General features: G+C 46.6%; 1 protein-coding gene across 4 annotated transcripts; it reads left to right on the forward strand.

Annotated features, from left to right (window-relative positions):
* The first annotated feature begins 59095 nt into the window (after positions 1-59095).
* glcci1a (glucocorticoid induced 1a) lies at positions 59096-395409 on the forward strand. 4 transcript variants are annotated; one of them, XM_072509093.1, is made up of 9 exons: positions 107762-108615; positions 116968-117119; positions 224237-224326; positions 283451-283567; positions 315843-315995; positions 347924-348134; positions 369581-369669; positions 380155-380275; positions 393981-394136. In XM_072509093.1, exons 1-8 carry the CDS (start codon positions 108222-108224, stop codon positions 380254-380256), a joined length of 1308 nt encoding a protein of 435 aa, XP_072365194.1. In that variant the 5' UTR covers positions 107762-108221; the 3' UTR covers positions 380257-380275; positions 393981-394136. The 4 variants fall into 4 exon arrangements, with proteins under 4 accessions (XP_072365195.1, XP_072365194.1, XP_072365193.1 ...); XM_072509094.1 differs by lacking the exons at positions 107762-108615; positions 369581-369669 and adding an exon at positions 59096-59187 and having other exon boundaries at positions 393981-395409; XM_072509091.1 differs by lacking the exon at positions 369581-369669 and having other exon boundaries at positions 107770-108615; positions 393981-395409.
* The last annotated feature ends 10383 nt before the right edge of the window (positions 395410-405792 follow it).

Below are 405792 nucleotides of genomic sequence, written 5' to 3' on the forward strand. Positions count from 1 at the left end.
ATGTGGGTCATTATAAGTATTATGAAAGGAGCATTATTCATTCGCTGCTGACTGCAAAATCAGGGCACTATTTGCCGAAAAGGGACAAATGTGTGGTAGGTGAAACTGGTGGCAACCACCAGTGAAACCCATTAACGTGTCAGCAAGCACGTAGATACTCCAACTCTAGGGAGGATTTACAGCCAGTGGAAATTGTGAGGTACAGGAGATGAAATCGTAACAGTCTACTTGTCAATCTTTTTCCACACTGCAGCCATGTGGTTGAACTGCCCATTATTTTATGCTAATTTATGTTCTATAATGTAGATAAAATGCTGGACTCATTTTTATTGCGAACTGAGTGGAGGTTGAGTCATTGACAATCTGCTCAGTGGAATTTGTCAGAGCGGCAGAAGAAACATAAGTTATTAAATTCTTGCATTTGGACGTAGTGGATCCGATCCGATCATGGCTCTGTTGAAGTGATTTGGAGTTTTTCAGGGTATAAGTTGAATTGGGAGAAACGTGAGTGTTTCCCGTTTGCTCAGTCAGGGGGAGGGGTCAATTTGGGGTGTTACCGTTTTGTCTTACAGGTTCCCATTTTAGATACTTAGGGGTGCAGGTGGCCTGGGATTAGGGATTAGGCTTGGCTTCGGAAATTTAATTTTACGAGCCTGGTGAGCAGGGTTAAAATGGACGTGCAGAGTTCGGACAGACTTTCTCTGTCCTTAGTTGGCAGAATTCAGTCAGTGAAAAGGAATGTCCTGCCGCGTGTTCTGTTTTTATTTCAGTGCTTGCTGTTTTTTGTCCAAAATCCAGTTTTAGGGAAGGGAGAGATTGATTTTGACGTTCATTACAGGTGGCAAAAGTAACTAAGATTCTGAGGACTGTACTTTATAGGAAACAGCAGTCAGGGGGCTTGGATTTGCCAAGGATGATATATTATTAGGTGGCGAACGCTGAGAAGATGCTCTGATGGTGTGGGGATCTTGAGGTTGTATGAGTGCGGACAGAGTCAGGTTTGTGTAGGGGTCGGGGTGAAGGACGTTGGTGGCAGCTTCGCTACCTTTTTCATTAGAACATGAGAACTGGGAGCAGGAGTAGGCCATCTGCCCCCTCGAGCCTGCTCTGCCATTCAACAAGATCATGGCTGATCTTTTTGTGGACTCCGCTCCACTTACCCACCCGCTCACCATAACCCTTAAATCCTTTACTGTCTATCTTTGCCTTAAAAACATTCAACAAAGTAGCCTCAACCGTTTCATTCGGCAGGCAATTCCACAGTTTACAACCCTTTGGGTGAAGAAGTTCCTCCTCAACTCCGTCTAAATCTGCTCCCCCTTATTTTGAGGCTATGCCCCCTGGTTCTAGTTTCACCCGCCAGTGGAAAAAACCTCCCTTCATAATTTTATATGTTTCTATAAGATCCCCCTCATTCTTCTAAATTCCAATGAGTATAGTCCCAGTCTAGTCAGTCTCTCCTCATAAGCCAATCCTCTCAACATGTAACCCCGACCCTCTCCAGTGCCAGGACATCTGGTACGGTAACACATCTGGGCGGCACGGTAACACAGTAGCTAGCATGGCTGCTTCACAGCTCCAGGGTCCCAGGTTTGATTCCTGGCTTGGGCCACTGTCTGTGCGGAGTCTGCATGTTCTCCCGTGTCTGCGAAGGTTTCCTCCGGTTTCCTTCCACAGTCCAAGATGGGCAGGTTAGGTGGATTGGCCATGCTAAATTGCCCTTAGGTGGGGTTACAGGGATAGGATGGAGGTGTGGGTGCTCTTTTCAAGGAGCCTGTGCAGACTCAAATGGGCTGAATGGCCTCCTTCTGCAAATTCTGTAAATTCTATGATTCTATTATCCTTTCTCAAATAAGGAGACCAAAACTGTAAGTACTCCAGTTATGGCATCACCAGCACCCAATCCAGCTGCAACATGTTTTTAAACTCCATTCCTCTTACAATGAAGGACAGAATTCCATTTGCCTTCCTACTTACCTGCAGTACCTGAAAACCAACTTTTTGCAATTCATGCACAATAGGGACCCAGGTCCCTATACACACACAACATGCTGCAAATTTTTACCATTTGAATAATAGTCCATTTTGCAGTTATACCTATCAATAGGGATGGCTCAGATTTACCAACATTGTACTCCATCTGCCAGACCCTTGCCCACTAACTTAAACTATCTATATCCCTCTGCAGACTTTCAGTGGCCTCTACACACTTTACCACTTATTTTAGTGTCATCTGCAAACTTTGACACATTACACTTGGTCCCCAACTCCAAATCACCTATGTAAATTGTAAACAATTGCGGTCCCAAAACTGATCTCAGAGGCACACCACTAATCGCCAACTAGAAAAACACCCATTTATCCCCACTCTTTGCTTTCTGTTGGTTAACCAATCCTCTCCATGTTAATATATTACCCGTAACGCCATGCACCTTTACCTTATGCAACAGCCTTTTGTGCGGCACCTTGTCGCATCCCTTCTGGAATACTGTTGTCCACCGCCCTCGTAATGTCCTCAAAGAATTCCAATAAATTAGTTGAACATGACCTACCTTTCATGAACCCATGCTGCATCTGTCCAAGAGGTCAATTTCTCTCCAGATGTCTTGCTGTTTCTTCCTTGATGATAGATTCAAGCATTTTCCCCACTACAGAATTTAAGCTAACTGCCCTATAGTTACCCACTCCTTTTTTAAACAGTGGCGACACATTTGCTTTTTTCAAATCTGCCCGGAAAAGCCCCAGAGTCCAGTGAATTTTGGTAAATTGCAACGAGAAATAGCATTTGCTAGTTCCCCCGGCACCTCTTTTGGTACCCTGGAATGCATTAATTAGTGCCAGGAAACCTGTCTATATTTAGCCCCATTAGCTTGGCCAACACTACCTCCTTAGTGATAATGATTGTTTCTAGGTTCTCACCTGCCATAGCCTCCTTGCCATCAATTATTTGCATGTTATTTGTGTCTTCCACTGTGAAAACCGACACACAATACCTGTTCAATGTCTCGGCCATTTCCTCATTTCCCATTATTAAATCCCCCTTCTCATCCTCTAAAGGACTAATGTTTACCTTAGCCAATCTTTTAAATTTTATATATTTGCAGAAACTTTTGCTCTCTGGTTTTTATTTTGTGATCTAGTTTACTTTCATAATCTATGTTACTTTTCTTTATAGCATTTTAGTGGCTTTTGTCCTTTAAAGATTTCCCAATCATCTAGTTTCTCACTAATCTTTGCCACTTTGTATGCATTTTCTTTCAATTTAATTCCTGCTTTATTTCCTTAGATATCCATGGCTGATTAGCCCTTTTCCTACAGTTCTTCCTTTTCACTTTTTGCTAAGCACTGAAAAATTGTTTTAAAAGTCCTCCACTGTTCCTCGACTGTCCCACCACAAAGTCTTTGCTTCCAGTCTACTTTAGGCAACTTCTCTCTCATAACCTTGTAATCTCCTTATTTAAGCACAAGACACTGGTATTGGATTTTACCTTTTCATCCTCCAACTGTATTTTAAATTCAACCATACTATAATCGCTCCTTCCGAGCGGAACCCTAACTATGAGATCGTTAATTATTCCTGTCTCATTACACAGGACCAGATCTAGGATAGCTTGCACCCTCATAGGTTCATACTGTTCGAGGAAACTCGTGGATACATTCTATGAACTTCTCAAGGCTGCCTTGACCGACCTGGTTTGACCAATCAACATGTAGATTAAAATCCCCCATGACAATGCGTCAGATATTTGTTTATTGCCCGACCGTGATATTATTTGGTGGCCTATAGACTATACCTATCAACAACCTTTTTTCCTTACTATTTCTAATTTCCACCCAAATGGATTCAACCTTTTTCTCCATAAAACCTATGGGCGTGATCGTCCGGCCTCGTGACACTCGCGCTCAAGCGTAACAAGGCCAGTGAATATAATAATAAAAATAAAAATAATCTTTATTAGTGTCACAGGTAGGCTTACATTAACACTGCAATGAAGTTACTGTGAAAATCTAGTCGCCGCGCCCTCCGGCGCCTGTTCGGGTACACAGAGGGAAAATTTAGAATGTCCAATTCACCGAACAAGCACGTGTTTTGGGACTTGTGGGAGGAAACCAGAGCATCCGGAGGAAACCCATGCAGACTCCGCTCAGACAGTGTCCCAAGCCAGGAATTGAACTTGGGTCTCTGGCACTGTGAAGCAACAGTGCTAACCACTGTGCTACCATGCCACCCAAAACAGGAGAAGTCAAAAACGAGATCTGCGCTGGGCGCCAAACCATTTGCGATGCAACCGGCCCGCTCTCCTGGGGCTGGTTTGGCACAGGGCTAAATAGCTGGCTTTTAAAGCAGAACAAGGCAGGCCAGCAGCAGGGTTCAATTCCTGTACCAGCCTCCCCGAACAGGCGCTGGAACGTGGCGACTTGGGGCTTTTCACAGTAACTTCATTTGAAGCCTACTTGTGACAATAAGCGATTTTCATTTCATTTTTTCATTTTTCATTTCCCAGATGAAATCGGAATCTTGCCGTAGCTAGCGAGAAACCAATTATCACCACTTAAGCCCCATTTCCATACAATCCACGAGAGCAGCCCCATATCCAACGGCCACCCGTCATTCATTGGCTTCCCCAGCAAGTGCTCATGCTGGCGCCGATTAGTACTCCTTTTGGAAAATGTGAACCTGGCGGAAGGACTTCCATGGGGAGCCGCAGAGGTGAGTAGCAATCTTTTCTCACAGCCAAAGAGCCTGGGGGTGCTGGGCTAGCCACCCCAGTGCTTGGCGGGGGGTAAGGGACCCTCGCAGGGGTGGGCCACCATGGGAGGGTGGGGGAAGTGCTGGGGGTGCAACTGGGGGGGGGGGCATCACTCACAGCACCAGCATGCCAACCCCTGGATCCCAACTCCATTCAGGGGGCATCCCTTGTCCCTGCCTGTCTGCCCCACTTGTTACCCATAACCCCCACCGACTGCTGAGGACTCTGACTGTGTGGCTGAAGGCTATCGCTAACAGGGAATTGGCAATCGTAAATAAGTGAGCACTTGACATAAGCCAAGTGGATTCCCGTCGGTGGGCGGGCCATGTAGCATGTGGGAGTTATTGCCTAGCATTCCAATCACACCTTGATGCCTGGACACTGTGCCTGAACACTACGGGATGCAACACTACACACGGAGCAGCCAACATCCGAACACTCAGTGGATGGGACACAGTTCCAGGGACATATCCAGGCCTGGAGGCTGGGTGAGCACCACGGGGAGGTGGGGGGGGGGGGGGGGGGGGGGGTTGCGTGGAGAGATGGGCAAAGGGTCCGGGGGTCAGCCCGCATTGCAGAAGAAAGTGACAGGCATCATAATGGTTGTGCAAAAAGTTAATTAATGTGCTGTATAATACCCCATTCTCGATAGTGCCGCTCCTTCCAGCCCCCTACCCCGTGCCCTCAGTGATCCTCAATGTGCCTGGCCCTCCTAGCTCTACCACTACATCTTGGTGTTTTCCCAGGTTGCACACCTGAGGTGGAGGCAGCCAGCTGCTTACCTCGTCCCATGACCCTCGATGCCCCTGGTGGCCAATTCTCTTTGTCATACTGTTGGAATGAACGGCTACCGCCGCCTCACCTCAGGCAGCACTGGCTTCCTTGTGGCTCCCCCTCCAGGACCCTCAGGGGAACAGGACATCCCTCCTGATCTACACCACGTCCAGGAGCCTCCCCAGGTTAGCATTCTCAACTCTTGGGGCTGGTCTCGGCGCCATAATTGTGATGGGTTGGCCGAGCAAGTGCAGTTCAGGTGCTGCTTGACGTTAGCGTGGGGGGGGGGGAGTTGCTGGTGAGGCGTTATTTGCAGTGAGAAACCCGTGAGGCCTCCTTAAGTGGACCAATTAATGTCGAATTGCGTTGCCGGTTTCGCTGGGCTGGGCGCCAGGAAACTTGCGGCAATTCCAGGTCGCTACAACACTTGGACATTTTTCTGGAAGATTGCGCCCTATATCATCTCTCACTACCGCCCTGATGTCATCCTTAAATATCAATGCTACCACCTCCCTTACCTTCCTGTCTGTCCTTCCGAAAGTCTGATAAGCCTGGATATTTAACTCCCAGTCATAACCAGCATGCAACCATGTCCCTGTAATGGCCACTAAATCATACTCATTCATGATGATTTGTGCCATCAACTCATTTACCTTGTTTCAAATACTACAAGCATTCAAGTACTTATGCCAGTTTTTTTACCTTGTTTTTGGATCTTAACACCTCCGTGAATAACATCTTCAGAGTTCTTCTTCCTGTTATGGGCCAGGGTTTAGAAAACTCCAAAATATATCATGGAGTTCACCTGCCTTACAACTGTTTATTGATTTTGGTTACGATGAGCACAAAGGCCTGCCTTTCAGGTGTTATTCAACAGAGGTCTTAAGCTCTTTTAATCAAAAACAAGCTTTATTCTACGAATTTAGTTAACAATTTTATAAACACACAAAGTAAGCATTTTTATCAACTACAAACATAAATTCCCCACACAGCTACAGTGATCTATGTATCACCCTTAATAAATTTCCACCTTTAACTGTTCCAATTTAATAACAAGATCCCATAAACCAGAAACCCCTTTTCTAAGGTGTGGCCCAGCACATAGCACTCAGGACCTGTATGGATGCTCTTGTTTCCTTTCCAAAACAACAGATTTGAATTCCTTCCAGAAAGCAATTATTTATTTTAAGTTGTCAAGTAATGTGGAAACAGCTTTTAAAATGCAGATAGAGAAACACTTATTTTTCAACCTGTGCAGAACAAAGCAATTCAAACTCAAAGCGAAAGTAAAACTCAGCCACAGTCCACCTTCCAACTCAAATGCGAAAGTAAAAACCAACTCCCAGAGCCACAGCCCAGCTCCACCCACACAATGACATCACTGAAGCCATGTGATAAGACAAAAACATTTCTTAAATGACACTCCCATGACATTCCCTTTAACTGTTTTGGTAATTTGCCCTGTAGTTAAGCTGCTGCTTTGCTTCTCATGAACCATTATTCTTCCTGTAGTTTCACACATCCTCCGCCCGCTAGTTTAAAGTCCTTGTGATCACCCTATTTATTCTCTCTGCTAGAACACTGGTCCCAGATCGGTTCAGATGAAGACAGCCCCAACCATACAGATCCCTCCTGTTCCAATACTGATGCCAATGCCCCATGAAATGGACCCCTCTTTCCCGTCCACTCCTTTAGCCATGCGTTTACTTCCCTAATTTTCACATTCCTATGCCAATTCGCACGGCTCTGTAGTGGGCTTTTCACAGTAACTTCATACTTGTGACAATAAAAGCTTATTATTATTATTATTAATCCTGAGATTATAACCCTTGAGGACTTATTCTTTAATTTAGATCCTAGTTCCTGATAATCCCCGGTAGGCCCTCTTTCCTAGTCTTGCCTACATTGTTTGCCCTAACTTGGACCAAAACAACTGGATCCTCCCCCTCCCGCTCCAATATTCTTTCAAGCCGGTCAGAGATGTCCCTCGCCCTGGCACCGGGCAGGCAACATACCAAGCGGGACTCTCGATCCTGCTTAGAAAGGATGCTATCAATCCCCCTAATTATAGAATCCCCTAAACTACCACTTGTCTTTTTGTCGTCCCCCGCTTGAATAGCCTCCTGTACCATGATGCAGTGGTCGGCTAGCTCGTCTTCCCTACAGCCCTTTTCCTCATCCACACAGGGAGCACATTGTCTCTGGCGAAGTGCTCAGGGAATCCAGTGGTGGCTTCCACACTAAACATATGGAGACAATTTCAACAGCACTTTACTTGGGGGCTGTATCAAAGTTGGTGCTGGTCTGTGCGAACTGGCAAGGCCGCATGCTAGGTTCCGGGGATAGGAGGAAAAGGAGGTTGGGAAGAATCGCCGGGGGCTGGCGTGAATCCCGCCCCCGCCGGTTGCTGAATTCTCCGGCACCGGACATTCGGCGGGGGTGGGAATCGCGCCGGTTGGCGGGGCCCCCCCGCGATTCTCCGGCCCGGATGGGCCGAAGTCCCGCTGCTAAAATGCCTGTCCCGCCGGCGTAGATTAAACCACCTACCTTACGCCAGGGACCCGGGTTCGATTCCCGGCTTGGGTTACTGTCTGTGTGGAGTCAGCATGTTCTCCCCGTGTCTGCGTGGGTTTCCTCCGGGTGCTCCAGTTTCCTCCCACAAGTCCCAAAAGATATGCTTGTTAGGTGAATTGGACATTCTGAATTCTCCCTCAGTGTGCCCGAACAGGCGCTGGAGTGTGGCGACTAGGGGATTTTCACAGTAACTTCATTGCAGTGTAATTTAAGCTGACTTGTGACACTAATAAAGATTATTACATAAACTAAAGAAGGTGCTAATAATGACTTTGTGCCCTATCTGCCCCTCTTCAGTTCTGAAGAAGAATCATACGGACTCAAAATGTTAAGTCTTTTTCTCATAGAATTTCACAGAGTTACAGTGCACAAGGAGGCCATTCGGCCCATCGAGTCTGCACCGGCTCTTGGAAAGAGCACCCTATCCAAGCCCACACAACCCAGTAACCCCACCCAACACTAAGGGCAATTTTGTACACTAAGGGCAATTTATCATGGCCAATCCACCTAACCTGCACACCTTTGGACTATGGGAGGAAACTGGAGCACCCGGAGGAAACCCACGCACACACGGGGAGGATGTGCAGATTCCGCACGACAGTGACCCAAGCCGGAATCGAACCTGGGACCCTGGAGCTGTGAAGCAATTGTGCTAACCACTGTGCTGCCGTGCTGCCCATTCTCACCACAGCTTCTGCCAGACCTGCTGAGTCTTTCCAGCATTTACTGTTTTCATTTCAGATTCCCAGCATTCGCACTATTTTGTTTTTGCTTTGTTCACTTTCGTTAGCTAGGTTTGGAACATTTTTCTTTAATACACAAAAATCTAGTGAGGAATGTATTTTTGTTGTAAACTATATGTCAGTTCTTTAAATTTTAGTCATTGCCTGTCTATGTCATACATTTTAACAGTTTCCCAATGTACCTTAGCCAATTTACCTCTCATACCTTCATATAGATACATATAGCTGTGATTATTTTTAAAAGTCAGTAAATCTATTTTTAAATCAAAATTACTGATTATTCCCTTCAAACAATTTAAACTACTTTGTACCATACATTGGTGAATCAAAGTTCAAGGGCTAACATTAAAAGATATAAATGTTAACTGCTTCTGTTAAGTTTTATTTTTTTCTCAGCCACGATGCCAAGTTTACATAGATGCAATTTCCTACTTCAACAACATACCAATTTACATTCTCTCTGTCATCTATTCTTTTTAATATTTAAATCTAGTTAATATTTCCTCACGTTTTATGTTCCACCAGCACATCCAGTGCAAACTTTTTCCAGGCCACTACTAATATTGCTCTCTAAATACCAGCCAGGGAGTGCAAGAATACAGTACAAACACTCAATCTTCCTACTTAACATTAAAATGCCCTAATCAGACCTGTTTGTTGTCTGGAGACCTTACAGTGAGCATCCTTTCATGAATTACCGTATGCATATTTGCTGTTGACATCTGCATAGTTTTTACCAATGCCTACAGGTTACACATTGATCCAATTCACACATATTTATTTTCCATTCATTTAAATAGGTTATTTTCAAATTCCTCCGATTGGATGGGCTTTGGAAGTATTAAAATTTAGATATTAATATCTGAAATAAAACAGTTGGAATAGACATGAACACAGTGATTAAAATAAAATTATTTCTTCATTTCGTACTCTCCACTAAAGTTGAGGCAGGTTAGATTCAGTGTTCTGGTAAAATCACATGGTGAGCAGCGCCCTACTGATATTTTATTGCTGACATACTCCATTGGATGCCACTATGATGCCTCGGAAACGCACAGCATCTTGGGCGAGATTCTCCGACGCCCCGCCGGGTCGGAGAATCGCCGGGGGCTGGCGTGAATCCCGCCCCCGCCGGTTGCCGAATTCTCCGGCACCGGATATTTGGCGGGGGCGGGAATCGCGCTGCGCCGGTTGGCGGGGCCCCCCGCGATTCTCCGGCCCGGATGGGCCGAAGTCCCGCTGCTAAAATGCCTGTCCCGCCAGCGTAGATTAAACCACCTACCTTACCGGCGGGACAAGGCGGCGCAGGTGGGCTCCGGGGTCCTGGGGGGGGGGGCGCGGGTGATCTGGCCCCGGGGGATGCCCCCACGGTGGCCTGGCCCGCGATTGGGGCCCACCGATCCACGGGCGGGCCTGTGCCGTGGGGGCACTCTTTTCCTTCCGCCTTTGCCACGGTCTCCACCATGGCGGAGGCGGAAGAGACTCCCTCCACTGCGCATGCGCGGGCATGCCGTCTGCGGCCGCTAACGCTCCCGCTCATGCGCCGCCCGGAGACGTAATTTCCGCGCCAGCTGGCGGGGCACCAAAGGCCTTTTCCGCCAGCTGGCGGGGCGGAAATTAGTCCGGCGTGGGCCTAGCCCCTTAAGGTTGGTGCTCGGCCCCCCAAGATGCGGAGCATTCCGCACCTTTGGGGCGGCGCGATGCCCGACTGATTTGCGCCATTTTGGGCGCCAGTCAACGGACATCGCGCCGATACCGGAGAATTTCGCCCCTTGTCTTTCACATAAGAGCCATATTTTATTTATTACCAGGAGGAGCAATGTTTTTGCTCTTCCTCTCAATCATTGACATTTGATTATCATGTTGAGTGACTAGATCCTCTTTTCCTTTATCGATAATTTATAGAATCATTGAATCCCTACAGTGTTTTCAGTCCTTCGCGTTTGCACTGATCCACTCCGCCCTATACCCGTAACCTAACCTGCACACCCCTGGACACTAAGTGGTGTTTAGCATAGCCAATCCACCTAATCTGCACATCTTTGGACTGTGGGAGGAAACTGGAGCAAACCCACGCAGCCACTGGGAGAACGTGCAAACTCCACAGACAGTCACTCGAGGCCGGAATTGAACCCGAATCCCTGTCTCTGTGTGGCAGCAGTGCTAACCACTGTGCCGCCGTGCTGTCCAGTATATAGATGTACAGTATATAGATATAGTTTCTTTTATTATTATTGTTACAAGCTCATTTTTAGGTAAGAAAATCAGTATTTTTTGTTGGTGCTCCTTCATCAGTATTAAGTAGAGTTCAAAAAGAAAATTTCTCATTATTTCAACTGGTATTTCTAATACCAACTATATTTGGGGAATAAGGAGGAACTTTGGAGTATTGTGGGAAAGAATATTGAGACTGACTTTAATGGAAGATGTTATCTGGCATAACTCAGTGAGGTAGAGTTAGAGAAAAGACAATGTTGGAGTGTAGAGTCTTGAAGGACATGCATGGAGATCAAGAATTCAGGTGGTTCCAGATCTGGGATTTAGCAGTACTTAGTGGAGTGTGACTAAGTAGAACCAGTGTGGAAGGATGTAGCATTGAATACAGAACTGGCAGGAGGGATCCAGGAACTGATAGGATTCCAAATGAAATTGGGCCCTCTGTTCCCTACATTGCACTTTGCTGAGTAGGAGCAGTGTTGAAAATACACAAAAGCTGTTTCTTTCAGCAAAGATTTTATAAATAAAATTGGACTGTATAAACTTCCACCCATTTATTTTGACATATCCTCTGCCAAAGATAGAAAATTGGTTTGCATGAACTCTTGACTTTTTAAATATTTGTTTCAGCTGCAGAGAGCATGATATTTCCAGGAGAGCAGTTTTTCTACGTATAAAAATGGTAGCATTCTAGCTGTCACAGGATTAAAACTGTTGTCTGGCATTATTTGAACCCAATAAATATCAGCAGAAAATCCCAGGTAAATAATGTGGAATCAGCACAGAGCTGAAAACCAGCCTCCGAAAAAGAGACAGGTGCACAAAAAAAAGTTGTTTTGATTATTCTAAATATTAAAATAAAATGAAATGAAAAATATTGTGATTTGTAACAAATCCATCATTGAAAGTGCAGTAAGAATGAAAAAATATTGTAGCCTTGATACAGGAGATTGTCTGCCTCTTAACGGTAGTTAACGGTACATTACAAACAATTATTTTGGGAAGGAGATTTTAACTAAACATAGTGCAGTGATTGCATAGTAGTCTGGAATTGTTGCACTCTTTGGTTGGCTCTGAATATGGCGGTCAATATGGTCGCCTTCCTTAATTCTAATTACGTTTGCTCTGGAGTCGCCAGGTATCTCTCGATATCGTCACAAGGTTCAAAACCGAATACTGAGCAAAGACTCGGTACACCAGTTAGTTAGTTCAAAGTCCATAAGACCATAAGACATAGGAGCGGAAGTAAGGCTATTCGGCCCATCGAGTCCACTCCACCATTCAATCATGGCTGATTTCAACTCCATTTACCCACTCTCTCTCCATAGCCCTTAATTCCTCGAGAAATCAAGAATTTATCAACTTCTGTCTTAAAGACACTCTTAAAGATGATTATTTATTTACACACACAGTTAATATCTACTCATGCACGAAACGCTACAGACTAAACTATCACTACTGCTAAAGCCTATACTTAGCTTCGGGCGCCCACTCAGTCAGAGGAACAATGGCAGTTGTTTGGTTCTGAGGCTGCTGGGGTCGAAGTGGTAGAGGGGAAACAGCTAAGGTCGTCCGTCTGATAGCGAGCGTTGACCTTGGACTTACTTGCTTCTGGTGCAGCTGGTGGACGGGTCTCTCTGCTGTGAGAGCCAAGTCCAAGAGGGCGATTCTCTCTTGGGGGCTCCTTCTTATACCCAAAGAGGCTTCGTGCTCTTTTGGGCGGGCCTTGAACTTGGCCCCAATCAATTGGGCCGTTTCTTGATCATTCCTATTGATTTCATCCAATAAAAGGGTGAGTGCCCTGATGGCTGAGTGTGTCCTAGGTGGCCATTGGCCTGCTTTGTTTCAGTCTCCTCTGGTGCCGGGGTGTCTGCCTTAGTATAGGTTACTCAAATGTTACTCTTTTGTCCCCGGAGATGGACCATTAGTATGCTAATGGGCCTACAGTTTTGGTCTTGTCTGGGAGCTGCGGCTCCAATATACAGACAAGCTCTGAACCTGCTTGTTTTCTCGGCACTGTCCATTTTCCCTGCAATCTTTGCAAAGTGTCCATTTGTAATCGGGAAGTGGCCATCCCAGATGGCTACACTCCCTCCTTGTGATCCTCAAGGCGAAGCGCGAAGGATCACATTACCATGTCGTCTTCGTTCTCTGACCAAGCTGGGCACCCATAAGCACTTCACAGACTCTTCACTGCCCTATTCTATGAATTGCAACTTTTACCTAAAATTATTTTATATACATACATCATTATAAAACTCTACGGGGCACTATGACATTCAGGCATGCATTAAAAAAAAATTAAAAACTGGAACCTCTAACTATCCTAAATAAACTATCCTCACTTAAACAATCAAAAATAATCTACAACATTTTAAACTGTACAAATGGCAGTCAAGCACAGAGGTTTACATTTCTTTATTAAACATACAAAACACACACATAAAAAGGGATGCACTTTAATTCACTTAAAGGGGTTGGAGTCCGAAGATAGGGGATCTAAATGTGTATACCGGAGTGCGGTTGCGGGAGGCTCTCCTCCGATATTTTCTGAGTCTAAGTGTCTGCACGACACTGCAGAGTATCGCCACAACGTGCTTCCACAACGTAAGATAGTGAATACCAGGTGATAAACTTGTCACACCTGGTCGGGGTGTCGGTAACTGTCTCGGGGCTAACTATCTCGGGGTACAGTGTATGGCAGGGGTGGAAATAATTCACTGCCTGTGTGGTAGGTGTCAGGGGGTAGCGTCCGCACGCAACTGAAGGGATTCCGCTAAGATCCAGGTGAAAAACATGAAGGTTGTCTTCATCTTTCCTTTTGTTGGTCTTCTTTTTCTTCCTCTGGGGTTTCTGAGGTTCCGGAGTTCTATGGACACAAGCATAATATCTGTTATTATCTTGCTTAAGATCTCGTATGTCTGTCTGTCTGCCCTCTGTTGCCAATTACCCATTATAATTGGTCACCATCTGTGACTCCCTCATTTTAAAAAAATCGCCTGTGCGATCTACCATCCTAGTGTTTGAGGATGTAAATAGCATACGGAAGCAACCTAAGGGTCGGCAGAAACAAACAAAAAAGTTTCGAGCTAAAAGTGCCAAAATGGGGTGCGTATGGGCCACGGCGGGTAAGATTGGGTGGAATCCCCGGGTAGGATGGTGACCAGTGCCGTTTGTGCTCTACCCGAGCATAGCTGACCAGACCGGGGGGGGGGTGTCCTCAGGCAGGGCGGGGACCAGTGCCGTTTCTCCACTGCCTGAGCGATCTGCAAGAACGGAACAAATATGTGGTCGTCGTGGGGGCTGCCTCTCATGATTACATTCAAATCAGGAGAGTAGCTATGATTGGTTGTCTGCCGACGAACTAGTTCCTCTGAACCGTTGTCTGTCCACAAACTTGTTCCATTAACTGCCAGTGGGCGTTAAAAGAGTGGTGGCATGGGGCCATGAAAGCTTTTAAATTCACAAACAACATTTAACATGTACATTAAACGAACAAACATACGACAAACATGGTGCAGGTTCCATCAGAAAGGACACCGTATCTCTCCATCGGTTCCTTTTTACCATCATGTGGACACCTCATTGCTCAGTAGCGAACAGGGTCGCAAAGGGATTCGTTTGGTGGGAGTCAGACTCTATGTCATCATCTTCTCCTGGCTGCTATACTCATGACTGGAGTAGTTTTGCTAAAGCTGCTTGGGGCGAATTAGGGTCCATCTCATCATTCCGGATGAGCCTGAATGAATTGTCGCGGTGCCAGAATCGTGTGTCGAGGTTGGAGCTGCTAGGTTTTAATCCATAATCGTCGGGCGGTGGGTCTGGGTCAGGGGCTTTGATGTACGTGATTTTGAAGGGGTCACTGGAATCATACTCAGATTTGCTGGGAGTGGGGCCTGGTGCAGGGGTGTGATCATAACGTGGTGTGCTGTGGCTGTCGTCATTGCTGTCGCTATCACTGTCGCTGACGCTGCTGGTTGAAGGAAGGGAGCGGCGGAGTCGTGCCTCTGGGGTGAAGATGTGTCTGAGGACGGGCTGGACTGGCTGGGGGAGGGTAGGAATGCGTCATCTGTGAGCGGGGCGTGCTCGTCTGCTGCTGCGAGAAAGATGTGGTGTGTATGGTTGTTCTACGAGCCATAAGCCTTTAGCTGGTTTATGTGAAACCACGCAGACTTGCCGTTGGGATATGTGATCTTGTATACCGAGGGGCTGACTTTGTCTGAAATGGAGTACCGTCCGGAAAATTTGGGGGAAAGGAATGAACTGGGGTTGTATAGGAAAAGCATCACTTGTTGCCCTACTACAAACTCGGTGGCGTGTACCGTTTTATCGAACCAAGCTTTGCTTTGTTTCCTCCTGGTCCCAAGTCTCTCAGCTGCTGCGAGCTGAGCTGCCTTTATATTCTCAATAAGCTGTTGTACAGCATTTTCATGCGTGAGGGCGGTGACAGGGGGCTGGCCAAATCCAGTCCTAATGAATACTTTGTCCCTTTCATGGGGCGTCAGGTCATGAGGCTGTGGGGGGTGTATCCTGTCGACGTGGATACCGTGTTTCATAGGAACATTAAAGCAAATGGGAGAACTGAATCCCAGGTGCTGTTGTTCTGTTGTACCATTTTCCTGAGAGTGGCTTTTAGAGTTCTATTCATCCTCTCAACAATGCCGCTTGACTGGGGCTGGTACGCTATGTGAAACTTCTGCCTAATTCCGAAAATTGTGAGGACGTTCTTCATTACTCGACCTGTAAAATGGGAGCCTTGATCGGACTCTATACTGCATGGGAGGCCCCATCTTGTAAAGATGTGCTGTGTTAGGATTTTAGCTGTTGTTTTGGCCGTATTCGTTCTGGATGGAAAAGCTTCCACCCATTTTGTGAAGGTGTCGATGACCACCAACACATACTTAAAAACATTTCTGCAGGGGGGTAGGGGTCCTATGTAATCTATCTGCAAATTCGTCCAGGGGCCATTAACGGGGCGGGTGTGACTAAGCTGAGCCTTTCTTGCATATCTGTCCGGATTGTTCTGGGCACAGATCAAGCAATTTTCAATGTAATGGGTTACATCGGCTTTTAAATCAGGCCACCAGCAGAGAGGTCTGAGGTGGGTTAGGGTGGGTTCAATGCCTTGGTGTCCATGATTGTCATGGAACTGACAAATAATCTGGTCATGTCCTGGCTGGGAACTACATAAATGCCGACTTTCAAAATCACACCGTCATGTGTGGTTATTGCGTTTTTAAACTTGTCGTACGGGGCTGGGAAGGTTCCTTTTAAAACTTCCCTGAGCTTTTCATCTTCCTTTTGGGCTTTCGCTAGATCCTGAATGTTGGTCTGTGAGACCTGAACCGTGTGTACTGGGGTGCTCTCGGGGGGGTTCCAAAAGTAACCATGTCTGGAACCTGCCTTCGCTAGGGTGTCTGCTTTAACGTTACCAGGGGGGGGAAGAACGGTGATGACTGTGAACCTTAATGAAACTATATTTCCTATCTTTAGCTGTCTCTAGGACATGCCGGAGTAATGGGGCTGAGGGTAGGGGTTTTCCGTCTGCGGAAACAAATCCTCTAGTTTCCAACAGGGGTAGGAATTCCGTTAAACTGTTACAGACATATAAACTGTCCGAATATATGTCCGCTGGGGTCGGAAACGAGTCGGGGTGATCAACAGTGTAAGCTATGGCTGCCAATTCTGCTGCCTGCGAGCCTAGATGTCCTGGCAACTTTAATGAAATCTCTTCAAGGGCGCGTGCCTGCACGTCCTCTACAGAAATGCCACAACCGGTGATTCTCTTTCCATTCAAAACTGGAGGAGCCATCCATATAAATTTTCAGGGGTGCGCATGTGTCTGCGGGCTAGGGTCTCTGGGGTGTATTACCTGCTTTCCCGGGAGCTGACTTGGGTATAAATGGGCCTGAATTATGGTTTGTGGTGATGATCTCACACTCATGTGGGGTACCTGCATATTGCAAATTGTCGGCTAGGAAAGTGTGGGTCTTTTAACTGTAATGGCCTGTCCCTGTAAAAGAAGGGTCCAACGGGATTTGGCTGACTGTGCCATCTTTAAGTCGACCGTCTAATAATAGCTGTGTTGGGGTGTGTTCAGTGAGAATGGTGATGGGGCAGGCAGAAAATCCTTGCTCAACAGGATCTAACACGCGTGAGGCGTATGCCACGGGGCCTAATCGGTCATGGCGTTCCTGGAGGAGCACGGCCGAAAGGGTTCGGTCGGTGCTTGCTATTTCGATTGCGTACGGGGAAAGTGCACCTGGGACCTGTAAAGCGGGGGCTGTGCTGAGGGCTCTTTTCAAAGCATCCACGGCATCCATGTGCTGTGGAAGCCATTCCCAAGGTGCCTGTTCCTTGAGAAGGTCGGGTAGGGGCGCTGTTTTTGTGGTGAAACCGTCAATGTGGTTTCTGCAGTAGCCAACCAGTCCTAGAAATGACCGGAGGGCTGAGACATTACGGGGAAGGGGAAATTTGATGATCGAGTCAATTCTCTTTTGCTCGATCTCGCGTTTACCATGAGTGATTACTGTACCCAAATAAATCACTTTTTCCTGCAAAATCTGGGCATTCTTGGGGTTGACTTTACATCCAATCTGTTTTAGGAGTCCTAGGAGTTCGGCGAGAAGCGAAATGTGCTCTCCCTTTGTGTCTGTCTGTAGTAGCAAGTCATCTACATACTGGACCAGACAATCGGGTCGAGAAAAGTTTGCTAGTCCATTTGCCAGCTGTCGGTGGAAAATGGAGGGGGAGTTGTGGAAGCCTTGTGGAAGGCACGTCCACGTGTACTGTTGCCCATGGAATGTAAAGGCGAATTTGTACAGGCACGCTTTAGCCAATGGAATGGACCAAAAGCCGTTGCTAATGTCCAAAACTGGAAAATATTTTGACTGGAGTCCCTGTTTGAGCATGGTCTCGGGACTCGTGGCTATGGTGGGGGCTGCTACTGGGGTTACTTTGTTCAGTTCCATGTAATCAATGGTCAGTCACCATGATCCATCGGGTTTCCTGTCGGGCCAAATTGGTGCGTTATTTGTGGAGGCTACTGATCGGAGGACGCCTTGATCAAGCAGACTCTATTACTTTGGAGATCTCTCCCTCTGCTTCTTGGGGAAATCCGTACTGCTTCTGGGGTCTGGGGTCGGGACCTGTAATATTCACTAAGCTAGCTATCTTGCCACCGTCGTGCTTGTGCTGTGCAAATGCTGCTTTGTGTTGCTGTAGGACTTCCCTAACCTGTTTGTCCTGACTAATGGCTCGAGGGTCGAACCAGAAGTCTCCTACTGCGCTGATTCCGTTTGCATAGTCTCCAACTGTGAGCGTGGCGGGAGCTCGTGCTGCCTTTGCCATTCTCCATACACATTTATTTACCGGATCAAATGAGAGGTTGTGGGAGCTCATAAAGTCGATTCCTAGGATGTGTTCAGCTGTCTGGGGTAGATCGACCAAAACAACGGGGTGTTTAGTCGTAATGTTCCCTATTTGTATCGCTACAGGGGCTGTGATGTGTCCTTGTTGTAAATGACCTGTAAAGCCGCTGAGTGTGATGGTGTCTGTTGTGGGCCACGTGTCTTGCTGGAATATCATGGAGGAATTGAGTGTGGTGCGGAACCCTCCTGTGTCCCAAAGAAATTCTACGGGGTGTCCCCGGACTTTGCCTGCAACTACCGGTCTACCGGACCTGTCCCAAAGGGTGTCACAGACCCAAGTTGGGGAGCCCGAACACCGTCAGTCAGTGCCGTTCATGTCTGCGTTCTCTGAAAGGGTGCTAACACTATGGATTGGCTTTGTCCTATTCTTATTTAAGGTGCCTGTCTGTTGGTTTCTCTGCTGCTTTTGGGGAGCGTTGCACTCTCGTGCATAGTCTCCTAATTGTCCACAATTTTAGCATTCCTGGGATTTAGGCTGGGGTTGGCTGTTCCTGCCCTCATTTGCCCATGCGGGATTCTGGTGCGTCCTAACTGGATGCATGTCTGCCTGCTCTTCCTCTGGTTTTGCAAATGCGGTTTTGCCTTGGACGTATTGTTCCCAAGTGCGGGACAATCTTTTCAAAACCCATTTCTCGTTGTGGGCCTCGTCTGAGGGGTCGTAATTTGCGCAAGCTCTCTGTCCTGCCTCTGTTGCACGAGAGACTAGGATTCGAGTCCATTTGGCCATATTATCCGTGGACAAAAGGCACGGGTTAACTCTCCAAATACTGCTGTGAAATGTATCCACAAGCATCCAGCAAACGCTGTGGGGTGCTCTGTTTTCTTTTGCCTACACTTGTTTAGGCCTTTTACAGGGTCTCCTCTGTATAGCCGATCACATCCAGGATAGCTGTGTGCATTTCTTGGAGTGTGCCTCCTCCTACATTCTGTGGGTCGGGAAGGGCTGCCACGACTGAAAGGTCGAGGCTTAAAATGGTGAGCTTCACTTGCTCCTTTTCGTCCAGGCCGTACATGGTCGCCTGCTGTTGAACTCTAGCGAAAAACTGGTGCGGGTCTGATGTGGGAAGGAACGGTGTAATTTTTCCACACGCGTCCTGTAATTGGGTCATGGTTAACGGGGTTGTATATAGGAAATCTGCGTTTCCTTCTGCTGCAGCCCTGCGGTGTGTAGTTACAGGGTTCATGGGGGTGTGTTCTGCCTGTTCAGTCGGGGGTTGGGGTGCTTTCCTTTTCTGGGGTTTTTCTTGCGTACATGTCCCATGCACGTATCTGTGGGCAGTTTCATTTAACTCCTGCCAATCGGGGCCGTTTTCCTGGTCTAACTGGGGTCCAAACGTACTTTGAAACCCATTCTGGACAGAAAGCAGAGATTGCAATTCTGCAATTTGCTTCCGGCACTTTGCGTGATCTACAGAGCTCTGCCTTTGTTCTGTCGTGGAAGTGTGGAGTGCTCGTAGGGCTGCTTTTAAATCATTGCACTGTTTCTGCAATTGCTCTACCTGTTGCTCGGTTTCTTGTCTTACCAAGACCGCGCGCGCGTTGCGTGTCCTGGTAGGCCTTATCGTACTGGGTCTGAAAACTACTCAAATGGGCGACACAAGACTGGTGTGCCCACTTGGCATCATCCACCTCTCTGTCCCACGCTGCTAACTGTTCTCTTAACTCCTTATTCTCCTTCTCAAATTTGCTCACATCTCCCTCACTATTTCTGTCTCTCTCCTCAGTCTCTCTACGGAGCATCCTAATGACCCCCTCTGTGCCTTGCAATTGTGCCAAGCAGGACACGATTGCCATCGGCTTGCGAGCTTTCCCCAAGCTCTTCTTGTGAATCTCTGACAGGTTCTCCCACCAAGTATGTCCTATACCCCCCGGACCTGTTTCGTCATTGGCGCAGAATTCACTCTAAAGGGGCCATCCTTTCCCTTTGAGATATTTTCTGATCTCTTCTTCCCATATGGGACACTGTCCTACTCTACTGGTCGCTGCGACCTCGAATTCTTGGGGGTTCATTAGGCGTTCCATTGCCTTCATTGCTATTTTCTCTCTATCTCTGGGTTCTCTACTGAATTTGGAACAGGGGGTGATAAAGTGGTGATGTAAACACGGGTACAGCTTACGCTATTTTCCGGCCTACGAAACCCCCGACAGTTTTACGCAACAAAATCTCTCAAGTTGCCTTATATCCCTGTTAGTACTCATGCATTAACACACTTCTGAATCTCGGAGGTTTGATCAGTATTGTTCTCACACTTGTGGTTTTTCTGTTTCCAATTGGATTCCAATTCAAATTTGGGTTCTCTCAGAGTGACAAGGCCACTTTTAGGTCGAGTCCCGTCAGAGGTCGCCAGTAAATGTTGCTCTCTTTGGTTGGCTCTGAATATGGCAGTCAATATGGTCGTCTTCCTTAATTCTAATTACCTTTGCTCTAGTCGCCAGGTATCTTTCGATACCGCCACAAGGTTCAAAACCGAATACTGATCAAAGACTCGGTACACCAGTTAGTTAGTTCAAAGTCCATAAGACCATAAGACATAGGAGCGGAAGTAAGGCCATTCGGCCCATCGAGTCCACTCCACCATTCAATCATGGCTGATTTCAACTCCATTTACCCACTCTCTCTCCATAGCCCTTAATTCCTCGAGAAATCAAGAATTTATCAACTTCTGTCTTAAAGACACTCTTAAAGATGATTATTTATTTACACACACAGTTAATATCTACTCATGCACGAAACGCTACAGACTAAACTATCACTACTGCTAAAGCCTATACTTAGCTTCGGGCGCCCACTCAGTCAGAGGAACAATGGCAGTTGTTTGGTTCTGAAGCTGCTGGGGTCGAAGTGGTAGAGGGGAAACAGCTAAGGTCGTGCGTCTGGTAGCAAGCGTTGACCTTGGACTTACTTGCTTCTGGTGCAGCTGGTGGACGGGTCTCTCCTCGGTGAGAGCCAAGTCCAAGAGGGCGATTCTCTCTTGGGGGCTCCTTCTTATACCCAAAGGGGCTTCGTGCTCTTTTGGGCGGGCCTTGAACTTGGCCCCAATCAATTGGGCCGTTTCTTGATCATTCCTATTGATTTCATCCAATAAAAGGGTGAGTGCCCTGATGGCTGAGTGTGTCCTAGGTGGCCATTGGCCTGCTTTGTTTCGGTCTCCTCTGGCGCCGGGGTGTCTGCCTTAGTATCGGTTACTCAAATGTTACTCTTTTGTTCCCGGAGATGGGCCATTAGTATGCTAATGGGCCTACAGTTTTGGTCTTGTCTGGGAGCTCTGAACCTGCTTGTTTTCTCAGCACTGTCCATTTTCCCTGCAATCTTTGCAAAGTGTCCATTTTGTAAACGGGAATGTGTTGTTCCTTGTGTCTTAATAACATTCGTAGTCTTGAAGTTGAAGTAGATGCTTTATTGTGAGTTCGTTTTCTCTTCAGCGCTTAACTTTAAGTTATATTTGAGCTGCCTGTCTGTGTCTTGCTACCAGCTCCCGTTCTTGTGAAGTGTCCTGACTTCCTGTTCGTGTGTATATGTACCTCTCACATGCTCCCTCTAGTGCTAGCTCAGTTGTATTGCATCTATACACATATACAATCACCACATCCCTCCTTTTTTCTTTACATATTTTCTGTACAGTGTTAAAGAAAATTGTACAACACAGTTAGATTACCTATGATATGTGTATCTGTACAAGTGATGATGATATTGGATATTTTAATAAACATTATATTGAGGTATCTTAATAAATCTTAATAAAAACATTTATGAGTCCAAACTTGATGAATTTGTTCGTTGAGTTTTTTCTTTTTCGTTGTTGAAGTGGTGATATTGATATTGCAACTCCGTTGTGAATGTTGTCCGTGTTCTTGTTTTTTAAGTAACCAACAAGTCATCCCGAGGTGTTTGAATGGTCGAACCACTGATGTTGACTGACATGGACTTTTTTCTGTGCTTGTGGTATTGATTTAGTGTGTCATCTGCCTTGAAAGCTGGTGTGCTTGCTTGTTCTGGAGCCGATGTGAAATTGTGCAATTCATTGTCATGCCATGGCATGTTTGTAGTCTTATCATTGTTTTGCAGTGTGCTGTGGCATTGTCCTTCTTGTGCAACGTTGTACCATTTTGTACAGGTTGTTGTTTCATTGCTGTTGTTTCTGTCTTTGCTGTTTTCATTGTCATTCTTGTTGTTTCTGTTTTTGTTGTTTTCGTCATTGTTCTTGTCATGCTTGTTGTTGTCTTTGTTATGGTTCTTGTTGTTTTTGTTGTTGTTCTTGTAGTTTTTGTTGTTGTGCTTGCAGTTTTTGTTGTTGCTGTTGTTGTTCTTGTTTCTGCAGTGCTTCTTGTGGTTTTTGTTTTTCTTGTTGCGCTCAATGAGTGTTCCGTGTGGATAATTTGCGCAATTGGTGCGAGTGTCCTTTGTGTTATCTGTTACCTTGAGTGTTTCATCTCGAGAATGGTCTGATGTTGCATTGATGTTGGTGACATCAGTCATTTGTGGTGGATTTGATTCCTCTTCTTTACTTTGTTGGCGCTCCTCTTCTGGAGTCAAAATCTTCCCAATTTCATTTTCCTGTTGGTCTTGGTGCTCCTCTTCTGGAGTCAAAATCTTCAAGATTTCATTCTCTTGTGAGTCTTGGTGCTCCTCTTCTGGAGTGAAAATCTTCACGATTTCATTCTCTTATGGGTCTTGGTGCTCCTCTTCTGGAGTCAAGATCTTCACAATTTCATTTTGTTATGGTCTCTCTGGACTCTTGGTAGCCCTACTCTGTGCTTCTGTACAGACGAGCTGAGATCTGTAAGTCTCGCTGTGATCCTGCACCTTCTTTATGTCAAGTGTGATCACATTGTCACTGTTTTCGCATGCAGTGGATGAACTTACATTGTCTTCTTCTTGATTATGTGAGCTTGGTAGACTTTCATAGTCTGCTTGTGGTTGCTCAGATACGGTGGGTTGACCTTCGTGGTTTTGATCATGCATGGCGTTCGCAATGGAATGTTTGTTTGCTTCCATTTTGGAGTCTGTCAATGAGCTGTCCGTGGAGGCTTGCGTCGCTCTCTTTGTGGAGTCTTTCTGTGCTCTCTCAATGGAGTCGTTCTGTGCTCTTTGTGTGGCATTGTCTTCTTCTTGGGTATTGCTGTCATCCAATGTCTCGACGATCTGCCATGGCATCATGGTATTGGATTCATCTGCCATGAGTAGAGTCGTGTTGAGCTTTGCAACCGTGTTGTTGATGCTGTGATCAGCATAGCCGAATAACTCAGTCATGTCTGGGTAGTCTTGTTCGAAAAACAAATCATCTTTTTTTGTTTCGGATGTGTTTTTATTGTTCTCTTCACTTTGGGTGGTGCAGACTGCTTGTTCCTGGGTGTTGTGAAATTTATCTTCCACTGCTGGTAACCGTTCAGGCATTGTTCTGTCTTTTGAGGTAAGAAAAATCGGTTTTACAGCTTTAAGTTTCTTGTTTTCAATTTTCGGGCATTTCCCTTTTAAGTGGGCGTGGTCAGGGTCTTCTGACATCATGACGTTCGAGACGTCATGCATGGGGCTCGATTGCGCATGTGCACATTGACCTTCCTTTACTCTGCGGGTTTTTGTATACTGCGCATACGCGGCTTGCGCATGCGCAGACCCACCTCCAAATGTTGCAATCTTTTCTTTGCACTGCGCATGCGCAACTTGCGCATGCGCAGACGGCAAAACGGCTGATTTTAACTGCGCATGCGTGGCTTCTGTTTCCTGCGCATGCGTAGACGCAGATTTTTGTCTTTTGTTCCACGGAGATTGTAAAATGTGCTCAGACGCCATTTTGGAGTGGATTTCAGCGTTTTTACTTTGTAAGACATTAAAGTTACTTTTTCCTTTCGATCTGGACTTTTCAATCGCGATTTTCAGAGTTAACCCTTTCTGTTCATGTTTTGATTGTTTGAGTTTTGCATCACTCATTCCCTGTGCAATTTTGTTTGTGGGCATTAAATGTTTTAAAGTAGCATTGTTACTGATGTTACAGTAATCTTCAAATTTTTTCAATATTACTACTAATTTGGTGCTGGCTTCTCCTTTCAAGTATTTAAAGCCATTATAGATTTTTCTAGTTTCTGTCCCGCTGATGCGAGTAGCAGCGCTAGTTTTGTTGCATCAGAGACTGCTTTCATATCATTTGCTACGATACATATCTCGAACATTTGTTTTGAGCTTTTCCAGTTATTACTTAAATTACCGGTTGTTTCCAGCTGAGGTGGAGGTCCAAATTGCAGTAAATCAGCTAAGTCTTCCAACGTCTTACATGCCATTTTGGTCTTTCTGTGTCTGCAGCTTGTGTAATCTTATCGTAAGCTTTCTGAAGCCAGACCTGGTACCATGTGTTGTTCCTTATATCTTAATAACACTCGTAGTCTTGAAGTTGAAGTAGATGCTTTATTGTGAGTTCGTTTTCTCTTCAGTGCTTGACTTTTTTAGTTACATTTGAGCTGCCTGTCTGTGACTTGCTGCCAGCTCCTGTTCCTGTGAAATGTCCTGACCTACAGTTCGTGTGTATATGTATCTCTCCCGTGCTCCCTCTAGTGCTAGCTCAGTTGTATTGCATCTACACAGATATACAATCACCACAGGGAAGTGGCCATCCCAGATGGCTACAGAATGCCCCTATACAAAATATGAGGTGGTAAACTAGCTAATCTTCAATAAAACCAGCCTACCTCCTAAAGAGAAAGTTAGTAGACAATGTCTTAATGCCAAAGAATATTAATAGTGCAATGCATTACATTCTGATTTATGTGATCATGTAATGTTATGAATCGATGGAATGTTTGTACAACTCAGGTCAACAGCACTTAGACAGAAAGACAGAATGAACAGTTCTAAGGCGTTCCTTCAAGCAACTGGCAAGTAGATGCAATTGGGCCAGATTGTTCCATCCTGACGCTGGGCAAGCCTGGGGCAGAGATGGGGCATGATGGGGAGATAACAAGACAGGAGGGTCCTGAAGTTGGGATTCCAGACCCCATTTCCACCCTCGGCTGTTTTAAAGGGAACGGGATAAGGGTGAATGATCCTGCATTCAGCAATCACAAAACTGCTGGCTCCATTGCAGACGTGGTGATTTCAGAGCTCCTACAATTTTCATGCAGTAGAGCAGACTTCAAAAGGCAACTTGTTTCATGTCCGGTCAGAGGGGCCATGAACCATGAGGTAAGCCTGTTCTGGAGTCGAGAACCTTTTGGCAGGTAAGTTTAAATGGTATTGCCAACTTCACGTCATACTTAAATTATCATACATCTAAATATGTTTTCATATAGTGATTGATTATAGGGCTTGGTTCTTAAAGGGAAAGTGACCATTAACTTGACCAGCATTGTGAAAGTATTCAGATGCGTTCAAATATATTTTCCATTGGATAAAGTGCTCTTCTGCGTTCAATAGTATTGAGATTCAGAATTTTTAATGTGACATTGGGCCCTGTGCTCTGATTTTTACATTGTTTGACAGCCCAGCCGTCTGATCAGTCTTTGAAGCAGTGGAGCAGGCAACCATCTGTCTCACTACTCCAAAGGCTTTAACAAAGCTCTGGAGGCTTTATTAACACAGTTGTGCAATGGAATCTCTTGAAGATTGTTAGGGTGAGCTCTTAAGTGGATTTAGCTTATCGGGGGTTGTTAATGCAGCTGTCAATGGGACTGTGCGCTTTGTTTAGATTGACAATTTTAAGAGGTCCTAAATATGTTTTCAAGTGCAATTTAGTGGCTATTGTTTTATTCAATTTTGTGAGCTAAGATTTTTTTCAAGAGGAGTTTAGAAGGCTGTTCATTTATTTTGACAATTTCATGAGCATTTCAAAGACTCCCCAATATTATTATAGGGTTCATGAGTTCTTTTTAAAAAAAAAAATATTTTATTAAGGTTTTTTAACAACACAATTTTTTCCCCTTACAAACAATAACGCAAATTCTCCCTGAGCAAGATATATACAAGGCAAGATGGTATATTTACATAGCTTTATACACTGGCTCTTGGCCGCGCGTACCGTTTCCCCCCACCCTCCATGCTATCTCCCGCTCGTCCATCCCCTCAAAGAGTCTCTCGTTCCCCCCTCCCCCCCCCCCCCCAGGGTTGCTGCTGCTGCTGATCGACCTTCTTCTAACGCTCCGCGAGATATTCTAGGAACGGTTGCCACCGCCTGTAAAATCCCTGTGCAGACCCTCTCAAAGCAAACTTGATTCTCTCCAATTTTATGAACCCCGCCATGTCGTTAATCCAGGCCTCCAGGCTAGGGGGCTTCGCCTCCTTCCACAATAGCAAGACCCTTCGCCGGGCTCCTAGGGACGCAAAGGCCAGAATTCCGGCCTCTTTCGCCTCCAGCACTCCCGGCTCATCCACTACTCCAAATATTGCTAGCCCCCAGCTTGGCTTGACCCGACTTTCACCACCTGGGATATTACTCCCACCACTCCTCTCCAGAACCCCTCCAATGCGGGCATGACCAAAACATATGGGCATGGTTCGCCGGGCTCCCTGAACATCTTTCACATCTATCCTCTACCCCAAAGAACCTACTCAGCCTCGCCCTCGTCAAATGCGCTCTGTGAACCACCTTAAATTGTATCAGACTGAGCCTGGCACATGGGGAGGAGGTATTAACCCTACCCAGGGCGTTCGGCTCATAGCCCTTCCTCAATCTCCTACCCCAGCTCCTCCTCCATTTACCTTTCAGTTCTTCTACTAGCGCTTCCCCCTCTTCTTTCATCTCTTGGTATATTTCCGACACCCTTGCCCTCCCCGACCATACCCCCGAGATCACCCTATCTTGAACTTCTTGTGCCGGGAGCAACGGAAATTCCTTCACCTGTCGCCTCACAAAAGCCCTCACCTGCATATATCTAAATGCATTTCCCGGGGGTCACACTCAAATTTCTCCTCCAGTGCCCCTAGGCTCGCAAATGTCCCGTCAATGAACAGGTCCCCCATTCTTCTTATCCCCACCCGATGCCAGCCTTGGAACCCCCCCGTCCATCTTCCCCGGGGACAAACCGGTGGTTACCCCTGATCGGTGACCACACCGATGCTCCCATTGCACCCCTGTGTCTTCTCCACTGGCCCCAGATCTTTAGTGTTGCTGCCACCACCGGGCTTGTGGTGTATTTTGTCGGCGAGAGCGGCAGCGGGTGCCGTTACCAACGCCCCCAGGCTCGTTCCTTTACAGGACGCCATCTCCATCCTCTTCCATGCCGCCCCCTCTCCCTCCATAACCCACTTACGGATCATCGCCACATTTGCTGCCCAGTAGTAACTCTCTAGGTTTGGCAAAGCCAACCCTCCTCAGTCCCTGTTGCGTTCCAAGAACCCTCTCCTAACCCTCGGGGTCTTATTTGCCCACACATACCCCATAATACTCCTACCTACTCTCTTGAAAAAGCCCTGGTGATCACGATGGGGGAGGCACTGAAACACGAACAAAAACCTCGGAAGGACCACCATTTTGACCGACTGCACCCTACCCGCCAGCGAGAGCGGGAGCATGTCCATCTTTTAAAATCCTCCTCCATTTGCTCCACCACCCTCGTCAAATTCAGTTTATGTAGGGCCCCCCCCAACTTCTGGCTATCTCGATCCCCAGATACCGAAAACTCCTCTCCGCCCTCTTCAGCGGTAGGTCCCCTATCCCTCTTTCTTGGTCCCCTGCCTGTAATACAAAAAGCTCACTCTTCTCTACATTAAGCTTGTAGCCCGAAAACTCTCCAAACTCCTTCAGAGTCTGCATGACCTCCACCATCCCCTCCATTGGGTCCGCCACGTATAGCAGCAGGTCACCCACATATAGCGATACCCGATGCTCCTCTCCCCCGCGGACTATCCCCCTCCATTTCTGAGACTTCCTAAGTGATATGGCCAAGGGTTCAATCGCCAATTGCAAACAACAGGGGGGACAGGGGGCACCCCGTCTCGTCCCTCGGTACAGCCGAAAGTACTCCGACCCTCCGCCGGTTTGTCACTACGCTTGCCACCGGGGCGCTGTAAAGGAGCTTAACCCATCTAATAAACCCTCCCCCGAACCCAAACCTGCGCAATACCTCCAGAGGTACTCCCACTCTACTTGGTCAAAGGCTTTTTCCACGTCCATAGCTGCCACTATCTCCGCCTCTCCCTCCTCCCGATGTCATCGTTATCACGTTTCAGAGCCGCCGCACATTGGTATTTAACTGCCGCCCTTTACGAATCCCGTTTGGTCCTCATGAATCACCCCCAGGACACAGTCCTCAATCCTAGTGGCCAGTACCTTCGCCAATACCTTAGCATCCACATTGAGGAGCGAAATCGCCTGTACGATCTACATTGCAGTGGATCCTTGTCTCGCTTTAGAATCAGGGAGTTTGTCGCCTCCGACATTGTCTGGGGCAGGGTTCCCTCCTCTCTTGCCTCGTTGAAGGTCCTCACTAGTAGCGGGGCCAGCAGGTCCACATATTTTCTATAGAATTCCACCGGGTGCCCGTCCGGCCCCGGGGCCTTCCCCGCCTGCATGCTCCTCAAACCCTTACTCAACTCCTCCAGCCCAATTGGTGCCCCAAAACCAACCACCTCCTGCTCCTCCACCCTCGGGAACCCCAGCTGGTCCAGGAATCGCCTCATCCCCCCTTCCCCCCCTGGGGGCTGGGATCTGTACAGCTCTTCATAGAAGTCCTTAAATACCTTATTTATTTTCGTTGCACTTCGAACCGTGGCTCCCCTTCCATCTTTGATTCCCCCTATTTCCCTCGCTGCGCCCTCTTACGGAGCTGGTGCGCCAGCATCCGACTAGCCTTTTCCCCGTACTCGTAAGTCGCCCCTTGCGCCTTCCTCCACTGTGCCTCTGCCTTGCCCGTGGTCAGCAAGTCAAACTCCGTCTGGAGCCGTCGCCTTTCCCAAGTAATCTTTCCTCCGGGGCCTCTGCGTATCTCCTGTCCACCCGCAAGATCTCCCCCACTAGCCTCTCCCTTTCCATTCCCTCTATCTTCTCCCTATGAGCCCTGATGGAGATCAGGCTCTCCCCTGATCACCGCCTTCAACGCCTCCCATACCACCCCCACTCGCACCTCCCCGTTGTCGTTGGCCTCCAAGTACCTTTCAATACACCCCCTCACCTTCCCACACACCACCTCATCGGCCAGCAGTCCCACATCCAGCCACCACAGCGGGCGTTGGTCCCTCTCCTCTCCCAGCTCCAGTTCCACCCAGTGCGGGGCATGGTCCGAAACGGCTATGGCCGAATACTCCGTCCCCCCCACTCTCGGGATGAGCGCCCTGCCCAGAACAAAGAAATCTATCCGGGAGTAAGCCTTATGTACGTGGGAGAAAAAGAAAATTCCCTGGCCTGCGGTCTTGCAAACCTCCATGGGTCCACTCCCCCCATCTGATCCATAAACCCCCTAAGTACCTTGGCCGCCGCCGGCCTCCTTCCCGTCCTTGATCTGGAGCGGTCCACTCCTTGATCTGGAGCGGTCCAGTGCTGGGTCCAGCACCGTATTGAAGTCCCCCTCCCATTATTTAGTCCTCCTACTCCAGGTCCGGAATGCGTCCCAACATGCGCTTCATGAATCCAGCATCATCCCAGTTCGGGGCGTATACATTTACCAACACCACCCACGTCCCCTTGCAACCTACCACTCACCATCACATATCTCCATCCATTATCCGCCTACGATAGTCTTGGCCTCAAATGACACATGCTTTCCCACCAGAATTGCACCCCTCTATTTTTTGCCTCCAATCCCGAGTGAAATACCTGTCCTACCCATCCCTTTCTTAACCTGACCTGGGGCGAAATTCTCCTACCCGCCCCGCCACATTTTCTGCGCCGACCGGCCGGCGGGAGGTCTCCGTAACACCGGCCGGTCAATGGGGTTTCCCATTGTGGGGCAGCCCCACGCCGTCGGGAACCCCCGGGCGCCGGCAGAACGGAGACTCCCGCCGGCGGAGAATGACGCCCCTGGTCCGCCACCTTCAGGTGTGTCTCTTGGAGCATTGCCACATCTGCCTTCAGTCCCGTCAAGTGCGCGAACACTCGAGCCCGCTTCACCGGCCCATTCAGGCCCCTCACGTTCCACGTTATCAGCCGGATTGGAGGGACTCTCACCCCCCCACCTCCCTCCCCCCACCCCCCCCCCCCCCCACCCCCCCCCGCCGACTAGCCATCTCCTTTTCTGGGGCCAGTCCCTTGTCCGCGTCTCCCTCACTCTCCAGTCCCCCAGATGGGGGACCCCCGTCCCATCCACCTCTTCTGTGTCCCGTTCTCTTTCGGTCAGTGCAGCAGCAACCCTTTCCCACCCCCCCCCTTCCCCCCCTCCCTCCTCTCCCCCCCCCCCCTCCCGCTAGATCCCCGTAGCTTTTTTGCTCCCCCCATATCCCTCCCGTAAGTCAGCTGACACCTGCTGACCCCGGCTTCCCCCGCCATCCCTTTAACCACCCCCGTGTGGGAATCTCCCAATCAGTGTACATTCCTTTGTTCCCCTTCCCGCCTTTTCTTTTGCCGCGCGTGGGAAAGACAACCCCGCGCTTCCCAAAGCCTGCCCCGCCCCCCATGGCGCAGCTCCTGTCATGGCCTTGTCCTCTCCCCCAGCCCATATATCCTTTCCTGCGCGTCGTTGACCCCCTATGTACAACAACCATCATACTTCACCCCTCAAACACCCCCCTCCCACACAAACAAACCCTCAATTAGAGTCCAATTTTTCAGCTAATATAAAGGTCCACGCCTCTTCGGGCGTTTCGAAGTAGTGGTGTTGGCCATTATGTGTAACCCACAGTCGCGCTGGCTGCAGCATTCCAAATTTCACCCCTTTCCGGTGCAGCACCGCTTTGGCCCGGTTGAAACCCGCTCTCCGCTTAGCGACCTCCGCGCTCCAGTCCGAGTATATTCTGATCTCCGCATTGTCCCACTTGCTGCTCCGTTCCTTCTTGGCCCATTTCAGGACCCTCTCTCTGTCCGTAAACCGGTGAAATCTCACCACCATCGCCCTTGGCGGCTCTTTTGCATTGGGCTTCCTCGCTAGCACTCGGTGCACCCCATCCAGCTCCAGCAGTCTCGGGGGGGCCTACACACCCATCAGCGTCCAGATCATTGTGCCCACATATGCCGCGGCATCGGCCCCCTCCATTCCTTCTGGGAGACCCAGGATCCTCAAGTTGTTTCTCCTTGATCTGTTCTCCAGGTCTTCGAATCTTCCCACCCACGTCCTGTGCAGCGCCTCGTGCCGCTCCACTCTCTCCGCCAGGCCCACGAGCTCATCGTCGTTCTCACTCACTTTTTCCTGGATCTCCTGAATCTTCACCTCTTGGGCTTTCTGGGTTGCTCCAAGTTTCTCCACCATTGCCAGTATAGGCGCCACCATCTCCTTACGCAGCTCCTCGAAGCAGCACTTGATTAACTCTTTCATCTCCTCTGTGTCCGTGGGCGCCGCCATTTAGTTTTTTTCTTCTTTCTTCTCCCGCTGCTCCAGGGCCGCTTTCCTCGCCGTTTCACTGCGGGTCCGGTCCATGCAGGGCTGTAGGGGACTTCCTCCGTTCTTCCCCACGGGTTTTTTTTTTTACAGGTCCGTTGGGGCTCCGTTAGCGGGCCCAAAAGTCCGTTTCTGCGGGAGCTGCCGACTCGCGCGGCTTAGCTCCACATCGCCGCGACCCGGAAGTCGGGTTCATGAGTTCTATCCATAGTGGCTACTGGTTGAGTTGGCACAGGAGTTGAGGGGAGGAGGGGATATCGGAGCAGGGGATATGGAAAGTATGAGGGCATGGAAGTGGTGGCGGTGAAGGCTAGGATTTTTAATTCATGTACAGAATTGGGCTGATGTCCCAGAGAATAGAGGTGGCTTCCCTGACTTGAGTCTGCCCTGCCATCACACCTTAAAGATAGTGTGAGCTGGCACTGCTGGGCATAAGGTGGGATTGTGACATTGGGAAATTGCCCGACTTGCAATTTCCATCTCAAAGGGGAATATTAGTAGGTAGGCATGCAAAATTAGCACATCTGGCATACTCCCAAATGATGCACTCAATGGGTTCCACTATTAGAGGAACCTGAACAAAGAATAATACAGCACAGGAAAAGACCCTTCGGCCCTCCAAGCCTGTACCAGTCATGATACCAACCTTGGCCAAAACCCTCAGCACTTCCTTGTGCCGTATCCCTCTATACCCACCCTATCCATGTATTTGTCAAGATGCCTTCACAGATCCAGGGTCCCAAGTTCGATTCCCTTGGGTCACTGTTTGTGCGGAGTCTGCACTTTCTCCCCTTGTCTGCGTGGGTTTCCTCCGGTTGCGTAAAATTACCCTTGGTGTCCACAAAAAGGTTAGGTGGGGTTACGGAGATAGGGTGGAGATGTGGGCTTAAGTAGGGTGCTCTTTCCAAGGTCCAGTGCAGACTCGATGGGCCGAATGGCCTCCTTCTGCACTGTAAATTTTATGATTCTACACTAATAACTACTAAATACCTAGAAGCCAACGATAAAATTATTTCTCTCTTTCTTCCAGTCTCATCATGGGGGAAATGGCCAATAATTTTATTGTTAATTCTCTTCCAAATATCATGGGTAAGATTCTAAGGATACCGAGCAATCAATACTTGCATCCCGAGAGTTAGCGCGTAACACGCTACTGCCGACTCTTGAAATCCCACTGTCATTTAACACTCACTCGAGTAAATCACAAGATGACTGTCAACCATGTCAGTGCAATGGAATGCCCGAGCCAAAGAATTTAATGCAGAAGAAAGAAATGGCTGAGAAGCAGCCAAAAGGCTTAAAAATTGAGCTTTTTGAAAATGTTGACACGGTACCGAAACTGCAACAACAATGCGGAGTGAGCAGATGGGTATAAATGAAGGAAAGCTATCTGATGAATCAAAAAGTGCAAAAGGATCATGATGCCCCCGGAAGGTAGGGAGGTGGAGGTAGTGATCGCAATGGATGCATAAAAGGCTTTTGATCGGGTAGAATGGGACTATCTGTGGGAGCTACTGGGACGGTTCGGATTCGGGTGGGGCCTTATCGACTGGGTCAGGTTGCTGTATCAGGCTCCTGCAGCAAGTGTACGGACGAATAGGACTACATCGGACTATTTCAGACTGCACCGGGGGACGAGACAGGGATGCCCCCTCTCCCCACTGTTGTTTGCGCTGGCTATAGATCCAGGCTCAGCCTGATACAATTTAAGGTCGTGCACCAGGCTGACATGACAGTTGCCCAGATGAGCAGATCCTTTGGGGTGGAGGACAGGTGCGTAAAATGTGCGGGAGGACCGGCGAACCATGTCCACATGTTTTGGACATGTCCAAAGCTCAGGGGATTTTGGCAGGTGTTTGCGGATGTCATGTCCACGGTGTTAAAAACAAGGGTAGCGCTGAGTCCAGAGGTGACGATTTTCAGGGTGTCAGAAGACCCGGGGATCCAGGAGGAGAAAGAGGCAGACGTTCTGGCCTTTACTTCCCTGGTAGCCCGGAGACGGATACTATTAGCATGGAGGGACTCAAAGCCCCCGAAGTCGGAGACCTGGCTATCGGACATGGCTAGCTTTCTCTGTTTGGGGGGGGGGGGGGGGGGGGGGGAGTAGGGGAGTAGTTTAGATTAGAGTAGGGGGTTAATAAGGGTGGGACCTGTACGAAAGGTAAATGGCTTTTGCACTATGTTTATGGTTTCATGTATATTGTTTATTTTGTTGCTGTTACTTTACCAAAAATACCTCAATATAATGTTTTTTTTTAAATGTGCAAAAGGAAAATTAACTTGTTCAACAGAGCTAATCTGGAAGATTTGAAGTGTTGATTCAAGCTAAGTATATATCTTTGAAAATTCACAATAAACTGAAGTCTTCAATGAACCAAGATGTTCGAGATCTGAACAAATAGGAGGAAATAATTACCATCAAATCCACAATTGCCAAAAGTGGGAGTTGAGAAAACTCAACCAGATTAAAGCCAGCCAAAACAGCAGGCAGAAAAGACATGCATAATTTGATGGGAAATTAAGGACCTTGAACCTTGACTGTGGAGAACTGAGCTAGGAGTGATGTTTTGCTTTGTACAAATCTTAGACTTTTAACTTTTAATTTAATTTGCGATGTTCAAAAAGATGTTTGAGATTCTGCATGTATAATTCTTTTTCTTTTTTCGGTCTTTTTCATTTGGTTCTGTTTGAAGGTGTTTGACTAGGTAAGATTTTGTCAAAGGAGGAGGGGTGGGCCTTTGTGGTCGGACGTTGGGAGGGACTGTTTGTTTGTTTTTTTGCTCTTTGCCATTGTTCTGGGAACTTATACTAAGAGTGGGGGGGAGGGGAACCAGCAGGTGGTAGGATGCCTAGGCACCAGGGGCGGGAGCTGCCAGGCTAGCTGGGAGGGCTAGTCCACGGAAGCAAAATGGGGGGTGAGCTGAAGATCAATGTAGCGGGGGGGGAATGGGGCGGTAGACTGCTGTCAAGGAGGGGACTTTCAAGAGGAGGAGAAGAGTGGACGACGGTAGCTGCCGAGGGGCAGGCCAGGTGAAGTGTGGAGCATGGGCTAAGGGCTGGCCTAGGAAAGGTCATGGCTGATCGTCAGGGAAGGGGGGTAGAGTGCCCCCTGACCAGGTTGATCATGTGGAACGTTTTTGGGCTGAATGGGGGGGTCAAAAGTGCCCGTGTGTTCGCATACTTGAGGCAGCTGAAGGCGGAGGTGGTCATGTTGCAAGAGATTCATTTGAAGCTGGGAGACCAAGTTAGATTGAAGAAAGGATGGGTCGGGCAGGTGTTTCATTCGGGATTGGAGTTTAAAACAGGGGGGAGTGGCAATTCTAGTTAACAAAAAGGTGGCATTCGAGGTGGGAAAGATAGAGGCAGACCCGGGGGTACATTTATTATGGTTAGTGGGAAGCTGGAGGGAATGGCTGTGGTGCTGGTGAATATATACACCCCAAACTGGGATGATGTCGCGTTTGTCAGGAGGGTGCTGGGGAAGGTTCCGGACCTTTCTACAGTGAATGGTAGAACCCTCAAGAGTATTGACAGTAAGAGAGATCTTGGTGTATAGGTCCGCAGGTCACTGAAAGGGGCAACACAGGTGGAGAAGGTAGCCAAGAAGGCATACAGCATGCTTGCCTTCATTGGCCGGGGCACTGAATGTAAAAAATTGACAAGTCATGTTGTAGCTGTATAGAACCTTAGTTAGGCCACACTTGGAGTATAGTGTTCAATTCTGGACGCCACACTACCAGAAGGATGTGGAGGCTTTAGAGAGGGTGCAGAAGAGATTTACCAGGATGTTGCCTGGTGCGGAGGGTGTTAGCTATGAGGAGAGGTTGAATAAACTTGATTTGTTCTCACTGGAACGAAGGAGGTTGAGGGGCGACCTGATGGAGATCTACAAAATTATGAGGGGCATAGACAGAGTGGATGGTCAGAGACTTTTTCCCAGTGTAGAGGGGTCAATTACTAGGGAGCATAGGTTTAAGGTGCGAGGGGCAAGGTTTAGAGGAGATGTACGAGGCAAGACTTTTCCACAGAAGGTAGTGGGTGCCTGGAACTCGCTGCCGGATGAGGTGGTGGAAGCAGGGACGATAGTGACGTTTAAGGGGCATCTTGCCAAATACATGAATAGGATGGGAATAGAGAGATACGGACCCCAGAAGTGTAGAAGATTTTAGTTTAGATGGGCAGCATGGTCGGCGCAGGCTTGGAGGGCCGAAGGGCCTGTTCCTGTGCTGTACTTTTCTTTGTTCTTTGGATTCGCAGCGGCTGATTATGGAGGGAGATTTTAACACGGTTCTAGATCCGAGACTAGTTCCAGTTTGGGAAAGGCGTCAGCAATGGCGAAAGAACTGCCGGGGTTCATGGAGCGCGTGGGAGGCGTGGATCCATGGAGATTCGGGAGGCCAAGGAGCAAGGAGTATTCATTTTACTCCCATGTGCACAAGGTGTATTCCAGGATAGACTTTTTTGTGCTGGACAAAACGCTGTTAGGTGGGGTGGCGGGCACAGAATATTCAGCAATTGTGGTGTTGGATCACACCCCACACTGGATAGACCTGCGTGTGAGCACAGGAAAGACCCAGCGTCTGCAATGGAGGTTAGATGTAGGGCTGCTAGCGAAGGATGAGACCTGTGAGCGGGTGAGGGAGGCCATCCGAGGGTACATAAAGAGCAACGACATGGGTGAGACCACGGCAGGGGTGGTTTGGGAAGCATTGAAGGCGGTTATCAGAAGGGAATTTATTTCGATTCGGACCCACAGGGAGAAGACAGAACGGGCGGCGTTAGACAGGCTGGTAGTGGAAATTTTACAGATGGACTGGAGATATGCGGAGTCTCCAGATGAGGAGCTCCTGAAGGAGCTTCAAAGACTTCAAATCGAATTTGGGCTCCTGGCAACAGGTAAGGCAGAGGGGCAGCTGAAGAGGGTAAAAGGGGTGGTGTACGAATATGGGGAGAAAGCTAGTACGATGTTAGCATATCAGCTGAGGAAACAGGAGGTGGCGAGGGAAATTGGGAAGGTAAAGGATATGAGGGGGAAGGTGGTGGTGGACCCGGGGCAGTAAATGATGTGTTTCGTGAATTCTAAAGTCGACTTTATAAATCTGAACCCCCAGCTGGGGAGAAGGGTATGGAGCGATTTCTGGGCGGCTAAAGTTCCCGAAGGTAGATGAGGAGCTGGTGGAAGGCCTGGGGGGCCCAATTGGGCTCGGGGAGGTGATAGACGGATTAGGGGCGATGCAATCGGGTAAGGCCCCAGGACCTAATGGATACCCAGTGGAGTTCTGCAAAAAGTTTTCTGGGTTACTGGGGCCGCTCCTAGTTACGGCTTTTAATGAGTCAAAGGAGTTGGGAGTGCTCCCTCCAATGTTATCACAAGCATCGATCTCTCTCATTTTGAAGCGGGGTAATGATCCAGAGAGCTGTGGATCATATAGGCCATTCTCCCTTTTGAACGTAGATGCTAAATTGCTGGCAAAGATCTTGGTCACACATATAGAGGACTGTGTCCCGGAGGTAATCGGGGAGGATCAGACGGGATTTGTGAACGGTAGGCACCTGACTCCTAAATGTTATAATGATGCCAGCGGAGGGCATGAGGTTGAGGTGGCAGTAGCCATGGATGCAGAAAAGGCCTTTGACCAGTTGGAGTGGAAGTACCTATGGGATATACTAGGCAGGTTTGGGTTTGGGCAGGGATTTGTGGATTGGGTTTGGTTGCTATACCAGGCTCCGGTGGCGAATGTAAGAACCAACCTTGTCCATCAGAATATTTTAGTCTTTGTAGGGGGTCAAGACAAGGATGTCCGCTCTTCCCACTGCTGTTTGTCCTGGCCATAGAGCCCTTGGCAATGGCCGTTAGGTCATCGAATGCCAGGAGGGGGATAGTGAGAGGGGGGGGGGGTGGAGCATAGGGTCTCGTTCTACGTGGGTGATTTACTCCTTTATATCACGTTCCCTGTTTACATTTGATCATCTGCGGTCTCGTTGGGGGGGGGATGGCTGGAACTATGGAGGCCCTGGAACAATTTGGGCAGTTTTCAGGCTACAAGCTAAATATGGAAAAGAGCAAGGTGTTTGCGATTCAGGCACGGGGGCAGGAAAGGAGATTGCGGGGGGAGGAATTTCAGGTATCTGGGGATTCAGGTGGCTAAGGATTGGGGTCAGCTTCACAAGTTAAATTTGGGTAGAGCGGTTGATCAGGTGAAAAGGGATTTCCGCAGGTGGGACATGCTCCCGCTTACACTGGCGGGGAGAGTGCAGACGGTGAAGTTGACGGTCCTCCCGAGGCTGCTATTCATTTTTCAATGTCTCCCGATTTCTGTCCCGAAGGCCTTTTTTAGGCAAATGAATGCGGTGATCTTGGGTTTTGTGTGGGCTGGTAAAACCCCGAGGGTGAAGAAGGCACTCCTGGAACGGGGTCGCGGGGAGGGGGGCTTGGCCCTCCCGAGTTTTATTAACTATTACTCGGTGGCCACCATATCGATGGTCAGGAACTGGGTAGTGGAGGAGGGGTCGGTTTGGGAGCAAGTAGAGGCGGCACCTTGTGAGGGCACGAGCTTGGAGGCTTTACTAACGGCGCCCCTGATGTTCTCGCCGGCTCGGTACTCCAAAAGCCCGGTGGTGATGGCAGCCCTGAAGGTGTGGGGGCAATGGAGACAACACATGGGGGCGTCAGTGTGGTCACCGATTTGTGATAATCACTGTTTTGCTCCGGGGGGGGGGGGGGGGGGGGGGGGGGGAGGGGGGGGGGGGCGGGGGGGCTGGATGGGGGCTTTAGGAGGTGGCAGTGGGCAAGGATTGAGAGATTTGAGGATCTCTTCATTGAGAAGGGTTTTCCGAGCCTGGAGGAGTTTGAATTGCCGGGTGGGAATGGATGTCGGTACCTGCAGGTACAGGACTTTGTTCGGAGGCAGGTTCCAAGCTTTCCTCACCTCCCCCTGTGGGAACTACAGGATAAGGTGATGTCAAAAATGGGAGTTGGGGAGGGGAGGGTCTCAGAGATATACAAGGAACTGATGGAGTGGGATGGGGTCCCAATCGGGGAGGTGAAGAGGAAGTGGGAGGAAGAGTTGGAAGTCGGAATATGGGAAAAGGCCTTGAGGAGAGTTAATTCATCCTCGTTGTGTGCCAGGCTTAGCCTGATCCAGTTCAAGGTGGTTCATAGGGCTCATATGACTGTGGCCTGGATGCGTAGTTTTTTTGTGGAAGTGGAGGATAGGTGTGGACGCTGTGGGGGAAGCCCGGAAAATCATGTACATATGTTCTGGTTGTGTCCAAAGTTGAGGGGATTCTGGCGGGGATTTGCAGACGTCATGTCAGAGGTCTTGGAAGGGAGGGTGACTCCGAGTCCGGGGGGGTGGAGGGAGGCCGATGTCCTGGCCTTCTCCTCCCTAGTGGCCGAGAGATGGATTTTGCTGGGCTGGAGGGACTCGGGGCCTCCAAAGTCAGGCGTATGGGTTAGCGACATGGCAGAGTTTCTCAGTCTGGAAAGATTTAAGTTCGCCTTGAGAGGTTCAACCCAGGGTTTCCTCCGGAGGTGGCAGCCGTTCATCGGCTTCTTTAAGGAAAATTGAAGGTCAGCATTAGGGGGGGGAGGGGAAATGGGGGGGAGGAAAATGGGAGGCCTGGTATTGTAAGACAAGGACAGGGAACTTCATATACGGGTAATCAGGTGATAGGGTGGGGGGGGGGGGGAGGGGGGGGTTAGTAGGGTATGTTATTTTAATGTTGTTGCGTGTGTCGGCCCGCTCGGTTGGTTAAGAAATGTTAAATTGTTAAAACTTTGAAAATTACAAATGCTTCAATAAAATATTCTCTAAAAAAAAAGACATGCAAAGAAGTTGTGACCCTTGAAAGACTCTTTTAATAACCATGGAAAAACATGAGCTAAAAATAACTTTGAATATTAGCTGAATTGGAACTATCAGTAGCAATAAAATGTTGCACTGAAGGCCAGTGCAAGTTAGCAAGAGGTCAACAAGAAAATAAACAGTTGAAAGGACTGCAGATTGTCTGTCATGATCAAATGTAAAAGGAATGCGTAACCATTCAGCAACATGAAGAAATTAAATAAGAACAGAAAATACTGGACAATCTAACAGCATCTGTGGAGAGACAAGAGAGCTAGCGTTTCGAGTCTGGATGATTCTTTGTCAAAGCTAGAAAGAACTGGAAATAGGATCAGATTTCTACTGTTGTGGGGGGGTATGGAGCAGTGGGGCTGGATAGAGGGCCGCGATAGGTGGAGATTGACAAAGATGCAGTGGACAGAAAGATAAAGGAAATGTAAATGGGACTGATCAAGGCAAAGAAGGGTGCTGATTGTGTTAATGGCAGAACAAAGCTAAGCAGTGTATCAAAAGACTACTAGGATCAGGGAACAGATGGGTGCGGAGGGACAATGGTGAAGAAAAAACAGATGAGTGGGAGAAATTAAAATGAATTAATGGAGATAAAAATAGGGTGAAGGTGGAGGAGTGAGTTCATAGTTGAAAGTTGTTGACTCCATGTTAAATCCGGAAGGATATAACTTGCCAAATCGGAAGATGAGGTGCTGTTTCTCCCGTTTGTGCTGGGCCTCACTGGAACATTGCAGCAGTCCAAGGATGGACATGTGGACATGAGAGCAGGACGGCGAGCTGAAATGACAAATGACAGGAAGGTCTGGTTCCTGCTTGCAAACAGACCTGAGGTGTTCAGCAAAGATGATTACCCAGCCTGTGATTAGTCTCTCCAACGTAGAGTAGACCACATTGAGAGCAGCGAATGCAATAGACCAGATTGAAGGAGGTGCTGCCTCATCTTTTACACCCTTGGATGGTGAGCAGGGAGGAGGTAAAGGGAGGTAGAGGCGGTGTTACACCTTCTGTGATTGCATGGGAAGGTGCCATGGGAAGTGGGTGAGGTGTTGGGGGTGATGGAGGAGTGGACCAGAGTATCCCGGAGGGAACAGTCCCTGTGAAATGCTGACAGGGGGAGTGAGGGGACTATATCTTTGGTGGCGGGATCATGCTGGAGATGCCAAACTGGCAGAGGATGATTCTTTGAATGCGGAGGCTGGTGGGGTGAAAAGTGAGGACAAGGGGGATCCCATCCTGGTTCTGGGAGGGAGAAGGGGTGAGATCAGAGGTGCGAGAGATGGGTCGAAAATGGTTGAAAGACCTGTCGACCAGAGTGTGGCGCACAAAGACTCCGTGAGACGAATAGAGTGAAGTCGATGAGGCTTTATTAAGCGTGTCTGTTCCCCAGCAGCCCGATAGTAAACTGGCCTGCGGGGGAAGGCACCGGCTTCTTATACTTCGCCTTCAGGGCGGAGTATGAGGTCAACGGCCAACCAGGACCCGGGATCTGTCAGCCAATGACATTAGGGCTTCCAGTCCCACATGACCCCCAATACATACTACCACATTCACCCCTTGTCAAAAATGAACCCGGCGGAGTGATGCTTCGTATGGTGGTAAGGGTTTACAGTACTGGTCCTGGGAGGATAGAACAGTTACATGGTAGTACAGTATTGGACAGTATCGTCCTGTTACAACTATTTACAGAGGATATAGGAAAAACAAAATGTTCATTGGACAGTCCATCTTTGTTTTACATCGACGCCACGAGTCGGTCGGGCGGTCTGGTCGTCCGTGTCGATCGCCTCGGCCCCGGCGGTGGTGGTGGTGCTTGTACCAGCGTTGTCGCCTCCGGGAGCCGCACGGTTTCAGCTGTCGGTGCAAAGGGGAGGGGGACTGATCCTCCTGGGAAGGGGGCGGTCGCGGGGTGCGGCGGTGGCAGGAAGGGGGGGCGGTTGGGTTGATGGTGCCGGGGGTGTGTGCGTGGTGCCGGCGGGCGCCAGATCCCGCAGGGAGACCGTGTCCTGTCGGCCGTCGGGGTACTCCACGTAGGCGTACTGGGGGTTTGCGTGGAGGAGGTGAACCCTTTCGACCAACGGGTCCGCCTTATGTGCCCGCACGTGCTTTCGGAGTAGGATGGGTCCTGGGGCCGCCAGCCAGGTCGGCAGCGACGTTCCAGAGGAGGACCTTCTAGGGAAGACAAGGAGACGCTCGTGAGGCGTTTGATTAGTGCTCGTACATAATAACGACCGGATGGAATGGAGAGCGTCCGGGAGGACCTCCTGCCACCGTGAAACTGGGAGATCCCTGGACCGTAGGGCCAGTAGGACGGCCTTCCAGACCGTGCCGTTCTCCCTTTCTACTTGCCCGTTCCCCCGGGGGTTGTAGCTGGTCGTCCTGCTTGAAGCTATGCCCTTGCTGAGCAGGAACTGGCGCAGCTCGTCACTCATGAAAGAGGACCCCCTGTCGCTGTGGACGTATGCGGGGTAACCGAACAGCGTGAAGATGCTGTTCAGGGCTTTAATGACTGTGGCCGCGGTCATGTCCGAGCAGGGAATGGCAAAAGGGAAGCGGGAGTATTCGTCCACTACATTAAGGAAATACGCGTTGCGGTCGGTGGAGGGGAGGGGCCCTTTGAAATCGAGACTGAGGCGTTCAAAGGGGCGGGAAGCCTTAATCAGGTGCGCTCCATCTGGCCTGAAAAAATGCGGTTTGCATTCTGCGCAGATGTGGCAGTCTCTTGTGACTGTACGGACCTCCTCTAAGGAGCATGGGAGATTGCGGGACTTGATGAAGTGGTAAAACCGAGTGACCCCCGGGTGGCAGAGGTCCTCGTGGAGGGCTTGGAGGCGGTCAATTTGTGCGTTGGCACATGTCCCGCGGGATAGGGCATCAGATGGCTCGTTCAGCTTTCCGGGCCGGTACAAGATCTCATAGTTGAAGGTGGAGAGTTCGATCCTCCACCGCAAGATCTTGTCGTTCTTGATCTTGCCCCGCTGTGCATTATCGAACATGAAGGCTACCGACCGTTGGTCAGTGAGGAGAGTGAATCTCCTGCCGGCTAGGTAATGCCTCCAATGTCGCACAGCTTCCACTATGGCTTGGGCTTCCTTTTCCACTGAGGAGTGGCGGATTTCTGAGGCGTGGAGGGTTCGGGAGAAGAAGGCAACGGGTCTGCCCGCTTGGTTAAGGGTAGCCGCTAGAGCTACGTCAGAGGCGTCGCTCTCGACCTGGAAGGGGAGGGACTCGTCGATGGCGCGCATCATGGCCTTTGCGATGTCCGCTTTGATGCGGCTGAAAGCCTGGCAAGCCTCTGTCGACAGCGGGAAAGTCGTGGTCTGTATTAGGGGGCGGGCCTTGTCTGCGTACTGGGGGACGCACTGGGCGTAGTATGAAAAGAACCCCAGGCAGCGTTTCAGGGCTTTTGGGCAGTGCGGGAGGGGAAATTCCATGAGTGCGCGCATACGTTCGGGGTCGGGGCCTATTATCCCATTGCGCACTATGTAGCCCAGAATGGCTAGCCGATCGGTGCTAAAAACGCACTTGTCCTCGTTGTACGTGAGGTTCAAGGCTTTGGCAGTCTGGAGGAATTTTTGGAGGTTGGCGTCGTGGTCCTGCTGATCGTGGCCGCAGATGGTTACATTGTCGAGGTACGGGAACGTGGCCCGTAACCCATGTTGATCAACCATTCGGTCCATTTCCCGTTGGAAGACCGAGACGCCGTTTGTGACGCCAAAAGGGACCCGTAGGAAATGGTATAATCGCCCGTCTGCCTCGAAGGCTGTGTACTTGCGGTCACTTGGGCGGATGGGGAGCTGATGGTAGGCGGACTTGAGGTCCACGGTGGAGAAGACTTTATACTGGGCAATCCGATTGACCATGTCGGATATGCGGGGGAGAGGGTACGCGTCTAGTTGTGTGTACCTGTTGATGGTCTGGCTATAGTCAATGACCATCCTTTGTTTCTCCCCTGTCTTCACTACTATCACCTGCGCTCTCCAGGGACTATTGCTGGCCTGGATTATGCCCTCCTTTAGTAGCCGCTGGACTTCGGAGCGAATGAAGGTCCGGTCCTGGGCGCTGTACCGTCTGCTCCTAGTGGCGACGGGTTTGCAATACGGGGTGAGGTTCGCAAACAAGGACGGGGGTTGCACCTTGAGGGTGGCGAGGCCGCAGATAGTGAGTGGGGGTATGGGGCCGCCGAATTTAAACGTAAGGCTCTGTAGGTTACATTGAAAATCTAAGCCCAGCAAGGTGGGGGCACAGAGTTGGGGAAGGACGTTAAGTTTGTAGTTTTTGAATTCCCTCCCCTGTACCGTTAGGGTAACTATGCAGAATCCCTGGATCTGTACGGAGTGGGATCCTGCAGCTAGGCAAATCTTTTGTGCGCTGGGGAAGGTAGTTAAGGAACAGCGTCTTACCGTGTCGGGATGTATAAAACTTTCCGTGCTCCCGGAGTCGACTAGGCATGGCGTCTCGTGGCCGTTAATTAGGACCGCTGTCGCCGTCGTCTGGAGAGTCCGGGGCCGAGCCTGATCGAGTGTAACCGAAGCGAGCCGTGGTTGTAGTAGTGGGGTGGGGTCCGTTGTTGCCGTCCAAGATGGCGTCGGGGATGGACAAAATGGCCACCCCCATACATCGCCCGTGGCTGAGGGGTCACAAGATGGCGTCGGGGGTGGACAAAATGGCCACCCCCATGCGTCGTACAGGTCGGGGGCGGTCCAAGATGGCGGGGCCCCTCCTCCCCTCGTGGTGGTCGGGACCCAAAATGGCGGCGTCTGCGGGTCGCACATTGAGTGCTGGGGGGTCTGGGGGGCGCTAGGACCGCGCGGAGTTCCTGCATTGCGAGCGCCCGGGCTGCGGGCGCTAGGACCGCGCGGAGTTCCTTGACTGCGAGCGCCAGGGCCGCGGGCGCTAGGACCGCACGGAGCTCCCTCGCCGGGGACAGCGGTGGTCGGGGCCCAGGCCGGCGGGTCAGTACTGCGAGCGCTGGGACCGTGAGGAGCTCCCTCGCCGGGACGGAGGTGATCGGGGTCCAGGTAAGTTGCGCCGGCGGGTCAGGCGTGGGGCGCGGGACGGGGGTGAGGGCCCAGGTCGGCGGCGCCGGCGGGTGGGGCGCGGGTCGGGGGTGAGGGCCCAGGTCGGCGTCGCCGGCGGGTCAGTCGTGGGGCCGCGAGCGCTGGCACCGCGCGGAGCTCCCTCGCCGGGGACAGCGGTGGTCGGGGCCCAGGCCGGCGGGTCAGGCGTGGGGCGCGGGAGAGGGCCCAGGTCGGCGGCTCCGGCGGGTCAGTCGTGGGGCCGCGAGCGCTGGCACCGTGCGGAGCTCCCTCGCCGGGGACAGCGGTGGTCGGGGTCAAGGTAGGTGGCGCCGGTGGGTCAGGCGTGGGGCGTGGGACGGGGGTGAGGGTGGCGTTCGGGGTGCGAAAAACCCCCTCCTCTCCGTGGAGAGTGTTGGCCGGCACCCAAATCGGGAGCGCCGGCGGCGGGTCGTACATGGACTGCGGGGAGGGGGGTTGGGGAGCGTAGGCGGCGTGCAGGGCTCCCAGTTCTCCCGGGGCCGCGGTGGTCGGGACCCAAAATGGCGGCGTCTGCGGGTCGCACATGGCGTGCTGGGGGGGTTGGGAGGCATAGACTGCCTGTAGGGCTCCCTGTTCTCCCGGGACGGCGGCGACCACGCGGGATCGGCACACCACCGCATAGTGGCCCTTTTTCCCGCAGCTTTTGCAGATGGCTGCGCGGGCCGGACAGCGTTGTCGGGGGTGCTTCGCCTGGCCGCAGAAATAATAGCGGGCGCCCCCGTTGCGACTCGGCGTTTGGACTGCGCAAGCCTGTGGGGTGTCCGGGGGGGGGGGGTAGGGGGTTTGCCGTGGCGGGTACGTACGGGGCCCAATGGCCTGCCGCGCGGTTGGGGCCGTAGGCGCGGGTATTACGCGCGGCTACGTCCAGCGAGGCTGCCAGGGCCCGTGCCTCTGAGAGTCCTAGCGACTCTTTTTCTAGAAGTCTTTGGCGGATTTGGGAGGATTGCATACCTGCAACAAAAGCATCGCGCATTAACATGTCCGTATGTTCGTTTGCATTCACCGACGGGCAGCTGCAGGCTCTTCCCAAAATCAGCAGCGCGGCGTAGAACTCGTCCATCGATTCCCCGGGAGCTTGTCGCGAGCTGGTAGCGAGCGTAGATTTGGTTAACTGGGCGAACGTAGAGACTTCTCAGTGCTGTGAATGCCGTCTGGAAATCGCGGGTGTCTTCAATGAGGGTGAAAATCTCCGTGCTCACCCTCGAGTGCAGGACCTGCAGTTTTTGTTCGTCTGAGACTCGGCCTGTGGTCGATGTGATGTAGGCCTCAAAGCAAGTCTGCCAGTGTTTGAAGGCTGCTGCCGCATTCACTGCGTGGGGGCTGATCCTCAGGCATTCTGGAATGATCCTGAGCTCCATAGTCCTTTTTAGGCACGCTTAATAAATTGTGGCGCACAAAGACTCCGTGAGACGAATAGAGTGAAGTCGATGAGGCTTTATTAAGCGTGTCTGTTCCCCAGCAGCCCGATAGTAAATTGGCCTGCGGGGGAAGGCACCGGCTTCTTATACTTCGCCTTCAGAGCGGAGTATGAGGTCAACGGCCAACCAGGACCCGGGATCTGTCAGCCAATGACATTAGGGCTTCCAGTCCCACATGACCCCCAATACATACTACCACACAGAGTGGGTGGACTCCATGATTAAGGAAGAATGAAGACATGCCAGCAGCACCATTTTGGAAAGTGGCAGCATTGGAACAGATGTGACGGAGGCGTAGGAACACGAAGAATGAGATGGAGTCCTTACAGGATGTGGGGAGTGGAGCTGTAGCTGTGTGAGTTTGTGGGCTTGTGATGGATACTAGTGGACAGTCTATCCCCAGAAATAGAGATAGAGGGGTCAAGGAAGTGAAGGGAAGTGTTGGAAGTGATAGAGAGGTGGAAATTGGAAGCTAAATTAATTTTTAGAATGTGTTTATTTACTTGAAGAAATGAAGACTGCTTTAACAGCAGCATGGAAGAAGAGCCAAAGAAACTTGAAGACACTGTTCAATTATAGGAAAATCCAAGATGAAGCAAGCGAGCTTCACAAAGCAAAGGAAAACCTGTTGAAAAAGCTTCACACGCTACAAGGATCCCTCAAGTCAAAGTTTGTTCCTCTGGAAAATTACAAAGAGAAGTCAAATTAATTTAATGCCACTGAACGAATTGAAGAATGGGTTGGCAGAGAAGACTCAGCAATGTTTCATATTCGAGGAGGAAGCCAAAAGCTACAAGGAACAGACTGAAAAAACCATAAGTATTTGAATGAAGACAGGGAGGTAGTGAAAGGAAAAGCTGTGGAACTTTCCAAGCTGATAATGAAGCTAGGGTTGCACATCACAGAATTGAAAGAAGTCAAGACTTTGTCAGAGACAGATCTGGCCAACGGTGAAACCAAAATGAAAGACAAGCACAAAGTTCTGCTGCAGACCAAAAGAAAAGACAAAAATAAGATTGGAAAATGTAAACCAGACACAGTGCAAGAAACAATACTAATAATCTTTATTAGTGTCACAAGTAGGCTTAACACTGAAATGAAGTTACTGTGAAAATCCCCTAGTCACCACAATCCGGCGCCTTTTCGGATACACAGAGAGAGAATTCAGAATGTCCAAATGATCTAATAGCACGTCTTTCGGGACTTGTGGGAGGAAACCGGAGAACACGGAGAAAACCCACGCAGACAAGGGGAGAACATGCAGACTCCGCACAGACAGTGACCCAAGCTGGGAATCGAACCTGGGACCCTGGCACGGTGCTAGCCACTGTGCTACCATGCCACTCATGTACTGGATATGTACCGAATATGTACTAAATGTTTCGGGCATACTGAGAACCGCTGAGCTGAATGAAAAGATACATACGCTTACGAATTGATTTGAAAATAAAACAGCAAACAAATGTTTGGCTGAAATTATGGAACAAGTGGAAATGAAGATTCCATTTGCAAAACGTTAACATACAGTAAGAACATGGCAGACACGACAGAAAATGAAAATTCAAGTCCTAACTAGGAATGAATGGGACAAACCCACAATATCCGGAAAAAGCAGTTGGTGTGTTAATAAACAGAATTACAGTGCAAAAAGTGATTCAAATGGAAATAGCCACGGTCGTCTGAGCTTGAGACTTGAGGTTGGGGAGAAGGAATAGCAAATAAAAGATTATCGTGAGTAGCAATACTTTGTGGGGAGGAATGTTCTTTCGAGAAGAAATGGAGATGTTGTATCTTCCTGAATGCCACTGCAATGTGAAGGTGCTCTGTTTGTGTGGTAAACCACTGTAGTGTATAATACGTTTATTGTGGTAATGGCCACTGTATTATGTATAAGGTGGTAAACCACTGCCGATGGCTCTGCCTCCCCTCGAGCCGGTATAAAGGTGGCTGGTCTCCGCCTCTGATCCAGTTCGGGATCAGAGGCCAGGAAGCTTTCTGTTTAGTGTATCAAAGCCTCAGTTACGTTCACCACTCATCGTGTGTTTATTGATGGCACATTAATTAATTAATTAATTTTTTATTTTTGAAATGTTTTATTTAAAACAAATTTGTAAAATTTCCAGTGAGAAAAAAGGCCCCATGCAAAGAGCCTTAACATAGCGAAAATGAACAGTGGGAAAGAATAAACATGTTAATAAGGCACTTCTCCTGTCAGCTCTGTTTGCCCATGCCACACGTGTTCAACTGAACTAATGTGGCTCTAACCCGCCCCCCTCCTCGGGTGCTGCTGCTGTCGGTTTCCTGCGCTGTTCCCTGAGAGTCTGCAAGCGACTTTCTCCCCCGGGGGATCCCTGGTCACCCCCCCTTGCCCACTTAAGTCTCCTCTGCTCTACTTATCAGCTGCCGACCTCCCCTGCCCCACGAAGCCTGACCTGCCAGGTCAGCCCTGCGCTTGGCCCTAGCCCGCCCCTCCTCCTACTCTCCCTGGTGCCCCCTGACCTATGCTAGCTACGCTGACCCCTGCCCTTGGCGCCTGTCTGTCTCCCGCCTGAGTGTTCGGGCCCTCCCCCCACACACCAAGGACCCATTAACCTGATTGTATCTCCCCGTGCCCTTTCAAGTCCCTTAACCAGCCCCTAGCCCATCCCCCTATCAGAGGCCCCGATCTCCCGCCCAAAGGTACCAAGTGCAGGGCCACCTTTGCGGGGCCTCTCTCCTTCCTCCCCCCCCCCCCCCACCCCCACCCCCCCCCCCCACACCTCCCCACTCGTTGCAATCTCCCAAAAACACCCTAAGCAGTGCGCCCTCCAGCCCCCGCTCTCTGCCAGGCTGAAAACAATCTTGGATAAAACATTACAGTACAGGATAATTTAACAAACCGCCGCCACACAAAAGCTCTCAGAGCCCAGAGTCCTTTAGTTCAAGTCCAGCTTCTTCTTTTAATAAAAGTCCACTCCTAGTTAGAGCAAGTTAGGTTAACAGACCGCCGCCGCCACTGTACAGCACTGAAAAAACTAAGTGCCCGTTAGTTCAACTCCAGCTTCTTAATGAAAGTCCAAACCTGTTCTGGTGTCTCAAAGTGGTAGTGGAGTTCCTCAAACGTAACCCAAAGCTTCGCAGGATACAGCATTCCAAACCTCAGCTCCTTTTTGTAGAGGGCTGCCTTTACCTTGATGAAGGCATATCAATTTAATACAGTAAACATCTAATATGAATTCATCACTCAAGCCAGATCGCCTGGAGCTGGACCCACAGGCAGCCAACGCCACGGCAGCGTTCGAGCACTGGCTAAGCTGCTTCGAAGCGTACCTCGGATCCTTCACCGAAGACTCCACCGTTCTCCAAAAGAAGCAGATCCTCCACGCACGGGTGAGCCTGCAAGTCTTTCTCCTCATGAGGGACGCCCCCTCTCATACAGAGGCAATAATGCTGCTGATGGGACACTATGTTAAGTCTGTGAATGAGGTGTATGCTAGGCACCTTCTTGCCACGAGGTGACAGCGCCCGGGGGAATCACTAGCAGAATTCCTGCGTGCCTTGTGGGTACTCTGCCAGAGCTGTGACTGCCAGGCGGTATCGACTACCCAACACGTGGAGCTGCTGATCAGGGATGCTTATGTCGCAGGCATGAGGTCAAACTACATCCGCCAGCGATTGCTAGAAGGGGGTACACTCAGCCTCCCAGAGACAGTGCAGCTCTCCAACTCGCTGGAGGTGGCCTACCAGAACATGGAGGCCTACACCTCCGACCGCGCGGCACCCTCGTGGTCCTCGTGGGTGCTGCCATCACTCGACCCGGGTACGGCGCAAGCCTGTGCCGCACAGCAGCCCGCCAATGCCGGAAGCCAGAAGTGCTACTTTTGCAGCCAGGGAAATCATCCTAGACAACGCTGCCCTGCACGGAACGCAACTTGCAATGGGTGTGGGAGGAAGGGCCACTTTGCGAAAGCCTGCCAGGCCTGATCTCTCCCTAAAGCTTCTAAGCCCAGCAGAGTTGTCTGCTGCCTGTCGGGGCCGCCCCCAGCTGCCGCGCCACCCGCCATGTGCGACCTGTGGGCGCCGCCATCTTCGATTTCGGCCGCCATGTGCGACCCATGGGGACCGCCATCTTCAATGCCATTTTGTACCTCACCCATCACGTGCGACCCATGGGGGCCACCATCTTCGGACCACTCCGCAGCCTCCCGGATCAGCGGGCACGAGATGACATGTCTTTTCGACTCCGGGAGCACAGACAGCTTCATACAGCCAGATACGGAAAGGCGCTGCTCCCTCCCAATCTTACCCGTGACCCAGAAAATCTCCCTGGTATCCGGATCACATGCAGTAGCAATCCGGGGGTACTGTGTCGCGACCCTTACTGTACAGGGCGTAGAGTACACTAACTTCAAACTCTACGTCCTCCCCCATCTCTGCGCTGCCCTATTACTGGGGCTCGACTTCCAGTGCCACCTCCAAAGCCTTACTTTTAAGTTCGGCGGGCCCCTGCCCCCCCTCACCGTCTGTAGCCTCGAGACCCTTAAAGTCGCCCCATCCTCGCTCTTCGCTAACCTCACCCTGACTGTAAGCACGCCGCTACTAGGAGCAGGCGATACAGTGCCCGGGATAGGACCTTTATCAGGTCGGAGGTCCAGCGACTCCTGCGAGAGGGGATCATAGAGGCTAGTAACAGCCCTTGGAGAGCCCAAGTGGTGGACATCAAGACTGGGGGGAAGCACCGGATCATCGACTACAGTCAGACCATCAACCGGTACATGCAGCTCGATGCCACCCGGGGCAGACGGTACAGTGCTCAGGACAGGGCCTTCATCAGGTCAGAGGTTCAGCGGCTCCTGGAGGAAGGGATCATCGAGGCTAGTAACAGCCCCTGAAGAGCGCAAGTGGTGGTCGTCAGGACCGGGGAGAAGAACCAGATGGTAGTCTTCTACAGTCAGCCGATCAACCGGTACACGCAGCTCGATGCGTACCCCCTCCCCCACATATCTGACATGATCAATCAGATTGCGCAGTATCGAGTCTTCTCCACAGTTGACTTGAAGTCCGCATACCACCAGCTCCCTATCCGCCCGGAGGACCGCCAATACACTGCCTTCGAGGCAGATGGCCGCCTCTACCACTTCCTCAGGGTTCCCTTCGGCGTCGCCAATGGGGTCTCGGTCTTCCAATGAGAAATGGACCGAATGGTTGACCAGTACGGGTTACGGGCCACTTTCCCGTACTTAGACAATGTCACCATCTGCGGTCATGACCAGCAGGACCATGACGAAAACCTCCGGCACTTCCTCCACAGCGGCAAACTCCTGAACCTCACTTACAATAAGGAAAAATGCGTTTTCTGCACAACCCGCCTGGCCATCCTTGGCTACGTTGTGGAAAACGGAGTCCTAGGGCCCGACCCCGACCGCATGCGCCCCCTCATGGAACTCCCCCTCCCCCAATGCCCCAAGGCCCTGAAGAGATGCCTGGGGTTCTACACCTACTATGCCCAGTAGGTCCCCAATTATGCGGATGAGGCCCGTCCACTTATTAAATCCACCATTTTTCCCCTGACGGCTGAGGCCCACCTGGCCTTCAACCGCATCAAGGCAGATATTGCCAAAGCCGCGATGCACGCGGTGGACGAGTCCATCCCGTTCCAAGTGGAAAGCGATGCGTCGGACTTTGCTCTGGCCGCTACCCTCAACCAGGCGGGCAGGCCCGTGGCTTTCTTCTCCCGTACCCTCCATGTCTCCGAAATTCGACACTCCTCCGTCGAAAAGGAAGCCCAAGCCATTGTAGAAGCTGTGCGACATTGGTGGTATTACCTGGCTGGCAGATGATTCACTCTCCTCACTGACCAACGGTCGGTTGCCTTCATGTTCAATAACACACAGCGGGGCAAGATCAAGAATGACAAGATTCTGAGGTGGAGGATCGAGCTCTCCACCTACAACTACAATATCTTGTATCGACCAGGGAAGCTCAATGTGCCCCCAGATGCCCTATCCCGCGGTACATGTGACAGCGCACAAGTAGACCGACTCCGGACCTTCCACAATGACCTCTGCCACCCGGGGGTCACCCGTTTTTTTCACTTTATAAAGGCTCGCAACCTGCCTTACTCCGTCAAGGAGGTCAGGAACGTGACCAGGGACTGCCAGGTCTGCGCGGAGTACAAACCGCACTTCTATCGGCCAGACAGAGCGCACTTGGTAAAGGCCTCTCGCCCCTTTGAGCACCTCAGCATCGAATTCAAAGGGCCCTTCCTCTCCACTGACCGTAACGTGTACTTCCTCAACATTGACACAAGATTCCCCGTTGCTATCCCATGCCCTGACATGACCTCCGCCACCGCCATCAAGGCCCTACACAGTCTTTTCACCGTGTTCGGGTTCCCCGCCTACATCCATAGCGATCGGGGTTCCTCCTTCATGAACGATGAGTTGCGTCATTTCCTGCTCAGCAAGGGCATTGCCTCCAGCAGGACGACCAGCAACAACCCCCGGGGCAAGGGACAGGTGGAGAGGGAGAACGCGACGGTCTGGAAGGCCGTCCTCCTGGCCCTACGGTCTAGAAGTCTCCCAGTCTCCCGCTGGCAGGAGGTCCTCTCCGATGCGCTCCACTCCATCCGGTCGCTCCTGTGCACTGCCACCAACGAGACCCCTCACGAACGTGTGTTTGCCTTCCCCAGGAAGTCCACCTCCGGGGTCTTGCTCCCGTCTGGCTGACAGCCCCAGGGCTCGTCCTCCTCCGGAAACATGCGAGGAGCCATAAATCAGATCCCCTCATCGAGAAGGTCCTGCTCCTCCATGCCAATCCACAATCTGCCTATGTGGCACATCAGGACGGGCAACAGGACACAGTCTTTCTCCGGGATTTGGCACCTGCAGGTTCACCAGCGACCATCACCACCACCCCCGACTCTACACCATCTCCCCCACCTCTACCCCTACCTCAAGAACTGGCACCCGCAGGCCCTCCGGCGGCCATCACCACCACCCCCGCCACCCCCTCCACCGACTCAACAACTGGGTGAAGAAGAGGACGGCGCGCTCCCGGACGCGCAGGTCTCGACACCGGTGCCCACACCACAGCCGGGACTGAGGCGATCATGGCGTAAAGTCAAGGCCCCTGACAGACTTGATCTTTAAGCCCACTTCACCCCCGCTGCACTCTTTTTTTTAACGGGGGTGAATGTGGTAGACCACTGTAATGTATAATACGTTTATTGTGGTAATGGCCACTGTATTATGTGTAAGGTGGTAAACCACTGCCGATGGCTCCGCCTCCCCTCGAGCCGGTATAAAGGTGGCTGGTCTCCGCCTCTGATCCAGTTCGGGATCTGAGGCCAGGAGGCTTTCTGTTTAGTGTATTAAAACCTCAGTTACGTTCACCACTCGTCGTGTGTTTAATAATGGCATATCAGTTTGGCCCATTGAGTTTGCTCCGCTATTCGATCATGGCTGATCTCATCCTGGCCTTAACTCCACCATCCTGCCCGTTCTCCATAACCCTTCAACCCGTTACCAATTAAAAATCTGTCTAACCCCGCCTTAAATTTATTCACTGTCCCTGCATCCACCGCACTCTGGTGTTGCAAATTCCACAGATTCACAACCCTTTGGGAGAAGTAGCTTCTCCTCAACTCGGCTTTAAATTTGCTACCTCTTATCCTAAGACTATAACCTCTCGTTCTAAATTACCAATAAATGGTTCAGGTTTAAACATACAAGTCTCAATCTCGTCAATGAGACACCAAATTAACCCAGAAAACATCACTCACCACTCAGCAATATCATGTACATGCTCCTTTGCTGGAGGAATTGCACCTTTAATCCATGGCCTTGTCTCATTCAAGTCTGATATCGCCAGGCCTAGTGTGGAATGTGCATGTACTTGTATTGCATAATACCATAATAGCAATCCAATCCCACCTCCTAAATCCAGAGATAAATTCATGAAAATCAAGCGACCTGATATATAAATCATGAGTTGCTATTTCTTTTTAATTGATGAATCGATAAAGATTGACACTGGTTTATAAACCTCATTTAGCTTATCTATTCTCAGACAGGTCAGAACTCTCTACAAAAGTTATATTATTGGGGGAGGTCTTGTGACATGAGCACGGGAGCGGCTGCGTTTTCGCGAGCTCTGGCCCTACTCGTCTTTTAATCCTTTATTTTATCCTAATGTATATCCCATAATTATGTTCCTGAATGATCCTAGTTGGAGTTTGGTGGTGAAGAGCAGAGTTAAATCAGAGAATCCTCGATTTGAGGTGGCTAGGATGGGGCCCAGCTTGCAATCTCATTTTTTCAGGAGAGTGGGCCTATGCCTCACCGGTGCTGTTTGCATCAGGATCATGGCTGCCATTGCGAATGATGTTTTGGATGATAATCTCAACTCCGCAGTGCAAGTTATTGGTGCTCACTCTGATGAACTGCGAAATATCTTTGAGTGAATGGTGGAAGCACAAAAGAGAATCCGGGTGTTTGATAGAGCAGTCTCCCTGGTGGGGCCTTACCTTTGGTCTTAGCAAATCCTGCTGCATGGTGTGTCATCCATCCTGACCGACTCGGAGTCGGGGCCGGACAAAGAGTGTTCGTGAGCCCAATCTCGTGTGAGGAGTGGGACGCGAGTTCCTGATTGATTTTTAAAAATTGGCTGCCATGCTGGTCTTTGAGGCCTGGAGTTGGTTGGAGGACCCACTGTCCTGCACCCCCGGACGGGGCCTAGATACCTGGGCAACACCATGGCAGAGGTGAAGACGTTTCATTCGATGGAATTTTTGAGAGATCTTGAGGGTTGCTCGATGATCCTGTCATGACCTGGGCCTTTCCAAGTGACATAGATGGTGTTATTATCCTGCAATTCATTATTAATTATGTTGTTGATTTCATGTAGTTGTCTTTTCTTCTGACGAGGGTGAGCGATGTTTGAGGGCGAGGGTTGTTTGTTACCTGTTTTAGCAAAAACCATATTGAATCGAAAGTGATATTTGGTTTGCACCGTCTTGCCCCCTTTTTTTAATGTGCTGTAATTCTTGCATTCATGAGAAAGGAGTGCATTTTCGACATCTCTTATCTCCTTTTATAGAGAAGGTGAGTGGATCCACGGCACAGTGAGGAGTGGATGGTTGAGGTGGTGGTGAGTGGTATGGTTAGATGAGTATTCACTTGAATCGAGGATAGTCCCCCAGTTAGTGCTAATTGTATGAGGCTGTTGCTTTCTTTTTGTTGCTTGTCTCCTTGAAGGACTGGCAGAGAATTCAACCCAGAGAGGACTGGGTTCCTCCTGACTCTTTTTTTTGTAGTCAGCATTTTTAGTGCTGCTGGAGTAGAGGGAAATGAGTGGTAGTGCACGCCTGGGTGTGATCAGTAAATCCTAGTTTGATTTGTTGAAGTAAGAGTCTGTATGCTACGCCTTTGCGTTGTTGGAATTCATCATTGGTTTGGGGTAGGCTTGATGGGGGAGTTAGGCGCCCTTGTCCAAGTGGTCTTGTACAATGGCTTCCTGAGTGTCCTCCTCGATGTGGTTGTCCGGGGGATGCAGTGTTTTTGTCTCGGTTGAGGCACCACTGCTCTGTCCCCTAATATCCTTCTTGCAATGGCATACAGTGTTGGTCTGTGTCTAGCGTTGTTGGGTTATTTGGACATACCTCCCTTAGCGAGGTTTTCTTCGCCTCATCTGAGTGGGCTTTGTGCTGTTATAAGCCCTGCTTTGGTCCAGTGGGCTACAGGCGGTTCATCGTTCCCAGGGTGGGAAGCGAATCAGCCCCCCCCTTCCAAGACGCCCAATTATTGGGTGTCTTGACGATTCTGCTTCTCTTTGTGGTGGAGTCTCCTCGATTGAGATTTTCTAGTGTCGGTAAGGTTGGTGCGCTGCCCTGGGCGTAGTTACTTAGCCAGCTGGGTGGTGGATCTTGTCATGCTCTGGATGTCCTGGGGAAACTGACTCCATTGTGTTCAAGTGTGCTGGATGGACTAGGCCTGGCTCGGTGCTGTGGTTGGTATCCTGTTGCCCCCTTCTGCTTGGGACGTCCCTTCTTGAACGCACTTATCAGAGACATCCTGAGAGGCTGAATTTTGATGTCCTTTGAATATCCTTGGTTCATTGACTCCTAAGTGCACAAGGGTGTGGGGTTGAGCTGGGTCCTATACTGTGGTTGATATCCTTTTGCCTCCCCCCTTTATTGTTGGGATGTTCCCTTGTCTGAATAAGCAGTTTTTCCTCTTCTTCATTTTGGTGTTGGGCGTGCACTGCAGGAATACGGACCTATGGTTGTACCTTGGTCCTCTTTTAATCCTGAGATCTTTTGCTCCTGGTAGTTCTCCCTTATTTATCCTGCCTCAATTTGTGTGTTGGGAGGTGCTGACGATGTTGACCATGATCCGAGTCAATAGCTGCTGGTCCTCTCTGTATAAATATGTGGAATAATGGGGCGGGATTCTCCGGCCCCCCGCCGGGTCGGAGAATCGCCGGGTGCTGGCATGAGTCCCGCCCCCGCCGGTTGCCGAATTCTCCGGCACCGGATATTCGGCGGGGGCGGGAATCGCGCTGCGACGGTCGGCGGCCCCCCCCTGGTGATTCTCCGGCCCGCGATGGGCTGAAGTCCCGCTGCTGGAATGCCTGTCCCGCCGGCGAGAATCAAACCACCTCTCTTACCGGCGGGACTAGGCGGCGCGGGCGGGCTCCGGGGTCCTGGGGGGGGGGGGGGGCACGGGGCGATCTGGCCCCGAGAGGTGCCCCCACGGTGGCCTGGCCTGCGATCGGGGTCCACCGATCCGCGGGCGGGCCTGTGCCGTGGGGGCACTCTTTTCCCTCCGCCTCGGCCACAGCCTTCACCATGGCCGTGCGTAAGAGACCCCCCCCCCCCCTGCGCATGCGCGGGGATGACGTCAGCAGCCGCTGACACTCCCACGCATGCGTGGACTTCCGCCAGCTGGCGAAGTCCTTTCGGCCCCGGCTGGCGTGGCGCCAAAGGCGTTCCGGTGGAGCAGAAACCACTCTGGCGCGAGCCTAGCCCCTCACGGTGAGTGCTTGGCCCCTAAAGGTGCGGAGATCCGCACCTTTGGGGCGGCCCGACGCCGGAGTGGTTCCCGCCACTCCATCCAGTCGGGACCCCCCGCTCCACCGGTTAGGGGAGAATCCCGACCATAATCATTCTGGAGTGTGCCTGAGTTTGGGATTATGTTGCGTTGTGTAAAACCTCCTTTCAGAACTGGGGTTCTCATGTATTGTCTTTGTATTTTTTTTATTTTGCTATGGTGACTGGCCTAGTTCATCCAGCACACTTTAACACAATGGAGTCAGTTCCCCAAGGATTGGCTCCTGTTGGGGTATAGATGGGCCTGGTGTCCGAGGGAAGGCGTTAGTGTGTGATTGGTGCCTTCTGGTATTGCTGGAGTTGAGGGAGATATGTTCTGGTGCATGCCCGAACATGGTGCGAAAAACCTCTCCTGAACTCGTGGTCATTGCGAGCAATCGTCGCGTGGGAAGGTGTGCACCATTTTTCTCTCCCTTGTCCTCTGATGGTGTGTTCAGAGGCACCAAGTAGCGTCGATTGATTGTACTCAGTCAGTTACATTGCTGTTCTCTCCCCTCTGTATCCATGTATGTTGAGACGTTTGTTTGATTTTGTACCGTTCCTGTGGTTTTGCTGCGTTATTTGTAAAATGAAAAACTTCAATAAAAATACGTTATGTTATTGCATCTTCTATCCATAGACATAATTTTATGTCATTGTTTTAATTCTCCAAAGTGGGGGTGAGGAGGGGTTTGGTTCCTACTAGTGGCAGAGAGGGGTGTTATACTGTCTACTTCATATGAATCATGTAAAGATTAAAACATCCTAATTTTACAAAGAAGTCAGAGGAACTTTAATGTTGACATCACTGTTCTACCCTGCCCACAGCTGTCATGTGAGACCGCTCAGTACTCTTCCATTTGCCTCTGGATCACATGGCTCAGGTGTTAACTCCTGCAGCTTTATCTCCTTGGCTTTGGGGTTGCAGCCATGTCTACTTTGCTCTTCGGGTCCAGATTCACTCTACTCCATTGTCCTGGATTCAGTCATAGGCAATCTCTTACCATCTAAGCTGAGTAAGAGATGGGGGATACATCATGGGGATACCTTGGAAAATCCGATCTGGTAGGATTAAGTAATAGACACTCAATTTGGTCGGGCCTGCCCTACTGACCTGACACAGATCTCCCGCTGGTTCTCCAACCAGTGGGAAGGACTTGACACTATATGCATAGATGCAAACAGGTGCCGGAATGTGGCGACTACGTGCTTTTCACAGGGACTTCATTGAAGCCTACTTGTGACAATAAGTGATATTATTATTATTACGTTTCTGAAGCTTCAAATTGGTGCTTTTCCATTCAAAAAATAGTTTTGTGTGTGTATATATATATATATATATGTGTGTGTGTATATATATATATATATATCTATATATCACGTAAGCTGAACTGATTTATAATGGACACTTCAAAGTATCCAAGTAACTTCAAATTTCAAAAACAAAGTTTGAATAGTTCAGCGCAAAACATACCATGTTCTTTTAACATGATTCTAAAAATGTTCTTTTTAAAAAATCATAACACTGGAGTTACAGATACTGTACAAATACATACTTTCAAATATCAAAGTTGAAAATTTAAAAGTTTGCTTTTGATCAATCTGTCTTCCTTATCCTCCTAGTTTCTCTACTTATTCTCTTTCCCTTTTTGTTTACATTTTATTTTTTGTTGGAGGAACTATTTTTCTAATAATGTTTGTATTATATTTAACATATTGTGTTATTACATTTACTTTATTTTCTACATTTCTAGGTATCGCATTGCTAATTTCCAAGATGGGACCTGCAACAGAAACATTTGCTGCAATTAATTAAAGATTGACCTGAAACTAGTCTGGGCCAGGTAATGTTTGACATATATTAAAAGATTAAGAACAGACCCAGAATGCAAGATATAACTTTTTGTCATTGCTGTTTATGGGAGTTTACTGTGCAAACATTGGCTGCTGTATTTCGCAAATTACGACAATGCCTTACACTTCAAAAAACTGCTTACATGCTGGAAAAGCACTTTGGAACATTTTGTAGTTATGAACGGTGATATATAAAGGCATTATTTTTTCTTTTTGTATGCAGCAATTGCATTTTGATCACAATGTAATAAGGTTGATTTCATTTTTGTACATTCTGTTTATTAGGAATGAATAATATTAATACAGTGAAGCTGAGTTAAACATTAAACAATCTGCAAGATATACCTATATCTGACCTAAAGTTGAAAATTAATTGTCATCTGTGTGTATCATATTCCACACAGCTACATAGGATATTATATATATTTGTTTTTATTATATATACTATAAAATATTATAAATCTATCATAATTGTTCCTTGCTTGATGACTCTTTCCCAATCTTCCCCCGAGACACTTGGCCCACTTCATTCCCAGCAGTTGTTTCCTCCATGCTAGCTGGGCCAAGAACATACTGATCAAACAAGTTCTCCTGGACACATTTCAACAAAATTCTCCTCTCTTACCCTTTACTCGAACACAAGGTTTCCCAAACTTTTCGAGCTGTGGAACCTCTTGTGAGTCCCAACAGCATTGGGGAATCCCAAGCATTCTCATAATGAATTTTGTCGTGAAATAGGTGCAAAACAGAAACCCAATGTGAGCAAGTCTTTTCTATCTATATCTACGCATATATTAGGAAGAGGCACATGGTCTCAAATACATTCGGCAATTACATGGCCCCCTCACAATAAACCCTGACCAAACCACCTCTCATGCCTTCTGGAATAGTGGGTAATCGAATAATAATTACTCACACTCAGCATCCTCTCTCACACTTACTCTACCTCACACACTCACAAGCTCACTCACTTCTCTCCAAGGCCCACCCCCCCCTGCTCCTTTCCTGAGTCCCTGCCACTGCCTGTAGCCCACGCCGTAGCCTCCCACCATTGTCGCCTCAACTGCCGATTCCAACTCTCTTCCACTTCTTGTCTTCTACTGGCTCATCTTCATTGTTAGACTAGTCAGCCTATCTACATCCAGTAGTTCAAGAGGTTTTGTTCTGATTGGCCAAATAGTTTTCTCTATTTTTAAATTTTGAGCATTGGAACCTGCGTTTGTCTGTCACATGGCAGCTGCCAGCATCACGGATCCCCTGGAGACCCTTCGCAGACCCCAGAGGATCCACGGACCACAGTTTGAGAACCCTTTCTCTAACGTTATGCCAATTAATATTTGGGTAATTAAAGACTTCCAGTATCACCACTCTATAACTCTTGAACATCTCTGTGATTTCCCTGCCAATTTGTTTCTCTATCTCTTACTATTTGGAGGCCTATCGAATATCACAAGTTTATTTTTTTACCAATTTCATGGAAAGTAGGTACCACTGACTAGACCTAATTTATTGCCAATCACTAATTGCTCTTGAGAAAGTGGTGGTGAGCTGCCTTCTTAAACCACTGCAGTCCCAGAAGTGTAGGTAGTGTAGCCACGCAAAATGGCTGCGTTCCGATTAATCTGGCCAAAACCCAGTTTAAAATGGCTAACCCAAAAGACTGCTGGGAAAAGCAGCTAAGAAGACACAAGCAGGCAGCTGCAGACAGTATTGCATATTCGGCTCTGGGAAGTTAGCCCAGATCGATACTCAGGGCTATCAACAGCCCATCAACCCAGGTATTTGCAGTTGCATTCAGGACTGTTTGCAGCCCATCTATTCAGACATCCACAGTTAAATCGGCTATCCCCGGGAACAATTGCAACATATTAGCAATTGAATACCGGGCCAGACCTGTCGGCGCCTGCAGTGGTCGAAACAAAGACAGGTGAGCGACCACCCCCCGATCGAGGAATCGCCTCACCATTGGACACAACGACCCCAGAGATTGGGGACAGATCCAATCACTTGGGACTCAGGGTCAAGGGCCGCCCCGGGAGGCGGGAAGCCCCTGGGCCCTATAAAAGTGAGGGTCCAAGTTCAGATCTCTCTCTCTCTCCTCTTCACCTGCTCGAGACCTTCGCAAGACCAGCCACCGGCAACAGTAAGTTTGAATCCAGCGATTGCTATCCGGTAGACACCTAGCCACCGACCTGTAGCAGCCTTTTGAATCCCGCGGGCCAGATCTGATTGGACAAGCCATTCATTTCCCTGACCTGGTGGGCTCTTCCTAAGTTAAGTATTGGCCAGTAGTGATAGGTTTATTATATAGAAAGTAGTATTAGGGTATTAATATTGCTTGTTGTATATAATAAATGACCGTTGTTTTAATCCTTACTAAGCGGTGTGCTGTATTATTAATCATAACCTGAACTTGAACCACGTGGCGGTATCATAAAGATACCTGGCGACTCATGAGCAAAGGTGACGTAATCAGAGCAAATAGACTAAGGCTAAAAAAAGCTACAGTGCTGTTAGGGCGACAATTCCAGATTTTTGACACAGCGATATATTTCCTAGTCAGGATGGTGAGTAACTTGCAGGGGAACCTCCAGGTGGTGGGCTTCCCGGGTATCTTTTTTTTTTTAACAATACAGCGCAGTACAGGCCCTTCGGCCCACGATGTTGCACCGAAACAAAAGCCATCTAACCTACACTATGCCATTATCATCCATATGTTTATCCAATAAACTTTTAAATGCCCTCAATGTTGGCGAGTTCACTACTGTAGCAGGTAGGGCATTCCACGGCCTCACTACTCTTTGCGTAAAGAACCTACCTCTGACCTCTGTCCTATATCTATTACCCCTCAGTTTAAAGTTATGTCCCCTCGTGCCAGCCATTTCCATCCGCGGGAGAAGGCTCTCACTGTCCACCCTATCCAACACCCTAATCATTTTGTATGCCTCTATTAAGTCTCCTCTTAACCTTCTTCTCTCCAACGAAAACAACCTCAAGTCCATCAGCCTTTCCTCATAAGATTTTCCCTCCATACCAGGCAACATCCTGGTAAATCTCCTCTGCACCCGCTCCAAAGCCTCCACGTCCTTCCTATAATGCGGTGACCAGAACTGTACGCAATACTCCAAATGCGGCCGTACCAGAGTTCTGTACAGCTGCAACATGACCTCCTGACTCCGGAACTCAATCCCTCTACCAATAAAGGCCAACACTCCATAGGCCTTCTTCACCACCCTATCAACCTGGGTGGCAACTTTCAGGGATCTATGTACATGGACACCTAGATCCTTCTGCTCATCCACACTTTCAAGAACTTTTCCATTAGCCAAATATTCCACATTCCTGTTATTCCTTCCAAAGTGAATCACCTCACACTTCTCTACATTAAACTCCATTTGCCACCTCTCAGCCCAGCTCTGCAGCTTATCTATATCCCTCTGTAACCTGCTACTTCCTTCCACACTATCGACAACACCACCGACTTTAGTATCGTCTGCAAATTTACTCACCCACCCTTCTGCGCCTTCCTCTAGGTCATTGATAAAAATGACAAACAGCAACGGCCCCAGAACAGATCCTTGTGGAACTCCACTTGTGACTGAACTCCATTCTGAACATTTCCCATCAACCACCACCCTCTGTCTTCTTTCAGCTAGCCAATTTCTGATCCACATCTCTAAATCACCCTCAATCCCCAGCCTCCGTATTTTCTGCAATAGCCTACCGTGGGGAACCTTATCAAACGCTTTGCTGAAATCCATATACACCACATCAACTGCTCTACCCTCATCTACCTGTTCAGTCACCTTCTCAAAGAACTCGATAAGGTTTGTGAGGCATGACCTACCCTTCACAAAGCCATGCTGACTATCCCTGATCATATTATTCCTATCTAGATGATTATAAATCTTGTCTCTTATAATCCCCTCCAAGACTTTACCCACTACAGATGTGAGGCTCACCGGTCTATAGTTGCCGGGGTTGTCTCTGCTCCCCTTTTTGAACAAAGGGACCACATTTGCTATCCTCCAGTCCTCTGGCACTATTCCTGTAGCCAATGATGACATAAAAATCAAAGCCAATGGTCCAGCAATCTCTTCCCTGGCCTCCCAGAGAATCCTAGGATAAATCCCATCAGGTCCCGGGGACTTATCTATTTTCAGCCTGTCCAGAATTGCCAACACCTCTTCCCTACGTACCTCAATGCCATCTATTCTAATAGCCTGGGTCTCAGCATTCTCCTCCACAACATTATCTTTTTCCTGAGTGAATACTGACGAAAAATATTCATTTAGTATCTCGCCTATCTCTTCAGAATCTACACACAACTTCCCATCCCTGTCCTTGACTGGTCCTACTCTTTCCCTAGTCATTCGCTTATTCCTGACATACCTATAGAAAGCTTTTGGGTTTTCCTTGATCCTTCCTGCCAAATACTTCTCATGTCCCCTCCTTGCTCGTCTTAGCTCTCTCTTTAGATCCTTCCTCGCTACCTTGTAACTATCCATCGCCCCAACTGAAACTTCACACCTCATCTTCACATAGGCCTCCTTCTTCCTCTTAACAAGAGATTCCACTTCTTTGGTAAACCACGGTTCCCTCGCTCGGCACCTTCCTCCCTGCCTGACCAGTACATACTTATCAAGAACACGCAGTAGCTGATCCTTGAACAAGCTCCACTTATCCAGTGTGTCCAACACTTGCAGCCTACTTCTCCACCTTATCCCCCCCCAAGTCACGTCTAATGGCATCGTAATTTCCCTTCCCCCAGCTATAACTCTTGCCCTGCGGTGTATACTTATCCCTTTCTATCCTTAACGTAAACGTCACCGTATTGTGGTCACTGTCCCCAAAGTGCTCACCTACCTCCAAATCCAACACCTGGCCTGGTTCATTACCCAAAACCAAATCCAATGTGGCCTCGCCTCTTGTTGGCCTGTCAACAAATTGTGTCAGGAAACCCTCCTGCACACACTGTACAAAAAACGACCCATCTAATGTACTCGAACTATATCTTTTCCAGTCAATATTTGGAAAGTTAAAGTCTCCCATAATAACTACCCTGTTACTTTCGCTCTTATCCAGGATCATCCTCGCCATCCTTTCCTCTACATCCCTAGAACTATTTGGAGGCCTATAGAAGACTCCCAACAGTGTGACCTCTCCTTTCATGTTTCTAACCTCAGCCCATACTACCTCGGAAGATGAGTCCCCATCTAGCATCCTCTCCGCCACCGTAATACTGCTCTTGACTAGCAGCGCCACACCTCCCCCTCTTTTGCCTCCTTCTCTGAGCTTACTAAAACACCTAAACCCCGGAACCTGCAACATCCATTCCTGTCCCTGCTCTATCCATGTCTCCGAAATGGCCACAACATCGAAGTCCCAGGTACCAACCCATGCTGCCAGTTCCCCTACCTTATTTCGTATACTCCTGGCATTGAAGTAGACACACTTCAAACCACCTACCTGAACACTGGCCCCCTCCTGCGACGTCAAATCTGAGCTCCTGACCTCTATACTCTCATTCTCCCTTACCCTAAAACTACAATCCAGGTTCCCATGCCCCTGCTGCATTAGTTTAAACCCCCCCAAAGAGCACTAACAAATCTCCCCCCCAGGATATTTGTGCCCCGCAGGTTCAGATGTAGACCATCCTGTCTGTAGAGGTCCCACCTTCCCCAGAAAGAGCCCCAGTTATCCAGAAATCTGAATCCCTCCCGCCTGCACCATCCCTGTAGCCACGTGTTTAATTGCTCTCTCTCCCTATTCCTCATCTCACTATCACGTGGCACGGGCAACAACCCAGAGATGACAACTCTGTTTGTTCTAGTTCTGAGCTTCCATCCTAGCTCCCTGAAAGCCTGCCTGACATCCTTATCCCCTTTCCTACCTATGTCGTTAGTGCCAATGTGGACCACGACTTGGGGCTGCTCCCCCTCCCCCTTAAGGACCCGGAAAACACGATCCGAGACATCACGTACCCTTGCACCTGGGAGGCAACATACCAAACGTGAGTCTCTCACGCTCCCACAAAATCTCCTATCTGTGCCCCTGACTACTGAGTCCCCAATTACTAATGCTCTGCTCCTCTCCCCCTTCCCTTCTGAGCAACAGGGACAGACTCCGTGCCAGAGGCCCGTACCCCATGGCTTACCCCTGGTAAGTCCCCCCCCCCCCACAAGTATCCAAAGCGGTATACTTGTTTCTCAGGGGAACGACCGCAGGGGATCCCTGCACTGACTGTTTTTTCCCAGTCCCTCTTACAGTTACCCATCTATCTCCAATCTTTGGTGTAACTAATTCCCTGAAGCTGCTATCTATGACCCCCTCTGCCTCCCGAATGATCCGAAGTTCTTCCAACTCCAGCTCCAGTTCCCTAACTCGGTCTTGGAGGAGCTGGAGATGGCAGCACTTCCTGCAGGTAAAATCAGCAGGGACACTAACGGCATCCCTCACCTCAAACACCCTGCAGGAGGAACATTGCACTCCCTTCCCTGCCATCCCTCTAACTTTCTACCAAGATCTGGCTAACAACTAAATTAAATTCTTTTTATAAAAAAAAATATTAATAACAATAATAAAATATGGTACTTACCTCACACCAATGGGTTTTATTATTAGGTTAGAGGAGGAGGGCGGGTGGGAGACACTACACGTTTAGTGTCTCGGGTTTCCTCTCCACCAGAATTTATTGGTGAGGGTCTTCCCAGAAGTCCGCGGGTCGACTTCCTGTTCCCACCTTAAACACTAAAATTTTAAAAAAAAATTTAAAGGAGAGACTTACCTCCCAGAAATCACTTCCGCACTGCCCCCGCTGAAATGGACTAGCCTGCTCCGCTCCTGCTGAAATCGACTTGGCCTGCAAGGTAAGTAAGTTAATCAGTACTTACCTCACCACAGGCAGCGACCTTTTAAACGGTCCCCTCTGCCTCGCAGCTCCCGCGCTTTTTCAAATTCCCGCGCTGATTCTAAGGTCCCAGCTCTCACTCCCGAACTAAACAGCTGACCTGCAAGGTAAGTAAGTTGTTAATCAGTCTATCTGCTGCCCTTGTCCTTCTAGATGGTAGAGGTTGTGGGTTTTGAAGGTGCTGCCGAAGGAACCTTGGTGAGTTCCTGCAGTGCATGTTTGTGGAAGGGGAAGCAATCAAGCGAGCTGCTTTTTCCTGGATGTCAAGCTTCTTGAGTATTATTCGAACTGCACTCATCCAGTGAACAGCATTCCATTACATACCTGACTTGTGCTTGTAGATGGTGGACAGGCTTTGAGGGGTCAGGAGGTGAGTTACTTGCTGTAGGATTCCCAGCCTTTGACCTGCCCTGATACTGTTCTACATTTGTGGCAGTCGATTCCCCCAGCCACCCTGTCCCACCTGTGTGGTTTATTCCCAATGCACCAAATACATTTCAAAATGGCGATTTGTGCACTTTTTCCTGTTTTGCTGGGACTGGGCTTTGGTGCACATTCTCTCCTATGGCTTATAAACTGAATGTTCCCACTTGATCCTCTCCTTCCCTGCAAACATGCGTCCAATTCTGTTTCCTGAGTTCCATTTGCCTCACAATTCGCACTCCTTTTACGAGTGTTAATTCCTTGTCTGTTAGAGATTTGATAATGCTTCATCTAGGACACCGACCATGATTCTGTCAGGAAAGATTCCATAATCTTAGTTCTCTGCCAGTGTATAGAGATCTTTGATGAATGAATCCATATTTTCACCTGGTCTTTGCTTTCTTTCATTAAATTTAGCCTCTTTTTATTAAATTCCGATGGACGCTGAATAAAGAGTCTAAGGGCAGAAGCTAACAGCCGGGTCGCGTTGGGCACGAAAATGAGCGGGCCGGTTAGATAACAGGAGAGGTTGAAATCGGGAACCTTGCAGGGCATCGATCGGTTTCCGATCTATCTGGCCCGTTCCCGTTGGCGAGATCCAGATCCCACCACGGCGTGGCAAGAAACCAATAATCATCAATTAAGACCAATCTGCATCCCATTAATGGGAAGGACCGGCTATCAAATGGCCTCTTGTGACCTAACCGCCTTTCCAGAGAGCGGTCACGCAGGTACCGTTTAGTGCACCTATTTTAAAAACGTGAAGCTAGCAAACTGGCTGCTGTGGAGATCTGAGGCGGTGAGTAGTCATCTTGGAAAATGGGCAGTCAGGCCAGGAGGCACCGGAGCCTCTGCCCTAGTACTCGGGGCGGGGGGACGGGGGGGATGGGGGGACGGGGGGGACGGGGGGGGGCGGGCTCGATGGTGGGGCGCGGAGGCTGGGCTGGGGCTGCCAACGTTGGGGGATTGTCCCTGGGCCGGGGGTGGGGGGCTTGAGGGTGCTCAGCACCCGCGGGTCCCCCATGCCATCCCTGGGATTGTGTATTCCCACAATAGGGGTAGCTCCAGCTGCTGCCTGCCTGTCCCACCGACCCCCCCCCACCCCCCGCAGACAGAGCCTGTCTGTGATAATATGGTGAAGGTCACTTCAACTCCCACTGACTGTGGTTGCCTCTGACTGCACAGCTGAAGGCTCTTGCTGATGTGGAATTGGCAATTCTAGTAATGTGAGCACTTCACAGTTCCCAAGTGTATCCCTGTGGATACACGATGCAGGGGGTTGTTACTGCCTAGCATCCCAATCAGACCGAGTTCAGTGAGATTGCCCCTTTGTGCTTGTCCTGAACTCCAGAGGCATCGACACCACAGAGGCAGCAGCCAACATTAGGACACCCAAGAGTTGGGCCTCAGCACTGGGGACATCCCTGCGACCAGAGGTTGTGTGTGTGGAGGAGGGAGGGAACCAGCGCTCGGTCCAGGTCACATTACCAGGGGGTGTCTGGGATCTGGTGCCCAGGGGTCATTGCTGAGGTTGGGGGTGCTTGTGCAGGACATGTTGAGGAATGGTGGGGAACACATGGGGGAGCTGAGGTTCTGTGCCTCACATTCATTCCAGGGCTCGAGCAGGGACTTGTGTGGCATTTCCCAACCAACCGCCCACAAGTGCATCCGTAAAGTCACGGATGCCCCCTTTGCCCGACTTTATAAACTGTGACTTGGACCAAGCCCATCAAGATGCTCGGGCAACAGGATTCTCCACCATCGCCGGTATGCCTCAGGTCCAGGGGGTAATAGTTGCATGCATGTCGCCTTGGGCGCGCCAAGCAGTCCATCAATAGGATAACTGATTGTAAGTCTCACACTCTCTCCAATTCCCTACAGATATTACATTATGGATGAAATCTTAGGCCTCACGGAAGCTGCCCTTGTGGTGGCATTGGCAGGCCAGACACCGTAGAGGGCAGCAGCATCGTCGACAGAGGCTCAAGGCAGCGACCCATGTGCAGGGGCCCGCCTCACACCCTGAGGGCCCGACCGCCCATTGGGCCAGGGAGAGACCCAGAGGGGAGGCCAGCAAAGGCTCAAGGTGTACAGACATACCTGGTCCTTCCAATGGGTGGCGGACAGCATGTGCTGCAGGAGTCTCCGCCTCAACAAGCAGGTGATGCAATACATCTGCCATGTCCTTGCAGACTTGGCACCATGTGGAGGTTCAGACTACCCACTCCCGGTGGCCCTCAAGGTCACCGCAGTCCTGAAGTTCTGTGCTTCAAGTTCATTCCAGGGCTCGAGCGGGGACTTGTGTGGTATTTTCCAACCAACAGCCCACAAGTGCATCTGGAGTCATGAATGCCCTGTTTGCCTGGGCAGCAAACTTTATAAACTTTGACCTGGACCAAGCCCATCAAGATTCTCCACCATCGCTGGAGTGCCCCAGGTCCAGGGGGTAATAGATGGCACGCATGTTGCCTTGGGCGTACCAGGCGGTCCGGAGGTGCCCTTCATCAAAAGGAAGGAGCTCCACTCCCTGAACGTCCAACTTGTGTGCGACCACTACCTCAACATCATGCACGAGTGTGCACGTCAGCTCCATCCTGTAGCAATCGGAGATCCCCGGAATGTATGAGGGATTCCCCAGGTAACCGGGTGGCTGTTGGAGGATAAGGGGTACCCACTTAGGACCTGGCTAATGACGCCAGTACGGAGGCCAGTGACCAATGCAGAGACCCGCTGTAACGAGGCCCATGTGACCATTGAACAGTGCATTGAACTGCTGAAAATACGGTTCCAATGCATCGACTGTTCTGTGGTGCACTGGAGTACACCACCCGGAGGGTTGCCCACTTTGTTGCGGTCTGCTGTGTCCTTCACAACCTGGCACAGCAGCAGGGCGATGGTGTGGAGGAGGAACATACGACCACTTCCGAGGAGGACAAGGAAGAGCCAGACCAGGAGGGGCTGGAGGACGAGCCCACAGAGGACCCACAGGACCAGCCATAGGGTGATGGACAGGCGGTGACAGTAAGGGTCCGGCATGCCTGGAGGACCAGGAAGGCCCTCAGCCTCGCCCGCTTCTCATGGCTCCTTCGTCAACTACTCCTCCCCCCCCCCCCCCCCCCCCCCACCCCAATCGCCTGTTCCACCCGCCTAGGGTGTGGTAGTCACCACTGTTGTATTGTACATACTGCATACAAGGGTATTAAGGTAAGGCCCCTGTACTACAGGTATGGGGGTAGATCCCTGCCTGCTGTCTCCGCCCAGTAGGCGGAGTATAAATGTGTGCGCTCTTCGAACAGCAGCCATTTTGTCAGCAGCTGTAGGAGGCCACACATTTCTGTGTAATAAAACCTCGATTACATTCTACTCTCGTCTCGTCGTAATTGATAGTGCATCAATAGGGTCTGTGTTATATCACTCCAGGGTGATCGGCCTGTGACGGCAATGTCAGTGGGTCTATATACAAGGCAGGAGGGTGATGATAACCTGCTGTGAGATGCGCCCTGGTGCTCATCAATCTCTGTCATACTCTGACAGCTGAATGTGCGCTCACACCCATCACGTGATGCCTGGGGGTGGGTTGCAGGTCTAATATCTGGGTTGCCCGGGGAGCTGGGGAAGAGCAAAAGGCTACTGGGCGAGGGGGATACAGGCCGGCCCGCAGTACGGAATAACGTGACGGAGGCTTCACATGTATCAGGTGTAATATGTTTTAATGTTGTACAATCGGGACCCCAACTGTCGCTAGCTCCCAATGTTGCCGCCCCCTCACCAGTACTCTCAGAGATCCTCTGTCTGCTTAGCCCTCCGTGCTCCACCATTACGCCTTAGTGTGTCCCCAGGATGCACATCAGAGATGAGGGCAGCTCGTTGCGTACTGCGTCCCGTGGCTTTGCTCCTGGTGGGCATCCTCTGGGTCCTTTCCTGTCTGTTGTGGGCCAACTTCTCCTGTGGAAACACAAAGGCGGCATTGTGAGCCACCTGCTTCATGCATCGCGGGTGGGGGAGGGGGTGCATGGCAGGGGACAGGCAGAAGCATCACTGAGCATGGGTGGGGTGTGAAGTCAGATGCCAGGGTGTGCAGGGGCACGTCGCAGTATTGTGCTGTGGGGGAGGGGGTGGTGATGCCATGCGTAGGGTCATCTGGGGGGTGGTCTCCGGGGTACCAGGTGGGGCCGGTGCCAGGGGGCCAATGCCAACTCACCCATACGCCCGGTGGAGGTTGTTAAGCTTCTTGCAACACTGGGTGGCAGTCCTCCTGGTGACGCTTTCTAAGCTGACAGCTGCTGCCACTGTCTCCTAAGTGGCACTGGCTGCCCTGTGGCTGACCCTACAAGCCCCTCGGGGGAACAGGGTATCTCATCTGGACTCTACTGCGTCCATTAGTCTGGCCAGGTTCGCATCCCCGAATCGTGGGGCTGGGCTGTGCGGTGGCATGGCTACGTGCTATCTGGGATTTGCATTGTGGGATCAGTTTAGGCGCAGTTCCCCCTCATTAGCAGGGAGCAGTCAGGCGTGGTCCTGGTGAAATGCCGAATATCCTTGGATATTCAGTTCCCAATCTTGGCCACTCTGTAGCCACGTCACCATAATGGCAGTCATACCCATTTCCCTCAACTTGTGCATTCAAATCATCAACCTTTTTGCACATACTATGTGCATTCAGATAAAGAGTACTTTTCATTCTGCATTTTTAACATTAGTCTCGATTCTGATCCTATTTGATACTTGCCTATCTGTCTTCTTTGTTTGCTTTCTGCTATCTTTTACTACTTTTGTTTTCCTCTAATCTGAGCTCCCTCTCAGGTTTCCACCTCCTCTGCCAATCTAGTTTAAACCCTCCCCAACATCACTACCGAATCTCCCTGCGAGGGGGTTAGACCCAGTCCTACTAAGAAGCAGCTCGTCCATCTTGAACAGGTCCCACCCGGCCTTGAACCATTGTGGTTGTGTAAGGAACCCTCTGGTGAATACTCATTGGACTGTTGTTTCCATTTTAATTCCTGTTCTTTTAGTTGTTCTAATTTCTGCACGTGGGCATTGCTGGGGCCCACACCTTTAATTTAAAAAAAAACAGTACCAGGATGTGCTGACATCAGCGGTGGCACGTCTTGATAGACTTGGCTAGCAACGAAAAAACTCCATTGCAATCCCTGGGCTAAGCAGTTCCTCTGTGTGGATTGGTGTTTTTTTCTGAAATGCTCTGCTGAGTGATTCTCTGTGTGTTTTGTTTCAGTTTTGTTTTGAAGCTGCAGAGCCAAGGAGAATCCTTTTGAGTCTCTCCCAGGATGCATGAAATTCTCCCTTAAATCTTAGCTGGAACTCCCTTCAGGCACACAGATCAGTTAGTGAGCATTCAAAGCCTGAAGATAGAGCTGGGGAGGGGAACTTTCCTGATTCCCCTCTAAGTAAAGTTGCCAGACCACTCGAAGGCCTCACAAAAACTGCTGCTCTGATATTCTGTTTAACTGAGACAAGCTGTTGGTGAGTCTGCTCAAGCTGACCACATATCAGAAACTGAGCATGCCTGAAGTGCATCTTCCGTGGGTAAGGCTCAGCCCAACACAAGTTAAAGTGTGTCCTTAGACGGGATCCCACAGCCTGAGAATCTGGCCTGAGTGGCTTAGCCTAAAGATCCAAAACAACTGATGGCTCAACACCTTACATTCTGAAGAGATCACCGCTTACAAAGACCTCAACCTCAGCAGCGAAGACTCTCAAATCTCTCATACCCTTTTAATCCTTAGTTTTTATCCTTTCCCTACCTCCTACTGTATGTTTGTCTTGTGTGTGTGAGTGTCTGGAAATAGGGTGTAATGGGGTTTTGGGAATAGTTAGACTAGTAGACCAGTGTTCCATTATTTCCATCATATGTTTAGTTTTTACTCATTATAAATACACATTTTTTTCATGTTTTACTCATAAATCTGGTGCCTGCAATTCATTGGAGTAGTCAAGGGTTAAAAATCCCAAGAAAATACACAAATTGTTGGTTAATTCCATTATGTTGGGACCCCCGGTGTCTGTGGGGCTGGAATTGACCACACACTCGCCCAACAGTTGTCTGTCTTCCTCCTGGTCATTTGGAAGATGGAGCTTGCTTTGCTTGTACTTTATTTCATATCTGCCTTGAGAAGTGTAGCTTGGAGTGACAATAAGTCAAGCTTTGGGCCTTCCTTTGTCTCTCGGCACGTGAGAGTCCTTTTGATCATTTGGATGTGTTTTTTCTACAAAACCATTTCCCCTTAGATTGTATGGTGAAGAGGTGATGATACTGAACTCCTACTTTTCAGCAAATTCCTTAAACACTCTGGAGGGGTGAATTGAGTTCTATTTTCACAGGATACTCTTTTCCGGAATTCCTTGCTCAGCAAACAGCACTTGTATTTCTGCAATAATTGCTGTGTGTCTCAAATGTTTTATCTTTCTCTTAAAAGGCAACTGGATAATAGTCTGCTGCTATAAGATCTCATTCTTGTGCGTAAACAAATTGGCTCCCACACTATGCCATGGTTTCCTTTGTACTTCACTAGCAATCATCTCTTTTTTTTCCTGTTGTGTATTTGTATACTTTTGGTAGACACTGCGTGTCGACACCGTCTTTCTGCCTATCTAGTACACAGCTGATTTAGTGATGAGCTTACACTTCTGCATTCCCATGTGGCCTTTATGTATCTTTGTCAGGATGGCAGCTGGTGAATAGTGGTGTGCTTCCGGTGGTCTATGCTCGGACCACAACTTTTCACAATGATCTGGAAGAAGGAACTGAAGGCACTGGTGCTATGTTTGCAGATGATACAAAGATCTGTAGAAGGACAGGTAGTATTGAGGAAGCAAGGGGGCTGCAGAAGGATTTGGACAGACTAGGAGAGTGGGCAATGAAGTGGCAAATTAAATACAATGTGGAAAAGTGTGAGATTATGCACTTTGGAAATAGGAATGGAGGCATAGACTATTTTCTAAATGGGGAAATGCTTAGGAAATCAGAAGCACAAAGGGACTTGGGAGTCCTTGTTCACGATTCTCTTAAGGGTAACGTGCAGGTTCAGTCGGCAGTTAGGAAGGCAAATGCAATGTTAGCATTCATGTCAGGAGGGCTACAATACAAGATGTATTTCTGCGGCTTTATAAGGCTATGGTCAGACCCAATTTGGAGTACTGTGAGCCGTTTTGGGCCCTGTATTTAAGGAAGGATGTGCTGGCCTTGGAAGGGTTCCAGAGGAGGTTCACAAGAATGATCCCTGGAATGAAGAACTTGTCGTATGAGGAACGGTTGAGGACTCTGAGTCTGTACACGTTGGAGTTTAGAAGGATGAGGGGGGATCTTATTGAAACTTACAGGATACTGCGAGGCCTGGATAGAGTGGACGTGGAGAGGATGTTTCCACTTGTAGGAAAAACTAGAATCAGAGGACACAATCTCAGACTAAAGGGACAATCCTTTAAAAAGAGATGAGGAAGAATTTCTTCAGCCAGAGGGTGGTGAATCTGTGGAACTCTTTGCCGCAGAAGGCTGTGGAGGCCAAATCACTGAGTGTCTTTAACACAGATATAGATAGGTTCTTGATTAATAAGGGGATCAGGGGTTATGGGGAGAAGGCAGGAGAATGGCGATGAGAAAAATATCAGCCATGATTGAATGGCGGAGCAGACTCGATGGGCTGAGTGGCCTAATTTTGCTCCTATGTTTTATGGTCTTATCTTCTGGAGAAGTTCTCTCAGCATTGTTTTGGTTACAATTATTCTGTATCCAACTAGCAGAACACCATCATCTTGTAAAATGTCATCGCTAATTGACCAATACTGCAATTATTGCTGGGTGTGTTTGCTACATCCCATCAGACCACTCACTTTGAGGCCAAAAGATAGATGCAGGAATTTGTACAGTCCAAAGGGTGTGTTGAATATTGTCAACAACAAAGATTCTTTGTCAAGCTTCATATTCCGTTCGCCATTTCACGCCTCAGTGCTGGCATGATCTCTTCCAGCGAATTTGAATTTGATTTATTGTCATGTGTACTGAGGTACAGTGAAAAGTATTGTTCTGCGTACAGTCCAGACAGATCGTTCCATACATAAAAACATAGGACATGCATAAATACACAATGTAAATATATAGGCACAGGCATCAGGTGAGCACACGGAGTGTAGTACCACTCAATTGAGATGTAGCGATCAGTTCAGCCCATAAGAGGGTCATTCAGGAGTCTGGTAACAGCGGGGAAGAAGCTGGTTTGAATCTGTTAGTGTGTGTTCTTAGACTTTTGTATCTCCTGCCCGATGGAAGAGAGAATAAACTGGGTGGGAGGGATCTTTGATTATGCTGCATGCTTTCCTAAGGCAGCAGGAGGTGTAGACAGAGTCAATGGATGGGAGGCAGCTTTGCATGCTGGACTGGGCTGTGTTTACAACTCTCTTTAGTTTCTTACAGTCTTGGGTCGAGCAGTTGCTATACCAGGCTGTGATGCAGCCAGATAGGATGCTTTCTATGGTGCATCTGTAAAAGTTGGTAAGAGTCAGTGTGGACATGCCGAATTTCCTAGTTTCCTGAGGAAGTATAGGCGCTGTTGTGCTTTCTAGATCATAGAGTTGACATGGCTGGACCAGGACAGATTGTTGGTGATGTGCACACCTAGAAATTTGAAGCTATCAACCATCTCCACCTTGGCACCATTGATGCAGACAGAGGTGTGTACGATACTTTGCTTCCTGAAGTCAATGACCTGCTCTTTAGTTTTGTCGACGTTGAGGGAAAGATTGCTGTTATTACATCACTCCACTAGGTTCTCTATCTCCCTCCTGTATTCTTATTCACCGTTGTTCGAGATTCGACCCACTGCGGTCGTGTCATCAGCAAACTTGTGGATGGAGTTGGAGCCATCGCTTTCCGAGGGTTCACTTTCAAGAAGGCCGATCTGACTTTGGAAGCTGTGATGGTGGGTATGAGTGAGTCCGAGGCTGCTGGGGCAGTTGACAGTGGTTTGATGGTATCCTGCTCGAACCAAGGATAGAATGCATTGAGTTCATCGGGAAGGGATGCGCTGCTGCCGGAGATTGTACTCTGCTTTGCTTTGTGGCCCGTTATATTGTTTTCACCTTGCCACAACCGATGAGAGTCCGTGTCCTTAGTCTGTGACTTTAGATTAGTCTGGTATTGTCTCTTGGCATCCCTGATGGCTTTGCGGAGGGCGTACCTGGAATTTGGGTCAGGATAGCCTTTCTTGGACGCCTCAGACGTGGACTTGAGTAGGGAGTGAATCTCCCGATTAAACCATGGTTTCCAGTTGGGGAACGTACATACTATGTTCTTTGGCATGCAATCTTCTACACACTTGCTGATGAAGTTTGTGACAGTGGTGGCTGTCATAATATACACCAGTATATTATGGTGCAGACACACGCACTGATGGACATGCAGTGGGACCAATCAGCATACACAACACCGCAGCCAATCACCAGTGAGAGCACACGCACTATAAAGACGGGACAGGAGAGTTCCCGCTCATTCTAGTAGCAGCCAGCTCGGAGCACAGAGCTCACAGCCTGCAACACAGACATTCACCATGTGCTGAGTGCATCACCTGGTTAGGACTAGGCAAAGGTCAACAGTTAAAGCTGGTATTGCATTTACCCACAGTTCAAGTATGTTAATATAGTTAACCTTATAATAAAATAGAGTTGCACCACTTCCAGTGTTGGTGATCTGTTTGTGATCCAGAACACCCAACACATCAGTGGCATACTCATTTAGGTTGGCCGCTGAGTTCTTGAATATGGACCAGTCCACTGGCTCCAAGCAGTGGCATAGGAGCTCTTCCATTGCCTCGGATCAGCATTATGCAACCTTCTTATCCTTCTTATCTTGATTCTCCTGTTTAAGTTTCTGCTCGTATGCCTGGAGAAAGAGCACTGTCTTATGGTCCGATTTTCCAAAGTGTGGTCAGGGGATGGATCAGTAGGCATCCTTGATGTTTATGCAGCAGAGATCGAGAATGTTGGCACTCCTGGTGGGATAGGAGATGTGTTGGTCGACTTTTGGCCGTATACTCTTGAGGTTGGCCTGGTTGGAGTTCCCGGCCACGATGAACACATCCTCCGGATATTCTGTTTCATTGTTATTTATAGCAGTGTACAATTCATCAAGCACCTTCTTCAATTCCGCAGAAATAATGGCAGAAGTGAATGCGGTGATATGCATCACTGTAAATACACAAGGGGTTAATGTAAATACACTATAACTAAGTAAACACTAGAGGGAGCACCAGAGACGTCATGACATGCAGACATACAGCTAATGAACACATAGAATAGGACATGACCAATGGGCAGTCAAGACACCCAGAGGTGACACTACCACAAGGGGGCATTACACAACCCATATATAAGGACAGGACACACATGCTCTTTCCACAGGCAACACTTAGAGGGTAGGAGAGGGGCAGATCAGAAGCATCACACCCACCACATGGCTTAGAGCAGACTGGTTAGTTAGACTGAGTTACTATAGCAAGATTAGCAGGAGAGTCGAACTCATAGAGAACTGTGCTAATGGTTCAATAAATCACATTGTACTTACTTTAAAGTCTGGAATATCATTTGGTCAAAGCTGCATCGAGTTGCAGCCTGTGTTATCCCAGAGTACATAACACATCAGTGAACTCCTGTGGAAGGTAGTACGGGAGGCACTTCACAGTCAGGTATTCCAGGCCCGGGGAGCAGTAGTTCAACAGGGTCATCACATCCGAGCACCAGGAGGAGTCGATGAGGAGGCAAATCCCTCCACCCTTTCCTTTGCCCGACGACACCCTGCAGTCCATTCAGTGTATTGAGAAGCTGTCAGGTTGTATGGCACAGTCTGGTGAGGCAGGGGTGAGCCATGTCTCTGTGAAACAGTGCACACAGCAGTCTCTTGCTTCCCTCTGAGAGGTAAGTCCAGCATTAAGCTCGTCCAGTTTGTTTCCGATCGCTTGGATATTTGTCAGGAGTATGCTGGGCAGAGGAGACTTGAAACCACGTTGATTTAGTCTCACCTGCAGACCGCCGCGTTTCCCGCGCTTCATCGGTTGGCGGCTGCTTCTGGATGGCCTCAGGATCCGATGAAGTCTGACCTTGTGGAAGGTAAGTGGTTGCGTCTGGTGGCGTCCCGGGCGCTGGTTTAGATTTTGGGGTCGTCGGGGGAGCATGCTCGCATTCCGGTTGGGCCCCGGGATTCCGCGAGTACGAGCCTCCCTTTCGGATTCTCGCATGGGGTCTTTGCCGTTTTGGTCTTTACTTCGGGTTTGGGTCGCAGGCAGGGTCTTCCTGGGTCAGGTTGGGCCAGGTCCTGTGTTTGATTCCAGTGGTGTAGCAGGGCTGGAGTTCCTTTTATGGCTTGATTCAGATATTTAGGATCCAGGCAAAATTTGAAGCCATCTACAAGGATAAGAGTGGTCCGAGGATGAATGTGCTAAATTGGGGGAAGGCTAATTATAACAATATTAGGCGGGAACTGAAGAGCATAGATTGGGGGCGGATGTTTGAGGGCAAATCAACATCTGACATGTGGGAGGCTTTCAAGTGTCAGTTGATAGGAATACAGGACAGGCATGTTCCTGTGAGGAAGAAAGACAAATACGGCAATTTTCGGGAACCTTGGATGACGAATGATATTGTAGGCCTCGTCAAAAAGAAAAAGGAGGCATTTGTCAGGGCTAAAAGGCTGGGAACAGACGAAGCCTGTGTGGCATATAAGGAAAGTAGGAAGGAACTTAAGCAGGGAGTCAGGAGGGCTAGAAGGGGTCATGAAAAGTCATTGGCAAATAGGGTTAAGGAAAATCCCAAGGCTTTTTACACTTACATAAAAAGCAAGAGGGTAGCCAGGGAAAGGGTTGGCCCACTGAAGGATAGGCAAGGGAATCTATGTGTGGAGCCAGAGGAAATGGGCGAGGTACTAAATGAATACTTTGCATCAGTATTCACCAAAGAGAAGGAATTGGTAGATGTTGAGTCTGGAGAAGGGGGTGTAGATAGCCTGGGTCACATTGTGATCCAAAAAGACGAGGTGTTGGGTGTCTTAAAAAATATTAAGGTAGATAAGTCCCCAGGGCCGGATGGGATCTACCCCAGAATACTGAAGGAGGCTGGAGAGGAAATTGCTGAGGCCTTGACAGAAATCTTTGGATCCTCGCTGTCTTCAGGGGATGTCCCGGAGGACTGGAGAATAGCCAATGTTGTTCCTCTGTTTAAGAAGGGTGGCAGGGATAATCCCGGGAACTACAGGCCGGTGAGCCTTACTTCAGTGGTAGGGAAATTACTGGAGAGAATTCTTCGAGACAGGATCTACTCCCATTTGGAAGCAAATGGACGTATTAGTGAGAGGCAGCACGGTTTTGTGAAGGGGAGGTCGTGTCTCACTAACTTGATAGAGTTTTTCGAGGAGGTCACTAAGATGATTGATGCAGGTAGGGCAGTAGATGTTGTCTATATGGACTTCAGTAAGGCCTTTGACAAGGTCCCTCATGGTAGACTAGTACAAAAGGTGAAGTCACACGGGATCAGGGGTGAACTGGCAAGGTGGATACAGAACTGGCTAGGCCATAGAAGGCAGAGGGTAGCAATGGAGGGATGCTTTTCTAATTGGAGGGCTGTGACCAGTGGTGTTCCACAGGGATCAGTGCTGGGACCTTTGCTCTTTGTAGTATATATAAATGATTTGGAGGAAAATGTAACTGGTCTGATTAGTAAGTTTGCAGACGACACAAAGGTTGGTGGAATTGCGGATAGCGATGAGGACTGTCTGAGGATACAGCAGGATTTAGATTGTCTGGAGACTTGGGCGGAGAGATGGCAGATGGAGTTTAACCTGGACAAATGTGAGGTAATGCATTTTGGAAGGGCTAATGCAGGTAGGGAATATACAGTGAATGGTAGAACCCTCAAGAGTATTGAAAGTCAAAGAGATCTAGGAGTACAGGTCCACAGATCACTGAAAGGGGCTACACAGGTGGAGAAGGTAGTCAAGAAGGCATACGGCATGCTTGCCTTCATTGGCCGGGGCATTGAGTATAAGAATTGGCAAGTCATGTTGCAGCTGTATAGAACCTTAGTTAGGCCACACTTGGAGTATAGTGTTCAATTCTGGTCGCCACACTACCAGAAGGATGTGGAGGCTTTAGAGAGGGTGCAGAAGAGATTTACCAGAATGTTGCCTGGTATGGAGGGCATAAGCTATGAGGAGCGATTGAATAAACTCGGTTTGTTCTCACTGGAACGAAGGAGGTTGAGGGGCGACCTGATAGAGGTATACAAAATTATGAGGGGCATAGACAGAGTGGATAGTCAGAGGCTTTTCCCCAGGGTAGAGGGGTCAATTACTAGGGGGCATAGGTTTAAGGTGAGAGGGGCAAAGTTTAGAGTAGATGTACGAGGCAAGTTTTTTACGCAGAGGGTAGTGGGTGCCTGGAACTCACTACCGGAGGAGGTAGTGGAGGCAGGGACGATAGGGACATTTAAGGGGCATCTTGACAAATATATGAATAGGATGGGAATAGAAGGATACGGACCCAGGAAGTGTAGAAGATTGTAGTTTAGTCGGGCAGTATGGTCGGCACGGGCTTGGAGGGCCGAAGGGCCTGTTCCTGTGCTGTACATTTCTTTGTTCTTTGTTGTTCTTTGTTCATCTATTTGACTTCTCTCTCACAAAGATGCAATTTACACTATCTATAAGCTCTGTGTCTCTGGCAACACTTCCTTTTCTCTCTCTCTCTCTCTCTCTCTCTCTCGGAAGTCTCTTTCAAACCTGATTTCATTCTATTGGTTCTTCACATGGGAGATTAATCACTGGTTTCTTCTCTGGATCTATGGTTTTCAAATTTTCAACCATCCAACCATGTCATCAAAACACTCTGGATACAGTTGGCCCAAATCTTTTTGCTCCTGAGCTTTTCAGTGGGCGTACAACCTTCAACCCTCAGAGACACCCCCATCACCTCGTGGTTTACTGAGATCAGCTACAGCTCCTTGCAGCTGCTCAACCCCAGTGTAGCAGGACCATCTGTTGCAGCAATATAGAACATACAGTTAACATCTTTTTCTTTGTGTGTCCATCTGATTTGGGTCATTCCTAACTGTAAAATCTTAGTTGCACCATACGCTGTCAGCATGATGTTGCTCAATTTCAGAGCATCTTTCTTTGGCCAACTGTTCTATTTCAAATTTTCAGGTTAAATCTTCTGTCTGAGCGGGCTGATGATACCTTTTGCCCCGCCATCAAGCTTTAGCTTCAGATTTATGGTTGTGGGCTTATTTCTCAGCTTTATCCTGATCTGAATGGTTGGGTGAATTTATTTTCTCTGGAAACTGTTGCATTCAGACATCTCCTGCAGTTGTATTCTCAAATTCACTGTCACCTTCCAGGGTATGGATGTTTTGTTTTTCTTTCTCATTCCCCTGTTGTGCAATTCTGCACAACTCTTCCCAGTTCTTGCTGAAGTGGCCGAAGGAAGAGACTTCATGGAACGCACGGTAGGCTGGATAAGAACAAGGTTTATTTACACTATACACAATAACCACAAGTACTACAACTCCTCACCCTGAAGGGACAACCTGCCCGACCTGCACCCAGACCAGAGTTTATATACAATGAAGCTCCTCCCGATCAAGGGGGAGGCTCCACACCTTGAATTACCAGGGAAGTGCCTATTCCATTGTGTAGGAGGGAAATCATATACAATGAAGCTCCTCCCAATAAAGGGGGAGGCTCCACACCTTGAATTACCAGGGAAGTGCCTATTCCATGGTGTAGGAGGGAAATCAGATACAATTCCCGTAACAGCCTCCCCGAACAGGTGCCGGAATGTGGCGACTAGGGGCTTTTCACAGTAACTTCATTTGAAGCCTACTTGTGACAATAAGCAATTTTTTTCATTCATTTGGTTCCTGAGGGGTACGTAACATTTGGGCTTCCATGCGTTCCCCAGTTTGATCTGTATCTGGGTCAGTTATTTCTGTCTGTGAACTCCTGGTTATTCACAGTTCTTCCACATCTTTCTCTCCGTCTGGTGTACATTCCTTTAATGCTGTTTCACTGTAAAAACCTTGCTGCCTTTCCCTTGACTAGCTGAAGTTTGGGCAGTCAGCATTTTCATCTGTCTACTAATGGCTTTGTGTGCTTTGGCAGTGTCAACAGCCACGTTGCTTTGTTGCAAAAGCCAATATAGTGAGTGATCTAGAATCCTAACCATATATGTCTACATAAGCATGAACAATATAGTTCTCAAATCATTTTGAAATAATATAACACCGTTCTGGACATTGCATATTAATATAAGGGGCAGCATCTTTACCAAACAATATTTAGAATCACAGAAAAATACAGTGCCGAAAAGGCCCATCGAGTCTGCACTGCTGCATGAAAGGCACCTAATCTGCCAATCCTAATCCCATTTGCCAGCACTTGGCTTATAGCCTCGAATGTTATAGAACATAGAACATAGAACGATACAGCGCAGTACAGGCCCTTCGGCCCACGATGTTGCACCAAAACAAAAGCCATCTAACCTACACTATGCCATTATCATCCATATGTTTATCCAATAAACTTTTAAATGCCCTCAATGTTGGCGAGTTCACTACTGTAGCAGGTAGGGCATTCCACGGCCTCACTACTCTTTGCGTAAAGAACCTACCTCTGACCTCTGTCCTATATCTATTACCCCTCAGTTTAAAGCTATGTCCCCTCGTGCCAGCCATTTCCATCTGCGGGAGAAGGCTCTCACTGTCCACCCTACTAACCCCCTGATCATTTTGTATGCCTCTATTAAGTCTCCTCTTAACCTTCTTCTCTCCAACGAAAACAACCTCAAGTCCATCAGCCTTTCCTCATAAGATTTTCCCTCCATACCAGGCAACATCCTGGTAAATCTCCTCTGCATCCGCTCCAAAGCCTCCACGTCCTTCCTATAATGCGGTGACCAGAACTGTACGCAATACTCCAAATGCGGCCGTACCAGAGTTCTGTACAGCTGCAACATGACCTCCTGACTCCGGAACTCAATCCCTCTACCAATAAAGGCCAGCACTCCATAGACCTTCTTCACAACCCTATCAACCTGGGTGGCAACTTTCAGGGATCTATGTACATGGACACCTAGATCCCTCTGCTCATCCACACTTCCAAGAACTTTACCATTAGCCAAATATTCCGCATTCCTGTTATTCCTTCCAAAGTGAATCACCTCACACTTCTCTACATTAATCTCCATTTGCCACCTCTCAGCCCAGCTCTGCAGCTTATCTATATCCCTCTGTAACCTGCTACATCCTTCCACACTATCGACAACACCACCGACTTTAGTATCGTCTGCAAATTTACTCACCCACCCTTCTGCGCCTTCCTCTAGGTCATTGATAAAAATGACAAACAGCAACGGCCCCAGAACAGATCCTTGTGGTACTCCACTTGTAACTGAACTCCATTCTGAACATTTCCCATCAAACACCACCCTCTGTCTTCTTTCAGCTAGCCAATTTCTGATCCACATCTCTAAATCACCCTCAATCCCCAGCCTCCGTATTTTCTGCAATAGCCTACCGTGGGTAACCTTATCAAACGCTTTGCTGAAATCCATATACACCACATCAACTGCTCTACCCTCGTCTACCTGACGTTATGACGTGCCAAGTGCTCATCCGGATACTTTTTAAAGGATGTGAGACAAACCACCTCCACCACCCTCCCAGGCATTGCATTCCAAGCCGTACCACCCTCCTGGGTAAACGTTTTACTCAAATCCCCTGAACCTCCTGTCCCTAACAAACCTGTGCCCCCCTCGTGACTGACCCTTCAACTAAGGGGAACAGCTATTGCTTCTCGGCCCTTTGGCTAAGATAAGCGTGAGGCCAGGTGTAATACCTGGATCTGGCATGTCTCTCTTGTGGGGACCATGAATTGGATTCAATTTGAATTGGTTTTTGGAGCAGGCAAGGAGCTGGATTAGGGGTTTGCCCCTGTCCACACTCTGAGCTCTGGCTTTGTAACTCTGATAAAGTAATTTTAAAAAAACTAAGGGGAACACTTGTTCCCCAGCCACCATATCCATGCCCCTCATAATCTTGTACACCTCAATCAGGTCACCCCTCAGTCTTCTCTGCGCCAGAGAAAACAACCTAAGCTTATCAAACCACTCTTCATAACTAAAATGTTCCACCCCAGGCAACATTCTGGTGAATCTCCTCTTCATCCCCTCCAGGGCAAAATTACATCCTTTCTATAATGTGGCGACAAGAACTGCATACAGTACTCAAGCTGTGGCCTCACCAGTGCTCTATATAACTCCAACATTACTTCCTTGCTTTTGTAAACTATGCCTCGATTGATAAAGGCAAGTGTACCATATGCCTTTTTCACCACTCTATTAACCTGCCCTTCTGCCTTCAGAGATCTATTTATAAACACGCCAAAGTCTCTTTGTTCCTCAGGAGTTCCCAGTGTGGTGCCATTCATTGAATATTTCCTTGTCCAATTGCTCCTTCCGTAGAATAACACCTCAGACTTTTCAGGATTAAATTCAATCTTCCAGTTTTCTGTCCATTTGACCACCCCGTCTATATCTCCCTGTAACCTAAGACTCTCGGCCTCACTATTAACAACCTGGCCTATCTCTGTGTCATCCGCAAACTTACTGATCCTACGCATAGTCATCTAAGTCATTTATATATATACGAATAATAGGGGACCCAGCACAGATCCCTCTGGTACACCAATGGACACTGGCTTCCAGTCACTAAAGTAGCCGTCTGTCATCGCCCTCTGTTTCCTACAGATCAGCCAGCTTTGAATCCACCTTATCAAATTACCATGTACCCCGTGTGCATTTGCCTTCTTTATAAGTCTCCCATGTGGGACTTTGTCAAATGCTTTGCTGAAATCCATGTAAACTACATCAGCACGGTAGCACAAGTGGCTTCACAGCGCCAGGGTCCCAGGTTTGATTCCCCGCTGGGTCACTGTCTGGGCGGAGTCTGCACGTTCTCCCTGTGTCTGTGTGGGCTTCCTCCGGGTGCTCCGGTTTCCTCCCACAGTCCAAAGACGTGCAGGTTAGGTGGATTGGCCATGATAAATTGCCCTTAGTGACCAAAAAGGTTTGGAAGGGTTATTGGGTTACGGGGATAGGATGGAAGTCAGGGCTTAAGTGGGCCGGTGCAGACTCGATGGGTCGAATGGCCTCCTTCTGCACTGTATGTTTTATGTTCTAACTGCACTACCCTCAGCTACACACTTAGTCACGTGCTCAAAAAATTCAATCAAATTTGTTAGACATGGCCTCCCTCTGACAAAGCCATGCTGATTATTCCTGATCCACATCTTGCCTCTCTAAGTGAAAATAGATTTTCCTCCTCAGAATTTACTCCATTAGTTTCCCCATCACTGATGTGAGACTCACTGGCCTGCAGTTCCCTGGCTTAGCGCTACAATCTTTCTTAAATAGTGGGACCACATTCGTGGTTCTCTAGTCCGCTGGCACTTCTCCCTAGGTCAGAGAAGATTGGATCAGGGCCCCTGCAATCTCCTCTCTCACCTCCCACAGCAACCTGGGACACAATTCGTTCGGACCTGGAGATTTAACCACTTTTAAGCCTGCCAACCCTCCAAAACCTTGTCCCTCCCCATGACAATTTGCTCATTAACTTCACAGTCCCTCTCCCCGAGTTCCATAACTGCCACCTCATTCTCTTGGGTGAAGACGGATGTGAAATATTCATTTACCGTCCTTCCAATATCCTCTGGCTTCATCCACAGATTCCCCCATGGTCCCTAATAGGCCCTACCTTTCCACTAGTTATTCTCTTCCTATTGATTTACTTATGGAATATCTTGGGATTTTTCCGTACTTTTACCAACTAGAGATTTCTCATATCCCCTTTTTGCTCTCCTATTGCTTTCTTAAGCTCCATCCTGCACTTTCCGTACTCCACTAATGCCTCTGTTGATTTGCTCCCCTTGTACATATTAAAAGCCTCTCTCTCTCTTCTCATTGTATCCTGCATATCTCTGGTCATCTATGGTTCTCGGGGCATGTTACTCCTTCCTATTACCCTAGAGGAAATATGTTGTGCTTGTACCCTCCCCAGTTCCTCTTTGAACACCCCCCACTGCTTTCTTTTTTTCTTTTCCAATTAAAGGGCAATTTAGCTTGGCCGATCCCCTACCCTGCATCTTTTTGGGTTGTGGGGGTGAGACCCAGGCAGACATGGGGAGAATGTGCAAACTCCACACGGACAGTGACCTGGGGCCGAGATTGAACCCGGGTCCTTGGCGCCATGATGCAGCAGTGCTAACCACTGTGCCATCGTGCCACCCTCCCCACTGCTCTTCTGTAAATCTCCCCACCAGTAATTTGTTCCAATCTACCTTGGACAGATGTTGCCTTATTTTACCAAAGTCTGCTCTTCCCCCAATCCAAGACCTTTTCCTGCAATTTGTAATTTCCTTTGTCCATAACAAACTTAAATTGCACCATGTTGTGGTCGCTATCACTAAAATGCTCCCCCCACCATCACATCAACCACCCGTCTGGCTTCATTCCCCAGAATTAGGTCCAGCACTGCGCCATCCCTTCCTGGAACCTCCACATGTTGAGCTAAAACGTTCTCTTGTATACATTTTACAAACTCTGCTCCATCTAAGCACTTAATACAATGACTAACACAATGACTATCCCAGTTAATGTTTGGAAAGTTGAAGTCACCCACTATAATTACCCTATTATTATTTGTACCCACTTCTGCAAATTGCGCACATATTTTTTCCTCAATTTTCCACTGGGGGTCTGTAATAAACACCGAGCAATGTGGTTGTCCCTTTTTTATTCCTAAGCTCTACCCACAAAGGTTCATTTAACACCATCCCCAAGATATCATCTCTCCTTACTGCAGTAATTAACTCCTTAACTAATAACGCAATGCCTCCCGCTCTTTTGACTTCTCCCCTGTCCCTCCTGAAGATTCTATATCCCAGGATGTTGAGTTGCCAATCCTGTCCCTCCCTCAACCATGTCTCCGTGTTGGCTATTATATCATAATTCCACTTGTCAACCCTCGCCCTTAACTCATCCGTTTTATCTGCAATACTCCGGGCATTAAAGTAGAGGCCATTCAGTCTTCTCTTATGCTCCTGAAAGAATGTTTAAGTAATTTGTACATTCTGAATTCTCCCTCAGTGTACCCAAAAAGGTGCTGGAGTGTGGCGACTCGGGGATTTTCACAGTAACGTCATTGCAGTGTTAATGTAAGCCTACTTGTGACAATAATTAAGATTATTATTATACCCTGAAATGACGTTGACTTGAATTGTTTCATGCATGCATAGCAAAAACAATATTCTAGAACAGATGAAGAGAGGTGGAATATTGAATCCTAGAATGGTTGCTGAACAGGAGGCCATTCAGCCCATTGTGTCTGTGCTCTTGGTCCTCTAAAGGATCAATTCATCTCGTATCATTCCCTTGCCTTTTCCAATAATCCTGCACATTTTTCCGTTCCTCAATTGAATCTGTTTCCAACAATTCTCAGGAAATGCACTCCAGATCCCAATCACTTGCTGTGAAATGTTGCCATTGCTTCTTTTGCCAATTACCTTAAAGCTGTGCCCTTTGCTTCTCGGTCTTCCCAACCATGGGAACACTTTTTCTCTATCTACTCTGTCCAGACCCTTCATGATTTTGAATACAACTGTCAAATCACCTCTCAATCTTCTCTTCGCCAACAAAAACAGTTTTAATTTCTCCATGCTATCTACATAACCAAAGTTCTTGATCACTGGAATCATCCTCATGGAGCTTTTCCCACTCTCCTTGCTGCCTTTACATACTTTCTTAAGTGTGGTGCCCAGAACTGCACACAGTATTCCTGTTGAGGACGAACCAATGCTTTTACACAGGTTTAACATAATTTCTAAATTGTGGTTAAAAAAATTATTTCACACGATGTGGGTGTCGCTGACTAGGCCAGTATTTTTATTGCCCATCCTTTGCGCTTGAGAAGGTGAGCTGCCTCCTTGAACTGCAGTCCATGTGGTGTAGGTACACCCACAATGCTGTTAGGGAGGGAGTTCCAGGATTTTGACCTAGTGACAACGAAGGAATTGACATATATTTCTAAGTAAGGCTGGTGTGTGGCTTGGAGGGGAACTTGCAGCTCATGCTGTTTCCATGCATTTGCTGCCTTTCCTGTTCTAGTTTGTAGCAGTTACAGGTTTGGAAGGTGCCCCTATTGATAAAGTCTAGGATGCTGTTGCTTTATTAACCCCTCTGTCGAAATGTCTTGTCTCCTTCAATGATTTGTGCACCTATACACGCAGGTCTCTCTGCCACTGCACCCCTTTTAGTATTGTATCCTTAAATTGTTTCTCTGCACTCTTCCAACCAAAATGAATCACTTCATAATTTTCTACATTTGGTGGTGGTTGAGTTCATACTCCTGCTGTGAAGTAGCTCTCTAATTGGATTGGTAACGAACAACGATTTATCTATTTTTCTTTTCTTTATTCTTTAATGTAATGTTGGTATCACTGGAAAGACCAGCATTTGTTGCCCATCTCGAATGCCCTTGAGCTGTGTGACTTGCTAGGCATTGCTATGGCCAGTTATGGTCAACCATATTGCTGTGGGTCGGGAGTAATATGTAGGCCAGGTAAGGATGGCATTATTCTTCCCCAAGGTACATTAGCGGACCAGGTGGGCTTTCACAATAATTGATGACAGTTGTCATGGCCATTATTACAGAGTTAGCATTATATAACAGATTTATTAATTGAATTTAAATTCCACCATCTGCCATGGTGGGACTTTTAACCCATGTTCCTAGAGCATCAGCCTAGCCTCTGGACGCGGCCTATGACATTATTACTATGCTACTGCTCCCCACTTTTGATGTTAATATCAACAGTTTCCTCGAAATTAGGCTTTAATTGTTTACAACACACGGATAGTTTTAGAAGCATCGCCACCATACTGGCCATTTTCTTTGAGAAGCAGGAATCTTGTGCTCCAATTGTCTTTTCTTTTGTTCCACTAACTTTCCAAGTTTGTGTGAACAATTCTTTTTTTTAAAACAGAGTACCCTATTCATTTTTTCCAATTAAGGGGCAATTTAGTGTGGCTAATCCACCGACCCTGCACATCGTTGGGTTGTGGGAGCGAAACCCACACAAGCAAGGGCAGAATGTGCAACCTCCACACGGACAGCGACCCAGAGCCGGGATCGATCCTGGGACCTCGGCGGCGTGAGGCAGCAATGCTAACCACTGCACCACCGTGCTGCCCTCTGTGTGAGCAATTCTGCATACAATGACATGAGACAAGTTGTCAAAACATTTTGTTTCACGCTCATCAGGACAAATACAAAATATTCCATTCTTGTGTATGTTCTGAAGAGTGCAAGATGGAAAGTTTCAGCAAAATGTCTCTTTTCAGCAATATTCAAGTTCTGTACTACCAAATGACAATGAAACAATCCAGTTTATATGTCAAACTGTCTAGTTTAAAAGAGAAATTCTCACAAACAGGGAGAGAAAGATAAATTAGCATATTTGTAATTGTTCCCCCATATTATCTGAATGGTAAGCATTTATGTGAGTTTCACTTTTGTGATTTAAAAAGGGCTATCACGAAATCCGAAAAAACAAAACCCAAACTAGACAATATAATACAATATATAGTCCCGCAGACTGTGATTGTTGCTACTTGTGTGCGTAAGGGTTCAGTTTAAACTTGAATAGCGACAATCGGCAGATCTGTTAAGCCCTAGACTTAAAATACGTTCCAGGAATATGGACTTCCAAAAGGTATTTGATGAAGTTGCATAATAGACTTGTGATCAAAGTTAAGAGTTCATAGAATAAATTCACAGGTGGAGTGCGGCTGTCAATCACAGGTGGAGTATGGCTGTCAATCACACATGGAGTGTGGGAGTGTGGCATTCAATCACAGGTGGAGTGTAGCTGTCAATCACAGGTGGAGTGTGGCTGTCAATCACAGGTGGAGTGTAGCTGTCAATCACAGGTGGAGTGTGGCTGTCAATCACAGGTGGAGTGTAGCTGTCAATCACAGGTGATTGGCTGTCAATCACACATGGAGAGTGGGAGTGTGGCATTCAATCACAGGTGGAGTGTAGCTGTCAATCACAGGTGGAGTGTGGCTGTCAATCACAGGTGGAGTGTAGCTGTCAATCACAGGTGGAGTGTGGCTGTCAATCACAGGTGGAGTGTAGCTGTCAATCACAGGTGGAGTGTAGCTGTCAATCAGCAACATGATTACTAAATTGGCTGAGTGATAGGAAGCAGTGTTTTTTAAAATAAATTTAGAATCCAAATCATTTCGTTTTCCAATTAAGGGGCAATTTACCGTGGCCAATCCACCTACCTTGCACATCTTTGGGTTGTGGGGGGGCGAAACCCACGCAAACAAGGGGAGAATTGTTGCTAACGTTTGGTTGGGTCTTAAACGCTGCCCGTTGTATCTTTATTTAATTTGCTCTGTTTCTATAACCATTACTCGAGAGTCGCGAGGTATCTTTATGATACCGCCACGAGGTTCAAGTTCAAGTACTGATCAATGATTCAATACACCAGGTAGTAAGTTTCAAATCAAAACACATTTATTATACACAGTCAATCACTACTCATGCATAAAACTCTACTTTCTAGACTATCTCTATACTATAGGCCTATACTTAGCTTTGGAACTAGCCCACCAGGTCAGGGGAACAAATAGCCTTTCGTTCGGGTTCTGAATCTGCAGGCTTCAAAGCTGGTACGGACTAGTAGCTAGGAGCGCCTAACTCGTAGCGTGCGTTGGCTGGAGACTTACTTGGTTGGTGCAGCAACTAGGCAGTTCACTGTCAAGGGTTGGTTCGAGCTGCTGAGTGACCCTGCCAAGAAGGACGAATTGAACTTGGGGACTCTATTTTATAGTCCCCAGGGACTTCCCGCCATTTGGGGCGGACCCCGTACCTGGTTCCAAGTGATTGGACTATGTTCCGATCACTTGGATCAATTTCTCTATCGGTCCCTAGGTGTCCGTTGGCCTTCCTTTGTCTTGGCTCCTGCTGGCGCCGAGGAGTCTGGCTTGACCTTGCTTTACTAAATGTTTCCAATTGTTCCCGGGGATCGCTCATTAGTATGCAGATGGTCGGTAGTTTCAGTGCTGTCTGGGTTTCTGCAAAGTCTAATAAACAGGAAACGTTGCACCTGCTAGTTTTGCTTTTGTTGGCTGAATTTCCCTGTAGTCTTTGCGTTCATCATTTTAAAGTCGGGAAGTGGCCAACCCAGGTGGCTACACTCCCTCCTTGTGATCCCTAATGCGAAGCGTGAAGGATCACTTAACTGTGTCGTCTTCACTCCCTGACCCAGCGAGCACTCTTCCATGGCCTCTACACTGACCATAACTATGTATGACATTTTTTTAAACTAACAATTCTAAGTGGTGCTATGTCACAACAGTGGCATGCATTACAACATTAAAAAAAACGGTACCTCTCGCTATCTTCCATAAACTACACTCACTTAAGCATCCAGTCATGCTAACTTCCTAACAATACAAAAATAATAGCAGCATTCACATTTTCCTCTGGCTTGGAGGTCAAACACAGAGTTGTACTGTGGTATTATCAGTATTGCAGTACCCGAGAGGCTGAAGACCATTGGTTAAACCGAGGCGTTTCCCATTGGCTATTTGGTATGTAGCTCCGCCCTGACAGGCGGGGTATAAGAACCGGTGCCGTCCCAGCAGCCCTCATTCTGTACCGAAGCTGCTGGGGAACAGTTCTAGTCTATTAAAGCCTTCAGTTATGTTACTACCTCGTCTTTAATCGTAATTGATCGTGGATCAATTTAATAGACTATAGCTGACTGGAATATAATAGATTTTTATAGTGAAAATTAGACCTGCATCACATACAGCATAAGCAAGCTACAGCACTTAAAAATTATCTTCTGTTATATAGCTAGGACACTGTTATTCCCAGATGCATAGTGATGGATCTCCGAATCAAGCCGGAGTGTCTACAACTCAGCCCCCACGCGGAGAACTCGGCAGCGATATTTAAGCACTGGCTGCCGTGCTTTAAAGGCTACATCGAGACGGCCGGAGGCACACCCTCAGAAGAACAGAAACTGCATCTCCTGCACTCAAGGGTAAGCCCTGGGATCTACACCCTCATCGAGGAGGCGGAGGACTTTGATGCTGCGATCGAACTGTTAAAAGGACATTACATCCGCCCTGTAAATCAGGTCTACGCACGTCACCTGCTTGCAACTAGACGGCAAAGTCCCGGGGAATCGTTGGAGGAGTTCTACTGTGCGTTACTGGTGCTGTGCAGAAACTGTGGCTGCCCGCAAGTTTCGGGGAGCGAGCACACGGAACTCCTAATCTGGGATGCCTTCGTAGCAGGTATGAGCTCCTCAGAGATCCGCCAAAGATTCTTAGAAAAAGACACCCTGGGACTTAGAGAGGCATGGGCCCTGGCAGGGTCCATGGACGATGCCTCCAGAAAGGCACAATCCTATGCGCCCGACCGCGCGGCGGCCCCCTGGGCTGCGTAGCATCCCGCAGCGGCAGCCCACAGACCTTCCCCGTGTCCCCGCAGGCCTGCGCTGTAAGACGGCTCGCTGACTCCGTCGGGCCCCGCTGTTTCTTCTGCGGGCAGGCGAAGCACCCCCGCCAGCGCTGCCCGGCCTGCACCTCCACCTGCAAAGGGTGCAGCAAGAAGGGCCATTTTGTGGGGGTCTGCCAGGCACGAGCCGTGGCCGTGGTCTCCAGCGACTCTGGACCGCCGCAGCAACCTTTCCTTCGGGCCTCAGGCGGCCAGAACTCACCGCCACCCCCATATCCTAGGGCCACGTGCGACCCACGGGCGTGGCCATCTTGCCCCTCGGACACCACGCTGGACGGATGGGCGCCGCCATTTTGTCCATCCCCGTCACCATTTTGTCCATCCCTGACCACCATGTGCGACCCATGGGAGACGCCATCTTGGATGGGGCCCCAGGGCCCCAGCACGGCCGACTACACACTGCCCGATCAAAACCCGCAACTACTTCATCTGGCCTCGGTGACTCTGGACCAAAATCGACCTCGGACACTCACAACAGCAATGACGACGGTCTTCATCAATGGCCACGAGACGTCCTGCCTGATCGACTCTGGGAGCACGGAAAGCTTTATACACCCCTACATGGTAAGGCGCTGTTCACTTTTTACCCACCCTGTAAACCAAAGAATCTCCCTGGCCTCCGGGTCACACTCGGTGGAGATAAAGGGGTTCTGCCTAGTAAACCTCACTGTCCAAGGCAGGAAATTCAACAAGTTCCACCTTTATGTCCTGCCACACCTTTGCGCGGCTACACTCCTGGGGTTGGACTTCCAATGTAACTTGCAAAGCCTGACCTTCAAATTCGGCGGCCCTATACCCCCCCTGTCTGCGGCCTCGCGACCCTTAAGGTCGACCCGCCTTCCCTGTTTGCGAACCTCACCCCGGATTGAAAACCCGTCGCCACCAGGAGCAGACGGTACAGTGCCCAGGACCGGACCTTCATCGGGTAAGAGGTCGAAAGGCTACTGAGGGAAGGTGTCGTTGAGGCTAGCAACAGTCCCTGGAGAGCTCAAGTAGTGGTGGTAAAGACCGGGGAGAAACATAGGATGGTCATTGACTACAGTCAGACCATCAACAGGTTTACGCAGCTGGATGTGGACCCTCTCCCCCGCATAACCGACCTGGTAAACAGGATCGCGCAATATAAGGTCTTCTCCACGGTGGATCTCAAGTCCGCCTACCATCAGCTACCCCTCCGTACTAGTGACCGCAAATACACTGCCTTCGAAGCAATTGGGCGGCTCTATCATTTTTTAAGGGTTTCCTTTGGTGTCACTAACGGGGTCTCGGTCTTCCAACGCGAGATGGACCGAATGGTTGACCGGTATGGCTTACGCGCAACGGTCCCGTATCTTGATAGCGTCACCATCTGCGGCCATGACCAGCAGGACCACGACACCAACCTCCGAACATTTCTCCAGACCGCGAAAACTTAATGTATAATAAGGATAAATGCGTATTTAGCACCGACCGTCTAGCCATTCTAGACTACGTAGTGCGAAATGGAGTTATAGGCCCCGACCCTGAACGCATGCGCCCCCTATGGAGTTCCCCCTCCCTCACTGCCCCAAGGCCCTGAAGTGCTGCCTCGGGTTTTTCAGTTATTACGCCCAATGGGTCCCTAACTACGCAGACAAAGCCCGACCCCTAATCCAGTCCACAACCTTCCCCCTGTCGACGGAGGCCCGCCAGGCCTTCAGCTGCATCAAAGCAGACATTGCAAAGGCCACGATGCGCGCCATCGACGAGTCCCTCCCCTTCCAGGTCGAGAGCGATCGTCCAATGTAGCTCTGGCCGCCACCCTCAACCAAGCGGGCAGACCCGTGGCCTTCTTCTCCCGTACCTTCCATGCTTCCGAAATTCGCCATTCCTTGGTCGAAAAAGAGGCACAAGCCATAGTAGAAGCTGTGCGACATTAGAGGCATTACCTGGCCGGCAGGAGATTCACTCTCCTCACTGACCAACGGTCGGTGGCGTTCATGTTCGATAATGCACAGCGGAGCAAGATAAAATACGACAAGATCTTGCGGTGGAGGATAGAACTCTCCACCTACAACTACGAGTTCTTGTATCGTCCCGGGAAGCTAAACGAGCCTCCTGATGCCCTGTCCCGCGGCACATGTGCCACCGCACAAGTGGACCACCTCCGAGCCCTCCACGAGGATCTCTGCCACCCGGTGGTCACTCGTTTTTTCCACTTCATTAAGACCCGCAACCTGCCCTACTCCATCGAAGAGGTCAGGACAGTCACCAGGGACTGCTAAATCTGCGCGGAGTGCAAACCGCACTTCTACCGGCCAGAGAGGGCGCACCTGATAAAGGCTTCCCGTCCCTTTGAACGCCTCAGCATGGACTTCAAAGGCCCCCTCCCCTCCACCGACCGCAACACGTATTTCCTGAACGTGATTGACGAGTACTCCCGGTTCCCATTCGCCATCCCCTGCCCAGACATGACTGCAACCACCGTCATCAAGGCCCTCCAGGATATCTTTACACTATTCGGTTTCCCCGCGTACATATACAGTGATAGGGGGCCCTTCTTTATGAGCGACGAACTGCATCAATTCCTGCTCAACAGGGCATTGCCTCGAGCAGGATGACCAGTTACAACCCCCGGGGAAATGGGCAGGTAGAGAGGGAGAACGGAACGGTCTGGAAGACCGTCCTACTGGCCCTACGATCCAGGAATCTCCCAGTCTCCCGCTGGCAAGAAGTTCTTCCGGAGGCCCTCCACGCCACCCGGTCACTGCTTTGTACAACTACCAACCAGACACCTCATGAATGTCTCCTTGTCTCCCCCAGGAAGTCCTCCTCCGGGACCTCGCTCCCAACCTGGCTAGCAACACCCGGACCCATCCTGCTCCGGAAGCACGTGCGGGCGCACAAGTCGAACCCGTTGGTCGAGAGGGTCCACCTGCTGCACGCTAACCCCCAGTACCCCCTGACGGCTGACAAGATACAGTCCCCGTTCGGGACCTGGCGCGCGCCGGAACCCCACACGCACCCGAACCATTACCCCCACCTCCCCCCTCCACAGCACCTCACAGGAGGGTCAGTCCTCCCGCCGCTCTTGCCTAGGCCCTCCCACCCCCTATAGGCGCCCCCCTCTTGTGTCAACCGTTTGCCCCACCAGCGCCGTCTAGGGGTGACGAAGCTTCCATGGAGGCCGAAGCCTCGCTCCCGGAGTCACAGACGCCCGGACCCCCACTTGAATCACCACCGAAGCTCAGACAATCTAGGAGGACGACCAGGCCACCCGACCGACTGATTGCTTCAGTGTAACTGTAACTGTAAATGAACAGTGAATGTATATATCTTCCACGCTTGTAAATATTCTCGACAACCCTGTAAGGAGGTATCACGGTACCTCCATATCTGATCATACCATGTTAGATGCAATTGTAACCACTGGCCACTACCCCTGCCGGACTCTCTTTTAACAGGGGGTGAATGGACTTCTGGTTGCGGTTATGCCTAGGTAGGTTGCACATTCGGCAGCTCCCGCCAGGAACGGACTTTTGGGCTCTCTAGAGGGGCCCCAACGGCAATTGTTCGACGGCTTCCAGTGTGGGAAGGTGACAGCAAGGTCTCCCCGACATTATATGGATTGGACCAGGAGTGGAGTGGTGAAAAAAGTGATCTTGGAGCAGCGAAAAGTGAGAGGGAGAAAAACAAGATGGCGGCGGGTGGAGACCAAGCAGCATGGGCACAGTGGTCGCAGGAGCAGCTTTGAGGAGCTGAAAACCGAAATGCTGGCGCCAATGAAAGCGGCGATTGAGAAGCTAGTGGAGACCCAGAAGGCCCAAGGGGCGGCGATCCGGGAGGTGCGGCAAAAAGCCTTGGAGAACGAGGACGAGATCTTGGGCCTGGCGGTGAAGGTGGAGGCGCACGAGGCGCTGCACAAGAGGTGGGCGTAAAGATTTGAGGACCTGGAGAATAGGTCGAGGAGGAAGAATCTTCGGATTCTGGGTCTCACCGAAGGAGTGGAGGGTGGAGAGGCCCAATGCTGGGGCATATGTGAGCACGATGCTCAATTCGCTGATGGGCGCGGGAGCCTTCCCGAGGCCTCTGGAGCTAGATGGGGCTCACCGGGTCCTAGCAAGGAGACCCAAGGCCAACGAGCTGCCAAGGGCTGTAGTGGTGAGGTTTCACCGAAAGACAGACAGAGAGTGTGTGCTGAGATGGGCCAAGAAAGAGCGGAGCAGCAGGTGGGAGAACACGGAGATCTGAATCTACCAGGACTGAAGTGCAGAGGTGGCTAAGGAGAGAGCGGGTTTTAATCAGGCTAAGGCGGTGCTCCATCGAAAGGGGGTGAAGTTCAGTATGCTGCAGCCAGCGCGATTGTGGGTCACGTTCCAGGAGCTGGAAAGGAGCCCACACTGACTGCCAGGGAGGGGGAGGGGGGATTCTCACATTGGAGGGGGTCGATGGAATGGTGGGAGAGGCCGGAGTCAGCAGGAGTCAGCTGACTTACGGGAGTGTTATGGAGGGAGCAAAAGGGCGATGCGGATCTAGCGGGGGGGGAGTGGGGGGGGGGGTATAGGGTTGCTGCTGCATTGGCCAAAGGGGAGCTGGAAGTAGGAGAGGTGGTCGGGACGGGGGTCCGCCGTCTGGGGGACTGGGGGGTGCGGGAGGCGCGGGCACGTGGCTGGCCTAGAAAAGGAGATGGCTAGTCGGCGGGGGGTGGGCAGCCCCCCAATCCGGCTGATAACTTGGAATGTGAGGGAACGGGCCGGTCAAGAGGGCCCGGGTGTTCGCGCATTTAAAGGGACTGAAGGCAGACGTGGTTATGCTCCAGGAGACACATTTGAAGGTGGCAGATCAGGTTAGGCTGAGAAAGGGATGGGTAGGACAGGTATTCCATTCAGGGTTGGATGCGAAGAACAGAGGGGTTGCAATACTAGTGGGGAAGCGGGTGTCGTTTGAGGCAATGAATATTGTAGTAGATAATGGAAGTCGATATGTGATGGTGAGCGGTAGGCTGCAGGGGGTGCGGGTGGTACTGGTAAATGTATATGCCCCGAACTGGGATGATGCCGGATTTATGAAATGCATGCTGGGTCGGATTCCGGACCTGGAGGTAGGAAGCTTGATAATGGGGGGGGGGGGATTTCAACACTGTGCTGGACCCAGCATTAGATCGCTCTAGGTCCAGGACGGGTAAGAGTCCGGCTGCGGCCAAGGTGCTTAGGGGGTTTATGGACCAGATGAGGGGAGTGGATCCATGGAGGTTTGTCAGGCCCCAGGCCAGGGAAATTTCATTCTTTTCCCACGTCCACAGAGCCTACTCCCGGATAGATTTTTAAATTTTGAGTAGGGCGCTAATCCAGAAAGTGGAGGGAACGGAGTATTCAGCCATAGCCATCTCAGACCATGCCCCGCACTGGGTGGAGCTGGAGTTAGGAGAGGAGAGGGACCAGTGCCCGCTGTGCCGTCTAGATGTAGGATTATTGGCGGATGAGGAGGTGTGCGGGCGGGTGCGTGGGTGCATTGAAAGATATTTGGAGGCCAATGACAACGGGGAGGTGTAGGTGGGGGTAGTCTGGGAGGCGCTGAAGGTGGTGGTCAGGGGAGAGTTAATCTCCATCAGGGCCCACAGGGAGAAGAGAGAGAGCAGGGAGAGGGAGAGGTTGGTGGGGGAGATCTTAAGGGTGGACAGGAGATTATGTAGAGGCCCGCGAGGAGGGACTACTCAGGGAGCGGCGGAACCTCCAGACGGAGTTCGACCTGTTGACTACAGGGAAAGCAGAGGCACACTGGAGGAAAGCGCAGGGGGCGATGTATGAGTATGGGGAGAAGGCGAGTCGTATGCTGGCACACCAGCTTTGTAAGAGGGAGGCAGCGAGGGAGATAGGTGGAGTTAAGGATAGTGGGGGGAATACAGTGCGGAGTGCGGTGAGAATAAATTAGGTATTTAGGGACTTCTATGGGGATCTGTACAGATCTGAGCCCCCAGCGGGGGATGCGACGATTTTTTGATCAGCTGAGGTTCCCGAGGGTGGAGGAGCAGGAGGTGGCTGATTTCGGGGCACCAATTGGGCTGGAGGAGCTGGTTAAAGGATTGGGGAGCATGCAGGCGGGGAAGGCCCCGGGGCCAGATGGGTTCCCGGTCGAGTTTTACAGGAAATACGTGGACCTGCTAGGCCCGTTGCTAGTGAGGACTTTCAATAAGGCAAGGGAGGGGGGGACCTTGCCCCCGACAATGTCCGAGGCGCTGATCTCTCTGATCCTGAAGCGGGACAAGGACCCACTGCAGTGTGGGTCGTATAGACCGAGCTCGCTCCTCAATGTGGATGCTAAGTTGCTGGCAAAAGTGCTGGCTACGAGAATTGAGGACTGTGTCCCGGGGGTGATTCATGAGGACCAGACGGGATTTGTAAAGGGCAGGCAGCTAAACACCAATGTGCGGAGGCTCCTCAATGTGATTATGATGCCCTCGGTGGAGGGAGAAACGGAGGTGAGTGGCAGCTATGGACGCAGAGAAGGCCTTCGACCGGGTGGAGTGGGAGTATCTTTGGGAAGTGTTGCGGAGGTTTGGGTTCAGGGAGGGGTTCGTCGGCTGGGTCAGATTGCTATATAGAGCCCCGGTGGCGAGTGTGGCTACGAATCGGCGGAGGTCGGAGTCCTTTCGGCTGTACCGAGGGACGAGGCAGGGGTGCCCCCTGTCCCCCTTGCTGTTTGCATTGGCAATTGAGCCTCTGACCATGGCACTAAGGGAGTCCAGGAAATGGAGGGGACTGGTCCGAGTGGGAGAGGAACATCGGGTGTCGCTGTATGTGGACGACCTGTTTCTGTATGTGGCAGATCCAGTGGAGGGGATGGCGGAGGTCATGCGGATCTTAAGGCAGTTTGGGGACTTCTCGGGGTATAAGCTTAATGTAGGGAAAAGTGAGCTCTTTGTGGTGCATCCAGGGGACCAGGGAAGGGTGATAGACGACCTGCCGTTGAAGAGGGCGGAAAGGAGCTTTCGGTACTTGGGGATCCAGGTGGCTGGGAGTTGGGGGGCCCTGCACAAACTCAATTTTACATGGTTGGTGGAGCAGGTGGAGGAGGATTTCAAAAGATGGGATGTGCTGCCACTCTCGCTAGCGGGCAGGGTGCAGTCGGTTAAAATGATGGTCCTCCTGTGGTTTCTCTTTGTGTTCCAGTGCCTTCCCATGATTCCCAAGGCCTTTTTCAAACGGGTAGGTAGGAGTATCATGGGTTTTGTGTGGGCAAATAAGACCCCGAGGGTAAAGAGGGTGTTTCTGGAGCATAGTAGGGACAGGGGAGGGCTGGCTCTGCCGAATTTGTGTGACTATTATTAGGCAGCCAATGTGGCGATGATCCGTAAGTTGGTAATGGAGGGAGAGAAGGTGGCGTGGAAGAGGTTAGAGATGGCGTCCTGTGTGGGCACGAGCCTGAGGGCGCTGGCGACGGCACCGCTGCCGCTCTCGCCGACAAGGTACACCACGAGCCCGGTGGTGGCGGTGACGTGAAGATCTGGGGGCAGTGGAGACGACACAAGGGCGAGGTGGGAGCCTCGGTTTGGTCCCCAATTCGGGAGAACCATCGGTTCGTCCCGGGAAGGATGGATGGGGGATTTCGGAGCTGGCATCGGGCAGGGATTAGAGGAATGGGGGACCTGTTTATAGATGGGACGTTTGCGAGCCTGGGGGCGCTGGAGGAGAAGTTTGGGTTACCCCCGGGAAATGCTTTCAGGTATATGCAAGTGAGGGCGTTTGTGAGGCGGCAGGTGAGGGAATTCCTGCTGCTCCCGGCACAGGGGACTCAGGACAGGGTGATTTTGGGTGTATGGGTTGGAGAGGGCAGGGTCTCGGCGATCTACCAGGAGCTGAAAGAAGAGGAAGAGGCCTCGGTAGAGGAGCTAAAGGGCAAGTGGGAGGAGGAGCTTGGGGAGGAGATAGATGAGGGTCTGTGGGCTGATGCCCTGAGTAGGTTAATTCTTCCTCCTCTTGCGCCAGGCTCAGCCTAATACAATTTAAGGTTATTCACAGAGCGCATATGACAGGGGCGAGGTTGAGTAGGTTCTTTGGGGTGGAGGATAGATGTGGGAGGTGCTCGGGAAGCTCGGCGAATCACGTCCACATGTTCTGGTCGTGCCCGGCATTGGATGGGTTTTGGAGGGATTTCGTGAGGACTATGTCCAAGGTGGTGAAAGTCCGGGTCAAGCCGAGTTGGGGGTTGGCACTATTTGGGGTAATGGACGAGCCGGGAGTGCAGGAGGCGAAAGAGGCCGGTATCCTGGCCTTTGCGTCCCTGGTAGCCCGGCGGAGGATCTTGCTATTATGGAAGGACGCGAAGCCCCCCAGTGTGGAAGTCTGGATAAATGACGTGGCATGGTTCATTAAGCTGGAGAGGATAAAGTTTGCCTTACGAGGGTCTGTGCAGGGGTTCTTCAGGCGGTGGCAACCATTCCTAGACTATCTCGCGGAGCGTTAGGAGGAGGTCAGCAGCAGCAGCAACCCAAGGGTAGGGGGGGAGGAGGGGGGGTCTCTTTCGGGGGGGGAATTCGGGTGGGTGGGGGGGGGGGGCTTCCCTACGGGTATCTTTGAATGTCATATGGGGGGGGTTACTGTATACGGGGAAACCCAATGTAAAAGTTTTGTATAATTTTTGACTGTTGTGCTTGCGTTTTTTTTCTTCTTTTTGTTATGGGGGTGGGGGGGTGGGGGTTTGTTAAAAATTTTGTTGGAAAATTTGAATAAACACATAAAACAAACAGGGGGTGAATGTGGTATTATCAGGTATTGCAGTACCCGAGAGGCTGAAGACCATTGGTTAAACCTAGGAGTTTACCATTGGCCGTTTGGTATGTAACTCCGCCCTGACAGGCGGGGTATAAGAACCGGTGCCGTCCCAGCAGCCCTCATTCTGTACCGAAGCTGCTGGGGAACAGTTCTAGTCTATTAAAGCCTTCAGTTATGTTACTACCTCGTCTTTAATCGTAATTGATCGTGCATCATGTACAATCTTTCTTTATTTACAAATCACGTAAACAAATGTTCGTTATTGTAGATCCAGGGGTTCGGAGGCCTGGTGAAAACTGAAAATAGGGGATCTCATCCTGTATACCGAGGTGCGAGAGCGGTAGGCTCTCCTTCGCCGTTTTCTCATGCGGATAGTCTGCACGATGCTGCAGAATATTGCCAATACTAAAAGGGATTCAATTACGTATGAAAGGGAGTACCATGTTATAAACCTATCACACCATGATGGTGTGTTGTTACTTGGCGCTGGGTTCTGGGTGCTATGGGGAAGTGAATCATTGACGGCCAGGGGGGATTGGGGTCAGGGGGTTCGTGTCCGCGCATAACCGAATATACATTATAATGAAAAACACGTATGCCATCTCTTCATTGTTCTCTTCTTTCTTCTCTTCTCTTTTTTCGTCTCTTCTCTCTTCCTGGAGCTTCTGGAATTCTGTTGATCAAGCATAGTTTCTGTTACCATCTTGTTTAATATCTTGTACGTTAGCATGTCTGTCTTTTAGTGCCAATTTCCCTTTATAATTGGTCACCATGTGTGACTTCCTCATTTAAAAAAAAATGAATATTTGGACTAGACATCTAAGAAAATACTGCCGTACTGCGAGCCGTCTCGCAGCCTGCGTGATTTACCATTTACCATTGGATGTGTTGGGGGAGGGTAGGGATACGTTGGCTGTGGGCGGGGCGTGGTCTGCTGCGTCGAGCATGACGTGGTGTGCATGGTTAGGCTGCGAGCCATATGCCTTGAGCTGGTTAATGTGAAACCACGCGGTCTTCTCGTTGGGTTACTTGATTTTATAAACGGAGGGGCTTACTTTGTCTGCAATGGAGTACGGACCCGAATACTTCGGTGACAGGAATGTGCTGGGGTTGTAAATGGAGAGCATGACCTGCTGTCCTACATCAAACTCAGTCGCATGCACTGTCTTGTCGAAACAGGCCTTGCTCTGTTTCTTCCTGGTGCCTAATTTTACTGCGGCTGCTAGCTGAGCCGTTTTTACATTTTCAACCAATTGCTTGACTGCGTTCTCGTGTGTGAGGGCCGTCACTTCGGAGCTGGTCAAGTCAAGTCTCTTGCTTTCCACAGGGGTAGGAATTCTGTGAGGCTGTTACAGACATAGAGGCTGTCCGAGTATATGTCTGCTGCGCTGGGGAAGGAATCTCGGTGATCCACAATGTACGCAACGGCTGCTAGTTCTGCCGCCTGCGCGCCTAAGTGTCCTGGTAGTTTTAACGAGATCTCTTCTAGGGCGCGTCCCTGCGCGTCCTCAACATATATGCCGCATCCTGTAATGTGCTTCCCGTTTAATACGGTGGAAGAACCATCCACATATATTCTCAAGGGTGCGCACGTGTCTGTGCGCTGGGGTGAACTACCTATCTTTCTGGGGGGTGTTTTTGCGATAAAGGGGCCTGTGTTGTGGTGCGGTGAGATGATTTCACATTCGTGGGGGGTGCCTGGGTACTGAAGGTTGTCGGCTAGGAAAGTGTGGGTCTTGGTCCTTTTAACAGTGATGTCCCGTCCCTGCAAAAGAAGGGTCCATCTGGCTGCTCTGATCTGGCTTACTGTACCGTCCTTAAGTCGTCCGTCTAGTAAAAGTTGGATGGGGGTGTGTTCCATGAGGATTGTGATGGGGTTTAGTCCGGTGATGTACAAAAAGTATTGCACTGCCCAGAAAACTGCGAGCAGGTGCCTTTCATGGGCCGAAAATCCGTGCTCCACATGATCTAAAACTCTGGAGGCGTAAGCCACGGGTCTTAACTGTTCGTGCCATTCCTGGAGGAGCACGGCCGAAAGGGTACGATCTGTGCTAGCTATCTCTATAGCATAGGGGGAAAGCGGGTCTGGAACCTGTAGTGCGGCAATGAGTGCGCGCTTTAAAACATCTACAGCCTCCGTGTGCTGCGGAAGCCATTCCCAAGAGGCTCCTTTCTTTAGGAGTTCCGAGAGGGGTGCTGCTTTGGTGGCGAAACCGTCAATATGGTTTCGGCAGTAGCCAACCAGCCCTAAAAACGACCGGAGGGCTGAAACATTCTGGGGAAAGGGCAATTTGACAATCGAGTCAATTCTTTTATGTTCGATCTCACGTTTACCATGCGTGATAATCGTTCCCAAATATACCACTTTGTTTTCCAAAATTTGGGCTTTTTGGGGGTTTACTTTGCATCCAATTTGCTGTAGGAGTTCCAGGAATTTGGACAGAAGCTCGATGTACTCTGCCTTGGTGTATGTCTGCAGTAATCGGTCATCCACATACTGGACCAGACATTCGGGGCAAGAAAATTTCGATAAACCATTTGCCAGCTGTCGGTGGAAAATGGAGGGGGAGTTGTGGAATCCTTGTGGAAGGCATGTCCACGTGTACTGCTGACCTTTAAAAGTGAAGGCAAATTTGTATTGGCACGCTTTTGCCAATGGAATGGACCAGAATCCGTTACTGATGTCCAAAACCGTAAAATATCATGAGTTGAGTCCCTGTTTGAGCATGGTCTCGGGACTTGTGGCTACTGTGGGGGCTGCTGCGGGGGTGACTTTGTTGAGTTCCCGGTAATCGATGGTCAGTGGCCATGATCCATCGGGCTTTCTCACTGGCCAAATCGGGGGATTATTAGTAGAGGCTACTGATTTAAGTACGCCTTGTTCTAATAAGCTGTCGATAACCTTTGAGATTTCTCCCTCTGCCTCTTCGGGAAATCCATATTGCTTCTGGGGTCTAGGGTCAGGTCCTATTATTTGAACCGAACCAGCCATCCTGCCGCAGTCATGTTTATGACTTGCAAATGCGGTCCTGTTCTTTTCGAAAATTGCCCTAACCTGTTTGTCTGCGCTAATCGTGGTCGGGTCAAACCAAAATTCGCCTACTGCGCTAATCTTGTTTGCATACTCACCTACTGTTAGCCTTGCTGACTTTGTCATTTTCCAGACACATTGATTTACTGGGTCAAATGACAGGTTGTGGGAGTTCATGAAATCAATGCCGAAAATGTGTTCTGCTGTGTGGGGCAGATCGATCAAAACTATGGGGTGTTTTGTTGTAATATTGCCAATTTGAATGGGTGCAGGGGCTGTGATATGTCCCTGTTGTGAGTGGCCTGTGAAGCCGCTGAGGGTGATTGTGGCTGTAGTGGGCCACGTGTCTTTTTGGAACATGGTGGAGGAATTAATTGTGGTGCGGGACCCTCCTGTGTCCAAGAGAAGTTCGATGGGCTGTCCCCGTATTTTTGCTGCAACGACTGGTCGGCCGGACCTATCCCAAAGGGTGTCACAGACCCAGGTGGGGAAGCCCGAACACCGTCAGTCAGTTCCGTTCATGTCTGTCTGGTCTGAACGGGCGCTCACACTATATATGGGCTTTGTCCTGTTATTATTCAGAGTGCCTGCCTGCTGGGCTTTCGTGGGGCATTGCACTCTCGTGCAAAGTGACTTAATTGTCCACAGTTGTAACACTCCTGTGGTTTCTGTGGGGGGCTGTTGCTGCCTTCGTTCACCCATGCGGGGTTCTGGTGCGTCTTAACTGCTTGGATATCTGCCTCTGCCTGCTGTTCTTCGGGTTTCCTAATTGCGGGTTTGTTGTGGACAGATTGCTCCCAGGAGCGGGACAACCTTTTTAAAACCCACTTTTCGTTGTGCACTTCTTCCGAGGGGTCATAATTGGTACAGCCTTTTTGTCCTGCTTCTGTGGCATGGGAGATAAGGGTGCGGGTCCATTTGGCCATATCGTCCTGGGACAAATGGGCGCGGTCTAAGTTGCCGAGAACGGCTGTAAAATGGATCCACAGGCGTCCAGCAAACGCTGTGGGGTGTTCTGTCTTTTTCTGCCTGCACTTATTCAGGTCCTTCCGATGTGACTGTGCGGTGGGTGGGTACTGGATTCATGGGTGCCTGATCTATCTGTTCTGTGGGGGGGGTTGGGGTGCTTTTCTCTTTTGGGCTTTCCTTGCGCACATGTTCCCAGTACATATCTATGCGCGGTTTTGTTTAATTCTTGCCAATGAGGGCCGTCTTCCTCATCTAATTGGGATCCAAAGGTGCTCTGAAACCCATTTTGCACTGAAAGCAAAGACTGCAATTCCGCAATCTGCTTCCTGCATTTTGAATGATCCGCTGAGCTTTGTCTGTGCTCCGTGGTGGCAGCATGGAGTGCTCTTAACGCTGCTTTTAAATCGCTGCACTGCCTTTGCAATGCCTCTACCTGTTTCTCTGTCTCTTCTCTTACCAGGACTGCACGTTGCGTGTCCTGATAGGCCTTCTCATATTGGGGTTGGAAGCTGCTCAAGACTGCGCTAGACAAGACTGGTGTGCCCTCTTGGCATCATCCACCTCTCCGTCCTTTGCTGCCAACTTCCTTCTCAACTCTATGTTCTCTCTCTCGATCTCACTAACATCGACCTTGCTCATTCGATGTCTCTCTTCTATCTCTTTGCGGAGCATCCGAACGACCCCCTCTGTGCCTCGCAATTGTGCCAGACAGGACACGATTGCCATCGGCTTGCGAGCTTTCCCTAAGCTCTTCTTATGGATTTTGCTCAGGTTCTCCCACCAAGTATATCCTATACTCCCGGGACCTGTTTCCTCATTATCACAGAATTCACCCCAAAGGGGCCATCCTTTCCCTTTGGGATATTTCCTGATCTCTTCTTCCCAAACGGGACACTGTTGCTGGTCACTGTGACCACAAATTCTTGGGGGTTCATGAGACATTCTATTGCCTTCAATGCCATTTTTCCTATCTGAATGCTCTTTTAAAATTTGGAACGAGGGGTACTAAGGCGGTGCTGTAAACACGGGTACGGCGTTCGCTACTTTCCGGAATACAAACACCCAACAGTTTTTCGCAACAAAAATCTATCAGTTTTACCTTATAGCTCTGTTAGTTACGCATGCATCAACACGCTTCCGAATTATGAGGATTGATCAGAACTGCTTGAACACTTGTGACTGTTTCTGTTCCCGATTGGATTCTCAATTCAAATTTTGGGTTCTCCTGGAGTGGTTAGGCCACTTCTAAATCGGGTCCTGTCAGAGTTCGCCACTAAATGTTGCTAACTTTTGGTTGGCTCTTAAACGCTGCCCGTTGTATCTCTACTTAATTTGCTCTGTTTCTATAACCTTTGCTCTCGAGTCGCCAGGTATCTTTATGATACCGCCACGAGGTTCAAGTTCAAGTACTGATCAATAACTCAATACACCAGTTAGTAAGTTTCAAATCAAAACACATTTATTATACACAGTCAATCATTACTCATGCATAAAACTCTACTTTCTAGACTATCTCTATACTATAGGCCTATACTTAGCTTTGGAACTGGCCCACCAGGTCAGGGGAACAAATGGCCTTTCGTTCGGGTTCTGAATCTGCAGGCTTCAAAGCTAGTACGGACTAGTAGCTTGGAGCGCCTAACTCGTAGCGTGCATTGGCTGGAGACTTACTTGGTTGGTGCAGCAACTAGGCAGTTCACTGTCAAGGGTTGGTTCGAGCTGCTGAGTGACCCTGCCAAGAAGGACGAATTGAACTTGGGGACTCTATTTTATAGTCCCCAGGGGCTTTGCGCCGTTCAGGGCGGACCCCGTACCTGGTTCCAAGTGATTGGACTACGTTCCGATCACTTGGATCGATTTCTCTATCGGTCCCTAGGTGTCCGTTGGCCTTCCTTTGTCTTGGCTCCTGCTGGCGCCGAGGAGTCTGGCTTGACCTTGTTTCACTAAATGTTTCCAATTGTTCCCGGGGATAGCTCATTAGTATGCAGATGGTCGGTAGTTTCAGTGCTGTCTGGGTTTCTGCAAAGTCTAATACACAGGAAACGTTGCACCTGCTAGTTTTGCCTGTGTGGGCTGAATTTCCCTGTAGTCTTTGCGGGTCACCATTTTAAAGTCGGGAAGTGGCCAACCCAGGATACTACAGAATGTGAAAACTCAACACGGACAGTGACCCAGAGCCTGGGACCTCGGCATCGTGAGGCAGCAGGGCTCACCCACTGCGCCACCATGCTGCCCAGGAAACACAGTGTTAATGGTTATTTTCAGACTGGACAAAGGTTTATAGTGATGTTCACCAGGGGTCGGTGATTGGACCCCTGCTCTTATTCATATACATTAGTGCCTAAACCTTGGTGTTTGGGTGGAGTGTGAATGTCAATCAATCACAGGTGGAGTGTGGGTGTCAATCACAGGTGGAGTTTGGTTGTCAATCACAGGTGGAGTGTGGGTGTGAATCAGAGGTGGAGTGTGGCTGTCAATCACAGGTGGCGTGTGGGTGTCAATCACAGGGGGAGTGTGGCTGTCAATCACAGATGGTGTGGCTGTCAATCACAGGTGGAGTGTGGCTGTCAATCACAGGTGGAGTGCAGCTGCCAATCACAGGTGGAGTGTGGCTGTCAATCACATGTGCGTCACAAAGGCGGCGGGCCGCCGCGCTCTCTGAGCCGGAGGTGGCGATCAACGAGCCGCCGGTAATTGGATGGAGCCTCCGGCACCGGCTGCGATATGTTGCTGGAACAGCCAATGCAAGGGGACGGCCGGGGGATCAGCCCCGCTCAGATCACTTGTCCTTGGGCCGGTTGGAGGTCAGGGCTGTCCATCCTACCGACCCCTACCAATGGAATGAGAATTGTTTTTTTTTGGGGGGTAGGGGGGGATGTTCTTTCCCCATGATTGGGCAGGAGCAGAGTCAGTCACCTGTCTACTGGAGCACAGTGAGCTGCAGCCTTTTCTGGGATTGGGTGAGGGTGTTGTCACTCAGAGCTCCCTGCTTGCAGCTGACTTGTCATTTCTGTGAAGCTGGGCTAAGGACAGCAAGGCGAATGAGTGAGACAGCGAGCCTGGGATTAACTAGAGCCACTTTAACAAGCAGCGTCCTGCAACCGGACCGATTCAAGCAAAAGGAGAGGGGAAGAGGGAGCAAAATCATTCATAAAATAACCCCATTTGGACGAATAATCAGTGACCAACAGAAATATTCTTGAGCGTCCTGAGACCCCTAGAGTGTCCGGAGTGAAGATCTTTCTGCAGTTTGTTTGAACAATACATTTGATAGAATTATTTTCAAGAACGCGCTTCTATTAAAGCGGTCTCACTATGTCGTCCTCACAACAAGCGTCTCAAAGAGTGCGGCGCAATGGGTCGCCGACTTCGAACCGCCTGCAGCCCATCAGGGCCACTGTGCCCTTCCAGCTGAGACAAGGTAACAACAGCCCGACCCGTTCCTCCTCCTGCAGCGGCAGCATCAGCTCACCGGCGGCAGCAACAGCGGCTCACTCTTCACCAACAGTAACTGCAACCACCTCGACCTCAACAGCAGCCACATCCACCACCTCGAACGGACAGAAACTTTCCCCGACCTCCTCGCCCACCTCTTCGCTTTGGGCTCCGGTTGCGATTGTCGCCGCCGACAGACGCGTGAGACACAGACGGTCTCCTGACAGTAGAAGCTCACCTGAGAGAAGGAGCCCTAGCTCTCCTGTTTACAAAGGTATAGAAGCAACCTATTGTTATCACAGTTAAATTAAAAATCCAGAACAATACGATTATGTGAACGCGTGTTTGTCAGGGTGTTTACTACTTTTTTCCTTCAAATCTGTTCAAAAAGGTTGGCACTTTTCTAGTATATTGTCGTACAAATGTATGGAGCCGAGACGTTTTGGAAACAGAAATGGTTAATTGTGATAATTGGGATTTTTTAATGGTTAATTGGGATTTTTTTTCAAAGATAGGTAAAGAAACACCCATGCAGCAGTTTGTAAAGCTACACAAAAGCATTACAACTATTGTTTAAATGTAAGGGGTGAGAAATTGCAATTATGTTTATTCTGTGTGTGATGGTGTTAAAAAATAACTGCAGGGTTTGGTGATGTTTTTGTTGATGCAGAAGGGGATTTAAATGACATGATGTGGGTGTCTGTATGCAGGCTAGGCAAGAGACCCAGAAGGGTCTTTTTCCTGGGGGGCTTGATCCACATGATGCCAGCTTTCCAGCAAGAATAGATTATTTTATTAATGGCGATAAAGAACATTTTTAACGGTTCTTATTAACTGAAACAAAATATGAGAACAGCTCTTGGTATTGTAAACAGTTGGTCACCTACACCTCCATGTAAACAATTGATCTTGTATATTACATAAACCAGGGCATTTTACGTTCCTATTACAAAATGTAATTGGCAGAAAATACAAACGACGGCGCAAAATGCATTAATGTAAATTGGGTGCCAATTTGCAGCATTTCAATATTTTTCTCAATTGTTTTGTATCCATCGTTTCAGATTCTACCTTTTACCCTCTGAAGCTAAGAAATACTAATATAAAGCAAAACTCTATTTGAAGATTCAATTGGCTCATGAAACTGCCGGGGGGGGGGGGGGACCTCTTTTCTAACCAGTGTTTATGATGAAGTATTTTCACTTTGTACGAGGGAGTGTTTTGTTCCGTACTCAAGAAAGCTTTGCTTCGAAACAGCAAGAGTACTAGATAGAAATTTAATGTGCTTAAATAAAGCAATACATTAAAATAATTTGTTATAGTGAAATGTTGACGTGTGCATTAATGCAACGTGACAGACAAGCTTATATTTGCAAAAATTAAACCATAAATGGTTAATATCCCTCCCGCATTTGTGTGCGGTTGAACTTGAAGCTGAGTAGTGTCAACAGGGACAAAACGTCCTCGTGGTGTAATTCACCTGGTATCTTATTTGTATGTGCATAGCTCATCAGTTCAAGACTTGATTAATGTCAGGTTTCATTGTATTAGATATTTACTTTGGGTTAAAATGTCACCTTTTCCCACTGGCTTTCAGGCTGTTTACGAGCCAGCTGCAGCAACGAAGCCAAGGTACTATTACTGGGGTTATGGTTAAGTATTTTACCTCCCCCCTCCAGGATCACGCCCGCTGATGCAGAAATTTAAGATTTAAAAAGTGGGAGGGGGGAGGCGAAGAAAAACATGAATGAAATTAAAACGGTAGTTTTAACTGTCTCTGTACAGTGCAGGCGTTTGTGTAATAAAATGCGATTCTAAATCTGATCCTAATCACTTACAGCCTTTCCAATGCATGCTTTAATATATTTTAAAGAGCGATAATGATATTCAGTGCCAGAGAATGGGCTGCTTTATTGCAGAGCTGCCGAATGCACTTGGCATTCAGACAGTAACACATGGACCAAGGGCTTGTGGCATTTTAATTCATTCGGGGGCCGTAGCAAAGGACAATACGCAAACTCCACTAAAGCGCAGGAACATCGAGCTTGCGTGAAATACTACACACTTGTGGAATTTGTTCAGAAATGCCTAACTATAGATTTGCATTTTAATAAAAATTGAAACAGTGAACATTTTTTGCATTTATCAGTGAAGACTCTGGTCACTTAACCAGAGTCATTCCCCATTTTCTGCCGCCAGATACTGTGCTTTAAGGGTAAGTCGGTGGCTTGTTCGCATTCGCTGTTTACATAACATGTTTGCTGCCTGACCTGGTTTCCATGAATCGGACAATAGTTGCTCCTGATCTCCTGATGCTTTTTTGGTCTGTGCGGAGACCTCATGCAGTAATCCCACCGCTTCCAGAAGCTGGTCGCGTCACACATCTTTAAACATTTCGACCATCAGCCGTCCTGTGCAAACCACTATTACACATTTGATAACGGTGATCTTTTTTAAAATTTACAAATTCGTGCTTTTCAAGTCAAAACACATTAAATTTGTACGGATGGCCAGTTCAGCCCGTCGTCCTCCGTTTGCAAACCTGTCCATTGGTGGCAAAACATTTTAAACAAAGGCAAATGTTATTTTCTCTTTGAAGCCGCAGCTAGCTGTCACTCTCGGTCTGTGAGCACGTTGACGGGCCGGGAGCCAGTGAATGAAGGCGGGGCTGAAGATGGGTTTCCTTGTGTGGGAACTGAACTGGAGGCTTATGTCAGTCTACCATGATTTTTTGTTTTTAAAATCCACTTCAACCGTTGAACGGGCTGAATATAACCCCCAAGGGTTGAGATTTGCTTGCAAAACAGCTTTGGAAGATTTTAACAGATTGGTTTGCGAGGTTGTTGTTGCTTTTACGAGGGATACCGACTCCTGTTTTTTAATGGGAACGTTTCACTTCCTCCAGCTCCATTTAGTTTACATGGAGTGGGGTGCAATTGCACATATTCCACTCACATCGCTGTTTCGTCAAAGCCTGAGTGAGGATATGAGTCCTCCAACCTGCAATCTTGTTCGGCCAGCTTGGCTGAAATAAAGCTTTTAGACCTAGGATCAGGTTTTATGGACCGGTTCAGAATTAAAGTACCTTTTTTTTAGGTTAAAATATTGCTAAAATTACGCGATGGTTGGAAATAAAACTATTTGGTGCAGAGATAAAATATTGACATTTTATTTTAAAGAATACCTAATTAAATTTAATAATCCAAGTATCAGTTATTTCTAACAACAAATTAGCCTTTTTGTGAACAGACATATTTTGCTACATTGGTCAATGGATTTATGTTTTTTTTTACAAGCAAAACATTTCCTAGTTTGTGACCGGCAGAACATGGCATTATTTACTCAGTAATAATTTGGCCTAGTACCATTTAATACTATCATTAAAATCACAACATTTGTAGATGGAAACCATAGAAGTTTCCAGCTTTGGAAGAGACCAATTGGCCAGTCCTGTCTTTGCCAGCTCTCTGCTAGAACAATCCAAACCTAATCTCAGTGTTCTGTTCTCTACCTAGACTAGAGCCATGTATAATCTTCTCCTTGAAGCAATAGTATCTACTTCAACCACTCGTGGCAAAGCATTCCAAAACCCCAACAACTGCCTGATTAGTGATTTATCCTACCTTTTCTCTTTACTATCTTGGTGATTAATTTTAAATTGCTGACACTTTTTATTATTGACTTCCCAGCTAGATGAACTCTCATCACCGCTAACACCTTCATTATCTAAAAATCTTTATTAAATCTCTCTTTAGCCTTTGCTACTCTTGCCAAAGTAGTTATGATATCTAAAATTATTCTTCATAGTTGTAGATTTGTCAGGATGGGAAACTTTTAAATATTGATGGCTTCAATGTCCTTTCTATAACTGTGGCAAAAACAAAATACTGTACCCTAATTGAGGCATATATAATGTTTAAGATTAAATTCACAATGTTATCATTAACTCTTTGGGTCTATAAAATCTAAAATTGTAATAGTCTTTATACTGCATTCGATTTTGCGTATCAAACTTCAAGAAAGATATTTGACCTTGGAAGGGCACAGTTCAAATTCACTGGAACAATGCCAGAGCTAAAGGGTTAAATTGTGAGAACAGGTGGCACTAACTAACTTGGTTTGTATTTCTTTAACTTTTGAAGGGTGATCTAATTAAGGTTTTCAAAATGATAAAAGCTTTTGCTTGGATAGATTTCAGATAAACAAGTTGCTTCCTGGGGAATCCAGAACACGAGAGCATTATCTTTGGAGTGAAATACAGGTATTTTCTCATGTAAGGGCTGGTAGTTGAAATCTGGAAGTCACCTGCAAAAATGCAAAATAAAGCGTTTTAGGGAAGGATGAAATAAATGATTGGAGTAGGCACTAAGTGCAACGACACAAAATTATGTTAATGAACAGAGCCACCTAGGGGTTCAAATTCACAAAAGTGAGAGTTTAGGAAGATAGTAGAGTGGATCATCCAATTCTCTAAGGCTAATACTCTGTTCCATTAGATTACAGCTGATCCACCAGAACATATTTTTGTTGGGCAAGGATACAAATGGATATGGAACAAAGAGCAAGTAAATGGAGTTTTGGTATGGTTCTGACCTGATGTAATTGAATATCAGAAATGTTTCAGAACTGAAAGGCCAGGATATGTACTCTGGATCCTCGCACTTTTAGGAAATTGTGTATTTGAACCCTCGGATATCTGTTCATCAACATTCTTCTTTGTCTTTCTAACAAGTGAATTCTCCCAATGCCTTGTGTTTTTTCCCCAAATGCTTCACTTCATAAATTGGGGCTGTTTAGCACTGGGCTAAATCGCTGGCTTTGAAAGCAGACCAAGGCAGACCAGCAGCACGGCTCAATTCCCATACCAGCCTCCCCGAACAGGTGCCGGAATGTGGCGACTAGGGGCTTTTCACAGTAACTTCATTTGAAGCCTACTTGTGACAAGCGATTTTCATTTCAAATTGCAGCTGTCACAAGCACCTTTCCCTGTAATCTTTTGTTCAAGTGGATGGGTGATTTCTTTAAAGGTGCAGCTAATTACCTTTTGTTTAACGTTGCAGATGCGCTAATTTAAAGGGGCCAACTTATGAATGGCACCACTGGACCTTTTGGGTTGCTGGGCAGCTTAGAGGGAACATTGGTCACCAGCCTGTCCATTCTACTAAACTACCTGCTTTGTTGAAGTCTCTATATTCTCATCACTGTTTGCTAAACCACCCAAGTAGGAGGTTTGATACACAATGATGATTGTAAAAGGCTTAGAAGACAAAGATTTTCTGTTGATATTGAAGACCTATTATTATGACATTGGACTGTGCTTGGACATAAGCACTCTGCATGCAGTGTTGGGTTATAACATTGGTCAAATGTCACAGCTAGGGCTGTTTCAGTGCTCCCTTGCATGTGATTTCAGTATGCAGGCTAGTATTATCTGCAGAAATCAAGCCATGACAATTGGTTATTTAAAAAAAATTATTTTACAGGATGTGGGTATTGCTGGCTAGGTCAGCATTTATTGCCCATCCCTAATTGCCCTTGAGAAGGTGGTCGTGAGCTGCCTTCTTGAACCACTGCAATCTCTGTGGTGTAGGTACACCCACAGTACTGTTCGGCAGGGAGTTTCGGGATTTTGACCCAGTGAGGTGAAGGAACAGTGATACATTTCCAAGTTCAGGGTAGTGAGGAGAACCTCCCAGGTGGTGGTGTTCTCATTGTACTGACTAGCAGACCCTTATTATTTATGCACAATGTACTAAAACAGATTTTAAAACCTCACTAATGTAAAATGTCAAACAAATGTTATATATATTTTGGATTCTTCTCGTCACTTAATTCTTCTGGTGGGATTGTTTAGGTTGATGGGCAACAGACAGCTTCACAACACACCCATGAAACTCTTTGTAAATTATAAATTAATTTAACATTGTCACAGCTCGGGCTACATGAGATCTCATGACGCGGGGTAATATTGAGTGTAGTTGTCTTACCATGATCAAATGGTTCTATGTACATCCTTGTTCCTTCATAAGTGCAATTTAGGTGGAAGATAATTTTTAAGGTATTGTCCCAATTAGTAACCAAGATGAAATAATTTCTACTGTGTGCCCCATTAAATGTAGCTGCCCAGTTGTAAATTCATGAAACTGATTGAGTTAGCAATGCATAGCTCTAGGTTCAAACTTGTCAGCACCTAGCTGGAAATTAAATGCACAATCATTTCAGCTTTGAGTCCTCGGATTTCACATAATTTCAATCTGTTAAACATTGAAAAATGTGTTTTGAATTAAATTCTTTTTAGAATGGCATTTTTCATTAAATTTCCACGCAGTTTATTTATGTATAAATATTGCAATTTGATCTCTAGAGTATGATATACTTGACCTTGCAAGTCAGTTTTGGTTGCAAGTATACCATTGGCAATCATTTTCTTTTGTTTAAAATATTCTCAGTTCAATTTGATTGCAACTTTAATGAACATTTGCAGTAAGAATTTACATTGGGATGTGTTTGACTCATTTGTTTTGGGAAGAAACGTAAATCTGATTTTTCTGGGCTGGAAGTGTTCCCACATGGGAACTGTCAAACGACCAAAATTAATGGCATCCAATAAGATTTCTATTTTTTGGACTTTGTGTTTTACTTTGCTTTAATTGGTGGGAGTGGAATTAATTCAACTTGTGATTTGCGAGAAAATACCAAGTAATTTATTTCTGTAGCTATTCAACACTTCCCTTTTTAGGCTGCTGCTTAGCATTACTTATTTAGTAGGCAATCAGCTGCCAAATCTACGCCACTGTCATTTCTTTCTTGCTGATACATGTAGGTGTAAGAGCTGCTTGGGATAAACTTATTTTGTCTTAACATTTTTCTTTCCTACCTTACAATAAGAGGGCGGAATAATTTCCCTGATGGCATAGTTTAGAGTGGCAGTTCACCATGTGGAAAGCTGTGGATACGAACACATTTGCTTCTGCTCAGTGGCACATAATTTTTATTGTTTGGTTTTTACTCGGAAATGATCCGTAGTTTTTTCTGAATGTGCTGCTAAGTTGATTGATCCCTATTCCTGGTTGTGCCATCACAACCACTGTTCCATGGCAAAACGCACTGGAGCATCAATGAGTTTTGTTTCATTGTTTTGCTTTCTGAAATGATCTCCAGCCATGTGTGAATATGCTGTCCTGCCATGTGAGGCCTACTGTCCTGCCATGTGAGGCCTACTGCTAGCAGTGTCACCAGAACTGACATGATGGAAGTAATGTCAATACTGTACGTCTGTTCTGGATGCTAACAGTGTAACCCTGAAAGATGATGTCCAATTACATGTGAATAATGGTTGCTGGGGGCAGTAAACCGACTGAGTGACATACGTTTGTAGTTACTATGTTACCAGTTATGATTGAAATGAGTAAGTCTGCAGGCTTTTCTTATGGCATCTTCATAATGTGGACCATTACTGACCTACTAAGCTTTCTTGGTGATGTGAAGGTTTTCATAATTTTGTCGGTGAATTGTCCAGATTGTTGTCAGCAGTTCTTGTAGTTCACGCAAAGCACAGCAATGGTGCCAGAAGTTAATGATGGCTATTGCTGTACAGAAGACATACTAATCTACCCAGTAGCAGCCATGTGAACCGATTTTCGAAACATCTACTGGGGGTTGCTTTGAATATTTGTGTTCCTCACTTCCCATTGAATGGAAAGTACAACCTCATTAATTCATGTCAACATGACTTCTTTCCTGTAGCACAGTGGAGGCATAATCTTTTGTAGAAGACACAGTAGCTAAATGGTTTATCAGTGGCTAGTTGATTAATCAAATAGTTCTGCCCTGATTCATATTTACTTTGTCTGTACTAAAGTACTGTCAGTCTTTTAAAAGGGATCTTTGGTCGTGAATGTTTCTGAATGACATCTGTGAACATAAATATTCACAAAAGGTGAACCACAAATATAGCTCCATTGTTGCATGATGCATGGTACATCATTGAATTGAGAAACTTTTTTAAAAAAAAAAGGCCTGGGGCCATGTGTGATTTTTGACAGACGTTCAGATCAGATGACTTTCATAAACTCTCTGGTCAGGCTGCTCTGGAGCATTGGGCTTTAGATGTATGAAGAGCTTGGCGAAGAATACCAGTCATGGAATAAGACAAAAAATCATTGGTGGGAGCTCCAGTGTGGTGGGGGTGGTTGTCTGTGTGTGTGTGTGTGTAGAAAAGTAACTTGTGATTATTCTGAATGTTTCAATTGTAATGGTTGAGGAAGAAAACATTGTGCAAGGAATTGTTTACCGGACCAGAATGCTGTCTCAGTCATTAATTTTTACCCAAATTTAAAATGATGTGGAGGAGGAATAGTTGAAGATATTCATTTTAAATATAGGTGCACACTTTATGAGGAACAAGCTTTGCTGCCATTCAATGGTAACCATAAAGAATCAGCTTGGGCATAGTGCTTTTAATAAGCACCATACTTAATAAGCCAAATGTACTTGATTGTTTAATATGTACAAAGCTTTTTGCAAAACATTGTTTTATAGTAGATTTGCATTTCCTCTGAAAGGGATCATTTTGGTCATCAGGACAAGAGCTGTGTAATATTTACTGCTCCTTCATTTTTCACAGTTGAAAGGTCCAAATCTCAACAGATGAGAACCTCAAATACAATCCGGCGCACCTCATCTCTAGACACCATAACAGGACCTTATCTCACAGGACAGTGGCCACGTGATCCCCATATACACTACCCATCATCTATGAAAGACAAATCTACACAGGTAAAAAGCAAAATTGAGATTTGGGATGTATTGTACTTTGTACATTGTGACCTTGATCAGTGCATTCATCTTTTTTAATACTTGCTCCATTTTTGTGTTTCGTCCTTGAAACAGATTTTGAATGCTTTTTTTCAAAACCATTTTTATTCAACTCTTGCTACTCGTCTCTATATTGGGTTTGGGGAAGTTCTAGATGCAACAGTACTAATGCCACTTTCTTAGTCATTAGTCCAGAAGTACTGTCATTATCATTATCTTCTGATAATTAAAGAACTAGGAGTTGAAGTGTTAGACACGTATACTGTTATTAAATAAAATGTGTCATGGTCAAGATCATATCTAACGAGGTGGAATTGTTTCCGTAGGGACCAAGAATTGCTATATTGTGTACAAAATACAAGATTTTTTATTGAGGTTCCATGTAGTTAGGTTGTGGGTTAAAGTCATCAGTGGCTTTATTTTACAACCCTTAATTATAGGGCCTATTTCATTGCAATTCTTTGAAGTTTTAATTTAGTTTTAACACTGCATGTGCAGTTGATCTTTTGGGTACCTACTCTTTGTAGCATTTCTAGTCTACAGACCTATTCCTTTCCCCAGTTTGCCTTTCCCCACATTCATAATTTGCATAAACATGCCTTTCCCCAATGGCATAATTATGTCAAGGGTATGGGCTTGGGTTGCTATATTGTTGCAGTGTCCAAGAAGCAGTAGATTTTGTAACTTCTGCACTGATATAGCTGAGTAACAAAATGCTCTGATTTTCTTGCAATGGAGATGCAAACATTGAAAAGTAGTGTTCCTAAATTTCATTACCTCGTGAAATTCAAGATAAGCAAAGAAAAGCAGGAGTGGGCTGGGAGAAGCATCATTACAATTTATTCATTTACTACAAAAGTTTTGCCGTGTTAATTGTGAAGAAGTCTCATTGCAATTACATGTGGTCTTGTTGAGATGATACCTAGAGGATTGTGTACAACTTTGGCTTCCTTATCTAAGGGAGGATATAATTGCCTTATAGGGGCTGCAACAAAGATTCACTAGACATAAGGGGATTGTCCCACGAGGAGCAATTGAGTAGACTAGGCCTACATTCCCTTTGGAGTGTGAATGAAAGATGATCTCATTGAAGCACATAAATGGTCTCATCTGGTTTATTGCATTCACTGCTCCCAGTGCTGTCTACTATGGAGAAACGCAGACTGTGTGACCACTTTGCAAAACCTCTTTGGTCCATCTGCAAGCAGGACCCAAGCCTTCCTTTTTTAAAAATTCTTTTTAAATTGAGAGTACCCAATTATTTTTTTTTCCAATTAAGGGGCAATTTAGCGTGGCCAATCCACCTAACGTGCATATCTTTGCGTTGTGGGGGTGATACCCACGCAGACATTGGGAGAATGAGCAAACTCCACATGGACAGTGACCCAGGGCCGGGATTTGAACCTGAATCCTCAGCGCCGCAGTCCCAATGCTATCCACTGCGCCACATGCTGCCCAGGACCCAAGCCTTCCTGTCGCTTGCCATTTTACTTATCGTCCTGCTCTCATGTCCACATGTCTGTCCTTGGCCTGCTGCAATGTTCCAGTGAAGCCCAGCACAAACTGGAGAAACAGCACCTAATCTTCCGATTAGACATGTTACAGCCTTCCGGACTTAACATTCAACAACTTCAGACTGTGAACTCTCTCCTCCACCTTCACCCCATTTTTATTTCAATAAATTCATTTTCATTTCTTCCATTGATCTTTTTTCCCCTCACCATTGTCTCCCTTCAGCCCCCAACTCCAGCCCACTAGGGCAATCTGTTCCCTGTTCCAAGTTGCCGTTTGACACTGCTTACCTTTTGTTCTGACATTAACACTTTCTGATCTACCGGCAGTCGTTTTAGCCATGATTGCCCCCATTTACATTTCCTTTGTCTTTTTGTCGATGCTATCCTTGTCAATCTCCACATATTATTGGCCCTCTATTCAGCCCCACTGCTCCACCCATCCCTCCCCACAACCATATAAATATGGTGCTATTTCCAGTTCTCTATAGCTTTGACAAGGAATCACCCAGACTCAAAACGTTAGCTCCGTTCTCTCCCCACAGGTGCTGTCAGACCTGCTGAGATTGTTCGACATTTTCCGTTTGTGTTTGAGATTCCAGCATCCTTTTATTTATATGATATAAAACTCTTGATGGGCTTGGCAAGAGAGGTGCTGGGAGGATGATTTTTCTGGCTGGGGAATCCAGAACTAGAGGCCACAGTCTCAAAATACGGGGTTGGTCATTTAGGACCAAAATGAGGAAAAATGTCTTCACTGTAAGGGTTGTGAACTTTTTAAATTCTCTATCTCAGAGATGGATGCTCAGTTATTGAATATAGTCAAAACAGATCAATGGATCTGTTGATGCTCAGGGAATTAAAGGATATGGAGATGGCGGGGAAATATGGTAGGAGTTCAACCTTGGTCTTACTGAATGAGAGGTTATGTATGAGGGACATACTCCTATTTCTAATGTTCTTGTGCAGGTGTTTATGCAGACATCAGATTGGTGTCGGGGGGGAAAAAAAGCTTTTAATGAGGCCAGAGTACGGAGTTATTTTAAAATGCTTACTTTTGTGTTAAATGTCTAAATATTTTGAAACCATAAATCTGAGGCCTATCCCATAAACTCCCACCATTATTCAACATGGTATTCTGTTGGAAGGGCTTCAGATTAGACCTGGGCCACTCGTGCTTTGTCACAGCCTTACCTGATGGTTTCTTCAATGGCCTGTTGGTGGTAGAGACACTGCCCATCCCAAACAAAGCCAGTGAAGTAGTGATGGTGGGATAGAGGGGGCTTCTGACATTGAAAGTTCCAGTTTCCTTAACAATGGAGCCAGTGATCCATCTCTAGTGATGTGCCTACTTGAATCAGTCATTCCCTAGTCATCTGGCTTCACCTGGAAGTCCAAGCTAGGATTGTGGTCTGGACTCCTGACGAAAAATTAAACCATTTCAATGAGGTTATTTTCTTAACCTGAAACTCTGCTGTTCTGCCAGATCAGGTTGTACTGCAATTATTGCCCTTGGGCAAAGATCTGCCCTGAGTAGTATAGGATCTGCATGTAATATTAAAACCAAGGGAGCTGAATCCAACATCTGTGACCATTAGGAGCCAGTAATCAATGTACCAAGCTGGCTCACCGAAGCACTAACACTGGAATACCCTCCAGCACTGTTGGATTTTCAGGGTCTTCGATCTTGTATATGAATAAACTGTGAGGATGTTTAGATACAAGAAAATATGATCTTCCAGACTGGGTTCTATTAAATCATATGTGTATATTTTGACGTATAATAATGAATTGATGTGGTTACAATTCTCAGAGGTGACATTGATGACTTGTTGATCAACTGGATTTCTGCTAAGTTGTAAGTGAGGAACTGTAAATGTCTTACTTTGTATGGGAGCTTAATGATCATGTACATGTCATTGGCAAAGGGAGTTCGGTAGAATGATTTTAGTTTTTAAAAAACAAAACAGATTTTTTGTAATTTATTTTGATGGGTTATGGTTTGGGAAATTCCATTGTGTTTGAATGTATTGTAACGAGTTGCTGTACTAGACCTCGGTGTTAAATTAGGTCATTTATGCAGTCCTGCTGGTAGTCTTTGGGTGCATGTCTAAAGTGAAAAAAATTGTGATTTGGTGTATTTTGTACTATGCTATGCAATATTTTCTGTTTGGTTTGTTTTATGTTAATGTTTAAAACTTTTTTTTGGTTGGATGTCTGATGCCTAGAATATGGGGCATTTTGTGGCCGATTGAATTTCACTTCTGGAGGCTGGTGTTGAATCTAATCCAGATTGATGAAATTAAAGTCTCATCTCTCTGACTCTTAAGGGTCATGAATAAATTAAATTTAGACAGTCACAATATATTTTCTGCTGGGGTTACGTTTGCAGCAGGAAACACACTTAATGGCACAAATTTACAGTTCCGATGGATAGGTTTGTGAAAATGCAATTTGTAATGGTGTAGTGAAGTTAGATTATTCCCTAAGGTTGTGGTCCGGTGCATTTTATGGCAGAATACAGGGAGCTTTGCCCTCCATGTGGACAAAAGTAGAATTTTATTCTCTTTTACAAAGTTAACATCCCTCCATTCACAGCGTAAATATACTGTAAACCTCCTCTTGGTAAGTCCTTAATTGGATCTACATGTTAATTTGTGGCATTTTGAATTATCAGTCGCATGTTTGTATATTTGTAGCTGTCTAAAATCCATGAGCCTAGGTCCTCTTGACCATTTGATTGTCCCATTGAGTCATCAGGATCATATGGTTATTCTAGGGATTTGGCTTATCCACGGAAAGCATATGAATGATATTATTGATTACCACGGAGCAATTGGTGGCATAGCGGTTAGCACTGCTGCTTCACAGTGCCAGAGACCAGGGTTCGATTCCAATCTCGGATGACTCTGTCTGGAGTTTGCACCTTCTTCCCGTGTCTGCGTGGGTTTCCTCCGGATGCTCTGGTTTCCTCTAATAGTCCAAAGATGTGCAGGTTAGGTAAATTGGCTATGTTAAATTGCCCTAGGTGGGGTTACAGGGATAGGATGGGGGATTGGGTTTAGGTAGGGTGTTCTTTCAGAGGGTTGGTGCAGACTTGATGGGCTGAATCGTCTCCTTCTGCACTGTAGGGGTTCTATTCTATGAACTCCGTGTCCAACTCTGGAGTCAGTCTTGTAGAATTCCGGCAGATGTTTTTTCACTTAATTAGTTTGTCTTGTTTGACTCCCTCTCTCAAATGACCACTTGTATGCATGCCCTTACCCAAGCCCACTTCCTCAACATCTGGACCCACCATTGCTCTCTCTACCTTGAGTCTTAGCATTGGATCTTTCACTCTGTCCATTTATTTGCCTTTCCTTGTTAAGGAGCCCTGGGGACTCGAGATGAATGGAAATGTCAGTAGAAATCCAGGCTGAAGTTCAAGATCACTGACCTAACCTGTTCCTAGCCCAACTATGGGCCTATTCCTAGTTTCCTGCCTGCCAGCCCTGATTCTAGATCCCTCTTGCTTTCAGACCTTGGCGCTGGGACTGCCACTCACTCCTGTGGAACCAAAATGTATGTCATTGAGAGCAGAGACAGAGGAGATACTTAACCAGCTGAGAAATGGACTGCACCCGACGTTTGTGCAGCAGGAGTGTGATGGACAGATGGTCTGGAAATGATTTGATCAACCATTAAGGACAGGGGGCGAGATTCTCCGAACCCCCGCCAGGTCGGAGAATCGCCGGCGGGCCGGCATGAATCCTGCCCCCGCTGGTTGCCGAAGTCTCCGGCACCGGAGATTCGGCGGGGGCGGGAATTGCGCCGTGCCGGTTGGCGGCCCCCCCCCCCCCCGCGCGATTCTCCGGCCCGAATGGGCCGAAGTCCCGCCGCTAAAATGCCTGTCCCGCCGGCGTAAATTAAACCACCTACCTTACCGGCAGGACAAGGCGGCGCGGGCGGGGTCCTGGGGTTGGGGCGTGGGCCTATCTGGCCCGCGATCGGGGCCCATCGATACGCGGGCGGGCCTGTGCTGTGGGGGCACTCTTTCCCTTCCGCCTCCGCCACGGTCTCCACCATGGCGGAGGCAGAAGAGACTCCCTCCACTGCGCATGCACGGGAATGCTGTCAGTGGCCGCTAATGCTCCCGCGCGTGCGCCGCCTGGAGATGTCATTTCCGCGCCAGCTGGCGGGGCATCAAAGGCCTTTTCCGCCAGCTGGCGGGGCGGAAATTTGTCCGGCGCCGACCTAGCCCCTTAAGGTTGGGGCTCGGCCCCCAAAGATGCGGAGCATTCTGCACCTTTGGGGCGGCGCGATGCCCGACTGATTTCCGCCGTTTTGGGCGCCAGTCGGCGGACATCGCGCCGTTTCCGGAGAATTTCGCCTAGGATGTGTAACAAGACATTCTGTAAGGACCATATATCTCATCTTGAGATCTAAATAATTAATTGTAGAGTCTGAATGTTTGGACCCCTGAAAAGGATGCCAAATAACAATCCCAACAGTATCCTTTTGGATCTTGCTGATATATCTCTGCATTTCGGCTTTCTGTAGTTTTTTTTCTCTCTTGCTCTCTTCCTTTTGCCACATATTCTCCCCCTTTTCACACCAGATATTTTGCTACATTATTTTAATGTTCAGGCAATTCAGATAATGAATGCTGAAATTATATGGAATGTAAGTGCTGGCAAAAGGGATTAGAATGGGCAGATCAGGTGCCTTTCATGCGGCGATGCAGACTCGATGGGCCGAAGAGCCTTTTCTGCACTATTTTCCTGTGATTCTTCTGTAACAAAGGCACCTCTTAAAATTAGGATCTCAGTCTACATTTCATTTTTGAAAAAAAAACAACTCCTTGTGTAAATTTCATCTTTTTGAAACATACAATCCTGAGGAGTAGACTGAGAAGGTGTTTCAACCCGGCGGGAAATCTAGAACTAGAGGACACAGTTTAAAAATAAGGGGGTCTCATCTCCCATTTAAGACAGTGATGAGGAGGAATTTCTTCGCAGGTCTCTAGTTTATGGAATGCTTTTCCACAGAGAGCCATGGAGTTTGGGTATTTGAATAATTCGAGGTGGAGTTAGATTTTTGGTTTAGAAGGGAGTGAAAGTGTTATAGAAGGCAGGCAGGAAAGTGGAGTTAATGACACAATCAGATCAGCCATGATCTTTTTGAATGGTGGATAGGCTTGAGGGACCGAATGGCCTCCTCCTGCTCCTATTTCTTATGTTCTTAAATAAAGGTGGAAATCTTGAATTTATTTGTGATGCAAGCATGTTTTTACATTTTCCTGTCCTACACTTAATGAGTTTTCTAAAAATCATTTGTAGTCGACCCTTCAAATAACTCTCTTTGATTACACAATAATAATCGCTTATTGTCACAAGTAGGCTTCAATGAAGTTACTGTGAAAAGCCCCTAGTCGCCACATTGCGGCGCCTGTTTGGGGAGGCCGGTACGGTGTTGCATTATTAAAGCAAAGATGATGCTTATGTTTTGTGACATCTTCGATTTTGCAAATATCACTCCCTAAAATCCTTAATCCTTGTTCTGGTCTGTTTTGTTTGTTTGTTAAATGTTATTTTCTCTTCTAGAACTATATATGATGCTTCATGTTGTGTTTGAATATGTTACAATTTATATAGCTGTTTTATGGCACACCATTGCCTCAATGAATGATATTGAATAATTCTAATGCTGACTGTTCGGTTAACATGAAGGTGTTGGTGAGGAGAGAAAACAACACCAGATTGATTCCATTTGTGGAAAGTAGAGAAGTGGGCTTGTCTAATGGGTGGTTCATAATTTACCATTGTGACATATTTTGATCCTTGGGTTATTGGGATTTACCTTGATTGAAGTTTTGTACATGAAAACGTTTAGCATATGAAAACTTCACTCCAGACTTCCCTCCCATAACCAGTATTGAATGCAAAAAGGCAAAGCATTTAAAGAACTATTGCGTATTGATGGCGAGATATGATTCCATAAATTTCCAGCTTCTGCCACTCCCTGAGTTTGTCCTTACCATGTTATCCTCCTTGTTTTCCGACCCCCGACTCATGCTTCCCAAGCACTAATTTTTTTACTGGAGACAGGCCTTGCTCATCTTGTACAGCATTGGTTGAACACGTCTGTAATCTTCAAGAATGTGCACAGCATCTCCCATCTGAAGTGGAACTAGCACTAGACATGAACATATCAGGAGTCATAGAAACAAGCTCCTGCAGCCTTAGTTTGATCCTAGTTGGGTGGGACGGTGGTGGGTAAAGAAAGGATGTTGTCACAACATGTCTTAAATTACATATCTCTTGAGTTTAAGAATTAGAACAAGTTTCAGTATCACTCACTCAGGTGTTCTTGCAATTCAGCAAGTTGTCCACCACTTCCATTTTCTGGGTTATGATAGTCTATCTTTTTCTCTGATTTTTTTTAAATATTCCCTTTAGCTACGGCCTAGTTACCTGAATTAAATTGTTCTGTTCTTCTCTAGTCTTGCACTCTTCCCCCACGTACCCACCCTTGCTGGTTGCTAATAAACGATGCCCATAACCAATTTAAAGACTATATTTTATTTTCAGTTCCATTACAAACTACATTTCATACCTGGTGCCTGCATCTACTTTTTCTCTTACCAATTTTTAGCACAGGGCTAGATCGCTGGCTTTGAAAGCAGACCAAGGCAGGCCAGCAGCGCGGGTTCAATTCCCGTACCAGCTTCCCCGAACAGGCGCCGGAATGTGGCGACTAAGGGCTTTTCACAGTAACTTCATTTTAAGCCTTCTTGTGACAAGCAGTTTTCATTTCATTTCATTTTCCTGTTTCTGACGATATTGATTCCTTGTAGGGAAATGTTATTTGTGCCAGACACAAGAAGCTCTGTTTTACAGGTTTGTCAACTGTGCCTTGGTGATGGCACTCTATCTTCTGAGTCACAGAATCTCACATTGCAGAAGAGGCTCTTCGGCTCATCTAGTTTGCACCGCTATGTGAGAAACACCTGACCTCCTTCCTTAATCCCATTTACAAGTGCTCATCCAGGTACTTTTTAAAGGATGTGAGGCAACCCGCCTCTACCACCCACCCAGGCAGTCCATTCCAGACCGTCATCATCCTCTGGGTAAAAAGGTTTTCCTCAGATCGCCCCAAAACCTCCTGTGCCTCACCTTGAACTTGTCCCCTCATGACTGACCTTTCAACTAAGGGGAACAATTGCTCCCTATCTACTCTGTCCATGCTCCTCTTGTATACCTCGATCAGGTCGCTCCTCAGTCTTCTCTGCTCCAGTGAAAACAACCTAAGCCTATCCAACCTCTCTTCATAACTTAAATGTTCCATCCCAGGCAACATCCTGGTGAATCTCCTCTGTACCCCCTCCAGTGTAATTATATCCTTCCTATAATGTGGCGACCAGAACTGCACACAGTACTCCAGGCGTGGCCTCACCAAAGTTCGATACAACTCCAACATGACATCCCTGCTTTTGTAATCTATGCCTCGATTGATTAAAGGCAAGTGTCTCATATGCCTTTTTCACCATCAAATTAACCTGTCCTTCCACCTTCAGAGATCTATGGACAAATACACAAATCCTCAGAACTAGTGTCTGGCCATTCATTGAATATTTTCTTGTCACATTACTCCTTCCAAAATGTATCACCTCACACTTTTTACAGGGTTAAATTCCATCTACCACTTATATGCCCATTTGATCATCCCGTCTATATCTTACTATAACCTACGACACTCGACCTCACTGTTAACCACCCGGCCAATCTTTGTGTCATTTACAAACGTACTGATCCTATACCCCACAAAGTCATCTATGTTGTTTAGAGAAGTGACGAATAATAGGGGACCCAGCACATATCCCTGTGGTACACCACTGGACACTGGCTTCCAGTCACTAAAGCAGTCTTCTGTCATCACCCACCCGCTGTCTCCTATAACCAAGCCAATTTTGAATCCACCTTATCAAATTACCCTGTATCCCGTGTGCATTTGCCTTCTTTATAAGTCACCCACGTGGGACCTTGTCAAAGGCTTTGCTGAAATCCATGTAAACTACATCAACTGTACTACCCTCATCTACAAGGCATGACCTCCCTCTGACAAAGCAATGCTGACTATCCCAGATCAAACCTTGCCTCTCTAAGTGGAGATAGATTCTCTTCTCCTTCAGAATTTTTTCCAATACTTTCTGTACCATTGACATGAGACTCACTGGCCTGTAGATTCCTGGCTTATCTCAACAGCCCTTTTTAAATAGTGGAACCACACTAGCTGTTCTCAGAGGACTGGAGAACACGTTGACGGCCAGAGCAGCGTCTATCTGTTCCCCTGACTATAGAATCTTTTATTACTATTGCTCTTCTTCTCCAATTGTTACAAACAGGCTGCTTGTGGTGCTTGAAGCTTGGCTCTGTCTGCACTTGCTGGAGGAACTAGCATCCTCATGAGCCTCTAAAATGGAATACCGATTTTGTTTTTAAAGATATTTTATTCCAAACATACACATCAACAAAATACAGTCCACTAAAGTATAGTTACCAATTTTACAGTTTTTCCCCTTTTAATCCTTACCCCCACCCCGCGATGAATAGCTCCTCAAAATCATGAACGGCATCCACTGCACCTCCAAGCCCTCTTCTGACCACCTTCAACTCAAACTTTATATTCTCCAGCTATAGAAAGTCGTACAGGCTGCCACCGCCAACGGAGTATCCGACCTCCAATTCAACAGGATCCTTTGCGGGGCAGTCAGACAGGCGAAGGCCATGACACCGCCCCCTTCCACTCCAGCTCCGGCTCCTCTGAAACACCAAAGATCGCTACCATAAGGTCTGGCCTGACCTCAACAGCCCCCACTCTCCTGGATAACGTCCCGAACAATGGCTCCCCAAAACTCTCCTAGCTCTCGCAACCCCAGAACACGTGAGTATGATTCGCCGGCCCCCGCCCACACTTCTCAAATATATCAGTCATCCCCAGGAAGGACTCACTCATCCTCGCCCGAGTCATGTGTACCCTATGCACCACCTTGATCTGAATGAAGCTAATAATCGCACAGGAGAAGATTGAGTTCACCCGCCACATCGCCTCACACCAGAGTCCCTAACCTATTTCCCCATAACTCCTCCTCTCACTTACGCTTTATCCTCACCACCTGCACCCGGCCCTGCTCCTTCAACCACCCGTATATGTTCCCAATCCTACCCTCAAATCGTCAGAGCAGCAGTTGCTCCAACAACATGCACTCCGGTAACTGGGTGTATGTCTGCCACTCCTTTCACGTGGAGCCCTGCACCTGCAGATACCTAAACTCCCTGCCCCTTGGCAGCTCAAACCTCTCCCGCAGCTCATCGACCCCGACCCCCATAAACCTCCCCTCAGAGGGCATATCCCTAACCCACTCCATCCCCGCCTCTCTCAACTTCCCATCTCCCCCCCCCCCCCCCATACTTCCCCAGGGCTAACGGCAACGGGGCCGTCACCAGAGCCCTCAAACTAGAACCCTGGCAGGACTCCTCCTGCCCCCCTGCCTTGCTCCTGTATGTAGCCCAAAGTACCCTGAACTCGTCTTGTTCGTACAGTCACTAGCCACCGGGGACGCATACAGACGACGAACCCATGTCACAAACTTCGGCCCAAACCTACCCAGAATTTTGAACCTCCCCATTTTCATTAAATTCCACATAGTTCCTAATTGCCACACTCACCTTCTCATAAAATGCCTTGTCTGCCAGAAGTCCTGAATCCAACCTCCACCCAGGCCATTGCACCTGCACTGAACTAAGCCTCACATCCAGCCAATGCGGCATGTGATCTGAAATCACAATTCCCGCATATTCTGCCCCTACCGCACCCATCAGCACTGCCCGACTCACCACAGAAATATCTATTCTAAAGTACACTTTGTACATGTGCGAGAAGGAGGAGTACTCCATCCCTCCTGGCTTCCTGAACCTCCATGGAGCCACCATTCCCATCCTATCTTTTGCGATTCTCGACCTTCCCATCGACTTGGGGCTCGACCTGTCCACTTTCGGCTCCATGACACAGTTAAAACCCCCTCCCATGATCAGCCGGTCTGAATCAAATTTCGGAATCACCCCTCGTACCCTCTTTACAAACCCCGCATCGTCCCAGTTAGGTGTAGGTGCATAAACACTCCCTGTGTCCCCATTAATACTCCATTCACTATCACCCCCCCCCCCCCAGATCTCTCACCTCCCTGGCCCCCACAAACCCCGTTTTCTTGCTCAACAAAATGTCTCTCTTCCCCCCCCCCCCCAAACCCACTCTCTCCCATTCACTAACATTGCTTGGTAGTGTGGCGACTCCCGTCTGAAGGCCCGCTCAATGGAATACCCATAAAATAATATAATTAATATATTAATATAAAACTTGGCCATAGAACACTTTGAGACATATGGTAGTGAAAGGCACCATTTAAATGCCTTTCTTCTGATGTGAGCCTAGGTAGTAAGTGCCAGCAGGCTCTTGGATCATGTGCAGTATATTATTCTCCTTTTACAAAAGCTCCCAGGTTCAGTAACTGCATAACAGTGAGGAATAGGATTCCTGATGGCTTCTCTTTGCACCAACTCCAAAACATGCAGGCAACTGAGACCAATTGTAACGTTTTACTAATGTTTTAGGTTAGACCTGGTCTCCTTGGCCAGTAATTCTCATGTAGATTCATGAATGGTACCCAGGGACCCTGAACACAAAATTGAACTGCTCCCGTATACATTATTTAAATAGTTTCATTTAATATGTTGTGTCAAACTCCCGATGCATCTATTCTATCTGAGAATATTGTCCGACAATTTTGGTCCACCTGAAGGAACTGAAGTGCAGTAATTTTATTTTTTTAAGAAATTGTTTATTACAGAAGTGTCAAAATGTTTGTTTTCCTAGGCCACTTATACTGTGAGCCACATATACACAGCACCAAATACACTTAAATAAGGCAAATCTGAGCATTACCGACAAGTTAAGTAACTGAGAAAGTATTTGTTTTATTACATACACATTCAAGCTTTTCTTGGCGCACTTCATTGAACTGGATGGTGAACCATGTCAAGCCACAGGCCTTTCACTCCTGACACAATTCAGTCCAAACTCTCAGAACAAAGACCTCTTGGTTTTCTTTATCTGTTCATCTGAGCTTGGGCAGCCTTTATCCACTTCCCACACAACTGCTTCTAATTTAGCACTAATGGCAGTACCACTCAGATTAGTTTGAAAATTGTTGCTTTTGGGCTCAAAAAACATGTCACACTAGTACAATTAGGGTTACTCAGACTGGAGGATCACTTGCTTATATGCCTTACCTGCTTGATGCAGAGATTGGGTGAGCACAATTTATTCTAACAGGCACCTCCCCAACCTCATTGGCAACTAATGGATTTAGTTGCTACTATTTAAAATTACAGCTCGAGTGAACCACACCAGGGCTAGTAGCCACGGCAATACAGGGTGCAGATGAACTATAGACGCTAGTTTGGTTGCCTTCATTGAATAACAGAGCCTTTAAAACGGTACAAAAGTTTTCATTGTTAGTTTATAGTTAAAAGTGAATGCACATCCATGTTACCATATCATACATGTTTTGTCTTGATGCGACATGTCTGGGCACATTTCATGATAATCAACGAGCACTTGAGTTCTTGTGTGTTCTGAAGGTGTGTTCTGAAGATTTTGTCAATGGTCAGTTTTAATGTGCTGTATTATTCTATGTTTTTCTAAAGTCATGGAGGGCTAGCCTCATCAAAGGTGGAAATAAAACTCCGTTTACACAAGTCACCTACTGCTTATTCAGTTGAAACCTGCAAATTATAATTGAGCATGGCAGTTTCAATTAGTTTCCACCCAATAGTTTCTAGTACTTGATAACTGTAAAAGTGTGTAACATTTGTAAAATCAGAAAAACGTGCAAACGATTGACCATTGATTTCAAGAGAAATAGCTCATGTCCACATAATTTAGCAGGAATTAATGGAAGTGTTTCATTTTCCGTCCATTACTTTCCGCGACTTGATTCCTGGTTCCATGGACGTTGGTCATCCAAAACGGTGCTTCACTTTGAAGTGGTACTGTTCACATATTTGTCTTTTGTTGAAGCATGTCAGCAGATTAATCAGCTATTAGGGTATTTTAACTTAATTCAACCCATTTCTCATTGGCTTAGGCATATACATTTCTAACATGGATAATTGATAACTGAATCAAGTAGCTGCCGGGAGTGGTAGAAAATCCCCCCCCCCCATTCAGTGGCACTGAGGCCCATTGTAATTCCCGACTGGCTACCCTGCCTGAAATGAGATAATTTGGCATAAGCCAGATTCTCGAGTAGGGGCCTTTCTTGCCTCTGTACCTCAGCAACTCTGCTTATACTGGTTGAGCCATTGGGAAAACCACTTAATTTTTGAACTCCAGTTCTTTTAATTCAATACTTAAGTTAGGATGGTACTTTTGTCGCTGAAAATAAATTAACTTCTCCAGTAGCTGCTAGAGAAAAGAGACTTGGGGTTTTCATCTTGCTCTCGTCAGGAATCTTCATAAGAATACCAATCTAAGGGGAAAACAGCAATTTTTATTGTATGAGAAGGGAGTGCCGATAGGTTGGCGAGTGGACTCTTTGCAGACAAAAAGAACATGTATTTGTATTGCGCCTGTTTCAGTTAAGCAAAAGAAGTGAGATCCATTTGCTGACTCATTCCTCAGGGTAATGTTTTGACCAATCGGGGTCGAGCTGCCTGGCCTGGTTTAAGATTTCAAACTATGCTTGGCAGTTAACTGTCAGCCACCATCAACTATTGCATTCTCCATGGCAACACCTTTACCAATCAGATTCCACTTGCCAACCACTCAGCACTGCAGTATAAATAGTTGTTTCCCCGTTATATTGGTATTCTTGCAAAGTGCCCTGATGAGTGCAAGACAAAAATCTTCAAGATTCTTTTTCTTGTTCAGCAATAACTATATATTGTCGAAAGTGGACTGTATTCACATGTCAATGACCCAGGTGAAAATTCTAGTTTCCCTGGTCATTGGTCACCTCCTGATTGCATGGGTGGACTTTCTTTTTTCCTCCGTGGTAGAATTTGCGAATAATGGTTATGCTTTGCTGAGCGTGACCTATCCCACTTCATATTGTTACATCATCTGTTGACGATCTTTCTGTGGCTCAGACCTTTCCACTTCCGAGAATGTTGAGATAGGAAGACGGAGAGTAGATAAAAAAAATGTTTGGCAGGCAGATATGAGAAATGGTTTAGTGCCAAATTGTAAATATAAAGAGGAAGTAAACCATTTTAAAGCAATATTTTATTACACATTAGCCTTTCTCTAATTTTAAATGCTGATTTATTTTCAAGGTTGTATTCCACAGTGTTGTATTGTTGAAATATAAATAACTGGTTTTGTATATTTGGCTTGTGAGACTGGGATTTACCAGTCATAAGTGTGAGGGAAATAACATGTAGGCGTATGCTTCCTATTTGAAAAATGAGTATGGACGCCTACAGTGTCTTTCAAGTATCTAGCTGAGTTTCAGAACTAATATTTGCTAGTTAGTGGTTTTGCACATTTGAATGGTGAATAGAGTTTGTTTATTATGTAAAAGGTGAAGGCCTAAATGTTATACAACATTTTATTTTCATGGGTTAGTTATATTTCATAATTTTGGAGTGAATATCTGTAAGATTATTTGTGAATGAGATGAGATTTCAGGAAAGGGTATTATAGTATTATATTTTGTGTTTGTTACAAATAAGAGTGGGGGCTTGTTGTCCTATGCAGTGCTTATTGGTCATGACGACCTTTCTATGCTCTAAAATGAGTACACCAAAAGGGTGAATTTTTTCTTTTATGAACAAATAATTTTAGTTCTCAAAATATGAAATATTACAGATAATATTAACTGACAACCTGGGCATAGAAACCCATTGTCAGGTTTTAAAATTCCCCGGAACTGTAAATAGGAGTCAATTCCTGCAAAGTTCATGTTTGCCTGATGTGCATTGCTCATGCCAATTTTAGACAAGTCTAGGATTGGTAGAGATTGGGCTTGAATGTGCACTGGACTTTAATTGGTTAAAACCTCTTAGATTTTCCCCTCAAGCTGGGTCTCCACTATTTACAACCAATATCAATGACTTGGATAGACATCTGGTGGTGGTATGTAAGAAGATGTACACAAGGTGGCTCCCGCTAGGGTACTGGACTTTCAGCCCTTTTTACCCAGTTGCTGGGAGTATTTTTGTTTAAATTCCACTTAATTGATCATATAAGGTGCCCATATATGGGAAATGCCGTGAAGAGTCTGGGCAAAGAAACCTGAAGGCAGAAGTTTGTCAATGGAATCGGAGGCTTCTCTGGGCTTTTTGGTGGAGAAAATGAGGGAGGCAGTTTCGGAGAAATTGGGGGAGGCAGTTTCTGAGACTCTGGCCACTCCGCTAAAGGCCGAGATGCTTACTGGCATCTTGACAGGCGCAATTCAAGGAGTGATGGTGTGTTGTATCAGGGGACCTCTGCAAATCGGTGGAAGATGCCCTAGCTCCCATTCGGTCAGCATTGGAGAAGACCAGCGAGTTGGTAATGTGATAAAGGGCGTGGAGGTGACTCTATCGCGAGGCATAGTGAACTGGATTGCTTCTCTGGAAGCAGTATTGTCTCTGGTGGCCAGTGTGAATAAAGCCCTGAAGGCCAAAGTGGATGATTTGGAGAATTGTTCCAGGAGGCAGAATATTTGAATCATGGGTTTCCAGAGGAATGGAAGGCCCAACTCCCACTTGAGTACTTTTCCAAGTTGGTGGGTGGGGGGGGGTGGAGGTGGATTTATGTCCCCTCCCGAGCTGGATCGATCCACCGGACACTCCGACAGAAGCCCCGTTCCAACAATCCATCACGAGCAGTTATTGCTTCCACGAAAAGGGCAGGTCCCGGGATGGTCTAAGGAACATTGTGAGAATAAATGGAAAATCCACGCCATCAGGCTTTATCATGTTGGTGCAGACCTGGCGAGGAAACGGGCGGCACTTATACAGGGCATTGTCAGCCTTGTTAAGAGTGGAGTTCGATTTGGGAGTGGTGTACACGGCGCGGCAGCTCAGAGTGACTTTTGAGGCAAAAGACTTAACTATTTTTTCGATGCGCCGGAGGAGGCGGATTCTTTTGTAAAAAAGCATGGGCTGGGTGCGGGTTGATTGAGGTCTCGGTGAGGTTTGTGGAGGTGGGCATATGGATATGGGCAGTTCTTGGGGTTCCTTGTACTTGTTTGCATTTCTTTTGTGTGGGGTGAATGTTTCGAAAGTTGGATGTGGGTGGGTGGGTTTCATGTTACGGGGATGCCAGTTATTATACGTGCTATAACTATTATGAGAAATATCTAGCTCCCTCATGGAGTACGATGTTTCAAGGAGATTTTTAATACTTTGTCTTTTTTTCTGTTAGCATTTTTCTTCTCTCTAGGTGAAGGCCGCCCTGCTAGCTGAAGAGTTAGCTAACTGGAGCAGAGCGGTGGGGGTAACTACAGCTCATTATATTACTTTTGTTAACGTTTTGTTTGGGGTTAGGGTTAGAATTTGGATTTTTAAAAAATATATTTTTATTAAGGCATTTGTATAAACAGTAAATGCAAACAAAAAACAAGAGCAAGTACAACTTGATTTTCTCCAACCTTAGGGACTCTGCCAGTTTGCTCACCCACACACCCCCGGTTTCAGTGGCTCTGAGTCCCTCCATCCAAGCAAAATCCATCTGCAGGCTATCAGAGGCAAAGGCTAGGACATCGGCCTCTCTCGCCCCCTGGATACCCGGGTCTTCCGACACTCCGAATATCAGCACTTCCCCCGGACGGGGACTCCGCTTCGTAAAGCCTCCTGTAGAACTCTTCAAATACCCCATTCACCCCCACTGGGCCCAGTACCACTCTTCCCCTCCTGTCCTTCACTCTTCCAATCTCCCTCGCTGCCTTCTGCTTCCTACATTGGTGGGCCAGTATCCTACGAGCCTTCTCCCCATACTCATACATTGTCCCTCTGGCCCTCTGAAAATGCCCTGCTGCCTTCCCCGTGGACACCAGCCCGACCTCCAGCTGGAGCTTCCGCCTCTCCTTCAGCAACCCTGCCTCCGAGTACCTCCTATCTACCTGCAGAATCTCGTCCACCAGCCTTGTCATCTCTGATCGTTCCTCCTTCTCCCCGTGCACCCGGATCAAAATGAACTTCCCTTTAGCTGCCTTGAGCGCCTCCCATAGCGTGGTGCCCAAGACCCCACCTGTGTCATTCAGTTCCACATAACCCCGGATGGCAGCCCTCACCCGCAAGCACACCTCCTCAACTGCTAACAGCCAACATCCAGCCTTCACTGCGAGCGCTCGGTCCACTCGCAAATCCACCCAGTGCGGTGCATGGTCTGAAACCAAGATCACAGAGTACCCTGCGCCAACCACCCCCGCCAGCAGTGTCTTGCCCATCACAAAAAAATCAATCAGAGAGTGCACCCGGTACACATGGGAGAAGTACGAGAACTCCCTCGGCCTCCCAAACCTCCACGAGTCCAACCCCGCCCCCTTGCACTCCATGAACCCCGCCCCCTTGCACTCCATGAACCCCTTCAGCTCCTTCGCCACCGCCGACTCTCTCGCCGACCTTTGGCTAGACCGGTCCAGATCTGGTTCAACGCCCCCCCTCATAATCAACCGGTGTGAGCTCAGGTCCGGGATCTTTCCAACACACGCCTCATAAACTCTACGTTGTCCCAGTTTGGGACATAAACATTAACCAAAACCACCAGCATCCCCTCCGTTTCCCACTCACCATCACAAGCTCCTCACACTCCTCTTTCTCTCTCTCTCTCCCCCCCCCCCCCCCCCCACCACCATCACCAAGTCCCCTCACCAAGTCTGCCCAATGTTCCCTGCCTCAAACGCACCTGTTTGTTTACCAGCACCACTACCCCCCCTTGCCTTCATGTCCAAATCCGAATGAAAGACTTGCACTACCCACCCTTTCCTTAACCTTGTCTGATTCCCAATCTTCAGATGTGTTTCTTGCAAAAAACCCATGTCCGCCTTCAAGCTCTTCAGGTGCGCGAACACATGCAACCATTTGACTGGCCCATTCAGCCCTCTCACATTCCATGTGACCAACCTGGTCGGGGGGCATCCTGCACCCCTTCCCTGCCGTTCAGCCATATCCTTTCTTGTGCCAGCCCCTGGCCCGTGTCATGCGACCCTCCAGGCCCACCCTTGGATGCCCACTGTCATCGCTCCTTTACTTGCTGTGCAATAGCAAGCACACCTTTGTCAGAAGTCACTCCACCCCCTGAACAAAACAACAACCCCATCCCCCTCTACTACACTAACCACCTGGCCACCCCCCACTGTGGTCCTATTAGCTAGTCCGCCCAGCTAGCCTGGCAGCCCCCCGCCAAAGGCTTCTGAGCCTCTTACCCCCACTGATTTCCCCCCCCATCCCAACACTCATACCTCCATAGAAGAAACAACAATGAAACAAGAAAAAAGGTGCACTCGCCCTCGACGCTCCCCTTGCATCCTCCCCCACAAAACCCAACAAAATATCTCAAAGGAGAAAAGTTTTCCAACAATCAATAAACAAAAAGACAGAAAAAGCAAATCTCTCCTCCTCGTACCTCCTTCAAAGTCCTGTGTCCTCCTTCTTCTGCCAGTCCATTGTCTTCAGTAAGGCCTTTGACAAGGTCCCTCATGGTAGACTAGTACAAAAGGTGAAGTCAAACGGGTTCAGGGGTGAGCTGGCAAGGTGGATACAGAACTGGCTAGGTCATAGAAGGCAGAGAGTAGTAATGGAAGGATGCTTTTCTAATTGGAGGGCTGTGACCAGTGGTGTTCCACAGGGATCAGTGCTGGGACCTTTGCTCTTTGTAGTATATATAAATGATTTGGAGGAAAATGTAACTGGTCTGATTGGTAAGTTTGCAGACGACACAAAGCTTAGTGGAATTGCGGATAGCGATGAGGACTGTCAGAGGATACAGCAGGATTTAGATTGTTTGGAGACTTGGGAGGCGAGATGGCAGATGGAGTTTAATCCGGACAAATGTGAGGTAATGCATTTTGGAAGGTCGAATGCAGGTAGGGAATATACAGTGAATGGTAGAACCCTCAAGTGTATTGAAAGTCAAATAGATCTAGGAGTACAGGTCCACAGGTCATTGAAAGGGGCAACACAGGTGGAGAAGGTAGTCAAGAAGGCATACGGCATGCTTGCCTTCATTGGCCGGGGCATTGAGTATAAGAATTGGCAAGTCCTGTTGCAGCTGTATAGAACCTTAGTTAGGCCACACTTGGAGTATAGTGTTCAATTCTGGTCGCCACACTACCAGAAGAATGTGGAGGCTTTAGAGAGGGTGCAGAAGAGATTTACCAGAATGTTGCCTGGTATGGAGGGCATTAGCTATGAGGAGCGGTTGAATAAACTCTGTTTGTTCTCACTGGAACGACGGAGGTTGAGGGGCGACCTGATAGAGGTCTACAAAATTATGAGGGACATAGACAGAGTGGATAGTCAGAGGCTTTTCCCCAGGGTAGAGGGGTCAATTACTAGGCGGCATAGGTTTAAGGTGCGAGGGGCAAGGTTTAGAGTAGATGTACGAGGCAAGTTTTTTTAAGGGGCATCTTGACAAATACATGAATAGGATGGGAATAGAGGGATACGGACCCAGGAAGTGTAAAAGATTGTACTTTAGTTGGGCAGCATGGTCGGCATGGGCTTGGAAGGCCGAAGGGCCTGTTGCTGTGCTGTACATTTCTTTGTTCTCTGTTTGTCTCTCAAAAATTACATTGCCTCCTCTGGTGTCCCGAAATAATGTAATCGGCTGTTAAAAGTCACCCAGAGGCGGGCCAGATACAACATCCCAAACCTCACCTCCTTCTTAAAGAGGGCACCCTTCACCTGTTTGAACCCGGCTCCTCTTTGCCAAAGTCCGCGCCCAGGTCCTGGTACACCCAAAGCTCGTTCCTTCCCAGGTACGATTCCTCATCTGCCTTGCCCATCTCAATATCTTTTCCTTATCCAGGAACCGACGGAGACGGACCACCATTGCCCTCGGTGGCTCGTTCGCCTGTGGCTTCCTCATCAGCGACCTGTGCGCTCAGTCGATCTCCAGGGGCCGGTCAAAGGCCCCTCCCCCATCAATCTTTGCAACACCTTTGGTACACATGTGACAGCATCTGCTCCCTCAATGCCTTCAGGCATCCCCATGATTCTTTAATTCTGTCTCCTGGAGAAATTCTCCAGGTCCTCCGCCTTCTCCTTTAACCGCATCTGGGTCTTCCGCATCACACCTATTTCAGCCGTCATCGAGGCAAGCTGCTCATTGTGCCCCCGCATTGTCTCCTCCATTTTCCAAATAGCCAGCCTCTGTTCCACGTGGTCAATTCCCACTTTTAGTGGTTCCACCGCCTTGGCTAGGTCCTCCTGGGCTTCCCTCCTCTGCAGGCTGAACTCCTTTAAGAAGTCCACCAGTTGCTCTGTTAACCACTGGGCAAGCAGGGCAGGCCCTTTACCCTCTGCCATCTTGACCTGTGGCAAACCAAGATTCTCTTGCTCCAACTGTCCCCTTTTTGCCCCACTTCTGGTCCGTGGATCCATCCACCAGCTCCACCGGTGGAGTTTAACTTTCTCCAGTCACCCCTGCATCTTTTTTCAGCAAAACATCTGCCCTACTAACGGGAAAAAGGTCCGAAAAAACCGCCTCGAGCGGGAGCTGCCAAATGTGCGACCACTCACTCCATAATTGCCACCGGACGTCAGTTAGAAGTAAGGTTTAGTGCTTTTTTTTCCCCTTACTGTTTTTTGTATGTATATTTGGGTGTGATATTGTTCGAGATTTGGGGGGGGGTGGGTTGGGGGATAGGAGGCAGGGATAGTTTGCTGATGGTGCCTACAGATTTTTCTTTGTAATGTCTTGCTGGTGAGTTTGACAGCCATCATGGGTGGGGTTGGACACTTTACTCTCTTTGTAGCTGTTGCATAACTCCTCTTGGTGGAAATGGCTGACTTCAGATTGAGGAGGGGCGGGAGGCACCTGGAATGTAAGTGGATTTAATGGTCCAGTGAAAAGGTGGAGGGTATTTACCCAACTTACAAGTTTGAATGCTGATGTGTTGTTTCTGCAGGAGACTCATTTGTGCGTCCGGGACTAGATAAGGTTGCGGAAGGGGTGGGTGGGACAAATTTTACTGTGGCTTTGGTAGGGCCCAGGGTGTGGCAATTTTGATCAACAAAAGGATTCAATTTTCAGCCCCTAAAATATTGGTGGATCCTAATGGAATGTGAATGTTAGTGGGTCCTTGCCAGGCATATCGGTGGTCCTGGTTAATATCTTTGCGCCAAATTGGGATGGTACGGGTTTTAACAAGCTGCTAGCCTCCATTCCTGATTTGGACTCTCATTAGCTAATCTTGGTGGTGGAGAGGAGTGTGAGGGACTTAAACTATGTTCTGGATTCTAGGATCCCCCTTGGGGGAAGAGGACGGGGTATTTGGCGATTGTGATTTCAGACCATGCCCCAAATTTTGTGCACCTGATATCAGCCAGGCCCCTCCCAACACCGACCATGGAGATTGGATACACCATTGTTGGCAGACAAAAGGATTTTGCGAACACATGTTCTCGGTCATTGGGGAATACATTAAATTTAATAAAAGTGAGTCTGTCTCACCTTTTTACATTGTGGGAAGCCCTTAAGGTGGTCATTAGGGAGGAGATAATTTCTTACAAAGTACACATGGAGAGGACTGCAGGGGTGGAGTGGCAGAGGCTGATGGACATCCTTGAGGTGGACCATCCATAATCTCTCTTGCCTCTACCCTGGAGTTGCTTGTGAATAGGAAAAAGCTGCAGATGCAATCTGAATTATTATCAACAGGCAAGGTGGTGAGCCAGCTGCAACAGTAGAGGGGGGCGTTTTATATACTGGGAGAAGGCAAGTTGCCTTTTAGCTCATCAGCTGAATGGCAGGCAGCTTCCCAGGAGATTTTGCAGATAAGGTACTCGGATGGCAGTTTGGTTTCTGCCCCGCCTATGGTCAACGCAGCTACATTTTATCGGGATCTCTATAGATCGGAGACCCCGGAGGAGAGTTCGGCCATGATGGAATATTTGGAACTTTTTCCTTCCCATTGATGGAGAGAGAGGCAGGAAGAGTTGGAATCCCAGTTAGGTCCTGAGGAAAGTGTGTTGGGTTAATTCAGATGGGTAAAGCTCACAGCCCTGATGGATTCCTCAGTGAGTTTTCTAAGAGGTTTTCAGGACAGATGATCTTTTTAGTATTACATGTATTTAATGACTTCTGGTACCAGGGTTCGTTGCCCGCTACATTTGCACAGGCCTCTATTTCCCTGATCCTGAAGCAGGACAAGGACTCTACAGAGTGTGGATCTTTTGACCCATTTCACTTTTGAATGCAGACTGCAAATTACTCAAATGTCCTCGCACTGTAGTTGGAGCCCTGCCTCCCAGAGGTTACCTCTGAAGACCAGGCAGGTTTAGTCAAGGGGCGTCGATCTTCGGCCAGTACACGTCGGTTATTAAACATTGGTCCTTCTCCAGTTCCCAAACCGAAGGTGGTTGTTTCCTTGGACGCCGAAAAAGTGTTTGAAAGAGTGGAGTGGGAATATCTCCTTGAGATTCTTGGGTTTTGGGGTTTGCGTAAAAGTTCATAGGGCTCCTACTGCTAGTGTTTGCACAAATGCCTTGTCCTAGGGTTATTTTCCGCTGAACAGGGGTACAAAGTAGGGATGTCCATTGTCTCTTCTTCTATTTGCTTTAGCAATTGAATCACTGGCCATAGAGTTAAGATCTTCCAGTGGAAGGGGATAAATCGGGGAGTGAGGGAGCAGAAGATGTCCTTGTACGCAGATACTCTGCTTCTTTATATTAGGGACCCAGTATCCACTATGGATGAGATAACGAAGCAACTTCTGAGTTTTGGCTCCTTCTCTGGGAATAATTTGAATTTGGACAAGAGTGAATACTTCCAATTAACCCCCCCAGGGAGGGGAATTTATCTGGGGGGTGTTGTCTTTTTACCTGACCAGATCTAGCTTTCATTATCTGGGCATCCAGGTGGCCTATGATTGGGCCTTGCTCTGGTGAATGGGGTTAAATCTGACTTGCAGAAGTGAGATACCTCCCCCTGTCCTTGGCAAGCAGACTATTAAAACGAATGCTCTCCCGAGGTTTTTATTTATTTTTCAGTGCCTCTTCACTTTTCTCCCCAAGTCCGTCCTTGTTATGAAATTAGTGTCCTTTTTCATTTAGACGGGCAAGACCACAAGGGTTCGTAGGGCGCTGCTCCAGAGAGCTGGACAGTCAGGTGGTTCACTTTATCCAATCTGTTGTTTTATTATTTGGACAGCCAATAGAAAGTACTGGGGTGACTTAGTGATCAGAGATCCAAATGGGGGCAAATGGAAGTTAGTAACTGCCTCACTTCTGTTCTCTCCTGCAAAGTTTTCTTCGAATCCGGTAGTAGTGATGTCCACCCTGATAATCTGGACGCAGTTCAGACAGCTTTTTAAATTTAGCTCCTGGTTGTTGTTGGCCCCTATCTGAAGTAATTATCTTTTTGTGCCTGTAGGCTGAGACTCAACATTTAGGTCATGGGGGAGAAAGGTTTGGGGACTTGTTCGTGGAGGGAAGGTTTGCCAGTTTAAAAAAAATCTTTATTATTGTCTCAAGTAGGCTTACATGTAACACCGCAATGACGTTACTGTGAAAAGCCGCTAGTCGCCACATTATGGTGCCTGTTCGGGTACACAGAGGGAGAATTCAGAATGTCCAAATTACCTACACGTTTTGAGGAGCTGATGGAAAAATTTCAACTGCCTGGGACCAACCTGTTTAGCTATTTCCAGATTCACGGTGGTTTGGGTAAAGCTTTTCTTTTTTTTTTCCTCCTGGCTCCACCATCCTCCCTGTTGAAAAGGATTTTGGCTTAAACCGGGTCTTTCTTTTGGGGTGGAGGACAGTGCGAACATTATTCTCGGGGGGCCAGCTAACCATAATTGTATGTTTTGGTCGTGTCCCAAGTTATTAAGCTTTTGGGTCTCATTCTTCAACACCATGTCAGAGATACTTAATGTCAAACTGGAGCCATATCTGCTCGTGGCCATTATCGGGATGTCCGCCCACCGGTGGTGAAGGCGGATGTCCTCGCCTTTGCCTCGTTAATAGTCCAGAGGCAAGTGCTGCTTGCATGGAGGAATCCTAACCTGCCAATGCCTCGGCCTGGTTGGGTGACCTCCTGGAGTTCCTGCATTTGGAGAAGGTTAAACACACCATTAGGGGGGGGGCGGTAGAAGGGTTGGGTCTACCTAAGATAGCAGCCATTCATTTCCTTCAAAGAGTTAGTCACTGTCAGTTGTTAAGGGGGTTTTAGTTTAATGTTGGGGGGGGGGGTTTAAGATTGGGTGTGTTCTTAATTGATGACTAACTTTTTACATTGTAACTTGAAGTATCTGTTTTATATCTTATTTTGTTTATAATGAAAAAGCTTTCAATAAAAATATATTTTAAAAAAATACTTGGATTAAGGGACAGAGTAATACATCTAAGTTTGCTGATGTTACAAAGCTAGGGTGGAAGGGTAAGCTGTGGAAAGGACAGAGGCTGCAAAGAAATATAGACCGGTTAAGTGAGTGGGCAACAAGATGACAGATGGATTATAATGTAGGGAAGTGTGAAGTTATACACCTCGGTTGAAATAAGAAACCAGGGGCTGGATTCTCCGAGCCTCCGTGGCGAAATCTCATTCGGCGCGGGGACGGCGAATGGGTGTTCACATGGAAATCGTGTCCGGTGCCGCTGAAGCAGTTCTCCGGTCCCGAGAATGCGCGCACGCGATCTGCGCGGCGCAGGTAGGGGGCCATTGTCAGAGGCCCACCCCCGCGCGTAACTGGCCGGGTTCCCGACGGCATGGTTCTAACCACGCTTCGGCCGTCGGGAACCTCGGGTGGTCCGTGGCAGTCCTGGTGGGAGGCAGGGGGATCAAGTACTGGGGAGAGCTTTATGGGTGGGAGGGGAGGGGGGGTGGCGATCGGTCGGGTAATATGGATGGCTCGGGGCCTATCGTTGGGACCTTCTTTCCTGGTCCAGATCCGCCGGCTGAGTCCGCCATGTTGTACGGGCCGGATGTGCGGGGCCCCGTATCCGCAGCCGTAGCTGCGAGAAGCACTCCGGGGTCCTGAAAGCCCCCTGTGTGGTGTTGGGTGCTCTGGTGCACAGATGAGCCAACACAGTTGTATGTGGTACAACTCTATTTTATTTTAACTCTTATAATACAGTTCGTTCTGGATACTCTGCACGTGCTGTCTCCCTGAGTGTGTTTGGTAACAGATCTGTCCTGGTCCTCCTCTGCAGCTAATACTGACCACCGGGGGTCGTGTCTGTGCTTTTATATCTTTCTGTCATTGGTTGTGGTGTTGTGTGTTCTGATTTGTCTGTTGGTGTGTCTATCATGATGTGTGTGTTTGAATATCATGACACCCTGCAGGTGGGAGAATCACTCAGGACTTTCTTAAGGGAAGTTCAGAGTGAAACACCAGCGTTTTGATTTCATTTTGATTCATTTTTTAAAGAGATGAGAAACGTAGAATTAATGTTCAAAGAGAGTTGGGTGAGTTCGTACAAGGAACACAAAAAAGTTAACATACTGGTACAGCACACAATTAAGTAGGCAAATGGCATGTTGGCAGGGGGATGGGAACCAGAATGTGAGCTTAGAAGGTGTAATAACTGGAGGGGAAATAGAGAAGCAAAATAAAAGAACAACATCACCCTCGGGCAGAGCAAAAAAGGTGACTAGTGTGAAAAGGGAGGTGGTCAATGTAGGATTGAGGGTATTGTACCTTAATGCGCGCAGTATATGGAACAAAGTAAATGAGCTTGTTGCGCACATTGAAATTGGCCGGTACGATGTTGTGGGCATCACAGAGACGTGGCTACAAGGGGATCAGGGCTGGGATCTAAATATACAAGGATATGTGTCCTATCGAAAGGACAGGCAGATGGACAAAGGGGACGGGGTTGTATTGTTAGTAAGGAATTAAGTTAAATTGATAGCAAGGAGCGATATAAGATCAGAAGGCATAGAATCTCTGTGGGGAGCGTTGAGGAATCGCAAAGGTAAAAATAACCTGGTGGGAGTTATGTACAGGCCCCCTAGCAATAGTCGGGAGGTGGGGCAGAAAATAAATCGGGAGATAGAAAAGGCATGTAAGAAAGGCAATATTACATTAATCATGGGGGACTTCAATATGTTGGTGGACTGGGAAAATCAGGTTGGTAGTGGATCCCAAGAGAAGGAATTTGTGGAATGTCTAAGATTTTTTTGGGAGCAACTTGTGACCGAGCCTACTAGGGAACAGGCAATTCTGGATTTAGTGATGTGTAATGAGGCAGATTTGATTAGGGAACTTTAAGGTGAAGGAATCCTTAGGGAGCAGTGACCACAATATGATAGAATGTACCCTGCAGTTTGAGAGGGAGAAGTTGCAATCCGACGTAACGGTATTACAATTAAATAAGGGTAACTACGAAGACATGAGGGAGGAGCTGGTCAGAGTTGATTGGAAAAGGAGCCTAGCAGGGAAGTCAGGGAGGAGTGGTCAGAGTTGATTGGAAAAGGAGCCTAGCAGAGAAGACTGTGGAAGACAGAAGTTTTGGGGGGTTATTCGGGAGACACAACAGAAATTCATCCCAAGGAGGAAGAAATATGGTAAGGGGAGGACAAAGCATCCATGGCTGATGAGGGATGTCAAGCACAGCATAAAAGCTAAACATAGAACAGTACAGCACAGTACAGGCCCTTCAGCCCACGATGTTGTGCCGGCCATTTATCCTAATCTAAGATCAACCTAACCTACACCCCTTCAATTTACTGCTGTCCATGTGCCTGTCTAAGAGTTCAGTGCTCGAGTTCCAGCTATTCACAATCTATGGGCGCGATTCTCCCAAACAATTTCCAAGTAGAAAAAGCGTACAAAGTGGCAAGGATTAGTGGGAAGCCAGAGGATTGGGAAGCCTTTAAAAGCGAGCAGAGGACAACTAAAAAAGCAATAAGGGGGGAGAAGATGAAGTATGCGTGCAAGCTAACTAGTAATGTAAAGGAAGATGGGAAGAATTTGTTTCAATATATAAAAGGTAAGAGAGAGGCAAAAATAGACATTGGACCACTGGAAAATGTGGCAGGAGAAGTAATAATAGGAAAAATAGAAATGGCAGATGAACTGAATAGTTACTTTGCATCAGTCATCGTGGTGGAAGACACCAGTGGGATGCCAGAGCTCCAGGAGAACTAGGGGGCAGAGGTGAATGCAGTGACCATTACTAAGGAGAAGGTTCTGGGGAAACTGAAGGGTCTGTAGGTGGATAAATCGCCTGGAACGATGGACTACACCGCGGGGTTCTAAAAGAGATAGCTGAGGAGATTGTAGAAGCATTGGTGATGATCTTTCAGGAATCACTGGAGGCAGGAAGGGTCCCAGAGGACTGGAAAGTGGCTAATATAACACCACTGTTTAAGAAGGGAGGGAGGCAGAAGACGGAAAATTATAGGCCGGTTAGCCTGACTTCGGTCAGCGGTAAGATTTTAGAATACACTATTAAAGATGAGATCGCTGAGTACTTGGAAGTGCATGATAAAATAGGACTGAATCAGCACAGCTTCGTCAAGAGGAGGTCCTGTCTGACACATCTGTTAGAGTTCTTTGACGAAGTAACCAGGAAGTTAGACAAAGGAGAACCAGTGGATGTGATTTATTTAGATTTCCAGAATGCCTTTGACAAGGTGCCGCATAGGAGACTGTTAAGTAAGTTAAGAGCCCATGGTATTAAGGGTAAGATCCTGGCATAGATAGAGGATTGGCTGGCTGGCAGAAGGCAGAGAGTGGGGATAAAGGGGTCTTTTTCAGGATGGCAGCCAGTGACTAGTGGTGTACCTCCAGGGTCGGTGCTGGGACCACAACTTTTCACAATATACATTAATGATCTGGAGGAAGGAACTGAAGGCACTGTTGTTAAGTTTGCAGATGATACAAAGATCTGTAGAGGGCGAGGTAGCACTGAGGAAGCAAGGGGGCTACAGAAGGAAATGAACAAGCTAGGAGAGTGGGCAAAGAAGTGGCAGATGAGATACAATGTGGAAAAGTGTGAGGTTATGCACTTTGGAAGGAGGAATGGAGGCATAAACTAATTTTTAAATGGGAAGGTGCTTAGGAAATCAGAAGCACAAAGGGATTTGGGAGTCCTTGTTCACGATTCTCTTAAGGTTCTCTTCAGTTGAGAGGAGAAGCGCAATCTTTCTTGTATCAGACGCACCCTCGAGGTCTGAGGCTTCGATGTACAGCAGAAACCTTTGCTTGAAAGTCTGCCAGTTGGCACTGAGATTGCCGGAGGTCCGCAGCAGTTGAGGCGGCTAGATCTTCTCCATCTTCTCGCCGGGATGTATTTGCTGGTCGTCACGGAACAGATTGAGGTAAACCACCTAAAGATAGCAGTCTAATGGTACCATGTCGTGTTAAGCACACTGAGATAACAAGGGCTGCAACTGGATGCAGCTATAACTGAAGTAGACTCCAGACCTTGAAATTAGTTCAATTTTATTTATTGAACCTGTCACACAGTTAGCATAGTTCTCTGTGAGTTCGACTCTCAGCTAACCTAAGTGTGATTTCTCTATCTGACTGAACCAGACTAGCTCTTAGCCACGTGCTGTATGTGTTACATGATATGTACAATGGACTCACTCTGTGGATGTCCCTAGTGGAAAGGTGGATGTCCCTAGTGGAAAGGTGGATGTCCTTAGTGGAAAGGGGTGGAATGTGAGTGCCTCGTGCCTTTTATAGTGGGAAACCACCCCCAAGTGTTCTACCTGCTGATTGGTTATGTCCTGTTCTCTGTGTTCATTAGCTGCCTGTCTGTATCTCATTATGTGCATGTCTGCATATCATGACACTTTTCAGCAGCCGTCTTTCCAATTTGAGTTTCGTCGTTGGCTATACAACAGACATCTGCCTTCAGCATCAAGCATATGGCAGCCTGTGCCATGCTGCAATGTCCAAATCTTGTGCCAAGTACCAAAGTTGCTAATTACCAGTCTGAGTCAAGTCTTTGTGAGCGGCTTTGGAAAAGGCAAACTGTGAGGCTGTTACACCATCCAGGGTAGTTAGTGACAGCTGATTTACAGTCTTGGTTAAGCTGCTTCCTCTTGTTGCCAAAAATCTATCCCAAAAGTTAATTCTGGATTTTGCACTAGCATCAGAAGAGTCTCATGCATGCTAACAGTTTTAAACCATAAGAAGAGCTTTTTGGATCAATGTATTGTGTGCCATAAGCTTAGTGTTGGTTCAGATTTTGCTCTTGTTGAGGAAGCAGTAAAAGACCAGAGCAGATTTTGCTCTTTCTCCACACAGTCCCAATGGATTATGTCCAGGTTGAAGTTGATGTCAGCTGACGCATGAGAAGTCCACCCCACATGTCTCAAGTTTGCCAGCCTTGGAGGGATAATTGCATGGTGAGTTTGTGGTTGTCACCAACTTAACCAAGAACAGCTTTTAGGAATTTGTTGTGTTTACCATTCATGATTACAGAAGTTCCTTGCAAATATGTTTTTTGCACTTTAACAGGTGTGGCCAATTAGAACAAAGTAAAGAAGAGTACAGCACAGGAACAGGCCCTTCGGCCCTCCAAGCCTGCGCCGACCATGTTGCCTTTCTAAACTACAATCTTCGACACTTCCGGGGTCCGCATCCCTATCCCTCTATTCCCATCCTATTCATGTATTTGTCAAGATGCCCCTTAAACGTCACTTTCGTCCCTGCTTCCACCACCTCCTCTGGCAGCGAGTTCCAGGCACCCACTACCCTCTGTATATAAAAAAAAAAACTTGCCTCGCACATCTCCTCTAAACCTTGCCCCTTGCACCTTAAACATATGCCCCCTAGTAATTGACCCCTCTACCCTGGGAAAAAGTCTTTGACTATCCACTCTGTCTATGTCCCTCATAATTTTGTAGACCTCTACCAGGTCGCCCCTCAACCTTCTTCGTTCCAGTGAGAACAAATCAAGTTCATTTAACCGCTCCTCATAGCTAATGCCCTCCATACCAGGCAACATCCTGGTAAATCTCTTCTGCACCCTCTCTAAAGCCTCCACATCCTTCTGGTAGTGTGGCGACCAGAATTGAACACTATAGTCCAAGTGTGGCCTAACTAAGGTTCTATACAGCTGCAACATGACTTGCCAATTTTTATACTCAATGCCTCAGCCAATGAAGGCAAGCATGCTGTATGTCTTCTTGACTACCTTCTCCACCTGTGTTTGCCCCTTTCAGTGACCTGTGGACCTGTACACCAAGATCTCTCTGACTGTTAATACTCTTGAGGGTTCTACCATTCACTGTATATTCCCTACCTGCATTAGACCTTCCAAAATGTATCACTCACATTTGTCCGAATTAAACTCCATTTGCCATCTCGCCGCCCAAGTCTCCAAACTATCTAAATCCTGCTGTATCCTCTAAAAGTCCTCATCACTATCCGCAATTCCACCAACCTTTGTGTCGTCCGCAAACTTACTAATCAGACCAGTTACATTTCCTCCAAATCATTTATATATACTACGAACAGCAAAGGTCCCAGCACTGATCACAGCCACTAGTCACAGCCCTCCAATCAGAAAAGCACCCTTCCATTGCTACTCTCTGCGTTCTATGACCTAGCCAGTCTGTATCCATCTTGTCAGTTCATCTCTGATCCCGTGTGACTTCACCTTTTGTACCAGTCTGCCATGAGGGACCTTGTCGAAGGCCTTACTGAAGTCCATATAGAGAACATCCACTGCCCTACTGAATCAATCATCTTTGTGACCTCCTCGAAAAACTCTGCAGTCAGATGATCCCATGGAATGCCATTTTCATGCAGCAACATGCAACTTGTCAGATGATCCCATGGCATGTCATTTTCGTGCAGCAACTTGCAACTTGCTGAATTTCTTTACCTTCCTGCCAATTTCTTTAAAGATAAAAAGTAAATCTTATCAAAATATAGACCCGTGTCTGCTTTTTCTGCATCACCCTCAACTAATAAGGTTTAACTTGAATTGTCACCATTCAAATTTGTGCTGGAATATGTTGTATTGCCTAATATATTTCGAATATGAAAATAATTTTAAAATCTTTTTCTTAATGAAATAGAGATTTAACTCCCCCTTCAAGATGGTTACTGTGCGAACCGCAAAAGCCTGTTAAGTATACAAGTAGTTTAGAGTCAGAAGAATAGTTAGACTATTTAATGCTGCTAAAAGTTTAATATTTTGATATCCTTGGAATCAATCTGGAACTTGCTGGCAATGAGAAATATATGTATAGCATAGCAGGTGAAAGAGAGGTTACAGGAAACCAAGGGAGGCAGCTGAAGAAAAACAAGGAGCGTAGTCATTGGAATCCAAATAATACAAGGACAAAGAGCCATCAATCGGTCAACAATGAAAATACTTTCATTTATGTATTGCCTTTCATGACCACAATATGTCTCAAAAGTACTTTACACTTTAAAAAGTATCATTGGTGATAATCACTGGATATAGAAGGCGAGGCGTGATCTGGCTATTAACAGCCATGATCATAATGAATGGTGGAGCAGGCTTGAAGGGCCGAATGGCTGTCTCCTGCTACTATTTTCTATGTTTCTATGTAATGTAGGAAATATGGCAACCAATTTGCACACCACAAGGTCCCACGAGCTGCAGTGTAATTATAACAAGATAATTTGTTGTAGTGATATTAGTTGATCGCTAAGTATTGGTTGTGATACTGGGGAGAACACCCCTGCTCTTCAATATAGTGCCATGTCATTTTCACATCCAGCTGGGATTGTAGACCGGTCTTGACATCTCATGACATCAATACGATCTTGTCAACCAAAATATGCCACATTCTCCCTAACTGCACAGGATTGGCATGATTTTGTGCTCAAATCATTGGAGTGTTACTTGATCCTATAGCCTTCTAATTTCGATGCAAGAGAGCCACAGCATGGTGGGAAAGGATCAAGGCACAAAAAATGTGAAACTCAAGAAATGGGGACAGCAGCAAGGAGTTCAAAATCTAGGCCCCTTGAGGGTGTTAACTGCTTTCTCTTCCCTGTACTTGAGTTCTGCTGAGGCCAAGGGAAAATTCATTACTGCAAGAGATTTGTCTGGTAGAATATCTAAAATACCAATCTTGAGAATTGCACTAAGTATTTAATTCCACATTGAAAAGTGTAACAGCTTTGAAACTGTCATTGTCGTGCATTTCCGGTCCAAAGAAGCTCTGGCAAATTGGCCAGTGATCTTGTGCACTGTAAGATTAACGTATGACAGTGAGCTGAATGACTAGTATACATTGTGAGAATGGTTTGCTTGTGTATTGTTTCCTACCTGTTTGATTGTGATTTTGCTGTTATTTAATAACATTCTAGCAATTGTGTTTGAACGCGTGACATTATTATTAGCTATCCCTCGCTAGCAAGGATGTCTTCCACGAGTCTGAAGAGAGTGATTTGGGTACTGCAGAATTTATGTCACGTAGGGCATTTGTTATCATGTGGGATGTCTGGTCATGTGTTATCAGTTCAGGCTGCAGTTTCAGGCCGCAGTATGTTCTTTTCGTCGCTTTTCTCCTCATCATAGTTGGGTCTCAAAATGCTGGGTTCCTTCCCACAGACTCTGCTTTCATCTGGTTTGATCAAAGATGATGGCCTCCCAGAAGTTATTGTCAATGTTGCATTTCTTCATGTTGACTTTCAGCATGTCCTTGAAGTGCTTCTGTCCTCCGGTGTGTCTGAGCTGGGATAAGAAGAATTGCTTTGGGAGCCTGGTATCTGACATCCAAACTATATGGCCAACTCAATGAAGCTAATGGCTGACGAATGATCAGTCTTAATGTGCTTGTGATGCCTGCTTGTGAGAGGACATTGGTGTTGAGGCATATGTCCTCCCACTTAATATTTAAGATCTTCTGCAGGTTGCATTGGTGCTATGACTCCAGTGCTTAGAGGTACATAGAACATAGAACATAGAACAATACAGCGCAGTACAGGTCCTTCGGCACACGATGTTGCACCAAAACAAAAGCCATCTAACCTACACTATGCCATTATCATCCATATATTTATCCAATAAACTTTGCATAGGTTTAAGGTGAGAGGGGCAAAGTTTAGAGTAGATGTACGAGGCAAGTTTTTTACGCAGAGGGTAGTGGGTGCCTGGAACTCACTACCGGAGGAGGTAGTGGAGGCAGGGACGATAGGGACATTTAAGGGGCATCTTGACAAATATATGAATAGGATGGGAATAGAAGGATACGGACCCAGGAAGTGTAGAAGATTGTAGTTTAGTCGGGCAGTATGGTCGGCACGGGCTTGGAGGGCCGAAGGGCCTGTTCCTGTGCTGTACATTTTTGTTCTTTGTTTTAAATGCCCTCAATGTTGGCGAGTTCACTATTGTAGCAGGTAGGGCATTCCACGGCCTCACTACTCTTTGCGTAAAGAACCTACCTCTGACCTCTGTCCTATATCTATTACTCCTCAGTTTAAAGTTATGTCCCCTCGTGCCAGCCATATCCATCCGCGGGAGAAGGCTCTCACTGTCCACCCTATCCGACCCCCTGATCATTTTGTATGCCTCTATTAAGTCTCCTCTTAACCTTCTTCTCTCCAACGAAAACAACCTCCAGTCCATCAGCCTTTCCTCATAAGATTTTCCCTCCATACCAGGCAACATCCTGATAAATCTCCTCTGCACCCGCTCCAAAGCCTCCACGTCCTTCCTATAATGCGGTGACCAGAACTGTACGCAATACTCCAAATGCGGCCGTACCAGAGTTCTGTACAGCTGCAACATGACCTCCCGACTCCGGAACTCAATCCCTCTACCAATAAAGGCCAACACTCCATAGGCCTTCTTCACAACCCTATCAACCTGGGTGGCAACTTTCAGGGATCTATGTACATGGACACCTAGATCCCTCTGCTCATCCACACTTTCAAGAACTTTACCATGAGCCAAATATTCCGCATTCCTGTTATTCCTTCCAAAGTGAATCACCTCACACTTCTCTACATTAAACTCCATTTGCCACCTCTCAGCCCAGCTCTGCAGCTTATCTATATCCCTCTGTAACCTGCTACATCCTTCCACACTATCGACAACACCACCGACTTTAGTATCGTCTGCAAATTTACTCACCCACCCTTCTGCGCCTTCCTCTAGGTCATTGATAAAAATGACAAACCGCAACGGCCCCAGAACAGATCCTTGTGGTACTCCACTTGTGACTGTACTCCATTCTGAACATTTCCCATCAACCACCACCCTCTGTCTTCTTTCAGCTAGCCAATTTCTGATCCACATCTCTAAATCACCCTCAATCCCCAGCCTCTGTATTTTCTGCAATAGCCTACCGTGGGGAACCTTATCAAACGCTTTGCTGAAATCCATATACACCACATCAACTGCTCTACCCACATCTACCTGTTCAGTCACCTTCTCAAAGAACTCAATAAGGTTCGTGAGGCATGACCCTACCCTTCACAAAGCCATGCTGACTATCCCTGATCATATTATTCCTATCTAGATGATTATAAATCTTGTCTCTTATAATCCCCTCCAAGACTTTACCCACTACAGACGTGAGGCTCACCAGTCTATAGTTGCCGGGGTTGTCTCTGCTCCCCTTTTTGAACAAAGGGACCACATTTGCTGTCCTCCAGTCCTCTGGCACTATTCCTGTAGCCAATGATGACATAAAAATCAAAGCCAAAGGTCCAGCAATCTCTTCCCTGGCCTCCCAGAGAATCCTAGGATAAATCCCATCAGGTCCCGGGGACTTATCTATTTTCAGCCTGTCCAGAATTGCCAACACCTCTTCCCTACGTACCTCAATGCCATCTATTCTATTAGCCTGGGGCTCAGCATTCTCCTCCACAACATTATCTTTTTCCTGAGTGAATACTGACGAAAAATATTCATTTAGTATCTCGCCTATCTCTTCAGACTCCACACACAATTTCCCATCCCTGTCCTTGACTGGTCCTACTCTTTCCCTAGTCATTCGCTTATTCCTGACATACCTATAGAAAGCTTTTGGGTTTTCCTTGATCCTTCCTGCCAAATACTTCTCATGTCCCCTCCTTGCTCGTCTTAGCTCTCTCTTTAGATCCTTCCTCGCTACCTTGTAACTATCCATCGCCCCAACTGAAACTTCACACCTCATCTTCACATAGGCCTCCTTCTTCCTCTTAACAAGAGATTCCACTTCCTTGGTAAACCACAGTTCCCTCGCTCGACGCCTTCCTCCCTGCCTGACCGGTACATACTTATCAAGAACACGCAGTAGCTGATCCTTGAACAAGCCCCACTTATCCAGTGTGCCCAGCACTTGCAGCCTACTTCTCCAACTTATCCCCCCCCAAGTCACGTCTAATGGCATCATAATTGCCCTACCCCCAGCTATAACTCTTGACCTGCGGTGTATACTTATCCCTTTCCATCATTAACGTAAACGTCACCGAATTGTGGTCACTGTCCCCAAAGTGCTCTCCTACCTCCAAATCCAACACCTGGCCTGGTTCATTACCCAAAACCAAATCCAACGTGGCCTCGCCTCTTGTTGGCCTGTCAACATGTTGTTTCAGGAAACCCTCCTGCACACACTGTACAAAAAACGACCCATCTATTGTACTCGAACTATATCTTTTCCAGTCAAGATTTGGAAAGTTAAAGTCTCCCATAATAACTACCCTGTTACTTTCGCTCTTATCCAGAATCATCTTCGCCATCCTTTCCTCTACATCCCTAGAACTATTAGGAGGCCGATTCAAAAAAAACTCCCAACAGGGTGACCTCTCCTTTCCTGTTTCTAACTTCAGCCCATACTACCTCGGAAGAAGAGTCCCCATCTAGCATCCTCTCCGCCACCGTAATACTGCTCTTGACTAGCAGCGCCACACCTCCCCCTCTTTTGCCTCCTTCTCTGAGCTTACTAAAACACCTAAACCCCGGAACCTGCAACATCCATTCCTGTCCCTGCTCTATCCATGTCTCCGAAATGGCCACAACATCGAAGTCCCAGATACCAACCCATGCTGCCAGTTCCCCTACCTTGTTTCGTATACTCCTGGCATTAAAGTAGACACACTTCAAACCACCTACCTGAACACTGGCCCCCTCCTGCGACGTCAAATCTGTGCTCCTGACCTCTATACTCTCATTCTCCCCTACCCTAAAACTACAACCCAGGTTCCCATGCCCCTGCTGCATTAGTTTAAACCCCCCCAAAGAGCACTAACAAATCTCCCCCCCCCCCAGGATATTTGTGCCCCTCAGGTTCAGATGTAGACCATCCTGTCTGTAGAGGTCCCACCTTCCCCAGAAAGAGCCCCAGTTATCCAGAAATCTGAATCCCTCCCGCCTGCACCATCCCTGTAGCCACGTGTTTAAATGCTCTCTCTCTCCCTATTCCTTATCTCACCATCACGTGGCACGGGCAACAACCCAGAGATAACAACTCTGTTTGTTCTAGTCCTGAGCTTCCATCCTAGCTCCCTGAAAGCCTGCCTGACATCCTTGTCCCCTTTCCTACTTATGTCGTTAGTGCCAATGTGGACCACGACTTGGGGCTGCCCCCCCTCCCCCCTAAGGACCCGGAAAACACGATCCGAGACATCACGTACCCTTGCACCTGGGAGGCAACATACCAAACGTGAGTCTCTCACGCTCCCACAAAATCTCCTATCTGAGCCCCTGTCTATAGAGTCCCCAATTACTAATGCTCTGCTCCTCTCCCCCTTCCCTTCTGAGCAACAGGGACAGACTCCGTGCCAGAGGCCCGTACCCCATGGCTTACCCCTGGTAAGTCCCCCCCCCCTCACAAGTATCCAAAGCGGTATACTTGTTTCTCAGGGGAACGACCGCAGGGGATCCCTGCACTGACTGCTTTTTCCCAGTCCCTCTTACAGTTACCCACCTATCTCCAATCTTTGGTGTAACTAATTCCCTGAAGCTGCTATCTATGACCCCTTCTGCCTCCCGAATGATCCGAAGTTCTTCCAACTCCAGCTCCAGTTCCCTCCCGAATGATCCGAAGTTCTTCCAACTCCAGCTCCAGTTCCCTAACTCGGTCTTGGAGGAGCTGGAGATGGCAGCACTTCCTGCAGGTAAAATCAGCAGGGACACTAACTGCATCCCTCACCTCAAACATCCTGCAGGAGGAACATTGCACTCCCTTCCCTGCCATTCCTCTAACTTTCTACCAAGATCTGGCTAACAACTAAATTAAATTTTTTATAAAAAATAATAATATAATAAAATATGGTACTTACCTCAGACCAATGGGTTTTATTATTAGGTTAGAGGAGGAGGGCGGGTGGGAGACACTACACGTGTAGTGTCTCGGGTTTCCTCTCCTCCAGAATTTATTGGTGAGGGTCTTCCCAGACGTCTGCGGGTCGACTTCCTGTTCCCGCCTAAAACACTAATTAAAAAAAAAAAATTCTCAGCTCCTGCTGAAATTGACTAACCAGCCAGCTCCACTCCCGCCGAAATCGACTTGCCTGCCCCTGCAAAGACAAGTGGACAGGACAAGGACAGACTTACCTCCCAGCAGCCACTTCCGCACTGCTCCTGGTGAAACTGACTCACCAGCTGTTCTCCCGCCGAAATCGACTGGCCTGCCCCTGCAAAGACAAGTGGACAGGACAAGGACAGACTTACCTCCCAGCAGCCACTTCCGCACTGCTCCTGGTGAAACTGACTCACCAGCTGTTCTCCCGCCGAAATCGACTGGCCTGCCCCTGCAAAGACAAGTGCTTTTAAAGGACAGACTTACCTCCCAGTGTTGAATCCCGAATTTCTTTATCCGTCAGTCTGGCCTCAATAAAAGTTGAGATGGATTTGCAGGTATAACATTAGTTATTTTATTCAGCTTGCAAGCTACCTAGTCCACAGTGATACAGATAACATGTTGCTCTCTGCAGCCCCGGGAACTAAGTGAATGTCCCAGACAAAGAGATCAGTACTGATACATTCAAATGGCATCAAGTTTCACATACTCTACACCCATAGGTCATCCTATGTCCCTCCTGACTTGTTTGATCTATTCTGATTGGCTCACTTCCAATCCCTTTCTCCAGCCCCTATCAATTCAGCATCACTCTCATAGACACACCTCTTCCTGCTTTTTTCCATGCGGTCTAAAATCCTTTGTCTCTACTTGCCAGAATCAAAGTGGCTTATTTCTACATTACATTAACTAATATCTCTAAAGTAACTATTTTATATCACATTCGTCACCAGCAGCCACTTCCGCACTGCTCCCGCTGAAACTGACTCACCAGCTGTTCTCCCGCCGAAATCGACTGGCCTGCCCCTGCAAAGACAAGTGCTTTTAAACATAGGTGCCTCCTATACATTGCCCATGCTTCGGCCCTGTACAGTAAGGAAGGGATCACAACCACATGATAGACCATAAGCTTGGTTTCCGTTTTGATGCTGTGATTCTTGGACACTGGCTTCCTCAGGTGACCAAAGGCTGCACCGACAGATTTCCGGTGATGTTGGATTTCCTTGTCAATGTCAGGCTTTTGAGAGAGAACATCCAGGTACTGGAATCATTCCACATTTCCCAGGCACTCCTGAATCCCAATCAATGGAGCTGGGGCATGTGCATTTGGAATGTGCTGACTGAGGACTTTCTGAATGTTGAGTAAGTCCCATCTTCTGCATACCTCAGTAAATACTTCAGTGATTCTCTGGTGATCTGTTTCTGACACAGCACTACTGTCTCAGAATACCCTGTAAAGTAAATGGATTGCTGTTGCCTTTTGATATAAAAACTGAATGGAAATATTGGAGGTAACCTGAGTTTTTTAAAAAACAAATAATGTAACGGTGGTTGTTTTCCTGACTTAATTTTTTTAAGTGAGTTTGACACGGTTACTGGTATTTTATGCATTTGAACAATGCCATGAACATTATTATAGAATTGCAAGTGCCAAGGTGCAATAAGTAAAGTAATAACCCTTATTTTTTTGGTAATTATTTTTTAAGTAAAGTTTGTTAGGCCTGCTGTGATAACACAATTTAAAGTTTACACCCTCTCGTATCATAATAGTAGTCAACTGAAGACCTGAAACCACACAAGACTTTAGATCTATTTTCACCTTTTTCAGGCTTGCAGACAAGCTGCTGATAGTTTATTGTAATGCCATTTATGCAAAGCCGTGTTGCTACTGAACTCGCTGCATCAGACTGTTTCCTGGATGGCAGGATTGTCCTAGGGGGAGAAATTAGATCCACATAAGGCGCTGGAGGCTAAGTCACTGAATAAATTTAATAACAAAATAGATTTCTAGATACTAAAGGCGGCAAGGGGTATGTGAAGAGAACGTGTATATTGTGTTGAGATACAAGATCAATCATGGTCACATTGAATGGCGGAGCAGGTTCGAAGGGCCGAATGGCCTACTCTTGTTCCTATTTTCTATGTTTCTGTGTGTGTCGTCAATCCATACAAGAGCAGTTTACATAGGAAATAGGTCGTAAGCCTACTTACGACCTACCTGCCCGGGATCCACTGGTCTCCCTTGATTCTTCGCCCTTCCCAGGGAGGCTGCAGCTGGGTGCCGATCAGTGCTGCTCCACACAACCGTGGACCAGGTGAAACGGCACCTGGGCGGGGGAGGGCTCCCTTGCCATCGGAGACCTCAGGGAGGTCAGGGTAAGTGCAGGTTGCTCCCTAGCCCTCCCCCTGGAACGCAGGCACCTTTGCACTACCACCCTGGAGGAGTAACAATCCAGCAGGAGCACTGCCATGGTGCCTGAGTGGCACTGCCAAGGGCCAGGGAATGAGGGGGGCCATGCCTATAAAATGAGGGCGCAGGGGGGGGTTGAAGGATGCAAGAGTGCAGTGCAGGTAAGTAGGGGTCTCCGGGAGGTTGAAGGGGTGAAAGGTGGTGGTCCTGGATGGGAGGGGCCGCTGTAAGAGGGCTTGGGGGAGACCTGAAGAAGGTGACTCCCAGGGACCCCATGGCAGGGTGTCCTCACTTGGGGGGTATGGGGTAGTGTCCATGTGTGTGGGGGGTGACATTGCCCATGGGTTGGGGGGGTGGTCCCACAAGCTCACTCGGGGCACCCTTTCAAAATGGTGGCCCGCCAGTTCAGCTCCCCAGTGCTAAAAAAATTCCAAGTGTGGGCTAAACTGATGAGAAACTCCCCAGGGCCCAAAAAAGTGTGTGATTGTACAGCAGTGAGGACCTTGCCGGCTGAGGAAACTCCCTGAAAAACCTGCCACAAATTGACTTGGAAATTATTTGGGAGAATCGCGCCCATAGATTGTGAATAGCTGGAACTCGAGCATTGAACTCTTCAACAGGCACATGGACAGCAGTAAATTGAAGGGGTGTTGGTTAGGTTGATCTTAGATTAGGATAAATGGCCAGCACAACATTGTGGGCTGAAGGGCCTGTACTGTGCTGTACTGTTCTATGTACCCCACTAGCCACAGCCTGCCAACCTGAGAGTGACCCATTTAATCATTCTTTCTGTTTTCTGTCTGTGAACCAATTCTCCGTCCATGCCGGTATATTACCCCAACCCCATGAGCTCTAATTTTGCTTACTAACCTTAACTTGCCTTTATGTAGAGCCTTTAATGCAGTAAAACATCCCAATGCACTTCTCGGGAGGAATTATCAAAATAAATTAACACCGAACAACATAATGAAATATTAGGACAGGTCACCAAATCTATGGAAAAAAAGTTTGATTTTAAGGAGTGCCTTAAAGGAGGAGAGAAAGGCACCAGGGTTAGAGAGGCAATTCCAAAGCTTGGCACCTAAGCAAATTGAAATCTTAAAAGTGATTAAAATCGGGGATGTTAAAAGGACAGAATTAGAAGAGCTTCGAGATTCTGAAGGCTTGTAGGATGGAAGATACTGCAGAGATATTGGGAGAAACAAACCATGGAGGGATTTGAGAACAAAGCTGAGAATTTTTAAAATTGAAGAATTTTTAAACATTGAGGAGTTAATTTCCAGACTGGGAACCAATGTAGACCAGCAAGAACAGAGGTGTAAGGCCAAACAGCACTGGGTGTGAGTTGAGATACAAGCTGCAGAGTTTTGAATGAGCTGAAGTTGAGAGAAGTTAGAAGGCCAACCAGGACAACCTTGGGTTAGTCAAGCCTAGAGGTGGCAACGACATGAGCAGTAGATGAACTGAAGTAGGGGCAAATTTGGGTGGTAAAATTAGGTGGTCTTGGTGGATATATGATTGAAAGTTCACCATGGTGTCAAGTAAGGCACCAAGGGTGTGAACAGTTTAGCTTAACATTCGATAGTTGCCCAGGAGTGAGATGAAATTAGTGACAATGGAATGGGGTTTATGGCAGGGACCAAAGACTGTGATTTTGGTCTTTCTAATAGCTAGCTGTAGGATATTTATGCTAATCCAGTACTTCATGTTGGACAAACCACCTGATAATTTATAGACTGTGTGGCAGGATCAGGAGAGTTGGTAGGAAGATAGAGATTTGGGTTGTCTGTACATACAGAACCTGAAATGTTCATGGATTATGCCACCAAGGGCCAGCATGCAGATGAAGAATAATAATATTTATTAGTGTCACAATGTAGGCTTACATTAACAGTGCAATGAAGTTACTGTGAAAATCCCCTAGTCGCCACACTCTGGCGCCTGTTCGGGTACACTGAGGGAGAATTCAGAATGTCCAATTCACCTGACAAGCACGTCTTTTGGGACTTGTGGGAGGAAACCCCCGCAGACACAGGGAGACCATGCAGACTCCGCGCAGACAGTGACCCCAGCCGGGAATCAAACCCAGGTCCCTGGTACTGTGAAGCAGCAGAGCTAACCACTGTGCTACCATGCCGCCCCGGGGGGGTCAAGGAAAAATCCTTGGAGGAAACACCAGGGAATATAAGTTGGAACTAGAACAGCACTGTTCAAGGTTGTTCTCTGGCAATGGCTGATTTAAAAACAATGGATCAGACAGAGGTACTCAATTGGACATTTGAGGAGAGACTTTATATGACGATGGTGTCTTCAACTCCAGCAAAGGCTGCAGAAAAGTAGAGAATAATAATGTGGCATAAAAATGTAAATAGGAACAGGAGTTGACCATATGGCTCTTGAGCCTGCTACAGCTTTCAGTGTGATCATGGCTGATCTTCTACCTGAAATGAAAAAATGAAATAAAAATCACTTATTGTCACAAGTAGGCTTCAAGTGAAGTTACTGTGAAAAGCCCCTAGTCACAACATTCCGGCGCCTGTTCGGGGAGGCTGGTACGGGAATTGAACCGTGCTGCTGGCCTGCTTTCAAAGCCAGCGATTTAGCCCTGTGCTAAACAGCCCCTCATTCCCTTTTCTCTCCATATATCCTATGATTCTGAAAAGAAATTCCTTCTTGCACTCATCAGAACTAATGCAAGAATGCCAAATTTCCAATGATCGCCACAGTTTACTGGACAAAAGTGTCCTGATTGGTTGAAGCTTTGCCATGGAGAAAGCAACGGGGAGCTGTTGGCTCCCCAAACTCCCGGGTAATTCAAAGAAAAAGGCTTAATCATATTCCTTTAATTTGCAGAGAATGAGTCTCTGTGTACAAATGTATGTTGCTTCTAACAAGTGTAAATGAGCCACTTAATGAGCTCAACTGTTTATCTTAAATTAGCTATTAGCATACTCCAGATTGTTTGGCAAATGCTGCCCAATCACGGAATTGAATCTAACAGATTTTTTTAATTCTGGGTTTTGCAATTGCGGGCACATTGTGAATGGCCTGTATGCTACCCATTAAAAACAATAAGGGTGGCACGTGCACAATGGTTAGCACTGGGACTATGGCACTGAAGACCCGGGTTCGAATCTCGGCCTGGGTCATTGTCTGTGTGGAGTTTGCACATTCTCCCCGGATTTGCATAGGTTTCACCCCCACAACCCAAAGATGTGCATGTTAGGTGGATTGGCCATGCTAAATTGCCCCTTAATTGGGAAAAAAAAATAATTGGGTACTCTAAATTTATAAAAAAGGAAGAAAAACTTTTTTAAAAAGAGAACAATCAAAGGAATACTCTGTTTGTTTCGATCAACCAATCTTTGTGACGTATGGCTTCGCAAAAGCAGTCAGAGTTGATGTCAGCTTTTAGTCCCTACAGTTTCTCCTTTTTCTCTGCTGATATTGATTATCTTCATTAAGTTCCTCACATTTATTAGTCCCTAGGTTACTTTCTCTGGTAATTGTTGTATTTTGCTGTGAAGCAAGGCAGAGAATATTTCTTCATCTTTCATTTCCTCATTCTTCATTATAATTTCTCCTGTCTCTGCATCTAAGAAACCAAAGTTCACTTTAACTACTCCTTTTTAATTATTTTGCTGACACTAATCTGTTTTTATGTTCCTGTCTAGTTTTCTCTCATTGTTTCCTCCCATTTTATTGATTGGACTTTGGTTCTAAAACTCCCTCAATCCTCCGCCTTACTATTATTCTTCACAACATTATAGCCTCTTCTTTTTCTTAAATCAATTTTGAGTACCCAATTAATTTTGTTTCCAATTAAGGGGCAATTTAGCGTGGCCAAGCCACCTACCCTGCATATCTTTGGGTTGTGGGGGCAAAACCCACGCAAACACAGGGAGAATGTGCAAACTCCACACGGACAGAGCCGGGATTGAACCTAGGACATTGGCTCTGCGAGTCAGCAGTGCTAACCACTGTGCCACCGTGCTGCCCCCTTAGCCTCTTCTTTTAATCTAATACTATCATTAACTTGTTATATAAGCCACAGATGGATTTTTCTCAGTTTTTGTTTTTTAATGAAACATATTTTTGGTGAACATTTTGAATTGTTTATTTAAATATTTTCTACTGCTTATTTACTAACATAGCTTTGTCTATTTATCCAACCAGTCTTAGCCATCTCTCCCCTCATACCTATGTAATTGACTTTATTTAATTTAAGATTCCTGTTTTGGACTGGAATTTTTCAAACTTAATAGGGAATTTAATTGTATTATGATCACGTTTTCCCAGAAAACCTTTTATGCAATTGCTAATTAATGCTATCTCATTACTGTTACAAGATTAGATAACATCTCTAACTGCTTCACAGGGTCATTCTAAAATAAAATACATCAAGCCATTCGGAGATCTTCGGTCCAATGACTGTGTCAAGAAAGTAGGTTTTAAGGGATATCTTAAAGGAGGAAAGCGAGGTTGAGAGGCAGGTAGGGAGGAAATTCCAGAGCTCAGGATCAAGAAAGTTGAAGCCAGACTATCAGTGGTGGAGTAATTACAATCTGTAATCTGGGATGCTCAAGAGGCTGGAATATAGGCAGTAGAGTTTTGGATGACCTCATGTTTACTGATGGTAGAGTGGGATTCAGCCAGGAGTGCCTTGGAATTGTTGAGTCTAGAAGTAACAAAGGCATGGATGAGGGTTTCGATAACAGATGAGCTGAGGCAGACAAAGGTAGGTAATAATATAACTGGAAATAGGCAGTCTTAGTAATGAGCGATCTCTGGGTCAAATATGACATCAAGATTAAGAGAAAACTGGTTTAGACTCTCAGTTGCTAGGGTGATGGATGAGAATGGAGTTTGGAATGGGGACCAAAAACAACGGCTTCAGTCTTCCCAATATTTAATGGAGGAAATTTCTGCCCATCCAGTACTGGAAATTGGTTAAGCAGGCTAACAATTTAGCAATGGTGATGGTGAGGTAGATGTGATTTAATTGTTAATGTGCAAGTTAACACTGTGCTGTTGATGTTGCTGAGGGGAAGATGAGAAACAGGAGTGGGCCAAGGATGAATTCTTGGGGGACAGAGGTAATGGTGTGCGAGTGGGAAGAGAAGCCGTTGCAAATGATGCTCTGACTGTGATTAGGTAGAATGGGAATGGACTGAGGTGAGAGCAGCCCCACCAATCTGACCGTGGAGATGTGGAGATGTCGGCGTTGGACTGGGGTGAGCACAGTAAGCAGTCTTACAACACCAGGTTAAAGTCCAACAGGTTTGTTTCAAACACTAGCTTTTGGAGCACTGCTCCTTCCTCAGGTGAATGAAGAGGTAGGTCCCAGAAACATATATATATAGACAAAATCAAAGATGCAAAACGATACTTTGAATGCGAGCATTTGCAGGTAATTAAGTCTTTACAGATCCAGAGATAGGGGTAACCCCAGGTTAAAGAGGTGTGAATTGCCTCAAGCCAGGACAGTTGGTAGGATTTTGCAAGCCCAGGCCAGATGGTGGAGGATGAATGCAATGTGACATGAATCCAAGGTCCCGGTTGAGGCTGTACTCATGTGTGCGGAACTTGGCTATAGGTTTCTGCTCGGCGATTTTGTGTTGTCGCACGTCCTGAAGGCCGCCTTGGAGAACGCTTACCCGGAGATCAGAGGTTGAATGCCCTTGACTGCTGAAGTGTTCCCTGACTGGAAGGGAACATTCCTGCCTGGCGATTGTCGTGCGATGTCCGTTCATCCGTTGTCGCAGCGTCTGCATGGTCTCACCAATGTACCATGCTTTGGGACATCCTTTCCTGCAGCGTATGAGGTAGACAACGTTGGCCGAGTTGCACGAGTATGTACTGCGTACCTGGTGGGTGGTGTTCTCACGTGTAATGGTGGTATCCATGTCGATGATCTGGCACGCCTTGCAGAGATTGCCATGGCAGGGTTGTGTGGTGTCGTGGTCGCTTTCTGAAGGCTGGGTAGTTTGCTGCAAACAATCATTTGTTTGAGGTTGCGCGGTTGTTTGAAGGCAAGTAGTGGGGGCGTGGGGATGACCTTGGCAAGATGTTCGTCTTCATCGATAACATGTTGAAAGCTGCGAAGAAGAGGTAGTAGTTTCTCCGCTTCGGGGAAGTACTGGACGACGAAGGGTACTCAGTCGGTTGTGTCCCGTGTTTGTCTTCGGAGGAGGTCGGTGCAGTTTTTGAAACAAACGGATTGGACTTTAACCTGGTGTTGTAAGACTCCTTACCGTGGAGAATGCGGGAGAGGATGGGCAATTGTCAACCAAAACACACCAAAAGTTACAGACAGGCCGTGAAGGATGTCAGAGTCACAAAGGACATCTATTTTGCTTTGATGAGAGCAGTTTTGGAAGGGGCATGAACCTGATTTGTTAGTTTGGAATATGGAGTGCATGAAGGGAGATAGAAAATAAACTAAAGAAAGATGCAAGCTTGTGACAGCTGAGAATACTAAAGGGCCCTGTAGGCTAGTGGGAAGACCGTATGGCACTAATTGTTGGAGATGAGGGTGGAGGAGATGGAAGGATTTAAAAAGACAGTTTGCAGTAGTGAAAAAAGTTGTAAATGTAAATTTGTCCTCCACCTGTCATTGCCCTATTCATTTAGTTTAAAATTCAATCCATATCTGTATGGTCGCATTGCTCAATTTGCTGATGCTGCAAGATAGGTAGGTAAGTTGTGAAGAGGATGTAAGGAATCTGCAAAGGGATATAGGTAGGTTAAGTGAGGGGGCAAAAATGTGGCAAATGGAGTATAATGTGGCTAAATGTGAACTTGTCCACTTTGAGCAACGGTTGGCCAGGTTGGGCCTGTATCCATTGGAGTTTAGAAGAGTGAAACGTGATCTTATTGAATGATATAAAATCCTGACCAGGGGTGGGGGTGGTGGTGGCCTTGTGTGGTGGGAATACATACACGAGGTAGTTCTGGCTAGAGTAGATTATCATAGAATTTACAGTGCAGAAGGTGGCCATTTGGCCCATCGAGTCTGCACTGGCTCTTGGAAAGAGCTCCCTACCCAAGGTCAACACCTCCACCCTATCCCCATAACCCAGTAACCCCACCCAGCACTAAGGGCAATTTTGGACACTAAGGGCAATTTATCATGGCCAATCCACCTAACCTGCACATCTTTGGACTGTGGGAGGAAACCGGAGCACCCGGAGGAAACCCACGCACACACGGGGAGGATGTGCAGACTCCGCACAGACAGTGACCCAAGCCGGAATCGAACCTAAGACCCTGGAGCTGTGAAGCAATTGTACTATCCACAATGCTACCGTGCTGCCCCCATGCACTGCACTTTTTTCTCTTAGTTTCAGGGGTATTTTCCTTTGAACAGGCACATATTTAATGGGATAAAGGTCCTATATAAATGAAATGCCCAGAAAAGTCAGGGAAAAAAGGCAGACAGAAGTTCACTGACAAAATTGGTGACCACTCCGAGCTCATCGCCAAAAAATGGTGGAGGCAGCCTCCACTAACGGCAGAGGTGCTTTTAAGTACTTTGGCAAAAGAATTCTACAAACACTGGAGGGCTGAGGATCTCCACAAATCGATGGAGGAGGCCTTGCCCCCATCTGAGAAGCTCTGGAAAAGACCAACAAAACCTTGAAAGCCCATGCAGCCACGATAAAAGCGGAAATGGCCCTTTCAACAAAGAACAAAGAAAAGTACATTACAGGAACAGGCCCTTCGGCCCTCCAAGCCTGCGCCGACCATGCTGCCCGTCTAAACTTAAAATCTTCTACACTTCCGGGGTCCGTATCCCTCTATTCCCATCCGAGTCATGTATTTGTCAAAATGCCCCTTAAACATCACTATCGTCCCTGCTTCCACCACCACCTCCGGCAGCGAGTTCCAGGCACCCACTACCCTCTGTGTTTTTAAAAAAAAAACTTGCCTCGTACATCTCCTCTAAACCTTGCCCCTCGCACCTTAAACCTATGCCCCCTAGTAATTGACCCCTCTACCCTGGGAAAAAGTCTGACTATCCACCCTGTCTATGCCCCTCATAATTTTGTAGACCTCATCATTTTCGAGACCTAGTAATCATATTGTCTCACAGGAAGTGGAGATGTCTCTGATGGCTGAAGCAAATAAATCGTTGCAGGCCAAGGTGAATGATTTGGAGAATCATTGTGGGCGGCACGATAGAACAGTGGTTAGCACTGTTGATTCACAGCTCCAGGGTCTCGGGTTCAATTCCCGGCTGGGTCACTATCTGTGCGGAGTCTGCATGCTTTCCCCGTGTCTGTGTGGGTTTCCTTGCGTGGGTATCCTCCGGGTACTCCGGTTTCCTGCCACAATCCAAAGATGTGTAGGTTAGGTGGATCGGCCATGCTAAATTGCCCCTAGTGTCCAAATAAAAAGGGTAGGTGGGGGTTACTGGGTTATGGGGATAGGGTGGAGGTGTGGGCTCAGGTAGGGTGCTCTTTCCAAGGACGGGTGCAGACTCGATGGGCCAAATGGCCTCCTTCTGCACTGTAAATTCCTATAATCGGACCAAGAGGCACAGCGTTTGAATTGTGGGGATGGAAAGCCCTTTACCCACTAAGTACTTTGCAGAGATGTTCGGGAAGATGGTGGAGGAGGGTGGATTCATGTCCTCTCCTTAGCTGGACCGAACCCACCTTGCACGCCGGCTGAGGCCCGTGCGCAGTAATAGTGACGTTCCATAGATTCAAAGAGAAAGAACGGGTTCTGAGATGGGCGAGGGGGCATCGTGACCTAAATGGGAAGGCCATGCCACCTGGTTTTATCATGATGTGGGAGCGGTGCTGGCAAAGAAGGTTGTGTTCAACAAAGCCAAGGCTGCTCTGTACAAAAGTGGAGTCTGATTCAGTGGTGTACCCGGCGTGGCTAAGAGAGACTTTCGAGGGAAAGGACTATTTATTTGCTGTGCTGGGAGAGGCAGGCTCCTTTATAAAGAAACACGGATTAGGTATGATGTGATTGAGTTTTTTGGGTGTTGGGGATGGGCATCTTGAATTGTTGGGCTTTCATGATTTTTGCATTTTCCTGTTCTTATTCGGGTTGAATTTTTACAGTTTGGGGTTTTATGTGGGGTTCTGTTCTGATCGTTATGAAAATATATAGCTCCCTGTTGGAGTACAATGATTTATGGGGGTTTGTTGTTTATAACCATTTTTCTTCATTCTAGGTGGAAACCGCCCTGCTAACCTAAGAGTTAGCTAACCGGAGCAGTGTTGAAGGGTTGACTGCAGCTCATTATAATCGTTTTTTAGATAATGAGCTTAGAGTTCTTGCTTTGTTTAGGTTTGTTAGAAGTAGATTTTAGTTGTTTGTGTTCGCCTTGCTGCTATCTGTATATGCATACTTGAGTTTGGTAGTATCAGAGGGCAAGGATCGTGGGGTAATTTGCCGACGGTGCCTGCTGTTTTACTTTGTTTAGCCTTGTGATTTGGTTTGATGGCCATCTTGGGTGAGCCTAGTTGCTGTTGGGTAATCTCTGGTGGAAATGGCTGACGCTGCATTGAGTGTTGGTGGGGGGGGGGGTCTTTCTCTCTTTGTTTGGTCATCTGGAATGTCAGGAGGTTGAATGACCCAGTGAATAGGTTGAGAGTATTTGCCCCCCTTAAGAAATGAGTTTAAATCCAACATGGTGTTTTTGCATGAGATTACTTTGCGGGTCAGAGACCAGACAAGGTTGTGGAAGGGATGAGTGGGACAAGTTTTTCATTCGGGCGTCGATGGAACAGCCTGGGGTTCAGCAATATTAATTAATAAAAAGTTTCAGCTTTCTGCCGCTAAGATCTTGGCCGACCTCAATGGCAGGCATGTTATTGTCTGTGGCCCTCTGGCGGGCGCTCCAGTGGTCCTGGTTAATATCTATGCTTCAAATTGGGACAATATTAATTTTATTAATAACCTGCTAGCCTCCCTCCCTGATTTGGATTCCCATCCGCATATTTTGGGTTAGGACTTGCATTGTATTCTGAACCTTAATTTGGATTGGTCCAAGCCCAAAACTCTACTCCATAAGGGGTGGCTAGAGTTTGTTGTTTTTCATGGCAATGGGTTTGGACTCAGCAAAGTCTTGGGAGGGGAAGGGTTTGGAGACCTGTTTGTGCAGGGGAGATTTCCCAGTTTTAAGGAGCTGACGGAGAAATTTCAATTTCCTGGCTCCAGTCTTTTCAGATACTTTCAGATTTGCGATTTTTCACACAAGGCTTTTCCCTCCTTTCCCCGTTGAACAGGGTTTTGTCTTTGGTCTGGTGGGGGATGGGTAGCACAGTGGTCAGCACTGGTGCTTCACAGCACCAGGGACCCGGGTTCCTGAAAGACGTGCTTGTTGGGTGAATTGAACATTCTGAATTCTCCCTCAGTGTACCCGAACAGATGCTGTAGTGTGGCGATTAGGGAATTTTCACAGTAACTTCATTGCAGTATTAATGTAAGCCTACTTGTGACACTAATAAAGATTATTATTATTATTACTTTTTCGGGTATATAGGCCATATCCTCTCGGTGGATTCAGCTCCGTTGAGTGAGGTGAGGATGAAATAGGAGGGCGAGTTGTGTCCTATTCTGGTTGATGAGGCCCTTCACAGGGTTAACTCCATGACTTTGTGTGCTCGGCTAAGTTTAATTCGGACCAATTAACATTGAATCGCGTTGCCGGCCTCACTGGGCCGAGCGCTGGGAAGCCCGCGGCAATTCCCACTCACTACAACACTTAGAATTCTTTCCGGGGAATCGTGCCGAAGGTGTGTATTTGAACAAATGTAAATGTTATAGATAACTTTACCAGGGCACAGTGGGAAATCTAGAAAGTATGCAAAGGAGTGAAATGGTAAGACAAGTAGTATTACAATGGAGTAATTGGTTGAAGAACCTGTTATAGCAGGAATTCTGTTGCAACGCATCGGTAACAACCAGAAGATAGTAGAACAGGAAACACCTTGGCAACAGGAATATGATTAAATTTAAGGTCATTCCTATGCTGGGAAAGAGATGCATACAAAAAGAAATAATCAACTTCAGAAATGTAGATTTTATGGGATAGCCAGAAATTCAAAGGCAATTTCGACCGAACACATGGTTAAAGGAGAAAATAAAGTTATGTGCTTCCTGTTTAGAAATATGGAATGTAGACAGCTACATATGCGAGAGCAGGAAAGGACAATCGAGTGAAATATAAGGCACTAAACTAATTAATAAGACCCAATTCAGCAAGTTCAGACCAGATCTGACCCAAATGGACTAATCAACAATAGGAAATACTCAAGTGAAATGGATACAGTAGAAAATAAATATATTTCTATTCCTTGAAAAGGTGTGTATCAAAATAAGTTCTGTCAAATGGATTAAATATAAATATGCAACTTCAAGATGGGGCATATGATAAAATGAGGGCTAGCTAACAATAGTAAAGAAAATAACGGGGAATGTATGGGGAAATGATGAGAGAGAAGGGTTGAGAAAAAAAACTAGTAGACAACATAAAACAAATTAGTAGGGTTAAAGGAAGGAGTCCAATTGCGGAGAATGAAGTTAGGGCGGCGAGATTTATTTATAAAAAAAATTATGGCAAGTAAAAATCTGTGTAGTAGTGAAATATGTGAAACCATTTTCTACAGTGATTAGCAGAACCCCAGGTAGATAAGTCGTCATGCCCTGATAGACTGTTGAAAGACTGTTGAAAGAAGATGAAAGGCTTTGAAAGGACACCAAAAAAAATAGTAGAGCATACGGCCTGTCGTGCCTGCTCCACCATTCAATACAATCATGGCTGATCTTGGGCATCAATTTTACTTTCTTGCCTGTTCCTTATATCCCTAAGAGCCCAAAAAGCTGTCTTATGTTTTTAATGATGCAGCATCTACAACTCTCTGGGGTAGAAAGTTCCTAAGATTCAGAACACCAAAGTGAATTCTCCTCATCTCAGTCCTAAAGCCTTTCAATCCTCCTGAAATATGCAAATTTATTCAGTTCGCCTTGGCTGATGGGATACAGTTCTGCTTGTATGATTGGGCAATACATAACTCACCATGGAGCGAGTAAGGCAGACTCTTCAGCCAAATATAGTTACTGACCTCCGCTTTCCAATAGAGACATTTGATACACATTGAGTAGGAATCCTGATTGCTTTAAAACTTCTTTTCCCCCCGCCTGCTCACAACATGAAGCTATTGTTGTGACCCAATGCCCAACCCATCTCTTCCACTGAGATCAAACTTGGGACATCCTTGATTTGTGGGGTTGAATTCTGTACGGGGCAGATTGTACTATCCAATGCAATGTGTAATTCTTGGTTGCCCTGCAGACATGCACATTTAACGCCACTAAATATGAATACACTGTGGTAGTATGTATTCGGGGTCATGTGGGACTGGAACCTAATGTCATTGGCTGACAGATCCCGGGTCCTGGTTGGCCGTTGACCTCTAGCTCCACCCTGAAGGTGGAGTATAAGAAGCCGGAGTCCTCCCCCGCAGGCCATTCTACTATCGAGCTGCGGGGGAACAGACACGCTTAATGAAGCCTCATCGACTTCACTCTATTCGTCTCACGGAGTCTTTGTGCGCTACAATTTATTAAGCGTGCCAAAAAAGGACTATGGAGCTCAGGATCATCCCGAAATGCCTGAGGATCAGCCCCCACGCAGTGAACGCGGCAGCAGCCTTCAAGCACTGGCAGACTTGTTTCGAGGCCTACCTCAGAACGGCCACCGGCCGGGTCACAGAAGACCAAAAACTACAGGTCCTGCACTCGAGGGTAAGCACGGAGATTTTCTCCCTCATCGAAGACGCGGAGGATTTCCAGACGGCATTCGCAGCACTAAAATGTCTCTATGTCCGCCCAGTTAACCAAATCTACGCTCGCTACCAGCTCGTGACGAGACGGCAAGGTCCCGGAGAATCGATGGACAAATTCTATGCCGCGCTGCTGATTTTGGGACGGGCCTGCAGCTGCCCTTCGGTGAACGCAAATGAACACACGGACATGTTAATGCGCGATGCTTTTGTGGCAGGTATGAATTCCTCCCAAATCCGCCAAAGACTTCTAGAAAGAGAGTCGCTAGGACTCTCAGAGGCCCGGGCCCTAGCAGCCTCCCTAGACGTGGCCGCGCGTAATACCCGCGCCTCCGGCCCCGACCGCGCGGCAGCCCATTGGGCTCCGTACGTACCCGTCGCGACAAACCCCCCCCCCCCCCGACACCCCACAGGCTTGCGCGGTCCAAACGCCAAGTCGCACCGGGGGCGCCCGCTGCTATTTCTGCGGCCAGGCGAAACACCCCCGGCAGTTCTGCCCGGCCCGCGCAGCAATCTGCAAGAGCTGCGGGAAAAAAGGCCATTTCGCGGTTGTGCCGGTCCCGCGAGGTCGCCGCTGTCCCGGGAGAACAGGGAGCCCTGCAAGCCGTTTACGCTCCCCAACCCCCCCAGCGCCCCATGTACGACCTGCAGGCGCAACCGCTCTGGGTCCCGACCACCGCGGTCCCGGGAGAACAGGGAACCCTGCACGCCGCTTACGCTCTCCAACACCCCAGACCTGTACGACGCGTGGGGGCGGCCATTTTGTCCACCCCCGCCGCCATCTTGTGACCCCCCAGCCATGTGCGATGTATGGGGGCAGCCATTTTGTTCATCCCCGACGCCATCTTGGACGGCAACAACGGACCCCACTCCACTACTACAACCACGTCTCGCTTCAATTACGCTCGATCAAGCTCGGCCCCGGACACTCCAGACGACGACGACAACGGTGCTAATCAACGGCCACGAGACACCATGCCTAGTCGACTCCGGGAGCACGGAGAGCTTTATCCACCCCGACACGGTAAGACGCTGTTCCTTGACCACCTATCCCAGTGCACAAAAGATTTCCCTAGCTGCAGGATCCCACTCTGTACAGATCCAAGGTTTCTGCATAGTTACCCTAACGGTGCAGGGGAGGGAGTTCAAAAACTACAAACTACACGTCCTTCCCCAACTCTGCGCCCCCACTTTACTGGGATTAGATTTCCAGTGCAATCTACAGAGCCTTACGTTCAAATTCGGCGGCCCAATACCCCCACTCACTATCTGAGGCCTCGCAACCCTCAAGGTGCAACCCCCGTCCTTGTTTGCAAACCTCACCCCGGATTGCAAACCCGTCGCCACTAGGAGCAGACGGTACAGCGCCCAGGACCGGACCTTCATTCGGCCCGAAGTCCAGCGGCTACTAAAGGAAGGCATAATCCAGGCCAGCAATAGTCCCTGGAGAGCACAGGTGGTAGTAGTGAAGACAGGGGAGAAACAAAGGATGGTCATAGACTATAGCCAGACCATCAACAGGTACACACAACTAGACGCGTACCCTCTCCCCCGCATATCCGACATGGTCAATCGGATTGCCCAATATAAAGTCTTCTCCACCGTGGACCTCAAGTCTGCCTACCATCAGCTCCCCATCCGCCCAAGTGACCGCAAGTACACAGCCTTCGAGGCAGACGGGCGATTATACCATTTCCTAAGGGTCCCATTTGGCGTCACAAACGGGGTCTCGGTCTTCCAACGGGAGATGGACCGAATGGTTGATCAACATGGGTTGCGGGCCACGTTCCCGTATCTCGACAATGTAACCATCTGCGGCCACGACCAGCAGGACCACGACGCCAACCTCCCAAAATTCCTCCAGACCGCCAAAGCCTTGAACCTCACGTACAACGAGGACAAGTGCGTTTTTAGCACCAACCGGCTAGCCATTCTGGGCTACGTAGTGCGCAATGGGATAATAGGCCCCGACCCCGAACGTATGCGCGCCCTCATGGAATTTCCCCTCCCGCACTGCTCAAAAGCCCTGAAACGCTGCCTGGGGTTTTTTTTCATACTACGCCCAGTGGGTCCCCCAGTACGCAGACGAGGCCCGCCCCCTAATACAGACCACGACCTTCCCTCTGTCGACAGAGGCTTGCCAGGCCTTCAGCCGCATCAAAGCGGATATCGCAAAGGCCACGATGCGCGCCATCGACGAGTCCCTCCCCTTCCAGGTCGAGAGCGACGCCTCCGACGTAGCTCTAGCGGCCACCCTTAACCAAGCGGGCAGACCCGTGGCCTTTTTCGCTCGAACCCTTCACGCTTCAGAAATCCGCCACTCCTCAGTGGAAAAGGAAGCCCAAGCCATAGTGGAAGCTGTGCGACATTGGAGGCATTACCTGGCCGGCAGGAGATTCACTCTCCTCACCGACCAACGGTCGGTAGCCTTCATGTTCGATAATGCACTGCGGGGCAAAATCAAAAACGACAAGATCTTAAGGTGGAGGATCGAGCTCTTCACCTTCAACTACGAGATTTTGTATCGTCCCGAAAAGCTGAACGAGCCGTCCGATGCCCTATCCCTCGGCACATGTGCCAACGCACAAATTAACCGCCTCCAAACCCTCCACGAGGACCTCTGCCACCCGGGGGTCACTCGGTTTTCCCACTTTATCAAGTCCCGCAACCTCCCATACTCTTTAGAGGAGGTCCGTACAGTCACAAGGGACTGCCACATCTGCGCGGAATGCAAACCGCATTTTTTCAGGCCGGATGGTGCGCACCTGATTAAGGCTTCCCGCCCCTTTGAACGCCTTAGTCTCGATTTCAAAGGGCCCCTCCCCTCCACCGACCGCAACACATACTTTCTTAATGTGGTAGACGAATACTCCCGCTTCCCATTCGCCATTCCCTACTCTGACATGACCGCGGCCACAGTCATTAAAGCCCTGAACACCATATTCACACTGTTCGGTTGCCCCGCATACGTCCACAGCGACAGGGGGTCCTCTTTCATGGGTGACGAGCTGCGCCAGTTCCTGCTCAGCAAGGGCATAGCCTCAAGCAGGACGACCAGCTACAACCCCCGGGGGAACGGGCAAGTAGAGAGGGAGAACGGCACGGTCTGGAAGACCGTCCTACTGGCCCTACGGTCCAGGGACCTCCCAGTTTCACGGTGGTAGGAGGTCTCCCGGACGCTCTCCACTCCATCCGGTCGCTATTATGTACGAGCACTAATCAAACTCCTCATGAGCGTCTCCTTGTCTTCCCCAGGAAGTCCTCCTCTGGATCATCGCTGCCGACCTGGCTGGCGGCCCCAGGACCCATCTTGCTCCGAAAGCATGTGCGGGCACACAAGGCGGACCCGTTGGTCGAAAGGGTTCACCTCCTCCACGCGAACCCGCAGTACGCTTACGTGGAGTACCTCGACGGCCGACAGGACACGGTCTCCCTGCGGGATCTGGCGCCCGCCGGCAACACACACCCCCCCGACACCATTCACCCAACCCCCCCCCCTTCCTGCCACCACCGCACCCCGCGACCACCCCCTTCCCAGGAGGATCGTTTCCCCTCCCCTCAGGCCCGACCAAGAATAAAGCCCAAGCTGAAACCGTAAGGCTCCCGGAGACGACAACACCGGTACAAGCACCACCACCACCACCGGGGCTGAGGCGATCGACACGGACGACCAGACCGCCCGACCGACTCGTGGCGTCGATCTAAATCAATATATGGACTTTTCACAAGAACATTTTGCTTTTCTCCCGATAGCTTCTGTAAATAGTTGAAACAGGACAAAATTGTACATACTGTATTGCCATGTGAATGTTTTCCTCCCAGGACCAGCCCTGTAAACCCTTACCACCATGCGAAGCATCACCCCGCGGGGTTCATTTTTGACGAGGGGTGAATGTGGTAGTATGTATTAGGGGTCATGTGGGACTGGAAGCCCTAATGTCATTGGCTGACAGATCCCGGGTCCTGGTTGGCCGTTGACCTCTAGCTCCGCCCTGAAGGCGGAGTATAAGAAGCCGGAGTCCTCCCCCGCAGGCCATTCTACTATCGAGCTGCGGGGCAACAGACACGCTTAATAAAGCCTCATCGACTTCACTCTATTCGTCTCACGGAGTCTTTGTGCGCTACATACACCTCTGGCTCTGTGTTCAGAATTGTTCAGTTTATAACATAGGAGTTTTGAAATGCAATTTTTGAAATTCTTCCAGAGTGTGATTTGAACTCTGAGCTGGGATTGTTTTGCAAGTCTTGAAGTCACAGGGCAGTGAAGAGTGGATTGTGGACAGATCTATTGCTAATCGGGCAAGAATTTGGGTGTCGTCCTGGATCTGCCAGTTTTTTTTTTTTTTTTTTTTTTGCCTCATTCAAAGGGCACCTCAAATTTTGGTTGGAGGAGAAGACAAGACTTTATCTCCCCTCCCATATCAAGGGGGTACCCTGGGAATTTATGCATATTTTAAGATCAGTCGAACTCCCGAAGGTTTCTAGCTAGTATGAATTCTGTTCCAGGCTTTGCTAAAGTTCCAGATTGTCAGGAGGGCTTCAATGAAAACGATCCTCTTTTACCTTTAAAATTTACAGTTGACTCAACTCCTTCTCTTCAGACCTGTCTGGGTTTCTGAATTACCGGAGCTGCTCTCCACTATTCCTGGCTGCCGTGGGGACGGACACCACTTGAAACACCCAGGTGCAGCTAGTCACTCGAATTGCATTAATAACCACATCCTCATAATTTGGGATGAGACTTGCATCCATCTCCCTTTTGCTGGTGGAGCAGGAATCTGCAATTTTAGTGCCAAAATGTGACTGGAAATTGTTTATTTCACCTGCCACTGAATAGTTTGAGCAAGTAATCTGTTCAATGCCGGTATTGATTATCAAAATTTGGAAATATTGAAATGTAGAATATTTCCAAATAAGAATCTTAAGTTAGTAACCTATTTGTGTTGTGATGCCAGATTTGTGGGTGTATAAGACTTAAATTATTAGCAAATGAATTCTCAAACATCGTTCCTTTTTATGATTTGTTTTCTTCGTTCAGTTTTTGATGTTATGAAAGATTAACAGAGGTGCTGACTTTACATCTTTTAACTCACTTGCCTGTGTGGGTTGCATACGCACTGACGCTTTTCATTTTCACCTAGCACGGTTTATGCTGAGACTGAAGTGTATTTTGCAATGAAACCACCATGGAGCCAAAATCTGGAAAAGCAGTTAATTCTTCTGTTGATTATAGTAACCTCATTCGTATAATGCTAGTTCAAAGCAAAATAGTTGCAGTGTGCCAAATATGGAGTGCAGTTCTTGCTCTTATTAGAGATAAGCAGAAAAATAAAATGAGTGCTGTAAAGCTGAAATGAAAACTCAATGCAGAATGTGCACAGGTGGCCAATCAGCAACTAGAGGAGAAAGATGACTTAAAGGTGCAACCCTTCAACAGTTATGAAATTTTAATGTATCTTTCTCTTTCAGATGCTGAGCGACCAACTGTGTATTTCTTCTCAGTGCATATGAATCTGCACACGTTGTATCCACAGGCATAACATACTCTGGACCTAAACATCTAGCTTTTGGCATGTGAGCTACTTGTGTCAGGTAAATGTGCACAGGAATTGATTCTATGTGAATCAACATTGGCACTAGAACAGCCTTAGCCTCTGAGACATATGATTTGGGTGTCAAAACCAAAAAGCTAATAATTTGTCCTCTGGTTCATGTCTGATATGCCCTAGTTTTACTACACTTAACTTTGATTCTGATTAACCTTATCTTGTGCCACTCTTGTTTTCATAAGCCTCTTCCCTTCACTTGTATGTGCTCCACATAACATCTGCAGAACCTTTCACTTGTATGTGCTCCATATAACATATGCAGATGTGTGTATGTTTTCAATGTCTGGGTATGTTTGGAATCAGCAGAATGTTTTCAGTTAGATCTAATCTTCCTTTATTGTTTGATGTGATTGCCCATCAACTATATCGAGCCATCCTGATCTAGCAGTGCATTGAATCAATCTGCTGCTGTGTTTTTTTTGATATGCCACAAAAGTGAGCATGGTTCCTGTTTGAAGAAGGGCCAAGTTCTATCGGTGTCACATTCTGGGCAGGGTAAATGGAGCCCGGCACATGTTTGTGTTTGTTCAGGCTGCATAAATAGACTGGTTGGTCTGAACAACTGAATGCACACTTGGCCTTTGCAGAAATTCTGTTGCTCTAGTTCCTATTAGCTGCTGAATGTATACAAAAATGATTGGCTACTTTAATTCAATTGACCATTCAAATGTTTTTTATAAATGCAACTTAGGCAAGAAAATGAAACACTTTTAAAAAATAAATAAAATAAAAGTGGATCTCTGTCAAAACTTTGAAAAAAATGCAATAGTGCAACACCAGACTGCAGTTTGTGAAACAGCTGAATTGGGATGCTTCAATTCTTTGTACACACCTTGCTGTATTGTAGCAAGCATATTCATTCTCATTTTTAAATGGCCACCTGTGTTGCATGCAATGTTTGAAAATTTTGGTAGGAACATCTTTAGTTCATTCTCCCACAGGAATTTATCATTTTAATTTGCTAAAGGAGGCTGAGACTGGGTAATAGCCATATGAAGGATCTGCTTCCGTTATTTTGAGAAGAGTGCAGATTCTGCACTTATGAAGGGGAAATGGGTTTGTCATTGCATCAACTATAAAGTAAATGTTAATACTGTAATTAATGAGTCCGCATCGCATGTAACTGTAAAGCAAAGCTAAATACAAGAAACTCCAAGATGTCAAGCTATGATAAGATATCTACTTTCAATATCTTGATGAATGTCTTGTGTTTACAGTTTATCTCCAAGAATAGAATTTATTGTCCAAAGCTTCAGGATCAAATTTTTACTCCAGAGTTGGGTTCGTAGAGTTGGGAAATTTCTCAACACAAACTGGACTCTTTTAGGTGGTGGGGGGGTTTGGATATTCGATCCAGAGGAGTAGGTACTAAGTGAGGTCGGGCCAGCTGCCACTGGAAACAGTAAGGAGCCAGCTGCAGAAGCTGCTTAAAGACCCATCTTAGTGCTCTGGGACTTTGTCCAGTTGTATTAAAAACACAAAAACAAAAAACAGCCCTTCATTCCTCACGGCCCACACACGCATGCTCCAAGCCCCATCCATCCCAGTGCATGGCCTTTCATACCTTCCATGCTAACCTACGCCACTCTATCCATTCTCTCCCCCCCCATTGCCCTCTACTGCCCCTATATGCCACCTGATCATCTCCAACAAGAGAGAATCTAAAAATTGCCCTTTTGACATTCAATGGCATTACCATCACCAATGCCCCTATTATCAACATCCTGGGGGGGGGGGGGGGGGGGGTTACCATTGATCAAATACTGAATTGGATAGCCATATAAATACCATGGCTACAAGAGCAGGCAGAATGCCAGGCATCTGTGATGATCAACATGCCCCCTGACTCCCAAAGCCTGCCTGCCATCTACAAGGCACAAGTCAGGAGTGTGAGGGAATACTCTCCACTGACCTGGATAAGTGCAGAGGCAACAACATGCGAGAAGCTTGACATGATCCAGGATAAAGCAACCAGCTTGATTGGCACCAAGGCTCCTTAGCCAGCACCTTCCAACCCATGACCACTACTATCTAGAAGGACAAGGGCAGCAGACATAGAGGAACATCATGACCTGGAAGTTCCCCTCCAAGCTACCTATCATCCTGGCTTGGAAATATATTGGTGTTGCGTCACTGGCACTGGGTCAAAATCCTGGAACTCCCTCCCTTACAGCATTTGTAAATGTACCTGCACCACATAGACTGCTGCAGTTCAAGAAGGCAGCTCATCACCACCTGGTCAAGGGAATTGGGAATGGGCAACAAATGCTGGCCGAGCTAACATCCCAAGAATGAATTTTTTAAAAAACGTCATGACAACCCATGCACTCTCTCCTTCATGCTAAATTCACCCAGTATTGACCATGGGCAGACTTCAGGAGCCATGCTGAGATTAAGTAAAATAAAGTTCTAAGTATCTATTACAAACTTCACCATATGTTTATAAAAACACTTGCATTGATAAAAGCCCATTTAATACATTTAAGTACTTAATGCCTTAAACAAACATTTCCTTCAAATACCTAATCCCATCTAAAACAAATGCATCAAAGACAGCTAATCTCTATGAACGTTTGGGGCTGTCAATTTTCAAACAGTGAACTTGCAGGCTGTCTACCATGATAATGATAGGTTGTGGAAGTAATCAAGCACATAAAATACTATAATAGCATTTGGGATTATGTCAACAACATCTATTGAAATTGGAAGCACAGATCTTTTTTTTTAACCCAAGTATCGGAGTCAGAATCACGCTCAAAAGGGGAAGGACTAAACCGCCCCTTTGTCTGTTTTAAACTGAGGTTGGTGAATTTACCCTGGATCGACTGGCCTCCCCAGCAAAGCCGCAGCCGGGCACTGTTCAGCACTGGTCCACACAAACATGCACCAGGCGGAATGACACCTGGGGGGGGGGGGGGGGGGGGGGGGTAGGGCAAAGAGGGCAGTCTCCCGGGCCACTGGAGGGCCCTGGATGTTCAGGGATAGTGCAGGGTGGCCCTCCTGGCCCTCCCCCTGGAATGCAGACACCTTGACACTGCCACCCTGGCCCGGCCAAGGTTCCTGGGTGGCGCTGGCAAGAGCACTGCCAGGGTGGCAGTGCAAGGGTGCTTGAGTGCCAGGGTTTTACTGCCAAGGCTCAGGGGCTGAGGGGGGCCATGCTCATGAAAGGAGGGTGGAGGGGGTTCTGAAGGGTGGGAGTGTGCAGGTCAGATAAATAGGGGTGGTTAGGGGGTGATGGGTGAGGATCCTGGAAAGGGGGGCCTTTAGGTGGTTCTGAAGAGGGGAGACTCCAGGGACCCCTCAGCGGGGTGTCCTCACTTTGAGGGGGGGGGGGTGCATTGTGCACAGGTGGTGAGTGTGGGGGACCCACAAGCACACTTGGAGATCGGGGCACCCTTTCAAAATGGCAATCTGATCTGAGTTCAGTTCTAGTGCTGAAAAAAAGTCTGAAGTGTGGGCTAAACTAGTGAGAAACTTCCCAGGGCCCCAAAAAGTGACAAAGTGTCATTGGATAGCAGTGGGGAACTCGCTGGCAGAAACAGCACAAAACTCCCTGAAAGACCCACCACAAATGCGGCGTGATTCTCCGGCCTCGTTACACTCTCGCTCAAGAGAAACGACTCCGGTGAATAGCGGAAGAGGCAGAAAACGAGAACTCTGCCAGGCACCAAACAGTTGGCGATGCAACCGGCCCACTCCTGTAGGCGAAATCGGGATCTCGCTGTAGCGTGGCGAGAAACCAATTATCACCACGTAAGCCCCATTTCCATAAGATTAAAGGGAGCAACCTCCTATCCAACAGCCTCCCATCATTCAGCAGCCTCCCCAGCAACTGAGAAACGAGAACAAACTGGAAGGGCTTCTCTGGGCAGCCGAGGAGGTGAGTAGCCATCCTTGCTCACAGGCAAAGAGCCTGGGAGCCCTGGACTTGCCATTCCTATGGGGGACTCTCAACTGGGAGTGGGGGATGCCCTGCAGGGGTGGGCCGCCATGGGGGTGGGGGGGCAACCCTGCGTGGCACCACCATGCCAAGCCCTGGATAGTGTGCCCGTTCCTGGGGCAACCCTTGTCTCTGCCTGTCTGCCCCACTGACCACCCATAACCCTCACCGACTGCCAAGGCCTCGGGCTGTGCGGCTGAAGGCTATTGCTAATAAGGAATTGACAATCGTGGTTAAGTGAGCACTTCACAGGGCAGCACGGTGGCACAGTGGGTTAGCCCTGCTGCCTCACGGTGCCGAGATCCCAGGTTCGATCCCGGCTCTGGGTCACTGTCCGTGTTTGCGTGGGTTTCGCCCCCGCAACCCAAAGATGTGCAGAGTAGGTGGATTGGCCAAACTAAATTGCCCCTTAATTGGAAAAAATGAATTGGTTACTCTAAATTTTTTTTTTTTTAAAGTGAGTACGTCACACAGATGCCAAGTGAATCCCTGTGGGTGGGTGGGCCATGTAGCATGTAAGAGTCATTTCCTAGCATGCCAATCACACCCTGATGAATGGACACTGTGCTTGAACACTGTGGGAGGCAATATCACACACGCAACAGCCAAAATCCGAACACCCAGGGGATGAGAGACAGCTCCCTGGACATGTCCACAGCTGGAGGGTGGGTGAGTGCCATGGGGAGGGGGGAATGCTGGAGAGCTGGGCCAAGGAGCCGCAGATCAGCCCGCATTGTGGAAGAAAGTGACATCATACTAGTTGTGAACAAAGGTGTCTTTTGTGTTTTACAATTCACTAACCCCCCCCCCAGTGCTCTCCGTGATCCTTGATGTGCTTTGTCCTCCTAGATCTACCACAACGTCTAGGTATGTCCCCAGGATCGACATCAGAGGTGGAGGCAGCCAGCTGCTTGCCACATCCCGTGGTTTTCGATGTCCCTGGCTAGCGACCTCTGAGGCTGGAGGGCCCGTGGTTCACTTGTTACCAGCACATGCGCAGCTGAGCCGCACTGTCCCTTGTGCGGGCTGTGAGGTGCGGCCTCAGCAGAGGGATGGAAATCAGGGGAGCTGGTGGCCACCGTTGCCACTGCATGAGACGGTCTGGGTTGGCACCCGGTGCCCCCTCCTCCCGCTTGGTGCCCGCGGCCCAGGGGTTCATCTTGAGACAGAGGGTAAACTGGTTCGAGCCGTGGCTGCCCTTGCATCACCCGCCTCTGCTAACTCTGGCAGTTCCCCATGGGCTGCACCATCGTCTTGCTCCCTCGGTGATGCTCCTCAGTGATGGAGCCATGCTCTGCAGCACCTAGGCAAAGCCCACCTGCGACATTGACAAGCGCCGCAGCTCCTCAGCCAATCCCATCTGAGAGCGGGACATGTTCTGCAGAACCTCATCAAGGTCAGCCTGGTCCTGGTACCTGGCATTGGTGACTGCCCTGTCCTCGGCCACACCGGTCACCTCCAAGGCCAGCTCATTGATGGTGATGAGGATCCTGATATCTGGCACACCACTGCCAGTCTAGCCCGCTCCCGGTGATTGTGAGAGAGCTTTTCCTGAGGAGACACAGAGGGGGCCACACATGATTCACAGTGGTGGGGGGGTGGGGTTTGAAGAAGGGGCTGGCGGAGTTGAAGGGGGAAGGAGGTGGAGGAAGGATTGAGGAGGTTTGAAGGGGGCGAGGGAGTGGACGCTCCAGTGGGGGCGGAAAGGTCTCTTGGGGAGTGGTTGGTGTCCACTCACTCATGCTGCCCGGTGTAGGTCGTCCTCCTGGTCACACTCCTCGAGCTCACTGCCGCTGCCACCTCGTGCCAGGCGGCACTGGCTGCCCTCCTGGGGAACAGGTCATCCCTCCTGGCCTCCACAAGTAGTGTTTTACTTCATTTTGTTTTACAATATGTGAGATGCCCTCAATTACAACTCGAGAGGTTGGTAATACAAAGGCTTTAATTAGCAGAGAACCAGTCAGCTACCGAGAAGTGTGCTCACTGCACACTGCCCACTGAACATTACCTTATATATGGCTCCCTGGGGGGTGGAGCTGGAGGCGGAGTCCCCCAGGGTTCCAAACCCGGTCTTAAAGGGATCATTATATTAAAGGTGCAGTAACCATTCATCACATTCACCCCCTGTTTTAAAAGAAAACACAGAGTCCGTCGGGGGTGAAGTGGAATTACATGTCCAGTCTTTTGGGTGGTCTGATTGTCCTTGTTGACCTTCTCCGGTGCGGCGGACACGGGCGTCTTCAGTGGGGGTATATCCGGGAGCACGGTGGTCTGAGCCTTTGCCTGTGATGGAGTGGGGGGGTATCCGGGGTTACTAAGGTGATTGGCGCCGGTGGGGGGGGGGGAAGAGGGCGCTAGAGGGGGGGGCGAGGTTGGTGTCGGCAGCCGGTGCGGGGAGGGGAGCGTCGGGAGAGGGGGGGGGGCGTCGGTGGGAGAGCCAGCGGGTGCCAGGTCTTGCAAGGAAACTGTGTCTTGCCTTCCGTCGAGGTGCTCGACATAGGCGTAATGGGGGTTCGCATGCAGCAGCTGGACCCTCTCGACTAGAGGGTCCGTCTTGTGGCTCCTCGCATGCCTTCAGAGTAGAACTGGTCCCGGAGTAGTCAGGCAACGTGGAAGCGAGACCCCAGAGGTGGACTTCCTGGGAAAGAGAAACAAGCGATTGTGAGGGGTCTCGTTCGTGGCTGTGCAGAGGAGCGACCTAATGGAATGTAGGACATCGGGTAGGACATCCTGCCAGCGGGTGGTTGGGAGACTTCTTGACCTTTTGAAGTCCATGCTTAATCGCTCAAAGGGCTCAGAGGCTTTCACCAGGCGAGCCTTGTCTGGTCGATAGAAGTGCGGTTTGAACTCCGCACAGATCTGGCGAGCCTTGGTCATGGCCTTGACCTCCTCGGTGGAGTAAGGTAGATTGCGGGACTTGATGAAATGAGCAAGCTGGTGTCATGATATTCAAACACACACATCATGATGGACACACTAACAGGCAAATCAGAGTACACAACACCACAACCAATCACATGTGGTGTTGGGTGTTCTGACACACAGATGAGCCAACACGGTTGCATATGGTACAACGCTATTTTATTTAAACTTACTATTTACAGTTTGGTCTTTGCACTCTGCACGTGGGGGTTCCCTGCTTGTGATGTTTTAACAGCTCTTTCTTGTTCCCTTCTCCCCAGACCTACTGACCACCAGGTGTCGTGCTCGTGCTTTTTATGTGGTTGGTGTTCTTGTCTGTGATTGGTTGTGGTGTTGTGTACTCTGATTTGCCTGTTAGTGTGTCCATCATGATGTGTGTGTTTGAATATCATGACAGCTGGGTGACCCCCGGGTGACAGAGATCATCGTGGATGGCCCGCAGATGGTCTTTCTGCGCGTTGGCGCACGTGCCGCGGGACAGGTCATCTGGGGGCTCGTTGAGCTTCCCCAGACGATATGTAATATCGTACGCGTAGGTGGAGAATTAGATCCTCCACCTCAATGTTTTCATTTTTTATTTTGCCCCGTTGTGCGTTATCAAACATGAAGGATACCGACCGTTGGTCAGTGACGAGGGCGAACCTCCTACCAGCTAGATAGTGCCTCCAGTGCCGCACAGCCTCCACAATGGCTTCTGCTTCCTTCTCGACTGCAGAGTGCCGGATTTCCGAGGCGGTGAGGGTTCGGGAGAAAAGTGCTAGTGGCCTGCCTGCCTGGTTGTGGGTAGCAGCCAGGGCGACATCTGATGCGTCGCTTTCTACCTGAAAGGGGATGGTTTCATCCACCGTGTGCATGGTGGCCTTGATAATATCAGCCTTAATATGACTGAAGGCTGACCGGGCCTCAGCCGTGAGGGGAAAAACCGTGGTCTTAATGAGTGGTCGGGCTTTGTCCGCAAACCTGGGGATCCACTGGTCATAATAGGAAAGGAGCCCCAAGCACCATTTGAGTGCCTTGAGGCTACGGGGAAGGGGAAGTTCCTTAAGGGGGCACATGCGGTGGGGATCTGGGCCTAGGACCCCGTTTTCCATGACGTAGCCGAGGATGGCTAGTCGGGTTGTGTGGAAAACGCATTTCTCTTTGTTGTAGGTCAGATTGAGGGCCTGGGCGGTTTGGAGGAACTTTATTGGGTTTGCGTCGTGGTCCTGCTGGTCATGGCCGCAGATGGTGACATTGTCCAAGTACGGGTAAGTAGCCCGTAAGCCGTACTGGTCCACCATTTGGTCCATCGCCCTTTGAAAACGGAGACCCCATTTGTGACGCCAAAAGGGACCGAGGAAGTGAAAAAGCCGACCGGCTGCTTCGAAGTCCATGTAGAGGCGGTCACCGGGTGGATAGGGAGCTGATGATAGGCAGGCTTTAGGTCAACCGTGGAGAATACCCGGTATGGGCGATCTGGGTAACCATTTCTGCTATGCGGGGAAGGGGGTACGCATCGAGCTCAGTAAAACGGTTTATGGTCTGACTATAGTCCACCACCATCCGTTTCTTTTCCCCAGACTGGACTACCAATCCTTGTGCTCTCCAGGGGCTGTTGCTAGCCTCTATGACTCCTCCTTTCAGCAACCGCTGAACTTCTGACTTGATAAAAGTCATATCGTGGGCACTGTACCTCCGACTCCTGGTGGCGACGGGCTTACAGTCGGGGTTGAGGTTTGCGAGGGGGGGGGGGGGGGTGCAACTTTAAGTATTACAAGGCTACATACGTGAGGGGGGCAAGGGGTCCGCCGAGCTTCGGTGGCTACACAAAGTCCAGACCGGGCAGCAGGGGGGCGCAGAGGTGAGGGAGGATATAAAGTTTGAAACAGGCATATTAGGCGCCCTGGATCACTAGGTTGTGCTTCGGTCGTGATTGGTCGTGGGTGATCGCTCCCAGTTGCGGGTAGTCAGAGTCCTCTGCTGAGTCGGGCTCACAACATGGCCGCCGCCATCGGTCGCACGTGTCGGATTTTGAAGATGGCCACCCCCATGACTTGCACGAGGCCGATGACGTGTCAGAAGGGGGTGTGTCTGGCCGGCGCACAGCCGCGTTGCGAGGCCTGTGGTCCTGGGAGCACGATTTTTGGGCCGGATGAGTCTTTTGTTTCTGGGCCTTGGGCCCAACCAGGCAGAAGTTTGCGAAATGCCCCTTCTTTCAGCAGTCGTTGCAGATAGCGGAGTGGGCTGAGCATCGCTGAAGTGGGTACTGGCCTTGCCCACAAAAACAGCACTGTGTGCCCCCGGTGTGAGCGGGTCGCCGCGTGGCGCAGGCCTGTAGCATGGACGAGTCTGGAGGGGACCGAGAGGGGCTCGCAGGGTCCGTGGAGTATGTGCGGAGATTATGGTGGGCCACTTCCAGAGAGGAGGTGAGCGTTACCGTGCCTTGAAGGTCTTTTGCTCCGCTGCCTGATGTATGTGGATCGTATACCGGACACGAAAGTATCTCGGATGTGCAAGTCCATATGGACTTCTGCCGTCACCTCCTTGTGGTCGCAGTTCCTAGTGAGCGCACTGAGTCTTTCCACGTACTAGTCTAGCGTTTCCCCAGAGCTCTGCCGGCAGGTCGAGAGCAAATGTCGGGCGTGTACCTCGTTTATTGGCTTAACAAACGCTTCCGCAGGATTTTGACTGCCACCTCGTACGTGGTGGCCTTCTCGATCGCGGAGGAGAGTCTGTGGCCCACCCGGGTGTGTAGTAGGCTCAGCTTGCGAGGTCCGTCAACTGTAGTGTCCGAGGAATTCAGGTAGGCCTCAAAACACCGAAGCCAGTATTTAGAAATTTCTGTGGCCTCCGGCGACCGAGCGTCCAAATTGAGCTTCTCCAGCTTTCGACCGCTGTCCATCTTGAAGCAGTCTGCTAATTAAATTGAGATACCCTCAATTACAACTCTAGAGAGATGGTTGGTAATACAAAGGCTTTAATTAGCAGAGAACCAGTCAGCTACCGAGAAGTGTGCTCACTGCACACTGCCCACCTGACATTACCTTATATATGGCTCCCTGGGGGTGGAGCTGGAGGCAGAGTCCCCCAGGGTTCCAAACCCGGTCTTAAAGGGATCATTACATTAAAGGTGCAGTAACCATTCATCACAATATGTATACAGTGGGAGGGGAGGAGGGAGAACCAGTTGAGGTCCCATAGAATTTCACAATATATTAGAGAGTCCCTTAGCCCCCAAAAATGTTGAAAACCAGTGCATTATGGCCTTTGCCCATGAATGCACATGAATGTCAGGAGCATGATTGAGATTTCCTGATGTTGCAGAGTAAGTGCTTTGATAAATGACCAAAGACTGCAGAGTGTTTACTGGAGTGGGCATAAGGGTTGTATTAAGTGAGGTATAAGTTAATACATTTTGCAAGACAACACACGAAATGACCAACAAATATTCCACGACAAGACACTGAAGAGTGTGGAGAGTGCAAGCTCGGGCTGCAGCGAATTGCTTTTTGTAAAGGACATGGCAAGAGAAAAGCTTGAATAGTGTGTGTAGCACTGTACCCTATTAGAGCGCAGACATTAAAGTTAGAGAAAACGAAAGGTGCAAGATCATTAGGAGTGACACCAGGAATGTGAAACTACGCTAGTGAGAAGCAACTTTATATTGGAACTGGATCAGAAAGTGTGTGGTGATTTAATAAACGTTTCTGAAATTTGTTAGATGGGGTTGATTGAGAATGATTGGCCAGGAATTTCCTCTGAATTTCTGCTGTTCCGGTGAAAAGTGTTTGAGAATTCTTGGATTACAATCTTTAGAGAAGAGAGGATTAATTTAGTTCCGTTTATAAATTTCTCCATGTCCTTACTACCTCTAAGCCTGAAAAGTTCTTTATGCGCAATTACAACAGTGGGGACAGAAATTTGGTTCACGTCTTGCCATTTGTAATTTCTTTCACATGAAATTGTTGATAATTGGAATGCTTTGCCTGATTTCATTGTGAATGCTGAACATGTAGTGAGTGACTTTAGGTAGATTGTTAGAACATAGTGTGGTTTCTATGTACTTATTGTTTAATGTTGTTGACCTTGTTTTTAATATTGTGACCATGTGCTTTACATTGTATGGCAGTGTTTTTCAAACTTTTTTTCCCGGGACCCACTTTTGCCAACTGGCTGACCTTCGGCAACCACTTGATCGCTGGCACAGACATGGGGCGAAATTCTCCCCCAACGGCGCGATGTCCGCCGACTGGCGCCAATCAGACGGGCATCGCGACGGCCCAAAGGTGCGGAATGCTCCGCATCTTTGGCGGCCTAGCCCCGACGCGGTTGCGTCAGCGGTCGCTGACAGTTTCCCGGCGCATGCGCGGTTGCGTCAGCGGCCGCTGTCAGTTTCCCGCGCATGCGCAGTGGGGAGAGTCTCTTCCGCCTCCGCCATGGTGGAGGCCGTTGCGGAGGCGGAAGGGAAAGAGTGCCCCCACGGCACAGGCCCGCCCGCGGATCGGTGGGCCCCGATCGCGGGCCAGGCCACCGTGGGGGCACCCCCCGGGGTCAGATCGCCCCGCGCCCCCCCCCCCCCCCCCCCCCCAAGGACCCTGGAGCCCGCCCACGCTGCCTGGTCCCGCCGGTAAATACCAGGTTTGATTTACGCTGGCGGGACAGGCAATTTCTGGGCGGGACTTCGGCCCATCCAGGCCGGAGAATCCAGCGGGGGGTCCCGCCAACCGGCGCGGCCCGATTCCCGCCCCCGCCCAATCTCCGGTACCGGAGACTTCGGCGGGGGCGGGATTCACGGCGGCCTACGGCTATTCTCCGACCTGGCGGGGGGTCGGAGAATGACGCCCGATGTGTTGCAAAACCACATGGGCGGGATTCTCCCAGCCCTGCACCGGGCCGGAGAATCCCCACGAACTGGCCACGCCGCCCCGACGCTGGCACGTGACTCTCTGTAGCCCTGCCCCATGTTGCGTCGGGGCCAGCGCGTTGAAGGAGGCCACTGAGCATGCGTGCGTTGGAGCCAGCACCACTGCGCATGTTCTCGTTGGCCTTGGCGCAACTGCGCATGCGTGGATCCCGCAGTGCACCGTTCGCGCCGGGGTCTGCAGCTGGAGCAGCGCAAACCGCTCCAGCGCAGTGCTTGTCCCCTGTAGGGGCCAGAATTAGACGTGGGATCGGCCCGTTCACGCCGTCGTAAAATGCGACGGCGTTTACGACGGCGTGGACACTCTGCCGCGGGATTGGATGAGCCAGATAGCTTGTCATCTTCATAATCTATTAGTCTAAGACCAAAATAGATGAACTATGGCAACAAGTGAAGAACTTTGAAAGGTCTTGCACAGTCAAAAAAGAAGAAAAACTGAAGAATAATTTTAACCGGAGACAAAAGCAAGCTCATTATAAACCTGAAGTCATGAAGACCATAAATAAGCTGAAAAGTGGCAAACAGTGGGGGTGGTGGAGTCATATTGGCAAAAGAGGCAGTGTCCCTATCACATATGGCATGGATGGAACAATAAAATCTTTTGGTCCAGAAGAATAGTCTCTTACAGTTACTCTAAAGTATGGAAATCTGTCTTGTAAAAAGAACTAGTATGAGGCAACTTTAGCACCAGTCCCAGGAGAGGTATTTAACATAATGCCGATGAATAGAATTAGTAAGGCTATGAACATCCTGAGTTTAGAAATGGATGATAATGCAATAATCTAATCTTTGTACACTGCAATATCTTGGTAAACATTATGAATAAATAAGATGTCAGTTTCATTGTGCAGTTTTACTTTGAAAAGGCTTTAAATAATCTGCATAGAATTGCAATCTGCCAAATCTTACACCATTAAATATTTCCTTAATAAGGCATAAACATCATCAAGGAGTTCTGAAGTAATGAAACATAATTGTGAACTAGAGAAAAAAAACAACAGTGTTTCAAAATAAAGATTGGAATCTGGCACCAGGCCATCCCTATAGTTTGGTTTTGCAGTAGACCTGAAAATATATGTAATTAAAGAGAAAAACAGAGGATCGAACAGATAGTAATTGAGTTTTGTGAATATTATAGTTGGCAGAATGACCTTCCAGCAGGAAGCTCTAGGTGCATATTGAAATGGATGGCTTCCACTGTTGTCAGAGGAGAAACTTTACTCATTCAGTTTTTATGGAACTTGCAAATAGTCATAAGCACAGAATACAACAATTCTATTCATGTACTTTTTATTAAACACTCAAAGCTTTAAACCAAGGAGATACTTTTATACAAACAAGCCTTATAAAAACTATGTTTCAGCTCGGTGGAGTTTGAAGTGCTATCTTTAAGTAATTGGCTGATTAGAGGTTTCCAGCATATGTGAAATAGAGCTGAAAAATTTTAACATCTGTATAGCTCTTTTATTGGTGGTTCTGGCAGGAAGTTAGTACTTATACCACGGAATTGAGCTAAATCCAGCTCCAATTTTCTTTCATAACTGTTTTTTTTAAACAAACAATTTTATTGAAGTATTTTTTGGCATTGTAAACAGTTACAGATAACAGAAATGTGCAAACATCAATATAAAACCAATACTTCAATCAAACATCAATATAAAACCAATACTTCAATCAAACCATACTGCACATGCCCGCTCATCTCCCCTAGACACTACCCACCTATTTATCCCTTCTACTCTACTCTAATCCCCCCCCCCCTGCTGACGTTCACTCTCCCGCGAAGAAGTCGATGAATGGTTGCCACCTTCGGGCGAACCCGAGTACAGATCCCCTCAAGGCGAACTTAATTTTTTCCATACCCAGAAAACGTGACATGTCCGAAAGCCATAGTTCGGTCTTCGGGGGTTTTGAGTCCCTCCATGCCAGCAGTATCCGCCGCTGGGCTATTAGGGAAGCAAAGGCCAGAACATCAGCCTCTTTCTCCCCCTGGACTCCCGGGTCTTCCGAAACCCCGAAAATTGCCACCCCTGGACTCATCACCACCCTTGTTTTCAGCACCCGGGACATGACCTCCGCAAATCCCTCCCAGTACCCCCTAAGCTTAGGACATGCCCAAAACATGTGAACATGGTTCGCTGGTCCTCCAGCACATCTAGCACACTTGTCCTCTACCCCAAAGAATTTGCTCAACCGAGCTATAGTCATGTGGGCCCAGTGAACGACCTTAAATTGAATCAGGCCGAGCCTGGCACATGTTGCAGTTGAGTTTCCCCTACTCAGAGCTTCCGCCCACAGCCCGTCCTCCATCTTCCCGACAAACTCCTCCTCCCATTTGTGTTTCAGTTCCTCCGTCTGGGATTCTTCCCCCTTCATGAGCACCTTGTCGATATCCGAGACTCTACCCTCTCCTCCTTCTCCTCTAGAGACTATTCTGTCCTGGATCCCAATTGGCAGGAGGAGTGGGAAGGATGGTACCTGTCTGCATACAAAATCCCGCATCTGTAAGTACCCAAAGTCATTTCCCCTTACCAGCCCATATTTCTCCTCCAAGTCCCTCAAACTCTCAAAGCTCCCCTCCAGGAACATATCGCCCCCGTACCCACCTCCTTATCATGGCTATGTTAGCCGCCCAGTAGTAGTTGATCAGACCTGGCAATGCCAGTCCCCCCTCGCTGAGGCTCCTTTCAAGCATCGCCGCCTTCACCTGCGGGGATTTTCCCGCCCAGACAAAGCTCATGATGATTTTGCCAGTCCTTTTGAAGAAGGACTGTGGGATAAAGATCGGGAGGCACAGGAAGATGAACAGAAATTTAGGGAGGATTGTCATCTTTAGTCTGCACCCTCCCCGCCAGTGACAGCAGGAGTGCATCCCATCTCCGAAACTCCCTCTTCATTTGTTCCACCACCCTAGTCAAATTTAACTTATGTAACCTGCCCCAGTCTCGTGCCACCTGTATCCCCAAGTACCGGAAACTTTCCTCCACCAGCCTAAATGGCAGCTCCTTCAGTCTATCCTCCTGGCCCCTTGCCTGCACCACAAACATCTCACTCTTGGCCATATTTAATTTGTACCCTGAAAACCGGCCGAACTTCCTCAATGTTTCCAGAATATTTTCCATCCTGGCCAGTGGGTCCGACACGTACAGGAGCAGGTCGTCCGCATAGAGAGAGACCCTATGTTCCACCCACCCCCTAGTCATTCCCTTCCACCCCTTCGCAGCTCTCAATGCCATCGCCAATGGCCCTATGGTCAACGCGAACAGCAACGGGGAGAGTGGGCACCCCTGTCTGGTCCCATGGTGTAGTCTGAAATAATCTGACATCCTGTTCGTCCTGATGCTAGCTTTGGGGCCTGGTACAATAGTCTGACCCAATTAACCAGTCACTCCCTGAACCCAAACCGTCCAAGCACCTCTCACAAATAGCCCCACTCCACCCGGTCGAAGGCCTTCTCAGCGTCCATTGCCACCACTACCTCCACCTCCTTGCCCGTCGGGGGCATCATGATCACATTAAGCAATCTTCTCAAGTTAGCCGTCAGCTGCCTGCCTTTCACAAACCCTGTCTGATCGTCCCCAATCACCTCCGGTACGCAGTCCTCAATTCTAATCGCCAGGACCTTGGCATCCACATTGATCAGGGAGATTGGCCTGTATGACTCTCAGGATTCTGGGTCCTTGTCCCGCTTCAGTATCAGCGAGATGGTGGCTTGCGACATAGTCGGTGGCAGGATTCCTCTGTCCCTTGCCTCATTAAAAACCCTTGTCAGGACCGGCCCCACTATCTCCGAGACCTTCTTGTAAAACTCTACTTGGTATCCATCCGGTCCCGGGGCTTTCCCCGACTGCATGACCTTTAGGCCCCCCAATACCTCCTCCACTCTAATCTGGGCCCCCAGCCCGTCCACTAGTCCCCTGCCTACTTTTGGGAAGGTTAGTCCATCCAGGAACCTTTTCATCTCCTCCGGCGGTTCTGAAGTGTACCGCTTACTATAGAAGTCCCGAAATACCTTATTCAGTCCTGCCGGGTCCTCCACTCTGCTCCCCTCCCCATCAACCACTCTACTGATTTCCCTGGCCGCCTCCCTCTTCCTGAGTTGCTGCGCTAGCAATCTACTGGCCTTCTCCCCATGCTCATACACCACTCCCCTCGCCTTCCCAAGTTGTTCCACGGCCCTACTAGTGGATAGCACCCTCAGTTCCGCCTGCAATCTCCGTCTCTCCCCGAGTAGGTCCTCCCCCGGGGACCCCGCATGCTCCTAGTCTATCTGGTGAATTTCCCTAACCAATCTGTCCATTTCTGCTCTGTCCGCCCTGACCCTGTGAGCCCGAATTGAGATCAGCTCCCCCCTCACTACTGCCTTCAGTGCCTCCCACAGGGTTGCTGCTGAAACCTCCCCCGTATCGTTCACCTGCAAGTAATTTTGCATACACTTCCGCAGTCTCTCACATATCCCCTCCTCCGACAACAATCCTACGTCTAACCTCCATTGCGGGCGTTGGTAATCCCTCCCCCCCCCCCCCCCCGACCTGCAGGTCCACCCAGTGCGGGGCATGGTCCCAGATAGTGATTGCCGAGTATTCCGTATTCTTTACCTCCCCTACACAGTCCCTGCTCACGATAAAAGACATCAATCCTGGAATATACTTTATGAACATGCGAATAAAACGAGTAGCCCCTTCCCGTCGGCTGTCTGGCTCTCCATGGGTCCACAGCCCCCATTTGCTCCATGAACCCTTTCAGCTCCCTTGCCATTGCTGGGAGCCTACCCATTCTGGGACATGACCGGTCCAGCCCCGGGTCAAGGACCGTATTAAAGTCTCCCCCCGTCCCCCGCCATTATCAACTTACGTGAGTCTAGGTCCGGGATCTTCCCCAGCACTCTTTTAATAAAGTCAACGTCATCTCAGTTCGGCAGATACATGTTCACCAGCACCACTCTTCTCCCCTCCAGCTTGCCCCTTACCATAAGGAATCTGCCCCCGCCGTCTGCGACTACACCCTCCGCCTCACATTGAACCCGCTTATTGACCATAATTGCTACCCTCCTGGAATTTGAATCCAAGTCCGAGTGGAAGACCTGGCTGATCCAGCCCCTTCTTGGCCTAGTCTGGTCAGACACTTTCAAATGTGTCTCCTGCAACATAATTATGTCCGCCTTTAGAGCCCGCAAATGCGCGAACACACGTGCCCTTTTAACTGGCCCATTTAGTCCCCTGACATTCCAGGTGATCAGCCTGGTTGGGGGGCACAACACCCCCCCCCCCCCCCCCCCCCCCCTTGCCGGTCAGCTATAACCTTTCTTGGGCCCGGCCCATGCGCCGTGCCATTCCTGGCTCGCCTCTTGCTCTGTCATAACTGTTTCTGGCACAAACGTCTTTATAATGTTATCAAGATCTCTAGTACTCACTTCCGGGTGCGGTGATGACCAGCTGAGTCGCACGTTTCGGCACCTCCCGTTGGAACGGACTTTTGGGCTCTTATTAGGAGCCCCAACGGCAATTTTTGACGGCTAAAACCATTGTGCGGTGAAATAAAAGGGAATCCCCCCCGGATATATATGGAGAAAGGAGAGAGTAGTGGCTGGATTGCAGAGGAACCTCAGGAGCAGCGGCAAGGAAGGGAAGCACGAAGCAAGATGGCAGCGGAAGGAGGCCGTTCGGTGTGGGGCCCGGAACAGCAAGAGTTCCTGCGGCGCTGTGTGGAGGAGCTGAAGAAGGAGGTGTTGGCCCCGATGCTACAGGCGATTGAAGGGCTAAAGGAGGCACAGAAGACCCAGGAGTTGGAGCTTCGTGATGTGAAGGCAAAGGCTGCCGAGAATGAGGATGAAATACAGGGCCTGGTGGTGAAGACAGAGACTCTCAAGGCACTGCATAAAAGGTGTGTAGAGAGGCTGGAAGCCCTGGAGAATAACTCGAGGAGGAAGAACTTAAGAGTTTTGGGTCTTCCCGAAGGTGCAGAGCGGGCGGACGTCGGGGCATATGTGAGCATATTGCTTCACTCGTTAATGGGACCGGAGGCCCCGACGGGCTCCTTGGATGTGGAGGGAGCATAGAGTCCTTGCGCCAAGACCAAAGGCAGGAGAAATACCTCGAGCCATAGTGGTGAGGTTTCACCGCTATAAGGACAGGGAGATGGTCCTGAGGTGGGCGAAAAAGACACTGAGCTGCAGGTGGGAGAATGCGGTGATCCGCGTGTACCAGGATTGGAGTGCGGAGGTGGCGAGAAGGAGGACGAGTTTCAATCGGGCCAAGGCGGTGCTACATAGAAAGAAAGTTAGATTTGGAATGCTGCAGCCAGCGAGACTGTGGGTTACACACCAAGGGAAACATCACTACTTCGAGACGGCAGAAGAGGCGTGGACATTTATTGTAGAGGAGAAGTTGGACTAGACTGGAGAGAGAAAAAGTTTCTGTAATAAAGTAGTGGGGGGATTGTAGGGCACCAGGAAGGGGGGAAATTTTCTCTATTCCCCTCGTTGGGGGGGGGGGGGGTGGTGTGTATGGTGAACTGTGGGCGCAGAGGGGGAAGGAGAGGGGGAGCTGCGTCATTAGGGGCGGGGCCGAGTGGGAAACGCGGGCTTTGTTATGGTAATTGCGGCGGGAAAGGGAGCGCAGGAAGGAGGGGGCCTTACACAATGGGGGGGCCAAGGATAAATGGGGGAAGCCGAGGTCAGCCAGAGTTTGCTGACTTCTGGGAGCAACATGGGGGGAGCAATTACGCTAGAAAGGGATCTAGCGGAGGGGGGGGGGTTAACTGGGTTGCTGCTGCTAAGGGAAAGGGGGAGCTGTTATGGGGCGGGGTGGTCGGGACGGGAGGACACCGTCGGGGGGGACAAACGGGAGCGTGGGAACCGGGTGAGGAGCTGGTCTAAAAAAGGGGATGGCTAGTCGACATTGGGGGGGGGGGGGGGGGGGGGGTGAAGAGCCCCCCGACCCGGTTGATCACGTGGAATGAGAGAGGGCTGAATGGGACAATTAAGAGGGCAAGGGTACTCGCGCACCTAAAGAAATTAAAGGCAGATGTGGTCATGCTACAGGAGACGCATCTGAAACTGGCGGATCAGGTCAGATTACGTAAAGGATGGGTGGGACAGGTATTTCATTCGGGCTGGGATGCGAAAAATAGAGGGGTGGCTATATTAGTGGGGAAACGGGTAGTGTTTGAGGCGAGGACCATAGTAGTGGACAGTGGGGGTAGATACGTGATGGTGAGTGGCAGATTACAAGGGGAAGCGGTGGTTCTGGTGAACGTATATGCCCCGAACTGGGATGATGCAAACTTCATGAAGCGTATGCTGGGGTGTATCCCGGACCTGGAGGCGGGAAAGTTGGTAATGGGGGGAGATTTCAACACTGTGCAGGATCCAGGGCTGGACCAGTCCAGGTCTAGGACCGGGAGGAGGCCGGCAGCGGCCAAGGTGCTTAAGGACTTCATGGAGCAGATGGGAGGAGTAGACCCCTGGAGATTCACTAGGCCCAGGAGTAGGGAGTTTTCCTTCTTCTCTCATGTCCACAAGGTGTATTCTCGGATAGACTTCTTTGTCCTGGGAAGGGCACTGATCCCAAAGGTGACAGGGACTGAGTATTCGGCCATAGCCATCTCGGACCATGCCCCACATTGGGTAGATCTGGTAGTAGGAGAGGAAAAGGAACGGCACCCACTCTGGAGATTAGATATGGGACTGTTGGCGGATGAGGGTGTGTGTGTAAAGGTGAGGGGATGTATCGAAAGGTACCTGGAGATTAACGATGATGGAGAGGTTCAGGTGGGAGTGGTCTGGGAGGCACTGAAGGCGGTGGTCAGAGGGGAACTGATTTCCATAAAGGCCCATAAGGGGAAACAAGAGAGTAAAGAGAGGGAACGATTGTTGAGAGAAATTGAGGGTGGATAGGCAGTATGCAGAGGCTCCGGATGAGGGACTGTACAGGGAAAGACGAAGGTTGCATACGGAATTTGACTTGCTGACCACGGGCAGGGCAGAGGCACAATGGAGGAAGGCACAGGGAGTACAGTATGAGTACGGAGAGAAGGCGAGTCGGTTACTGGCCCAACAATTGAGGAAGAGAGGGGCGGCGAGGGAGATAGGTGGGGTGAGGGACGAGGAGGGTGAGATGGAACGGGGAGCAGAGGGTGAACGGGGTGTTTAAGGCATTTTAGGAGAGGCTGTATAAGGCTCAACCCCCAGAAGGGAAGGAGGGAATGATGCACTTCCTGGATCAGCTGGAATTCCCAAAGGTGGAGGAGCAGGAGAGGACAGGATTGGGAGCACAGATTGAGGTGGAGGAGGTGGTAAAAGGGATTGGGAGCATGCAGGCAGGGAAGGCCCCGGGACCAGATGGGTTCCCGGTGGAATTTTATAGGAAATACATGGACCTACTAGCCCCGCTTCTGACGAGAACCTTTAACGAGGCCAGGGAAAGGGGGACGTTGCCCCCGACTATGTCGGAGGCGACGATATCGTTGCTCCTGAAGAGGGACAAAGACCCGTTGCAGTGCGGGTCTTACAGGCCTATCTCCCTTCTGAATGTAGATGCCAAGGTGATGGCGACGAGGATAGAGGATTATGTCCCAGGGGTGGTTCATGAGGATCAAACTGGGTTTGTTAAGGGGAGACAGTTGAACACTAATATACGGAGGCTGCTAGGTGTGATGATGATGTCCCCGCCGGAGGGAGAGGCGGAGATAGTGGTGGCGATGGACGCTGAGAAAGCATTTGATAGAGTGGAGTGGGATTACCTGTGGGAAGTGTTGAGGAGATTTGGATTTGGAGAGGGGTTTATTGGGTGGGTTCAGCTTTTATATAGGGTCCCGGTGGCAAGTGTGATCACAAACAGGCAGAGATCTGACTACTTCCGTCTATATAGAGGGACAAGACAGGGGTATCCCCTGTCCCCAAAACTGTTTGCGTTGGCAATTGAGCCACTTGCCATAGCGCTGAGGGGCTCTCGGAAGTGGAGGGGAGTACTTAGGGGAGGAGAAGAGCACCGGGTGTCATTATACGCGGATGATTTGTTGTTGTATGTCGCGGACCCAGTGGAGGGGATGCCCGAGATAATGCAGACACTCAGGGAGTTTGGGGAATTTTCGGGATATAAACTGAATATGGGGAAGAGTGAGCTGTTTGTGATGCATCCTGGGGAACAGAGCAGGGGAATAGATGATTTGCCGCTGAGGAGAGTAACAAGGAATTTTCGGAACTTGGGATCCAGATAGCCAGGAACTGGGGAACCTTGCATACGCTTAATTTAGGAAGATTGGTGGAGCAGATGGAAGAGGATTTTAGGAGATGGGACATGGTGCCCCTGTCACTGGCGGGCAGGGTGCAGGCGGTCAAAATGGTGGTCCTTCCGCAATTTCTTTGTGTTCCAGTGCCTCCCTGTGATGATTACCAAGGCTTTTTTCAAAAAAGTGGATAAGAGCGTTGTGAGCTTTTTGTGGGCTGGGAAGACCCCAAGAGTGAAGAGGGGGTTTCTGCAGCGTAGCAGGGATAGGGGGGGGGGGGGGGACTGGCACTGCCGAGCTTAAGTGACTATTATTGGGCCACCAATATATCAATGGTATGCAAGTGGATGGGGGAAGGGGAGGGAGCGGCGTGGAAAAGACTAGAGATGGCGTCCTGTAGGGGAACCTGCCTGCAAGCATTAGCGACGGTGCCTTTACCATTCTCCCCGAAAAAGTACACCACAAGTCCAGTGGTGGTGGCAACACTGAAAATTTGGGGGCAGTGGAGACGGCAAAAGGGAGTGACGGGTGCCTCGGGGAGGCCCCTGATAAGGAACAACCATAGGTTTGTCCCGGGGAAGATAGATGGGGGATTTAAAGTCTGGCAGAGAGCAGGGATTGTGCAATTGAGGGATTTGTTCCTAGACGGGACGTTCGCGAGTCTGGGAGCACTGACTGAAAAATATGGGTTGCCACCGGGGAATGGATTTCGGTAAATGCAACTGAGGGCTTTTGCGAGGCAACAGGTGAGGGAATTTCCGCAGCTCCCCGGCGCAAGAGATTCAGGACAGGGTGATTTCGGGGGCATGGGTGGGGGATGGTAGGCTGTCAGATGTACACAGGGAAATGAGAGACGAGGGGGAGATCATGGTGGATGAGCTGAAGGGAAAATGGGAAGAGGAGCTGGGGGAAGAGATAGAGGAGGGGCTGTGGGCAGATGCCCTAAGTAGGGTAAACTCTTCGTCCTCATGCGCCAGGCTCAGCCTGATACAATTCAAGGTTCTACATAGGGCGCATATGACTGGAGAAAGGTTAAGTAGATTTTTTGGAGTGGAGGACAGGTGCGGGAGATGCGGGGGAAGCCCAGCGAACCACACCCACATGTTTTAGTCATGCCCGGCACTACAGGGGTTCTGGGTGGGGGTGGCAAATGTGCTTTCGAAGGTGGTGGGGGTCCGGGTCGAGCCAGGCTGGGGATTGGCTATATTCGGGGTTGCAGAAGAGCCGGGAGTGCAGGAGGCGAGAGAGGCTGATGTTTTGGCCTTTGCGTCCCTAGTAGCCCGGCGAAGGATATTGCTTATGTGGAAGGAAGCTAAGCCCCCGGGCGTGGAGGCCTGGATAAACGACATGGCAGGGTTTATAAAATTGGAGCGGATAAAGTACGCACTGAGGTTCGGCTCAAGGGTTCACCAGACGGTGGCAACCGTTCCTTGACTACCTCACAGAACGATAAGGGAAATGGGGAAGGTAGCAGCAGCAACCCGGGAGGGAGGAGGGGGAGGGGAGGGCCCACGCGGGCCCTCGGGGGTTTCCTATCGTTGTTTGTATATTAGCTATTTATACTGCCGTGTGGGACTCCATTGTCTTGGAGAGTTATTATTTTGTTGTTGACAGTTGCCGTTTAGTTAATATATTATTTACTTGTTAAAAAACGGTCATTATTATTTATATTGTTTTAAAGTTGTAAAAAGGGGAAAATCCTGTACGGTTCTTGTTTGACCGAAAAAATTTGAATAAAATATATTGAAAAAAAAAAAGATCTCTAGTACTTTAGGGGTCCAGATGTTATTTTTTTTATAATGGTGATATAAATGAAAGTATTGTAGATGCTTTGATGGTGAAGTATCTCTCGTAATAACCGTGGGGCAGCACGGTAGCCTTGTGGATAGCACAATTGCTTCACAGCTCCAGGGTCCCAGGTTCGATTCCGGCTTGGGTCACTGTCTGTGCGGAGTCTGCACATCCTCCCCGTTTCTGCGTGGGTTTCCTCCGGGTGCTCCGGTTTCCTTCCACAGTCCAAAGATGTGCAGGTTAGGTGGATTGGCCATGATAAATTGCCCTTCGTGTTGGGTGGGGTTATGGGGATAGGGTGGTGTTGACCTTGGGTAGGGTGCTCTTTCCAAGAGCCGGTGCAGACTCGATGGGCCGAATGGCCTCCTTCTGCACTGTAAATTCTATGAATCTATGAATAATGTTACTTTGATTGTCGATATCTGCTAAAGAAATGGAATGCATATCCCTGTAAAATTTTAGCGTTTTCCAGTATTGTAATAGAGTGCATCACTAGTAACTACACCAAAGTGCTGATACTTTCCCTTTTAATCCAAGAGACTGGACGCAAAATTGGAATCGCTAGTGTCTGTTTTTTGGGTACTACTTTCAAAATGGTATCTGCAGTTTTGGGGTGAATCACACATCATATTGATGAAAATGTTGGCATGCGCGCAGTGAATATCTATCAGAAGTGTGGAGAGCAGGAAGATCATGCTACTCTGATTTGATGCCAGTGGTGCCATTTTAGAGCTCAACACTCCAGCTCCTGCCTTGATCGCACAGAGCTAAGCTTGTGTGCAGAGTTTAGGGATCTGTCACTCGGGTGTTGCTTGCCATTTACTTTCCCAGATCTTGAGGTCCACTTGGCCTCCAGCAAGGGATTGCTTTGGCCAGAGGCTGGGAAGGCAATATTCTGTCTCTTTGACACAGACTCGGCCACGACCTTAGGGAGGAATCAGAAAACCTAGAGGCTTCTCTTTCTCTTCCCTTTCCCCCCCCTCCCCCCAAACCAACAGGCTGATTCTGGCACCTCGGAGTACTGAACCACCCCACCCCCACCACCAACAACAGGCCAGTTCTGGCACCTGAGTACTGAACCCACCCCCAGATCAATTACCTGACTTCCATTCGAAGATCATGTTGCATGATTAGGGAATGCTCCGGTGGCTGGATTCCTGGCCTACAATTAAATTCCAACCCAGGCTTCAGCACAAACCATTTTCTGTCTGACATTGGTATAGTAGGAGTCATTCCTCTCAGATTTCAGCATGACGGAGAATGAATAACGATTACGCAAATCAAGAAAGAGTGGTTCTCAGCAGGAGGCTTTATCGTGAAATTATTGTAATGAGCAGTATTATGAAATTTGAGGTGCATGTGTTGCACTCAATGGATAAGTGTTAATTGCACATCATAATCTAAGTGGCCTTTTTCAGGGGCTATCAAATTCTGTACCAATTGTAATTAGCAGACAATTTTCCTTCGTCTAATGTCTTGTGACCAAATTAATTACTCATTGCAGGCATCTCAAAAATGTCATTGTGTCCCAGCTTTTCATTTTTCTGAATCATAGAATCATATCTTCACACCTTTTGACTAGATGTATTATATCTGCTGTAGTAGTATCAATCCTGGTTAGTAAAAGGGATGAAACTGACATTCAGCGCAACTGCTAAATGGACAGTAGCAAATCAACTGCCCTTTTTACACAATTTTCCCTCCAATTATCTAAAAGTTTTGTTTATTACCACTACTGAATTGGTTCACTCTGGTTGGGCCATTTACTGTAATCTGTCAGATTAGACATAGTTAATAGGAAGATCCCAATTGAACTTTAATTCACTCATTGTTTGTACACGGTGAACAGCAATAGTCCTTTTCAAGATTATCTTCAGCATACTGGAAGTATATTCAGTCTTTGCTGCATTAAGTAATCACATTTGTTGACTCATTGGCATTCAATATAGTGGCACCCAGTTAGGAAGGCTTGCTGACCTAGAGATTTGCACTAATGTTAAATTGCATGGTTGTAATTTCTTAGCAACTAACATGGTGGGCAGAACCACCCGATAGATTTTCAGAGTTTCAGCTTCAGTGACAAAACCGGCATGTAGCTCTCCAGCTGCACAGCCAAGTTTTCTTTCCAGATTCCCTGGCACTCTGGACATGGTTTTCACTATATCTCTGGCGGTGCAGGGCCAGATCTACCCGAAGAAGCGCCATAGTGTGGCGACTAGGGGATTTTCACAGTGACTTCATTACAGTGTGAATGTAAGCTTACTTGTGACAATAAAGATTATTATTATAGAGACAGCAACACCAACTCCATATAGATTAGGGTGCTGTTTAAAGGGTGTCCCAATCTGCGCTTAAAAAGAACCCTCGGGCATGTCCTTCTTCCTGCCCCAGGGACTAAACTTACCTTTGTGATTCCTCTTGACTGTTTCAAGTTTAAATGCCCATTGTGAACCTTGCCGATGTGACGTCACGTCGGCAAGGTATGAATATCCAATGAGTGGGGGACATATAGTGGAGAATGATATTTAAATTTGTTGAAATGAGGTTCCTACCTAGTCCACAGGCGAGCGGTGTGGAAAATCAGGAAAGATCTCACCGGTAAGAATCCCGTTTCCCAACTCTCGAGATTTTGGGCCAGCATCGCCATTTACACTGCCGATTCAAAAAGCCCCAGTATCTTTCTAATTCATAGAATGTCAATTTAAGTAACATCAAATTTGATTATTCATTTAACCTGTTGGTGTTGCTTTGTTTGAGAACTGCAAGAACAACTGCTATTCATTGTTTCACCTGTGATTAGACTGTGATGCCAATTCTCAGAAGATAAACAAAGCCGTACACCGAATATTATCAGGGATTTCAAAAAATGAGATGTTGGCTTTATGGACACAGTTTGCTTCACTAACCATGGCTTACAAGGAAATTAGTGGGAGCAATCGCTTTCATTTTGACAGAGTGTACCATTATTGGCATACAGGTTGCATATATTGTAGAATCATACAATGGTTATAACACAAATGTGGACATTCAGCCCATCTTGTCTGTTCTCGCCATCCAAACAAGCAATTCACCTAGTGCCACTCCCTTGCCTTTTCCCCATCGATTTTTCAGATATTGATAAAATTCCCTTTAGAAATCCTCGGTTGTGCCTGCCTCCGCTTCACTCAGGCAGTGCATTCCCTATCATAACCACTCGCAGGGTGAAATTCTTTTTACTCGTGTTGCCATAGTTTCTTTAGCCTTAAATATGTGTCCTCTGTGTTAGTGTTCTTCACATTTCCATCAATGGGAACAGTGTCTCTCTCTATCCACTCTGTCTAGGTCCCTCATGATTTTGCTTAAATCTCCTCTCCATCTTCTCTTCTCCAAGGAAAACAGTTCTAACTTATTCTCCAAGCTATCAATGTAACAGAAACTATCCAGCCGGGGGCCACTCTCGTGAATCATTTTTCCTAAGGTGTGGCATCCAGAACTGGATGCAATACTCCAGTTGAGTCTGCAGAAATGTTTTATTTGGGATTAACTCAGCTTCTTTGCCTAATGATAAATCCCAATATGCCGGATGCTTTATTAACCGTGTTCCCAATGTACCCTGCCGACTTAATTATGTATGATTTTGAACTAGATAGAGCAGATGGAAATTGAAGTATATTGGTGAAAATGTTCCGAAAGTAGTAAACTCGGGATATGTGAATGCGGAGAGGAAGACAAGGAGTCATGGGACAGTAAATAATAAACAGCGTGATAAAGAAAGAAAAGACTTAGGAGTATGAATGGATCAAGATTGCAGTGTTTTAAGCTTTGAAGTGTAATGCATTAAAAATAGAGTCTAGGAACTAGAGGTGATAATTATGTTGGGAGTCCAACAAGGAAGGAGACGCTTTAAGATAACATACCTTAATGTGGAAGAACACTTGGGAGCTGATGACCATAATATAATTGGGTCCATGTTGAAAATATAGAAAGAAAATTACAAAGAATTGTTGAAGATTAAGCTGCTCTCATGGAAGTTAGCTAATTTACGAAGGATGGAAGAAGACTTAATCAGATGATTTTGTTTCTTCACAAGATGCTTCCTGCACTGCTGAGTATTTCCAGCTTGTTTATAGACTTCCATACTCTATAGGGTTTTCATAATCACTCAATGAGAAAGCTTTGACACTGGGTCGCATGTCTTGTAAATTAAAATATCAAATACCAACCAAGATACTGTAGGGTGTAGTCAGTGCAACTGTGATCTGAATCATTAGATACACCAATGTCAACAAACTAGTAATCCAGAGGCAAGACTGATAATTCAGAGAATTTAAGATCCATCTCTGCCATAGCAGTTTAAGAAATTGAATTTGTAAAAGCTCAACTAGTTTTCTACTTATCCTATGCACAACATCACTAAAACCGATTATCTGGTCATTTAGTGAAAGGGCACATACAAAAATGAGTTAATTCTTTTCGTTGCTTAAGCAGTTATTTGACTGCAGGGGCATCACAACTGAGCCGCATCACATTCTCATGTGAACTCCCAGCAGAGACTGCTGGATAGAAATTTCAGTCGGAGTGGCAGCCCTAATGGCTTTCTACTTCTGAGGTCCTGGAAGCCAATGTTGCCCAGTTCTCATCAGTAAATCCAACAAACTGGGGATTGAATCTAGAATCAACTTGGTCTGTATGGTTGGACAAACTGAGCCTGAGTACTTCCTTGAAACCATTAAAGAAGCCCAATCAATGATCTTTTAAAGAACGGTGTTGCAGAAAATTCTAAACACTGCTCTTTTTTACTGGACATGTAATGAGAGAGAGGCTGACTCTTATCTTGTGCAAAGGCCTGTGGTATTGAGTACAACATATATTCATTAGCAAACTCTGGTTGCACATATTCTTGGAGCTTTAATTGTGTGACATTGTTTGCAAATGTTATTGCATTTACTTGGGTCCTCTGTAGTAGTACATTTGCTTGTGGTTACATCAAAACTGGAGGTGGTTCCATGCTGCTTTAAGCAACACCAGAAATTGTTTTGAACTATTTATCCAAGTCTGTGTAAAACATGTACTGTGGTTCTACTGCAGATCTCTGGTTGTAGTAGCGAGAAATCAACTGCCTCCCACACTGAGTCAAGCACAGGCTGGTGGCAGGCCACAGGATTTAAAAAAAAATGCAGAACCAGGTGGAACACTGCTGCTGAGGTTCGGAAAGGCCTCTCAATGTGCATCTTTGTCAGTGAAATAATGGTATGACCTCTCATTGGTGTGGAACATGGTCACCATGCTGAATTGCAGCAGGTAAAGAAATAATGAAAAGTTTTTGATCTTATCAGCAACCTATATAGTATCTTTTAACGTTAGGCAACGTCTTGGTGTTTCACCGGGCCATTACAAAACGTATGATACCAGACCATACAAGAAGCAATTAGGTCAGATGACGAAAAGCTTGGTCATAGACTAAGGTTTTAAGAAGTGTCTTAAAGGAGTTAAGTGAGGTTGAGAGGCAGAGAGGATTAGGGAGGGAATTCCAGAGCTTGGAGTCGAGGCAGTTGAAGGCACAGCCACTAATGGTAGAACAATTGAAATGCACAGGATGCTGGAATTAGAAGAGTGCAGGGATCTTGGAGGGCAGTGGGGTTGGTGTTTATCAAGATAGGGAGGGACAAGGCCATGGAAGGATTTGAAATCTAGGATGAGAATTTTAAATTTAAGATGTTGCTTGACTGGTGTAGGTCAGCAAGCATGGGGGTGATGGGGTAAATGGAACTTGCTGTGAGTTGAGATCTGTGCAGCAGGGTTTTGGATGACCTCCAGTTTACCAAGGGTGAAGTGTGAGAGACCAGCTAAATGTGTTGGAATGGTTGAGTCTAGAGATAACAAAGGCATGGATGAGGGTTTTGGCAGCAGATGAGCTGCGATGGGAAAAGTCCAGCGATGTTCCGGAAGTGAAAATAAGTGGCCAGAGAGAGAGTCTAAGTGAAAGCACAGAATGTAAAACACCTTTCTCCTGCATTCCCAGCAGCAGTGCCTGGTAGATCAATCTTTCATCCTGGGCGATTCCTGGACAATCTGGGAGGGATTAGCAATCCTAATTATGTATTCTCTTGGATAAACTGCCTCACATCATTCACAAATAGAAGGAATGCTCAATATAACAAAATATTTGTCTTTGAAACTGGACTTTGGCATTGTCTTTAATTGATAGTCACAATCTGTGGGATGTAATCAATGTAATGTAGGACTCTCCTTTCTAGCCGCAATTAAATCCACCTTAATCCCAGTAGCGACTTTATAATCATGAGATGGAATGTTTTCTGTGTGAAGTGAATATCCCTGAATAGTGAACGTAGGTTTGGTAACCAGTTTTTCTACTGGGTTGAAGTTGCCGGAATGGTCAAACTACTGGAACTAATATTTTTTAAAACCCGTGGTGCTTCATTGACTGGCCCAGCTAGAAACTGTTCTCTGAAATGATGTATTTATGTTGAATGGTAATGCTAACTCTGCAGCACAGCTGTTCTAACAAAAGCTGACCTTCCAGTCTGATTTCTGCATTTGGCTTGCAGTCAGTTTGATCGGAAACTTTGAGCTATTCCAAATGAATTATGTGTTTGGCATTATTAATATTTCATTTCTAGGTGGGGGAAAATAGAACAAGTTCCAAATTTGTGTGCGGGAAATGCCTGCACAATATCAACTATTGCTCGGTGGACAGACATCTGGTTGAGAAGCACTGTTACTGATGCTTGTATAATTCGCATGCAACCATGAGAAATGATGAAGTGGAGGCGTTTAGGCATTATCAGGCTGGAAAATCCCAAATGGCCTGTATTCTTGCATCTTGTGGGGCCATTTGACCATGTCCCACGATATGGTCCAGATATGAAATTTCGGCTTTAACAAATTTGCTTTTTTTTTTTTAGATTCATGATGAGATTGGCTCCTTTCAAGCAGTCAAACAGTTATTTTAAGTGGTGTAGATGTTCTTACTAACACCACTAAATCATCAGTTTATACTGTAGTGACCCGGACCTTGAATAACTTTATTCATGTGTCTCTGAAACGTTGAGGTACGTTCTTCATCCCTACTGGCAAAATGTTGAATTGATAAAGTCCATTCGGTGTCGAGGATGCAGAGATCTTCTTTGCCCTTTCTGTCAAAAGGTACTTGCTAATGGCTGTTTAGCAAGTCTATCTTTGTGATGAATTGCCCAACTGTTTTGATACAATCTTCCAAATGTGTAATAGGAAACAAATTCCTCATGGTGATGGTATTCATTCTCCTGTAGCCCACACAAAGTCTTTGTGTCCCATCCGACTTTGACACCAGTACTATAGGGGAGCTCCAATTGCTAGAACTCAATTCAATACTGTTATTTTGGAGCATATATTCTATTTCCTTCTGTACTTGTGATAACTTTTCTAGATTCAACCTATATGGATGTTGCTTTATCATCATGTATTGCTACCTCCGTTCTACCTACTTATCCCCACAAATGCATTTCTAGGACCACAGTAACCCATTCAATTCACTGACTCTTAATCTGGAAAACAACATAACCAGTTGTTTAAATTTCAGGACTTCCTTATTACCCAAATTAATTTTGGGGAAGTCACTGTCAGAATTTAACCCTTCTTCTTCTCCATGTTTCATTATTATCAAGACCTCATGCTTGTCCTCATAGCCTTTATCCCAATGCGACTGAAGCACGTTGATATGCGATTTACATCTATCTGGTGTGAGAACCAGATAATTTACCTCGCTTAACTTTATTTCGATTTGACAAATCGCCACTAAATCTTGCTGTCAGTGGCTCACCTAGCACAGGTAATAACACAAACACCTTTTGCCCAGCTACAAAACTGCAAGTCTGTGCTTCCCTGTCAGCCATTGCATTAATTTCCTGCAGTGCAGTCTGAGAATTATAACCGGGTGATTCCAAATTAACACAAATTATCTGTCACTTTGAATTAAACACAGCTGTCTCTTTCCTTTTATCTGTTTCATCTTCATTCAGCTTGCTAAAGATCGTATCAGATAACCTGATCTCACTTGTCTTCCCAAGTTCTCCCTCTTTTGTCTTATTTTATGAGCTTGTGATCTTACCACTACACAAATAGGAAAAAGCCCCAGATGGTGGTCTATTTTAATTTCTCTGTAGCTGAGTTTTGTATTGGCTGTTCAGCCACAGTAGTCATCACTACAGTGTGATCCTGCTATATAATTCCCTGGAATGAAGTGAATCCCTGCAATGGGCAATGTTTCTACCATTCCTGCAACAATTTCTCCCTTCAAGCAACGCATGCTATTTTTACCAAATAAATTTGTTGTTTTGCCATGGATGCTGCTGACCAGAACCTCTGCTTTCAGCATTCTTTCTGGGCAACAAATATCTTTATCCCACAACATTAGGGATTGACTGGCATCTCTATCCCTCAAAATGGTAATATCTTTCCCCATTCTGGTCTGTCCACATGGAAATACTTGACCTTCTCACACATTCTTAAACACATCAGCCACCTGCTGGTCACTCTGCTCTTGTACCATTTGTGTGCACATTTTCATTCCTATTGTTGGCTCTCTTCCTTGGTGTATAAATTCTACCTGCTTCTCCTGTTCTCCAGCTTCAGATTTAATATTTCCTTTTTAAGATTTATAACTCCAACCATCCTTCTGTTTACTTTCCAGCATACTGACTTGGTGTGGCCCAGTTTATTACAATGAAAGCATCCCCTCGTTTCTCTTATCCCCTCAGGTGAAGTCTCCTTAGAATTTGTAACCACTACCCCATATGCTTGACTGTCCTTTCTCAGATTTAAGAGAGTATTAATAGAAAGGCTTTGACCTATGAATAATAGTCAGCAAGCTCTGCTGCGTGCCTGGCAGTTTTAACTCTGCTCCTCCACGAGTTTTTAGCACTGCAGGTATTGAATCTTTAAATTCTACCAACCGAATTACTTAGGGCTTCATAGGCTCTCTATTTTTTATGCTCTCACCCACTTACCAAAATTACTTTGTTTGACCGTTTCAAATTTAATATATGTCTATCCAGACTATTTTCTTGTTTCAAAGCTTTTCTGTAAGCCCCCGGCTTACCTGAGGTACAGCTATCTTCACTGTTTCATATTCCCCAGACCGTTCCTTTGACAAAGACACAGACGTCACTAGCCCTACCTACAAGTTAACTTTGTAAGAGCTGTGTTTAAATATCTTGTGACCATTTCATCTGTTTAGCTATTTTCGCAAAGGTATTAAGAAATGCCTCGGCGTCACTTTTTTTAAAAATAAATTTAGAGTACCCAATTTTTTTTTCCAATTAAGAGGCAATTTAACGTGGCCAATCCACCTACCCTATACATGTTTTGGGTTGTAGGGGTGAGACCCACGCAGACACTGGGAGAAGGTGCAAACTCCACATGGACAGCAACCCAGGACCGAACCCATGTCCTCGGTGTTGTGAGGCAGCAGTGCTAACCGATGTGCCACCATGCTGCACCTCGGCATCCCTTTTATCAAGTTTTGGCAGTGCCTGTACAAATCTCCACTAGGTAAGTGTTTAGAACCAATTTCTTCCTCATCCAGTTTTGTTGCATTTAAACTATGTTCTTTCACTATCTGTTTCTCCTGCCAATGCTAACTTCTGCATTTCCACTTCCCTTTGGAAAGCTTCCTCTCTTTCTTGTATTTCTAATTTCTTCTTCCATTTTTCTTGTAATTGAATTTTAGTAATTCAATTTCCCCACTCCTTGAAGTATTGGGTCTGTAAGACACCACTTGTATATTTAAATAGGTTGCTATGCTTTCAATTATTTCAGCTTTCATAGCCCTTGTAGATATTCCTAATTCCGATTTATCTGCCAATTCCATCAATTTAACTTTAGGTACATTTTCAAATTTGCTAAGATTATATTGTCTACTTCCAAATAAGCCTGAGTTAGAGCAAGAGCCATCTTTGTAGTCTCATTATTTTAAATACCACACAAGTATATTAATAATTAAACCCACAGTTTTATCTGAAGTTACCTCTTGTTCCCAAAATATGCCCACATTCCCTGAACTCAGATATACACCCTTTTCCACAGCAACATCCAATTTTAGTAACTCTAATAGGTCAAATCCAGCTAATAGTTACTGGTGACCCCCAGGTGACCAAGTCTGGGAAAACGTCTCTTTCTGGTTCAACAAAGACACACAACCGCATCTTTTAGAGGATAATATCTGCAATCTGCCGTGGCTCTAAATGTTAAGTGGAACAGGCCTCCGTGGCTTGGATCATAATTGGAACTGGCCTGTCTGACTGGATGGAGAACTAGCCTGCTTCACCAAAGAGGGTGCTAGCAGTTACACTGTTCAATTTCTTTGATATCCCATCCTGTACATTCAGCTGTCTACCTCACTCAAAACTCCTTGCATTTAGAAGTTATTAGCAGAGCCCCACTGATCTCTACCAAACAATGTTTTTGATAAGGCCATTTGCACTTCAATGTCTTGGGATGCCTGCTGATCTTGTTACTGAGCCCATCCATCCCATCATTATTCCTCTAGGCACCTGTTAGTCTTATTAGTTCGATGTTAACCTCGTTAATTTCCCAAATTCCTAATGCTTGGGACAATTGCACACACACTGCAATGGTTCACAAGGACAACACTACCACTTCCCGTTTCAGGGCCAGCTAAGCATGGACACAAAATACCAGTCTTGCAGGCGATGTCCACGTCTGGAGAGTTAATTTCTTTAACTGGGTGAATCTGACCACTGATGTTTTCTTACTGCTTCTGTAAAAGGAGGTCCCATTGATGCTGGAGATGCGGATACAGAGCTAGGAGCTACAACAGGGTGTGTCAGCAACGATCCAGCACCTGGAGCTGCAGTTGGAAGAATCCAACCGCCTGCAGGGGCAGGAGGCGGTGCCGACCATGCTTCCGACTTAGGTCAACACCACACGGCTGGTGTCCACAGTGGAGGTCTTGGAGTCGAAGGTATTGACCATGGGTCAGGATGTCCTTGGCCTGGGCATAAGAACATAAAGAACTAGGAGCAGGAGTAGGCCATCTGGCCCCTCGAGCCTGCTCCACCATTCAGTGAGATCACGGCTGATCTTTTGTGGACTCGGCTCCATTTCCGGCCCAAACACCATAACCCTTAATCCCTTTATTCTTCAAAAAACTATCTTTATCTTAAAAACATTTAATGAAGGAGCCTCTACTGCTTCACTGGGCAAGGAATTCCATAGATTCACAACCCTTTGGGTGAAGAAGTTCCTCCTAAACTCAGTCCTAAATTTATTTTCCCTTATTTTGAGGCTATGCCCCCTAGTTCTGCTTTCACCCGCCAGTGGAAACAACCTGTCCACATCTATCCTATCTATACCCTTCATAATCTTATATGTTTCTATAAGATCTCCCCTCATCCTTCTAAAGTCCAACGAGTACAGTCCCAGTCTCCTCAACCTCTCCTCGTAGTCCAACCCCTTCAGCTCTGGGATTAACCTAGTGAATCTCCTCTGCACACCCTCCAGTGCCAGTACATCCTTTCTCAAGTAAGGAGACCAAAACTGAACACTACTCCAGGTGTGGCCTCACTAACACCTTATACAATTGCAGCACAACCTCCCTAGTCTTAAACTCCATCCCTGTAGCAATGAAGGACAAAATTCCATTTGCCTTCTTAATCACCTGTAAACCAACTTTTTGCGACTCATGCACTAGCACACCCAGGTCTCTCTGCACAGCAGCATGTTTTAATATTTTATCATTTAAATAATAATCCCTTTTGCTGTTATTCCTACCAAAATGGATAACCTCACATTTGTCAACATTGTATTCCATCTGCCAGACCCTAGCCCATTCACTTAGCCTATCCAAATCCCTCTGCAGACTTCCAGTATCCTCTGCACCTTTTGCTTTACCACTCATCTTAGGGTGGTCTGCAAACTTGGACACATTGCCCTTGGTCCCCAACTCCAAATCATCTATGTAAATTGTGAACAATTATGGGCCCAACACTGATCCCTGAGGGACACCACTAGCTACTGATTGCCAACCAGAGAAACACCCATTAATCCCCACTCTTTGCTTTCTATTAATTAACCAATCCTCTATCCATGCTACTACTTTCCCCTTAATGCCATGCATCTTTATATTATGTAGCAACCTTTTGTGTGGCACCTTGTCAAAGGCTTTCTGGAAATCCAGATATACCACATCCATTGGCTCCTCATTATCTACCGCACTGGTAATGTCCTCAAAAAATTCCACTAAATTAGTTAGGCACGACCTGCCCTTTATGAACCCATTCCGCATCTGCCCAATGGGACAATTTCCATCGCTATTTCTTCCTTGATAGATTCCAGCATCTTCCCTACTACCGAAGTTAAGCTCACTGGCCTATAATTACCCGCTTTGTGCCTACCTCCTTTTTTAAACAGTGGTGTCACGTTTGCTAATGTCCAACCCACCGGGCCCACCCAGAGTCTAGTAAATTTTGGTAAATTGTCACTAGAGCATTTGCAATTTCCCTAGCCATCTCTTCTAGCACTCTGGGATGCATTCCATCAGGTCCAGGAGACTTGTCTACCTTTAGCCCCATTAGCTTGCCCATCACTACCTCCTTAGTGATAACAATCCTCTCAAGGTCCTCAGCTGTCATAGCCTCATTTCTATCAGTCACTGGCTTGTTATTTGTGTCTTCCACTGTGAAGACCGACCCAAAAAACCTGTTCAGTTCCTCCGCCATTTCCTCATCTCCCATTATTAAATCTCCCTTCTCATCCTCTAAAGGACCAATATTTACCTTTTGTAGCGCACAAAGACTCCCGAGAGACGAATAGAGGTGAAGTCGATGAGGCTTTATTAAGCGTGACTTGTTCCCCGCAGTTCAGCAACAGACTGGCCTGCAGGGGAGAACTCTTGGTTCTTATACTCCGCCTTCAGGGCGGAGCTAGAGATCAACAGCCAACCAGGACCCGGGATCTGTCAGCCAATGACATCACGGCTTCACAGTCCCACATGACCCCCAATGCATACTACCACACCTTTGCCACTCTTTTTTGTTTTATATATTTGTAGAAACGTTTTATATATTTGTAGAAACATGGACCACGGTCCCTAGTTCACTCACCGCCCAGTAACCCACCCCACCCCTATCCCGCTCCACCTCCACTGCCCCAAGAGTTCGGTGGGACCATGTGATGGAATGGCCAGCTGCAGGAATCACCCAGGTGGAAAGTGGTTGAACGAAGCAGAGCACCAGAGCTCATTGCAGAGTGGGTCATCATCATCTTCCGTCCCGTGGATCAGACCCGCTGTTAATGCAAACCCAGGGCCCGTGCCCTGGAGGGAGGCAGATAGGAATCACAGAGGGGGTTGCGGGGGGGGGGGGCGGGGTTTGGTACAGAGCGGGTGGACATGGGAGAGGGGTCGGCTGGGAGTCGGAGATGTTGTGGGGGTGGGAAGGGATGATCGTGCCGCTGGCCACGCCTCCTAGTCGGCGTTTCTGGAGGTGATTAGAGCCCCACGTATGTCCCGGCGCAGATGTTATGCGGTCTCCTGTGTCTGCCCGGCCCACATCCTCCTCGTCGGATGAGGCCTGGTATTCATCCCTTGCCTCACGCAGGTCTCGCTTCTGCTGCACGCTGTTTGGAAGGACACAGCAGGCCACCACGCTGTGGGAGATGCTCCTAGCGCCATACTGGGCACCTGAACTACTGCTTCAGGACGGCAATGCAGCATTCGATCATGCCCTGGGCGCGGCATTGGCATCGTTGTAGTGGGTCTCCGCGTTGGTCTGTGACCTACAGATATGCGTCATCAGCCATGACCACCAGGGGATAGTCCCTTCGCCAAGAAGCTAACCTCTCACCCTGGGGTGCACCTCAATGTCAGAAACTGACCCGCGTGCCAGGATGAAAGCATCGTACACGCTGCCTGGGTATCGGTTGGTCACAAACCAGCTGTATGTTCATCGAGGGAACTCTTTTCGGTTTGTGAAGTCCGGTGTCTCTAGCGCCAGTGTCCTGTGGATCACCCCTGGTGATGGCGCTGACCCCGCTGCCCAAGCACCCTGGTGGGCTCGGCCCACATTGAATTTGATGTATTGAGCCGAGTGGGAATGCAGAGCCTCTGTGACAGCGCGGATGCACCTGTGGACTGAGGTTGGTGAGATCGTGGACAGTTCCCCACTCGGTGCCTGGAAGGACCCCGTGGCATAAAGGTTCAGGGTGACTGTCACGTTGACAGTCACCAGGAGTGGGTGTCCTCCCTCATTCCCCCACGGTGCCAGATGTGCCATGATCTGGCAGATATGCCATATAGTCCCCGTGCTCAGCCAGAGTCTTGATGGCATGCCTGGTCCAGCAGCTCCTTGAATGACAGACGCTGCCAGTACACATGAGGCCTGATGTGGCGCCTCCTTCTTAGCTCCTCCTCGGCCTGTTGGGCGACGAGTTCTCCATCCTCACCGGTTGTCTCCTGTTCCACTGGGGCAGGCTGCACAGCTGCAGTGTCCTCCCCGAGCATCTCCTGTACATACAGCTTCCGTGCATCCCCCAGGGCTGCGGCGGCTAGGATATGGCAAATATTCCTGGTTGTATTCCAAAGTCCATTGTCTGTTGGGGGTGAATGGCAGACAGGTTAGCATGGTGTGTTCCCGCAATCCCGACCAGGTCCAACGTTACACGGTGGCCAAGGCGTACACTGCAGCCCATGCCAATGCATGTCATCTCTCCGCCTCTCCAATCCGCGCACCCAACCTTTGGCTGTTCTCCTGGCACTCTGCCCTTCACACTGCACCCCTGGTCCCGTGCCTGGCACTGTAGGGGCCTCTGGTCCCAGCACCTGTCCCGGCTGGCATGGGTACTGAGTGGCTTTTGCTACTCATACCAATAGTACGCTCTGCTGCTCAATCCAGTGCCCTCCTGTATAGGCCATTCCCCTTGGGTGGCATCCTCTGGCGGGTGGCATCCGGCTTTGGGTGGGGAGAGTTGTGGGTGATGGGGTGGAGTGAGGGGGTGGGGTGGGGGCATGGGTTGAAGGGAAAGGTTGGGGGTGGGGGGGGTGGATGCATTCTTACCGCTGGTGTTGCTCTACGTAACCACAGGCTATGGTAGGCTGTCAGTGCGATGCGCAGCAAGATGGCTGCCTTGCAGGCTGCGGCAAGTTGGATGGGATAACCTGGGTGGGATTCTCCATAGCCTGATGCCGAAACCGAGAACAGCGATCAGGCAGAGAATGGCTCCCGATGCCGAAATCGGGAGAAGTGCCGGTTCGCAATGCTCCGCTCCCACCAAATCGGCATCATTGGGACGCATTTCCCGCCCCGTCGGAGCACCATCAACTGGCCCACCCGCCATGCTGCTCCTGTTTCACGCGGCGACGATGCTAGCCCCTCTCAGGTAATGGAAGCGGTGAGGATTTTATGTCGATTCTTTCATCGTGAAACGTTGACGCCGGCTTAGCCTCGGAAATGGAGAATCCAGCCACCTGTCTCTAAATTGAAACTTGCGGGTTAGAATGCCTCTTTGAACTCTGGTGAGGGATCGGTCGACAGTGTAACTGATCAGGTGACTTTTGGATCTGTTGAATGACCAAATGTCATTTTGTTTCTCATTTTACAAGATAGAAATTTCATGAATTTTAAAAACACTAACTAAATCATTTTAAGCAACCTTTTGAAATTTGCTTGAGGAACCCCATCAGAAATGCAACATATCTTTGGTTTTAATGTGCCCCAAAATTCAATATCTAGAAGCTGCATGTCAATAAAGCTCAAACGTGAATACATGGTGAACAGTAAAAAAAAAAATCACAATTTAGAACTAAATGTCTTAAAACTGTTTTGATATATTTGTTATTTTGTAATAGATTTGTAACTGGCGCCAATTTATATTTCAAATATCTTTATTTAGCCACATGATTTTGTTCACCTGAAGGAGAGTTATTTGGTTTAGTCTGAAGATAAAGGTATTGCTATCTGACAGAGCCCAGGTCATTTGGCTTTTTTTTGACAGAGCTGAAAACCTGTGGGTTTTGTAATAGAAGCCGAGACATAAGCATGCTCTCTTCAATAGATTCTTTAGCACCTATTTCCGCACTGTCCTAAGAACAGAGTAACACTGTAATACAATGTATATGTGGCTCATTTAGTTGACAATTCAAACTAAATCATTTCAAATGGAGTACAAATCAGTGCAGGATAGAAAATATGATAATAGTCTGTAGTTACTAACCTGACAGTGTGCCATTTCCAATTATGCTGCACTCCATAAATGGTGCACAATATAATTGTAACAGAGAGCAAATAAAAAATACACATTTGGAATATACACTGTTTATGCATTATTAGTTACAAGTTGAGGAGAGCATATATTAATTTAGCAAATGCGAACAAATGTTCAAGTTTTAACTCTTAATGCAAAATATTGTAAATGCTGGAAATCTGAAATAACTATTACTGCTTTATTTCTGGAACTTGTGTTCCAGATCCAAGAACACAAGTTCCAGAAATAAAGTGTGCTCTTGATCCAAGAGTCACACCCATCAACTGCTGAATGACTGTGGAGTTAAGCTTCAGGGTCCTGCATGCAGATGTGATGTTCTTCTTTTCAGATGTCAATTGGGTTTCACAGTACCCAAAGTCATGCATAGCCTTTTCCTCTGCATCTGCTGGGAAGATGGATGCCATATCCTCACTCCTTTTACTTTTTTGTGCTTTGTGAATCACCTGGTGCCGCATCGTCACTAATATTGTCTAATTTAACCAGGTGACGATCATCATCATCCACATTTGCCTTTGTGTCCTTCAGGATATTCCTTTCTCACGTGCTTATCCTCTCAATTCCTGTGATACATTTGCATGGGTCTGATTTGTAGCTGTGGAAAATGATTGAGGGGAGGGTGGTTGGGTGGGAACTCTTCCCACTAGAAGTCATAGATATCAAATAGCCAATATTGAATTGGAGGAAATTTCTTACCCAGAGGATGATGAGAATAGATATTTGCTACTATTGAGTGTTGTGGATGCAAATAGCACAGATCAATTTAAGGAGAAGGCAAATAAGTACAAGAGGGAGAGACAAATGGAACAATATACTAATGGGGTAAGATGAAGTAAGGGGATGACTTATAAGGAACATCATTCCGTTCCCTTCCCTCCAGAGGTCAGTTGGGCTGAATGGTCTCTTTCTGGTGTAATTTCTATATATTTTATGTCTAGTGGTATCACCCTGTCAAAAGTGGAAGAAGGGGTTTAAGGTTCTGCATGCAACTGAGTACTGTTTGGGGTGAAGATGACAATCGCTTGTCATTATCCAAACCCTCTACCTTTACAATTCTGGCTCCTGTCTTCTATATGCTTTTAATAACTGTAATATAATATTTTGTGCTGTGGTGACCAAAATACAGCACTGATTTTGAAATGAGTGTGCACCATTGATTTGTAAAATGGAGTGATTGCGTCTGTTTTTCAGTTCTGTACTCTTTCCAAAGTCATTGTACCTTTCCTGAGGCTTTGTGCTTAGAACTGAAAGCCATACAGTATTTATGGTGGGTTGCGACCAAGGCTCCTTGCAATTGAAGTATCAGATCCTCACTTTTAAATTACAATCCTCTTCAGATGAGGCCAACATTCCACAAACTTATGTGATTTTCTTTGTACTTGTACATTAGTTTTTAATGATTTGTGTGCATGGGAACCTAAATCCTTCTGGTGGTACTTGTGTAAGACACTATGGGTTTTGTGCTTTTGATGTTGGCTGCTCTGTGTGTTTGGCTGTTTTGGCTAAAGCTGAGCAAAAATTTCTATTAACGTTAATTGGTTAAAAGAGTCAAGAGTCAGACAGCCCTTTAACTTTTTTGTTTGGTCACTTTTGCCTCCAACATGTTTTCATCTATAATTGTTTTTTCTCCGATAGTTTAGTGCATTGTTAGCTTTGGATATTCTGGTAGTGACCACCCTTCCTGAGAAAGGCAGCCAGAGGCCATGGATTGATAGTTTAGTATTTTTAATGCATTTTGTTTAAAGCTACAATATTATCCCTGTATGAGCTTGCAAACATTGCACATCTAAACTATTACAGATTTAAAAAGATGTACGTGCCTGTATATCCTTGTTAACATTCTACAGCGAACATGCAAAATCCCAGTTTCGTATTAAATTAAGAATGCAGAAATGAAAAGTGGAACAGTTAGCGGTTGCAATCTTTATTTCCTGGATTTCAAGAATTGCAACAACATTTGCTTGTTAACATTTAGGATATAGACCTGTTTTTTGAATTTTTATGAATAGTCTGTGGATTATATAAAGGGGCAGCACGGTAGCCTGGTGGATAGCACAATTGCTTCACAGCTCCAGGGTCACAGGTTCGATTCCGGCTTGGGTCACTGTCTGTGCGGAGTCTGCACATCCTCCCAGTGTGTGCGTGGGTTTCCTCCGGGTGCTCCGGTTTCCTCCCACAGTCCAAAGATGTGCAGGTTAGGTGGATTGGCCATGATAAATTGCCATTAGTGTCCAAAATTGCCCTAAGTGTTGGTTGGGGTTACTGGGTTTTGGGGTTAGGGTGGCGGTGTTGGCCTTGGGTAGGGTGCTCTTTCCAAGAGCCGGTGCAGACTCGATGGGCCGAATGGCCTCCTTCTGCACTGTAAATTCTATGATTGTCGATTTAAAAGTAAAATGCTGTACATGGCAGTTGCCTTGCCTTGCACAACACGGTGTTTGCTATTTGTTACATTTGTTCATAGACTTTCTGTGTGTTATTACACTGATCTGTGGTAAAGAGCTGAAATAGTGCTGTGCCCTCTACAAAGGACCCCGGGGCCTGTGTAAATGGAGCAAGAAAAGAGAATCCTTACTGCGACATGCAGCAGCTAAACTGGAACTGTAAATTAGAATATTTAATCACATGTCAAATCATATGCAGAAAGCGAAATCGAGGGAGAGAATGAAACATGGGATTAAGATGGAGCAAAATAAGACACAAACTGAGAAAAAGGTTTTAAAAATGTATTTTAAAGTTTCAACAAATTTAAATCTGAGGAAATGAGACCCCACAATTGGCTTGTTTATCATTAAGTAAGACCTATCAAATTTAAACATTGAAGTCTTGACTTTATCTGGTGAGTTTAGTGGATATCTGGTGGATGAGCACTTCAACTTTATGGTGTTGCATGTATTTAAATGCTGAATTTGCTGTCCCATGTTATATTCTAAAATTATTTACATTTCAGGTGATAGGAATCTTTAAAATTCATTTTCCTGATTTAGTTGTCATTGGCACCAACATCTATTACCCATTCCTAGTTGAAATGGAGAGAGTGATGTTGCTGGTTGGTACTTGAGGCATTACGATCTCTGTGGTGAAGTTGCTCCCACAATGCTGCTGTTAAGGCATTCAGAATTTTGACCACGTGACAATGAAGGAACGGTGATTATATGTACAAGTTGTACAAGAACTTGTAGGGGAACTTGTAGTGTTCCCATACAATTGCTACATTGTCTATCTGGGTAGTGGAGATTGTGCATTTGTGAGGTGCTACCAAAGGATCCTTGCTGAGTCTCTGGAGAGCAACCTGCAGACAGCACACAAGTGGGTGAAGTGTAAGACATCCAGACAGCTTTGTCCTGGATGGTATTGAGTGGTTTGAGTCACTGTAAATACTGCATACAGCAGCCATGGTACACAGTACATTGGAGCTAGTGATCAAGTGGATTGGAGCCAGTGATCAAATAGTATCACGCATCTTGAGTGTTGCTGCTAGCATCTGTGATGGTGGGCACTTCAGGAGGCAGCTAGGCAAGACTTTTTTTTATAATAGAATATCTCCTTTCATTTCCTGCACATGTAGAGACATTTCTTAAAATTAATCATCCGCAATAAAATGTTTTCATATAAAAGAGTTGGTTACATTTCTGCCAACCCCCTCCCTGATCGAAAAGATTGTGTCAGAGGACAGGATTGGGGAGGGAAAAGTCTCTGATATTTATGGACAGTTAATGGAAATTAAGAAGGCCTCGTTGGAGGAGCTAGGTGGGACATTTGGAATGAGGTCCTGTGGAGGATAAATTCAACTTCCTCGTGCACGAGATTAAGTTAAATCCAATTTAAAGTGGTGCACATGAGAAAGTCGCACATGAGTTTTTTCCCCCAGAGGTGGAGGATAAAAATGTGGGTGATGCTCCAGAGGGCCGGCAAATCACATGCATATATTTTGGTCCTGCCCAAAATTGGTGTACCAAGTCAGAGATTTTGGGGCTGAAAGTAACTCCAAGCCCATGGATGGTGATATTCAGAGTCTCGGAAGATCCGAGAGTGCAGGTGGGGAGATAAGCTGCTGTGTTGGCCTTTGCCTCTGCGATAGCCCTGAGAAGAATCTTGTTAGTATGGTGAGCTCTGAAGTTGCCTAAGGCATCGGGATGGGTGGGCTTCTTGGCAGAATTCCTGCATTTGGGAAAGATAAAGTTTGGCACTTGGAGATCAGAGGAGGGTTTCCACTCAAGGTAGAGGTTGTTCATGTCCTTAAGCGTCAGTGGAAGGTAGAGGGGTGTTAGTGGGGGGGGGGGGGGGGGGCTGTATTTTATATTATTTACAGTAGTTATAAAGCGGGGAAGGTAGAGTTTGAGAGAAATTAACTTTTTGTTGGAGATATTTGTATAAAGTTGATTGTATCATGTTTTATATATAAATCGAAAATGCCTTGAATAAAATATTTCCACAAAAAAATGTTTAATATACATTCTGTCATGCGTTTTGCAATTCCTTTTGTAATGTTTGTGCAATTAATGCATTCTTCTGTACAGCAGCTCACAAATTTAAACATGTTAATTTGGGTTATCAGAAACCCTCGTATACTTCTGCCGTATACTCATCAAAATGGAAAAACTTTTTAATGAATACAGCATGGTCACACAAGGAGACCGAAAAACTTTGTTTGTATTAAAGTGTAAGAACAGTTGTATTTTAACTTGCGTATCATGCTCTCCTTCAGTCAAAGTGTAATGATTGCCAAGCATTGGGTTATACATTCCCACCTGGAGACTGTCTCCCTACTGATGGGTGCACCCTGATTGAAGTTTACTGGGAGGTGAGCACAATTTGCCAAGGATTCCAAGCTGCAGGTTGAATATGTCAGATTAATAGGAAGACCATTCACACCATTTTGGGACAGATTGGTCCATCAAGTTTAATGTAAGCTGGGTGCATCTTAAAATCCTGAAGATAACTTGATATTAAGTAACAATTTGGGGTAACTGGGGCAATTTAACATTGCCCTTCAGACAATTGTAATATAGAGGGTGGCCTGTAAACTCTATGAATAGTAAATGCCTTTATAGGGCATGGCATTATTTGCCTATGGATTGATACATTAAGAAAACATTAAACTTACAGAATGTGTATGTAATTAGCAAATTAATTAAGTGCAAGATGATGAATTTTGTTCGTAAGAATGAGGCCATTCTCCTTGGAAAATGAAGAGTTGAGGAGCAATCAACCTAGGTTACTGATAAACAGATCACAAAATGGTATAGATTAATCTAAGATCATTTAAGAAAAGCAAACAACACGAGGGTTAAATTGAAGTGGGATAAAATTGAAAAGCATTGAAGCTATGTTCAATTTGTAAGGAGTAATGGCTCAACCATATTTGGAGAACTTTACTCAGTTCTGGTCTCGTTATTAAAAAAAAGACATGGAGGGACCAGAGAGTGGAATGGTATGATAGCAAAATTGACGCAATAAATATCAAAAGCGATTGTACATCGATTCTAAGGTTGACAAGTGACCTGTTTGGGTGGGGCAGGGGGGCCAGGTTGAGAGGCGGAGTGGGGGATACCATGGGGGCTAGGGTGCTTAGTGAGGGCCAGGGGTATCCCATGCGGGGCTCGGTCTGGGTCTTTAAAATAGTTACACCAAAGTTAGAAATGCTCTTATTCCTTCTAACTCTGTAATTCTGCAAAATTGGCAGAACCTTCTAAAGTTAGCAATTTAAATTGTTTTGTTGGATGGTTCCTAGCGCAGCGCAATTGTCCAGGGGAAGTTGGCCCTTCTGGACAATTACTGGATAAACCTGTGGTGATGTGTCTATAGGCTATATCATTGATGGATGGTGTGCGACCTCCAACCAGCAGGTGGCGATGCAGACACTACCATGCGGTCGCTAGACCAAGGTCATAAGACCAGTGACTCCTATATAAGGGGAGATACAGCCGGCCATCATCAGAAGATTGCAGATGATAATAAGATATACAAGTGAATGGTCGGTGCTAGGTGCAGTTCCAGAGGAGTAACAAGCAGACTCCATGATAATAATCGCTTATTGTCACAAGTAGGCTTCAATGAAGTTACTGTGAAAAGCCCCTAGTCGCCACATTCCGGCGCCTGTTCGGGGAGGGCGTGTTACTGCTTTTCAATTTTATAACGTCTCTGTAAAAAATTGCTATCTTACCACTCGAGACTCAATAAAGATCCTGGTTTGGACTAGTCTAGGCGTTTGGTGGATTCCTTCGTAAGGTCTAGAAGACCAAACACAACAAAATCCTTACCTGGGAATCTTTGAGAGAGATTCCTCAGCGCATCTTTGGAGCTTCCCCCAAATCCTACACTGGTGATCCAGACAATTATGGGCCAATGTTGTCTCTGACTTGAACTATTAACCAATATATTTGTCGTGGGTTTGCATAACTTGAAAATCTGAGTATAAACACAACCCAGCTTTCTGTCTGTCCAGCTAATAAATGGTCCTTGCTCCAGGGAATTTTACATGAGTGTGGTCAAATCACCAGATCTTCTTTTATCCTCTTAGTTAACCAGTTAAGAGGGAACAATTTTATTTTCCACTCTTCAAAAGCGGTCTGTAACAGACCCCTGCTGTCCATGTTTCGTGGTTGCCCGAGTTGCTCTGTTGTGATAGATTTGAATCCGATATCGTTATGTTGCATGTGTATCAAAAATATCATCTGTGACTTGATTCAAATTTAATTTGTGCTATATGGCTAGGGATAAGAAATGCCTGTATTTCTTTTGTAATTCCCATCTCTTTCTCTCTCCTTTCTGCTTTCTCGCTCTTGCCCGTTGCTCACTCCTGATCTTCAACTCTCCATTTCTTGCTTGTGTGCTCGTCTATCTCAACTGCAATCCCCCCTCCCCCCCCCCCACCCCTTCGCATCCATGATTACCCTGTCCACCTCCCACTCCTCATGCTTGCTCTCGCTCCCTCTTGCTCTTGTCAAATATGAGGGGCGTGATTGAACCAAATTGGAGCAGAGTTCCCATAGTGAAAGCGTTCGGCTGCATGTTTCCCGGCACTCAGTGCTGAGAAACACAACGCTATCTAACGTGACTCTGTTATATACAGGGCCTCAGCGGGGAACTCATGGGCAAGGCCGCACTTAGTCCTCTTTCCTGCATTGAGGAGGCCTGCTCGCTGAAACTCGCTCCCCACATGCACCAGGCACCCCTGGATCTGATCACTGCCATGCAATAAATGCCAGCTTGTTGCCAGCCTGGTACCCTGGCACTGCCCTTCCCAGCTGGCAGTGCTATCTGGATATCTTGGCAGTGCCAGGGTGCCATGTTGGCACCAGCAGTGGCAGGGTGCCACCGTACACCTGGGGGTCTCCATTCCCCTTGGAGACCCCCACAAGTAACGTTCCATCTGGTCCCTGTTTGTGGAGACCAGAACTGAACAAGGTTGCCAAGGCAAAGGGAGATCCCAGAGCCTTGGTTACCTCTGGGACCTGCATATTAGAGTGAGACCAGTTCTCTCATTCTATTTTGCGAATTTGCCAAAAGCTGGTCCCACCCACAATCGGTGGGCTTCACATCTGTCTTGTGAGATAGTGTTAGATCTCGCGAGGCGTGGTGAGCCGGATAGATCCCGGGAGCTGGGTCTCCCGGCATTTACCAGTCACATTGCGCTGCAGCGCACTGCTTTTCGGGTGCAGATTGACCGGTTGATCCCCTGGTCCTTCCCATGCCTCTTTCTGTCTCTAATAATCTGTATGATCGTACTCAAATTTTCAGATTCTGGGATGATGCCTACATTGTAACCATCTATGGTACATCTTGTTCGTACTATTTGGTATAGACATATGTGAGACTGTTTCCGTTTGTTTTTTTATTTCTGTACGTGTTAAGGGTGTAGCTGTTCTAGCTTGGACAAATAGAACACTGCTTTCTCTGGGAACATTGAGTCCTTCTACAAAACAAAATATACCTAATCACAGTCTTTGGAGTTGTAACATTCTCTTGGGAGAAGGTGTACTTGGAATCTGGCCTGTGTATTCCGTGTAATTTTGTGGAAATTAAATTTTCCATTTGTGTTCTAGTTATCTTGCTTTGTTTTCAAAGAAAGATTGTGGCAGAATGATGGTTGAAAGTGTTGCTCACCCTACTGGATCTTGCAAGTGAGCTTTGGTTTGGGCATTCAACTCTTAATTCAACTCTAATTTAACCATTGGATTCATATTTAGATCATTTCCATGGACAGTACATTTTAGACCTATCCTTGGAACTACTATGATTGCATGTAACAGTTAATCTGCCTCCTTCCTGCCCATCAACCTCCTATTGTTCCTCTGGGGACTTGAAGACCTCCCCTCTTTCCACCCCGCCCCCCCCCCCCCCCCCCATCCCAAAATGTTATGCATCAAGGATTTTTTTTTCCATGCTCACCCACTTCCATTGCTGGCGGGCAGCTTGGGTCCTGTGGTATTTGCGTATCAGAGAATGACTGCTCCTTTTGAAAACAAAATACAAACCAGGAAATAGCTCGATTTGACATTGTGTTTTGTAGAGATAACGGAGTGGGAGGGAGAAGAAGTTGGTGCACGTAGCTTCTCGCACTCCCAGACTCACTTCAATTCTCCAGAGGCATTCAGCACGTCAGGCCGCCTATGCAGTATTCTTCACTGATATAATTGAAAAACCGGCCTGTGCTGCTGCCAGCTCTGAGGAATCATCACAATGTTAGTAGTGTGACTACATGAATGGATTTATCCCTCCTGTTGCTTTTCATTCCTTTTTTAAAAAAAGTCAATTTAGGTTCTGGCTAGGTTACTGCATCTCTGTCCCTCCCCTGTGAGTTCTGACTTTCCAAGGATTTTCTGTTTTGATTCATATTTTGTACATTAACCAAAGTGTCAGGATCTTTACATTCCACCTCAACTCCTGAAACTTCCAAGCTCAGTATGAGGTTCCTTATTCATTTCAGTAGTCCGTTTGACTGATTTTGAATGTCAAGGCTGTAGAGGGGTGCTAGCAAGTTGACAAGAACTTAAGATATAAGTAAACAATATTTTAAGGGGGAAGAGTGTTTGTGATTCAGGAAAATGTAATGCATACTCTTCTTCGGTCCACATGCATTTTAATATAAGCCTAAAAATCATCCAGCAATGAGAGCAAAGCAAACCATTTGAATTTGTTGGTTTTTCAGAGATCATTGACATTTTTTCCTTGCTACCAGCATGAATTCTTAGTGTTGATGGACCCTGTGCAGCTGGTGGTAAAACCTGTTAGCAGAACTCCTTTTAAACTATGGATCTGTTGTTCTCACTTTCCAGACACCCAGTTTTTGGTCAGATGAAGGAACAGAAAAGAAAAGCACACACCAGCGCTCTGCTTCATGGGGAAGTGCTGATCAGCTGAAAGAGGTAAATGAGCAAGCAGTCCAAAAACAGTATTCAATTAATAGTCAGATTGTGAATCTTTAGGGTGGGATTTCTTAAAGTGTAATTTACAGTTTCTGTAGACCCTGAAGTGGGCTCCATATACTATAAATATATATTGTTGGCCAGTTCCTTAATCCACTCTTGTTTTGTTCTCGCGTTCCAGGTATTTGATTTCTGTGAAATTGAAAATACAATTAAAGTTGCAATCTATTCCTTGGTTGGTTTACTGTGGTAGTTTTTCGCTAACTTTGCATTCTTAACAATTCATTTTGTTTTGAAAATGGATTAATTTGTATGTGAGTTTAGATGAAAAGTGTGGCCAGGTTATTTGGTTTTGATGGGTATCACCGTTAAACCCAACCCTGGGCAGGACTCTCTGATACGGAGGCTAAGTGTTAATGCCGTCGTAAACGCCGTCGCGTTTCATGATGGCGTCAACAGGCCCCCCAGGAGCAGCTATTCCGAGCCCTGCAGTAGGCCAGCATGGCACTGGAGCGACCCACGCTGCTCCAGCTGCTGATACCGGCGTCAAATGGGGCCTCGAGTCTGCGCATGCGCGCTGCGACTGGCGCGAATGCGCACTGCGACCAACGTGATTGCGCGCATGCGCGTTGGCTTTGTTCTCCGCGTCGGCCCCGACGCAACATGGCGTAGGGCTACAGTGGTCGGTGCGGAGCAAAAGAGGCCCCCAGCCCGAGAGGCTGGCCTGCCGATTGGTAGGCCCCGATCGCGGGCCAAGCCACAGTGGAGGACCCCCGGGTCGGACGCCCCCACCCCACCACCACCAGGCCGCCTCCGGAAGGATGCATGCCAAGGTCCCGCCAGGTCAGACCACACATGGACGGCGCCGGCGGGGCTCGGATTTTTTTTGCGGTCACTCGGTCCATCCTGGGCGGAGAATCGCCGGGAAGGGGGGGCCGCGTCGAGCCGACCGTGCTGGCGCCAATGGCGCCGATTCTCCACTCTCCGGAGAATCGGCGGACCGGCATCGGGGTGACGTTGCGCAATTCACGCCCGGCCCGGCGATTCTGCGGCCTGGCAGGTGAGGGACTGGTGAGGGGCTACCAGTGACGTCAGGTGAAGCTCCCGCACTGAGAATGGCCGGGTCCCTGGCAGCACATGCACATGGCTGACGACCTGCAGCGGTCGCGCCGTACAACATGGTGCCGGCCGTGCGCAAACCCGACCAGCCATCTGCGACCCCACAGGCCACCCCCTTCAGTCCCCCCCAGCCCTCGCAGAAGCCCCCGCCCAGCGGCACGGATCCCGGCCGAGTATGGCGGCGCTGGACACCGTCTGCAGCTGCCACGTCAGGTTCCCGACCGCTGAGACCACACGTGTCCTGCGCCGCCGGGCACTCGGCCCATCGGGGACGGAGCATCGTGAGAGTGCCTGCCGATGATGCATTGCAGCGGCGCGTGACACCATTATGCCATTTCCGAGGCAGAGCATGGCTGACTGGTGCTGGCCCCGATTTGGGCGTCAGAGTCGATTCTCCACCCAATCGCCGATTACGATATTGGCGTCGGGCAATGGGGAATCCCGCCCCTGATCTTTCAAAGAAAAGGACAAATAAGAGACAGGTAAGTAACTATACGCCCATTAGCCTTGCATCCATTATCGTAATCCTAACAGAGGATCACTCGGAAAGTGAAGGGGACAGCAGGTATTCTCAATGCAGGTTTCGGAAAATAAAATAGTTTCTTACAAACGTACTAGGTTAGAAGATGAAAATAGTCTTGTTGAAGTTGTCTACTTGGATTTTTAACCAAGTATTTGATGAGGTACCTTTCATAGCTTACATCACAAGATAGAACGTCTATGTGAATTTGATATGCTGCGATAGCAATTTCCCTGTTCAGCAGCTAAAACGTTGTAGTCAGCAGTTGTGGATTAGTTTGGAGGAATGCTACGAATGATATACCTTATCAGACCGTCTACTATTCACTGCCTTTATTAATTATTTGTACCATGATGCTAGGAGTAAGGTAAATAAGTTTGCAAATTTGTGTTTGTGTTAAGACAATAAAGAAGCACAGTGTAAAATTCAGGTGAGGAGGGGTAGGGAGCTCCCTTCTCTTTTCCCACTCCTTGGCTGACTGCAACAGGTTTCATTTAAAGAATATGCCTGCCAATTCAGTAAATGTTGACGTGCTGTGACTATAAAAGACACAAACCAGTTTCCTTGAGATTTAAAAGAAACAGTATTTATTGTACTTAACCAAGTCTAAAAAAATCAAATAAATGCAAGATTACAGTGTGGTAGGAGAGATTAAGCAATTTAAAGTAAATTTAAAAGGGTATACGATTATTGATGACTTGGCTGTTTTCTGACTGAACTCGGTGGTCCTTTGGGTCGGCGTTGAGGCAGTTTGGACAAGTAGACGGATGATTTATCTGTTCTTTGTCAGAAGAAAGCACCTATGGGATTGAGTTCTTTTAAAAATCTATGGGTGGGATTCTCCCGGCGACCGGAGAATCCCGGCCGAGGATTTTTCCATTGTCGGCATCTCGCCCGTGACATTCTTGCGACAAGCGGGACGGGAGAATCCAGCCCTATGTCTGCAGCTTATAGATGGTCAAACCCAGCTGACAGGGTTCATAATATGCAGGTTGTTTGGAGAGAGAGAGCCCATTCATGGTCTTGCTCCTTCAACCTCTCAGTTGCTTGTCTAATCGACAGAAAAACCAGGTGCTTGAACACCAAAAGGGTTGGCTTGTCATATGATCCTCTCTCCAATTGCCCAGAAACAGATATGGTCATGGCCAGTGTATTCCACATGTAACTTGATTAGATCACGCCCTCCTCCCTCCCCCAAATTCATGCTCCTTCAAGGCAATTGGCACTGGTGTGGCTTTGCAAACAGGTGGTCCCCATTTCAATAGTTTTGGGAATGTGCAGCCATTTTTGATTATGATTTCAAATCTTTGGTCTTTTGAATAATTCAACTTGTGCTTTCCAGCCAATAAATTCAAAACTTATTTCTTGATTTTAAAATATGGTTTCACAACAACAGTCTTGTGCTGTGCAAATCAATTTAGATGCGCTAAGGGAGTGAGCCAAACAATGGAAAATGGCATTTAACCAAGGTAAATACAGTGTCCTGCACGTAGCTGGGATCAATACAGAATGTACTTCTTTCAGTATTGTTATCTGGAAATCTATTGGGAGAGAAAAACATCTAAGTATCAATTTGTACAGATCACTGAAGGTTTACCACCAGTGCAAAGTAACCATAGCCAAAGCAAACAGTTGTGTTAATGCAATCATTCACTACAAATCAACTATACAGGTTGGACTGTAGACTGCATCTGGTGTGCTGCAAGTAGGTTTGGTTCACTTGCATGTTGGCCTATGAAAAGGCTCAGAGGAGGGCTATGTGAATGTTTGCTAATTTAAGGAAACTCAGTTATACTCAGGCTTCAAAAGCTAGATCTATTTACTTCAGAGCTGTGTAGAATTAGAGGTGACCTGATAGGGTTTACATAACATAATGATAGGGTTAGATTTGCATGTCTATTGAAAGCTTATTTTTGTTTGTAATAGAGGGAAGATCAGGGACCGGCATTAAATAGTGTAGTAGGAACAGGCCAATTCTTTTCACAGAGAGCAGTGGACTTCTAGAATGTGGTGCTGGTTTGTGTAGTGTGTGCTGACTTTGCATCTCTTTAAGAGGAAGCTGCATCTGTCTGGGGCAGAGATAGTATGTAAAATATAAGTGGATAAACAGTTGCACACATGTTCACTATGATCTCCTGGACTGGTTCCAATTACTTGCAGGGTTGTGAGGATTTTTCTAATTCCTTTTTTCTTATTGCTTTCTGTTTTTACCTATCCTGGGTAATCACATGGCTGTGGGTGTGTACACAATGTCTAGTCATGATACTCTGGCATCATGGATGTGGACAGGCTTGATGGGCCAACTGTTATTTCACTGCCTGTCATTTTTCTATGTTTATGGGTTGGTAGGGATGTCTTTTTTGGCCAATAGAAATTCCAGTTATATTTATGCGAAAAGTTGAGAAAATCAGGTGGGGGAGGGGGTAAGCTAAAATGTGTATAAGAAATTATTTTTTTTAAAAAACTTTTGCCAGAAGATGTCCCATCAAGAACAAAGACTTATGTTTGATACAAACAATGATTTGGCTCTATTTCCATGCATCTTGGCACCATGTTTCATTCTTATTCCCCAAGGATCGATGGGAGACAGCATTGTTACTGCTGCACTAAATCAGAATTAGCCCCAACTTCTATCTCCATGGTATCTGACCATGTTTCCCAATGGCATTGTAGTTGACTTAAAAAGCTATGTCTTAGTGTTCCACATTGCTTTTTTAGTTGGATTGTTTTGAAGGAGCTCAGTTGCAGCTAAATCATAGAAAGGTACAAAGAATAGGGATAGCTGTTCTATAAATAATGAATGTCAAGCCATTATGAATTGGAAATCTCAAATAAACCTTTGATTCTCATTATATTCAATGTTTAATGTTTTAATCCCGCAAAGCGGTGGTCTCCCTTTTAATGTGTGGCAGAACTATGCAATATAACCCATTAGTGATTTTAGCGTGTTGATTAGTGGAAGTGATGGAAAGATGTGATTCCGTTAAAGCATCCTCACGGGGAAGGCTTTGATAAGCAAAGTGTAACAAACTATCTGTCCTGACTGCGAGAGTTTATTCTAGGCTATAACTCATGGGATTCATATTATTATTGCCTCTTGAGCTTCGCTCTTTTATGATGTCATCCCAGTGTCTGAAGTTTGCTGGTTTATAAACATGTCCCAACTGTTTGTTGACTACATAGTACCTGTTTTCAAAATGATCTCATCTTGCAATTCCCACAACGTATCAAACGTATGGAGATGGGTTCTACTTAACCTTTTCCTGCAGCTTTCTGACGACCTATTATGCTGGATGGGCAGGTGTGAGAAGAAGCCATCTGAAGGGGACATTTAAAATAATGGAGAAAATAGTATCAAAATATATTAGATTTTCAAAAGTCCAGGTGTGCTTAATGACACTGATACAGCCCCAATGTACTCCTGTAGACAAGCGTGACCTACAACTTAAATCAAAATCACTTGCCGTTCATTATTCTCCTGAATGTGTGTGACCCTTGTATATCAAGAACCTGCCCCTCAAAAAGCAAGGGCTTCATCCTTGTCCTCTCCATATTGTGTTCTGCCTTCTATAAAAATGCAATGAGTAGTCTACATCAGTGGCTGGTCACATCCTTAAGTCCATATGCAGGCATTACCAAATAGTAAATTGCAACATGGAAGAAATTGGCAGGGCATTCTGTTGGAAAAAGTCCCTAATAAAATAAATGATACTGGACATGGGAGATGCTGTAAAGTGCATTATGTAGCCAAAACAGCCGCCATGGGAAGTTGGAAACCACAGAATGCATGTGAGGGGGAAGAGTTTTGCTAATGGCTTTGCTGCCATGCCTAGGGAGTAAGGGTCCCTACCATGTCACTCCCGATGAGCTCAATCTTTTAATTTCTCATATCCTCTGATCCTTGGGAGCTCAAATTCAGCCCATCAGCAGCTACCTGCCAAGGTCTGTGCCTGAGGACACAATTGTGTCTCAGGAGGGCAGGAAGTTCCTCTTTGTCTTCAAGGATTTCCACTGTTTGTTCTAAAATACCGTGCCCGTCCCATGCTACATCTAGATCTACAACTGCAGTGAATTGCTCTGCCAAATTAAAACCACTAAGGATTGTAGTATCATCTGAATCCCTGGTCTGAGTCGGCAGAATTCAAATACAATAGATTTAGAAGATGGGAATTCTATGTGGGAAAGCAGTCTAACAACTTGCAAGTCTATATAGGAATGACAGCTGGGGATTTTTAAAAGCTGGACATCATTAATATGCCACTGTTGGGCTACCTGCCCCAAAGAGCCAGAAAATGGGTTCGAAGCTGCTAACTTATTTATTAATAATGGAGGGACATGGACAGGGTGGATAGGGAGCAGTTGTTCCCCTTATTTAAAGGGTCAGTTACGAGTGGCACAAGTTCAAAGTGAGGGGTGGGAGGTTTAGGGGGATTTGAGGAAAACCTTGTTTACCCCGAGAGTGGTGACGGTCTTGAATGCACTGCCTGGGAGGGTGGTAGAGGCGGGATGCCTTGCATCCTTTAAAAATACCTGGATAAGTACAAGGCGTGTCATAACATTCAAGGCTATGGGTCAAGTGCTGGCAAGTAGGATTAGGTGGCCAGGTCAGGGACTTTCATGTGTTGGTGCAGACTCAATGGGCCCAAGGGCTCTTATGCACCGTAGTATTCTGTGATTCTACGAACTTGAAGGCCAGTGGGTTGTTCCAGGTTGAGCGGAAAGATCAACAGTTTGAGAGGCAGTGTGGGGGATGAAGGGGGGAGTTCATGCAGGGGAGGCCTACAGTTTTCTTTCAGAGCTAGGAGGAGCACTCCAAATCGTCCTCGCTCCACAAATTAAAGAAACAACCTTTCTCGTGAAGTAAGCTTACCTGGAGGAGCCTGTTATCTTATTGATCCTACTCCAAGCTTCAGCCTGCTTGGAAAGTTGCAGAGCTTTACTGCTTTGATCAATTATAAACTAACAGTTGGGTCGAGACCCAATTTCTATCCTTCAAAGAAAGACTCCACTGGCTTTGTGAGGAGGATGTCTTTGTTGCGTGCAGATTAAAATTGCAAATATCAGAACCGGGGTGGGAAACCAGAGGGCAAATCTTCTTTGTTTTAATTGTCCTGACTGCCTGGTTTCCAGCAGGTGAGGAGGGTTGCAATCCCCCCTTTGTTTGCTGAAGAGATGAGTGTTATGCATGTGTTTTTATTTTTACCAATTTGATTTGTGCTTGCTCTGGCTCCATGTATTTACTGTTTAGAGGTGCCATCCTTAGGTTGTCAAATTGCTTGTTGACCCTTGGATGTTTTGCTGGCTTAGTTTCAGTTGCTATAGGTGCTAAGTTTCATGTCCTCTCTTCCTTTACAATGGATGTTTGGAAGCCAGTTTGGCAGCTGTTTCTTTGAACTGTAATGTTTACGAGACTAACTCAGTACATTGTGGTTGCTATATAATTGTTCAAATCTTACCTTGCCATATACTTTGACTTCAATCCTTACCCCTCTGGGAAGTGCCTTTCAGTACTTTCCTATGTTAAAGGCACTATGTAAATACAGGTAGTTTTTGAAATCTTTTAAGCTTGTAAATCACACAATATTATTCAGTTAACAAGCACATGATTAAATGTGTTTCAAGGTAGGTGACACATTATTCTTTTCCTGTATGACACCGTAAATAACTTAACTATTTAGAGATGGGTCTGTAATACTATTGTGCAGCTTTCCGCAACATTTCCTTTTTTTTAACCTTTAAAGAAGATGTTACGATCCTTGGCCAGGCCCCGGAATGTGGGGGGAGATCTAGTTGAGGACCGATGACGTATTGTTTAAAATAGATAAAATTTGAAATTCAGAAAGATTAAACAATTTATAATATCTATCTTAGACTCTTAACATTCAGGCTAAATATGAGGTACATGTGAATTAACAGGCAAACTGTGGTCAGACACACCACATTACACAGTAGATGACAGATAAGACCAAACATGGATTTCTCAACAACCCACCCAAACGTTTGTGAGTCAACCGGCCTCACTGAGATTTTATCCTTCTCACACGGGTTTCCAGTCTCCACACTTGAAGATCTTGCCATGGAATTCATCCAAACGTTGCTCCCACTTGGACGGTTCCAATGATGACCGTCCTCGCAGGGTTTTAGTCTTACCCACCGAGATTCCTTTCCCCTTGATCACCAAGCTCACTCGAGCTTCACTTCCAAGCACAATTTTGTATCTTTGGCAATGCTAGAAGACCATTGCTCCAAAGGGGTACTTTGCCCCAATGGCCCAATTTGCCTAAAGTCTGCATCCTGCAGCTCACTCTTGAATTCAGAACGTATTACTCTGCTCCCTTCTTTTGTATTAACTTCACTAAAGGATTTCTGCCCAATGTATTTGTCCCTTACTTGGGATTACCTTTCCCTTTTTGGACCTCTCCCTGTCCCCCTCCCTGGTTTGGGACTTTCTCTCTCTTTCACACCTGTGCCCTGTTCCCTAGGATCACTGTGATGGCGCTCTCTTTCAGATCATCTGATTTGCCTCGTTACACTGTTTTCTCTTTCCTTTCTGTACAGGCTGGTCTGGTCTTCAGCCTAGAGCAGTGTTTTCAAAGTGGACTTGTGATCCAAAGGTGGGTCGTGGGACAATGTAAAATGGGTCGCCAAAATGTCCCCAAAAACCATCCCCAAAGACCTTTTTCCCCATTTTCTCCCAGGATAAATTGTTGCTGCACTACAGTGTATGACCACATGATGATAATGATAATCTTTATTGTCACAAGAAGGCTTACATTAACACTGCAATGAAGTTACTGTGAAAAGCCCCTAGTCGCCACATTCCAGTGCCTGTTCGGGTACACGGAGGGAGAATTCAGAATGTCCAAATTACCTAACAGCTCATCTTTCGGGACTTATGGAAGGAAACAGGAGCACCCGGAGGAAACCCACGCAGACACAGGGAGAACGTGCAGACTCCGCACAGATAGTGACCCAAGCCGGGAATCGAACCTGGAACCCTGACGCTGTGAAGCAAATGTGCTAACCACTGTGCTACCGTGCTGTCTGCATGAGGCTGATGCCATTGTCTTTCTTGCCTTCCTGGGTCACTGTTACAGTCACTGCCATCGACACAGCCTCCAGCAGCGATTCCAATTTCCGCAGTAGCTGATCTGCCAGGTTAGTCAGCTTAGAACTGACAACTGGAGAGTTTAAAACCAGGGGCTGGTTTAGCACAGGGCTAAATAGCTGGCTTTTAAAGCAGTCCAGCAGAGCGATTCAATTCCCGTACCGGCCTCCCGAACAGGCGCTGGAATGTGGTGACTAGGAGCTTTTCACAGTAACTTCATTTGAAGCCTACTTGTGACAATAAGCGATTTTCATTTCATTTATTTTCAAAAGAAAAAGATTTATTATCTTTAAATTTCTTTCCTGAAGATACTCTGTCTGTACAGAGTAGTTTTCAGTCGTGCTTAACGCTCTTTTTTTTTCCCCTAGCCCTGCATCTCCCACCCGAAACCAAGTGACTGCTGACTGGAATATGTTTCTAAAAGTACCCCAGTAAGCAACTCCTGGCTGGGGTACTCCCACATACAGGATTTAGCAGATGACTCTTGTGTATCCTGAGGGGATCTCCTCACTTTTCAATTGGTCTGTTTTTACAAAGCTGATTTATATTTGCCCCATTCTGAACTCTGCTCTGGGCGATGGGTATGGATTTTGGAACTCGATCCATCCCAGTCAGGGGGAGAAATGCAACTGTTCAAGAACAGCTCCTAGGAAGCACCGAATCAATGATCACACAAAGAGACTGACTTCAGGGTTAACGTTCTGAATTGAATGTTTAATGTCTGCCAGTTACCGTTGTCAATTAGCCTTGAATTCTTATTACTAGCAACGTTGTCAGTGTTGGTTGAATTTCTGCTACAATTAATCTTGTTGATGTCTGTTGAATTTCTATTACTCTGAAAGTTGTGCCATGTGCATAAGGGATTTGATGCATATTTAAAATGGGGTCTCCGCTCACTTTCTGAGATCAGTCGCTCTCTCAGTGAGACTGACTTTGTGATCACTGGTGAGCCTCCTTCCTTCCCCTCCAGCCCTAAATCCAGGCGAGTTTCAAAGAATTTCCTCATTCCTCCTTCAAACACCAGGGGTCTGTTATCAAAAGTCTCGCTCACTGATCTGTGCTGGGATTTTTATTATAAGTTATTTAGATATCCAGATAACAACAAAAGATGGAAAATATATTTCTTTGTATAATTTTTTTACATTTAACAATACAGGAGTGCCAACAATGAATGTGGCATTTTAAAAAGTAACTGGAGCATCTATTATGAATGTAGCGTGGGTCGCGAGAGACGGCCATTTTGTAAAAATGGGTCACCGGAAAAAGAGTTTGAAAAACACTGGCTTAGAGAGCACTAAAAAGTCGAACAGCACATGTGTGGTGGCATCTTCCTGGCTGGCGAATGCACAAGAGACCCGAGGTTTGTACAGAATTGGAATTTCCAACCGACAAACTAAAGAAGGTAAGTATTTGATTTTCGTCACAGAGGGAATACCATCAGTTATGCATAAGTTGAGTTACACAGAGAAAGTTGAAGTTGAAAGGGAAGAGTTTCCCCCTTCCCTGTTGCAGATAGCACCCCAAAATAAAATCCATTGTGGAGAAAATCCGAACTAACTGATTTTCACTAATCTGATTATTAACTACTGTTGGTCCTGAATTTCCTTGGATTTCTGGTGTCTTTGCCAGACTATGCCTGAGAGGCTGCAGCTGTGCAAACAGCTGCAGGTGGCTCCGCATGGATTTCCTCCAGTAAAGCTCAGGTCCTCAAAAGAACCTGACTGTACTGCTTCCTGAGCTGCCTTGTAGTTATTTTGGACTTTGGTGACATGCTGGTACTGTTAAGATAGGGGTTTATCCTTTGCTTTTCAAATAAAATCATTTTCCTGCTTAAGGACTTGGTGAATACACTTTTTTTGTGCGTGAGGCAGTGACTCCCTGCCCTATTTTGTGTAGTGTGCCTTATTTGGAGGCAGGGGAAACAGCCACAGGGTTCCTTGACAGCTGAAGAAATTCATCTGGCCATTGCTGGGGCTCAGTGTCGACTGTATCCCCATCACAAGCTGAAAATACTTTACTTCCTTTTGGGCATACAGGTACTGGGTTCCACCATGAATTTAAAAAAAAAAAAAATGAAATGAAATGAAAATTGTTTATTGTCACAAGTAGGCTTCAAATGAAGTTACTGTGAAAAGCCCCTAGTCGCCACTTTCCGGCGCTTTTCGGGGAGGCTGGTACGGGAATTGAACCGTGCTGCTGGCCTGCCTTGGTCTGCTTTCAAAGCCAGCGATTTAGCCCTGTGCAAAACCAGCCCCTATTCAGTGAAACCTGCATTTTCTGGTATTTCTGAACCGAAAGCATATTGTTTTCAATGTTCCTCCACCTACTACTGTCATCTTCATCTTTCATCAATTCCTGCCAAGGCAGAATGCAGAAAACATGAGGGATTTGAAATGACTTGGAAAAAAGCAGACAGTAGAAGTTTTATAAATATGCCACGAGACAGTGGTACAGCAAATGTTAGCCCATTACACTCAGTACTGTGATACTATAATGGAAATTAAGGAAACAAATATCTAGTATCGCTTCTCAGGGTGGAAGAAGTTTAAGGGAACCAAATATAAGCCAAGGTTGGGACGGGGAGGGAGTTATTGGGTTTAATATAGGAAGTACAAGTAAGAAAATGCCAATTGAAAAAATAATGGGTTTTAAGATGGACAATCCTCCAGGATCTGAAATAGGCGATGAAATTGTGGATGCATGGTTGGCCGCCTATCCACTGCCTCTATTCACTTCCTCCATTGCTTTGTTTTTTTAAATAAATTTTGAGTACCCAATTATTTTTTTCCAATTAAGGAGCAATATAGTGTGGCTAATCCACCTAACCTGCACATCTTTGGGTTGTGGGGGTGAAACCCACACGGACACGTGGAGAATGTGTAAACTTCACATGGACAGTGACCCGGGGCTGGGATCAAACCAGAGTCCTCAGTGCTGTAGGCAGCAGTGCTAGCCACTGTGTCACCGTGCCACCCAACTCCCTCCATTGCTGACGTGCAGTGGCAGTAGTGTGCACCATCTACAAAATGCAATGCAGAAACTCACCAAGGTTCCTTCGACAGTGGCTTCCAAACCCACAATCTGTATCACCTAAAAGTTCCCCTCCAAGCCACACATCATCCTGACTTGGCACTATATTGCCATTCTGTCACTGTCACTGTCAACATCCTGCACTTTCCCTTCCTTAACAGCATCTTGGGTGTACCTAGACCACATGGACTGCAGTGGTTCAAGAAGGTGGCTACTCTCCACTACTGCCACCTCATGGGCAATTAAGGATGGGCGATAAAAATGTTGATATAGCCAGCTGGTGTGGCCACACCTGGAGTACTGTGTACAATTTTGTCGCCTTACTTGAGAAAGGATGTACTGGTACTGGAGGGTGTGCAGAGGAGATTCACTAGCGTGATTCTGGAGTTGAGAGGATTGGCTTATGAGGTGAGACTAAGTAGACTGGGACTATACTCATTGGAATTTAGAAGAATGAGGGGGGATCTTATAGAAACATATAAAATTATGAAGGGAAAGGTTAAGATAGAAGCAGGGAGGTTGTTTCCATTGGCAGGTGAAACTAGAACTAGGGGGCATAGGCTCAAAAAAAGGGGGAGCAGATTTAGGACTGAGTTGAGGAGGAACTTCACCCAAAGAGTTGTGAACCTGTGGAATTCCCTGCCCAGTGAAGCAGTTGAGGCTACCTTGTTAAATGTTTTTAAGGCAAAGATAGATAGATTTTTGAATAGTAAAGGAATAAAAGGTTACAGTGAGCGGGCGGGTAAGTGGAGCTGAGCCCACAACAAGATCAGCCATGACCTTATTGAATGGCGGAGCAAGCTCGAGGGACCAGATGGGATTCACGGCCTAGTCTCCGGGGAGCAGTCTCGGTGGGCGGTGCATTGGAGCGGTGAGTATCGTGGATTCTAGCCGACCACTGCACCGTAGTACAGGAGACCATTTAAGCGGGGGGAGAAAAAATACAAGTGGTAGTTGTAGGGGATTCTATAATGAGGGGAACTGATAACATTTTGTAAGCAGGATTGAGAGTCCCGCTTGGTATGTTGCCTGCCTGGTGCCAGGGTGAGGGACGTCTCTAACTGGCTTGAAAGGATATTGGAGTGGGAAAGGGAGGACCCAGTTGTTGTGGCCCACATTGGGACAAACAACGTAGGCAAGACTAGGAAAAAGGACCTATTTGGGGATTATCAGGAACTAGGAACTAAATTGAACAACAGGTCCTCAAGGATTATAATCTCTGGATTACTACCCGAATCGCGTGCAAATTGTGATAGGGATGAGAAAATTAAGGAAGTAAACACATGGCTAAAGGAGTGGCATGGGAAAGAGAGGTTCAATTTCATGGGGCATTCGCATCAGTATTGGGACAGGAACGATCTGTACCGTTGGTCTCCATCTGAAGCGATCAGGGAGTAGTGTACTAGCGGAAAGGATAAATAGAGTGGTCACAAGGAAATTGGCAACCTGACTAAACTAGAGTCACAAACTAACGACATGGACTCGTGTTGGTTGTGGCAAGGCTGAAACAATGTAACGGGCGGCAAAGCAAAGATGAGTATAATCTCCGGCAGCAGCCAACTCTCCTCCATGAACTCCATGCATTCTTTGCTCATTTCGATCAGGAAGCCATCCAACTGTTGTCAACTGCCTCAGCAGTCATGCAGTCACCGATATCTACCATCAGTTTCCAAAGTCAGAATGGCCTTCTTAAAAGTGAATCCTCGGAAAGCAATGGGTCCTCATGGAGTCCCTGGTCGTGCACTCCGATCTTGCGCTGACCAACTGGCGGGTGTGTTCGCAGACATCTTCAACCTCTCCCTCTTCCGTTCCAAGGTTCCCACCTGTTTCAAGAAGACCACCATCATACCGGTGCCAAAGAAGAACCAGGCAACGTGTCTCAATGACTATCATCCGGTGGCCTTGACATCTATCATTATGAAGTGTTTCGAGAGGTTGCTCATGAGGCACATCAACTCCATACTCCCAGAATGACTTGATCCACTGCAATTTGCACACTGCCACAACCAAACCACAGCAGACGCCATCTCCCTAGCCCTGCACTCATCGCTGGAGCATCTCGATTCCTACTTCAGACTCTTATTCATTGACTACAGCTCCGCCTTCAACACCATAATCCCAGCCAAACTCATATCAAAACTCCCAAAACCCAGAACTTGGCTCCTCCCTCTGCAACAGGATCCTCGACTTCCTGACCCATAGACCACAATCAGTAAAGATAAACAACAACACTTTCAAGTTAGTCTTCAATACCGGGGCCCCGCAAGGCTGCAAAATTAGCCCCCTACTATACTCCCTATACACAGACGACTGCGTAGCAAAATTTGGCTCCAACTCCATCTACAAGGTTGCTGATGACACAACCGTAATGGGTCGGATCTCGGGTGCTCCGCTTTCCTCCTACAGTCCAAAGATGTGAAGGTTGAGTGGATTGGCCATGATAAATTGCCCTTGGTGTCCAAAAAGGTTAGGTCGGGTTACTGGGTTATGGGGGTAGGGTGGAGGCATAGGCTTAAGTGCGGTACTCTTTCCGAAGGCCGGTGCAGACTTGATGGACCGAATGGCCTCCTTTCTAATGAAAACCTTGTACCTAAATGCACACCGTATTCTGAATAAGGTCAATGAACTTACAGCACAAATAGAGACAAATGGGTATGGTTTGGTGGGGATCACTGAAACATGGTTACAGGATGACCGGGACTAGGAATTAAATGTCCAAGGGTACTCCGTATTCTGAAAGGATAGACAGAACGGAACAGGAGGTGGAGTTGCTTTATTGGTTAACCATGACATCAAGGCTGTATTAAGAAATCATTTATGCTGTGTTTCTTTACGCAGCTGATGAAGGAACTACCCTTCAAAAGCTCATGATTCTAAATAAACCTGTTGGACTTTAACCTGGTGCTGTAAGACTTCTTACTGTGCCCACACCCGTCCAACGCCGACATCTCCACATCAGTATTAAGAAATTATATTGGCACTAAGGTCCAAAATGTTGAATCAATCTGGGTAGAACTAAAAAAACAGGGGGAAAAAATCCTTGGTAGGAGTAGTTTGCAGGCCCCGGAGCAATACTTCCAAAGTGGAGCATGGTATAAACCAAGAAATACTGAGGGCTTGTGGGAAGGGCACAACGGTAATCATGGATGATTTTGATATGCACGTTAACTGGATTATCAAATTGGCAAGGATAGCCTCAAGGGAGATTTCATAGAGCGCATGAGGGATTGTTTCTTAGAGCAATATATTATGGAGCCAACCAGGGAGCAAGCTAATTTAGATTTAGTATTATGTAACAAAGAAGAATTGATAAATAATCTTGTCGCGAAGGATCTTCTTGGAAGGAGTGATCACAGCATGCTAGAACTTCAAATTCAGATTGAGCAAGAGAAGACCGAATGCCATACTAGAGTTTTTGAGATGGGCAGAGGTAATTCTACAGGCCTGAGGAAAGAGTTGGCCCATGAAGACTGGGGACAGACAATTGAGGATAGGACAGTTGAGGAACAATGGTGGATGTTCAGGGAGATATTAAACACCTTTCAAAGTATATTCCTGAGAGGAAGAGGAATTGTAAAAGGGAGAAAAATGTTCCATGGCTAAACCAGGAAGTCAAGTACGACAAAGGCAAAGCTAGGGCATACAATACTGCAAAAGCTAGTGGTAAGCTGGAGGATTGGGAGAACTTTTAAGGTTCAGCAAAAGACTACTAAAAATAAAATCAAAAGAACTAAGATGAACTACGAAAGGAAACTAGAGGAAAACTTAAGCACTGATACCAAAAGCTTCTACAAGTATATTAAGAGGAAGGGAATAGCTAAAGTAAATGTTGGGCCCTTTAGAGGACAATACTCTAAAGGTAATAATAGGGAACACCGAGATGGTGGAGGCCCTGAACTAATATTTTGCCTCTGTCTTCACAGTAAAAGATGATAAATTTCCAAAAACTACAGTTAATGCAGACGAACTTGATGCATGCAGAATACATCCCTGGGAGACGGTATTGAATAAACTGATTAAATGCAGATAAATCTCCCGGACCTATGGCCTGCACCCTAGGGTATTAAGGGAGATGGCAGCAGAGATAATGGATGCATTGGTTATGATGTTTCTGAATTCCCTGGATTCTGGAAGGGTCCCGTGGATTGGAAACATGTTAATATGATGCCCCTATTCAAAATAGGAGGAAACTATAGACCGGTTAGCTTGCTCTCTCTGATGGGGAAGTTGCTGAAATCGATCATTAAGGAGGAGATACTGAGCATTTGGAAAGACCAGTGACTAGTGGTGTGCCTCAGGGGTCTGTGCTGGGACCACAACTTTTCGCAAAATACATTCATGGAACTGTAGGCACTGTTGCTATGTTTGCAAATGATACAAAGATCTGTAGAGGGACAGGTAGTATTGAGGAAGCAAGGGGGCTGCAGAAGGATTTGGACCGGTTAGGAGAGTGGGCAATGAAGTGGCAAATGAAGTACAATGTGGAAAAGTGTGAGATTATGCACTTTGGAAGGAGGAATGGAGGCATAGACTATTTTCTAAATGGGAAAATTCTGAGGAAATCAGAACACACAGGGACTTGGGAGTCCTTGTTGACGATTCTTTTAAGGTTAACGTGAAGGATCAGTCGGCAGTTAGGAAGGCAAATGCAATGTTAACATTCATGTCGAGAGGGCTAGAATACAAGACCAGGGATGTACTTCGGAGGCTGTATAAGGCTCTGGTCAGACCCCATTTGGAGCATTGTGAGCAGTTTTGGGCCCCATATCTAAGAAAGGACGTGCTGACCTTTGAAAGGGTCCAAAGGAAGTTCACAAGAATGATCCCTGGAATGAAGAGCTTGTCATATGAGGAACAGTTGAGGACTCGGTGGAGTTTCAAAGGATGAGGGGGGATTTTATTGAAACTTACAGAATGCTTCAAGGCCTGGATAGAGTAGATGTGGAGAGGATGTTTCCACTTGTAGGAAAAACTAGAACCAGACGACACAATCTCAGACTAAAGGGACGATCCTTTAAAACCAAAATGAGGAATTTCTTCAGCCAGATGGTGGTGAACCCGTGAAACTCTTTGCCGCAGAAGGCTGTGGAGGCCAAAGAGTGTCTTTAAGACAGAGATAGATAGGTTCTTGATTAATAAGGGGATCAGGGGTTATGGGGAGAAGGCAGGAGAGTGTGGATGAGAAAAATATCAGCCATGATTGAATGGCGGAGCAGACTCAATGAGCCAAGTGGCCTAATTGTGCTCCTATGTCTAATGGCCTTATAAAGCCAAAGCTAAATCCACTATTGTCAGCATGGTTTTATGAAGGGTACGTTATGCTTGAAAAACTTGCTTGAGTTCTTTAAAAAAAAAAAAAAATTTAGAGTACCCAATTATTTTTTTTCCAATTAAGGGGCAATTTAGTGTGGCCAATCCACCTAACCAGTACATCTTTGGGTTGTGGGGGTGAAACCCACGCAGACACGGGGAGAATGTGCAAACTCCACACGGACAGTGACCCAGTTGCTTGAGTTCTTTGAGGACATAAACAGCGAAGTGGGTAATGGAGAACCTGTGGATGTGGTATATCTAGCCTTCCAGAAGGTGTTTGCCAAGGTGCTGCATAAAAGACTGATCCAGAAGGTGAGATTGCAGGGAATTGGGGGTAGATTGGATTGAGGATTGGCAGAAAGCAGAGAGTCTGGATAAATGGTTTTTTCCCCGGCTGGTGACTTGTAACTAGCAGGATGCTGCAGGGGTCAGTTCTCGGACCTCAATTGTTTACAATCCATTTAATTGATCTGCAAGCAGGGACAGAGTGTAACATAGCAAAATTTGAGGATGATACTAAAATAGGTGGGAATAGGCATTGAAGAGGCGATACAGATTTTACAGATGCATATAGATAGGCTAGGAGATTGGGCAAAATCTGCCAGATGGAGTTTAATGTAGATAAGCATGAGGTGATCCATTTTGGCTGAAAAAATAGGAAGGCAAATTATTATCTAAATGGAAAGCAAATTCAAAATGCACCTGGGCAGAGAGATCTGGGAGTCTTGGTTCTTGAATCGCAGAAAGTCGGCATTCAGGTACAAATGTAATAAAAAAACAAATGGAATGTTAGCGTTTATTGCAAAAGGACTGGAATATAAAAGCAGAGAAGTGTTGTTACAATTGTATAGGGTGCTGGTGAGACCACATGTGGAGTACTGTGTCCAGTACTTAAGTCTCCTTATTTGAGGAAGGATGTGGTGGCATTGGAGGCAGTTCAGAGGAGGATCACCAGATAGATTCCGGGGATGAAAGGGTTGACGTATGAGGAGAGATTAAACAGTTTGGGTTTATACTCGCTGGAGTTTAGAAGGATGAGAGGGGATCTGATCGTAGTGTATAAAATGCTTGATAAAGTAAACATAGACCAAATGCTCCTCTTTGTGGAACAGTGTAGAACGAGAGGTCACAGATATAGGTTGAGAGGCGGTGGATTTAGAACTGAGATGAGGAGCCACTACTCCTCGCAGAGGGTGGTGAATTTATGGAACTTGCTGTCCCATAGTGCGGTGGAATCGGAGTCATTAAATGGTTTCAAGAAGGAGATAGATATATTTCTGATTTTTAAAAACGGGTTAAAGGGATATGGGGTATGGGTGAGGAGATGGGACCAGGAAAAGATTAGCCATGATCTGATTGAATGGCGGAGCAGGCTCGAATGGCTGAATTGCCTACTTCTGCTCGAATTCCTATGTCTATGTTTGTAGATGAGGTTAATTGTTTGCTTTTGATATCTCAAGCTAAGGTCCATGTCAGCTTGGGTAATCAACACAATTGCAAAATTCTAAAATGTATTTAACATTGTTTATACAAGGCTCCACTATTTTTAAACTATAAAATTGATTGACATGAGCAAAGCATGCCTGTGCATGTCTCTGCAGTGTAGTTGAACCTTCAGGGTTCAGGGTGTGATGACATCTGATGATTAATTCCCCCAAACTATTTACCTGTGCTGATTGATAGAAATGCAGCATTGTTCAGTTAAAGATCAGGCAGGAGCCATCTAAAAGTTTATGTTCAGAATGGGATTTTTTAATTACATTGAAACTGCTGCTATTACGTCCCTTCTGAATCCCACCGTGGCTCTCTTCGCTGCTTCCCTCCTGTCTCTTCGCCGGACCCTTCACCACTTCCTCTCGCTTCCTGCTTCCTCCCACCCCGATTGCATTCCTCCTGCTCGAGAGGGAAGGGACAACTAAGATAATGCCGAAAAGTGTGGGAGGGAACTGAAAGGAGTGGTGAAACTGACAGTGGAGGGCGGGAGGAAGTGACAGAGTGGGGGAACTGCAGGGCATTCAAGGGCACTGTGAAGGAACGGGAGATTTCGGGAAGCAGATGACGGCCGCACAATAGTTACGTCAGTGACTGGGATCCAGTGTTTTTCCAAAGTGCATCTGATCAGCACTTTATATTTTCTTTCCAGCTTCTCAGTCTCACTATCTCTTGGGCATAGAAAAGCTCTGGTATATATTGACCTGCATGTCATATACAGCAGAGATTGTGATTTACAATAGTGTTCCAGCCAGAGTTCTAGTGCTAAAAGTTTAAATAGTGGGGAATTGGCTGGTTGCTTTTTTTTTTAACCAAATACTACATCTCCTGGTAAAGATTGAAGGTGGAGCAAATGGGTCACCACAGCAGTGCACTGCACTTTTTTTCACTGTTACAAGGAAGAAGGTTCTGGTAGCTATGTAACAGCAATCAAATGCTGGTAGTCTAATTGTACAGACTTGATCGTATGACTTCTCACAACAGGTATTGAGGTGTGACCTACCATACATTGATATTGGGCATGATTCTCTGGAAATATTTCAAAGTGTGGTAGTGAGCGGGAGCTTCAACGGGCTTTCATACAGCAAATTAAGGCTCGCTGGCCGATTTGCCAGGACTGGGTTTGCCAGCGGCAGCAAGGTTTGGAGACGCGGACTTTGGGGGGGGGGGGGGGGCGATCGTGGCCAGGAAGGATGTCCTGTTCCCCCGAGGGACCCGGAGGATGAGCCAAAGGGCAGCCAGTGCCACTTGGGATGAAGTGGCAGCAGCCGTTGGGATGCGAGACCAGGAGGACTGGCCTGCCAAGAAAGATCAATGACCTACCACCGGGCAGCCCAGGTGAGTTTACATCAACCCCCCAACCCTTCTTTTGTCACCCCCCCCCCTTCACCACCCTCCCCCAGAGGACCTGCCAAACATGAGTTGTTATTGCTATTCAGACTGATCCATCCCCCCCCCACAGAACCACGTGTTCATTCTCCCACAGATCCTCCGGTCAACGCCGCGGCCCATCTGGGGTGGCCCCCTCCCCTGCTTTCCATGATACCACCTTGGAGGAGAGCTCAGAGGTTGCCACAATTGACGCGTCACAGCTGTCATCCCCACCCTCCACTAGTGCAGAGACACACACCTCGGGGAAGACAGTGGAATAGCATTGGCAGGGGTTTTGGGGGGTTATTCGGGAGGCACAACAGAAATTCATCCCAAGGAGGAGGAAACATGCTAAGGAGAAGACGAGGCATCCATGGCTGACAAGGGAAGTCAAGGACAGCATAAAAGCAAATGAAAAAGCATACAAGGTGGCGAGGATTAGTGGGAAGCCAGAGGATTGGGAAGCCTTTAAAAGCAAGCAGAGGACAACTAAAAAAACAATAAGGGGAGAGAAGATGAGATAAGAGCATAAGCTTGCTAATAATGTAAAAGGAGACGGGAAGAGTTTTTTTTCCATATACAAAAGGTAAGAGGCAAGAATAGACATTGGACCACTGAAAAATGAGGCTGTATAAGTAATAATAGGAAACAAAGAAATGACAAGAGGAACTGAATAATTACTTTGCATCAGTCTTCATGGTGTAAGACACCAGTGGAATTCCAGAACTTCAGAAGAATCGGGCTAGAGGTGAGTATAGTGGCCATCACTAAGGGGAAGGTTCTGGGGAAACTGAAAGGTCTGAAGGTGGATAAATCACCTGGACCGGATGGACTACACCCCAGGGTTCTAAAGGAGATAGTGAGGAAATTGTGGAGGCATTGGTGCTGATCTTTCAATAATCACTTGAGGCAGGGAGGGTCCCAGCAGACTGGAAAATGGCTAATGTAACACCCTGTTTAAGAAGGGAGGGAGGCAGAAGACAGGAAATTATAGGCCAGTTAGCCTGACTTTGGTCATTGGTAACATTTTAGAGTCCATTATTAAAGATGAGATTGTGGAGTACCTCGAAGTGCATTATAAAATAGGACTGAGTTAGCTCGGCTTCGTCAAGGGGAGGTTATGTCTGACAAATCTGTTAGAGTTCTTTGAGGATGTAACCTGGAAATGAGACAAAGGAGAACCAGTGGATGTGAACTATTTAGATTGTCAGAAGGTCTTTGACGAGCCGTATAGGAGGCTGTTAAATACGTTAAGGGTAAGATCCTGGCATGGATAGAGGGTTGGCTGAGAGGCAGAAGGCAGAGAGTGGGGATAAAGGGGTCTTTTCCAGGATGGCAGCCGGTGACTAGTGGTGTGCCTCGGGTCGGTGTTGGAACCACAGCTATTTAATTGTGTACATTAACGACCTGAAAGAAGAAACTGAGGGCACTGTTGCTAAGTTTGCAGATGATACAAAGATTCATAGAGGGGCAGGTTGTATTGAGGAAGCAGGGGGGCTGCAGAAGGACTTGGACAGGCTGGGAGAGTGGGCAAAGAAGTGGAAGATGGAATACAATGTGGAAAAGTGAGTGTTAATGCACTTTCGAAGGAGGAATGGAGGCATAGAATATTTTTGAAATGGGAAAAGGCTGAGGAAATCAGAAGCACAAAAGGACTTGGGAGTCCTTGTTTACAATTCTCTTAAGGTTAACAAGGAACAATACAACAAAGGAACAGGCCCTTCGGCAATCAAGCCTGCACCAATCACGTGTCCTAACTAGACCAACCGCCTGTATTCTTCTATACACCGTCTGTTCATGTGCCTATCCAGATAAGTCTTAAAGGTCGCTAAAGTATCTGCCTCAACCACCTCACCTGGCAGTGCATTCCAGGCCACCACCAACCTTCTGTGTTTATTAAAAAAAAAACCTCCCCCGCACATCTCCACTGAACCTTTTCCCCCCTCACCTTGAACTTGTGCCCTCTTATAATTTTCATTTATGCCCTGGGAAAAAGTCTCCCAACTGTTCATCCTATCTATACGCCTAATAATTTTATAAACTTCTATCAGTTCGCACCTCAGCCTCCGTCTCTCTATGACGAACAATCCCAGTTTATTCAATCTCTCCTCATAGTTAATACCCTCCATACCAGGCAACATCCTGGTGAACCTTTTCTCTACTCTCTCCAAAGCCTCCACGTCCTTCTGGTAGTGTGGTGACCAGAATTGGACACCGTATTCCAAATGTGGCCTAACCAACGTTCCATATAACTGTAACATAATTTTAGAACTATTATACTCCAGACCCCATCTTATGAAGGCAAGCATGCCATATTATTTCTTTACCCCCATTTCCACCCTTGCTACCACTTTTGAGGATCTGTGGACCTGCTCGCCCAGATCTCTGTCTCTATGCTCCTGATGGTTCTGCCATTTATTTTACAGCTCCCACCTGAATTTGATCTCCCAAAATGCATCACCTCGCATTTGTCAGGGTTAAATTCCATCTGCCATTTCTCTGCCCAATTTTGCATCCTATCTGTATCCTGTGTATTCTCTGACAATCTTCATCACTATCCGCAACTCCTGTAATCTTAGTATCATCTGCAAACTTGCTGATCAGGCCCGCTGCGTTTTCTTCCAAGTCATTTATATATAATATATATATATATTACAAAGAGCAGATGTCCCAGTACTGATCCCTGTGGAACACCACTAGTTACAGACCTCCATTTGGAAAAATACCCTTCCACTATCTTGTCTTCTATGGGCAAGCCAGTTCTGGATCCATCCAGTTAGTTCACCCCTGACCCCATGTGATCTAATCTTTTGCACCAGCCTGCTATGAGGGACCTTATCAAATGCTTTACTAAAGTCCATGTGGACAACATCCACAGCCCTTCCCTCGTCAATCATTTTTGTCAGCTTCTCAAAAAATTCAATCAAATTAGTGAGACATGACCTCCCTAGTACCCAACCATGCTGTCTGTCGCTAATAAGACTATTCACTTCCAAATGTGCATAGATCCTTTCTCTCAGATTCTTTTCCAACAATTTCACTACCACTGATGTCAAGCTCACTGGCTTATAATCACCCGGATTATCCTTGCAACCCTTCTTAAATAACGGTACAACATTGGCTATCCTCCAATCGTCCGGGATCTCACCTGTGGCCAATGAGGACACAAAGATTTCTGTCAGAGGCTCAGCGATTTCATCTCTTGTCTCCTTCAGTAATCTGGGATAGATGCCACCTGGCCCTGGGGATTTGTCTATCTTCATGCTTTTTAACACACCTAACACTTCCTCCCTCGTAATAACGAGCTGCTCTGAAGTATTTACACATCTCTCTGAGACACCACCCATCAACGTGTCCCTCTCTTTCATGAATACCGATACAAAATACACATTAAGGACCTCACCTACTTCCTCTGGTTCTACACATAATTTCCCTCCTTTGTCCTTGAGTGGACCAATGCTTTCTCTAGCTACCCTCTTGTTCCTAATACACGTATAAAATGCCTTGGGTTCTCCTTAATCCTGTCTGCCAACGACATTTAGTGACCCCTTTTTGCCCTCCTAACTCCCTGCTTGAACTCTTTTCTACTTTCCTTGTATTCCTCAAGTACTTTATCTGTTTTTAGTTGCCTGTGCCTCACATATGCATCTTCTTTCTATTTGACAAGATTCTCAATTTCCCTGGTCATCCATGGTTCCCGAAACCTGCCTTTCCTGTCCTTCCTTTTTACCGGCACGTGCCTGTCCTGCATTCCCATCAACTGCTCCTTAAAAGACCCCCACATGCCAAATGTGGATTTACCCTCAAACAGCCCCTCCCAAACAACAGCCTCCAAATCCTGCCTAATCTGGTTGTAGTTAGCCTTCCCCCAATTTAGCACCTTAACCCTAGGACAACACTCGTCCTTTTCCATGAGTATCCGAAAGCTTACGGAATTGTGGTCACTGTTGCCACATGTTCTCCCGCTGCAACTTTGATGACCTGGCCGGGCTCGTTCCCTAGTACTAGGTCCAATATAGCCCCCTCTCGAGTCGGACTATCCACATATTGTTCCATAAAACCTTCTTGGACACACTTAACAAATTCCTCACTGTCCAGACTCCTAGCCCTGAGGGATTTCCAGTAAAATGAGGAAAATGAAAGTCTACCACTACAACAACCCTATTATTTCTACATCTATCCAGAATCTGCTTACATATCTGTTCTTCAATCTCCTGTGGGCTTATGGGAGGTCTGTAGTACACCCCCATCATAGTGACTGCCCCTTCCTGTTTCTGCGCTCTACCCACAGTGCCTCGTTACTTGATTCTTCCATGGTGTCCTCTCTCTGTACAGCTATAATATGTTCCCTAACCAGTATTGCAACTCCCCCACCTCTTTTACCTTCCTCCCTGTCTCATCTAAAACACCAATATCCCGGAATATTTAGCTGCCAGTCCTGTCCCATTTTTAACCAACTCTCCGTAACAGCAACCACATCCAAGTTCCACGCGTGAATCAAGGCTCTAAATTCATCTGTCTTACCTGTCATACTCCGTGCATTGAAGCAGTACACCCCATACCTCCAGGCCCACTGAGTTCGACCTGCCCCAAACTACCCTTCCTCTTAGCCAGCCTGACCCTGGTCATTCCCAGTCTCCACACTTGCTGGTTTACTGTCCTGATTCACCCCCCCCCCCGGCCAAATTAGTTTAAACCCACCTGAACCATACTAGCAAACCTCCCAGCCAGGATACAGACGTGCAGGTTCAGTCGGCAGTTAGGAACGCAAATGCAATGTTAGCATTCATATCGAGAGGGTTAGAATACAAGAGGAAGGATGTACTTTTGCGGCTGTACAAGGCATGGTCAGGCTGCATTTGGAGTAATGTGAGCAGTTTTGGGCCCCGTATCTAAGGAAGGATGTGCTGGCCTTGGAAAGGGTCCAGAAGAGGTTCACAAGAATGATCCCTGGAATGAAGAGCTTGTCGTATGAAGAACGGTTGAGGACTCTGGGTCTGTACTCGGGAGTTTCGAAGGATGAGGGGGTATCTTATTGAAACTTGCAGAATACTTAGAGGCTTAGATAGAGTGAACGCGGAGAGGGTGTTTCCACTAGTTGGAAAAACTAGAATCCGAGGGCACAGCCTCAGACCGAAGGGTTAATCCTTTAAAACTGAGATGGAGGAATGTCTTCAACTAGAGGGTGGTACATCTGTGGAGCTCTTTGCAGCAGAAGACTTCATCACTATAATAGCAGAATGGCTGAGAAACCAATTCATTAATGCAGTCAAAGATGCCAAATATTATTCCATAAGAGGTGATTCAGATGTGAGTCATGTGGATCAATCAACATTAATTGAAAGATGCATGTGACTAGGTGCAATGGTGAAGTTGTAAAACAATTTCTCTGTTTTGTCCAGCTACAATCCCACACGTGTGTCTGGAGATTTGGAAATCATTGCAAATTTAGGGTTGAACATCAAAAATTGTCGTGGGCAGAGCTATGAAAGTGCTACAAATGTGGAAGGAAAATATTCAAGTCTACAAGCAAGACAATACAAGCCCCTGCGCATTATTCATCCAATGTTCCAGTCAATCCTTGAATTTAATCTGCAATGCAGCAGCTGAATCGTGTGTGGAGCCGTACATAGTTTTGACTTTGTTGAAAACCTGTATGCTTTTTTTTCGATGTCCATGCATTGGTGGAATAGGCTGCAATCATGCTTGGAACATGCACATGGAAAATATTTCACAGTCAAAAGAATTTGTGACACTAAGTGGTCTGCTTGTGTTGATGCTCTTTTGGCTTTGAGACTGAGCGTTCTTGATATAAAGAGATGCTCATCAGACATTGCCACATCAAAGTTAGAGAAAGCTCGTGTGACAGCTGAAACAAAATCCTCAGTGGAGAAGTTTTGTTGCTAACTTTGGCTGGCTCTTAATTTGTTGCCTGTTGGGTCTTTACTGAATTTGCTCTGTTTCTATAACCTTTGCTCTAGAGTCGCCAGGTATCTTTATGATACCGCCACGAGGTTCAAGCTCAAGTACTGATTAATAACTCAACACACCAATTAGTAAGATTCAAATCAAAACATATTTATTATACACTGTAAATCACTACTCATGCATAAACTCTACTTTCTAGACTATTCTCTATCACTAAAAGGCCTATACTTCGCTTTGGAAGTGGCCCACCAGGTCAGGGGAACAAATGGCCTTTCGTTCGATCTGAGTCTGCAGGATTCAAAAGCTGGTATGGACTGGTAGCTAGGAGCGCCTATCTCGTAGCGTGCGTTGACTGGAGACTTACTTGGTTGTTGTGGCAGCTGGGCAGGTCACTCTCGAGGGTTGATTCACGCTGCTGAGTGACCCTGCCAAGAAGACCGATTTGAACATGGGGGCTTTACTTTGTAGTCCCCAGGGGCTTCCCACCCTTCGGGGCGGACCCCGTACCTGGTTCCAAGTGATTGGACTGCGTTCCGATCACTTGGATCGATTTCTCCAATACTGGAGTTGTTCCCTGATCGCTGGGCGGTCCCTAAGTGTCCGTTGGCCTTCCTTTGTCTTGGCTCCTGCTGGCGCCGAGGAGTCTGGCTTGACCTTATTCACCTTACATGTTTCAATTGTGCCCGGGGATCGCTCATTAGTATGCAGATGGCTGTGAGTTTCAGTGCTGTCTGGGCTTTTGCAAGTTCTAATACACAGGATTTCTGCACTTGCTAGTTTTTGCCTGTGTTGGCTGAATTTCCCTGTAGTCTTTGCGGTTCTCCATTTTAAGTCGGGAAGTGGCCAACCCAGGTGGCTACAGTTTAAAAGTACAATAGTGCAATTTTTATTCTTTTGTGGGGTCATTTACTTCAAAAAAATTAATGCCCTCAGCAAATTGTGGAAAAATGTTGAAATAACTTTATTAAATGCTTCATAGTTGTTGGCGTCAGTTAGATGTTTTACTATGAAAGTTCAAAATGACTAGTTGTCAGTGGAAGCAGAGGCACTAACGTTAACAAAGAATACAGGTCACCCTGATTCTGGGAAGGGTACAAGACACACAAAGTAATTTTTGATGAAACGAGAGACAATTAAATCATTTTAAATGGAAAAGATAAGATCATCATTGAGACTGTCAATCTTACTTGTGACACAATAATGGTGCAATTGCAGAGTATAAATGAATCTCTGAAGAAAACTGTTGAATTATTTGACGTGTTTTCGACAAACTTTTGGGTGAGAATACTATGAGCCGCTGCAGTAAAGAGATCTATTGAATTCTACCGAGAGGACACAGGCACAAATCCTTTTGAAGATGAAATGAAATAACTCATTAATTTTATCGATCATAATGAGCTCTGTGCTTCGAGATCACCAGCTGATTTGTACAGACTTGTACGTGATAGTCTTCTGTGCTTTGGGTTCACCAGCTGACTTGTACAGACTTGTACATGATAGTCTGCAGGCAACCTTTCCAAATGTTGGCACTGTTCTGAAAATATTTTTAACAATATCTGTCACATGCTTCCGGTGAAGGTTCTCTGTATTGAAAAGATTAAAAAATTATCTGTGAAGTACGATGAGTCAGGAACATGTGACAAGTTCAGCAAAACTGGCAATTAAAAATGCATCCTTACAAGATTTTACATACATTGATGTTGTTGATGACTTTGTAAAGAGAAAGTGCAGAAGAAAAGCTATCTAACTTGCCATGATGGACTGGGCTGCGTTCACGACCCTCTGTCGTTCCTTATGGTCTTGGGCTGAGAAGTTGCCATACCAGACTGATGCAGCCAGATAGGATGCTTTCTATGGTGCATCTGTAAAAGTTGGTAAGAGTCAATGTGAACATGCCTAATTTCCTTAGTTTCCTGATTGGGTCTTGGCATCTTGGTCGTAGTGTCTACGTGGTTGTACCGGAACAGATTTCTGTTGATGTGCACACCTAGGAATTTGAAGCTGTAAACCATCTCTACCTCGCATGATTGATGCGGACGGGGGTGTACGATACTTTGCTTCCTGAAGTCAATGACCAGCTCCTTAGTTTTGCTGACATTGAGGGAGAGATTGTTGTCATTGCACCATACCACTAAGTTCTCTATCTTCCTCCTGTACTCTGACTCATCATTGTTTGAAATCTGACCCACTATGGTTGTGTCATCAGCAACCTTGTAGATGGAGTTGGCACCAAATTTTGCCATTCCCATTCTCTCCAGCAAAGTATACCACAAAAAGGTGTTGATTTCTACTTTGAAGATATGGAGGCAGCTCAGTCAACATTACAAGCTGAGTGCCATGTTATTATTGGCGCCTATATACGGTAACCATTTGTTTGCGCCATCTGGTTTGCATTCGACTTCAGGTTTGGGAAAGGACTATAATGCCATAAAGACCTGTCTATGGAGGGACGGTTCACCAAATGGGAGGAGTTTTTGGCAAAATTCCGACCATCAGGGGCACATCTGTTTCAACACTTTCTTTTTTAAAAAAAATATATTTTATTAAAGTTTTTCGATCAAAAAGAATTTTCCATTTTTACAACTTTGTAACAAAATGTACATTGACCGTTATTTAAACAATATATTAACTAACAACAAGTACAGAAAAAGAAATAGTAACATTGAAAAAATAAATATAATTATAAACATAAACAACTAGCATGGAAAAGAACAAAAAAAAAACCAAGGACCCACATGTACCCCCCCCGCCCCCCCCGGGTTGCTGCTGCTGTCTTTCCTGTTTTCCCTTATCGCTCTGCGAGATAGTCAAGGAACGGTTGCCACCGCCTGGTGAACCCCTGAGCCGAACCTCTTAGTGCGTACTTTATTCGCTCCAATTTTATAAACCCTGCCATGTCATTTATCCAGGCCTCCACGTCCGGGGGTTTAGCTTCTTTCCACATTAGTAGAATCCTTCGCCGGGCTACTAGGGCGCAAAGGCCAAAACATCGGCCTCTCTCACCTCCTGCACTCCCGGCTCTTCTGCAACCCCAAATATAGCCAACCCCCAGCTTGGTTCGACCCGGACCCCCACCACCTTTGAGATCACTCTTGCCACACCCACCCAGAACCCATGCAATACCGGACATGACCAAAACATGTGGGTGTGGTTCGCTGGGCTTCCCGCGCACCTCCCGCACCTATCCTCCACTCCAAAAAATCTACTCAGCCTTGCTCCCGTCATATGTGCCCTGTGTAGAACCTTGAATTGGATCAGGCTGAGCCTGGCACACGAGGACGAGGAATTTACCCTACTTGGGGCATCTGCCCACAGCCCCTCCTCGATCTCTTCCCCCAGCTCCTCCTCCCATTTACCCTTTAGCTCCTCTACCATCGTCTCCCCCTAGTCTCTCATTTCCCTGTGTATATATCGGACACTTTACCATCACCGACCCATGCCCCCGAGATCACTCTGTCCTGGATCCCCTGCGCCGGGAGCTGCGGAAATTCCCTCACCTGTTGCCTTGCAAATGCACTCACTTGCATATATCGAAAGGCATTCCCAGGTGGCAACTCGTATTTTTCTACCAGTGCTCCCAGACTCGCGAACGTCCCGTCCAGGAACAAGTCCTTGAATTTCACAATTCCTGCTCGTTGCCAAGATTGGAATCCCCCATCTATCCTTCCCGGGATGAACATGTGGTTGTTCCTTATCGGGGACCACACCGAGGCACCCGTCACCCCCCTATGTCGTCTCCACTGCCCCCAAATCTTCAAAGTCGCCAGCACCACTGGGTTTGTGGAGTATTTTTTGGGGGAAAACGGTAACGGCGCCGTCGCCAGTGCTTGTAGACTTATTCCCCTACAGGACGCCATCTCCAGCCTTTTCCACGCCGCTCCTTCCCTCATCCACTTACATATCATAGACACGTTGGCGGCCCAATAGTAATCACTCAGGCTCGGCAGTGCCAGTCCCCCTCTGTCCCTCCTACGCTGCAGGAACCCCCTCTTTACCCTTGGGGTCTTTCCTGCCCACACAAAGCTCATAATACTCCTATCCACTTTCTTGAAGAAGGCCTTTGTAATCCGTATGGGGAGGCACTGAAACACGAAAAGAAACCTCGGGAGGACCACCATTTTGACGCCTGTACCCTACCCGCCAATGACAGGGGCACCATGTCCTATCTTTTAAAGTCCTCCTCCATCTGCTCTACCTCTCGTGTCAAGTTAAGTTTATGCAAGGTTCCCCAGTTCCTAGCCACCTGGATCCCTAGATATCGAAAGTCCCTTGCTACTCTCCTCAGCGGCAGATCGTCTATTCCCCTGCCCTGTTCCCCGGGGTGCATCACAAATAGTTCACTCTTTCCCATGTTCAATTTGTATCCCGAGAACTCTCCAAACTCCCTAAGTGTCTGCATTATCTCAGGCATCCCCTTCACTGGGTCCGCCACATATAGCAGCAGATCATCCACATATAATGACACCCGATGTTCCTCTCCTCCTCTAAGCACCCCTCTCCACTTCCTGGAGCCCCTCAGCGCTATGGCCAATGGCTCGATTGCCAACGCGAACAGTAACTGGGACAAGGGACACCCCTGTCTTGTGCCTCTATGTAATCGGAAATAGTCAGATCGTTGCCTGTTTGTAACCACGCTTGCCACCGGGGCCCCGTACAGGAGCTGAACCCATCTGATGAACCCCTCTCCAAATCCAAATCTCCTCAGTACCTCCCACAGGTAGTCCCACTCCACTCTATCGAATGCCTTCTCTGCATCCATCGCCACCACTATCTCTGCCTCCCCCTCCGGTGGGGGCATCATCATTACCCCCAGCAACCTTCGTATGTTGGCATTCAATTGCCTCCCTTTAACAAACCCTGTCTGGTTGTCATGCACCACCCCTGGGACACAGTCCTCCATCCTAGTCGCCATCACCTTGGCCAGTAACTTGGCGTCTACATTTAGAAGGGAAATGGGCCAGTATGACCCGCACTGCAGCGGGTCTTTGTCTCGCTTCAGGATCAACGATATCGTCGCCTCCGACGTCGTCGGGGGTAGTGTCCCCCTTTCCTTAGCCTCATTGAAGGTTCTCGCCAGGAGTGGGGCCAGTATGTCCACATATTTCCTGTAAAATTCCACCGGAAACCCATATGGTCCCGGGGCCTTTCCTGCCTGCATGTTCCCGATTCCTTTTACCACCTCCTCCACCTCAATCTGGCTCCCAGACCTGTCACCTCCTGCTCCTCAACCCTCGGGAACTCCAACTGGTCCAAGAAGTGCATCATTCCCTCTTTCCCCTCCGGGGGTTGGGACTTATACAACCTCTCATAGAATGACTTAAACACCCCGTTCACCCTCTCCGCCCTCTGTTCCATCCTTCCCTCCCCATCCCTAATTCCTCCGATCTCTCTCGCCGCCCCCCTCTTCCTAAGTTGTTGGGCCAGCAGTTGGCTCGCCTTTTCCCCATACTCTTATTGTATTCCCTGTGCCTTCCTCCACTGCGTCTCCGCCTTACCCGTGGTCAGCAGGCCAAACTCCGTCTGTAGTCTCCGTCTTTCCCTGTATAACCCTTCATCCGGGGCCTCCGCATATTGCCTATCCACCCTCAGAATCTCCCTGATCAGTCTCTCCCTTTCTTTACCCTCTTCTTTCCCCTTGTGGGCTCTTATGGAAATCAGCTCCTCCCTAACCACCGCTTTCAGCGCCTCCCATACTACTCCCACCTGGACCTCTCCATCATCGTTGACCTCTAGGTACCTTTCAATACATCCCCTCACCCTTCCACATACCCCCTCATCTGCCAACAGTCCCATGTCTAATCTCCAAAGTGGGCGCTGCTCCTCCTCTCCTAGATCCAGAACCACCCAGTGTGGGGCGTGATCTGAAACGGCTATAGCCGAATATTCCGTTCCTGCCACTTTTGGGATCAGCGCCCTTCCCAGGACAAAAAAGTCTATCCGGGAGTATACTTTATGGACGTGGGAGAAGAAGGAAAACTCCTTACTCCTCGGTCTAGCAAATCTCCAGGGATCTACTCCTCCCATCTGCTCCATAAACCCCTTAAGCACCTTGGCCGCTGCCGGCCTCCTCCCGGTCCTAGATCTGGACTGGTCCAGCCCTGGGTCCAGCACCGTGTTGAAGTCCCCCACCCCCCCAATACCAAATTTCCCATCTCTAGGTCCGGGATGCGCCCCAACATACGCTTCATAAAACCCGCGTCATCCCAGTTCGGGGCATATACGTTCACCAGCACCACCGCCTCACCTTGCAATCTGCCACTCACCATCACGTACCTGCCCCCACTGTCCGCCACTATGGTCTTAGCCTCAAACAGTACCCGTTTCCCCACCAGTATTGCCACCCCTCTATTTTTCGCATCTAATCCTGAGTGGAAAACCTGTCCCACCCATCCTTTCCTTAATCTGACCTGATCCGCCACTTTCAGGTGCGTCTCTTGAAGCATAACCACATCCGCCTTCAGCCTCTTTAGGTGCGCAAATACCCTTGCCCTCTTAATCGGCCCGTTCAACCCTCTCACGTTCCACGTGATCAACCGGGTTGGGGGGCCCTTTACACCCCCCCCCCCCCCCCCCCCCCCCCCATCGTCGACAAGCCATCCCCTTTTTTAAACCAGCTCCTCACCTGGGTCCCACGCACCCGTTTGTCCCCCAGACGGCGCCCTCTTGTCCCGACCATCCCATCCCATATCAGCTCCCCCTTACCCTCAGCAGCAGCGACCCAGTTAATCCCCCCCCCCCCCCCCCCCCCCCCCCCCCCCGCTAGATTCCCTTCCAGCTTGATCGCTCCCTCCATATTGCTTCCGGGAGTCAGCAAACTCTGGCTGACCTCGGCTTCCCCCGTTTACCCTTGGCCTCCCTGCGTGTGGGGCCCCCTTCCTTCCTGCGCCCACTTTTCCCGCCACAATTTCCGTAGCGCGGGAGAAAAGCCCGCGCTTCCCTCTCGGCCCCGCCGCTAATGGCGCAGTTCCCTCTCCCCTTCCCTGTCCCCTTCCCCACCGGCGCCCACATTTCTTTGTGCCCCCCCCCTATGGGGGTGGGGGAGAAAAATTCTCCCGTCCAACATTTTTACAGATAAGCCCTCCCCCTCTTCCCCCCCCCCTTTACAATTCCTTGCCACCACCTCGCTACTTCTTTCCAAACATCCATTCCTCAAATCTAGTCCAACTTCTCTTCTTGAATAAATGTCCACGCCTCCTCCGCCGTCTCGAAGTAGTGGTGTTTGCCCTGGTGTGTAACCCACAGTCTTGCCGGCTGCAACATTCCAAATTTCACTTTTTTTCTTGTGGAGCACCGCCTTGGCCCGATTGAATCTCGCCACCTCCGCACTCCAATCTTGATACACGCGGATCACCGCGTTCTCCCACCTGCAGCTCCGTGTCTTCTTAGCCCATCTCAGGACCATCTCTCTGTCTTTGTAGCGGTGGAACCTCACCACTATTGCTCGCAGTATTTCCCCTGCCTTCGGTCTTCTCACGAGGACCCGGTATGCTCCCTCCACTTCCAGGGGGCCCGTCGGGGCCTCCGCTCCCATTAAAGTATGGAGCATCGTACTCGCATACGCCCCAACATCCGCTCCCTCTGACCCTTAGGGAAGACCCAAAATCCTTAAATTCTTCCTCCTCGAGCTATTTTCCAGGGCTTCCAGCCTTTCTATGCACCTCTTATGTAGTGCCTCGTGTGTCTCCGTCTTCACCACCAAGCCCTGTATCTCATCTTCATTCTCGGCTGCCTTTGCCTTCACTCCACGGAGCTCCACCTCCTGGGTCTTTTGCGTCTCCTTCAATCCCTCAATCGCCAGCTACATCGGCGCCAGCACCTCCTTCTTGAGCTCCTCCACACATCGCCGGAGGAACTCCTGCTGTTCCGGGCCCCATACCATCTGGGCTCCCTCAGCCGCCATCTTGCTACTCCCTTCTCTTCTCTGCCGCTGCTCCAGAGGATCCTCCGCAATCTGGCCACTACTATCGCTTCTTTCCATCCACACCTGGGGGGACTCCTTCCTTTATCGCCTCACACTGAGTTTGGCCGTGAAAAGTTTCCGTTGGGGCTCCCGATAAGAGCCCAAAAGTCCATTAAAACGGGAGGTGCCGAAACGTGCGACTCAGCTGGTCATCGCCGCAACCGGAAGTCCCTGTTTCAACACTTTCAATTGCATGACTTAGATCGGGGGCTTGTCCTGCTTTCCCTTTAGCACCGCATCTCTCCCTGTTGGAGGAAATCTTACGGTTGGGGGTGGGGAAGATCTTGAATATCTATGAGTGGAATCTGGGCCACTTCATTGGGTGATGGTGAAATGAGAGGAGGAGTTGGGACCCATCCTAGATGAGGATTTGTGGAGTCCTTTTGTAAGATAAATTCCACCTCCCTTTGCGCATGGTTCAGCCTGATTCAACGCCGCGGTACACAGAGTTCACCTAACCAAAACTAAGATGAGCAGGTTTTTTGCAGAAGTGGAGGGCAGGTGTGAGCGGTGCTCTTGTGGGTCCGCCAATTATACCCACATGTTCTGGTCATGTCCAAAGATGGTAAGCTTTTGGGTTTCCTTCTTTAGCACCATGTCAGCAGCTCTTAATACCGATCTGGAGCCTTGTCCGTTGGTGGCCATTTTTGAGGTATTGTTCTGTGTGTTCTGCTGGGATGGAGAGCTTTCTGCCTTGCCCAGTGCTTTGGCCTGCTTAGATGAGCTTATGGACTTTTTATCCCTGGAAAAGGTCAAGCATACCATTGGGGGATCGGTGGAGGGACTCCACCTGAGGTGGCAGCCATTTATCTCTCACTTCAAAGAGTTAATTACTATCAGCTGTTAACGAGAGGAGGTAGGGTTCAGTTGTGGGGCTGCAGGGGTTATGGGGGGGTTGGGATGTAGCTGTTGTTCTTCTCTGATTTTGTTTTTGTGTGTTATTAGCACAACAAATGTACCATGTTTAAACCATTTCAGAGTTGTGCTGTAGTTTAGATCGTGTGTGTTATCTATGAAATCTTAAAAAATATATATCATTGTTAGTGGTGAGCAGCTGAGGTGTGAGTCAGGCGAATCAGTCGGAGAGGGAACCAGTCATGTCGAGAATCTTGTGGGCCTCATTTTTTGTCGCCAACGCGGTCATCGCGAAACATCCCGGCAAGCATGCCCAAAACTGGACTTTATCTTTGATTCTCTGAAACACGCCCAGTATTTTGTAAATAATTTAGTAACCAATTTAGTGATGAGGGGTGGCACAGTGGTTAGCACTGCTGCCTCACTGCGCCAAAAACCTGGGCTTGATTCTGATGTTGGGTGGCTGTCTGGTTGGAATTGCCGATTTCCCCGTTGTCTGCGTGGATTTCCTCCGGATGCTCCGGTTTCCTCCCACAGTCCAGGTGAGGTGGGTTGACCATGCTAAATTGCGACTCGGTGTCAACGATTAGGTCGGGCTACAGGGATAGAGTGGGGAGTGATCCTAGCTTTCGGAGAGTCGGTGCAAACTCGATGGGCCGAATGGCCTTCTGCCTGGTTAGATGAGCTTATGGACTTTTTAATTCAATTGACTGGTACCAATTGAAATCTGTACATGTGCTAAAAGAACATCATTTATGTACCTATTTATTTAGCGTTGAAGAATTTTCCAATAATTTTTAGATATTCAGGAAAGGTTAGAAGCTGAACAAAAATAAGCTGTTCATGATCCTTTTTGTAAAGACACTGAACAAAATTAAATTTCCATCACCAACCATTTAGACCTTTTGAACTGATGATTTTAATGGGGCCATTGGGTTATGTGGCTTGGAATTTAAATTGATCCCTTGACATAATACTTCAAAGTACAGCAGAATAACAATATTTCTGTTTCTAATGTAGAATGCAATTCAGATAATTTCTCTCTTTTAAAATAATATTTTTAATGGATTTTTGGAGTCGATGTAAAGTAGAATTATTGTATGCTTCTTACTGTCTGTGTAAAGCAACTTGGGAAACCTTTTTAAAATTATGTTTATGCTGGGCTTATTGGTATTTAAAATTCGCTCCATAGATATGTGGAGGAACCAACATTCTTCAGACTAATAGTTTATCTATCAGATGATCTTTGGCACAATGGACAAATGCTACATGAAGCTGAATTAAATTTTGTTTAGTTCATTTTAAACATACTGGATTCTATCTAGCCAATTGGTAACCATTCCCATACACTTCTAATATTGTTTCAACCGTCCATTAAGGTAGTGATTTTACGTTTTATTGTTAGGAAGGCAAGGACTTTGACTAAGATAGCATCTTGGAGATGTTGGTGTTCAATAGTAAAGGGTTTAAAATATCCATGGTGTAGACTCCATGGGCAGGATTCTCCAATAATGGGGCTATGTCCCCACGCCTGCGAAAAAACGTGCGCAAAGCACTTTGGACTTAGCTGCCGATACGAGTCGGGGGGGTCCGCGCATGAACACGATGGCAGCCTATGACGACCTCCCCGCGTGACATGGCCGACCCATACCGCGGAGCGACTGCAAGAAGATAGGCTCACCGCCCCCCCCCCCCCCCCCCCCCCGGATTGCGCGCGCCCGCGGATCGGTGGCCCCCGATCAATAGCCTGGCCGTCCTGGAGGCTCCCCTCGGTGAATGATCCTCTCGGCCCCCCCACTAGGGCGGCCGTGGACTGGGTCCGCAGCCGCCACACCGAGTGCCTGCTGGGTGGAACCATGAGCGAACCATGCCGGCGGGAACTCGGCCAGTTGTACTGGCTGAATCGCCGCGGTGGCCTTTTTCAATGACCCCTGACCAGCGCCGACCGCACGTGCCCGATTGGAGGCGATTCTCCAGGGACTAGAGAATCGCGGGAGTGGCGTCTGACCCGATCTCGGGTCTGATGCCCATTCTACCGCCCCCGCACCAAGCGCGATTTCGGCGCGGAGGTTCGGAGTATCCCACCCCATATAACTGAGCAAGTGAAGGGAGTTTAGTTTCAACTTCGCTTGAATCTTTCAATATATAATTTCAAATGCAGTCCTTTCTAGGTTTTATTGTGATCTGATTGTAACCGTGGTGTTATTTGCCTTGCAACTGTAACTCTTTGCGACTGTGGCTTTACTTCTGCAAGAGGTGTAGGTTTAAAAATAAAGCTCCAAGTCATTCTTATTCTAAATTTATTGCTGCCATAAATTTGCTCAGTAAATTTTTGTAAAATTGTGGAATCTAATATAAAATCACTACCTTAATAGAACAGCTGAAAACATGCTAATGAAGAGTATGGGGCTGGTTTCCATTTGGCTAGCTGACTAGTAGTCTTGAAATTTTTAAAATCTAATTCAATTCAGTCTTGTGTAGTATTCATCCATTCTTGCCACAGATCATCTGATAGATAAACCATCTGTCTGGAGCATTTTGATTCTACCATCTAAAAATAGGATAGGTAAAATTGCTCTTCGACAGTCTTATAATACAGGCCTATTTTGCAGTCTTCCCAAAGAAATCTGTTATGGCTAAAATGGATTGCCAATATTATAGATCATCTTTGAGTTTCTGAAGACCACTTTTTCACCCTCCCCCTTGTCTACTGTGGAGCCTTGTTCAGAGTCATTTGAAAGGCCACAACCTCGTTGGTTTGTATAATTTTGAATAATATGGGTGACTTGACGATCTTCCAAGCTGAAGAAATTAAGTGAGCCACATCAGTAACGGTTGAAAAGTTAGTGACTGGTTGATACAGGCTGGAAAGGAATAATTTGATGAGAGATAGTCAACACGGTTTTGTGAAGGGTAGGTCGTGCCTCACAAACCTTATTGAGTTCTTTGAGAAGGTGACCAAACAGGTGGATGAGGGTAAAGCAGTTGATGTGGTGTATATGAATTTCAGTAAAGCGTTTGATAAGGTTCCCCACGGTAGGCTACTGCAGAAAATACGGAGGCATGGGATTCAGGGTGATTTAGCAGTTTGGATTAGAAATTGGCTAGCTGGAAGAAGACAAAGGGTGGTGGTTGATGGGAAATGTTCAGACTGGAGTCCAGTTACTAGTGGTGTACCACAAGGATCTGTTTTGGGGCCACTGCTGTTTGTCATTTTAATAAATGACCTGGAGGAGGGCGTAGAAGGATGGGTGAGTATATTTGCAGATGACACTAAAGTCGGTGGAGTTGTGGACAGTGCGGAAGGATGTTACAAGTTACAGAGGGACATAGATAAGCTGCAGTGCTGGGCTGAGAGGTGGCAAATGGAGTTTATTGCAGAAAAGTGTGAGGTGATTCATTTTGGAAGGAATAACAGGAAGACAGAGTACTGGGCTAATAGTAAGATTCTTGGCAGTGTGGATGAGCAGAGAGATCCATGTACATAGATCCCTGAAAGTTGCCACCCAGCTTGAGAGGGTTGTTAAGAAGATGTACAGTGTGTTAGCTTTTATTGTTAGAGGGATTGGGTTTTGGAGCCATGAGGTCATGTTGCAGCTGTACAAAACTCTGGTGCGGCCGCATTTGGAGTATTGTGTGCAATTCTGGTCGCCGCATTATAGAAAGGATGTGGAAGCATTGGAAAGGGTGCAGAGGAGATTTACCAGAATGTTGCCTGGTATGAGGGAAGGTTGAGGGACTTGAGGCTGTTTTCGTTAGAGAGAAGAAGGTTAAGAGGTGACTTTTTAAAAATATATATATTTTATTGAAATTTTTTTCCCAAACAACAATTTTCCCCCTCTTACAAAGCAAACGTAACAATACAGAAATTTTTAACAATACACAAATAACAAAACCCCATTATCTTTTGACCTAAACTAAACTAAACCCCCCCCCCCCTCCCCCCTCCACCCCCTCCCCACTGGGTTGCTGCTGCTGGTCATCTGTCTTCCCTCTAACGTTCCCCTAGGTAGTCGAGAAATGGCTGCCACCGCCTGGTGAACCCTTGAGCCGATCCTCTCAGGGCAAACTTTATCTGCTCCAGTTTAATGAACCCCGCCATATCATTTACCCAGGCCTCCAGTCCGGGGGGTTTCGCCTCCTTCCACATGAGTAGGATCCTGCGCCAGGCTACTAGGGACGCAAAGGCAACAACGTCGGCCTCTTTCGCCTCCTACACTCCCGGCTCATCCGCAACTCCAAATAGAGCTAACCCCCAGCCTGGTTTGACCCGGGCCTTCACCACCTTCGAAATCACTCCCGTCACTCACTTCCAATACCCTTCCAGTGCCGGGCACGCCCAAAACATATGTGCGTGGTTTGCCGGGCTCCCGCCACACCTCCCACATTTGTCCTCCACTCCAAAGAACCTGCTCAATCTTGCTCCCGTTATGTGTGCTCTATGGAGCACCTTAAATTGAATCAGGCTAAGCCTGGCGCATGAGGAAGAGAAATTTACCCTGCTTAAGGCATCAGCCCACATACCCTCCTCTATCTCCTCCCCTAGTTCTTCTTCCCACTTTCCTTTTAGTTCGCCCACCGACTCCTCCCCCTCTTCCCTCATCTCTCGGTAAATCTCTGACACCTTGCCCTCTCCGACCCACACCCCTGAAAGCACCCTGTCCTGTATCCCCTGTGTCGGGAGCAACGGAAATTCCCTCACCTGTTGTCTAGTAAACGCCCTCACCTGCATATATCGCAAGAAATTTCCCCGGGGCAACTTATACTTTTCCTCCAATGCTCCCAAGCTCGCAAAAGTCCCATCTATAAATAAATCTCCCACCCTCCTAATTCCCAACTGGTACCAGCTCTGAAATCCTCCATCCATTCTTCCTGGGGCGAACCTATGGTTGTTCCTGATTGGGGACCCCACCAGGGCTCCCCGCACCCTTCTCTGTCGCCTACACTGTCCCCAGATATTCAATGTTGTCGCCACCACCGGGTTCGTGGTAAACTTTTTAGGTGAGAACGGTAGCGGCGCCGTCACCAGCGCCTCTAAACTCGTCCCTTTACAGGACTTTCTCTCCAGTCTTTTCCACGCCGCTCCCTCACCCTCCATCATCCATTTACGTGTCATTGCCACATTGGCGGCCCGATAGTAATCGCCCAAGTTCGGTAGTGCCAATCCTCCTCTGTCCCTACTACGCTGAAGGAACCCCCTCCTTACTCTCGGAACTTTCCCTGCCCACACAAAGCTTGTGATGCTCCTGTCTAGTATAGGGAGACATTGAAATACAAATAAGAACCTCGGGAGGACCATCATCTTAATTTCTTGCACCCTGCCCGCCAACGACAGAGGCTGCATGTCCCACCTCTTGAAGTCCTCCTCCATTTGTTCTACCAGCCGTGTCAGATTAAGTCTGTGCAAGGTTCCCCAGCTCCTAGCGATCTGAATCCCCAGGTATCGGAAGTTTCTTTCCACTTTCCTTAGAGGCAAGCCTTCTATCTCTCTACTCTGGTCCCCTGGATGTATCACAAATAATTCACTCTTCCCCATGTTTAGCCTATACCCCGAGAAATCCCCGAACCCCCTCAAAATTCGCATAACCTCTATCATCCCCCCCCGCTGGGTCCGACACATATAACAATAGGTCATCTGCGTATAACGAGACTCTGTGTTCTTCTCCCCCTCTAATCACCCCTCTCCATTTCCTGGAGTCTCTCAACGCCATGGCCAGAGGTTCAATTGCCAACACGAACAACAATGGAGACAGCGGGCATCCCTGTCTTGTTCCCCTATATAGTCGGAAATACTCCGATCTATGTCGACCTGTAACTACACTTGCCGTTGGAGCCCCATAAAGAAGTCTAACCCAGCTAATAAACCCATTCCCAAACCCAAACCTCCTTAACACTTCCCATAAATACTCCCACTCCACCCTATCAAATGCCTTCTCTGCATCCATTGCCGCCACTATCTCTTCCTCCCCCTCCACTGGGGGCATCATCACCACTAGTAGTCGTCGCACGTTAACATTCAGTTGTCTCCCTTTTACGAACCCTGTCTGGTCTTCGTGCACTACCCCCGGGACACAGTCCTCTATCCTCGATGCCAGTACCTTTGCCAACAATTTGGCGTCCACGTTCAATAATGAAATAGGTCTATAGGACCCGCACTGCAACGGATCTTTATCCCTATTCAAAATTAACGATATCGTCGCCTCCGACATCGTCGGGGGTAGAGTCCCCCCTTCCCTGGCCTCATTGAATGTCCTCACCATCAACGGGGCCAACAAGTCCACATATTTTCTGTAATATTCCACCGGGAACCCGTCTGGTCCCGGGGCCTTCCCTGCTTGCATGCTTCCCAGTCCCTTAATAACCTCGTCCACCCCAATCGGTGCCCCCAGGCCTACCACCTCCTGCTCCTCCACTTTCGGGAACCTCAATTGGTCCAGGAACTGCCGCATCCCCTCCTCTCCCTCTGGGGGTTGAGACCTATACAGTTCCTCAAAGAAGGTCTTGAACACCTCATTTATCTTTCCTGCCCTTCGCACCGTGTCTCCCCTTTCGTCTCTAATTCCTCCTATCTCCCTCGCTGCTGCCCTCTTTCGCAATTGATGAGCCAACAGGCGATTAGCCTTTTCCCCATATTCATACCTCCTCCCCTGTGCCTTCCTCCACAGTACCTCTGCCTTTCTGGTGGTCAGGAGGTCAAACTCCGTCTGGAGTCGTCTCCTCTCCCTGTACAATTCCTCCTCCGGGGTCTCTGCAAATTCCCTATCCACCCTTAAAATCTCCCCCAGTAATCTTTCTCTTTCCTTGGCCTCTGTTTTCCTTTTGTGGGCCCCAATGGAAATCAGCTCTCCTCTGACCACCGCTTTTAGTGCTTCCCATACCACTCCCACAGGGACCTCGCCGTCGTCATTGACCTCCAGGTATCTCTCAATACACCCCCGCACTCTTGCACACACGCCCTCATCCGCCATCAGTCCCACATCTAATCGCTGCTCCCTTTCCTCTCCTAATTCCAGGTCCACCCAATGTGGGGCATGATCCGAAACCGCTATGGCTGAGTACTCAGCTTCTTCCACCCTAGAGATCAACGACCTTCCTAAAACAAAAAAATCTATCTGGGAGTACACTTTATGGACATGGGAGAAAAAGGAGAACTCCCTAGCCCTAGGTCTAAGAAATCGCCATGGATCCACTCCCCCCATTTGGTCCATAAACCCCTTAAGTACCTTGGCCGCTGCCGGCCTTCTTCCGGTCCTTGAGCTGGATCTATCTAGCCCCGGGTCCAGCACCGTATTAAAGTCCCCTCCTAAAATCAAGTTTCCTACCTCCAGGTCCGGTATACACCCCAGCATCCGTCTCATAAATCCCGCATCGTCCCAGTTTGGGGCATACACATTAACCAACACGACCTCCATTCCCTCCAGCCTGCCACTCACCATTACATATCTACCTCCGCTATCTGCTACGATGTTCTTTGCTTCAAATGCTACCCGTTTCCCCACCAAAATGGCCACCCCTCTATTCTTTGCGTCCAGTCCTGAGTGGAACACCTGTCCCACCCATCCTTTCCTTAACCTAACTTGGTTCGCCACCTTTAGGTGCGTCTCTTGGAGCATAACCACGTCTGCCCTTAGTCCTTTCAAATGCGCGAGCACTCGGGCCCTTTTTATCGGTCCGTTCAGGCCTCTCACGTTCCACGTGATCAGCCTCACTAGGGGGCTACCTGCCCCCCTCCCGTGTCGACTAGCCATTACCTTCTCTAGGCCAGTCCCATATCCCGCCTCCGCGCTCCCGCTCGCTCCCCCAGTGTCGCACACCATCCCCGCCCACCCACTCTTTAGCCATTTCCTTTTGGATTTCCGCAGCAGCAACCCAGTTGTGCCCCCCCCCCCCCCCCCCCGCCGCTAGATCTCTTTCTAGCGTGATTGCTCCCCCCATATTACTTCCGTAAGTCAGCTGACTTCAACTGACCCCGGCTACTCCTGCTCACTCCTCGACCCCCCCGTGTGGGGAACTCCCATCCACCTTGCGCCTGTCTTCCCGCCTTATTCTTTCTGGCGCGGGAACATCCCTTTACCTGAACCGCCTCTTATGGCGCAGCTCCCTTTCCCCTCCCCCTCCCCTTCCCCATTCTCCAACTATGTCCCGTCTTTCCCCCCTCACCGGCGCCCACATTTCCCCAATGTCTCCCCCCTTCCCAATTTACTTCTCAATTAACTTCAACCATAACATTAACAATACCATTTCCTGCAGCATCAGTCCCTCAGTTCCGATCCAATTTCTCCTCTTTGATAAAGGTCCATGCTTCCTCCACCGTCTCAAAATAATGGTGTCTCTCCTGATACGTGACCCATAGTCTTGCCGGCTGCAGCATCCCGAACTTCACCTTCCTTTTATGCAACACCTCTTTGGCTCGGTTAAAGCTCGCCCTCCTTCTCGCCACCTCCGCACTCCAATCCTGGTACACCCGTACCACTGCATTCTCCCATCTGCTACTCCGCACCTTTTTAGCCTATCTCAGGACCTCTTCTCTATCCTTAAGGCGGTAAAATCGCACAATTATCGCCCTGGGTGGTTCTCCCGCTTTTGGTCTTCTCGCCGGAATCCGATTTGCACACTCCACCTCCAAGGGGCCCGTAGGGGCCTCAGCACCCATCAGTGAGCTCAGCATCGTACTTGCATGCGCTCCACAGTCCACTCCTTCCACACCCTCAGGGAGACCCAGTATCCGAAGGTTCTTCCTTCTGGCTCCGTTTTCTAGGGCCTCGATCCTTTCAGTACACTTTTTATGAAGTGCCTCGTGCGTCTGTGTCTTAACCGCCAGGCCCAGGATCTCGTCCTCAATATCTGTCACCTTCTGATCCACCACGCGGAGCTCTGTCTCCTGGGTCTTTAGTGTCTCCTTGAGCCCCTCAATTGCCTGTAGCATCGGGGTCAGCACCTCCCTCTTCAGCAGCTCCACGCACCGTCTCACAATTTCATCCTGCTCAGGCCCCCATGTCGCCTGCGCTTTCTCCGCCGCCATCTTGTACTTCTCTCTTTCTGACCCTTTGGTCGACGATTCCTCGCGCTGCAGCTGCCGCCGCCGGTTTTTTCCTCCTTCGTTGGGGGGGGACTCCCTTCTCACACACTCCACACCGGGTTGCGTCGTCAAAAAATTCCCCGTTGGGGCTCTTAAAAGAGCCCGAAGGTCCGCCGGAGCTGGAGCCGCCGAAACGTGCGGCTAGCAAGGCATCACCGCAACCGGAAGTCCGTTAAGAGGTGACTTAATTGACGCATACAAGATGATCAGAGGATTGGATAGGGTGGACAGTGAGAGCCTTTTTCCTCGGATGGTGATGTCTAGCACGAGGGGACATACCTTTAAATTGAGGGGAGTTAGATATAGGACAGATATCAGAGGTAGGTTCTTTACTCGGAGAGTAGTAAGGGCGTGGAATGCCCTGCCTGCAACAGTAGTGGACTCGCCAACACTAAGGGCATTCAAATGGTCATTGGATAGACATATGGACGATAAGGGAATAGTGTACATGTGCTTTAGAGTGGTTTCACAGGTTGGCACAACATCGAGGGCCGAAGGGCCTGTACTGTGCTGTAATGTTCTATGGTTGCCTTTATTATCAAAATTATTAACAATGCCTCATAACACTGATGTGGCTGTCAATGGAAGAGAAGGGATATGGGGAAAAAGGTAATCTCTTTCTGAACTGCATTAGGATTATGAGGTGCCATGTGCAGATATGCACATGTTATGCTGGATTCTCTGCCTCGTCAGGCCGTAAACTCAAATCGCGATCGGGCGTAGAGTCGGGTGTCTGGCAAAAATCGAGGTTTACACCCGGAGCCGATTCGGGCGCAATGCTTCAGTTCTCCCTTGGGGGTGAAAGTGAGGTTTAAGCTTGCAAAACTGGCACTTACATTTAAATGTGATTCGCAGGTTGGACACTTTATGCTCGGCAATTCCGCAATGTTCCACTCCACTCAGGTGGATGTCCCGCAGGCATGAATTACTACAAATATTTACAAACGGGGAATGAGTGCCATGGCTGCGGAGGAGGGGGGGCGGGTGGGGGGGGGGGGCGGAAGGCTAAAAATAGCACTGAAAAAACATTGCAAACTGTCGGGCTTGCTGTGAGAGGGTTGGCTGCCTAGGCCGGGAGCAGTAGCACAAAGTGACTTTATGCTGAGTCCGTGGACTCTGGGTGTCCCCCTCAGGATCGAAGTGGGCTAGCTCTGACCGCCATTGCTGTAGTCTGTCTTTTATATGCACCCCTTTGGTGCTGCTTCCAAACTGCTGCCAGTGTCCTGTAAATGCTCAGAGCCTCTGGTCATCGGGGATCCCATCCAGGCTGCCCTTCTGGGCACCCTCAAACCCCTCATGGGCAGCACAGTAGCACAGTGGTTAGCATAGTTGCTTCACAGCTCCAGGGTCGCAGGTTTGATTCCCGACTTGGGTCACTGTCTGTGCGGAGTCCGCACGTTCTTCCCGTGTCTGTGTGGGTTTGCTTCGGTTTCCTCCCACAGTCCAAAGATGTGCGGGTTAAGTGGATTGGCCATGATAAATTGCCCTTTGTGTCCAAAACGTTAAGTGGGGTCACTGGGTTCCGGGGCTGGGGTGGAGGCGTGGGCTTGACTAGGGTGCTCTTTCCAGGGGCCGGTGAAGACTAGATGGGCCGAGTGGCCTGCCTCCTTCTGCACTGTAAAGTCTATGATTCCCCAGCTGTATCATCAAGGGGATGGGCGTGGCTAAGCTCAATCAGGTGCCCACCAGGTACTCCGAAGCACTGCACCATTGCAGAGGAAGCAAGGGCTTAGCAAAGCTCACTCCAACCGAAGGGAAACTGCACTGTGACCGTTGTAGCCCTCACCAGTGACCTCTCTGAATCATCAGCTTTCTTTTCCTGTTGAGGCTGGCAACGCTGATTGCCTCTGCCACCAATTCCCAGGTGGTATTCAGGAGAGCAGGCTTGAGTTTGTGGCCCATCCTGGGAACGGGGGTTTCCCTCTGCTCCTCACTGGCATGGAACTGTGGGTCCTTCTCGGATTCCAGACCTCGGGGGCAGGTCTTCTGTTAGCCATCTTGGGTGGCTGCAGTGTATGTGTGGTAAGTGGAGTGCAGCTCCAGATGCCAGGCTCTTTAGCGCGAACTCTGGCCCCAGCGGTTAGAACACCTGCTGGGCTGGGAATTGCTCGGAATTCGTGCCGGCAGAGAGCTTGGCCCAGTTGCATGTTCTGACACTCTTACTGACTAGCGCCCCCAATGGGAATGCGAACCGCACGCAATTCAGTCCCGACGGCAACACTTAGGCTGGAATTAGCGATGTCGCGGCCAAGTGTTGACGCTGGCGTCATAACCGGCGCGAGTGACGCCGGCGTCAATGGGCCTCCAGGCCCAGTAATTATCATCTTCAGGGGCTAGAATGGCGACGGAGTGCTGTGCGCTGCTGCGGTGCCGAAAGCCGGCCCTACACGGCCGTCTCGCGCCCCCGCCCCGGCGATTCTCTGACCCAGCGCGGGCTCGGAGAATCCCGGCCCTGATCTCCCAAATGGAGAATCCTGCCCATTGTATAAACTGTTTTCCAGTTGAGCTGAAGAACCTCTTTAAGGAACTTTATGTATTTGACCAAAGAGGATCATCTCTGGTCATATGTCTTGCTTGAAATGTGTGTCAATATATTTTAATGGCCACAATTTCTCATGCTGGCATCTGGGGTGGGTTTCTCCAATAATGGGGCTATGTCCCCACGCCAGCGTGAAAAGCGACGCCAACCACTCCACCGTCAATGGTCCCCGATAATGGGGAATGGTCCCCGATAATGGGGAATGCTCCCCTTCCTAGGGGGCTAGGTTGGCACCGGAGTGGTCCCCGCAGCTCCAGCCGGAGCAGAATGGCCCACGTGAATTCGCGCATGCGCGCTACTGCCGGCATATTTCAACGCATGCGCGCTACGGCCGGCGTGCTTCCGCACTTGCGCGAGGGTTCCCTTCTCCGCGCCGGCCCCGAGCAATATGGCGGCACCCTACAGGGACCCGGCGCGGAGTAAAATAGGCCCCCACGGAACCAGCCCGATTGCCAATAGATAGGCCCCGGTCGCGGGACAGGCCACCATGGGGCCTGCCCCCCCCCCCCCCCACTCCAGGACGGCCCCCGCACACTTACCCTCCAGGTTAGCCGTGTGGGACCTGAGTAACCACGCCGGCGGGACTCGGTCAAACTCGTCGGCCACTCGGCCCATTGGGGCCCGGAGAATCGGCGGGGGGCCCCCTGTCAACGGCCCCCAACCGGCGCGGCGGGAATCCCGCTGGCGCCAGAGAATGGGGAAGCCGACGGCGGGGTGCGATTCTCGCGTGTCCCCAGGGATTCTCCGATCCAACGCCAGGTCGGAGAATCCCGGCCCTTATTGAATTTATTTACTAACTTTGTTTGGGAATTGGTATCAACAGATTTAATGGTATTGTCTGCCTTTGCCAAATCTTACAGCACAGAAGGAGGTTATTTAACCTGTTGTGTATGTGCTGGTGCTTTGAAAGAGCTATTCGGTTAGCCCCACACCTCTAAGAGAATTAACACTTTGCTTTCCAGACATCCGTAACTGATGACCAGCCCAATGTTACCTTGTTGCATGCCACTGTCCCCAACAGACACATGTTGGGTCCTTCCTGTTTGTTCCCTTATTCCACTTTCTTTTATTTTAGCCGTTACATTTTTGATCCATGAATTATTTAAGGACATGAATGTCTTTAAGGAAAGTGACCTGTGCCTTTAATTCGAGCAGAAGTCTGTGTTGTTTTGGGCTGGAGTTATGGACTGACAGATAGTGACAGAGCCTCGCAGTGAAAGAGCTATACCCATCAATGTGCCCCAGTGTTGTATCCAGACCTGTATCCATCCAATGGTATATAGTGACCGAACTGCACCCACTAGAACTGAAATTCCAGTGTTACAAAGCATAAACACTCTCTCCGGCTGTGGTGATATGCATCACTGTAAGTACACAAGGGGTTAATGTAAATACACGTAGACTAGATAGACATTAGAGGGAGCACCAGGGACATGACACACAGACATTCAACCAATAGGCCAGTAAGATAGGACACGACCAATGGGCATTCACGATACACACAGAGGTGACACTACCACAGGGGGCCATTACACCAACCCATATATAAGGACACAGCACACATGATCTTCCTCTTTCCAGTGGAGACACTCAGTGAGTACAGACACAGGGTTGATTGAACATCACACCCACCACATGGATTGTAGCAGACTGGTTAGTCAGTCTGAGTAGCTATAGAAGGATTAACAGTAGAGTCGAATCCAAGTAGGAGAATTGTTAACAGTAATAAATGTGTTAAAGCTATCTCCAAGTCTGAACCTTCCTTTGTCAGAGTGCACATCAAGGGAGCAGCTTATGCTACGTCAAGAGCATAACAAAACACCAGCCACCACTAAAGTCTGGAATTAAGTCGCGGGTTCATTGATTTGGCATACTGCCAATGAATGGGCCTAAAAGGCGGTGATCTGCTGATGCAGATGGTGATTGGATATTATCCTTCTGGAATTTTAGTTTCACTTTTGGTTTTGCAGGTTGAGTGGAGGATTTCAACTAATTCTCTCCCAAAAGACCCAGCTGGACTCTCATCACAAGGCCACTGTGAGGGCTGATTCTCTCTTCAGTCTCTTGCAAGACTGCAAAGGCTTGAAATCAAACACTGAGCTGAAGGCAAGGTTTGATATGAGGCAGAGGCCGGGATTCTCTAAAAACGCGGCTAAGTGTTGACGCCGGCGTAAACACCGGAGTGTTTCACGCGAGCGTCAACAGGCCTCTTGGCCCAGCGATTCTGTAGCCCACAGGGGGCCAGTATGGCACCCGCGCTACTCCAGTTGCCGTACGCGGCCCTGCACTGACTGCCACGGGTCCACGTCTGTGCACGGCGGCCGCTTCCGCACCGGCCCTGCGCAACATGCCGGATCCACACAGCGGGCCAGCGTGGAAGAAGGTAGGGCCCCATCCCTCCAAGATCGCGCTCGCCCGCCGATCGGTGGCCCCTGATCACGGGCCTAGCCATCGTGGAGGCCCCCACCGGGGACTGATCTCTCCGCCCCCCACCAGGACGGCCACCGCAGCCGCGACACCGAGATCCCGGCGGGTGGAACCATATGTGAACCACGCTGGCGGGAACTCGGCCGGTCGACTGCGGAGAATCGCTGCGGGGGGCCTCTTTCGAAGGCCCCCGACCGGCGCCCCGTCGACCAAGCGCGGGCGGCTGCTGGTGATTCTCTGATCATCAGAGAATCGCGGCCTGCGGTCGGACCCGATTGCGGGTCTGAGGCCCCATTCCCTGGCCCGTGCCGAGCACCATTTCGGCGCGGAGGCTCAGAGAATCCCGGCCAGAGTGTTTCAGGAAAGAAATAGGCCTGAATGTGAACATTTGAGTTGAAGGCCCAGTTTGATAGAACTAAAGTGACTCTTCAGAAGTCCTGCTGCCTGTGAGTACCGTATTAAATGAATGAATCTGCCAAGGAGACCGTCACTTCCAGAGGCTTTGATCAACCAGTGAACTGGGAGGAAAGTCTGCTGTAAATAACTCATCATCTAAAGCAAGGACTATTTTCTTTGGACCTTAATCCTTATTATTTTTACCCTTTTCCACCCCTCTGTGTTTGTCTTGTGTGTGTGGGTAGAGGGTGGGGCAGTTAATGGGGGGTAGTCTTTTATTCCCGTTATGGATAAACAGTAATTATGTTTCAACCTTCAAACCTGGTGACTGTAATTATTGGGCAGCTAAGGGCCAAAGATTTTGTGTTTGTTTTAAAAAAGAGTTATTGATGAATTCCTTTGAATTGTGACTCCGGGATGAGTGGGGCTGGAATTGACCACACTTGCTCAGTGTCGTAACACACCTTACGACAACTTGATATCTATATCATTCCTCACCTTCAGAAATCTGTTTCAAAATATTTTAACAAGAAAATGGGCAAAGACCAGATAGCAAGGGGTAGTAATTGAGGGGGAAAGACAAGAGTTTTAGAGTTAATTGGCAGATAACAGCAAACTCAACTCTGATGTTGATAACAGAACCTATTTTGAGTGAGGGAAGGAAGGCGATCAAGCAGAGATGCTTTGGAGAATGTTTCACATGATAGGCTGAAAGAACAGTCACTGATGGAGGAAACAAGGGGAAGGCTGCCCTTCAGGGTAGGGGCATATGACAGCAAGAGACTGCTGATGCAGGACAATGTGAGGCTTTGCGATTTGAAAGTAATACTGGAATACCTTTGTGAAAAGAAACAACATTAGGTTGTATTAAAGAGCTGAGAGCTTAATGTATAAATGACTGAAAATAGAGTCAGGCGGTGGCTGGGTGTGATTTATCTCCAGTAAAATAAAGGTCTCACTTTTCATGTGTGATTGTCTAGAATAATTTTTTTTGCTGTTGTGCTTAATTAGTAAATGCTGTAGATGAAACACAGCAGCATGCACACATTTCCTACCGCATTATTGTCTGGAACAGAACAACACAGAAATATCACATCCTTCTCAACAAAATACAACATAATATTGAAATTAAAACTAATTGACCAAAATCAGAGATGGCTTGCTGGATATTCTTGATTTCTGCACGCCTTTCAGCCCAAGGTATTTCTAGAACCGTGGGCGGGATTCTCCGGTCTCCGACGGCAAAATCGTGTTCGGCGATCGGCCGGAGAATCCCCATTTCCGCCAAAATGGGGGCTAGAGCCGCTTTCGCGATACTCCGCTGTTTCAACGGCCTCGGGAAGTTGCCTGTGGCCCACCCCCGATGCTCCGCCCCCGGCCCATTAAGTTTCCGATGGCGTGGATCTCATGCTATTTTTTTTCCGGGAACTCGGTGTGGCGGCTGCAGACTCAGTCCAGCATTGATCCGCCATCCGCCGACGGGGGGCACTTTGGCAATGGCTGGGGACACTTGTTGCGGGGTGGTCCGAGGCTCACGAGCCGGCCAAAGGGGGGGGGTGGGTGGGGGCACTATTTTGCAAGTCGGGTCCGCGCGCGCGGACAGCTCCATGTTGCACGCCGTTGCGGGCCGCCGCCGTGCGCGGCCACGGACCCGGCAATTCTCCGGCCATATCGGCAGCTGGAAGCCGGTGTTCTATGCTGCCTTCCTGCTATCCCCCAGCCAAATGGAGGATCTGGGAGGTGCTGAAGACGGTGGTTAGGGGAGAACTGATCTCCATTAGGGCACACAATGAGAGGAGAGAGCAGAGGGAGAGGCTGGTGGGGGAGATGGTGAGGGTAGACAGGAGGTATGCGGAGGTGCCAGAGAAGGGACTGTTGAGGGAGAGGCGCAGCCTCCAGGCCGAATTGGACCTGTTGACCACCAGGAAGGCGGAGGCGCAGTGGAGGAAGGTCCAGGGGGCGATTTATGAATATGAGGAAAAGGCAAGTCGGATGCTGGTGCATCAGCTTCGGAAGTGGGACGCAGCTAGGGAGATTGGGGGAATTAAGGATGGGGGAGGGGGGGGGGGAAGTGGAAGAGTGTGTTGCGGAGTGGGGTTGGCATCAATGGGGTCTTCAGGGACTTTTATGAGGAACTGAATCGGTCCGAGCCCCCACTGGAGGAAGGAGGGATGTGCCGCTTTCTGGATCAACTGAAGTTCCCGAAGGTGGAGGAGGGACTGGTGGCGGGATTAAGGGCCCCGATTGGGTTGGAGGAGCTGGCCAAAGGGGTAGGGAGCATGCAGGCGGGGAAAGCACCGGGATCGGACGGTTTCCCGGTCGAATTTTACAAAACTTATGTGGACCTGTTGGGCCCGTTGCTGGTTAGGACCTTCAATGAGGCAAGGGGGGGTGGGGGTGGGACGTTGCCCGTGACGATGTCCCTGGCACTGATCTCCTTGATCCTGAAGTGGGACAAGGATCCCCTGCAGTGTGGGTCATACAGGCCGATTTCATTGTTAAATGTAGATGCCAAGGTGCTGGCGAAGGTCTTAGCCACGAGAATTGAGGATTGTGTGCCGCAGATCATCCAGGAAGACCAGACTGGGTTTGTGAAGGGGAGGCAGTTGAACGCGAATGTGCGGAGGCTCCTGGAAGTTATTATGATGCCGGTGAGGGAGGGGGAGGCGGAGATAGTGGTGACGATGGACGCTGAGAAGGCCTTCGATAGGGTAGAGTGGGGGTACTTGTGGGAGGTGCTGAAGAGGTTTGTGTTTGGGGAGGGGTTAGTCAGGTGGGTTAGGCTGTTGTACGAGGTCCTGATGCCAAGTGCGGCCACGAACAAGAGGAGGTCGGAGTACTTTCGGTTGCATCAAGGGACGAGGCAGGGGTGTCCCTTGTCCCCCCTGCTCTTCGCGCTGGCGATTGAACCCCTGGCTATGGCACTGAGGGTGTCGAGGAACTGGAGGGGGCTGGTGCGGGGTGGGGAGGAGCATAGGGTGTCGCTCTATGCGGACGACTTGCTGCTATATGTGGCGGACCCAGTTCACCCAGGGGGCCAGGAGAGGGGGATTGGCGAGCTCCCACTAAAAAGGGTGGAGAGGAGCTTCAGGTATTTGGGTGGCCAGGAGCTGGGGGGCCTTGCATTGACTTAATTTCACGAGGCTGGTGGAGCAAATGGAGGAGGAGCTTAAGAGGTGGGAGGCATTGCCGCTGTCCCTGGCGGGTAGGGTGCAGTCAATCAAGATGACGGTGCTCCCAAGGTTTTTGTTCCTTTTCCAGTGCCTCCCCATTCTTATCCCGAAGGCCTTCTTTAGGTGGGTCAACAGGAGCATAACAGGGTTTGTGTGGGCGTGAGGGATTCCGAGGGTTAAAAGGGTGTTCCTGGAGTGGAGTAGGGATGGGGGGGGCTGGCACTGCCCAACCTCTGTGGCGATGGTGCGCAAGTCGGTGGGGGAGGGGGTGGCATGGAAGAGGCTGGAGACGGCGTCTTGTGAGGGTACGAGTCTGGAGGCGCTGGCAACGGCGCCACTGCCGCTCCCTCCAATGAGGCATACCACGAGCCCGGTGGTGGCGGCTGCCCTCAAAATCTGGGGACAGTGGAGGGGGTAAGTGGGGCCTCGGTGTGGACCCCAATACGGGGGAACCACCAGTTTGTCCCAGGGAGAATAGATGGAGGATTTTCAGGGTGGGACAGGGCAAGGATAAGAACGTTGGGGGACCGGTTTATGGATGGGAAGTTCGCGAGCCTGGAGGCGAAGTACGGGCTCCCCCCGGGGAACACCTTTAGGTATTTACAGGTAAGGGCATTTGCCAGGCGGCAAGTGGTGGAATTCCCACTGCTGCTGCCACGCACGGTACAGGACAGGGTGCTCTCGGGGGCGTGGGTTGGAGAGGGGAAGATCTCGGCAACATACCAGGTGATGCAGGAGGAGGAGGAGGCCTCGGTGGAGGTGCTGAAAGGTAAGTGGGAGGAGGAGATGGGGGAGGAAATCGAGGAGGGGACGTGGGCAGATGCCCCAAGGATGGTGAACTCTTCCTCTTCGTGCGTGAGGCTCAGCCTCGTACAGTTTAAAGTGCTGCACAGGGCACACATGACCGGGACAAGGATGAGCCGTTTTTTTGGGGGTGAGGACAGGTGTGTTAGGTGCTCAGCGAGTCTAGCAAACCACACCCATATGTTCTGGGCATGCCCAGCGCTGGAGGAATTTTGGAAGGGCGTAGCGAGGACGGTGTCGAGGATGGTAGGATTCAGGGTCAAACCGGGCTGGGGGCTCGCAATATTTGGGGTTGCAGAGGAGCCGGGAGTGCAGGAGGCGAAAGAGGTCATTATTCTGGCCTTTGCGTCCCTGGTGGCCCGGCGAAGGATTCTTCTTCAGTGGAAAGGTGCGAGGCCCCCAAGCGTGGAATTCTGGATCAACGAATGGCGGTGTTTATTAAATTGGAGAGGGTGAAATTTGCCTTGAGGGGATCGGTGCAAGGTTCTTCAGGTGGTGGCAACCGTTCTTGGACTTCCTGGCAGAACGGTAGACAATGGTCCGCAGCAGCAGCAACGAGGGGGGGGCGGGGGTGGGTTCTATTTTATTTTTGTTTGTCTATACTGGGGGATCTGAGGGGGTGTATATATTTGCTATGTTTCCTGTGTGTTTCGGCAGGTGTTAATATATTATTTATGTATAGGGGGAGGGGGGCACTGTGTTTTGTTTTGTATTTAATTCTATTGGGTTCCTTTTAGATTTTGTTGTTGTTATTTTGTGAAAACTTTAATTAAAATTATTTTATTAAAAAAAAAGAAAAAGATAATTCTGTCAGATCTATTTAATTTTAAAATGATTAGTTCTTTCAAAATTGAAAAACAGCATAATGTAGATTATGCTGTGGTAAATTGACATGGTGCTGTAAAGGTCCCTAGAGAGGCTACTTGCTAGATTTCAACTCAAAAGGTAGCTCATAATTGTGTTTTGTAGCCATTCCTGGTAAAGCAATTTAATAATCTTTATATACATTGGAGAGTAATTTTAAACCTTCAAATGTGAGTCGGCTTGGCTTGGGTGAGAAGCTAAAATTTGTAAAAATTTCGAAGACTACCCCAACCCATGTCCAGCCCACCCATTTCCAGGTGTAACCTAGGATGAGTGTGGACAGCAGTCTTCTGAGGAGGCAGGACAGGTAGTAAGAGTTTTAAGGTGACTGCAAACCTCAATTTTCTTTTTTAACAGGGTAGCGCGATGGCGCAGTGGGTTAGCACTGCGGCCTCATGGCGCCGAGGTGCCAGGTTCGATCCTGGCTCTGGGTCACTGGCCGTGTGGAGTTTGCACATTCTCCCCGTGATTGCGTGGGTTTCGCCCCCACAATCCAAAAATGTGCAGTGTAGGTGGATTGGTCACGCTAATTTGCCCCTTAATTGGAAAAAATGAATTGGGTACTCTAAATTTTTTTTAAAAAAATGTTTCTTTTTTAACAGGCTTTTTATTTTTAACTTATTTTGGGAAACCCAGCAGGTGTAAGGAGATGAGAAGGACCAATTCAGAAAGGTAAGTACCTTTTGCAGCTCTGTCTGTTTTGAAGGAGCAGGAATTTTTCCACTGGTCCAACCAGCTTCCCTGCTTCCAGCTCCATGATCGTCACCCACTGCCCTCTTGTGTTCAGTTTTGGTCTCCTTACCTGAGAAAGGATGTACTGGCGCTGGAGGGTATGCAGAGGAGATTCACTAGGTTAATCCCAGAGCTGAAGGGGTTGGCTTAGGAGGAGAGGTTGAGTAGACTGGGACTGTACTCGTTGGAATTTAGAAGGATGAGGGGGGATCTTATAGAAACATATAAGATTATGAAGGGAATAGACAGGATAGATGCGGGCAGGTTGTTTCCACTGGTGGGTGAAAGCAGAACGAGGGGGCATAGCCTCAAAATAAGGGGAAGTAGATTTAGGACTGAGTTTAGGAGGAACTTCTTCACCCAAAGGGTTGTGAATCTATGGAATTCCTTGCCCAGTGAAGCAGTTGAGGCTCCTTCATGAAATGTTTTTAAGATAAAGATAGATAGTTTTTTGAAGAATAAAGGGATTAAGGGCTATGGTGTTCGGTACGGAAAGTGGAGCTGAGTCCACAAAAGATCAGCTATGATCTCATTGAATGGCGGACCAGGCTCGAAAGGCCAGATGGCCTACTCCTGTTCTTGACCGCAATCTCAAATGCCTACTCGCACAAACTATTCCCTTCTCCGTTGCAGCCTTGTATACTGTGGATATTTTTTGTCTGTTTTGAAGGAGCCTCCCTGCTTCCAGCTCCAAGATTGTCAGCCACTGCCCGCTTAACCGCACTCTCACGTGCCTACTTGCACAAACTATTCCCTTCTCCGCTGAAGCCTTGTATGTTGTGGATATTTTTTGTACTTTAAAGGTACTTTGTTACCGTACAGTATGTGTAAGAACTGGCTACTCTGAGCTGCAGAGTAACACCGTTACTCAACAGTTACTAGCTGATATCGTTAAACTAATGTCTTAAAATCTCTCCCAAACAGTGAAGTTGATGTATAAACTGGCTTCTGGCCTGTTTCTCAACATATTTCCAGTGGCTGGTTAATGTTTAAATTCAGGCTTTCCGTGCTCTATCCAGATGATGCCGATTCCCAGTTGGCTGGGCACATGCATTGATGAAGGTTATCTCTGCTCAGAATAGCTCGAGACAGAGAGTGATTCTTCTCCCCAATATTGTGCGCTTCTTCTTTTCTGTGTTACAAATGAGTAAATTGAAGATGCAAATCTTTTTCCCACAAGTTGAAGCATTAATGGAGTGCTGCCTTTCTCCTCTGGAGAAAGTTAAAACCAGAATTCGGGTAAACAGAATTCATGTAAACTGTAGTCCTTTGTTTTTGCTGACAGAGTATCAAAAGTATGGCTTGGGAAACCTGCTGCTGTAGTCACAATTGTCACATGAATTTGATCTGGCTAGCTTACTGTTAATACAGGCAAAAAAAATTGAGAAATTAATTGTACTGTTACAAGCCAGCAACTCTGACCTCTCATATCGTGACGAACACCGCAGTAATTTTGATTTAACAAGTGACAGTTGACTCTGTGTTTGAATTAATCCAACTGTTCTGCCTCAACCCGGCCGCCCCCAAGAAATGTATTTTTAATTTCTTTGTGCATCAGTGGTTGTTTCTAACATGGCATCTGCTCAAAAATAACATATTAGATTTCAATTATATTGGAGCTACTCAGGGTGGCCCTTGGGAAATGAGCATTATGCTTTGAATCCTGCTGATTAAATTAGTTGTATTATATTAAGCTATTTCTGTCTGCTATATGTCAGCTATCCTATTTCTATTGTGCATCCAATGTGGTACTTTTATTACGTTAAATACGTTTAAATGCAGATATACTTACAGACTTGGCTCAGTAATTGTAACTGGAAATTGAACATTAATTGAAATGATTCTTTTGAGTTGCTTTCTCTATACCCAGTCAGATGTCTGCAGATGGGCTAATGTAAATTTATTTTGCTGTGCTTTTCAATGCTGCATGGCAAACTCTAGGCTTTGGATTTCTTCAAGCCCTAAGTTTGTGATTTCAGCTGTGTGAATGCGTGTAGCAACCAAGCAGAAGCAATGTGCTTTTCCGAAAGGGAATGATTGGTGATACCAACACAGATACAACAGGCCGAAAGATCTCCTGTGCTGCAAAGTAGAAATGTAGGGAAGGACCTACTGGTTGTGTTGCGCCCAAAATGCAGCGTGGCACAACGCGACCAGTAGATTCTAGGAGTTCCCACTTAGGGCAGCACGATAGCATTGTGGATAGCACAACTGCTTCACAGCTCCAGGGTCCCAGGTTCGATTCCGGCTTGGGTCACTGTCTGTGCGGAGTCTGCACATCCTCCCCGTGTGTGCGTGGGTGTCCTCCGGGTGCTCCGGTTTCCTCCCACAGTCCAAAGATGTGCAGGTTAGATGGATTGGCCATGATAAATTGCCCTTAGTGTCCAAAATTGCCCTTAGTGTTGGGTGGGGTTACTGGGTTATGGGGATAGGGTGGCGGTGTTGACCTTGGGTAGGGTGCTCTTTCCAAGAGCCGGTGCAGACTCGATGGGCCGAATGGCCGCCTCCTGCACTGTAAATTCTATGATAATCTATGATATCCAGCTCACCATGCCTCGTGAGATCAAACTCAATCTAATGAGATGTCGCGATGTGAATCCTACCCATTGTGGGTGGGATCACTTTCTGGCAAATCAGCTAGTCTCACTCTGTCCCGAGATGTAACCAAGGCGTGGGATCTAGCTCCCTTGCCTTGGAGACTTCAGGCAGCGCCATTCATTACCGGTCTCCACAAACTAGGACCAGCTGAACGGCACTCGTGGGAGTCTCCAGGGGATTGGAGGCCCTCAGGTGCATGCCCACTGTGCAGGATGGTACGTACCCAGGCACTGCCAGCTTGGCACCCAGGCAGTGTAACCTGAGTGCCAGCCTGGCACTGCCAGGATGCCAGGCTGACATTGCCAATGTGCCTAGCTGGCTATTTTTACGCAGCGGTGATTGGGCCGGGCTGTGCCCTGTGTGGGGTGCGGAGGGGCCGAGGGCTCTCCTTTTAGTGAGTTGGGGAGGTTCGCAGTCGTGTCGGGGGCTCGAGAGATCACACGCCATTTAAAAAAGGCATCCCAATCTCTCGCTCAACTGAGGCGCTCCGGCGAGCGGGGCTCCTCGGTGCAGAAAACAGGGCTAAGTGCGGTCTCGTCGGGGAGTTGCTCTGAGCACCAGGAAACACCCGGCTAATCTTGCGCACTATGGACTCTGACCCCATTTGGATAGATCGTGCCTGTAGAAACTAGGAGCAGGAGTAGGTCATTCGGGTCTGCTCCGTCATTCAATATGATCATTGCTGATCCTCTATCTCAATGCCATATTCCCTCTTTTTTTCCTCATATCCCTTGATGCCATTAAATTCTATCTCTTGAATGCATTCAGTGACTTAGCCTCCATAGCTTTCGGTGCTAGGAAATTCCATAATTTCACTACTTTTTTAGTGAAGAAGGTTTTTCTCCTCTCAGCCCTAAATGGTTTACCCCTTATCCGGAAACTGTGATCCTGGTTCTGGATTCCCCAACCAGTTAAATCATCCTTACTGCATCTAGTCTGTCAAGCGCTGTCTTAACCATTCTATGGAACAGTAAACCCGATTGATTGCATAATTGTGTATTGTCTGTATACAGTTAGGTGTTTTTCTGGTCATTTATGTTCTCAGTAAAGATTTCAAGTACCTGTGGTTTTTTTTTTAACAGCTTCATAACTTGCCTATGGAAAGAGAGCAAATCATTTGAATCAATTTGCTATATTGAGCTAGGAAGCAGTCGGTATAGACACAGTGGGCCAAATGCCCTTCAACGGTGCAGGCATCAATAGTTCTAAACCCCATGGTGTACAGGATGAATAAGTGAAATTGAAGACTAAGCCTTCAATGGGTGGAGATGGTACAGGAAACACATTTAGAAAGATAATTTTTGTTTGAGAATTAGAGACAGCAGAACCATGCTTTATTAAAAAAAAAAAGTGCTGGAAAACTCAGATGTGGCAGCATCTGTGCTGAGTGAAACGGGTACTTTCTTTGTTGTCATGGAGATGTCAATTCAAATTAAGTGATGTATATTTCTGAATTATTTTTTTGTCATATTTATAAATATGTCAAACTTTTGATGATGCAGTGGAATTTTAAATATGGTGGCCAGATAGACTGGAAGAGAAAGTGTAAAAAACAAGTTAGTCTACTTTTTGAATGAATTGGAGTGCATTGCAAATAAAGTAACTGAATATATTTGGAGCGAGGGAACCATTATTTTGTATAGTTTTGAGAGGGTGGGGTGGTTCCTGGTGAATGCTGACTTCAGCCATGGCACAGTTCTACCAACGTGTCATGGAAGCGATTTATGGTTAATTTATTACTAATATGCATAAGAATGTGGATCATTTTATCGGCTTGTAATTACTTATTTTGCATTATTTGTTTCCAATTATTATAGCAGATTGCCAAACTGAGGCAGCAGCTCCAACGCAGTAAGCAAAGCAGTCGGCACAATAAGGAGAAGGACCGCCAATCTCCACTCCATGGCAATCACACTGCTATCAATCAGTCTCCGGTAAGCTGCTTTGGACGATTGCAATTATATAAAATCTTCTGAAGCGCTTGAGTTCCTCTTAGCATAAAGATGCATTGTCTATGTACAGTTGGGTGTTTTTCATCACAGTAATATTTTCATGCCATAGATATGCTTGCTGATGTAAAATAGGAGCAGTGAATGCTGTAAACACACAGCTGGTTAGTAAACCGCTTGGTGATGAATATGCTAATGTTTCGGGTGAGAGCCATCACCAATTCTGATAAATAGTTCCAAGTAGAATTTTTAACAGATGGTTTTCCCTCAGATGCTGTGCACTTGCAGCATTTTCTATTTTTGTTTTGGACTTTACCATTTGCAGTTTTTCTTTTTTTCTGTACCAATTTTCCTGTGAGTTGTCATAGTTGATTAGTTCTTTTTTGTTTTCCATTAATCATAGAATTTACAGTGCAGAAAGAGGCCATTCGGCCCATCGAGTCTGCACAGGCCCTTGGAAAGAGCACTCTACCTAAGCCCACAGCTCCACCGTATCCTTATAACCCAGTAACCCCACTCAACCTTTTTGGACACTAAGGGGCAGTTTAGCATGGCCAATCCACCTAACCCGCACATCTTTGGACTGTGGGAGGAAACCGTAGCACCCGGAGGAAACCCCCGCAAACACGGGGAGAACGTGTAGACTCCACAGAGACTGTGACCCAAGGCAGGAATCGAACCTGGGACCCTGGAGCTGTGAAGCAACTGTGCTAACAACCACTGTGCTACCATGCTGCCCCTAAATATTGGTGTAGGTTATGCATTTTTAAAGGTGAAGGTAACTTTAGTGCCAAGTATTGACTCACAGATGTACCTCAAGTAGTTTGGGTTTTTTAAGACCATTTGCTTTGAAATTTACAGCTTCAAGGTTAACTGTCCATACTCAATTTATGCATTAAAATGGACAAGCTTCCTTGACTTCTTTAAGGTTGCACAAAAACAAATGTGTTGTTGACTTAAATAAAAGCAGTGATAACTTGCGAGCTGGCGGTCTCCCCCATCTTCTAAGATATCTCGAGACCAGTGAAGGGAGTGAGAAAATTGGCTATCCTTGGAGAACAAATTTAGATAGAAGTATCTATTAAACAGGTTGGTATTTGGACTACTATTGCAAAACAATATAAAGAAATGGTAGGAAGTTATTGAATGATGTAGCACATTGTTGAATTTTCTTTGTGAATTTATTTCCCAGAGTAGTAGCTCGCTGTCCTGGATATCAACACAGTTTGATTGCTGGATTCTGAGAGCACGTTTTTGATGAAATGTGCAACTGGGTAATAATTCACGTGATGAGCCAATCTGTGTTTTTTAACCAAATTTAGAGTACAAAATTATTTATTTTCCAATTAAGGGCAATTTAACATGGCCAATCCACCTAACCTGCACATCTTTGGGTTGTGGGGTTGAAACCCACGCAGACAAGGGGAAAATCCACACAGACAGGGGGCCAGGATCGAAGCTGGGTCCTCAGCGCCGGAGGCATCAGTCCTAACCACTGCGCCAGAGCCACTTTGTGTTTTAACAAGTATTTCATGCAGATAAACAACTTAAGCCTGCTACCCTGGTTACTAAAGAACTGGAGAAAGATCAGAACTTTAGATGCAATTACTATGTAATTAAATGGGAGTTACTGTGTTGGTGGTTTCACATTGCAAAATACGTAAGCGCACAATACAGTAACCACTTTATTGCACCACAAGAGCAAAGTCTTGCCTTCTGAGCACTGAAATACTTGTATCAGCTGCAAATATTTTTAATCTAAATTTGCATTGTCTAAAACTCCGTAGAGATGCAGATCACTGTAAACTGCTTTGGATATTGTTAGTAATCCATGTGATGTTGGAATACCTTATTATGCATTCCTTATAAGTAGCAAAAGAACTTCTCAGGAATAAATATGTCCAACCCTATGAATGTAAAATCGAGCTCTTGCCAAGTGGCTATGCTGGTCATTGCAATAATAAATGCAAAGCTATTGGAGCATAATTTGCATTAAAATATCTAGTAAAGTGTGCTTGGGTTGCCAAATGCAATCACTCAAAATGCACACAATTCAAGTTGAATGCCCTTTTAAATCTTGTTTGGAGTCGTGAACATTTAAAAATGGATACATATTTTATGTTCCAGACTGCGGTTGCCAGTTTATATGGCAACTTTACAGTGGAGCACACTTTAAGTACGTGCTATTATGGAGTGGCGGCCTCTGGATTAACATTAGTTGTTGCCCCCATAGTATTAGATTGCAGATGCTCATGCATCCACATGGGTTGTTATTCCCAGCTGCTAGGGATTTTGCAAAGGCTGGGTAGTGGCTGCCCATCTCAGTCTGCTGACTGTGTTGAATGGGGAGAATCTACATGATAAATTGAAGAAACCCAGTGAAAAAGGCAGTATTAACTTCACCAATAAATCAAAGTTAATCTTAAACTGGTTAAATAATGCAACTGCTTGATTGAATTGTGACCATTAGAAAGGTTAATGAAGGATTGGGCAGATTAGTGTTGCTCCACCTTTTATTGCTATTATCAGATTAAAAATGTGTGAAGCCAGGTAACTACCAACAATGATATTCAAACAACCAAACTAAGGAGGAAGTGACAGTCCTAGTTCATTATACTTAAACTGCTAAAGGCATTCTAACTGTTCATTGGACCTGTCATAGCTTTAATATTTATACTTATCAATGATGATTAATGAGTAAAGACTAACTTGTGTAACTTCTGCTGACATTTGAATTAATTAATGCCCGTTACATTGAGGTTAATTAAATACATTGCTATTTCAAACAGTTTTTTAGTAAAAGAACACGGCATTCTACCAAATGTGTTTATTTTGAAAGTACCAAGGAAACCAAGATAGTTGGAACACTCACCTTTTAAATTCCAGCAACTGTTTGAATTCAGCTCAGGAAAACATGTAGACTAGATGAAAATCTGTATCTCAATTTTCATACTTGGAAGGGTCTGACATGAACTCAATTAAGCTAGTGTTATAACTACAGTGCAAATTGCACCAAATAGTTGGTTATGGGAAGCTGAAGTCTCAAACTGCTGTGGTAATAGTACCGTTTTTCTCCATGTGGTTGGAGTATACCTGTGTAAGTGTGCGTGGTGCTGACATGGGGGCAAAAATTACACAATTTCCACATTCAAGAACAGAAAATACTGGACAAGGTCAGCAGGTCTGACAGTACCTGTGGAGAGAAAAGGAAGCTAACGTCTCGAGTCTGGATGACTTTGTCAAACAATTTCCACGTTGTCCAGCACTGACACCTGCAACTATTTTTCTTTTCTTTTTTCTTTTTACAACTTAATGTTTAGAACAAAAGCTGATTTATAAATTATCTTTACAAAAGCTCATTGGATGTATTATTTTAACCTTGTCTATCCTTTGCACCAAAATGACCTTGTTCATCAACTGAGGTGCTTGGTAGGATTCTGTTGAGTGCATAGGTGATTGCTGAGGTCAGTCTCCACCCAGAAGTTCCTGCTGCAAATAGGACAGGGTACTGCAGATGATTATGTAATGCCCAGTACCGTGCATGTCATATTCTGAAATTCAAACTCCATTAGATTATTATGAAAAAGGACAAGGATGGATCTGAGATCAAAGTTTATAAGATCAGATCAGATATGGTTTGGCCAGAATGGACTGGGTGCATGCACTTTTAGGTAAATCTGTGACAAAACAGGGGGATGCATTCAAGAAGGAAATAGGGAGTGTACAGGGCCAACATGTTCCAATCCAGGAAAAAAGGGTGGGACCAACAAATCCGGTGAACCCTGGATATCAAGGGGTATACAGCATTGGATCATGAGAAAAAGGGAGGCTTATACCAGATATCGAGGGCTCAAAACAGCAGAGTCCCTAGAGGTGTATAGAAAGTGCAAGAGGGAACTTAAAAAGGAAATTAGGAGAGCAAGGAAAGTGCTAAGATAACACTGGGGAGGAGCATTAAGACAGGCAAAAAGCTTATATAGAATAAGCACTGAGGAAATGCACACTGGTGATTTTATTCTCTTTTGTACATTATATGGAATTATTTCAACCTTCAATCCAATTTATTTTTCGAGTATTACCTCTTTATTAATACCAATTCCTTTCAGTTCTTCATTTTCATAAGTACCTTGGTTGTGAGCTTTTCTGTCTTCCGCCATGAAAATAGATGTAAAGTAATTGTCTAGTTTCTCTGCCATTTCCTTATTCTCCATGATGAATTCTCCTGTCTCCGCCTGTAACCAGCCGACAATTGTCTTTTCCTTTTAATATACATATAGAAAATTTTACAGTCTGCCTTTATGTTTCTCTAGCTTGCATTCATATTCTCTTTTCGCTTTCTTTATCAGTTTCTTAGCCTTCCTTTGCTGGATTCTAAATTGCTCTCAATCCTTAGATTTACCACTTTTTTGGAAACCTTCTAAGCCATTCCCTTTGATCTAATGTAATCTTTAACTACTTTAGGTTAGCCTTGGTTGACTTACTTCCTGTTGGGTGTTTTATGTCTTGGAGGAAAGTATATTTGTTGTAGACAATGTAATACTTCTTTGAAAAACTAGCCATTGCCTTTCTACCATCAAATCTTTAATGTATTTTCCCAGTCCACCATAGCCAATTTGCACCTCATACCTACTTAATTTCCTTTGTTCAGATGTACGATCCTAGTTTTGTAATTAACTATATCACTTTCAAACTTAATGTAAAATGTTATCATATTATGGTTGCTATTTCCGAAAGGCGCTCTCACAGCAGGGTTATTAATTAATCCTTTATCATTACATAATACTAAATCTAAAATAGCTTGATCACTAGTTGGTTCTTCAACGTACTGCTCCAGAAACCCATCTCTTGCACACTTCAGGAAATCATTCTCAACAGCATTTGTGCTAATTAGGTTTACCCAGCCTATATGTAAATTGTAGTTGTCCATTATTACTGCATTACCAGAGACTTCCGGTTGCGGCTATGCAGAGCTAAGTCGCACGTTCGGCAGCTCCTGCTTGGAACGGACCTTTGGGCTCTTTTCAGGGCCCCCAACGGCATTTTTCCGACATTTCCCGGTGTGGGAAGAAGATTGCAATATTCCCCCGACAGTGTATGGCTTGGACCAGGAGCGGGGCGACTAAAGAAAGTGGTGGTGAACCCAAAGAAAGTGCGAGGGAAGAAGAGAAAGATGGTGGCGGGCGGGGACCAGACAGCGTGGATGCAGTGGACGCAGGAGCAGCAGGAGGTTATCCAGCGCTGCTTCAGGGAGATCAAAGCGGATCTGCTGGAGCCGATGAAGGCTTCTATCGACAAGCTGCTAGCGACCCAGACGGCCCAGGGGGTGGCGATCCGCGAGGTCCAACAAAATATCTCAGATAACGAGGACAAGATCTTGGGCCTAGCGGTAAAGGTGGAGGCACACGAGGCGCTCCACAAGAAATGGCAGGAACGGTTCGAGGAGATGGAGAATCTGTCGAGGTGGAAGAATTTGCGGATCCTGGGCCTCCCGGAGGGGCTGGAGGGGTCGGACGTGGGGGCCTATGTGGTCACCATGTTAAATTCGCTGATGGGAACAGGGTCCTTCCAGGGGCCCCTGGATCTGGAAGGGGCACAGAGTGCTGGCGAGGAGGGCCAAGGCTAACGAGCCGTCGCGGGCGGTGCTGGTGTGGTTTTATCGGTTCGCTGATTGGGAGTGTGTGCTCAGGTGGGCCAAGAAAGAGAGGAGCAGCAGGTGGGAGAACGCGGAGGTTCGAATATATCAGGACTGGAGTGCGGAGGTGACGAAGGGGCCGGGTACAACCGGGCGAAGGCGGTGCTGCACAGGAAGGGGGTGAAGTTTGGCATGCTGCAGCCGGCGCGACTGTGCGTCACCTACAAGGACCGGCACCATTATTTTGTATCCCCGGAGGAAGTGTGGGCCTTTGTTCAGGCCGAGAAGCTGGACACAAACTGAGGGTCGGGATGGGGTGTCGGGGTTTGCTGTTGGTGTGTTACATTTTAAGGGGGGGTCTTTGCTCTTGTTTCTTTTTGGTTCGATTAGGGTGGGTTGGGCACTGTTTTGGTTGGGACTGTCGGGTGGGCTCTTGGAGGGGGGGTAAGTAAATGGAGTAGGGGTGGATGGCCGGTAGGGGTGATGGGACCCCGCGGGGAGGGTGAGGCCCGAGTCGGGGGTGAGGGGACTGGGCCTGTAAAAGGAGCTGTGTCGGAGGTGGCGGGTCTTCAGGGACTTTTATGAGGAACTGTATCGGTCCGAGCCCCCACTGGAGGAGGGAGGGATGGGCCGCTTTCTGGACCAATTGAGGTTTCTAAAGGTGGAGGAGGGACTGGTGGCAGGATTGGGGGCCCCGATTGGGTTGGATGAGCAGGCCAAAGGGGTAGGGAGCATGCAGGCGGGGAAGGCACCGGGGCCGGCTGGTTTCCCGGTCGTCGAATTCTACAAAAAATATGTGGACCTGCTGGGCCCGTTGCTAGTTAGGACCTTCAATGAGGCAAGGGAGGGGGGGGGGGGGGGGGGGGCTTTGCCCCCGACGATGTCCCAGGCACAGATCTCCTTGATCCTGAAGCGGGACAAGGATCCCCTGCAGTGTGGATCTTACAGGCCGATTTCGTTGTTAAATGTAGATGCCAAGGTGCTGGCGAAGGTCTTAGCCACGAGAATTGAGGATTGTGTGCCGCAGGTGATCCACGAAGACCAGACGGGGTTTGTGAAGGGGAGGCATTTGAACGCGAATGTACGGAGGCTCCTGAACGTTATTATGATGCCGGCGAGGGAGGGGGAGGCGGAGAGAGTGGTGGCGATGGACGCTGAGAAGGCCTTCGATAGGGTAGAGTGGGGGTACTTGTGGGAGGTGCTGAAGAGGTTCGGGTTTGGGGAGGGGTTTGTCAGGTGGGTTAGGCTGTTGTATGAGGTCCCGATGGCGAGTGTGGCCATGAACAAGAGGAGGTCTGAGTACTTTCGGTTGCATCGAGGGGCAAGGCAGGGGTGTCCCCTGTCCCCACTGCTCTTCACACTGGCGATTGAACCCCTGACTATGGCACTGAGGGAGTCAAGGAACTGGAGGGTGTTGGTGCGGGGTGGGGAGGAGCATAGGGTGTCGCTCTATGCGGACGACTTGCTGCTATATGTGGTGGACCCGGTGGGAGGAATGCCGGAGGTAATGAGGATCCTCGGAGTTCGTGGATTTCTCAGGGTACAAGCTCAACATGTTCGTGGTTCACCCAGGGGACCAGGAGAGGGGGATTGGCGAGCTCCCACTAAAAAAGGCGGAGAGGAGCTTCAGGTATTTGGCGGTCCAGGTGGCCAGGAGCTGGGGGGGCCCTGCATAGACTTAATTTCACGAGGCTGGTGGAGCAAATGGAGGAGGAGTTTAAGAGGTGGGACGCATTGCCGCTGTCCCTGGCGGGTAGGGTGCAGTCAGTTAAGATGACGGTGCTCCCAAGGTTTTTGTTCCTGTTCCAGTGCCTCCCCATTCTTATCCCGAAGGTCTTCTTTAGGCCGGTCAACAGGAGCATAACGGGGTTTGTGTGGGCGCGAGGGACTCCGAGGGTTAGAAGGGTGTTCCTGGAGTGGAGTAGGGATGGGGGGGGGGCTGGCACTGCCCAACCTCTGTGGGTACTACTGGGCCGCCAATGTGGCGATGGTGCGCAAGTGGGTGATGGATGGGGAGGGGGCTGCCTGGAAGAGGCTGGAGACGGCGTCTTGTGAGGGTACGAGTCTGGAGGTGCTGGCAACGGCGCCGCTGCCGCTACCTCCAATGAGGTATACCACGAGCCTGGTAGTGGTGGCTACCCTCAAAATCTGGGGGCAGTGGAGGCGGCACAGGAGGGAAGTGGGGGCCTCGGTGTGGACCCCAATACGGGGGAACCACCGGTTTGTCCCAGGGAGAATAAATGGAGGGTTTTCGGGGTGGCATAGGGCAGGGATAACCTGTTTGTGGATGGGATGTTCGCGAGTCTGGGTGAGCTGGAGGAGAAGTATGGGCTCCCCCTGGAGAACACCTTTACGTATTTACAGGTCAGGGCGTTTGCCAGGCGGCAAGTGGTGGAATTCCCGCGGCTGCTGCCACGCACAGTACAGGACAGGGTGCTCTCTGGGGTGGGTTGGAGAGGGGAAGATCTCGGCAACTTGCCAGGTGATGCAGGAGGAGGAGGGGGCCTCGGTGGTGGAGTTGAAAGGTAAGTGGGAGGAGGAGTTGGGAGAGGAGATCGAGGAGGGGACGTGGGCAGATGCCCTCGGGAGGGTGAACTCTTCCTCTTCGTGCGTGAGGCTCAGCCTCATACAGTTTAAGGTGCTGCACAGGGCACACATGACCGGGACACGGATGAGCTGGTTCTTTTGGGGGTGAGGACAGGTGTGTTAGGTGCTCAGGGAGCCCAGCAAATCACACCCATATGTTCTGGGCATGCCCAGCGCTGGAGGAATTTTGGAAGGGTGTAGCGAGGACGGTGTCGAGGGTGGTAGGATCCAGGGTCAAACTGGGCTGGGGGTTCGCAATATTTGGGGTTGCAGGGGAGCCGGGAGTGCAGGAGGCGAAAGAGGCCGGTATTCTTGCCTTTGCGTCCCTGGTAGCCCGGCGAAGGATTCTTCTTCAGTGGAAAGATGCGAGGCCCCCAAGCGTGGAATCCTGGATCAACGATATGGCGGGGTTTATTAAATTGGAGAGGGTGAAATTCGCCTTGAGGGGATCGGTACAAGGGTTCTCCAGGTTGTGGCAACCGTTCTTGGACTTCCTGGCAGAACGGTAGACAATGGTCAGCATCAACCCGGGGGGGGGGGGTTCTATTTCATTTTTGTTTGTCTATTCTGGGGGATCAGAGGGGGTGTATATATTTGCTATGTTTGCTTTGTGTTAATTCGGGGTGTTAATTTATTATTTATGTATGGAGGGAGGGGGGCACGGGGGTTGTTTTATTTTGTTCTGTATTTAATTCTATTGGGTTCCTTTTTCATTTTGTTGTTGATATTTTGTGAAAACCTCAATAAAAATTATTATTTTTTTTAAATTAAAAAAATTACTGCATTACCAATATTACATGCAGCTCTAATTTTCTGATTTGTACCATGCCCAATGTTTCTACCCCTGTTTGGTCGCCTAAATGCACCTCCAACCAATGACTGCTGTCCCTTGCTGTTTCTTAGCTCCACCCTAAATGATTCTACATATTGACCCTTTGATCCACGATCCTCTCACTAATGTATTGATCTTGTCCCTTATTAACAGCGCTACCCCACCTACTTTTCCATTTGCCTAACTGATGAATATTCAGTTCCCAGTTTTGGTCACCTTGTGACAACACCTCTGTAATGACAATTAATACCCAATTACCTCTGTGCCTTCAAATCATCCATCTTGGTGCTAATGCTGTGTGCGTTCTCATAACTTTGTCTTTTTACTAGTACTCTGCATTCTGATCCTATTTGATGCTTGCCTTCATTTTGTTTGCCTTCTAGTTTTGCTTACTTTCTGTTATCAGTTTTGCTTCCCTCTAGTTTCCCACCCCCCCGCCTGTCCAATTTAAATGCTCCCCAACAGCTCTAACTAATCCCCCTGTGGGGATGTTAGCCTCGGTCCTGCTAAAGGTGCAAGTTGTCTATCTTGTACAGGTTCCATTTGGCCCAGAACCAATCCCAATGCCTCAAATGCTTACACCAATTTTTCCGCCATGCGTACATTTGCTGGATCCTCCTATTCCTATGCTCACTAGCATGTGGCATTTGGCGTAATCCTGAGATTACTGCTTTTGACATTCTGCCTTTTAATTTCTTGATGGCCTGCGGGACTGGACAGCCTCCCCCCTTCCCCCATGGTGTCAGGTGCACCATAATCTGGCAGATGTGTCGCACTGTCCCGCTGTTCAGCTGGAGTCTTCGGCATTGCCGGTCAGGCAGGTCCTTGAATGACAGGTGCTGCCAGTACACCTGAGGCCTCATGTGGTGCCTCCTTTGCACCTCTTCCATCTCCTTGGCCTGTTGGGCGGCCGGCTCTTCATCCTCACCGACTGCCTCATGGTCCACTGGGGGCAGGCTCCGCTGCAGCAGCTTTCTCATACAGCCGCAGGGCATCCTCCAGGGCTGTGGTGACTAACAGGAAGGCCACCATTGCTGGTTATATTCCAATATCCATTGTCTGAAGGGGGTGACAGGCTGACATGTCAGCATGGGTACCCTCATGCCCAACCAGGTCTACTGGGCTACATGGTGGCATGAGGGCAGGATCCACAGTCTGTTTCCCACCCCTGTCAGTGCCCAACAATCTGGGGGCCTCTGGCCCTGGTGCCCGCCCCTACTGCCAGGAGTACAGTTGGCTGGCGCTGTCATTGCCAGCGGTACGCTCCGTGGCCCCCGTCCGGCGCCCACCTGAAGGGGTCACATGGGCGTTGCCCTTAGGTGGGTCAGGTGCTGCCCTGGCAGCGGTTTGGTTGTGTGTGGTGGGGGGGGGGGGTGCGGTATGGTATGTTTGAGATGGGATGTGGGGTGGTGGGGGCTAGTGTGCGGGGAGTGGGGGCTGGGGGAACTCATTCAGCCGGTGGCACTCTGCAGAATCAGGGTGGTCAGTGGGGTGTGCAGCAAGATGGCTTGCAGGCTGCGGCAATGGCGGTGCGTGCTTGGACACCTCCCAGTCCCGTGGAGTGACCCGCGGCCTGTCACCCTGGTCCTGGCTCCCCGCCAGCCCAGCCAGTGCCAGGACCGGCAGCCCACAGTCGCGCATCCCCAATCCTACCTCCTCTCTATCCCTCATCAGTCACAGTGTCTGTTTCTCGATTCTTAAAAGCACAAAGTGAACCTCGCCGACGGGAATTCCGTCCAGTGGAGGCAGAGAATCGCGGAGGCCCCCGGAGAATACCGGGCCAGGCCTACTAATGATATGCAAATGCCGTTTGCAGTGCATGCGGAGTGGAGAGAATTGATGCCGTTGTCGAGGTATTACGATTTGGCGTGTACTTGTCGTCCGCTACGATATCGGCGTCAAAACCGACTCCCCACCCAATCATCTTTCCCAATTTTGGCGTGAGCCGACAGAGAATACCGTCCATAATGTTTTGCTTTTGCAAGTTTGGGCCCTGGAATCTCAGATTCTGGGGCTATGTCACCACGCCGGCTTGGGAAAGGTGGCGTTTTACACCAGAAAAAATGGCACAAAACGGCCACCGATTCCCCGTTTTGCTGGGGGCTAGCAGGACGGCAGCGTAGAGCACCCGGCTCCAGCTGCCGATACGACACTGAGAATTGCTGGGTCTGTGGCCGTGTATGTGCACGGCCTGCAGCGGCTGCGACCGCCCGCGGACCCGGCCCTCATTCGGCCTCCTCCCCCCCCCCCCCCCCCCCCCCCCGCGGATCCGCCCTCCTCCGACTGGCGGTGCTGGACTGAGTACGCAGCCGCCACGCCGCCTTCCCGACGGGTGAGACTACATGTGTCCCACGCCGTTGGGAACATGGCTGGTCGGGGGCAGAGAATTGGAGGCCGTCGGTACGTGGCATGAGGGGACGGAGCATCGCAAAAGCGGCGCCGTCCTTAATTTGGTCGGGAACTTTGATTCTCTGGCTGGTCGTTGAACATGATTTCGGCGTCGCCGACCGGCGAATCCAGCCCTTTATCTTTTCTGTCCACCATATTATGAATCTTGAAAGTCTTTGATTAACTTCTCCCTAACCTTCTCAGTTCTACTGATAAAAGCCCTAATTTCTCAAACTCTTTATAATTATAGCCCTTTGGTACCGAAAAATGATGGTCTTGATGGCTGTAGAAAAATGTATCATTTATTTCATGATTATTTCCAACCCTGATTTAATTAAATTCTTTGAGAAGAACCGAGTAACCATGGATGAAGTCTAGCAAGATAAACTCTTTGAAATGTATGCATGACCTTCAAAGATAATGGATTCAAATCCTCGAGTTTAAGTTCATACTTTCCTTGAGTAATATTTAAACCTGATCAGGTTACATTTCCATTGCCCTCCCACAACAAATACCCCCCCTACATATCTTCAATGGTGAAAAAGCTTCAATCATGTTTTCAAGACTGGACATCATTTAAAAACCGTAACTTGCTAATTGTTTTTAATGGCTCATGTTTCAGCTGTTTATTAAATATCTTTGCATAGGAAATCCATGACTTTAAAAGATATTGGGCTGGATTCTCCTATTTCGAGGTCATGTCCCCACGGCCGCGTGGGAATGGTGGTGTTTTAAGACAGAACACATAGCGTAAAATGGCCACCGATCCTCCTTTTGGCTGGGGGCTAGCATCAAGGCAGCGTAGAGCACGCAGCTGCAGCTGCTGATACGGACTAGAGAATTGCCGGGTCCGTGGCCGCGCAAGCACTGGCGGCGGCCTGCAGTGGCCGCGCCGTGCCACATGGTGGCCGCTCTTGGACCCGGCCTGCGAAATAGCGTCCCCCCCTTTGGCCGGCTCACGCGTCCCAAACCACCTTCCCACAGTGCCCCCAGCCCTTGGCAAAGTCCCGCCTGCCCGCGGATCGGCCCTCCCCTGACTGTGGCGGCGCTGGACTGAGTCCGCAGCCGCCACGCTGAGTCCCCGACGGATGAGAACATGAAGAGACCCACGCCATCGGGAACTCGGCCTGTTGGGGGCGGAGCAACGGGGGGGGGCGGGCCTCAGCAACGTCGCCAAATATATCGCTTTGGAGGGGGTGGAGCCTTGTGAACGCGGCGTCGCCCCCAATTTGGTCGTAAACTTTGATTCTCCGGCCAATCGGCAAATACGATTTTGGCGACCGGAGAATCCCGCCTATGGTGCTCAATCTCTTTTTATTTGCTCACCAATTTTAAAGAACAAGGTAATACATCTAGGTGGATATTAGCTGAACCAACAGTAATTATCCAGTTTTGTGTAAGGGTGCAAATTACAAAAAAACAATATATTTGCAGCTTGTCCAAAAGTTTCTGATAAATTTGCTAATTGGATGGCATCTACATGCTTCAGCTTGCCCCATCAAGTTGTAGTCTTCTATGCTTCATTAAATAGGATGTATTTATTACCAGTGGGGGAACACTCACTGCCAAATAGCTATTAACATCTGAATAAATGTGTGCTTGCTTCACAGAAAACCACTGAATAATCTATCTTTCTTTCTGTGAATTGCTTTTTGTTTTGGAGCTTACAGGTGTAGAAAACTGTGGGGTGAGTCATAAAATTAATGGGATCAGAAAAACTGAGCCTGGTGCATTGTACGCAATACTGTGCACCACATTGTAGGAAGGATATTAGAGCCATTGACCGGCTGAGTGAAGATTCACTGGACTAAAAGCTTAGGTTTTGCTGTCAGCAGTCGGGCATTGAGTATAAAAATTGACAAGTCTTTCTGCAGCTGTATAGAACCTTAGTTAGGCCACACTTGGAATATAGTGTCCAATTCTGGTCGCCACACTACCAGAAGGATGTGGAGGCTTTTGAGAGGGTACAGAAGAGGCTTACCAGGACATTGCCTGGTATGAAGGGCATTAACTATGAGGAAATGTTTGATAAACTCATTTGTTCTTACTGGAACGATGGAAGTTGAGGGACGACCTGATAAAATGCTACAAAATTATGAGGGGCATGGACAGAGTGGAAAGTCAGAAGCTTTTTCCCAGGGTGGAAGAGTCAATTACTAGAGAACATAGATTTAAGGTGCGAGGGTAAAAGTTTAGAGGAGATGTGCGAAGGAAGTTTTTTTAATGCAGAGGGTAGTGGGTGCCTGGAACTCGCTGCTGGAGAAGGTGGTGAAAGCAGGGACGATAGTGACGTTTAAGGGACATCTTGATAAATACATAAATAGGATGGGAATAGAGGGATACAGAGCCCGGAAGTGTAGAAGGTGTTAGGTTAGACGGGTAGCATGATCGGCGCAGGCTTGGAGATCCGAAAGGCCTGTTCCTGTGCTGTACGTTTCTTTGTTCTTTGATACCAAGGCCCTGCTGAGGCTATGGTAAAAATTACCAAATGAAAATGCAGCCTACCTCTTTTCCAATGTTTGGATTTGACAACATCTACGGAGTTCTGGACTTTTCAGCAATGGCCAGGCACCAAGGAGGCTCATCAACCAAGCAGATTTAAGATAGCAAAGCACCCAGTCCGAGCAGCGAGAAACTGCAAGAGCAGCAGGGGCACAAAGACCGCAGAGACGGAAGGTAACAGTAGCAGTAATGGCAAAGAGCACAAAGGGGGCAGGCGAGAATGTCAAGATTGTGAGATTCTGTCCAGTAGGCACACTGCCTGTTTGAGTCCCAATCTTCATAATCCTCTTGCCTTGCTTGCCAACAGCTAGAAAATGGAAGCAGCTCTGCTCTGTGATTTGGCACCAAAAGCACATACTTGATGCCAAGTGTACATGCAGGGTGTGCAACCTACTCTCTGCTGCCGCTTCCAGCCTAACTTCTTTCCATTTATAACGTGGCAGTGACCACCTTCTCAAAGAAAAGCCAGCAGCGGCCATTGGACGCTTCTCCCACAATCGGTACCACTGAGGGAAAGACGCGACCGATCGTTCAGCGACCCTCCCAACACCCACCCGTGGGTCACGACCGGCACTTTGAAAAGTCCTGGCATAGAGTATAAGAACTAGGAGATTATATTGAACATGAATAAGACACTAGTTGATCCTCAATTGGAGTATTTCACCCAGTTCTGTGTGCCAAACTTTAGGAAGGATGTAAAGACATTGGAGATCATGCAGAAAAGAATGGTTCCAGGGGATGAGGACTTTCAAGTATGAACATAGATTGAAGAAGTTGGGATTGTTTTCTTTGGGCAAGAAATGTTTGAAAGGAGATCTGATAGAGGTATCCAAAATCATGAGGGATAGGGACAGAGTAAGTAGCTAGAGAAACTGTCTCCACTCATGAAAGATTCAAGAATGAGAGGGCTTAGAGTTAATATAAGTGTCAAAAGAAACCAAAAAGTGATATGAGAAAGAATTTGTTCAGGTGGTTAGGGTTTGGAATGTACAGCCTAAGAATGGGGTCAAGGCAGGTTCATTCGAGGCACTCATTGGGGAACTGGTCTTATCTGCAAAAGAGGAATTTACAGGGGGAAGATGGGAGAATGGCACTAGATGAATTACTCATTCGGAGAGTGCGTGCAGACACGATGGCCTGAATGGCCTTATTCTGCGCTGTAACAAATCCGTGATTCTACATGATGTAAAAAGCAGGAAACCGAAATTACATTCAAATCATTATCCAAAAAGCAAAGATTAGGGTATAGACACAGGGGGCGGGATTCTCTCAGCCCGGAGCCGGGCCGGAGAATCCCCGCGACCGGCGCGTTTCGCACCATGGCCGCTCCGATGCCGGCATGCGATTCTCCGCTCTCGCCGGCGTGGTTGGCGCGGCGCCGGTCGGGGGTCGCTCTACGTGGCCGGCCTGCAGATTCTCGGCCCGGGATGGGCCAAGCAGCCGTCGTAAAAAAGCCAAGTCCTGCCGGCGCCGTCCACACCTGCTCTCAGCCGGCGGGAACTCGGCGAGGCAGGGTCGGGGGCAGCCTTTGGTGGGGGGTGGGGGGGGGGGGGGTCCGACCCCGGGGGGCCCGACCCCGGGGGGCCCGACCCCGGGGGGCCCTCCGATGCAGCCTCTCTGGCTGGCGGCCTCCTTTCTTCTGCGCTGGGCCCTGTAGTCTTTTTTTTAGAACATACAGTGCAGAAGGAGGCCATTCGGCCCATCGAGTCTGCCCCGACCCACTTAAGCCCTCACATCCACCCTATCCCTGTAACCCAATAACCCCTCCTAACCTTTTTGGTCACTAAGGGCAATTTATCATGGCCAATCCACCTAACCCGCACGTCTTTGGACTGTGGGAGGAAACCGGAGCACCCGGAGGAAACCCACGCAGACACGGGGAGAACGTGCAGACTCCGCACAGAGTGACCCAGCGGGGAATTGAACCTGGGACCCTGGCGCTGTGAAGCTATAGTGCTATCCACTTGTGCTACCCTGTTGCGTCGGGGCCGGCGCGTTGAAGGAAGCCACTGCGCATGCGTGTGTTGGCGCCAGTGCCACTGCGCATTCGTGGATCTGCGGCGCCCAATTGACGCTGGGATCAGCAGCTGGAGTGGCGTGAACCGCTTCAGTGCCGTGCTGGCCCCCTGTGCTGATCCTGAGGCCGTGTTGACACCGTCAAGAAACACGACGGCGTTTCCGACGGCGTCAACACTTAGCCTCAGGATCACAGAATCCTGCCCAGGACTTTTAATGTTTTTAAAAATCTCTGACTTAAATTTCCTTAAAGAATTTCCACAATTTCCATAGTAATTATGACTCGGTACATACAATCAGGTCCTCCTGATTGAACAAAACTAAAGATTTTCATTTGTTGATCTTTAGACTAAGAATAATAGATAATTAGTTTAAGTTCACACCTTGAGTAATCTCTGTCATTTCAATTGACAAAGACTGCAGAAGTACATATTGTGGAGGGAAAAGGTATCTCTGTGAGCAATTTCTGGATTTCAATGTTTAACTGCATATGTGCAGATGCCAGAAGTTGCTGTCCGGTTACCTAGTAACGGTGAGCACTTAATGCTTTCATTATGGCTGCAAATGCCAGGCCATAAAGAACAACAGCTTAAAAATATGAAAATGAGGCTTGAAGATTTTTAAATCTGGAGACAGAAAATGATAACTGCAGGGGTGGGAGTGGAGGAGTGTCAGGGGGACCTGAGTGATTTTCAAAATGATGAAGTTTTAGGAGTGTAGCTGTTACTGATTTACTCAGTAATAATTGGGTATAGGTTGAAGATTATAACTAAAATGGAAGTGGAAGTTAAGAAAAATACAAAAGGTTATATGAACAAGAATTGCATCAACATTAGTAGCTATTGAGTCAGACACTGGCACTATTTAAAAGAGAATTGGGTATATATTCAAAAGGAAGATTTGGAATTGCACCCTGCTCTGTCTTTATCAATCATTCAACACCTGCAATGCTTCTTTGTCAAATAATTTGTCTGACATCCAGCCTTGATGAGGTAGTTTCCTTCAGATCAACATTTAGTAGACTGCAATCATCGTTCTTCACCCTCCCTCTCTGTAGCCTTACTACAATTCCATTCCCCTCTTGACCACCATCTCAGGCCAACTCAGACTCTTCATTTGTGTCATACCTTCACCTAAAATCTGCCTATTTCAATCTCTAATATTACCCATTTCAACCTTTCCATCACCAGTGCCGTCATTCATACTTTTGGCACTTCTAGATTTGACTATTTCAATGTTCTCTCAGCTGAGTTTCCACCTACCACTCTCTGTAAACATCAGCTCATCAAAAACTCATCTGCCTGGATCCTATCCTGCACCGAACCCTGCTCCCCAATCGCTATGTTCTTCCTGACATGTACTAGTTATCTGTCCACCAAACACCTCATTTAAAATATTCACCTTCCTGTTTAAACCCCTTCATGGCTTGTGGCCCTTATTTCCATAAGCCCCAATTCCGTGAGCAGCTTTTCTGATTTTGGCCAGTTGTGCATGCGTCTATCTTTGTCCCAACATAGGTGACGATCTATCAGCAGTCTAAACTCCTGACTCTCTGAATACTTTGCCAAACCTCTTTGTGTCTGCACTTCTCTTTCCTCTTCCAAGCTCAACTCTTTGACTAAGTATTTGGTCACTACTAATAATATGCCTTTCTTTGGGCTGGTATTCATTTCTTTGATTAAAGCTCTGTAATATGCCTTGGGATATTTTCCCATGTTAAAGGTGTTTTATAAATGAAAGTTGTTCCAGTTAGACTTAGTACAGAATAAATGAATGGTCTTCTTTCTATGTTTTAATTTTTGTGCTTTTGCAAATGAATATAAATTTCCTATGATGTGGGCAGCTCTCTCTCCCTTTCCTGATCAAGTAGGATAAAATGTAGCGTTAGATATCATATTGGGTTTAGTTGAAAATGGTGAGTTAGCTGGGCTTGATTATTGAGCATCGCAGTTTGCAACAGCACTCCTTGGTTAGCAAGAGACAAATGCTTCATTGTGAGGTATGTGAAACATTCTTCAAAACTGGTATTCTACTGTGGACTTTGGCAGGCATACAGCATTTCAATATTCTGGGATATGTAATGCTGTACCACGCCTCACCGAAGGTTAGGAGGACAGTTAGGTTAAAGTGTGGTCTCTTTCTCTCTGCCCCAATGCCAAGCCCTCAGAATTTAACAGCTCCCAACATAGCTGTCAAGGGTCATCTATGTGGAAAGGTCACAAGTGAGATGAAAGTCGCCATAGTCTGAGGACCATAGTCTGCTCTCCCCTTTGATGTGGAGAGAGCGAGTTGACTGGTGATGATTTAACCTGAGGGTCACCTGCGAGGAACAGGATTGAGAATGTTGGCCTTCATGGTAACCTCAACAAGTATGGGAAGTGAACCTGCACTGTTGGTGTAGCTCTGCATCACGAATCAGCCATCCAGCCAACTGAGCTAACTAACCTCCCAATTACAAGTAAGATCAGAGCGGCATGGTAGCACACTGCTGCCTCACAGACCACGGACCCAGGTTTAATTCCGAACTTGGGCGACAGTCTGTGATGGTTGCACATTCTCATCGTGTCTAAATGGGTTTCCTTCAGGTGTTCTGATTTTCTCCCACAGTCCGAAGATGTGCAGCCTAGGTAGAGTGGTCATGCTAAATTGCCCCTTAGTGTCCAAAAATTAGGTGGAGTTATGGGCATAGAGTGGGGGAATGTACCTAGGTAGGGTGCTCTTTTGGGAAGTTGGTGCAGACTCGATGGGCCGAATGGCCTCCTGCACTGTAGGGATTCTATACTGGAGGGACGAATGGTGGTAGAATGAAATTCTGCAGGTATTGGCTACTTTTCCCCATTATCTCCATCTTAACCTCTTATAGCACCTCTGACAACTTTTTCTTTTAATACCTTTTTGTGTTCTCTATCACATTCTTGTACCTTTAAGTCTCGTAGATACATAAATATTTTAGCTTATTTTAACTAAAAGGTCGCACCCAGGTACTCTGACCAGTTATTTTCCTCAAGGCTTGTATGGAAATTCAAGTTGATTAATAAAAACATCTAACTTGTACTTTTTGAAATAACTTCATCTCAAAAGTCTTCATTTTTTGTTAAAGATTAGTTTGTCCCATATGACTGTTGACAGAACTATCAATGTTTGCAGTGCCTAATATTTTGATTCTTAAACCACTAGTAAATACTCCAATTGTAATTTTCATTTCATTCATCACTGCATAGAGGGTTCAAGTGACAATTTCACCTTATCATGTGAAAAAATAGTAAAAATTGGCTGAATATCACAAAAACTGCTATCTTAATTCTTATGTGTATTTCAAACTTTTATTCCTGCCTTTTCCTAATTGCATTTGAAAGGATAGGGTAAAATTATGGATATCTACCCCCCCCCCCAAGTGTGTGGATCTCAAAACATCACAGATGCTCATGATATAATTATTGGATCCATATTTGAGTAAAACCAAGTACCTCATGACAGGTGAAAATGCAAGAGACTTTCTGTTGAATGTGAACAAAATGATAATCCATACAACTTGTATCAATTTTCTTTCTGTCCCCTAAAGTATTATTGTATCCTGCAGTATATTCTATGTACAACCACTGCTCTTTGAGCCTAGACTGTGAAATTTAACAACCTGTGGAAGGCGTGGCTTGAGCCCTATCTAATCTTACCTGACTGTCATGTGAGAGTACCTTTAAGAAATTAGTGTTTATAAAATAGCTGTAGTGGGTGTACCTTTAAGAAATGGGTGTTTATCAGGGATGTCAGTGTGTGGGTGGAGCTAGGCTGTCGGTCTGCTTTTACTTTCGCTTTGGGCTCTCTGCTACAGGATGTGTTTTAGTTTTGTTTTGAGACCTGGATAGCTGCAGTCACAGCGAGAAGGTGTATTAGTCTCTCTGCAATCTAAAGACTGTCTCCAGATCCTTTGGTGATTTAAAAATAATACCTGTTTCTGTAGAGAAGTTAAATTTAATGTCTTTTTGTAAAAAGGATTTTCTTTGTCTTATGGATGTTGCAAGGAAAGATTAAGAGTTACTTATAGCGTACTGTATTCTTTGGGGGATTTATTGGTGTTGATAATTGTTAAGATGTTTACTGTGGGTTTATAAAGTGTTAACTGGTTTCATAAATAAACATTGTTTTAATTTGAAAGTACTGTAGATCTCTGTTGCATCAAACCTAGAAAGTAGGCCCGTGTGTTTCCCCATAACCACAATCTATAAAACGTTGTGGGTCAGGTGAACTCCATGATACACTTTGGGGTTCTCTAAACCCTGGCCCATAACATGACATTCACAAGTACTCCTTTCAAACAGGGATTATTGCAAAACGATCAAAGGGTGATTAGAATATGAAATTCTCTGCAGTGACCTTGTGTATGTCCATAATTACTTTTCAAATGAAATTAGTTCTTTGAAACAGAGGAATATTAAAGGACCATACGAGTGAGTAGGTGTCGGGTTTGATAGGGTGACTCATGGAGAAACCACTGGTGCAGATTTGAAGGGGTTATTGGCCTCTCTGTGTTGTAGTGTTCTCCCGTTAGTCAGAAAAGGCAGTGACACAAATTATATATTTTTTGCTGGATCGTTTAATTACAATACGTAAGGAGTATAAAAGCCAAAAAGTGGTACATTCGATATCACTCCCAGAAAACAAATGTTGAAGTTGGATTGAGAATAGATATAAGCTACAATATCAAAATATAAACAGGGATGTGTGGTTCAGTAACATGCACTGTTCAAAGCTCGTTCTGTGCTGAGTTAAGTTATTTGAAAAGAAGCCCTGACCATAGATTTAGATGTTAAGGGCATGGCTCTGGTAAATGCTGAGGTGTTCATATCCCAGAAGGAAAACTTGAAACAACTGCCCTCACATTTGTTCTTTACAATTTGTATAATATGAGGAGAGGTTTTGAGGTCCAGAAATGATATGCCCGACCACTTATGGTGAACTTATCGAAAAGTAGATGTTTATTAAGAAATATGGGGAAAAATAATAGAAATGGCAGCAGTGGCTTGCACTGCTGCCTCACTCTGGCAGGGACCTGGGTTCAGTTGCAGCCTTGGATGACTGTGTGGAGTTTTCACTTTCTCCCCATGTCTGAGTGGGTTTCCTCAGGTGCTCTGGTGTTCTGCCACAGTCCAAAGATGTGCAAGTTGGGTGGACTGGCCATGTTAAATTGCCCATTAGTGTCCAAAGATGTGTAGGTTAGGTGGAGTTGCAGGGATAGAGTGGAGGTGTGGGCCTTGGTAGAATGCTCTTTCAGAGGTAGGAGCAATCTCGAGGGGCCGAATAGCCTCCTTCTGCACTGTAAGAGTTCTATGGTTCTAATTGTATTTTATTACGACAATGGCTTTGCACAGTACCAATACTTTAAAACCGTTTCAAACAATCTTAATTTAACTACCTTCTGAGCAAGCCTTCCCCTTCTGTTCAGCAACACTGGATAGATTTTAACATCTATAAAAGTTCAGCAACTTTTACCTGTTGGGGTGCCCTCTAAGCTTAACAGCTGCTGGTTTTTCAGATCTGACTTCGTTTATACTGCTTGCTGGGTGTTTGACCAGCGCTTCCCACTGAGATCTAAAACAGCTCCTTCAACAAGTTCTCCTTAAATATGTCCTTCCCTTGATTGCTCCTTTGTCTCACCCAATGTCTATAGAACTGCTCTCTCCCAGAATTCATTAATTTCACCTCTACTTTAGCTTTCAATATTGAAATCAAAAGTAACAACGTGACAATCTACAGGCAGGAATGTTCCCTTCCAGTCGGGGAACACTTCAGCAGTCAAGGGCATTCAGCCTCTGATCTTCGGCTAAGCGTTCTCCAAGGCGGCCTTATAGCCAAGTTCCGCACACATAAGTACGGCCTCAATCGGGACCTTGGATTGATGTTGCATTACATTCACCCCCCCACCACCTGGCCTGGGCTTGCAAAATCCTACCAACTATCCTGGCTTGAGACAATTCACATCTCTAACCTGTGATTATCCCTCTCTCCGTCTGGACTTGTAAAGACTTAATTACCTGCAAAGACTCGCATTCAAAGTATCGTCTTGCATCTTTGACTTTGTCATATATATATATATAATATATATATATTATATATGTGCTCCGAAAGCTAGTGATTCGAAACAAACCTGTTGGACTTTAATCTGGTGTTGTAAAACGTCTTACTGATCTTTCCTTCGCACCTTGCATATCTTTTCCTTTGAATCACAACAACCCACTCAAATCTATTCTGATTCTGTAGGCATTCTTACTAAATTACCTGAGGTAAACATCTGTTTGAAATATTGCTAGAACTCTTTGCCTCTTGTTTTAATTGCTACTCACATCCTCCAATAATTTAAAAAAAATATGACAAGAATATAACCAACAAAAAAAACTACAATATCTTGGGTTTTCCTGACCGCTTTTCTTGATAAGGGGTATTTAAGTTAAATTTTTGAATTTCGAGATTTGGTTTGAAATAATTATTCAGGCCAGTGTAGTTCATACTGTGGTAAAAAATTAAAATAATAACACTATGTAAGTTAATTAAAAGTAATTATTAAATATGAATTTTATAGTGTGGCACTGTTATTCTGTGAGCTAAACAGTACAATTTCTACTTTAAATGTGTTTTATTTTTCTGCTTACTGAATTTTTTTGATAGAATCTGGGGTAAAGTGAGGCCTGTTGGTTTCATAAACAGGGGAAAGATCCTGTGAAGATATAAAATTATTCCACAAGCTAAATCATCTAAGTCATTGACATAAATTGTACCTGATATTTGTTTTAAAAACAGACTTTTTTTTAAAAGCACATTGGGAAAAGTTGAGAATCATATTATTATAATGAAGTATTGCATATTCATGAGTAATTGGCCTTAGATGTGTGTCTATGCTCTTCCTATTTTAGCCTCTGGCACAAACCCAGCTTTAATCACTGCATCGCTGATGGATGTGTTTCAGCCTCTGTGGCCCTATAGCTCTGCAATTCTTTCTCCAAATGTCTCCGCCTTGCCAGTTCTCTCTCGTTTTTTAAGATGCGCCTTAAAATCAACCTCTTTGATCAAGCTTTTAGTCTTCTGTCCTATATCTCTATGTAATTTGGTGCTTCGATTGATATCACGCTTTGGGACGTTTTAATATGTTGAACAAGAAATAGGAGCAGGAATAAATCAGACGGCCAGTCGAGCCTGGCCATTCAGTATGGTCACGGCTGATCTTGTGCTTCAACTCCATTTCCCTGCCCGTTCCCCATATTCCTTAATTCCCTCCGAGACCAAAAATCAGTCCATCCAGCTTTAAGTATATTCAACATTGGCGCATTCACAACACTTTGGGCTGAAGAATTTCTAAGATTCGCAATTCTTTAAGTGAAGGAATTTGTCCTCATCTCATCCCTAAATGATCAAAGAACAAAGAACAAAGAAATGTACAGCACAGGAACAGGCCCTTTGGCCCTCCAAGCCCGTGCCGACCATGCTGCCCGACTAAACTACCATGTTCTACACTTCCTGGGTCCTTATCCCTCTATTCCCATCCTATTCATGTATTTGTTAAGATGCCCCTTAAATGTCACTATCGTCCCTGCTTCCACCACTTCCTCCGGTAGCGAGTTCCAGGCACCCACTACCCTCTGCGTAAAAAACTTGCCTTGTACATCTACTCTAAACCTTGCCCCTCTCACCTTAAACCTATGCCCCCTAGTAATTGACCCCTCTATCCCGGCGAAAAGCCTCTGACTATCCACTCTGTCTATGCCCCTCATAATTTTGTAGACCTCTACCAGGTCGCCCCTCAACCTCCTTCGTTCCAGTGAGAACAAACCGAGTTTATTCAACCGCTCCTCATAGCTAATGCCCTCCATACCAGGCAACATTCTGGTAAATCTCTTCTGCACCCTCTCTAAAGCCTCCACATCCTTCTGGTACTGTGGCGACCAGAATTGAACACTATACTCCAAGTGTGGCCTAACTAAGGTTCTATACAGCTGCAACATGACTTGCCAATTCTTATACTCAACGACCCGGCCAATGAAGGCAAGCATGCCGTATGCCTTCTTGACTACCTTCTCCACCTGTGTTGCCCCTTTCAGTGACCTGTGGACCTGTACTCCTAGATCTCTTTGACTTTCAATACTCTTGAGGGTTCTACCATTCACTGTATATTCCCTACCTGCATTAGACCTTCCAAAATGCATTACCTCACATTTGTCCGGATTAAACTCCATCTGCCATCTCTCTGCCCAAGTCTCCAAACAATCTAAATCCTGCTGTATCCTCTGACAGTCCTCATCGCTATCCGCAATTCCACCAACCTTTGTGTCGTCTGCAAACTTACTAATCAGACCAGTTACATTTTCCTCCAAATCATTTATATATACTACAAACAGCAAAGGTCCCAGCACTGATCCCTGTGGAACACCACTGGTCACAGCCCTCCAATTAGAAGAGCATCCTTCCATTACTACTCTCTGCCTTCTATGACCTAGCCAGTTCTGTATCCACCTTGCCAGCTCACCCCAGATCCCGTGTGACCACCTTTTGTACTAGTCTACCATGAGGGACCTTGTCAAAGGCCTTACTGAAGTCCATATAGACAACATCCACTGCCCTACCTGCATCAATCATCTTAGTGACCTCCTCGAAAAACTCTATCAAGTTAGTGAGACACGACCTCCCCTTCACAAAACCATGCTGCCTCTCACTAATACGTCCATTTGCTTCCAAATGGGAGTAGATCCTGTCTCGAAGAATTCTCTGCAGTAATTTCCCTACCGCTGAAGTAAGGCTCACCGGCCTGTAGTTCCCTGGATTATCCTTGCTACCCTTCTTAAACAGAGGAACAACATTGGCTATTCTCCAGTCCTCCGGGACATCACCTGAAGACATTGAGGATCCAAAGATTTTTTGTCAAGGCCTCAGCAATTTCCTCTCCAGCCTCCTTCAGTATTCTGGGGTAGATCCCATCAGGCCCTGGGGACTTATCTACCTTAATATTTTTTAAGACACCCAACAATTGTCTCTTTATCCTGAGACGATGCTCACAACCAGCAGAAACCATCTCACTGTCTATCAAGACCCTTCAGGATTTTGTAGGTTTCAATGACATGGCTGTTCATTTTTCTAAATTCCTGATGATATAGGCCCAGTTTACTCAACCTTTCATCATAGGGCAGCCCTTTCATCCCAGCGACCAATTTAGTGAAACTGTGCTGTACTGTCTCCAATCTATGTATATCATTTCTTAAATGTGGAGATCAATACTGCGCACAGTATACTAGGCACGGTCTCACTAAAACCCTGTACAATTGCAGCAACACTTCTTTATTCTTGTACTCCAATCCCTTTGCAATAAAGACCAACATGCCATTTGCCTTCTTAATTGCTTGCTGCACCTGCATGCTAACTTTGTGTCCCTGTACAATCACACCCAAATCTGTTGACTGTGCAATATTAATGTACGTTCTTAAGAGTATCTGAAATGGGAAGCTAGATCTATGTTTTCGGTTTAAACCATTTACTAGAACTGTATTTTTCATGTAATCATACTTATTCCATTTCTTTCATATTTATTAAACATTTGAAATGTATCTAAATTGTTTTTGTGTAAGTAGCTGACTTCTGTCTCCGACAATCTGTGCTCTGAAGCATTGTTAAAAGCTTAGTGCAGTTTTTTTCCACTGTATGATTTGTGTTTTTAGTACGGAGGTGACGATGTATTTTGACATTTACTGTTATGACGTAACTCTAGGGAACTAATTAAATGCTCAGAACAGTTGGTAAAAATGCCTGAAGTCCGTGTTGGTAATGTTACAGATTCTTTGATGTACGCTAAATTTCTATTTTATTGCTAAGAACCGATTTCAACAAACGAACAAAGAAATATACAGCACAGGAACAGGCCCTTCGGCCCTCCAAGCCCGTGCCGACCATGCCGCCCGACTAAACTACAATCTTCTACACTTCCTGGGTCCGTATCCCTCTATTCCCATCCTATTCATGTATTTGTCAAGATGCCCCTTAAATATCACTATCGTCCCTGCTTCCACCACTTCCTCCGGTAGCGAGTTCCAGGCACCCACTACCCTCTGCGTAAAAAAACTTGCCTCGTACATCTACTCTAAACCTTGCCCCTCTCACCTTAAACCTATGCCCCCTAGTAATTGACCCCTCTACCCTGGGGAAAAGCCTCTGACTATCCACTCTGTCTATGCCCCTCATAATTTTGTAGACCTCTATCGGGTCGCCCCTCAACCTCCTTCGTTCCAGTGAGAACAAACCGAGTTTATTCAACCGCTCCTCATAGCTAATGCCCTCCATACCAGGCAACATTCTGGTAAATCTCTTCTGCACCCTCTCTAAAGCCTCCACATCCTTCTGGTAGTGTGGCGACCAGAATTGAACACTATACTCCAAGTGTGGCCTAACTAAGGTTCTATACAGCTGCAACATGACTTGCCAATTCTTATACTCAATGCCCCGGCCAATGAAGGCAAGCATGCCGTATGCCTTCTTGACTACCTTCTCCACCTGTGTTGTCCCTTTCAATGACCTGTGGACCTGTACTCCTAGATCTCTTTGACTTTCAAGTGGATAGCCTGCATCAATGCCATTATTGTATGCTTGATCATGATTCCTTCTGGCAACATCGTTAGATGATGGGCTGAAAGGGAAATGTCTTTAGCAAACATGGTCAAGGAGAATCCCAAGGCTTTTTATGTATATATTAGGAGCAAGAGGGAAGCGAGAGAAAGAGTAGGCCCATTTAAGGCCAATGGAGGGAAGTTATGCGTGGAACCACAGGAAGTGGGTGAAATCCTTAATGAATACTTTGTATCGGTATTCACCAGGGAGAAAGACATGACTGATCTTGAGGCCAGAGATAGGTACGTGAACTCTCTTGAGAATGTCAATATATCAAAGGAGGAAGTGTTAGCTATCCTAAATTGCATTAAGGTAGACAAGTCCCGGGGCCAAATGGAACCTATCCCAGGTTACTGTGGGAGGCACGGGGAGAAATAGCTGGGGTATTAACATCTATCTTGACATCCTCTTTGACCACAGGCAAGGTTCAAGAAGACTGGAGAATAGCCAATGCTAGTCCCTTGTTTAAGAAAGGAAGCAGGGACAATCCAGCAAATTATAGGCCAGTGAGCCTGACATCAGTGGTGGGGAAACTTTTGAAAAAGATACTGAGGACAGAATGTATGCACATGTGGATGAAAATGGACTAGTTTGTGACAGGCAGCATGGTTTTGTATGGGAAAGGTTATGTCTCACCAACTTGATTGAGTTTTTTGAAGAGGTGACAAAGAACATTGATGAGGGAAGGGCTGTGGATGTAGTTTATATGGACTTTAAGTAAGGCGTTTGACAGTCCCACATGGCAGACTGGTACAAAAGCTAACATCACATGGGATTTGGGGTGGGCTGGCTAGATGGATACAGAACTGGCTTGGTTATAGAAGAGCGAGAGTAGTGGTGGAAGGGAGATCTGTAGCTAGCGGCGTTCTGCAGGGATCAGTGCTGGGACCTCTGTTTGTGGTGTATATATAAATGATCTGGAGGGAAATGTGGATGGTTTTATTAAGTTTGCAGATGACATGAAGATTGACGGAGTTGCTGATAGTGCCGAGGATTGTCAAAGGATACAATAGGATATAGATAGATTGGAGACAGAAACGGCAGATGGACTTTAATCCGGACAAATGCAAGGTGATGTATTTTGGAGGATCAAATCTAGGTATGAATTATACTGTAAATGGCAGAACCCTTAGGAACATTAACATACAGAGGGATCTGGGGGTGCAGGTCCACAGTCCCCTAAAAGTGGCAACACAGGTGGCCAAGGTGATTAAGAAGGCATATGGCATCCTTGCATTCATCAGCCGGGGCATTGAGTACAAGAGTTGGGAAATCATATTGCAGCAATATAAACCTTGGTTAAGCCGCATTTGGAGTATTGTGTGCAGTTCTAGTCACCACATTATCAGAAGGATGTGGAAGCTTTGGAGAGAGTGCAAAGAAGGTTCACCAGGATGTTGTTTAGTTTTGAGGGTGTTGGCTATGAGGAGAGGTTGAATAAACTAGGATTGTTTTCACTGGAATAACGGAGGCTGAGGGGAGACCTGATAAAATTGAGAGGCTTAGACAGGGTGGATGGTCAGACGCTTTTTCCAAGGGTGGAAGTGTCAATTACAAGAGGGCACAGGTTCAAGGTGAGAGAGGGAAAGTTTAAGGGAGATGTGTAGGTACGTTTTTCATGCAGAGAGTGGTGAGTGCCTGCAACGTGCTGCCAGAGGATGTGGTGGAAGCAGGCACATTATCAACATTTAAGACGCATCTGGATGGATACATGGATCGGGAGGAAATAGAGGGATACGGAACGAGTAAGGGCGGAAGGTTTTTTTTAAAGTTAGGGCATCATGATCGGCACAGGCCTGGAAGGCTGAAGGGCTGTTCCTGTGCTGTACCTTTCTTTGTTCTCTTTGTTCTTTGATATTACATTAATGGAAATAATCTAATGCAATTCAAGGACAGCCAGGTTGGTAATGTCCACATACCATTGTAAATTAGAAATACTGCAGGGACTTTTAACCCTCACAAATGTTAGCATTAAAAATATAACTCCTGACCCCAACCTACCCACTTTTGATTATAATAGAAGTAGCCTGGAGTGAGAGTGTTGTAGGCAAGTAACTGCTTCGCACGGGGCCCTGTACTTGGTCCTTCAATCTGCTGGGTGTGACCAGGAAACCGAGGGACAAAATGCTGAGCAGATGCTACCTTAACATTTGGCAGGACTTTTGGGAAACCCATTTTTCGAGTTACCTGACATCAGATAATTCTCTCTCCCTGCTTCAGAGTTGATATCCAGTGTATTCATTGGAAATGAAGATATGCAACAATTTTTTAAATATTAGTTCATGACGAGGCCAGCATTTATTGCGTACCCCTAATTGCCTTTGCGAAGGTGGTGGTGAGCCTTTGCCTTAAATTGCTGCAGATATGTGATATAGGTACACCCACAGTACTGTTAATGAGGAAGTTTCAGGATTTTGACCCAGCTACAGTGAAGGAATGGCAATATAGTTCTAAGCCAGGATGGGGTGTGGCTTGGAGGGGAACCTGCAGGCGGTGGTGCTCCCATACAACTTCTGCCTGTGTCCTCCTTGGTGTTAGAGGTCATGGGTTTGAAATGTGCTGTGCAAAGATCTTTGGTGAGTTGCTGCAGTGCACCTTGTAGATAGTATAAACTGCTGCCCCTGTGCATTGTTGGTAAAAGGAGTGATTGTTTAAGGTGGTGGATGGTGTTCGAATCAACCGGACTACTTTGTCCCAGAGTGCTAAGCTTCTTGAGTGTTGTTGGAACCAGACAAAGACGTACACTTTTGGGTTTCTTGCACTCACCCGCTTTGCAGGGCCGTAGAATTGTGGAATCTTACCAGTCAGGCAATGCTTAAAAATGAAATGAAACACTAATTCCTAATTGCTATCTTTTATCTCCACTCGAGCTAAACCGTCTCAAGTCAAAATCCACTTAAATACAGTTAGCCAACGCAGGATACTTGCTGTAAAGAAATGTCTTAGATAAACCGCTTTGAGAGAGAGATCCTTCAGGAAAGCAGCTTGCGGATTCTTGCCTGTGTCAAACACTGTGTCGCACAGTGGTTAGCACTGCTGCTTCACAGAGCCAGGGACCCGGGTTGGATTCCTGGCTTGGGTCACAGTCTGTGCGGAGTCTGCACATTTTCCCCGTGTCTGCGTGGGTTTCCTCTGAGTGCTTCTGTTTCCTCTCACAAGTCCCAAAAGACGGGCTGTTAGGTGAATTGGACATTCTGAATTCTCCCTCAGTGTACCCGAACAGACGCCAGAGTGTGGCAACTAGGGGATTTTTACAGGAACTTCATTTCATTGTTAATGTAAGCCTACTTGTGACACGATTAAAGATTATTATTATTAACTACTGTTTAACCTGCCAGCTTTTTCAGAAGCTGCTGTTCTGTTCACAGACTGTTCAGAGACAGATCAAAACTGAACTCAACACTGAAACTTAACACCACTCTGCTTCAATCCATGGCTCCTCCCCTTAACAACATCATCTCTTTAAAGTCAAAACACGATAGGGGCGATCTAACCAAAATAAAACAACCTGTTCTGGCTGGGAAGCGCCGGGAACAACTCCGCTATCTAACTGCATTCTGCCTTGTTTTTATGCCCCGGCGGGAACGTCCTACCTCCGAGGTTGCCCTTGGCATCATTTCCTGCTCTGACGGGCGGAGCTCCCCGATGCAGGAAGAGATCGGGACGTAATTTCTAAATGACACCATGATCTCTCGACTTTTTTCTCCTCCCCCCTCCAACTACGCAGCTCTCAAACCCCTCCCCCCGCGAGCACCTCTCGTCATATGGGCAGGGCACCCCTGGGCCCGATCCCTGGTGCGGGCTGGTGGCACTGCCAGGGTGCCAGACTGGGGTCGTCTCGGCAAGGCTGATTATTGCCGGTTGGTCGATCAATCCGGTGGCAGTACGGCTAAGTGGGTTCTTCAACTCATTGAGCTGTGTGAGACTGGATCCCGATCACAGGACGTCTTGCAAGATCTGGTTAGATCTCGCAAGGCATAACGGCCGTCCTGAATCTCTTCCGGGATCTACCAGCCAGGATCTACCAGCCGTGTCATGCTCCGGTTCCGGTGGGGTATGGCCAGTAAATTGCGCCTGCTGTCTCTAATTATCTACTCCCCATGGAACCTTCTTTATATAAACAAAAATTCCATTAGCCCAATTTTTACAATGCTTTAATTATCCCTTGTAGCCAAAGTGTCTGTCTTTTCAACAAGGACTTAAAAAACATTACTGCAGCAATCGTACACACACTAACCCAGGCTTTTAACCTTGAGTATGTCAAATACATATAATACAATATATTTGAAATTCCTACATTCATTACAAGATGCATTTGTTGTAATCTTCCAAAATTTCCTAGATTCTGGATAGGTCCCGGCATTTTTGAAATTTCAAGAAAGGAACGAGACAGAAATCAGAAAACTATAGGCCAGTTAGTGTCTCATATCATTGGGAAAGTGTTAAGAGTCCATTTTTAAGAAAGTTAGTAATAGGATGTTTACAAAATTGTAAGACAATCCGGCAGAATCAATTTGTGAAAGGGAAATTGTGTTTGACGGATTTATTATAGTTCCTTGAGGATGTAGTGAGCAGAATGAATAAAGTGGAACCAGTAGAATTAGTGTATTTGGATTTTGGAATGGCACAAGGTAAGAGTTCATGTTGTTGGGGGTGATAGATTAGAATGGATAAAAGATTGGCTAACTAACAAGAAACAGTTGAGATAAATGGATCATTTCCAGGTTAGCAAATTAATGGAGTGCCACAGGGATTGGTGTTGGGACCTCACCTATTTACAGTCTACATCAATGACTTAGATGAAGGGACCAACTGTCTTGTCGTCAAATTTGTTGACCATACGAAAATAGATAGGAAAACAAGTTGTGAAGACTCTTCAGAATGATATAGATAGGTTAAGTTAGTGGTAAAAGCTTGGCAGATGATGATTAATGAGGGAAAATGAAAGTTTGTCCACTTGGGAAGGAAAAATTGAAAAGCAGAATGTTATTTTCATTGAAAGTAGCTGCAGGATGTTTCAGTGTAGAAGGATCTGGGACAAAAGAAAAATCAGACTACAAGGGCAACATGTAATTAGGAAGGCAAACGGAATGTTGACCACTATATTGCTGGGGGTATAATTTTCCACATACCATTTTAAATACGCTTATAATTCTCCTGAATTGACACAGTAGAGCAGCACCTGCCCTTCTCAAACCTCTTCTGATATAGCTTTTAATCATGGCCATAAGGAGGCGCGTGAGAGAGACCTGTGATAACAAGCCTCCATTTGAAAAACAAATCTTCCGCTTATTTATTTTCCTCCTCTCCTCCTCCTTCTGCCCAGTGTTAGAGCCAAGGTAGAGAATTATAATTCGGGGAAAATACTTTACGTGCGCCTCCAGCCTTTAGTTTTTGGTCAGTCTCTGCATTCAGTGCCACAGTTATCAGAGAGCCTTTTGTTTGCAGATACATCTATTAGAAGTTGTCCACAGTTGATGCTGGTGAAAAAAGACATGTTGAATTTTAAAAATGGCTCTGAACTCCATATCTCATTAATATATTGGTTTTGTGATTTACAGAACAGTTTTAGTATGTTATACTTTGTAGGGATGTACCATTACTGCTTTTTGAATGTTCATGCTAGTATTGTGAAATCCATTTCAATATGTTTTTATTCTTCATAGGCCACTGCAGCAAGATTTAACGCAGGTCCAGCATCAAACATTACTGTTTCAAAATCCGCAATTTCACGGGTCCAGAACAATGCTGAAGGCATAAATCAAGAAATAGAAAGAATGTTTATTAAAGACAGTGGAGAAAAGGAAGAATTATCAAGGGTAAGTGCAGGTTCAGCCTTTATTGCAAATTGATTTAGGAGCTGATATAAACAAACCAGTTATGATTATAAAGAGAAGAGGAAAATGCTAGCAATAAAACAAATTATTGGACTGCACATGCATACTTCATCTGAAGGAGAAAAGATCAGTTAGTGTCGCAGTAAGAAATCTTCATCAGACCTATTTTCAGGAGTCCAGCTTTTTCCAATTTTATTATGGATTCAAAAGATTGACTATGTTACAGTTGAATTATCTCTCAAAAGCTATTTGAATGATAGTTCCACCTTGGCAGTAGTTTCAAATGTATGCACTTATTGATTTGGTGGTATCCTTATATCTCTGAGCAGTGTAAATCGTGTGCCATTGCTGACTGAGTTGTGGCAATATTTTATGTTGTGCCCTGTGACCTTGCCGTTGCAATGATGCACACACAACTGCAGGTTACTTAACTAGAATGATTTATTGATTAACATGTGGAAAGATAACAAACAGAATGCTATACAGACTTAAGTTACTATTTGAGTTTTGTGAACTCTCCTGGAACTACCCTATGTGCAACTGTCCTGTTGTACACCTTACTACCAACTGACCGATATCTGATGCCACCAGCTGTTTGGAGATCGCATTGCTAACTATATACAATATTATTCACAGGCACATGGTATTCAAAGGCCCATGCAATTAGCTGTGCGGGAACCGGAATGTTATGATAGTCTTTTGCACAGATGAACTCAATCACTAGTGAGATTTTGTTTTTCAGCAAGTACCTGGATCCTGTTAGAACCTTAATGGGGGAATTAAATCCCAATGGGGACATCATTAATTTGATTGCATCGTTCATCTTTTTAAAAAAAAAATTAGTGTGTGTTTTTAAGGTGCTTGTTATTGCACTGATCTCATGACTGTAACCATTGATCTAACCTGTTTGGGTTAACATGACATGTTTCTTTCTCTATGAAGACTACTAGCTAAGCAAATTAATTAATGACTTACCGTCCATGCGCAACATTTCCCTCTGCACGTAACTTGGGTGTCATAGTTGCTGGACTTTTCCACACTAGCTTTGAATTCTGTGTTAATGCTTTGCCTGAAAAGAGATGTGCCTAGAAATGAGAAAGGTCATGAAATTATTGCCTCAGGTAACAGGACTCTGGTTAAAAATTGGGAGAGGAGCACTGGAAAGAGAGCTTTTTTTATTTGTCTTTCTAATTTGGCTTCTATTTTGAACTTTTTTAACATGTCAATTTTATGCAAACTTTCAAAATCCTTTGCCTTTTCCTCATTGCTCTTCATTGAGTTGTCTCTTAATTCAGTCTCATGGCTATCTCTTTAAATGCCAAAATTTGCCAAAATATTGCATTCTACTTACAAATGGTGCATTGAGAGTTGGATTCATGCTCCAGTAAATGGGAACTCTGTCCACTTTGACCATTCAAGTGTGGAGCAATCAACTGAAGCAGAAATAATAAATTTTGCTAAGGATATTTTCATTCGAATGATGCTTTTGTCACCTTTTCTTAAGGGTGTCTCTTGGTGTCACAGCTGCATTACTGAAGGCAGACTTGCATGGATATTTGGCAAAGCTAGCGATTCTGGTTGGGCTTGCACGGAGCAAGAATGCTGCTGGAAAACGCACACATGCCTCCCGACTGTGTGAGGACTCAGGGTGGACTTGTTGGCACTGGGGTTGTTGTAGGGAGACTTGTAGATGTCTTGCAGGGACTGAACGCAGAGATGTTACACTGAGTGGGCTTCCAAGTAACAAATAACACTTTTGATTGGAATGGCTTGATGCAGAGCAAGTACTTTGGTACTGAAGGGCCTGATAATATAAGATTTGGGGGGGGGGGGGGGGGGGGAGGGGGGGGCAGGCGGCTGACATTGTAGTGGAACAAAGCATGCTGCAGGAAAGGATTAAAACTCAAACTCCCACCCCTGGAATGTCCGATTTCTATCAGTAAAACCTACTGGATTAATCCACCCTAAACACATTAAAGAAGCCATCCCCTATGGACAAGCACTCCGTATACACAGGATCTGCTCAGACCAGGAGGAGCGTAAAAGACATCTACAGACGTTGAAAGATGCCCTCGTACGAACGGGATATGGCACTCGACTCATTGATCGACAGTTCCAACGCGCCACAGCGAAAAACCGGACCAACCTCCTCAGAAGACAAACATGGGACACAACCGACAGAATACCCTTCGTCGTCCAGTACTTCCCCGGAGCGGAGAAACTACGTCATCTTCTTCACAGCCTTCAACACGTCATTGATGACGATGAACATCTTGCCAAGGTCATCCCCACACCCCCACTACTTGCCTTCAAACAACCGCGCAACCTCAAACGAACCATTGTTTGCAGCAAACTACCCAGTCTTCAGAACAGTGACCACGACAGCACACAACCCTGTCATGGCAATCTCTGCAAGACGTGCCAGATCATCGACATGGATACCACTATTACACGTGAGAACACCACCCACCAGGTACGCGGTACATACTCGTGCGACTCGGCCAACGTTGTCTATCTCATACGCTGCAGGAAAGGATGTCCCGAAGCGTGGTACATTGGCGAGACCATGCAGACGCTGCGACAACGAATGAACGGACATCGCGCAACAATCACCAGGCAGGAATGTTCCCTTCCAGTCGGGGAACAGTTCAGCAGTCAAGGGCATTCAGCCTCTGATCTCCGGGTAAGCGTTCTCCAAGGCGGCCTTCAGGACCCGCGACAACACAGAATCGCCGAGCAGAAACTTATAGCCAAGTTCCGCACACATGAGTGCGGCCTCAACCGGGACCTGGGATTCATGTCGCATTACATTCATCCCCCACCATCTGGCCTGCGAAATCCTACCAACTGTCCTGGCTTGATACAATTCACACCTCTTTAACCTGGGGTTACCCCATCTCTGGATCTGTAAGGATTTAATCACCTGCTAATGGTCGCATTCCTAGCATTGTTTGGCATCTTTGAATTTGTCTATATATGTGTTTCTGGAACAGACCTCTTCATTCACCTGAGGAAGGAGCAGCGCTCTGAAAGCTAGTGACATCGAAACAAACCTGTTGGACTTTAACCTGGTGTTGTAAGACTTCGTACTGTGCTCACCCCAGTCCAACGCCGGCATCTCCACATCATAATTTCCTAAAGATTATGCAAAATTTTGCCAGTGTCTTTTTTTAAAGATATTTTCTGAAAACTATTTAAGATTCTGAAGTTTTGTTATATTTAAAGCCTCATTTAGTGCTAGGTCTTTGGCTTCTGACAAAGCAATGTGGCAGATTAAAGTGGTTTCATAAAATATTTCAGTGTTTTGATTGTTTGCTATTCTCCCTGCTGGAGATGTTTCGTGACTTTCTCTTGGTCATTTCCCTTCCCATTTGTGCATTATCCTCCAGCACCACGAGCCTTTGGGATCTGTATATTGCTGCAATTTTGGCCTCTTGTTCCACAATTGGCGACCGTGCTTTCAGCTGGCTTGGCCCTAAGCTCTAGAAATTCCTGCCTAAATTTCTGTGTCTCTCCACCTTTTTCTCCCCTTTAAAGATGCTCCTTCAAACATACCTCTTTTTGACCAAGCTTTCGGTCCTCTGTTCTGATTTTGCCTTCTGTGGCTTGGTGTCAAAAAATGTCAACTACGTTTCTTTATATTGCTTTTGTTTAGTGCCTTGGGCAACTGACGAGGCAGGGAGGTTATGATGGAGCCGTAGAAAACACTCGTTAGGATACAGATAGCGCACTGTGTGCAGTTCTGGTCAGCACAAGCAGAATGTGATTGCAGGTTAGGTGGATTGGCCATGATAAATTGCCCTTCGTGTCCAAAATTGCCCTTAGTGTTGGGTGGGGTTGTGGGGATAGGGTGGAGGTGTTGACCTTGGGTAGGGTGCTCTTTCCAAGAGCCGGTGCAGACTCGATGGGCCGAATGGCCTCCTTCTGCACTGTAAATTCTATGATAATCTATGATGACTACATTAAATGGACTATATACAAAAAAGTCATTCTGGAGGCAATCAACATCATTCAATGAACAGGTATTTCCTACTTACCTGGGAGTGAATTTTGAGCCAATGGTACATACATACACACACATACACCATGGAAGTATATTTAGTATATTTTTTTATGTATATGTCGTGTATTGGTTTAGAAATTTGTATCCTACAGCCTGGACCTGATGGTGCTATATCTCAAATGAAGACCCAACATGTCTGCAGAGGGAAATAAAAGAACGAAGGTGTAGTCTCCAGTCTTATTGCAAAATGGATTTGTATTAACATTGTTGCTCTCCCATGATTGTGTTCACTTTATTATTGCTTCTATTATGAATGACCAGTTGAGCAAGGTATCAAATGGTTGGTGCCCACAAAACCTTACTCTAATATGGATTTTGAAATTAACACACACAGCCAATAATGTTTAGTGACTGGCATTTCCTTTCCCTCACTTAGTTTGAAACATCAAAACAGAGTTTTATACATCAAAACATAGTTTTCCCTCAACAGCCCAGTTGGCAAAGCTGGGATATAGCTGAGGCACACAGATTATTTATTTGTTAAAGGCAAGGCCAGCATTTGTTGCTCATTCTTAATTGTCCTCGAACTGAGTATCTTGCCAGGCTGTTTCAGAGAGTGGTTTAAGAGTCTGTGGAGCCAGAGACTGATATACGCCAGATCAGATAAGGATGGCAAATTTCCTTTCCTAAAGGAAGTTCGTGAACCAAATGTGTTTTTGTGATAATTGATGATAGTTTCATGGTCGCCATTACTGGGGCTAACTTTGAGTCTAAGAGTTTATTAATCAAATTTTAAATTCTACCAGCTGCCAAGGTGGAATTTGGACCCATCTTCCCAGAGCATTAACTTGGGCCTCTGGATTACTAATCCAGTGGCATTATCACCATCATTACCCCACCGCCTTCCTTAATCGGGAAGCCACTGATTTGATTGCTGCTCTGGGCTGAGTTAGGAAATCTTGGCCATGCTACCCCTGCAGTTGGTCTCCGCGTCCCTCGGTTGGGGAGGAGTCCGTTTACACCCTCCGATCTAACATCCTATTAAATTTTGCTGTCCTTCAAGTCTCATGGAATAAACTTGAGTGAGGTCCCGGCTGTTGCTTCAAGATTGGCCTCCAGGAGAGGATAACATTTATTTAAAAAAACTTTTAATAATTCATCAAAAATATATTTCAGCAGAGCTAGATGTTAAGAATGGGGGAAAATTAAGATCAAATTGGGATAAAATAAAATGGGGAGTTGATGAGGACAGCTGCCTGAAGGGGTGTTTTGATATGCGAATTAGCATACGAGTGAGAAAAGCAAGTGTTGGCCGATGTGACTAGGGGAAAACAATGGTTTGTAGAAGAGGTAACTTCAAAGTGAAGAGACAAGGGAATTGGCACTTGTATGCTAAAGGCCGGGCCCACAGGGTGGGTAACATTGAAGGGAAATAATGATTAGTCATAAGAACAATAACTTGAGAAAGGGACACAGTAGAGGCAGCTACCATCACAGCCACACCCAGCTGCTGAAAACCGTCTCCTTGAAAACAAGTTATTGCGAAAAGGGCAGCTGGTTAAAATCCAAAACGTGAACCGAGAGGATTACACCTTTTGCTGAGACTGAAGATGGTTTTCCCGAACTTGGACAAATAACCTGTGCGTGGTAATTATCTGCTGGATTTAGCTCATAGAATTATATAATATTGGGTGGTGTTTGGAAACAAGGGCCTTTCAGAGTTCCAAAAATGTAGTCAGTTGTGAACAAAGGGGGAACTTCATATAATACTGTGTGTATGTAACCATCAGTGTAGTTAGGTGCGCTGTCATGTTTTTCTCAAGTTAATAAATATTCTTCATTAATTGATCACAAAATGACTGGACTATTCCCTGGTTCACACACATATCCTCACAGTATACAAAATTGGAAATATACACCACTAAGAACCGGTGTTCCAAGTTACCCTTCTGGGTTTTGTGATACCCTTGCATTTACCTTGGAAGTTCTTAATACTGATCAGTTAGGGCCAACAGAACAGATTATAAAGTGTGCTCATGGGTTACTTTATGCAGTTCTGAATTTAGCAATTTTTGAAGGGTAGCGGAAGACAATTGCAAAATTAACAAGTAAAAAGTGCGGGTATACCGGCTGTTCATGCTGGCAGGAAAGTCCGGGTCCATGCCGGCGCATGTTTTCCGACGATATGGAGTTAGGGCGGGACCAGTAGATTCTGCTAGCGGGCTGCGTCCATGCTGAAAAACACGCGACGGGGTGGTCGGTAAATCCCGCCAATAACTGTTGAAAAACCAAGTGGGGAGCACGGTAGCACAGTGGGTAGCACAGTCTGTATGGAGTTTGCACGTTCTCCCTGTCTGCATGGGTTTCCTCTGGGTGCTCTGGTTTCGTCCCACAAGTGGGACGGCACAAGTTGGGGCAGCACGGTAGCCTTGTGGATAGCACAATTGCTTCACAGCTCCAGGGTCCCAGGTTCGATTCTGGCTTGGGTCACTGTCTGTGCGGAGTTTGCACATCCTCCCCGTGTGTGCGTGGGTTTCCTCCCGGGTGCTCCGGTTTCCTCCCACAGTCCAAAGATGTGCGGGTTAGGTGGATTGGCCATGATAAATTGCCCTTAGTGTCCAAAAAATTGCCCTTAGTGTTGGGTGGGGTTACTGGGTTATGGGGATAGGGTGGCGGTGTTGACCTTGGGTAGGGTGCTCTTTCCAAGAGCCAGTGCAGACTCGATGGGCCGAATGGCCTCCTTCTGCACTGTAAATTCTATGATAAACTATGAAGTCCCAAAAGACATGCTGTTCGGTAATTTGGACATTCTGAATTCTCCCTCTGTACCCGAAAAGGCGCCGGAATGTGACGACTAGGGGCTTTTCACAGTAACTTCATTGCAATGTAAGCCTACTTGTGACAATAAAGATTATTATATAATTATATTATAAATAAAGTATGCAAAGTATGCATAAATTATAATAACAGATGTGCTTTGTTAATAAACGTACAATTGTTAAATTTAAAATTCATTGTATCAGGTTAGTTGACAAACGACTTTGGTAAGAGGGACCATTTTCTCTGTATTGTTCGGACTTTGAACAAGACATATGTCCTCCAGTTTGTTTTGATAACCAAAAGCAGATCATTTAATAAACCCCATCAGGAAAAGTAAAATGATTGTTGTGCATTAATAATGCCATATAATTGGGATGAATCTGGAACAAAGATAGCAGTGCCTGTTGACTATGTCAAAACAGTTGCAACGGTACAGGTCACTTTTTCCATATGTTCACTTGTTGTGCTGTGCTAACTTAATAAATACGTTGGTGTTTTTAATAACTTGGAGGGTAGATACTGTTGATGCGGAGATATGTAATTCCTCTGACAGTTATTTTAATGGCCAAACATAAATATCAAAAATGCCAAGCGTGTAATTGCTCTTTTTATAGATGCTAAAGATTATGATCCATTAAAAGGAGACTGCACTGCTACAGAGTTGAATCTTCCAGGTGAATAAGATCAGAGCAAACAACTTGTACAGTAATTTTATGTTCTAGTAATTGAGAGACTGCCAGAGTTTTCTGGAAAATATGGAAGGGTGGGAACTCTGTACAGGTTAATGGTCCTAATTTTACATGTAGGACCAGTCATTTTCCATGGGATTAGGGTCCCAATTTTATATGTAGGACATGTTGAAGACAAATGTCCCACTCCTGCCTACTAACCTCTTGGGAGGGAGTGTGATATGGTTTATCTGTAACAATTAAAAGGATGATGCCGCTTAAAGGTCGGATGCATTGAAGACTGTAGAATTCAGTGTGAGCATGAGAGCACAGACTACAAATGGCAGAAGATGAACGAGAGCATCAGAATGCTAAGCTTCTCAAAGGATTCAGTGGAGTTAACAATGGCAAAGGTTGGGGCAAGTAGAGACCCTAGGGATTATGGAGGGAGGTGACTTATATGCTGGTCTGGTGAAGACTGGCATAACCCAATGAATACATGGTTGGGGGCTACACTGTCTTATACACTGTTGGAAAAGTCCATATATGACCTCCTTGGCTTGTGAACCCTCTGTAGTGCTTTGTTGCCTACATACATGTTGTCAAACTCTCCAGCTTTTATCCATGTTTCTTCATGGACTCTACTTCGAAGCACAGGAACAGTAGAATTTCAAACGGTCACTTCCCCAGGTGAGGTGGAGCAGTTGGAAGAACCAGGCAGAAACAAAAAGATTTATGGGGACAAAACCACAGCTATGCTTTCATTCACATGGGCAGGTGCAATGACCGTGGGAATGAAAGGTGGAATGTTTTATGGGCAGGGTTTTGGAAGAAGACCTCCGGTCTCACTTTCCTGTTCGTCCAACCTCCTATCACTGAAAATAAATCGGGATAATCAAAGGAAGCCATGCATACTCCTCTCTCTGGAAAGGAAACCATGTCAAGTATGAATCAACCTGAAATACCTTGCACCATTTCTAGAAATGCCTGTACACATACTTTAGGAGTTAAGTAATGTAAGAAAAATAGTAACTTCCAGTAACTTGCTCTTGAGACTGGCTTATGCCATATTGCTTCCGGCCTTCGTTTGGACAAAGTTTTGTTTCTGAAATAATCTATCTCTACCGGGAGAGTGCATGTGTTTTTTCTTCCTACTGAGCATACAGCTTCCAAGTAAAATCAGATGCTAGGTGGAATGGGTCTTAAGGAATATGACTAATTTAATCAAAGCAAGCACATCTTTAAAATACATTTTATCTTAATTTATCTGTTTGTTAATGACTGTCAGCCTTCCATGATTGGTCTCTATACTAGAACTGCCTCCAAGAACAAGTTGGGTTTGCTAGGCAGTTCTTTAACAAATGAGGCCATGAAGCTTATTGTCATTTAAAGCCCTGGTGTCTTTTAGGAATGGAAACCTGCTGTCTTTACCCAACCTGGTCTGCAAGTGACCCCATTACCACCAGCATAGTTGACTTATTACTGTCCTCTCGAGCAGTCCAGCAAGCTATTGGGGTGCCACCATCACCTCCAAACAATTGGGGATTAATATTAAAAGCAGGCCTGCTATGTCCACTTTAAAGAATTAATTTTTTAAAATCCTTCCTAAAAAGTAAGAATACTTTAAATACAGCAGGAAATTCCACCTACCATTGTGTATAAGAGCTGTCAAAAAACTTAGTTTGAATATGTGTTGGGAGTGGGACTTAAAGCAGTCTCCAGATATGGAAGCATCAGCCCGAATGCTGGAATAAAAAATGTTCCATAGTGTATAATTAAATACCCAGCTGCTTTACTTTGGACATCTGACTCACTACAGCCAGTGGCGCTTAAATTAAGTCTGTCATTCGACTGTTCTTGTGTCAAGAGTTTTGTCTAGTGAACGAAAGAAAACCCACGAAACAGAATTCTCAGGCACATTGATCCATTACTCCTGCCTGCAACCATAATCCTTTAAAAAAAATAACAATTATTTTCATTAAGATTTTTAGCATTTTAGCATTTTACAAAACAAAAACATTACACCGCCAAATACAATAAATCCTGCCCCCCCCCCCTCAAACAGTTGAGAGTGACTAGCTCCCCAAAATGCAAAATAAACAAATCCCATCTCTTGTGGAACTCCTCAGTTGTCCCCCCGCCCCCTTAGGGCAGATTTTACTTTTTCAAGATGTAAGAACTCCATTAGATCCCCCAGCCACACTGAGGCACAGGGTGGAAAAGCTGACCCTTCATCCCAACCGAACCCGCCTGCGAGTGTTCAACGAGGCGGAGGCTAAAACATCTGCCCCCACTCCCATCTTGCAGCTCCGGCAGATCCGACACCCTGAATATGGCCCCGCAGGAGACCCGGCTCCAAATCCACGTGCAGGATCGCTGAAATGGTGCTGAAAAACTACCCCAAATTTTCTCCAACTTCGGGCAGGACCAAAACAGTTGCACACGATAAGCCGCCCCCCCCCCCCCCCCCAACATACACACACCGTTCGCAAGTATCCTCTACCCCCTCAAACAACCTGCTCATCCTTGACTTTGTCAAATGCGCCCTGTGCACCATCTTCAAATGTATCAACTCTAACCTTGTGCACGAGGTTGAGCCATTCACTCTTTGCAACACGTCACACCACAGTCCCTTCTCCAGCGCCACCAACTCCTCCTCCCACTTGACCTAACTCCCTCCATAGACACCTTTTCCTCCTCCCAAATCCTCCCATAAATCACCGAGATGACTCCAACCCCATTACCGAAAGCACCTCCTCCAACAACGAGGAAGCAGGCGTTATCGGAAAGGTCGTAAAATCCTTTCTAGCAAAGTCCTGCACCTGCATATACCGGAAACCCTCCTCACACGGAAACCCAAACTTCGTATCCATCCACCCCGGCTCAAAACCATGATTCCCCGGATTGGCATCACCACCACAGGACTTCCTGAATACTTCCCTGGGGCAATTGGAAGCGGTGGCCTCTCCAGCGCCCCCGAACCCGACCCTCTACAAGAACCTGCCTCCATCCTCCCCCATAACGCCTCTGCCTCCTGACTCCAGCCCTGCATCTTCTCTGCGTTCGTTGCCCAGTAATAATACCAGAAGTTCGGAAGGCCCCAACCCCCCTCAACTGCTGGCCCCTCTGAAGTGCTGCTTTCCTTATCCTGGCCCCCTCCCCTGCCCAAACAAACGACAAAACCACCCTGTCCACCCCCTTAAAAAATGTCTTTGGCAAAAAGACCGGCAGGCAGTGAAATAAGAATAGAAACCGCGGCAAAATGTTCATCTTAACTGTCTGCACCTGACCTGCCAGTGACAGCAGAAGACTGTACCACCACAATAAGTCTGCATTCACCCTCTCAACCAGACGAAGCCGCGTCCAATCCTGGGCCACCTACACCCCAAATGCCTTCGATCATAATTTGCAACGCAAACACCTACACCAGGGTTTTTCAAACTCCGGGTCGCAGCCTATGGGTGGGTCACCGGCGGGTGTCGGGAGGGTCGTGGAGAGATCGGTTGTGCCATTTCTGATCAAGAAGCGATCGACTTTTAAAAATGTCGGCTGTGACCAGCTTTTAGGTTGAAAATGCCGGCCGCCCTGCTCATGCACCCCCCCCCCCCCTGTAGGTTCAGAGCCCGGCATGGCAGACTGCCTCCTCCTGACCTCAACGCGCTGTCCCAGTCCATCTCCCCCTTATGTCAGCATGCTGGCCCAGGACCAAATTTATTTTTAAACCGGCAGGGTCTTCCCGACAGATGCGGCGGCAGAGAGCAGGTCATGTGCCCGGCACATTCACTGACGCAACGCGGTCCGTGTTTTGGGCTTGAAATCACGAGGAGAGATCCTCTATTTTGTAGCTGCAAGCAAGCAAGCAACAGGACTGTGTGAAGAACTGAAGATCGATCATTTTGTAATGAGGAAGTGAGGGCCAGAGACACAAACAGGCCAGGATCTCACAATTTAACTTGATGGAGAGAGCTTCTCAGGAGAGGCCACGGCAGAACAAAGCAATGCAGGTGAGAGCTCCAGGGCCTTTGATGAACAGCCCATTTAAGAAGAATTGAAATCGGGAACAAAGCTACAAAAAGATGATTTCTTGAGATATGGTTTTATTAATTGTGCCAATGCAAATCAGGATGCAAAGCCCACATGCAGGGAAGTCCTGGCAAATGAAAGTTTAAACCCTCAAAACTTCAAAGAACATTTTTTTTTCGAAGGATGCAGCGAGAACTTGAACCATCGACTGATGTCCTTAGCAGAAACATAGTATTGAATGACAAAGCAAGTAAGATCACGAGGACCAAGCAGACTCACCTGTTGCTTAAAGGTAAGCAACAATGGTGTGTCGTGAAGTTCGGGTGGCGTGATCGCCAAGGTCGGCTGGCATGGGGCTGAATGTCGGCCGGTTGGTAGAAGTGGGTCCTGGGAAAAAAGTTTGAGAAATACTGACCTACACCACTGGGACTGCAGCAATTCAAGAAGGCAGCTCGACATCACCTTCTCAAAGGATGGGCAGTGAATGCTGGCTGGATTTTTTGGCTCTTACCATTGGAAGGATCGTCCACTCCTGCCAAAGGCTACCCCTCATGGTGGGTTAGGTAAGCAACACAGACACCAGGGTGGCAGTGCCAGGGTACCTGGGTGTCAGGTTGGCACTGCCAAGGGTCAGGGCATGGGGGGCATGCCCATGAAAGGGTATGTGGAGGAGGATATGAAGGTCAGGGTGGTGAAGAGAGATGAGTGGAGGCCTCATAAAGGTTGTGGGATGAAGAGGGGGTCCTGAAAGATGGGCATTGTCTTTGGAGTTGGGGGATTGGGGAACCCTCAAGCTCACTTAATGATCAGGACACCCTTTCAAAATGGCGGCCCGATCTCTGAGGAGCCGGTCTGGCCAGCGGGTTCAGCTCACACTGCTGAAAAAATTGTTACGGGTGGGCTAGACCGGGGAGAAAATCCCCAAGGACCAAAAAAAAGAAGTGTGGCTGATTCTATGTCTGGATCTCACCCACAAAAGCTGGCGGGAAACACCCTGCCAAACTCATCCAAAATGAATGGCTCATCGGGGTGGAGGGGAACTGGATTGAGGGGATTGCCGTTTTGATTGGCAGGGACTAGCTTCCGGTTCTTGCAGGTCAGGTGGCGGGGGATTGGGGACGGCTTTGAAAGCTGAATGAGTTTGGTGGGGAAGGTCAACGCGGACCTGCAGAAGTGAGGTCGTTTACCATTATCGCTGGCAGGCCGAGTCCAGTTGGTTAACATTAATGTCTTGCCGAGATTACTACTTTTATTCCAGTGTGTCCCAGTGTTTCTGCTCAAGTAATGTTTTGGAGAGGTGGACCGGCTTTTCAATGGGTTTATTTGGGTGGGCAAGATCCTGAGGAATCTAGGGATTTGCTTCAGAGGGATAGACAGTTAGGGGGTCTGGTGTTGCTAAATGTTATTATTGGGTGGCTAATGGAGAGAAGGTGTGGGGGGTGGTGCGGGGATCCGGGGGGCACTTTGGGTCTAGATGGAGTCAGAAGTAGGTAGGAGGATAAGCCTGGGAGCATTGTTAAAAGCCCCACTTCTGGTGGCGTTGGCGGAGTATTCAGCAAATCTAGTGCTGGTGGCCATGTTATAAATTTTGAGGCAGCTCCGCCAATATTTCAAGTTGGAGGCAGCTTCACGCTGACTCACATTTGTGCCAATCACCTATTGGAGCCGGCAAAGTTGTATGGCACATTTGGTGCATGGAGGGAGAGAGGGTTGGAGAAGGTGGGGAGTTTATTTTGGGAGGAGCGATTTGCCAGCTAAAGGAAAAATCTGGACTTGTGGACACGGACGAGTTTAGTTACCTCCAGGTGCGGAGCTAAGTTAAGGAGCTTTTTCCGGCTTTCCCGGTGTTACAACCATCTACCTTGTTGGAGTGGATTCTATATGGCTCCGGATCGGTGGAGGGTAGTACGTCTGGCATGTATCAGCAAATAGCGAGGGTGGAGTTGATTTTGGTGGAATAGGTGAGAGCGAAATAGGTGGAGGAGTAGGAACCAATACTGGAAGACGTGGTGTGGAGTGAGGTGCTGAAGAGGGTGAACGTGACATTGTCTTGTGCAAAACTGAGCCTCATTCAGTTGAAGGTAGTATTTCAAGTACACCTCCCTAAGGCGAGGATGAGCCGCTTTTTTGAAGGGATGGAGGTCAGGTGAGAACGTCGCTTAAGGGGGCGCGCGCACCACACACACACGTGTTCTGGCCGTGTCCCAAGCTGGTGGGGTTCTGGAGGTCCTTTTTTGACACCATGTCGACAATCCTGAATGTGGGGTTAGAACCCTGGCCATTGCCGGTGATTTTTGGGGCCTCTGATGTGCCGGAGCTACGGACAGGGGCAGGGCGGCTGTCCTCGCCTTTGCTTTGTCAGTGGCACAGATGTAGATCTTCTTGGGTTGGACGTTGGCAACACCACCGAATGCTTCGGCATGGCTGGGGGACCTGATAGAGTTTTTGCACCTCGAAGTTCAAATACAGCACGAGGGTGTCGATTGAGGGGTCCTATTGAAGATTGCGACCGTTTATAATGCACTTTAGAGAATTGGTCACTGTTAGCTATGGGTGGGGGGGGGGTGGCGTTTATTCGCCTTTGGGGTGGTAGGTCTGGTGGTTTGGGGTGGGGGTGGGGGGGTTGGAAATTGGTATTTTGTAAAAAGCGTTTGTCTTTTGTAACTTCTACATAAACCGTTGAAAATAGAATAAAAATCAATTTCGGAAAAAAAAAAAAATGTTTTGGCGGAATTGCACCCTATGACATGACTACTATTAAAAGATGATTTATTTTTGAAAGTTAGTATCTGCTAAATGAAAAAAGAAATGTAGATTGTAGCATTAAAGATCAGTCATTTAAAAAAAAAAATCACTTTTAAAAATGATGACCCACAATTTTCTCTCAATCAGTGTGATTTGCTATTTTGTGCTTGTCATAAATGTTGTGATTTTATGTTGTATGATATTTCCAGGAAAATGTGGGTAATTAAATTCCTCAAATTATGAAGTGTATTTGTGAAGTTTATTGTAGAATTAATTGTAAATATATTATCTTATTTTCTGCTGTAATTTGATGTAACCTTTTGTTGATTTGTGCAGTGATATTTTCTTTTTAAAAAAATATTTTTATTAAGGTATTTGAAAACTTTTATAAAAATAACATTAACAATGACATCAACATGGTATAATAAACATTTCCCCCCACCCCAATCTTCACACACCCCAACCATAAAACAACAATCCGGCCCTCTTTCTCTCTTCTCTTTCCCCCCCACCCCCGGAATACTGCATCTGAATAATTTTCCCCAATAAAGTCGACGAAAGGCTGTCACCTCCGGGTGAACCCGACCATTGACCCTCTTAAGGCAAATTTTTTCTTCTCGAGTCTTGTAGCACCGTCAATATGAAGCGAGGCAGGTTGAGGTAATGTCAATTGAAGGCTTTATTAAGCAGAACTTTATCCCCAGCAGCGTGGTTACAGAATGCACCTGCTGAGGGAAATAGAGGGAAAAGCTGGGTTCTTATACCGGCATTTCTGGGTGGAGTCCAGTAGGTGGCAGATCCTATCAGGACCTGGCATCCCTCCACCAATAGCCTGTCGACACGTGGTGTACCGTATTACCCCTAATACATACCACCACATTCACCCCTTGTTGAAAAAGAACCCGGCGGGATGGTGGTTCGCATGGTGGTAGGGGTTTACAGAGTCGGTACTGTGCCGTAACTTTTAACAAAACACAAAATTATCGCTTCAACTGGGCCAACGGGCCAAACAGGGTCGGCATGATGCCATAACTATAACAAGACACAATAACTGAAAACGTTGAGTTAAAGTGATTTGATGAGCCGGATGGGCGCCCGGGTCGTCCTTTCCGATCGTCTCGAGCGTGGTGGTGATGGCGCTGGCTCGAGTCCCGTCGACTCTGGGAGCGTAGCACTGTCCCCTGTGTCCTTACTCCTGGATGGGTCTGGGAGGAGAACCGAACCCCTCGGGAAGGGGGTGGCTGCGGGATGAACCGGCGGGAGTGAGGAGATGGTGATTGGCGTTGGGGGGGTGTGGGTAGCTCCGGCGGGCGCCAGATCTCGTAGGGAGACCGTGTCCTGTCGGCCATCGGGGTACTCCACATAGGCGTATTGCGGGTTGGCGTGAAGGAGATGCACCCGTTCCACCAACGGATCTGACTTGTGCGCCCGCACATGTTTCCAGAGCAGAATGGGTCCCGGAGCTGCTAGCCAGGTCGGAAGTGGCGTTCCAGAGGAGGACTTCCTAGGAAAGAGGAGGAGGCGCTTGTGAGGCGTTTGATTTGTGGCGGCGCACAGCAGGGACCGGATAGAGTGAAGGGCATCCGGGAGGACTTCCTGCCAGCGGGAAATTGGGAGACTCCTAGACCTGAGGGCCAGCAGGACGGCCTTCCAGACCATTCCATTCTCCCTTTCTACCTGCCCGTTCCCCCGGGGGTTGTAACTGGTCGTCCTGCTCGAGGCTATGCCCCTGTAGGAATTGACGCAGTTCGTCACTCATAAAGGAGGACCCCCTGTCGCTATGGATATAGTCGGGGAAACCGAACAGTGTAAAAATGGTACTGAGGGCTTTAATGACCGTGGTCAAGGACGTTAAGGACGCTGTCATGTCGGGGCAGGGGATGGCGAAAGGGAAACTGGAGTATTCGTCAGCAACGTTCAGGAATTACGCGTTGCGATCGGTGGAGGGGAGGGGGCCTTTGAAATCCAAACTGAGGCGTTCAAAGGGTCGAGAGGCCTTAACCAGGTGCGCTCTATCTGGCCTGAAAGTGCGGTTTGCACTCAGCGCAGATCTGGCAGTTTCTGGTGACTGTTCGGATGTCCTCGACGGAGTAAGGGAGGTTGCGGGCCTTTAGGAAGTGGTAGAAACGAGTGGCCCCTGGGCGGCAGGGGTCCTCGTGGAGGGCTTGTAGACGGTCCACTTGTACATTGGCACATGTGCCGCGAGATATGGCATCGGATGGCTCGTTCAGCTTTCCAGGACGGTACAAGATCTCATAATTGAAGGTGGAGAGTTCGATCCTCCACCGCAAGATCTTGTCGTTCTTGATCTTGCCCTGCTGTGCATTATCGAACATGAAGGCAACTGACCGTTGGTCAGTGAGGAGAGTGAATCTCCTACCGGCCAGGTAATGCCTCCAGTGTCGCACAGCTTCCACTATTGCTTGTGCCTCCTTTTCCACTGAGGAGTGGCGGATTTCTGAAGCGTGGAGGGTTCGGGAGAAGAAGGCCACGGGTCTGCCTGCTTGGTTGAGGGTGGCCGCCAGAGCTACATCCAGTGCGTCGCTCTCGACCTGGAAGGGGAGGGACTCGTCAATGGCGCGCATCGTGGCCTTTGCGATATCCGCTTTTATGCGGCTAAAGGCCTAGCATGCCTCTGTTGACAGGGGAAATGTAGTGGACTGGATTAACGCACGGGCCTTGTCGGCGTATTGTGGAACCCACTGGGCGTAATAAGAAAAGAAGCCCAAGCAACGTTTCAGGGCTTTGGCACAGTGGGGGAGAGGGAACTCCATGAGGGGGCGCATGCGTTCAGGGTCGGGGCCTATCACTCCATTACGCATTACGTAGCCCAGGATGGCTAGACGATCGGTGTGGAACACGCATTTTTCTTTGTTGTAAGTGAGGTTCAGGGCGTGAGTGGTCTGGAGGAATTTTTGGAGATTGGCGTCGTGGTCCTGCTGGTCGTGGCCACAGATGGTGACGTTGTCGAGATACGGGAACGTGGCCTGTAAACCGTGCTGGTCAACCATTCGGTCCATCTCTCGTTGGAAGACCGAGACTCCGTTCGTGACGCCGAATGGAACCCTTAAAAAGTGGTATAACCGCCCGTCTGCTTCGAAGGCAGTATACTTGCGGTCACCGGGGCGAATGGGGAGCTGGTGGTAGGCGGACTTGGGGTCCACGGTGGAAAAGACCTTGTACTGTGCAATCCGATTGACCATGTCGGATATGCGGGGGAGAGGGTACGCATCTAGCTGAGTGTACCTGTTGATGGTCTGACTATAGTCGATGACCATCCTCTGTTTCTCCCCGGTCTTAACGACTACCACCTGGGCTCTCCAGGGACTGTTGCTAGCCTGGATGATGCCTTCCTTCAGCAGCCTCTGGACTTCGGACCGGATAAATGCTCGGTCCTGGGCGCTGTACCGTCTGCTCCTTGTGGCGACGGGTTTGCAATCCGGGGTGACGTTCGCAAACAAGGAAGGCAGTTCAACCTTGAGGGTCGCGAGGCAGCAGACAGTCAGTGGGGGTATAGGGCCGCCAAATTTAAATGTTAAACTCTGGAGGTTGCATTGGAAGTCCAACTCTAGGAGTGTGGGCGCACAGAGATGGGGGAGGACATACATCCGGTAATTTCGGAAGTCCCTCCCCTGCACCGTTAGGTTAGCGATGCAGAACCCCGTGATCTGAACGGAGTGGGATCCCGCCGCCAGGAAAATTTTCTGGGTGCTTGGCTGAATTACGAGGGAACAGCGCCTTACCGTGTCCAGATGAATGAAGTTCTCCGTGCTCCCAGAGTCGATAAGACACGGCGTCTCGTAGCCATTCACTAGGACTGTAGTGGTTGCATTCTGGAGCATCCGGGGTCGCGACTGGTCGAGGGTCATCGAAGAAGTTAAGCATCGTAATCAGGCAGTATGTGGCCTTCTGTGTCGGGTCCTTCAGCCAAGATGGCGGCGTCCACGGATCGAGCGTGGTCGGGCGTGGACAAAGTGGTGGCGCCCATCTCTCCCTTGTGGCGTCCGGGGTCCAAAATGGCGGCGTCCGTTGGTCGCATGCGGATCGCTGGGGGGGCTGGGTCTGTGGTCCCGTTTCTTCCCCGGAGATAGCGGCGACCCCGCGGGACTTGCACACCGTCGCATAGTGGCCCTTCCCGCAGCTTTTGCAGGTAGCCGCGCGGGCCGGGCAGCGCTGCCGAGGGGTTTCGGCTGGCCGCAAAAATAGCAGCGGGGCCCCCCCGGTTGGTCTGGTGTTTTGGCCGCGGGGGTGGGGGGGGTGTCGGAGAGTCGACCGCAGCGGGGGTCCACGGAGCCCGAGGGGCTGTAGTGCTGCGGTTGGGGGCGTAGGCGCGGGCATTACGCGAGGCCACATCGAGGGATGCCGCCAGGGCCCGAGCTTCTGGAAGTCCCAGAGATTCTTTCTCCAGAAGCCTCTGGCGGATCTGGGAAGAGGCCAAACCTGCCACATACGCATCGCGGACCAGGAGCTCTGTGTGTTCACTCGCTGTTACCGCCGGGCAGTTACAGTTTCGACCCAGGATCTGCAAGGCGTTATAAAACTCGTCCAGCTGGTAGCGAGCAAAAACCTGGTTGGCGGGCCGGATGTAGATATCCTTCAGCGCGGCGATGGCACCGGTGAAACCATCCTCATCCTCGATAAGGGAGTAGACGTCAGGACTCACCCTGGAAGAGGACCTGCATCTTTTGTTCGTCTGTCGGTGTGCCGGGGACCGTTCGGAGGTAGCCCTCAAAGCATGCCAGCCAGTGCTTGAAAATAGATGTCGAGTTAGCTGCCTGGGGTGCGATGCGCAGGCACTCCGGGGTGATTCGGAGCTCCATGTTCCCACGTCGTTTTCTTCAATTTAAATTCTGCTTAATAAATTGTAGCACCGTCAATATGACGCGAGGCAGGTTGAGGTAATGTCAATTGAAGGCTTTATTAAGCAGAACTTTATCCCCAGCAGCGTGGTTACAGAATGCAGCTGCTGAGGGAAATGGAGGGAAAAGCTGGGTTCTTATACCGGCATTTCTGGGTGGAGTCCAGTAGGTGGCAGATCCTACAGGACCTGGCATCCCTCCACCAATAGCCTGTCGACACGTGGTGTACCGTATTACCCCTAATATATACCACCACAAATCTGAGAAACCCAGCCATGTCACTAACCCAGGTCTCTACACTCGGGGGCTTTGAGTCTCTCCACATTAACAAGATCCGTCTCCGGGCTACCAGGGAGGCAAAGGCCAAGACGTCCGCCTCTTTCGCCCCCTGAACTCCCGGTTCTTCTGACACTCCAAAGATCGCTACCTCCGGACTGGGCACCACCCGTGTTTTTAGCACCGTGGACATTGCCTTAGCAAAACCCTGCCAAAACCCTCTAAGCTTCGGGCATGCCCAAAACATGTACAGTGATATTTTCTTGCAACACTGGTGATTACTGTTTCATCAATATGTATTATTAGCGATATGTATTATTTTGGTGATAGTGTTGTTTGTATAAGATGCTGGCCATTAAAATTAAAATGCCTCTGTTGAAAGGCTGTCAATTTGCTTCAGATACAAAGCTGTTGTTATTTTGAACGACATTGCATCTTGTCTCACCTCATTTGTCTGATTGTGCACCTTCTGGTTTCCAAATGCTACAAGCTCAAATAATCTTTTAACTTGTGATAATGAGAAGTGATTTATTGTGACAATTTCTAAGACTGACTTCAATACTGCAACTGGAATGTGAAATTGGAATTTGGTTTGTTAATCCAATAACCTCTTCAAACAGCTTGCACTCATTGAAATGTTTTAATTGTGACACACTCTTTTGGTTGAAGTGTATTTAGATTGCAGTTATACTGAAACCCTTGGTCACAAACTGGTGTTTGTGATGTGCATCATGCAGTGGGAAGACTGGGTCTGCATCCAACCAGGTCCTAGCAAGCCCATTTTTTTTATTGTTGCAAAAATATACTTTATTCATAACATATCTGAAAGAGCATTACAAGTCACTTCAAAATGGTCATTACAGAAAGTGCAATGGTATTCAAGTTGTTGACAAAAATGTTTTATGCATGTGTGCTTAGACACAATCAAAACTTGTTCCTGAGAAAGGAAAGTTGGGTTTCTGTAACATATTATACATTTTACATTACAGTTATTTAAAGGAAATATTTATGGGAAATCTGGACATACAAACTTTGCACTGGACTGGAGTTATGCAGCGTTCTGTGATTTTAAACATTGAGATGGCCCTGTGGAAAGCAGGGACAAGAATGAAATGTATCTTATTAGCTATTTTTGTCTCGGTATCTGATTTTGCAGATTATGTTGCCACTCCCTGGTCATTACACCTCTTGCTAGCAAGGTGAAAGTGACTTTTGTCAACACCTTGCAGAATAAACGATTTTCTAAGGAAAGTGTCTCTTGGAGAAATATGCATTCAAATGTGCTTAATTGCGCACTTCTGATCTTGTTGTAAGAAGATCTGATTTTAAAAGTCACTAGAAAGCCAACAAACTACTTTTGATCAGGAAATGTTACATCTGTATTCGTCCCCTATTTATTTTTCATGTGCCTCGTTCGGCTGGAGGTGAAGGGGTAGGGAAGAAAGTTCAAATCAAATTGACGGAATCACTGAACATGTGCAGTGGTACAAATAGGATACCCCGAAGTTGTAGACCACTGCTAGTAAAAGATAAAGTTATTGCATACGTGTTAATCATAGAAGTTTACAGCATGGAAACAGGCCCTTCGGCCCAACCAGTCCATGCCGCCCAGTTTTTACCATTAAGCTAGTCCCAGTTGCCCGCACTTGGCCCATAACCCTCTATACCCATCTTACCCATGTAACTATCTAAATGCTTTTTAAAAGACACAATTGTACCCATAGAATCATAGAAGTTTAATGTTTCTACAAAGTAAGATTTAATAATACTCGATGAGTATTCTATTTTTCCCTCAGTTAGAAATTGGTGGACAAGAGATCCCGCAAGTTTTTCCGTGTGTAAAAATGAGTAGCACCAGCAACCTAGTGCTACATCTTTTTCAATTGGACTGAAACTTAATCGCAGCATGACCCTGATGTCAAAGCAGTATACCTGAGGACTCTAATGTGAGACTTGAAAGACATGAATAAATATTGAGCTGCCTGTACAGTTTTCTAATAAACACTTGATAGGTTTATTCCCTTCCTTGATGGGAGTTGCGGAAAACTGTAACTTGGGAACAAAACCCTAACAATAACATGCAATCGGCTGGCTCTGAAATATGTGACATTCCTTTTCTCAAGTAGCAATGTAGCTCAAGGGGACAGTACTAATTTCCCATTGCGCTCTTCTTCCAATCAGGAGGCTTCACACATTTTCATTCTTGACCTGAGTAAATTATGTCTCGGTGTAATCACAAGCAAATATAATATCCATTATCCCCTTTCATATGTATTCTCTAGTATAGTTGAATCATCTGACTCGATTAGCTCTGGGGCAATCATTAGTCTTGATGTGAGTGACGTGGTGCCACATGCAGTATCTTATTGCTACATTGTGTAAAATGCCCGGGGCTGCATCTTTTTCAGTTATATTTTTAGTCAGCTGTAAGGTTCCCTTTCTCAGTCTGATTTCACCAAAATATGGGTTAAAATCTTGAACCTTTGGCTTGCAGGAGTGAGTTAGATTCAACAGAGCAACAACATTGCCAGTTAGTTCATTCTGTACATGATTTTTCTTTTCCTTTAAAAATTTCCCTGGCAAATAAGAGGTCAAATATGAGTGATACACTTCCAGAAATATGATAATCTGAACAACCAAAAGAAGAAAAGGCCTATTTAGGTTGTAGGATTCAACCAACAAGCAGGTTACTGTATTGGAAAGCTGCTAAGCAGGTTATTGGGTAAAAAGTTAAACACAAAGATATTTTTTGCACAATTGATGGAAGTCCCAATTCTGAGGTCATATGCAAGTCCTGTGGCCAATAAGCAGGTGGCAGAACTTCCACAGCATCTGTAGCAAATTTACATCCAGCTGGTAGTAGGTAGTGCCAGCAAGTCATTGGAAGGTTCCACAGCCTGGTGCGGCCTTCTTCTAACCTGCGCACATAGAGAACATTGGAAGTGATATTGAACAAGAGAGCCTGTGAAAGAATGGCTGGAGGCAGAGGAAGGATGACTCCATGGTTCATGGACACCTTCCTCGGAAGTGCTTCAGCAAGCACTGTGTGAAAGATGAGAGGTGCTCTTCCCAATGAATGTGAGGAAGCAGAAAACGACTCGCAAAGTGGGCCTGGCTGGAGGTGGCTGAGAACATCAGCTGCCGCACGGTGGTCACACGAACAAGAGAGCAGTACCAGAAGTGACTCAATAACCTGCAGTCTGACAAGTTGAGTGGCATTCATAATTGCAAGCGAGCAGCCCTGCGTGTTTTAAATGGCTTCAATGAGAGGTGAGGCAAGGTGGCCAATCTATGCATTAGACAAAACCAAGAACCAGTGTCCACAGTGAGACATGCCGTTGCCTCAGGCAGGAGGCCCGTGATCAATCAGAGGTGTTTGCTGCACCAACGAGGTTGAATAACCAATTCCAGCAATGTTCCATTGCTATAAAACTAGACATGTAAAGTGCCACATTTTGATGGTCAATGAAACGAGTGACAATGTGTATGTCTGTGGTTGCAGAAGAGCGCAGTGTAGGAGCACCCAGAAACATTCATGTAAATGTACCTCGGGTCTCACTGAATGATGTTTATTTGCTGCATGCTACAGCGTTAAAGCTTTGTGCAACTTAAAAGCTCTTGTAATACTTTAATGGCTCATTTGTTCATTTCTGCACCAGCAGGTCATTGCCAGATGTTGAGATCTTTGGAAGGTGGCATGGTGGCTCAGTGGTTAGCACTGCTACCTCACAGCGCCATGAACTTGGGTTCAATTCCGACCTCGGGTGACTGTCTGGGTGGAGTTTGCATGTACACTCCATGTCTACGTGGGTTTCCTCGGGTGCTCTGGTCCCCTCCCACAGTCCGAAGATGTGCAGTTTAGGTGGATTGGCCATGTTAAATTGCCCCTTAGTGTCCAAAGATGTGGAAGTTAGGTAGGGTTATGGGGTTACAGAGATAGGGTGGGGTTGGTGCAGACTTTATTTTTCAAATTTTTTTAATTCTCCTCATTTTCAACATTTTCATCCAGTAAACAACAAACAAAAAAACAAACCAAAACAAACACAATAACAACACCCCCCCCCCCGAAAAAAATAAATAGCACCCCACTCAATATACAGACCAAAACATCGACTTGTGCGTTCCAGGTAATAAATTAGCAGTCAATCAGTAAACCGTGTAATCAAAAACAACAATAACCCCAGCCCCCCCTTATCCATTAATGCTCGATGGCAACCAATTCTCGAAAGTGCACAATAAACAGTCCCCATGAATTGTAGAACACTTCCTTCGTCCCCATCAGCTCAAACTTCACCTTCTCAAGAGTCAGAGATGCAAGGAGTTCCCCTTGCCAAACTAAGGCACTGGGAAGCTGACCTCCACCCCAACTGGACCCGCTTCTGGCAATCAGCGAAGTGAAGGCTAAAACATCTGCCCCCGCCTGCAGCTTGCGCTGGTCCAACACCCCGAAAGTGGCTTTTTGGGGACCTGGTTCCAAGTTCTCGTGTAGTACCCCTGAGATGATACTGAAAACCTCCCTCAAATACCTCTCCAGCTTCAGACAGGACCAAAACATATAGTTTGCAGGGCTCCTCTCACATCATTCACATAGGTCCTCCATTCCCTCAAAGAGTCGGCTCATCCTCACCCTCATGAAGTGTGCCCTATACTCAACCTTCAGCTGTATCAGCCCCAACCTCGTGCATCAGGTTAAGGCATTCACCCTCTGGAGCACCTCACACCACAGACCTTTTATCACAACCCAAAAAGATGTGCAGCGTAGGTAAATTGACCACACTAAATTGACCCTTAATTGGAAAAAATAATTGGGTACTCTAAATTTATATTTAAAAAAAAAAAAAGACCTGCTTCCATATCCTCCCCAACTCTTCCTCCCACTTGGTTTTAATCCCCTCCATGGACACCCCGTTCTCCCCCAAAATCCTCCCGTAGATCACCGGCACCACCCCCTCCTCCATTCCACCTACCGTCAATAACTCTTCCAACAATGAGGAAGCTCAGAACCTCCTTCCTAGCAAAGCCTCAGAGTTGCACGTACCTAAACCCTTCCATTTGCCCGAGTCCATATTTCTACCAACCTCACAAAATGTCCCCCCAGAAACAGGTCTTTAATACCCTTATTCCTCCTCTCCTCCCACCTCCGAAACCTCCCATCCAGCCTCCCCGACTCAATCCTGAGGGGTTGGTGCAGACTTGATAGGCCGGGTGACCTCCGTAGGGATTCTATGCATTAAAAGGTGTGCACAGAATGAGGGCAGTGGTGAATATACCCCTTTGATTAATATAATAAGTGGGACATTTAATGAAAGACCTGAGAAATAAAAACAGAAAATGCTGGAAATACTCAACAGGTCAGCTAGTATCTATGGAATATTTCTGCAAAATAGCCACCAACCTGAAACTTGTTTTCTCTCCACAGATGCTGCCTGAGCTGCTGAGTATTTCCAGTATTTTCTGATTTCACCTCATTCTCAGCATCCGCAGTATTCTGCTTCCTGGGAGCGTATGCACACACACACCTCCACACAGCCGTGCACACACACTTCCACATAGCCGTGCACACACGCACCTCCACATACACACACATATATACACACACACACACACACACACGCCTCCACATTGTCATGTGAGAGTCCCTTTAAGAAATGGGTGTTTATAAATGGGTGTGTATATAAATATCTGTAGTGAGAGTACCTTTAAGAAATGGGTGTTTATTACTGCAGAGATGTCAGAGAGTGGGTGGAGCTGGGCTGTCTGTCAGCTTTTTACTTTCGTTTTTGAGCAGACTGCAGGGTGTGTTTTAGTTTTGTTTTCAATGTTGGAGTTGAAGCCAGACAAACAGGTGTACTGCTGTTCTCTCTGCCATCAAAAGACTAGCTCTTGATCATTTGGTGAATTCAGAATTATAAATGTTCTCAGTAGTGAATGTAAACATAATGTGCTTCTGTAAAAAGGTGTTTCTTTTGTATGGATGTTAAAAGGAAAGCTTAAAGGATTACTTAGTATTGTGTTCTTTGGGGGATGTATTTGAATTAATGGTTGCTAAGATATTCACTATGTTTTAAAAAGGTTAGCTTGAGTTCATAGAATAAACATTGTTTTGTTTAAAAAAAAAAACTTTTCCATTTCTGCTGTACCACACCTGTAGAGTGGGCCGTGTGCTCCCCATACCACAAACTATTAAAAGTTGTGGGTCAGGTGAACTTCATGCTACACTTTGGGGTTCTCTAAACCCTGGCCCATAACAATATGCACACACCTACAGACACACACACCTACAGACACACACACCTACAGACACACGCACCTACAGACACACGCATGCTTCCACACACGCACGCTTCCACACACGCACGCCTCTACACGCACACCGCCACACCTCCACACACACACACGCCTCCACACACACACACGCCTCCACACACATGCGCGCGCCTCCGCACGCCTCCACGCGCACGCCTCCACACGCGCACGCCTCCACACTCGCGCACGCCTCCACACGCGCACGCCTCCACACGCGCACGCCTCCACACGCGCACGCCTCCTCACTCGCGCACGCCTCCTCACTCGCGCACGCCTCCTCACTCGCGAACTCTGGAGCCTTCATGGCACAGTGCCACTCGCGCACACCTCCTCACTCGCGCACACACGTGCGCACACACACACACACACACCTCCGCACACTCTGCAGACTATTTAAACATTCAGTGACAAGTACGTCTTGTTGACGAGGATCCTCCCATCTCTGAGAAAACCTTAGCCACAGACATGCGGTTTATCCAATTGCCCCTAGATGTGACTGGCATGATCAGTGCAGCACCTGATGTGTTTCCTGTCCTCTGGAATATGGTATCTGTCACCTGTTGATACAGTGATCGGCTGCTGACTGAGATCCCATAAATGTCTCCAGGCAATCCCTGGAATAAGCCGGAGGTGAAAAAGTTGATCATTACAGTTACCTTCAGTACCACAGTCAACGTGTGGCCTTCACATCCCACTGGCCTCAATTCCTTCTCTGGCACTATGCACAGATTTAGTCACCTCTGCCTGGACAGATGGAGTTATCTCATGCACTGGTGTTCAGGTATTTCCAAGAAGCTAAGTCTTTGTCTGTAAACCCTTTCAGCTGGAATATTAGCAAGCCTTATTGCACCTTCCCTTTGGCTGCATCCTCACTTCATCATGCTGGTGCTCCTCTGGAAGGTCCAGCCAAGCTCTATGTAGCTGATTCTCTCCAGCTCTCACATTTCGCATCCAGGAGTCAAACTCTTGAGTGCAGAACAACCATTGAACTCTGGAGCCTTCATGGCACAGTGCCTCTCGAACCATCTCATACTGTCTGTACTCACTGCAGTGAACCTGGGAGGTACCCTTCCTAATTGCTCTCTGCTAAACCTCAGCCTTCCTCAATCATAATACAGCTGTACTCAATGGCTGCCACTTCCAATCAACACCCACCTGCCATTGAGGTCTCGCCGCCTTTAAGTAAGCAAGCCTCTAACACTTTGTAGCACCCGTGTGCTCCGTAGAAAATACAAGCTTTGCACATTGCTTTCAGTTGGCTGCCCACCATTATCAATCCCGCTACCTGACTGGGAAATTTGCTTGGCCGTGGTAACATATCAGGGATCCACTGAGGAGATTCTCTCTTTCCTCGTCTCCAAGCCTGTTATCTTGGGGCCGATAAAATTCCACCCAAAGAAGTAGATAAAAATCACCTCGCCAGCTACAATCAGCAACTTGGTCTATTATACGCAAAAGGAAGCAACATAAGGGAAGGGCTCTACCCTATGGTGTCTCTGATATGGTATGCCACAGTATCCATAAAACCAAACATTTAAACTAGTTTATATAGGAAACCCCACCTGACCAGTTACAGGACAGAGTTCTGCTTCTGTTTTAACTGTCAGCTTCACAGACTAATACCTATACTGCACCAACATTTATAAGGATAGTGCTAGCTAAACCAGGATGACGTGCTGAGATGATAATGAAAATTTATAAATGGAAATAATCTGAAGGTAGATCTTGGAGATTTCAAATGATGGAACTATGGCTATTTCCTTTGGCAGCTTGTTCCATTCTGCAATTGTCCTTGCGAAGGAAGGTAGATTGCATCAACAATGTCTTGGAAACAAATTGACTTTGTAGTGTTACGATCCCAGTTGATGTTATAACTGGATGGGAAGATACCAGAATGGAACCCTGTTTCAAAAGACCCTGGGCGGGATTCTCCGTTGCATGACGGCGATATCGTAATCGGCGATCGGACGGAGAATGGACTCCGATGCCCAAATCGGGGCCGGCGCCGGTTTGACACCGGTCAGCCCTACGCTGCCCCCTCTGAAATGTCACCATCGCATTGTGCGCCATGGCGTTAGCGGGTCATCGAAAATCTTCCGCGATGCTCCACCCCTGATAGGCCTAGTTGCTGACCGCACGGGGCACGTGTGGTCTCAGCGGTCAGGAACCCGGCGTGGCGGCTGCGGACTGTGTCCAGCGCCGCCACACTTGGCTGGGATCTGTGCCGCTGGCTGGAGGGGCTTCCACGAGGGCTGGGGGTGACTGGTGGAGGTTAGCCAGGGGGGCGCCCTGTGGGGTGGCAGAAGGCAGGTCGGATCCCTGCACTGCTGGTGCCATGTTGTACGGCGCGTCCGCTGCAGGTTGTCGCCATGCGCGGGCAGGGATCCGGCCGTTTTCGGTGCAGGAGCCACGAGTTTCACCTGGCACGAGTTCCCCATGCCCCCTCCCCAGCTTAACAGTTACAGGCAAGTTTTGGGGTTAACACAGACCAAAATGTACATTTTAAGGTACAATGCTCTTATTAAGTCACAAAGTCCCTTTTAAGCACACAGGATAACTGTGTGGTAAGACACGCTCTTCTCTGGACTCAAGAGAATGTATGTGGATTTCTCCTCAAATTCCCCCCAGATGATTCTTATACCATGAACAACCTGGTGTCACTGAACTCTGGCTGCCACACCAGTGATTTCAAAAGTCACACTTTCAAAACTTCTTTTAAATTATGCTTTCCCTCTGTTGCTTCCATCAAGATTTCGCTTTCAGATTTATTTTGTCTTAAAGGCTTTTACACAAACTCTTGAGGTCCAGCCAGTGATTTCCACAATTATTTCAAATAATGTCTCCCAAACTGTAGTAATTTCTCACAAATCTTAGCACTACTGTAGATATCTTTCTGGTCTCTCCTGATCCAATGCATTTCTAACTCTCTGACTTTACTGAACAGTAATCTGTTCTGGTTCTCTCTTTCTTCTGGTCCGTTAAATAAGACTCCTTGGAAAAGTCGCTTCATTTCTCTAGTTTCCTTAACTAGCTGGACCTTAGATTTTTGGCACTTGTTTTCTTAACCATTACTCAATGGTATGATTTTTCTTCTAGCAAGGCTGAGAGAGATGTTCCCTCTTTAGCCTTCTAAACCAACTGCTCCTAGTCTTCACGCCATAGCCCCATCTAAGCACGATTGAATCACAGTTGGAATTGAAACCAAACTCCACACATACACCTTTATCCAGCATGAATCTAACTATACGTTTTACCCTTTCAGGCACAGAAACATGAAATTAACTCCATTTAAAACTATACCTTATTTCTAATGTTTACCAATACAAATATAAAACCCTTAAAACTGTCTGGTTTGTGTGATCAGCTGCCTTGTGCTTTGTCACTGCCGGAGGTCACTTGGTACTTGTTTCTGTCAATTCCCACCTGTCCATTCCCTATTTCATAGAATGTGGTCAGTCTATTTTTCTCCCCTTTTCTGCCGATTTCCTTTCCCATTTCAATTCCTGCAGGATTGTGCAGCATGTTTTTGGATCACTTCAATTTTATTTATATGTCTGACTCTCTAAGGATCCCACACACAACTTTCATTCTCCAGGATTAAGTAAACAAGTGTTTGGTAAGTTTAACTCTGACATTTTTGTGGCAATACTAAAGATTCCTCCTCCGAAATCAAGTGCCCTGTTTGCTATGGATGTTATCTTTTTGAATGTGGAATCCTCATTAAAAATTGCTTTTCGTGTGAACCCCCAGGTATGATTGTGTATCTAAATGTTGGATCCTTTTAGTTGGCGGCGCACATTAACATAGAATATTTTGGTATTGAATGCCATCTCCTATTGGTCCTGCCAGTTTTGCAATCCCAGATCATCTTGCATTGAATTGATATGATCTTGAGTTTTTCCTGGTGAACTACGCAACCTGCAAATAGTTGCACCCTGTTTTTTTAAAAACTGGCTGAGAAGGTCCTTTATGTATATCAAGAAGAGTAAAGATCCCAGCACAGTTCCCTGGGACACTTGAGAGATGATTTCTCTAGGGAAGGATAATTCCCTATCACAGAGTCACGCTTGAAAGTCTTCTGTTGGTTAAAAAATACCGGATCCAATGTAATGATATTTCCCTCATTCCATAGTAGTGAAGCTTGGACGAGGAACTTTTGAGAAGTCTAGTATCGCCATCTGAGTAGTTTAACCTATTTTGAGACTTTAAGCCAACTCATCAACAATGCATGAAAGATGTGTTTCCGTAGGGAGCAGGAAGAATGCAAACCCTAATTTCTTCCTGGATTAATCCTTTAGCAGAAACGTCTATATCATTGACACTACTGTGATTTGTTTTACTTTTAACAATATCTCTACTTTAAAGTTTTCTCAACTTCAATGAATTTTAAATGAGTAAAGATGTTAGCTTGTACTAACTAATTGTGGTTTTAAAGTAAAATGACCCCGGCTTTATGGAGAATTGCTGCAAATCATCTGCCTGCGTTTCTGGATGTCACTCATTGTACTTACAATTTTGAATATGAATAGATATCTTCCTGCCGTATCATAGTTTACTAATCAAAATTGATAAAAATGCTTTATTTTAGAATAATAAACCACTTCTACCCTCTGGGGCTAAGACTGGAAATTGCATTGCATATGACTGCTTCACTTTGTTGTCTGCCATCATGTACAACCACAGCATTGGACGGAAGGATTTGTAACTCGGTTGGTTTCTGCTCATGGAGATGTTTCTTAGGCACCAGTTCATTTCCAATGCACTTAAAAGGAATGTCCTTAGTGTGGTGATATACATCACTGTAAATACACAAGGGGTTAATGCAAATACACTAAGACTAAGTAAACACTAGAGGGAGCACCAGAGACACCATAACATGCAGACATACAGCTAATGAACACATAGACTGGACCAATGGGCAGTCAGGACTCCAGAGGTGACCCTACCACAAGGGGGCAACCCATATAAAAGGACAGGGCACACATGCTCTTTCTCTTTCCACAGGCGACACCAAGAGAGAATGACAGGGGCAGATCGGAAGCATCACACCCACCGCATGGCTTAGAAAAGACTGGTTAGTTAGACTGAGTTGCTATAGCAAGATTAGCAGGAGAGTCGAACTCAAGTAGGAGAATTGTTAACTGTTCAATAAATGTGTTAAATCTATCTCCAAGTCTGAACCTTCCTTTGTCAGAGTATACATCAAGGAAGTAGCTTATGCTATATGAAGAAGGATTTGACTAATGGGGGCTATCTGCAGAAATGGATTGCACCTTTGTTGAGATGTTGTAATGTACAGGGTTTCTTCGGATGGGGGCTTGTTAAAGTCTTAATATGTTACTCGGTTTGCCTGGAAACCTTTGAATAAGATACAGTGAAAAATTGGCACCAGTGCTCTCAATGGGTATTACAAGCAAGGAGGTGCCATAAGGCTTAAAGGATAACATTTACCTAAACTCAGTGTCAAATGGGATTTACTGCATTATTAGCGATATTGACTTGCATTCTGAATTTGGTGTGGTTCCTTTTGAAGTTGTTGCTTTACAGATCATGATGAGTAGTGAGATTAGCAGTATAGTGTTCCATGCCATTTATCTTTTAAACAGGCCGAGCATTTCTGATTAAATACATTTCTGAGACCTTTTGAAGGCAGAAGTACAAGAAATTAATGTCCATGGATATATTTATAGAGTAAAGCCATAAGTCTGTAGATGAGTTGAACCGTTGATGTCCTTTTAGCACACAGACCAGCACAGCTCAAAAAATACATCATGATTTATTTTATTTTTCTAGCCAAATGTCTTGATATGTTCAGATGAATTGTATCATATCAGGCTCTTTGGTGAGTGTGTTTATTTGAAATCCCATCATTTATGTCTAGTTTTCTGTGAAATAATCATTAAAAGTAAGACAACGAACACTGTTTGTGTTTCAGTGCATTCTGCTTTGGCCTTATTTTCATTCAAATTCTAAGTCACAATTTTGAGGGTAGTTTAGCATCTTTGAATTTTATTTTGACAGTAAATGTAACAAATTTTAATTTGACAGTTTTAGGTCTTTGGGAAGTATGCTCCCTTTAAGGCACTCTTAAGTGTTCAACCTGTGAGTTCTTGCACATGGAGGATTTATAATCTTGAGTTCAGTGGAAAGATTAGCATTAACCTTGCTGCTGCTGTTACAATAATGTAACACTGTTCATTTATGTTCCAGCCCCTGGAGATTCCTGATGGCCACCGGGCACCTTTCCCTTCCCACTACCGCAGCAGCAGTACCCGCAGTATTGACACACAGACACCCTCTGTCCAAGAGCGCAGCAGTAGCTGCAGCAGCCACTCACCATGCGTCTCCCCTTTCTACCCGACTGGATCTCAGGAAGGAAGCCCATGCTCAGCAGAAGACCTTCAGTATGACAGGGAAAAAGGTGAGAGAGTAGGCTTCAAAATGAACCTATGAATGCTATTGATGATTTTGCTTCCCATTGGCCACCTGCACACAGGATCAGAAAGTACTATTGTCTAAATCGGTGTGAGTTTTACTAGAAAATATTACATGGGTTACTCCTACCATCCATTATTTAAACATACAGAGATAACAATCCGTTGAGTACAGAGTACAAATAAATAAATTACACTAAGATTATTCTATCACTGTGCATGGTCATTTAATAGTTATCTACCTGACAAAATGAACAATATCTGTCCTATACAATCAGTGGGAGTAAATATTGTTACTGTGAAGAGGGCAATGCCAAATCCTGTTTTGCTGTTAGAAAGTATTGCAAATATCTAAGATTTAACTTTGTAGGTACCAATACAAAAGGTTTTTGATGCCTGGCAATCGGGTGCCTGCATTCAGATTCTTGAAACTACCATGTCATTCTGGAGTGGATTTATAACAAGAGGTGAGGGAGGAATGGAAAACATGGTTGCCAATTTTTGTCTTCATCTCTGGGAATATAATTGGGTAGAGCAGATGACATGTAGAATGTGCATGGCCTTTATCCTATTGAAATTATGTGAGGTGAGGATTCTATAATAGACACATGGACGATCCATTCCACTACATTACCACCTGTGAGGTGAAGGTGAAGGTTTGCCTCATGGGCTCCTCTACCATAATTGCTCCCACTCTTTCTGACAGTAGTTCTCCATCAGCTTTCTGTTGTTGCTGTTCAAAATGTAGACGTTTTAATTTTTTAAAAAGTCACATCTAGAGCTATTGTTGCAGCACCGGCTGTCATGGTGAGAATAAGGAAATCTGCAGAGAGGCAGGTTAAATTGGTTATAAAGGCTCTGGAGAAGTCTAGATTTGGCAGCACAGGCTGATGGTGTTTTCAGAAGGCTGCAGTTCGGAATGTCTCCGTTTTAATGTTCCTTCTTTACTGGTGGGATTTGAAAATCCAGAGACAAATTGAGAATTAATAACTCAGGAATTCAAATAATTCTAGGATGTTTCTTCATGAACTGGGAAGTTAATCAAATATAAAGAACTTTGAGGAATGGAGTTAACCTCAATATGAGGTTATGATATGAACCTAATTTCTAATCTGAAACTAATTACATGTTTGTCATTATTCCTCAATACTTTCCAGAAAGCATCCTCATTTTGATCTCAAATTTTATTTTGTCTCAGTCCAGATAAGTTAGTCCAAGTTCCCTGTTAGAACTGTTACTGTTGCAAGCATTTCTAAACAGTCTGCAAACCACCTAATTGTTTTAATCCCTCATGGTCCCAGTTTCCAGCGAGCTAACATGCCCCACATTATTTCTTTACTCAATCCAGACAAACTCTTTTTTTATGGCTATTATTTTACCCTTAATTAATATCATTGCTCCTTTTTTTCTTCCTATCTCATCTGAAAATTTTAAGCTGAAACATTTAACCAAGCCAAGTTTAAATCAAGGCGGCAACATCAGGTCCACCCTTCATTAGAATTAATGCAACTTGTTCCCAAACTTTTATTTCTAAGACTTTGCGCATTTGCTCTCTTATACTTCTCATTACCCTCTGTCATTCTATTTTCTTTTACCTATTCTGTTGAGCATCTTCATAGACGTTTACAGAACAGAAGGACACTATTCAGCCCATTGTGTCTGTGCCGGTCAACGAAGATCTGACTAATCCCATTTGCCAGTACTTGATCCATAGCCCTCGAGGTTATTGCAATGCAAGTGAACATTTAGATACTTCTTAAATGTTACCTGAGTTTCTGACTCAACCACCCTTTCAGGCATTGTGTTCCAGGCTCTCACTCCCCCCTGGGTAAAAAAGTTTCTCATCAACTTCCTTCTTAGCCTTCTACCTCTTATCTTAAATCTAGGTCCTCTGATTATTAACCCCTCTACTAATGCAAAACATGCCTTCCTATGCACCCTATCTGTGTGTCTCATAATCTTATATACCACTATCAAGTCCTCTCCCTCAACCTTTGCTTCGCCAAGGAAAACAACCCAAGTCTATCGAATCTTACTTAATAGCTCAGACTCTCCAGCCCAGGCAACATCCTGGTAAATCTCCTCTGCATCCTCCGCAGTGCAATCACATCCTTTCTACAATGTGATGAGCAGAACTGCATGCAGTACTCCAGTTGTGGCCTGACTAGCATTTTATACAATTTCAGCATGACCTCCCTGCTCTTGTATTCTACGATTCAGCTAATAAAGGCAAGTATCCCTGATGTCTTAACCACATTACCAACCTGCCCTGCCTTCAGGGATCTGGGGATACGTACTCCAAGGTTCCTCTGATTTTCAGTACTTTCCAGGGTCCTACCTTTCATAGTGTAATCCTTTGCTTTGTTAGTCCTTCCCAAGTGCATTACCTCACACTTTTGCTCACTGTCCTGAGGTAAGTTTCTGTAAAACTTGCTTAGACCATACTATTTTGGACTCTTTTGTCCTTCATTATATTTATTCTGAACCTCTTTCCTCTTCGTCTCCCTTTAATAGAAATCCATTTCAGATATGAATAAATAAAAAATGAAGGAGAAACCATTTTTTTCTCATTTAACTCATTGTTCTGTGGACATTTATGGTCACCATTAAATATTTAGCTACCTCCTGAATGGCTCCAGGATATTTGCCCGTTCTAATCAGAAAACCATTTATTATTTTCAGAAGTGCTTCCTGAAATTAACCCTTGATTTACCTTTCAATAGTTTGTCCCTGTGTTCTGCAGTCATAATTTAATTTGATGATAAATATATTTAATCCACATAGTATTTGGTAAACCTGTTTTAGGTCTTCTTTCATTCCCAATGTATCAAAGCTTCCCTCCGCACTTATTTTTCTCGACCAGGAACAAACCCAGTAGTCATTTTCTGCATCACTTGCACTTAATAGTAATATTTATTAGTGTCACAAGTCGGCTTACATTAACACTGCAATGAAGTTACTGTGAAAATCCCCCTGTCGCCACACTCCAGTGCCTGTTCGGGTACACTGAGGGAGAATTCAGAATGTCCAATTGACCTAACAAGCATGTCTTTTGGGACTTGTGGGAGGAAACCGGAGCACCCGGAGGAAATCCACGCAGACACAGGGAGAACGCGCAGACTCCGCACAGACGGTGATTTAAGCCGGGAATCGAACCCGGGTCCCTGGTTTGATGTTTCCTTTTTCCCTTAGTGATCAGAAGTGAATTAAGCTGTGGAATTCCCTCCCTAAACCTCTCCGCCTCTCTATCTCACTTTCCTCCTTTAATACACTTTATAAAACCAGCCATTTGACCAAGCATTTAGTCATCTGCCTTAATGTCACCATATGTGGCTCAATGTCATATCATGGCACCATTGAGAGGAGGGACACAGGATAACATGGGCTTAATCCTCCCTAGAGTTGTGGGCCAACAGTAAATTCTTCACCTTTCCCAGGCTGCTGGTTCTGTTCAAACAACATAAAAGCAGTTTTTGGAGAAATAAAATACTTTAATGCAGCGGTTTATGGTCATTTACTTCTATATCTCAACTATGGAGCACACCAGAATGACGGAGTGGGATAGCTTGATCTTGGTTTTGGACAATGGTCGGCACAACATCGAGGGCAGAAGGGCCTGTTCTGTGCTGTACTGCTCTATGTTCTATGTATGATAATGCCCCAGTGAAGCATCTTGATACCTTTCATTGTGTTAAAGATGCACAATAAAATTGTTGTTGTGTTGTTCAAGAGTATGATCAGAGCCGTGTACAACTAAGCATGGTGACCTCAGGTTTTAAGCGGTGTTGATGTTTCCTCAGCCAATAAAACCTGGCTAACCATAACCCTCGGTTTCAGCCATTTTCTCATCCACTTCCATAATAAGCTATTCAATCCCTTACAATTGTGCTGCAACCGTGCACTTCGAACATTATTGAAGGTTTCCTACACTTACAACTTTACTGGAGTTGTATAATTTTACAAAGCATTAGGAAATCAATTAGACCAACCTGCTTGGGTCTGCTTTTTGCTAGAGCAATTTAAAACTAATTTCACTGCCCTTATCTCTCCCGACAGCGATTTATCTTCCCTTTCTGCAAATGTTGCCTATTTTTAATTTTAAATGTGTGGTAGCTACAGACTAGGGTATGCCCTGTGATTCAGTGTTCCAAACTAAATTCACTACATAAATACATTTCTTCTGACCTTGTTCCCTCATTCTTAGTGAAAGTTTTAAATGGATGATCACTTGTCACTGACCCCTCAACTGGAGGATACAGCCTTGTCCTTTTTTCAGAATATTCTAATAAATAACCTATTAACTTTTTTCTGCTCCAGTTGAAATGATCGCAGTCTCTTCACCCACATTACTGCTATAGTTTCTTCTCCCTGGTGTCATCCTAATGAATTCATACTGATTGGTGTCTATGATTAACTTTTTTACCACAATATGGAGTCCAAACCAGCTCACATTATCCTAATTGTGGCCCAACCTTTGTCTTGTACTATGACCTGTTTGCTGCTGTACACTCGGCCTCTATTTGTAAAATTCTAAATTTCTTTGGTCGATATTTGGGTGGGGGGGTAGTTAAATATTTTAACTTAAATTTTCTAAAACTTATGCCAATGTTCCTCCACCCCTTATATTGAGTGGTCACTTCAGTTCCTATTTTCTCTTCCAAAATGCATCACACTCTACGTCTCAGCACTAAATTAAATCTGTCTGTTTTCTAATCTATTTCACTCTGATTTTTTTGCAGTCTGCCTCAATATTTGTTGAAACCTCTGTGTCTTGACTGAACAATGATAGTGTTCCATGTGCACACGTTCATATCACCTTTATGCATCAAGAACAAAAATGAAAACAGCATTGAATTTCGAATACCACTTCCAATCCTGTTCCAATCCAACAGTCATACATTAACTGTAATCCTTTGGTTCCTGTCTTATAACCAACTTTGTATTGCTGCTGCTATGCTTATTTGCGTTCTACAGGTCTGAAGATTTTGCAAATAGGCTCCCATGACATTTTATCGATCACCTGAAAATCCATATGTTCAACATGTATTCCATTCCCTTTATCCATATAAAAAGTCTTCATCGAAAATATCTATCAAATTTATCAAGCTTGAATTGTCTTCAACAAATCCATGCTGGCTGTATCTTTGATTATTCTTTGCTCAGTTTGACCAGTGATAATGATAGACTAACTGATCTACAGTCACCTGGTTTAACCTCTCTCTTTGTGAATGAATAGTGGTGTTACATTGGCTATATTTCAGTCCCTGATACAAAGTATTTTCATTTATTCTTTCATGGGATGTGTGTGAGACGCTGACTAGGTTAGCAATTTTCATCTCTAATTGCCCTTGAAAAGCTGATGGTGAGTTGCTTTCTTGAACCACGGCAGTCCATGTCATGTAAGTACACCCACAGCGTTGTTAGGGAGGGAGTTCCAGGATTTTGATCCAGCAACCTTGTATACCGGAGGAGAATCTATAAGTTTAAATTTAAACCAATTCTTCAAATTCCTAGTGCAAGCCTATGCTTGAGGCTTGCATTTTTCCTTGAATCCCGTAATCAGTTTCATTCGTTTTTTTCTTTTTCTTGTAATCTCCCTCTTTCTTTAATTAAGATATTAACTGCTCGTTGAGATGTGTCTTCTCAAAAGTCAAGTTGCTCAACTATACTTCCTGCATAACCTTTAGCTGAGTTTATGGTCAGTTTTTCGTCCAGTTGTCCCCATTCACATATTAATCTAGATTATATTCCCCCCCATCTTCATTGCAGTGAAATCTTAAGCCTTACCAGGCAGACTTTTGTTTACTCTTGTGTGTTCACTTCCTTGCAATGCTACTGAAAACATGGCACAGTGTGTTTGGAGCAGATCCCAGGAAGAACCCACAGCTCAGTTATTCAGACTTGCATGTACTTTAGTGATGGTATTACGACTGGTAGAGTGTTCAACTGCACCACTGGTCTCACAAGTGGGGTGTTTTCAATTCTGTTTGCCGATTTATAGTGGATTGCGACTTCTGATGAGACTCTGCTTCTGGGAATGGCCCAAACCTTTGGTAATATGGTTGGAAATCTCAGCCAGGGGGCCGATTGGACAACTTTAAAATATTGCAATTTGACCTCATTGCAGAATATAGCAAAGCAGTATTTCATCTGCTATTTGAGTTTCCACTGTTTTCCTAAAATGGTTGCCCATCTTTGCAGTTCAACTGCAAATGTGCTTGCATTTACATGAATGAGTTGTGGAAGCATCTCCCTCCACCTGTGATAGTCCCATCTACAACAAAGTAGGTATCATCTACCTCAGAACCCTGGTTCATTCAATAAACAATCATCTGTCTCAAAGAACAGGATTGATCACAAGTCTGTGTTTCTGGTTTAATACCAGCAACTGCTTTTTGCACCATCTTTGCTAGCACTCTTGAAAAGAATATGGCAACTTTATTCTATTTGTCGTGCTTTATCGCATGTTGTTTACAGCAATGAAATGTAGCAGTAACTTGACCAAAAAGTGCAAGAATGCAAACAAGTTTGAGTAAAGGTAGAAATTAGAAATGTTTTTTTATTCCAACCAAAACAAACTGTGAACGTATTTGAACCAAGGTCAATCAACATTTATTTAAAGAAGTTCTGGATTATGTTGACCAAAATAAAAACAGAAGATGCTGGAAATACACAGCATCAGAAACTGATGAAGGGCATAGACCTGTTTCTCTCCACAGATGTGGCCTGACTGGCTGAGTACTTCCAGAATTTTGACTCTTGTTTCAGATTTCCAGTATCTGCAATATTTTGCTGCTGAATTGTTATATGTTTAATTTTGAAGATTATAAACATGGGGTAAAATGCTGCTGGAATGTGTTTTTAGGGCTGGGAGGGAAATAAGTTCACTGCTCCCTTTAAATGAAGCTAGGGAAAGAATGAATGATGCAGGAACTCTGATCGGAGCAGCTTAATGGACCAAGTGTTTGCTTCTCTTCCCTGCCCTTCTTGTACAGTTTCATCCTTTGACAGATCTGCTTGTTGGAATATCAGCTTCTGACCATCTTTTCACTGGATCAGTCCTGCCAGCCTGAGAGTCTCCCATCCAGGAAGCTATTCATCTTCCTTTTTGTAAGGCATCTAGAACTATGTATAGGATGTAGTTCTTCATTCGTTGATTCAACAGCATCATCCCATCTCGACAGTTGCGGATGATGTAGGAAAATGTTGCAAGTTATGGGGATAAGCAGTTAATTAGTTTAACTTTTGACAGTTCATGGACATCAGTCACCCTTGATTGAGCCATTGGAGCATAACCCCAAATCTTCCTGAATTTTCTTGCTTCTCCCAGGAGATAGCATTATCAATGGGTGCAAAGTTATCCCATTTACTTAATGGAGCAAGCTTGATGGTCTGTTAGTCTATCTTTTCAAATGTTAAATGTCAACATATGCTCTGTCCATCTGTTAATCACATGGCGTAAGTCAAGGCAGTATAAATTACTTGCATGACATTGGAGTAAAATCAAACTATTGTATTCTAATGCACATCTCATAGAATCATAGAATTTACAGTGCAGAAAGAGGCCATTTGGCCTATCGAGCCTGCACCAGCTCTTGGAAAGAGCACCCTACTTAAGCCCACACCTCCACCCTACCCTGTAAACCAGCAACCCCACCTAACCTAAGGGGAATTTAGCATGGCCAATCCATCTAACATGCACATCTTTGAACTGTGGAAGGAAACCGGAGCACCCGGAGGAAACCCACGCAGACACAGGGAGAAAGTGCAGACTCCGCACAGTGACCCAAGCCGGGAATCGAACCTGGGACCCTGGAGCTGTGAAGCAACTGTGCTAACCACTGTGCTACCGTGCCGTCCTCCTATGTAAAGAGAAGTGCACAAGTGACATACACAATATATCCAGATGATAACATCAAAAATGTCTTATCATGATGTGTCTCATTGCAGCAAAATCTGCCTTCTGACATAGACAATCCCATCCAATGAGGGTGCTTTATAATTTGAAAAAGAAATCTCTCTTTCAATGCAAACTTCCTTTTCTACCCCCACATACAATATTAATTCACAGTTAATGGTTATGTAAGTAATTTTTCCTGGGTTAAAGTGGATATAGTGACTTGTGGGAGAAGGCAAGCCTGAACATTCATCAGTCTAGACTGACTCAAATTGCAAACATTAAATGTTACAGGACTGTTTCAAAAAATGCAAGAAAATAACAAAATTGTGGTACTTTTTCAACCAGGTGGTTACTTTGTAATGAAAATTAGTTACTATATATAAAATATGGTTTTATATGATCCTCTGCAGCTTTTCATGATGCAACATTGATGGCAAGAAATTCTATTCAACGCAGCATAAAATCAGCCAACCTAATTTTGTTTCTTTGTTAAACAGATTGGGAAATTTTAGGTGAGGCTGTTTTGGTCAGATACAGATTATTAAACAGACCACGGAAACTGGATTGTAATCTCTTAAAATGTGTGGGAATGGGTGACTGAATTTGCATGATCAGCCATGATCATATTAAATGGTGGTGCAGGCTCGAAGGGCCGAATGGCCGACTTCAGCACCTAGTTTCTATGTGTTATGAGTATGATTCAAGAAATAGTTCAGGGAGAAAAGTCTCTTTATTTTTGTCAGTTTATGGAAAGTTATCTTAAAAGAAATGTTTGTCACTCCATGAGTTGTTGCAGTCTTTAAGTCTTATGAAATGTTTCTTTTCTTTCTCTCTCCCAGGCTTCTGCCAACTCTTGAGTTGACTACTAGAAAGTGCAAGAGATCAGTCCTGGCTGACTCACTCGCCCTTTTCGTTTGTTCCCACTCTTCTCCTTTTCCCATCCCACCCCCTGCCAAGCCTTTACAAGAAGGCAATTATATCATGCTTTCTTAAGCATTCTCTATATTGGATTGCCTGCAAGTGCATCAAAGCTCCTCAGTGTGATTCTCTGTGACTTTCCTACAATGTTATGACCAAGATCTGAAAACTACCCATTGGAAAATGTTGGTTATCAACCCACAACTGAGTACTTTGTAGCTCAGTGTGTTGACAGTTGCTATGCCACCGCACTGCTCATATTAACTGCTATGAACTCAGAATAGTAACAGGAAGGAAATGTTCTATGTGAAAGCGTCAGATGAATTAATTTGATATAGTTTAGTCACTGTAAAAATTTGTGAATAATTTCAATAGACATAAGCATAGATGAGTTTCTCTCCAGATTTGATTATTGCAAGGTTTTCCTAATCCACACCTCACCTTCCACACCAAAAACCTGAGCTCACTCAGCTTTGCTGCCCGTATTCTAAATCACCACATTCCATTATCTCTTTGCTCGCTGACCTAAAGTGGCTCCTAGTGTCTGAATGCCTTCTTTTCATAATACTCATCCTCGTGTTCAAACCTTTCCGTAGCCTCTACTCTCCCTATCTTTGTAACCTCCAACAACTCTCCAACCCGTTGAGAACCTGTTCTCCCAGTGCTGGTCTCTTGTGTGTTGCTTGCTCCTTCACTCTACCAATAAGATGCTGTATAATTGTTATTTGTATGACTGTTTCTAGGTCAGACGTAATTAAATGTTCAATTTGCTAATGCCATCAGCAGTCAACCTGTCTAGAATAAATAAATTATATTAGAAGCACTGAACTCTGAATGGATTTTCTTAGGAGCGCCAATTGTAGACTTTATTAACAAATTCATTTTCTTGAAGCATTAGTTTTGGGAATTCTTGGGCTAAAAATGTGTCTGCCTTTTTTTTAGGCATGGAGTTTGTGATTTGCAACCTGTGTGCACCAGCTCCAATGGAGGAGGGCAGCCCAAATACTTGATGCTCTCACCTAGCCATCATGAATTGTAGTGTCAGGCTGCATAGGTTTCTGGCTGCTGGTGTCCTCTTAGCACTGTTGTCTGTCTCTGTGTTCAGCAAGAACCAAACAACCTTGTGAGAGTAAGTGATGCAGCCAACCTGCCCTTCTTAAAGGCAGGCTGTCCCCCTTTAAAGGGGTCTTGCATCATTGACTTTGTCTATATATGTGGTTGTGGAACCCAACTCTTCACTCACCTGATGAAGGAGCTGTACTCCGGAAGCTAGTGATTTGAAACAAACCTGTTGGACTTTAACCTGGCGTTGTAAAACTTCTTACTGTGCCCACCACAGTCCAACGCCGGCATCTCCACATCATCCCCTTTAAAGGAGATGCTGTACTGAATAAAACTGCTTGAATTTACAACAGAGCAAAGAAAGGGTTCCAGAATGATGCATTCAGCACTGGAGGCATTAGTGATATAGTTGGGCAAGAGGACATTCCATAGTTCTATGGGGTTCGTGAGATTCTCTAGAACCATCCTCCGTAGGGAGTGGAAACGGGTAGCCAGGGATGTCAATTCCCAGCATTTGGAGCTGAGCATCTCGTAGCAGTGCCACAAGAGATTAAATTACCTTGTGGGTGGTCAAGGTCAGTGAATCTATCTTAACACGATACCGCCCACCACAGCACCAACCTCCTCAGGCTTTTCAATGCACCCGTACCCCTAGCATTACTCCCTGGCACTGAAGACTCGCTCCTAATAGTTACGCCACTTCACCCTCACAAACCTACCAATGTTGCCAGCCAACAGACATCTTTCACTGTCTGCACATATCACCAACTCTTCATTTCTGTCAGAAACATTAACCAAACACAGCACCACATAATCACTGACATTCTGTCTTTTCTCTTGCAGTACAAATTGGAACACAGTAGGAGGGAGAAGAGCAGAACCAGCAGGTTAAAAGACCCCCTGTATCTCCTGAGTCCAACAAAAGGGATGACTCTCAGCATCATGGAGTTAGCTACCATGTGATATTCAGCAGCACTCAATGTTGAGGATGTTAACATTTTCCTGTCTTATGCCCCTTCTCAACTCCCAGCTTGCCCTCATCCTGCTATCTGGCATGTTGAACATGCTGTTGATGATGTGACCATGGGACTCTTGCTTCCCACCCATCTCCCCCTTTCCCTCACCGACCTCCTGATTTCCTGCTTTCAGACACTCAAGCACAGCAGCATCAGTAGGGAGAGAGTGAGCAACAGCATAGCACTAATGAGGAGGTCCTGTTACTTGATCTGACAGTCTGCCACCAGCTCCGATACTGGCTCTGCATATTTCTTGGGGGCTTCAGCCAACCCAGGGTGGAAGGTTAGCTCATCTGCCATCTTACAGGAGGTGTGATCACAAATGAGTTCAACTCTACAGGACTCCAATTAGGACCTTGATGGAATAGCATGCAGGAGAGAGTACTGACTGTCATGCAGAGAGATGCTGAGTGCATCAGGCAGCCTCTTGTGACTTTCAAGGAGCATGAAGGAGTCTGGCATCAGGTTGGTAGAGAATATTGCATTGAGCTTGTGCAGCCCTTGTGTGGGTGGGTCACCCACTCCTCTGCTATTAATGAGGGCGAAGCAATGCACTCTGGTAAATCCAGGAATTCCCTGTGCCTCCAATAACAGAGTATTCCCAGATATTTTGCAACAGTAGGAGATCCTAAAAATTACACTCCTTAGGTTTGGTGCCTGACCTTTAGGCAACTAAAATGCAGGGCCCATCTTGCAGTTTAAAACTTGACTTTTTCAGAGCGACATGCAAAATCATTTCCACCTGTGTGGTCCTAATGAGATATCCTGGCACCAGCCAGTTTAGCTTTGTGAAAACAGGATCATTTTTTCACAGCCTTCCAACATGTCCTGGGGAAACCTGCCTGGGACCTCTCCTCTCTTTGTGCTAATCAACCCTCTGGAATTGGCTGGTTGTGCAGTGTACTCCAGTGAAATATGATTTGCAAGAACAAATGTGTGCTTTGGAACAACCATGTATACTATGGTCCATGACAGCTATACTGATAGAACCTGGTTTTCTTTCTGTTTCTCTGGATGGTAACTTCACTCCCCAACAAATACCAACTAACATATGACATTTGCTGATGTATTCCAGACAATTTACATGGTATAATCTAGGAGCAGTTGCAAGACAGTACTCTGAGGAGATGGGGGGTCACCAATAATATTTAATCAGTGCCTTTCATGAGACTATTCTGTTTGACTCAATACTATTGAAGTTCATAATAACTTGACATGACTGAGATAATTACATGGTCCAATCAATGACAAAAATATAAGACGCAGACTGTAACAAGATAGACTCTTTATGACCTGTAGTATTATTACTTTCCTTTCCTCTCCCCTCCCTCTTTCTCTTTTTCCCTCCTCCTCTTGTTCCTCCTCTCCCCTCATTCCTTCCCTACCTCCCCTCTGCTCATTCCTCCCCCACTTCCCCTTCCCTTGTTCCTGCTCTGCCTCCCCTCTCTCCTTTTCCTCCCCTTTCTGTATAGTCCAATATTGACAATGTCCAAGGTTATGTCAAGATACCATTTCAATATTACTCTTTTCATCTTCCTCATGTACCTGTCCCAGGTACGGGCAGCATTAAATCTCATCAACATGTTTTTTACATGCTTGACAAAGGTTGGACTCCCTTTCGTTGATGAAGATTGGCGGTTGAGTGCAATAGACAAAAAGGTCACATCATAATACTGTATGATGATTGAGTTGTTAATGGAATTGTTTTGTGGAATTCAGCACAGGATCACTATGATTCATGTTACCATCCCAGCTTTTGAACATACCAGTTCATGGGTTTTCTTTATTTTTAAAATCCACTTATCTAGACTGATGTGGTTGCATATTGAGTCACTCAGTGGCTACAGCACACTGTTGGTTGATGACCTTTCTTGAGAAACTAGTCTACATCAATGTAATATTTCGCACTGATGAAGTTGAATTACCTTTTCTGTCTGACTTATTACTTCAGAGCCAGTTTTTGGAATGCTACAACCTATTCCGTGTGAGTTGGCAGGCAAGTCTGTGGCTGTAATTCGTGACATGGCGAACTAGTGATTCGCATTGTGCAGAGTTGGCAGGTGCAGGATTGTACTTACACAATTGGGAAATAAAAATAACTTGCCAGGTAGTTCTATTTTTTAATCATATTACTTGCTGTGCGAAAGTTAAGTTAATACTAATTCCAAATGACATAAATGTACCTCTTACTGGAGCTCTGGAGAAAAGTGAGGGAACAAGATTGAATTCTTGCTGAGCAGCATCCCATAATTGACTGGACCAGCTGTTAATAGAATTCTATAGATTTTCACGTTTGGTCCAAAATAGATAATTATATGTCTCTGACAGCAGCCCACAGATGCTGGAACCATTTCCAAGTTCAAGCCACATTTAAATCTGATCGTGCACTACATGACAGTAGTGCTACATGCACTACTACGACAGTGCTCGATTACACCTGACCACACCTGATGAAAAATTGATCAGCTTCTTCACAAACCCAGTGAACAGATTGTTGGGGACAAATGGAATTTTGTCCTTCATTGCTAGAGGGATGGAGTTTAAGACTAGGGAGGTTATGCTGCAATTGTATGAGGTGTTAGTGAGGCCACACCTGGAGTATTGTGTTCAGTTTTGGTCTCCTTACTTGAGAAAGGACGTACTGGCACTGGAGGGTGTGCAGAGGAGATTCACTAGGTTAATCCCAGATCTGAAGGGGTTGGATTATGAGGAGAGGTTGAGTAGACAGGGACTGTACTCGTTGGAATTTAGAAGGATGAGGGGAGATCTTATAGAAACATATAAAATTATGAAGGGAATAGATAGGATAGATGCGGGCAGGTTGTTTCCACTGGCGGGGGAATGCAAGGCTAGGGGGCATAGCCTCAAAATAAGGGGAAGTAGATTTAGGACTGAGCTTAGGAGGAACTTCTTCACCGAAAGGGTTGTGAATCTATGGAATTCCTTGCCCAGTGAAGCAGTTGAGGCTCCTTCATTAAATGATTTTAAGACAAAGTTAGATAGTTTTTTGAAGAATAAAGGGATTAAGGGTTATGGTGTTCGGGCCGGAAAGTGGAGCTGAGTCCACAAAAGATCAGCCATGATCTCATTGAATGGCGGAGCAGGCTCGAGGGGCCAGATGGCCTACTCCTGGTTCTTGTGTTCTTATGAGTAAACCTAGAGGGAGCGAGAACACGCTGCCTTTTGTCTAAAATCAAGTGTGAGATCAGTTGTAATCAGCTGTTCTCCTCAACTTGGATGTAGTATATCCCTCTTGTGGAGACCATGAATTGGATTCAATTTGAATTGATTTTTGGAGAAAGCAAGAAGATGAATTAGTGGTTCGCCCTGTCCACTCTGCGCATTGTCTTGATAACTCTGAGAAAGGGATTTAAAAAAGTTAAAATCTAGAGGGAGTAAGAATAGGTTGCAGTCGATGAAAGATTTTTGTGGGGCCAGGAAGAACATGAACTTTTCGGAGAGGCTTCCAGTGGTGCCTTTAAGGAGTGTTGATTAGGCTACTTAATACCGGAGGGAGAAAATGGTATTGGGAGCCCTGCAACTGGCTTATGACCCGATTCCCACATGTGAGCAGCCACCACTCACTGTTTTGGGCAAATGTCCACAGAATCCCTTCAGTGCAGAAGGAGGTGATTCGCCCCATCGAGTTTGCACCGATCCTCCGAAAGAGCACTCTACCGAAGCCCATTCCCCCACCCTATCGCCGGAATCCCGCACGTTGATTATGGCCAATCCACCTAATCTGCCCATCTTTGGATGTCTATTTAAAGGCCTGTCTGAAAATTGAATCAGGCAAGCAAACAAACCTCCAACAGATTATCCTTTCCCAGCTGTCTGATCTTCAACCGTGAACAGGTGACTTACTATTGAACCCTATTGATAAGAATTGCAATTTCTACATTACTTCAAAGGAATCCTCACGGTGGTATTTCTCTCTCAATTGCTGATACTTTAAAACAAAAGTTGTCCTCTGTTTTGAGACAGACATAGAGGGTGGGATTCTCCCTTTTGGGGAATAAGTCCTCACGTCCGCTGGAAAACGGGCGAGAATCACTCCGGACTTTTTCCTCGAAAGCCCGGGGTGATTCTCCGTTTTCCAGGGGGCCAGCAGGGCCCCGGTGTTCGTTCCACAGCTCTGGCTGCTGGTAGTGCCCTGCTGTTTAGACCGCGCAGCTGAGCATGCGCACGGCGGCCCACCTCGGCGCAGGCGCCACTGACATGGCGGAGCCACACAGCGGGCCCGTGCGGACTAAGGTAGCTCCCTCCCAGATCGCGATGGCCCGCCGATCGGTGGCCCCCGATCGCAGGCCTGGCCACCCCTGAGGCCCCCCCCGGAGTCAGATTCCCCCCGCCCCCCATCAGAACCGCGGCCGCGGATCCCAGCTCCCGCCGGGTGGTTCCACATGTAAAGCACGTCGGCGGGAGTTCGGCCGGTTGACCGCGGAGAATTGTCAGGGGGGCCTGTTCCAGCAGCCCCCGACCGGCGCCGCATCGACCGCACGCGCGGGACTGGCAGGTTTGTGGAGAATCGAGGAAGTGCCATCGTGCCAGATTTCCACCGTGAACGGCTATTCTCCGCCCCCGCGCCGGGCGTGATTCTGGTGCGGAGGGTCGGAGAATCCCACCCCGGGTATATTCTGCTTATTCCTTAGTTTATAATGTCAACAAAAAAATGTAATAATGGAAGATATATAGCTGTAACCATTAAATAATAGAAACACTTTCATTGGATAGAATAATTAGGAACTGTTGGTGGGGAGCACATATGTTTTTGCTTGGCAGTTAGAGAAACAAATGTTTCAAAATCTTATAAACTATCCAGCTCCATGAATTGAAAATTACACAGGAGACAAATACTTTTAGGCGATTAATGCCCACAAAATCGTACTGAGTATATTTAAGGATGCCACTGTACAAAAGTCAAATTTTACTGTTTAAATCTGCCATTACATGAGAGTCAATCTAAAATAAAAGGGAAAGCAGAAGATTGGGAATAATGTATTCCGAGAATGGGTGAAAGTAGTGCTGGCAATAAACACCTGCATAGGAAACTGGGTCACATATGTATTTGTTTTGTTGGTAGATGGTGCCCTTGCTGATTGGGGTGAATGCAGAGATAATGGAACCCTGGATCAGGATTCCCTTGCTTGTTGTGCATGCATTCGTATTTCAACCTTTATACACAGATGGTATGCATGTCAGTCTTGTGTACAGATTATCGAGGTTGAATATTTGATCAGACATTATCCCCTGCACCTCCTCGTATCACAAAATCCAATTTATGTTAATAAATGTTCTGGATTGCATTATTGTATTGAAATGATTTTAATGTGATTTATCGTAAGTGTATGTATTTGTAGGTATTGATATTAACTGAGTTGCTTTGTAGTTTGACCCACCATCCAAGACATAAGCTTGCAAAAGCACGGGCGTTCACTTTCAAGTACAATCTACTGTTAAATTCTTATGTTTCAAATTGTCTTAGATTGAACAAGTAGCCGCAAATTCATGGGGAATGCTAGAATTTGTCAGATATAAATGTATATTTATTATGAGAGGTTTACTGCTGAAAGAAATTACAAGACCATATGTAAAACGTGTTCAATATGGCACAATCCTCTTGTGTACATAATATATTGGAGAGCATTTCATGAAAAACCGTATGTGACATGCTAATTTTTAACTTAAGCTTGAAATATGATTGTGAACTAACGTCGTCAATGTTAAATTAATAAACTGGTTTGTTTCACAGCATGAAACACACCTCTGCTACTTCTGTTAATAAAATAAATAAGTTGTCCTTAAGACTTTATCCGATGTCTAAGAGATCACTACTTTGTGGGCAGAATTTTCTAATGTTTTGTCAAAGTGTGAACTCGGGCGAGAAAAGCGAAGTGTGGACTGCTCCTGCCATGTTTCATAGACAGAAAAAAGGGTGTGTCCCACGACATCACACTGAGGGGGGGAGGGGGGGGGGCTCATAAAGAGCCTGACCTGCCAGCAGCCTCAGCTCCTGAAGGGGTCCCTGATGTAAATAGGATAAAAATAGAAAAGAGGAGCACCCCCATTGAATCCACCCCCCCCCCTCCCCAAACGGACATGGACCCCACCTCCTCCCTCCAGCCCCCCCATTGGACACGGAATCTTCCCCAGGAGACAGTGACAGGATACTGCCCAGGCAATATCCTCTGCCCTCTGGGGATTGTACTTACCTGTACACCCCCAACACGCTCTGTTGCCAGTTCCCTGTTTTTAAAAATCTGTTGTAAATCCGTTGATGTGATGTCACCCTGCAGGTGTAAGGGGACTTTTTTAATGTGGGAGGAATTACAGTGGGGAGGCCCACTAATTAGATTAAAATGTATTCAAATTGGGTTCTTGTCGTTGCATGGTGGAACCCCATTATGTCACTCGCAGGGGGTGGGGACAGGAAAATGGCATAAAAGCCATTTTAGGACTCCTTTTCCTCCACCCTCCAATTCTCTGCCCCCTCCGCATTCCCATCTGCCAAAGACTGAGGTGGAAAATTGCCCCCTTCCCCCATATCCGCAAAAGTTAAATATAGGTTTGTTGCAGTCAAGTGAGATTTGTTTTCTTTTTTCTTTATAAATTTAGAGTACCCAATTTTCTTCCAATTAATGGGCAATTTAGCGTGGCCAATCCACCTAACCTGCACATCTTGGGGTTGTGGGAGCGAAACCCAGGCAGACATGGGGAGAATGTGCAAACTCCACACGGACAGTGACCCAGGGCAGGGATTCGAACCTGGGTCCTCAGCGCCGTAGTCCCAGTGCTAGCCACCGTGCTGCCCTGAGCTCTGTTTTCTTTGACAATGCTGTAAGCTCGTGGAGTCACCTGGATATGTTCATTGAACCCTGAAAGAAATGAAAAGGTTTGAGAATTTGCTTATGATATCCCATGTTGGTGTGATAGTCATTTAACTATGTGTAAGTTTAAAAAGTAGAATTTCTAGAAAATTACAGGAAACGTAAAGTTATACCTTCTCCTCCTGGGACAGACTTTAACAAATTGCAAAAAAAACATAATTTTGCCCATGTGAATGCCCAACTGGAAAACAAACAAGGCTATTATTTCCCTGCTTGTCTGTAGCAGTAGTGTGATGTGGCTTTCTGGTGATACCAAACCTCTTTTCTATCTGATGGTAGTCATAGACCAGTGCCAATTATTCGGTTGAGAACTGTAGACCTTTGCCTCCTTATTTTTTGTCCCCCCTTTTTGTTTTATTACTACTAAAGTAGAAACCCCTGATACTCTACTCCTTGCATGTACTTACAGTCAAGTTTAATATATATTATGCAAGAAATGACCATAACCACAGAGCCAAGCTGCATCTTGAAATCTACTCTCTGGAATTCTGCCAACCAAAATTGAAGAAAGCGGCTTCTGCTGTATGAAAAGCTGTTCACAAAGTTGCCCTTCTGTCTCCAATATATTATTTCCCATCTTTAACAATCAAAATTTTACCTTCTCTGTTCTCTATTTTTATCTCTTGGTTTTCATTAACTTTGGACTTTTTGGTTTTGCTTTTTCACAAGCTATTTTAGGCTGAATCAATAATATACTCTGGGAAGTCAAATAATATACTCTGACAAATTAAATGGTCTCAAGTAGTGGGTGCCGGGAACCCGCTGCTGGAGGAGGTGGTGGAAGCAGGGACGATAGTGATGTTTATGGGGCATCTTGACAAATACATGAATAGGATGGGAATAGAGGGATAAGGACCCAGGAAGTGTAGAAGATTTTAGTTTAGACGGGCAGCATGGTCGGCGCAGGCTTGGAGGGCCGAAGGGCCTGTATCTGTGCTGTACTTTTCTTTGTTCTTTGTTCTTTACTTATTGCTTACACATCAAGCAACTCAAACCACTTTGCACTGATTCTTAATTCACAGGATTCTTGCAGCTTCTAAATGACTCTCATTGAGGCTAACCACATCTGTCCCTTTGTTGTACACCAACACAAAAACTTTATCTAGAATATTCCCATTCCTGTTCTAAGAATATTGATGTGAAAATTTCTGCTTTGAAACATATGAAAGTTCCCTCCCTAATATGAAGGGAATCACAAATATGATTTAATTGCAAGGTACAGACTAGCTGCCAAAACTGCTTTAGTTAGTTCTGCGTTGGAATAGACTGACCTCTATGCAGCAAACACAAAGTGAGGCAGTGCTTACTCTCAGCATTAAATAAGAAGTTTTGTGCATGTGCAGCATTCGAGAAACTTTCCAACTGAAATGGGATTTCAAATAGAAGTTTAAGCAATAATTTTCATTTTTATGTAAACCAATTATTTTAATTTGATGACTCACACTTCGTATGAAAGCTATGCATATGAAGAATACAAAACCGTGCGCACATCTATTTTAAATACATCACCCACCCCGTCCCAATTCAGAGATTAACTTTGAAAGCAGAAAAGCTATAAACGCATGAAGCGAGAGCAGTGCAGTTCTGAAACCTTCCATGTTGATCACATTCCATACATGCTATTCTACAGAAAAGAAATAGTGATTTCATGGAAAATTATAAAGGAGGAAAAGTACACTACTGATTTTAAATGGAATACAAATGCACCATTTCCTTTAATGTACTTATACGACAGGTACTGAAGTGGTTTAAAATTGAGCAACCTGGTAATACTTATATGACTAAACAATGTTTTACAGATGGTGCTTTCTGTATTTCCCAGTTTTGCCTTATTTCTGTACCCTTATTATCATAAATTATCTTCTCAGAAATATTTCCCAGACAGGGACAGTGTAGCTTTAGTAATTGTTGAAAACTCAAAATAAGTGCATCATTTGATGGTTTTATATTAAAACATTCAAAATTTCACTGCAACCATTAAAAAACAAAGCACCGTTTTTGGGGCTGCCGTGTGTTTAGCCGCATTCTGCCCCACCATCCTTTGTGACCCCGAAACCCAGATATCCAAGTGGACGTTCAAGAAGCTCCGCTTCTCCTCCCAAGGCCAGCATTAGCGTCGGAAACAGAAGGCAAAGACTCACGAATGAGGCATTCCAGTGAAAAATGTATTTCTGCGTGCCATCAAGGCAGGTAAAGATGCTTTTCAGATGCCCTTGCTATTGTTTACTTAGCTAGAACTGTGTGGTCAAGAGCAATTTCCAACCTTATTCGATTATTCTAACGTTACCATGCTTGATTGCAAGTGAATGTGAAGTGTTTAATCAAAAATAAAAAGGTTTACTTGGCCATAATTAAATTAAATGGAGCTAAGAATTGATTGGGGGGAGGGGTGGATAAGGCCTGTATGTAGATTGAAATTATAGATGGACTAGGTATCCTCCCTTTATTCAGTCAACCTTTAGTATGTCATGGGTTAGTCACCATAAAATGGACATAATATGTTCTTAAAATTGTATTAGAATCTAGTGATTTTTCTTTCGGTCAAACTGTCCATATTTTAGAAATCATCTTCTCCTCTCCCTTTTCCTTGTAGAAATAGTTTGATCATCCTGTCAATGTATGTACATTTGAGAACTATTTGTTTTCAGTTCAACCATTTTTTCCTCTTCAGGGCAATGTAACAAAGTGATTCTTGCATGTATACTCGTACATCAAGTATCCAGCAATGTTACATTGTCAGTAATGGTGTAAAATGGAGATGTGAGCCCTGACATTGTGGGTGCAAACTAGATATCTGTTTTTGTGACGTGATGGTATTCCTAACAGTAAACCATTTATTTCTGTAAAATCGTGGTTCAACTGCAAGGCAATGTGAAGGTCAGGACGTGTGTAGTAAGGAAGATGCAAGATTGCCATTTAAAAAGATGTGTTGCATCCATCCCAGATTGAGACAACCTCCTCTTTCTCAAAAGTGCTAACGCATGCTGGGACATGTTCTTCCCCTTTATGCCATGGAAGCACATAACAAACAAGGAAACCACTTGACCCTTCATGCCTGTGCCAGTTCTTTGAAAGCACTTTCTAATTAGTTCTGCTCCCCATCTCGGTCCCTAAAGCCCAGAAAATGTTTCCTTTTCAGTTATATGTACAATTCTATACAATTCTATTTTGCAAGTTACTATTAAATCTTTTCAGGCTGTGATTTCCCAATGAGAGTCTGGATGGTGAGTGTCAGCAATATATTTCAATTACAAATACAAGACGTGGTGATTATCATGCACCACTAGTCACTTGTGTACCATGCAACAAAAGGTTTGCTAAACCCTTCATTTCCCTGCTTCTCCACCAAACTTAAAAGAATCAAGTTTAATTTCCCATAAATTTAAACTCTGAATAATGTCTTCACCTTTGAAGAGAAGAACCTTTTTGTGCTAGTGAATAGCTAGCAATAGCTGGCATAAACTGCTTCAGGAATCTTGCTTGCCATTTTTCCCTGCCTTTCTGTTTAGAAACTAAAATGGCAAAAAGGAAAAATCTGGTTTCTTCTTTCAAATCCAGTGACGATAACAAATAGTATATTGTGAAATGTTTGTGTTGTTTTGGAATAGTTATAAAATTTAAAGCTGAGCTTGTGATTTTTTTTTCTTTAGTTAGCCTTCTCAAAAAAGGTGTACAGGCTTACGTGGTATCTTTAAGGAAGGAATTCTGCATTAAATGGCTTGCTTGGAACAATGAACTGGTGACTGAAAATTTTTATTATCCTGTTTCTGTAAACTGTTGATGTGTTAACAGTATTAACATTGGAAAATGTTTTGAGGTATACAGTCTAAATTCCTCTGGTCTCTCCAGGGGAATAAGGAAGCTGTTCTCTTTATTTTCTTGTGTATGTTCCTTGCTTATGATGCACATGCTAAATGTATTAAATGCGTATGAAAAAAAAAGCCAGTGCAACATTTATACCTTACAGGTCTATCCTCCTTGATGCCGCCGTCTTATTTAATATTGGGTTAGCAAGCACACCAAAAGATCACAGCTATTGCTGTGTTGTGGTAACACATTACAATAGTGTCTTGTAATTACACTCTGGTTTGCAGCTCCATTATGAGGACTGTCTGCTGCCAGTTCAGTAACCCTGTATTTTGCACAGATAGGTGAGGGACATCACATGTTACGGGATGAGAGCTGTTCTTTTAACTTGTCTGTGGAATTAAGTTTTGTTTTTCTCCATGAAATATTACTTCTCCATTCAATCCCTTTCTTTGAATGTAACTAAAACAGTACCCTTTAAGAGTTCTTTAAATTATCTATTTAAAATGTTGGCTTAATTATGAACTGGACAAAAATTTGTCTGAGTGCCCCCTTCTATTTCTCATCTACATGGTTCCCTTCGATGCCCTTTCAAATGTACGACATTAGTTTTTGCATGGTTCCAGATGATACCCTGCTCTACCTCTTTTGAGTCATCCACTCTTGCTAAATTATCAGACAGGTTAACTGAAATCCACTGCTGGATGAGCATGATTTTCCTCCAATTAAATATTGGGAAGACAGAAGCTATTGGGCGGGATTCTCCCATGCCGCGCCATATGGGAGAATTGCCGTTCGCGCCATTTTTTCCCGCGGTGCCGGTCCGACGCCAGCAGGCGATTCTCCAAGGAGCGGAGAATCTCCGCCATTTGCTCCGGCGCATTTGACGGGGCACCAGTCGCGGGCCGCTGTCTGTGGCCCGCTGATTTTCCGGCCTTGATGGGCCGAGCGGCCGCGCGGAAACGGCACAGTCCCACTGGCGCCGTTCACACCTGCTCGCAGCCGGCGGGAACTCTGCGCGTAGAGTCGGGGGGTGGCCTGTGGGGTGGGGCAAAATGCTCCTTCACCGGGATGGGCCTCCGATGGGGTCTGGCTCGCGATTGGGGCCCACCGATCGGCGGGCCGGGCTCTCCATCCCCTGCCCTATTTTATTACGTGGCCGGCCCCTGAACCTCCACGCCATGTTGGATCGGGGCCAGCGCGTTGAGGAAGTCCCCCGCGCATTCACGGGTTGGCGCGGCCCAACCGCGCATGCGCAGGTTGGTGCGGCGCCACTGCGCATGCGCGGTTTGGCGTGGCGCCACTGCACATGCACGGGTTGGCGCTGCGCCCAGTTGCTGCTAGGAAGGGAGGCTGGAGCGGCGTAAACCGCTCCAGCACTGTGCTGGCCCCCTGTGGGGGCCAGAATCGGTAGTGCCCGCGCCCGTTTTGCGCCGTCGTGAAACGCGATGGCATTCACGACGGCGCAAACACTCTGTCTCCATTTCGGAGAATCGCGCCCATTGTTTTTAGTCTTCCCTCGATTAAGCCAGTCTGCTTGCAACATTGGTGTCATATTTGATCCGGGAGGATTCTGTCCTTCTATTCGTTATCATTAAATTGTCTACATCCATCTCCATAACATCGCCCTACTTCATTCCTCTCTCAGTTCATTTTTTATTCTTTTATGGGATGTGAGCATCACTGGCAAGGCCAGCATTTGTTACTCATCTCTAATTGCCTTTGAGAAGGTGCTGGCGGTGAGCCACCATCTTGAACTGCTGCAACCCATCTGGTGCAGGTACATCTACATTACTTGTTAGGAAGGGAGTTCAAAGATTTTGACCCAACAGCAGTGAAAGTGTAGAAATATAATTCCAAGTCAGAGTGGTGTGTGGCTTGGAGAGGAAGTTGCAAGTGGTCGTGTTCCTATGCATCTGTCAACCTTACCCTAGGTAGTAGAGATTAGGGGTTTAGAAGATGCTATTATAAAAAAATAAGAACATAAGAACTAGGAGCAGGAATAGGACATCTGGCCCCTCGAGCCTGCTCCGCCATTCAATGAGATCATGGCTGATCCTTTTTGAACTCGGCTCCACTTTCCGGCCCGAACACCATAACGCTTAATCCCTTTATTCTTCAAAAAACTATCTATCTTTAGCTTAAAATCATTTAATGAAGGGGCCTCAACTGCTTCACTGGGCAAGGAATTCCATAGATTCACAACCCTTTCGGGGAAGAAGTTCCTCCTAAGCTCAGTCCTAAATCTACTTCCCCTTATTTTGAGGCTATGTCCCCTAGTTCTGCTTTCACCTACCAGTGGAAACAACCTGCCCGTATCTATTCCCTTCATAATTTTATATGTTTCTATAAGATCCCCCCCTCATCTTTCTAAATTCCAACGAGTACAATCCCAGTCTACTCAACCTCTCCTCGTAATCCAACCCCTTCAGCTCTAGTATTAAACTAGTGAATCTCCTCTGCACACCCTCCAGTGCCAGTACGTCCTTTCTCAGGTAAGGAGACCAAAACTGAACACAATACTCCAGGTGTGGCCTCACTAACACCTTATACAATTGCAGCATAACCTCCCTAGTCTTAAACTCCATCCCTCTAGCAATGAAGGGCAATACTCCATTTGCCTTCTTAATCACCTGTTGCACCTGTAAACCACCTTTTTGCGACACCTGCACTAGCACACCCAGGTCTCTCTGCACAGCGGTATGTTTTAATATTTTTAACATTTAAATAATAATCCCTTTTGGTATTATTCCTACCAAAATGGATAACTTCACATTTGTCAACATTGTATTCCATCTGCCAGACCCTAGCCCATTCACTTAACCTGTCCAAATCCCTCTGCAGACTTCCGGTATCCTCTGCACTTTTTGCTTTACCACTCATCTTAGTGTCGTCTGCAAACTTGGACACATTGCACTTGTTCCCCAACTCCAAATCATCTATGTAAATTGTGAACAATTGTGGGCCCAACACTGATCCCTGAGGGACACCACTAGCTACTGATTGCCAACCAGAGAAACACCCATTAATCCCCACTCTTTGCTTTCTATTAATTAACCAATCCTCTATCCATGCTACTACTTTACCCTTAATGCCATGCATCTTTATCTTATGCAGCAATCTTTTGTGTGGCACCTTGTCAAAAGCTTTCTGGAAATCCAGATATACCACATCCATTGGCTCCCCGTTATCTACCGCACTGGTAATGTCCTCAAACAATTCCACTAAATTAGTTAGGCACGACCTGTCCTTTATGAACCCATGATGCGTCTGCCCAATGGGACAATTTCCATCCAGATGCCTCGCTATTTCTTCCTTGATGATAGATTCCAGCATCTTCCCTACTACCGAAGTTAAGCTAACTGGCCTATAATTACCCGCTTTCTGCCTACCTCCTTTTTTAAACAGTGGTGTCAAGTTTGCTAATTTCCAATCTGCCGGGACCACTCCAGAGTCTAGTGAATTTTGGTAAATTATCACTAGTGCATTTGCAATTTCCCTAGCCATCTCTTTTAGCACTCTGGGATGCATTCCATCAGGGCCAGGAGACTTGTCTACCTTTAGCCCCATTAGCTTGCCCATCACTACTTCCTTAGTGATAACAATCATCTCAAGGTCCTCACCTGTCATAGCCTCATTTCCATCAGTCACTGGCATGTTATTTGTGTCTTCCACTCAGAAAACCGACCCAATTCCTCAGCCATTTCCTCATCTCCCATTATTAAATCTCCCTTCTCATCCTCTAAAGGACCAATATTTACCTTAGCCACTTTTTTTTGTTTTATCTATTTGTAGAAACTTTTACTATCTGATTTTATATTCTGAGCAAGTTTACTCTCATAATCTTTCTTACTCTTCTTTATAGCTTTTTAGTAGCTTTCTGTTGCCCCCTAACGATTTCCCAGTCCTCTAGTGTCCCACTACTCTTTGCCACTTTGTATGCTTTTTCCTTCAATTTGATACTCTCCCTTATTTCCTTAGCTATCCACGGTCGATTTTCCCTCTTTCTACCGTCCTTCCTTTTTGTTGGTATAAACCTTTGCTGAGCACTGTGAAAAATCGCTTGGAAGGTTCTCCACTGTTCCTCAACTGTTTCACCATAAAGTCTTTGCTCCCAGTCAGCACGGTAGCATAGTGGTTAGCACAATGGGTGGGCAGCACGGTAGCATTGTGGATAGCACAATTGCTTCACAGCTCCAGGGTCCCAGGTTCAATTCCGGCTTGGGTCACTGTCTGTGCGGAGTCTGCACATCCTCCCAGTGTGTGTGTGGGTTTGCTCCGGGTGCTCCGGTTTCCTCCCACAGTCCAAAGATGTGCAAGTTAGGTCGATTGGCCATGATAAATTGCCCTTAGTGTTGGGTGGGATTACTGGGTTATGGGGATAGGGTGGAGGTGTTGACCTTGGGTAGGGTGCTCTTTCCAAGAGCTGATGCAGACTCAATGGCCTCCTTCTGCACTGTACATTCTATGATCTATGAATTGCTTCACAGCTCCAGGGTCCCAGGTTCGATTTCTGGCTTGGGTCACTGTCTGTGCGGAGTCTGCACGTTCTCCCCGTATGTGCGTGGGTTTCCTCCGGGTGCTCCGGTTTCCTCCCACGGTCCAAAGATCCGCAGGTTAGGTGGTGGCCATGCTAAAATTGCCCTTAGTGTTGGGTGGGGTTACTGGGTTATGGGGATAGGGTGGCGGTGTTGACCTTGGGTAAGGTGCTCTTTCCAAGAGCCGGTGCAGACTCGATGGGCCGCTTGGCCTCCTTCTGCACTGTAAATTCTATGAAATTCAGTCTACCTTAGCTAGCTCTTCCCTCATCCCATTGTAATCTCCTTTGTTTAAGCACAAAACACTAGTGTTTGATTTTACCTTCTCACCCTCCATCTGTACTTTAAATTCCACCATATTACGATTGCTCCTTCCGAGAGGATCCCTAACTATGAGATCATTAATCAATCCTGTCTCATTACACAGGACCAGATCTAGGACCGCTTGTTCCCTCGTAGGTTCCATTACATACTATTCTAGGAAACTATCACAGATACATTCTATAAATTCCTCCTCCAGGCTGCATTGACTGACCTGGTTAAACCAATCAACATGTCGATTAAAATCCTCCCATGATAATTGCTGTACCATTTCTACATGCATCAGTTATTTCTTTGTTTATTGCCTGCCCCACCATAATGTTACTATTTGGTGGCCTATAGACTACTCCTATCAGTGACCTTTTTCGCCTTCCTATTCCTGATTTCCACCCAAATGGATTCAACCTTATCCTCCATAGCACCGATGTCATCCCTTACTACTGCCCGTATGTCATCCTTAAATAACAGAACTACACCACCTCCTTTACCATCCACTCTGTCCTTCCGAATAGTTTGATACCCTTGGATATTTAACTCCCAATCGTGACCATCCTTTAACCATGTTTCAGTAATGGCCACTAAATGATAGTCATTCACGATGATTTGTGCCATCAACTCATTTACCTTATTCCAAATACTACGAGCATTCAGGTAAAGTGCACTTATGTTGGCTTTTATACCTCTGTTTTGAATCTTAACACCTTGATTAGTAACCTCTCCTAAGTTATTTTTCCTCTTAACGTTTCTCCTAATTTTCCTTGTCATTGAACCCATATCTTCATGTAACAACCTGCCGCCTCGCTTTCCATTTATGTTTTTACTTCCCGTTTTATTCCTTTTAGTATTACTGGGCCTATTCACTGAGCTCCCCTCAGTCACTGTACCTTGTACTGTCGCCCTTTTTTATTTTTGACTATGGCTTCTCTGCCTTATACTTTCCCCCTTACTGCCTTTCGTTTCTGCTCTTGTTTTACTACCTTCCCACTTCCTGCATCGTTTCCCATCCCCCTGCCATATTAGTTTAAACACTCCCCAACCACTCTAGCAAATAGCCCCCCATGGACATCAGTTCCAGTCCTGCCCAGGTGTAACCCGTCCAGTTTGTACAGGTCCCGCCTCCCCCAGAACCCGTCCCAATGCTCCAGGAATCTGAAACTCTCCCCATGACACCATCTCTTCAGCCACATATTCATCCTATATATCCTGTCATTTCTACTCTGACTAGCACGTGGCACCGGTAGTAATCCTGTGATCACCACCTTCGAAGGTCCGATTTCTTAACTTCCTTCCTAGATCCCTGAATTCTGCTTTTAGGACCTCATCCCTTTTTTTTACCTATGTCGTTTGTACCGATGTGTACCACGCCCACTGGCTGTTCACCCTCCCCCTCCAGAATGTTCTGTACCCGCTCCGAGACATCCTTGACCCTAGCACCAGGGAGGCAACATACCATCCTGGAGTCTTGTTTGCGGCCACAGAAACGCCTGTCTATTCCCCTTACAATTGAATTAGCCTGTAACTATTGCACTGTCACACTTATCACCCCTCCCGTCTGCAACAGAACCAACCGTGGTGCCACAAGTTTGGCTCTTGCTGTTTTCCCCTGAGAGGCCATTCCCCTCAACAGTATCCAAAGCGGTATATCTGTTCTGCAATGAAATGGCCACAGGAGACTCCTGCACTACCTGCCTTGCTCTCTTGCTCTGTCTGGTGGTCACCCATTCCCTTCCTGCCTGTGGAGTCTGAGCCTGCGGCATGACCACCTCTCTATATGTGCTATCCACGATGCTCTCCGCTCGTGGATGCTCCACAGTGTCTCCATCTGCCGCTCCAGCTCTGAAACTCGAGCTTCCAGGAGCTGCAACTGGAGACACTTCCAGCACACATGCTGACCCTGGGGATTGGAACTGTCCCCAGCCTCCCACATGGAGCAAAAGGAGCAGACCACGCCTTGGAGCTGTCCTGCCATGATTTATTCTTTTAAATTAAATTTTTGAAATTAAACTTTAAAAAGAAGTTTTTGTGTTGGATTATATCCAATTTCCTGTATACTATTTAATTAGCTTTATCCCTGAATATTTATCTTGCTTGATCTGACAACAAATTCAATAGTTATTTAATTGAAATTAAAAAACTTATTTAAATCAACTTAAAAATAGTAATTTAAATCAACCCAAAATAGTTATTTAAGTGAGATTAAAAAATTTAAAAATAGTAATTCAAATCAACTTAAAAATAGTAATTTAAATCAAATTAAAACTAGTAATTCCACAAATATTCAAATTTAGCCCAGTCTGCCTTTCAGCCAATCAGGTCACAGTCTCCTGTGACGTCACTTTACCTGTTTTTTTTTTTCAATATGAAATAAACAAACAGACAAGCAGCTGTCCTACCCGCAGCAGTGTCCCGCGCAGGTCCGCTGCTCTCTGCTCCTGGAAGGTAAGTGAAGGCCTCAAACCTGGCGCTGCCTTTATCCTCTCCCCTGCAGCAGTGTCCCGTGCAGGTCCACTCCTCTCTGCTCCCGGAAGGTAAGTGAAGGCCTCGAGCCTGGCCCTGCCTTTATCCTCTCCTCTGCAGCAGTGTCCCGTGCAGGTCTGCTCCCAGAAGGTAAGTGAAGGCCTCGAGCCTGGCACTGTCTTTTATCCTCTCCCCTGCAGCACTGTCCCGCGCAGGTCCGCTCCTCTCTGCTCCCAAGAAGCCTTGGCGAGTTGTTGCTGTGCATCTTGCAAATGATGCACACTGCTGCCACTATGTATCAACGGTGGAGGGAGCAAATATTTAAGATGTTGCATGGGGACCCAATTGAGTTGGCTGTTTTGTCCTGGATGATGTTGTGCTTCTTGAATGTTGTTAGAGCAGCACTCATTCAGACAAGTGGAGAGTATTCCATCACACATCTGACTTGTGCCTTGTAGATGATGAACAGGCTTTGAGGAGTCAAGGGTGAGTTACTCACCAAACAATTCCCAGCCTCTGACCTCTTGTAGGTGCAGTATTTATATTTCTGGTCAGTGATAATGTCTAGGATGTAGAAAGTGGAATTCAGCAGTGGTAATTCCATTGAATGTCAAGAGATGATCATTGCCTGGCACTTGTGTGGCTTGAATTTTCCTTGCCACTTTACCAAGTCTGAATGTTCTCCAGGTCTTGCTTGCATATGAACATGGATTGCTTCAGTACCTGCGGAGCAGTGAATGGTACTGAACACCCCAGTCATCAACGAACATCCCCATTTCTGACATGATGGAAGGAAGGTCATTGACGAAGCAGATGAAGACAGTCCTTAATTCATGCCTTTCGAACCTCCAGCCTCGACTATTCTAACACACTCCTGGCTGGTCTCCAACGGTCTATCCACTTGAAACCTAATTTAGGAATAAAACTGTGCTTGTACAGGTAAGTGGGGTAGAATGATACAGCGTTTCAGAAATCAATCACATTTAAAAGCATACTTAGCCAGACTTGGGAGAATATTGAAAAGAAATAGTGTAATGTAGAAAGTGTGGTTAAGAACAGGTTCACTTTTCATTCCAGAATGTTTTCTTCCAAATAGTCTTTGACCGGGGGTTACAGTGGGTGCTTATTTAGATGTTGAAGCCACAAACAGAGAATTGGGAGGATGCATAGATTGGGAGGATGCATAGGGCAGCACGGTAGCATTGTGGATAGCACAATTGCTTCACAGCTCCAGGGTCCCAGGTTCGATTCCGGCTTGGGTCACTGTCTGTGCGGAGTCTGCACATCCTCCCCGTGTGTGCGTGGGTTTCCTCCGGGTGCTCCGGTTTCCTCCCACAGTCCAAAGATGTGCAGTTAGGTGGATTGGCCATGATAAATTGCCCTTAGTGTCCAAAATTGCCCTTAGCGTTGGGTGGGGTTACTGGGTTATGGGGATAGGGTGGAGGTGCGGACCTTGGGTAGGGTGCTCTTTCCAAGGGCCGGTGCAGACTCGATGGGTCGAATGGCCTCCTTCTGCACTGTAAATTCTATGATACACAAATTACAATGTGGCAACAAACTGTTTGACCCAACTGATCCGTACCCGGGGAGGAACTAATGAATGAACACATTAAAGAAATTAACAATTCTTTTTTGTGCAGCTGGACAAAGGGTTGTAAATTTGAATACTTGAGTTCAAATTGCACTTTTATGAACAAGTTCAAATGTAACTCTTTGCTGATGTATATATTAAATATCCATCGCCTGAATTTAGAAATTTTATAGCAGCGGATAAGGATTATCGGACTGATAGCTGTATCTGTTAATAATGCAGAAGTGGTACTGAGCTGTGTGCATTTTGTAATGAAGGACCTTGTAACTAAGTTCTCAGCAGAAACGGATCTTTACTGTGACGGTGTAAAAGGTCACTGACTGTCCTGCCATCAGGAATAGAATATTTGTGTGCTGAATACTCCATTTATGTTGGCTGTCTCCGTTGTACATGCTGTTTTTTTGTTTAAATGGTCGATTTTCCGTATCACTTATGTTACATTGCAGTGTAGTTACCGCAAGAACCTTGATAAAAGAAGCTTTGTGAAGCCCATTCAGCTACATGCTAAACATTGAAACAGAGTGTTTAGTGTAAAAACAAATTGAAGTTTAGTTTTTGTGAAATAAAAATACATAATCACTGTTATGAACATCCAAAGTAAATATTTTTAGAAGATTTAATATTCATTAAATGTGTTGGCAGGCATTTATTACCAGTTACTATCCTGTTCTCATTGAAAAAAAATATTTATCTGAATGTCTGCTCTTTTCCTATTTAAATAAAAAACTTTTCATGTGTTGTGATCAGCTGCTTTCTGTGGCAGGATGAATGACCTTCTCGGTGTATATTTGGTTTCTTCACATGTTCCTATCCATCAACTGGGTGGCACGGTGCATAGTGATTAGCACTGTTGCTTCACAGCATCAGGGACCTGGATTCGATTCCAGGCTTGGGTCATTGTCTGTGTGGAGTCTGCACGTTCTTCGTGTGTCTGCATAGGTTTCCTCCGGGTGCTCCGGTTTCCAAAAGACAGACTTGTTAGGTGAATTGGACATTCTAAATTCTCCCTCAGTGTACCCGAACAGGCGCCGGAATGTGGCGACTAGGGGATTTTCACAGTAACTTCATTGCAGTGTTAATGTAAGCCAATTTGTGACAATAATAAAGATTATTTTTAAAAATGGATTTGATTTTTACATTTCAATCCAAAACATTTTTCATCTAGTTTCATGCTGTTCACCTTTGCATCTTTTACCAGTTACATTTTATTTTGATAAAGAGCTTCCTAAACTTTCTGTAAACCATCTTGTTTGAAGTGTTTATTGTATACTGCTAAGAAATACTTAATGCTGGAGCAATTTACCGCAGTTTTATGCTACGTTAATACTATCTTGAAGCTTGAGTTTGTTTGAGACAGATGATATCTTGTACTATAACAAATGCTATTATTGCTTTTCATCGAAAGCAAGGTTTTAATCCCACCATTGTGTATCCGATTGTTAGATTAACCATATTTGGACTAATTTGTTTCTTTGTGAATCTTCAGTTATCTCTTCCTTTGTCTTTTCAGATAGCGGTAGTAACTCACCACTCCCTAAGTATGCTTCATCACCCAAACCAAACAACAGCTATATGTTCAAAAGAGAACCTCCAGAGGGATGTGAGAAAGTGAAGGTCTTTGAGGAAATTGCGTAAGTATTTATTCCTTTTCTTCTTCTATAAAATTATTTTATTGCTAGTTACTGTTGGAAATTATCTAAACACACTGCACCCATTTGGGATTAAATAACATTATATTTTTAGAATCTTGCAAAAAGTATTAGAACATCCTATAACAAACTAGGAAAGATAAAAGAATTGCAGATGGTTTGGAATCTACTTTTACATGGGTGTTATCATATCTAAATACAAGTTCAAGTTCTTTATTGGACATGGACATTAAAAAATATTTGGTAACTAAAAAGAGCATAAATGCCTAGAGATTCTTTTCAGGTTTCTTACCGGTAAATATGATGCTGACTTCAATGAGATGCTGATATGTAGCTACTCTTTCATACACACAAGAGGACTACAACTGGCACATATTGAATATTCTTTTGTACCAAGGAATGAAACTCAATTCCCGATGAGATATTTTGCAATAAAATCTCTGGTAGAGATTATAACTGCATATTAAATTGAAAACAACTGGATTGCAGAATATCAATCTAAGAGATCAGATCAAGAGCAGTATTTATACAGAATTGTTACAGCACAGGATGATGCCAATTGACCGGTTGTGTTTGTGCCAGTTCTCTGCAGGAACATTTTGCCTAATACCATTCCCCTGCCTTCTCCCTGTATACCTGCACATTGTGCTTTCTCAGATAACAATGCAACTTCCTCTTGAATGCCTCAATTGAATCTACCTTCCCACACTTTCGGACAGTGCATTCCAGATCCCAATTGCTTGCTGTATGAAGAAGCTTTTCCTCCTGCTGTCATTCTTTCTTTTACCAATTACCTTGAATCTGTGCCCTCTTGTTCTTAATCCCTCCACCAGTGGCAACAGTTTTTCCCTATCTGTCCAAACCTCTGAAGATCTTGAATACCTCTATCAAATCTCCTCTTGGTTTTTCCGATCTATCTCCGTAACTGAAGTTCCTCATTCCCAGGACCATTCTCGTGAATCTTTTCCGCACTAATGCCTTCACATCTTTACTAAATTGTGGCATCTGGAACAGGACGCTATACTTCAGTTGAGGCCGAACCATATGAGGCCAAAACTGTATGAGTTTAAGATCACTTTCTTACTTGTCTATTCTTTGCTCCTATTAGTATAGCATAGTATATATGATGTACATGTTTTTAAGACTCTCTCAGCCTTTCCTGCCACTTTTATCGATCCATGCACGCATACACCCAGGTCCATCTGCTCCTGCAACCCTTTCTGAATTGTATCCTTTATTTTCTATTGTTTCTTCACATGGTTCCTACATTTCTCTGCATCGAAGTTCATCTGCCACGTGTTCGCCCATTCTATCAACTTTTGAAGTTCTACACTATCCTCCTCATAGTTCACAATACTTCCAAAGAGAAAATTATGGAAAATCTCAGGTCTGACAGCATCTGGAGGGAGAGAAAAGAGCTGACGTTTCAAGTTCAGATGACCCTTTGTCAAAGCTGTGATTTGACAAAACTTTGACAAAGGGTCATCTGGACTCGGAACGTTAGCTCTTTTCTCTCTCTACAGATGCTGCCAGGCCTGTTGAGATTTTCCAGCGTTTTCTCTTTGGTTACAGATTCCAGCATCCGCAATAATTTGCTTTTATCACAATACTTCCAAGTCTCATATCAGCAGTAAATTATGAAATGAGACTCTGTACACCAAGTCTTGATCATTAATAAATATGAAGAGTGAGGATCCCAACACCAACCCCTGGGGAACTCTACTAAAAACTTTACTCCAGTTCAAAAAAACATCCATTAACCCAGTGTTTTTCTAACTTTCCCCAGGACCCATGTTTGCCAACTGGCCAACCTTTGGGGCCCACGCCGACCAACCTTTGGGACCCATGCCATATTCGCATACCCAGTCTATCTTGAGTCAAGGCAGTAATTGAGATACTAAGGTTTTCTTGTCCCTGACAAGGGAGGGAAAGAAAATCATAGAATCCCTACAGTGCAGAAAGAGGCCATTCAGCCCATCGAGTCTGCACCAACCCTCCGAAAAAGGACTCCACCCAAGCTCACTCCCCCTGCCTATCCCAATAATCCCTTAAACTAACCTACTCATCTTTTTCAACATTAATGAGCAATTTAGCATGGCCAATCCATCTAACCTGCACAACTTTGGACTGAGGGAGGAAACCGGAGCACCCAGAGGAAACCCGTGCAGACACTGGGAGAAGGTACAAACTCCACACAGCCACCCAAGCCGGGATTGAACCCAGGTCCCTGGAGCTGTGAGGCTGCAGTGCTAACCACTGTGCTTATGTGCCACCCACATCTGTGTTTCCTGTTCTTAATCACTATTCAGTAGCCCCTGGTGCACTGAATTTATGTCAGCATTGAGTGAGCACAGGATAATTGAGCTAACCAACCCCCAAAATGCGAAGTACCTGACTTTAAAACAAACATTACTGGAAATATTCAGCAGATCAGACAGCACCTGATGGCTGTGAAGGAAGGTCATCGACCTGAAACGTTCAGCCTTTTCTTTTTTTATCATTGAACATGCTGCCTGGCTGGCTGAGTATTTATAGGGTTCAACGTTTGTATTATGAAACACATAGTCTGAGGTAATGTTTTGCTGTTTTAATTATTACTCGCAGAAACGCAGCTCAAAGCTAACATGAAGGGTAAGAGAAAGTAAAAGGTGTATCCTTTTTCAGACATCCTTCTCTTTCTCAGCGACGTGGAGTCTTCCATATTCCAAGTGTTGAAACCGCTGAGATTTAACTGGATGAGTTGTGTGATTGAGTACACAGGCATGTGAAATCAGCACAGTGGGCAGGCATTTAATTAAAAAGAGAGAGAGAGAGAGAAGGGACTGACAGTTTTCGTGGCCTTTGCAGGAGGGGTTAAAAACAAATATGCACAGTCACAAAACAGTCTGAATCTCATTTGCAGATCTATCTAAACAGTCCCAATGCTCAATTATATTCAGTATTTAGAACTAAATTTCGGATAGGACCATCTGAATTTGTCTCCGAGCTAATGTGCAATTTCACCTTGATCATTTAACGAGAGTAGGTGATTCCCTCCCTTGTCAATAGACAGAATAATCGATTAGCTACGATATTTATGATCTTGCCAATCCTACCCTTCAATAGAGAAGTTGCCTCCCCCTTTTTAACAATTTGGTAGGTTAATCAAGTGCCACCTAAAACACCCATCACTCACCAGGGCCTGAGCTTTATCACATTTTTAGGCAGATACGCGAAGCACAATTAGGGAAGGATTTTAAGATATAAAGAATAGTTCTGTTCTGACCTACAGTAGTTCACATATGGTCACTTCCCCCGAGTTGTAGTCACTCCATCGTAATCGTCCTGATAAATGTATGTCCATCAGCTCCTATGTCTCCAAAACCAATTACAGTATTTAAAATTATTAAAGGAGAAATATTGATAAACATGAATCTAGTACAATAAGCCAGAATTCCTAACGGTCAAATCTGTCCTCATTGTAATCTGTTGTTTTCGGAGAGGACTAACTTGACATTTTAGGTAGGATTTTCCCTGCGGGCTTCTGAATGCAGCCATTGGGAAACTCTGCCTTAGCGGCTGATGGGCGCAGCGAGAAACAATTTGATCCTGCCTCCGCAGCCCTTCTGACACCTGCTCGCGACCCACCCACTTTGAAAAACACTGCATTAACCATTACTCTTCTTTTCTATCATGATGCTACTGTCCCTTTTATTCCATGAGCTATCCATTTGCGTGCAGATTTATTGTGCAGCACTCTATCAAATGCCTTCTGCAAGTCCATGAACAGCACAGAAACAGCATTACCTTAATCAGCCCTTTCTGTTATCTCACCAAACACCTCTAAGTAAGTTAAATGTGATTTGCTCTTAACAAATCCATACTGTTTCCTTTATTAACCCACATTTCCCCAAATGACTATTAATTTTGTCCCGAATTATAATTTCCAGAACTTTTTCCATTACTGAGATTAAACTGACTGATCTGTGATTCCTGGACTTATCTTTGACACACTTTTCTAAACAAGGATATAGCATTTACAATTCTTCAGTCCTCTGGCACCACCCCTAGGTCTAAAGAAGACTGGAAAATGATGGCCAATGCCTCTACAAGTCCCACTCTCGCTTCCATTAGTATCCTTGGTTGCATCCCAGCTGATAGTGGTGCCTTGTCAGCTTTTAAGTACAGATACCTATTGAATATCTCCTCCTAATCAATTTTAAACCCTTTAAATGTGTGAACCAACTCCACTTTCGCCATGACCTGCGCAACAGCATCTTCGTTGGCAAAGATGGATGCAAAGTACTACTTCACTTCCTCAGCCATACCCCCTGACCCCATGTGTAAATCCCCCTATTGGTCCCTAATCAACCCCAATTATTCTTAGAGCACCTTTGTGCAATTTATGATTTAAAAAAAAAAAAAAAAAAAAAAAATTAATTCAAGGGATGTGGGACTATCTGGCTAGGCGAGCATTTTTACCCATCCCTAAATATCCTTGAGGACGGGGTAAAGAGCTGCTGCCATGAAACACTGCAATCCATGTGATGTAGGTACACCCAAAGTACTGACAGGAAGGGAGTTCCAGGATTTTGACCAGTGAAGGAACAGCGATATATTTCCAAGTCTGGGTGGTGAGATTCTTGGAGGGGAATTTCCAGATGTTGGCGTTTCCATGTATCGTTGCTCTTGTTTTTCTAGATGGTGGTGGTCATAGGTTTGGAAATGCTGTCTAAGGAGCCTCGGTGAGTTCCTGCAATGTAGGGCGGCACGGTGGCGCAGTGGTTAGCACTGCTGCCTACTGCGCTGGGAACCTCGGTTCGAGCCCAGCCCCAGGGGTCACTGTCTGTGTGGAGTTTGCACATTCTCCCGTGTCTGCATGGGTTTCGCCCCCACAACCCAAAGATGTGCAGATTAGGTGGATTGACCATGCTAAATTGCCCCTTAATTGGGAAAAAAATAATAATTCGATACTCCAAATTTATATTAAAAAAAGAGTTCCTGCAGTGTGTCTTGTAGATGGTGCACACTGCTGTGACTGTGCACAAGTGGTGGAGGGAGTGAATATTTGAGGATGTGCCAATCAAGTGAGCTGTTTTGCCTGGATAGTGTCAAGCTTCTTGAATGTTGTTGGAGCTGCACTCTTCCAGGTAATGGGAGAGTGTTCCATCACACAGTCTGTGTGGAGTTTGCACTTTCTCCCGTGTCGGGATGGGATGCCTTCGGGTGCTCCAGTTTCTTCCCACAATTCAAAGATTTGCAGGTTAGGTGAATTGGCTATGATAAAATTGCCCCTTAGTATCCAGAGATGTGCAGAGTAGGCGGGGTTACGGGGATAGGACGGGGATGTGGGCCTAGGTAGGATGCTCTTTTGGAGGGTCGGTGCAGACTCAATGGGCCAAATGGCTTCCTTCTGCACTGTAGGGATTCTATGATTATACTCCTGACTTATGCCTTTCAGATGTGGCCAGACGGAGGAATCAGGAGGTTTGTTACTCACCACAGGATCCCTAGCTTATGACCTGCTAATGTAGTCACAGTATTTATATGGCTATTCTAATTAAGTTTGTGGTCAATGGTAACCCCCAGGATATTGACAGTGGAGAATTCAGCGATTGTAATGCCATTGAATATGATGGGGGAATTGTTAGATTATCTCTCATTGGAGATGGTCATTGCCAGGCACTTGTGTCGTGCCAATGTTACTGGCCAGTTACCATGCCAAGTCTGGATGTTGTCCAGTTCTTCTTGTATTTGTGCATGGACTACTTCAGTATCTGAGGAGTTGCGAATGGTGCTGAACATTGTGTAATCATCAGTGAACATCCCCACTTCTGGCCTCATGATGGAAGGAAGGTCATTGATACTGTGGCTACAAGAGCAGGTCAGAGGTTGGGAATTCTCCGGTGAATACCTCACCTCCTCTCTCCCCAAAGCCAGACCACCATTTACATGTTTCAGAAGTGCGATGGAATTCTCTCCAATTGCCTCGTCAATGAAGCTCCAACAACACTCAGAAGCTGGACATGCAGGGCAACAGGGAGAAAATGGGTTGGGGATTAGTTTGGGATTGCTTTAGCAAACATTTGACACCATTACAGTGAACTGATTGGCCTTCTTTAAGAGCCATTCACTTCTATGGTACTAGTAGTTCAAGATTAAGAAAATTAGTGTTAGATGCAATATACTTTACATGTCTATTTCTATAAGTGGAATAGTAAATGAATTACCCCAGAAATTATAGCACACATTTACAAATTGATCACACTTAGCCCTGTAGTACACAGTTTGTGGTTGCAGCATTGAAATATAATTTTTTCCCCGTGGCATTCTTTACAAACATTACTGATGAATATTATACATAATCGTGCAGTCGAAGATAAGGGAGAACTCTGTTAATCTAAAAGCAAAAACAGATAGCAATTCAATAAGATTAATAAAATGTGAATGAAAGAAAAATGATTTACAAAACAAAAAGGAAAAATAAATGAAATAGTGCAAGGGAAAGAAGATCGCCGAAATGGGGAATGCAGGAGTAGATTTACTTGAAGAAGATATTTGAGGTATGATTTTCATTTGAAGAATATTCTATGTGCAATTACTGTCTTGATCCAGTGCATATTAAGGTTAATAAATTCAGCCGGTGTGAAGGAATGGGCCAAAATTATAACAAAGTGCATTTATATAGTGTTAAGTATATAGAGGAACAAACATTCCAAGGCACTTCTGTACATGCGTGAAAAAAGAAAATTATTGTGAGGCAAAGCAACAGGTTAAAAAAGATGCTGGAAAACTTATTTTGCGCTCATTCATGGAATGTGGGCAAATATTTAATGCCTATACTGATTACCCTTGAAAGTGGTGGTGAGCTGCCAGGCCTCTGGATTGAGTCCAATACTATATAACTGCTATGTTATTGTATCCTTGGTAACAGTAAATGGGTTTTGGAGACAGAGGCTTCAGGAGGAAATTTGGGAGACTGGGACGTTGGTAGTTGAAGACTGCCAATGTGATTGAGGGGAGGAATAGGGGAATGCACAAGAGATCAGAGTTGGAGAAATGGAAATTCGGGAGACTGGGATCTTGGTAGTTAAAGACTGCCAATGTGATTGAGGGGAGGAATAGGGGAATAGAGTTATAGGGCTGAAGGAGATCACTGCAATAGAGAAGGGTACAAAGACCAGATTCTTCCAGTGTCTTTCTCACTAGCCTTAAATTTGAGATGCTGGAAGACAATGATAATCTTTATTGTCACAAGTAGGCACTCTCCGGCGCCTGTTTGGGTACACGGAGGGAGAATTCATTATGTCCAAATTACCGAACCTAGCAGCATGTCTTTCGAGACTTGTGGATGGAAATGGAGCACCCGGAGCAAACCCACCCAATGATAGGTGATAAATCAGAGGCCAGAAAAATGACATTGAAGTACTCTAGACTGGAGCTGGCAAAACCATTTATGAGAGCTTTAACAGTGGACAAACAGATTCAGCTCGCAACATCACCAACTTCCATCCCTACCAATGTGGTCTTTGTAATGGAGGGAATTTTAGGTCTGAAAGATAATTCACGTGTCAAGCAGACAAGGTTGCAAATCGTTTGATTTAGTCCTTATGTTGAGTAGGGAATTGACATGAGTGAGCAGTTTGAGGGAGGAAAGGGGGAGCCAAAGAGACCCAGAATTCCTTGAGTTTACCTAGAGGAATGTTGGGCTCTTCAAAGATCAAATAGCTGAGTCGTAAACTGCATAAAGGCTCACAGACAACTTGTATGAAAGACTACAGCGCTGAATTGGGAGTTATCACAATGTTTTATAATTTATTCTTAACATATTGCAAACTCATGACAAAATGCAACATTATACGACCTTTTACATAAAACTGAAGGTTTGACATCAAAGCAAAATATACTTTGATGTAATTTCTTGTCATTCTTATGTTGGGGAAAAAAAGAAATCACCCAGTTAGATATTTTGAGGCACAATGAAGGATTTTCATTAATACTGCTTTTTGCGCCTGGTTTTTGACAAGTCCAGTGGCCACAGAACAACAAAAGTGATGTTAGTCCAAATGAAAATATTTGGTTTTGTATATAAATCTACGAGCAGTGATCTAACTAAAGGTGTCTGTATTTTGAAATTATGGCATTAAAGCCTTTTTTAAAGAATGCATACTTCAGTATATATTTCCTATGCTGATTTATCCTTTTCTCTCCGTGGCCAACTATTCTGTCTGATCAGATGAGACCTTAATACTTTAATAAATGGAACAAGGTAATTGACATTCAATTTACGTTAGATTCTCAGATCAGTCAAAGTGACTGCTTAGGGAATTATTAATCCCAAATAAAGCCAAATGTGCAGACTGCAAGATCAGCCAGTAAATGCCTGAAGGAAATTCTTTGTCGTCCCTAGTACCAGAAAACATCAATCTTGTTTTTGCTTGAACTCTGACTTCAGTAAAACTTTGTTTCCTTATGGATTTTTTTTGTCACAATCTCATGGCATGATGAAGTCAACTAAAAGGAGATTACCAGATAGAAGGCTGTTTACAAATGAGGCTCGAGCGCATCAATTACGAAGTCTGTAGATTACATCTGATGGGTTGGAAAATTATGATTCAGGAAAACACCTGGATCCAACAGGAAAATGCTAGAAATAAAATCCCCAGTGTTCACCCCAAAGAATGTTTCCAAGTGTGATAAATTAATTTCAGTGTAAGGTACATTTAACATTGTAAAAATCATTCTGGCATGATTTATTTTTCATTCACTGGGTTTAGATTATTAGTCAAAGAGAAGCTTATTAACTGATGTGGTATGATGCCATTGGTGAGATAACCATACCCAGAATGTGACAGAAACTAGCTTAATTTCTCCACATTGCTTGTGAGCCAATGCATTTCCTGCTGATGCTGTACATTGTTGTTAATGAACGAATAATATTAGGGACCTTTGGTGGTGTGAACAAGATTAAAACATTGCATTTCTGTGCCTTTTACGTGACACACTGTTTAATATGACATTCTGCTTTAGTTTTATTGAAATAAATTAGAAATTAAAATTTCTCTAATTAGATAGAGCTCTGGTTGTGATGTATTTGGGGACTGCATTTTCTTTGCTTTCATCGTTGAATACTAAAGGGGAAGAAAATATGCAGGCTGTTTGCTGTGGAATTGTTACTAACAATGTTACAAATCTTAGAAATTATTATGCAGAATTTTGTTCATGGTCCGACTACACGGATTCTCTTGGGACAGGCAATGCCGCTGGCCGCTACTTGCACGACTGTCTTCAGTGATATGAGTTTTTCCCTCTTGTCTATTCTATGTAGAAAAGATATCAAATATACTTGATGTCCAATTTAAAGAAATCTTGAATTGTCAAATTAATCTGTTTATTTGAATCTGTATTATTTAGATGCTATTTTCATGCCATTTTCCTTCCTTTAACCTCTAATTGGACATGATCAATGTTGTGTTCAATCTTGCCAAATCTCTTAGGTTGTGTTATGGGCCAGGGTTTAGAGAACTCCAAAGTGTATCATGGAGATCACCTGACCCACGACCTTTATTAGATTGTGGTAAGGGGAGCACACGGCCCACTCTACAGGTGTGCTGCAGCAGAAATCTAAAGTATTTTTTAAAGTAAAACAATGTTTATTCTATGAACTTAGTTAACCTTTTTAAAACATACAGTGAACATCTTAGCAACCATCAATTCAAATACAACCCCCAAGGAATACAACACTCTAAGTAATCCTTAAACTTCCCTTTTAACATCCATAAGACAAAAACCCTTTTTACAGAAGCACATCAGGTTTAAAGTCTCTACTGAGTGCAGTTATCACTCTGAATTCACCAAATGATCTGGAGATAGTCATAGATTGCAGAGAGATCAAAATTACACCTTCTTTGGCTGGCTGCAGCTCCAACACTAAAAACGAAACTAAAAAACAGACACACCCAAGCCTTTCCTCAAAGCGAAACTAAAAAGCAGAGCCAGAACTCAGCTCCACCCACACTCTGACATCACTGCAGCCACTTGAGCAGACAAACATTTCTTTAAAAAAAAAATGTTTTAAAATCCTTTTTCACATTTTCTCCCACATTTACACCCATCAACAATAAACAATAATCATCAAGATATGTCAATCCCCATAATAACAACGATCCCATCCGCCCACCAACCCCCAAACATCAGCCCGCATGTTTACATAAAAAATTACAAAAAGGAATCGGGGATTACCCGTAGTCACCCTTAATCTACACAGCCCCCACCCCCAACTAATGTTCGATGTTATCCAGTTCTTGAAAGTGCATAATAAATAGTGCCCATGACTTGTAGAACCCCTCCGAGCTTCCCCTCAGTTCGAACTTAACCTTCTCAAGGGTCAAGTATTCCAACAGGTCCCCCCGCCACGCCAGGGCACTGGGTGGAGAGGCTGCTCTCCATCCCAGCAGGATCCGCCTTCGGGCGATCAACGAGGCGAAGGCTAGGATATCTTCCTCCGCTCCCGTTTCCAACCCTGGCTGATCCGACACCCCGAATATGGCCTCCTGGGGACCCGGGTCCAGTTTCACACACACCACCTTGGAAATTACCCTAAACACCTCCTTCCAGTACTCCCCTAGCTTTGGACAGGACCAAAACATATGAACGTGATTCGCGGCCCCCCCGCCCCCGCAATGCTCACACGCATCCTCTACTCCTTCAAAAAATCGGCTCATCCTCGCCCACGTGAGGTGCGCTCTATATACCACCTTCAGCTGTATCAGCCCCAACCTCGCACATGAGGTGGAGGCATTCACTCTCCGGAGCACCTATCTACCTCCAACATCTCATCTATTACCCTCTGCCGCTCCAACCTCTCCTCTTTATCCACCCTGGCCTTAAACAAAATTACCTCACCTCTCACCACCGCCTTTAGAGCCTCCCAGACGACTGCCTTCAACACCTCACCCGTACAATTGAAACCTACATATTCCTTAATTACCTTTTCAATTTTCTCACAGAACACTTGGTTCCCCAAAAGCCCCACATCCAGTTTCCACCCCGGTCTCTGCGCTGCCCCCTTCTCCAGCACCATATCCACCCAATGTGGAGCGTGATCTGACACTGCAATTGCAGAGTATTCTGACCCCTTGACTCCAGCCAGCAAAGCCTTCCCACCACAAAAAAGTCGATCCCCGAGTATACCTTATGGACCGCTGAGAAAAACGAATACTCCCGTTCCCTTGGGTGCAGGAACCTCCAAGGGTCCTCCCATTTCCACCATTAGCCCAGCGAGCGCGGCCGTGATCTGTCCAACCTTGGCTCCTGCACCAAGTTCCAGTCGTCCCCCCCACAATCAGCTCATGCGTGTCCAAGTCAGGAATAGCTCCAAACGCCTTCCTCGCGAATCCCACATCGTCCCAATTGGGACCGTATGCAATTAACAGCGCCACTAATCTCCCCTCCAGTGCCCCTGTCACAATCACATATCTACCACCCTGATCTGCCACCACCTTCTCCATCTGGAAGCGTACCCTTTTGATGACCAGCACCGCTACCCCTCTAGCCCTACCATCAAATCCGGAGTGAAACACTTGGCTAGCCCAGCCCTTTTTAAGTCTCACCTGGTCCTTTACCCTCAAGTGAGTCTCCTGCAGCATTGCTACATCGGCTTTCAAACTTTTAAGATGTGCAAGCACCCTTGACCTCTTGACTGGACCTCCTAGCCCTCTCACGTTCCACGTGATTATCCTTACTGGGGGTCTCTCACCCCCCCCCCCCCCCCACCTTTCTTATCCACCATCACCATACCACCGTGCCCTGCCCCATAAGCCTGACCCGCCCCTGTCCATTGTTAACATTGGACCCCCCCCTCCCAAGAATCCCCCCTACAAAAACATCCCCCAACTTCCATCCCTCCACCCCCTCTTGCTCGCCTCGTAGGCCCATTGAAGCCTGCTATCCAGGCTCCAACGTCCGCAGTCCTCCTCTCACCTCACCCCCGTTCACTAACTGACTTTAGTTAGCTATCGTGGGTGGCTCCCCCCACCAAGACCTCTCGCCCCCTTCCACCCAGTCCCAGAGAAAGAAACACCAAAACAAACCCAACAATCCAACCCCTACAATTCACTAACATAACATTTAACCGTCGCAACACAGAACGCCATTAACTTAAACTCTGTAACAATGCAAAGAGAAGTAAATTTCAATACAAATCAGTAAAAAGAAAGTTATAACATTTGTACATTTTCCAGCCGCTCAAACACAGTCCACAGTCTCTCTTCCAGTTCCGCTCTTCACGTCTGTCCCAAGCCTTCTGTCCTCACGAACGCCTCAGCCGCCTCCGCTGTCTCAAAATAAAAGTCTTTGGTGTTATATGTTACTCTCAACTTTGCCGGGTACACCACACCAAATCGCACCCCCTTCTTGTACAAAGCTGCCTTCACTCGCCCAAACGCCGCTCATCTTTTTGCCAAATCCACCGTCAAGTCCTGGAAGATCCGAACCGCAGTACCATCCCACAGCACCTCACGCTCCTGCTTCGCCCAGCTTAATATTTTCTCCTTCATGCAAAACCTATGGAAGCAGATAATTACTGCCCTTGGCGGCTCGTTCACTTTGGGCTTCGGCCTTAATGACCGATGAGCTCGGTCTAGCTCGTACAGGGTGGGGTTCTCACCCTCCCCCATCAGCTCTGGCAACTTCTTAGCGAAGTATTGCGTTGGCCTTGGGCCTTCTGTCCCTTCGGGCAAGCCCACAATTCTCAAATTGTGCCGCCTTGAGCGGTTTTCCAAGTCTTCCAGCCTTGCTCGGAGTCCTCTCTTAACCTCCACCACCCTCCGCAGCTCGTCCCCCATCGAGGTGACCTGGTCGCTGTGCCGTGTCACGGCCTCCTCCACCTCCTCCACCTCCTCGCCCTGCTCTCTCACCTCGGCCGATGCCTTTGCCACCTCCACCCTCATCAGGCCGATTGCCTCCTCCACCAATGACCTCAACACGACCACCATCTCTTTCCTCAGGATCTCCATGTGCCTCACCAAACGTTTTTCCAGCTCCACCGCTATCACCTCGGTCATCTTCGCCACCGTAAGTAGTGCGGCCCCGCCTTGCAGTTCGGCTTCCGCCATCCTGTCAACACTTTTGCTCGTCTTCTCCTTCGGCGGCGAACCCGCGTTTCCTCCTTTCTTCAAAGCTACTCTTCGCATCCTTTAGCGGCTTATTGTTTTTTATCTTCTTTTCTCCTCTCTCCCCCTTCACTCTCCTGCTCTTCATCAATCTGACATTCTTTTTTGAAAAAAAAAGGGGGAGAGAAAAAAGAAAAAGAAAAAAAACTTTCACCAGAATTCCTTAACTCTTCTTTCTTTCTCCTCTGCATTCACCTGGCCCCGCTGGCTGCTCGTGGCGGCCCCAAAGGCCGACGATAGTCGGGGGGGGGGGGGGGGGGGTGCGTGAAGACTCAGGGATTTCCCGAAATCGCTGCGAATCGCAGCCACCGGCGGGAGCTCTTGTTGTTGCGGCCGCCCAGCGCGCCCACGCCACCTGAAGTCCGACAAACATTTCTTAAAGTGACATTCCCATGACAGTTGAAACTGCTGTGCTGTCACTTGTTGTGTTACAATCTTTTAGTAATGTCATATCCGTCAAATTGTTTTCCATCTGAACATTGGAAACTGCAGTAAGAGCCTATGATGAGTTTATTAATAATTTTGCTCTCTCCTAGGTCTCGTCCTCCGAGCAATGTCCCTTTGTTTTCCTGTCCTGACAGAAACAAGGTGAACTTCATTCCTAAAGGGTCAGCTTTCTTTCCAGTAAGTATCGTCAGCCGACCTCTGTTCTCCACCTCTGATCTGTTGCTCAAGAACTCATCAATCTCTGGCCTCAGTCCCATCATCGCATCCAACACTGTGACTGCTGAGCAGCTCCCATCTCCGGTTTCATTCTCACCTTTGTCAGATGACACCAGCATGAGGGACTCTGAGGCCTTGATGCAGCAGACATCGCGTCCACAGCAACAGCTCCATGAGTCCCAAATTGAAGAATTTTCCTCAGCTCAGAACTTTGTGATCATCTAATCCCTGCACCTCCCACTGATGCCCCTCCCTATGGTGGAGCAGGCCTCTGCCCTTGTGTAGGTGTGGTCTATATATCTGATCGTCTGCATGGAGTAGCACCTGTATTCTGAACAAAGGCTCTTAGAATTTTAGCATATCTTACACAGTTCTTGGCAGGGATAGAATTCCTTTTTTAGGAAATGTTTGTGAGAAGCAGTGATGCTTGCAAAACACGTGCTTGAGTGTTTAAAGTGCAGACTATGCATTACATGGTATGTTTGGATGGATTAGTACTGTTGTCCTGTGTTCTGTTCCATCTCCTATAGTAAGAATAAGCTCTATATATAAAATATGCCTGTCTAAAAGATAGAAAAAATAGATGTTGTGTTGTGTTATGTCCAATGAAAAAAAAAATATTGTTTACAAACAATCCAGGTTGTTTAAGTTTATAAATTCTGTAACACATACAATGCAAAAAAGAAAAAATGGCCACAACAGTTGCACAGTGCCCACCCTATGGCCTAGCTTCAGGTACTTCAGTTGAAGTCTAAACTCAGGTAATTTGGAATGTATATCCACATAGGATTTTAACGAATTTGTGGCTGAACAAGCTAAGGGGGAGTTTAGGGTAAGCATCACTCTCTTGCCTTTCCGTTTTCTACATAACCTTTCCTCATTACATTCCACTTTCTTTAACTAAAAGTGCATTCTGACCCCGGAAATACCTGGACCAGAGTGATTATTGAAGAACCAGCACTGTGATGTCTGACATCACTTCTTTTCATGGATGTCAAAAATTTACATAAACCATTGTTTTGAAACGTATCCGCGTTTTCTGACATTTCAGAATTTAAGAAAAAATGTTTCAGGTGTTGAAGACTGTTAAGCTGTTGCAAATACAGTTGTGTTGAAAACTGGGCTGTATCTAAGAAACATTCCATGTTGTGAAGAAATCTCAATGCTCAAATGTTTAAGTTACAATACTAGACTCTTCAGGTTCTTGTGTTAGATATGTTCCCTTTTCTGTGTGTGAAATTTGGGATTGGCAGATACACAAAGTAAAATGGTGTTACACAGATGAAATAAAATTAATGTTTAGTTTCTTGTCTTGACCCCACCTTTTTAATGTTAAAACCGTTATTTGCACAACTTTCTGTGGCTACTGTAAAGTAGCATTTCTTTTTAAAAAAGAGATTTTAAACTAGTTATTTAGTATTTATTTAACTAAAATGTACTTTGGGACAGAAATGTGATGAACTAAGGTTCAGCATGGGTGATTATCTTTTTAAGGATTCCATTTGATAAATGACTCCTATTATTTGAAAAGTGTTACACTGGAAAGGATAGAAAAAAACTTGTCTGTTATTTTGTGGAACAAGAACCCAGCACTCCGCATTCAACTACAGAAGTTAGCAGCCGGTGCTGAATTTTACCACCAAGTTGGTACAAGTGACATGAGGTGAATATCTGTATAGGGAGAGAACTTACTGGGGGGGGGGGGGAACAGTGTCCGAATTCCCTTTAACTTAATCTTTCGCCTGAGAAACTAGATATTAATTTTTACCAAACACTGTTGCAAATCAGTTTTGATTATGATCTTTATAAAGGTTTTAAACCAAATAGGTTGGAAATTAGCTGATCTTTAAAAAGAAATGTAAATTTAAAACATTATTAGACTCGGAGTGTATCCTACATCCAGATGTAGAACTTTTTTGTTTGTCGAAAACATGGTTTAAAAACTTGTTTCAAATTTTGTACATAGTTTTGCTGTTATTTCTAGCCATTGTGCTAAACAGTATTTATGAGTTTCCACACAATGTTTCTTTAAATAATGCATCGTGTGGCTTTTGTTTTGTATTTTTTTCAGTATATAGTTCTTGTGTCTTATTTAAAATAAAGTTATAGCAAACAGCATGAATAAAAACTGGCAATTTTATAATCACATTTGGTTTTTAATTATAAATTTAGTTGGCAACAAATTCTTTGTATATTGTAGATTTCAACGGTCGAAGGTTTGCCAAGGTTGCAACTGACCAGAACAATTTCCTCACAAAGTAAATTCTTGGTTTGCAAAGTGGTTGTTTGACTAGCATAATTTTGTGCCTCCCATTTTGTACTATGCAAGAATACATTGTGTTTACAAAAGAAATTGGTGCGTAAACTGAAGACTTTAAAAAAAATTGAGGAATGGATCAGCCTGTAGTAGCTATACCATCCAGACCAGGTGGGATCCCATGTCGGTTCTGAGCTAACTGATTTCAGCCTGGCTAATGCTGCAATGCTACAATTGTCCTGAATACCTTGGGTTAGGGAGAGGTGACACTTTTAAACCTATGCAGCTTTTTAAATCTATATGCACAAACTGGACAGGTAGCTAGTTAAAATGCTGTGGGTTACCAATCTGCCAGATCCCACCCTTTCCAACTGTAGCAGTTTTTTCTGGAGAAGCAACTAAACTGGATACTTAAAGCTGCTGAGGGTTCTCATTCACAAAAATGTTAATCAGGGTCTAATGACATAATTGGGACATAATTGGGCACTTTTCACTGGTCTTGACTGGAAAAGTTACGGTCACTTTTATGTCTGTTGTCTGATTACACTTCTATGGAGTGTCTTAGGATATTTTCTTTGACGAAGTAACAATATATATATAATATATACACACCCATGCAAGTTAGTATATATTTATGTATAGATTAAAAACACAATACATATACACATAATTGAGTTCCCAATTAACATTTCACAGGATTAGATAAATAGAGACTTTGATGCATCCTCTCATATTTGACATCTTTTAAGCTCCCAGATAAAATTAATGTTAAAATCTTATGTGGTTTCAACTGGGGGATTGTGCTCTGAATTTTATCACTACCTTAAAAAAACTTCTCATTCTAAATAGTACTTTAATAATAGTCACATGCATTGTTGATAGAATAGCTACATAATGGCATTAATTACAGATGCAATTCACCCATGGGCAATCTCCCCCCCCCCCCCCACCCCAAGTGAGGACACCCTGCTATGGAGTCCCTGGGAATCCCCCCTTACGCCTCCCCCCCCCCCCCCCTTGCAGGATGCCCAACTACCCCTACTTACCTGCCATGCACACTCCCTCTGCACAACCCCCTCCACCTCCCTTTCATGAGCATGGCCTCCCTCGGCCCCTGAGCCTTGGCAATACCTGGTAACCTTGCACTGCGACCTGAGCAGTGCTTTTGCCAGGTTGGCAGTGTCAGGATGGCAGTGCCAAGATGCTCACGTTCCAGGGGGCCACCCTGCACTGTCCCATACCACCCAGGGGTCTCGGATAACTCTGGATGCCATTCTGCCTAGTCCATGTTTGTGTGAACGAAGCCTGGCTGCAGCTTCCGTGGGGAGGTCGGTAGATCCTGGGTACGTTTGCTGAAGTCGTTCAAAATCATCTACAGTATGTGCTATTTGGTTCTGCCCCTTTTGTCGTGATTCTGACTCCGACGCCGGGTGGGACTTGGGTAGACCCAGCGAGGTATGAAGGCTGCTGGGAAACCCACAGGAGGTATCTACCGAGTGTACTGCGCTCAAGCAAGAGCGCAACGCGGATGGTGGATCGTGCCTTATATTTTTACACAATTATTTCTAAACAAATAAAATACAATAGAGAACAATTGATATTGCATATTCTAATTTTTCATGGACTGACCTACACACACCACTGTTCCCCAATTTTATTCGGTACAAACTAGGCCCTTACAGCAACAAATTGCACCTGTACAGCACCTTTTAACAAGGTTAAAAAATCCCAAGGTGCTTCACAGATTTGTTGTCAAACAAAATTTGACATAGCCACATAATAGGATATTAAGACAAGTAACCAAAAACTTGATTGAAGAAGTAGGTTTTATAGATCATCTTAAAGAAGCAGAGATATAGAGAGACGGGTTTCGGGAGATTGTATGACGGATGAGTTCGGTTTTAAGGAGCAATCTGGGAGGAGGGACATGAAGTTTAAAGAAGAAATTCCAGATGGGTATTATACAGAAGAAACAAAAACAGAAAATGCTGGACAATCTCAGCAGCTCTGACAGCATCTGTGGAGAGAGAATGGAGCCAACCTTTCGAGCCCGAATGACTCCATAAGACATAGGAGCAAATTTAGGCCACTTGGCCCATCGAGTCTGCTCCATCATTGAATCATGGCTGATATTATTCTCATCCCCATAACCCCTGATCCCCTCATTAATCAAGAACCTTTCTATCTAGTCTTAAAGACACTCAATGATTTGGCCTCCACAGCCATCTGTTGACAAAGGGTCATCCAGACTCAAAAGGTTAGCTCCGGTCTCTCCACATATGCTGTCAGACCTGCTGAATTTGTCCAGCATTTTCTATTTTTGATTCGGATTCCAGCATCTGCAGTAACTTGCTTTTATTATACAGCAGAATGTTTGTTTGGTCACCATTGGTGGGATTAAGGCAATCGGGGATGCACCAGAGCCAGAACAGTTGGTGTACAAAGTTCGCTGAGGGTTGTTGGGTTGGAAAAAGGTGGAAATAGGGATGGAGAGGCTGTGAGGAGATTTGGTCACAAGGATGAACATTTTAAATTTTGTGACATTTCTGGATTGGGAGCCGATTATAAGTCAGCAAGCGGCAGACCTGAAGCTTAGTGGGTAGAAGATGGGAGGCTAGCTAGGATAGCGTTGGAATAAGTTGAATTGGGCCTTGGTGTAGTAATGCAGGAGGGGCCTGAAGGCAGCAAATTATACTTGGGGTGAAGGGATATTGGCTTGTTTAAATTTGAACTCTCCCAGTGGGGGTCAAGGTAGATGCAGAATAATTTTATGCAAATACCAAGTTGCCAGACTTTCGCCTTTAATTTCATAATGGCTCTTTTGCATAAAACGTTAAATGTAACATTTTTTTGTATCAAATCTGTACCATGTCAAAATCTTTTGTAGAAAGCTGTGATTGTTTACCTTAATTTAGGGGTTCTTTACTGAGGGATTTGTGAGCCCTTAAAAGGTTTCAAGGATCTGACAAACCTGTATCTTTCAAAAATATCATTTTTATAAATCCCATTCCGCTCACAGGGTCAACAAAAAAGTGAAGACGATCACTTAATAAATTCAGTGGTGCCCATTTATTATTGAAAATGAGTCTTTTAAGTAGAATGTGAGATAGGAGAATGATTCCAGGGAAAAGGAACTTCAGTTACATCGATTGAAGAAGCTGGGACTGTTCTACAAGAAGAGAAGAGTGAGAGGAGAATTTGGGCGAGGTATTAAAAATTATGAGTGGTATGGACAGGGTAAGTGGGGAGAAACTGTTCCTTTAGGCTGAAGGATCAAGAACCAGAGGATGCTGATTTAAGGTGGTGAGGAAAATAAGCAACAGATACTTTTTTAAAATAAATTTAGAGTACCCAATTCATTTTTTCCAATTAAGGGGCAATTTAGCGTGGCCAATCCACCTAGCCTGCACATTTTGGGGTTATGGGGGCGAAACCCACGTAAACACAGGGAGAATGTGCCAACTCCACACAGACAGTGACCCAGAGCCGGGATCGAACCTGGGACCTCGGCGCTGTGAGGCTGCAGGGCTCACCCACTGTGCCACCAAGCAACAGATACTTGAAGCAAATCTTTTTGGGAGCAAGTGATTAGGATCTAGAATCTGAGTGGGATGGAGGCAGATTCAATCAAGGCCTTCGAGAAAGGATAGATCGTTAAATGGAGAGAAAAGAAAATGCAGGACGGTTGGGAAAAGGTGGAATAGTGGAACTAGCTAAGCAATTCTTGCAGAGGTGTGGCATAGATGCAATGAGCTAAATGACAACCTCCTGCAATGTAACCATTCTATGATTTTTTTCAACCACTTCCAAAAGAGGAGGAATTCACTCTGTGCATTGGTACGCGGTTGGGCCAATAAGGAGGGGAGATATCCTCTCTTCTCCCAGATCCACTCGTGACAATTGGCAGTAGATTGTTTCCCTGGCAGACTGTGTGGCAGGCATTTTCTTGCTCCAACATGTTTAAATTGGCTAAGCACAGCCAATGGGATAAAATGTCTGCTTTTTGGGATAATGGACCAAGAATTAACCAGAGTGCTTTGGGCTGATGTTTGGCTGACTTCACATTTTGCTGTTTATGCAGCTGATCATTGCTTGATCATGGCATAATAGGAAAGGGCATATGGAGCTGATCAAGTTGTTGCCAGGAACTCTCAAATCCAGGCCCCAGGGCTATCAGTCACGCAAGGTGCAGATGGCTGTGCCAATTGACTTTTTGTACTGAAGTGGACCTGGAGCTGAGTGCACATTGTATATGGTGAGTCATCTGATACAAATTGCTCCACACAGTTGTCATGGACTTGAAGGGGCAACGGACTCCTCCTGTGCGGTAATGACTCTTTTCTGTTGTCGGATTTTGCTGTGTGGAAATTTACTGCTGGTTTAATGTGACAGGAGCCGAGCTTAAACCAACTGCTATTAAAAGGGGTCCATGGAATTTTTATGACTGGAGGTGGTGCCTTAGAAACAGAAGGGTTGAGAACTCCTATCTTAAATATCAAGCTAGATTTTGTAGTCGGTGGTGAAATAGCAGCTCTTCGAACCATTCGGCCCATCGAGTCTGCACTGACCCACTTAAGCCCTCACTTCCACCCTATTCCCATAACCCCTCCTAACCTTTTTGGTCACTAAGGGCAATTTATCATAGCCAATTCACCTAACCTGCACGTCTTTGGACTGGGAGGAAACCGGAGCACCCGGAGGAAACCCACGAAGACACAGGGAGAACATGCAGACTCCGCACAGACAGTGACCCAGCGGGGAATCGAACCTGGGACCTTGGCACTGTGAAGCCACAGTGCTATCCACTTGTGCTGCTCTTGCTTGTGAATGCTTTTTTACAATAAATTTAGAGGACTCAATTCATAGTCAATAGAGTAACAACAATCCAAATAAAATAGTGCACCTGTGATGGATGGACTTTGATCAAGCATTCTTACAGGGTGATTTTGGAATAAAATACATTTTAAAAAATTTTTTAAGAGTGATGGTAATTAAAGATTAAAATATTTACAGGGAATCTTAAATTTGGGAATCCTTCCAGACTTACTCTAATCTGTCATAATTTCATTGCCGTGTATTAACAATGCATCTTGGACAAAGTATAACTGTTCAGCAAGCTTTTAGAATGTTCTGCAGATGCAAAGATTTGTTTGTAATTCAGTCAAATGGCTTTGAAATAGAATATGTTAATAATGGTTCACATGAGCCAACTGTGACATTACAAAATACCAATTACTTTTGAAGCACAGACATACCATTCTGTTAACATGGGGATAGTCCCATGCAATTAATTCTACATAATCTTGCATGAAAATTATTAAATGCAATCACCATTCTTAAGGTCATTTTAAGTTGAAACGACCCAACACTGAACATATTTTTTGATTAAAAAAGCTTGCATTACTTCCTCAAAGTCTTGTGCTGAAAAATAATCCCTTCTTATCTGCAAAGTGTACAGGGGCTATACCAGATTATACCATTTGATACCACTGTATTTGCTGTCTATGATAGGAGGCTGTCTTCACCATTTCCCACATGCTACCCTCAAACGTACTTTCCCAAGTTCTTTTGTGTATGATTAATTTAACCATAGATTGCATGTCTTTGATCATTTTTGTACCTGTTCCTCCTCTGCCTCCTTGGGTAGTATGCTTTGTCAACAGTTCAGTCAAATCATGGAAGGTGGTATATACTGAGGAAGAACTAATTGAACCACGAGGGAAACATTTGAGGCTGTCAGGGATGGAGAAATAGGTAACGGGGTAAGAGTTTTTATAGTGGTGGGTTGAGGTAAGGACATTACTGAATTGAATTTGAGATAGTTTACATTACATGAGAACTGGGACATATTGTGGTGTTAAGTCTTCGGAACCTTTATAACTCATACATATAATGTGTGGTACACTTTAGTGGTTTCTCTTACTATATACAAGTGCTTACCTAATGATCCTAAGTGTTTCTGCACTGGACTGAGGAAACAAAGTAGATGTCCATTGGGTCTCCGTTTATGTCTCCAGGGATGAACTGGCCAACTTATTGTTTGGTGTAATTACAGATGTGGGAAGTAAGTGGTCACTCCTGGAATTGTTGCTGTGGAATTAGTGCAAGAAATGAAAAAGGCAGAAAATTGCTGTCATTACCTGTGATGCAGAACCACCAGCTATGGCTCCTTAACCGAAGTGTGCATTTAAAAAATCATTAATTTTTGAGTGTTATATACCTATAAATGAGGATCTGTAAACATTAACATTGAGGCTTTCATTGGTCAATGAGTTCAGCACCAAGTGTGGAGATATGAGTTACTGGACTGGAGAGAGGAATCGTCATGATGACCGTTCGTCTAGTAATTGAACCATCTATTGTAGAAGAAACTGATAAAATAATGGAAGAGAAAATGCTTTTTTTTCTGATTTCTCACTTTATTTTCAGTAAGCCAAAACAAAACCACAGGAAGGATCTCAATTTTGAACAAAGTCACCCAATTAAGAAGTGATTTTTTAAACAACGTACGCGTGAAATTTTTTGGGGGGATAATTTTCTTTAGATACAGCTCACTGTTGGCATTAAGTTAATACATTTTTATTTAGGATATTCTTATTGGTGGCATTTTCTAAACTGTTTTGGTTGCTTTGTTCTATATACAAGTTGGGAACTTTATAAAATATGTATATAATGCACTAAATATCAATGGAAAATAAAACCATACATAAATGATCTATTAACATTTTGTAAAGCTTCCATGTTAAGGAACTTAATCTGAGCCACCATTTTGTGCAAGCGTGCCATAATTAGACAGCATTCATTAATTCGTAACAAAATGATCAAAAAAGGAGCTTAAAGAAAGTGTCACTAGAGATTCATAATGTTCGATCTTTGGAACCAAACAATAAATTTCAGAAATTAGTGTGGTATCACTAAAGTACCAAAGCTTATATTTATTTCCCTGCTACTTTAACGGATGAATCAAACTCTAAATAAAACAGGCTAATTGTTTTGCCATAGGAAAAGAAACGCAATATCGGCATGTTAAACATTCCTAGCATATCACTCAGTCATTACAGGAAGTTTTCAAAACTCACCATACTTGTACCAGCAAAGAAAAGCCAGCACGTCACTGATGCCAATGGCAAGCTTAAACTATTAAATTGCAAGTTGCACTTTAAACCAGGGCCTGGTTTAGCACAGTGGGCTAAATAGCTGGCTTGTAATGCAGAACAAGGCCAGCAGCACTGGTTCAATTCCTGTACCAGCCTACCCGAACAGGCATCGAAATGTGTAACAATAAGCGATTATTATTATTATTATTATTATTAAATACCAGATTCAGGTTCAAAATATATTGCTTACACTTATTAAAATTATGTCGCTATTATCGAAGGACGGTTTGCATAAACATTTGAGAACTGGCATGACCCAATAAATACTGTTCTGTGTAAAGTATGCAGTACACTATAATATTTTAAAAAGTTTGTTTCAAAGGTCTTGTGGGTTAATGCACGGTCGTGTCTGAACTATACAGACCAGCAAAACAGTTTGCCGCTGGTAGCTGACCTCAGCCAGTTTGCCAGAGTGCTACAATTGGCCTCAGTCCCTGGAGCTAGGTTGGGGAAAGATATCCCAAAATATTATCCAGTGATTGCTGGTATATATCTAACTCAGTTGTGATGCCCCAATGACTTAATAGTTGACAGGATACATCACATTGGTTGAGATGCTGTCAATGACAACCAGAAGCAGCTCTAGCTAAGGCTATTGGGTGAGTCACCACATTGGGGATCAGTCTTCTCTTCTTCCACCTAGATCATTCCTACAGTTTCTAAATCAAGCATTTGAAGCTATGTTGGTTTAAAATGTTAAAACTGATTATTGATCCCTTCCAAAAGCTTTGTCAAATGTTATGACATAAAGAGTTTTGAATCACAGCTCATTTAGGAACTTAAGACAATCTTCAACACAAGTGCATTGCGACCTCAATTTATGAAATATTTTATAAAATGAAGCAACAAAATGTTTCTGCAGCAGAATGAGTTAATTGAACAAAATGCTTTCAAAAGCTGATCAGCAATGACTCATAACGTTAGTTGGATTTTGTTAATATGCTTTGCAATCCATGGATATCGCAAAGCAAATATCAAATTGTTAAAGAAACTTTGAAATTATTTCTATTTTTGTTTTGAATAGTACCTATAGGGGTAGGAATTGAACCTCGTTGCAACAAAACAAGGTCAATCTTGAGGGCCAGCAACTCAAATAGCTGACCTGAAATTGAGACAACTTTCCCAGCAACCATGACTTTTTATAACGGGGGGGGGGGAGAAAGAGGAGAGGTTTAATAGCTGTTTGAACATCACTCAGAAATTGGTTTTCAATGATCCAGCCTCACCTTCTCAGAGTCCACCGTAACCACTGAATAAAGGCTTTTTTTTAAAGAACCAACCTTACAGTTTAGCTATGGAGTCAAGAGGCGATTCCAGCTCCACAGCATTCCTGACAATTATGATCAGCCCCATCTGTCCCCTCCCAGCACTTAAAGTAGCTGCGAGTGAGGCAGAAAGTCTAAACTTTAGTCTAAAATCCACGCCTTCAAGAAAGGATTGTGGAAGCAGATTAATTGACAATATTCAAAAAAATAATTGGATGTGTACTTGGAAAGAACAAAAGGCAGCGCTCAGAGGAAAGAGCAGAGGTGTAGGATTAGTTGGATAGACCTTTGAAAGAGGTAGCATTAGCACGACAGACTGAATAGCCTCATTCTGTGCTACATGATTCTCACAGATAGGTGCAATGACAATACAAGTTTTAGCAAGAATAATAAATCAAGTCGAAGAACCGTCCAGTGTGATACTAAACTTTTCACACTAAAATAAGAAGTTTTTAGGTCAAAAATTACAGTTTACTTGGACCAATTGTGAGTGAAAATAAGTTGGGCTTAATTGGTACAACTTACTGGTGCAAAAAGAGAAAATACTGGACAATCTCAGCAGGTCTGACAGCATCTGTGGAGAGACTTCATACACACCCCTGTCTGTATCAACGGGGTCAAGGTGGAGATGGTTGACAGCTTCAAACTCCTGGGTGTGCACATCGCCAACAATCTGTCCTGGTCCAGCCACGTCGACGCTACCACCAAGAGAGCTCAACAGCACCAATACTTTCTCAGGAAACTAAGGAAATTTGGCATGTCCACATTGACTCTTACCAACATTTACAGATGCACCATAGAAAGCATCCTATCTGGCTGCATCACAGCCTGGTATGGCGACTGCTTGGCCCAAGACCGTAAGAAACTACAGCGAGTCGTGAACACGAACCCGCCTCCCATCCATTGACTCCATCTACACCTCTTGCTGCCTTAGGAAAGCGGGCAGGATAATCAAAGACCCCTCCCACCTGGCTTATTCACTCTTCCAACTTCTTCCATCAGGCAG

The sequence above is a fragment of the Scyliorhinus torazame genome, chromosome 6 (assembly GCF_047496885.1).
Source record: "Scyliorhinus torazame isolate Kashiwa2021f chromosome 6, sScyTor2.1, whole genome shotgun sequence".
In the NCBI taxonomy this organism is placed as follows: domain Eukaryota; kingdom Metazoa; phylum Chordata; class Chondrichthyes; order Carcharhiniformes; family Scyliorhinidae; genus Scyliorhinus; species Scyliorhinus torazame.

Coding starts and splice junctions, on each gene's coding strand:
- glcci1a (XM_072509091.1), top strand. CDS start 108,222: ATGTCGTCCTCACAACAAGCGTCTCAAAGAGTGCGGCGCAATGGGTCG. Junction 224,327..283,450: donor GTGCTGATCAGCTGAAAGAG/GTAAATGAGCAA, acceptor CAATTATTATAG/CAGATTGCCAAACTGAGGCA. Junction 380,276..393,980: donor AAGGTCTTTGAGGAAATTGC/GTAAGTATTTAT, acceptor GCTCTCTCCTAG/GTCTCGTCCTCCGAGCAATG.